At 45.3% G+C, this 576,716-nt stretch overlaps 2 protein-coding genes, 3 non-coding genes and 7 pseudogenes across 13 annotated transcripts; all 12 read left to right on the top strand.

Moving 5' to 3' along the window:
• Positions 1 to 19,054: 19,054 nt before the first annotated feature.
• Positions 19,055 to 203,190, top strand: snx9b (sorting nexin 9b). Of its 7 annotated transcripts, XR_011595029.1 has the most exons (19): positions 19,055 to 19,456; positions 65,820 to 65,906; positions 74,826 to 74,900; positions 97,156 to 97,320; positions 107,402 to 107,606; positions 111,904 to 112,051; positions 115,377 to 115,461; positions 132,471 to 132,596; positions 141,770 to 141,887; positions 146,279 to 146,409; positions 156,303 to 156,406; positions 156,625 to 156,728; positions 168,940 to 169,017; positions 173,041 to 173,117; positions 178,604 to 178,693; positions 183,796 to 183,910; positions 190,944 to 191,035; positions 199,482 to 199,636; positions 201,232 to 201,313. XR_011595029.1 is itself a non-coding variant. In XM_070889695.1 (18 exons), exons 2-18 carry the CDS (start codon positions 65,874 to 65,876, stop codon positions 201,280 to 201,282), a joined length of 1,797 nt encoding a protein of 598 aa, XP_070745796.1. In that variant the 5' UTR covers positions 19,055 to 19,868; positions 65,820 to 65,873; the 3' UTR covers positions 201,283 to 201,374. The 7 variants fall into 7 exon arrangements, 5 of the variants coding, with proteins under 5 accessions (XP_070745796.1, XP_070745794.1, XP_070745798.1 ...); XR_011595030.1 differs by lacking the exons at positions 199,482 to 199,636; positions 201,232 to 201,313 and adding an exon at positions 187,953 to 188,078 and having other exon boundaries at positions 190,944 to 191,018; XM_070889695.1 differs by lacking the exon at positions 199,482 to 199,636 and having other exon boundaries at positions 19,055 to 19,868; positions 201,232 to 201,374.
• Positions 203,191 to 237,174: 33,984 nt separating this feature from the next.
• Positions 237,175 to 459,656, top strand: LOC139273170 (synaptojanin-2-like). 3 transcript variants are annotated; one of them, XM_070889699.1, is made up of 28 exons: positions 237,178 to 237,312; positions 237,599 to 237,643; positions 270,161 to 270,247; positions 311,700 to 311,967; positions 334,900 to 335,125; positions 340,527 to 340,610; positions 344,144 to 344,205; positions 350,820 to 350,916; positions 351,847 to 352,019; positions 382,222 to 382,303; positions 387,559 to 387,711; positions 394,419 to 394,575; positions 394,777 to 394,968; positions 401,020 to 401,104; positions 401,851 to 401,991; positions 407,948 to 408,140; positions 418,642 to 418,800; positions 424,607 to 424,763; positions 425,614 to 425,725; positions 428,724 to 428,942; positions 429,377 to 429,455; positions 433,805 to 433,973; positions 436,935 to 437,102; positions 437,219 to 437,344; positions 437,482 to 437,591; positions 445,804 to 445,912; positions 448,927 to 449,120; positions 458,720 to 459,656. In XM_070889699.1, the coding sequence occupies exons 1-28, from the start codon at positions 237,231 to 237,233 to the stop codon at positions 459,365 to 459,367; spliced, it is 4,377 nt and encodes a 1,458-aa protein (XP_070745800.1). In that variant the 5' UTR covers positions 237,178 to 237,230; the 3' UTR covers positions 459,368 to 459,656. The 3 variants fall into 3 exon arrangements, with proteins under 3 accessions (XP_070745802.1, XP_070745800.1, XP_070745801.1); XM_070889701.1 differs by lacking the exons at positions 448,927 to 449,120; positions 458,720 to 459,656 and adding an exon at positions 448,438 to 448,503 and having other exon boundaries at positions 237,175 to 237,312; XM_070889700.1 differs by lacking the exons at positions 237,178 to 237,312; positions 237,599 to 237,643 and adding an exon at positions 258,437 to 258,764.
• Positions 459,657 to 520,448: 60,792 nt separating this feature from the next.
• On the top strand, positions 520,449 to 520,686 carry LOC139274306 (U2 spliceosomal RNA; annotated as a pseudogene).
• Positions 520,687 to 520,779: 93 nt separating this feature from the next.
• LOC139274208 (U2 spliceosomal RNA) lies at positions 520,780 to 520,958 on the top strand (annotated as a pseudogene).
• Positions 520,959 to 541,331: 20,373 nt separating this feature from the next.
• LOC139274444 (U2 spliceosomal RNA) lies at positions 541,332 to 541,522 on the top strand. The gene has a single exon (XR_011595502.1). It is a non-coding gene; the product is annotated as a U2 spliceosomal RNA (small nuclear RNA).
• Positions 541,523 to 542,035: 513 nt separating this feature from the next.
• Positions 542,036 to 542,199, top strand: LOC139274281 (U2 spliceosomal RNA; annotated as a pseudogene).
• Positions 542,200 to 542,295: 96 nt separating this feature from the next.
• Positions 542,296 to 542,484, top strand: LOC139274275 (U2 spliceosomal RNA). The gene has a single exon (XR_011595441.1). It is a non-coding gene; the product is annotated as a U2 spliceosomal RNA (small nuclear RNA).
• A 44-nt stretch (positions 542,485 to 542,528) lies between these two features.
• Positions 542,529 to 542,732, top strand: LOC139274213 (U2 spliceosomal RNA; annotated as a pseudogene).
• Positions 542,733 to 563,090: 20,358 nt separating this feature from the next.
• On the top strand, positions 563,091 to 563,320 carry LOC139274369 (U2 spliceosomal RNA; annotated as a pseudogene).
• Positions 563,321 to 563,424: 104 nt separating this feature from the next.
• LOC139274211 (U2 spliceosomal RNA) lies at positions 563,425 to 563,607 on the top strand. Its single transcript, XR_011595422.1, has one exon. It is a non-coding gene; the product is annotated as a U2 spliceosomal RNA (small nuclear RNA).
• A 513-nt stretch (positions 563,608 to 564,120) lies between these two features.
• Positions 564,121 to 564,284, top strand: LOC139274277 (U2 spliceosomal RNA; annotated as a pseudogene).
• A 26-nt stretch (positions 564,285 to 564,310) lies between these two features.
• Positions 564,311 to 564,532, top strand: LOC139274216 (U2 spliceosomal RNA; annotated as a pseudogene).
• Positions 564,533 to 576,716: the final 12,184 nt, after the last annotated feature.

Consider the following 576,716-nt stretch of genomic DNA (forward strand, 5'->3'; position numbering starts at 1 on the left):
TCCTCCAGCTAAATATTGTGAAGACCGAAGCCAATGTTTTTGGTTCCCGCCTTAAACTCCGTTCCCTAGCCACCGACTCCATCCCGCTCCCTGGCAACTGTCTGAAGCTGATCCAGACCATTTGCAACCTTGGTATCGTATTTGACCCCGAGCTGAACTATCGACCACAATCCGTGTCATCACCAAGACTGGTTACTTCGACCTCTGTAACATCACCTGACTTCGCCCTTGCCTCAGCTCATCTGCTGCTGAAACCCTGGTCCACGCTTTTTGTTACCTCTAGACTTGACAATTCTAATGCTCTTCTGGTCAGCCTCCTACCTTCCACCCCCCATAAACTGCAGCTCATCCAAAACTCTCCTGCCTGTCTCTTAACTTGCACCAAGTCCCATTCACCCCTTACCCCTGTGCTCAATGACCTACATTGATTTGCAGTCCTGCAATGCCTCAAATTTAAAATTCTCATCCTTATTTTCAAATCCCTCAATGGCCTCGGCCCTCCTTATCTCCTCCAGTGCTACAACCCTCCGAGCAACCTGCGCTCTGCCAATTCTGACCTGTTGCTCATCCCCTATTTTAATTGCTCCACCAGTGGTGGCCGTGCTTTCACCTGCCTAGGTCCTAAACCCTGGAATTCCCTCCCTAAACCTCTCCACCTCTGTTTCCTCATTTGAGAGGCCCCTTAAAACCTACCTCTTTGACCAAGCATTAGGTCATCTGTCCTAGTATCTCCTTATGTGGGTTGGTGTCAAATTTTACTTGATAATGCTCTTGTAAAGAGTCTTAGGATGTCTTACTATGTTAAAGGTGCTATTTAAATGCAAATTGTTGCTGTTGTCCTATCCCCCTGCCCTAGCCCCTGCAATCCGATGATCCACTTTGTGAAGACCCGTCTTCTAACTAGAACATGGCGATCAGGAAAATCTAAGATTTAGTTCATGATCTGTGCTGTTTGCTCATCTTAACTTGGATGGTGGTTGAAGGGCATTGTCGGGCTCAGCATCCCTGAGCTAGGGAGGAGGTTCAAAGGAGCTTGTCAGCCACTTTTGGCCAGTGAGCTGCCTGTTGGACATTACCGACATAAACCCTGCAATTGGAAACAATAGAGTCATATCATGGCTTTGCTTCAAGTTTTGGTTTGGCTCACCTAAAAGGTGTTAACACATCCTAGGGATACAATTTTGTTGCCACTAACTGCCCTCTAGTATCTTGCTCTAATGGCCATTCATCATAACTGAACCTAAGTAATGAGTTTTGGCATCCTTTTCACTTATCAGGACACCACGATCTTGCGCAATTGTGTTTATACCTTTACACTTTCCATCGGGGTCAATGGACAAGTGATCAGGAACAGAAATTCCCTGTTCAAAAGACTGCGCTGGGCAATAAATAGTTCTTTGAAGTTTTTATAAAGCGGTTTCTCCCAAACATTCACCTGCACTCAGGGTGTTTGCCTTGCTTTGCTGGGTCCCGTGCAAAGGTATTGTTTGGTGCCCCACATTTTACTAGACAATGATACTAAGTATGACCTACTTAACCTGGTGTCAAATCTACACATGTACACATGTTTGCAATAGGTAATATCAAAATAGTGGACAAAATGATAAGCAACAGATAACAAGAGTAAATGACATTGAACGATTATAAAGGTCATGAAACACCAATGTCATTTCAGTACATGAGTCACATGACAACTCAGAAACTAGCTTTTCATGTTTTAGCTGCAACAAAGGACTCAATTTTTGCCGGTGATTTGCGCCGTTTTTTTGGCGTAGGTTTTTAAATTAAAGTTTCCCCAAGGAATCTGTGCCAGCGTAACTGAATTAGTTACAATTTTTTTAGGTTCTTTTTTTTTTACGTCATAGGGGGCATTACCTCATGTCTGCACCAGTTTTTATCATTTTTCGAAGTTTGCCCCAAAAATATTCTCCTTGGTCGGCGTTTCTGGCCACTCCCGAAAAACCTTCTGGTGAGTTATGAGAAAGCTGCACACATTGAAAAATCAGGAACAGAAATTCCCTGTTCAAAAGACTGCGCTGGGCAATAAATAGTTCTTTGAAGTTTTTATAAAGCGGTTTCTCCCAAACATTCACCTGCACTCAGGGTGTTTGCCTTGCTTTGCTGGGTCCCGTGCAAAGGTATTGTTTGGTGCCCCACATTTTACTAGACAATGATACTAAGCATGACTGACCCCTGATGGAAAGTGTAAAGGTATAAACACGATTGCGCAAGATCGTGGTGTCCTGATAAGTGAAAAGGATGCCATTGTTTTTCATCGAATTTTTGGAGGGAGGCAAAATCACTTTAAATGTGCATAATAAAGATTAAATTTTTTTACCTTACAAAGGAAGTTTGATGGAATTCTGAAGTTTTAATTTTCTTTAAACTCACACGCCACCACCGAACGTCTGCAACAGGGCTGGAGGGTCGGAGCGTCGGCCGGCAGAATCGGCCCTACATTCGGACAGAGGGGCTTGGGGCTCGGCTGCAAAACAAGCTCGGGGGACGGGGGGGTGGGGGAGGTGGTGATCGGAAGAAATCGTAAGACGGCACTAGGCATCAACTGAGCCCAGGGGGTTCGGGGGGGTGGGAAGGTGTTGTTGAAGGCGATCGGAAGAAATTGCAAGACTGCACCACTCATCAAATGAGCCTGTGGGGGGCATGGGGGCGGTGGGGGGGAGTTCTCGATCACTGTGCTTGTCCAGACCTAGGAGTAGTCCATACAGACCTTGGGGTGAGAGAACAAAGAACCTGGCCTGCCTGCCTGTCGTTTTGAGCTTCTTGCAAAGGTAAAATTTAAGCACTGGGGAAATACTGACAATGCCATACCTTATGCGAGCCTTCTGCATCATGGTGCTACGAAGGATACAATTGATTCGACATCATCGTATGAGGAACCTCAGAGGCCGTAGGGTGGTGGGCAGGAGGCCTTACCCACTTCGGGTATATCGAGACAGGGGTTCGTACCTGCACCTGAGTGATGCAGACTGTGTCATAGAAACATAGAAACATAGAAAATAGATGCAGGAGCAGGCCATTCAGCCCTTCTAGCCTGCACCGCCATTCAATGAGTTCATGGCTGAACATGAAACTTCAGTACCCCCTTCCTGCTTTCTCGCCATAACCCTTGATCCCCCGAGTAGTAAGGACTTCATCTAACTCCCTTTTGAATATATTTAGTGAATTGGCCTCAACTACTTTCTGTGGTAGAGAATTCCACAGGTTCACCACTCTCTGGGTGAAGAAGTTTCTCCTCATCTCGGTCCTAAATGGCTTACCCCTTATCCTCAGACTGTGACCCCTGGTTCTGGACTTCCCCAACATTGGGAACATTCTTTCTGCATCTAACCTGTCTAAACCCGTCAGAATTTTAAACGTTTCTATGAGGTCCCCTCTCATTCTTCTGAACTCCAGTGAATACAAGCCCAATTGATCCAATCTTTCTTGATAGGTCAGTCCCGCCATCCCGGGAATCAGTCTGGTGAACCTTCGCTGCACTCCCTCAATAGCAAGAATGTCCTTCCTCAAGTTAGGAGACCAAAACTGTACACAATACTCCAGGTGTGGCCTCACCAAGGCCCTGTACAACTGTAGCAACACCTCCCTGCCCCTGTATTCAAATCCCCTCGCTATGAAGGCCAACATGCCATTTGCTTTCTTAACCGCCTGCTGTACCTGCATGCCAACCTTCAATGACTGATGTACCATGACACCCAGGTCTCGTTGCACCTTCCCTTTTCCTAATCTGTCACCATTCAGATAATAGTCTGTCTCTCTGTTTTTACCACCAAAGTGGATAACCTCACATTTATCCACATTATACTTCATCTGCCATGCATTTGCCCACTCACCTAACCTATCCAAGTCACTCTGCAGCCTAATAGCATCCTCCTCGCAGCTCACACTGCCACCCAACTTAGTATCATCCGCAAATTTGGAGATACTGCATTTAATCCCCTCGTCTAAATCATTAATGTACAATGTAAACAGCTGGGGCCCCAGCACAGAACCTTGCGGCACTCCACTAGTCACTGCCTGCCATTCTGAAAAGTACCCGTTTACTCCTACTCTTTGCTTCCTGTCTGACAACCAGTTCTCAATCCACGTCAGCACACTACCCCCAATCCCATGTGCTTTAACTTTGCACATTAATCTCTTGTGTGGGACCTTGTCGAAAGCCTTCTGAAAGTCCAAATATACCACATCAACTGGTTCTCCTTTGTCCACTTTACTGGAAACATCCTCAAAAAATTCCAGAAGATTTGTCAAGCATGATTTCCCTTTCACAAATCCATGCTGACTTGGACCTATCATGTCACCATTTTCCAGATGCAAAGAAATTGGAACCGAAATCTGTGAGTTGGTGAAAGCAGACCTGCAACCTAGAAGCATCAGAAGGACTGCTTTGTCAGTTGAAATGAAGGTTACAGCTGCACTTTCATTTTATGCATGCGGATCCTTCCAAGCTACAACAGGGGATGTGTGTACCATTTCTCAACATGCAACACATGTCTGCATTTGGCAGGTGACTGCTGCACTAGATGCCCAGAGCAATGACTACATAGGTTCCCCATGACTGCCCAGGCAATATGTGACAGGGCTGTGGGCTTCTCCAGGATTGCTGGCTTCCCCAAGGTACAGGGCTGCATTGATTGTCCCCACATCGCCTTGCGAGCACCTGGAGGATTCCGAGATGTATAGGAACAGAAAAGGCTTCCACTCCATTAATGTAGAGCTCGTGTGTGGCGACATGCATCGCATCATGTCGGTCGATGCCAGATACCCTGGGAGCACCCATGATGCGTTCATCCTATGCGAGAGCGCTATCTCTGCCATGTTTCAGCAGCAGCCAGAAGGGCTCATGATGCTCCTACGCGTAAGGTCAATGCTCTCCGCACTCATTGCCATCATCTGAACCACATCTGTTAGATCCTGCATCTCAGGAGAGCGTGGTTGAGCTCTCCTTCCGCTCGTCACCATGGGTGTGGCTCGGAGCATCCCAGTGGGACCCGCAGCCTGGGACGGTGGGGCCCTGGGTGTGCCTCGCTTCATCCCACTGGGACCCGCAGCCTCCGATGGTGGGGCCCTGGGTGTGCCTCGCTGCACCCCACTGGAATCCCCAGCCTCGGACGGTGGGAAACCATGGATTGTCCCATCAGCACTCAAACCACTAGTAAGGGAAGGGGCTGGCACCTCAATGGGCGGCACCTGCACCTCCTCCAAAGTAAGTACAAGAGATGGGGCTTCATCCATCCCCTCCCCCTCACCCCCATTCTCTTGGTCTGGAAGGTGGGATTGGAATATGTTCTCCTCTTCAGTCTTGTCCTTGTCTGAATCTTCTTCTGCATCATCAGGATTGGCCTCAAGTTCTGCAAAATATAACCGAACAGACAAATGGTTAGCAGCAGAGGAGGGGGCAGGGTGGGTGGCATGAGTAGGCTCACACAGCGCAGGCAGCAGGCTCATTTGAAGGACCACGATGAATGGTAGCACATTGCATCAACCGAAGCGTAGCTGACAGAGACATCCCCATGAACCGAAGCATGGCTAGCCCGCGCAGTATTTAACATTTAGCAAAGCCAGACTGTGGAATTTGCAGGATTTACCCTCGCCCTTGAGTGTGGGCCCAGCTTGTGCAGTGGTGATTGCTTTTCTCGGAGCAGGACCCATCAAAGCAGCGACCCTCTCTTCCAAGGTGTCAGTGGGTGCAGATTTGCCGGGCCTTCTCCTGTTCGAGTTCTTTCCCTTTTGTTGTGTGCCACCTTCCTCTGCAAAGGTGAAAAAACAACTTTTTAGAGAGGGTGTCTTTCTGCTGGATGGGACATATACAGCTGGTCACATTTACAATTGCAATTCCATTAAATAAATGAAAATATTACTTATACTAACTAATTGACCAAGATCCTGCCACTTCATTTTGCACTGACCTCCAGACCTCAGGGTGGTCACCATTGTGCAAGTTGGTTCCAGTGTTTCTTCATTTCTTTTGGTGGAACTTTTGTGTGACCTCTGCTGGTGTTCAGCTCGTGCCATCTGACCTCAGTCACAGTAATTAGTGCCTCCACTTCATTCTGTAAGAAATTCTTGGTCCTTGCACCGCGTTGCATCTTGTATTGCAGCTCCGATTATTCCAAATGATAATTACAGTTCTCACACAGCACTCAACGTTCTCACACACACAACTGGCTCTTTAAAAATGGCCGATTGCAGACTGGGAGCTGTATTGCGCATGCACGCCCATAGGAATCATGTCAAAAACTTCCTTTTTTCGCGCATGCACAGAAGATGCAGCATAATTTTTTTGTCGCAGACAGCAGCCTCCACCTCCCAAGGCTACTGGACAGGCTGCGTGGCACCAAATTTGAAAAATACAGCGGGAAAATGTGGCACAAATATTTTTGGAGTATTTCTGGCCTAGAAAAACGGGTGTAACTCTGGCAATACACCAAAAAATGGCTTTCAGCAAAATTGAGCCCAAAGTCTTGTATAATACCTGAGTAGTTGAGCTGCCAAAAAATTGCAATTTGAATTGAGATCTCTGCCAGACCACTTAGACTATCTTGCAACATAGGCGACCATAAATATTTCTTGATCAATTTCAGTCGGGAAATGTTTCTTTTCAATTGTTACAGTTGCCACAGTCAAGAATGTCGGCGCTGAAGGTGTGGCGTTGCTAATGATCGATAAAGTCGAGATCGAATGACCTCAATCCTTAAACTTATCACTGGATCCGTTTGAGGCCGACTACATGGTCCTAACACTGTCCTTACCTGCACAGAACTTGAGTTTCTTGTAATCTTGCAGTAACTTACTCCTCAGAAACAAAACATTTCAGCTTATCCATCCAAGTTTAATTTGAATTGTGATCAAAGCAACAATACTGTTTTGATATATGACAACTGTTCAGACTCTAATATTTCTCTTGGTGAGGGACCGAAAGGTCAGGATCTGGAGCTCAGGGAGTTTCGACCACAAAACAGTGCTACCCCGCCGCCCCACTGTCGCACATCTCTGTGCCGCCACCCGCCCTCTCCCCCAATCCCGCTCTCCTGTGCATTTTGGTAAGAAGAATAAGGAGGCAATATACTCCATGGAAAATAAGAGTCTAAATTGAGTAGAGGAGCAAAGAAATCTAGGGGTATAGATATTCAAATCATTACAGTAGCAACACAGGTTAACAAGGCCGTAAAAAAGCAAACCAAGCACTGGGGTTCATTTCTAGAGTAATAGAATTGAAAAGCAGAAAAGTTATGGTGAACTTGTATCAAACCTTGGTTAGACCACACTTGGAGTACTGTACATAGTTCTGGGGGTGAAATTGGGTATCACTCTGTTTAGGACACTAACTTTTAAAAGTTTGAAAAATTAGCACCAGACACCAATCATTTCAAACTTTAAAAAAATGTGGCGTTTCTACTCCAAGATGGAAGTGGAGCACTAAATCAAACACTCCGCTTTCTTCTTGGAGCACATTTGTCAGCAGGTGGGGCGGTGAGTTCAGCAGCGCTGCACACTGGGCCGTGCAACGCTGCCGTGTTGAAAGGTTCCTTTCCTCCCTTAAAAGGGAAGGACCATCGTTGCAGGCTCTGCAAAGGAAAACAAACTTACCATCTCCACAACAGCAGCAGCCACTCAAGCAGAGTGCCGGGCTGATCGATCGCAGGCAAGAACCCGCGACAAAAGCTGCAAGAGAGAAGGTAAATTTTTTTTTAAAAACTTACCTCGGCCACCTGGCCTTTAAGCATTGCTCCCAAAGCGGTCGCCTCCCAATGCACACCTCCTGCAGCTGTCGGCGTTTTTGCCCAGCGCTGCTGCAGGGGGCGGAAGGCAATTTCAGGTCCGGGGCGCTACTGAGGTGATGCGCACAGTGATGATGTCACGATCTCTGGGCGAAGGATCCTATGATCCAGGAAACACTCAGCCACCCGAATGCCCTTCAAGCTCAGAAAGCCTCAGCTTGGACTCGAGCAGCTGGAGCAATTCCTGAAAACATGTGGGCCTCTGGGACACATGAAGCGTCCCTGAAGTTCCCACGTGGCTCAGGAATTGCAGGCTATGGGTCGCAGCTGTTCCTCCATTCCAATTATAAACATTTTAAAAACTCCTTAGATACGAGGTGATTATTTATATAATTGCTATTAACTAGGTCTGTACTCTTTTAATGTATTAAATTACACTGTTATTTTTCTATTCATTCCTCAAAGCAAACCAACCAAAGGTGCCGAAATTGGTGAAGGCCAAGGGCCGCCCAAAGGACCGCCGATGGCCGCCGAGATACCTGACGGTACTTTAGGCGGGAGTTTCGGCAAACAGGTCCTTGAAAGGGCGCCCGGTGGCAAAAAAGGGACTTACGCCATCAATCTAGGCGGCAGCGGGCGGGTGCTCCCATTCTCGGCAGCAAAAGCTCTTGCCATCCAAGTGCTGCCGAGGATGTAGTCAGGCCCACGGAGGGTCGAAGAGCTGAAAAGAAAAATCAATGCAAAAAAAAAAAAAAAAAAGGGACCACCTTCATGGGACCCCATGCAGGTAAGTCGCTGTAAGTAAATGTTTTTTTAAATGTTCACTAACCTTTTTTTGCAGGTCTTCATACCTACCGTCGGGGATAGACCAGCCTCCTCACAGCAGTCCTTCCCAGTCCTGGTGCCGACTCCCACCAGCGCCAATCTGGCATTTCGGTGGGCGGGAGGTCGCTTGCGCCACTTGGCCGTCCGCTGACGTCAGCGGGTGATTCCCAGCGGTTCTCCCCTCCCTCCCGCTCTAGCCCAAGTGCAAACTGGCACAGGGCGGAACCCGAAGAGGAATGTCGACGGATCTCAGCGACAATGCCATCAATTTCGGCCCCTAATTATTTACTCAAGCTTAACAAGAACCACTGAGATCTCTAAACACAAAGGGGGCAAAATTGGGCTCCTTTGTGCCTACAATTAGCGTCTCCAGGGAGCACAAATAGATCAGTGCCTCCCGCTAAATTCGCAACGTCGGCGGCCACTGAGTCACTGAGGCCTCAGAGCTCTAAACAAGAGGCAAGAGGTTAGCGGCGGCGGTGTGGCGTTGCACCCCAATCTCCTGCACCCGGCGATCATGATGTCATTGCCGTGCGCAGCGTCCCAGTAGCACCCCGGAAGAAAAATTGCCTCTTGCCCCCTAGTTGTGAGCCTGCCGTTAGCAACGACAGATTTTAACAAGGAAGTATTATTGGCCGACTAAAAATAAACCTGGGTTTCAGTGGGATGTCGGCTGGAGGAGCGCTATTTAAAGGCGCCAGCATCCGGTTTATTTTTAGTCGGCCAATAATACTTCCTTGTTAAAATCATATAGGCAAACAGGCCTTTTGGCCGATTTGCAGTTGAAGGAGTGTACTGGCTCAAAGATTCATGAGTTTCATTGAGGGCAGCTTTGAAAATCCAACATTCGGATCCTTTCATGGGGGCTATGCTAACACTGGGCCTCGCCCTCTAGTGCCAACGTCGGTCTGGTGAGCTGGCTCCCGCGGTACCATTTCCCCTTTACCGTGCTGCAGCCCGCTCATCCCTGGTGCATCACCCAGTGCAGGTACCTCTACTAAGCTTGCCTCTAACAATCGCGAGGTGGTGCCTGCGGGTGAGAGATATAATGATGCTGTGCTTTGCTCCTTCTCTTCTCTGTACTCACAGTGGGAGGCTCAGGGACAGGTTGCTCATCTGGTTGCTGATTATCTGAAAGCATAAAGGCACAAGATTCGTGTTAAGGTGAGGGCAGGGGGCTCTCTCCCTGGGATTGGGATCAGCCATTGCCATCAGGGGATTCACTTCCTCACAGGTCGTCTTCAGATCCAGCAATGCTGAAAATGAGCAACTGCATAATGATACAATCTCTCCTTTAAGAGCTGGAATGAGCCAGTTGGAAGGAAACTCTTTTAGAGTCTACCTGTGAAAACATAAAACAATAACGGTGCCACCCAACCTGGGTGACACTCCAGACATTTACAACGCCCTTTTTTTCCCCCCCTTTTTTTTTTTTTTTGTGTTTTTCTTTTTTTGGTTTTTTTTTTGGGCACTAAAATCACAATTTTTCCCCAGTGCCCCCTATAAAAGGAAAGGGGGACACTAAAATCACCGGCAATTAAAACAAATTAACTTTAAAACGTAAAATCAAATTAAAATTTGGTTGCCGGGCGTGATGATGCACTCCAGTCCCTCCGGTGCCCACCTCTCGCGGAAGGCCGCGAGCGTACCGGTGGACACCGCGTGCTCCATCTCCAAGGACACCCTGGACCGGATGTAAGAGCGGAAGAGAGGCAGGCAGTCAGGTTGAACGACCCCCTCGACCGCCCGCTGCCTGGACCGGCTGATGGCACCCTTGGCCGTGCCCAGGAGCAGTCCTACGAGGAGGCCTTCGGACCTACCCGCTCCCCTCCGCACAGGGTGCCCAAAGATCAGGAGAGTGGGACTGAAGTGCAGCCAGAATTTCAGGAGCAGCCCCTTCAAATAGTGGAACAGGGGCTGCAACCTCGTGCATTCAATAAAAACATGGAACACGGACTCCTCCAGACCGCAGAAATTGCAGGCGGCCTGGGAGTCCGTGAACCGGCTTAAAAATTTGTTGCACGGCACTGCTCCGTGCACCACCCTCCAGGCCAAGTCCCCGATGAATAGTGGGAGGACCCCTGCGTAGAGTGCCCTCCATCGGGGACCCCCGCCTCCTCCGGACGGCAAGATGGTACGCCATGGCGTGTCCGGACGGCCGGCGAGGATGGCAAAGTTGAGGGTGTGCAGGAGCAGCCCGTACAGGAAACCCCTCCGCGCGGAACTGAAAGGCACGGAGGGGATTTCCCCGAGGCGGCTCAAGTTGTGAGGCGCCGGCCCCCGAGGGAGGTTCCGGGGTTTGGCGCCGATGAGGAATTCCGTCCGGACGGGGGTCAGTTCGGACGGGATCTCCCCACGTGCTTGAGCCTCCTCGATACACCTAACGGAGTCAGGGCCCAGAGCTGTTTTTAGCGACTCGATGGCATCGGCCGCGCGGCGGACGTTGGCAGAATTTAGGCGCCGCGCCAGCGTGACTGGCGCCATCCAGCCCGCTCCTCCGCCATCGAGCAGGTCCTTCTCAGGGACAGGTTGCTCATCTGGTTGCTGATTATCTGAAAGCATAAAGGCACAAGATTCGTGTTAAGGTGAGGGCAGGGGGCTCTCTCCCTGGGATTGGGATCAGCCATTGCCATCAGGGGATTCACTTCCTCACAGGTCGTCTTCAGATCCAGCAATGCTGAAAATGAGCAACTGCATAATGATACAATCTCTCCTTTAAGAGCTGGAATGAGCCAGTTGGAAGGATCATTGATGAATGCATTGCACCTGAAATTCATTAGCGGTCTGGTGGTAGTGCCCCTGAAGCGCCCCACTGAGGTCATTAGCGCTTGATTTATCACCCCACTTCCTTCCTGTAGCAATAAGCCCAATTTAGTGAAGTTCAGAATCATTAGCACCTGGCGCTACATTTTTTTAATTTCAAAAGTTAATGCCCCAAACAGGTGCAACCGAATCTCTCTCCCAAAGAGCATAAATATAAGATATCTAGATACCTTTCTTAGAATCCTTGGGTTCTCTGGCTCCACTTCTTCTTTTGAATTGGGCGTGAGAACTGCCTGCCCCTCTCCACCAAATTCCTACAATCATCAAATTCCCACAATCATCAAATTCCCAGCTTCCACTCTGTTTGCGATCCATTCTGATTGCGATTCACCCAGCTCTGTTCTGTTATATATGCCGACTACAGATATACTCTCTGTGTAGTCACTGTATAGTTGCATAAGATGGAGACTTGTTACCTGATGTACTATCAATAAGGTTTACAATGTGTATATGCTATGCTGGCACCACTAGAGGGTACAACTGGTGGAGACTGGGGTTTCCTGCCCCTGTGGCAGAGGCTGTCCACCAGAGGGCACTGCAGTGGGACACCTGAGGGTCATCTGCATAGGCGTGCAGGACCCAGTATAAAAGGCTGCCCACCATGCTTGTGCCTCACTCTGGAGTTACGAATAAAGGACCACGGTCACTACAGTTTGAGTACAAAACATTGCCTCGTGGAGTTATTCATAAGTGCATTACAGACATTACAACTGGCGACGAGAATACGGACTTTCACACGATTATGGCTACCTTTGGCACACTAAAAGACTTCACAGAGGGTGATGATTGGGATGCCTTCACGGAAAGTCTCGAGCAATATTTTGTGGCAAACGTCCTGGCAGGGGAGATGGACACATTGCCAGAGAAGCGCAAGGTTATACTGCTGACCAGTTGTGGGCCCGAAGTCTACCGCCTCGTCAGGGACTTGCTGTTACCCACAAAGGCCAAGGATAAGACATACAATGAGCTGACTGAACTAATTCGCGACCCACTAAAACCAAAACAGAGCATCCTCACGGCCAGGCACAGATTCTACACTCACCGCAGATCTGAAGGCCAGGAGATTGCAAAATAGGCTGCCGACCTCAGGAGATTTGTGGCACTGTATGATTTCGGCATCACCTCAACTAGTATTGCGAGACATCTTTGTGATGGGAATTGGCCACGAAGGCCTCCTTCACAAGCTATTATCTGCCGTCACCACAGTCAACCTGCAGAAGGCCATCAGCATCAGTCAGGCATTCATGACCTCGACCTGCAGCACCAAGCAAATTATTCAAACCCGGCAAGTACTGTACACAGAATGGTGCCTTTCACAGGCAAGACTGTAAAATGTGGCTCTGCCCAGGGCAGGAAGCACAAACCTCAGGGTTCCAGAACTCAGAGTTCGCCAAGGGGTGCTAATCGAGCAGCACCATGCTGGTTGCAGAGGAAACCATAGGGCTCACCAGTGTCAGTTTGCTGCGTGCGTATGCAAAGCCTGTAACACGAAGGGCTACCTCCTGCGTATGTGTAAAAGAAATACAACTCACCGTCTAGCAGAGGAGTCGGTAGATGACTTGAATCCAGTGGGGAGTATGATGATTTGGCCAGAGAGGCAGCTCAGCCCCAAGAAGAAGTGTACAGAGTTTATACCTGCATCACCAATTGTCCTCCAGCGAAGATGGAAGTCGAGATAAATAGCGTTCCAGTCTTCATGGAAGTAGACACGAGAGCGAGCCAGTCAGTGATGAGCCAGGATGCCTTTGAGAGGCTATGGAACGAAAAACCACCCGAGCTGGTTCCAGTACAGGAAAAGTTGCGCACCTACACGAAGGAGCTGATCCCAGTCCTTGGTAGTGCGGATGTAAGTGTAATCCATAATGGCATGGTGCACAAGTTACCTCTCTGGATTGTTGGAGGTGATGGTCCAATGCTACTCGGAAGAAGGTGGATGGGGAAGATCCAGTGGAAATGGGAAGACCTCTTCACTCCAGCAATCGATGTCCCCCATGCTCAGAGGCAGAGCAAAACCTCACCTTCGCTTGGGCCAGACACCAGAGAACAGACCAGCGCAGCACCTGAGGCACAGATCGTCCATCACGACTGCGTGGCAATGATCCGACCGGAACGACCTAAAAGTACCTTCCTGGCTCCAGTGGCAGGACTCTTGGGGAGGAAGATTGAATTCACAGGCACTCTTCCAGCTTTTGTGGCAGAATCGCGGGACAGAAGGATCAAGGCAGTCGACCTCGAGGACAGAGGCAAGATGGCGTCCCTGCTGCAGCGAGGTGCAGTTTGGCTGAAAAAAAAGATGGCCGTGGCCATATCACGAGGTGCAACGCTGAGGGACCAACACGTGGTGTCTAATAAAGGATTTGATTGGGGTAAAGCCAGCAGGGTTCTCTTAAAGGAGACCTGCAACCAACTGAACTTAAAGAGGCATTGTATGCATGGCAATCCATTTAACGAACTGATTAAGATTGTGAACAAAATGTTGTTGCAAGATGTCGATAGTTTCCTACTGTAAAGAAGAAAATGTTGCAAGATGTCGGTAACAGTCCTAATGTAAAGAACAAAATGTTGTTACGAGATGTTGGGAATAGAGTGTCCCCAAAAGTAGCAAGCGAGCGAAGTCAGGAGGGTAAAGGCTCTGATCCTGATGACCTGCCCCAGGTGTCCTCACAAGTTATAGGCCAGCGACCTCAGAAGGGTGAAGGCACTGATCCTGATACCCTGCCCCAGGTCTATCCCACGCTGCAGGCACCCGATGGCACTATTCGCCATGGACCTGGAAACAAAAACAGCGCCAATATGCACAGTTGGCCGCCGTTGCTCACCACCCGGGTGGAGACGGCGCAGCCCCCAGACCCAGTCGCTCCCTCGGCCATGTCTGGGAGCGAAAAGTCAGAACCAACGAGTTCCCCAAACGGGACCTGGAACAGCCAGGTTCCCAACACCATTAGCGAACAGGCAGAAAATTCTGCAGCCCTCAAAGGAGGACAGGGAGGCCACACACATCTGTGGCTCTGCCCACCATTAGCCAATGGCAAAGGCCCTGAGTATAGGCTAGGTGAGCGAACCAAGCCCACCCCGCTAGCAGGGGGCGCAGCGCCGCCATCAGACAACTAGGACCTCGTCCGGTTGCTCTGGAACCTGCATCCTCGCATACCTGTACTGCTACCTCAGTACTGACCATGACTAAACCATGAATGCAATCTACCCAATCCTGGCGCACGACCGCAAAACGTAACAAATGTAAGTCACTAAACTAAGGTGTCACGATACAAACTGTAACTTTCTTTCTTTGTAATTGCACTGTGTCTGATCCTGTACGTTAATATAACGTGCCTGCTGCATGATCTTGCTGTGGGGGGTGGGGTGGGGGGAGAAATGGATGTATGTAGCCATGGACTAGTTTGTGTTTTTGTGCCCTCATAAAAAAACAAGGGGGCACTTGTTTGGGGTGTCCCCCCGCACCCCCCACCCCACCGCCTTTAATCAGAGGGCACTTGATTTAATGTTTTATTTTGTTCACAACAAAATAGTTGCAGAGCCGTTGCCCCCTTTAATCAGGGGGCACTTGATTACTGATACAACTCAAAATAGTCGTAGCCATGGACACACACATGGATCACCCAGAACCCCACTGGAACCTCTACTGCATTATCAAACCATCCAAACTGGTAACCACTACCCAACGTTGTGGCAAAAAGACTTGGGGGTTAACAGGGAGAGGGCCAAGCCAAAGCACAGCCAAGGTGCAAGGGCTATTGGCACTTAAGTCTGGGGAGAGCTAAGCCAGAGCACATAGTGCAAAGGTAATCGGCACAAAGGACTTGGGGGAGAGTGATGTTATATATGCAGACTATAAATATACTCTCTGTGTAGTCACTGTATAGTTGGATAAGATGGAGACTTATTACCTGATAAGGTTTACACTGTGTATATACTATGCTGGCACCACTAGAGGATGCAACTGGTGGAGACCGGGGTTTCCTGCCCCTGTGGCAGAGGCTGTCCACCAGAGGGCACTGCGGTGGGAGACCTGAGGGTCACATGCATAGGTGTGCAGGACCTAGAATAAAAGGCTGCCCACAATGCTTGTGCCTCACTCTGGAGTTACGAATAAAGGACCAAGGTCACTACAGTTTGAGTACAACACATAGCCTCGTGGAGTCATTCATTACAGACATAACAGTCTCCAAGCTCTGTGCTTCTGCAAATAAGTGCCTAAAATATACATGTTTTGAGTCATACAAGTTATACCTGCTTAATCCCTCATTCCCCAATGAACCCACTTCACCGACCCCACATCCCCAACGGCCGCACATTCTGATGTCTCCCCTTTCCTGACCCCGTACCCCGATGGCCCCACGTCCCCTGATGACTCCACTCCCCCGGACCCACACACCCGAGCCCACACCCTCCAATTCCACATCCACCGACCCCTCCCCCGACCTAAGACAAACTGACCCCACCCCCCGACACCCCCCCAACCCCACATCCACTGACCCCACATCCCTCGACCACACACCACCCGACCCACAGCCCCTGACCCCACACCCCCCGACATCACCCCAGACACACAGACCTCACCCCCTGACCCCACTCCCGAACCCACACCCGCTGACCCCAACCCCGACCCTCCCGACCCCACATCCGTTGACCGCACCGCCCGACTCAACACCCCCCGACCACACCCCTGACCCCACACCCCCCTGACCCCACAGCCCCCGAACCCACCCCCCGACTCAACACCCCCCCGACTCAACACACTCGATCCCACCCCCCGACCACACACCCTCCGACCCCACATCACCCGACTCAACACCCTCCGATTCCACACTCCCTGACCCCAGACACATCGACACCACAGCCCCCGGCCTCACCCCCCAACTCAACACCCCCCGACCCCACCCCCCCCCGACCCCAAACCCCCGACTCAACACCCTCCGATCCCACACCACTCGACCCCCCAACACTCGACCCCACACCCCACCGCCCCAACTCCAGCCCCCCGACCCCACACCACTCGACCTCACACTCCCCAACCCCACACCCCCAACCCCACACCCCTCGACCCCACACCCCCCGACCCCACACCCCCGACCCCAAACCCCTCGACCTCACAGTCCCCGACCCCACACCCCTCGACCTCACACTCCCGACCCCATACCCCCGACCTCACAACTCCCTGACCCCACAAACCCCCGATCCCAAATCCTCCAATTCCACAGTCCCCGACCCCAGACACACCGACCCCACCCCCTGACCCCACACCCCTCGACTCTACACCCCCTGACCCCACACCCACTAACCCCACACCCCGACACCAACCCCCCCAACCCCAGACACACCGACCCCACCCCTGACCCCACACCCCGACACCACTCCCGCAACCCCAGACACACCGATCCCACCCCCCGACACCACTCCCCCAACCCCAGACACACCGACCCCACCCCTGACCCCACACCCCCTGACACCATCCCCCGACCCCAGACAAACTGACCCCACTACCCTGACCCCAGACAAACTGACCCCACCCCCCCGACCCCAGACATACCGACCCCTCCCCCGACCCCAGACAAACTGACCCCACACCCCTCGACCCTACGCCCCCCAGACCCCACATCCACTGACCCCACATCCCTCGACCACACACCACCCGACCCACAGCCCCTGACCCCACACCCCCCCACCGACCCCAGACACACAGACCTCACCCCCTGACCCCACTCCCGAACCCACACCCGCTGACCCCAACCCCGACACTCCCGACCCCACATCCGTTGACCGCACCCCCCGACTCAACACCCCCCGACCCCACCCTCTGACCCCACACCCTCCGACCCCACATCATCCGACTCAACACCCCCTGACCCCAGACACATCGACACCACAGCCCCCGGCCTCACCCCCCAACACAACACCCCCCGACTCAACACCCCCCGACCCCACCCCCCCCGACCCCAAACCCCCGACTCAACACCCTCCGATCCCACACCACTCGACCCCACACCCCCCGACCCCACACCCCTCGACCTCACACCCCCGACCCCACACTCCTCGACCCGACCCCACACCCCCGACTCCACACTCCCCGACTCCACACCCCCTGACCCCACGCCCCCCCGACTCAACATCCCCTGACCCCACCCCTGGCCCCAACCCCCTGACCCTACAGCCCCCGAACCCACCTCCCCTACTCAATCCCCCCCTGACCCAACCCCCTGACTCAACACACTCGACCCCACCCCGCCGACTCAACACCCCCGATCCCACACCCCCTCTGACCCCACACCCCTCTGACCCTACACCCCCCCCCGTCCCCACACCCATCGATACCACACCCGACCCCACATCACCCGACTCAACACCCTCCGATTCCATATCCCCTGACCCCAGACACACCGAACCCACCCCCACGACTCAACACCCTCCGATCCCACACCACCCGACTCAACACCCTCTGATTCCACCCCCCCTCAACCCCACACCCCTGACCCACCGACTCCAACCCCCGTCCCCACACTCCCCGACCCCACCCCCCTCGACCTCACACCCACGACCCCACACTCCCCGACCCCACCCCACACCCCCTGACCCCACACCCCCCGACCACACACCCACTGACCCCACACCCACTGACCCCACACCCCCCGACCCCACACACCCCTATCCCAGACACACTGACCCCACACCCCTTGACTCTACACCCCACATCCACTGACCCTACACCACCCGACTCCACATCCCCCCGACCCCACACCCGCTGACCCCAACCCCGACCCCACATCCGCTGACCGCAACCCCCCTACTCAACACCCCTCGACCCCAACCCCCTGACCTCACAGTCCCCGACTTAACCCCCCCCCGACCCCACCCTCCCGGCTCAACACACTCGACCCCACCCCACCGACTCAACACCCCCCTCGACCTCACACCCCCTGACCCCACACCCCTCGACCCTACACCCCCTATCCCCACACCCACCGACACCACCCCCCAATCCCACACCCCTCTGACCCCACAACCCTCTGACGCTACATCCCCCATCCCCACACCCACCGACCGCACCCCCGATCCCACACCCCCCGACCCCACAGCCCCCGAACGCAGGCCCCGACTCAACAGCCCCAACCCCACCCCCCGACTCAACAGCCCCTGATCCCACCCCACCCCGACTCAACACCCCCAACCCCACACCTCCCCGACCCCACAGACCCCGGCCCCACCCCCCCGATTCAACACCCCCTGACCCCACCTCCAACTCAACACCCCCGACCCCCCACCCCTCCGACCCCACATCCCTCGACCTCACACCCCCGACCCCACACCCCGACCTCACACTCCCCGACCCGACATCCCCCTGACCCCACACCCCTCGACCTCACACCCCCTGACTCCACACCCCTCGATCTCACACCCCCCGACCCCACACCCCTTGACCTCACCCCCCCAACCCCACTCTCCCCGACCCAACCCCACATCCCCTCGACCCCATATCCCCGACTGCACTCCACCAGCCAGTTGACCCCACTACCCATTCCGACAACCCCACTCCCTCCCCCATCCTCAACGCCCCACTAACTTCCTCCCTCAATGACCAACCCCGCCCCCCCATGACCCCTCTCTCCCTCCCCCTCCCCGACGATCCTACTCTTCCCGCCTGCGTATGATGGACAAATAATGTAGTGAAGTTGCATTATCCTGTTGGCTTTCAAAAAGAGAACCAGCTGAGCTGAAACGTCATAGTGACAAATTGTGGCACGGAGCCCAACCGAATGAGGCGCATATCGAAACAAGACAGACACCAAAATATATCAAGTTATTTATTTCCATTTTAGGAAGATCAGTCGGTTCTGAACTGTTTTTTAAAAGTTTCGGCGGTTGCGGAAACCCGGTCAGAAGTTGTGCAAATCAGAGTTTGCTCAGGTCAAAGGCCATCCCTGTATTAGTGATGTATTAAATGCTCTGTCTCTGGCACGGGCGGAGGAAAAGTCCACTCCCAGCGGGGTTCAACTTGAACAAAATCGAGGAAGTGAGACGAGCGCACAGAGCAAGACGGCGGAATGGCTGGCAAGGTAATGAGGGGGTGAGCAGGAGCAGGAGCAGGAGCCGGGCACACGACGGCAGTTGGGGAGCGAGCCTCGCGCTCCGGGCTTCAGGGTCCAGGCTTCCGCCGCGCCGCGCCCTCCCACTCACAGGGCCCGGCCCGGGAACTTTCTGCAAGCGAGCCGAGCACTGGTGACTCCGGTACGGGTTGGTTTTGCTGCAGGGGTGCCTTGCCTTGCCTTGCCTTGCCGGGTGGAGAGACGGCTGCAGCCTGGGCTCTCGAGCGAGGAAGCTTTTCTCGTCGAATGTGAGGAGGACATGTTTATAACGCTAAAGCTGGGGCGCGAACGGCGCTGGCTGCCGCTCTGTCGACACTTTCCCATCCAATGGATGGTACGGGAATGAAATTCGGCCACACGCTGGGTTTCATGAAGTTTTAAAGTAAGGCTGCACTAAAGACTGTGTATAAACTGTGACATTTTACCTCGAAATTTAGACTGGTCTCGCCTACAGTAACTCCTGCTCGGTGTGGGAACCCAGTCCAGTACTGAGAACCCTGGATTTGAGGGGAAATAAATCTGTCTGTAGTGACACGCCGAGGTTCTGTCAGTTTTGATTTCTATGCCATAGATGCACGTAAATTCCCAAGGAGCCGTCACACAGACGTGGGAGTTTAGTGCGAGAAGGGTGTGTCAGGAAAAAAAACTAGGATGCGCTAAAAGCGTCTAACCGTCGCTTCAAAATCCCAGTGATTTATTTTGGAAGCAGCGAAGTATTTTCGAAAATGTTGTGTAGTGTTCACATGACCTGTTCAGCAATCGTATTCGTAAAAAAACACGATGACTCATCTAATGCACGTGAACGGAAAACTGAACACAGAAAAACTGAATCACGATTTTTTTTTGCAACATTTTTGTTTTACAAGTATTTTGGGCAGTGTTTCAGCACAATAGTATTGGCGTTTGTTTTCTGTTATATACCATTATAGGTTTTAGTTGTTTCAAACTTCTATGCCTACAGTATTCGCCTGCAAATCTCAGCTAAGTTCACATATTGTACCATTCTCATGTCCATAAACGATTCATTTTAAAACAAAATAAAAACAGAAAATGCTGGAAATCTGTGACGACTGTCAGCTTCCTGGTATTTTTGGAGCATGCTATGACCTGCTATGTGATGAGCTGGTTGAGTGCTTGAATCTGTTGCATTTTGACACTGGCATGTATGATTCACTGAGCCAGTTTTAAAAAAAAACATTGATGTTGATATGTGGGCAACACTGGCAAGGCTGCACTTATTGCTCGTCCCTAGTTACATTGATGGAATTAAGAGATAACTACATAGTGCTCTTTTTATCTCTTCCTCTCTCGCTCTTTATCTATGCTGGCAGGAACAGCAGTTACTGTTCCTGAACCAGTTGCCAAGCCTATTATGATTTATTTTGAAAAAAAATGAAGACAAATTGAATATAAAGTCTGCTCTTATAAAACCATTAGATGCCAATTCAGAAAATGAAGATTTGGTCTTCATGCAGAGGACTTGTTTCCAGTTTTCTCATTCAACCTCTATCTGGTCTATTGGGGATGGGCAAATGCCCTTTCCTCGTCCTTGACCATTCTTATTTCAATAGAGAAGGTGTACATGGAAAAGTGTTCTTTGTACTCGAGGTTCTCTTTACACATGTAAAGTACAGTAATACAATGGTTGCCTGACAGAGACCTGGTCCTTCACTTGGATATTTATTTTCTTGTATTTTGGAATGATGCACATTTCAAATGGGCAGATCTGCTATGCCTTTATTCAGAAAATATGGCTGTCATTTATTTTAGGTAATAGCAAATGTGGTCCATTTTAATGCAAGCCACTCAAAAAAAAAATAAACATCTAAAGCAGTCACAATAATCTAGAGGAAAAATACTGAGCAATTAGGCCAGTAGGTTTTTTTAAGTTTTTGAGAAACCAAGGTGAAAAAGACTTGCAACTATATAGCGCCTTTCATGACTACAGGATGTCTCAAAGCGCTTTACAGCTAATTAAGTATTTTTGGAGCATAGTCACTGTTGTAATGTGAGAAATGTGGCAGCCAATTTGCGCACAGCATGCTCCCACAAACAATGTGGTAATGGCCAGTTAATCTGTTTTTGTTATGTTGACTGAGGGATAAATATTGACCAGGACACGGGGATAACTCCCTTGCTCCTCTTCGAAATAGTGTCATGGGATCTTTTACGTCCACTTGAGAGCAGATGGGGCCTTGGTTTAACGTCTCATCCAAAAGATGACGCCTCCGATAGTGCAGCACTCCCTCAGCACTGCATTGGAGTGTCAGCCTAGATTTATGTGTTCAAGTCCCTGAAAGGACAAGGGTCATCGTGCAGTCATTACCAATGTTGGAAAGTGTAAAAGAGAAGACAAGGTAAATTAGGAAGTAGTGATTAATGATGTGAAGCTTGGGGTTTTAAAAGTCTGAAGATTGTAGGAGAAAGACCGAAGGTTAATTCCACAGTTTTCAGGTCCTGGAGACTGATGAGGTTTAATTTCCACTTTGAGGGGTAGGGAAGCAGAATTGCATGTTTGCAGCTTAAGAAGAACAAGAGAAGAAATTTCACTGATCATTGTATGATCATATATTTCTTTTAAAAGAAAGATTGTTGCAGCAGGAAATGTGAGAGGCTAGAATTGGAACAAAGGATCACTCATCAGGCAACAAGCTTTTTCTTCTATCCTTTTCAGGGGTGTAAGAGGTATTTGACATGGGTATTACATTTTAGATGGTCCTTGCAGGTCGGGTCGCTGTGCCAAACAGGTCGGGGCCTTCAAAGGAGCAGTGTGCAGCCTGACCCGGTATTCGGTGCGGAGACCCTGACCCGCAAGGGCCATCAGCAGGTCGGGGCCTTCAAAGGAGCACACCACTTCAAGGTACAGCGCGTGCTAGAGAGCGACGGCTGTGAAGAGGGCGACTGGATTGGCCGTCACCAAGGTCCAGGTTGCTGATTGGCGCGTGGGCAGGTACAGTTGGGACGCAGGAGCGGCGAGTGATCGTGGAGCGACGTGATCGGGGCCCAGGAGAGGCGTGAGTTCGGGGCCCAGAAGAGGCAAGGCCCAGGGGCAGCACTGGCTAGCCCACACTGCGATATGTGTGCGCACTAGATCTGTGCAGCAGAGTTGGCCTCCAATCATCTTGGTTAATCCTTGCCACTGGACCAAGACCTAGCTCTGTCAAACCCATGTGGTGGCTGGTGGCCATCCACACACAGGCATCTTCCACCCTTCAACATGTAGTTCGGGACCTGGAATATTAGGTCCTTCATTGAAACACCTGTGAACTCATCCCTTTTTGGTGTGGAAGCAAGTCATCATCCACATGAGGGACAGCCTATGATATTTTAGATGCACTTGGGCTCTATAGATAGTTAATATTTGCTGAGGAGAAGGGTAGTGTTGAACATCAATGAGGAAAGTGTTGGGGTGTTACAATTGCCCTTCGTGCCTTTGGTCTGGAGAGGTTTAAAAAAAAAATCAACGAGGGTCCCCACTTATGTTTACTATTTAGTGCTGGACAATGCATCTGTGTCGACATCAGTTGAGAACAAGCTTAGACTTGGCTATAATACATTCTTTTCAGACTTTCTCGTCACGTTGTTGCAGATCTGAAGACTGCCATTGTGCATTAATTCCCAAGCTGCTAATCAAAACTGGTGGTCTGTGCCAAATTGTTTTGGTAGTGACTGAATAGTTCTTTTTGCTGTGAAAAATTTCTGTGCTGCACGGCTAGCAGTTCTTTCAGTTGGTAATTTTATAATTTGTTGTATTCTCATCCATGTTTCGGATCCTCTTCTAACTGGAAGGAGAATAAAGTGACCTACTCAAGTGTTCTCCAAAGCATAGAGTGTTGATGTACCAAACCATAGAGCAACATCAAATAAAACAAATGTTGTTTTTTCTTGTTTGTGAGCTGTCTTGCAGTTGTCATAACTTTAGCAAAGCAACATCTGTTCTTGAAGTTGTAGCTTTTTGTTGCTAATCACTGATCAGATAATTAATGTGATGCCACTTTTTGACACGTTGAATTTCAGTCCTCTTTAGTTGTATTACATGAGGTGCCACGTAAAAAGTTGCTACGCAAGATGAGGGCTCATTGGGTTGGGGGTAATATATTCGCATGGATAGAGGATTGGTTAACCGACAGAGAGTAGGGATAAAAGGGTAATTTTCCGAATGGCAGGCTGTAAAGGATCAGTGCTTGGGTCTCGGCTATTTACAATCTATATTAATGACTTGGATGAAAGGACCGAGTGCAACGTATCCAGGTTTGCTGACGATCCAAAGCTAGGTGGGAAAGTAAGCTGTGAGGAGGCGATAAAGAGCCTGCAAAGGGATTATAGACCGGTTAAGTGAGTTGCAGATGGAGTATAATGTGAGGAACTATGAGGTTATTCACTTTGGTAGGAAGAATAGGAAAACAGAATATTTTTTAAATGGTGAGAAACTATTAAATGTTGGTGTTCAGAGGGATTTAGGGGTCCTCGTACAGGAAAGTTAGCATGTGGGTACAGCAAGCAATTAGGAAGGCAAATAGCATGTCAGTCTTTATTACAAGGGGGTTGATGCATAGTTTAGGTCGTCTTTACTGAGAAAATACATACATGCCTTCGAGGCAGTGCAACAAAGGTTCATTATATTGATCCTGGTGATGAGAGGGTTGTCCTATGAGGAGAGATTGAGTAGATTGGGCCTATACTCTCTGGAGTTTAGAAGAATGAGAGGTGATCTCATTGAAACATAGAAGATTCTGAGGGTAATTGACAGGGTAGATGCCGAGAGATTGATTTCCCCTGGCTGAAGAGTCTAGAAGTGGGGGGCATCATAAGGGGTCAGCCATTTAAGACTGAGATGAGGAGGGATTTCTTCACTGAGGGCTGTGAATCTTTGGAATTCTTTACCCCAAAGGGCTGTGGATGCTGAGTTGTTGAGCATACTCAAGGCTGAGTGTTAAGAGATATGCCAAGTTTAAGGCTACCTCTGGTCACTCTCTAATAATCAAGATCGACTGCAAAACCAATCTTGTGGATATATTGTGTTTAATCAGAGTTTAAGACAGAATATAACACACTAGTTACATCGCAAAAACATATAACTAATATAGCTAATACCCATTCCGATTGGACAAATGACTGGCGGCATGTGAGCAGTTCTTTGGCTTGCAGTCTCTTTTTCTGTCTAGAGCATCCTTCGGTAAAGCATGGGATCACTCGGTGTTAGACCAGCTCGACTTCTGGTTCGCTCTCCTGTCACACCATTTGTGACTACAAGCTTCCAGAAGGTCACTTTTAATTTATTTTTAGGGGGGGGTCTGAACTGGAATATTGACCAGATCTTTTGACCTATAGAGGTTTCCCTAAAAACTTAATCTCCAATAAGACTTCTAGTTCTTCATCTTGATTCTTGTTTCAAGAACCCGCCTTAAAGATGTCTTAGAATTTTGGTCACATGTCCTCGTTTATACCTTATCGAAGTCGCTTTTCTGTAGAATTCCTTTCATCGCTCTGTCTGGATTCTCCCGGGTACAATCACTACTCTGAACTATGAAGCCAAATCTGAAAACTGCTTGCCCCAGAGTGTTATCTCATTTGCGACGTAGCAACATGTTTATGTTAACTCTTACAAACTCCTTCGATTCTAAGCCTTTTCTATACAAATTGTCTTAAAGATACATAAACAAACTGAAGCTTTAACTTGAAAACCACAGATAATGATTGTCATAATGCAAAATACTATAACATCTCAGCAGAGTACCAAGACATTAGCATTTCTAAGCATCTACTACCAGCCTAGGAGACATCTCGTCTCCAAGTTTTAAACAACAATTTAAAACACAGCATTCATATCAGTTTTAGGCGGCCCTGACTTTTAACACACTATAGATAGATTTTTGGACTGTAGGGGAATTGAGGGATATGGGGATTGGGCGGAAAAGTGGATTTCACCAGCCATGATCTTAATCGAAGGCTCCTAATTCTTGTGTTCTTATGAGCATGAATTTAGATAGCAATGCAGCTTTCCCATGTTTTTCATTCAATTTGTGAAAAGCAAACAAAAAGCACGTGTAAAAATAAAGAGTTGCATTTATATAGTGCCTTTCACAACCTCCAGATGTTCCAAAGCACTTTACAACCAATGAAATACTTTGAAATGTAGTCACTGTTGTACGAAATGCAGCAGCCAATTTACGCATAGCAAGCTCCCACAAACAGCAATTGGCTAATGACCAAATAATCTGTGTGTGATGTTGGATGAAGGGTGATATTGGCCAGGACAACGGTGAGAACTCCCCTACTGCTCTTTGAATTGTCCAAGGGGGTCTGTGCCATTCGTCCAACTGAGAGCAGATGGGGGTCTCTGTTTAAATTCTCATCCGAAAGATGGTACCTCTGACCGTGCAGCACACTCTCAGTACTGCACTGGAGCGTCAGCCTAGATTTTATGCTCAAGTCTCTGAAGTGGGACTTGAACCCACAATCTTCTGACTGAGGCAAGAGTGCTACCACTGACCCACGGCTGACGTGTAGCAGTAATTAAATGCTGAGGCAGATTTAAATACAACATTTTTAGAAGTCCCTCAAAAATAATTTCACCAGGTGCACTCGGATCCACTTCCCATGAACTTTAGATCTGCATAATCATAGTGTGCACCTCCACAGTAAACAGATCCTTCATTTCATTATTTAAATGTTTTAAAATTCTATATTTACCAAAAACTATAATTGTTTTCTTGAATAGGCAGAATACATCGTACATCCTCAGACCCATTTAAGCAATTCGAGGCTTCCACTATTGCAATACACTCTTGATTTTGTCTGTGATGAGTTTAGATCCCACTCATAGTTTAAGTTTGGTATCCCACCAAAGCTTGTATCTTTCTCAAATTTGGGTGTTGAAAATACGGTTCTTTCCTTCAGAATAAATATCTATTTTTAGTTGATGGAAAATGCAGAGACTGAAGTTACAAACCCCAAGTATGCATTGTTGATAATCTGGATTCTTTGGGGCTATTTAAATCTGTAGCTGCAGTTCATCTACTTGTTTCTTGTACTTCTGTTTTTGTTGGTGTTCGGTATCTCAACTCAGCCAAAGGTGTTCTGTTCAAATCAGTCCTCTTTTAATAAATATCTGTATAAGTAAGATTAATTGGTTGACTTGGGAGTAATGAAGTCACAAAGTGGAGATTTGTCATAGACAAAGAAGGGGAGGAATTCTGGCATGTACACGAGAAGTTTCTTGATCAGTATGTTTCCAGCCCAACGAGGAAGGAAGTGGTGCTGGATCTGGATCTGAGGCATCAAGTGGAACATGTTTCAGTGGGAAAGCATTTGGGAAACGTAGATCACCATATCATTATCATTTGCTTTAGAGTAGTTATGGAAAAGGACAAGGAAAAATCAAGTGTGAAAATATTCAATTTGATGAGGTAAATTCAGTGAATTGAAAAGGGATCTGGCACAGGTCAATTGGAATCCAAGGCTGGTAGGTAAAACAGTAACTGAGCAGTGGGAGGCCTTGAAAGAAGAGATAGTTCGGGTATAGACTAGACACATTCCTACAAGGGGGGAAGGAGGGGCATCCAACGCTAGAGCTCTCTGGATGGCAAAAGATATGGAGATTAAAATGAAACAGAAAAAGGAGGCTTGTGATAAATGTCAGGTCCATGCTTCAGCAGAGAACCAAGCTGAATACAAAAAGTACAGGGGGGAAACTGAAAAAGGAAATAAGTAGGGCAAAGAGAGTGTATGAGAATAGATTAGTGGGTAACATAAAAAGGAACACAAAGTCTTTTGGGCTGGTTAGGGACCAAAAAGGAGATTTTCTTGTGGAGGCAGGTAGTATAGCTGATGTACTAAATGATTACTTCACATCTGCATTCACTAAAGAAGTGGATGCTGCCAATGTTACAGTAAAGCAGGAGGTATTGGAGAAATTGGATTGGATAAAAATAGATAATGAGGAGGTACTTAAAAGGTTGGTAGCGCTCAAAGTAGAAAAGTCACTCGGTCCGGATGGGATGCATCCTAGATTGCTGAGGGAAGTAAGTATGGAAAATGCGGAGGCTCTGGCCACAATCTTTCAATCCTCCTTCGATATTGAAGTGGTGGCAGAGGACTGGAGGATTGCAAATGTCACACCCCTGTTGAAGAAAGGGGAGAGGGATAAACCTGGTAATTACAGGCCAGTCAGCAACGTGTCTGGTTGGGAAACATTTTAGAGACATTAATCTGGAAAAAATTAATTGGCACTTGGAAAAATGAGTGAATAAATGAAAGCCGGCATGGATTTGTTAGAGGCAAATCATTCTTTGACTAACTTGATGAGTTCTTCGATGAAGTGATGGAGAGGGTTGATAATGTGTATATGGATTTCAAAAGGTGTGTGATGAAGTACCATGATATCTTATTAGCAAAATTAAAGCCCATAGGATTAAAAGGGCAGTAGCTGAGTGGATGTGAAATTGGCTAAGGGACAGAAAACAGCAAGCAGTTGATTTTCAGACTGGAGAGGCAAGGACACGGAAGGGGACATTCATTGAAGTGCAGTGGTATCCTCCAGGGGTTGGTGTTGGGGCCATTGCTCTTTCTGATGTATACAAATGACCGAGACTTAGATATTCAGGACATAATTTCAAAGTTTGCAGATAATACAAAACTCAGAAATCTAGTTTAATAGTGAAGAGGATTGTAACCGACTTCAGGAGGGCATATACAGACTAAAGTGGGCAGACACATGGTAGATGAAATTTAATGCAGACAAGTGTGAAGTCATGAATTTTGGTAAGAAGAATGAGGACAGGCAATATAATCTAACATAAAATAAAAAATATAAATGTACAATGTTAAAGGGGGTGCAGGAATTGAGACACCTGGGGGTGTATGTACACAAATCTTTGAAGATGGCAGGACAAGTTACATACATGGGACCAAATGGGATATACGGACCAACCAGTCCATGCTGGTGTTTATGCTCCACTCGAGCCTCCTCCCGTCTCTCCTTATCTAAATCTATCAGCATAACCCATTATTGCCTTCTCCCTCATATGCTTGTCAAGCCTCCCCTTAAATGCATCTATCCTATTCGCTTCAACCACTCCCTGTGGTAGCAAGTTCCTCATTCTCATCACTCTTTGGGTAAAGAGGTTGAGAAGGCTGTTGAAAAAGCATACAAGATCCTTGGCTTTAAAAAATAGAGGCATAGAGTACAAAAGCAAACAAGTTATGCTAAATGGTACCAGGAATGTGGCACTTCAGGTATGTGGTGAGACTAGAAGCTGGGATTGTTGTTCTTGGGATACAGAAGGTTAAAGAGAGATTTAATAGAGGTTTTCAAAACCATGAAGGGTTTTGATAAAACAAATATGTAGAAACTATTTCCAGGGCAGAAGGGTGGGAAACCAGAGGACACGAAGTTAAGGTAATTGGCAAAAGAACCAGAGGTGAGATGAGGAGAATTTTTTTTACGCAGAGTGTTATAATCTGGAATGCACTGCCTGAAAGGGTGGTGGAAGCAGATTTGGCAATAACTTTCAAAAGGGAATTGGATAGATACTTGAAGGGAAAAAAGTTGCAGGGCTATGGAAAAGGGCAAAGGAGCAAGACTAATTGGGTAGCTCTTTCAAAGAGCTGGTGTAGGCACGATGAACAGTGAGTCTTTGCTAGTTGTTTTTTTTACGTCTATAAGGTCAGTTCAAACTGCTTTGGTATACAAAAGGAAATGTCCCTTTTATTTCCTTTGATATTTCTCTACCAAAATAGTTAAGCCAGAGTTTTGGGATCAATTTTCCCCAATGCTGTTTTTTGGCATCTTGCCAGAGTTATGCCTGTTTTTTCTGATCCCAACTACTCCAATCAAATAAGTACCAAGTTTCCCCATTCTATTTTTTGAAATTGGCGCAGTGCAGCCTGTCCTGTAGCTTCGGGGAGTGGAGCCTAATGTCCGCACTGAAAAAATGATGCCCCCTCCTTCTGTGCATGCACGAAAAAAAAAGGGACGTTTTTGACATGACTGCTATGGGCGCGCATGCCCAGTACAGTTTCCGGTCTGCATTCGGCCATTTTTAAAGAGCCAGTTGTGCGTGAAAACTTTAATTCTCATTGGAAAAATCGGAGCTGCAATACAAGATGCAATGCAGCTCAAGGACCAAGAATTTCTTACTTGATGAAGTGGAGGCACTGGTTACTGTAATTGAGGCCAGAAGACTCGAGCTGGACACCAGCAGAGGTCACACAAAAGTTTCACCAAAGAAATGAAGAAACGCTGGAACTAACTTGCAGAAGATTACTGTGCAATGGTGACCACCACGAGGTCTGGAGGCCAGTGCAAAAAGAAGTGGCAGGACTTTGGTCAAGTAGTTTGTGTAAGTAATATTTTCATTTATTCAATGGAATTGCAATTGTTCATGTCACCAGCTGTATATGTCCCACCCAGCAGAAAGACACCTTCCCTAAAAAGTTATGTTTTCATCTTTGCAGAGGAAGGTGGCACACAACAAACAGGAAAGAACTCGAACAGGAGGAGGCCCGGCAAATCTGCACCCACTGAGGCCCTTGGAAGAGAGGGTCGCTGCTTTGATGGGTCCCGTCTGGAGAAAAGTAACCACCACTGCACAAGCTGGGTTCACACTTGAGAAAGAGGGTAAGTCTTGCAAATTTCACAGTCTGGCTTTGCTAAATGTTAAGTACTGTGCGGGCTAGCCATGCTTTGGTTCATGGAGATGTCTCCGTCAGCTACGCTTCGGTTGATGCAATGTGCTATCATTCATCGTGGTCCTTCAAATCAGCCTGCTGCCTATGCTGTCTGAGCCTACTCATGCCACCCACCCTGCCCCCTCCTCTGCTGCTTACCATTTGTCTGTTTGGTTATATTTTGCAGAACTTGAGGCCAATCCTGACGATGCAGAAAAAAGATTCAGACGCGGCCGAGCATGAAGAGAACATCTTCCAGACCAAGAGTATGGGGAGAGGGGAGGAGAAGGGTAGAGGATGGATGAAGTCCCCACTATTGTACTCGTTTTGGAGGAGGAGGAGGAGGAGTGCAGGTGCCGCCCATTGAGGCGCCAGCCCCTTTCCTGAGTGTTGCTGGGACATTCCATGGTTTCCCACAGTCCGAGGCTGGGGATTCCAGTGGGGTGCAGCAAGGCACACCCAGGTCCCCACCGTCCCAGGCTGCGGGTCCCACTGAGATGCAGCGAGCCACACCCAGGGTGAAGAGGGGAAGGAGAGCTTGACAGCGCTCTCCTGAGGTGCAGGATCGAACAGATGTGGTTCAGATGACGGCAATGAGTGCGGAGAGCATTGACCTTACAGGATCACTCCGGACACCGTCAGTGGGGTGGGTGATGAGGTATTGGGACTGTCTGGAGAAGTGAGAACACTCTCTCGAGAAATGGGAACACTGTCTGGGAACATGAGGGAGGGAATTCTCAGGAGCAGATACAATGTCGGTGTACATGAGGGAGGGAATGTTGGAGGCCGTTGAGACACTGTCAGGGCGCATGAGGGAGGGCATGTTGGAGTTAGCTGCTGCAATAAGGGAACACACCCAGACCCCGCGCCCATTGACCGAATCAACTGCCACTCCCACTCCAATCCCCAAATCAGCCTCCTTCCACATTACCGCCTGCTCCCTCCCCATTCTGCCCCCCCCGCCCCCCCCCAATCAAGAAGTGCGCATTACCCGAGATCTTTGAAAGAATAAGCTTGGTACCAACCAGAGAAACACTGCGCCACCGCCTGCGGGCAGGGGTGGAGTCAACAAGACCAAGCACAACGGGTGGTCTTTGAATAAGGTGGAGGAGAGATGGGGGCAGCCTTTCTTTGCTGCTGCTGCTGCTCTCAAATTAAAAGTCTTTTTAAGTTATGTAAATTTACAAGTTTGTAAGTGATCTTAACTGAAAACTTTAAAGTTTGATACAAGAATATTTTTTTTAAAGTTAAGTACAAACAAATGTGAAACTTTTGAAAATGCAATATATTTTAAATTATAACTGAATCATTTCTATTATTTGTTAGATTATTAATACAACTTTTTGAAGTAAAGAAGAATAATTTCCATTAACACAACACAACATTACAGAATGGGTCCAAACAGTAAACATAGTCCATTTGGAATAGTTGCCACTCAGCCTTCAGGCAGCGAAGCGTTCATGGATGAACTGCTGGCGCAAGGCCCGAGCAATCGTTAAAGGGGCACGACGGCCCGCGCTTTTCCGCCGTTGTGCTCCGGGTTCAGGTAGTTACATGTCCTCGTCCTCGTCCTCATGATGGCTAAGTTACGCAGCACACAACAGTGAACTGACTGACAATCTCAGGGGAGTATTGCAAGTAGCCTCCAGAATGATACAGGCATCGGAAACACTATTTCAAGATGCTAATGGTCTTCTCTATTATGCTGCGCATTGCAATGTGCGACATGTTATATTCCCGGTCAGTTTCCGTCCGGGTTACGTGTAGGGGCGTCATGAGCCAGGTGGCGAGGCGGTATGCTTTGTCTCCCAGTAGCCAGCTCTGCCCTTCTGTCTGCTGCTGATACATGGCAGAACACATCATGCGTGCTCCCAGGGTATCTGGCATCAACTGAGATGATGTGATGCATGTCATCACACACGAGCTGCACATTAATAGAGTGGAAGTCTTTTCTGTTCCTGTACATCTCTGAATCCTCCAAAGATGCTCGCAAGGCGATGTGGGTACAATCAATGCAGCCCTGTACATTTGGGAAGCCAGCAATCCTGGAGAAGCCCACAGCCCTTTCACGCATTGCCTGGGTGGTCATGGGGAACTTTATGTAGTCATCCCTCTGGGCATATAGTGCAGCAGTCACCTGCCGAATGCAGATATATGTTGCATGTTGAGAAATGGCACACACATCCCCAGTTGTGGCCTGGACTGATCCAGATGCATAGAATGAAAGTGCAGCTGTAATCTTCACTTCAACTGACAAAGCAATCCCCCTGACGCTTCGAGGTTGTAGGTCTGCTTTTATTCATCATCATCATTGGCAGTCCCTCGAAATCGAGGAAGACTTGCTTCCACTCTAAAAGTGAGTTCTTGGGTGACTGAACAGTCCAATACGGGGACCACAGTCTCTGTCACAGATGGGACAGATAGACAGTCGTTGAAGGAAAGGGTGGGTGGGACTGGTTTGCCGCATGCTCTTTCCGCTGCCAGTACCTGTTTTCTGCACGCTCTCGGCGATGAGACTTTTACTAACTCACAGATCTCAGTTACAACTTCTTTATGGAAACGCAGCTTTCTGACACCGTCTGCATCACTCGGGTGCAGGTATGAACGCCTGTCTCAATATATCCGTTGTGGGTAAGGCCTCCTGCCCATCATCCTACATGCTGCGAGGTTCCTCAAGTGATGATGTTGAATCAATTGTCTTCTCTGCAGAAGGCTTGCACGAGATATGGCATTGTCAGTATTGCCCCCATGATTAAATTGTACCCTTGCAAGAAGCTCAAAATGGCAGGCAGGACAAGCTTCTTTGTTGTCTCTCCCCAAGTTTGATGCCGTAGTCTGGACCACACCCAGGTCTGAGCATGTGCAATGGGCTTGCTTGGAATGGGGAACATCTGCATCCCTACCCCTGGGCTTCAGTCAATGCTGCTTGCTACATAGTGGCATAGTGTAGGGCTTCTCATGTCTTCAGTTTGGCTTCCCCCACCCCTCCAAACCCCTGGGCTTCATTTGATGCTGCTTGCTGAATCGTGTAAGGCTTCTCATGCCTTCAGTTCAGCTCCCAGTACCTCAGGCTTTTGATGCATAGTGTAAGGGTTATCATCCCTTCAGTTCAGCTTTCGCACTCCCCACCCTGGGCTTCTTTTCAAGCCGAACCCTTGCGGCCGGGCGAGGGAGCGATTGTGCTGGCCGACGCTTCCACCCTCGAGCCCGGTTTGGAGACATTCGGTGGTGGCGTGGCACTTTATTAAAAAAAAATCCAAACTTAATGAATTGCATGAAACTTCCATTTTTTGCGTTTTCAGTTGGAGAAATTTAAGCTTGATATTTGTGTTCTTGACTCCCTCCAAAACTTCGCCTAAAAACAATGGGATCTTTTCTGCGCCGATTTTTTTTTTTAATGTGCGCTGGTTTTTCTTAAGTGCCCAGAAGTGGTCACATACACCGTCCTAGGAGAATTGTAAGTTAGCCAAACTTGCATAATTGTGAAAAACTGGTGCAGACGCAAAAAAAAAAATAAACCTAAAAAAATCTTTAACTAACTAACGCTGACGCACAATCTTTGGGAAAACTTGGATTTTTAAATTTAGGCCAAAAAGAGGCGCAAATCACTGGGGAAAATTGAGCCCAATATTTGTAGCGGGAGACCAGGCCTTGACCTCTCCTGTTTACATTTAGACTTAAAAAAAAAAATCCTGTGTTCTGAGATGAGGAAATTTTCAAAACTTCTTTAAAGTGGTTAAATGCTTTGTGTTGAAATTGTGTATGTTGTACGCAGGGTATGTATAGCACATTAGAAATGTGATCTGTTTTTGGGGAAGGCGTAGCTACTCCAATGTTACTTGGCTCGGTGGTAGCACTCTGAGTCAGAAGGTCATGAATTCAAGCCAGACTTCAGCATATAATCCAGGATGACACTTCAGGAGAGTGTTGCATTGTCAGATACCTTTTGGATGAGACGTTAAATTGCGACCCTGTCTGTCCCTAGATGTACATAAACAATCCCATGGCACTCTTCAAAGAAGAGCAGTTCTCTTGGTCAATATTTGTCCCTCAACTAACATCAATCCAACAGATTATCTGATCATTGTCATTATGTGTGGGACCTTGCTGTGCGCAAATTGACTGCCATGTTTCCCTACATTAATATAGTGACTACAGTTCAAAAGTACTTTGGGATGCACTGAGGTTGTGTCAGTTGCTATTTAAATGAATGTCCCCTTCTGTGTTCTTTCCCTAAAATGTTTTAATATTCCGAGATATAGAACCATTTCTGGGGCAGGATGTAACTGTACAAAATGAACGGGTTGCACCTGAACAGGGCTGGGACCAATGCAGTGTGTAGTAGGATTAAAATAATTTGGCAGGGGGAGGGGAACCAGGATGAAGCATCAGAGGGGAGAAACCAAGTGCACAGAGCACTGGGAGAGACAAACAACATTAGAATAACGAGTTGTCCAGAAATAGGAGGGATCAGATGGGAAGAAATGCAAAGCAGATTAAGGTGGGTTTGGAGTGGATGTGTGTAAATGCACGGAGCATTACGAATAAGGTTGGTGAGCCGCAGGCAAAAGTTACCACATGGAGTTATGATATGGTAGTAATTATGGAGATCTGGCTCAAATAAGGGTGGGAATGGGAAGTTAACATTCCTAGTTACAATGTATTCTGGCGAAATAGGGAAAGGGGTGGGGTGGGTGGTGGAAGGAGTTGGGCAGGGGGGTGACAGTATTGATCATACTGTTACAGCCCTAGAAAGGGATTATGTGTTTGAAGGATGTAAGACGGAATCTATTTTTAGAGTTGAGAAGAAGAGATGATGTTCTGCTAGGTGTATACTACAGGTTGAGCGCCTCTTATCCTGCACCCTCGGGACCTGGCCTGTGCCGGATAAGGGATTTTGGCAGACAAGGGGAGGTCACGTTAAATTGGACAGTATAGGTACTGACCAAGGGGACATCTGGGCTGGCTGGCTTGGGGCTGGGAGTGCGACAGAGAGATCGTGGGTGGGGGCGGTGGATCGCGGGGTCAGGCCAGCGATTGTGGGAGTCGGCAGCAAGGTAGGACTTCAATTTGTTCATGTCAGAGCGGCCAGGAATAGTGCTGGCCAAGGGGTGGTCCCGGATAAAGGAGGTTCAACCTATATCATCATAATAGGATATGATAGCCCACCAAATAGTGGGAAGGAGATGGAAGAGCAAATTTGCGAGTAAATTTCAGAAAGATATAAAAACAATAGAATAGTGATATGGGGGCTTCAATTATCCGAATATAGACTGGGAGGAAAATCGTGTAAAGGACAAGGAAGGGAAGGAATTCCTGAAATGTGTACAACTTTCTTGATCTTTATGTTTTCAGCCCAACGAGGAAGAAAGCAGAGCTGGATCTAGTTGTGGGGAATCAAGTGGAGGAAGTGTCAGTGGGAGAGCATTTAGGAAACCGTGATCTCAATATAATTAGGCTTCGAGTAATGGAAAAAGACAAGTAACACTTAGAGATGAAGATACTCAAATGGGAGGGCTAATTTCAGTGAGATGTAAAGACATTTTGCCCACGTGGATTAGAAACTAAGATTGGCATGTAAAACAGTAATTGGGCAATGGGAGGCCTTCAAAGAAACATAGAAACATAGAAAATAGGTGCAGGAGTAGGCCATTCAGCCCTTCTAGCCTGCACCGCCATTCAATGAGTTCATGGCTGAACATGCAACTTCAGTACCCCCTTCCTGCTTTCTCGCCATACCCCTTGATCCCCCGAGTAGTAAGGACTTCATCTAACTCCCTTTTGAATATATTTAGTGAATTGGCCTCAACTACTTTCTGTGGTTGAGAATTCCACAGGTTCACCACTCTCTGGGTGAAGAAGTTTCTCCTCATCTCGGTCCTAAATGGCTTGCCCCTTATCCTTAGACTGTGACCCCTGGTTCTGGACTTCCCCAACATTGGGAACATTCTTCCTGCATCTAACCTGCCTAAACCCGTCAGAATTTTAAACGTTTCTATGATGTCCCCTCTCATTCTTCTGAACTTCAGTGAATACAAGCCCAGTTGTTCCAGTCTTTCTTGATAGGTCAGTCCCACCATCCCAGGAATCAGTCTGGTGAATCTTCGCTGCACTCCCTCAATAGCAAGAATGTCCTTCCTCAAGTTAGGAGACCAAAACTGTACACAATACTCCAGGTGTGGCCTCACCAAGGCCCTGTACAACTGTAGCAACACCTCCCTGCCCCTGTACTCAAATCCCCTAGCTATGAAGGCCAACATGCCATTTGCTTTCTTAACTGCCTGCTGCACCTGCATGCCAACCTTCAATGACTGATGTACCATGACACCCAGGTCTCGCTGCACCTCCCCTTTTCCTAATCTGTCACCATTCAGATAATAGTCTGTCTCTCTGTTTTTACCACCAAAGTGGATAACCTCACATTTATCCACATTATACTTCATCTGCCATGCATTTGCCCACTCACCTAACCTATCCAAGTCACTCTGCAGCCTCATAGCATCCTCCTCGCAGCTCACACTGCCACCCAACTTAGTGTCATCCGCAAATTTGGAGATACTACATTTAATCCCCTCGTCTAAATCATTAATGTACAATGTAAACAGCTGGGGTCCCAGCACAGAACCTTGCGGTACCCCACTAGTCACTGCCTGCCATTCTGAAAAATACCCATTTACTCCTACTCTTTGCTTCCTGTCTGACAACCAGTTCTCAATCCACGTCAGCACACTACCCCCAATCCCATGTGCTTTAACTTTGCACATTAATCTCTTGTGTGGGACCTTGTCGAAAGCCTTCTGAAAGTCCAAATATACCACATCAACTGGTTCTCCCTTGTCCACTTTACTGGAAACATCCTCAAAAAATTCCAGAAGATTTGTCACGCATGATTTCCCTTTCACAAATCCATGCTGACTTGGACCTATCATGTCACCTTTTTCCAAATGCGCTGCTATGACATCCTTAATAATTGATTCCATCATTTTACCCACTACTGAGGTCAGGCTGACTGGTCTATAATTCCCTGTTTTCTCTCTCCTTTTTTAAAAAGTGGGGTGACATTGGCTACCCTCCACTCGATAGGAACTGATCCAGAGTCAATGGAATGTTGGAAAATGACTGTCAATGCATCCGCTATTTCCAAGGCTACCTCCTTAAGTACTCTGGGATGCAGTCCATCAGGCCCTGGGGATTTATCGGCCTTCAATCCCATCAATTTCCCCAACACAATTTCCCGACTAATAAAGATTTCCCTCAGTTCCTCCTCCTTACTAGACCCTCTGACCCCTTTTATATCCGGAAGCTTGTTTGTGTCCTCCTTAGTGAATACCGAACCAAAGTACTTGTTCAATTGGTCTGCCATTTCTTTGTTCCCTGTTATGACTTCCCCTGATTCTAACTGCAGGGGACTTTACTAACCTTTTTCTCTTTACATATCTATAGAAACTTTTGCAATCCGCCTTAATGTTCCCTGCAAGCTTCTTCTCGTACTCCATTTTCCCTGCCCTAATCAAACCCTTTGTCCTCCTCTGCTGAGTTCTACATTTCTCCCAGTCCCCGGGTTCGCTGCTATTTCTGGCCAATTTGTATGTCACTTCCTTGGCTTTAATACTATCCCTGATTTCGCTTGATAGCCATGGTTGAGCCACCTTCCCTTTTTTATTTTTACGCCAGACAGGAATGTACAATTGTTGTAGTTCATCCATGCAGTCTCTAAATGTCTGCCATTAGCCCATCCACAGTCAACCCCTTAAGTATCATTTGCCAATCTATCCTAGCCAATTCACGCCTCATACCTTCAAAGTTACCCTTCTTTAAGTTCTGGACCATGGTCTCTGAATTAACTGTTTCATTCTCCATCCTAATGCAGAATTCCACCATATTATGGTCACTCTTCCCCAAGGGGCCTCGCACAATGAGATTGCTAATTAATCCTCTCTCATTACACAACACACAATCTAAGATGGCCTCCCCCCTAGTTGGTTCCTCGACATATTGGTCTAGAAAACCATCCCTTATGCACTCCAGGAAATCCTCCTCCACCGTATTGCTTCTAGTTTGGCTAGCCCAATCTATGTGCATATTAAAGTCACCCATTATAACTGCTGCACCTTTTATTGCATGCACCCCTAATTTCCTGTTTGATGCCCTCCCCAACATCATTACTACTGTTTGGAGTTCTGTACACAACTCATAGAAACATAGAAACATAGAAAATAGGTGCAGGAGTAGGCCATTCGGCCCTTCTAGCCTGCACCGCCATTCAATGAGTTCATGGCTGAACATGCAACTTCAGTACCCCATTCCTGCTTTCTCACCATACCCCTTGATTCCCCTAGTAGTAAGGACTTCATCTAACTCCTTTTTGAATATATTTAGTGAATTGGCCTCAACAACTTTCTGTGGTAGAGAATTCCACAGGTTCACCACTCTCTGGGTGAAGAAATTCCTCCTCATCTCAGTCCTAAATGGCTTCCCCCTTATCCTTAGACTGTGTCCCCTGGTTCTGGACTTCCCCAACATTGGGAACATTCTTCCTGCATCTAACCTGTCTAACCCCGTCAGAATTTTAAACGTTTCTATGAGGTCCCCTCTCATTCTTCTGAACTCCAGTGAATACAAGCCCAGTTGATCCAGTCTTTCTTGATAGGTCAGTCCCGCCATCCCGGGAATCAGTCTGGTGAACCTTCGCTGCACTCCCTCAATAGCAAGAATGTCCTTCCTCAGGTTAGGAGACCAAAACTGTACACAATACTCCAGGTGTGGCCTCACCAAGGCCCTGTACAATTGTAGCAACACCTCCCTGCCCTTGTACTCAAATCCCCTCGCTATGAAGGCCAACATGCCATTTGCTTTCTTAACCGCCTGCTGTACCTGCATGCCAACCTTCAATGACTGATGTACCATGACACCCAGGTCTCATTGCACCTCTCCTTTTCCTAATCTGTCACCATTCAGATAATAGTCTGTCTCTCTGTTTTTACCACCAAAGTGGATAACCTCACATTTATCCACATTATACTTCATCTGCCATGCATTTGCCCACTCACCTAACCTATCCAAGTCGCTCTGCAGCCTCATAGAATCCTCCTTGCAGCTCACACTGCCACCCAACTTAGTGTCATCCGCAAATTTGGAGATACTACATTTAATCCCCTCGTCTAAATCATTAATGTACAGTGTAAACAGCTGGGGCCCCAGCACAGAACCTTGCGGTACCCCACTAGTCACTGCCTGCCATTCTGAAAAGTCCCCATTTACTCCTACTCTTTGCTTCCTGTCTGACAACCAGTTCTCAATCCATGTCAGCACACTACCCCCAATCCCATGTGCTTTAACTTTGCACATTAATCTCTTGTGTGGGACCTTGTCGAAAGCCTTCTGAAAGTCCAAATATACCACATCAACTGGTTCTCCCTTGTCCACTCTACTGGAAACATCCTCAAAAAATTCCAGAAGATTTGTCAAGCATGATTTACCTTTCACAAATCCATGCTGACTTGGACCTATCATATTACCTCTTTCCAAATGCACTGCGATCACATCCTTAATAATTGATTCCATCATTTTACCCACTACCGATGTCAGGCTGACCGGTCTGTAATTCCCTGTTTTCTCTCTCCCTCCTTTTTTAAAAAGTGGGGTTACATTGGCTACCCTCCACTCCATAGGAACTGATCCAGAGTCAATGGAATGTTGGAAAATGACTGTCTATGCATCCACTATTTCCAAGGCCACCTCCTTAAGTACTCTGGGATGCAGTCCATCAGGCCCTGGGGATTTATCGGCCTTCAATCCCATCAATTTCCCCAACACAATTTCCCGACTAATAAAGATTTCCCTCAGTTCCCCCTCCTTACTAGACCCTCTGACCCCTTTTATATCCGGAAAGTTGTTTGTATCCTCCTTAGTGAATACCGAACCAAAGTACTTGTTCAATTGGTCTGCCATTTCTTTGTTCCCCGTTATGTCTTCCCCTGATTCTGACTGCAGGGGACCTACGTTTGTCTTTACTAACCTTTTTCTCTTTACATACCTATAGAAACTTTTGCAATCCACCTTAATGTTCCCTGCAAGCTTCTTCTCGTACTCCATTTCCCCTGCCCTAATCAAACCCTTTGTCCTCCTCTGCTGAGTTCGAAATTTCTCCCAGTCCCCAGGTTCGCTGCTATTTCTGGCCAATTTGTATGCCACTTCCTTGGCTTTAATACTATCCCTGATTTCCCTAGATAGCCACGGTTGAGCCACCTTCCCTTTTTTATTTTTACGCCAGACAGGAATGTACAATTGTTGTAATTCATCCATGCGGTCTCTAAATGTCTGCCATTGCCCATCCACAGTCAACCCCCTAAGTATCATTCGCCAATCTATCCTAGCCAATTCACGCCTCATACCTTCAAAGTTACCCTTCTTTAAGTTCTGGACCATGGTCTCTGAATTAACTGTTTCATTCTCCATCCTAATGCAGAATTCCACCATATTATGGTCACTCTTCCCCAAGGGGCCTCGCACAATGAGATTGCTAATTAATCCTCTCTCATTACACAACACCCAGTCTAAGATGGCCTCCCCCCTAGTTGGTTCCTCAACATATTGGTCTAGAAAACCATCCCTTATGCACTCCAGGAAATCCTCCTCCACCGTATTGCTTCCAGTTTGGCTAGCCCGATCTATGTGCATATTAAAGTCACCCATTATAACTGCTACACCTTTATTGCATGCACCCCTAATTTCCTGTTTGATGCCCTCCCCAACATCCCTATTACTGTTTGGAGGTCTGTACACAACTCCCACTAACGTTTTTTGCCCTTTGGTGTTCTGCAGCTCTACCCATATAGATTCCACATCATCCAAGCTAATGTCTTTCCTAACTATTGCATTAATCTCCTCTTTAACCAGCAATGCTACCCCACCTCCTTTTCCTTTTATTCTATCCTAGAGAAGATAGTTCGGGTATAGACGAGGCAGATTCCAGTGTGGGGGAAAGTTCCTGTTTCTGGATGCATAAAGAAAGTGAAATTAAAATGAAACTGGATAAATGAAGCTTATGATAAATGTCAGGTTCATGCAGCAGAGAATCAACCAGAAAGAAGAATTGAAAAAGGAAATGAGGTGCAAAGAGCACGCATGAGAAAAGATGAGCAGATAATATAAAAGTGATCTTTTTTATAAACATATATATATATATATATATATATATATATATATAAAGATTAACAGGCTAATGAAAGGAAAGGTGGGACTGATCCGGGACCAAAAAGCAAATCCCCTTGTAAAGGCAGCGGGCATCCCTGAGGTATTAAACAAGTACCCTGTACTTTGAGTTGAGAAGAAAAGGAGATGTTGTGCTGCTAGGTGTACACTATAGACCACCAAATAGTGGGAAGGAAATGGAAGAACAAATTTGTGGGTCAGACACTTGAATATGATGAGTTATTATGGAAACAGATCACTGATGCTTTTAATATAAAATGCCACCTTTGGTGGGTGATTTTAATTTTCCTGGCATTCAATGGCACGATGGTTTACCTGTTGTGGGATGTGCAGCTGAAAAATGTATTGAAAATATACAAGACTGTTTCCTGACTCAACATGTTAACTATGGATAAACATATATTGGATCTGGTGTTTAATAGTGAGCCTGGCCTCGTATCGGGCCTCCATGTGGGGTAACCTCTGGGCAACAGTGACCACAACATTATATGGTTCGAGTTGGCTAGTGGAACTAAAGGTACTGAGAACCTGCAACTCGTACCGGATTTCAGAAGAGCAAACTTCTCCAAAATGGTGCATGACGTGGAACGGGTAAATTGGCTAACCCTCCTCGGTGGTGACGCAACCAGTTGAATATAAATTTTTAAGAACAAAATTAAAAATGTGGAAAACAAACGTACCCAAATATGGTAAGAAAAAGCCATGGTGGCTGACTGGCTATGCACAAAGACAAATAAGATGTAAACAGAAATATTTCTATATTTGAGTATTAAATGTCTTTAATTTAAACAGGGTTGAATATGAGGAACAACTAAAGAAAACAAAGGCTGCTATTAGATCAGCAAAAAGGCTAATGGGAAAAAGGATTGTAGATAACTGTGGCAGTAATGGGAAGAGGTTTTTCAGTTATATGAAGAGTCCGAGAACTATCAAAGACTGAAGGTTGTTCAAGAATAGGTTACAAAGGACTCACTAAGTATGGCAGAAATATTAAATGAGTACTTTGCACCAGTCTTCACCTTTGAAAGTGATGCTTGAATATTAGAATTTAATAGTTTTGTTAGTAACATTAACATGGATAAGCATATTGGGCTCAAATTTCCCCAGGAGTTACCCCGCTTTTTTGGGAGCAAGTAGCTTTTTTTGGAATAACTTAAAAATCGCAAATTTCCCCATTTAAATTGCTCCAGTATAAGTCAGTTAGATTTTAAAAAAAATGTTGTTTATTTTTTCTCCAAAAGGGGGTGTGACCAGCCACTTACACCTGTTTTGGCCATAGAAGCAAATTTGGCCAGCTAAAAGTTACTCCAAACTAACTGAGGCCAGTGTATGTGGCCACTTTTGTAGGCACAGAAAAACCTTGCCTACATTTAAGAAATCAGCGTAGGTAGTCAGATAGGAGGCGGGGAAGGGGCGGGGGCGGGCGAAGGTGAGTTAGAGGATTCTCAAGCATTAAACACCTTCACAGCATCAGCACAACATCAAAACAACTTCAGCACAATACCTTCACGACATCAACAAAAATAAATGAAAGATAAATCAGCTACTGAAATCCGAGCAATCCTGCCTTGCCGACTACAGAATGCACTGGCTAGCCCTTCGGCCAGGGGTAGGGGCGGCAGGTACGCATGACTGTAGGGGTGAGGGATGGTTTTTTTTACAGTTCCTAAATGTGTGGTGATAATGGAAAATGATTCAGTTTTAATGAAGAAAATCTTTTATTGGAAAGTTTACAATGCACTTCCACAACAAGAACAACAGCAAAGAAAGGCTACACCCATCTCTCACCACAGATCAGGAAATGTGCATTTCCTCATAGGGTCGGTGGTGGGGGTGGGGGTTGGGGGCCTGGCTTGGGTCTCACCGGTGGCTGGTGTGGCATTTGATTCTCAGGCCTGTGTGCCCTTATTGCAGCAGCTAGCTCCCTCATGGCTTCTGCCATCGTTTGCACTACCTCTGACATGCCCGCCCTCAGTTCCCGTCTCAGTGCTGATATTTCTCCCGACACTGTCGCAACCTCATCAGGCACCCCACAGACGGCCACGAGTGATCGGGTAAGGGCATTGGTCTCCTCACCCAATGACAACCTGATGTACATCTGATGAAGGCTGCATCTCAGGAGAGACTGGTTGGCTTCTTCCCCTCACCGTGGTCTGCATAGCAGCACCCATCCAGTGCGAGGTGCAGGCTGGGACAGTGGTGCCCTGGGTATTCCAGCCTGCATTCCACCACCGCCACTGGGATCCGCAACCTCAGAAGGTGTGAAACCAAGGAATGTCGTGGCAGAGCTCATGGAGATGTCTGGCAAAGTGATGCCCTATACCATGGACTGATCCATATCACGATCAGCATTCTCCCGTGATCACAGATCCATGGACTCCTCCTCCTTCTCCCCCCCCCCCCCCCCCCCCCCCACCTTGGTCTGGAGTGGACGCATCTGGATCTTCTTGATGTTCAGGATTATCTTCTGCAAAATACAACAGATCAGTCAAATGGTTAACAGGAAAGGAGGGGGCAGGATGGATGGAATGAGTAGTCTCCCGTGTAGCAGGCCAGTCAGCAGGTTGATTTTGAAGGGCAACGATGCATTTTCATGATTGACCCTCACCCTAGCGTGTGGGCCCAGCTTGTGCAGAGCTGATTCTTATTCTGCAGGTGCGACTCAGCAAGGCAGTGACTCTCTGTTCCAGTGGTGATAGTTGGTGCAGATTTGGCGGCCTTCCTCCTGTTCTAGTATTCTCCCTTTTGTTGTCGGCCAATTTCTTCTGCAAAGATGAAAATATAATTTTTGCCACATGGTGAGCTTCTGATTGATGGGACATATACAGATGATCACAGTAACAATTGCAATTCCATTTAAAACTCTAGATAATACTTACACTCACTATTTGACCAACGTCCTGCCATTTCTTTTTACATTAGCTTCCAGTTCTTTCGGTATTCACCCCTGCGGAGAATTCTTCTGCAACTAGGTTCTAGCATCTCCTCATTTCTTTGGGTGGAGCTTTTGTGGGACCACTCCAACTGATACCCAGCTTCTGCCATCTGTCTTCAGTGACAGTGACTAGTTTATCCACTTCCTCATGCAAGAAGTTCTTCGTTCTTATTGCATGCTCTTGCGTCATTGGTGAATCGGATTCACACTCAGGTAATGTTGAAAAAACACAGTTCTCATCTTGAATATACCTATGCAGCACTCCTTTCCACTCCCTCAGCCACCCAAAAATCAATATTAACACCTTACCTTCCAATATGGCCCACTGCCAATGCTGCTGATGCACTGAGGACGCTCTCCCTTTAAATGGCCGATTGACAAGGTTCCTGGCCCATTGCTTCAATGCGCATACAAACGGACATGCGTTCCCCTGCCGACACTCTAAGACACACTGGGTCCAAGCCCCGCCCCCTGACGGCTGCGCTGAGCAAGCGCGACCCAAGCTCCGCCCCCCCCCCCCGCAGGTTTCACAGCGCCACACCACGGGACCACAAGGATCTAGAAGCGGCCAAATTATCCCAGTAAGTTTTCGGTGCGTTTTCTCCACCACGAAGTCAGCGCATCACGTCTAACTACACCGCTCTAAACGGCTGGGAAAATTTAGGCCCAATATTTTAGAAAGAATTAAGAACTTGAAAATAGAGCACCTGAGGTTCCTCCGGGAGATGGGACATGTGCTGTGTGAGCCCCTGGCCTATATTTTTAACAGTTCACTGCACTCTGGAATGGTTCCTATAGATTGGAAGGAGGCTAATGTAGTCCCCATTTTTAAAAAAGGTGACCAGGCAGACCCGGGTAACTATAGGCCCATCAGTTTAACATCAGTAATAGGCAAAATGCATGAAGGAATCATAAGGGATGCAATGTATGAATATTTGGAAAGGGAGGGACATATGAGGGACACCCAACATGGCTTCATAAAAAAGAGGCCATGTCTCTCAAATCTAGTTGTATTTTTTGAAAAAGTTACAAAGTTGGGGGATGAGAGAAGCCCAGTTTGACAAGATACCGCATAAGAGGCTTCTCGATAAGATCGGAGCCTCTCGTATTAGTGGAAATATATTGAATTGGATTCAGCACTGACTGGCAGGATGCAGGCAAAGAGTAGTAATAAATGGATTTGGATCTGTGTGGAGACCTGTCACCTGTAGGGATCAGTGTTGGGACTGTTGCTTTTTACTATTTTAATGAATCTGGATTTTGGGGTTGGGGGCACATTTTGCAAATTTGCAGACGATACCAAGATCTACACGAGTGTTAGAACTGTAGGACATGCTCGTCTGCTTCAGGCACATCTTAATGTGTTGGAAAATTGGGCTCAAATCTGGAAAATGATGTACAGGTTGTACCTCTCCAGTCTGGGACTCTCTAATCCGGAAACATTCCTGATCCGCAATCAGTCCTGGCGTGGGTGGCATTCATTGGGAAAAAAAAATTGTGGCTCCACGTGTTAAATGTACATGTGACACATTTTGGATGCCAAATCTTGACAGCCTTGCTCTGGCCAGCTGGAGGTTTTATACACTGGCTGGTGCTGCAATTTGACACGCGCTCCTTGCTGCCAAGGCCGCCTCTCCTTGCCTGATTGGCGGCGGGCGCGCGTGCACTGAAGGCTGCAGCTGCAGTGCCGGGCTTAGCCGATAGTTCCCCCCCCCCCCCCCCCCCCTTCTTTTCTCCGGCGGGGGGGTTGGGGTGGTGGGGGGGTTGTTGTTGTGGGTGTCTGTGTCACCGAGGAGGCTGGAGATCAGACTCTGCTCGCGGTTTACACACGGACTGGGGCCGGGAGTAGGATTGTGGGTAAGGGTTGGTGTCTCTCCTTGAGTTTATCCTCCACTTGATGTCCCATCTTTAGTTTTTTTTGTGCGTATGTATGTGGTTTTTTGTGGTGTTGGTGGTCATTGAGGTAAGCAGGCCGGGCAAGGAAAGGGAAAGGAAGAGCAGGCGGCTGACTGAGGCGCCACAGCTGGGCCTGGCGATTTAAAAAAAAACGGAGTGATTCTGGATGACGAAATGCTGCGCAGTAGGCTTCGGCACAGCGCATGCGCAGAACGCATCCGGGTCGCTGTCAGCAGCGCTGTCACCAGTTTACCTCCCATGGTTCAGAAAATTCTGTGGTTCGGAAAATTCTCTGGTCCGGCACCCGTCAGTTCCCAAGGGTGCCGGACCAGAGAGGTACAACTGTATAACTTAGATAAGTGCAGTGTTGTGCATGTGGGCAGGGCAAATGCTCAACATTTGTACACCCTCCAAGGAAACATAGAAACATAGAAAATAGGTGCAGGAGTAGGCCATTCGGCCCTTCGAGCCTGCACCACCATTCAATAAGATCATGGCTGATCATTCACCTCAGTACCCCTTTCCTGCTTTGTCTCCATACTCCTTGATCCCTTTAGCCGTAAGGGCCATATCTAACTCCCTCGTGAATAAATCCAATGAACTGGCATCAACAACTGTCTGCGGTAGAGAATTCCACAGGTTAACAACTCTGAGTGAAGAAGTTTCTCCTCATCTCAGTCCTAAATGGTCTACCCCTTATCCTAAGACTATGTTCCCTGGTTCAGGACTTCCCCAACATCGGGAACATGCTTCTTGCATCTAACCTGTCCAGTCCTGTCAGAATTTTATATGTTTCTATGAGATTCCCTCTCATCCTTCTAAACTCCAATGAATACAGGCCCAGTCAATCCAGTCTCTCCTCATATATGTCAGTCCTGCCATCCCGGGACTCAGTCTGGTGAACTTTCGCTGCACTCCCTCAATAGCAAGAATGCCTTTCCTCAGATTAGGAAACCAAAACTGAACACAATATTCAGGGTGAGGCCTCACTAAGGCCCTGTACAACTGCAGTAAGACGTCCCTGCTCCTATACTCAAATCCCCTAGCTATAAAGGCCAACATACCATTTGCCTTCTTCACCGCTTGCTGTAACTGCATGCCAACTTTCAATGACTGATGTACTCGTTGCACCTCCCCTTTTCCTAATCTGCCGCCATTCAGATAATATTCTGTCTGTGTTTTTGCCCCCAAAGTGGATAACCTCACATTTATCCACATTATACTGCATTTGCCACGCGTTTGCCACTCACCTAACCTGTCAAGTCACCCTGCAGCCTTTTAGCGTCCTCCTCACAGCTCACACCGCCACCCAGCTTAGTGTCATCTGCGAACTTGGAGATGTTACACTCAATTCTCTCATTCAAATCATTAATATATATTGTAAATAGCTGGGATCCCAGCACGGAGCTCTGCGGCACGCCACTAGTCACTGCCTGCCATTCTGAAAAGGATCCGTTTATCCCGACTCTCTGCTTCCTGTCTGCCAACCAGTTCTCTATCCACATCAGTACACTACCCCCAATACCATGTGCTTTAATTTTGCACACCAATCTCTTCTGTGGGACCTTGTCAAAAGCCTTTTGAAAGTCCAAATATACCACATCCACTGGTTCTCCCTTGTCCACTCTACCAGTTACATCCTCTCAAAATTCTAGAAGATTTGTCAAGAAGGATTTCCCTTTCATAAATCCATGCTGACTTGGACCGATCCCGTCACTGCTTTCCAAATGTGCTGCTATTTCATCTTTAATAATTGATTCCAGCATTTTCCCCACTACTGATGTCAGGCTAACCGGTCTATAATTACCCGTTTTCTCTCTCTCTCCTTTCTTAAAAAGTGGTGTTACATTAGCTGCCCTCCAGTCCATAGGAACTGATCCAGAGTCGATAGTCTGTTGGAAAATGATCACCAATGCATCCACTATTTCTAGGGCCACTTCCTTAAGTACTCTGGGATGCAGACCATCAGTCCCCGGGGATTTATCAGCCTTCAATCCCATCAATTTCCCTAACACAATTTCCCGCCTAATAAGGATTTCCTTCAGTTCCTCCTTCTCACTCGACCCTCGCTCCCCTAGTATTTCCGGAAGGTTATTTGTATCTTCCTTTGTGAAGACAGAACCAAAGTATTTGTTTAACTGGTCTGCCATTTCTTTGTTCCCCATTATAAATTCACCTGAATCTGACTGCAAGGGACCTACGTTTGTTTTTATTTATTCTTTTTCTCTTCACATATCTATAGAAGCTTTTGCAGTCAGTTTTTATGTTCCCAGCAAGTTTCCTCTCATACACACTTTTCCCCCTCCTAATTAAACCCTTTGCCCTCCTCTGCTGTATTATAATTCTCCCAGTCCTCAAGTTTGCTGCTTTTTCTGGCCAATTTATATGCCTCTTCCTTAGATTTAACACTATCCTTAATTTCCCTTGTTAGCCACGGTTGAGCCACCTTCCCCGTTTTTTATTTTTACTCCAGACAGGGATGTACAATTGCTGAAGTTCCTCCAAGTGATCTTTAAATGTTTGCCATTGCCTATCCACCGTCAACCCTTTAAGTATCACTCGCCAGTCTATTCTAGCCAATTCACGTCTCATACCATCGAAGTTACCTTTCCTTAAGTTCAGGACCCTAGTCTCTGAATTAACTGTGTCGCTCTCCATCTTAATAAAGAATTCTACCATATTATGGTCACTCTTCCCCAAGGGGCCTCGCACAAGATTGCTAATTAGTCCCTTCTCATTACAAATCACCCAGTCTAGGATGGCCAGCCCTCTAGTTGGTTCCTTGACATATTGGTCTGGAAAACCATCCCTAATACACTCCAGGAAATCCTCCTCCACCGCATTGCTACCAGTTTGGTTAGCCCAATCAATATGTAGATTAAAGTCGTCCATGATAACCGCTGTACCTTTATTACATGCATCCCTAATTTCTTGTTTGATGCTGTCGCCAACCTCACTACTACTGTTTGGTGGTCTGTACACAACTCCCACTAGTGTTTTCTGCCCTTTGTTCTGCCGTAGCTCCACCCATACCGATTCCATATCATCCAAGCTAATGTCCTTCCTGACTGTTGCATTAATTTCCTCTTTAACCAGCAATGCCACCCCACCTCCTTTTCCTTTCTGTCTATCCTTCCTGAATATTAAATACCCCTGGATGTTGAGTTCCCAGCCTTGGTCACCCTGGAGCCATGTCTCCGTGATGCCAATTACATCATACCCGTTAACTGCTACCTGGCAGTTAATTCGTCCACCTTATTCTGAATACTCTTAGCCTTCAGGCTTGTCTTTTTAACACACTTTGCCCCTTTTAGAATTTTGCTGTAATGTGGCCCTTTTTGCTTTTTGCCTTAAGTTTCTCTGCCCTCCACTTTTACTTTTCTTCTTTCTACCTTTTGCTTCTGCCCCCATTCTACTTCCCTCTGTCTTCCTGCATAGGTTCCCATCCCCTGCCATATTAATTTAACCCCTCCCCAACAGCACTAGCAAACACTTCCCCCAGGACATTGGTTCCAGTCCTGCCCAGGTGCAGACCGTCCGGTTTGAACTGGTCCCGCCTCCCCCAGAACTTGTTCCGATGTCCCAGGAATTTGAATCCCTCCCTTCTGCACCACTCCTCAAACCACTTATTCATCTGAGCTATCATGCGATTCCTACCCTGACTAGCAAGTGGCACTGGTAGCAATCCTGAGATTACTACTTTTGAGGTCCTACTTTTTAATTTCGCTCCTAGCTCCCTAAATTCGTCTAGTAGGACCTCATCCCATTTTTTTACCTATATTGTTGATATTTATATACACCATGACAACTGGCTGTTCACCCTCCCCCTTCAAAATGCCCTGCACCCGCTCTGAGACATCCTTGACCCTTGCACCAGGGAGGCAACATACCATCCTGGAGTCTCGGTTTCAGCTGCAGACACGTCTATCTATTCCCCTTACAATAGAATCCCCTACCACTATTGCTCTCCCAATCTTTTTTTTGCTGCCCTCCTGTGCAGCAGAGCCACCCATGGTACTTGGCAGCTGCTGCTGCCCTCCCCTGTTGAGAGTCATCCCCCTCAACAGTACCCAAAGCGGTGTATCTGTTTTGTTGGGGGATGACCGCAGGGGACCCCTGCACTACCTTCCTTGCACTGCTCTTCCTGTTGGTCACCCATCCCCTATCTGGCTGTGTACCCTTTACCTGCGGTGTGGCCAACTTGCTAAACGTGCTATTCACGTTATTCTCAGCATTGTGGATGCTCCAGAGTAAATCCACCCTCCGCTCCAGTGCCGCAATGCAGTCTGTCAGGTGTTGCAGGCGGATGCACTTCCCGCAGTGTCCCTGACTTCCCACATAGCACAGGAGGAGCATAACACGTGTCTGAGCTCTCCTGCCATGACTTAACCCTTAGATTAACTTAATTTGGCAACAATGCGAAAAGGTTACTTACTGCTAAAGAAAAGAAAAATTACTCACCAATCACTTACCCCCTTGGCTGTGACGTCACCCTTCGATTTCTTTCTACTTTTTTGCCTTCTCTCCCTGCTGCAGCTGCATGGGCTGGCCTTTTTTTGGCCTCCCCACGCTGCCGCTCCATCTCACGAACTCCCCGCTGGCTCCTGGACGACGCTGGGCCTTTTATAGGCCTCCCCACGCTGCCGAAAGGCATTAAAGATGGCGGAAATGGAATGGAGATTTGGGCATTCTAGTACATACATCCTTAAAGGTGCATGAGCAATGCTGTGCAGCGATAGCTAGAGCAAAAAAGGTGTTTGGGTGTATCCATAGTATAAGACGAGGCAACTGTTTTGTTCTTGTACAAACAAGACCTTAGTCAGGCTGCACTTGGAATACTATGTCCAGTTTTGGTCTCCACACATGGTGGGTGATAATGAGGCTCTGGAAAGGGTGCTGAAGAGGGCCATTAGACTAATTCTAAGTCTAAAGCACCTATCAAGATAGGCGAAAAGCGTTGGGACTCTATACTTTGGAGTAGCATAGATTATGGGGGGGATATGATTGAGGTTTATAAGCTAATGAAGGGGATAGACGGTGTTCCAGTTGACAGTCTATTTCAATTAAATAGGATAGGCAGGACCAGGGATCATAAATTTAAGTTGTATAAGGGCTAGATCTAGGTTAGACGTTAGGAGGTGGTTCTTTTCCCAGAGACCTCCTGAAATAAGCTGCTGTTTCATGTGGTGGATGCAGACTCGCTGAATTCCTTCAAGTGAAAGGTGGATTTGTTTCTGGCTGTGGCAGAGATGACCTCTTACAGAAGATGGGTATTGCAGGGAATTTAATGGCCAGAGTGATCTCCTGGACTAGTTTCGATCGCCTAGATGGGTCGGAGAGGAATTTCCCAGATTTATTTTCCTAAGTTGGCTTGGGTTTTTTAATCTGGTATTTTGCCTCTCCCAGGAGATCACAGGGTTTGGGGTGGGGTGGAGTGTATATGTTGTGATACACAAGGTATCACAATTGTGTGGGACAGGCTCGATGGACCAGAGGGTCTTTACCTGTCCGTCATTGTTCGTATGTTCGTACTTTGCATCTGTCTTCACAAAAGAGGATGCTGCCAAAGTTACAGTAAACGATGATGATGAAATGAGGAGGGGGCAGAGAAATTGGACAGGATAAAAATGTACTTAAAAGGTTGACCGTGCGCAAAGTTTTTTTAAAAAGTCACCCGGTCCAGATGAAATGCATCCTAGGTTGCTGAGTGAAGTAAGGGTGTAAATAACTGCTTCTTTTAAAGACCCCACTTCTCTTATTTTGATTTTACTCTTGAGTTCCTGACTGATGGAGTTGTGTTTTAAGTACAGATTATACCTGATTCTCAGTTACCTTGTTCTTTATTATTTTACTAGCTTAATAAAAAATCTATACCACTTCTAGTCCTGCAGCACGATTGTTAATAACCCCTCCCTGCAAAGAAAAAATATTTTTCTTTCAGTTTGTTTCTGTGGACCCACGCAAGGCCACTTGGTATCCCAGGTTGAGAGGACAGCCATATGATCTTCTTTCAGGCCTTATGTTATAATTGTAATCAGCTGCTGGTTGGGACATAATAACAGCCAGGCGTGACTCCTCCATTTACTCTTCCTGTGGGGAAGTGGCTTGCTGCATTCCCTACATTTCTACTTAAAAGGGTAACTTAGGTCAGTAAGTGCTGAGATGTGGCTTGGGACCTATGATTCTTCAAACGCTGAGTTAGTGATGCTGGTACCATGCACATAAATCAGTGATTTTTCACTGGAACACTGCAGATACCAAAAGACCCCTCTTTCGCATTGAAATACAACCTAACATTTTCTGTTTTCCAATATAGTAATAAAGACAGCTTTACAAGTTTGTGTATTGTACTGTCAGTAATCAGTAAGTGTGTATAGAAAACTAGAAAAGAACAGCTGCTCTAAAACAGTCTGTTTTGTGATCTTTCTTGAACACAGAGTACATTCAGAACGGGAATAGTGAGGTCCTTCACAAGGTTATACAAAAGCAAAATTCCACGGATGCTGGAATCTGGAATAAAAACACAAAATGCTGGAAATCTCAGCAGGTTAGGCAGCATCTGTGGAGACAAAGCAGAGTTAATGTTTCAGGTTGATGACCCTTCATCAGAACTCTCGAAGGGTCATCAACCTGAAACATTGGGCCCAAGTTTCGGGCTGTGCCTAGAATGGCGCAGCCCCGACCTGGATGCCTGTTTTTTGCGCCACAAAATGTGCCTAAAAAATACTTACCAATTCTCCGGCTCCCTGCAGGTCCTCTGGAGCTGGGCGTGGCGCAGCATGGGCTGTGGGGGGGGGGGGGTGCAGCCAGGTCCCTGCGCTGAAAACAGTGCTGGGACCTCTGCACAGGCGCGCTACAGTGGGCGCGCATGTGCAGTAGCTCCAGGTGCCCAAAACTGTGTGGGAGGGGCCCGAAGCACGCAGCCCCTGGCCTAATGGCCTCACTGGGGCTGCGTGGATAAGGCTTCACCTCCCACGCCCAGCTCCTGCTTCCACCTGATCCGCCCCCTCCCCCCCCCCCCCCCCCCCGGACTGGACCGGACCCGACTCCCGCCCCCTCGCCCCGACCCGACTCCCACTCTTCCCCACCCTCCCCCCGGACCGGACCGACCCGTGCTCCCTCCGACCCCGGACACGACCCTGGACCCATCCCCCCCCCCCCCCCCGGACCGGACCAGACTCTCGCTCGATCCCGCCCCCCCCTCCCCTGCCCCTGGACCTGACCCAACCCGACGCGCGCTGCTCCCCCTCGCCCTTGGACCCGACTCGCTCTTCCCTCCCCCCCCCGACCCGACCTGACCAAACTTGCACCCCCGAACCCAGACCGGAACCCCCCCCCCCCCCAGCCCCCGGACCTGACCCCCGGCCACCTACCTGTAAATCCGGTGCCAGGGGTGGGCCCCGCCCGAAGTCTTGGGCCCAGCTGGGCCTGGCTCGTTCAGCCTCTCTCTCCTTTCTCCCCTCTCTCCTCCCCTCCCTCTTCCCTTCCCTCCCCGTCCAGAGAGTGAGAGACACTGACAGACACACACTGGGGGGGTGGGGGTGGGGGGGGGGCGTCCAAACACGCTGTTGAAGGGCTCCCGGTGCTGCAGTCGGTAAGTAGAAAATGTTTTATTTATTGCTAAATTTTTTTTCATTCATTTTTTTTGATTGATTTATTGATGATGGCTCTTTATTTGTAAAACTGAAGTGTTTAATGTTTGTAAACTTCCCTTTAAACCCTGCCCCCCCGCCCCCAATTCCCCACGCCTGATTTGTAACCAATGCCTGATTTTCTAAGTGTAGACAAGGTTTTTCTGAGCATACAAAAATCTACACTTACTCCATTCTAAGTTAGTTTGGAGTAAGTTTTCACTGCCTAAACTTTCAAAACGGGTGTAAGTGGCCGGACACGCCCCCTTTTGGAAAAAAAAAATCTGTTCCAACCTGAAACTGTTCTAACTGACTAGAACTGGAGCAAACTAAATGGCGAGAATTGCAATTTCTAAGATACTCCATTCTCAACCAGTTGCTCCAAAAAAACAGGAGCAACTCAGGCCGAAACTTGGCCCCATTGACTCTGCTTTCTCTCCGAGGAAACCCTGAAGTTGTGGTCAATCATTCACTGCTCTCGACACTGGCTGTGCTGTGGACCTCCCCCATACCTCGCAATCAGTGAAACTGATGAAAACATAGGCTTTTCCATGCTAATATCACCGTTAAATACCCCATTAAAAGTTATGCTTTGTTGGAATAGGTGTAACTGGGGTTTTAACAGCGTATTAACTGGTAAACAAACATTCTGGTCCTGAAGTTTAAGAAAAATATTTGGAGTGTCAAATTTCTCCATTACAATAACATTGCAGACTTTGCAACAACTGTGCAGCCTGCTTTTTCTGTTTTGTAGATAGCTGTGTAGCTAGACCAGTTTTCCTTACCAAGGAATTTGTTTTACTTTCGGCCAAGAAGTCAGTAGTGTTGCCGCCTTTGTTCTTCGCAGGCCACATAATGCTACCTCCTTGTGGTTGGGATATGATTTTAATATGTAAATATGGCCAACCTGATGCCAGAAGTGCTGAGATGGAATTTCAGTTATGTAATTCAATTGGCCACCACAATGTGGGGAATTCCCATTTAATCTATAAAATGTGACTCCTCAGTCGTCGTCATCATCATCATAGGCGGTCCCTCAAAACGAGGATGACTTGCTTCCACACCAAAAAAAGGACGAGTTCACAGGTGTTTCAGTGAAGGACCTGAACTACATCCTGAAGGGTGGACGATACCTATGCATGAATTTTTTTAATGTGGGGTGGCCGTTGCACACCAGCCCCCACACGGGCTTGACCGAGCTAGGTCTTGGTCCAGTGGCGGTATGTTTGGTTGTATGTATGCTGCATATTCTCCTGTTTTCTACTCGAGTGATCACATCTTCCCTCATGCTGAGCTCGTATTCTACCGCATTCTAGCATTGTCAGTGGAATTGTCTGCCGAACCTCTTTGGTTCATGGTAGTGGTCCACATACTTTGTGTTCATATTGCAGTTCAAATAGCAGTAACTCAGATTCTTGTAGCACCTTTCATGCATGATAGCGATTAATAACACAAAAAGAACAATGAAACCCAAAATATGTCTGATGCTGCACAACAAATAAATGCCTATAAACCATTCCTAATACTGCATCAAATGGGATGGTTCAAGGAGCAGAGTCCCATCCCATTAACTGCAAAACATAAGAACTAGTATTTACGCCTGGGCAACTGATCAAATTCATAAGAGTAAATGGGGAAAGTGTCATAGGGTAGCATTGTGGTTATGTTACATGATCTGGAGACAAGATTTCAAATCTCACCATGGCAGCTGGGGGATTTAAATTCAGTTAATTCAATAAATCTGGAATTTAAAAAAAAAGCTAGTACCAGTAATGGTGACCATATCGGATTGTCTTAAAAACCCAACTGGTTCACGAATGTCCTTTTTAAGGAAGGAAACCGTCCTTACCTGGTCTGGCCTAATATGTAACTCCAAACCCACAGAAATGTTGGTTGATTGTTAACTGCCCTCTGAAATGGCCTAGCAAGCCACTTACTCAAGAAGGTAGCTCACTGCCACCTTTTGAGGGCAACCTTTACAATATGTGACACGAAAGAATATTGTTACAAATATGTTTTCCTATTAAAAACTAGATGGTCAACTGTTAAATATGGAATGGTTAACAGCTAATTTTATTGTATCAATTTGATGGGAACTGTGGAAGGGGGAGTTAGTGTTTATAGATGGGGAAATAGTGATTCTGTATTAGACCCTTAAAGAAAAATAATTAATGAGTTCATAGAATCCAATACCGAATGACTTGAATGTTTGGGAAATAGTAAACTAGCAGCAGCAGACTCTAGTTTGAACAAAGCAGCGTACATCACTTAGAACAAAATGCCAATAGGAAGTGTCAAAAGTCTTGACTGACTGGCCTTGCATAGAACACATTGATGTGTAAAGCAAATTTGACTGTTTCCAAAGAGGTTATTACTGCCTGTAGATTTAAACGATAGATGTGATTGATCCAAGATCTGATAAACCTCAGATCTATAAAAGGAAATATTGGGATATCTCAATCTTGGCATTGAAGGGACATCAGCAGACTGTATGAACAATGGACAATCACATTTTCTGATGGCAGGAATTATTTATATTTAGATAGGAAATGTGTGAGGAGATAATCAGTGCAGCATACTTTATCGTATTGGAACTGTAGAGGATAAAACCACATTTTCAGAAGGATACTGCTTTAGGTTGTTTAACACCGATGATCAGGGTAAGCTGAAGATATTTTGAAATGGAAACTTGGAGATACAGACATATAAAATTGGCTGCCAGGAAAAGACCAGCTATAAAGCCTGCCCCACACATGATAGTTGGGGCATCATGACAAAACACTCCCTCCCCGCAACCATTAAATCTCCTGGGAGAGGCAAAAAAGAGAGAAATAGTACAGGCTAATAAGGGGGAAAAATACTCTGGAAATTTCCTCTACAATCCCCTCAGGTGATCAAACCATTTTAGGAGATCACATGGACCAAGTGTTGCCTATAAAGACACTTGGCTATGATGCGATCTCTGCCTCAGTCAAGAACTGGTCCAGTTTCCTCTTGAAGGTCTATTCCTACCCATACATATTTCAAACTCCTGTACCTGGTCCTCCCCAATCTGTTAAATTGGAACAATCTGTCAAAAGGGATATTATCCAGCCCACTAATTATCTTAGAGGCGGCTGCTGCTTTTAAGTAGACCAAGCCATCTTGTAATTCTCTTCCAGACATTTTCCAAGGCCACCTTATTACCCACCATGTGGGGGTCCAAAACTGGGCACAGTACTCCAGATGCAGTCTGACCAGCAACCTGTTTAGTGACATAATGGTGTCCTTTTGGTTTGTACTGAATAGTTGAATTAATACAACCCAATGCCCTGTTAGTTTTAGCTACAGTTTCTCTGTCATGAACCTTCAGTGATCTGTGCACAATAACACCTCGATCTTTATCTCTCTTAGCCTCTTTCAGTATTGGTCCCTGCAAATAATACGTGTATTGACCCTATCAATATGCATGACACTACATTTATCTAAATGCTGAGTGGTCAAAAGGAAATCTGATGCTGTTAGAGTAATTCTTCCAGGGAAATCATGTAGTAAGATACAGCCTATACTTTGACATTCTTCCATATCCTTTTTTGAATACAATTTGGGGATATAGCCATTGCGAACAAGGCCAGCATTTATTCCTCATCCCTAGTTGCCCATAAGAAGGTGGTGGTGAATGAGGCGCCTTCATGAACCGTTGCAGTCCAAGTGGTGAACTTACTCCTAAAGTGCTATTGGGTAGGGATTTCTAGGATTTTGACTCAGCGACGATTAAGGAATACCGATGTATGTCCAAGTCAGGAATGTGTGTGCTTGGAGCGGAACTTGGAGGTGATGGTGTTCCCATGCTGCCCCCATGCTGCCCTTGTCCTTCGAGGCGATAGAGGCTGCAGGTTTGGGAGGTGTTGACAAAGAAGCCATGGCGAGTTGTTGCAGTGCATCCTGTAGATAGTACAAACTGCAGACACAATGTGCTGGTAGTGGAGGGAGGAGGTGTTTAAGGCGTTGAATGGGTTTCTGATCAAGCAGACTGCTTTGTCCTGGATGGTGCTGAGTTTTTAGAATGTTGCAACTGCACTCATTCAGGCAAGTGAAGAGTATTCCATCACAGTTCTGAATTGTGCCTTGTAGATGGTGGAAAGTCAGGAGGTGAGGCATTTTGCCACACAATACCCAGCCTTTGACCTGCTCTGGTAGCCATAGCATTTATGTGGCTGGTGCAGTTGAGTATCTGGTCAATGGTGACACCCCAGGATGTTGGTGAGGTGGTTAAGACTCTCTCTTGTTGGAGCTAGCCATTGCCTGGTACTTTTGTGCCGTGAATGCTACTTGCCACTTATCAACTTAAGCATGTATGTTGTCCAGGTCTTGCCGAATGCAGGCATGGACTAGTTCATTATCTGATGAACTGTGAATGGAACTGAACACTGCAATCATCAATGAACATCCTGACTTCTGACCTAATCATGAAGGGAAGATTATTTGATGAAGCAGCTGGAGATAGTTGGGCCTAGAATGCTGCCTTGAAGAACTCTTGCAGCGATGTGCTGAGGCTGAGATGAATGGCCTCCCATAACCATCTTCCTTTGTACTAGGTGTGATTTCAGCCAGTGGAGAGTTGTTCCTCTGATCCACAATGACTTCAGTTTTACTAGGGCTCCACTTGGTCAAATGCGGCCTTGATGTCAAGGGCAGCCACTCTCACCTTACCGCTGGAATTCAGCTTTGTCGATATTTGGACCAAGTCCGCAATGAGGTTTGGAGCTCTGTGGTCCTGGTGGAACCCAAACTGAGCATCAGTGAGCAGGTTATTGGTATAAATGCCAATTGATGGCACCGTTTATGACTCCTTTTATTACTGATTGAATGTAGGCTGATAGGATGGGTTTGTTTTTGTTACCTATTTGTGGCAGAACGTACACATTGTTGGATAGATGCCAGTGTTATAGCTATACTGGAATAATTTATCTAGATGAGCAGTTAGTTCTGGAGCACAGGTCTTCAGCACTACAGCTGGGATGTTGTCGGGACCTGTAGCCTTTTCTGCACTCAGCTATTTCTAGATATCCTGTGCAGTGAATCAAATTTCCTGCAGACTGGCATCTGTGATAGTGGGGCTCTTGGAAGGAGGCCGAGAAGGATCATCCACTCTGCACTTCTGGCTGAAGATAGTTGTGAACACTTCAACCTTACCTTTGGCTCTCGCATGCTGGGCTCTGCCATCCATTGGGGATGTTCGTGGAATCTCCTCCAGAGTCATTTGTCGGGGGGAGGATTCAGGTGAGCGAAAATTTTAAAAAGTCAAAGAATAAGGAGAAGGCAATAGAGCGGGGTAGTTTTGGGGGGAAATGCAAACCAGAGCGTGCCTGGAAGGGACAGAATGTATAAACATAAAGGTGAATCAAAGTGGGGTCAAAGCAGGAAAAAATAGTTTAAAAAAAAACAAATTTAAAAGCTCTTTATCTGAATGCATGTAGCATTCGTAAAAAAATGAGTTGACGGCACAAATAGATACAAATGGGTATGATCTGATAGCCATTACAGAGACGTGGTTGCAAGGTGACCAGGACTGGGAACAAAATATTCAGGGGTTTTGACAATTCGGAAGAACAGACAGAAATGAAAAGGTAGCACTGTTAATAAAGGATGAGATCAGTGTGTTAGTGAGAAATGATATTTGCTCAGCATATCAAGATGTTGAATCAGTTTGGGTGGAGATAAGGAATAATAAGGGGGAAAAGTCGCTGGTGGGTGTAGTCTATCGGCCCCCTAACAGTAGCTACACTGTTGGACAGAGTATAAATCAAAAAATAATGGAGGTTTGTAATCATGGGTGATTTTAACCTTCATATTGATTGGACAAAGCAAATTGGCCAGGGTAGCTTTGAGGAAAAGTTCATAGTGTATCTGGGATAGTTTCCTTGAACAGTACGTTGTGGAACCAACCAGGGAGCAGGCTATCTTAGATCTTGTACTGTGTAATGAGACACGATTAATAAATTATCTTGTAGTAAAGGATCCTCCAGGAATGAGTGACCATAACATGGTTGAATTTCAAATTCAGTTGGAGGGTGAGACAGTTTGATCTCATACCAGCGTCCTAAGCTTAAATAAAGGAGACTACAAAAGGTATAAGGGCAGAGTTGACTAAAGTGGACTGGGAAAATAGATTAAAGTGTAGGACGGTTGATGAGCAATGGCAGACATTTAAGGAGATATTTCATAACTCGCAACAAAAATATATCCCAATGCGAAGGGAAGAGTAAGAGAAGGGATAACCATCTGTGGCTAATCAAGGAAATAAGGGATGGGATCAAATTGAAAACAAGGGCATACAATGTGGCCAAGATTAGTGGGAAGCCAGAGGATTGGGAAATTTTAAAAAGCCAGCTAAGAACAACTAAAAAAAAATGATCGAGAGGGCAGATAGATTATGAAAGTAAACTAGCACAAAATATAAAAACAGATAGTAAGAATTTCTACAGGTTACATAAAAAGGAAAAGAGTGGCTAAAGTAAATGTTGGTCCCCTAGAGGATGCGACTCTGGAATTAATAATGGAGAACAGGGAAATGGCAGAGATGTTGAGCAAATATTTTGTATCGGTCTTTACAGTAGAAGACACTAAAAACATCCCAATAGTGGATAATCAAGGGGCTATAGGGAGGGAGGAACTTAATACTATCACTAATAAAGTAGTACTCAGTAAAATAATGGGACTAAAGGCGGACAAGCCCCCTGGACTCGATGGCTTACATCCTAGGGTCTTAAAATAAGTGGCTGCAGAGATAGTGGATGCATTGGTTGTGATCTACCAAAATTCCCTAGATTCTGGGGCGGTCCCAGTGGATTGGAAAACCACAAATGTAACGCCCCTATTTAAAAAAAGGAGGCAGACAAAAAGCAGGAAACTATAGATCTGTCGTTGGGAAAATGCTGGAGTCCATTATTAAGGAGCAGTAGCGGAATGTTTGGAGAAGCATAATTCAATCAAGCAGAGCATGATTTTATGAAAGGAAAATCATGTTTGACAAATTTTCTGGAGTTCTTTGAGGATGTAATGAGCAGGTTGGATAAGGGGGAACCAGTGGTTGTGGTGTATTTGGATTTCTAGAAGGCATTCGATAAGGTGCCACATAAAAGGTTACTGCACAAGATAAAAGTTCAAGGGTTGAGGGTAATATATTAGTATGGATAGAGGATTGGCTACCTTAACAGAAAACACTCGGGATAAATGGGTAAACAGTAACTAGTGGGGTGCTGCAGGGATAGGTGCAGGGTCCTCAACTATCTACAATCTATATTAATGACTTGGATGAAGGGACCGAGTGTAATGTAGCCAAGTTTGCTGATGATACAAAGATGGGTGGGAAAGCAAATTGTGAGAAGGACACACAAAATCTGCAAAGGGATATAGACCGGCTAAGGGAATGTGCAAAAATTTGGCAGATGGAGTATAATGTGGGAAAATGTGAGATTATCCACTTTGGCAGAAAAAATAGAAAAGCAAATTATGTTTTAAATGGAGAAAAATTGCCAAGTGCTGCAGTACAGAGGGGCCTGGAGGTCCTTGTGCATGAAACACAAAGTGGGTATGCAGGTACAGCAAGTAATCAAGAAGGCAAAAGGAACGTTGGCCTTTATTGCAAGGGGGATGGAGTATAAAAGTAGAGAAGTCCTGCTACAACTGTACAGGGTATTAGTGAGGCCACACCTAGAGTACTGCCTACAGTTTTGGTCTCCATATTTAAGGAAGGATATACTTGCATTGGAGGCTATTCAGAGAAAGTTCACTAGGTTGATTCTGGAGATGAGAGGGTTGACTTATGAAGATAGGTTGAGTAGGTTGGGACTATACTCATTGGAGCTCAGAAGAATGAGAGGTGATCTTATTCGAAACATATAAGATAATGAGGGGGCTCGACAAGGTGGATGCAGGGAGGATATTTCCACTCAGGGGAAACTAAAACTAGGGGAAATAGGCTTCAATTTTGGCCCAGCCTGTTTTACGGCGCACTTACTGGAGCTGCGCCGCTTATCTCCGTTCCGAGGTGCGGCAAAAAATGTTGTTGCTACTTTGACTGCTGTCCGGCCTCATCACTGCAGTCGCGCAGTGTGGCCAGTCGAGTCGGGGGTGGAGCCAGTGTTCTGCACTGGAAAATGTGCCGGGACGTTTGCACATGCGCAGTGGAGTCCGCTGGTGATGTCTGCACGTGAGCAGTAGCGCTGAGGGTCTGCAACAACAGTAGATCTCTGTCACTGACAGTTTCAGATAGTGGCGATGTTCTTCCTCCTTTAGGTAAAGTTCTCTGCATTTATTCTGCCTCCTTCGTTGGGCTAGGGGCGGGCAGGTCAGTTCTCCTGCCTGCCCCTAGCTCTGGCCGAGTGGCCTCCAGGCTGTACTCAAAGAAAACCCGAAGATGGCTCTTAACTGAGTGTGGAACTGCTGAGTTTACCCTATAATTTTATGATAGAGTATCTTGGTGAATTTGTTTGTGCATTAAGATAAAGGCTGAGGAATGGAAAATATCTCTTTCCTTTATGGAACTGGTTGCACTTACTACCGTCAGGTTGAGCAAATGTTTTTTTGCAGTGTCGAGTTTCTATTTTTACGTAGTCTATCATTCGAGGCTGGCTGAATGAGATTGCAGAACTTATGTTAATTAGAGCAAAGTACAGGGGCTAGGGGCGGGCTGGAGAGTGATTTCTAACAGTTCTCCGGCCCATCCTAGCCCTGGCCGGGAGGCCTCCCCGTGCGTTGTCGTCCCGCCCCTAGCCCAGGCCGAGCGGCCTCCCGCACCAGCCGGCCCGCTGCCTTCCTGGCCAGAGTTTGAAGATGAAGGTAGGACTTATTTAAATTTTTTATTTCTTATTGAATTCTTAGAACTTTTTGTTTGCAAGGTTTGCTGGTTTGTACGGCTTGATGGTTTAGGTGCTTCCCTTCCCACCCCTATCCCAGGCCGAATGGCCTCCGATGTACCGACCTGCGCCGATTTCTTTAACTCTCCGCAAGGGTTTTCTGAAGTGGTCACATACGCTGACCTAAGTATAAATGGAGTAACTATTAGCTGGCCAAAGTTGCCTAATTGGGCAGAACTGGCGTAGGTGGCTGGTAATGCCTCCTTTTGAGGAAAAAAAACTAACCTAAAAAAATCGTAACTAACTCAGCTGGTGCAAATTGATTGGGGAAAATGGGGATTTTTAAGTTACGCCAAAAAAAACGGAGCAATTCCTAGCCAAAATTGAGCCCATAGTCTCAGAATAAGGGGCTGCTCATTTAAAAATGAGATGAGGAGGGATTTCTTCTGAGGGTTGTAAAGCTATGGAATTCTCTGCCCCAGAGAGCTGTGAAGGCTGGGTCGTATATTTAAGGCGGAGATAGACAGATTTTTGAGCAATAAGGGAAGTGGAGCTGAGTCCATGATCAGATCAGCCATGATCTTATTAAAGGCTCAAGTGGCCAGGTGGTCTACTTTTCCTATTTCTTATGTAGAGTCTCCTCCACTCGTTAATTGACCACTACCATTCACAACAGGATGTGGCAGGACTGCAGAGTCTGATCTGCTCCGTTGGTTGTGGGATCCCTTAGCTCTGTCTCTGGCATGCTGCTTCTGCTGTTTAGCATGCATGTAATCCTGTGTTGTAGCTTCACTGGGTTTGCACCTAACTTTTAGATTGTTTCTAGTTTAGTTGGAGACATGCCTTAATCCTCCTTGAGGAAAGACTTTATTTTTAATGTGTAGATTCCGCAATAATACAACTCCTATACTAAATAAGTTAAAACTAAATATTCATGAGATTCTATTGTAATATTCATATATTATAGTTATATAGTAAGATTCATAATCTAACAAGCTGTGCCCATAAACTAGCAGATTTATAATGACCAAGTCGAGGAGGCACTATAAGATGTTCTACCTTGACTCCAGCTGTTGGCTTTATTCCAGAGTGCTGTCTGACCCAAGTTGCATACTGTTCCTATATTTAAAGCCCAACAAGATTATAGCCAATGTGACTTTGGTTACATCTGTCAATCAAATCATTAAGCTGAAAGACAGTTGTCAAACAAAACATTCCATTTGATGGCTGTAATCTTATAAACTCATCTCTGTTCCTACAACCAAATGGCTTGGGTTTCATCAATTTGACTCTTCCTGTTCGTTACAGCTAACGGGCATCTGACAATCATAACAATGTCAGAGTTTGCTGGTGCATGTAAAGAAACAAATAGCCTTCATGGTTCTGCTCCGTTTGCGCACACAGTTCTAAGCTATACTAGTTATGTTAGCATAGGTTTGTTTGTCTTAGAAAGGATAACTAGTGCCTGTTCTGTCTGAGATAATTGCAAGCTAATACCATGTAGTTCACTGGACACAGTTTATTTTTAATACAAAGTCCACTAATGTTAGAATCATAGAGCACAGAAAGCTCCAGCTCATTTTATGATACATGTCTGACAGCATATTGGCAGTCAAGTCATCGAGGGTGCTGGTGGGAGGGAGAGAGCTGGAAGTTGACCCCAGACTGCTAAGGAGCAGTTTTTAGACAAGGAGTGAGAGGTACTTGAGGATGGAGCCTCAAGCATTGTTCGAGGTAACTGTACCCCAAGATGTTGATGGTGGGGGAGTCAACAGTTGTAGCCAGAGAATTACTTGCAATGGTTTATCTTTAAATCTCGTTATGTGGCTCGGTGTCAAATTTTGTTTGATTGCTCCTGCGATACATTAAAAACGCTATGTAAATGTTGCTAAGTAGGCTAATAATCCCAGTGATTTCTGGAGACCACAAGAGTGCTTTGTCAGTTTATGATGCAATCTGAATAAGGAACCCCTGTAAATGAAGTCCCAGATACAAACTTCAAACTCTGATCAGTTACTTTTGTTTTGGATCTTGGACAACAGCTTGTATTTATCGAACACCTTCAATGTTAAAAAATAAAACTCCCTTAGGCACTTCAGCAACAGAAACTGATAGGGGTGTGATCGCTGAGCCATGGAGAGATAGATTAAAAGGAACAACTGAAGGCTTGGTTGATGGGATCAGTTTTAAAGGGTTTTTAGAGGTGGGGAGGCAGCTGCATAGATAGGATGGAGTGAGGGTGTATTGGGATATGAAGATAAGCGCGATTATTTTTGGAACGGAGAGCCAATGTAGGTTCGTGAGAATGGGGTGATGGGCAAGAGAAAATTAGATGGGTGAGCAGGAATTTGTGAGACCGATAAGAGTGGGAGGCTGGCAAGGAGGGCATTGGAATAATCAAGAGTTTCAGTGGCAGAGAGGCTGAGATCGGACGGAGGTGGAAATATTCGGACTTGGTGATGAATGGGATGTGGAGTTTGAAGCTTGTATCTGGGACTTCATTTACAGGGGTTAAATATTTAAATTGTGCGCAAAGTATATTTAATCCAAAAGCACTGTACTGCAACATTTTTCCATAAGTATATTTGTGCACTGCACACTTTCCTGAGCTTGGCAGATTGTCCATGCTGCATGCATTGTAAGCATGCAATGTACTCTGTCCCACAAGACTGTACATTGTAATTACCTATTTCTCTTCATTGTTTTGGTTCTCCTTTGCTATTTCCATTGCCCAATTTGCTGCTGTTTTTGCTCAATTTTGCAGTAGCCTTCAACAATCGCATCCTTCTCCAAAGTTGCTTCCTTAATCTTAAAGGATAAGATTACTTCATATAAATGAATGCTGTTCACTGATATTTGTATGTTTTGTACTGTAATAAATATAATACACTTGTCCAGTGGCAAAGTCATTCGACATTTGAAAGGGGCCCAATTGTCTGTGCATGTGATTTACATATTTTTTAATGCAACTAGATCCTCTTCATTGCTTAACTTTTATTAGATTAGTAGGAGGTTTCACTCAATCTATGCTCTATGGCCACAACAGGTTGCATCCTATAACTGATAGGTGGTTTTTGCTGCTATTTTATATAAAGATGAACTTTGGTAGCATTCTATTAACTGTTTTCTTAATTCCCAATGAACAGGCCCGTGTTTTGTACAGCTTCACTGCTGAACCTGGAAATGATGAGCTGACGGTCATGGAAGGAGAGATCATCAATATTGCTAATCGGGTAACCTGCTTACATTTTTTCACTAAAAATCATATAAAACCTGCCTTTTATTTTCACTGGGGTTTACTAATGAGTTTTTTTTTGTTATCATTTTGACATAACTTTGCAGTAATTTTTTTCCAAAAAAATAGTGGTCTCCTAATCGGCCTTGATATCTAAACTGAGTTTCGATTTCAGAATTTTGCCTCCATTGTGTTTTTTTAAATTCCTACCCTTTTTAAAGCTTAGAGGCTGCAGATTCAGCCTGGGTTACCAGTTACTTCAGTCTTGGGTAGCACAGTCAGTAGAAAGTCCCACTCGATTGGAAAATTAATGCTTTGTGTTGTGTGCCTTGATAGTTGGAACCTGCACCTTATTGTAACTGTTCTTCCAACATCAAGAAACATGAAGTAGTCGCTGACTTAGACTAGAATACATAGAATATACATATGGTAATGGTTGACGGGTGTTTTGTGATTTGAAGGCTCTTTCTAATGGGGTTCCGCAGGGCTCAGTTCTAGGTCCATTGCTTTTATATTCATGATTTAGACTTGAATGTAGGAGACGTGATTTGGAAGTTTGCAGATGATACAAAATTTGGCCGTGTGGTTGATTGTGAGAAGAAAGCTGTAGACTGCAGGAAGATCAGGTGGGTAGAAAAGTGGAAAATGGTATTCAGTCTGGAGAAATGCGAGATAATGCATTTGGGGAGGGCTAACAAGGCAAGGAAAACACTATATAAATGATAGGATACTGAAGTGTAGAGGAACATAGGAACCTTGAAATGCACTAATGGTAGTAGGACAGGCAGATAAGGTTAAGAAAACATATAGGATACTTTCCTTTATAAGCTGAGGCATAGAATATAAAAGCAGGGAGGTTATACTTGAACTGTATAAAACACTAGTTAGGCCACAGCTAGATGTACTGTGTACAATTCTATTCACCACATTATAGGAAAGATGTGATTGCACTAGCGAGGGTACAGAGGAGATGTGCAAGGATGTTGCCCGGACTGGAGAATTTTAGCTATGAAGAAAGATTGGAGAGGCCAGGGTTGTTTTCTTTGCAACAGAGGAGGCTGAGGGGAAACTTAATTAAGGTGTATAAAAATTATGAGGGGCCTAAATAGAGTGAAAGGAAGGGCCTATTTCCCTTAGCAGAGTGTTCAGGAACCAGGGAGCATAGATTGAAAGTAATTGGTAAAGGGGAGTTGAGAACTTTTTTCACTTAGAGGGTGGTGGGGGGTGAGAGGGGGGGAGTGGTCTGGAACTCACTGCCTGAAAGGGTAGTAGAGGCAGAAACTCTCATCGCATTAAAAAGTACTTGGATATGCGCTTGGAAGTGCCAGAACCTACAGGACCAAGGACCAAGAGCTGGAAAATGGGATTATACTGGATAGCTCTTTTTCGGCCAGCATAGACACAATGGGTCGAATAGCCTCTTTCTGTACTTGTAAATTTCTATGATTCTATACAGGACAGAAACACACTATTTGGTCCAATGAGTCCATGCCGGTGTTAATGCTCCACTCGAGCCTCCTCCCATCCTTCCTCATCTAACTCTCAACATAACCCTCTATTCTCTTCTCCTTCATATACTTATCTAGCCTCCCTTAAATGCATTTATACTATTTGCCTCAACCACTCCCTGTTGTAGTGAATTCCACATTCTCATCATTTGCTGGGTAAAAAAGTTGCTTTTGAATTCCCTATTTGATTTCTTGTTGACTTATATTGATGGCCTCTAGTTTTTCGTCTCCCCACAAATGGAAACACTTTTTCACTGTCTACTCTATCAAAACCTTCCATAATTTTCAAGACCTCTTTTTTTTATTTTTTCAGCCTTCTCTTTTCTAGAGAAAAGAGACCTAGCCTGTTCATCCTTTCCCGATGGGTATAACCTCGCATTTCTGGTATCATTTTTGTCAATCTTTATTGCACCCTCTCCAATGCCTCTATATGCTTTTTTATAAGATGGCAACAACAACTGTGCACAGTACTCCAAGTGTGGTCTAATCAAGGTTCAATACATGTTGAGCATAACTTCTCTACTTTTCAATTCTATCCTTCTAGAAATAAACCTGAGTGTTTGGCTTGCTTTTTTATGGCCTTATTAGTCTGCGTTGCTACATTTAGTGCTTTGTCTATTTGTACTCCCAGATCCCTTTGCTCCTCTATTCAATTTAGATTCTTATTTTCCAAGTAATATGTGACCTCCTTATTTTTCTTGTCAAAATGTAGTATCTCTCAATTGTGTTGAAATTCATTTGCCAATTATATGCCTATTCTGCAAGTTAATTAATATCTTGTAATTTGTTGCAGTCCTCCTCAGTATTGACTATCTTCCCGCCCCCACCCCCCCACCAAAAAAAAATTGGTGTTATCTGCAAATTTAGAAATTTTGTTTTAAAGTCTAAATCGTTAATCTAAATTGTGAACAACAGTGGTCCCAGTACTGACCACTAACCACCTTTTGCCACTCTCAGCAGCTACCCTTCACCCCTGCTCTTTGCTTTCTGTCTTGCAGCCAGCTAGCTATCCATTCTGAAACTTGTCCCTTGACTCCACATGCTTTGACCTTATTCATTAGTCTATTATGTGGCACCTTATCGAAGGTCTTTTGGAAATCTAGATGAATTACATCGACTGCATACAAGACCTATAGAATAAAAGACAGTTAACAAAAACGAGAGTGCATGGCATTGGGTTATGGTAGCATAGTGGTTATGTTACTGGACTAGTAATCCAGAGACCTGGACTAATGATCTAGGGTTCAAATCATGAGTTCAAATCCCACCACGGCAGCTGGGGGATTTAATTTCAATTAAATAAATCTGGAATTAAAAAGCTAGTGAACATGAAACTACTGGATTGTTGTAAAAACCCAACTTCCCTCTGAAATGGCCTAGCAAGCCACTTAGTTGTAACCAACTGCTGTGACAAAGTCTGCACTATGGGAGTAAGTTCACCACAAGGACTGCAGCGGTTCAAGAAGGCAGCTCACCACCAACTTCTCAAGGACAATTAAGGATGGGCAATAAATGCTGGCCTTGCCAGTGATGCACACATGAACGAATAAATAAAATAAAAAATTGGAGGCAACCAATTAATAACTGGTAGGGAATTGGTTAGGAGACAGAGAGTCGGGATAATGGGCGTGTACCCAAATTGTGACCAATGATTGTCCCCTAGCGATCTGTCCTGGGGCCTCAGTAGGCCTCGGCCCTACAACCCTCCAAGATCTCTGCACTCCTCGAAGTCTGGCCTCTTGCACATTCACGTTTTTAATCACTCCACCAGTTGCCTAGGCCCTAAACTTCTCCTTCCTCTTCCATCCTTTTAGGAGGCTCCTTAAAACTTTTTGATCAAGCTTTTGAACACCTATCCTAGTCGATGCCAAATTTTGTTTGACCACTCCTGTGAAGCACCTTGGGACAAAAGACGCTATATAAATGCAAGTTGCTGTTGTTGAATAGAGATCCGCATATCCAAGTTTGCTGACGACACCAAGTTAGGTGGCACAATAAATAGTGTAGATGGGAGCAGAAGGGAGATTGATAGGTTAGGTAAGTGGGCAGAACTATGGCAGATGGGGTTCAGTGTGGGCAAGTGTTAAGTAATCTACTTTGAAAGAAAGATCAGAGTATTTTCTAAATGAATAGAAACTAAGAACTGTGCAGGAGCAGAGAGATTTGGGGGTCCATGTATACAAATCACTAAAAACTATTGAACAGGTACAAAAAAAAAAGGCTAATGAAATTTTAGTCTTTATCTCAAAGGGAGCTGGTGTACAAAAGTTCTGCTGCAGTTGTATAAAGCTCTGAGTAGACCATGTCTGGAGTACTGTGTCCAGTTCTGGCCACAGCATCTCAGGAAGGATATATTGGCTTTGGACAGAGTGCAGCGCAGCTTCACCAGAATAACACCAGAGCTAAATTAGACTAGACTCCGTTCTATTCCCTCGAGAATAGAAGATTAAGGGATGATCTAATTAAGGTGTTTAAAATGATTAAAGGATTTGATACGGTCGATAGAAACTATTTCCTATGGTGGGCAAGTCCAGAACAAAGGGTTATAACCTTTAAAGTTAAGCTATGCCATTCAGGGATGATGTCAGGAAGCTCTTCTTCACATAAAGGATAATGGGAATCATAGTATCATGGAATAGTACATTTGTAACTCTCTTCCCCAAAAAGATTTTGATGCTAGGTCAATTGAAAACTTCAAAAATAAGATTGCTAAATGTTTGTTGGGCTAGCGTATTAAGGGATAAGAAACCAAGATGGGTAAATGGAGTTGAGATACAGATCAGCCATGATCTAATTGAATGGCTTATGGGGCTGAATGGCATGTTCCTTTGTTCCCAATTATTAAGCAATAGTTGTGATTTAAAAAAATATATAAATGCAAAAATTGCCAATGCATTATACTGTACTTGGTTGAAATTCAACTCCTCCTTTTCATTAGTGTTAATTATTATCCCTTGGCTCAGAAAAGTATTTAATTAAATAAAAGTGTCAGAATGTAAAGTACTAGCTTTTAAAATATTCATCAATTTGACCCTCCTTTACAGCTACTAACATTAACACCATTCTCTCCTGGCTGTGGGAGATAAACAAGTCAATGATTCAGAAAGGCATCCTTGTCTCTTGCTGCAAGCCCTGGTAGACTATTTGTCAAATATTAACAAAAGTGCAATTTAAAACATTTCCATATGACAAAAGCACACGTACTGAAGACCGATGCTTTTCTTTGCAGCGTCTGTTCCGTCAACTAAAGTCTAAGAAATACTTGCCAATCTTGCAAATGTTACTTTAAGCTTTAGGTGCAAATGTTACTTTAAGCTTTAGGCACAAGTTACAATTAAATCATTTGAAATCTAAAGAGACATTTGAAGAAGGAAATAATGAAAGAAATACATAAAGTACACAGAATGTTAAATGCTATTTGAGCTCTTCCACTTATTCACGCTGGTACCATGAAATGCTGGTGTCTTATTTGACACAGATAGGAGCTTTAAACTCCACATCCTCAACCTATTCATCACCACGTCTGATTATTTCCACCTCCGTAACAATGCCGATCTCTGCTCCATCTCAGCCCCTTCACCACTGAAACTTTTGATTATTCCAATGCCACATTAATTAGATCATCCCTTAATCTTCTATTCTTGAGGGAATACAACGGAATCTAGTTTAATTTAGCTCAGCTGTTATTCTGGTGAAGCTGTGCTGCACTCTAAATCTCAGGAAGGATATATTGGCTTTGGACAGTGGACAGAACTCCAGATGTGGTCTCCTTGCCAGCCTCCCACTCTCCATAAATTCCGACATGTCCAAACCTCAACCACCCTTGCCTTGTCTCATACAAAGTCCCATTCCATTATCTAATTTTCACTTGACCCGCTGAACTGCACTTGGAGTATGGTGTACAGTTCTTATTGCCATATTATAAAAAGGATGTAATGAATTATACAGTCTTTTACCATGCCAGAGATTGTTTAGAAATTAAATCAAGCAAAGTCCTAACATGGTTCTTATCATGGAGAAATCCTTATACTTGGAAGTTGCACATTTAATTGGTGCAATTTAGAGGGTTGGAATCGTTACAACTGGCAAAAGAAACTGATAACATTGTTTTTAATAAAAGAGCATATTGAAATCCTAGTGTTTTTAAAAAATGTGGTGGTATGTAATACAAGAGCAAAGACGTAATGCTAAATCTATACAAATCATTGGTTAGGCTGCAGTTAGAATACTTTGAGGAATAGAATTGAAAAGCAGAGAGGTTATGTTAAACTTGCATAGACTCTAAGTTAGACCCCACTTGGAGTACTATGCACAATTCTGGTCTCCATATTACAATAAGGACACAGGCACTGGAGAAGGTGCAAAAAAAAATATTTACAGATGTGATACCAGAACTGAGAGGTTGTAACTAGAAAGACTGAACAGGCTGGGGCTCTTTTCTCTCGAAAAGAGAAGGCTGAGGGGTGACCTAATAGAGGTCTTTAAAATTATGGGGTTTGATAGGGTAGACATAGAGAAGATGTTTCCATTTGTGGGAGAGTCCAAAACTAGTTCATAAATATTAAGATAGTCATTAATATATCAAATAAGGAATTCAAGAGCTACTTCTTTACCCAGAGAGTGGTTAGCATGTGGAACTTGCGATCACATGGAGTAGTTGAGATGAAGAGTACAGATGCATTTAAGAGAAAGCTAGATAAGTAAATGAGAGAGAAGGGGATAGATGGATATGCTGATATAAAGTGGGAACATAAGAACATAAGAAATAGGAGTAGGCCATATGGCCACTCGAGCCTGCTCCGCCATTTAATACGATCATGGCTGATCCGATCATGGACTCGGGTCCACTTCCCTGCCCGCTTTCCATAACCCCTTATTCCCTTATCGTTTAAGAAACTGTCTATTTCTATCTTAAATTTATTCAATGTCCCAGCTTCCACAGCTCTCTGAGGCAGTGAATTCCACAGATCCACAACCCTCAGAAGAAATTTCTCCTCATCTCAGTTTTAAATGGGTGTCCCTTTATTCTAAGATTATGCCTTCTAATTGTAGTCTTCCCCCATCAGTGGAAACATCTTCTCTGCATCCACCTTGTCAAGCCCCCTCATAATCTTATACGTTTCGATAAGATCACCTCTCATTCTTCTGAATTCCAATGAGTAGAGGCCCAACCTACTCAACCTTTCCTCATGTCAACCCCCTCATCTCTAGAATCAATCTTGTGAACCTTCTCTGAACTGCACGCAGTATTCCAGGTGTGGCCTCACCAATACCCTGGTCATTTGAAAACACCCATTTAAGTCACTGTTGAGACAACAACACTAATGGCAGAGCATAGTATTGCAAAATCCCTTGCACATTCATTCAGAATATTTAGAAGAGGTTCATGTGGAGCATAAAGACTGGCATAGACAAATTGGGCTGAATGGCATGTTTTTGTGCTGTAATATGTAGTTCTGTGTAATTTATTATTACCATGAGGTAAAGGGTTTGCCATTTTACATGTGAATATAATGTTTGCATTTAAAATGGAAAGAAAATTAGATTTTAGAAGAAAGCAAATAGCTACAACAAAAGTCTGACAGAGGGGCCAATTGGAGTTTGAAATGAATGCTTAAAATAAATATTCTGAATGAATATACAAGGGATTTTTCAATACTACGCTCTGTCATTACAGTATTGCTGTCTCAACAGTGACTTAAAGGGTGTTTTCAAATTAACAATTTGTATTTATATAGTGCCCAAGGAATTTCAGAGAGAAAGAGGAAATGGGTGCCAAACTGAAAAATGACTAAGCTTGGCTGAAGAGGGGAGTGGCTTCTAAAGGCAGAAAGAGAGTAGTAAATAGGTGTATGGGATTTCCGAGAGTAGCACAAAGAGGCTGAAGGTTCTGCCATCAGTGTTCAAACACAGTAGGGGTAGAGTGATGAAACTGAAGGGGACAGGAGGTGGTTTTCAAAATGCAGTGGGACAAGGCTGCAGAAGGATTTGCGGATGTGGACAAGAATTTTAAATTGCAATTTGTTGGGAGAACAGATAGTTCAGCAATGAAGGGACTAAATGTAAGACAAGATGCAGATGGAGTAGTTTTGGACAAGTTGCAATTTATGGAAAGTGGTGGTCAGTTGGCGGACGAGAAGAACACAAGATAAATTGAATGCAGAGAGATATGAACAATCTTGTGAAGGTGAACACAAGCATTATTGGCGATGGATGGATTAGGGAGCTTGAAGCTCAGTTCTGGATCAACCAGGAAGCCAAAGCTTTGCAAAGTCTTGTTCAGCCTGAGCAAGCAGCCAGTAGGGTATAACTTAATTTTAATTTCCTTTTTAAAATTAGGATTTTAAAAAATTTGGAGGATAAAATCCCTCTGCCATTTTTGCTATTCCCTCGTCTCCTTGGCTCACAGGTTAAGTCAGGATAGAGGAGCAATTTGACTCTTAAGTTAATCCCATTCTAAGCGATTTGCCAGAAGATGAATCTTGAAAATTTTTTTCATTTCCAGTGGTGAACTTCCTGGCTTCTGTGTGGTGCTTCTCCAAAGTCACTTTGTTGAAACTGGGAACTCGGCAGTGTGGACAGAACCACACTGGCACTACTCAGTCACCCAACTTTAATTTGTGAAGCCTTAAATTTGCAGCAGTGGAGGCAGTTGACATGTATGGAGCTTGTAATTGTGTGCCAGAATTATCACAGTTTAGACCTGCAAAACACTGTCAAGAATGTTGAAATCTGGAAGCTATTTAGTTTGTGGTGGGAACTTTACAGGTCTAATGGAACAACATGTGCATTTCCAGCAGCATTGCGGTCAAGTGTGAGAAACTGCATGATTTGTTATGCCCCTATTGCCTCAACTCCAGTTCAGCACAGACTAAGGATCAATCCTGGGATTTTACAGGTCCGTATAGGGCAACTACTGTAACCAGCTGAGTCATATGGGGTACCCAAACTATCTGGAATGTTCTTAGTCATTCAGCTTATTTACAATTTAAAGTTCAGTGGGAATGCTGTGTTATTTTCATTAATGGTTTATGGCAGTTTTGAGACCAATTAAGCAAATGTATCACTGCTGTGGACTGGACTGTCCCACCAGTTCGAATTTTAGGCCTACAAAGGTCAAGCAATAGATAAAATGAGAGTAAAATTAAAATAGTAAATTGGATCTCACCCCTCCCCCCTTCCCATGCTTTGTCTTGTTTTTGGAACTGTTAGAAATTTAAAAATGAGGGAATTGGCATTAGTTTGTCATTGGCCTGTCTTTTGGTTGCAGAGGCTTATAAAAGCTTAAATTTCTCTTACATTAAATCTCAATGCCTACTCTTATACCTAGACACATCAGGCATGAATACAAAATAAACCCCATCTGTGTCACTGAATTCTTAAGTGCAACATTTGCTTCATATTTTCAGGATGTAGGTGGTGGATGGTGTGAAGCAACAAATGCTCAAGGAGTGACTGGACTTGTTCCAACAGACTATCTGGAGGTGAGTAGTTTCCTCTTTATAAACACAGCTCATGGTGAAAATGTTGGCTCTTAATTCTACATCTAAAGTACTTAACCCAGTATTTCTTCCAGTTTTTATTTTTTTTATTCCTCTGATAGAATGAATAGTTGAATGGCCCAGAATACGTCATTGTTCACCCTCCTCCACAAATGGGGGAGAAATTGTGGAGCACTCTTTTTTGGATTTTTTTTTCCATCTCGTAGTGGTCATGTGAGTCACATGAATTCCTCTAGTCTGCAGTTGCCATGTTCTGCATTTGTATGGCAGTTCTCTTTCTCCTGCTGTCAGCAGCAGTATTAACACAGGAGGAAATGTATCGTGCTATTTATGTTCTTTTCAAACAATCTAATTGTGTTGAATGTTCCTTTTTAAAATAGCCTGGCTGTTGTATTCCTTTTGGAACAAGTTCTTAAGGTTTGTAGTTTTATGGCTTTGTTTTTACAGTTCTTGGCATTGATATTCCTAACTTTGGAGCATTTAACACACAACTTTTGTCCATTAAGTTCTTCACCTGAGATGCATCAAATCAGTTATTGCTCCACTTGAAGTTTCATACTATCCATTTCAATTTGGTGCTGGTCAGTGTCAGTAACTGAATTTAAAAGTTGCATAATTTTTCACCAATTTTTCTAGGAAGTTGGTGTTTACCCAGATTTCGAACATTGCATTTTGTAAACTTTGAGCTCATAGAAAACATAGCTATTTTATATTCTATTCATATAGGGGCCAATTTTCACATGGCCGATTTTTGGCGCAGTTGTAGCGGTGCGTCTTTTTTTTTTTAGTGTCCGACTGCGCCAAAAAAAAAGTTGTAAGTTTCGCCGGAATAAACTTTCATTTTGGAGCGGCGCAGATTGTCCTTAAGCTCTGTGGTAGAGCTCAAGGTCTGCGCTGAAAACTGAGGTTGCCAAGGTAACGAGGGATACACTGAGGCTGCAAAGTGAAATCCATCTCTTAAGTTCAGTAGACCCACCAGTTTGACCTCTGCTTCTGAAGTCCAAATTCCAGGGCAAATCTGTCCGTTACAGCAGAAGCCGGTTTTTATCATTCAAATTGTGGAACAGTTGAAGAAACTTAAAGGGTACATGTTTTGAATGCTTCATTGTTTAAATGATCATTTATCATTTTACATTGTAGAGCACAGAAGGTGGTTAATCTCATTGCAATTATAATCCAGCTAATTGCCTGCAAAACAAGAATCCTGTACTGGTTTAGCTTGCTCTGGTCTAAGCCAGATTGGAAAGGTTATATAGCGTACATTTGATTGTATTTCATATAAACTCAGATACTTCAGTCCCCCAGTGTACTGTATAACCAACAGTATTATACTGAGCATATTATAATGCTACTAAGAAACACTGCAGTTCTCAAAAAGGATAAGAGTTTGCTCTCCAGGAAGTGGAGTCTTGGAGAATGAGGTGTTAAGTGAATATTGCCGCTGCTATCCTGGGCCGAATGGCCCCCGCCCTGGTGTCGCAGCTATCCTGGGCCAAATTGGCCCCCCGCCCCAGTGCTGCTGCTTTGCTTGGCTGTAAGGCCCCCCCACCACCGGTGCCGTGTCTTCTTCCCTCCCTCTAAAACCTCAGCGCCGTTAAAACAATGGCGTCTTCTCTTCTCTGCTCCGATTTTCTTAAGTGCAGTTAAATTTTTTCAGAACGGTGCACTGCCGTTTTTGAAAAAATCCTAGTTGGCCAAACTCGCCCAGAAATGGCGCTGCTGGCAGCCGGCACCCCCAGTGACGTCAAAATTTCTTGAACTAAAAAGAAAATCAGTCGTAAGTAGTTTAGGATGGCTCAGATACCTTGGCGAAACTTGCAGATTTTAGTCTGCTCCAAAAAAACGGCACAGAATGGTGGTGAAAATAGGGCCCTTAGTATTTGAAAATTCCCTCCTGCTGATCTCTTATCCTGTTTGCTATCCAATTAGTCCTGTTCCCCTCTTCTTTCCCCATAGCCCGGCAAACTTTTCCTTTTCAAGTGTATATATCCAATTCCATTTTGAAAGTTATTACTGAATCATCTTATTCCACCACCCTTTCAGGCAGTGCAATCCAGAGCATCATAACTCACTGTGTAAACTTTTTTTCCCCCTCCTCTCCTCTCTGATACTTTTGCCAATTATCTTAAATCTGTGTCCTCTGGTTACCTGCCCTCCTGTCAGCGGAAACAGTTTCTTTCAAAATACTCTATCAAAACCCTTCAGAATTTTGAACACATATATTACCTCTTCTCTGAACCTTCACTGCTCCAAGGAAAACAATCCCAGCTTCGCCAGTCTCTCCGTATAACTGAAGTCCCTCAGCCCTGGTACCATTCTAGTAAATCTGCTCTGCCTCCTCTCCAAGGCCATGACATCCTTCCTAAAGTGCGGTGCCCAGAACTGGACACACTATTCCGGCTGAGGCTTAATCCGGAATTTATATAAATTAAGCATAACTTCCTTGCTCTTGTACGCTATGCCTCTTTTTATAAAGTTCAAGGTCCTGTATGCTTTTTTAACAGCCTGATCAATGTGTCCTTCCAGCTTCAAATTTTTGTGCAAGTGAACCCCCAGGCAGTATTTTTTTTTCATGCACCCCCATTAAAATTGTACCATTTAGTTTCTATTGCCTCTCCTCATTTCTCTTTCCAAAATGTATCAATTCACACTTCTCTGCATTTAAATTTCATCTGCCATGTGCCTGCCCATTTCTACGCAAAAGCAAAATACTGCAGATGCTGAAAATCTGAAATAAAACAGAACATGCTGGAAATACTCAACTCCACAGATGCTGCCTGACCTAACGTTTCGTAATTTCTCCAGTCTGTATGTTCTCGCAGTATATTGTTATCTGCTTCACTGTTAATTATATTTCCAAGTTTTGTGCCATCTGCAAACTTTTAAATTTTGCCTCCTATACCCAAGTCCAGGTCATTAATATATATCAAAAAGAGCAGTGGCCCTAATACCGTCCCCTGAGGGACATCACTGTATACTTCCTTCCAGTCTGATAAACAACCATTCATTATAGAAACATAGAAAATAGGTGCAGGAGTAGGCCATTCGGCCCTTCGAGCCTGCACCGCCATTCAATGGGTTCATGGCTGAACATGCAACTTCAGTACCCATTCGTGCTTTCTTGCCATACCCCTTGATCCCCTTAACCGTAAGGGCCATATCTAACCACCTCTTGAATATATCCAGTGAACTGGCATCAACAACTCTCTGCGGCGGGGAATTCCACAGGTTAACAACTCTCTGAGTGAAGAAGTTTCTCCTCATCTCAGTCCTAAATGGCTTACCCCTTATCCTAAGACTATGTCCCCTGGTTCTGGACTTCCCCAACATCAGGAACATTCTATCCGCATCTAAGCTGTCCAGTCCTGTCAGAATCTTATGTTTCTATGAGTATTATTTTCTGCGTTGTCTCATAGCCAATTTTGTATCCATGCTGCTATTGCCCTTTTAATCTTATGGGCATCAATTTTAAGAAGTCCATTATGTGACACTTTATCAAATACCACCTTAATGTCCATATAAACAACATCAACTGCGCTACCTTCACCAACCCCCTCTGCTATTTCTTCAAAGTTCTCGTATCAGAGGTGATTTGCCTGTAATAAATTGGTGCTGGCCATCACTTATTAACCCATGTTCTTCCAAGTGACAATTAATATAACCCATCCAAAATATCTTGTTGCTAATCCATAGAATAATTTCTGAGCTAGGAATGAGATGTAGAAGACTTTCTGTTTTGTGCATTGAGTGTTTCATTCAGCATTCCTCAGTCATGCACATCATGGCTACATGTAGAGTAAAGCTGTTCCAGCTCAATCCTGACCCATAGCATCAAAAGTATATCTTGTACTTCAGTGTGGATTTTCTCACTTTCCACATCAACCATCTTGAAAGTCTTTGAATTTTATAGCTGTGCTAAAACTGAAGGAGTATGTGACTGTTCAGGGCTGTAACTTTTTGATCAGAATATGTTTTTTTTTAAAGTCGTGATGTCTTTGAAATGAATGGTTGATGTTTTTCTACTGTGGTAAGTAGTAACCATTGTGTAATGACCACAATATCGTATCTAGCTTATTCTTGTGCTACTGTAAAGCCAATTTATGACCGAGACCAGATTTACGGCTTTACCACTTCCACCTGGTATCTAAGATTGTCACGGATTACAATAACGTAACTGAACATATTATGATTGAATTCTATATTGGGTTTGAGAGGGGTGAGGGGGAGTTACAAACCAAGGATTCAAATTTAGTTAAGGCTGACTTTGAAGTGATGAGACAGAAATTGACCACAGTAAACTGGGCGGAAGTGCTAACTGGTAAAACTACAGATGAACAGTGGAACGTGTTCAAAGAAGTATTTGGTATAATACAAGCCCTGCACATACCCCTAAAGGGCAAGAGCTCTACATGTGTAATTAAACAACCTTGGTCAATAACAGAGTTTAGAGATAGAATCATAGAATGATACAGCACAGTGTCGACATTAGCTTATCTCTGGTCTTTCGAATATTCAGGATTGATTGCAACCGATATGGTGGGGATATTATTTTTGGCTAATTTGCGCCCTGTTTAGTGCCCTGGCGGGGCGTTAAATGCTTTTGGGGTGTGATGTTGTGTGTCCAGGATTTAGCACCCGGCCGGAAGATTCGTCTATTGGTTTTGTACTGTCCCGCCCTCTGTTTTCTGCGTGATTATGACTGCAATCATTATGCAAGGCTGCGCTAGCGCCCTGGATGGAACTTTCGGCCTTAGCGCCCGCCCCAGGAAACACCCGGAAAAACCTGGCGGTCCCAGGGTGCAGCAGGCGCTACTGGCGGCATATTTAAACGGAGGCTGGAGGATGTTGTATCGCAGTTGTCAATGACTACGGTTGCGCGCAGAACGCTGCATGAGGCTCTGAGTTGCAAACGGCACTTTTATGTGCCATGACACTTTGCTTACAAGGTCAATGAGAGATTTCAATGGGGGCAATACTAGTTCACCAGCATATCATGCTGGTTGCTAATGGCAGGCAGCTTCAAGCTGGTAGAAGGGTTCATGTCGAAGAGGTGGCAGACGTGTGGGGAGGAGGCCTTACCCCCCACAGGTTTACAGGGAACATGGCTCATATTATCAAATCTCTGAGGCACAGTGCGCTAGAAAGCTGCGCTTCCAAAAATAAGTGCTGACAGAGATATGCCAGCTCATACAGGCAGACCTACAGCCTACCAGCACCAACAGGACTGCGCTGCCCATCAAGGTGAAGATGACTGTGGCTTCTATGCCTTCGGCTCCTTCCAGGCAGCAGCAGGGGACATATGCAGCATCTGTCAGCACGCTGCACATTGCTGCATTTGCCAGATTACAAGGTTACTGTATGCATGCAGAATGGACTTCATAAAGTTCCCAATGAACAGAGACAGCCAGAATGAGGGCTTTAGGGTTTGGAAGAATTGTAGACTTCCCCAAGGTTCAAAGAGCCATTGACTGCAGATATGTCGCCTCGTGAGCACCATTACACAACGCAGAGGTCTTCAGAAACCGAAAGGGATACCACTCCCTAAATGTACAGCTGGTTTGCCACCACACGCAGCACATCCTCAGTGAATGCCCGTTATTCAGGGAACGCACATGATGCTTTCAGCTTGCATGAGAGCAGTGTGTCGCGAATGTTTTAGCGACAAAGACAAGGTCAGGGCTGGCTGATCGGTGACACAGGTTATGGCCACCTGGCTCATGACCCCCCCCCCCCTCCGTAACCTCACCACAGAAGCCGAGCAGCGCTACAATGACATCCATGCATCCACCCGCAACAGACAATTGGCATGCACAAGTAGCGCTTCTGATGTCTGAATTGCTCTGGAGGCAACCTTAAATACTCCCCTCAACAGGTCTCCTAATTCATTGTGGTGTGCTGTATGCTACACAACTTAACCATCAGCGGCGAGGCATTGCCAGTGGGAATTGCAGGATCACCTCAGGAGGAGGAAAACGAGCCTGGCGAGGAACCCATTGCGGATCCACCACACCCACAGGGGAGGCAGCGTGCAGATGCAGCCGCAGCAAGAGCTCATCATTGACCGATTTGCTTGAATGGAGAAGGTGGGGTTGCAGCTTTGACTCGCGACTCTTGCCACCATGACTGCTCATTGATACTGAATTCTGCAATGAGACACAAGACACTAATGGCAAAGGTGCATGAAACATTTTAATGAGCATCAATAACGAACAATGCCACCTCCCCCCTCCCCAGACCACCCAAAAGGATACAATGATAAAAACCAAAACTAAATAAACACAAAATTGCTTCCTGCAGCAAGTCAATGCAAACGACCCCATTTCTTAAGATACAACTATTTACAATGTCAGCATTTCCACATGAGGTGACACTTGTGACAGGCCTTAGTGGCTCTTAGTCACACTTCCCCCCCCCTTCCCGTCAGCCCCCTCGACGCCTGCTGCTCCTCAATGAGGCTTCACTGCCTCCAGCAAGGCTGCTAAAGGGCGTGCGTGTGTGGGCGCATGTGTGTGGGCGCGCGTGTGGGTGGGCGTACAATGCAGACAACGTCTGAGGACGACTTGGCCTGGAAGGCCCAGCTATGGACTGCTGCACCTCATCATTGGCGGAAGCAGTCACTGGTGGCTGGGGTACCAACCGTGTATGGTGCATGGTTGGCGAGTCAGTGGTGGGAGCCGGAATGCTTTCATCCTGAGGAAAGACAGCACCTTCTATTTCCTGGGAGCCATTGACTCTCCGACGGGGCTGCGCCTCAGCATCCGGAGCATGATGTGTCTCCACAACTTGCTGGTCTGCTTCAGCACCATCCCTTCCCCGTTGGACAGTGGGGAACGCAGAGAAGATGGCAGCAGTCATTGACTGCATCACATCACCAAGCTGAAGTGGAGCTTGTGCCTGCGATTTGTGCGATGCTGCAACGTGCTCAAGGGCATACTCCACACACTCTGGGACACCACTGTTGCTGCTCGAGGCCACTAGCCTCTGTGTGTGGGCAGTGATGGCCTTGCTAGAGTCCTGAGTCGCATTGACAATCTGCGAAACTGCGTCCGCAACAGTCGCCGTAAGCTTGTTGATGCTCTCTGGGATCCGTCCCAATTCATCCATAAGCTCATGGTGCATTCCTGTGTTTTACCTGAACATTTCCATCAAGTCAAGTTCCATGTCTGTCTGTTGTTGAACAGACTGAATTTGCCAACTCTCCCTCAGGAGAGCTGGCCTGCGAGATTACCCCCTCACACTGTGTTGCTGTAGGCGACTGGGGCCAGGAGCCTCCGAGGACTCAAACCCCTCAAAGATCTCATTGCTGCCATATGACGAGTGTGGAGACCGGGCAACTGGTGGTCTCTGCGGCTCATTGATGATCGATGTCTCCGCTGCCTCATCATCACCGCCATGACCAGATGTCGATGCATCCTGGGAAGGCTGGCGCGATTGTGGCTGATCTTCTACAAGCACAAAAACACATACATGTGGTTAGCAGCAGGGGAGGGGGCAGGGTTACATGAGGAAGGTGGCATTGTACATGTTCATTTGAAGGGCTGCTGCCACTTCATTATATGTCTCAATGCAGTCTCTCGAGGCACCCTATCCATTTACATACCCTCACTACCCAAAGGGGGCTCAGCATTGCCCCTGGCAACATCCCAAGCTGTTACTCCAATTTGGGCCAACGTCCATTCCTCAACAGCATTTAGCTCCAGTATTTGAGGCAGCCCCCAGCCTGTGCAAAGCAGCTCCCTCCTGTTGAGGGAGTGCTTCGACTGCAAAGAAAAAAATAGGAAGGATTCAGAAAGGGTTTGTCTCCTGTTATGGCATATATGCCTACCATAGTACAATAGGGGAGACTGTATGAATGTTCCAGTGGTTACTGGTCAATCTGTTTTGATGTTGCATGAGCTTCGTGAGTTACTGTTAGGAGGTAGAAGGATGTAACCTAGGGGCTGCAGGTGATCTTTCTGAGAGCCATAACAGTGGGTGTGTATTGTGAGGAAGGATGTAAATTAGTGCATCGATCATTGGAAGGCAATGGGGGCAGAAGTAAGCCTTCATCATATACATTGTGAAACCCACCCCAGAGACAGCAAGACTTTTGAGAGGGACTATATGCATGAAAGACTTCACGTAGTGTGTGAGATTCATGTTGGAAGGAAAGGTGGCATACAAAAATGTGAATGGTACTCGCCCTGATGACACTGATAATGTCGTTGAACTTTTTCTGACATTGAGCGCCAGTTTTGGGTACAGTGTCTGCAGCAGAGACCTGCACTATGTCCCTCCACAGCCCCTTAAACGCAGGTGGGAGTGGTCTGGCTCCCCCAGCAAGATGGAGTGAAGACCAGCTCTTCTCCACTGCGTTGACTAAGGCCTCACTCACCTCATTGCACCTGGCATACTGCCTTCCCTCCTGCACCTCCATCTCTGCTAAAGTGGGGCGGTTTATATGCACATGCGTGCAGGAAGCTGCCGCGCCCTGCGTTAGTGTGTGCGACTGGTTGGGGGGGTGGGGTGAGATGAGAAACACTGAGCATGCGCAAAATGGCCGCCTCCTTTAACGACACAAGTTTCAGCTCAGGCGCACAAAGTCCATTGTGCAACGCCTAACTTAACGCCAATGCTCCTCCAACTGACTTTCACTGACTTGCAGTTGAAGGCGCAAAATATTTTCAGGCGCTAACTTTAATCGCGGCGCCACGATTAACGCACCAAAATCCAAAAAGCCCAAAATCCAGCACGCACGCACACACACCATAAATCCACTCTCTCTCACACTGGTTAACTTATGCATTTTAAAGCAATTTTGTTAGTCAAAATCCTAACTTAGCATTCATAGGCAGTCCCTCTGAATCGAGGAAGACTTGCTTCCAATCTTAAAATGAGTCCTTAGGTGGCTGATTAGTCCAATACAAGAACCATAGTCCCTGCCACAGGTGGGAGAGATAGTCATTGAGGGTAAGGGAGGGTGGGTCAGGTTTGCCGCACGCTTTTTCCACTGCCTGCGCTTGATTTCTGCATGCTCTCGGCGATAAGACTCGAGGTGCTCAACGCCCTCCCGGATGCACTTCCTCCACTTAGGGCGGTCTTTGGCCAGGGACTCCCAGGTGTCAGTGGGGCTGTTGCACTTTATCAGGGAGGCTTTGAGGGTGTCCTTGTAACATTTTCTCTGCCCACCTTTGGCTCGTTTGCTGTGAAGGAGTTCCGAGTAGAGCGCTTGCTTTGGGAGTCTTGTGTCTGGCATGTGGATAAAGTGCCTGCCCAGCGGAGCTGATCAAGTGTGGTCAGTGCTTCAATGCTGGGGATGTTGACCTGGTTGAGGACGCTAATGTTGGTGCGTCTGTCCTCCCAGGGGAGTTGTAGGATCTTGCGGAGACATCGTTGGTGATATTTCTCCAGCGACTAGAGGTGTCTACTGTACATGGTTCATGACTTTGAGCCATACAGGAGGGCGAGTATTACTACAGCCCTGTAGACCATGAGCTTGGTGGCAGATTTGAGGGCCTGGTCTTCTCCTCTTTTCCTCAGGTGGCCGAAGGCTGCACTGGAGGCGGTGTTGAATCACGTTCTTAGCGGTAATGGAAGAAACATAAGCGGTGAGTCTTGGTTGGCCAGTCAGAAGCCTTCCTACCATACAAACAGCAGACAACTAGCCTGAGAACCAAGGTCATATGTGACTGTCACTGCAGAATGTTAGAACATCTGCAGGGAATTAAAAACATAGGTAAACTTTAAGCCTCTATTCAGCTATTCTAATACTAGTCTGAAGACACTTTTATCTCGAGCTCTAATACAATCATCTAAACACAGTATTATTTGCATCACAATTTCATTCGCACAACCATATTTTTTAGGTAATGCAGAAGGAGGACATTCGGCCCATTGTGCCTGTGCTGGCACATTGCTGGAGCTATTCAATTAATTCCAGTCCTTTGCTCTTTCCTCACTGGACTTTCTGCAAGTCTTGCACCTTTCTAAACTTGTTTCAAATTCTTAAGGTGCCACACTCGCGATGACTTCCCCTTTCAATGATGTCGAGCACCATCTCGTCCAGTTGGCTCAAGGTGTCTAAAGTGGCTTGGCTGTCTCCCATCTGCAGCTGCTTCTGGTGGTTGAGTCACCTTGGCCTGCAAGAGACAGAAAAGTATGTCAGTGAGTGTGGTACAATGTATTTGGGTGATGTGCCTGCCGTAGTTGAATAGCTGCCAGTGTGTGCAAGGTGAAAGATGTTTGTGTGAATGTTGCAGCAGTGGTAAGGTTGTCGTCGTCATCATAGGCAGTCCCTCGGAATCGATGAAGACTTGCTTCCACTCTAAAAATGAGTCCTTAGGTGACTGTACAGTCCAATATGAGAACCACAGTCCCTGTCACAGGTGGGACAGACAGTCGTTGCGGGTAAGGGAGGGTGGGACTGGTTTGCCGCACGCTCTTTCCGCTGCCTGCGCTTGATTTCTGCATGCTCTCGGCGATGAGACTCGAGGTGCTCAGTGCCCTCCCGGATGCACTTCCTCCACTTCGGGCGGTCTTTGGCCAGGGACTCCCAGGTGTCAGTGGGGATGTTGCATTTTATCAGGGAGGCTTTGAAGGTGTCCTTGTAACGTTCCCTCTGCCCACCTTTGGCTCGTTTTCCGAGTAGAGCACTTGCTTTGTGAGGGTGAAGTGAAGCCATGATTGTGAGGTATAAGAGGTGATGGGTAGAGATTATAGGTAGAGGTAGGTGAGTGATGGAGGTGTGGTGCATTGAGTAGTGTGAGGCTTGTGGTGCTTATGGCAGAGCGGGGTGGGGAATATGGCATTTGCTGAAGCCTTTACTTGCCGTGTGAGGTCATTAAACTTCTTTTGCCATTGTATCCAGGTTTGCGGCACGACACTGTTGGCCATGACACAGGCAGTTATCTCTTGCCACATCCTTCTGCAAGTGGGCTTTGATCGCTTTCTGCCACTCTGGGAACAGGACATCCTGCCATCTCTCCACTGCCATGACTAATGCCTCGAGCTACATCCGAGAACATTCTGGCTCTTTCACTCTGTTGCTGCTGAGCCCTGTCTTGAAACTCCAAATACAATGAGGTGCTGCTGCATCAAAGCCCCTCCCCTTTAGTAATGGAGAGTGACTAGACCAGCATTAGACTGCAACCGATATTGGCCTATCTATTGAATGCTAAGCCAATCAGCAGCCCGAATAGCACTGAAATCAGCCCTCCAATCATATAAATGAGCAGACACCACGTATTTTGCATGCTGCCTGCACCACTTTGAACAGGCACAGCCAAATAGTGCTGGTCCATGACATCGCCCATTTTCAGCTGGTTGCTGTTAGGAGACAGTGTTGGGACGAGCTAACAGCCAAAATGGCATGCAGCCTCCTTAATGAGTGCCACTTAAAGGGCCCAAGTTTCCACACGCGCCTAGAACGGCGCAGTCCCGACCTGGACGCCCGTTTTTCGCGCCACAAAGTGCGCCTAAAAAATTCCTCGGTATTCTCCACCTCCCTGCAGGTCCTCTGGCCCTCAGCGCAGCGCAGCACGAGCTGTGGGGGGCGGAGCCAGGTCCCTGCGCTGAAAACAGTGCCGGGACCTCTGCACATGCGTGCTACAGTGAGCACGCAAGTGCAGTAGCTCCAGGTGCCTGAAACTGTGTGGGAGGGGCCCGAAGCACGCAGCCCCTAGCCCTGGCCGAATGGCCTCACTGGGGCTGCGTGAATAAGGCTCCTCCCACTGCCACCTCTTGCTCCTCCCCCCCGACCTGACCCGACTCCCGCTCTTCCTCTCTTTCCCCCCCCCACGGACCTGACCTGACTTCCGCTCCCGCTCCGCCACCCCCCCCCCCCCCCGACTGGACCCGACCCGACCCGCGCTCCCGCCCCCCGACCCGAAATGGATCCGACCTGACCTCCCCCCTCCCCGACCTGACCTCCCCCCTCCCCGACCCGACCCGAACCTCCCCCGACCCGACCCAACGCCACCTACCTGTAAATCTGGTGCTGGGGACGGGCCCTGCCCGAAGTCTCGGGCGGCCCATTCAGCCTTCGGTCCCGAAAGGCCTGCCTGAAGCACTTTCACACAGGTAGAAAGATGGTTTATTTAATCTTTTCTTTGCTTATAAATGTTTATTCAGGTTGGATTTATTTGTATAATATTTGTATATGTTTAAATAAGGATTTATTATAGAATTTAATGACTTCCCTTCCCCCCCCCCCCACCTCGTTCTGGACGCCTAATTTGTAACCTGCGCCTGATTTTTTTAATGTGTAGAACAGGTTTTTTCAGTTCCACAAAAATCTTCACTTGCTCCATTCTAAGTTAGTTTGGAGTACGTTTTCACTGTGGAAACTTTCAAATCAGGCGTCAGTGGCCGGACACGCCCACTTTTGAAGAAAAAATTCTGTTCCAAAGTGGAACTGTTCTACCTGACTAGAACTGCAGAAAAAAAAATGTGGAGAATTGCGATTTCTAAGAGAGTCCGTTCTCCACCAGTTGCTCCTAAAAAATCAGGCGCAAATCATGTGGAAACTTGGGCCCATTATGTCTACGCGCAATCAGCCCCTTAACGAGCCTTTGGGCGGTCGTTCCTAGCGCAAGGGTCAACTCCTTTTTACAAGATGGCGTCTTGCGCGGGCAAAACCGACATCGGACTTTTCAGCTCAAGACCCCATCTTGGCCACCTCGGAAGAAAGATAGAAAGACTTGCATTTATATAGCGCCTTTCATGACCACCGGCTGTCCCGAAGTGCTTTATAGCCAATGAAGTAATTTTGATGTGTAGTCACTGTTGTAATGTGGGAAACGCAGTAGCAAATTCACACAGCAAGCTCCCACAAACAGCAATGTGATAATGACCAGATAATCTGTTTTTGTTATGTTGATTGAGGGATAAATATAGTGCCATGGGATCTTTTTTACATCCACCGGAGAGTGCAGATGGGGCCTCAATTTAACGTCTCCTCCAAAGGACGGCGCCTCCAACAGTGCAGCACTCCTTTTAGTACTGCACTGGAGGTCAGCTTAGATTTTTGTGCTAGAATCTCTGGAGTGGGACTTGAACCCTCAACCTTCTGACTCGGGCAAGAGTGCTAGCAACTGAGCCACTGGCTGACATACTCCAGGCTCTTTCGTGCCTAAAGTATCCGGAGAAATGTGTCTGCTTCGTACCCGAGCCATCTCTTTTTTGAAGGTCTCACATTGTTCAATTACTGTTTTTCATACCAACTTTTGATTCCAATCCACCTTTTTGGTTGAAGGACCCCATTTCCAATGGATTAGTAATCACTGACCCCTATCTAAATTATAATACAGGTTGGATCTCTCTGGTCCGAGACCTGACCGATGCCGCCGAACCACGGGAGGTCACACTTACCGGTACCTGTCGACAGCGCCCAGGCTCCTTTTTTTGTGTGTGTGTGTGTGTGTGTGTGTGTGTGTGTGCATGCTGGCAGCCTGAGGGTGGCTCCCTTAGCACCCACACTCATTGACTTGACAGCCGATTGCCGAATACACTCACTAACTGATAGCTGCTCCAGCCAATTGCCGAACACACTCACTGACAGCCGCTCCAGCAAATCAAAACTTTAAAACAAAAACCTCCTCCCTTGGGCCCAACTAACGCCGAACCACAGATGTTTCCAGATTTGAGTGTCCTGGACTGGAGAGGTACAATCTGTACTATATAATACTCATAATATGAAAGTGTTGCATGTAAAGTGTTTTAATAATGCTTTTAAGAAAACTGATATTTACGTACAAATATCAGAGAGATCTATTAGATCGATCAACTTTTTGGCACCCACCTCCAGCCTTGCTAACTGTGGGTCTACCCGGTGATCTTTGTGCCGCTCTCAGCACTGCTCCATGCCCTCTCCCTTCCTAGGTGTGACAGCCAGCTTACTCTGCACTGCACATGGGGTGGCCACACACCACACTCGCCTCCCAGTTCATACCAAGTCTGCCTCCGGTTGCTGCTCACTCGTTTACTCTTGCCCACGGTCCCCAACAGTAAGGCCGGTCCTGTTCGGTGCTCACATTATTCCGCAGAGCTCCTGAAAGATCTCTGGACACCTAGTTTGAGAACCACTGATCTAAGGAGGATTGCAAGATTGTGACCAGCTCCTCTGCAATTTCTACCCTTGCTTCCCTCAACAACCTAGGATGCATCCCATCTGGACTAGGTGATGCAAGGAAAGAAAGGGTTGCATTTATATAGCACCTTTCACAACCTCTACCTTGCAAAGCCAATGAAGTACTTTTGGAAGTGTAGTAATCACTGTTGTAATATAGTAAATGCAGCAACCAATTTGCAGATGGTAAGCTCCCTCAAACAGCCATATGATAATGACTTTATAATCTTTTATAGTGATGTTGATTGAGGAATAAATATTGGCCAGGACACCAGGGATAACTCCCCGGCTCTTCTTCGAAATTATGCCATGTGATCTTTTATGTCCACCTGAGAGAGCAGACGAGGCATCGGTTTAACATCACATCCGAAAGTCAGCACCAGCACACTTGGTACTGCACTGGAGCGTCAACTTTGTGTTCATGTCTCTGGAAAGGGGCTTGAACCCACAACCTTCTGACTCTGAGGCGAGACTTCTACCCGCTGAGCCAGGAGTGGAAGTTATGCTACAGTTGTATAAAGCTTTGGATAGACCGTATCTGGAATACTGCATTCCGTTCTGAGCACTGCACCTCAGTTGATTGATTGAGTTCTTCGATGAAATAACAGAGGGTTGATGAAGGTAGTGTAGTTGATGTGTATATAGATTTTCAAAAGACATTTGATAAAGTGCCACATAATAAGCTTCCTTTATTTAAAAAAAAAGGACGTGACTGCGCAGTTCCAGTGTTTTTTTTGTTTGTTGTTGCCGGACTTTCCAAAATGAGGAATAAAGAAACGGATTTTTAAAAATCTTGTTCGGTTGTAGTTTAATTTGTGAATTGTAGAATTTATTCAGGTATGAGCCACTTGTTTGTGCACTAAATTGTGGTTGGTCAAAGTCGGCAGTTTTCAGGTGGAGAATAGTTTAGCCCCAGCACTTTCTATTTTGCCTACAGGTAGTTGGATTTGTTAATATTTTGCAAATTACTGTCCTGAAACTAGAAGCATTCGGAGTTTCCTGTAACAGTCGTAGGGACGGTAGATTAGGAATCTCGAACATTAATGTAACTTTTAGTGATGTGCTTCAACACTTCTCGGATCCTCTGTCTGTTGTGATAAATGTTATTTTTAAAATTTGGGACCTGAGAGTTATGCACAGAATGATTCTGCGTAGCTTCCAGTTCGTTGGTGGCAGTCACTCCGTTTAAAAAAAAATTGAAGCTCATGGGGTTAAAGGGTATGAAATTGTATGGATGCGAAATTTACTAAAAGGCAGGGATTCGTGGTGAACAGTTCTTTATCAAACTGAAGGGACGTATACAGTGGTGACCCAAAGGTTTGGTATAGTGACCACAGCTGCTCTTAGAAACATAGAAAATAGGTGCAGGAGTAGGCCATTAGGCCCTTCTAGCCTGCACCGCCATTCAATGAGTTCATGGCTGAACATGCAACTTCAGTACCCCATTCCTGCTTTCTCGCCATACCCCTTGATCCCCCTAGTAGTAAGGACTTCATCTAACTTCTTTTTGAATATATTTAGTGAATTGGCCTCAACAACTTTCTGTGGTAGAGAATTCCACAGGTTCACCACTCTCTGGGTGAAGAAGTTTCTCCTCATCTCGGTCCTAAATGGCTTACCCCTTATCCTTAGACTGTGACCCCTGTTTCTGGACTTCCCCAACATTGAGAACATTCTTCCTGCATCTAACCTGTCTGAACCCATCAAAATTTTAAACGTTTCTGAGGTCCCCTCTCATTCTTCTGAACTCCAGTGAATACAAGCCCAGTTGAATCCAGTCTGTCTTTCTTGATACGTCAGTCCCGCCATCCCAGGAATCAGTCTGGTGAACCTTCGCTGCACTCCCTCAATAGCAAGAATGTCCTTCCTCAAGTTAGGAGACCAAAACTGTACACAATACTCCAGTTGTGGCCTCACCAAGGCCCTGTACAACTGTAGCAACACCTCCCTGCCCCTGTACTCAAATCCCCTCGCTATGAAGGCCAACATGCCATTTGCTTTCTTAACTGCCTGCTGTACCTGCATGCCAACCTTCAATGACTGATGTACCATGGCACCCAGGTCTCGTTGCACCTCCCCTTTTCCTAATCTGTCACCATTCAGATAATAGTCTGTCTCTCTGTTTTTACCACCAACGTGGATAACCTCACATTTATCCACATTATACTTCATCTGCCATGCATTTGCCCACTCACCTAACCTATCCAAGTCACTCTGCAGCCTCATAGCATCGTCCTCGCAGCTCACACTGCCACCCAACTTGGTGTCATCCACAAATTTGGAGATACTACATTTAATCCCCTCGTCTGAATCATTAATGTACAATGTAAACAGCTGGGGCCCCAGCACAGAACCTTGCGGTACCCCACTAGTCACTGCTTGCCATTCTGAAAAGTCCCCATTTACTCCTACTCCTTTGCTTCCTGTCTGACAACCAGTTCTCAATCCATGTCAGCACACCACCCCCAATCCCACGTGCTTCAACTTTGCGCATTAATCTCTTGTGTGGGACCTTGTCGAAAGCCTTCTGAAAGTCCAAATATACCACATCAACTGGTTCTCCCTTGTCCACTCTACTGGAAACATCCTCGCAAAATTCCAGAAGATTTGTCAAGCATGATTTCCCTTTCACAAATCCATGCTGACTTGGACCTATCATGTCACCTCTTGGTTGAATATATATATTAATAGCATGGACTTGGGTATAGGACGCATAATTTCAAAGTTTGCAGATGACACAAAACTTGGAAATGTAGTAAACTGTGAGGATAGTAGCAGACGACAGGATGATATAGACAGATGGGCAGACACATGGCAAATAAAATTGAATGCAAAGATGTGTGAAGTGATGCATTTTGGATGGAAGAATGAGGAGATTCAATATAAACTGGTATAGTTCATGCAGGAACTGGCGGTTCATATACTCAAATCTTTGAAGTTGGCAGGACAATTTGATAGCTGTTAAAACCTACAGGATTCTGGGCTTCATAAATAGAGGCATAGGGCCCAAGTTTCCACACGCGCCTAGAACGGCGCAGTCCCGACCTGGACGCCCGTTTTTCGCGCCACAAAGTGCGCCTAAAAAAATTCTCCGTATTCTCCACCTACCTGCAGGTCCTCTGGCCCTCAGCGCAGCCAGCACGAGCTGTGGGGGGGCGGAGCCAAGGTCCTGCGCTGAAAACCGGGCACGCAAGTGCAGTAGCTCCAGGCGCCGAACTGTGTGGGAGGGGCCCGAAGCACGCAGCCCCTAGCCCTGGCCGAATGGCCTCACTGGGGCTGCGTGAATAAGGCTCCTCCCACGGCCAGCTCCTGCTCCCCCCCCCCCCGACCAGACCCGACACCCGCTCCCCGCCCCCCCCCCCCCCCCCCCCCCCCTGCCTCCGGACCAGACCCGACACCCGCTCTTCCCCCGCCTCCGGACCAGACCCGACACCCGCACCCCCCCCCCCCCCCCCCCCCGACTGACCCGACCCGCGCTCCTGTTCCCGCTCCGCGCCTCCCCCCCCCCTCCCCCCGCCGGACTCGACCCGCGCTCCCGCCCCCCGACCCGACCCAACTCCCGCTCCCGGACTGGATCCGACCTGACCTCCCCTCCCCCCTCTCCGACCTGACCTCCCTCTCTTTTCCCCTCCCTCTCTTTTCCCCTCCCTCTCTTTTCCCCTCCCTCCCCTCCGCTCTCTCTCGCTCTCTCGCTCTCGCTCTCTCGCTCTCTCGTTCTCTCGTTCTCTCGCTCTCTCCCCTGAACCGAACTCACTCTCTCTCTCTCTCGCGCTCTCGCTCTCTCCCCTGAACCGAACCTCCCCGACCCGACCTACCTGTAAATCTGGTGCTGGGGACAGGCCCTGTTCAAAGTCTCGGCATGCCCGTTCAGCCTTCAGTCCCGAAAGGCCTGCCTGAAGCACTTTCACACAGGTAGGAAGATGGTTTATTTAATCTTTTTTTTGCTTATAAATGTTTATTCAGGTTGGATTTATTTGTATAATATTGGTATAAGTATAAATAAAGATTTATTATAGAATTTAATGACATGACTTCCCTTCCCCTCCCCCCACCCCCAACCTCGTTCTGGACGCCTAATTTGTAACCTGCGCCTGATTTTTTAATGTGTAGAACAGGTTTTTTCAGTTCTACAAAAATCTTCACTTGCTCCATTCTACTTTAGTTTGGAGTACGTTTTCACTGTGGAAACTTTCAAATCAGGCGTCAGTGGCCGGACACGCCCCCTTTTGAAGAAAAAATTCTGTTCCAAAGTAGAACTGTTCTACCTGACTAGAACTGCAGAAAAAAAAATGTGGAGAATTGCGATTTCTAAGATAGTCCGTTCTCCACCAGTTGCTCCTTAAAAAAAAAAAATAAAATAAAAAAAAAAATCAGGCGCAAATCATGTGGAAACTTGGGCCCATAGAGTGCAAAAATAAGGAAGTTCTTTTAAACCTTTATAAATCACTGGTCAGACCTTTGGCTAGAGTATTGTATCCAATTCTGTTCACCACACTTTAGGAAGGATATCGAGGTCTTGAGGGTAGAGAGAAGACTACTAGAATGGTACTAGAAATGAGGGACATCAATTATATGGTGAGAAGTTGGGATTGTTCATTTTAGTGCAGAGAAAGTTAAAATTTAATAGAGGTGTTCAAAATTATGACAGGTTTGGATAGGGAGAAACTGTTTTTATTGGCAGAAGGGTCAGTAACCGGAGGACACTGATATAAACAGGATGGAGATGAGAGATTTTCTTTACAAAGTGAGTTATGATCTGGAATTTTTTTTAAATTTGTTCCTGGGATGTGGGCGTTGCTGGCAAGGCCAGCATTTATTGCTCATCTCTGATGACCCTTGAGAAGGGGGTGGTGAGCCACCTTTCTGAACCGCTGCAGTCCGTGTGGTGAAGGTACGCCCACAGTGCTGTTAGGGAGGGAGTTCCAGGATTTTGACCCAGCGACAATGAAGGAATGGCGATATACTTCCAAATCAGAATAGTGTGTGACTTGGAGGGGAACTTCGAGGTGGTGGTGTTCCCATGCACCTGCTGCCCTTGTTCTTCTAAGTGGTATAGGTCGTGGGTTTGGGAAGTGCTGCCAAAGAAGCCTAGATGAGTTGCTGTAGTGCATCTTGTAGATGGTACACACTGCAGCCATGATATGTCGGTGATGGAGGGAGTGAATGTTTAAGGTAGTGGATGGGCGGCCAATCAATTTGGGCTGCTTTGTCCTGGATGGTGTCGAGCTTCTTGAATGTTCTTGGAGCTGCACTCATCCAGGCAAGTGGAGAGTATTCCAGCAGGAGGTGAGACACTCACTGCAGAATACCCAGCCTCTGACGTGCTCTTGTTGCCACAGTATTTATGTGGCTGGTCCAGTTAAGTTTCTGGTCAATGGTGACCCCCAGGATACTGATGGTGGGGGACTCGGCGATGGTAATGCTGTTGAATGTCATAGGGCGGTGGTTAGACTCTCGCTTGTTGGAGATGGTCATTGCTGACATTTGTGTGGTGCGAATGTTACTTGCCACTTATCAGCCCAAGCCTGAATGTTGTCCAGATCTTGCTGCATGCGGGCATAGACTGCTCTATTATCTGAGGAGTTGCGAATGGCACTGAACACCGTGCAGTCATCAACGAACATCCCTACTTCTGACCTTTATGGAGGGAAAGTAATTGATGAAGCAGCTGAAGATGGTTGGGCCTAGGATACTGCCCTGAGGAACTCCTGCATCGCTTGAAAGGGTGGTGGCAGCAGATTCAGTCGTAACTTTCAAAAGTGAACTGGATATATACTTGAAAAGGAAAATTTTGCAGGGCTACGGGGGAAAAGAACAGGGTAGTGAGACTGGACTGAATGGCCTGTTGTACTGTTTGATATTGGTGCAGGTGCAGCGCAGATTCACCTGAATGTAACCGGGGCTAAAAGGGTTAAATTAATAGGACAAGTTGCATAGACTAGGCTTGTATTCCGCAGAGTATAGAAGATTAAGGGATGACTTAATTGAGATTTAAAATGATTAAAGGATTTTATAGGGTAGAGAGACAGAAACTATTTCCTCTGGTCGGGTGTCCAGAACAAGATCTGGGCCAATTAGGGGCGAAGTCTCATGTAAAGGGTAGTGGAAGTGTGGAGCTCTCCCCAAAGAAGCTAGGTCAATTAAGAATTTCAGCACTGAGTTTGATATATTAATGTTGGGTAAGGCTATTAAGGGGTATGGCACCAAGGTGGGTAAATAGAGTTAAGATAAGATACAGCTCAGCCATGATCTAATTGAATAGCTGAACAGGCTCAAGGGGCTTAATAGTTTACTCCTGTCCCTCTAACAGTACAGCAAAAAAATTACCTTGTCTTTTGTGTTTTCATTGTGATTTTTAGACTTTTTTTTTAAAAGCGTGAACATTGTCGGCTGGATTTTCCTTTTAAATCGCCCCTGCCCGATCCTTAACGGTGTTCCAGAGGTTGCGTCTTTTTCAATCGCCGGAATGCAGGTGGTGCGCGCTTCCGCAGTTTTCGGGTGCTCCATGTCGGCACCGGCAAAGCGGTGCGGGAGCAAAGCGGTGCGGGAGCGAAGTGGAGCGGGTGGTGTGAAGCAGAGGAGGCCTATTGACTCGGGAACCTTTGGCTTCCAAGTTGTGCGAGCGCAGCTGTCGAGCTCTGCGCCCCCGCCCCCGAGAGGCCAGAGACTGCCGGCCTGAGATCGCTGTGGGGGTGGGGCGGGGGAGGGGAAAGAGAGTGAGATCACTGTGGAGAGTGAGAGAGACTGGGAGGTGAGTGAGACTAAAAGAGTAAATAAGGCTTTTAGACCATTTATATTATTGCCTAACGCTAGAAAATACTACAATCCATTAAAAAATATATCAAACTGTAGAGAACTATAAAGATCTGTGTAATATCAAACAAACCTGTCAGATCTGTGTCCAAACTGTCCACTTAAGATCCAGTAAGACCTGCTTTTTCAGGACTCTATTAAGGTCCGGTGGTAAACGGATCTTAATGATGAAACTTCCATTTTGGGCGGTAATATATGGGTAGACAGTATCAAATACCGCCCAGCGGTGATGACTGTGGAATTTACTGCTGGACAGTAAATGTTTTTTTTCGACGAAACTTGTATTTCTGGGTGGTAAATGGGCGATTTGAGAGGAAACTCTAGCCCGATATCCCTCCAGTTTCTCTAAGTGCTATGTACCAATTACACTCCGGAGGGAAGCAAGTGGTCTACACCAGACTTCATCCAATGTTCCTTCGTGTAATTTGTTAAGCAGTATTGCAAGCCTGTTTCTCTGTTCTATTTCTCTTCCCCTACCATCATTTAGCCTGCTCACAACACATCCCCACAGCTGGCTTGATTCAGCAGATTGGAACTTTGAACCTGCATGACTGATGCCACAAGTTGGTACGCCAGTTCATTGTCACTGCCAGTTATCAAGATTATTATAATATGGAAAGTATTTAAATGGATTTGGTAATTATGTGAAGGTTGAAATCTGTTTCAGACATTGCTGGCTGACTGTCATCATTTAGCAGCTTTAACAAGTTGCTTTGTTTAGCTACAGCTTTCTTATTTTAAAAGCCCTATAATTTTAGGCAAGGATTAAAACACATTTTTTCCACAGTATTTTTATGAACAAAATACATGTCACGAATGGCTCTGATGATTATATGATGCAATACAAGCACGTCCATTGGCCGATTTTTATAGGTTCTATGAAAAAATATTTTCACGGATGTGAGAAATAAAACTGTTACTATGTTGGAGCCCCAACATGCTGTGCCAACAAGAGAATGTAACTTCAAGGTGGGAGAAGGTCACCTATCTACTGCTAACTTGGGTGGCTTATGAGGCAGAAAAACCCAAGCATGGGAAATTAAGAGGGAATACTTGTTAAAATCTCATTCTCTTAATTAAAAAAAATGTTTACCAAACTTGTCAAAGCTGATCCTTGCTGTAAAATATGCATGACACTGTACAGATGAATTGGTGTTGTTAGGGTCTGCTTTGCAAAACAGTGTTAACAATTATTTGAAGTACAGGTATTACAGGAAAAAAGAAAGGGTCAAACCATTTAAGGCAATTTGCTTTTGTTTTCAAGGGCATTTTATCTCCTGTTTCTAGGGAAAAAATAACTCTTTACTTTTACTTCTCCAGATGATTTCAGAAAGTGGAGGTAACACCGTACCATTGGGGCCTGGTGGAACAGCACAGAGCATGGCAACTAACGTTGCAGCTTTTGATCCCTTCTCATCAACTCAAGCAGGCTCCAGTGGTAGTACAGCGTTCGGAAGTTCATTCACCTCTAACAGTAACAGTCAGGTATTGTACTGCACATCTATCATTGAATAGCATGCCAATACTAACTTCAGAAGGTTAAAGCCCTTTGTTAATTCATCAACCTTTTCAGAGTACACCACAGACAGAGAGAGACTTTGTAAGGAAGCTATTCTGAATGTAATTCTCGTATTTTTGGGTCAGTCCTGCGTTGCAGCATAAATAAGGGACAAGCATTTGATGAGTGTAGAAATAGACGTGCAGAGGGACTTCACGTGCTTCAGTAAAAGAACTCCGGACTAAATGGGTATAGTAATCAAAATTCCATGATTGGCTGCTTTTATGTACAAATTGGAAACACTGGCTGTTTTCCTATGGATCTTTTACAATGCAAGAATACGGCCAAGAGCAGATTGCTCATTCTCCCTCTGTTGGCTGCATTTCTGAATGTAGAAAACCTGGAATATCTGAAAATTACAGCATTACAACCTCGTGAAAGTGCACCATACAGCAGAGTCCAAGGACCTGCTCACAGCTGAACTAATATAATGGGGAGGCAGCAGGAAATGACTTGGCGCTCACTATCACTAGACGAAAGACAATGTTGTGGCATGGTGATTTCTATTCCTGGATCGGGTGGACAGTAACATGGCGATCACTATCCCTAGACAGGCACACTTAATAGTTACAATAACCTTAACAGTCTGAAACTTTAAAGCTTTCTTTATTAAAGGCAGCCTGAAATGTTAGTTGAATGTTACTGTTTTATTCGCTTCTCTCTCAAGGAAACAAAAAACAATGCTGCTGAAGTTGAAAACTGTGATGTAAAGTTTGAGACCAATATTCCCAAATTATCCTTTTTTCCAATGCATACCCTTCCTGTTTTATATTTATCATAGTTTCTTATAAAATGTTATGCTTGGTGACATAGCTAAAAGATGCTTGGGAGGCTATAGTTAGTTTTCTGTGTATTTATCCCTGTCATTGCTGTGCTTCCTGCCAACAGCAGCTTTGGAAAACAGTCTTGTATATCTGTGGCAAGAGCCCAAATGAGTTTGGATTTCTATTGCCCTCTTTTCCTGGAAGTGGGAGCTATACTCTAGTATGGTTGGACGGATGCTGGTGGCCCTCCAACCAAAATGTCCATTTTCCATGTATGACAGTCGGCAATGAATGTTAGTAAGCTATTTGGTTGCAGGGGTCAGATCACCAAGCCAAATCCTGTCCTTACCTGATATTTTATAATTGCCCGCAAGCAACAAGACCTGGATGACATTCAGGCTTGAAATGATAAGTGGCAAGTTACATTCACGCCACATAAGTGCCGGGCAATGACTATCTACAACAAGCGAGAGTCTAACCACCTCCCCTTGAGATTCAATGGCATTACCATTGCCGAATCCTTCACCATCAACATTGGGGGGTCACCATTGACCAGAAACTTAACTGGACCAGCCACATAAATTCTGTGGCAATAAGAGTGGTCAGATGCTGGGTATTCTTCAGTGAGTGTCTTGTCTCCTGACTCCCCAAAGCCTTTCCACCATCTACAAAGCACAAGTCAGGAGTGTGATGGAATACTCTCCACTTGCCTGGATGAGTGCAACTCCAACAACACTCCAGAAGCTTGACACCATCCAGGACAAAGCAGCCCACTTGACTCCCTAAATTAATTCACGGGATGTGAGCGTCGTTGGCAAAGCCAGCATTTATTACCCATCCTAATTGCCCTTGAGAAGATGGTGGTGAGCCCCCTTCTTGAACCTCTGTAGTCCATGTGGTAAAGATACTCCCATGGCGCTATTAGGGAGGGAGTTCCAGGATTTAGACCCAGTGATGATGAAGGAACGACAATATATTTCCAAGTCCGGAAGGTGTGTGACGGAGGAGAACTTGCAGGTAGTGGTGTTCCTATGTGCCTGCTGCCCTTGTCCTTCTAGGTGGTAGAGGTCGTGTGTTTGGGATGTGCTGTAGAAGATGACTTGGTGAATTGCTGCAGTGCATTTTGTAGATGGTACACACTGCAGCCGTGGTGCGCTGGTGGTGGAGAAAATAAATGTTTAAAGGGGTGGATGGGTTGCCAATCAAGTGGTCTGTTTGCCTTGGATGGTGTCTAGCCATTAGTCATGTGTAATGATGTTTCGGTAGGTTTTTCAACATTAAGGGTAGCAGTATGACAGCCATGTCCAATCTTGTTTTTACCTGACGCCCATTACCCTTCCTTCCTACACTTACTGTTAAGGAGTCACAGGATAGCAATTCAGGAGTGGGAATCCTGGATCATTTTTATTTCCCGCTTTCTTTGCTGCCCACTCAAACCACACACAACACACCCTCGGAGCCCACTCGAGATGGAGCCAATTTGAACACCCCTTTGGCTCCTGGCTATGATTGGGTAACAGTGCAGACTGGAGATTGAACCTGGTGCATTCCTATTCTGTGTGTGTCTCTATCACGATGGGCCAACTGAGCCATTGGGGAAGTTAGCCCTCGCTTTTTCTTTACACATTGGGAATAGACCCTTCCTGGCTTGGATTCTATTTAATGTCTTCAGAAATGAAAGTTTGTGAATGTTTTCAGCAATGTCATGAACATTAAAGTGTGGAATGAGGACAGAAAAAATATTGTGTAGTGAATAATCCAAATGCTTATGAAAAGGTTCGCAACAATGGATATTTGATTTAGTTGTGGTGTTTTCAAAAGAAAAAACAGCTGTCAAGTTGTCTCATCTGTGACTTGAAGTAAAATGGAAGCTTTGATTGAGCTGATGGAATATTCCCAACAGCAATGATCAAATCAAGTCCCTCTTCAATCCTACTATTTTGTATATGATGAACATTCTCAATACATTTCTCATACTATCAAACTCTTGTGTTTATTAATTTCAAATTGTTTTTCATTTTTCAATTTATGTGCCCGAGTGAAGGTGCATTTGCAGAGTGCGAATTATAGACTAGAATGAAGTCAGGATATTTCTGGGAATTTGGCCAGAAAAACAATTTTGTTTTTTCTTAAAGCAGTATATTGGATAAATAATTGAGACAAAACACAAAAGTTGATATATATTAAATGGAGTAGCATAGATTTCTGAAATACTTGGATTCCCATAATATAGGGTATTGAGGGAAAATAAAAATGTAGCACTAAGAATGTCTTTGGCGTGTTGGGCTTCAAAATTGTCAAGCCAGAATATTTGGATGATCTTTTGTGTGGTAACATATATTGGAAGAGTGAGTTATATATTCTTGGAGTTGGTTGTAAATATTAAAGTTTAACAAAGATGGCCCAGTACCTATTCTCTAGTTGGAACTTCCTTCTGTGCTCTGGTTGGAAGTTGGATCTGTCTTTAAGGTGGATTCTTCAGTAATAGTACATACAGTAATATATAATTTTAAAAGTTTTTAATCCTTGTTTGCCATCATCTGAGTTAGCAGATGCCACTAATCAGATGAGAGCTGCCTGAATATAAGCCAGTGTACAGAAAAACTGTTTCAGTTGTCACTAATCACAATTTATAATCATTGACGACAGAGTTCTATATATACCTTTTTATATACATGGGGCTAGAAATTCGGTTTTCAGCGAAAACGGTATTTTAAAAATACCGTTTTCACTTCGCTACCGCTAGTAGGCTGGAAATTCAAGCTTTAATTTGCATAACGGTAAAAATTGGCGTTGCACGAGGATTCGCGGCGCAAACCACAAATTTTAGCAACTTTAGTCCAAGGCCGATGGTGCTGCGAGAGGCCTTGAGAGGTGGGGGGTGGGGGGAAGAATAGCCCCCGCCCCCCCCCCCCCCCCCAAAAAAAAAAATCTCTCAACATTCACAAGGCACTTAGCTATCGAATCTCTGGAAAATAATTACAAAATAAAAAATGAAGCTTACCTTTATTGCAGGTTTTCATACTTACTGCTGCTCCAAGGGCTGCAACGCAGCTTTTTACATGTCGGTATTTTCGTGCAAAATATGGGTGCGCAGAGCGCCAAATTTTTGGCAAACACTATTTTGGGTCTTGCACGGCGGCACTTCTCTCCCCAGCTGTACTTGAAAACTGCTGCCGCAAAACATCACAGAGATTCCCGCCGACTGGTTTTTATGGTGATATATCGCAAAAAAACGGTCACAGAGCTGACTAATTTCTTGCCCCTAGTCTATAATTTGTACACATCACTCTAGGCTTAGAAACATAGAAAATAGGTGCAGGAGTAGGCCATTTGGCCTTTAGGCTTGAAAGATGATTGTTGTGAATATATTCACTAAATACTTTGCCACAAGAAAATAGATCAAGACATTTGTAACTATTCTATCATCAGCTAAATAGATCAGTTGGCGTACTTTTTTATATTCCCAATAACTAGATGTCGAGAAATGTTTGCCATTCTATCCCACCCATCTAATCATCATTTGTATTCAAATGAAGATGGTCTGATGCAATGTAAATAAGTTTGTGTTTATCCCTGAAAGATCAGAAGCAAAAATGAATTGTATTTGGCAGAAAATAAAGTTTTAAAATGAGTGTCCAAAGGTGATTTTTTTTTTAAGTATTAACTTATGAAACTGTTAAGTGAGACAATAAAAATATGAAAACTCTTCATGTAATATGCAGCTTATTTTTAGATATAGAAGCTGGATAAAATGGCTCTAATGACAGCAGTCCAGACAGATTTTCTTGCATCATACTGTGTTTATTTTCAATCAGCTCTTAAAACTGATGGGCAGTAACTCCTAGCCTCTAATTTGAAACTTCAGTAAGCTATCCTAATGCCTAACCAGCATCTTGGGAAAAGGTCCTGTGACAACCAAGTGTGGAGTACATACAATATCAAAGGATTAAAGCAGTTTCCATATTTGCTGGTTTCCATTAAATTTTTGAGAAATATAAATTGGGGCAATACTAAAACTGACCATGAAAGAGTTTATTGTGTTTCCATATCAAAAAATTAAGGATGCGCTTATTTGTACTGCCAAAATGGCCAACATGCTCTACCCTTTGTCTATGATTGGTCCCCTTGGAGGATAAGCCACATCCTGAAGTTTCACAGGAATGTGTCACTGGAACCGCCCATTCCAAGTTCTCTCTGACTTTGCAAATTGTAACTCGATCCACTGAAGCAACAGAAGACAGAGCTCCCCAGAAGACAGCAAGAACCAGCCAAAGTCCCGTACCCTAGTCCAAGTACATCCCTTCCCCAGCCGAAGTTCCATACCCCAGCCCAAGTGCATGCCTGTCCCAGCCAAAGTGTCTTACCCCAGCGCAAGATCATCCTTCCCTCACCCCCACCCACCACCACCACCACCATAGATGGGGCATTGTGTACGGATTGTTAACGGGTTTATTGGGTAGTGAATAGTGACATTGTCGTGACTTCTGGATATCATCCACTCCACCGATGTCCCTTGTAGGGGGTTGGAAGAATGTGATCTGCCTTTCCTGAGTTCCCACTCTCTCCTCCAATTCTCTTTCTCGCTTTCTACCACCTCCTCCTCCTCCTCCTTTCTCCCCCCCCCCCCCCCCCCACCCCGTCTCTTTCTCACTCTTCTCCCCTCTCTCGTTCTCTTTCCCTCTTTTTTTTTCCCCCCATCCCCAAGCCTCTCACTTCTTTCTCGCTCTCTCTTCTGCCCCCACCTCTCTCGCTATCGGGCCCAGGACCACCACTATCAGATCCCCGGCGGCCGCTCTCGGTCCCACGCCCGAGGGAGCGAGTCCTAGAGGGGGGGGGAGGGAGAGAGTCGGCGCCTGGAGGGGAGGATCAGAGGAGTCTCAAATCTCAGGTATTGCTTCTCTGCACCACGTGGAGGGAATGATTCGGGCTGGGGGAGGGAGTTGGGGTGGGCTTGTTGCCTGTCAGTCAAAAAAGTGCAGTATGGGCAGGAGGGGCTGGACGGACACCTGTCTGTCAAAGAAAAGTGCAGCACAAATAGTTACTTCGAAAAAATAACCGCAATCTGTGACGTGATTTGCCATTCTTTGATTGAAAATTTAGCATGCAAAAACCATTCCATTTGTAAAATTTTAGATGTATAATTCTTAGTATTATGCATTAGTGTCATTACTCATTTTCTCATTCTAAGTGGAACTGACTTCCCATTTAAAAATATATGACCTTGGAGAAAAGCGAGAGTAACTGCCAATCTCTGCACTCCGATGAGCGAACACTAACCAGTATAATTAATGAGTATCGATATATGTTTTATCCCTTTTAGTTTACCTAACCATTCACTGCCCATCTCCTTTCTTGAAGGCAGTGACCCATGGTGGATCGTTCCATGGGTTTTGTCAGCCCCTACAGTATATTTCCCAAATTACACTCTGAGAAACAAAATTATTCCAGTTTTCCCTCTGTAATTAATACTTAAATTACAAGTTTCAAAGCCACATTTGTTTACGAGATTGCAGAGAACTAATATGTCAATTATGGATAATTAGAATGAATCCATAATGCAATCAATTTTGTACATACATTGTACATTCCTTTTTTGGGTGGTGTCTCTATAGGATTTCCCATTGAGAAGTGAACAGCAACTAGCTGGCACTTCATGGCAGCAGCTTCTACAACTTCAAAAGCTCCAGCTCCCGATACTGAAAGCATCATTAATCATACAGGTTCAGAGCCTTCATAGTATCAGGAAATTGCAAACATTCCATTCTCCCTCCTAGATAACTAAGTTTGGAACTCAGTTTTTTCTTTTTACCTCACTACAGTTTCCCCCTTTTCTATTTTTAAGTTTAATGGGCCGGATTTTTCTCTGCGGTGAACGAATGGTGCCAGCCGTTCATTACTCTTGCGCGTGCCTCCAGACTTTCTATGGGATTTTGCACTGCAATTTACTGTAAATTAGAAAGTAAACTAGCACGACATCCTCTACAGGGGATATGGGACCTCTGTAAACAGGGCAAGCAACTGTATCTCCTTAACCAATCAGATTGAAGAAACATAGTAACATAGAAACATAGAAAATAGGTGCAGGAGTAGGCCATTCGGCCCGTCGAGCCTGCACCACCATTCAATAAGATCATGGCTGATCATTCCCTCAGTACCCCTTTCCTGCTTTCTCTCCATACCCCTTGATCCCCTTAGCCGTAAGGGGCACATCTAACTCCCTCTTGAATATATCCAATGAACTGGCATCAACAACTCTCTGTGGCATGAAATTCCATAGGTTAACAACTCTCCGAATTAAGAAGTTTCTCCTCATCTCAGTCCTAAATGGCCTACCCCTTATCCTAAGACTGTGTCCCCTGATTCTGGACTTCCCCAACATCGGGAACATTCTACCCGCATCTAACCTGTCCAGTCCCATCAGAATCTTATATGTTTCTAATGAGAATTGTTAATGATCAGCACAGTGTCTGTACCATGAGGTGTCAGTTAGAATATTGAATTCAATGTCAAATTAGATACAGAAAGCAAAATAAAGAGAGCAAAAGAAAGATGGGATTAAGTCAAAAAAAATGACTTATTTAAATTTGAAAAAAAATCTCCAACAATAATTAAAGTCTGAAAGAATGAGACTCCAAACTTGTAAAAGTTAATTTTCAGTGCAAGAGAAGTTATTCGGCTGTAATTGAGCCTTATTAAGCCATTAAAAATGTACTTACACGGGAATGGACAAGTCCTAACTTTTCTGGTGAGTTTAGTATGTATATATCAAGTAAGTACAGTCTATGCCCGCATGCAGCAGTACCTGGATGACATTTAGGTTTGGGCTGATAAGTGACTAGTAACATTCGTGCCAGGCAATGACCAAAAGATAATCTAACTACCGTCCCTTGACATTCAATGGCATTACCATTGCCGAAACCCCACCATCAACATTCTGGATGTCACCATTGACCGGAAATTTCACTGGATCAGCCAGATGAATAACATGGCTACATGAGTAGGTCAGAGGCTGGATATTCTGCGGCAAGTGTCTCCCCTCCTGACTCCCCAAAGCCTTTCCACCATCTACAAGGCACAAGTCAGGAGTGTGATGGAATACTCTCCACTTGCCTGGATGAGTGCAGCTCCAACAACACTTGAAACTCGACACCATCCAGGACAAAGCTTCATTGGCACCCCATCCACCATCTTAAACATTCACTCCCTCCACCACCAGCACACTGTGGCTGCAGTGTATACCATCTACAAGATGCACTGCAGCAACTCGCCAAGGCTTTTTTGACAGCACCTCCCAAACCCGTAACCTGTACTGCCTTGAAGGACAAGGGCAGCAGGTGCATGAGAAACACCACCACCTGCAATTTCCCCTCCAAATCTCACACCATTATGACTTGGAAATATATCGCCATTCCTTCATAATTGTTGGGTTAAAATCCTGGAACTCCCTCCCTATCATCACTGAGAGTACCTTCACTACACTGACTGCAGCGGTTCAAGAAGGTGGCTCACCACCATCTTCTCAAGGGTAATTAGGGATGGGCATAAATACTGGCCTTGACAGCGGATCCCACATCTTGTGAATGAATATTGTTTTTTTGAAGTTCCACGTATTCCAATGCCGAGTCTCTTGGCGAGGTACCATTTATAGCGCAGCTTCTGGAGAAGCAGGACAGCTCGGACAGCAACTTCTTGATTTCCACATTTAACTGTGCATGTGCAGTCACCGGACGTTTCTGTCCGATTTAACATTAGCCTCACTGTTATTTCTACAGCAAAATCTGGCCATTGTTTAAATCTTGTTAGCATTAATTCTTATCATCATGAAATGTTTGAAAATCAGCCATTCAACTCCCTGCTGTCCTTCATTCTATCTATTAGTCCTTGTCACCACTTTTTAAAAAATTTTTCATAGGCCCATCCAAAGCTCCCTCCAGGTTCTGTCTGCCTTGGGAAAAGTTATTTCGGTGTAATAATTCTGTTCAAAACCTGTGCAGAATTTTCCCCGTTCATGTTTTTGGAATGCACAAAACTTGCTTTTTCTTGACATTCTGTGGCGATTGCACAGGAGACACTAGTTTATCGTTAAAGAAAAAGTCACCATTTGACTCGACAGTGTAGTAAACTATTTGACAGTGGGGATCATGGCCACTTCTGTCCTTCCCCCAATGTTTACACAAGTGCACTGCAGCAGGCGTCGCTGGATAGCGCTTAGTAGTATGGGGGAATAAAAAGCTTGGGGACACTTGGGACCAGGTTGTAGTACCTTGTTACTGTGTGGTTGTGATTAACTTGGTCGAATTTGGAATTGGACCTCAAACTTTTCTGTTTGCAATTTAATATTACAATGTACAGTACATTTACCCACTGAGTCACTCAGAAAGCATCTTTTTAAATAGAGATGATTTTATTACTTGCAATGAAAAATGACTAGCGTGATGACTTTCTGCTTTTATACTGGAAAGTTGTCACCGTACAAGCAGCAAATCTTCTATAGAAGGACACAGATTTTGCAGCCAGCAGCGAACAAATGGCGCTTGCCATTTGTTATGCTTACAGCTACCCAAAGACTTTTCTTGGGCCTATGAGCGGCAACTTGCTGTCATTGGCGTCTGAGCTATGTACAGGGGATGTAGGTCCTGTGAACAGAGAAAGCAACAGCATGTCTCTCCAACCAATCAGATGGAAGAATCCTCACTGAGCCATGCAGTCTAAACCAGGATGTAAGAGTTAGAATATTTAATTCAATGTAAAATGTACAGAAAGCAAAATAGAGAGGGAAAGAAAGATGGGACTAAGAGATTTAAAAAAAATATATATCTCCAACGATAGTTAAAGGAATGAGACTCCGCACTTGTAAAAGTTAATTTTTAGTGCCAGAGGGATTGTTCGGCAGCAATTGAGACTTATCACGACACTAAAAATTCACTTACATTTCAATGGACAAGTCCTAACTCTCTTGCATGTTTAGTGGGTAAATACTGCAACTTCACGCCCTTGCATGTCACGTGCCAATGCCAAACCTATGTGGAGAAGCAGGGAAAATCGGACAGCAACTTCTGGCGTCCGCACCGACATAGTAAAATGTGCGCATGTTTCAACGGCAGAAGTTGCTGTCCGATTTACACCACAATAATGGTGATGCTGATGGCCTGACTTGTTACTGCAAAATCAGGTCCATTATGTTATGAATTCATATTTTTTTTAATTCAGTAATTTTTTTTGACTTGTATTAATTTAACAGGCACAAAACGCAGATGATCCCTGGTCTAACTGGAGCACTAATTCAGCTGGGAACTGGAGTACTAACAATGCAGGTAATGGTGGAAATGCCTGGAATGCAGTAAGCTGGCCGGCAAATACAGAGAGTTCAAATGCACAGAAAAATAGCACTGCAGACAATTGGGACACGACTGGCTATGGTCATCCACAGGCCTACCAGGGTCCAGGTCAGTGACAGTAAACTTATTGTACAGTTCTCTAATGTTCAGACATACAGATCATAAGGTATTTTAGTGAGATTTCTGAGGACTTGCTGCTACATTGCTCTATGTGCGTCTGTATATCATTGTTTTATGTCTGTGCTTGAGAATGATAATTGGCTTTAATAGAGATGAAATGCATGTGGGTATTGCCTGAAAGTAATAACCTGCAAGGTGGGGTTGTGGGAAATTTAATAAATAAATGAAGGGGCAAGTGTATATTGCACTTTTATCAATCAATGAAGAAAACTGCTCATAAAATTCTGCATTATTTGATGTCTAGTGATAGATTGCTTATGTGGCTAGAATGATGATGGCTGTTTCATAACAATGAGAGCTTTAAACCAAAATACTGAAATGTTAACATTAAACATGTTTAGCTGTTGCATTGTAGTAGAAGCTTAAGTACACCGTGCAAGTAGACAAGCGCTCAGTATGTGTTGCACTCCAATCACTGCATGAAAGGCTAGCACAAAGTTAACCAGCTTCACTGTCATCTAACTGCTCACTTTGAACATGTTTTAACCCAGCATCTCCATACTTATAGCAGTACTCCTCTGATAAATTTTCTCCTTTTGGAAAAATAGAAAATTGAACTGTTGTAAACTGAACTGACCTGTTTCCTGTTAAAGTTCCCTGCCAGTTTAGTGACCCTTTGTCACTGTCCCGTGCTACAATCAAACCTAGAATTCAGTGTACAGCAATGTTTTCTGTCCTTTTCCTTTACTAGCTCCTACCTAAGCTATTTTTTATTGTCTTTTGACTCTGGCTAATTGCCTGATTGAATATCCGGTATTTCAGCAGGTTCACAATTGATTTTTTTTTTAAACCCAGAACATAAAATCAAGAATATTTTCAAGTATTTAGTCATAACTGTGTGACTGTCTTTAGGCAAATTAGCATGAGAAATGATGAATTTGTGATTCCAAATGGCTTGTTATTTAAAATGAGTTTTAAAATTGTAACTTTATTACCCTTGGGCATTCACATGAAAAAAAGTCTTCACCCCAAAGTGTTGCTGAAATACTATCTTGAAATTCTGTTTTGATCATGCATGCTTTTGTTATGTTTCACTTAGTCATGTTTCATGCAATCTAAATTTGCGTGTTTTAGCAACTTTTTCAGTTTTTAATCAAAATATTCATAGTGCAGTGAATTGTTCTTGACTAGTGCAGAAGCAATGGAAGACTGTCAGCAGTCTAGGGCTTAGCTGAAGTGATGGGAGCAGTAGAAAGGAACACTGCTCTTTTGAGATTTGCTGGATAGTAGCTGTTTGGAAACCATGTCTAATCCTTCCTGGGTACCAACTTTGGGTACTGGATGAAGAGGGGCGAAATTGGGCGTGCTCATGCCTGATTTTTGGGTGCTACGAGGCCCTTTAAGCATCCTTAAGTGTCACAAATGGCATTCATGGTGCTCACTCTCTCTTCCAATGGGAAGCACGCAGACGTCATCTTCGTAAAGGTGTTTGCATGCACGCACCAAATGTCTATCGACAGCAGGCAAATCATGATGTCAATCCACGTGCAATGCTGATTTGATGCCAGCACTGCCATTTTGGAGCTCCACGCTCCAGTCCACGATCTCTCTTAACCTCGCACAGCTGAACACAGCATTAAACAACATGAAGGACTCCCTCACCAGTGCTATTAATGGAAGCGTAAACTACTTGCAGGTTAGTTGCTGGTTTATTTCTTCTGGCTGTTGCTGCAGTTCTACGCGTTTTGGTTATTTTCTATAGTTGAAGTTTTAATAGTCTACAGGGAGTGGTCTGGCAGGTGCTGAAGTATTATTTTGCTAACTTAAAGGCTTCTGCACAGACCAGTTGCTCTCTGACATGGGTAGACTAGTGGGCCATCCTCTTAGCATTGAGCTGGGAGAATGAGCAGGAGTCATGCAGAGCAAGGTAAGCTGCTGGCAGAGGGAGGAGAAGGGGTAGAAGGGCTTTTGGCAGAAGGCCACAACCATTGCATGAAATGATTTCACTTCACTAAAGAGGTTGTAACTGAAATCTGCCACCTGCTGCAGCCACAACTCCAACATCTGAGCAAGGCAAGGATCACATTGCCTATGGCTGTCAAGGTGATTGTGGCTGTATGCTCCTTCCAAGCTGCTGCAGAAATATAAACAATATTGCATAGTTTGCAGTGCACCGCTGCATAAGGGAGATCACTGAGACTCTCTATGCAAAAAGAGACAACTTCACCTTATTCCCTCTTGCTAGAGATGAACGGGTGAAGTGAGCATGAGGGTTTGCAAGGGTTGCAGGCTTGCCCATGTGCAGAGTGCCATTGACTGCATGCACATCACTTTGCATGTGCCTCATGTCAACTCTGCCATGTACCTGAACCGAAAGGGATAGCACTTCCTCAATGTGCAGCTGGTGTGTGACCATAGACAACGCATCATGCAGGTCAGTGGCCGGAGTCCTGGCAGCAACCTCGATGTGTTCATTCTGTGGCAGTCCTTTTTGCCAGCAGTATTTCAACCACCACGGCAAACCAAAGGGTGGCTACTGAGCGATGAGGGTTATCTGCTGACTGTGGCTCATGACTCTGGTCCACAACCCATGCACACGTGCACACGTGCACAGCAGCCATACAACAAGAGCCATGTTGTCTCAAGAAATCCTATAGAGCAGACCATTAGCATCCTGAAGCAATGTTCCTCTGCCTGGACTGCTCTGGAGGAGCTCTGCAGTACTCGGCTGAAGGGATCTCAGATTTGTCGTGGTATGCTGCACAACCTTGCCATCCTAAGGTAACAGCCCTTCCCACCTATCAGGCGAGAAACTGAGGAGGGGGCAAAGGCAGAGGGGTGGAGGAGGAGGAAGAAGGGGCGCCTGCAACCTGGACAGCTCCTACTGTTTTTTTAAGATGCTTTCCCAGTGGCTACAGCATGGCTGGTGGTTTTGAGTGGAGGAGATTGCAGATGTCCTTGAGCAGCTCTGGGCCTCGAAGGTTTGGCTTCAGACTGCACCATCTTGGCCTAAGTTACAGCAGCCTGAATGGGCTGGAAGGCTGATTGGCAGGCAACAGCAAGGGCATTGGCAGGGGTGAGAGCAGGGATGCTGCCATCCTGAGAGAAGACAGCAGGTTCGTACTCCATGCAGCCACTGCCACTCTTGTGGGGTGGTGCCTCAGCAATCCTAGTATTCTGTTGGAGAGCAGATTGCTGGAGCACTGTGATGCTCTGGAAGCCCTTTTGAACAATGGTTTCCAGAGCCATGAGGACACCAGTCTGAGCTTGCACTGCAGCACTCAGACGTTGGATGGATGCTGCTTGTGCTGTAATGTAAGCTGAGACGTCGGCCATCAGATGCAGCATTATGGTTGGTTCCACAGGTGTGCTGCTGGAGGTAGCTATTTGTTCCATGTTGGAAAAGATGGGCTCCAAGCTCTGCGCAATGCCCTGTGTCCAAGTCAGTGCTGGACTCCTCCATGCTCCCTGGTGGCTGCACGAAGTTAGCGTCCTGTCTGCATTTCAATCAATGGGCGTGGATTAATTGCGCATCACAATCCCTGCGTTTGTTTTTGGAGATTATCCAATTTAATCCCCAGAGAGTTTGTAATGGTCCGCTTGAGTTGAGCATTGCCAATAGACCAGAAGATACTTTTGATTGTGGTCTCAAATGTTTGAGGCCATCCAGAGTGCAGAAGTAGGAGACTGCAAAGTTCAACTAATTTAATCTTTGTCAAGTTTTTAGTCTGCAGCATCTCTGCTATAATTTCAATCATGGGATTCTTTTTGTTTTCACCACCTTCTGGAAGTTTGAACAGCGATCTCATAGTATTGTCTGACTTTAAGCAATCTGTAATGGATTTTTATTTTTTGACAAGTTAATGCAGATTTAGAGCCAGTCATAAATTACACAAATTTAGACGGCAGCAAGTAAGAGAGATCAGAGATTGAGAGAAACTTAATTTCTAAAATTTTTAAATCCATACCTTTGAAAACATGAAGTAGCATTATCTGATGTTATGCCTCTCTCTGCTTCGTCTGTAACATTTGAAGTTGAATTTGTTTGTAATGTCAATAGCTTTTGGGTTCTCTATCAACGACCCAAGAAATATGCAAAAAAAACCTAATCACTCTGTCTGACAACCTGCCTGCTCTTATGAGCTACTTGAGCACTCTTAAGCAGGGTAATGCACATTTCCCATATTCTTAAAATTGTTGTTGTGTATAAGATTCCAATTGTAGAGAAGCTCTGGGTGTATAACTCCGATTTCTTTACATTCGTATTGGATTTTTTATTCTGTAGGTGCTGCAGATGATGATGAATGGGATGATGATTGGGATGAGTCCAAACCGTCTCCAAATATTCTTCCTCGCACAGAGTCTGAGTCAGCAGAGACTGGTTTGGCTCGTGGAGCTCCTCGCAACAGTTCGGTGAAAATGTCACTCAACAGGTAATGGAAATAAGTAGCAGATGTGTACTTCATGTTCTTGTTGCAAATTCAGAGAAAAATACATTTCCTTCATAAAATTAATAGCTGTCCAAGTAATATGTGACAAAACAGATGCTTAATATTAAACTCCTCAAGCTTTTTGGCTTTTATAGTGTGTGTAGGTGTAATCTTGTGCATCTGTATGTAATATACTAGCAAATTGTTAATTATTTAAGAGGGTGAAATTCCTTTTTTTTAAACAACAATTAATTTGCTAATAGAATCACAACTTTGAAACCTGAAATTTCCTGAATGGCTATTTAACTGTGGGAAAACATAGGCAGTGCCACATTTTTTTGTTTCAAAGGTATTTTACCCCATAAAACCTGATGTGTTGTAAGAAAAATAATATTTTTATAAAAAAAAATGTACTTATGTATAAAATGTATTTTGTGATGGCAAGATATTCTGAATTTACAACAAAGTGTAGGAATTTCCCCAGGAGTTGATCCGTTTTTTTTTAGAGCAACTTGATTTTTCTGGAGTATCTTTAGTTGCAATTCTGGCTATTTAATTTGCGCCAGTGTAAGTCAGTTAGGTAGGTTTTTTTTTTAGTTTCGTTTTTCCCAAAAGGGGGCGTTCCCAGCCACTTACACCTGTTTTGACCATTTAAGCCAGTTTGGCCAGCAAATAATTGCTCCAAACTAACTTAGGCCAGCGTATGTTGCTGCTCTGTCCGCACAGAAAAACCTTACCTAGAGTTAAGGAATTGGCACAAGTAACTACATTTAAAGCACCACCAAGCATCAAACAAAGCACAAAAAGTAATAAGCATTCAATAAAAAATAAAGAACTTTAGTAAATTCTACCTTCAACTAAACGCGGCAGCAGCTGGCCGTGCGGGAGTCCCTTTGGCCTGGGATATGTGCGGGAGAACGCAGCATCTGAACGGGGGGGAGGGGAAGAAAGAGGGAGAAGGCTCAAAACGGCAGGCTGGGGGGTAGGGATGGAGGATGGTGAACACGGCATCTTGGGGCGGGGCAGGTGGAGAGATCCACAGCAGGCCCGACTGGTGCGGGAGCCCCCCCCCCCCCTGCTGGATCAAAACTCTTTCCTCCCCCCACCCCGCCGCCGGATCAAAACACTTCCCTTTGCCCCCCCCCCCCCAAGGTCATTCGGCTCATGATGGGGACGGCGAGCGTTGCCCCCTCCTACACAGCCTGCATCTCTCACACTCCGCTTCTGGGAGCTAGGAGCTACTGTGCATGCGCGCACATGTGCCGGGACCTGGCTCCGCCCCCGAATCCAGTTGCCATGCTGTGCCACCATGGAGGAGAGGTTGGGAAGCGGCCAAACTCGGCCCAAAAATTTTTGCTGCCCTTGGAGTTCTACAAAAGCGGTGCACCTCTGGTGAGTGCGCCAGAAATCTGTACTGGTCAAATTTGGGCCCAATGAAACAAGAGTGGGTCATTCAGCCCCTCGTGCCTGTTCAGTCATTCAATTAGATCATGGGTGATCTGTACCAACTACTTTTACCCATTTTGGTTCTATATCCCTTCGTATCCTTGCCTAACAAAAAAACTATCAATCTCAGATTTCAAATTTTCAATTGACCTAGCCGCCAGCTTTTTAGAAAAGAGCATTCCAGACTTCTACTACCCTTTTTGTGATAAAGACTACTCCTGAATGGCCTAGCTCTAATTTTAAAGTTATGTGCCCTTGTTCTCGACTCCCCCACCAAAGGAAATAGTTTCTCCTTATCTACCCTATTGTATCCTTTAATCATCTTGTATACCTTAATCAGATCACTCCATAATCTTCTATACTCGAAGGACTACAAGCCAAGTTTATGCAACCTGTCCTTATAATTTTAAACCCTGGTATCATTCTGGTGAATCCGTGCTGTACTCCGTCCCAGGGTGGTATATCCTTCTTGAGGTGTGAGTCCCAAAACTGAACGCAGTACTCCAGATGGGGTCTGACCAAAGCTCTAAACAAGTGAAGCATAGCTTCCTCCCATTTGTAATCCAGCACCCTTGGATATAAAGGCCAACATTCCATAGCCGTTATGATTGAACTTCCTTGTTGAGAAATTATGTTGATTTACAGTTGGTGCATATATAAATCAGTTTAATTAAAGAATACACTTTCTAGTGTAATTCTAAGTGAATGTTATCTGGAGAGCTTAATTAATTAATTGGGGATAATCTGCAATGTGCTATACACCTGTACTAGATTTACTTTTACTTTTATTGGCTAATTTTGATTCTTGCCAAAATAGATTTTATGCCATAGGCCACATTGCTCAGCCCTTGAAGTAACCCCCATTAGATAAGATTTTCACCAATATGTATTTTCATACTCTGCCATGACATTGTAATGTTATAAACTGATTCGTAGCCTCTAACTGTAATAAATGAGATTCATTTTTTCTTAAATCAGAACTATTCATTTTAGCATCAAAGGAACCAAAAATAAATTCTCAAATGCTTTTTTATTAATATGAGATTGTGCACTTTTAAATATCTAGTACATCACTGTACCAGTGTCTGTGCCTGTGTGCTGCTTCCCTGTCAACACTTTGCCATAGGCTGCCCATGTCAACATTTCTAATGATTTGAGCATTTAAAAAAAAAAGACTTTCATTCTTAGATTCTTTTTTAATAATGGAACAGTTTTGCAAATTTAAGTTTCACATCCTTAATCTGCTTCTGTCTCGAAGATAATGTTTAGTACTTTTGCTTAGATGGAACTTTACATTTAAATTTTTGACGAATTTGATCCTGGCAGAATTAATATTAATAGTTCGAGGCAGTCAGCAACCTGGGTGATTCAGCAATTGTCCTTTCAACTCGCTGTCTGTCTCAGTAACTCCACTGAGTGAGTTGCTTTAATTAGATTATTAAAGAGGAAATGAAAGAAAGCAAGAACTTGCATTTATGTAGCACCTTATGTCCTCCTGATGTACCGAAGCACATTACAATCAATCAATTGTTTTTGAAGTCTAGTTACTGTTAGGCAGGAAAATATAGCAATCAATTTGTGCACATCAAGGTCACACAAACAGCAAATGAATTACCATAAGATATTTAGGAATATTGTCCAGGAGACTAGGAGGAATCCCTACTTTTCTTCGAATAGTTCAATTTCATGCTGGTGTTAATCCTTTTTAAGATATTTCTCATAAACTAGAATGCAGTGTTTAGTTTTATTGCTCCTTTATCTTGTAGATTCTAGCTGTGTTTAAAAACCAATAATGAAAAAATGTTCAACATTTTTTGTTGGTTGTGATTAACTGGGAGGTCTTGTATCTGCATACTCCAGATTCACCTTTCTCTTTTTGTAGATTTACAACCTTTTCCAAACATGGGCCTGAGGTCTATCTGCTTTCAAAGCAACCACTAAAAACTACTGAGAAGATTCCAATCTATGTAAGTTACTCAGGTAATTGGGTAGGGAAAATTATTCCTTGGGACAACTTATAGAAATTTTGTTAAGTAGGCAATACAATTAAAATAATTGAAGCATATTTTCTGTAAGTTGATGCCAGTGATGTACAGCAGCAGATTATAATCAATTAGAGGAGCAATGGGCAGACACAGCCCATTTGCTAGGAGCTAAATTTAAAAAGTAGGACCTCAAAAGTAGTAATCTCAGGATTGCTATCCGTGCTAGTCAGAGTAGGAATCGCAGGATAGCTCAGATGAATACGTGGCTTGAGGAGTGGTGCAGAAGGGAGGGATTCAAATTCCTGGGACATTGGAACCGGTAATGGGGGAGTGGGACCAGTACAAACCGGATGGTCTGCACCTGGGCAGGACCGGAACCAATGTCCGAGGGGGAGTGTTTGCTCGTGATGTTGGGGAGGGGTTAAACTACTATGGCAGGGGGATGGGAACCTATGCAGGGAGGCAGAGGCAAAAGATAGAAAGCAGAATAGTAAAAGTGGAGGGCAGAGAATCCTAAGGCAAAAAACAAAAAGGGCCACATTACAGCAAAATTCTAAATGGGCAAAGTGTGTTAAAAAGACAAGCCTGAAGATGAGTATTTGGAATAAGGTGGACGAATTAACTGCCAAATAGCAGTTAACAACGGGTATGATGTAATTGGCATCACAGAGACATGGCTCCAGGGTGACCAAGGCTGGGAACTCAACATCCAGGGGTATTCAACATTTAGGAAGGATAGACAGAAAGGAAAAGGAGGCGGGGTGGCGTTGATGGTTAAAGAGGAAATTAATGCAATAGTAAGGAAGGACATTTGCTTGGATGATGTGGAATCGGTATGGGTGGAGCTGCGGAATACCAAAGGGCAGAAAACATTGGTGGGAGTTGTGTACAGGCCACCAAACAGTAGTATTGAGGTTGGGGACAGAATCAAACAAGAAATAAGGGATGTGTGCAATAAAGGTACAGCAGTTATCATGGGCGACTTTAATCTACATATTGATTGGGCTAACCAAACTGGTAGCAATGTGGTAGAGGAGGATTTCCTGGAGTGTATTAGGGATGGTTTTCTTGACCAATATGTCAAGGAACCAACTAGAGAGCTGGCCATCCTAGACTGGGTGATTTGTAATGAGAAGGGACTAATTAGCAATCTTGTTGTGCGAGGCCCCTTGGGGAAGAGTGACCATAATATGGTAGAATTCTTTAAGATGGAGAGTGACACAGTTAATTCAGAAACTAGGGTCCTGAACTTGAGGAAAGCTAACTTTGACGGCATGAGGCGTGAATTGGCTAGAATAGACTGGCAAATGATACTTAAAGGGTTGACGGTGGATAGGCAATGGCAAACATTTATAGATCACATGGATGAACGTCAACAGTTGTACATCCCTGTCTAGAGTAAAAATAAAATAGGGAAGGTGGCTCAACCGTGGCTAACAAGGGAAATTAAGGATAGTGTTAGATCCAAGGAAGAGGCATATAAATTGGCCAGAAAAAGCAGCAAACCTGAGGACTGGGAGAAATTTAGAATTCAGCTGAGAAGGACAAAAGGTTTAATTAGGAGGGGGGAAATAGAGTATGAGAGGAAGCTTGCCGGAAACATAAAAACTGACTGCAAAAGCTTCTATAGATATGTGAAGAGAAAACGATTAGTGAAGACAAACGTAGGTCCCTTACAATCGGACTTGGGTGAATTAATAATGTGGAACAAAAATGGCAGACCAATTGAACAAATACTTTGGTTCTGTCTTCACGAAGGAAGACACAAATGACCTTCCGGATGTACTAGGGGACTGAAGGTCTAGTGAGAAGGAGGAACTGAAGGATATCCTTAGTGGTGGGAAATTGTGTTGGGGAAATTGATGGGATTGAAGGTAGATAAATCCCTGGGGCCTGATTGTCTGCATCCCAGAGTACTTAAGGAGGTGGCCCTAGCAATAGTGGATGCATTGGTGATCATTTTCCAACAGTCTATCGACTCTGGATCAGTTCCTATGGACTGGAGGGTAGCTAATGTAACACCATTTTTTAAAAAAGGAGGGAAGAGAGAAAACTGGTAATTATAGACCGGTTAGCCTGACATCAGTAGTGGGGAAAATGTTGGAATCAATTATTAAGGATAAAATAGAAGCGCATTTGGAAAGCAGTGACAGGATCGGTCCAAGTCAGCATGGATTTGTGAAAGGGAAATCATGCTTGACAAATCTTCTAGAATTTTTTGAGGATGTAACTGGTAGAGTGGACAAGGAAGAACCAGTGGATGTGGTGTATTTGGACTTTCAAAAGGCCTTTGACAAGGTCCCACATAAGAGATTGTTGTGCTAAATCAAAGCACATGTTATTGGGGATAATGTACTGGCGTGGATAGAGAATTGGTTGGCAGACAGGAAGCAGAGAGTCGGGATAAACGGGTCCTTTTCAGAATGGCAGGCAGTGACTAGTGGTATGCTGCAGGGCACAGTGCTGGGACCCCAGCTCTTTACAATATACATTATTGATTTGGATGAAGGAATTGAGTTTAATATATCCAAGTTTGCAGATGACGCTAAACTGAGTGGCGGTGTGAGCTGTGAGGAGGACGCTAAGAGGCTGCAGGGTGATTTGGACAGGTTAGGTGAGTGGGCAAATACATGGCAGATGCAGTATAATGTGGATAAATGTGAGGTTATCCACTTTGGTGGCAAAAACACGAAGGCAGAATATTATCTGAATGGTGGCAGATTAGGAAAAGGAGAGGTACAACGAAACCTGGGTGTCATGGTTCATCAGTCATTGAAAGTTGGCATGCAGGTACAGCAGGCGGTGAAGAAGGCAAATGGCATGTTGGCCTTCATAGCTAGGTGATTTGAGTATCGGAGCACGGAGGTCTTACTGCAGTTGTACAGGGCCTTGGTGAGGCCTCACCTGGAATATTGTGTTCAGTTTTGGTCTCCTAATCTGAGGAAGGACGTTCTTGCTATTGAGGGAGTGCAGCGAAGGTTCACCAGACTGATTCCAGGGATAGCTGGACTGACATGAGGAGAGACTGGATCAACTGGGCCTTTATACACTCGAGTTTAGAAGGATGTGAGGGGATCTCATAGAAACGTATAAGATTCTGACGGGACGGGACAGGTTAGATGCGGGAAGAATGTTCCCGATGTTGGGGAAGTCCAGAACCAGGGGACACAGTCTTAGGATAAGGGGTAGACCATTTAGGACAGATATAAGGAGAAACTTCTTCACTGAGTTGTTAACCTGTGGAATTCCCTGCTGCAGAGAGTTGTTGATGCCAGTTCATTGGATATATTCAAGAGGGAGTTAGATATGGCCCTTATGGCTAAAGGGATCAAGGGGTATGGAGAGAAAGCAGGAAAGGGGTACTGAGGTGAATGATCAGCCATCATATTGAATAGTGGTGCAGGCTCGAAGGGCCGAATGGCCTACTCCTGCACCTATTTTCTATGTTTCTATGTCTCTATTTGCCAATCTGGTTGAGTCTGTGATTCCCACTCTCCGTGTGGGGTATTTCTTCCGACTGCAGGTCCTGGGTTAGTCGTACTCTGATTTGAGAGGAACCGTTGTAACAGACTTTCCATTTTTCTATTCTCATTTTTAGATCCTGCCCTTCAAAATTGTTCTGCTATATCCTCTATGACTCTCTGTAAAATTATGGGCTGACTAGAACTCTGCCCATTTTGGTAATTTCCCTGTCTGGTATAATTTTTGTTTCTCAAATGAGTTTCCAGATTGTCTATGTTGTTTGTTTGCCTGGAGTGACTTGACTTGTTCTGTCCATTGTCTGCTCCCTTTATTGGAGGTTGGGGGTTTAATTCTACACCTTCCATTCAAAGGACGACTGATTTCAGTCACCTTTTTACCTCCGGTTCAAATTTTTCCTTTCGTACACCTCTCATAATTATAAATAATCAGCTTCTTAAATTATCCATTCAATGTTTGGGTCATATCTATTCACCTCCTTAGTAAGTATACTTCTTGTCCTAGATGGTAAGGAGTCAAAATATAGGTTCTTAAATTACCTATCCTCAGCATTGGGATGGTCTCCCCGCGCCCCCCCCCCCCCCCCCAAAATACATATTTAAGCCTATTAAAATAATCCCTAGGGGGTTGAACAAATTTGCATGACATTGTATCAGCTGCTTTTATTACAACAGTGCCTTTGCAGTGTATACCATATTTCTTAATGTTACAGAAACAGTCTTTATGGTTTATTTTGCCTCTAAGGGTAACTGACCAAACCACTTTCTATAGTCATTATTTAAGGACCATCTAAACACTTCAAATGTTTCTCTCTGAATTTATTTCAAGATGTTGATAAAATCATATAGCACAGAAGGTGGCCATTCGGTCCATTGTGTCTGTGCCGATTCTTTCAAAGAGCTATCCAATCAGTCCCACTCCCTTGCTCTTTGCCCATAGGCTTGCACATTTCTCCTTTTCAAGTATATATCCAATATCCTTTTGAAAGTTAATATTGAATTTGCTACCACCACCTTTTCAAGTAGAAGCATTCTAGATCTTACCAACTCACTGCGGGAAAATAAAATCTGCATTTTCCCACCTGGATTTTTTGGCAGTTATCTTAAATCTGTGTCCTCTGCTTACTGACCCAATTGCCAACAGAAACGTTTTCTCTCCATCTACTCTATTAAAACCTCTCATAATTTTGAACACCTCTATCAAATCTACCTTTCACCTTCTCTACTCTCCTCTAGTCTTTCCACATAACTGAAGTCCCTCATCCCTGATACCATTCCAACAAATCTCCTCTGCACCCTCTCCAAGGACTTGACATCCTTCCTGAATTGAGGTGTCCAGAATTGGGCACAATACTCTAGCTGAGGCCTAATCACACAGTGTCGACGCAGGTTAAAAAGGCCATTTTTTTAAGCAAACATAGCACTGAGGTTAATTTCCAGAGGATAGAATTGAAGAGCAATGAAGTTATTTTAAATCTGTATCAAACCTTGGTTAGACCACACTGTGAGTACTGTACACAACTCTGGTTTCTATATTATAAAAAGGATATAGAGGCACTAGAGAAGGTGCAAAAAAGATTCACACGGATGATACCAGAGCTGAGAGGATATATTTATCAGGATATACTTTGGCAGAAAAAAATCAAAGAGCAAGTTATTATTTAAATGGAGAAAGATTGCAAAGTGCCGCAGTACAGCGGGACCTGGGGGTACTTGTGCATGAAACACAAAAGGATAGTATGCAGGTACAGTAAGTGATCAGGAAGGCCAATGGTATCTTGGCCTTTATTGCAAAGGGGATGGAATATAAAAGCAGGGAAGTCTTGTTACAGCTGTACAGGGTATTGATGAGGTATGCAGTTTTGGTTTCCATATTTACAAAAGGATATGCTTACTATGGAGGCAGTTCAGAGAAGATTCACTAGGTTGATCCCAGGGATGAGTGGGTTGACTTATGAGGAAAGGTTGAGTAAGTTGGGCCTGTACTCATTGGAATTCAGAAGAATGAGAGGTGATCTTATCGAAATGTATAAGATTATGAGGGGGCTTGACAAGGTGGATGCAGAGAGGTTGTTTCCACTGGTGGAGTAGACTAGAACTAGAGGGCATGATCTTGGGATAAGGGGCCACCCATTTAGAACTGAGATGAGGAGAAATTTCTTCTCGGAGGGTTGTGAATCTGTGGAATTCACTGCCTCAGAGAGCTATGGAAGCTGGGACATTGAATAAATTTAAGACAGAAATAGACAGTTTCTTAAACGATAAGGGGTTATGGGGAGTGGGCAGGGAAATGGAGCTGAGTCCATGATCAGATAAGCCATGATCTTATTGAATGGTGGAGCAGGCTCGAAGGGCCTTATAGCCTACTCCTGCTCATGTTCTTATGAAATATTGAGCAGTCTGGGTGGGGCTCTTTTCTTTTCTAGAAAAATGGCTGAGGGGTGACCTGATAGAGGTCTTTACGATTATGAAAGGGTTTGATAGGGTTAAGTGTAGAGAAGATGTTTCCACTTGTGGGGGCTAAAACTTGGGGTCATAAATATAAGATAGTCACAAATAAATCCAATAAAGAAATTCAGGAGAAACTTCTTCACCCAAAGAGTGATAAGAATATGGAACTCACTACCATAAGGAGTAGTTGAAAGAGAAACAGAGTTAACATTTCAGGTCGATGACCTTTCATCAGAACTGAAAAAAGTTAGATGTTACTACTACTTTCAACTCCCAGCATTCTAATTTATATTTATCTACCTTTGTACTGGCTTCCTTTTCTTTCTCTATTAAAATCTTTTGCATCCCTTTTCTTGTTTATATCTACCTAACATCAGGTTACCAACTCTGGTTGGAGGTATACCTGGAGGTTTGAACTTGTTACTTTCTAACCATGTGATGACTGACCACATGACATCTGCAAATGTTGTTGGAGCTCTCTCCCTAAATCCTTCGAGTGAAGGTGGCAACTCTGAACTGGGAGCCTCGGGCAGAGACGATCTGTACTTGGACTTCACACATCCAAGTGCAGTCTGTCCTGAACCTAATTGGGAGATTGTGCAAAGGCAGCAAGCTCTTGTTTGGGGCACTTCTCACAGGGCACATCCTAAATTAAGCTCGACACCAACTTTTCTAAAGCACTCCCTGTGTTCGGACTCAAAAAAAGGAGGTTTTATAGAATGACACAAATTACAGCACATTCTGTCCCCTGTGTCTGTGCTGGTTAGTGTCCAGTCCAGTCACCCTATTCCCTTCAGAATCTTTTTATATTCCTCCTTTTCAAATATTGATCCCTTTTCCTTTTAAATTATCTAGTCTCTAGCTCAATAGCCACTTGTGATGAAGCACTCGTGATCTAATACCCTCAATTCAAAAATCAGCTTTCTCCCTTCCCCCTTGGATCTTCTAGTCGCCATCCCTATTTACCCAGGTTTCGTTTTACTGGCTTCTTCTCTCGCATGCTGCTATCATGCACATGTCTCTGTTTTCTCTATACAGTTGTTTGTTTTCAAACCTCAAGGATTAACTTTCCTTTTGTAAGATATGAATCATTGGCTCTATCCTGTATTTTGTCATCAGTACTCTGACCAGTAGGTGTTGCTACTGTAGGACACCAATTATCTCTTTCCCTAAGCAAGCAAATGTCTTTTCTCTCGGCCTCCCTCTCAACCGGTAATGACTTGTGCTGTCTTGCCTGGGATTTTTAAAAAATTATTCGTTCCTGGGATGTAGGCGTCTCTCGCAAGGCCAGGATTTATTGCTCATCCCTAATTGCCCGTGAGGTGGTGTTGGTGAGCCATCATTTTAGAGGGCAGTTAAAAGTCAACCACATTGTGGGTTTGGGGTCACATATAGGCCAGACCAAGTAAAGTTGGCAGATTTCCTTCCCTAAAAAGGACATTAGTGAATCAGATGGGTTTTTACAACAATCTGGTAATTTCATGGTTACCATTACTTACACTAGCATTTTATTTCAGATTTATTTAATTAACTACATTTAAATTCCCCAGCTGCCATGGTGGGATTTGAGCTTATGACTCTGGACAATTAGTCTAGACCTCTGGATTACTAGTCCAGTAACGTAACCACTATGCTACCGTATCCCTTTATAAAATACCAAGCCGCTCCCACTTTAGCAATTCCTTCTATCTGAGCCTTCTATCTGTCAGTTCTACCAGAGCTTAAACATATCCTGAGTTGGATCTCTATATCTCTCCTATAGCCATTTTATAGAAGGAGCCTTTACATGTCTCACATTCCTCTTTACATAGTACAAATCTGGTGAGTTTAATGTACCCACTGGAGTGAGATTCCTTGGCTTAATTTAACCCTTTATAGGTCTCCGTGCTGGAGTCAGAACCATAAATCGTGTACTTCCCAGGATCCTCTACGACATTAAACACCAGCACTAATTGGCTGCTTCGAGAATAACTCAATAATTTCATAAATCCAGCAATTTCACCACTGAATTTAATGGGGAGCCTCACTGTGACACTCAACATTTATTGGCTTTGGCGATGCTAACAATGGAATGGTGCAATTTGCAGAGGATCAGAACTCATGGCATACCTCTTCTTCTGTAAATTGATCTTTTTTTTTAAACAAAGTAATAAGGGCGTGCAACATTAATTCATTATTCTAATGGTGCAACTTTCCAGCAAATTCTGACCTAACATTTTTTACATGCTGACCCTTGGTAACATCATCCGAAAACACGTCCGGTTCCATGTATACGCTGATGACACCCAGCACTACCTCCCTACCATCTCTCTCGACCCCTCCACTGTCTCTGATTTGTCATGTTTCTTATCCAACATCCAGTCCTGGATGAGCAGAAATTTCCTCCAACTAAATATTGGGAAGACCGAGGCCATTGTCTTCAGTCCCTGCCATAATCTCTGTTCTCTAGCCACCGACTCCATCCCTCTCCTTGGTTATTGTCTGAGGCTAAACCGACACTTCACAACTTTGGCGTCCTATTTGATCCTGAGATGAGCTTCCGACCACACATTCTCTGTCACCAAAACCGCCTATTTCCACCTCCGTAACAGCACCCATCTCAAGACCGCCTATTACCACCTCCGTAATATCTCCCGTCTCTGCCACTGCCTTAGCTCATCTGTTGCTGAAACCCTCATCAATGCCTTTGTTACACCTACACTTCACTATTCCAATGTTGTTCTGGTCAGCCTCCCATTTTCCACCCCCAACTTTAACTCGTCCAAAACTCTGCTGCCCATATCCTAACTCTGACCAAGTCCCGTTCTCCCATTTCTCACAGTTCAGCAAAACAGCTGTCCTTTGTTGTTCTCTTCTTTTCTGTCCTTTGTCCTTGCCTGCAGACAAAACATGCAGGTCTAGAAATTCGTCACGGGCAGTGGCGCAAAACGGACGGTATGAGATCGGCCACCCTTTATATGCTGCGCTGATATTCAGTTCCATTGTAGTCACGGGAGTTAAATTTTATCAGGCACTGTGTATAATGAGCGGCCGATCCGATACCGCCTGTTTTGCACCACCACCCAAGACTAGTTTCTAGTTTTCAGTCTTTTCCAAGGCTATTTGAAGCAATAATAAAATACAATATTTTTTGAACTTAGTCAAGTTTCTATAGTTATTTGCTCCAGTACTGTTTTAATACAAATGATCTGTTCCTTGGTAGATTATTGATCCCAGATTAATCAACTTAATTTTATTTCCATTGTATTGAACCCACAGGAGTTATCCTTCATTTTCTGTTCATTCTTTTAATCCATCATGCTCTTACCAATTCCAATCTTTTCTTCCTTAAAAGCAGGTACTAAAAGTCCATATCAAAGCCCAAATACCTTCACGCACCTTCAACAACTGCGAGGAGCTCATGGACTTCTTTGCAACGAAGGTTGAGACTACCCATTTCAGTTGCCTCTTCCATTTCACTCCTTTCCCCTTGTCCACCAAGCCAAACATCCTCAAATTACCCCATGTCCCAGTCCTGAACCTGCATCTTTATCTATTTTCTTTTCTATGTCCCCTCATGCACTCTTCAAGCTCACCTTGCCCATGAAACCTACCTCATGCTCTCTTGATCTTTATTCCCACTAAATTGCTGACCATCCATCTTCTCTGCCTGGGCCCCATGCTAACTAATATTATAAACCCTTCCCTCTCTTCAGGTACTGTTTCCCCCTCCCTTTCACTCAAAAAAACACACCTTTAAATCCTCTGTCCATGAAAATTTAGCACCCCATCTCCAGCCATTCTTCCTCTCAAGTCTTTGAATATGTTGTCACCTCCCAAATCCGTGCCCATCTTTCACAGAGATCCTTGTTTGAACCTCCCCAATCAGGCTTTCAATCTGCCACAACACTGAAACAGCCCTAATCAAAGTCACAAATTATGTCCTCTGTGACTGACCATGGTGCACTATCCCTCCTCATCCTTCTCGACCTCTCAGCATCCTTTGACATAGTTGACCACACCATCCTCTAATATTTCTCCTCCGTTCTGCAGCTGAGTAGAATTGTCCTCGCCTGGTTTACTCTTGCCTACCCAGTCGTAGCCAGAGAATCTTCTGCAGTGGCTTCTCTTCCCACCCCTGCACCGTTACCTCCAGAGACCACGAATGATCTATCCTTGGCCCACTCGTATTTCTCATCTACATGCTGCCCCTTGGCGACATCATCCGAAAACATGTTCAGTTCCACACGTAAGCTGGTGACCCCCATCTCTTTCATCACCATCTGCTTCGACCTCTCCACTGCCCCTTGTGCTGTCAGACTGCTTGTCTGATATCCAGTCGTGGATGAGTTGAAATTCCTTCCAACTAAATGTCAGGAAAATCAAAGCCATTGTCTTCAGCCCTCACCATAAACTTTGTTCCCTCACCACCAATTCCGTCCCTCACTGTGCGTCCGGCTGATGGTTCGCAATCTCGCATCCTATTTAATCCTGAACTGAGTTTTTGATGCCATACCCTCTCTATCCCAAAGACTGCCTACATCCACTTCCATAAAATGGCCTATTTCTGTTCCTGGCTCTGCCTCAGCCTCAGCTTATATGTTGCAGAAACCCTCTTCCATGCTTTTGTTACCTTCAGACTTGATATTCCAGTGCTCTTCTGGCCAGCCTTCAAATCTTCCATCCTCCATAAACTTGATCCCATCCAAAACTCTCTCCTTCCCGTATTTGAACCCACACCAAGTCCTGCTCATCCATCATCTCTATGCTCACTGACCTACACTGGCTATTGTTCCACGCCTCAATTTAAAAATTCTAATCCCGTGTTCAAATCCCTCCATGGCCTCACCCCTCCCAATCTCCGTAACGTACTCCAGTTCTACAACCTTCCAAGAATCCTGTCTTCTCCAACTATGACCTTGTGTGTCTTCCACTCTCATTTGGCGAGTGTGCTTTCAGCTGTCTAGGCCCCAAGTGCTGGAATTTCCTCCCTAGCCTCTCCTCCTTTATAGACCCTCATAAAACCTAGCTCTTTGACCAAGTTTTTAGTCATCCATCCTAATATCTTCTTAGTTCGGTGTCTATTTCTGTCTGGTTACACTCCTGTGAATTACCATGAAACATTTTCCTACATTAAGTGCGCTATGAATGCCACCTCTTGTTGTAAATGCAGGCAAAAATTGGATTTTGTTAAAATCTTTGAAGATGAACATAAAATTTATATGCTCTCATTTTCATGGACTGGTGTGAAATGACAGGTTTAATCGAAGGAATGCTGAAACTAAAATCATATGCTACATTTATTTATTCGAATAATCTTATCAAAAGAAAATACTCCTCTTAAGGAGATGAAGAGTGTAATTTTAACTTTTGGCGATGATGTGAAATGGGCAATATTGGATTAGTCATCCATTATCCACCCTGGCAGATTTTACTTTGCACAATGGAAATGAAAGTTAGGCAGGGTGTATAATGCACGGGCAATCTGATATCGCCCATTTTACACTGTTGCCGAAAGTTAAAATTACTCCCTAAATAGTTTCACTTTAACCTATTTTGTAACAAACTGATCGAAACCTTGATCCGCCAAATAGGACTAAAAACTGGATATGAAATAGGTTTTTAAATTTGGTTTACTTCAAAATTATTAGGATTGTGCATGATCGGTAGAAGTCCTGAGGGCAGATCGACAATGCAATTTGTATTGGGCCAGATTTTCCTGTAGCAGGGTATCTAATCGCGTCTGCCATTAGTTAAACGTGCCCCATCACCCTTCAGCTCAAACATTTTGCCCGCTAAGTTGCTGAAAGTGTGAGCTGATAACTGCGCAGCGAGGGAAACAGGGCATCTGGGGCCTGAGTCAACCAACTGTGTATCTCATTAACCAATCCGATTTGAAAGATTGAGGCATAAACAGTGAAAGGATGGAGAAGGAAATGTAAATTTAAAGTGGGTGAATTCAATGTCAAATCAGGTACATAGAGAAGGAAAGAAAGATTGGATTAAGAGAAAAAATTGAAGACAGACATTTAAAAAAAATTAAAAATTTTTTTTAAATTCCAACTGTTAATACCTGAAGACATGAGATTCTATTTGTAATAGTAAATTTTCATCGCCAGAGGTTGATTGACTGTAATTAACAATTATCACATCGTTGCAAGAGTACTTAACGCCTGAAATGACAAGACTTAACTTTATGTGGCAGGTTAAGTTCGTATCTACCGCGCAAATATAGCAACTTCACAGCATTCAATGGTGAGGCAGACAGTGGAATGGACAAACCGAACGCCGCAACTTGGACAGCAACTTTTGGATATTGGTACTTAACTGTGCTTCTGCTCCTCACCTGAAGTTGCTTTACTCATAAATAACGGCGCGAGCCATTAGCCTCACCGTTGTTTTGACACCGATGACTTACCAGGGGAAGGCACCAGCAGCCAGGTTCATGGCACCATGGGTGGCTCTGCTGCACAGAAGGGCGGGAAAAAGAGTGGGAGAGCTATAGTGATAGAGGACTCTATTGTAAGGGGAATAGATAGGAGTTTCTGCGGCCGCAACCCGAGACTCCTGGATGGTATGTTGCCTCTCTGGTGCAAGGGTCATGGATGTCTCTGAGCGGCTGCAGAGCATTCTGGAGAGGGAGAGTGAACAGCCAGTTGTCGTGGCACATATAAGGTACCAATGATATAGGTAAGAAGTGGGAAGAGGTCCTATAAGCTGAATTTAGGGAGCTAGGAGTTAAATTAAAAAGTAGGACCTCAAAGGTAGTAATCTCTGGATTGCTACCAGTGCCACGTGTTAATCAGAGTCGAGGGAGCAGGATAGTTAGAATAAATACGTGGCTTGAGCAGTGGTGCAAGAGGGAATGTTCCAATTCCTGGGACATTGGAACCAGTTCTGGGGGAAATGGGACCTGTATAAAAGGGACGATTTGCACTTGGGCAGGACTGGAACTGATGTCCTAGGGGTAACATTTGCTAATGCAGTTCGGGAGTGTTTAAACTAATATGGCAGGGGGATGGGAACCTATGCAGCGAGACAGGGTGAAGTAATAGGGATTTAGAAACAGATGGTAGAAAGGTAAAAAGAAATAGTGGAAGGCCGAGTAAATAAAGGCAAGAAACAAAAAGGGCCACACTACATCATAATTCTAAAAGGACAAAGGGTATTAAAAAAAAAAAATAGCCTGAAGGCTTTGTGTCTTAATGCAAGGAGTATCCATAATAAGGTGGATGAATTAACTGTGCAAATAGATGTTAACAGATATGATGTGATGGGGATTACAGAGACGTGGCTCCAGGATGATCAGGGCTGGGAACTCAACATCCAAGGGTATTCGACAGTCAGGAAGGATAGAATAAAAGGAAAAGGAGGTAGGGTAGCATTGCTGGTTAAAGAGGAGATTAATGCAATAGTTAGGAAGGACATTAGCTTGGATGATGTGGAATCTATATGGGTAGAGCTGCAGAACACCAAAGGGCAAAAAACGTTAGTGGGAGTTGTGTACAGACCTCCAAACAGTAGTAGTGATGTTGGGGAGGGCATCAAACAGGAAATTAGGGATGCATGCAATAAAGGTGCAGCGGTTATCTTGGGTGACTTTAATATGCATATAGATTGGGCTAACCAAACTGGAAGTAATACGGTGGAGGAGGATTTCCTGGAGTGCATAAGGGATGGTTTTCTGGACCAATATGTCGAGGAACCAACTAGGGGAGAGGCCATCTTAGACTGGGTGTTGTGTAATGAGAGAGGATTAATTAGCAATCTCGTTGTGCGAGGCGCCTTGGGGAAGAGTGACCATAATATGGTGGAATTCTACACTAGGATGGAGAATGAAACAGTTAATTCAGAGACCATGGTCTAGAACTTAAAGAAGGGTAAGTTTGAAGGTATGAGGCGTGAATTGGCTAGGATAGATTGGCGAATGATACTTAAGGAGTTGACAGTGGATGGGCAATTGCAGTCATTTAGAGACCGCATGGATGAACATCCCTGTCTGGTGTAAAAATAAAAAAGGGAAGGTGGCTCAACTGTGGCTATCAATGGAAATCAGGGATAGTATTAAAGCCAAGGAAGTGGCATATAAATTGGCCAGAAATAGCAGCGAACCCGGGGACTGGGAGAAATTTAGAACTCAGCAGAGGAGGACAAAGGGTTTGATTAGGGCAGGGAAAATGGAGTACGAGAAGAAGCTTGCAGGGAACATTAAGACGGACTGCAAAAGCTTCTATAGATATGTAAAGAGAAAAAGGTTAGTAAAGACAAACGTAGGTCCCCTGCAGTCAGAATCAGGGGAAGTCATAACGGGGAACAAAGAAATGGCAGACCAATTGAACAAGTACTTTGGTGTTCGGTATTCACTAAAGAGGACACAAACAACCTTCCGGATATAAAAGGGGTCAGAGGGTCTATTAAAAAGGAGGAACTGAGGGAAATCCTTATTAGTCTGGAAATTGTGTTGGGGAAATTGATGGGATTGAAGGCCGATAAATCCCCAGGGCCTGATGGACTGCATCCCAGAGTACTTAAGGAGGTGGCCTTGGAAATAGCAGATGCATTGACAGTCATTTTCCAACATTCCATAGACTCTGGATCAGTTCCTATAGAGTGGAGGGTAGCCAATGTAACCCCACTTTTTTTAAAAAAGGAGGGAGAGAGAAAACAGGGAATTATTGACCGGTCAGCCTGACATTGGTAGTGGGTAAAATGATGGAATCAATTATTAAGGATGTCATAGCAGTGCATTTGGAAAGAGGTGACATGATAGGTCCAAGTCAGCATGGATTTGTGAAAGGGAAATCATGCTGGACAAATCTTCTGGAATTTTTTGAGGATGTTTCCAGTAGAGTGGACAAGGGAGAACCAGTTGATGTGGTGTATTTGGACTTTCAGAAGGCTTTCGACAAGGTCCCAGACAAGAGATTAATGTGCAAAGTTAAAGCACATGGGATTGGGGGTAGTGTGCTGACGTGGATTGAGAACTGGTTGGCAGACGGGAAGCAGAGTAGGAGTAAATGGGTACTTTTCAGAATGGCAGGCAGTGACTAGTGGGGTACCGCAAGGTTCTGTGCTGGGGCCCCAGCTGTTTACGCTGTACATTAATGATTTAGACGAGGGGATTAAATGTAGTATCTCCAAATTTGCGGATGACACTAAGTTGTGTGGCAGTGTGAGCTGCGAGGAGGATGCTATGAGGCTGCAGAGTGACTTGGATAGCTTAGGTGAGTGGGCAGATGAACTATAATGTGGATAAATGTGAGGTTATCCACTTTGGTGGTAAAAACAGAGACAGACTATTATCTGAATGGTGACAGATTAGGAAAAGGGGAGGTGCAACGAGACCTGGGTGCCATGGTACATCAGTCATTGAAGGTTGGCATGCAGGTACAGCAGGCGGTTAAGAAAGCAAATGGCATGTTGGCCTTCATAGCGAGGGGATTTGAGTACAGGGGCAGGGATGTATTACTACAGTTGTACAGGGCCTTGGTGAGGCCACACCTGGAGTATTGTGTACAGTTTTGGTCTCCTAACTTGAGGAAGGACATTCTTGCTATTGAGGGAGTGCAGCGAAGGTTCACCAGACTGATTCCCGGGATTGCAGGACTGCATATCAAGAAAGACTGGATCAACTGGGCTTGTATTCACTGGAGTTCAGAAGAATGAGAGGGGATCTCATAGAAATGTTTAAAATTCTTACGGGTTTAGACAGGTTAGATGCAGGAAGAATGTTCCCAATGTTGTGGAAGTCCAGAACCAGGGGTCACAGTCTAAGGATAAAGGGAAAGCCATTTAGGACCGAGATGAGGAGCAACTTTTCACCCAGAGAGTGGTGAACCTGTGGAATTCTCGACCACAGAAAGTTGTTGAGGCCAATTCACTAAATATATTCAAAAAGGAGTTAGATGTAGTCCTTACTACTAGGGGGATCAAGGGGTATGGCGAGAAAGCACGAATGGGGTACTGAAGTTGCATGTTCAGCCATGAACTCATTGAATGGCGGTGCAGGCTCAAAGGGCCGAATGGCCTACTCCTGCACCTATTTTCTATGCTTCTATGACAGCAAAATCTGACCCAATACTACACAACTAGCCACTTTAACTGAACAATTAGAGCAAATGGGCAATGTTGGCTGATTCTGTCAAAATTAGCAGAATAGTCATTGGCCCCGAAACGGACGGAGCGCGGGGGGCGGTGGATGGCAGAGTTTCGGATGGGAAAGCCAGAAGTCCAGTTTTCCCTGCACTCTCCACAGTGCAACTTTTATCTTTGACAGGATTCCCACTGCAAATAGGGAGCAGAGAGAGAGAGCGAGAGTGTGTGTTCCAATCTCCTAAACTTAATATTGGGGGAGGGGGGACTGATCCAAGCTCCCTGAAGCTGTCCTCATCTCCCTTGAGCGGCCAGGGTTAGACCTGCAAAGCGGATAAATCTGAGGCTGCCAGCCCTTTTAAAGATATTGAATATGCCAACCTGTTTCCAGGGATGTCCCGTCTCTGTTAAACCCGGAAGTCATAAATCTGAGACTGCCAGCCCTTTTAAAAATATTGAAAATGCCAACCTGTTTCCAGGAAGTCGGTTGGCTGCCCTCACCCTGTCCCGTCTCTGTTAAACCCAGAAGTGGGTGGGTTGGGGTCGGGTTTGAGATTTTTAACATCTCACCCGACCCCACTCATTGGGGAAACCAAAATAGGGGACATAGTCTCAGAATAAGGGGCTGCCCATTTAAGACTGAGATGAGGTGAAATTTCTTCTCTAAGGGTTGAAAATCTATGGAATTCTCTGCCCCAGAGAGCTGTGGAGGCTGGGTCATTGAATATATTTAAGGTGGAGATAGACAGATTTTTGAGCAATAAGGGAGTAAAGGGCTGTGGGAAGTGGAGCTGAATCCATGATCAGATCAGCCACGATCTTATTGAATGGCGGAGCAGGCTCGAAGGACCAAATGGCCTACTCCAGCTCCTATTTCTTATGTTTTTAAGCCACCTGTTTTTGGGGGTTAAAATGCACCCTGTTGTTTTAGTCCAGATCTGCATTTGAATATGGTATAACTTTATAAATCCAGATGTTTTCTCATTCTAGAAAGGAGAAGTTGGTCCAGTTTGGGAATATCCCACTTCCTCGTTGAGCTGTGTAGTGGCTGACCCAAAAAAGGGATCCAAGTTGTATGGATTGAAGAGTTACATCGAATATCAAGTGACCCCCAATGTAAGTTTTCAAAACAATTGTGTAATTCACAATTTTTTTTTTAGATATTTATAGATTAGTGCTCTTTGTGCTATTTATTTTGTTATTTGACCCCAAATAAATGTTAACTCAGATTTCATACTGAAATTTTCCCATAAAATGTTATGGGAAATCTATTGGCTGCTGCATTCTGGAACATTGAAACAAATCTGTATTATCATGGAACTGGACAGTTTCAGCGATTGCATTCTGTTCCTAGTAATAACCGTGCTTCCCAAAACTTCTGTAAAGAGGTCACCAGGCTACTTCTCTTAACGTTGCTAGGGCACGCATTATCCAATCTACAACCATGTGTGGGCTATACCTGATTAAAATGTTTTGGGGTAAGCAGTATAACAATTAAACTCTATTTCTAACACATTTCCTTTCTTTTCGAATAAAACATTTGCAAATTTACTGAAAATACATTTACAAAGTACAAGCCCCCATATATTAATAATCCAAGACTGCCAAGATACACTAAAAATCCAAGTTCTTCATGTATTTAAAATCCAGACCCCCATTCGTGATGTATACACACCAATACACTGAATGTTCAAGCCATCTCATACACTAAATGAGCTCAAGCCATATCATACATTAATCTATGAAATACAAGCACAACCTCCCCTCTCTTCCCACCGCTGACTTCCCCCCCCCCCCCCCCCCCCCCCCATGGTCTAAATCCCAATCCCATATATTGAATATTCCAACCCTTCCACCATACACAGAAAAGCTAAGCCCTTCCCATTACACTAAAAATTAAATTAGCACACCTGCCTGGTCAGGTTCAGTGCAACCCACTCCCTGCTGCACATTTTTTTGCTGCTTGATGTAGCCTCTGCTGCAGTTACACCTGTTGCTACCAATGCATCGTTCTTGCCCACTACTACCTTAGGGACGGGCCCTTTGTGAATTGCACAGAGTGTAAACTTCACCACCACCTTTTAACTTCCTGGCCCTGGGTGGCTGATAAAAGCTGTTTCCTGATAGATTTGGTGTATTTAGACCAATGCAGCCTCTTCCTGCACCAATCAAGACCAGCCTTTTCTAATTCTCCAGACCCAAGTAATTGAAATAGCTCAGGCAGGCAACATGAGTGCAAAATAGAATAGAACCATGGGTTCGGTCAAATTATTTTTCCGACCACATAGACACAGCTGCATTAGACTGAGAAATGTGCTCCCTGCCTGTTTTGTCCTCCAGTACAATATTTGCATATTATTACATTTATTTGAGTGCACCCATCCTATTTGAAAATGCATCCCAACAAGTGGAGAGCTACTTGGTGTGTGCATAGTCACCCAGAGGGCATTGCAGTGGAATCTTTCAATATCCTCTGTTCACCTATAAAATTGGTCACACAATACTTCAGTGGGAGAGGTGGTATTTGCTTCCCCATAGAGAGTGCCAGCATAAGATTCCCTCCAGTGTATTTGAATTGCACAGCTAACACCTTGCATTTCTACAATTTAGAAGCCAGCCTCATGACATTGTTAGCTCAGACGTCAGGAACCGCCAACGCTATTGTAAAGTTGCACAAAATTATAAAAAAATAAATATGAATACTATGTATAAATCTGCTGTTCAACTTCTTTTCAACATGTTTTTTGGGGAGAATATCTGTAGATTTTTCATAGAATATTAGTTTTCAGGAGCAAGCAGGTCTGTATAAATGTAATGTGCAGTTGGAGTAGTGAACTGAAATTCAACTGCTCCAAGGGCATCATACACAGCAAACGAATTTGAAGCTGGTTTGTTTATTCTTGCATCAACAGCCATTTGTATATATGTAAAACCTCCTAACTGGATAGGATGACTCTGCTGGGTGCTTGGGAGCTATACTGCCATCAAACTGTAATCATGTCTTAATAGGACAGTCTTTTGTCTGATATTTGCATTTTCTGACAAAGATTCTGATGACTGCAGTTGTGCTTCTGGCCTGTTATTACAAATAGAAAATCTAGCCTTTGTTTCCATTGTGAAAATGCTGTGCACAGTTCTGGTCTCCATATTATAAAAAGGATAAGGTGCAAAAAAGATTTACATGGCTGATACCAGAACGGAGAGGTTATAACTCGCAGGACAGACTGAACAGGTTGACGCTCTTTTCTCTTGAAAAGAGAAGGCTAAGGAGCGACCTTATCGAGATCTTTTAAAATTATGAAGGGGCTTGATAAGGTAGACATAGAGACGATGTCTACCCTATCGAACTTGTGGGGAGTCCAAATTAGGGCTCATAAATATAAGATGGTCACAAATACATCCAATAGTGAATTCAGGAGAAACTTCTTTACCCAGATCGTGGTTAGAATGTGGAACTTTTTATTGTTTTATTCATCCTGAGGATATGGGTGTCACATTTATTGCCTATCCTTAATTGTCCTCACAAGGTGATGGTCGGTCATGATACAACTGAGGGGCTTGCTAGGCCCCTTCAGAGATAAGAGACAACCATGTGAGGTCATGCACTTTGGCAGAAAAAAATCAAAGAGCAAGTTATTAGTTAAATGGAGAAAGATTGTAAAGTCCTGCAGTACAACGGGACCTGGAGGTACTTGTGCATGAAACACAAAAGGATAGTATGCAGGTACAGCAAGTGATCAGGAAGGCCAATGGTATCTTGGCCTTTATTGCAAAGGGGATGGAGTATAAAAGCAGGGAAGTCTTGCTACAGCTATATAAGGTATTGGTGAGGCCACACCTGGAATACTGTGTGCAGTTTTGGTTTCCATATTTACAAAAGGATATACTTGCTTTGGAGGCAGTTCAGAGAAGGTTCACTAGGTTGATTCCGGAGATGAGGGGGTTGACTTATGAGGAAAGGTTGAGTAGGTTGGGCCTCTACCCATTGGGGATCAGAAAAATGAGAGATGATCTTATTGAAATGTATAAGATTATGAGGGGTCTTGACCAGGTGGATGCAGAGAGGATATTTCCACTGATAGGGGAGACTAGAGCTAGAGGACATAATCTTAGAATAAGGGGCCGCCCATTTAAAATTGAGATGAGGAGAAATTTCTTCTGAGGGTTGTGGATCTATGGAATTCGCTGCATCAGAGAGCTGTGGAGGCTGGGACATTGAATAAATCTAAGACAGAAATAGACAGTTTCTTAAATGATAAGGAGAATAAAGGGTTATGGAGAGTGACCTGAGTCCATGATCGGATCAACCATGATTGTATTAAATGGCCGAGCAGGCTCGAGGGGCCGTATGGCCCACTTCTGCTCCTATTTCTTATGTTCTTATGTTGGTGTGGGACGAGAATCACTTAGGCCAGACTGGGTAAGGACAGCAGGTTTTCTTGCCTAAAGGACATTTGTGAACCAGTTGGGATTTTACAACAATCCAACAGCTTAATGATCACTTTTACTGATACCAACTTTAAAAAATTTTTTTAATTCAAATTCTCAAATTGCCATGGTCGGATTTGAACTTGTTTTCTGGATTATTCATCCAGGCCTCTGGGTTGTTAATCCAGTCATTTAGCCACTACATTATCGTACCCCTAAACTTGCTACCACATGGTGTAGTTGAGGCGACTAGCATAGATGCATTTAACGGTATGCTAGATAGGTATATGAGGGAGAAAGGAATAGAAGGATTTGTTGATAACCATTGGATGAAGTAGAGTGGATGGAGACTTATGTGGAGCATAAAGCATTTGGGCCAAATGGCGTATTTCTGTGCTGTAAGTTTACTATTTAAGTTTAGAAGCTCCTCTGATAACTGCACAACCCAGTAGAACAAAACCAGGAAGGTCCTAGATTCAATCCCCAGTCTGTGCTGAGTTAACTGCTCTTGATCTTTTTGCCTCTCCCTATCCCAATGAGACAGTCAGCCAGGGTTTCCACATTTATTTGCTATCCACAGCACAGGATTGGGCCCCCTGCAGTTGGAAGCCTGCTAATGAATGATAATTTGAGCGAGATTCTGGAAGACATTGTGCTTGTGGAACTGTAACTCAGTATAAGTTGGGTGGGGGCTGGGTGGGGTGGAGGTGGGCATTGGGGAGAAGAGAGGAAATGTGGCCTGAAATTGCGTCTATTTCTGATTCGGCACATTGTCTTTAGCCCCACCACAACCTCTGAACTCTGAACCAATTCCATTCCTCATCCACCCCTTGCTAATATCTTGGGCTGAACAGTAATCTTCACAGCTTGTTTGACCTAAAGCTGTACTTCCAGCCTCATACTATCACAAGACTGTCTAATTCCACCTATGTAACATGATCCAATGTACACCTATCTCAGCCCAAATGCATTTGTTGTTTCCATTGCAATGTCTCCTGACTGGCTTGCCATCTGTAAACTTCAGTGCATCAAAAGCTCTGGTACCTTTATCCTGCACTAAATCCTGCTGAACAATCATCTCCTGACCTCACTGACCTATGACATTGCCTCTTAGTACCCCAATATCTTGTTTAATACACAGTATCCACCATTTATAACGTCCTGTTTAAAACGGCAGTCGCTTATAGCAGCCAAAAAGCAAAAACCATTCACAATTTATATTAACGTCAATTTCAAAGTTGACCGTTATACGGTCTTAAGCCCTCTGTTTATTTCGCCCAGGTACAGCTGTATTCACTCACCAAATCAAACCTTGTTTACTGCACTGACAACAATGCTAAGTACCTGTAAATAGCTCCTCTTTAAAGCGGCTCTTGCACTGAAAGCAGCAGTAGAGCACGCGTAGACTACTATCAAAGTGCTGTCCCATTAGATCAGCTGTTGCGCTTGCACGAATGCGCCCTCTATAAAGGGGTGGGGACTGTAGTATCCTTGTATTTAAATCCTTCCATGACCTTGTCCCTCTCTACCTTGTAACCCCCTCTAGCATTACAACCCTTCCTCCCCCCCCCCCCCCCCCCCCCCCCCCAATTGCAATGAATGATCTGTTTTGCTGATTCCAACCATGTGCATTTCCGTCCCCTGCCCCCACCCTGGCTGCCGGACAGCCATGCCTTCAGAAGCTTAGGACCCACATACTAGAATCCACTTCCTAAACCCATCTGCCTCTCCACCTCCCTCTACTTCTTTATGACACTCCTTAAAACCCATGTCTTTCACTAAGCTTTTGTCACATTTCCCAATATCTCTTCCTTTGGCTTCGTTGGAATCCATTTTCATTTTCCATGCGCCTATGTGTGGCACATTTTCTACACAAAAGACGCTATGTAAATTCAAGTTGTTTTGTGTCTGACATCTGTCATATTAGTGTTCAAAAGTGTTGGATACCCTGTTTGTCATCTTGGCTTAATTATGGCACTCTCACCTCTGAGACACAGGTTGTAAGTTCAAGCCTCACTCCAATGTTTCTGTCGAGAAAGCAGGAATGGGGTACTGAAGTTGATGTTCAGCCATGAACTCATTGAATGGAGGTGCAGGCTAGAAGGGCCGAATGGCCTACTTCTGCACCTATTTTCTATGTTTCTAAGAAGTTGAGCATTTAATCTAGGCTAACATTTTGGTGCTGCAGTGAGGGAGTGTTGCAAGTTGCCAACTTTCAGAATCAATGTTAAACTGAAGTCCTGATTGCTTGTCCAGGTGGATGTGAACTGTTCCATAGCAGCAGTTGTTCCTGGTGTTCTGGTTAACATAAGAACATAAGAAATACGAACAGGAGTAGGCCATACAGCCCCTCGAGCCTGCTCCGCCATTCAATAAGATCATGGCTGATCTGATCATGGACTCAGCTCCACTTCACCACCCGCTCCCCATAACCACTTATCCCCTTATCGTTTAAGAAACTGTCCATTTCTGTCTTAAATTTATTCAATGTCCCAGCTTCCACAGCTCTCTGAGGCAGCAAATTCCACAGATTTGCAATCCTCAGAAGAAATTTCTCCTCATCTCCGTTTTAAATGGGTGGCCCCTTATTCTAAGATCATGCCCTCTAGTTCTAGTCTCCCCTATCAGTGGAAACATCCTCTCTGCATCCACCTGGTCAAGACCCCTCATAATCTTAATACGTTTCGATACGATCACCTCTCATACTTCTGAATTCCAATGAGTAGAGGCCCAACCTACTCAACCTTTCCTCATAAGTCAACCCCCTCATCCCCAGAATCAACCTAGTGAACCTTCTCTGAACTGTCTCCAAAGCAAGTATATCCTTTCGTAAATATGGAAACCAAAACTGCACACAGTATTCCAGGTGTGGCCTCACCAATACCCTTTAACTGCAGCAAGACTTCCCTGCTTTTATACTCCATCCCCTTTGCAATAAAGGCCAAGATACCATTGGCCTTCCTGATCACTTGCTGTACCTGCATACTATCCTTTTGTGTTTCATGCACAAGTACCCCCAGGTCCCGCTGTACTGCGGCACTTTGCAGTCTTTCTCCATTTAACTAATAACTTGCTCTTTGATTTTTTTTCTGCCAAAGTGCATGACCTCACCCTTTCCGACATTATACTCCATCTGCCAAATTTTTGCCCACTCACTTAGCCTGTCTATGTCCTTTTTGCAGATTTTTTGTGTCCTCCTCACACATTGCTTTTCCTCCCATCTTTGTATCGTCAGCAAGCTTGGCTACGTTACACTCAGTCCCATCTTCCAAGTCGTTAATATAGATTGTAAATAGTTGGGGTCCCATCTATTCCTTAAACAATACCACTAAAAACAGATTAATAAGTCAATAACTCGGTGTTTGTCGGACAGTGCTAGGTGCAAAATGGCTGTCACATTTGCCTACTAAACAATAGAGACTACACTTCAAAAGTAATTAATTGACTGTGAAGCGCTGTTGAATGTACTTAGGACGTAAAAGACACAATATTCCGTCACTAACATTTGGGGACTGGTGCCAAAGTTGGGAAAGCTATCCTACAAACTAACTATTTTTTAAGTATGACTTCAACCAACATCCAAGACTCCTCCATCACCATTCCTGGCTATGTCCTGTCCAACTGGCAGGATAGAACTATCAGAACTGGGGGCACAACGGTATACAGTTGGGTGGGAGAAGCCCTGGGAGTCCTCAACGTAGACTCTGGACTTCATGAGGTCTCCTGGCTTCAACAACAGCAACTTGTATTTATATAGTGCCTTTAATGTCGTAAAATGTCCCAAGGCAGTTCACAGGAGCGTTATCAAACGAAATTTGACACTGAGCCACATAAGGAGAAATTAGTGCAGATGGTGGAGCGATTAAAATCGGGAATGCTCAAGAGGCCAGAAATAGAGGAGTGCAGATATCTTCGAAGATTGTGGGGCTGGAGGAGATTACAGAGATAGGGAGGGGAGGCAAGCCCATACAGGGGTTTGAAAATAAGGATGAAAATTTTAAACTGAAGCGTTGCTTAACCAGGAGCCAATGTAGGCCAGGGGTGATGGGTGAATGGGACTTGGTGTGAGTTAGGAGACGGACAGCAGAGCTTTGGATGACCTTAAGTTTATAGAGGATAGGACATTGTTCTCAAGCTGGGCTTGTGGAAGGTGGTGAGAGAACCAACATGAGTGAATAACCTACTTGACCACGTCCGCACCAATCTACCTATCGCAGATGCATCTTTCCAAGACAGCATTGGTAGAAGTGACCTTGTGGGGACCAAGTTCTATCTTCATACTGAGGACACTCTCCATTGTGTCAAGTGGAGCTATCACTGTGATAAATGGGATAGATTAAGAACAGATTTAGTAACTCAAAACTGGGCATCCATGAGGTGCTGGTTGTAACACCCCAGAGGAACCATCGCCCTTACCAGTATAAATACTAATGATTTTGCATCTTTTGTGATTCGGTAGTATGACTTTCATCGAGAAGAATGTGACAGTTTTTGTTTAAAATGGAAACTCCAGTCCTAACCATAATAGTAAATGAGGTAAATGCAAATCACACGCAGTTTCCCAGCAGTAACTTGCATTTCTATAACGCTCATTGCGTATAGAAGAGACGTTTCACAGCACATTACAGGGCATTGAATAATGAATAGTCATTGAGTTGGGGAAGGGAAAGGGTTAAGAAGGGGCAAAAGCAATATCAAAAAGAGAAGTTTTGAAGCTTTTAGAGAGAAGTGACAAGATGGAAATCAACTAGTGTACAACATAGTGGCCTTTTCCTTAAGTATGGCAACAAAATGGTAGACGGAGTCTTCAGCTTCTGAAGAATTTTTTGTCTCATTACATGAGATGGTCCTTTAAAACTAGACAAAAAAGTCTTCAAAATGAACATGTCCTTATGTACTAGTTTACAAGTGCACCACAATCTGTCCATCTTTTGATATACAACCTGAAAGTTATAGCACTATCATAATAACTTTTGGTATAAGACCCAAGTCATTTTTAGGGAACTCTTTATAAATATATGCTGTGTGCACCAAAATATTTTCATTTATTGTCCTTCCTTATTCGATCTGCTTGTGTTGTGTTGTGTTGTGTTGTCACAAGCAAAACCCACTCAAAGCCCTTTGGCAAAGCCATTTTTGCATTAGCTGCTAAGAGGTGTGGGGTAGCATCCAAAGGTGACTTATCACATGCCAGATTCTTCCTCCTCTCACCTCCCCTTGTCGCTTGTTGGGGAAATGCCCAACTTCAGCTCTGTACCTTGGCCTGACAGACTAAACTGCCAAGAACTTACTGAGTAGGAAATTGATGGAATGAACCTCCAACTTGCTGTGTGTTGGAGACTGCAGTTTGTGCACTGAACTTGGAACCTGATAGCTGCTGCCACAAACTGTACATAGGAAGAGTTGCTTAGAAACTGTGAATAAGTTGTGCTGTTCACCAGTTCACAATTGACTGAGGAGTGTTAAGTACAGGCAAGAGTCTGAGTAACTTAACTTTTATTTACTTTCAATTGTTTAATAATCCAGTTAACATTTACTGAATGGTATTGGGTTTGTGTGTCCTTTTTCTTTTACAGTGTTACACAGATGAACAGTTTGTTTTGAGCTAAGAACATTGTAGTTCAGTCCTAAACTAGTTAAATCTAGTGCCATATATTTTTTTAAATGTCTGCTGATAGTGTAAGTAAATATTATTGATTCCTGATTTCGTGGATCATAATTACTGAAGATTTTATAATCAAACTTGCAAGGGGCTTCATATCAATGAAGAAGTTACCCTGTCTAATTTGGGTGCAGTTTTTTTTGTAATGCTTACAGAAATCTGGTTTGAACCTTTCTGATTTTGTGCTTCCTGTTTATAGAACACGAACCGATCAGTCAATCACAGATACAAGCATTTTGACTGGTTATATGAGCGTCTACTCATCAAGTTTGGTTCTGCCATTCCAATTCCTTCACTTCCTGACAAACAAGTTACAGGTAATTGGAAACATTTTGTCACATGCATTATGGTAGTGAGTTGTTTTGCAGTAATTTATGAGGCAAGACCTAACATTACTTTTTAACAATAATTCAAATTACTTCTAATGTAGGAGTACATGGAGAGCAACTGGAGGCATAGTATTACACAAATGTGCAAACCACTTTTTTTTTTTCAATTTTTCTCCTTGTCCCCAAAGTCTACTACTTCTGGTGCACATTTATGGGGGGGGGGGGGGGTTTAATTGATTGAGAAGTAGGAGACAGAAAGTAGGGATAAAAGGATCGTACTCTGATTGGCAGGATATGACAATTGGTGCTCCCCAGGTATCTGTCTGGCGTCCACTTTTCATTGCCTTCATGCAAGTCAATGTATATACACATACACATACACACACATGCACACATGTCTGGAGCAGGTGTTCAGCCTGGGGAAGTGAGAAGTCATCGACTTTGAATCGAAGAAAGACAAATTGGGTTGTTTTCTTAATAGCAAGAAATAAGGAACTGTGGAGGAGCAAAGGGATTTGAGTATCCATGTGCATAGATAATCAAAAGCTAGTGCATAGGTACAAAGGCAATCAAAAAAGCTAATGGAATGTTGGGCTTTATTTTAAGGGTGCTAGAATACAAGGGGGAGCAAGTTATGCTTCAGTTGTATAGAGCCTTGGCTAGACCCCATCTGGAGGACTGTGTTCAGTTTTGGACACTGCACCTCAATAAGGATTTATTGGGCTTGGAGGGGATTGAGCACAGATTGACCAGAATGATACCGGGCTTAAATTGTTAAATTTACGAGGACATATTATGTAAACTTGGCTTGTGTTTAGAAGGTTTAGGGGTGATCTAAATGAGGTGTTCAAAATGATAATGGGATTTGATAGAATGGATACAGAGAAACTATTTCCTCTGGTTGGAGAATCCAGAACAAGAAAGCATAATAAAATTACAGCTCGGACATTCAAATCAGGAAGTGAAATCAAGAAGCACCTTTTCACACGAAAGGTAGTAGAAATGTAGAACTTCCTTCCCCAAAAGGCTGTGGGTGCTAAGTCATTTGAAATATTTAAGACTGAGATCGCTAGATTTTTGTTAGCTACGGTAAATGGAGTTGAAGTACAGATCAGCCATGATCTAATAAAGTGGTGAAACAGGACTTAAAAGGCTCAATGGCCCACTCTTGGTCTTTCATTCGTATTTCAGAGGGAAAGAAAGCAAAATCAGATTGGGTGGATGGTTAATGTCAGGTCACTGTCATGTGCTTCTTAGTAGCTGGATCAAGCATGTCATTGATTGAAACCTGGAGAAGTTTGCCCACTGTCTCACCCACAGTACCTGTAGGGGTCCCACAGGAATAAAGTGATTGGCAAGGAAATAGATTATTGTGCTTTGTTTAATTTCAAAGAAACATCCTGACTGCTTGTGTATTTTCAGTGTTTCAGTTAATAACTCCATTTATATTTTTTTGATAACATCATTTGCCCAGGTCATCTCCACAAGAGGAACCTAATTAATCAAAAATGTGCTTTTTTGTTTGCCTTAATTTTTTAGTTAATTTTTGGTCTTTTGTTTTCAAATATTGACCATCGCACACACATGAATGCAAATGTGCTTTTGTTGGTAACTTTGAGCCCAATTTTGGCCATGACTTGCTCCACTTTTTTTGGAGTAAGTTGGTTTTTCTGGCGTAAGTTTTTAAAAAAAACATAATTTCCCCCAATAAACTTGCTCCAGAGTAACTCAGTTTGGTACAATTTTTTTTAGTTTTTTTTTCAAAAAGGGGTGTTCCCAGCCACTTGTGCCAGTTTTGGCCATTTATACCACTTTGACCAGCTAAAACTTACTCCAAATCGACTTGGGTCAGCATATGTGGCCAGCTCTGAAAAACATTGCGGGCAGCTAAGAATTCGGCGCAGGTTAGTACATTTAAAGCACCAAGACTTACAAAGCACTAAACAAAGCACAAAAAGTAATAAGCAATCAATCAATAACAAATAAAAAATAGAAGTCCCCCCCTCTCATCAAAACACCCTCTTTACCCCCCCCCCCCCCCCAATCAAAACTCTCTTCTAAACAAAGCACAACCATCAATAAATAAAAATAAAACTCAAGTCCTACCTCAGCCCGGGAAGTCAGCGGGCCAGCCGGCCTGTGCGGGGGGCAACCGGGTATGGATAGGGGCTGCGAGCATCAGGTCCTGCTCACAGCCTGCAGGACATGCTGGGAGGGCAAGGAGCATGCGCGCAGACTTCACTGTGCATGCACACAGCTGCCGGTAGTGTTTTCTGTGCTGGGCTGTTGCTCTGCCTCCCACTGCACTATGTACGCCATGCTGGGACATCGGAGACTCAGCAGACTCAGCAGAGATGGCAGGATGGCAGCACTTTTTTTTTTTTCGCCGCTGTTTCCAGCGCACAAAGTCGCCACATTTAGGGTAAGTGCGCTGAAAAAAGGGGTTGGGGAAAATTGGGCCCTTTGTAACAAGTTGCAATCTGTGATTACACTGAAGGAGCAATTTTTTTTTTTTTTTAAATGCTTCTAAAATGTGTGTAAGCCAATGTCCTCCCGTAAAGTTACCGAACTCTTGCATGCTATGTTTGGATAACTAAAACCATTTTATAAAGATTATTAGATTTATATAAAATTTTATTCAAATTCCTGTAATTTCCCATGGCTGGTGGGCAAGTCACTATATTTTAAATAAATGTGCCATAGCTCTTGTGATGTGTGAAGGCAACACCTGGTGTGGCACTAAGCCGGAGGGGAGTGTTAGAGGTTTGCTTGTAGCTGCAGAGCTGTACCCCAGTAAGAGTCATGAGAAGGGGAGAAAATGGGAGGAAAAATATTGCCCTTTTTTGTGCAACGAAATGGGTGCACTTGCTGGTGAATAAATTAACGATACATAGGAACAGAAGTAGGCCATTCAGCCCCTCGCTTAATGTTTGCCGAAGCTCAGTTCGGCATTTCTTTGTTCTTCCCTCTTTAATATTATGTAAACACTCAGATGGAGTCTGATTGTGTGGGAGAGGAGCAATGATATTTTTTTGTAAAATATATTTGGTGCCATGATGAGGGCTCTCATTGTTTTCAAAATGTAGAGAATTCTGGTGTGGGGTGATAATTCCACTTACTTGCCCCCAGTTGGCACTCGTGTGGGAACCATTAGGGAAATGTATTACACAATGCTCCCTATTACTGCCAGATAAAATAATTAGAAAATCTAATACTTAAGAATGCAGCCCCAGATATTTTGAATAATATTTTGGACATATCTGCTGCATAAACACACGATAATATATACTTCTGAATGGCTGCATGATTTCTCCAATTATGTGCTTCATTAACACTTGTAATACCATAGCAGCCCTATTATTTGCAGAAACCAGTTCCTCTTCCACTTATCCCCAATATTATTTCTGAAACATTTGAACACGTAGATTATCACAACAAGCGAGTCCTCAAAGGTAGTATGGACACATATCTGTTCAATTCATATTATGAATCTAGTGTCCACTTGCAATACTGAAAAATCATGGCCAAAAAGGACATATAAAAACTATCTACCATCTGCAAGACTCTGCTATAAAAAAATGTTAAATTCAACATTAATAGATTTATTTGGGGGAAAATATGTAAACACTTTAGTGCGACACTAAACTGTATAGACTAGAGGGTCCCAGCTTTAATCCCTGGTTTGAATTTGAGTTAGATGAGATCAGCTGGGCAGTAGTTGAGACCAATTTTATATTCCATCAGCCCTAATATTAGGAGGCAGAAAGAAAATCTGACCAGGTTACGATTTGATGAATTTATAGACAAGAAAATAAATCTGAGGTTCAGGCAATCACTTAAAACAAAAACAACTCTTCTATTCTTAGAATAGTGCTGTGGGATCTTTTAGGCCCACCTGAGGGGCTGACGTGACCTCGGTTTAACGTCTCATCTGAAAGACGGCACCTCTGACAGTGCAGCACTCTCTCAATACTGTTCACATCTCTGGAGTGAGATTACGTGATTAAATTGTGATCAGGTTCTGCTGAGCTTGAGTTTTAAAACTAAGAGGCTACAGGAAGAAACAAAGGCACAGGAGCTGGAGTTTTAAACATTTTAGGTTCTGGTGAATAATGGGTTTGGAAGAGGTCATGCAGTATTAAATACAAAAATTTGATTAATTTCTGCTGAAATATAATGCACTGAAGTAGAATTGTGAAGCTTGGGGAGTAATACAACACAACTTCTACCAAATAATCAGTGGGTTCATCCAGTTTAGTTCTATTCATGTGTAGGGAAAATTTAAAATTTTGTCATTTAGCACTTGCCTGTATTTTCTGAGCATTTATACTTTGAAATTTGACATCATTGAAATGTATTCACGATTTAATTTGATGAAGGTCGTTTTGAAGAGGAATTCATCAAGATGCGAATGGAGAGGTTGCAGGGCTGGATGAACAGAATGTGTCACCATCCAGTCGTTTCAGACAGTGAGGTCTTCCAGCTCTTCATCACTTACCGGGATGAAAAGGTAGGAAAAATAAGGCAACTAACTGAATAGTTAGCAATGAAAAGATGGCATCTTGTTAAAATAAAGATTTTTTTTTAATTGGTTAAAGGAATATTCCCAAAATTTTAATTATATTTTCTCCTTAGAACATAAGAATTAGGAGCAGGAGTAGGCCATATGGCCCCTTGAGCTTGCTGTGCCATTTGATAAGATCAAAGCTGATCTTCGACCTCAACTCTACTTTCCCGCCCAATCCCCCTATCCCTTGACTCCCCGAGAGTCCAGAAATCTTATCTATCTCAGCCTTGAATATATTCAACGATTAAGCATCCACAGCCCTTTGAGGCAGAGAATTCCAAAGAATCACAACCCACTCTGTCTTAAGTGTCTTATCTTGGGACTATGCCCCTAGTTCTAGACTCTCCAGCCAGGGGAAACAATCTCTTGGCATCTATCTGTCAAATTCCCTCAGAATCTTGTATGTTTCAGTGAGATCACCTCTCATTCTTCTAAACTCCAAAGAATATAGGCCCAATCTATTCCACCTCTCCTCATAGGACAACTCCATTATCCCTGGAATCAATCTAGTGAACCTCCGTTGCACTACCTCTAAGGCACATATATCCTTCCTTTAGATATGGAGACAAAAACTGTGCACAGTACAGCAGGTGTGGTCTCAGTGCTTAGTGGGCAGCACACTTGCCTCTAAGTCATAAGGATGTGGGTTCAAGTCCCACTGCAAGGATTTGAGCATATCTGTTATGTTTGTAACCTTCACACAACTGTAACCTTTATGTAACAACACTGTATGCTGTATACACCTGAGTGATGCACACCTTGACCACAGGGGGTGAACTTGTGGGAGACACTCCTCACCTGGTCATCCAGGCATATAAAGGGAGGTCCCACACAGGGTCAGCACTTCTTGGTCCTGGGAATAAAGGTTCAGGTCACGTAGTGACCTTGTCTGCAGTACATGCCTCGTGTGATTCTATAGTAAGGTGTAAGGATACTACATTTGGCGACGAGAAATGGGAATCAACGACCCACGAGTTTGGCCACTGGTAGCACAGAGGAACGGTACTTTGTTGGTGAGGACTGGGATGATTTTGTTGAGGCTCCAGCAGAGTTTTGTCATGAAGGTCTGGCTGGTAGAGAAAACGGTTGGCCAACGGAGGGCGCATCTACTGACCAGCTGTGGATCCAAGACGTGTGCGGTGATGAAAGACCTGCTCGCACCCGAGAAGCTGGCGGACAAGTCCTTTGAAGAGCTCAGCACTCTGATCGGTGAGCACCTCAAACCGGCGAACAGTAGACACATGGCCCGGCACCGGTTCTATACACACCGGCATCGGGAGGGACAAAGCATATCGGACTTCGTTGCGGACCTTCGGCGTTTGGCCAGCCTCTAAGTTCACAGACACCTGCAGGGGAGAGATGTTAAGGGATTTCTTCATTGAGGGCATTGGTCATGCCGGGATTTTCCGGAAGCTTATTGAGACCAAGGATTTGACTTTGAAAAGGGCAATGCTGATAGCTCAGACCTTCATGGCAGGGAAAGAGGAGACCAAGATAATTTACGTGTGCAGCCCTGGTTCCAACGTGGCGATGGACCAGGGAGTTCACATTGTAAACGAGACACAGAACCCTGCAGGCAGGCAAGGGCAATTCAACACCGCCCAGGCAGCAACAGGCTCTAGGGTGGGCCAGCAACAGAGACATTGGCAGTGGGATAGGCAATTCACGCCATCACAAGGGACAATGCGTCCCGGGATGGGACCATTGACATTCAGCAACAGAGTGCTCAGGAGTAATCAAAGAGACAATCAGAGAGGAATGCCTGTTAACAGTTGCTTTGTTCACAACAATCTCAGCTCATGCTGGAGGTGCGGTGGCAGACATGCTGCGAAAACCTGTAGGTTTCAACAATTTATCTGTAGAAACCGTAACTTCAGTGGACATCTGGCCAGAATGTGCAGAAAGCCCGTAGCGAGGCTAGTTTACGAGGCAGAGGAACCAGACGAGGGGTCTGCAAGGCAGGCTGATGCTTGGGGCAAAGCCTTGGACGCTGAAGTCCAGCGGGTTCATGTGGCAGATGTCCACAGCTCGTACACCAAAACGCCAACTATGATGATGAAAGTTCTATTAAATGGCATCCCGGTACGCATGGAACTGAACACGAGCCAGCCAGTCACTTATGAGTGTCCAACAATTTGAAAAGCTATGGCCACTCAAAGCTAACAGGCCCAAACTGGAACGCATTGACACGCAGCTGTGGACGTACACCAGAGAGATCATCCCAGTACTCGGCAGTGCAAACTTGGTGGCCACACACACTGGATTGGAGAACCGGCTGTCACTCTGGATTGTCCCGGGGAATGGTCCCGCTCTCGCTGGGAGGGGCTGGCTAGCCGAGATGAACTGGAATCGGGGGGGGGATGTGCACGCCATTTCATCTGTGGAGCGAAGTTCATGCTCACAGGTCCTACAGAAATTCAAGCCACTTTTTCAACCAGATGTCGAGACCTTTAAGGGCACCAAAGTAGTGATACGCATCACCCCGAACGCCAGACCAGTGCACCACAAAGCCAGAGCTGTGCCGTATGCGATGCATGAGAATTGAGAGTGAATTGGACAGGCTGCTAAGAGAGGGCATAATTTCGCCTGTTGAATTAAGTGACTGGGCAAGCCCCATCGTTCCTGTCCTTCAAGTGGATGGCTTGGTCAGGATTTGTGGCGACTACAAGGCCACCATCAACCGAGTGTCACTACAGGACCAATACCCGCTTCCGAGAGCGGAGGATCTTTTTGCCACGCTGGCAGGTGGCAAGCTGTTCACCAAGTTGGACCTTACTTCAGCCTACATGACTCAGGAACTGGCTGAAGAATCCAAGCTTCTGACCACCATCACTACGCACAAGGGGCTATTCATTTACAACAGGTGTCTGTTTGGCATTCGTTCAGCGGCCGCTATCTTCCAGAGGAACATGGAAAGCTTGATTAAATCCATCCCTGGAACAATCGTATTCCAAGATGACATCCTTATCACGGGTCGAGACACCGAGGAACACCTCCCCAACCTGGAGGAAGTGCTACGCCAACTGGACCGGGTAGGCTTGCGACTAAAGAAGTCCATGTGTGTGTTTTTGGCCCCAGAATCCAAAACTGAGGCGATCCGTCGTGCGCCCAGGCCCAGCAACACATCGGAGTTGCGATCATTTCTGCGATTATTGAACTACTTCAGGAACTTTCTGCCGAACTTAAGCACATTGTTGGAGCCGCTGCACGTGCTCCTGCGTAAGGGTTGTGTGGTTTTGGGGGACTGTCAAGAACGGGCTTTCAATCGGGCGTGGAATCTGCTTTGTTCTAACAAGCTGTTGACCTTGTACAACCCCTGTAAGAAACTGGTTTTAACGTGTGATGCATCATCCTATGGGGTTGGGTGCGTGTTGCAGCAGAGTAAAGATGAGGGCCAACTCCAACCTGTGCCTTATGCCTCCAGGTCGCCCTCCCAAGCAGAACGGGGATATGGGATGGTTGAAAAGGAAGCACTCATGTGTCTACGTGGTGAAAAAGATGCACCAGTACCTTTTCGGCAGAAGTTTAGAGTTAGAAACGGACCACAAACTGTTAACGTCCCTGTTGTCCGACAGCAAGGCTGTCAATGCCAATGCGTCAGCTCGCATACAGCGGTGGGCCCTCACGCTGGCTGCGTATGACTACACCATACGGCACCGGCCAGGCACCAAAAATTGCGCGGACGCGCTCAGCAGGCTTCTGCTGGCCACGACCGAGAGGGCAGCGAAGCAAAGCGCGGAGATGGTCATGGCCATTGAGGCTTTCGATACCGCAGGCTCCCCCATCACAACCCGCCAGATCAAAATCTGGACCAACAGAGATCCCTTCCTATCCCTGATAAAGAAATGTGTCCTGACTGGGGATTGGGTGCCCGCACACTGAGCGTGTCCCGAGGAGGTCAGGCCATTTCACAGACGGATGGACGAGCTCTACATCCAAGCCGACTGCCTGCTATGGGGCAGCCGGGTAGTCATGCCCCAGAAAGGAAGGGACGCATTCATCGGGGAACTCCACAGTGAGCACCCAGGCATCGTGCTAATGAAGGCCATTACCCGGTCACATGTATGGTGGCTGGGAATTGACTCAGACCTGGAACACTGGGTTCGCAGGTGCATGACGTGTGCCCAGCTGGGCAATGCCCCCAGGGAGGCCCCACTCAGCCCGTGGCCCTGGCCCACCAGGCCATGGTCACGTATCACATAGACTGCGCGGGCCCGTTCATGGGAAAAATGTTCCTGATTGTTGTCGATGCATAGTCGAAATGGATCGAGTGCAACGTATTGAATTCGTGCATGACATCCACCACCATGGAAAGTCTGCATATGGTCTTTGCGACCCACGGCTTGCCGGACATCCTGGTTAGCGATAATAGCCCGTGTTTCACTAGCTATGAATTCCAGGAGTTTATGTCGGTAATGGTATCAAACATGTCAGGACAGCACCATTCAAGCCGGCTTCCTATGGCCAGGCGGAACGTGCGCTTCAAATCATAAAACAGAGCATGCTCCGGATTCAAGGGCCCTCCCTTCAGTACCGCCTATCGCGCCTCCTTCTGGCCTATAGGTTCCGCCCGCATTCACTCACTGGAGTCGCGCCCGCGGAACTACTCGTGAAACGCACGCTTAAAACGCGGCTGTCCCTCATTCACCCAGACCTGTCAGACATTGTTGAGAGCAAGCGCCAGTCCCAAATCGAGTGCCATGATCGCAATTCAGTGGGGAGATGCATAGAAATTGATGACCCTGTATTTGTTCTCAGTCATGCTTTGGGACCCAAGTGGCTTGAGGGTACTGTAATTGGCAAAGAGGGGAATAGGGTTATAGTGGTCAGACTTAACAATGGGCAGACATGCCGAAAACATCTGGACCAAGTAAAGAAAAGGTTCAGCATGGACACTGAGGAACCTGAGGAAGATCATGAGATGTCACCCACACCACTGCCAGTGAACGAGCAAAAGGACATTCACCAGCATGCACAGTCCCTGCGGCCAACCTGGACAGGCCGGAATCGCCTCAGGCGACAGAGACGCATGCCAAGACCCAACCACCAGAGCCCCAACTGCAGCGCCAACTGCCTGAAAGACTCAACCTTTGACCCAAAGACGTTGGGGGGAGGTGATGTCATGTTTGTAACCTTCACATAACTAACCTTTATGTAACAACACTGTACACTGTATACACCTGAGTAATGCACACCTTGACCACAGGGGGTGAACTTGTGGGAGACACTTCTCACCTGGTCATCCAGGTATATAAAGAGGTCCCACGCAGGGTCAGCACTTCTTGGTCCTGTGAATAAAGGTTCAGGTCACATAGTGACCTAGTCTGCATTACGTGATTCTATAGTAAGGTGTAAGGACACTGCGATATCAATCTAGGTTGACACTCAAGTGTAGTGGTGAGGGAGTGCTTCATTGTCGGATGTGCTGTCTTTTGGATGAGGTGTTAAACTGATGCCCCGTCTGCGCTCTCAGGTGGAAGTAAAAGATCCCACTGCACTATCTCGAAGAGCAGGGGAGCTATCCCCAGTGTCCTAGCCAATTTTTATCCCTCAATCAACATAACAAAAACAGATTATCTGGTCATTATCACACTGCTGTTTATGGGAGCTTGCTGTGTGCAAATCGGCTGCCGCATTTCCCACATTACACAGTGACTACACTCCAAAAGTACTTCTTGGGCTGTAAAGTGCTTTGAGATGTCTGGTGGTCATGAAAGACGCTATATAAATGCCAGTCTTTCAAGTCTTTCTCACCAAAGCCCTGTACAATTGTAAAAAGACTTCCTCACTCTTATACTCCAACCCCCTTGCAATAAAGGTGAACATGCCATTTGCCTTCCTAATTGCTTGCTGTATCTGCATGCTAACTCTCTATTTCTTGTACAAGGGCACCTAAATCTCTGAACACAACATTTAATAGTTTCTCACCATTTAAAAAATATTCTGTTTTTCCATTTGTTATATATGTGGACTTGTATTTACTCTATACAGCCACCAGAGGGCTCATCCCCTGGAGTCCCAAGGGATCCCATAATCCCTTGGGAGCACAGGTATTTAAGGAGGCTTCACTGGTTGGAGAGGCACTTTGGAGACCTGCAATAAAAGACTACGGTCACACTTTACTTTGAGCTCAGTGTTCAGTATGACTCTTTCTCCATACACAACACTATTCTTCCTACCAAAGTGAATACCTCACATTTCCCCACATTATATTCCGTCTGCCACCTTATTGCCCATTTACTTAACCTGTCTATATCCCTTTGCAGGCTCTTTGTATCCTCCTCACAGCTTACTAGCTTTGTGTCGTCAGCGAACTTGGATACATTACACTCTGTCCCTTCATCTAAGTCATTAATATTGATTGTAAATAACTGAGGCGATGCACAGATCCTTGCGGCACCCCACTAGTTACAGCCTGCCAACCTGAAAATAAGCCATTTATCCCTACTCTGTTTTCTGTCCGTTAACCTATCCTCTATCCATGCTGATACATTATCCCCAACCCCATGAGCCCTTATCTTGCATAACACATTTTTTATGTGGTACAGGTACAGTGTCGAGAATCCGGAGTTCCGGAATGTTCCGGACTCTGGACCGATCGGTGGCAGGATCGTCCAAATCCGTAAAATGTTCTGGAATCCGGACCTGCTGACCTTGGGGCACCACAGCTGCCCGACCTTGGGCCTCGCATCTCCGCTGCTTGCTCGCCTCCACGCCGGCCCGCCCGAACACCACTTCAGCAGGGCCAGCCCGCCCACCCGACAGCAACCTCCTCGGCGGGGCCAGACGGCCCGAACAGCTCCTTGGCAGGAATCCCCCCCTGGCCCCTTTCTGACTTCCGAAATCCGGATGTTTCTGGATTTGTGACGTCAGAAAGCAAATTGAATGTCTGGAAAAGCCAGGAATTCAGAATGGCCTCGACCCTGAAGGTTCTGGATTTTAGGCGCTGCACCTGTACCTTATCGAATGCCTTTTTAGAAATCCTACTACATCCACTGGTTCCCCTTTATCTACCCTATTAGTTACATCCTCCAAAAACTCTTAATAAATTTGTCGAACACGATTTCTCTTTCATAAAACTATGTTGTCTCAGCCTACTCATTATGATTTCCTAAGTGCCCTGTTACCAATTCCTTAATAATGGATTCCAGCATTTTCTCGATGACTGATGTCAGGCTAAGTGGCGTGTAGTTCCCTGTTTACTCTTTCCCTCCTTTCTTGAGTGTCTTGCAGGTCTTATAATTTATAAATGATCTTCGATCAGTTATTTTATTGTTTTAATCAGCCAAAGGCAACTAGATGGTTGCAGCCATTACCCTACTCCCATGCTTGCTCACTTTTGGAGGGATGAGGTGAAAAAATAATTTGGAGGGAATTTAAACTCGACCCTGAGGTAAGGGAGTGCTGGACTTGATCCCCACATTGAGTCTTGTTTTACACTCTGGAGCTGGAATCTTCCCAGTGCTGCGAGTTTGAAGGCAGGCCTGCTGTCAAAATGGCTGTGATTGACAGCGGGGCGGAAGTCCACTCGGAACCCGCCTCCATGTGAATTTCCCATGTGCCGGCTCTGCCTGCGGTTTGCAGACCCAGCATTAAGCGGCGTGTCAGGCAATTGAAATAGTTAAGAAGCTGCTTGAAGTTATTTAAGCAGCATTTTACCAGGTCCTAACTATTTTACCAAGTTTTTTTTTTAATTGGGTTCCTGTCCCTCGGGGATCACGTCAGGTAAGTATGTCAGGTTCTCAACACCTCTGGATTGGTTTGACTAGTTGACAGCTGCAGAAGTGCTCTACAAGCTACCATTTCATAGCTGTTCAATTTCTGCACTTGGAATACACTTTTCAGCTTTATGGAGGTTTGAAGTGTTTGCAGTGAACTGTCTATCCAGTGTCACCTCCTTGGAGCAACCTCTCTCACCATTGACCGATCGCTTCTGTCATCTCAACTTCATCTGCCATCTATTCCATCAGCATCGGTGCCCTTGGAAAAAATCTCACCTTGGTCCTCAGAATCCCACCACGATCAGCCAACACCAACATCGCTAGGCACACCAGCATCACCAACAACACCCACCAACTTTCTCTCCAAATCACCTGATGCAACACAAGGCATCAGCACTCGACCACATTGCTGCCTGGGATGCCAGGTTTGGCCTGACCATGAAGTGGTACTTCTGATACCCAAGTTTAAATTGTGAACAACAGTGGTCCCAGCACCGGTCCTTGTGGAACACTATTTCCCACCTTTTGCTAGTCTGAGTAGCTACCCTTCACCCTACTCCCTGTTTTCTGTATTGTAACCAACTTCCTATCCATTCTGATCATCATCATAGGCAGTCCCTCGAAGCGAGGATGACTTGCTTCCACGCCAAAAAGGAATAAGTTCACAGGTGTTTCAATGAAGGATCTAATATTCCAGATCCCGAACTACATCTTGGAGGGTGGAAGATGCCTGTGCGTGGATTTTTTTAACGTGTGGTTGCCGTTGCATACCAGCCATCACACTGGCTTGACAGAGCTAGGTCTTAGTCCAGTGGCAAGGATTAACCAGGACGACTGGCGACCAGCTCTGCTGCACTGACCTAGTGTGCACACATATAGCAGTGTGGGCTGGCTCCTGCTGCCCCCGGCCCCTCGCCTTTCCTGGGCCCCGGTCACTTCCTTCTACACACTCTTGCTCCTTCGCCCCTCCTGCTGTGCCTGTCCACACTGTAATCAGCGACCTGACTTCGCAGCCATTACCCTCCTGCAGTGGTATGCCGCCACACGCTGCTCCCTCTGATGGGCCCCGGCCTGCTGATGGTCTTGCAGGCCTGGACCGTGCCGATTTCCTGGCCAGGCCGCCACACGCTGCTCCCTCTAATGCAGCCTTTCAATCTGCTACTTGTCCCCTGACTCCATAAGTTTTGACCTTAGTCATAAGTTGACAATTTGAAAATTCAAATATACTATATCTACAACATTACCCTTGTTTACTCTTTCTGTTTTTCAATAAGGTTGGTCAAGTATGACCTTCCCTTTTGAAATCAGTGTTGACTGCTCTTATATTTTCAGCTTGAGGCAGATAAGTCTCAAGAAAGGTAGTCTAAAGGAAAGTCGTGATGCAACGGTGTCGTTCTGTTAAAGAACATGGCCCTTTTGGAATGGGGAAATGTGGGAAACTTGATCATAGCTGTTGCTCTGGATGTGTGCAATTTATTGTGGAATAAAACTATTTAAACCCAGCATCTAATGTTAACTCGGTCTACCTTCAAAGACTTTGAAGAAATACAGGTACAAAAGACACAGATATCCAGTTCAGGTCACAAGTTTGAGTTCAGAATGAGCAAATTGCTGAGCACGAGAGTAGCTGAAAGCGGATGTTGTGTCTCGGTTTATGATTACAGTATTGCCTAACAGGACACTTCTTCATGATGACATTAATCCCTTTAATTGTTCTTTTTGAGCTTCCGGCACAGATCTCTAAACAGAAATTTGATTGGGAGCCAAGCGCAGTAGTCTTAGATCTATGGGCACTGTGCCAGATGTGAACTGTAAGCACTTTCAGTAACTGTAGTTGTATCTAGAAAGCTGATCCATCCAATCCTGCTGGCAGCATTCACTGAAGACTATCTTGAGCTCCTTCACCACAAGCTACAATTATTGCATCACTTGCCCACATTCTATCCACACATCTGTAACAACCAAGGAATAGTAGGAAGAATGCCAAATCATGCCTTTGGTTGTAAATGAGCTGCTATTCAACACAGCTAGGAGAAGGGGGACAAATTGAAAGGATTTCAGACTTTTCTCCATTTAATGTTCCTCTTGCATTTATGTCTCCTTTATTCACTGAAGGAATGGAAATTGGGCAAGAGGAAAACCGAAAAGGATGATGTTGTTGGTGTCATGATCTTTTCGACAGTGGAGCCACCAGCGGAGGATATTGGCTTACTAGAGGCGTATGTATTCATTTTACAAAATTGCAAGTTAAGTGTTGCTAAGCTGAAAAATCAATAACAAGAAAGCCGAAATATTCCATAATTATCAATTTGCCTAATCTGCACCACCTATACTTTTTGGTTTGAGCTTCTTCCTATATGCACGGCCATTTGTTCAGCCAGTTTAAATTCATCTTCGGAAAGGAATTGAGTCAATTTTTGTGCCTTTGACCCTGCAGGGAACAGAAAGTTGAATTGTTTAGTAAGTTTACGAAGACCATGGATGATGGGGTTAAAGAACTGCTCAATGTGGGACAAGAACATTGGAAGAGGTGCACAGGAGGTGGGTATGAAAAGTTTGTTTATCTCTGAACTGTTTTACATTAGTATAAAGCCTCCAAATAGTTACTGTGGTAAAGTGCCTTGTCCTATCTTAGAATACATAGATTTATACAGTACAGAAGGAGGCCATTCGGTCCATCATAGCTCTTTCACAGGTATCAAATTTGTCCCACTCCCCTGTACTTTCCCTATAGCCTAGCAAATGTTTCCCTTCCAAGTATATATCCAATTATCTTTTGAAAGGTACTATTGAATCTGCTTACAGCACCCTTTCAGGCAATGCATTTCAGATCATAACCACTTACTGCATATAATAATGTCATTTGCCAATTATTTTAACTCTCTGTCCTCTGGTTACTGACCCTCCTGCCAATGAAACATTTTCTCCTTATTCACTCTTAAAATCCTTCATAATTTTGAACACCTGTATTAAATCTCCTCTTAACCTTCTTTGCTCTAAGGAGAACAATCCCAGCTTCTCCAGCCTCTCCACATAACTGAAGTCCTTCATCCCTGGTGCCATTCCAGTAAATCTCCTCTGCACCCTCTCCAAGGCCTTGACATCCTTCCTAAAGTGTTGGTGCCCAGAATTGGACACCGTACTCTGCAGGGGCCTAACCAGTGATTTTATAAAGGTTTTGCATAACTTCCTTGCTTTTGTACTTTATGCTCTATTTATAAAGCCAAAGATCCCGCATGCTTTTTAACAGCCTTATCTACTCGGTCTACACCTTTAAAGCTTTGTGTATGTCAACTCCAAGGTCTCTCTGTTCCTGCAGCCCCATTAAAATTGCATGATTTTGTTTATATTGCCTTTCCTCATTCTTCCTTTCGAAATGCATCACTTCACACTTCTCTACGTCATCCGTCTTTCAGATGAGACGTTAAACCGTGGCCTCGTCTGCCCCCTCAGGTGGATGGTAAAGATTCCATGGCACTATTTCAAAGAAGAGTAGAGGAGTTCTCCCCCCGTGTCCTGGGCCAATATTTATCCCTCAATCAACATCACTTAAAGGCAGATTACCTGGTCATTATCACATTGTTGTATGTGGGAGCTTGCTGTGCGCAAATTAGCTGCCGCATTTCCTACATTACAACAGTGACTACACTTTTAAAAGTACTTCATTGGCTGTAAAGTGCTTTGGGATGTCTAGTGGCCATGAAAGACATTGTATAAATGCAAGTCTTTCTTTAAATTTCATCTTTCATTGTCTGCCCATTTCACCAGTCTGTCTATGTCCTCCTGAAGTCTGCTACTATCTTCCTCGTTGTTTACTAAATTTCCGAGTTTTGTGTCATCTGCAATCTATGAAATGATTACCTTTTATACCCAAGCCTAAGCCGTTACTGTAAATCAAAAAGAGTAGCTGTCTGAATACCAACCCCTGGAGGAGACAACAGTAAACTTTGCTCCAGTATATGAAAAAAATTACAGCTAGTGTCTTTCTTGCAGTACAAGCCTGCATTATGAATAGCTGACTCATCTGTGTTTACAATGATAATGGGTATTGTGGGTTTTCTTTCCTTTCAACAACAAAATGCATATTGTCATTCTGAATGGACGGTGCAGCTGGTGCTTGCTCTCATCTCCCATAATACAATTCATACTTGCATTAGATCATAAATGGCCAACTTTTTAATAGCTAAAGAACCAGAAAAAGTAACTGTCTTGATGGAGACACCACTTTGAAATAGTTTATAGTTATGCTCACTGATGCTCAGTGTATTTGGAAGCATGCCATGCAAGATATTTTGAAAACTGGCCAATCAATGTAACATTTGTCAGCTATGTACAACAAATTTGGGCTATGCTGATCTTTCCCCTCTGCCCCACACACTTCTTCCCTCCTAGTGCCATTTTTTCTCATCATTCGGATCTCTCAGAATTACTCTTGTTATAACACCAATCTCATTTTCCCCCTCCTTATCTCTCTCATTACCATATTTCCTCCCTATTTTATTCTCTTTGTCTCATTCTCTGACTTCTACTCCCTCAGTTTCTGTAACTCTATAATTTGTTTCATTTAACCTTGTCTCTCATTCTTTTTTGCTGTCTGTCTTTCCTCTCATCCTCTCTCATTCATTCCCTCATTTATTGGCAGTAACTCTTTGTCTCATAAATCTGAGTTATAACTTTACCATAACTAACATAATCTACCTCTCTTTCCTCATTTAAACCTATCTCTTTGACCAAGCTTTTTGTCATCTGCCCTAATATCTCCTTGTGTGACTCAAGTGTCGAATTTTGATTATAATACTCCTGTGAAGCGTCTTGGGACGTTTTACTATGTTAAAGGCGCTATATAAATACAAGTTGTTTATGCTGCAGAGGCCAGCACCACAGGAGGCCTGTGTTTGTGGCAGTAGCAGTAGTGTTGCTCCCCATTCGCTCCTTTACTGGGTTCCAGACCAGTTAATTGCTTAATAATTGAATGTGGATGGCAGGTGTCCCCGCAACCCCCACATTCAGACTAAAATTAAATTAATCAAAAATTATTCTAAAAACATACGAACATATAAACTAATTTATCTTATGGCATGTCAATTTCAGAATTGTGTTTGCTTAATAAATAAAACCATGATCTGTGTATGTACGTTTTCAAATGATCCTTGTGCACAGTAAACAACACTTGCCACTATTAAGATAATTTGTAATTTCACCAATGAATGATGCTCTGTTTTAAAAAAATGTTTTTATCCATTTGCTACCATAAAAATATGGAGACAGTAACATCCTAGAATTGGTAGTTTTGGTGAATTGCAAAGGATTCTAATGCAACTTGCAATTAAAGAGCAATCAAAGCATAGTCTCATCTTTCAGCATTCCGAAGTAACCACTCCATCTGCGACACCCTGGTCCACTCCTCAATCACCCCTTCCCCTTCCCACGGCACCTTCCCGTGCAAGCGCAGGAGATGCAAAACCTGCCCTTTTACCACCTTTTCCACTGTCCAGGGCCCTAAACACTTCTTCCAGGTGAATTGTACTTCTTTCAATTTAGTATACTGTATTTGCTGCTCACGATGTGGTCTCCTCTACACTGGGGAGACCAAGCGTAGATTGGGTGACCACTTTGCAGAACACCTCCGTTCAGTCTGTAAGTGTGACCGAGCTTCTGGTCGCCTGTCACTTTAATTCTCTGCACCACTCCCACTCTGATTTCTCTGTCCTCGGCCTCTTGCGCTGTTGCAATGAAGCTCAACATAAGCTCAAGGAACAGCACCTCATCTGTCGTTTAGGCACTTTACAGCCTTCTATACTCAACATAGTGTTCAACAATTTTAGATCATAACCTCTGCCCCTATTTTTTCTCTTTCCCACGGCAGCTGTTGATTCAGCCATCTCCATTTTCACCCTATCGAGACCCATCTTTTGTTTCTTAACCTGTCCAATTACCATCTCCTTTTGCCTTGCGCCATCATCCCTTTTGTCTTTTAATCTCTTCTCCCTTCCCTTTTGTTCTTTCCTCCCCTCCCCCTTTCTCTGCCTCTACACTTGCTTAAAAACTTCTTGCATCTCTAACTTTTTCCAGTTCTGGCGAAGGGCCATCGACCTGAAACGTTTCTCTCTCCATAGATGCTGCTTGACCAACTGAGTAATTCCAGCATTTTTTCTCCTCTTTCAATTTGTGTTTTTCCTTTTTTCTTTTTTTTATATATAAGAAATCCTGGTGTCATGCAGTAGCCTTGGCTGGGTGGGTGACAGTGCTGCTGTCTGCAGATTACAGAACAGACTTACTAAATGCTCTTCTCCTGTTCTTCCCAAATATTCATTTAAACACTACAATGTAACAAAATATCAGCAAATGAATAACATTTCCAAATGTTTATATTGGGCCCAAGTTTCGAGCCGCACCTAGAACGGCGCAGTCCCGACCTGGACGCCCGTTTTTCGCGCCACAAAGTGCACCTAAAAAAAACCTCCGTATTCTCCACCTCCCTGCAGGTCCTCTGGCCCTCAGCGCGGCGCAGCAGGAGCTGTAGGAGGGCGGAGCCAGGTCCCTGCGCTGAAAACAGTGCCGGGACCTCTGCACATGCACGCTACAGTGAGCACGCAAGTGCAGTAGCTCCAGGTGCCCGAAACTGTGTGGGAGGGCCCCGAAGCACACAGCCCCTAGCCCTGGCCGAATGGCCTCAATCTTTCTCCCCCCCCCCCCCCCCCCCCCCCCCCACCGACCTGAACCTCCCCCCCCTCCCCTCCCCTCCCCAACGCCACCTACCTGTAAATCTGGTGCTGGGGACGGGCCCTGCCCGAAATCTCGGGCCCGGCCCGTTCAGCCTTCGGTCCCGACGGCAAACCGCTTCCTGAAAGGCCTGCCTGGAACTTTCACACAGGTAGGAACATGGTTTATTTAATCTTTTCTTTGCTTATAAATTTTTATTCAGGTTGGATTTATTTGTATAATATTTGTATAAGTAATAACTAAGGATTTATTGTAGAATTTAATGACTTCCCTTCCCTCGCCCCTGCCCTCGTTCCCTACGCCTAATTTGTAACCTGTGCCTGATTTTTTAATGTGTAGACAAGGTTTTTTCAAGCGTACAAAAATCTTCACTTACTCCATTCTAAGTTAGTTTGGAGTATGTTTTCACTGTGAAAACTTTGAAATCAGGTGTAAGTGGCTGGACACGACCCCTTTTGGAAAAAAAAAATTCTGTTCCAAAGTGAAACTGTTCTAACTGACGAGAATTCCGATTTCTAAGATACTCCGTTCTACACCAGTTGCTCCTAAAAAATCAGGAGCAAATCATGTGGAAACTTGGGGCCATTATTCCTGCATATATCAGTCTCTTTTTAAAGCTCAGAATCTGTTTGAATGTATGCTTTACTGAGGAAGGGCTTAGCTCAAGCATGGAAGCTTTTGGATCACAATAGAGTAAAACTCTTATGAAGGAGATTAAGTGGGTGGAGTAGAGCTAACAAATTAGTTTGTGGAGGGTCTGTGGCAGTAGTGGTTTGATAGACCGAAGTATATTTGTGTACACGAGGTTACATACGGTCACATTTAACTGAGTATATTGGGCCTCCGATCTCCTCGGTGCTCTACTGAGGACTGTTGAACTGATTGAGGATGCTTGTATCTTGGTAGAATGAGACATGCTAGATGAAGGAAGGGCTAAACAAGAAAGGAACTGAAACTTTACAATCTTAATAAAATAAATGAAAATCAATTTGGTGTGTATTTGCTTTTGAAATTCAATGCGATTCTTCATATTATCTTTCAACGAGTACACACTTTTCTTTCCATGTATTGGTTCCCTGATGCCATGTGCCATTGTTTGGCTGGTGTGTGGGTAACCTGTTCTTGGGACTTTTGACGGCACTGCTATGTACAGACTAAAACACAGACCAATTGGATGGCAATAAAGTAAACTCTGACCTGCAATCTTGATTTATTGTTCAATCAGTAACGTTTCATATCTATCTTCTGGAAATGAAATGCACTTAAGGGAAAAATACAATTCGAAGGGAGTGTGAACAAAGCACTGTTCAAATAACTGAACCACAGCTGGAGATCAGTGCTGCCTTCTTTAAGGAAGTACTAAATACAGATAAAATATTTTCCCCTCCGAGCGAGACTACTCTTGTAAAGTGTATATTTCAATAAATTTGTGTGTTTTTAAACCAATCATGGTTTAAAAACTAGGATTAAAACACTCTACCTAAATGCACGCAGCATTCGAAATAAAGTAAATGAGTTGACGGCACAAATCATTACAAATGGGTATGATTTGGTGGCCATTACAGAAACATGGTTGCAGGGTGGCCAAGACTGGGAATTAAACATACAGGGGTATCTGACAATTTGGAAAGATAGACAAGAAACATAGAAACATAGAAAATAGGTGCAGGAGTAGGCCATTCGGCCCTTCCAGCCTGCACCGCCATTCAATGAGTTCATGGCTGAACATTCAACTTCAGTACCCCATTCCTGCTTTCTCGCCATACCCCTTGATCCCCCTAGTAGTAAGGACCTCATCTATCTCCTTTTTGAATATATTTAGTGAATTGGCCTCAACAACTTTCTGTGGTAGAGAATTACACAGGTTCACCACTCTCTGGGTGAAGAAGTTCCTCCGCATCTCGGTCCTAAATGGCTTACCCCTTATCCTTAGACTGTGACCTCTGGTTCTGGACTTCCCCAACATTGGGAACATTCTTCCTGCATCTAACCTGTCTAACCCCATCAGAATTTTAAATGTTTCTATGAGGTCCCCTCTCATTCTTCTGAACTCCAGTGAATACAAGCCCAGTTGATCCAGTCTTTCTTGATAGGTCAGTCCCGCCATCCCGGGAATCAGTCTGGTGAACCTTCGCTGCACTCCCTCAATAGCAAGAATGTCCTTCCTCAGGTTAGGAGACCAAAACTGTACACAATACTCCAGGTGTGGCCTCACCAATGCCCTGTACAACTGTAGCAACACCTCCCTGCCCCTATTCTCAAATCCCCTTGCTATGAAGGCCAACATGCCATTTGCTTTCTTAACCGCCTGCTGCACCTGCATGCCAACCTTCAATGACTGATGTACCATGACACCCAGGTCTCTTTGCACCTCCCCTTTTCCTAATCTGTCACCATTCAGATAATAGTCTGTCTCTCTGTTTTTACCACCAAAGTGGATAACCTCACATTTATCCACATTATACTTCATCTGCCATGCATTTGCCCACTCACCTAACCTATCCAAGTCGCTCTGCAGCCTCACAGCATCCTCCTCGCAGCTCACACTGCCACCCAACTTAGTGTCATCCGCAAATTTGGAGATACTACATTTAATCCCCTCATCTAAATCATTAATGTACAGTGTAAACAGCTGGGGCCCCAGCACAGAACCTTGCGGTACCCCACTAGTCACTGCCTGCCATTCTGAAAAGTACCCATTTACTCCTACTCTTTGCTTCCTGTCTGACAACCAGTTCTCAATCCATGTCAGTACACTACCCCCAATCCCATGTGCTCTAACTTTGCACATCAATCTCTTGTGTGGGACCTTGTCGAACACCTTCTGAAAGTCCAAATATACCACATCAACTGGTTCTCCCTTATCCACTCTACTGGAAACATCCTCAAAAAATTCCAGAAGATTTGTCAAGCATGATTTCCCTTTCACAAATCCATGCTGACTTGGACCTATCATGTCACCTCTTTCCAAATGCACTGCTATGACATCCTTAATAATTGATTCCATCATTTTACCCACTACCGATGTCAGGCTGACCGGTCTATAATTCCCTGTTTTCTCTCTCCCTCCTTTTTTAAAAAGTGGGGTTACATTGGCTACCCTCCACTCCATAGGAACTGATCCAGAGTCAATGGAATGTTGGAAAATGACTGTCAACGCATCCACTATTTCCAAGGCCACCTCCTTAAGTACTCTGGGATGCAGTCCATCAGGCCCTGGGGATTTATCGGCCTTCAATCCTATCAATTTCCCCAACACAATTTCCCGGCTAATAAGGATTTCCCTCAGTTCCTCCTCCTTACTAGACCCCCCGACCCCTTTTATAACCGGAAGGTTGTTCGTGTCCTCCTTCGTGAATACCGAACCAAAGTACTTGTTCAATTGGTCCGCCATTTCTTTGTTCCCCGTTATGACTTCCCCTGATTCTGACTGCAGAGGACCTACGTTTGTCTTTACTAACCTTTTTCACTTTACATATCTATAGAAACTTTTGCAATCCGTCTTAATGTTCCCTGCAAGCTTCTTCTCATACTCCATTTTCCCTGCCCTAATCAAACCCTTTGTCCTCCTCTGCTGAGTTCTAAATTTCTCCCAGTCCCCAGGTTCGCTGCTATTTCTGGCCAATTTGTATGCCACTTCCTTGGCTTTAATACTATCCCTGATTTCCCTTGATAGCCACGGTTGAGCCACCTTCCCTTTTTTATTTTTATTTTTATTTTTATTTTAAGGGAAAGGAGGTGGGGTAGCTCTGTTAATAAAGGATGATATCAGGGCAGTTGAGAGAGACACGATATTGGCTCTAATGAACAAAATGTTGAATTATTGTGGGTGGAGATTAGAGATAGTAAGGGGAAAAAGTCACTGGTGGGCGTAGTTTATAGGCCCCCAAATAATAACTTCACGGTGAGGCGGGCAATAATCAAGGGAATAATGGAGGCATGTGAAAAAGGAACGGCAGTAGTCATGGAGGATTTTAATCTACATATCGATTGGTCAACTCAAATCGCACTGGGTAGCCTGGTGGAGGAATTCATAGAATGCATACGGGATTGTTTCTTAGAACAGTATGTAACAGAACCTACAAGAGAGCAAGCTATCTTAGATCTGGTCCTGTGTAATGAGACAGGAATAATAAACGATCTCCTAGTAAAAGATCCTCTCGGAATGAGTGATCACAGTATGGTTGAATTTGTAATACAGATTGAGGGTGAGGAAGTTGTGTCAGAAACGAGCGTACTATGCTTAAACAAAGGGGACTACAGTGGGATGAGACCAGAGTTAGCTAAAGTAGACTGGAAACACAGACTAAAAGTTGGCACAATTGAGGAACAGTGGAGGACTTTTAAGGAGCTCTTTCATAGTGCGCAACAAAAATATATTCCAGTGAAAAAGAAGGGCGGTAAGAGAAGGAATAACCAGCCGTGGATAACCAAGGAAATAAAGGAGAGTATCAAATCAAAGCGTATAAGGTGGCCAAGGTTTGTGGGAAACTAGAGGATTGGGAAAATTTTAAACAACAGCAAAGAATGACTAAGAAAGCAATAAAGAAAGGAAAGATAGATTACGAAGGTAAATTTGCGCAAAACATAAAAACAGATAGTAAAAGCTTTTACAGATATATAAAACGGAAAAGAGTGACTAAAGTAAATGTTGGTCCCTTAGAAGATGAGAAGGGGGATTTAATAAAGGGAAATGTGGAAATGGCTGAGACCTTAAACAATTATTTTGCTTCGGTCTTCACAGTGGAAGACACAAAAACCATGCCAAAAATTGCTGGTCACAGGAATGTGGGAAGGGAGGACCTTGAGACAATCACTATCACTAGGGTAGTGCTGGACAGGCTAATGGGACTCAAGGTAGACAAAGTCCCCTGGTCCTGATGAAATGCATCCCAAGGTATTAAAAGAGATGGCGGAAGTTATAGCAGATGCATTCGTTATAATCTACCAAAATTCTGTGGACTCTGGGGAGGTACCAGCGGATTGGAAAGCAGCTAATGTAACGCCTCTGTTTTTAAAAAAAGGGGGCAGACAAAAGACAGGTAACTATAGGCTGGTTAGTTTAACATCTGTAGTGGGGAAAATGCTTGAAACTATCATTAAGGAAGAAATAGCGGGACATTTGGATAGGAATAGTGCAATCAAGCAGACGCAGCATGGATTCATGAAGGGGAAATCATGTTTAACTAATTTACTAGAATTCTTTGAGGATATAACAAGCATGGTGGATAGAGGTGTACCGATGGATGTGGTGTATTTAGATTTCCAAAAGGCATTCGATAAGGTGCCACACAAATGGTTACTGCAGAAGATAGAGGTATGCGGAGTCAGAGGAAATGTATTAGCATGGATCGAGAATTGGCTGGCTAACAGAAAGCAGAGAGTCGGGATAAATGGGTCCTTTTCAGGTTGGAAATCGGTGGTTAGTGGTGTGCCACAGGGATCGGTGCTGGGACCACAACTGTTTACAATATACATAGATGACCTGGAAGAGGGGACAGAGTGTAGTGTAACAAAATTTGCAGATGACACAAAGATTAGTGGGAAAGCCGTTTGGATAGGTTAAGCGAATGGGCTAAGGTTTGGCAGATGGAATACAATGTCGGAAAATGTGAGGTCATCCACCTTGGGGGGGGGGGGGGGCGGGAGAAAACAGTAAAAGGGAATATTATTTGAATGGGGAGAAATTACAACATGCTGAGGTGCAGAGGGACCTGGGGGTCCTTGTGCATGAATCCCAAAAAGTTAGTTTGCAGGTGCAGCAGGTAATCAGGAAGGCGAATGGAATGTTAGCCTTCATTGCAAGAGGGATGGAGTACAAAAGCACGGAGGTCCTGCTGCAACTGGATAGGGTATTGCTAAGGCCGCACCTGGAGTACTGCATGCAGTTTTGGTCTCCTTTCTTAAGGAAGGATATACTGGCTTTGGAGGGGGTACAGAGACGATTCACTAGGCTGATTCCGGAGATGAGGGGGTTACCTTATGATGATAGATTGAGTAGACTGGGTCTTTACTCGTTGGAGTTCAGAAGGATGAGGGGTGATCTAGAAACATTTAAAATCATGAAAGGGATAGACAAGATAGAGGCAGAGAGGTTGTTTCCACTGGTCGGGGAGACTAGAACTCGGGGGCACAGCCTCAAAATACGGGAGAGCCAATTTAAAACCGAGTTGAGAAGGAATTTCTTCTCCCAGAGGGTTGTGAATCTGTGGAATTCTCTGCCCAAGGAAGCAGTTGAGGCTAGCTCATTGAATGTATTCAAGTCACAGATAGATAGATTTTTAACCAATAAGGGAATTAAGGGTTACGGGGAGCGGGCGTGTAAGTGGAGCTGAGTCCACGGGCCAGATCAGCCATGATCTTATTGAATGGCGGAGCAGGCTCAAGGGGCTAGATGGCCTAATTCTTATGTTCTTATGTTTTATTTTTATATATCTGTCTCTTCCTATATATTTATATAGCTCCACTTTTGCTTCCTGTTGTTCACCTAATCTCTTTTACTACCCTCTGCTACTGGGTGAATGAGTGGCTTTAGATCGGATCCTATTTGTCTCCGACTTCTACTCTGCACCTGCCCATGGTGTAAATTATGATTGGGAATTCAAGCACAATACCACGTCCTGCCACTCTATGGCATCATGAGTAGATACTGTAAAGCTCAGTCTCAACTGCCATCCCTGTGGCTGATCATTTTCTATAGAGCAGTGGAGTGTGTTAGGAGCAGTGATTGGCTGCCCAGCCTTGGAAATCATGCAGAAAGTACTTCCCTGAGCCATTCACCTATTTTTAAATTTTTTTTAAACCATATTAAATAATGGTAAGGCTTGCTCAAACTCCTGAAAAATTAATTGCTGTGGAGATATTGCTAGGTGTAGATTTTATTTTTAAAAAGTCTTTTTGTAAGCATTGTACTAACTTTTGATATCAAGTAGTTGCTACTGTACCATGCACCAAATGCATTTGAACCAATCTCACTTCCTCTTTGTAATAAGTAAAAAATAAAACTAAAACCGGACAGATAGGATCTTGAAAATACAATAAAGCTATCTCTCTTTTGATCTGTATTGGTTGTAATATACTGATATATCATAAATGCACAAACAAAAATGTACGGTTGGAACTGTGTTTCTCTTCAGTTTGTGTATATGACCCAAATCCATCTTTCAGTAGCATTGTTACTATCTAAGAAAGATAGATTAGAGTATTTTCTAAATGGCAAGAAGCTAGGAACTTTGGATGAGCAAAGCGATTTTGGGGTTCAAGTACAGAAATCAGTAAAAGCTAGTGGACAGATTAAAAAAAAAATGTAAAAGGCTAATGGATTGTTGGTCTTTATTTTAAGCAGGCTGGAATACAAAGTTATAGAAGTTATGTTACAGCTGCAGAGAGCTCTGGTTAGACCTCATCTGGAGTACTGCATTCTGTTCTGGGCACCATACCTCGGGAAGGTTATATTGGGCTTGAGGGGTGCAATGCTGATTCACCAGAGTGATACCAGGACTAAATGGTTAAATTATGAGGATAGACTAATAGACTAGGCTTGTATTCCCTCAATTATAAAAGATTAAGGGGTGATTTAATTGAGGTGTTGATGGGATAGATAGAGAGAAACTATTTCCTCTGGTGGAGGAGTCCAGAATAAGGGGGCAAAGCCTTTAGGCATACATCATTCAGGGGTGATGGCAGAAAGCAATTCTTCACACAAAGTGGATAGTGGAATCTGGAACACTCTTCCCCAAAAAACTGTTGAGACTATAGGTCATTGGAAAATTTCAAAACTGAGTTTGCTTGATTTTTGTTCGGCAAGGGTATTAAGAGTTACGGAACCAAGGTGGGTAGTTTCAGTTAAGATACTGATCAGCCATTATCTAACTGAATGACAGAACAGGCTCGAGGGGCTGACTGGCCTACTCCTGTTCCTATGTTCCAGAGGAGCTAGAGGCACTCTTCTGTGCAATTTGTATTGACTGCTTTTAAGTTACATAAATGAAGGTGTTCTGTGCTGACTGTATTCTATGTTCTCTTGAAGCGTTGCCTAAGGAGTATCAGAAGATAGGAAAAGCTCTGCAAAACCTTTCACAGGTCTTCACAACCAGTGGTTACGAAGGTAGAGTGTTATGTTAATTAAATGTTTGAGAATTTTGCATGCACATTTGCTAGCTGCAGTCTTTGGAGAGCTAACTGCAGATGATGGTAATCTAATATGAAGTAGCCATTAATAAATGCATTCATAGTTCAATAATTTTAAAAGTTGCATCATTTTTGTTAGCTTTGAAGAGCCTTTTCTTTTATCTCTGCCTGTGCCTCCCTGCAGACATTGGGCCCCTATTTTCCACTTTCTTGATTTTTAGCGCTCGCGTACGATAACGTATGATTTTTTTTGCCCGATTGCACCAAAAAAAATCTCAACTTTCCCCAAAGTAAAATTAAATGTTGCCGCTGGACTACCCATAGTTAATTCTGGGGGCAGAGCTTCAAGTATGCGTCAAAAACTCTGTGGGCATGCGTGAAAAGCTGAGGTTGCAAGGGCAACCAGAGACACACTGATAGCTGAAGCCCGCTACCCTGCGGTAACCCCGGCCAGAAAGGACTGCCCACCCCACCCCGCTGCAATCCTGGGCCAAATGGCTCCCCCACTCGCGGTCCAGCTCCCCCTGCAAGTTGAAGTTTCACGGCCCGGGGTTGCAACAGGACCAGGAGCAGGAGAGCCATTCGGCCCGGGATTACAGCGTGTACAGCGGGGGGAGCAGTCCTTTCTGGCCAGAGTTAGAGGGGTGGGCGCGTGTCCTTTCGGCCCAGGATTACAGCGAGGGGAGTGGGTCCTTTCGGCCCGGGGTTACAGCGAGGGGAGTGGGTCCTTTCAGCCCGGGGTTACAGCGAGGGGAGTGGGTCCTTTCAGCCCGGGGTTACAGCGAGGGGAGTGGGTCCTTTCGGCCCGGGGTTACAGCGAGGAGAGTGGGTCCTTTCAGCCCGGGGTTACAGCGAGGGGAGTGGGTCCTTTCGGCCTGGGGTTACAGTGAGGAGAGTGGGTCCTTTCTGGCCGGGTTGAGGGGGGGCCAACAGATGAAAATCCTTGAAATAGTTCCCTCTGAAAAATCTTCTTTCCTTGCTCCAATTTCAGAGTTCCCTGTGAAAAAATAATCATGCATTTGTATTTTGCCTCGCTCCAATGTCATCTTATGCGCCACGCCAATTTCCTTAAGTTAACAGAAGGGTTTTGTTGTGGTGCTTTTGGCCACTGTGCGCCGCGCTCAAAAGAATCGCACACGGGGAAAATCACTTAACTGTGGAATAAACAGCCAAAAATGCTGCCTGGTCCAGTTATGACGTCATCGGGCACCCAAAAAAATCAAACTGACGTTGACAGTGGGAGCCGGCGTACAAGCTTTTGCCAAAGTTGCAAAGGGAGGATTTCATGGCAAAAATAGGGGCCGTTATTTGGTTCATACTACTTTATGCAGCATTCCTTGACTGAAATGGTCGGCACATAGCCTATCCCCAGGCCATTAGCAATAGTTCTCTGCAACTGGTAAAGAATATGAATTATAATTGGACTGGAGCTAGGCCACAGTGAAAGGCTGTATGATATTGCTATTTGCTCATACCCTATGTCTATGTAGGCTTTCACTTGATATTCAAACCGTCTGATTTAGCAGCAGATTGCTTTTGGTTTGACACTTCCCTAAATGTACATAAAATATGCTTTTGTTATGTCTCATGCAAGCATATATGTAACCAATAGGTGCATTATAGTAATTAATCTGGTGTAACATCATTAACATACATACAGAAATTACTGTAATCCTTTTTGTCGACACCCTGTCTGGTTGTTGGTTCTTAAAAGTGAAATGTGAGATTTTGAAGGACAAAAAGCCTGTTTTTAAAAAAAAAATTCATAATATTTGGATAGCCAAGCATGGTCCCTGAAGAGTAACAGATATTTGTAAACTTATTGTAGGGTCCAGGAGATGATATAAATATTTTGTAATTATGGTGTTGTAATCGCTTCAGTGCATCTGTCAAACTTAAAAAAATATATCCACTCTGGAATTCTGATTTTTTAAATTCCATTTTGGTCCATTTTCTTTTCCTTTTGTCGATGCTGCCAAGGCTACTATATTTGTGCAGTGTGTGAATGATACTGCCATATTAAAAAAAACTTTCTATTATCGTACTATAATTTTTATGGAATGATTATCCACAGAACATATTGTCTTAACAATAACATATCAGAACCTACAACACGGAAGCCTTGTATAATGCTATCCAGGTTCAGCATTGAGAATCCATGTTCTGCAATCCGGACTCCGGGACAATCGGTGGCAGAGTCATCCGGAATCCATAAAATGTACCGGAATCCATAAAATGTTCCAGAATCCGGACCAGACGACCCTGCTGACCATGGGGACCTCTTCTTGCCCCGCTCGCCTCACCGCCGCTGCCCTTACCGCGGAGCCGGCCCAGCCAACCACCACCTCTGTGCGGCTGGATGGCCCGAACAACTCCTCGTCGGGAATCCCTCCCCTTCCCTCCCACCCACCCCCCCCCCCACCCCCCACCCCCGACTTCTGATGTTCCGAAATCCGGAATACCCAAACCTGAGCTCGTGTGTTTCCGGATTCTTGACATCAGAAAAAAATCGAAAGCCCGGAATCCGGACCGGCCTCGGTCCCAAGGGTTCCGTGTTTTAGGTGCTGCACCTGCATTTCATTCAAGAATCTCTTAACATTACCAAGAGAATTATTCGGCTGGATTTTCAGGTGGTTTGCGACCGAGTTTTCGTCCCGTTTTGACCATCCGCAGCAAAAAAACAGGCGCGCTCGGCTGTTTTTCGCTTGGTTGCAATCCTCGGCTTGTTTTTTGCGGCGGTGCTTGAAAGCATCACCGTGGAGAGCTGCGCCGGGGTATAATGACTCTGATTGCAACAACGTCAGAGTTTCGTGACTTACCCGACCCGTGCCCTGATGACTGCCAGGGAAAGCATGGCGGTCCAGCCCTGCCGACAGCGGTAAGTTGGAAAAACTGGGGAAAAAGCTAAGTTGAAGTTTTTATTTTTAAATATTTTTGCAGTTATTTGTTGGGGAAGGGTGTTGGTAATGTTTTTTGAATGTTTTTTTTGTTTCCCCCCGCGCCTCTCGCAGCGCTCCCAACTCTGCACTAAAGTTGACGAAGATCCCGTTTTTGCACTGCATAAATAGTGCAACACCTCCCTTTGTGCTGCACCCCTAGTGCAGACCCCAAATGTCGAAAGTTAGGCAATCAATTGGTTACGCTAATTGGGCGGTCATTTTCCCACCACGCTTCCGTTTTCGCCCCGAAACAGAGAAAGCTGAAAATCCAGCCCAAAGTGTGCTTTGTGTCTAGGTAAATTTTCATTCTTGGCAGGACTTGCATGACCTTTCTGAAATTAAACATTTTATAGGGGTAGAGTTTCCATTTTGGGCGCAATCGGCGATTCCAGTGCAAATTAAGACAGTTTTGAAAAGTGTTTTTCTCCCCGAGTTTCCGCTCAAATTTATTTGCATTTTGCCAAATGTAAGTCTGCCGTGAACCGGCGTAATCAGGCAGTGTTTTAAAATGTAATTTTTTTAAACTTTTGCTTTAAAAAAATTCCTTGATTATATTTAAGTGGTAACTTGGTAAAATTTGATTTAATACTGCTGAAAATGGGTTTATCACAAAAAATAAGCATTTTAAATTTTAAATTACTGAAAATGACAAAGTATACAAAACTATTTTCTAGTTAGATTGGGGTACAATAGTCAGTTCCTTAGTAAATTTAAAAAAGTAATTGAAAACCTTTCAAAATGTACCTATTTGTGTCCTTGCGCACAAAAGTTTCAGCTTAAATTTTGGAGCTCCCCCCCTCAAGACCTGCGAATAAGTGCAATTAGCAGAAACGCTCAATAGCGATTCATTCACCTTTGGGTGTAGCCTGTTTTGTGGGCGGGGCCGACTTCTAGCACGATGGTTTTAAAAATTCCACAATTTTGTGCACCAGTTACACCGATAATTGGGGAAACTGGGAGTTTTCTTTTTGTAGAGAATTTCTTTCATAGTAAAGGGTATCTGTCATAACATTTGCAGTACAATTGGCCAAAGGACTCCCATTCATTGATTTGTGTTTCAGGTGAATCCATTTTGACAGATCCATTAACTGAAGCAGGAAAGACGTATGAAGAAATTGCTAACCTCTTCGCAGAACAGGTGCCAAGCTGTTTTTAATTTGGATAGCTGCATTGGAAATGTAAAACAGCTGTGTAACATTTATAATAACATTAGACTTTATAATGTGGTATTAACTCAACAGTAGCTTTTCAAGTGTGAATTATTATTTTAATCATTAGTATAGTGATGAACCATATTGGAGCTATGCATCATCATCATAGGCGGTCCCTCGAAACGAGGATGACTTACTTCCACGCCAAAAAAGGATGCGTTCACAGATGTTTCGAATGAAGGACCCGCACTACATCCTTCAGGATGGAAGATGCCTGTCCATGGATTTTTTTAACGTGTGGTGGTTGTTGCACACTTGGTCCAGTGGCAAGGATTAACCAAGACAACTGGAGACCAGCTCTGCTGCACTGACCTAGTGCGCGCACACATCGCAGTGTGGGCTGGCCTGTGCTGCCCCTGGCTCCGAACTCACTCCTCCCCTGAGCCCCGATCACGTGCCTCCACAGTCTCTCACCGCTCCTTCGCCCCGACCTCGCCGCTCCTGCTGTATCTGCCCACGCTCCAATCACCTATGCATACTGCATCAAGGAATGAGTGGTAGCAAATTGGTTCAGACTTGTAATTTATGTACATGCTGCACTACTGATAATACTAGTAATGCTGCTTTGGAGCCAGGTGCTATGTCAGTGAGAGGACAACAGGAATAATTTATCTCTGGCTGCTCTGTGCCAGGGATGGTGCACAGAAAGATCAGGGAAGAGAAGAAAATGAATGAAAAAAGTTGATTTTGGCAAAAAATATGAGGTGCAATATCAGTCTGTATAACATTGTTCTTTATCACACTGGTGATATCCGAACTTAAAATGGTGAAATCTGAGTGCAAAAGCTGCTTTTGCAACATAGAGAAACATAGAAAATAGGTGCAGGAGTAGGCCATTCAACCCTTCGAGCCTGCACCACCATTCAATAAGATCATGGTTGATCATTCACCTCAGTACCCCTTTCTTGCTTTCTCTCCATACCCCTTGATCCCTTTAGCCATAAGGGCCATATCTAACTTCCTCTTGAATATATCCAATGAACTGGCATCAACAACTCTCTGCGACAGGGAATTCCACAGGTTAGCAACTCTGAGTGAAGTAGTTTCTCCCCATCTCAGTCCTAAATGGCCTACCCCTTATCCTAAGACTGTGTCCCCTGGATCTGGACTTCCCCAACATTGGGAACATTCTTCCCGCATCTAACCTATCCCGTCCCATCAGAATCTTATACGTTTCTATGAGATCCTCTCCCATCCTTCTAAACTCCAGTGTATAAAGGCCCAGTTGATCCAGTCTCTCCTCATATGTCGGTCCAGCCATCCCTGGAATCAGTCTGGTGAACCTTCGCTGCACTCCCTCAATAGGAAGAACGTCCTTCCTCCGATTTGGAGACCAAAACTGAACACAATATTCCAGGTGAGGAATCACCAAGGCCCTGTACAATTGCAGTAAGACCTCCCTGCTCCTATACTCAATTCCCCTAGCTATGAAGGCCAACATACCATTTGCCGCCTTCACCGTCTGCTGTACCTGCATGCCAACTTTCAATGATTGATGAACCATGACACCCAGGTCTCGTTGCACCTTCCCTTTTCCTAATCCGCCGCCATTCAGATAATATTTTGCCTTCGTGTTTTTGCCACCGAAGTGGATAACCTCACATTTATCCACATTATACTGCATCTGCCATGCATTTGCCCACTCGCCTAACCTGTCCAAATCACCCTGCAGCCTCTTAGCATCCTCCTCACAGCTCACACCACTGCCCAGTTTAGTGTCATCTGCAAACTTGGAGATATTACACTCAATTCCTTCATCCAAATCATTAATGTATATTGTAAAGAGCTGGGGTCCAAGCACTGAGCCCTGCAGCACTCCAATTAGTCATTGCCTCCCATTCTGAAAAGGACCCATTTATCCCGACTCTCTGCTTCCTGTCTGCCAACCAATTCTCTATCCACGCCAGTACATTATCCCCAATACCATGTGCTTTGATTTTGCACACCAATCTCTTATGTGGGACCTTGTCAAAGGCCTTTTGAAAGTCCAAATACACCACATCCACTGGTTCTCCCTTGTCCACTCTACTAGTTACATTCTCAAAAAATTCCAGAAGATTTGTCAAGCATGATTTCCCTTTCATAAATCCATGCTGACTTGGACCGATCCTGTCACTGCTTTCCAAATGTGCTGCTATTTCATCTTGAATAATTGATTCCAACATTTTCCCCACTACTGATATCAGGCTAACTGGTCTATAATTACCCATTTTCTCTTTCCCTCCTTTTTTAAAAAGTGGTGTTACATTAGCTACCCTCCAGTCCATAGGAACTGATCCAGAGTTGATAGACTGTTGGAAAATGATCACCAATGCATCCACTACTTCTAGGGCCACTTCCTTAAGTACTCTGGGATGCAGACAATTGGGCCCCGGGGATTTATCAGCCTTCAATCCCATCAATTTCCCCAACACAATTTCCTGCCTAATAAGGATATCCTTCAGTTCTTCCTCCTCACCAAACCCTCGGTCCCCTAGCACATCCGCAAGGTTATTTGTGTCTTCCTTCGTGAAGACAGAACCAAAGTATTTGTTCAATTGGTCTGTCATTTCTTTGTTCCCCATTATAAATTCACCCTAGTCCGACTGCAAGGCATCTACGTTTGTCTTCACTAATCTTTTTCTCTTTACATATCTAAAGAAGCTTTTGCAGTCATTTTTTATGTTCCCGGCAAGCTTCCTGTCTTACTCTATTTTGCCCCCCCCCCCCCCTAATTAAACCCTTTGTCCTCCTCTGCTGAATTCTAAATTTTTCCCAGTCCTCTGGTTTGCTGCTTTTTCTGGCCAATTTATATGCCTCTTCCTTGGATCTAACACTATCCTTAATTTCCCTTGTTAGTCACAGTTGAGCCACCTTCCCTGTTTTATTTTTACCCCAGACAGGGATGTACAATTGTTGAAGTTCATCCATGTGATCTATAAATGTTTGTCATTGCCTATCCATAGTCAACCCTTTAAGTATCCTTTGCCAGTCTATTCTAGCCAATTCACACCTCATGCCGTCGAAGTTAGCTTTCCTTAAGTTCAGGACCCTAGTTTTTGAATTAACTCTGTCACTCTCCATCTTAATAAAGAATTCTACCATATTATGGTCACTCTTCCCCAAGGGGCCTCGCACAACAAGATTGCTAATTAGTCCTTTCTCATTACACATCACCCAGTCTAGGATGGCCAGCTCTCTAGTTGGTTCCTCGACATATTGGTCAAGAAAACCATCCCTAATACACTCCAGGAAATCCTCCTCCACCGCATTGCTACCAGTTTGGTTAGCCCAATCTATATGTAAATTAAAGTCGCCCATGATAACTGCTGTACCCTTATTGCACACATCCCTTATTTCTTGTTTGATGCTGTCCCCAACCTCACTACTACTATTTGGTGGTCTGTACACAACTCCTACCAGCGTTTTCTGCCCTTTGGTATTCCATAGCTCCACCCATACCGATTCCACATCATCCAAGCCAATGTCCTTCCTTACTATTGCGTTAATTTCTTCTTTAACCAGCAACACCACCAGGCCTCCTTTTCCTTTCTGTCTATCCTTCCTAAATGTTGAATACCCCTGGATGTTGAGTTCCCAGCCTTGGTCACCCTGGAGCCATGTCTCTGTGATGCCAATTACAGCATATCCATTAACTGCTATCTGTGCAGTTAATTCGTCCACCTTATTCCGAATACTCCTCGCATTGAGGCACAGAGCCTTCAGGCTTGTCTTTTTAACACACTTTGCCCCTTTAGAATTTTGCTTTTATTTCCTTCTGCCTCCCTACATAGGTTCTCATCCCCCTGTCATATTAGTTTAACTCCTCCCCAACAGCATTAGCAAACACTCCCCCTAGGACATTGGCTCCGGTCCTGCCCAGGTGCAGACCGTCTGGTTTGTACTGGTCCCACCTACCCCCAGAACCGGTTCCAATGTCCCAGGAATTTGAATCCCTCCCTTCTGCACCACTCCTCAAGCCGCGTATTCATCTGAGCTATCCTGCGATTCCTACTCTGACTAGCACGTGGCACTGGTAGCAATCCTGAGATTACTACTTTTGAGGTCCTACTTTTTATTTTAGCTCCTAGCTCCCTGAATTTGTCTCGTAGGACCTCATCTCGTTTTTTTATCTATATGCACCACGACAACTGGCTGTTCACCCTCCCTTTTCAGAATGTCCTGCACCTGCTCTGAGACATTCTTGACCCTTGCACCGGGGAGGCAACATACTATCCTGGAGTCTCGGTTGTGGCCGCAGAAACACCTATCTATTCCCCTTACAATTGAATCCCCTATCACTAACGCTCTCCCACTCTTTTTTTTTTTTTTTTCCTGCCCTCCTGTGCAGCAGAGCCAGCCATGGTGCCATGAACTTGGCTGCTGCTGCCTTCCCCTGATGAGTCATCCCCCTCTACAGTACCCAAAGCGGTGTATCTGTTTTGCAGGGGGATGACCACAGGGGAACCCCTGCACTACCTTCCTTGCACTGCTCTTCCTGTTGGTCACCCATTCCCTATCTGGCTCTGGACCCTTTCCCTGCGGTGTGACCAACTCGCTTAACATGCTATGCACGTCATTCTCAGCATTGTGCATGCTCCAGAGTGAATCCACCTGCAGCTCCAGTGCCTCAATGCGGTCTGTCAGGATCTGCAGGCGGATGCACTTCCTGCACACGTAGTCGTCCGAGACAACGGAAGCGTCCCTGACCTCCCACATAGTACAGAAGGAGCATAACACGTGTCCGAGCTCTCATGCCATGACTTAACTGTTGGATTAACTTAATTGGGCAACAACAATGTTAAAAGGTTACTTACTGATAAAGAAAGAAAAAGAAAAACTACTTACCAATCACTTACCCCCTTGGCTGTGATGTCACCTTTCGATTTCTTTCTACTTTTTTGCCTCCCTGCTGCAGCTGCATCGGCTGGCCTCACCGACTGGGCCTTTTATAGGCCTCGGACGCTGCCCCGGACTCCCGTCTCCTTGACTGCCTCTCCGACTCACCGACTGGGCGTTTTATAGGCCTTGGACGCTGCCCCGGACTCCCGCCTCCTCGACTGCCTCACCGACTGGGCCTTTTATAGGCCTCGGACGCTGCCCCGGACTCCCGCCTCTTCGACTGCCTCTCCAACTCACCGACTGGGTCTTTTATAGGCCTCGGACGTTGCCCCGGACTCCTGCCTCCTCGACTGCCTCACCGACTGGGCCTTTTATAGGCCTCAGACACTGCCCCGGACTCCCGCCTCCTCGACTGCCTCACCGACTGGGTCTTTTATAGGCCTTGGACGCTGCCCCGGACTCCCGCCTCCTCGACTGCCTCTCCAACTCACCGACTGGGTCTTTTATAGGCCTTGGCCGCTGCCCCGGACTCCTGCCTCCTCGACATAGTACAATTACATAGAAATTTCATAGATATTTATGTTTTTAACAGCCCAAAAAAGACCTGCATTATCTGATGGAAACGAACCAGGAATACAAAGGATTACTAGGATGTTTCCCTGATATCATTGGTGTACACAAGGTAAAAAAAAAACTTGCAGGTATTTTTAATGTGAAATCAAAATGTTCCATTTGTTTTGTCGCTGGTTAGAGTGCAATAAAAACCAATACAAAGGTGAGGCAGAATTAATCTAAAGCAAAACTTAGATTAATTGAAAATGATTGTGTAAAAGATTAGAAAACTGTACAACTGATGATTTATAACCTGTGAGGTGACACTGTGCAAACTAATTTACAAAGGACCGCTCAGCTGGTTGAGGGGACCAGGGACATACAGGACAGCCAGCAAATGGAGCAAACCTTCATCCAGTCTTTCTAGGCTGGAATTGAGCCTAGTTGTCAAAGATAAAAAAATAATGTGCTTACCCACCATACCACTTCATGACATTTAAATGACTTCATGACTGCATGCACAATTTAGAGTAGAGTAGAGTAGAAGAGAAGAGACACTTATGGTTTCAAACTCACCGGTCTTGATAAATGGGAGGACGATATATATTTTTTTAAAATTGTATGAGACCCTAGGTTATTTATAAATAACCTAGGGTCTCATACAGAGTACAATAACAAAGATGTAATGGGAAACTGGTACAAATCATTTATTAGGCCACAGTTAGAATATTGTGTTCAGTTTTGGGTGCCCTAATTTAGGGAGGATCCAAAGGGTTTAAAGGAGATTTATTAAAATTATATCTGGGATGAGTGTTTTAGTTATGAGGAGAGACTCGAAAAACTGGAGCTCTATTCACTAGAACAGTGAAGGTTGAGGAAATCTGATAAGTGTATTTTAAAAATTCTGAGTGCTTTTGAATCAGTAACTATTGGGTATAAATTTAAATATTGTGGGGGGAAAAGGGGAAATGAAATGGGACTAAATGGAGCGATCTTTTAGATAGTCAGCAAAAGAAAGAAATAACTTGGATTTATAAAGCGCCTTTCATAACCTCAGGATGTCCCAAAATGCATTACAGCCAATTAAGTAGTTTTGTAATCACTGTTGTAATGTAGGAAACGCAGCAATGAATTTACACACAGCAAGGTCCCACAAACAGCAATGTGATAATGACCAGATTATCTGTATTGGGGAAGATGATTGAGGGATAAATATTGACCAGGACACTGGGTAGAACTCCCCTACTCCTCTTTGAAATAATGCGGTGGGATCCTTTACATCCAGTTGAGAGGTCGGATGGGGTCTTGCTTTGACATCTCTGACAGTGCAGCACTCTTTCAGTACTGCACTGAAGTGTTAGCCTGGATATTTATGCTCTGGTCTCTGGAGTAGGACTTGAACACAAAACCTTTTGACTCAAGAGTCAAGAGTGCTACCAACTGATGCAAAGTGTTGAAATGTCATGGTCATGGGGGATTTGATAGGGGGACAGACAGGTGCCCATGTGAGTCTCCTCCCTGGTGCCAGGGTAAAGAACATCACTGAATGGGTGCAGAACATTTTGCAGAGCAAAGGGAACAGCCAGAAGTCCACGTTGGAACCAATAATGTTGGTAGATAAAGGATTGAGGTCCTACAGACAGAGTTTCAGGAGTTAGGGAGGAAGTTAAAGGTACTAATCATGGATTACTCCCAGTGCCACGTGCCAGTGAGTATGAGACCAGTTCGATAAGACAGATTATCTTTGTGTCTGTGTCTGAAGAAATGATGCAGGAGGGAGGCTTCAGATTCTTGGGGCATTGGGGCCATTTCTGGGGCAGGAGGGACTGTACAAGATTGTACCTCAACAGGGCTGGGACCAATGTCCTCGCAGGGAGGTTAACTAGTGCTGTGGGGGGAGGGTTTAAACTGATTTGGTTGGGGCAAGGGCACAAGGCTGAAGCGTTAGAATGGAGATACAAAGAGCACAGAGAACTGGGAGACACAAACAGCATTAGACTAAAGAGCAGATCAGATAGGGGAGAAATGCAACACAGACCAAGATGGGTTTAGAGAGCACGTATGTAAATGCACCTAGTGTGGTAAATAAGGTTGATGAGCTGCATGCCCAAGTAGCACATGGGATTATGATATAGTGGCAATAAAGTACACCTGGCTCAAACAAGGGGAGGGATGTGCACTTCATGTTCCTGGCTACAATGTATTCAAGAAAAATAAGGAACCAAAAAAGGAAGTGGGGTGGCAGTATTGGTCAAAGACACTTGCAGCACTAGAAAGGGATGATGTACTTGAAGGTTCAAAGACCAAATCAATTTGGTTAGAATTAAGGAGCTATTGTGCTGCGGGTGCATACTATAGGCCACCAAATAGTGGGAAGAAGATAGAGGAGCAAATTGCAGACAGATGCAAGAACTTTAGAGTAGTGATAATATAGACTGGGAATATAACAGTATAAAGAAAGAAAAGAAAGACTTACATTTATATAGTGCATTTCATGACCACCAGATCCCTTAAAGCGCTTTACAGCCCACGAAGTACTTTTTGAAGCGTAGTCACTGTTGTAATGTAGGAAATGCGGCAGCCAATTTGAACACAAGCAAGTTCCCACAAACAACAATGTGATAATGACCAGATAATCTGTGTTTTTTTTTGTTATGTTGATTGAGGGATAAATATGGCCAGGACACTGGAGATAACTGCCCTGCTCTTCTTCGAAATAGTGCCATGGGATCTTTACGTCCACTTGAGAGAGCAGACGGGGCCTCAGTTTAACATCTCATCCGAAAGACGGCACCTCCGACAGTGCAGTTGGTGTTGTGTATATGGACTTTTAAAAAGGCATTTGATAAAGTACCACATAATTTGACTTGTTAGCAGAATTGAAGCCCATGGGATTAAGAGTGGATAAGAAATTGGCTAAGGGACAGAAAGCAGAGAGTAGTTTTGAATGCTTGTTTTCCAGACTGGAGGGAAGTATACAGTGGTAGCCCCTGGGGTCGGTGCTGGGACCACTGCTCTTTTTGATGCAGTGACCTGGACTTGGGTGTACAAGGCATAATTTCCAAAGTTTGCAGATGACACGAACTTAGAAATGTAGTAAACAGTGAGTAGGATAGTAACTGACTTGAGAAGGACGTGGACAGACTGGTTAAATGGGCAGACACTTGACAGATGAAATTTAACACAGAGAATGGTGAAAAGATTCATTTTGATAGGAAGAATGGGGAGAGGCAATATAAACTAAATGCTACAATTTTAAAGGGGGTGCAGAAACAGAGAGACCTGGGCGGGATGGGTGTGTATACACACACATCTTTAAAGGTGGCAGGACAAGTTGAGAAGGCTGTTTAAAAAAGCATACAGGATGCTTGGTTTTATAAATAGAGGCGTAGAGTGCAAAAGCAAGGAAGTTATGCTAAATCTTTATAAAACACTGGTTAGGCCCCAGCTTCATTGTTGTGGCCCCTTCTGGCCACCACACTTTAGGAAAGGTGTCAAGGCCTTGGAGAGGGTGCAGAGGAGATTTCCTAGAATGGTGCCAGGACAAAAAGATTTCAGTTATGTGAAGAGACTAGAGAAACTAGTGGTGTTCTTCTCAGAGCAGACAAAGTTAAGGGGAGATTCAATAGAGGTGTACAAAATTTTGAAGGGTTTTGATAGAGTAAATAAGAAGAAATTGTTTCCAGTGACAGAAGGGTCAGTAACCAAAGGTCACAGATTTAAGGTAATCGGCAAAAAAAAACAGACGACATGAGGGGAAAAAATGCTGCGCAGTGAGTTATGATCTGGAATTGCACTGTCTGAAAGGGTGGTGTAAACAGATTAAATAATAATGTTAAAAATGGAATTGGATAAATACTTGTAAAGTTTTTAAAAATAGGGTATGGGAAAGAAGAGGGGAGTGGGTTTAATTTTATAGCTCCTTCCAAGAGTCATGGTGGGCCGAATGGCCTCCTGTATGATTCTATGGGCTAGAAATTTGCTGACTTTGCAACTGGGTTTTTGGCGCTATTTCACCCTCCGCGGCGAAAACCCAGTCGGTGGGAACTTCGGTGGCCTTTTTGCGGTGACGCTTTCCACGTTACTGCTGGGGAGAGGAGCACCGACGTAGCATTTTCGACCGATATTTGGCTCTCTCCGCACCCGTATTCTGCGCCCAGAATACCGACTGGGAAAAACCTGCGTTGCAGCCCTGCCAGCAGCGGTAAGTATGAAGACCTGTTTTTAAAAAAAAAAGGTAAGTTAAAGTTTTTATTTTTTCATTCTTTTTCAGCGATTTAGTAGGTAAGAGTTTTGTGAATTTGTTTTTTGCCTTTTTTTTTTATTGTTCCCCCTCCCCCAAGGCCTCTCTCGCAGCGCTATTGGCCCCGGATTAAAGTTGCTAAAATTTGCAGTTTGCGCCGCGCTTTTTCGTGCAATGTCGATTTTTATCGCTGGGCAAATTAAAGGCATAAAATCGGGCCTACTAAAGATAACGAAGCCAAAATGGTAATTTTGGCATCATAATACCGTTTTCACTGAAAATCAAATTTCTAGCCCAGATTCTAAATAGGAAAAAAAACATGATGTTTTATCAAAAAATGAAGAAGTATAAATATCAAAAATTGTATTTTTTTGCCAGGCATTTGTCCTGTGAAAACTCTGATAGTTATCAGGGTGGCAGATAACAAAAGTGTGGTTGAAGGTTCCACTATAATTGAATGTGTGACTAGAACAACGTATTTGTTGTGCTCAGTACAGCTACAGCACTCTAATTGCAAGAAATGTAAATGTGTGGCACATCAAAATGAATTAATCCTCTTCCCTATCTTAAGTTCTGCTACAATATTCATGTATTGATGATGGCAGCCAATGCAGGAACAAAAGTGTACCCAGTTTAACATTCCCTCCTGTCTACAGTTGCAATTTAAAACGCATTCAGAATATAACTGGTATTTAATAGAAAACTGAAGAGCTAATTACTGTGAATGTTAAGTGCACACCCTTGTTTGTATCCCCAATATAACATTCTGGTAGGAAATGTATCTACATTTATTTTGAAATGTGATTCTATTTCTGATGGATCTTCTTGTCCAATGTTGGATGATCATCCAAGCAAAATTTTACTCAGTGATAATCTTATTAACTGGAACTCTGAAAGGTACAGTTTTCAAGTTTTTCTTTTTAATAGTTTATTTTTTATATTGATTGTGTTATGAATTTATGGATAGCGCCATTACTTTATGATAATAGGGAGCTATCGAGAAAGCCAAAGAAGGTGACAAGTTGGTTGCTTTGAATAAAGTAACACCACAGGAAAAGAACACCATGGTGAATCGTATCGGCACAATGTCGTACACATTCCAAGGTAGGTGCAGAAACAAAATGAAAAAGGAAAAATTACTTGGTATACGTTACATTCATATGTTTACGGTTTTTCTTGTGAGAGAAGAAACAGTTCGGGAGGACATTTAACCCTGTGATGCTTTCACAGCTGGTTCATAGCGATATTGGTGGACATTTGGAATCTACCCATCATAAGAACATAAGAAATAGGAACAGGAGTAGGCCATATGGCCCCTCGAGCCTGCTCCGCCATTCAATAAGATCATGGCTGATCTGATCATGGATTCAGCTCCACTTCCCTGCCCGCTCCCCATAACCCCTTAGCCCCTTATTGTTTATGAAACTCTCTATTTCTGTCTTAAATTTATTCAATGTTCCAGCTTCCACAGCTCTGAGGCAGCAAATTCCACAGATTTACAACCCTTTGAGAGAAGAAATTTCTCCTCATCTCAGTTTTAAATAGGTGGCCCCTTATTCTAAGATCATGCCCTCCAGTTCTAGTCTCCCCTATCAGTGGAAACATTCTCTCTGCATCCACCCTGTCAAGCCCCCTCATAATCTTATACGTTTCGATAAGATCACCTTTCATTCTTCTGAATTCCAATGAGTAGAGGCCCAACCTATTCGCCCTTTCCTCATAAGTCAACCCCCTCATCCCTGGAATCAACCTAGTGAACCTTCTCTGAACTGCCTCCAAAGCAAATATATCCTTTCGTAAATATGGAAACCAAAACTGCATGCAGTATTCCACGTGTGGCCTCACCAATACCTTATATAGCTGTAGCAAGATTTCCCTGCTTTTATACTCCATCCCCATTGCAATAAAGGCCAAGATACCATTGACCTTCCTGATCACTTGCTGTACCTGCATACTATCCTTTTGTGTTTCATGCAGAAGTACCCCCAGGTCCCGCTGTACTGCGGCACTTTGCACTCTTTCTCCATTTAAATAATAACTTGCTCTTTGATTTTTTACTGCCAAAGTGCATGACCTCACACTTTCCGACATTATACTCCATCTGCCAAATTTTTGCCCACTCACTTAGTCTGTCTGTCCTTTTGCAGATTTTTTGTGTTCTCCTCACACATTGCTTTTCCTCCCATCTTTGTATCATCAGCAAACTTGGCTACATTACACTTTGTCCCTTCTTCCAAGTCGTTAATATAGATTGTAAATAGTTGGGGTCCCAGCACTGATCCCTGGGCACCCCACTTGTTATTGGTTGCCAACCAGAGAATGAACCATTTATCCTGATTTTCTGTTAGTTAGCCAATCCTCTGTCCATGCTAATATATTACCCCCAACCCTGTGAACTGTTATCTTGTACAGTAAACTTTTATGTGGCACCTTGTCAAATGCCTTCTGGAAGTCCAAATATACCACATCTACTGGTTCCCCTTTATCCACCCTGTTCGTTACATCCTCAAAGAATTCCAGCGAATTTGTCAAACGTGACTTCCTCTTCATAAATTCATGCTGACTCTGCCTGACCGAATTTTGCTTTTCCAAATGTCCTGCTACTGCTTTAATAATGGACTCCAACATTTTCCCAACCACAGATGTTGGGCTAACTGGTCTATAGTATCCTGTTTTTTGTCTGCCTCCTTTTTTAAATAGGGGTGTTACATTTGCAGTTTTCCAATCTGCTGGGACCTCCCTAGAATCCAGGGAATTTTGGTAAATTACAACCGTTGCATCCACAGTCCCTGTCGCTGCTTGTCTTAAGACCCTAGGATGCAAGCCATCACTCCAGGGGATTTATCTGCCTTTAGCCCCATTATCCTACTGAGTACCACCGCCTTTTCAAGGCTTCTTGGCCAATGTTAGTTAGTGTTGCCAGCTCTGGTTGGAGGCATTCCTCGAGGTTTGATCATGTGACATTCGGACCACATTGACATCTGAACATGTGATGCCTGGGTACAAACGTTACTGCATTTACCTTTTTATAAAGGTTGGATCGTTTTATTATTCATTCATGGAAGTGGGTGTCGCTGATGAGGCCAGCATTTATTGCCCAACCCTAATTGCACTTGAAAAGGTGGTGGTGAGCCGGCTTCTTGAACCGCTGCAGTTCGTGAGGTGAAGATACTCCCACAGTGCATGTAAGGAGCAAGTTCCAGGATTTTGACCCAGCAACAATGAAGGAACGGCGATATATTTTCAAGTTAGAATGGTGTATGACTTGGAGGGGAACTTGACTGGTGGTGATATTCCCATGCACCTGCTGCCTTTGTCCCTCTAGGTGATGGAGATAGCGGGTTTGGGAGGTGCTGTCAAAAAAGCCTTGGTGAGTTGCTGTGGTGCATCTGTAGATGGTACACACTGCAGCCATGGTGTGGTTGAGGGAGTGAATGTTTAAGGTGGTGGATGGGGTGCCAATTAAGCGGGCTGCTTTGTCCTAGATATTCAGCTGCACTCATCCAGGCAAGTGGAGAGTATTCCATCACACTCCTGACTTGTGCCTTGTAGATGGTGGAAAGACTTTGGGGAGTCAACAGGTGTGTCACTCGCTGCAGAATTCCCAGCCTCTGACCTGCTCTTGTACCCACAGTATTTATGTGGCTGGTCCAGTTAAGTTTCTGGTCAATGGTGACCCCCCAGGATGTTGATGTAGGGGAATTTGGCGATGGTAATCCTGTTGAATGCCAAGGGGAGGTGGCTAGACTCTAGTTGGAGGTGATCATTGCCTGGCACTTGTGTGGCGTGAATGTTATTTGCCACTTATCAGCCCAAGTCTGAATGTTGTCCAACTCTTGCTGCATTTGGGCATGGACTGCTTCATTATCTGAGGAGGTGCAAATGAAACTGAACACTCTGCAATCATCTGCAAACATCCCCACTTCTGACCTTATGATGGCAGGAAGGTCATTGATTAAGTCTCTGAAGATGATTGGGCCAAGTACACTGCCCTAAAAACTCCTGCAGCGATGTCCTAGGGCTGAGATGATTGGCCTCCAACAACCTTTATGCTAGGTATGATTCCATCCAGTGGAAAGTTTTCCTCCTGATTCCCATTGACTTCAATTTTACTAGGGCTCCTTGATGCCACACTCTGTCAGATGCTGCCTTGATATCAAGGGCAGCCACTCTCCCCTCACCTCTAGAATTGAGCTCTTTTGTCCATGTTTGGACCAAGATTATAATAAGGTCTGGAGCTGAGTGGTCCTGGCAGAACCCAAACTGGGAACTGGTGAACAGGTTATTTGTGAGTAAGTACCGCTTAGCACTCGACGACACCTTCCATCACTTTGCTGTTGTTTGAGAGTAGGGTGATGGGGCAGTAATTGGCTGGATTGGATTTGTCCTACTTTTTGTGGAAAGGACCTACCTGAACAATTTTTCATTTTTTCGGGTAGGTGGCAGTGTTGTAGCTGTATTGGAACAGTTTGGTTAGAGGCGCTGCTAGTTCTGGAGCAGAAGTCTTCAGCACAAGTCTTCAGCACTCAGCCAGGATGTCATCGGAGCCCATAGCCTTTTCTGTATCCAGCGCGCTCAGCCGTTTGTCACCTGGAATGAATCAAATTGGCTGAAGACTGGCTTCTGTAATGGTATGGACCTCAGGAGGAGGCCTAGATCATCCACTCAGCACTTTTAGATGAAAATAGTTGCAAATGCTTCAACGTTGTCTTTTGCTCTCATGTGCTGAACTCCTCCATCATTGAGGATGGTAATGTTCATGGAGCCTCCTCCTCCTGTTAGTTGTTTAATAGTCCACCGCCATTCATTACTGGATGTGGCAGGACTGCAGAACTTTGATATGATCCATTGGTTGTGGGATCACTTAGCTCTGTCTGTTGCTTCCTCTGTTTAACATGCATGTAGTCCTGTGTTGTAGCTTTACCAGGTTGGCACACCTGATGGTGCACATGGAATGTTCTTCTGCACTCCTCATTGAACCAAAGTTGGTCCCCTGGCTTGATGGTAATGGTAGAGTGAGGGATATGCCAGGCCATGAGGTTACAGGTTGTGGTGGAATACAATTTTGCTGCTGCTGATGGCTCACAGCGCCTCATGGATGCCCAGTTTTGAGCTTTTAGATCTGTTCTGAATCTTTTCCATTTAGCACGGTCGTAGTGCCACACAACACGATAGAAGGTGCCTTCAGTGTGAAGACGGGACTTTGTCTCCACAAGGACTGTGCAGTGGTCACTCATACCAATACTATCCTGAACAGATACATCTGCGACAGGTAAATTGGTGAGGACAAAGTCAAGTAAGTTTTTCCCCTAGTGTTGGCTTTGCTGCATGCCCAGTCTGGCAGCTATGTCCCCTGTAGTTGAGTATGTTTACTTGTAGATTTGCACCAGTAGCCATTGTGTGAGAAGTTACAAGAACCAGGACACCAACCATGAGCAGGTGAAGAAGGGAAACAGAGGGCGGGGAAGTAGGGAAACCGAGGGCAGGGGATTGAAACGCAGAAGGCAAACCAGAGGTAGAAGGAACTTTGATTCTTCCAGTGACTAATGGTAACTCACTGAAATTTCCCTGATAACTAATAGTAAAGTGGCAACACTCAGATTTACCTCATAACCAACAGTAATACAATAACTCACTATATTTAACTCTTAATAATAGTTGTAATGTCCCGATATCCTACCTGTAACAATTAGTAATCCTATAACCAATGTTCCCTCTAATTTATTTTTTTCGTGTGTGGTCCCTTTAACTGGCTGCGTGGCCCATTCAAATTTTCACACATGCGCGATTTCTTCTATATAAAAGCCGGGGAACAGCCTGTGCAGGACCACAGCTTAGCAGGAACATTGCCTATAACCCGCTGACATTCATCCTGAAACCGTAACCAGAATCCCCTGCACTGTACAAGGTGCAGTCAGGCTCCCCAGTTGATGCCACTTTTAACAGGCCTGATCTCTCTCCTTGGACACTGGTTCTAATGTGCAACTGTTACTTCGGAACTAAGAACCTCACTCAGAGCTAATGTGTACTTGGACTTCACACGTCAAATCAAATCCAATCCAAGTGGTTGTACAAAGGCAAGGGGCTCAGTGTTTGGGGCTTCTCACAGGACACGCGCCCCAAGCTCAGCTCAGCACCAACATTTCCAAACCACTGATTGAGCTTGGACTCAAAATAAAGGAAAGTTTTCATCAAATTATAGAAATTGCAGCACATGGTGCTGGTACTCTCTCCTGTAACCCCATTACACCCCCTAAAGATCTTTTTATATTACTCCCTTGTAAATATATATCTCATTCCCTTTGAAATTAAGTTTTAGTCTCTACCTCGATAATCACGTGGTGAAGTATCCTAAGGTCTAATAGCCTTCAATTCAAGAACTTTTCTCCTCCCTTCCCCTTTGTTCCTTCCAGTGAGAATCCGTGTTTTCTGTTCACTACTTCATCATTTGCCCACCAGTGGCAATAATCTTTCACTATTTGCCTACTGTAAAGTCTCTGGGTTTCACTCACCCCTTTACTGACTGGTCCTGTCTCAGTGCTGCTCCCGCCTACCACCTTGCTGCTGCTGCTCCTAGCTCTGTGGGAAATGCTGGTCCCCATACCCAACCTATCCCCTACCCCTCGCTTGAGCCCTAATCCTCTGAACACTAGTCCCCTTCTCTCCCATGACTTCCCATCGTCTAATTCCCCATCTCTTTCCCCTGATCCCCGATCTCCATCTCTCCCTCTGAGCCCCCATTACTCATCTCTCCACTTTATCCCCCAGTCTTTATCTTTTTCCCCGCCCCACCACTCTAGAGCCGCCGCCCCCCACCCCCATATTTCAGAGGCCTCATGATTTCAGAGTGCCTGAATGGATTCCCAGGCCTCCCGATTCCTGACTCTCCAGCCCCCTGCCACTGCACTCTACGTGGTCACAGCTCCCCGCAGTGGTGGTCAGGTGACGTCACCAAGCCTGGCGCTTAAACTGCAACCAATGACTTGACGGAGCGGAGGGTGGGTGCCAATGTTCCCTCTAATTATTTTTTCCCTTGCGCAGTTCCTTTAAATTTGCTGTGCAGTATCTCTTCCAGTGGCAGCGGCGATGAGCGGCCTGCACCGGACCTCGCGATCAGTGTGCAGCTGCACACCTTAGGAGGAACATTGGTGGGTACGCTGCAGTGGGAAATTTAAATAGCTGATCTCCCGGACTGCTGGAGGCAGTGCTCGGGATAGGAACCCTTGATTCTGGGAAACTCCTGGTCATTCCGGGAGTGTTGGGAACCCTATTGTTAGTTCATGGCCCCAAGAGTCTAGGAAATAGGCACAAATAAAAAAGGAGCCTTGCTTCATATTTAAATAAATAAATAATTCAAGCTTCATTCATATTCGAAAGTGTGAAACCTTTGATAATTCGGTTGACTCCATCTTATGCTGCCAAATAAAAGTCATTCAATGAATCAAGCTTGGGTAGCTGGCATCAATAAAGAGGATCAGTATTATGGGATAGGGTGGAAGGATCTTTTCTTTTCAGAAATCCCTCTCTCAAACCCCAGAAAATGACAATTTAGTGCAGATAAGCATCTTTCTTCATCCTCCGTCCCAATCCTAAAACTCCAAACCGCATTAAAAAGCAAATTCAACGGTAACTAGGACTCTGTCCCAGGGGTGTCTGATATTTGGATTTGCTAGTGGTGCTCTGATAATTTCACTAGCTCTTTGACCACCAGCTGGAGCCTGGCATGGCAGCACAGAGCTCTGTCATGGGGAAGTGAATGCAAACCTGACTAGGCCTGCTGTGCAGATGCTACCTTCCTGTTGGTTGCTGGGCATTGACAGGAAACCAATATAGGAACAGGAGTAGGGCATTCATTCCTTTAGCCTGTTCCACCATTCCGATAGCTTATGTTAATCTGTACCTCAACTCCATTTAGCCGCTTTTGCTCTATTTCCCTTCACGTCCCAGGTTGTTCTGCCCTGATGGAATAGGGAGAAATCTGAAAGAGGGAAAGGTGGGGATAAAAAAAAAAGGTTTTGGCATAGAAAATTGAGAATATTTCACTAAACTGTACTTTATTGAATTATTTTTCATTTACATTTGTGACTAAAGATTATTGTATGCAAGCTATTACATTCAGGTCTCAATTTCATTACAGCTGAAATGAATCACTTCCACAGTAATAGGATTTATGATTACAATTCTGTAATGCAACACTACCTACAGCAACAAGTCGAGTTTTATGAGACGGTAGGTTACTTTACAGATCCATTTTCCTTTTTTGCTTTTGTAGGGACAAAGGGCTTTTTTCCTAAAAACTTCAGGCATAAACCATTGTTTTCTTTACATAGCCATAATTTGTTATATACTTAGAAAATCAACACTAGAATTAAACAACATCTTCACTTCTTGCAAGGTTTAGAATTGCTTTAAGAACAATTTTTTTAAAAACACTTTCTGACTCTCCACAATGTATATCCTTTTGGAAAACAAGTCTCTTAGAAACACACAAATCTACAGCGCAGAGGAGGTCATTTCGGCCCATGTCCACACCAGCTGACAAAAAGCCTCACGGCCCTCAGTCAGCAGCCCTGAAGGTTACATCTAAACCTATGAACAATGGCGGAAAGGTAAAGAACACCCAGCCCAACCAATCCGCCTCTCACAACTGCGACACCCCCTGCACCGGAACATTCTACACTCCACCCCAACCAGAGCCATGTGATCTCCTGAGAGGCAAATAAAAACCCAGACCAATTGGGGGAAAAGAATCTGGGAAAATTCCTCTCCGACCCATCCAGGCGATCGAAACTAGTCCAGGAGATCACCCTGGCTGTATTCGATTCCCTGCAGTACTTACCATCGTATCTGCGCCAGCCAACAAGAGGTTATCCAGTCTAATCCCACTTACCAGCTCTAGGTCTATAACCCTGCAGGTTACGGCACTTCAAGTGCCCATCCAAGCACCTTTTAAATATGGTGAGGGTTTCTGCATCCATCACCCTTTCAGGCAGTGAGTTCCAGACCCCCACAACCCTCTGCGTGAAGAAGCTGCCCTTCAAATCCCCTCTGAACCTTCCACCAACTACCTTAAAACTATGCCCCCGTGTAATTGACCCCTTCACCAAGCCAAATTGGTTCTTGCAATCCACTATATCGACCCCTCAAAATTTTGTACACCTCAATGAGGTCCCCTCTCGGCCTCCTCTGTTCCAATGAGAACCCAGCCTATCCAATCTGTCCTCATAGCTAAGATTCTCCATTCCAGGCAGCATCCAAGTAAATGTCCTTTGCACTCTTCCTAGTGCAATCATGTCCTTCCTATAATACAGCGACCAGAACTGCAAGCAGTACTCCAGCTGTGGCCTAACCAGAGTATTATACAATTTAAGCATAACCTCCCTGCTCTTGTATTCTATGCCTCGGCCAATAAAGGCAAGCATTCCGTATGCCTTCTTAACCACCTTATCCACCTAGCCTGCTACTTTCAGGGATCTGTGAACAAGCACTCCAAGGCCCCTTTGTTCATCTACATTATTAAGTGGCCTACCGCTTAATGTGTATGCCCTTTCCTTATTAACCCTCCCAAAGTGCATTACCTCATACTTCTCCGAATTAAATTCCATTTGCCACTGCTCTGCCCACCTGACCAGTAGATTGATATCCTCCTGCAGTCCATGACATTCCTCTTCACTATCAACCACACAGCCAATTTTAGTGTCATCTACAAACTTCTTAATCATACTTAATCATTCAAATCTAGATCATTGATGTATACCACAAAAAGCAAGGGAACCAGTACTGAGCCCTGCGGAACCCCACTGGAAACATTCTTCCAGTCTCAAAAATATCCATCAACCATTACTCGTCGCTTCCTACCTCCTAAACTAATTTTGGATCCAACTTGCCACTTTACTCTGGATCCCATGGGCTTTAACCTTTGTGACCAGTCTGCCATGTGGGACCTTATCAAAAGCTTTGCTAAAGTCCATATACACTGCGTCGTACGCACTACCCTCATGACCCTCCTGGTTACCTCCTCAAAAAATTCAATCGGGTTAGTCAAACACTATCTTCCCTTAACAAATCTGTGCTGACTGTGCCTAATTAATCCTTGCCTTTCCAAATATAGATTTATCCTGAGTTTCAGGATTTTTTCCAATAATTTTCCCACCACTGAGGTTAGGCTGACAGGTCTGTAATTACTCGACCTATCCCTTTCTCCCTTCTTAAACAAGGGTACTACATTAGCAGTCCTCCAGCATCAACTTAACAGATGTTTAAACTTATGATTTTGCTCAATCTTGTCGAAGCCTTCTAAATACCTTGAAGGACATTTTTGTGGTGGAGCACGTGGTTTTCTCTTAGTCAGGTCAACCATTCCAGAAGTAATCTGTAAACCTGCATCCAGGTAGAAAGCGCTAAGGTCGCGAGCAATGAGAAAGTGACCCTTCACATGGTTAGGATTTTTGTAATGGTCCTTTTCATTTTAAACCGCACCTCTGGGGTGGTTGCTTGCCAACAATAGACTTCAAGTACAACCCCAGGATTGATTGGCACTCCATTTGTTTTCTTTTACTGTCTTTCTTGTAGCCAAATTAAATAAATCTTCAGCTGATCTGACACCAGGCTCTGCAACTTGCTACGGTGATCTGCTCAACTCTGTGGTCTTTAACTAGATGTAATTTGACAACCTTTTTGTTTCAGTCTGCATGAAGCCGATTTAATTCTTTTATATAAAACTTTTGTTTATCGTATGCATTTTTACTACTATTCTACGAATTAAATCTCTGGGTAGGTTGAATTGTATTGAGTTAAGTTTTATTTTAGTAGCTCAGAGAATGCAGTGGAACCTTTCATTCCGGGCCCATTAAAACAGGCAAATGTTGGGAATATTGAATTGTTTTTTGACGAGGATAGAAACCTGATGAGAAGTGAAAGGCAAACTTGCCAATTAGCTTATCCTCCTGTGATTTTAAACCACTAACTCATGGAACTAAACTTGTCGTCTATCTTCCGATCTTCTGTCCACCTTCCTCTGTTCCAGTTACCCCAAATGATTTTAAATGAAAACAGAAAATGCTGGAAATACCCAGCAGGTCAGGCAGCATCTGTAGCGAGAGAGACCGAGTTAATGTTTCAGGTTGATGACCTTTCGTCAGAACTGGAAAAGTTTAGAGATGTAACAGATTTTAAGCAAGTACAGGGGTAGGGAAGGAAAGAACAAAAGGGAAGGTTGGTGGAAGGCAGGAGAAATTAAATAACACAGGTATTACATAGGATATACGGCACGGAACAGGCCATTCGTCCATGCCAGCATTTATGCTGCACTTGAGCCTCCTCTTGTCTTTCCTCATCTAAATCTATCAGCATAATCCTCTCTTCCATTTTCCCACATATGCTTGTTTAGCCTCCCCGTAAATGCATCTATACTATTCGCTTCAACCAGTGATAGCGAGTTCCACATTCTCACCACTCTTTTTAGGTAAAGAATTTTCATCTGAATTCCCCATTGGATTTCTTGGTGACTATCTTATATTGCTGGCCTCAAGTTATGCTCTGCCCCACAAGTGGAAACATTCTATCTCTATCCACTCAATCAAAACCGTTCATAATTTTAAAAAGACCTCTATTAGGTCACCCCTCAGCATTCATTTTTTTTTAAAGAGAAAAGAGACCCAGCCTGTCCATCCTTTCTTGATGTGTATATCCTCGCATTTTTGTTATCATCCTTGTAAATCTTCTCTACACCCCCTCCAATGCCTCCATATCTTTTTTATAATATGGCATTGAAGCACTGACCACACTTGATCGGCTCCGCTGGGCAGGCCATATTGTTTGCATGCCAGACACGAGACTCCCAAAGCAAGCACTCTACTCAGAACTCCTTCATGGCAAGCGAGCCAAAGGTGGGCAGAGGAAACGTTACAAGGCCACCCTCAAAGCCTCCCTGATAAAGTGCAACATCCCCACCAACACCTGGGAGTCCCTGGCCAAAGACTGCCCTAAGTGGAGGAAGTGCATCCGGGAGGGCACTGAACACCTCGAGTCTCATCGCCGAGAGCATGCAGAAACCAAGCGCAGGCAGCAGAAAGAGTGTGCGGCAAACCAGTCCCACCCACCCTTTCCCACAACGACTATCTGTCCCACCTGTGACAGGGACTGTGGTTCTCGTATTGGACTGTTCAGCCACCTAAGGACTCATTTTTAGAGTGGAAACAAGTCTCCCTCGATTTTGAGGGACTGCCTATGATGATGATAATATGGCGACCAGAACTGTACACAATGCTCTAATTGTGGTCTAACCGAGGTTCGGCACAGGTTTAGCATAACTTCCCTACTTTACAATTCTATACCTCTAGAAATAAACCCTTGTGCTTGGTTTGCCTTGTTTACCTGTGTCTTTTAGTGATTTGTGTATTTGTACTCTGATCCCTTTGTTCCTCTACCCCACCTAGATTCGCACCTCCCTATTCTTCCTACCGAAATGTAGTACCTCACATTTATCTGTGTTGAACTTCATTTGCCAATTATATGTCCATTCTGCAAGTTTATTAATGTCCTCCTGTACTTTGTTGCTGTCCTCCCCAGTATCGACTATCTCCCTCAATTTGGTGTCATCCGCAAATTTAGAAATTGTGGGTTTGAAATTCGGTTGCTAATGCCTACTGATTAGTTGTTAACTAGGAGTTAGATGATTTAGGAGTGGTGCTGGGTGCTGTTCAGGAATTCGCGAAATTCGGTGGTCATTTTTTAAGTGCGTTAAAAGCCATGGAAATCATGACTTTAGCACGCGTGCAACGTCTCCTTGGCGCCTCTATCATGATATGTAGTTTGTACGGCTGCCGTACCGGCAGGCGGCCCTACAGCCTGAAAAAAGTGGTGGTTAATAATCAGAACTTGGGCGGAGTCAGCCAGAGAGCAAGGTACTTTTTTTTTTCATTAGTTCAGAACAGTGGGGAAGTTTGTGTGTGGATCAGAGAAGTTTGAGGGTTTTTTTTCTTCCCTTTTCTTCCCGTTTTCCAGCTGGAATGGCGGCAGCCTCGTAATTATAAAAACTGAATTTGACAGTTGGAGCCTGCACATAACGCTTGGCAGTAAAAGCAGCACTCGGGCAGTGACACCGCTTTAAAAATGGCGGTACTGAATTTCGACCCCTGTGTTTTTGATTCCAAAGTCTAAATTATTACTATAAATTGTGAACAACAGTGGTCCCAGCATTGATCCTTGTGGAACATCACTACCCACCTTCTATTACCTTTTACCCCTACTCTCTGCTTTCTGTCTTAAAGCCAGCTAGTTATCCATTCTGCTACTTGTCCCCAACTCTGCATTCTCTGACCTTGTTCATCAGTCTATTACGGGGTACCTTATCAAAGGCCTTTTGAAAATCTAGATGAATTACATCTACTGCATTACCATTGTCTACTCTCTCTGTGACCTCTTCAAAAAATTCAATGAGGTTGGTCAAGCAAGACTTTCCCTTTTGAAATCCATGCTGACTATTGTATTTTTGGTTTCTAGATGGTCTATTTTCTTTTTTTTAGTAGGGATTCCATTATTTTTCCTACCGATGTTAAGCTGACTAGTCTATAATTCCCTGGACATGTTCTATTCCCCTTCTTAAATATAGGTATTACGTTAGCTATCTGCCAGTCCCCTGGCACTACGCCTTTTTCTAATGAATTATTAAATATGGGTAGTAATGCCTCTGCTATCTCTTCTCTAGATTCTTTTAAAATGCGTGGGTGCAATCCATCCAGACCAGGGATTTTATCCTGAGTTTGATTAGTTTGTTTAAGATATCCCCTCTTGTTATTTTAAATGTAATTATCTCATTACTAATCTCATCATCCAATGTCACGTCCTCCTGTTCTATCTCCCTGGTAAATACTGAAGCAAAATAATTATTTTATATCTCTGCTGCCTCTCTATCATTACCTGTGGTATTATCCTGTCTAATCTTTAATGGCCCTATTCCCATCCCAACCTTTTTTTTTTATTGATCTGCCTGTAAAATATTTTACTAGTTTGTTTAATGTTCCTTGATAATTTAATTTCATGTTCTTCTTTGCCTTCCTAATTGTTTTTGTGACTTCTCTCCTAACCTTTTCGTATGATTGTACAAAGCAAAGGGAGATAGTAATGGGGCACTAAAGAAACACAAGATGGCTCTAGAAGAGGTGTAAATGGGTATAGCAGAATCATCAGCAGCTGCCATCTGGAAAAAAATAGGGGCAGAGGTTATGGTCTGAAATTGTTGAACTCGATGTTGAGTTCAGAAAGCTGTGAAGTGCTGCTCATCGAGCTTATGTTGAGATTCATTGGAATAGTATAATAGGCCAAGGACAGAAAGGTCAAAGTGGAAGTGGAGCGCAGAGTTAAAGTGACGGGTGACCGGAAGCTCGGGGTCATGCTTGCAGACTGAACGGAAGTGTAGTGGAGACCGCATCATGAGCAGCAAATACAGTATAGTAAATTGCAACAGACACAAGTAAATCGCTGTTTCACCTGGAAGGAGTGTTTGGGGCCCTGGACAATGGGAAGGGAGAAGGTAAAAGGGCAGTGTTACATCTCCTGTGCTTGCACGGGAAGCTGCTAAGGGAAGGGGAGGGGTTGTTGGGGGGGCGATTGAGGAGCAGACCAGGGTGTCGCGGAGGAACCGGTCCCTTTGGAAAGGGGAGGGGTAAATATGTTTAGTAGTGGGATCACGATGGAGATGGCGGAGGATGATCCATTGAATGTGGAGGCTACTGGGTGAAAGGTGAGGGCAAGGGGGAACGCTATCTTGCTTCTGGGAGGGAGGGGAAGGGGTGAGAGCAGAAGTGCGGGAAATGGAACAGGCACAGTCAAGGGCCATGTCAATCACAGGTAGAGGGGAATCCTCGGTTGAGGAGAAAGGAAGACCTATTGAAAGTACTAGTATGAAAGGTGGCATCATCAGAACAGATATGACCGAGACAGACAAACGGCGCAAATGGCCAAGTCCTTACGGGAAATGATTTTATTTCATTTCTGCACACTGGGCAAGTTCAGACCTTTAACTATAAGTTCCTTACAGGTATGTAAAGTGACATTCTTTTCTTGTTCTACAACATTATTAGCCGGAACACAAACAACATTGTTTAATATTGTTCATCATTCTTGTGCATGCTTCTATCCCTATAGGCCTGTTGTTTTATCACTTCTGTTTCTGCTAGTCTGTGCCTCAGTATCCCAGCTAGATCGGTTTCCATTTTTTAGCTGTAAATAACTTCTCCAATCAGCTTCCCTCTCATTTAGGTTCTGTTACAACATGTAGGAATCCCAGTTCTGAGTTTTTTTTTCAAATGGCACCTTTTGTAGCTTTAAACATTTTTTTTTCTAAACAAAGCCTAAAAAAACGATGCCTGTCTGCACACACACAGAGGCTGAACTCCAGGACATAGTCGACATATTTACTGAAGCGTACGAAAGCATGGGCCTTACGCTAAACATCCGTAAGACAAAGGTCCTCCACCAGCCTGTCCTCGCCGCACAGCACTGTCCCCCAGCCATCAAGATCCATGGCGCGGCCCTGGACAACATGGACCTTTTCCCATACCTCGGGAGCCTCTTACCAACAAGAGTAGACATTGCCGACGAGATTCAACACCGCCTCCAGTGCAGCCTTCGGTCGCCTGAGGAAAAGAGTGTTTGAAGACCACGTCCTCAAATCTGCTGCCAAGCTCATGGTCTACAAGGCTGTAGTAATACCCGCCCTCACTCAGAGATATGGACCATGTACAGTAGACACCAAGTCGTTGGAGAAATACCACCAACGATGTCTCCGCAAGATCCTACAAATCCCCTGGGAGGACAGACGCACCAACGTTGGTGTCCTCGACCAGGCCAACATCCCCAGCATTGAAGCACTGACCACACTTGATCAGCTCTGCTGGGCGGGCCACATTGTTCGCATGCCAGACACAATATTCCCAAAGCAAGCGCTCTACTCGGAACTCCTTCACGGCAAACGAGCCAAAGGTGGGCAGAGGAAACGTTACAAGGACACCCTCAAAGCCTCCCTGATAAAGTGCAACATCCCCACTAACACTTGGGAATCCTTGGTCAAAGACCGCCGTAAGTGGAGGAAGTGCATCCGGGAGGGAGCTGAGCACCTAGAGTCTCATCGCCGAGAGCATGCAGAAATCAAGCGCAGGCAGCAGAAAGAGCTTGCGGCAAACCTGTCCCACCCACCCTTTCCCTCAACAAAAGACTATCTGTCCCACCTGTGACAGGGACTGTGGTTCTCTTATTGGACTGTTCAGCCACCTAAGGACTCATTTTAAGAGTGGAAGCAAGTCTTCCTCGATTCTGAGGGACTGCCTATGATGATGAAACTTTTGTTTCTAAACCAAGCCTAAAAAATTGTAGGGAAAGCTAATTAGCTATAAAGCAAACAGTATTTGTTTAGCAATCCATATATATATGTTTTATTTTTATATATATTATATATATTTTTTTTTTGATCTGGCTCACTGTCCTCTCTCTCTAAAATCCTGCCATTTATTGATTCTCTCACTCTGCTTATCACAGGTATGTGTTCTTGGCCTCCCCACTCTTTCCCTTTTCCCCTCCTCTTCCTTTCCCCTTTTGGGCAACCAGGATTTATTTTCTTCACATCACAATTAATTGTAAAGAAGAACATTGTAATTTGAATTTTCCCATATTGCAGCTATGCAGACTCTTAATTCCAAAATAGATTGCTGTCAGATTGATGAAGAGACTATAACCCAACAAATTCAAGCCTTGGAGCGTACTGACTTAAGCTACGATTGGATAAACTGTATAGAAATTTAAGAAGGTCTAGTTCCACCAATGGCTCAATTGGTAAGTGCACTGCAGAGTATGGAATTAAGCTGTACAGATTAGAAAATTAGCTGATGTCAGCTTGGGAGGCAAGTAGGTTTGCTGCAGTTGATTTCAGAATGCGAGAGTCAGGGATGGAAAAAACAATCAGGGGTCCTACTCTTAATTTCTATCCAGTCACCTGTGGCACATTGGATAATGGCAGGATGGGGCTCAATTGTGATGCCCCAACGGTTGAATAACCTTGCACTTGCCACAAGAAAGAGTAGTCACTTGGGCAAGGCAATGGAAGATGTCACCTACAAAGCCATACTCTTAACAAGATTTAGTGCCTTCAGAAGAGATGAAGAAATAGTTTAGTATTTCAAAATTGAGTTATTATAATTTAATACCATTATGTCATTAAAATAGCTTAACAGTTCACACAAGGATCGTTGCTGGACCACTGTTCATCATTTACAGAAACAATTTGGAATCGGAAATACAATTTCAAACTTTGCGGATGATGCCAAATAGTTAATACTGAGGAAGATTGCGACAAAATACAAGAGGGCATTAATAAATTTACAGACTTGGTCATTATTCATCCATCATGTTTCATTATTGGTTAGTTTGTGCTTTTTTTTTTTAAAAAAAGAGGAATATATTTCTCCTGAACTCTTAATCACTGTTTTAAATATTTCCCATTATTGTTCTATCTCTTTATTTTCCAATATTATTTTCCAGTTTCATTCTCATCCACTCCAAAATTGATTATCGCTATTGCCTAGGTGATCCCCTACGCGTACTTCTCTTATCTGCTCTGGTTCCTTTCCCATTATGAGATACAGCAGTTCTATGGGTTAGCAAGATGAATGTATTTTTTTGTTTCATTCCAAGTGCCACCTTTTTAATTATGTTCACATTCACCTGCACTGAAAATTGTGATCACTAATTAACACCCAACCTCTTTCTGCCCCCACTCCCCTCACCTCTCCCGGGGCTAACTTTATGGCTGTATTTAAAAATTATGAAGGGATGCTGCAAAGTAGATAGAAACTGACTGATTCCAGTGACTGAGAGGTGTAGAACAAGGAGACATTGATATATGATTAAATGTAAGAGATTTAGATCAGGGAGCAGGAGAAATCTTTTTTTACACAAGTTTGTGGGGCTGTCGAATGCACCACCAAGGTTATTGATCAAAGCGGAGACCATAGCAAAAGATTAGGTATGTGTTTAAAGGAAAGAGAATAAAACAAAAATAGGAAGAGTGCCGAACAGAAGATTAGGATTAAGATGATGTGGTTGATAAACACCAGCACTGATGAGTTGGGCCAAATGGCATATTTCCATGTAGTAATTTGTATGTAATTCTATGTAATAGTCTGGGGAGGAATCCCTTCCTGTATCCTGCAAACATGCCACCCAGAGGAGTGGAATTGATAGACATCCGTGTGTTCGAGAGGGCATAATTTTGAAGAATGGGGAGAGAGTAAAAAAGAGCAAATGTACAAAAAAGCCGCGAGGGAAAGATTTCATTGATAGCCCACGTTTTGTTGAAATATCTTTTGAAGGAGGTGGCACCTTGTTAAAATGTGTTTCAATTGAGAATGAATTTTATTATTTCCTACTAGATTGCAGCAAAGCTGAAGCAAGCGTTGACCCATTTTACAGCACAACAGTAAACAATGGAGTGCATTTAGCCTTAACTGACCACTTGGCAGAAGGATCCCATGCTCTGAAGTGTGTTGATGACCAGGAAGGATAGACATCTCAAATTCAGGTTTTGTTTGAGATAATGTTAAACATACAAAGCAGTTGTTTGGACCATATTGTTATTTTTCTATTTCTTTGCGAATGGTGTGAAACTGTTATAACGAAGTTCTTTTTATAACTCTGCACAAGCATAAACTAAGTGAACGTGTTTTTTTTGTTGCCTTACCCATTTCTTTCTATTTTTGTGATGCTTTCTCTTCCGTTCCTTATTTTTGTGGTACATGCACTATGCAATTGCATTTCTGAGTGGCGCTGGCATCACGTCAGCCTTAGGAATTATTGCTGATATAATGATGCCATGGTGAGCTGCTACTGCCCATCGTGTAATTCCCATCGTTTGTGTTTACTTTAGTTACTAAATGGCCACAGGAGTAAGAAACGCAGCATCCAAGGGGATCATATGAAGTTGATAGCAATAGTAATTAAAGGATTGACTTTGTTCTCTGAGCAAAATATTTTGTGGAAGGCATTGACTTGCGATTCAGTTTGCTTTTCTATCTTTTATTTTGTGCAATTTGTAAAATTTCATGTCCATGATGCATTCTGTGAATGAAGTGGGCAAGAACAAGATTGATCTTAAAACCAAGTTGAGCAGATAGCAAAGAAAAGGCCATTTCAGAAAGGATTCCCAGGCACCAATACAGTGGTGTGATTGTCATCTAAGAAGTCCAGCACAATAATGAAGATGTTTGGAGGGAAAACCTTGTGCTGTACATAAACTTCTCATTGCCCATCATTCTGAATTTTCTATTTTGTAATAAGATACCAAGGGTACACCAGACCTCGAGAAATGAATCTTAAGCATTCCGGCTTTGAACTTTGCCATTTATTCTTGACCAAATTTTAACCCGTTACATGACACTTCATTCCGTCCCCTTTTTGTGACCGCTTTAGTAAAATAGTGTCAAAGGTTACACCCTGGGGTGACATTCTGAATAGCTTATGAGAAATGGTTGGTTTGCAATTTGCTTTTTATGTTTTGAAGTACATATCAGATGGGGTTTTTTTTTGCAATAATCACCAGTTTTTTTTGACTGCTTCCTTATTATTGCTTCGGTTAGCAAATTACCAGAGGAAATTGCTATTTGAAGAATTAAATGTTAATAAAGTTGTAGGCAGAATGATTGCTATTCTCAAATAGTTACCAGTTCTTTTCGGAATCTAGCCCCTTAAGTTCAGGGGTTGACTTGAACTTTATTCAGTTGCCAAAAAATCTGAAAGCCATTCTGAATAGAAGTATTTTCTTGTGTTGCCTTTAGCCCTGCTTATACTGTATATAAATTTAATATACAAAGATATTCTGTAATTATACAGATACATATACGTTTATGAATCTGAGAACTATAAGAGCATGTTTGCACCAAAGATAAGTATTTAATTTTGTATTTACATTATTTTTGGATTATGAACTAATAAATGTTCCATGCTTATACGTTTTTGAAATGTGACTTTGTCCTATTCAAGCAGTAAATTTGAGCAAAGTAAATTTGAAATCTATGGAAATATATTGTAATGGGGAGGAGAGAACACACCTGTACATTGCCAGTGATGAAGGAAAATCTGTACATAAAGCAGTTAAACTGGGATGTTTTAGAAATGTAAATTCTTGCACTAACTTTTAATTCAGTGCTCGGTTTAAGATACATGAAAATTGCACTAAGATGGAAATCTTAAATTAGAGATATATGAACTTTAATTATTTCAGATTTGTTATGGAATACTATATTTTGTGGCGTGCCAACTGTACACTATATAAAATATAATGTAAATTATCACATGTATTTTTTGTTAAATGCCATGTAAGGAAGTTTTGTTGAAATTAAATATCAGATTTATCTTCTTGACCCTTCCATTATAATGCAGAACTTCCTGCTATGAAAGGGATCATACTTGTTACGTGGTCCTGTAATATCCAATTCAGAGGAGAGGAAGTCTCACCGAACTTGCTTTTGAATAGGGAAATGTTTGTGCAACCGAGGGTGTGCTGAGAGGTCAAATGGAATGGGAATACACCACTTCAGTGAATAAATTATGAACGCAAGAAAAAGGAAATACAAGTGTTCTAAAGGTTATCTCTCTTTTTCAGCAGTTGGCATTAGTATTTCACAATTATCAGTATGGACTAACTTAAGTTGACAAGAAAGAATATGAAATGGGCTATGAAAGCATTCCTGTAGAAGCAGCGTTTTGATGGCTATAAAGCAGCCTCTATATTAGTGACTTAAGTATCTTTTCATTTCACCATCAAGTCAGTGATTCCTTTTTCTCTTTTGGCTTTTTGAGCCCTTCGGATTTGTTGTTCCATTTTTTTAATGATTTGCTTCATCACAGCATCATCCACTGGCTAGCATCAGACTTCAGTTCAGTAAATGGCTCAGTTCATAAGAACATAAGAATTAGGAACAGTAGGCTATCTAGCCCCTCGAGCCTGCTCCGCCATTCAACAAGATCATGGCTGATCTGGCCGTGGACTCAGCTCCACTTACCCGCCCGCTCCTCATAACTCTTAATTCCTTTATTGGTTATATAGCTGTGACTTGACCTACAGGACAGCAGCATGAAAGCAAATAGTAAAGCCAGCATATGTCTTTTAAAATTATTTTATTCATAGCCTCACCCCCAACTCTCCCAACTATGTAAATGTCTATAGTGTGACATGATATTAATCAACCTGACCAGGAAGGTTCCAGGTTCAGTCTGGTTTGTGCTGAGGTGACTGTACAGGAACCATTTGCCTCAACACCTTAGCTAGCAAGGATAAAGCTCAGCCAGGGCTGCCATTCTGAATACTATCTAGTAGCCTATGCAGCACCATTGAGAAAAGTTGACAAGGGAAGGTCAGACATGCTTTCAAAGAGGCCAGATGAGCAATCGTGGACTACTATGACAGAACAACTTTGGCAGATGGCTGGAATTACTTGCCTACCTGCTGTTTTGACGTGTGTGGCATGGAAAGATGAAGAGATAATAATTACCTGCCCAAAACAATGCACACCAACCATGTGTTTGTTGCCTATTTATTACAGTAGCAAATTTACTTGAGCTTTTCAGCAAATTTCCAACAAAATATTAAACTAAAACTGAATTTACATAACTTAATATAAAATACGAAAGAATACAGCTACCGAAGTATCCAGAGTTTCTGATATCACACAAACCTATGTATGACTTGTATATGTTTTGTTTTAGTTTGGCACTGTTTATAATTTTTCACTTGTATAGTGTGAAGGACAAGTTGACTGTGCACTGCACTGAAAATGCATGTATTATGGATATACATTTATATCTGATTTCTTCAAAGGGTAGTTGCTACCATTGGCTGTATTGTTATGCAGATTCGGAATGAATGCCACGGAAAGGAAGAGTCACCTTGGCAATGGTTGCGTATACCTCCCAGTGACAAATTACATGTGGTACTGACAGACAGCTAGCTGGACATGGGTTACCTGTTACTTGGTGATGCAATGATTATATACACCTCTTTCCTACCCATTCTATCCCCACCTCCAAAAAAAATTCTAAACCTAATCACAGACTTTATATGAAAAAAAAAATTCAGGTTCTTAAAATTCTGGCATCTGCTGAAATTTACCCTCCTGGTTACTTGGAGAATTTTTACTTGTGTAGCAGCTATGCCTCAATGCGTGCTCCAGAAACTTAGTTAAACAAGTAGTTAACTCTATATAGAAACTTCTGTACACAAGGGACAGAGTTCCTAATGGTGATGATGCTGCTGTATTAGAATAAAATTGATCAGGAAACAGAAGCTTTGCAACCAATACAGGACTTTTGTGATGCTGCTCCAGTTGTAATCTTGTAAAGGACTGATGGCAATTTACATCTCTCCAGTATTGGAGGGTGGATGGGCATAGAGTAAGTGATCATCATAATTGATCAGCGCAATCTTGAAGGTGAAATTTCTATGAAGCCTGATGAACAAGATTATAGTATTCCACTATTGTAAGCTGTAAAATAATTAAGCAACTGACTAAAGTACAAGATTTACTTACTTTTATAGTGTGCCTTTAACATAGAAAAATGTCCCAAGCTGCTTCGCAAGAGCATAATCGGACAAAAATTGATGCCAAACCAAAGGAGGAGATATTAGGAAAGATGACGATAAGCTTGGTCAAAGAGGTAGGTTTTAAGGAGTGTCTTAAAAGAGGAGAGTAGCTTAGGGAGTGAATTCCAGAGCTTGGCGTCTAGACAGCTGAAGGTACAGACACCAATGGTGAGGCAAAGGGAATCTGGGTGCATAAGGTGCCACAGTTCTTGGAATGTTGTAGGGCTGAGTTCATGGAGGGATTTGAACACAAGGATGAGAATTTTAAATTTGAAGCGTTGGTGGACTGGGATCCAATGTAAGTCAGCAAGCACAGGGGTGATTGGTGAGTGGGACTTGGTATGGGTTAGGATACAGGCAGCAGAGTTTAATTTTATGGAGGGTGGAAGAGGGGAGGCTGGCTACGAGAGCATTGGAATAGTTGAGTCTGAATATGATTGATGTTTTTTGAGAAATCTAATATCTTTGCCATTTGTTTGGCACAGGATAGTTCTGTGATTAGCAAGTCAAGTAGCTGACTTTTTGCAATTGAAGAGTTTGTAACCTTCAAGGTGGGGGGTAACATCACAGTCCATTTTTTGTGGAAGTATTTTGGTTTTGTGGTGTGAGCACAGATCATAGCAGACCATTTTTGCTTGTCTATTAAAGTGTTGACATTTAATTACAATGTAGCTTCGCTGATCAAAATGTTTCATTGCTTAAAAGTACAGTTACTGCATGAAAGTGACAAATGCAATGGTGAACATGGTTCAGTGGGATTTTGCCAAATGCATTCTGGGAAATATCTCAATTATTTTTAAATTGGCACATAGGTTAACAGAATACTTCAAATGTACACAAACTGTGTATTGAACTTAATCTAAGTTGTACTAAATAAAGCAGAGAAACAATTTGTTTTTTTCCTTTCAGATTTCTCATTGGAGTACTAACTGCTGATCGGGTACTGTTTCTTGGGCACCAGCAACCCTATTGTACCTCCCCTAACTGTCTTCATTTATTACCCTGGACAGTCAGTGTCAGGATGTTCTGTGGGCTGTGGGGGCATTGCAGCTGAGGCCTGACCATATGCCCTTTCCAGGGGTTCGAGAATAATGGTGCGACTGAGTTGACTGCATTTTTATATCACTTTATCACATCCTTGGGATGTCCCATAGTACTTCAGAATCAATTAATTATTTTTGAATAATAGTGACTATTGGAACCACATCACATCACACATTTACCCAATGAGTCATTTGTGGGCTTTGCAATTTGCGAGCAGATTGTGTGGAGGGAGGCGGGAGAAAGAGAGAGAGAGAGAGAGAGAGAGAGGAAAAAGGAATGTGGTTGTGATCATGGCAACTCCAAACTGGTGGAGTGACCTGCTGAGCTTGTCAACGTCAGCAGGAACAACTGATTTAAACAATTTTAAAATGCTGCCTATGCAATTTGAGCTTTACGCAGGGTGAGTTCTACAAACCTAAGGAACTGGGAGCATGTAGCCCTGAAACTCTACCCCTAACTGGCTGCTGACCAAAATTAAAGGAATGCAGCCACTTAAAGATAAGTAGCTCTGGTAGTAGTTATGAGAGAATTGCACACTTCAAGGATTCTGGAAAATAAGGCCAACTTAAAAGTACTATGTACCAGATAAATGGCAAATGTCTCAAATGTAGCCTATCAATTCAGTCCAAGCCCATCCATAAAAAACCTTTTGTAAATGTCCTACAACTCTTCATTACATCTCGTGTATACCTGTACCTCACTAGGTCTGACAGTCAAGGTGCAGCATACAATAAAAGAATGGTCACACTTAAATACTTAAAAGAGCTTCAGATTGGACACGCAGAGAGAGGAGCGACGGAGCCCAAGGACTTTAAGCTAAGTGTCTAATTTATTATACACTCTATAATACATATTGGTTCATAGTTGAATTTTAATTATCAACCATAAATAAACAGTTAAATAATCATTTTAATTACTAATTAATTTGCAATCCATTGAAAGCAAAATCCATCTACTAAATATCATCTAGACCTTGTGATTCTATTAGTTCAAGAAATAAATTACTGGTAACTAATTTAATAAATAAAATTTAAAATGGCAATGTGTCGGGACTGCAGTATGTGGGAGTTTGCGGGACTGTCCCGAACTATCACATCTGCAGGAAGTATCCCTGCTTGAGACTGTCTGGATCAGAGTCCTCGAGTTGGTGTGAGTTTGAGACACTTCAACACATAAGGGAGGGGGAGGAATTTCTGGATTGTTTACTCCAGAGTACAGTCTCACCTCAGGAAAACACAGGTGCAGAAAGGGGAATGTGTGTCTGTCAGCCAGCAGGGTCGGGGGAACCTAGGGGAAGTTGAGAAGGTGGTCAAACTGGTACAATGTACTTGATACTTGAGGATAAGGATGAAAGCTGCAGGGAGTATGGCCAGAATACTAACCATGGCAGCGTGGAGCAGGAGACAGTCCAAGGGGCTGGAGGAGCAGAATAGAAAGGTTGTGATCAGAAGCGATTTGATAATTAGAGGGACAGATAGCATCCTCTGCTGTCTCAACCAAGGATCCAGGAAGGTGTGTTGTCTACCTGGTGCAAGGGTAAAGGATACCTCAGAGCAACTAGAAAATAATTTTGAAGGGCAAGATTCAGTTGACATGGCCCATGTCGAGACCAATGAAATAGGGAAGAACAGGGAGGAGGTCCTGCTAGGGATTATCGGAAGCTAGGAGCTAAATTATAAAGCAGGACTCCGTGGGTGGTAATTTCAGGATTACTACCTGAGCCACATGCATTGATCTCCACAGATTAAATGGGTGAATACGTGGCTGAAAGTGGTGAGGGAAGGAGAGGTTTCATTTCATGGGACACTCGCACCAGTACTAGAACAGGAAAGAACTGTGCTGCTGGGATGGACTCCATTTGAAGTGGAATGGAACCAAAGTCCTAGCCGAAAGGATAAATAAGGCTGTGGCAAGACTTTAAACTAGTAAAATGGGGGGAGGGATTTGGTAAAAAAAATAACATAAACCTGAAGATAAATGAAATCGGTGAATAAGGGCACATAAACGGTCAGGGAACAGACACAGTTCTAGAACAAAAGTATAAAATGACTTAATAAAATGAAAGGCACAATTAATAAAAACAAATTAAATTCCCTGTACAACTATATGCATGGAATCCAAAAACAAAATGGGGGCATTAATTTGTAGGGTGGAACCAGATGTCGAAGGGATATCTGAAACATGACTGCATCAAGAACAGGACTGGCTGCTAAATATTGCGGGTTGTAACATATTTAAAAAGGTTAGGGAAGGGTGGATGGGGTAGCTGTACGAATTAAAAATAACAATGACAGTAGGAAAAAGGGACATAACTAACATTAAGATAGAAACAGCGCTGATATTTTGGTGCTGCCTGCTGTTGGTGTAGTGCTAAACTTACTGTGTACGGCTGGTTTTTGGGGGGCTACTGATAGCAGGAAGCCCAATGTAGCATGGCCGTAGCGTCCTTGAAGTTAAAGCAAGGCTGTCAGTTTTCAATTAAAGGGGAGCTGCCTTCTAAAATGAAAAAAATAAAAATCATTTAAAAATGGTCAGTTTTTAGCCCTTAGAGCTCAACTGCCTTCTGAAAAAAATAAATATTAAAAATAAATAAAAGACATGGGGCTAAAAATTCGAATGCTAAAAATAATTCCAAAATGGACAGTCTTCAAATCTTAAAGCAGAATAGACTTCTGCGCCCCCCAAAAGTGCTTCAGCACGAACACAAATGGCTCAACAAGCCAGGGAAGGGGCACCCAGGGTCTCGTATGCAGCAGCCCAGCTTTGTGCAGGACCAATACTGCAAAAGGGGTTGTCTACCCAGAAGGCCCTCCAAGAAGAACGATGTGGGCCCACATCACCGAGACCTTCACTGCCAGCAGTGTTGGCCCGACCACCTGGCTCCAGTGTCCCCCACTGAAATTCAGCAGCCTTTCAACAGCCATGCTGCAGCCACTGGGGTAGCACTGCGTAATATCTGTACGATAGGCAAAGGCACACATAAGATAGTTACTAAGGAAATGCATAATGTGATTAGTTGATTTTTTGATATATTGCATGGATAGATGTAGAAATTTGGACTGGAAAGTTTGCTCTACGGTGGCTTTTATTTCAGCATTGTGACCAAGAAGACACTGTGATGGTCAGGAACAGAGGGAAGGGAAGGTGGGGGACAAATGTTGAAAAGGGAATTTGGATTGTGGTCACTGGTATCGCAGGTGGATGATTCCATCCTAGATATCCCAGCTAGAAAGTGGCTGTCTGGATTGCATCCTTCCTTCTGCTTTCTCCTCTTCAGCTACTTCCTCTTCCTTCTGCGAGTGGATGCTGGAAATCTGACATAAAAGCAGAAAATGCTGGAAATACTCAGCAAGTCAGGCAGCATCTTGACCTGAGATGTGAACTCTTGTTTCTCTCTCCACAGATGCTGCCTGACCTCCTGAGTATTTTCTGTCTTCTCAAAGACCGCCTTTTGCCAGTCGAGGCCTTGCAAGCGTTCAGCAACACTCCCTGCACACTTAAAAACTTTGAACATGTATTGCACCAAAGCACTACTTCAATAAAATATTAAAAATCCAGTCCAAAAGCTTAAATGCAAACTTGCCTCTAAGATGTGTGTGTCCCTTTAAGTAGTGCTGATAGTGTCTCTGTAGGTTTGCTGCATGCTTGCTTTTCAGAGCGAGCTGAGGACCCAGCATTAACCTCAGTGCAAAGGTTCAAGTTCACAAAGCATGGTGTCAAGAGGGTGTTGCACATTGAATGATGTCAGTCTGCAGATATGCATGTCTAGGGCCAGCGCCTCAAATGGCAATGCTATGGCCCTCACTAAAATGGCGGCCATCGAGTCCCGCCTCAAAGACAAGCGTAAGTGAGGCGGCCACCATTTTTTTCATGAAACGGGCAGAAGGTACCTGAATTTCTAGCCCATAGAATAATAATCATGGAAGATTTCAGTTTTACCCCCAAATAAATTAGCAAGAAGAGATGCATAAGAAATAGGAGCACAGGTGGGCCATTCGGCCACTCTAGCCTGCTCTACCATTCAATAAGATCATGGCTGATCTTCTACATCAACTCCACTTTCACATTCTATCCCCATATCCCTTAAGTCGCTTAGTGTCGAAAAAACTGAGTCTTCAATATACTCTGACTGAGCATCCACAGCCCTTTGGGCTAGAGAATTCCAAAGATTCACACCCTCTGAAGACATTTCTCCTCATCCCAGTCCTAAATGGCCAACTCCTTATAATGAGACTATGACCCTCTAGTTCTGGACTCTCCAGCCAGGGCGAACAACTTCTCTGCATCTACCCTATCAAGCCCTCCAATAATTTTTATATGTTTTAATGAGATTACCACCTTCTAATCATCAGAGAATACAGGCCCATTCTACTCAATCTTTCCTCATAGGACAGCCCTCTCATTGCAGGAATCAATCTAGTAAATCTTTGTAGAACCCCCTCTAAGATAAGTATATCCTCCCTTAGGTGAGGAGACCAAAACTGTACACAGTACTCTAGGTGTGATCTCACCAAAGCCCAGTATAATTGCAGCAAAACTTCCTTACTCTTATACTCCCACCCCCTTGCAATAAAAGCTAGCATACCAGTTGCTTTCGAAATTGCTTGCCGTATCTGCATGCTAACTTTCTGTAATTCGAGTACAAAGACACCTAAATCCCTTTGAATTGGTAGTGAAAGGGGAAAAGGGAATGAAGTTATTTTGACTGTCTTACAGGGTTCCTTTCTTACCCAGTTAAGAGTGAGAGATAATATAAAACTAAAATAAATGGTTTATACAAATGCAAAGAATAGTAGAGATCCCGTGGACTGGGAGAGATATAAAGAACAGCGAAGGGATACAAAGCTGTAAGAGTTGCGAAAAGTGAATACGAGAAAAATCTTGCAAGCAATATTGAGGACAACGCTAAAGGATTTTAAAAGAAAGAGGGTGGCTAAGAGTAAAAGAATTATATTGAATGTTCAGCATAGAAATGTACTTGTCTATGGGGGTGTTTATGCTTCACATGAACCTTCTCCCCCACTACTTCATCAAACCTATCAGCATATCTTTCTATTTCGTTCTCCCTCATGTGCTTATCTAGATTGCCCTTAAATGCATCTATGCTATTCACCTGCATTACTCCTCGTGATACCGAGTCCCACTTTATTACCACTTTTTAGGTAAAGAAGTTTCTCCTGAATTCCCTATTTTTCTGGCCGCGCATTCCAGTCTCCCCCACAACTGGAAACATCTTCTCTATGTCTACCTTATCAAGCCCTTCATAATTTTAAATACCTCTATTAAGTCATCCCTCAGCCGCCTTTTTTTTTAGAAAAAAGAACCCCAGCCTGTTCAGCCTTCTCTGATCAGTTCTGGTATCATCCTTGTAAATCTTTTTTGCACCATCTCCAGTGCCTCTATATCCTTTTGGTAATATGGAGACCAGATCTGTACACAATACCCCAAGTGTGGTCTAATCACAGTTCAATACAAATTCAACATAACCTCTCTGCTCATAAATTCTATCCCTCTAGAAATAAACACCAGTGCTCTGCTGCTTTTATGGCCTTATTAGCATGCGTTACTACTTTTAGTGATTTGTGTATCTGTACCCCAGATCCCTTTGCTCATCTACATTAAAGTAAATGTTGGTCCCTTGGGGGATAAGACTGGTGAATTAATAATGGGGAACAGGGAAATGGCAGAGACTTTGAACAAATATTTTGTATCGGTCTTCACTGTAGAAGACACTAAAAACATCCCAAAAAATAGATAATCAAGGGGCTATAGGGAGAGGGAAACTTAAAACAATCACTATCACTAAAGAAAAATGACTCAGTAAAATAATGGGACTAAAGATGGACAAGTCCCCTGGACCTAATGGCCTGCATCCTAGGGTCTTAAAAGAAGTGATTGCAGAGATACTGGATGCATTGGTTGTAATTACCAAAATTACCTGGATTCTGGAGAGGTTCCAGCAGATTGGTTAGGCCACATTTAGAACACTGTCAGTTCTGGGCACCACACCTTGAAGGATATATTGGTCTTGGAGGGGGTACAGTGCAGATTCACCAGAATGATCCCGGGGCTAAAAGGGTTACATTATGAGGACAGGTTGCATAGACTAGGCTTGTATTCCCTTGAGTATAGAAGATTAAAGAGTGATCTAATTGAGCTGTTTAAGATGATTAAAGGATTTTTAGGGTATATAGAGAAAAACTATTTCCTCTGGTGGGGGAGTCTATGAGAAGGGGACATGATCCTAAAATTAGAGCTAGATCGATCAAGAATTATGTCAGGAATCATTTCTTCACACAAAGGGTAATGTAAGTCTGGCCCTCTCTCCCCCAAAAAGCTGTTGACCCGAGGTTAATTGAAAACGAGAGATAGAACAAGTCGAGGGTCTGATAGACCTGTCAGCTTAATGTCTGATGCTCCACCTGTACTTCAATGCAAGGAGTATAGGGAATAAGGCAGATGAGCTGAGAGCACAGATAGACACTTGGGAGTATGATATTATAGCTATTACTGAGACATGGCTGAAAGGCGGCCAAGTATGGCAGCTCAACATTCCTGGTTACAGAGGTTTCAAACAGGTGAGAGGGGGGTTCACAGTATTGATTAAAGAAACAATTACAGCAGTGAAGAGGGATGATATATTAGAAAGATCATCAAATGAGGCCATATGGGTTAAATTGAAGAACAAAAAAGCGGCAATCATTCTGCTGGGCATGTACTATAGACCCCCAAACAGTCACAGGGAGTTAGAAGAGCAAATGTGTAGGCAAATTTCTGAGAAGTGCAAAAACCATAATAATAGTAGGGTATTTGAAGTACCCTAGAATTTGTGTGTAAATGCACTCAGGAGAACGTTTTTAGCCAGTATGTAGCAAGACCAAAAAGGGAGGAGGCAGTTCTGGACTTTGTTTTAGGGAATGAAGCTGGTCAGGTGGAAGGGGTATCAGTGGGAGAGCAGTTTGGTGCTAGTAATCATCATTCAGTTAGATTTAGGGTAGTTATGGAAAAGGACAAAGATAGACTAAAAATAAAAGTTCTCAAATGGGGAAAAGCTAATTTTGCTAAGCTGAGAGGTGATTTAACCATAGTGGACTGGAAACAGCTACTTGAAGGTAAATCAGTGTCAGAGCAATGGGAGGCATTCAATAGGAGATCCTGAGGGTTCAGAACAAATATGTTCCCTTAAAGAAAACGGGTAGGACTAACGAATCTCGAGCCCCCTGGATGTCAAGGGACATAGAGTAGGATAAAGAAAAAAAGGGAGGCTTAAGACAAGATACCCAGGGCTCAATACTGCAGAAACTCGAGGCGTATAGAAAGTGCAGGAGTGCAATTAAAAAGGAAATTAGGAAAGCAAAGAGAGAGCATGAAAAAACGTTGGCAAGTAAAATCAAGGGAAACCCAAAGTTGTTTTATAAATACATTAAGAGCAAGGGGATAACGAAAGAATGAGTAGGGCCTAGTAGAGACCATAAAAGTAATGTGCGTGTGGAGGCAGAAGACATGGGTATGGTTTTTAATGAATACTTTGTGTCTGTTTTCACAAAAGAGAGGGGCGATGCAGACATTGCAATTAGGGAGGAGGAGTGTGAAATATTAGATGAAATAAACATAGTGAGAGAGGAAGGATTAAGGGGTTTAGCAGCTTTGAAAGTGGATAAATCCCCAGGCCCAGATGAAATATACCCAGGTTGTTAAGAGAAGCAAAAGAGGAAATAGCAGAGGCTTTGATCATCATTTTCCAATCCTCTCTGGCTACAGATGTGACACTGGAGAACTGCTAACATTGTACCTTTGTTTAAAAAGGGAGAAAGGGATAGACCAACTAATTACAGGCCAGTCAGCCTAACCTCAGTGGTGGGAAAATCATTGGAAAAAGTTCTGAGGGACAGGATAAATCTTCATTTAGAAAGATACGGATTAATCAAGGACAGTCAGCAGGGATTTGTTAAGTGAAGGTCGTGTCTGACTAATTTGATTGAATTTTTTGAGGAGGTAATAAAGAGAGTCGATGACGGTAGTGCATTTGATGTATTGTATATGGATTTTCGCAAGGCTTTTGATAAGGCTGTACATGGCAGACTGACCACAAAAGTAAAAGCCAATGGGATCCAGGCAAAGTGACAAGTTGGATCCAAAACTGGTTCAGTGGCCGGAAGCAAAGGGTAATGGTTGATGGGTGTTTTTTTGACTGAAAGGCTGTTTCGAGTGGGGTCCCGCAGGGCTCAGTACTGGGTCCCTTGCAATTTGTGGTATTTATCAATGATTTAGACAAATGTAGGGGGTATGATTAAGAACCCATGGGATTCGCAGAATTGGGTTTAGAGCAGGGGTTTAAGTGTCCAAGACCCCCTATTAGGATCAGGGGAGGTCTAGATAGTGAGAGGGGGGAGGCTGGGGGTGGGAAGTTACCAGATGGCAGAAGATGGTAGTTGGAAGATGGCACCTCCCACAGGTGTAAGACAAAGGTAACATCCGTGAAACATAGGTCCTCCACCAGACTGTCCTCGCCACACAGCACTGCCCTCCAGACATCAAGATCCACGGCGTGGCCCTGGACAACGTGGACCATTTCCCATACCTCGGGAGCCTCTTATCAACAAAAGCAGACATTGATGAGATTCAACACCGCCTATAGTGTGCCAGCGCAGCCTTCGGCCGCTTGAGGAAAAGAGTGTTCGAAGACCAGGCCCTCAAATCTACCACCAAGCTCATGGTCTACAGGGCTGCAGTAATACCCGGCCTCCTGTATGGTTCAGAGACATGGACCATGTACAGTAGACACCTCAAGTCGCTGGAGAAATACCACCAACAATGCCTCTGCAAAATCCTACAAATCCCCTGGGAGGACAGATGCACCAACATTAGTGTCCTTGACCAGGCCAACATCCTCAGCATTGAAGCACTGACCACACTTGATCAGCTCCGCTGGGCAGGCCACATTGTCCGCATGCCAGACACGAGATTCCCAAAGCAAGCGCTCTACTCGGAACTCCTTCATGGCAAACGAGCCAAAGGTGGACAGAGGAAACGTTACAAGGACACCCTCAAAGCCTCTCTGATAAAGTGCAACATCACCAGTGACATCTGGGAGTCCTTGGCCAAAGACCGCCCTAAGTGGAGGAAATGCATCTGGGAGGGCGCTGAGCGCCTCGAGTCTCATCGCCAAGAGCATGCAGAAATCAAGCGCAGATAGCGGAAAGAACGTGTGACAAACCAGTCTCACCCTCCCTTACCCTCAACAACTGTCTGTCCCACCTGTGGCAAGGATTGTGGCTCTCGTATTGGATTGTTCAGCCACCTAAGGACTCATTCTAAGAGTGGAAGCAAGTCTTCCTCGATTCCGAGGGACTACCTATGATGATGATTAAGAGGTTTGCAGATGATGCAAAAATCGGCTGTGTGGTTGATAATGAAGAAGAAAGCTGTAGACTGCAGGAAGATATCAATGAACTGGTCAAGTAGGCAGAACAGTGGCAATTTTAGCTATGAGGAAAGATTGGATAGGATGGGTTTGTTTTCTTTGGAACAGAGGAGGCTGAGGGGAGGCCTTATTGAGGTGTATCAAATTATGACGCGCCTAGATAGAGTGGATAGGAAGGAACTATTTCCCTTAGCAGAAGGGTCAACAACCAGGGTGCATAGATTTAAAGTAATTGGTAGAAGTTTTAGAGGGGATTTGAGGGGGAGAAAATTCACCCAGAGGGCGGTAGATGTTTGAAACTCTCTGCCTGAAAGGGTAGTAGAGCCAGAAACCCTCACCACATTTAAAACATACTTGGATGTGCACTTGAAGTGCCGTAATCTACAAGGCTACGGAATACGCGTTGGAAAGTGGGATTAGGCTGGATAGCTCTGTGTCGGCCGGTGTGGACACGATGGGCCGAAATGGCTTCCTTCCGTACTGTAAATTTCTATGATTCTATGATTAAAATCGGGGATCCGCAAAGGCCAAACTTGGAGGACTGCAGAGATCTCAGAGGTTTGCAGCGCTGAAGGAGGTTACAGGCCATGGAGCGATTTGAAAATAAGGATGAGGATTTTTAAATCGAGGTGTAGCCGAACCAGGAGCTAATGTAGGTCAGTGAACACAGGGGTGTTGGGTGAATGGGACTTGGTGCGAGTTATGATATCGGTAGCAGAGTTTTGGATGAGCTCAGGTTCATGGAAGGTGGAAGATGGGAAGCTGCCCAGGAGAGCTTTGAATAGTCAAGTCTAGAGGTAACAATGGCATGGATGAGGCTTTCGGCAGCAGAAGAGCTGAGGCAGGGCAGAGTAGGGCGATGTTACAGAGATGCAAGTAGGCCGCCTTGTTGATGGAGCAGATATATGGTCAGATGTACATCTCGGGGTCAAATACGACACCCAGATGCTAGGGAGAGGGATGGAGTCCCTGGCTAGGGAACAGAGTTTGTGGCGGGGCCAAAAACAATGGCTTTGGTCGTTCCAATGTTTAATTTGAGGAAATTGTGGCTGATCCAGTGCTGGATGTCAGGCAAGCAATATGACAAATCAGAGACAGTGAAGGGTTCAAGAAAGGTGATGGTGAGGTAGAGTTGAGTGTCGTCAGCATACATGTGGAACCTGCCGTGTTTTCGAATGGTGTCAGCGAGGGGCAGCATGTAGATGAGAAATACGAGGGGGCCAAGGATAGATCCTTGGGGGTCTCCAGAGGTAACGGTGCAGGTGCAGGACTAGGAAGAGAAGCCATTGCAGGTGGTTCTCTGGCTACGACTGAATCTATAAGAATAGAACTAAGAGAGGACAGTCCCACCCACCTGGACGATGGTGGAGAGGCTGCAGGCAGGTTGAGAAGGACAAGGAGGGATAGTTTACCACGGTCACACTCAAAACATGTCACTTTTGACTGTGAAAAGGGCCATTTCAGTACCGTGGCAGGAGCAGAAATGTGATCGGAAGGATTCAAACGTGGATTTGCAGGAAAGCTGTGCACGGATTTGAGAGGAGACAATACATACAAGGACTTTGACGAGGAAAGGGAGGTTGGAGATGGGGCAGTAGTTAGCTGGGACAGTGAGGTCAAGGGTGTTTATTTCGAGAGGGGTGATGATGGCAGATTTGAAAGGGAGGAGGACAGTACCCAAGGAGAGAGAACCGTTAACAATATTAGCTAACATGGGGCCGGGAAGGGAAGTTGTGTGGTCAGCAATTAGGGTCAAGGGAGTTGAAAGTGGGTCTCATGAACAAGCAGAGCTCAGAGAGGGCATGAGTCAAGACAGGAGCCAAACGAGAGAAAGATACGAGTTCAGGGCTAGGGTAGGGGAACTTTTGAGGAAGTTTGGATTGGTGGGTTAAGGGAAGGGAGAGAAATGTCAAAGGCAGCTGAATGGATGGTCTCATTCTATGTGACAAAGAAGTTCATGAGCTCTTCGCACTTGTTGGAGAAGACAGGGTAGTGGGATTTCAAATGATAGTGTGTAGTAGAGAAGAGAAGCCAAGGGTTATCTTTGCATTCCAATATGATCCTGTAATAGTGAACAGTTTGGCAGAAGAAAGCAGGACCTGATAGTGCTTTATATGCTCCAGCTAGATTTGGAGATGAATGGCTAAACCAGTTGTCCCCCAAGTTTGCATCCCTGGACTTAAAAAAGCGGCGATGAGGGCAGTACCAGGAGGAACAACTAAGGTGAGTGAGAGTAATGGTTGTAATGAGGACAAGGGCATCAAAGGTGGAGGTGAGGATGTGACTGAGCAGAGATTAAGGGAGGATAAGAGGGCAGTGAACTCCAAGGAGAGCATGGTGAGTTGAGGTTGAAATCACTGAGGATGAAAAGTTGCTTGGTGCAGTGGCTGGGGCAGTGAAGATACCTTGGTAAAAGGCTTGGCATGGTACTTGGATAGGCAGTAGAGAAAGAGAAGAGAAAGAGGAGAGATAAGAGAGGTGGAACAAAATGAGATGCTCAAAAAAGGAGAAAGTGCAAGGGGCATAGTGGGAGAGACCAAGATATGAATTGGTGGTCTGGATGGGGCAAATGGTGGAAGGTATAGCCAGGAGGGAAGGCTTCATTAAGGTGGAAGGTGTCATCACACATTAACCAGGTTTCCGTGAAGCCCATGATGTTGATCCAATCATCCAGAATAAGCTCATGGATGGCAAGGGCCTTGTTCACAAATGAACAGACATTGTGAAGGGAGAGGAGCAGTGATAGCTGATCCACTGGCAGAGTCCACAGGGTCAGCACTGGGATGGGTGAGTGGGATGGGAAGGAAATTGTTAAGATTGGCCCCCAGCGGGGGCACTAGGTGGGAAGGTCGGTGAGAGAGTAGAGTGGGGCAGTTGGGTTGATGGGTTAAGGAGACAGTGACGAGTGCCTCGATGGGCCCTTCGGAGGATGCCAAGAGAGGCACAGAGTGAAGCTGTGTGCTTATCTAAGAGGGAATGTGGCAGGAGAGCAGGAAGGTCGAGGAACGCTGAAGGGTCAGGCTAGAGATTTGGAGGGTCAGAGTACCCGAGAGGGTAAAAAGGAGATATGATGACAAGAGCAGATCCTAGGAGGGTTAAAGAGAAAAAAAGGAAGAAAAGGGGTAATAGAAATGATGCGCTTAGGTCCAGAGCGGCAGCCAAAACGAATACGTAAATGGACACACGGAAACTCAAGTTACATAGGTGTGGTTACATAGCAAGTTTAGGATAGATATGTCCTGGTAATAAACATGGAGTAGAGAGGAGACAACAGGAGGGAGTCCACAGTTAAAATCAGAGGTCTGGTGGTGGGATAATGTTGATGTAGATAGGGTGGAGTAAGCTTGGAGCAGAGATGTAATAAAAAACATCTAGAAACGGAAAGTTGCTTGAGCAACTTTATTGAATTTTTTGAAGAAGTAAAAGAAACAGTAGACATGGGTGATGCAGTATATTAAATATACTTGGATTTTCAAAAGGCCCTCGATAAGATATCGCATAGTAGACTCATGACTAAATTCCAAGCATGTGGACCCAGGAGCAAGTAACAATCAATAGCAAGCTGGCTTCACATTATTGGATGAGGATAAAGTACGAGAGATAGATTCATGGGTGCAGTGCATATGCACCAGAATTATACTGGTGCTAAAAGGGTTAAATAATGAGGACAGGTTGCATAGACTTTCCTTGTTTTCCCTTGAGTATAGATGATTTTGTGGTGATCTAATTGAGGTGCTTTAGATGATTAAAGGAGTTGATATTTTCTATGTTTCTATGATAGTTTCTCTCTTTGTACCCTAGCTCCTCTGTTGGGGCAGTGCAGAACAAGGGGGCATAACTTTAAGATTAGAGCTAGGCTGTTCACTACTGATGTCAGGAAGCATTTCTTCACACTAAGCATAGTGGAAATCTTGAACTCTCTTCCCCAAAAAGCTGTTGAGGCTAGGTCAGTGGTAAATTTCAAAACTGAGATTGCTAGATTTTTGTTAAGCAAGGGTATTAAGGGTTACAGAAGCAAGGCAGATAGATGGAGTTAAGATACAGATCAGCAATGATCTAGTTGAATGCCAAAACAGGCTTGAGGAGCTGAATGGCCTACTCCTGTTCCTATGTTCCTTTCTATGTTCCTATGAGAACAAGGGTTAAAGGTAGTTACTCAGAATGGGAGGAGGTATGTGATCCATAGGGATCAGTGCAGGCACCATTTACTCGCCATTTATGTAAACCATTTCGACTCAAGTATTTGCGGATTTTGGAAAATTTGTTGATGACACTAAATTGGGTGTTATAGTAAATGTTGAGGAAGACTGTAACAAATTAATATACTTGCAGAATGGATGTGTAAATGGCAAATGAATTTCAATACAAGGCAAAGCCTGATTTTCATGGGAAGCCTCCATTTCCCACCCGCAGAGAGGAGGGAGGGAGTCGCGGGGTGGCTGGAAGATATAAGGTAGTGCATTTTGGAAGGAGGAATAAGGTGGTCACATAATCCTTGAAAATAAAAGTCAAAATGGGGTAGGGGAGCAAAGGGTTCGAGGAGTACAGGTACACAAATCATTAAAAGTAGCAATGCAGATTACTAAGGACATTAAAAAATGCAAACAAAGCACTGGGGTTCATTTCTAGAGGAATAGAATTGAAAAGCAAAGAAGTTACGTTAGACTTATATAGAACTTTGGTTAGACCACATGTTGAGCACTGTGCACAGTTCTGGTCTCCATATTACAAAAAGGATATTCAGGGACTGCAGAAGATTTACAAGGATGATACTAGAACTGAGAGGTTATACCTATCGGGAAAGATTGAACAGGCTGGAGATCTTTTCTCTAGAATAAAGACTGAGGGGTGACCTCATTGAGGTCTTTAAAATTATGAAGGGTTTGATAGGGTAGGCATAGAGAAGATGTTTGCACTTGTGAGGGAGTCCAAAACTAGAGGTCATAAATATAAGATAGTCACTGATAAATCCAATAAGTAATTCAGGAGAAACTTATTTAACCAGAGAGTGGTTAGATTGTGGAGCTTGCTACCACCTGGAGTAGTTGAGGTGAATAGCATAGATGCATTTAAGGGGAAGCTAGATAAGTAAATGAGGGAGAAAGGAATAGAAGGATATGTTGATAGATGAAGTAGGATGAGGAAGCTTGTGTGGAGCATAAATACCGGCATAGACCAGTTGGGTGGAATGGCCTGTTTCGGTTTTGTAAGTTAATGTAAATCTGTTTTGGAAGGTTACTACAGATGACAAATCTTTGTCTTGTTGACTGTATCCTAGATCATTGGCAAGTAGGTTTGCCAAAGTCTACAGAATGGTTTTGAGCTTGCTTCTGTCTCTGGCATGCATCTTGTGCTACCTCCACCATGATATTGAGATGCTTTATAAACAAAATGTACCTTTAAAATGAGAAAAGACTGGTGCCAATTTCACTGAATAAGTGCAATAAGCAAGGACAAAAAATCCTTCCACAAGCTATCTAGGAGCTCCTGCTCCCATAGATCTTTTTTAAATTAGTTTCGGGACGTGGGCTTCGCTGGCATGGCCAGCATTTATTTATTTATTTATTTATTTATTTAATTCGTTGCCAATCTTTCCAATTCTTTGTCAAATCACAAACGCCAGAGGTCACCTTGCACACATCAAGGATCACTCTGCGCCAATGCTCTTAGCCAAAAGGCCGAGAGCCACTGCACCGTTCCTGGAAGTACTGCAATACCAGGTTCATGCCATGGAGGTGGATGGGTCAGGCCCCCCACACACCTCCGTGGAGGTGGATGGATCAAGCCACCCCACCCACCTCCTACTTTTTTTTTTTTTTTGAAATTCGTAGCCAATCGTTCCAATTCTTTGTCAAATCACAAACGCCAGAGGTCACCTTGGGCCCATTCAAGGATCACTCTGCGCCAATGCTCTTAGCCAAAAGGCCTAGAGCCACTGCACCGTTCCTGGAAGTACTGCAATACCAGGTTCGTGCCATGGAGGTGGATGGGTCAGGCCCCCCACCCACCTATTGCCCATCCCTAATTGCCCTTTAGAAGGTGGTGGCGAGCCGCCTTCTTGAACCGCCGCAGTCCTTGTGGTGAAGGTACTCCCACAGTGCGGTTAGGGAGGGAGTTCCAGGATTTTGACCCAGCGACGATGAAGGAATGGTGATATATTTCCAAGTCAGGATGGTGTGTAGCTTGGAGGGGAACTATCAGGTGGCGGGGCTCACATGCGCCTGCTGCCCTTGTCCTTGGCCAGTCATCAAAATCTACGGCATGACACTGGACAACGAGGAACACTTTCCATATCTCGGGAGCCTACTATCAGCAAGGGCAGACATCGCCGGCAAGATTCAACACCGCCTCCAGTGCGCCAGCGCAGCCTTCAGTCGCCTGAGGAAAAGAGTGTTCAAAGACCAGGCCCTCAAATCTGGCACCAAGCTCATGATCTACAGGGCTGTAGTGATACCCGCCCTCCTGTATGACTCAGAGACGTGGACCATATAAAGTAGACACCTCAAATCGCTGGAGAAATACCAGCAACGATGTCTCCGCAAGATCCTGCAAATCCCCTGGGAGGACAGACGTTAGTGTCTTCGATCAGGCCAACATCCCCAGCATTGAAGCACTGACCACACTCGACCAGCTCTATTGGGCGGGCCACATTGTTCACATGTCTGACACAAGATTCCCAAAGCAAGCACTCTACTCGGAACTCCCACATGGCAAGCGAGCCTAAAGTGGACAGATGAAATCTTTCAAGGACACCCTCAAAGCCTCCTTGATAAAATGCAACATCCCCACTGACACCTGGGAGTCCTTAGCCAAAGACCAGGTGGGGGAGGTGCATCCGGTAGGGCGCTGAGCACCTCAAGTCTCTTTGCCGAGAGCATGCAGAAAACGGGCGCAGGCAGCGGAAGGAGCGTGCAGCAAACCAGTCCCACCCACCCTTTCCTTCAACGACTGTCTGCCCACCTGTGACAGAGACTGTAATTCCCGTATTGGACTGTTCAGTCACCTAAGAACTCACTTTTAGAGTGGAAGCAAGTCTTCCTCGATTTCATAGAAACATAGAAACATAGAAAATAGGTGCAGGAGCAGGCCATTCGGCCCTTCGAGCCTGCACCGCCATTCAATGAGTTCATGGCTGAACATGCAACTTCAGTACCCCATTCCTGCTTTCTCGCCATACCCCTTGACCCCCCTAGTAGTAAGGACTACATCTAACTCCTTTTTGAATTCGAGAGACTGCCTATGATATGATGATGACTGGACTAGCAATCCAAAGGCCAGGACTAATGATTGGAAGACATGAGTTCAAATCCCACCATGGCAGCTGTGGAATTTAAATTCAGTTAATTAAATAAATCTGGTTCCACAACGTATTGTTTTAAGGAACATCCTGGCTGTTGTACTGAAGACGTGTGCTCTAGAACCAGCTGCGCCTCGAGCAGTACACCAACAACACTGGCATCTACCCAAATTGGAAAATTATCCAAATATGTCCTGTCCACAAAAAGTAGGACGAATCCAAATCAACCAGTTACCGCCCCATCAGCTGACTCTCAATCATCAGCAAAGTAATGAAAGACGTTGTCGACAGTGCTATTAAGCAGCACTTAATCACCAATAACCTGCTCAGCGATGCTCAGTTTGGGTTGAGACAGGACCACTCAGCTCCAGACCTCATTACAGCCTTGGTCCAAATATAGACAAAAGAGTGGAATACCAGAGGTGAGGTGAGAGTGATTGCTCTTGACATCGAGGCAGCATTTGACCAAGTGTGGCATCAAGGAGCCCTCGTAAAGTTGAAGACACTCGGAAGATGGTTGTGGTTGTCAATCATCTCTGCGTTAGGGCATTGCTGTAGGAGTTCCTCAGGGCAATGTCCCAGGCTTAACCATCTTCAGCTGCTTCATCAATGATCTTCCCTCCATCATAAAGTCCAAGTGGGGATATTTGCTGATGATTGCACAGTGTTCAGTTCCATTCCCAAGTCACACACCATTCTGATTTGGAAATATATCGTGGTTCCTTCATCATCGCTGGGTCAAAATCTTGGAACACATTATGTAATAGCACTGTGGGAGTACCTTCACCACATGGATGCAGCGGTTCAAGAAGGTGGCTCATCACCACCTTCTCGTGGACACTTGGGGATGGGCAATAAATGCTGGTCTTGGCAGAGGCGTCCAAATCCCATGAATTCATTTTTTTTTTAAAATGATTTTTGAACTTGGCACGATGCTGAGCTCTTCTTCCGTCGCCTTTGCTTTCGCGCCCATTTCTTTGGCCAAGAGTCTCCCACCCGCACGGTAGACCTTTTCTCCCATCTTCAGATGTCTCATTCCATTTGAAATCCTCCCTCTGGCCTCTTACCCCCTCTAGATCTACATTGAGAACTGCCAGCCTGACATTGATCGTCTCAATTTCTCTGTTCTCCTCACTCACTCTAACCTACCTCCCTCTGAACTTGCAGCACTCTGTTCTCTCAGGTCCAATCCTAACATTAAGGCTGCTGACACACGTGGCGCTGTTATTGTCTACCCTGCGAAGGCTGAAAGCCAACTCTCTGACCCCTCCACCTACCTTCGCCTGTACCATGACCCCACCACTGAACATCAAGCCATCATTTCCCAGTCACTGATGTTATCTCCTCTGAAGATCTTACCTCCACTGCCTCCAACCTCATAGCCCCCCCAACCCCGCAAAGCCCTCTTCTATCTCCTTCCAAAAAGCAGGACTGCCATGGTGGACCCAATATTTCAACCTGTTCTTGCCCCACGGAACTGGTGTCTTACTATCTTGACACTACCTTTTCTCCCCTTGTCCACTCTCTTCCCATCTACATCTGCGTCTCTTCTGATGCCCTCCGTCACTTTAACAATTTCTAGTTTCCTGGCCCTAACCATCCACTTTTCACCATGGATGTTCAATCCCTCTATACTTCCATTCCCCGCCAGGACGGCCTGAGGGCGCTCCGCTTCTTCCTTGATCAGAGACCCAACCAGTCCCCATCTACCACCACCATCCTCTGCCTCACTGAACTTATTTTTAAATTCAACAACGTCTCCTTTGACTTCAGTCACTTCTTTCAAATAAAAGATGTTGCTATGGGCACCTGCATGGATCCTAGCTATGCCTGCCTTTTTGTGGATTATATGGAACAATCTTTGTTCCAGTCCTACTCAGATCCCCTCCCTCACCTCTTTTCTGGTACATTGGTGACTGTATCGGTGCCGTTTCCTGCTCTCATCCCAAATTGGAAAGTTTCATCATGTTTGCTTCTAAGTTCCACCCTTCCCTCTCCTTCATATGGTCCATCTATGACTCTTCCCTTCTCTTCCTTGACTTCTGTCTCCATTTCTGGAGATAGGCTGTTGACCAATATCTACCATAAGCACATTGACTCCCACAGCTACCTTGACTACACATCCTCCCACCCTGCTTTCTGTAAGGACTCCATTCCATTCTCCCGGTTTCTCCGTCTTCATTGAATTTGTAATACAGATTGAGGATGAGGAAGTTATGTCAGAAACGAGCATACTATGCTTAAACAAAGGGGACTACAGTGGGATGAGGGCAGAGTTGGCTAAAGTTGACTGGAAATACAGACTAAACGGTGGCACAATTGAGGAACAGTGGAGGACTTTTAAGGAGCTCTTTCATAGTGCGCAACAAAAATATATTCCAGTGAAAAAGAAGGGTGGTCAGAGAAGGGATAATCAGCCGTGAATAACCAAGGAAATAAAGGAGAGTATCAAATCAAAGACCAATGCGTATAAGGTGGCCAAGGTTCGTGGGAAACTAGAAGATTGGGAAAATTTTAAACAACAGCAAAGAATGACTAAAAAAGCAATAAAGAAAGGAAAGATAGATTACGAAGGTAAACTTGCGCAAAACATAAAAACAGATAGTAAAAGCTTTTACATATATATAAAACGGAAAAGAGTGACTAAAGTAAATGTTGGTTCCTTAGAAGATGAGAAGGGGGATTTAATAATGGGAAATGTGGAAATGGCTGAGACTTTAAACAATTATTTTGTTTCGGTCTTCACAGTGGAAGACACAAAAACCATGCCAAAAATTGCTGGTCACAGGAATGTGGGAAGGGAGGACCTTGAGACAATCACTATCACTAGGGTAGTGCTGGACAGGCTAATGGGACTCAAGGTAGACAAGTCCCCTGGTCCTGATGAAATGCATCCCAGGGTATTAAAAGAGATGGCGGAAGTTATAGCAGATGCATTCGTTATAATCTACCAAAATTCTCTGGACTCTGGGGAGGTACCAGCGGATTGGAAAGCAGCTAATGTAATGCCTCTGTTTAAAAAAGGGGGCAGACAAAAGGCCGGTAACTATAGATCGGTTAGTTTAACATCTGTAGTGGGGAAAATGCTTGAAGCTATCATTAAAGGAAGAAATAGCGGGACATCTAGAAAGGAATAGTACAATCAAGCAGACGCAGCATGGATTCATGAAGGGGAAACTTGTTTAACTCATTTACTGGAATTCTTTGACGATATAACGAGCATGGTGGATAGAGGTGTACCGATGGATGTGGTGTATTTAGATTTCCAAAAGGCATTCGATAAGGTGCCACACAAAAGGTTACTGCAGAAGATAGAGGTACGCGGAGTCAGAGGAAATGTATTAGCATAGATAGAGAATTGGCTGGCAAACAGAAAGCAGAGGATAAATGGGTCCTTTTCGGGTTGGAAATCGGTGGTTAGTGGTGTGCCACAGGGATCGGTGCTGGGACCACAGCTGTTTACAATATACATAGATGACCTGGAAGAGGGGACAGAGTGTAGTGTAACAAAATTTGCAGATGACACTAAGATTAGTGGGAAAGCGGGTTGTGTAGAGGACACAGAGAGGCTGCAAAGAGATTTAGATAGGTTAAGCAAATGGGCTAAGGTTTGGCAGATGGAATACAATGTCGGAAAATGTGAGGTCATCCACCTTGGGGGAAAAAAACAGTAAAAGGGAATATTATTTGAATGGGGAGAAATTACAAGATGCTGAGGTGCAGAGGGACCTGGGGGTCCTTGTGCATGAACTCTTTTAGAGTCTACCTGCAAAACATAAACATTAAACTGTGCCACCCGACCTGGGTGACACACCAGACATTTACAAGGCCCTTTTTTCCTTTTTTTGGTTTTTTTTTTGTGTTTTTTTTTTGGGGCACTAAAATCACAATTTTTCCGGTGCCCCCTATAAAAGGGAAGGGGACACTAAAAACACCGGCAATTAAAACAAATTAAACTTTAAAACGTAAAATCAAATTAAAATTTGGTTGCCGGGCGTGATGATGCACTCCAGTCCCTCCGGTGCCTCCTTGTGCATGAATCCCAAAAAAGTTAGTTTGCAGGTGCAGCAGGTAATCAGGAAGGCGAATGGAATCTTGGCCTTCATTGCGAGAGGGATGGAGTACAAAAGCAGGGAGGTCCTGCTGCAACTGTATAGGATATTGGTGAGGCCACACCTGGAGTACTGCGTGCAGTTTTGGTCACCTTACTTAAGGAAGGATATACTAGCTTTGGAGGGGGTACAGAGACGATTCAGTAGGCTGATTCCAGAGATGAGGGGGTTACCTTATGATGATAGATTGAGTAGACTGGGTCTTTACTCGTTGGAGTTCAGAAGGATGAGGGGTGATCTTATAGAAACATTTAAAATAATGAAAAAGATAGACAAGATAGAGGCAGAGAGGTTGTTTCCACTGGTCGGGGAGACTAGAACTAGGGGGCACAGCCTCAAAATACGGGGGAGCCAATTTAAAACCGAGTTGAGAAGGAATTTCTTCTCCCAGAGGGTTGTGAATCTGTGGAATTCTCTGCCCAAGGAAGCAGTTGAGGCTAGCTCATTGAATGTATTCAAGTCACAGATAGATAGATTTTTAACCACTAAGGGAATTAAGGGTTATGGGGAGCGGGCGGGTAAGTGGAGCTGAGTCCACGGCCACATCAGCCATGATCTTATTGAATGGCGGAGCAGGCTTGAGGGGCTAGATGGCCTACTCCTGTTCCTAATTCTTATGTTCTTATGTTTTGTTCTGATGATGCCACCTTCCATATCATTACCGAGGATGCTCCTCCACCATGGTTAACAGGGCCCTCGACTGTGTCTGATCCATTTCTTGCATTTCTGCTCTCACCCCTTCCCCTCCCTCCCAGAACCACTATAGGGTTCCCCTTGTCCTCACTTTCCACCCCACCAGCCTCCACATTCAACTGATCATCCTCCACCATTTCCGCCACCATCAGCATGATGCCACCACCAAACACATTTTCCCCATCCCCCTCCCCCTTTCAGCATTCTGAAGGGACCACTTCCTCTGTGACACCCTGGTCCGCTCCTCAATCACCCCCAACAGCCCCTCTCCTTCACGTGCAAGTGCAAGAGATGCAACACCTGCTGTTATACCTCCTCCCTTCCCACCGTCCAATGACCCAAAAACTCCTTCCAGGTGAAACAGTGAGTTACTTGTACTTTGTTCAATTTAGTTACACAGTATTCACTGCTCACGATGTGGCCTCCTCTACATTGGGGAGGCCAAACAGAATGGGTGACCGCTTTGCGGAACACCTCCGTTCAGTCCGCAAGCGTGACCCTGAGCCTCCACTTTAAATCTCCGCTCCACTCCCACTCTCTGTCCTTGGTCTCCTGCACTGTTCGAATAAAGCTCGATGAACAGTACCTCATCTTTCGATTAGGCAAAGCCACACATGTGCAGCCAATATGCAAATGAGTTTGAGCGGAAACTCAGGGGAAAAAAACACTTTTCAAAATGGGACCAATTTTGGGTGCAATTTGCGCCGGAATCGCCGATTACGGCCAGAGCAGAAACTCTACCCTAGTGGGTGTAATCTTAACCAACTCACCAGGCAGGAAACCCACAGGATCAGGTGGAATGCCAGTTTTATACCCGAATATTATTCTCCATTGATTTTATTAAAGAATAAAATCGGGCGGTGTATAAAACCAGTATTGCGCTCGATCTGGTCAGTTTCCTAATGGCTGGGTGAGGTTAAAATTGCCCCCAAATGTAAATTTTGCCACAGCAGTCTCGGCCCAATTCCGAGTCCAAATTGACGAGTGTTAATAAGTGTTCAATTGGCAGAGAGCCGACAAAGATGGCTGCTGTCCAAATTTATATGGTGCTGTAATTTACATGGTACCAGATAGTCTTCTAAGGCTGGAGTTTCATGTTTCAACATTGCCATTTCCTCCGCTCAATAAGCTCAGTGTTGAAGATTTTTTTGTCTACTTCCCTTTTATTGGGTATCTCTATGCCTTCCAATGCTGCTTGAGATTGTATTGGAGCAGCCCAGCATGACTGTGCCTTCAGTTTTACTTCCTCACAATAGCTTGATTGTCGATGGTGACTAAGTGTGTGCCTCGTGGGAACGAACTAACACTGTGTGGCACTGTAATCTGTCGGGCTCCAGTGTGCTGGCCCGCAATGTTGTTAAGAAGTTCGTGTTATATATGTAAATTTGTATTTACTCTGTACAGCCACCAGAGGGCCCATCCCATGGAGTCCCAAGGGATCCCATAATCCCTTGGGAGCACAGGTATTTAAGCAGGCCTCACAGGTTGGAGAGGCACTCTGGAGACCTGCAATAAAAGACAACGGTCACACTTTACTTTGAGCTCAGTGTTCAGTCTGACTCTTTCTCCATACATAACAACTGGCGATGAGATAGCGAACCCAAAAATGCAGAGAACAGTGGGCATCCTGGAGAAATTCTCGGAGGGAGATGATTGGGAAACTTTTGTGGAGCGACTCGACCAATACTTCGTGGCCAATGACGTAGATGGGGAAGAGAGCGCTGCCAAACGAAGGGCAATCCTCCTCACTGTCTGTGGGGCACCAACGTATGGCCTCATGAAGAATCTGCTCACTCCAGCAAAACCCACGGAGAAATCGTACGATGATTTGTGCACACTGATCCGAAAGCATTTGAACCCGAAGGAAAGCGTTCTGATGGCGAGGTACCGGTTCTACACCTACAAAAGGTCTGAAGGCCAGGAAGTGGCGAGTTATGTCGCCGAGCTAAGACGCCTTGCAGGACATTGCGAATTTGAAGGACATTTGGAGCACATGCTCAGAGACTTTTTTGTACTTGGCATTGGCCACTAAACCATACTTAACAAACTTTTGACTGTAGCGACCCCAACCTTGAGTAAGGCCATAGCGATAGCCCAGGTGTTCATTGCCACCAGTGACAATACTAAGCAAATCTCTCAGCACACAAGTGCTGCTACAAGTACTGTGAACAAAGTGATGTTGTTTTCGAATTGCAACGTACAGGGCAGGTCACACATGCCTGCAGCTGCACGTCCGCAGATGTCTCAGAGTCCACCATCAAGGGTGATGAATGCAAGGCCATTAACACCTTGTTGGCGCTGTGAGGGTGATCGTCATTTCCATTCATGCCGATTCAAAGAGTACGTTTGCAAGGGCTGTGGAACAATGGGACACCTCCAACGGATGTGCAGGCGAGCTGCTAATCCTGTTCAACCTGCAAACCACCATGTTGCAAAGGAGGACAGATCCACGGAGGATCACGATGAACCACAGCCTCAGACCGAGGATGCAGAGGTACATGGACTGCACACATTCACTACTAATTGTCCCTCGATAATGCTGAATGTTGAATTAACTGGACTCCCGGTGTCAATGGAACTGGACATGGGTGTGAGCCAGTCCATCATGGGCAAAAAGACTTTCGAAAGACTGTGGTGCAACAAGGCCTCAAGGCCAGTCTTAACTCCAATTCGTACGAAACTAAGAACTTACACGAAAGAACTGATTCCTGTAATCGGCAGTGCTACCGTAAAGGTCTCTTACGATGGAGCGGTGCACAAGCTACCACTCTGGGTGGTACCGGGCGATGGTCCCACGCTGCTCGGCAGGAGCTGGCTGGGAAAGATACGCTGGAATTGGGTCGATGTCCGAGCGCTATCGCCCGCTGATGATACTTCGGGTGCCCAGGTCTTAAACAAGTTCCCTTCGCTGTTCGAACCAGGCATTGGGAAATTCCAAGGAGCAAAAGTGAAGATCCACCTAATTCCAGGGGCGCGACCCATCCATCACAAGGCGAGAGCAGTACCGTACATGATGAGAGAAAGGGTAGAGATTGAGCTAGACCGGCTGCAAAGAGAGGGCATCATTTCACCGATCGAATTCAGTGAGTGGGCCAGCCCGATCGTTCCTGTCCTTAAAGGAGACGGCACCGTCAGAATCAGTGGCGACTACAAAGTAACTATCAATCGTTTCTCCCTGTAGGACCAGTACCCACTACCAAAGGCCGCTGACTTCTTTGCAATGCTGGTAGGAGGAAAGACGTTCGCGAAGCTGGATCTGACTTCAGCCTACATGACGCAGGAACTGGAGGAATCATCGAAGGGCCTCACCTGCATCAACACGCACAAAGGTCTTTTTATTTATAACAGATGCCCGTTTGGAATTCGATCAGCGGTGGCGATATTCCAGAGAAACATGGAAAGTTTACTGAAGTCGGTCCCGCACACCGTGGTCTTCCAGGACGACATCTTGGTCACAGGTCGGAACACAGCCGAGCATCTGCAGAACCTGGAGGAGGTTCTTAGTCAACTCAACTGCATGGGGCTCAGGTTTAAACGCTCGATGTGCGATTTCCTGGCGCCTGAAATGGAGTTCTTGGGAAGGAGGATTGCGGCGGATGGCATCAGGCCCACCAAAGACGGAGGCAATCGAGAAACCACCGAAGCCACAGAACGTGACGGAGCTGCGGTCGTTTCTGGGACTCCTGAACTACTTTGATAACTTCTTAGCGGGTCTCAGCACACTGTTAGAACCACTGCATGTCTTACTGCGAAAAGGGGACGAATGGGCATGGGGCAAAAGCCAAGAAAATGCCTTTGTAAAAGCTAGAAAATTTTATGCTCAAACAAATTGCTTGTGTTGTATGATCCATGTAAGCGTTTGGTACTAGCATGTGATGCGTCGTCATATGGCGTCGGGTGTGTATTGCAACCAGCTAATGATTTTGGGAAACTGCAACCGGTTACTTACGCATCCAGGAGTATGTCTAAGGCTGAGAGAGCCTACAGCATGATTGAAAAAGAAGCGTTAGCGTGTGTCTATGGGGTAAAGAAAATGCATCAATATCTGTTTGGGCTAAAATTCGAATTGGAAACTGACCATAAGCCACTCATGTCCCTGTTTTCCGAGAGTAAAGGGATAAATACCAACACATCGGCTCACATCCAGAGATGGGCGCTCACATTGCTGCATACGACTACGCCATCCACCACAAGCCAGGCACAGAAAACTGCGCCGATGCTCTCAGTAGGCTGCCATTGCCCACCACGGGGGTGGAAATGGCGCAGCCCGCAGATTTAGCCATGGTTATGGAAGCATTTGAAAGTGAGCAATCACCCGTCACTACTCGGCAGATCAAAACCTGGACGAGCCAGGACCTCTTATTATCTCGAGTCAAAAGCTGTGTGCTTCACGGGAGCTGGTCCAGTGTCCCAGTGGAAATGCAGGAAGAGATAAAGCCATTTCAGCGGCGCAAAGATGAAATGTCTATACAGGCAGACTGCCTTCTGTGGGGCAATCGTGTAGTGGTTCCCAAGAAGGGCAGAGACACCTTCATCAATGACCTCCACAGTACTCACACAGGCATCATTATGATGAAAACGATAGCCAGATCCCACGTGTGGTGGCCCGGTATCGATGCGGACTTAGAGTCCTGCATTCACAGATATAATACATGCTCGCAGTTAAGCAATGTACCCAGGGAGGCGCCGCTAAGTTTATGGTCTTGGCCCTCCAAACCGTGGTCTAGGGTACACGCGACTATGCAGGCCCGTTCTTGGGTAAAATGTTCCTTGTGGTTGTAGATGCATACTCCAAGTGGATTGAATGTGAGATAATGTCGGCTAGCACATCCGCTGCCACTACAGAAAGCCTGCGGGCCATGTTTGCCACACATGGCTTACCCGATATCCTGGTGAGCGACAACAGGCCATGTTTTACCAGTTCTGAGTTCAAAGAATTCATGACCTGTAACAGGATCAAACATGTCACATCTGCCCCGTTTAAACCAGCGTCCAATGATCAGGCAGAGAGAGCAGTGCAAACCATCAAGCAAGGCTTGAAGGGGATAACTGAAGGCTCTCTGCAGACTTGCCTATCCCGAGTCCTGCTTAGCTAACGCACGAGACCTGACTCACTCACTGGTATCTCACCTGCTGAACTGCTCATGAAAAGAGCACTTGAGACAAGGCTCTTGTTAGTTCACCCTGTGCTACATGAATAGGTAGAGAGCAGGCGGCTTAAATAAAGTGCATACCATGATAGCGCAAATGTGTCACGCAAGATTGAAATCAATGATCCTGTATTTGTATTGAATTATGGACAAGGTCCCAAGTGGCTTCCCGGCACTGTCGTGGCCAAAGAGGGGAGCAAGGTGTTTCGGGTCAAACTTTCAAATGGACTCATTCACCGGAAACACTTGGACCAAATCAAACTCAGATTCACGGACTATCCTGAACAACCCACCTTGGAACCTACCTTTTTTGATCCCCCAACATATACACCAGTGGCAACCAGCACCACGGTTGATCACGAAGCAGAACCCATCATCCACAGCAGCCCAGCAGGATCCAACACTCCAGGCAGCCCAGCAAGGCTAGCTGCACAGCAGCCCAGTGAGGGCCCAACAAATGATTCAACAATACCAGCTTTCAAACTGAGACGATCAACCAGGGCAAGAAGGGTCCCAGATCGACTCATATTGTAAATAGTTACACTATTGACTTTGGGGGGGCGGGGGGGGGGGAAGTGTAGTTATTTATGCAAACTTGTATTTACTCTGTACAGCCACCAGAGGGCTCATCCCCTGGAGTCCCAAGGGATCCCATAATCCTTTGGGAGCACCGATATTTAAGGAGGCCTCACAGGTTGGAGAGGCACTCTGGAGACCTGCAATAAAAGACTACAGTCACACTTTACTTTGAACTCACAGTGTTCAGTCTGACTGTTTCTCCATACATAACAGTTCAAAACATTCTTTTAACTCAAGTACCAACTTTGCATGCCTGACCTTTTGACAGGTTATGGTTAAACAGCCACAGGAATTGTTATTGCTCAAACATATTCTGGAAATTACTATTGGTGTTCTGTTTTTATAATTTCTACTTCCCGTTCCTTTTATTCTAATGGTATAACTAATAAAAAGATTCTTAAGCCTCATCCCCGCTTATGCCCAGTTTCAATTTTTGAATTGTTCTGTTACACATTATGGGCTGGATTTTCCTATCATTTTCGGCGGGTTCTCGGCGATTTTAACGGCGGTACAGCTGTTTTTCCACCTGGCAAAATTTTTCCCCTTAGTTTTTTAATGGTATCGCCCACATCTGAACATGCCCGTCGGGACCAAACTGCCGACGTGCAACGGCGAGAAAAATTGCCAGGACCGTAAGTTTGGCCTCAACCGCCGACGTTCAAATCGCCGAGAGAACCGCCGTGTAAAAACTGCTTCAACAGGGCGGTATATGAGTACTCTGCAAAGAAAGGTAAGTTAAAGGTTCTTTATTTTTTTAAAATTTTAAAACAGCGATTAGGTGTAAATGTGTCTTGGGAATGCTTTTTACGGGTTTTTTTTAATTGAAAATTTATTTTTTGAGTTTTCCTCCTCCCTAGGCCCAACCGCAGCCTCGGACTAAATTTTAAATATCTACCGTCCATTCCGGTAAGAACCACCCATTTTACTTCGTTTCCCCTTAACCGCCGAGAAAACCGCCAACAATAAAGGTGCAATGCCCATTTCCTCGCTGGGCAATTCATTTTAATTTAGTTTAAACATAAAAGTTGGAATTCTCACCAGCATTACTCACCAAACATTAGTGGTTTTTCTGAGCGGGCAATCTGGCGTTGAGGGACTCATAGGAAAATCTAGCCCTATGTACTCTTGTATGCTCTGGGCTCTATTATTCTTAATTTACAAGATGTTTGAATTTTTAAAATATCTTGTCTGATGTTAAACTTACTTGAACATTTTTCAGAAAAGCACTGGCTACCTTTCAACATGTAATGTCACCTTTTTCATGGTTGCCTTTATCAATCTCCCATAATTGCTTTAAATTCAGTGCCAGGACGATGTATTGATCTCTATCCTTCCAAGCTAATCATTCTGAATTTCATCAACTCATTATAACCTAGAAATTGGAGATGTTGGCATTGGTCATTAAGGCCTGATTGGAAAAAGATTGGCAGCTGCCTCACTTCCACCCACTGCTGCTGGATCCTGCGGTGGCTACTATTTTTGGCTCTGTGGCAGCGCTGCCGATATCTGCGCTCATTGAAGATATGTAGATTATTCAAATCGTAACGTCAGTGAGTGTGCATTGCTTACCTGACGCCCGATCTGCCATTTTCACGTTCGCCGCTCCACTTACTGGCCTGTGTTAATTACGACCAGCTGACCAAGCGTTCAACAGCAGGAAGGAGCCTCCAGCAGCTATATTTAAAGGAATCATCAGCAGCAACTTGCAGCTGCTATGTTTGTTCAGTTTGATTGGCTCTGCGTAGCTTTTTGCAACTCTTGCAGCCTTCTAAACTTGTTTAAAGTTCATAAGAAATAGGAGCAGGAGTGGGCCTTTTGGCCCCTCGAGCCTGCTCTGCCATTCAATAAGATCATAACTGATCTGATCTTGGTCTCAACTCCACTTCCCTGCCCACTCCCCATCACCCTTGACTCCCTTATTGTTCAAAAATCTGTCTATCTCCACCTTAAATATATTCAATGACCTAGCCTCCACAGTTCTCTGGGGAAGGGAATTCCAAAGATTCACAACCCTCTGAGAAAAGAGATTCCTCCTAATTTCTGTTTTAAATGGGTGACCTCTTATTCTGAAATTATGCCCCCTAGTTCTAGATTCATTCACGAGGGGAAACATCTTCTCTGCATCTATCCTGTCCAGCCCCCTCAGAATCTTATACCTTTCAATAAGATCACCTCTCATTCTTCTAAACTTCAATGAGTATAGGTCCAACCTGCTCAACCTTTCATCATAAGACAACCCCTTCATCTCAGGAATCAACCTCATGAAGCTTCTCTGAACTGCCTCCAATGCAAGTATATCCCTCCTTAAATAAGGAGACCAAAACTGTACGCAGTACTCCAGGTGTGGTCTCACCAACGCCCTGTACAGTTGTAACAGGACTTCCCTTTTATACTGCAGCCTCCTTGCAATAAAAGCCAACATTCCATGGGCTAGAACCTCCACTTTTGTGCTTATCACCCAAAAATGGGCGTTATTTCCGGCGTGGGCGTTAAAAAGGGTTTTCAGATCGCCGGCTTCTCGCCCATTCTCAAAACACCTAGTTTACATTTTTGAAAATGGGCGTTACCACAAGCGATATCAAATGGGCGGTAGCGTTAAATTTTTTTGACCTTCTGCCGTTAAGTGTGGCCGTCCTTAGGAACAACATGGCAATGCTCGATTCCCGCGATTCTGGGGTCACCATAACATGCGCAGAAGAGGAGACAGAGATAGAGGAAGCTCAGAGGGACTGAAGGCGTGGCTGGGTGTGGTGTGGAGTGGCTGCTTTGGGAGGAAGGAGGGAGACTTTAGAGCTTCACAGCAATTAGGCAAACAAAAATTAGCTGTTACCAGCCACATATTTGACTGAATTTGGCCTATAATGGAGAGAGAAGAGGAGGTATCACAGCACGCTGTGGAGACTGACGCTGGAGAGAGCAGTGAGGTGCGAGAGGAGCACATTGGAGGCCGCAAAAGAGCCAGGAGGTTCTTGGACGAAGCAAATGCAGGAGGTCGAGTTACGCTGGGGTGATTTGACACAGGGAGGGCTTGGGAAGCCCACCCCAAAGGCCTCCCAGAGGATATGGACCAAGGTAACAGAGGTGGTCTCGTCGGCGACCAACGAGGTGCGTGAGGGCAACCAATGCTGCAAACGATGGAACGACCTTGTGGGATCCGCAAGATTAAGTATTACATTGATTTACATGTACTTATGTATTTATATAATTTGATTTGTAACAGTCATGAGTGACTATCAGCAGAGGTAAGGTCTTGCACTTTTACCGGGAATGTTTTACTCAAAGCCTGCGGTCACGGTGTACGTCTTTAGGTAAAGAATGATAATAATCATGATTACATCTGTCGGTTATGTGTTGTGTCAGTCTCTGTGACAGTACCTAGCAATGATCTCATGGCATGACATCCTGTCACCTTTTACAGAAGAAGCTATCGACGATGAGGTCCGTGCAAAGACGAACGGATGAGGGGGTCCACCAGTCCCCAGCGACATCACAGAGATGGAGGAGCGAGTGCTCGCAATCATGGGGAAGCACCCCCGGACAGCCACAGACGCATCTGCAGACCCTGAAATGATGCCACGTGAGTAAAGCTTACACCATTGCGTAATGTAAAGTCAATAGATGCCACACCCACTCATATCCCAACAATCATATATGATAGATGATTTCTAAAAGTGTCATAGAAATAATGCTGCCTAATGAAAATCATTGCAATGCACAATGTGTTGATGGTCATGAAATGTAATGTCTGTGATGATTTTGAGAGCAGTGGTGCTTTTGTCGTGCATCTGCTGTGTGCAGCACGAGACTCACCTTGTCACCCTAGCACCCCCTTCTCCTCTAATAACCTCATTTGTGTTTTGCAGCTCATCCAGCAGCGCGGCTCCAGGCAAGACCACAGAGGCCAGAAGGTGGGGCGTGGGGCAGGAGTCGGCGGACGGTCCTACTGCATTTAGTGCTGAGAAGCTCCAATTCTCAGAGAGTTGTTAACCTGTGGAATTCTTTACCTCAGAAAGTTGTTGAGGCCAGTTCGTTAGGTATATTCAAAAGGGAGTTAGATATGGCCCTTACGGCAAAGGGATCAAGGGGTATGGAGAGAAAGCAGGAAAGGGGTACTAAGCTTGAATGATTAGCCATGATCTTATTGAATGGTGGTGCAGGCTCGTCCATCAATCCGCTGGGTCTGTTCTCCACGGAGGAGAGCGCAGACTTCGAAGAACCTGCATCGCCTCGCTCCAGAAGCCATTCCACCCCAAGGCCATCTAGTCGTCTTCTGGTCATTCCCGCCTCCATTCTGGAGTTACGGGCCCCAAGTACCTCTCCACAGAGCACCCCATTTGTCCTCAGGACGACGCCAACCCTGCGGAGGCCTCGTGGATGCGGCAGGTCTGTTCCACGAGCGCGACATGACAGCGGAGAGATGGTACAGTTGTCCAGGAGGATTGTAGACATTGGTAACCAGCTCATCGAAGCATTGGGGGGCATATCCCAATAGCTGGCCACCATGACCGAGTACATTCCGCGCATGGCAGAGTCCCTGGAAGCGATAGCCAGGAACACTGCTGCCACAGGCCTCCCAGTGGTCCCAGAGCGTGGCACTCCACCCCTAGGTTCCGCACCACCACTGCGAACGACAGATGAGAGCAAGGACCAAGATCCTGCTTCTGCATCAGAGAATGTTGCCCCCTCAGCACCTCCCACTCCTGTACCCATGCAACCACCGCATCTGCCTTCATCGCCCCCCCAATGAGGCACCGCCTGAGGAGCTCCTCGGCCAGGCGTCGTGGAGCAAGGAGAGGAAGGGGTAGAGGTGGGGAGCAGAAGGAGAGGGGGGAAGGAAAGCGAGGTGCATGTCCACAGGTGATGGCAGTGTTATATCTCCATCTGGGTGTATGCAATTTGTTGCAATGTATGGGGGCTAGGGACCACGCTCCTGCTTTGCCTTTGTATTCTGTGTTGCTGGACATGTTGAACATGTGATTTATGTCAATGGTGGAAAAAGTGGGGTGTGGGCGGGGGTTGGGTGTTATTGGCTGTTATGATTTCAGACCAATGTTGGTATTAAACTTTTGTTATTGAACATAACTTTGTTGCGCATTGTCTCAGATAGCTGGACCGTTACACACTGATGAGTCCTTACCATGAAAGGGTTAAATACAACTTAACATCAGTCAATGTAAACGTTAACTGGCACCAAGGTGATGGGCACCATTGATGTCTGAGCTGCACACACACAGCAGTGTGTCAGCGTTGTCACCCACATCAGCGCTCTTTCAGGCAAATCTTTCAGATATCAGCTCCTCACATAAGAATGGGATTTAACAAATGCCAACCACACCGCTGGCGTTCGTTCCGGTTAGTTCCACTTTTTGTGGGCGGTTTTTTGAGCGAGCGATATTGTGGGTGATATGTGTGCGAGGTGGTGAAATTGACGATGGACGATCTTCATGGCCGCAAGTTTGGGTAACTATGTTCTTTCCGACAAAAAACAGTGGGCGGGCGTTCATATTGAATCTCGGCGTTAATTCCGTGCGGAAAGTAACGTTGGGCGATATTATGGGCGGTGATTTCGCCCATTCTGCTGATTCTGCCCAAAAAAAGTAGGCGGGCGGTAATATTTTTTCCCGGCCTTAAGCACATGGGGAAAGTAACACTCGGCGATAAGTCTCCTAAAAAAGGCTGTCAGTTTCCATTTTGTGCCAAAATGGGCGATATATGGGTGTTATACGTCATTTCAGCGGTAAAATGTGTGTTAAGTGGGCGTTAAGCATGCAAAAAAAAATGGAGGTTCTAGCCCCATAAGCCTTCCTAATTACTTGCTTTACCTGCATACTAACTATTTGTGTTTCATGTACAAGGACCCCCGGATCCCTCTGTACCACAGCATTTTGTAATCTCTCCCCATTTAAATAATAATTTGCTTTTTCATTTTTCCTACCACAGTGGATAACCTCACATTTTCCCACATTATACACTATCTGACACATTTATGCCTTCCACTATTTTTCACAACATTGTTTGCCTTTGTTTTCAATTTGATACCATCCTTTACTTCCTTAGTTAGCCACGGATGGTTTATTCTTCTCTTAGATGACCGGGAGTATTGGTGCAAGTGGAGAACGACTTCACTCTTATTTAAAGGCTGCTGCTCACACCAGTTGCTTACAGTCATGGGGGTTCTACTGGCAGTCCCCCTTGCACTCGAGTATCTTCAGGAGTGGGAGTGGAGGCAATGACGAAGAGAAGATGCACACAAAGTGAGAAGTAGGAGGAGGGGCAGGAGGGCTCACAGCAGGAGGCCTTACCCACCTATGGTCTTCAGCGAGCAGTTTGCTTCTACCCACAAGACAGAAGCAGTGTATTAGAAGACTCCTTTTTATTTCCCCCCAAAAATATACTTTATTCAAAAAAAATTTCACAATACTTTGGAAAATAGTTCAGTACCTTGCGGTCAGCAATTCCATACAATTCGTTTGGATGATGACAGCAGTTCCATACAATGCACTAGCATACATTTCATTTCAAGGTACAGTTTAGTACAATCTGTAAATCACGTTACATGTAGTACTGTGCAAATAAGGGTATTACATGGAGCAGATGAGACCAGGTTTACATTACATTCTAGGATACCTTTCAATACCGATCATGAATCACGTTACATGTAGCACTATGCAGATGAAAGCAGTACACGGAATGGATGCGAAAACATTTACATTTCTTTACAAGTTACTAAACAGTGCAGAGACTTTCATTATACATGGCACAACACAGATGTTTTTCAGTACATGGTGCTCTATGTATACAAACAGATTAACAAGTACAGCCCGAGGGGGGTATGATTCCATCCCCTGGGTTGATCATGGCGGAAGGGTCTTAAACTGTAGCTCTTCCCCACCGTGCCTTTGCGGCGACTGCTCCAATCTTTAGTGCGTCCCTCAGCATGTACTCCTGGGCCTTGGATTGCGCCAGTCTGCAACACTCGGCCGTGGACATCTCCTTACTCTGGAAGACCAGCAAGTTTCGGGAAGACCAAGTGCGTCTTTCACCGAGTTGATGGCCCTCCAGCAGCAGATGATGTCTGTCTCGGTGTGTGTCCCTGGGAACAGTCCGTAGAGCACAGAGTCCTGTGTTACAGAGCTGCTTGGGATGAACCTCGACAGCAATCACTGCATCTCTTTCCAGACCTGCCTTGCAAAGGGGCAATCCCGAAGAAGATGGATGACAGTCTTAACCGCACCACAGCCAACTCGGGGGCAGAGTGCCGTAGAAACATAGAAAATAGGTGCAGGAGTAGGCCATTCGGCCTTTCGAGCCTGCACCACCATTCAATAAGATCATGGCTGATCATTCACCTCAGTACCCCTTTCCTGCTTTCTCTCCATACCCCTTGATCCCTTTAGCCGCAAGGGCCATATCTAACTCCCTCTTGAATATATCCAATGAACTGGCATCAACAACTCTCTGCGGTAGGGAATTCCACAGGTTAACAACTCTGAGTGAAGAGGTTTCTCCTCATCTCAGTCCTAAATGGCTTACACCTTATCCTTAGACTATGTCCCCAGGTTCTGGCTTCCCCAACATCGGGAACATTCTTCCTGCATCTAACCTGTCCAATCCCGTCAGAATTTTATATGATTCTATGAGATCCCCTCTCATCCTTCTAAACTCCAGTGAATACATGCCCAGTCGATCCAGTCTCTCCTCATATGTCAGTCCTGGCATCCCGGGAATCAGTCTGGTGAATCTTCGCTGCACTCCCTCAATAACAAGAACGTCCTTCCTAAGGTTCGGAGACCAAAACTGAACACAATATTCCAGGTGAGGCTTCACTAAGACCCTGTACAACTTCAGCAAGACCTCCCTGCTCCTATACTCAAATCCCCTAGCTATGAAGGCCAACATACCATTTGCCTTCTTCACCGCCTGCTGTACCTGCATGCCAACTTTCAATGACTGATGTACCATGACACCCAGGTCTCATTGCACCTCCCCTTTTCCTAATCTGCCGCCATTCAGATAATATTCTACCTTTGCGTTTTTGCCACCCAAGTGGATAACCTCACATTTATCCACATTATACTGCATCGGCCATGTATTTGCCCACTCACCTAACCTGTCCAAGTCACCCTGCAGCCTTTTAGCGTCCTCCTCACAGCTCACACCGCCACCCAGCTTAGTATGATCTGCAAATTTAGAGATATTACACTCAATTCCCTCATCCAAATCATTAATGTATATTGTAAATAGCTGGGGTCCCAGCACTGAGCCCTGCGGCACTCCACTAGACACTGCCTGCCATTCTGAAAAGGGCCCGTTTATCCCGACTCTCTGCTTCCTGTCTGCCAACCAGTTCTCTATCCACATCAGTACATTACCCCCAATACCATGTGCTTTAATTTTGCACACCAACCTCTTGTCAAAAGCCTTTTGAAAGTGCAAATACACCACATCCACTGGTTCTCCCTTGTCCACTCTACTAGTTACATCCTCAAAAAATTCTAGAAGATTTGTCAAGGAGGATTTCCCTTTCATAAATCCATGCTGACTTGGACTGATGTCGTCACTGTTTTCCAAATGTGCTGCTATTTCATCTTTAATAATTGATTCCAACATTTTCCCCACTACTGATGTCAGGCTAACCGGTCTATAATTACCCATTTTCTCTCTCCCTCCTTTCTTAAAAAGTGGTATTACATTAGCTACCCTCCAGTCCATAGGAACTGATCCAGAGTCAATAGACTATTGGAAAATGATTACCAATGCATCCACTATTTCTAGGGCTATTTCCTTAAGTACTCTGGGATGCAGACTATCAGGCCCCAGGGATTTATCGGCCTTCAATTCCATCAATTTCCATAACACAATTTCCCACCTAATAAGGATTTCCTTCAGTTCCTCCTTCTCACTAGACCCTCGGTCCCCTAGTATTTCCGGAAGGTTGTTTGTGTCTTCCTTTGTGAAGACAGAACCAAAGTATTTGTTCAACTGGTCCGCCATTTCTTTGTTCCCCATTATAAATTCACCTGAATCTGACTGCAAGGGACCTACGCTTGTTTTCGCTCATCTTTTTCTTTTCACATATCTATAGAAGCTTTTGCAGTCCGTTTTTATGTTCCCAACAAGCTTCCTCTCATACTCTATATATTTTCCCCCTCCTAATTAAACATTTTGTCCTCCTCTGCTGTATTACAAAATTCTCCCAGTCCTCAGGTTTGCTGCTTTTTCTGGCCAATTTATATGGCTCTTCCTTGGATTTAATACTACCCTTAATTTCCCTTGTTAGCACGGTTGAGCCACCTTCCCCATTTTATTTTTATTCCAGACAGGGATGTACAATTGTTGAAGTTCATTCATGTGATCTTTAAATGTTTGCCATTGCCTATCCACCATCAACCCTTTAAGTATCACTCGCCAGTCTATTCTAGCCAATTCACGTCTCATACCATCAAAGTTACCTGTTCTTAAGTTTAGGACCCTAGTCTCTGAATTAAGAGTGTCACTCTCCATCTTAATAAAGAATTCTACCATATTATGGTCACTCTTTCCCAAGGGGCCTCGCACAACAAGATTGCTAATTAGTCCTTTCTCATTACACATCACCCAGTTTAGGATGGCCAGCCCTCTAGTTGGTTCCTCGACATATTGGTCTAGAAAACCATCCCTAATACACTCCAGGAAATCCTCCTCCACCGCATTGCTACCAGTTTGGTTAGCCCATTCAATATGTAGATTAACGTCGTCCATGATAACTGATGTACCTTTATTGCATACATCCCTAATTTCTTGTTTGATGCTGTCCCCAACCTCACTACTACTGTTTGGTGGTCTGTGCACAACTCCCACTAGCGTTTTCTGCCCTTTGGTATTCCGTAGCTCCACCCATACCGATTCCACATCATCCAAGCTAATGTCCTTTCTTGCTATTGCATTAATTTCCTCTTTAAACAGCAACACCACCCCACCTCCTTTTCCTTTCTGTCTATCCTTCCTAAATGTTGAATAACCCTGGATGTTGTGTTCCCAGCCTTGGTCACCCTGGAGCCATGGTCTCTGTGATGCCAATTACATCATATCCGTTAACTGCTATCTACGCAGTTAATTCATCCAACTTATTTCGAATACTCCTCGCATTGAGGCACAGAGCCTTCAGGCTTGTCTTTTTAACACACTTTGCCCCTTTAGAATTTTGCTGTAATGTGACCCTTTTTGCTTTTTGCCTTGGGTTTCTCTGCCCTCCACTTTTACTTTTCTTCTTTCTATCTTTTGCTTCTGCCCCCATTCTACTTCCCATGTCTCCCTGCATAGGTTCCCATCCCCTTGCCATATTAGTTTAACTCCTCCCCAACAGCACTAGCAAACACTCCCCCCCGTGTCTCTAAAACCCCATCTGTGCCTGAAGGATCTGCCAGCTAGTGCCCTTCTCTCCGTTAACCAAGCTACGTCTTGGTGCTTGTGTGAAAGCTCTGATGATGAGACATTCTGCCAAACGAGTTTGACAGTCTGCTCAGGGAACTGCCCGACAGGATCCATCATCTCCTTCTTCCGTAGGGCGTCCAGGACCTTGCGTGCCGACCACTGCTTTATGGCCTTGTGGTCAAAAGGTGTTTTTCTTGAAAAACTTTTCCACGAAAGACAGGTGGACAGGCATGGTCCAACTGGTTGGAACGTTCCACAGCAGCCTGGCCAGACCCATCCTTCGCAACACCGGGGACAGATAGAATCTCAGCACGTAGTGACATTTGGTGTTTGCGTACGCAGGGTCTATGCACAGTTTGATGCAGTTGCACACAAAAGTGGCCATCAGGATGAGGGCCAAGTTTGGAACGTCCTTTCCTCCCTTATCCAGAGATTTGTAGATCATCATGTCTCTGACGAAATGGAAGACGGCTCAGGTGACTGCCACTGCACAGGAGCGGGGTATGGATCAGACCTGCGCCACGTACAACAGCGAGAGCACCTCACTCCTCATGACCAGGTTCTTTCCTGCAATGGAGAGGTAGAAGGCTCCGCTTCATCAAGGAGGTGGTCACCTCCTGGAACCAGACCGGAAGCCACAGAGCAGGGCGAACATGGCAGTCCCAGTTGCTCTCAGGGTCACTGTGGTCCTCAATTTCTTTGCCAGTAGATACTTCTAGTCTGCACCCGGAGACATAGTTAACATCTCCCCGTTTGCCATCCATTGTTGTATCGGGTAGGTCACAGAGGCTCTCTACACCCGGAGAAGGGACTATGTTGTTTTTTCTCTGAACAGCAAGAAGCAGGAGGAGCGTGCATGTGCCTTTGCCAGGATAGCAGGCTTCCCCATGGTACAGGGCGCCATCAACTGCACCCATATGGCTTTGTGAGTGTCACATATCAATCCTGAGATCTTCCGTAACCGCAATGACTACCATTCACTCACTGTGCACTGTGCACTGTGCGACCACACCCAGCACATTCTGATGGTCAGCGCCTGCTATCCTGGCAGCAGTCATGATGTCTTAATCTAGTGTCATTTCTGGTGTGCCAGCAATCTGCCAGCTATCACGTCAAACCTGAGGGTGGCTGCTCGGACAAAAGGGCTATCCGCTCAACACCTGGCTGATGACTCCCCTCCGCAACTCAATACTCCTGCAATGAGAGCCAGGCTGCCAACAGGAACATCATCGAGCAGACCATCGGGCTGCTGAAGCAACAGTTCCGCTGCCTTGACCACTCGGGAGGAACCCCCCAGTACTTGCCGGAGTGGGTTTCCCAATTCATGATGGATGATATTGGATGATGGAGGAGGAGGAGGAGGAGAAGAAATAATCCCCCTTTTGGATTGGCTGTTCGTGAATAAAACCCAGATCCCCATTGCTCACCACATCTCTGTCAGCCACATCCCCATCATACCATCCCTCGGTCAGTGAACATCACATCGTCCTCGTGGGCACAAAGCTGAACTCCATCACAAAACAAACATTCCAAAATTAATAAATCCATAAGTAGTAAATTAAAAGTACAATATCAACTAATCATGCTTGTGCATTCTCTTAGTGCCTGTTGTTTGTGTGCCTTTTCCTACTCGGGTGCTGTTACGCAGTGCTCCCCAGTACCTGCAGCATGGCTGGTGGAAGGCTGCTGAGTTCCTGTGGGGGAGACTGCAGATGGCCTCGACCAACTGTGGACCTAGAAGGCCTGGCTGTAGACTGCACCTTTTCGGCCTGGGCCACAGCAGACTGAGCTGGCTGGCTGACAGGAAGTAGCAAGGGCAATGCAGAGTGACAGTGCTGGGAGTAGGAATGCTGTCATCCTGAGAGAGGACAGCAGGTTCCTGCTCAACAGGTGCAGTGCCACTCCCCCGGGCCGGCGGCTCAGAATTCCTAGCAATCTGTTGGAGGACAGATTGCTGGCCTGCTGCGACACCCCACAAGCCCTTTTTGAGACTTCTAAACCCAGCCACAACGGCAGCAGTTTGAGCTTCCAATGCAGCACTGAGATGTTCAGTCGCCTCCGCCTGTGCTGCAATGGAAGCTGTGACATTGCCCATCACATGCAGCATCATGGCTGGGTCCACAATGTCTCTCCTGGAGTTGTCCGTCATTTCCAGCCTGGAAATCATGGACTCCAAGCTCTGCACAAAGCCCCGTGCAATTTTGGAGCCGGACTCCACCGTGCTCCTTGACACTGACAAGAGGCTCTCTGGCAGGCTTGCCATTGCAGCTAGGATTTCCGTGTGCGCATGGCCATCACCCTTCTTCTGAAGGCTGCTCCATTGAGGTCATCATCTGAGTCCTGTGCAGCAGAACTAGTGTGTGAACAACTTCTCATGCTACCTTTTCCCCCTGGTCGTGCTGCAGCCTACTTATGCCTCACCATTTGTAGATCCCACATCTATAGTACCCTCGAAATTCCACGCAGTGCCAGTTTCTGAGCTGGTGTCTGCGAGTATCAGGTGCAGTGATGGTGTGCCGCCTTCTTCATCTCCATTCTCCTCTATGACTTTGGAGACAGGCTCTGCTGGTAACAGTTCTTAGTCATTTGGAAGCAGAAAGGCACAAGAGGTGGGTTATGATGAGGGGAGGAAGGCGGGAAGCAAGAAGTGCATGCACACAATATCAGAAGCTTGTTAGTGAGAAGAGATTGTGGGCTGAGGGGGAAGTGGAATGTGAGAAGAAGGATTAGGAATGGCCATACCGTTATTGTCCCCAAGGGCTTCAACTTCGCCCGTTGCCATGGCCTCGGTGATTTCCCTTCCAATGACGTCGAGCACCGTCTCCTTCCTTCCAATGACGTCGAGCACCGTCTCCTTCAGTTGGCTCAAGGCCTGTAAAGCGGCTTGGTTGCCTCCTGTCTGCCACTGCTCCCAGCGATTGTGAGCCAGCTCAGTCTACAAGAGAAAGGGAAGAGTGTCAGTGAGTGTTGGGTGATGTGCCTGTCATAGCTGTCAGTGTGTGCAAGGTGTGAGATGTGGGTGTGAGTGTTGCAGCAGTAGTAAGGTTGTGAGAGTGAAATGAAGCTATGATTGTGAGTCCTGAATGGTGAAAGGTAGAGATTGTTGTTAGGTGAGTGCTGCGGGTATGGTTCATTGAGCAATGTGTGAGGCTTATGCTGCAGATGGTGGTATGTGGCATTTGCTGAAGCCTTCGCTCACCTTGATTAACCCTGTGAGGTCATTACACTTCTTCTTGCTTGTCCTTGAGCTTCTCCTTCTGATTTATGAGGTAGTTGCCCTGTAGCTTCAATGCAATCCCCTTTAAGTAATGGAAAAAGCCTGTGAATTAGACTAGCCCTGATATCGGTCCGCCTGTTGAGTGTGAAGCCAATGAGCAGCAGTTTTAGCACTGCCATCATGACTATAATCACGTTAATGAAGTGTGAGCATGAATGTTGTGTGCTATCTAGACCATTTTCAGCTGGCGCATCGTTTGGCCTTAACACTGCCCATTTTGTGGCTATATCCAATTTCTAGGCCAATATTTATTCTAGTCCAAAGCAAAATACATCTTTGATTGCCAGTTGTGTGTGAGCTCTGAATAGAGTGTAAATGATTACATAGGATATACGCCACAGAAACAGGCCATTCGGCCCAACCTGTCCATGCCGGCTTTTATGCTCCACTCGAGCCTCCACCTGTTTTTCCTCATCTAAATCTATCGGCATAACCCTCTATTCCCTTCTTCCTCATATGCTTGTCTAGCCTCCCCTTAAATGCGTCTATACTATTTGCTTCAACCAGTCCCTGTGGTAGAGAGTTCCACATTTTCACCACACTTTGGGTAAAGAATTTTCTTCTGAATTCCTTAATTAGATTTCTTGGTGACTATCTTATATTGATAGCCTCTAGTTTTGCTCTTCCCCACAAGTGGACACCTGTTCTCTCTGTATCCACTCTATCAAAACCATTCATAATTTTAAAGTCCTCTATTAGGTCACTCCTCAGCTTTCTTTTTTCAAGAGAAATCAGACCCAGCCTGTTCATTCTATTCTGATATGTATACCCTCGTATTTCTGGTATCATCCTTGTAAATCTTCTCTATAATGCCTCTATACCCTTTTTATAATATGGCGACCAGAACTGTAAACAGTGTTCTGGTGTGGTCTAACCAAGGTTCGATACAGGTTTAGCATAACTTCCTTACTTTCCAATTCTATACCTCTAGAAATAAACCCTAGTGCTTGGTTTGCATTTTTTAATGGCCTTGCTAACCTGTGTCGCAACGTTTAGTGATTTGTGTATTTGTACTCCGACATCCCTTTGTTCCTCTACCCCACCTGGACTCGCACCCTCAAGTAATAAGTGACCTCCCTATTCTTCCTACCAAAATATACAGGATACCTCACATTTATTTGTGTTGAACTTTATTTGCCAATTATATGCCCATTATGCAAATTTATTAATGCCCTCCAGTAATTTGTTGCAGTCCTCCTCAGTATTGACTATCGCCCCCAATTTGGTATCATCCGCAAATTTAGAAATTGTGTTTTTGATTCCAAAGTGTAAATCGTTAATATAAATTGTGAACAACAGTGGTCCCAGCACTGATCCTTGTGGAACATCACTACGCATCTTCTGCCACTGTGAAGCTACCTTTTACCCCTACTTTCTGCTTTCTGTCTTGAAACCAGCTAGCTAACCATTCTGCTACTTGTCCTCTCACTCTGCATTCTCTGATCTTGTTCATCAGTCTATCAGACTTCATCAGACTTTATCGAAGGCCTTTTGAAAATCTAGAAAAATTACATCTACTGCATAACCCTTGAAGAATAAGGAGGTCACTTACTACAACTATTTTTGGTGTAACTTTAAGTCAAGTGCCCCCTTTTTTAAGGGCACAAGAATTCACAAATTAACTAAAACATTAAAGGGAACCTTGACAAATCAAATTAAAGTAAAATGTTGTTCCTTGTTGAAATGATGCATTCCAGCCCCTCCGGTGCCCACCTCTCGCAGAAGGCTGCGAGTGTACCAGTAGACCACTGCGTGCTCCATCTCCAGGGATACCCTGGCGTGAACGTAGCCGCAGAAGAGAGGCAGGCAGTCGGGCTGAATGAACCCCTCGACCGCCCGCTGCTTGGGGTCATTTATTACATGGAGGGTGCGAGTCTGGGTGGGGTAGAGGAACAAAGGGATCTCGGAGTACAAATAAGCAAATCACTAAACGTACCCTTATGCATTCCCTTACACACTGTCTTGTGTGTGCCTTTGCCTATTCTTCTGATGTCACGCAATGCTACCCCAGTGGCTGCAGTATGGTTGGTGGAGGGCTGATGACTTTCAGTGGTGGGCACTGCAAATGTCCTTGCTGGTCAACCTTGAGGAGTTGGTGGCTGGGAATGTCAAATTGAGTGATGGTTTCTCCTTCTCCTTCTTCTTCTTCTGCTCTCACCCTGCCCCTCACCACCCCCCACACTGCCTGGGCAGGCTGCATTTCTTGTGTGCGTGACATGGGGAAGGCACAAGAGTGGAGTTGTGGTGAGGGGATGGCGGGAAAGCAAAATGTGCATGCCAGAAGGAGGATAACATATGAGGATATCAACATCTTCTATCCTTTTAGCCCCAGTGCTGGCCAAGGGCTCAGCCATGCCCCCTGCCAAGAATGGCCAGCATGGTCTCCTCTGAGGGGGTGAGGTGAAGCTAGGAATGGGAGGTGTGACTCATGTTTAGTACAGATTGTTGGTAGGTGAGTGATTGGAAGGAGAGAGGGAGTCTTGCATTGAGAAGTATGTGAGGCTGATGGTGCAGTTGGTAGGAGACGGCTTTTGAAGATGCATTCACTGACCTTGACCAGCGGTCTGAGGTCATGAAGCTTCTTTGGGCACTGGAGTCAGGTGGGAGAAACACTGCTGGCAGTGACAGCATCGGTGATGTGGATCCACATCGTTCTTCCTGGAGGGCCTCCAGGCCTCTGTGGGTAGAGGACCTCTCTTGCAATGTTGACTACCTACACAAAGCTGGAGTGGTGCGTGCGAGACCCTGGGTGCCACTTCCTGAGCCATTTGTGTTCGTGCTGAAGCACTTGTACCATTTTTTTAGATGCGGAAGGGAATTCAGCTTTAAGAGCTAAAGACTCACATTTGGGAATTCTACTTAATGTTAATTTTTTTTCCAGAAAGCAGTTGAGTTGTAAGGGCAAAAAACTGCATATGTTTAATTTTTTTTAAATTTCACTAGGCATTGCTTTCAGATGGCTGTTCTAACTGTACTGACACTTTGGCTACACTACATTAGTGCTTGCTGAGGGGACCAAGGCCACCAGGTCAGCATTCTACGGTGAGTTCAGCGCTGGGCTAATGATAATTAGTCTTCAGCTCCAATTTTTCGGTCCTGCCAGGGGGCCACCATTTTTGGTGGCCGTTAACACCGGCTGCTTTTGTGACGGACATGGATTTCTGGATCTTTAACTTTATATAAACTAATCTGAAAACATGAGCTTGTGCTGCAACTGATGCAATTCTTGTTGTGCAGCAAACTTCTGCTTTTTCAATATTACTGTACTGTTAAATTTTAGGGAAGCCTGAACAAATTGTGTGTTAAATGTCAAAATCTGGGTAGAAGCCCAACTACAGAGAGAGAGAGAGAGAGAGAGAGAGAGCTGGAATTTTTGGCTGAGAGATCATGGTCAGAAAAACAGCACTAAATAGCAACAACAACCAGTCCTATAATAATAGAATCATATAGCACAGAAAGAGGCCATTCTGCTCCATTGTACCTGTTTGGTAGAATTATCCAATTAGTCCCACTCCCCTGCTCTTTCCCCATAGTCCTGGAAATTTTTCCTTTTCAAATATATCTCCAATTCCATTTTGAAAGTTACTATTGAATCTGCTTCCACCATCCTTTCAGGCAGTGCATTCTGGAGCATAACAACTCGCTGCATAAAAATATTTCTTCTCATCTCGCGTCTGGTTCTTTTGCCAATTATCTTAAATCTGTACCCTCTGGCTGCCGACAATCTTGCCCGTGAAAAAAGTTTCTCTTTGTTTACTCTGTTGAAACCATCTCATATTTTGAACACTATTATTAAATCCCTCCTTAAGCTTCTCTTCTCGAAGGAGAACAGAATCGAAAATCCAGAAAAGGTGATCAGCATCAGTTAAGTACCACAAAAATAATCTGGCAAGATAGGTCCATAAGGTTCAATGACATTAATGGAAAAAAATTGACTTTTAACAGATGAATATTCCAAAGTGCAGGATGACCACAGATCGTCAATATATTATTGATTAGAAAAGGAAAAGCTTCATAGCTTCTCTTCAGAAACTCGGCATAATGGATCGGGTTCAGGATTGAGAGATGCGAAACACCACAATTATAAATAGAAGCTGTAGTTTCCATGTGGCTAGGTGGTGGCCATTCTTTAAGTAGTGTGATTAACATAGAAACATAGAAAATAGGTGCAGGAGTAGGACATTCGGCCCTTCTAGCCTGCACCGCCATTCAATGAGTTCATGGCTAAACATTCAACTTCAGTACCCCATTCCTGCTTTCTCGCCATACCCCTTGATCCCCCTAGTAGTAAGGACCTCATCTAACTCCTTTTTGAATATATTTAGTGAATTGGCCTCAACAACTTTCTGTGGTAGAGAATTCCACAGGTTCACCACTCTCTGGGTGAAGAAGTTCCTCCGCATCTCGGTCCTAAATGGCTTACCCCTTATCCTTAGACTGTGACCTCTGGTTCTGGACTTCCCCAACATTGGGAACATTCTTCCTGCATCTAACCTGTCTAACCCCGTCAGAATTTTAAATGTTTCTATGAGGTCCCCTCTCATTCTTCTGAACTCCAGTGAATACAAGCCCAGTTGATCCAGTCTTTCTTGATAGGTCAGTCCCGCCATCCCGGGAATCAGTCTGGTGAACCTTTGCTGCACTCCCTCAATAGCAAGAATGTCCTTCCTCAGGTTAGGAGACCAAAACTGTACACAATACTCCAGGTGTGGCCTCACCAATGCCCTGTACAACTGTAGCAACACCTCCCTGCCCCTATTCTCAAATCCCCTTGCTATGAAGGCCAACATGCCATTTGCTTTCTTAACCGCCTGCTGCACCTGCATGCCAACCTTCAATGACTGATGTACCATGACACCCAGGTCTCTTTGCACCTCCCCTTTTCCTAATCTGTCACCATTCAGATAATAGTCTGTCTCTCTGTTTTTACCACCAAAGTGGATAACCTCACATTTATCCACATTATACTTCATCTGCCATGCATTTGCCCACTCACCTAACCTATCCAAGTCGCTCTGCAGCCTCACAGCATCCTCCTCGCAGCTCACACTGCCACCCAACTTAGTGTCATCCGTAAATTTGGAGATACTACATTTAATCCCCTCATCTAAATCATTAATGTACAATGTAAACAGCTGGGGCCCCAGCACAGAACCTGCGGTAGCCCACTAGTCACTGCCTGCCATTCTGAAAAGTACCCATTTACTCCTACTCTTTGCTTCCTGTCTGACAACCAGTTCTCAATCCATGTCAGCACACTACCCCCAATCCCATGTGCTCTAACTTTGCACATCAATCTCTTGTGTGGGACCTTGTCGAACGCCTTCTGAAAGTCCAAATATACCACATCAACTGGTTCTCCCTTGTCCACTCTACTGGAAACATCCTCAAAAAATTCCAGAAGATTTGTCAAGCATGATTTCCCTTTCACAAATCCATGCTGACTTGGACCTATCATGTCACCTCTTTCCAAATGCACTGCTATGACATCCTTAATAATTGATTCCATCATTTTACCCACTACCGATGTCAGGCTGACCGGTCTATAATTCCCTGTTTTCTCTCTCCCTCCTTTTTTAAAAAGTGGGGTTACATTGGCTACCCTCCACTCTATAGGAACTGATCCAGAGTCAATGGAATGTTGGAAAATGACTGTCAATGCATCCACTATTTCCAAGGCCACCTCCTTAAGTACTCTGGGATGCAGTCCATCAGGCCCTGGGGATTTATCGGCCTTCAATCCCATCAATTTCCCCAACACAATTTCCTGGCTAATAAGGATTTCCCTCAGTTCCTCCTCCTTACTAGACCCCCCGACCCCTTTTATAACCGGAAGGTTGTTTGTGTCCTCCTTCGTGAATACCGAACCAAAGTAGTTGTTCAATTGGTCCGCCATTTCTTTGTTCCCCGTTATGACTTCCCCTGATTCTGACTGCAGGGGACCTACGTTTGTCTTTACTAACCTTTTTCTCTTTACATATCTATAGAAAGTTTTGCAATCCATCTTAATGTTCCCTGCAAGCTTCTTCTCATACTCCATTTTCCCTGCCCTAATCAAACCCTTTGTCCTCCTCTGCTGAGTTCTAAATTTCTCCCAGTCCCCAGGTTCGCTGCTATTTCTGGCCAATTTGTATGCCACTTCCTTGGCTTTAATACTATCCCTGATTTTCCTTGATAGCCACGGTTGAGCCACCCTTCCCTTTTTTATTTTTATGCCAGACAGGAATGTACAATTGTTGTACTTCATCCATGCGGTCTCTAAATTTCTGCCATTGCCCATCCACAGTCAACCCCTTAAGTATCATTCGCCAATCCATCCCAGCCAATTCACGCCTCATACCTTCAAAGTTAGCCTTCTTTAAGTTCTGGACCATGGTCTCTGAATTAACTGTTTCATTCTCCATCCTAATGCAGAATTCCACCATATTATGGTCACTCTTCCCCAAGGGGCCTCGCACAATGAGATTGCTAATTAATCCTCTCTCATTACATAACACCCAGTCTAAGATGGCCTCCCCCCTAGTTGGTTCCTCGACATATTGGTCTAAAAAACCATCCCTTATGCACTCCAGGAAATCCTCCTCCACTGTATTGCTTCCAGTTTGGTTAGCCCAATCTATGTGCATATTAAAGTCACCCATTATAACTGCTGCACCTTTATTGCATGCACCCCTAATTTCCTGTTTGATGCCCTCCCGAACATCACTACTACTGTTTGGAGGTCTGTACACAACTCCCACTAACGTTTTTTGCCCTTTGGTGTTCTGTAGCTCTACCCATATAGATTCCACATCATCCAAGCTAATGTCCTTCCTAACTATTGCCTTAATCTTAACCAGCAATGCTACCCCACCTCCTTTTCCTTTTATTCTATCCTTCCTGAATGTTGAATACCCCTGGATGTTGAGTTCCCAGCCCTGATCATCCTGGAGCCACGTCTCTGTAATCCCAATCACATCATATTTGTTAACATCTATTTGCACAGTTAATTCATCCACCTTATTGCGGATACTCCTTGCATTAAGACACAAAGCCTTCAGGCTTGTTTTTTTAACACCCTCTGTCCTTTTAGAATTTTGCTGTACAATGGTCCTTTTTGTTCTTTGCCTTGGGTTTCTCTGCCCTCCACTTTTCCTCATCTCCTTTCTGTCTTTTGCTTTTGCCTCCTTTTTGTTTCCCTCTATCTCCCTGCATTGGTTCCCATCCCCCTGCCATATTAGTTTAATTCCTCCCCAACAGCACTAGCAAACACTCCCCCGAGGACATTGGTTCCGATTCTGCCCATTTCATTTTTGGCATGCCTGGCCATTCCAAGACATGCTCGTGCAGGCACTTATGGTATTGCATAGAGATGTCCTGGAATAGATGGGAAGGTGCATTCATTTTCAGTGGATGCCCTAACACCCATGAATCTAACCAACTGAAGAGATGATGGCCAGAAATAGCCAGAAAAATAATGCCAAGTTAATAGCACCCACCATTATTAATTTGCAAAAAATCCATTGAAATGAATTGCATGTCATGAAATTGCTGGATTTGCACCACAAATGCAAATGAACCTTGTCGCTGCCATTTAGGGTTGGTAATTCATGTCGTAAGGGCCCTGTTATTGATGTGATTTGTGATTGTGACATGAAACTCAATCTTGCAGGCCCAGAAAGGGAACGCAATGATACTGTGCAGTCTCACTCCAGCAGGTAGTGAAGTGTTCGTAGAGGCTTTTAAAACATTTTTAAAATTTGTCTTGGCAGTATTTTATGCCAGTCTTGCCATCTACACTCCTGCTAGTATTGGACGGCAATCATTTTCAGGACGCAATGCTGTTTTGACAGTCAGAAATGTAAATTAGATAGACTTATTTCAGAAAATAATTTTGTGATGCAGTATGTGAGTAAGAATATCTGTATGCTTCATAAACCTACCCTGTCAGTCACTCTTATTAACTTCTCAAGGACCAATACAATATTCCCTTCTTCTACTTGCTGTTTAAATAAAATCTTACTTTCTGTCTCTCTTTTCGCTCTCTCTTAATGCACTCTCTTTTTATCTCTCTTGTTATTTCTCTTTCTGTAACTAATTTGACCCTAATTTACCCTATTCCCTTTTCTGTCATTCACTTGTTTCCTACATTACAACAGTGACTACACTTCAAAAGTACTTCATTGGCTGTAAAGTGCTTTGGGATGTCCGGTGGACGTGAAAGGCGCTATATAAATGCAAGTCTTTCTTTAACTCTGTTTCTTTATCTATCTTTAAATTTCATTGGTTAAGGAGATAGACCATTGGGTACAACATTCATGAAATCCCAAATGCAACATTGACATTGATACACCATTATCAATTCGCATTTCCAGCAATTTGTGGCGCAAATATAATGCGACTTGAAGGATGAGGAAAAAAGTCCAATTCATGTCACTCGCCGTGAGATGCGTTATTCCAGCAATTTCTGGGCCATTCACTTTGCAATAAGACTCATCATCATCATAGACAGTCCCTCGGAATCGAGGAAGACTTGCTTCCACTCTTAAAATGAGTCCTTAGGTGGTTGAACAGTCCAATACGAGAACCACAGTCCCTGTCACAGATGGGACAGACAGTCGTTGAGGGTAAGGGAGGGTGAGACTGGTTTGCCGCACGTTCTTTCTGCTGCATGCGCTTGATTTCTGCATGCTCTCGGCGATGAGACTCAAGGAGCTCAGCGCCCTCCCGGATGCACTTCCTCCACTTAGGATGGTCTTTGGCCAGGGACTCCCAGGTGTCGGTGGGGATGTTGCACTTTATCAGGGAGGCTTTGAGGGTGTCCTTGTCACGTTTCCTCTGCCCACCTTTGGCTCGTTTGCCGCAATGGAGTTCCGAGTAGAGCACTTGCTTTGGGAGTCTTGTGTCTGGCATGTGGACAATGTGGCCTGCCCAGCGGAGCTGATCAAGTGAGGTCAGTGCTTCAATGCTGGGGATGTTGGCCTGGTCGAGGACGCTAATGTTGGTGCTTCTGTCCTCCCAGGGGATTTGTAAGAAGACTGTACCACACATGGATACTGGAAACTGTGTCAAGGGCATTATTATGTTCTGTACTAGTACAGGTACTTCCTCATTGAGAATGATCACAGAACCATTCACAAGTAGCTTCTATCACAATTACAACAACTTGGGTTGAGATTCTCTCTAAAGGTTTCATTTGTTTTAAATTCTGCACATATGGATGGCTGGATTGAATCTATAGCTGTCGGGATACATTGCTTAATAATGGCGTGCTTCGCAGAGTATGTGACTGAAGAATTGTTTTCTGCCCACTTTACAAAATGGTGATCCTAAATGGTGTCACCAGTTATTCATTAGTATCCATTTATGGGTGAGGGAATGGGGCGGGGGCAGGAACTGAAAATTGTTTTGGTGGAATTGGACTTTTCCTGATGGGACAACTTATCAGCTTGAACAAAATGGGGCAAGCTCAAAGAAAACCCAAATTTCACATTCCTAGTTGGTTGAAGCTAGTTGAAGAATTTATTATCAGGTGGCTGATTCATGGTACCTAACTCTCTTTATTGATCACACATATTACAATATCTATAGAACGCAGGAATGCCTCTTTATCTTCTATAATTTTTTGAATTTGGATCTAACATTCCCTTTTGTAGATTAGCACAGGTTAATTATGCAGAAAAGCCCTGGGGATGCGTCGAATTCTGAGAGCAGTCTCTCTGCCTGCTTATCCATATTGCTCTGGTGTGTGCCTGCGTCGCCACTAAGCATGAACATGAACATGTGATTTTAACTACTGGTGGGAAGCAGGCGAGAGTGAATGGCAAATTGCTCGGAGGTTTAAGGCGGAGGCCTAGCAGATTTTAACTGCTACACATTATTTGAATACAGCCGGTCAGTTGCTCACCCATTTTGGACAACTGGCCAGCGGGCAGATCATCAAAATCAGGCAGCCCGCAAACTGCCCACTGGCACCGAGAAGGCTGCTGGCAGTAAGGAAAGTCATGGGAGGGGGCATGGGGGTGTTCCAAGGGTCTTGCAGCTGGGGAGCGGGGAGCCCAGGGCAGCAGAGGTCCAAACTTTCCTTATGGGCCTGGAACAGCACTCCTGTCCATCCTGGCCCACTAAGGAATTAAAAAAAATATCTTGCCTTCAGTGACCTTCCTGACAGCTTTACTTGGCAGGAGCCTGCTCAGGAATGGTCTAAAATGCCATGAGCGTCCTATGTACACCACAGGATCCCGATTTGCATCTATTAATGAGGCTCCTGATGGATCATCATCTACCACGAAAACCAACAGTGGTTCTCATCTGGATAGCCGCTTTCCAAAGGCGATTCAAAAGCTTCCCATTTCCCCCCAAACAACTTCATAAAACTTTTCCCAAGTCATTCCGAGCCAGCAATGCACCCTGATCCTGCCGTCCAACTCCAACTCTCTCTCAGCCCAGTTTCTGCCCTGTCTCAGGTGGATCGATTCCAAGTCAGGGCAACGAATGGGAAGTACTGAATGCGATCCTTGCTCAACAAATCCCAACCTCATTTAAATGTTGGTCAACTTTCACTCAACCTGGAGCGCCATCGACAGGTCACAGGGCAGTTCAACAACACTAACCATCAGCTTTAAACTGAGTCCAGAGCTTCTCACTGTGTTATTGTGGGCCAGTGTCCCAGAGCTTCTCACTGTGTTATTGTGGGCCAGTATCCCACGGGGATAACTCCTCTGCTCTTCTCCGAAATAGTGGCATGTGATCTTTTACGTTCATCTGAGAGAGCAGACGAGCCTCAGTTTAACATCTCATCCGAAAGACAGCACAGAATGCAAAGTTCTGGAACACTGGCCCACAATAACACAGTGAGAAGCTCTGGACTCAGTTTAAAGCTGATGGTTAGTGTTGTTGAACTGCCCTGTGACCTGTCGGTGGCGCTCCAGGTTGAGTGAAAGTTGACCAACATTTAAATGAGGTTGGGGTTTGTTGAGCAAGGATCGCATTCAGTACTTCCCATTCGTTGCCCTGACTTGGAATCGATCCACCTGAGACAGGGCGGAAACTGGGCTGAGAGAGAGTTGTGGCAGGATCAAGGTCCATTGCCGGCTCGGAATGACTTGGGAAAAGTTTTATGAAGTTGTTTGGGGGGAAATGGGAAGCTTTTGAATCTACCCAGATGAGGAAAGGCGCGGACTGGTGAAAGTGGAAGCTTTCTGGCTGCCCCTCTCTGTAATCCCTGGGTTGAACAATGTCTCTGAAAAAAGGATTGCGAGTGTTTGCCAAGCAGGAGCCCAGCTGCTGCAGCGTGCTGCTGGGGTCCAGGAGCCGGCAGGATTGTCTCCTCTTCCAGGCTGGGGCTGTGGCCATTCTCTGTAAGTACAGCCCGACACATCCTCCCAACCTGGGCACCGCCTCCTGCTCCCGCACCTGGGCTCGGTTCGGCTCGGCCAGGGGGGCAATTGCTGCCTGTCTGTGTGTATGTGTGTGTGTGGGGGGGGGGGGGCAATTGCTGCTTGTGGGGGACTGCCTGCTTGTGGAGGGGAGGGGGAGGGTGTGTGGTTCGGACTGCCTGTGGAGGAGTGGGGGTTCTGCCTGCCTGTGGGGGGAGGGTTCTGCCTGCCTGTGGAGGGGTGGGGGTTCTGCCTGCCTGTGGGGGGATGGGGGGTTCTGCCTGCCTGTGGGGGGAGGGGGGGGGGTTCTGCCTGCCTGTGGGGGGAGGGGGGGTCTGCCTGCCTGTGGGGGGAGGGGGGCCTGTTTGCCTGTGGGGGGATGGGACTGCCTGGCCAGGGGGGCAATTGCTGCCTGTGGGGGGACTGCCTGCCTGTCTGTCTCTGTCTGTGGGGGTCTGTCTGCCTGTGGGGGACTGCCTGGCAGTCTTGTTGGTTTCTAGCTAGCAGATGCAGTTTCACTTGCTGTCTGGCGACTCGTTCTCGTTTTTCAGTTTTGCTGGTCGCTGGCTTGTGATTTTACTTTATCTCCACCACTTTGATCTACGGTGACTTCTAACTTGCGTCAATTTCGCCATCATCTTTCTATACCGCTACCGACTCTCTCATTCCTACTGCAACAACCTCCATCCTCAAACTCTCTACCCTTCAAATAGCTTCTGGATTTCACTCGCCTGTTTTGGACAGTGGTTGGTCGATGCTCCATCCTGCTTACATCGGCTTTGTCCCTCCACGGGGCTTCTGACTTTGACCCTACTATTGTCCCCAACTTATTCCCTGCGACCAGGAATTATGCATCCCATTAATTACTACATTTAACCAGGCCTATGTAACTTGAGCTTTTCTGCTATCCATTCGCGTGTGCACTTTGGCTGCTGATCCAGACCTGAGCCATTCAATACTTTTCTACTTTTCCCCCTCTTTCCTTTTCTCTCTATCCCTCCCCGACCGCTCTCTTCTGTCATCGTGCCTCCTTTCATCCCACCTCTCTGATACTCTGTCCTTCCAAATATATACCCCAATCCTTCATTACTCTTTGACCTTCCTACTGCAGCCATCCCAGGCTCGACTCCCTCTTCGATAAGCCTACAGTTTCCTCTGTGCCTCTTCTGACACCCTATGAAGGGCCCATCGAGGCACTCGTCACTGCCTCCTTTCGAACAGCAACCCCAACTGTCCCATCCTACTCCCTCGCCGACCTTCCTGCCCAGCCTGTTCACTAAGGACTAATCTTGCCAATCTCCTCCCCGTCCAACTCACCCCCCGCCCTCCCCAGTGCTGGCCCTGTGGATGCTGGCAGTGGATCAGCTATCATCGACCCTCTCCACATCTCCCTGCAGAATGTCTGTTCACTTGCGATCAAGGCCCTTGCCACCATGAGCTTATCGTAGATGATGACATCAACATCATGGCTCTGACGGAAACTTGGTTGAGGGGTGCTGACACCTTACCCTTAAGAGAAGCCTCCCCACCTGGCTATACCTTCATTCACTTGCCCTGCCCACACCTTGGTCTGTTCCCCTACTCCTCCGGCACTTTATCCTCCTTTGAGCATCTCACCCTATTCTACCCCTCTTTCGTCTCACTTAAAATTCTCGTTCTCAACTGCTCACCCAAGTACCATAAATATTTATCACCGAGATATCTTTACTGCTTTCCTCCCTCAGCATCTGCACTGAGCGACTTCTCATCCTTGGTGATTTCAACCTCCATCTCAATTCATCATGCTCTTTCTCCTGTAAGTTTACTGGCCTCCGATCCTCCCTTAATCTTTCCCTCCATGTAAACTCCCCAATCCATATTCATGGCCAGCCCCTTGACCTTGTCATCTTTTGTGGCCTCGTTGCTCCCATCGTGTCAATTGCAGAAGAGGCCATCTCTGACCAGTTCCTCGTATTGCTCTCCACCCACATCCACCTGCCAACCAGCACCCCCCCCCCAAACCTTGCCTCTTTCCGTGTCCGCCTGTGGGGGAAAAAAAATCCCAATTCTCTTGCAACTGCAGTTATGAAATCCCAACTGTCCAGCCTTTGGCCCTCCATTCACCACGATATTTCTGCAACTACTGATCTGCTCAACCACACCCTCCCCTCCACCTTTGATGCCCTAGTCCTTATTAAAACTGTTACTCTCTCTCACCCTGGCCATTCCCCCTGGTACAGCCCTCCTCTTTGCTCCCTTGTGTCCAAGGAATGCAGACTTGAACAGACAACTGGTTTAGCCATTCACCACCAGAACTGGCTGGGCCACCTAAAGCATTATTGGGTCCTGTTCTCGTCTGCCAAAATTGCTGACTATTCCAGAATCATTCTGGAATGCAAAGATAAACCCCGGCTTCTATTCTCCACCGCTAACCACCTTCTTAAACCCCTCTCCCCTGTCTTCACCACACTCCCCTCTGACAACAAGTGCGTGGAGCTCATGGACTTCTTTGTCTCTAAGATTGAGACCATTCATTCAGCTGCCTCTGCCACTTCCCTTCCTTCCCCTAGCCCATTGGGCCAAACTTCCTCGAAGGGTCCCCATTGCCCTAGCCCTGAACTCACATCTTTCTCCAGTTTCTCTCCGATCTCCCTTCATGACATCTCCGTGCTTATTTTCTCTGAGACTCACTTCCTGCTCCTTCGACCCTATTTTAAGCAAACTGCTGACCAACCAACTTCCTTTTCTGTCTCCCAATTTAACTGACGTTGTTAACGGTTCTCTCCCCTTTCCATCAAATCTGCCGTCATCACCCCTCTCTTCAAAAAGCAACTCTTGATCCCTCCATCCTTGCACACTACCGCCCCATCTCCAACCTCCCTTTCCTCTCCAAAGTCCTTGATCGTGTTGTCGCCTTCCAAATCCATGTCCATCTTAGCCGCAACATCATTTTTGAGTCCCTCCAATCAGGAGGAGGAAAAATCTGCCTGTAATTTTCCAAGAGCTGCATACTGAACGATGAAAAACATCGAATCCTAAGTACTTGCAACACACATGTGTATGTGGAGGGAATATGTTTCACCACAAAACCATCCTCAAACAAAATATTGGAAATGGCTAATTTTATATTTAAAACGTTCGCTGTCGAAACATAAATATTGGACACGTTCCACTGTGTCTGCCACAGGATTCATTGAGTATGGCTGTACTTCATTTAATTTTCATTCTTTCAGTTAATCTGTCAGTGTAGATATTCTGGTTACATGTGGGGACGGGGAGGATCCGGTTGTCGTGGTCCCTGTCAGCACAAACAACATAGGAAAGAGTAGGGAAGAGCTCCTGCTAAGGGAGTCTCAGGAGTTGAGGGCTAAATTGAAAAGCAGGACCCCATGGTCCCACTTGCAAACTGGCATAGGGACAAACAAATTAGGAAAGTCAACACTTGGCTGAAGGAGTGGTGTGGGAAGGAGGGGTTCCATTTCATGGGACACTGGCACCAGTACTGGGACAGGAAGGAGCTGTACCGCTGGGATGGGCTGTACCTGAACCCGGCTGGGACCAAGGTCCTAGCGGAAAGAGCTGTAAATAAGACTGTAAACTCATAACATGGGGGAGGAAACTGCTGGGAATTACAGAACCTGACACAAGAATCGGGAAAAGAGAGTAAAGGACAAATTAAAGGAAGGATTAAGGATAATACGAAAGGCCAGAGATTGGATAAAGTCACGAGCATAAAGATGAAATTACTACTGAAAACAGAGAGAGGAATAATAAATAAAAACAATTTGAACTGTTTGTACAGCAATGTAAGTAGTATTCAAAACAAAATGAATCAACTTAGAGAGGATCCAGATGTTGTAGGGATGACTGAACATCCCTCGGGTTGGCAACTAAATTTTGCAGGATATAACACATTTAGGAATGAAAGGGAAGGAAAAAGGGGAGGTGGAGTAACTGTACTCGTTAAAGATAACATAATGGCAGTAGGAAAAAGGATGTAATTAGCATTAAGATTGATACAGAATCCGTATGGATTGAGTTAAAAGTTAGGAAGGGATCCATCACCCTTGTAGGGGTATTCTGTAGACCACCAAATAGTGAAAGGGAATTGGAGGAATAAATATGTGGGGAAATCTATGTGGTGAGCAACAGGCATGGAATAATAATCTTGGGAAATTTCAACTGCCCCCAAATAAACTGGCAGGAAGAAGTAGCGAAAGGGGAATTGAGTTTTCACCGTGTATACAGGACTCGTTTTTCACTCGGTCTGTAAGAATTCCAAGAAGAAAATAATCACAGCTGAATCTTGTAATGGGTAATGAACCAGAACAAATAGGAAATGTAAGAGTAGGAGAGCAACTTAGTAGTAGTGATCACTTCATAGTGAGGTTCACGATTGTAAATTGTTCAGGTTCAGGTAAAAGAAAACCACAACATACTTCCCCCTCAAAACAGAAAGAACCCTATCAATGGAAATATATATTTCAACAATACATATTATTTCAGTTTTGCAATTTACTTGAGCCTGCATTGATTCCCAAAAGTCTCATTTAAGATTTTTATATACACCTGTTAATTACAAACAGACCCCATCAAGCTGTCCAGTTGTGGGCGATCTCCTGGATGGAACTTCCGGTGTGTACTCTCTCTCACCGATCTGTGGGACTGTCGCACACATGTCACGCACACCAGCTTATCTGAAAGGCCACAATGGCAGGGATGACAGCGACAACCTGAACACTTTACCATTTTATAGAGCATCGCATGTAGGCAAATGTTAGAGCACTTCACAAGATAGAGATGAACATCAGTTAGGTTATGAGGAATCTGGGTGGTGGGGCAAGAGCATGGGAAAAATAATTCAAAGGCATAGTCGAAGGATAGGTTTTTAACATAAATTTCAGTCATCACATCACTGCGCTCTGGAATTCCATCCGAAATCCTTCCACCTTGCCATATCCCTCTTTACTTTCAAAACATGTTTTTAACTGGATTTTCCGTTACTTTTCTCAAAGTCCCTTCCAAAAAGCTGCATTTCCAATTCTCCACTCCCCCCACCCTGCCAAACACCCTAGGATGCTTTGTTACCATATGAATACTATCTTATGCTAGTGTTTATAACCTAAAATGGATCTTTTGAACTGACAAAAAGAAAAGGGGTATTTCTTTTCAATAAATGGTATACCTCAAAGAATTGTGTCACTTACATAGTATATCAGCAGAAAATAACGCAAATGTTTCTAAAGGATACTAAACCAATATGAAATTAACTGAAAATCAATTCTATTCCTAAAATGGCAATTTCAAGCTTCTATTGTACTCCTTGTAACATTTAAAAGGATTCTAGGTCGGAATGTTCAAAGATTGCGCAATATTTTAATGCAAGTCACTGCAAGTGTTTTTCATAAAGTCTCCACTTCCTTCAGTATTAAAGGGACACAGTCTTCATGACAGTGTTGGGCAAATCTCTTCCTGTTTGCTTACAAACACAAAATTCAATGAAATAAATTGCGTTAAAACACTTTTGCGTGATGTCACTGGGATGCAAATGGTGTATGCCTCTTCCTAACCTTCAAACAAAATGTTTGATGAACACTTTTGTGAAGAAAGTATTTTAAATGAACTTTTTTTGAACATATTTTGTTGAATATTTGTCAAACATTTTTTTCTCTCTGACTTCCCAAGATGAAATATTGCATAAAAAAGAGAATTACACAAGTTTTAAATATTTCGATTCCATCAACACTGAATTCCTTGAGTTCTGGGTGTCGTATAGAGGGGTGGATTTTCTTGTGTATTAGTGCCCAGAGAAACTCACAAAATGGTCGTAGCATCAATACCCAGCGTAAAAGATCGAGCTTTCAGAAGTTCATGGGATTAAAGGGGTAGTGGCAGTGTGGATATGAAATTTGCTAAGGGACAGAAAGCAGGGAGTAGTGGTGAATGGTAGTTTTTCAGACTGGAGGGAAGTATACAGTGGTGTTTATAAAACACTGGTAAGGCGGAGTATTGTATTCATTTCTGGGCACCACACTTTAGGAAGGATGTGAAGGCCTTCAAAAGGGTGCAGAGAAGATTTACAAGAATGGTTTCAAGGGCTAACAAATTTAGAGTCCCCTGGATGTCAAGGGACATAGAGGGTAAGATAAAGAAAAAAAGGGAAGGTTATGACCGATACCGAGAACACAATACTGCAGAAACTCTAGAGGAGTATAAGAAGTGCAGGGGTGCAATTAAAAAAGATATCAGGAAAGCAGAGAGAGAGCATGAAAGAATGTTGGCAAGTAAAATCAGGGGAAACCCAAAGATGTTTTATAAATACATTAAGAGCAAGAGGCTAACTACAGAAAGAATGGGGCCTATTAGAGACCATAAAGGCAAGTTAGCTGACATTGTTAACGGCTCTCTCTGCTCAGGTACTGTCCCCCTCTCCCTCAAATCTGCCATCATCACCCCTCTCCTCAAAAAACCAACCCTTGACCCCCTCTGACCTTGCAAACTATCGGCCCATCTCCAACCTCCATTTCCTCTCAAGTCCTTGAATGTGTTGTCGCCTCCCAAATCCGTGTTCGTCTTTCCCGAAATTCCATGTTTGAATCCCTCCTATCTGGTTTGCGAGCCTGCCACAGTACTGAAACGGTTCTCATCAATGTCATAACTGACATCCTTTGTGACTGACAAAGGCAGACTATCCCTCTCCTTGTCCTTCTTGACTTGTCTGCAGCCTTTGACACGGTTGACCACTCTATCCTTCTCCAATGCCGCTCTACCGTCATCCAGCTGGCTGGTACTGCACTTGCCTGGATCCATTCTTATCTATCTAATTGTAGCCAGAGAATCAATTGCAATGACTTCTCTTCCCACCCCCACATCGTTACATCTGGTGACTCCCAAGGATCTATTCTTGGCCCCCTCCTATTTCTCATCTAGATGTTGTCTCTTAGCGACATCATCCAAAAACACAGCATTAGTTTCCACATGTACGCTGTTGACACCCAGCTCTATCTCAGTACCATTTCTCTCGATCTCTCCTCGGCCTCTAAATTGTCAGACTGCTTGTCCGACATCCAGTTCTGAATGAGCAGAGATTTTCTCCAATTGAATATTGGGAAGACTGAAGCCATTGTTTACGGTCCCCACCACAAACTCTGTTCCCTAGCCACTGACTCCATCCCTCTCCCCAACTTCTGTCTAAGGCTGAATCAGATTGTTCGCCATCTTGTGTTATATTTGACCCTGAAGTGAGCTTTCGACCTCATCCACAGCATAACTAAAACCGCTTATTTCCACCTCCGCAATATCGCCCGTCTCCGCCCTTGCCCCTGCTCATCCGCTGCTGAAGCCCTCATCCACGCCTTTGTTACTTCTAGATATGACTATTCCAATGCACTCCTGGCAGGCCTCCCACATTCGACTCTTCGTAAATCAGAGGTGATCCAAAACTCAGCTTCCCTATTCCTAGCTCGCACCAAGTCCCACTCGCCCATCACCCTTGTGCTCACTGATCTACTTTGGCTTCCAGTTAAGCAACGCCTCGATTTCAAAATTCTCATCTTTATTTTCAAATCCCTTCATGGCCTCTGCCCTCCCTATCTCTGGAATCTCCTCCAGCCCCAATCTCCCCCCGCCATCCGAGATGTCTGCGCTCCTCTAATTCTGTCCTCTTGAGCATCCCTGATTATAATCGCTCAACCATTGGTGGCCGTTCCTTCTGTTGCCTGGGCCCCAAGCTCTGGACCTCTCTGCCTCGACCTCTCTGCCTCGACCTCTCTTTCCTTCTTCAAGACGCTCCTTAACACATACCTCTTTGACCAAACCTTTGGTCACCAATGCTAATTTCTACTTATGGGGCTCGGTATCAAATTTTTTATCTCATAATACTCCTGTGAAGCACCTTGGGACGTTTCACTATGTTAAAGGCGCTATATAAATGAACATTGTTGTAACCATTCTGTGAACTGCTTGGAGGTACAAGAGCAGATTGATGCTGACCTGTGGATCAGGAACTCAGTCGAGTGTGTCCCACCACTGTCTGTCACTGCTCATTGCCCCAACACACTGCAATGCCAATTAATAAACTGACCGTAGAATTTATTTTATCCTCATATCTTGGTTACTTTCCATTGATTTTTGAACCTTAATTTTTTTTTTAAATGTAATTCCTGCTGCTTTTTTCATTTTGGTTTCTCACCAAAAGTTAGAAATAAGCGTAGGTGCTATCATACAAATACTTGCTGAAATTGTAGTTGACCCATTTTTAATAATATTTGCATTAATAATACAGAAAAGTTCTAGATGTGGTGATATTAGGAATATGTATAAGGAAACCAGTTGGGATTATGCATTACTCAGTTTGGTAGCCTTGCAGTGGAATATGGTTTGATTAATGCTTAGATGAGCATGGAATGGATTCACCTGTGAATTCCCTGTTAGGCTTTGTAGAATTATTGCCCTTCCAAAATTCCAAACCTTAACAGTTGGTTCAGATAAAGAGGGCCTTTTCATCTCATCCTTCCACATAACAAATCCTACTGTCTTCCAACTAGTTTTATTTTTAATGTCCATCTGGATAGGCAGAACCTTGGTTTCACAACTCGTCTGAGTTGGGGGGAGGGGGGTGGGGGAGGGAGGAGGGGGTGGGGGAAGGGAGGGGTTGAGGGGGGAGGGGTTGAGGGAGGAGGGGGTGGGGGAGGGGGTGGGGGAGGGAGGGGGGAAAGGGGGTGAGGAAGGGGAGGAGGGGATGGGGGAGGGGAGGAGTGGGTGGGGGGGGAGGAGGGGGTGGGGGAGGGGAGGAGTGGGTGGGGAGGGGGGAAGGTGGAGGGGAGGAGGGGGTGGGGGAGGGGGCACCACCGTAACTCCAGTTGGAGATCAGCAGAATCCCGAGAAGTAGTTTAAATGGCCATTTTTAATCATTTGCGTGTTTTCCCATTTGGTGCCGCTGGTCTCTTGCTGAAGTTACAGTGGGTGATTGGGAGAACCCCCACAGAAATTGAGGGTCAATGTCTTGAGGATTTTAGTAAACTGTGTGTACTGATCTATGAAAAAAAGACACATTTATATAGGCATTGTTGTAATGTAGGAAATGTGGCAGCCAATTTACACACAGCAAGGCCCCGCAAACAGCAACATTATAATTACCAGATTATCTATTTTGATGGTTGAGGGATAAATATTGGACTCCCTTGCTCTTATTTGAAATAGTGCCATAGGATCTTTTATGTACACTGATAGGATAGAAGGGGCCTCGATTTAATCTCCCATCCGAATGACGGCACCTCTGACAGTGCTGCACTGGAGTGTCAGCCTAGATATTGTGCTCAAGTCTCTAGAGTGGGATTTGAATCCATAGCCGCCTGAGTGCTATCACTGAGCCACGGCTAACACCACAACATCATGGTTTGCTAGTATATGATGTATTGTATAACCTTGTATGCAATGATGTAGATTCTGCACTCTGTGGCAAGTGCCTGTTACTGGCCCAGATTTTACGGGGCCTTGTACATGGTTGTGAGCTTCCCGCAGGTTCCATGTTTCCTCATGTGCTGCGCAAAAGTCCGGAACTTGCGATCTGTCAAGTTTCAGCTTGACGATCATGTGTTCTTCTTTTACCTTTTACCAGCGCAAGGGTTTAAATAAATATTAAAATAAAACATTTTAATTACCACATGTTTAAAATTAATACAAATACAATTTAATTAAATATTTTAAACAAAAATTAATTTTTTGTAAAATAAATTTAAACGTTTTTAATTGGGTCAAAAAGAACTGAAACTAATTTTAAAGATTTTTGAATGTTTAAATGATTTAAGATATTTTATCTTAATATTTATTTGGACGCGACTGCTGCCAATGAACCAGAAGTAGTTGCATATGCGCAGTTCGTGTTTTTTTGTTGTCGCCGGACTTCCCAAAATAAGGAATAAAGAAGCTGTTAAAAAAAAAATCTTGTTCAGTTGTAGTTTAATTTATTAATTGTGTGAATTATAGAATTTATTGAGGTATGAGCCACTTGTTTGAAAAGGGCTTGTGATCTGTCTGTTTCTGATCAGACATTTCTCCTAACAGCTCCTGTATATGGGGGCTCTCAACTGCAGAGCTACACGAGCCGTTGTGAAAGTTATTTTTAAAATTTGCCCGTTATTTTTTTTAAATTTGCGCAGCTTCCGGAATCTTCTGGTTTGTGGTCAGGAGTCACAGTATTTTTATTTAGGTTGTGTGAAAGTGTGTTTTTTATGTCATTCCTATTATGCTATGGAGATTCCATATGTAAATCGAAACCCCATAAACATTAAGACAAAAAAAATAACCTTTTTGATTGGTTGGGCTGACCCATGTGATCCCAGGGATGATTGCGAACCGCATGTGGCCCTGGGATACGTGGGCCTTTACGCAGGCATACATCTGCAGGCCCAGGACTGCAAGAGTCCGAAGATACGGAGGCACCAGGTAGGTGCGTACTTTTCTTACGGATCGGAGGCATTCGCTCATGGGAAGCCTCTGACTGCAATTTCAGGTCCATAACCTGGGCCTCATTGACATCTGATCCGCATTGTATTGAGTCAAAGAACTGGAACTGTGACAACATCAGCCAGCTCCTGTAGGCAATAGACTAACAAAAGTGTACAATCTGTGTTCCATTGAAATTATGTAAAAGTCAAGGCCGCTGCAATGACTGGAACTCCTATCCAATCAGACGGGCTAAAGCATTAACCTTATGGAAATATTTTCACTGATTGGATTTCAGAGTAAAAGCTTCCATAATGTGTCCTCTGATTTGCCTGACGCTGTGTAACAGGAGATTAGCTGAAAGTTAATATAAGTGCTTACTGCAGAACTCTTATGTATTTAAACTCAAATCAAGAAGTGCTGCAGTGGATTAGATATTGTCCTTTCAAATCTGAGGCCTGGTTTTGAATTCAACCCACACTGAAATAATGAGAAATCTCATCTGACTGTAAAGGTCCAATGAAAAGTGCAATGTACAGCACAGTGACTTTTTCAAACTCTGGTGTGCTGGCAATAGGAGGAGCCTAGCAGAAACTTAGTGCTGCCCTTAATTGAGCAGAAATTAGATGTTGAGACAATCTGGGTCTCATCTCCTATTGCTCAACTCAAGGGTGGCATTTCCTGAAATCTGGGAGTAGGTCACCTACTGAGTTTGTGAATGGTGCAGAGAGCTAAAGAATGAGAGAAAATAAGACTTTAAAATTGGAATTAAAATTATCAAGCAAATCAGATTTGGCCCACAAAGTCTTGTACTATGCAGCATTTCTCCATAGCCTGAGTTGTGTTTTATGGGAATATGTGCTAAAGCTCTTCTATCATTTAACACCATTATTGTCTGAATTCCAATTAGATCCCACATGTCAAATGTGTAATAGGTATTTTTGTTTTTTCAGCATCTGAGGAGAAGGAGGTCGTGCAGGGGCATTATGAGAAAATAATGGATGCATATGGCTGTTTGGGTGTACTCCGTATAAAGAGTGGTAAGTGGATAGGTGACCTTGTATGACCTCCATTTATTTAATGGAACAGGATTGGTCAAAGCTGGAATCTTGACAGATTTACCTAGGATGTACCAATTTTTAGAAATGATCAGGATCTATCTTGCTATGATCTTAATATCAAACTCTGAATAGCGCATTTCTGTGCTGTAACATTCTATCATTCTAATGTTATTAAAGTATCGTTTTCAGCATGGGGATATTTTTGCATTTGCTGCTTTTATTTTCATTGCCTGCTTAATTATCATTCATTATATTTTGAAAATTCTGTCTAGTCTCTCCACATAACTGAAGTTCCTCATCCCTAGTATAATTCTGGTAAATCTCCTCTGCACCCTCTCCAAAGCCTTGACACCCTGAGGTAGTTTGGGAAATTAGATTAAAAGATATGATGGTAGATAAGCAATGGCAAACATTTAAAGATATAATTCAGAATTCTCAATGAATATACATCCCCCTGTGGAATCAAAGCTCCACTGGAAATGTGGTACAGCCATGGCTAACTAGAAAAATTAAGAATATATTAGATTAAAAGAAGAGGCTTATAATGTTGCCAAAAGGAATAGTAAGCCTGAGGATTGGAAGGGTTTTAAAAATCAGCAAAGGATGACTAAGAAATTGATAAAGAGGGAGAAAATAGAATATGAGAGTAAACTAGTAAGAAATATAAAAAAAAATTGTGAGAGCTTTTACAAGTATGTAAATAGGAAGATATTAACAAAATTAAATATGGATCCCTGAGAGGCAGAGACAAGAGAAATTATAATTGGGAATAAGGAAATGGCAGAGATGTTAAACAAATATGTTGTCTGTCTTCACAGTCAAAGACTCAAAAAAACATACCGGAAATTGTGGGGAACCAAGGTCTAATGAGAGTAAGGAAATTAAAATAATTAAGATCAGTGGAGAAAAAGTACTGGAGAAATTATTGGGACTAAAAGCTGACAAATCCCCTGGACCTGATGGTCTACATCCTAGGGTTTTAAAAGAGGTGGCTGCAGGGATAGTGGATGCATTGATTTTTATCTTCTATAACGGTCCTCGTGGATTGGAAGATAGCAAATGTAACACACTGTTCAAGAAAGGAGGATGAGAGAAAACAGAACTATAGACCAGTTAGCCTGACATCACTCGTAGGGAAAATGCTAGAATCTATTATTAAGGATGTGGTAACAGGACTCTTGGAAAATCACAACATAATTAGCAGTCATCATGGTTTTATGAAAGGCTAATCTATTTGAGTTTTTTGAGGGTGTAACTAGCAGGGTAGATAAGGGGGAACCAGTGGATATAGTATATTTGGATTTTCAGAAGGCATTCGATAAGGTGCCACACGAGAGGTTGCTACACATATTAGGGATCATGGGATTGGGGGCAATATATTAGCATGGATTGAGGATTGTTTAATAGACAGAAAACAAAGAGGACAAATAAACGGGTCAATCTCAGAATGGCAGGATGTAACTAGTGTGGTGCCACAAGGGCCAGTGCTTAGATGAGGGGACCTAGTGCAATGCATCCAAGTTAGCTGATGATACAAACTAGGTGGGAACGTAAGCTGTGAGGAAGATGAAAAGAGGCTGCAAAGGGATATAGACTAGTTAAGTGATTGGGCAAGAAGGTGGCAGATTGAGTATAATGTGGGGAAATGTGAAATTATCCACTTTAGTCGGAAGAATAGAAAAGCAGAATATTTTTTAAAAGATGAAAGATGAGTCAATGTTGGTATTCATAGAAATTTGGGGATCCTTGTAGACAAATCACAGTAAGTTAGCATACAGGAACAGCACGCAATTAGGAAGGCAAATGGTATGTTAGCCTTTATTGCAAGGGGGATTGTAGTACATGAGTAAGGAAGTCTTGCTGCAATTGTATAGGGCTTTGGTGAGACCACACCTGGAGTACTATATACAGTTTTGGTCTCCTTAACTAAGGAAGGATATACTTACTTTGGATGGGGTGCAACAAAGGGTCACTAAATTGATTTCTGGCATGAGAAGGTTGTTGTATAAGGAGAGATTGAGTAGAATGGGCTTATAGAAAAATGAGAGGTGATCTCATTGAAACACACACACTTTTTTTTTAGAGGGCTTGACTGGTTGAAAGGCTGTTTCCCCTGGCTGGAGAGTCTTTGGGGCCGAAATTGCCCCTTCCCTTAAGGCTGGTTACCGCCGGAAATCGGCGGCCACACTGCGGAGTGCAATGGCCGCCAATTTCTCGTGTAATGGCCACCATTTGGGAAAAGCCGCTTCTGTGGTATCCTGGCCATGACCCACTCCCCCCACTACTGCTCCGCTGCTGCCGATCCGTCCTAAGTGCATCACCAGAGTGCACACCGCCAATGTTTTCCCCCCTGATGGCGAAATTCCACTGTATAAATCTTGCTCCCACTGCGCGGTGCCAAAAGCTGCTTTTTCTGCCAGTGCAATGAGGTTGTAGTCCTTCTAAAATGGTGGCACGGCTCCTATTAAAGGGGAAGACCTACTGCTGCTGCTGCCATGTTTTTTTTGTCGGCCGACTGCCATGTCAGGCCAACAATTGTGCTCCCAGGTTCGGCCGAGCCGCCAACAGGCAGCCTGGCTCTTGGGTGCCAGACTGCTGGCCTGACAGAAACCCTTCCTGGTGGCCCAGTGGACCGAACTTAAACAATTGCGCCGATCTCCCCTTTAAGTGAACGGGAGAGCCGTGGTGACTCGGCACCGTGATGACTGACAGCGGTGGACTCTGCACCCGCCCCCAACTACCGCCACTCCAGACTGCAAACTTCTGCTTACTATCGCACATCCACCCCCATTATGACTGACTTCCGGTCCGCCAAAAAAAAAAGAAGCCAAAGAGCGGAATTTCGCTCGAGGCCACCACATCCACCGTGCCGGTAAAATCAACAAACAGGATATGTGCGCCCTGTTTCCAGCGGTGGGCAATTTCGGCCCCTTTAAATTAGGGGCCATAGACTCAGGATAAAGGGTTGACCAGTTCGGACTATGAGAAGAAATTTCTTCATTGAGGGTTGTGAATCTTTGAAATGCTCTACCCCAGAGAGCTGTTGATGCTTAGTCGATGAGTATATTCAAGGTTGAGACTAATAGTTTTTTGGGCACTAAAGATATATGGGGATAGGGCGGGAAAGTGGAGTTGATGTAAAAGTTCAGCCATGATATTGAATGGCGCAGCAGGCTCGAGGGGCCATTTGCCGTACTCTTGCTCCAAATTCTTATGTTCCTACGAGAGGCGAGGCGTGGGCTGGTTTGTGTCATCTGCAAACTTTGAAACTATGTATCCTATACCCACGTGCAAGTCATTAATATATTATCAAAAAGAGCAGTGGTCCTAATGCCGCCCCCTGAGGGACACCACTGTATACTCTCCAGTCTGAAAAACAACTGTTCACCACTATTCTCTGCTTTTTGTCTCTTAGTCAGTTTCGTATCTGTTATGTCCAGAATATACTAATGTGATTGAATACTGTAGACGTGAGTAAGTGTGACCTTAGTCTCTTTATTCTAACTCCAGAGTGTTGGTACAGCATGGGAGGCCTGCTTATATACAGTGCTCCCAAGGGATGCTGGCATCCCTTGGGACTCCAACAGATATGCCCTCTGGTGGTGGTAGAATGCTGCTTACAAAGAGTTGCATACATAACAGTATCCATGCTGCCCCTTTAGTCCCATAGGTTTCAATTTTGCTGACAAGTCTATTATGTGGTACTTCTTCAAACGCCTTTTGAAAGTCCATACACACGATATCATTACTAGCTTCATCAACCCTCTCCGTTGCTTCACAGAAGAACATCAGATTTGTCCGACACAATTCGCTGTTAACAAGTCCCATGTTCCTTCAAGTGACAATGAATGTTATCCCTGTCGTGGTCTCTAGAAGTTTCCCCACCACTGACATTGGGCTGACTGTCCTGTAGTTATGTTTATCCCTTTCTCCATTTTTGAATAGGGGTGTTGCATTTGGAACACTCCAGTATTCAGGCACCACACCCATATCCAAAGAGGATTAAAAGATTGTGGTCAGAGCCTCTCCAATTCCCACTCTTGCTTCTCTCAAAAACCTAGGATGCATCCCATCTGGACTAGATGATGACTTTTCTACTTTGAGCGCTGCCAACTGTTTAAGTACCTCCTCTGTATTTTTATCCAATCCAATTTCTCTACCCCCTCCTTCTTTACTGTAACATTTGCAGCATCCTCTTTTGTGAAGACTGATGCGAAGTACTCATTTAGTACTCATTAAAACAGAGAGTCGGGATAAATGGTTCATTCTTGGGTTGGCAATCAGTGACTAGTGGGGTGCCACAGGGATCAGTGCTGGGACCCCAACTATTTACAATCTATATTAACGACTTGGAAGAAGAGACCGAGTGTAACGTAGCCAAGTTTGCTGATGATACAAAGATGGGAGGAAAAGCAATGTGGGAGGGGGACATACAAAATCTGCAAAAGGACATAGACAGGCTAAGTGAGTGGGCCAAAATTTGACAGATAGAATATAATGTTGGAAAGTGTGAGGTCATGCACTTTGGCTGGTTCGTGGATGATTTTACATTTGATTATACAACTTAGTTTGAATGGAAAATCGCATCATAACTTCATTTTGGAAAACTAGCGCAATTATGAGTGCAAGCTCCGTCCGGATTGCCAATTGTGCCCAAGGAAGAAAAACCACCCTATATTGTTATTTACATGAGCATCATGTCACATGTTTCCTGTCGCATGGTAAGAGATACTAAAATGGAGTATAATGTTGGAAAGTGTGAGGTCATGCACTATGTCAGGAAAAATCAAAGAGCAAGTTATTATGTAAATGGAAAAAGATTGCAAAGTGCTGCAGTACAGCGGGACCTAGGGGTACTTGTGCATGAAACACAAAAGATTAGTATGCAGGTACAGCAAGTGATCAGGAAGGCCAATGGAATCTTGGCCTTTATTGCAAAGGGGATGGAGTATAAAAGCAGGGAAGTCTTGCTACAGTTGTACAGGGTATTGGTGAGGCTACACCTGGAATACTGCGTACAGTTTTGGTTTCCATATTTACGAAAGGATATACTTGCTTTGGGGGCAGTTCCGAGAAGGTTCACAAGGTTGATTCCAGAGATGAGGGGGTTGACTTATGAGGAAAGGTCGAGTAGGTTGGGCCTCTACTCCTTGGAATTCAGAAGAATGACAGGTGATCTTATCGAAACGTATAAGATTATGCGGGGGCTTGACAAGGTGGATGCAGAGAGGATGTTTCGATAGGGGAGACTAGAACTAGAGGGCATAATCTTTAGAATAAGGGGCTGCCCATTTTAAACAGAGATGAGGAGAAATTTCTTCTCTCAAGGTTATAAATCTGTGGAATTCGTTGCCTCAGAGACCTGTGGAAGCTGGGACATTGAATAAATTTAAGACAGAAATAGACAGTTTCTTAAATAATAAGGGAATAAGGGGTTATGGAAAGCGGGCTGGGAAGCACACCCGAGTCCATGATCGGATCAGCCATGATCGTATTAAATGGCGGAGCAGGCTTGAGGGGCAGTATGGCCTACTCCTGCTCCTATTTCTTATGTTCTTATGTAAATATGGAGGAAAAATCCCCCATTGGGGAATTTTGTTATCTAACCAATCTATCTGGCCAAACTTTTCAATTCAGACAAGTAATGGATCCCTTATTAGGTTGTTCACCTAGTTAGCACACATGTTACAATGTTGATGCTTAATTCATTGGCAAACAACTGGCTTAGCCATCCGTCACCAGACTGCATCAAAAATACCAGGCCTTAGTTGTTATGTATGTAAACATTGTAACTGTGTATGACTTGCCACCAGAGGGCGCAACTGTTGGAGGCCCAAGGATTACCTGCACATGTTGTGCAAGGGAGTATAAAAGGTTGTCTGGCATGCTGCTTAGGCACTCTGGAGTTGTATTAAAGAGACTAAGGTCACATCAGTTTTATCTCTCAGTACTCAATCTTGTGGAGTTCTTCCATACTTACCAATTGGCCACGAGTAACAGATTACAAATTTTCACGCCGTCATGGCTGCCATTGGTATTTTAGAGAGATTTGTAAAGGGTGATGATTGGGAAGCCTTCGTTGAACATCTCGACCATTTCTTCGTGGCCAACAAGCTGGATGAGACGATAAAGCGATCAAGCGCAGGGCGATTCTCCTCACCATGTGTGGATCCACAATATACAAGAATCTGCTAGCACCGGAGAAACCAACGGAGAAGATATATATAGAGTTGTGTATGCTGGTTCGGAACCACCTCAAGCCGAAGAAGAGCATCTTAATGGCCAGGTATCGCTTCTACACGCACCACCGCTCCGAGAGCCAGGACGTGGCGAGTTATGTCGTCGACCTTAGACGCCTTGTGGGAACTTGCGAATTTGCTGGATTTTTGGGGGAAATGCTGCGGGACATTTTTGTGCTTGGCATCGGCCAAGAGGTCATTCTTCGCAAGCTGCTGTCCGCCGAATCCCTGGACCGACCTGAGCAAGGCCATCACGATAGCCCAGGCTTTCATGTCCATGAACGATAACACCAGACAGATATCTTCCCAGCATCGAAGCTCACCGGCAAGTACTGTGCATAAAATAACGTCACTAGCAGGCAGAACTGCGTATGGCAGGGCCTACACATCTGCAACTGTAAGACCTGAGATGACTCAGAGTCTGTCATCGGGCGTGAATGCAAATCCATTAGCACCATGTTGGTGCTGCGGAGGTAATCATCGAGCCCATCAATGTCGATTCAAGTACTACGTGTGCAAAGGCTGCGAAACAATGGGACACCTCCAGCGAATGTGCAAGAGTGCTGCGACTCACCACGTGGCAGAGTCGGCAGAGGATGATTGATCCGGCGCGGATCACGCAGAACAAACACGAGAGGCAACTCAACCTGAGGAAGAAGTGTATGGGGTACACACATTCACCACCAAGAGCCCTCCTATTATTCTGAAAGTCAAATTGAACAGTATTCTGGTATCAATGGAGTTGGATATGGGGGCAAGTCAGTCAATTATGAGCCAGAAGGCTTTTGAGAAACTGTGGGGCCACAAGGCACAAAGGCCCAAACTGAGCCCAATTCAGACAAAGCTGCGCACCTACACCAAAGAGCTCATACCAGTCATTGGCAGTGCGGCAGTCAAAGTATCAAATGATGGAGCTGTGCATGATTTATCACTGTGGGTTGTAACAGGCGATGGCCCAACGCTATTCGGCAGAAGCTGGCTGGAAAAGATTCGATGGAACTGGAACGACATCAAAGCATTATCTTCAGTGGATGATGCCTCGTGCGGCCAAGTGCTGAGCCAGTTTCCGTCACTATTTGAACCAGGCATTGGCAACTTCACAGGCGCCACGGTGCAGTTCCATCTACTCCCCGATGCAAGGCCCATTCATCACAAGGCTCAAGTGGTTCCATATATGATGAGGGAGAAAGTTGAGATCGAACAGGACAGACTTCAACGAGAGGGAATCATATTGCCAGTCGAGTTCAACAAGTGGGCTAGTCCAATTGTTCCAGTGTTGAAAAGCGATGGCACGGTCAGAATCTGCGGAGACTACAAGGTAACGATCAACAGAGTCTCGTTACAGGACCAGTACCCGCTACCCAAGGCGGATGACCTGTTCACAACGTTAGCAGGGGGGAAAGTCATTCACCAAGTTGGACCTAACCTCCGCCTACATGATACAGGAGCTGGCTGAATCTTCTAAAAGATTGACGTGCATCAACATGCACAAAGGACTGTTTATATACCACAGATGCCCTTTTGGGATTCGCTCGGCTGCTGCCATCTTCCAGAGGAACATGGAGAGTCTGCTGAAATCAGTTCCGTGCATCGTTGTGTTTCAAGACGACACCCTGATCACCGGTCGTAACACCACTGAAAATCTAAACAACCTGGAAGAGGTTCTAAGTCGACTAGACAGAGTGGGACTTGGGCTGAAACGTTCCAAGTGTGTTTTCCTGGCGCCAGAGGTCAAATTTTTGGGGAGAAAGATTGTGGCAGATGGCATCAGACCCACGGACTCCAAGACAGAGGCCATCAAGAATGCACCCAGACCACAGAATGTGACGGAGCTGCGTTCGTTCCCGGGACTCCTCAACTATTTTGGTAACTTTCTACCCGGGTTAAGCACTTTGCTGGAACCGTTGCACATGTTGCTACGTGAGGGTGACGACTGGGTTTGGGGTAAATCTCAAGAGATTGAGAAGGCCAGAAACCTACTTTGTTCCAATAAGTTACTTGTACTGTATGACCCGTGTAAACAATTAGTGCTAGCTTGTGATGCATCTTCATACAGGGTCGGCTGTGTGGTGCAGCAAACCAATGTATCGGGCAAACTTCAACTGGTTGCATTCGTGTCTAGAAGTCTGTCTAAGGCTGAAAGAGCCTACAGTATGGTCAAGAAAGAGGCGTTAGCATGTGTATATGGGGTTAAGAAAATGCACCAATACCTATTTGGACTTCGGTTTGAGCTTGAAACCAACCACAAACCGCTCATTTCACTGTTTTCAGAAAGCAAAGGTATAAACATCCAAAGATGGGCACTAACATTGTCCGCCTATGACTATGTTATCCACCACAGACCAGGCACAGAGAACTGCCCTCAGTCGGCTACCATTGCCCACTACCGGGGTGGAAATGGCGCAGCCCGCAAACTTGCTTCTGGTCATGGATGCTTTTGAGAGCGAGAGGTCACCCATCACTGCTTGCCAGATCAGGACCTGGACCGGCCAGGATCCTGTAAAAAGTAAAAAGTATCACTTGTAAAAAGTCGCGTCCTCAATGGGAGCTGGTCGGCCGTTCCCGGGAAGATGCAAGATGAAATTAAGCCGTTTTACCGACGCAAATATGAAATGTCCATCCAGTTGGATTGTCTCTTATTGGCTAATCGCATGGTTTGCCAAAAAAAGACAGGGTAACTTTTATACGTGACCTACACAATACACACCCAGGCATAGTCATGATGAAGGCTATAGCCAGGTCACATGTTTGGTGGCCCAGCATTGACTCGGACTTAGAGTCATGCGCACACTAGTGCAACACGTGCTCACAATTGAGCAATGCACCAAGGGAGGCTCCATTGAGTCTGTGGTTGTTAGCGTTAGTGTTTTCTTAGAAGAATCACTCAACACTCAGGGTCGGTTCCAATGCTGAAGCAGCTTTTATTACGCTCAGCGGGAAGGAAAAACTCAGGACCGTATCCAGGTTTCTCTTCCCAGAACAAAGGATTACATGCACCTTTATATGTTTCACAACAGTTACAAAACATTTTACTACAGCTACACAGCCCATCACGGCTGGACACAAGCCAATCACAATGATTATAGATTACATATAGGTTATTTTAACCCAATAGAATTCCCCTTATGTCTCAGGAACCATGTGTTCGTCTTTTGTCAGCTTGGGCTGATTGATGGCTTTATAGGTTCTTTCCCTAGTTCTTTCATCTGGGAGAAATAATTGGTATATAGCCTTGTTTACAGCAAATGGTTTCCCTCTTATCTTTCTTCCTGAAATAATTGGTTTCATGGCCTTGTTCACAGGAGATGGTTTCCTTCTTATCTCTGTCTGCCCAGGCATTCCTACAGTGGGCCTCACAGGGTTATTGCTCGGTCAGTGAACGTTCAACAGTTCACAGTTTGACTACCTGATTTCCCATAATGCCTGGGCAGCCATTTTATGTGTGTGTCCATTTAAGCTTATGTGAGTTCTAAATATCCAGCAGGTGCCTAATGCCTAAGTCTATATATATCTTTCGACTCTCTACAACAATTCCCCCTTTCGGTAAAGGGACTAGCCCTAGTCCCCTTTTAACCGAAATACTGCCTTTATCTGATATTTGTGCACGGCCCGGTATTCCTTGCCTCAACGTGCTGGCCAGTCACGCGGTTTCAGGAGTTCCGGTTGCTCAAATCAAATTAACAAAGGCTAGCTCCTCCCGTCCCCTTATCAAACAGACTTGTTTAATATCCAGGGAACGGTGATTGGTCCGTTTCTGCCGTTTGTGGCGCCTGCATACCTGGCAGGCCATCACGCCCCATGTTATTGCTAAGATTAATTGTATTCCGACCAGTGTGTGTGAAATAATTCGGATCCATGGGTGGATGTTCACATTTATTCCCCAGTCCCAGACCTTTCTCCACCAACTCTGACTTTGTAAGTCTACCTCGGTATCTTCTTCCAGTTCTTTGATTTTAGTTTGTAGCTGGTGATAGAGTTTTACGGATTGCCCCACTCTGAGCCTTAACTCCCGTAATACCTCCGTGAGATGTGGGATAGGGACCTGCTCTGGCTCGTCATAATCCTGCAAATGATCATGGAGCTGATCAGCTACTTCAATAACTTCGGACTTCCGGCGCCTAACCTGGGTGATATGCGCTTGCCCGATCGCGACAGGTCGTAGTGGTGTAAAGCAAAAGTTTGGCTGCGGTATAGGGCACTGCAGGTCATTATACTGGTATGAACTCTCAGTAGTAGAGACGCAGTATCTTCCCCTCCCTCCGTAGCCTGCCCTCGCGAAGTGCATGTGTGCGGGCACTATTTCTAGTACACACCCGTTGGTTCGGTTAAACCCGCGCTCGTCTAGTTCACCTCGGCCCACCGGGTGAGGGCATACTGTGATTTCCCCCCCTTTGCTTGCAATCTGCTAGGGAAATCCCAGTAAGTATGTTGTTTCGACGAACGGCAGAGGTGGTGGTCAGGTAGTAGCGTATGGAGACATTTTCCCGTATTACTCCGATATTCTCTAGTTGGTATAAGGGGAACGGCCCTGAGTCCGGCGTTGCTATAGGGATCAACAGGACTATCCCTATCCCGGTAGTCCTACCCATCTGGCAATCTGGAATTGCGGGGTATACTCGGGTCAGTCCCTTCAGAGTACAATTATCCAGTGCCCCCCTTTGGTTCGCCAACTGAGCTAAATGTGAACTGTCTATCCAATCGGGTACTTCCCCGCGTTGGATCTGGTCGAGGTTGTGGCGGATCTGTCCCACCATCCACAGACCATAAGCATGACAGAGTTGCCCCTGTCTTTGCTTTATTGTATCTTCTTGTTCTCTATCAATGAGGTGATTGATGGTTTTAGCGTGAGCTTCCAGGACTGAGATGCCATCCAACTGGATTTCGGCACCCTCCTTTCCTAGGTTGGCCTGGTCTTCCTGGTTTTGCTCCACCCTCTCCAATAACCCCTTCATCACCCCTTTAAGCTGTTCTACCCTCTCATTTAGCCCTTGTATGTCTATCGAGTTCACTACGGAGGTTCCTGTATTGAAAACGGTAGCAACATCATTTACTATTTCCCTCTTCACCCTGGGTGCTAACCCCTGTCCCCGGAACTTACTGGCACCCATGGCATCGGCAGCCTGCTGCATTACGACTTTACTTAATACATTGTACATCTTCCTTGACTGTTCGGTACAATATTCCGGCATCTGGATGCCTGAAATATTGATCAGAACAGGCACAATTTCATGTTTAACATTATCATACAATAATTCCCCTTCGTTGTACATTGCAATCCCATTCTCTGGTCCCTTCGTAGTTATGGGGCAAGGCAGTTCCTCGGGCAATGTAGTGATTCTTATGGGGCGCGGTGTCGGAGGGGGTGAGAAACATACATACAATTATATTGCAGCCGCCCCCGCCTCCTCGTAATACCCACACAGCCCCATTCCCTTCTTGCGGATGACTGATTGCTGGGATTGTCCCGGAGGCGCGCAAATTATGCCGAAAGTACATTCATCAGGCCCTTTGACATCCCTCCGTTTAATGCATCTGCTCCTTATACCCGTGGAGCACTGTACACATACTCTTATTCTTATTAGGATTCTTATTAGGATTCACTTGTAACCATGCATTAAAATAAGTCCTGTCCTTGCTCCAGTCCTTGGCTGCTGGGATGCACATTCCGTCTGTTAAATTAAACAAGACACCATAGTTCATATAGTTGTTTATTTCCAGCGTGCTCTGCTGTCCGTCGGTGTTGCCCAGGGTACGTGCATGTCGCAGGGCTATCCATATTACGAGTAGCGCCGTTCGTATTCCCATTCCGGTAAGTATTATCTGTAATTTTAAACAGACGGCCTGGTCGTCACCAGGGGTTAAGTTTTTTGCTCTACGAGTGTCCCTGTCACCCTGCAAAATCAGAAGCACAAGGTTATAATCGAACCATTTCGAGCTGAATCTGTAGGGCGTACGCCCGTGTCTTTACCCACTTAAATATTACCCAAACTCCTATGACCAAGGCCAAAGCTATTCCTCCAAACATCGCTGTCTGCTTTACCGTTAGGTTGGGTTTGTGGACTACACCTACCCACCGTGGGGTACATTGGCTCTATTGCCAGAGGTGATGGTGCTATGGCTGCGCACTGCACTATCCGTCTAGTCCCGTTATCTCTTCCAGCCTGTTTATCTTAGCTTTTAACTCTTCAATTTGTTTTATTGAATATCTATTTCTTTATTGTATCAGGCAAGTATTATTACATAAGCTAGTTCTGTTTTTATTTTTGTTTCCTCTGTTAGGTGAGTCTTTTTTTTTCCCTATTAAGAAATCCAAATTAATAATGTTCAGTATAAAACGGCTGTCAATGGAAAGGGTTAACTCCTTTCCAGGTTTGTAAGAAGACCTGATGTCATTACGTGACTTCACGTAATCATCTGGAAAAAAAAAGTCTTTGTGCCTTCAAAACTGGCTTCGAAATTAGGAATCCGTTAAACAGCATAAATCATTAGAGTAAACTCCAATGTTTTCTTAACTTCTAATTCAAGTACTTGCCAAAGAATTTTTTTTTTTTAAATTGTTTTAAAACAAGACCACACATACAATAGCAATTTTGTTTACTGAAATTCAATTCTGTTTTTTTTTATTTCTCTCTTTCTCCTCGTTATCTTCAAAACCCTCCTGCTTGTTTAGACTGTTCGGGACATTTTGGAAATCTTTTCAAACTGCATTGAAACTTTTTCATAATTGAAAATTCGAATCCATGTAGAGTGTTTTTTACTTATTCCAATTTTTTTTTTTCTTCTAATTAAACCAATATCTTTTTCACAGCAAACATCAACTAGTATTTAGTAAGTTATGTCTTTTTCCATTTAGTCTGTTGCATCTTTTTTTTCTTTCTTCAAATTAGGTTTTGTATTTTACACGGAGGGTTCGTAACTCCATAAAGTTGTTAATTTAAAATCATTTGTTTACTTTCAAAGTGGCGTCTTTATCTTTTTCTTTTTCTCCATAACTGGAATGAAGTCCATCTTTGAGAGTTTGAGTGCTTTTTCGTTATCTCAAAATGCTCCAGTTTCAAAGTCGTTACTAAAGCTTGCTGTTTTTTAACATTTTCCAAAAGTTCCTTTTACACCTTCGCAGATAGCTCGCCACTTGCCCAGGAGTTTGACCTGATCAGATTTAATTTAATCTTTTTTTTTTTTTTAAATCCACCTCAGTATTTCCTGTGCCTTCTCTGAATATCTCAAAATCCCAATTCAAACTTTGTAATTTCAATCTTTATTTAAAACTTTTTTTTTTTAGAAGCTCTCTTTTTTTTTAAGCATTCTTTATCTCATTCCGAGACCAAATTTATGTCTTTCAACCCAATCAATCATTGCATGTTTTCTTTCGGCAAGTAAGTGAGCATGTCAAATAAATATTTTGCTCCACAAACCTATTCTTTATTTGTTTATTTTCCTAGCTCCGTAACTTATCATCCGAATAAATCCACACCTGCGTTTCTAACTTAAATGTCTTAAAACTTCCCACATACAGGACAACATTACAAAGGGTTTAAAAAAAAAGACTTTCACTCTGTTTCTAAAATAAACAGACACTTGCATTCCTCTTCCAACCAGACTTTCGGAACATGAAAACATAAAAAAATTCATTCTGCAGTCAAAAATCACACAGACACTTCTCACTCAACGATTTACAACAGTCTCTCTTCTTGTTTTGGCCGGCTCTATTTTTGGATCCATGACCTTTCAGGGAATTCGTAGTTTTATCTAAATAATTCCTCACATAACTAATTCCTGAGGATTCCACCCTGCTTTAATCATATTTTCAATAAGCTTCTTTTGTTTTTCCGCCAGGTGGCGGGTAAGCGACCCTTCTGGTCCCCACTCGAGTTTACTTGTTTTCATGGCCATTCCTGGGTAGGACTACTACCGTTAGGAATCTACTCTCAGAGGTCCGCTTTCTTTCTAGCGCGACTTGTAGTAAACTGTCTCTTGGCTACTGTCAGGTCACAAGTTCTGCTGTTGCACAAACTTATACAATTCTTAAAAACGCGTTTAAGCAATTCCCGCAGTGCTCTACATATCCTTAACGACTACCTACCACCGCTCAGCCCGTTGGTCCGACCCTGTTCACAGGTTTGGATTCCGTTAGCCGCTGTACACCGCTTGGTTCTATCCCGGGGTATTTCAAATTACACTACTGGGTCCGGAAGATGTCTCTCGGTATCACGATCCCACGGTCTAAGTGTGTTCCCTACGCCTACTTGGTTCCTGGCCGTCACGTGGGACAAAAGTCCTCTTAATTCAGGCTCAGGCTAGGCGTTTGAGATATTAGACCGTCTCCTCATGTCGATCAACCAGCTTCCACCTTCCGCACCCTTTATACTTAAAAATAGTTTTTTTATACTCACCCGGGTTTTTTCCAAGGGCGTCCAGCGACTCCGGGAAATCCCGTCGACTACGCCATTGTTAGCGTTAGTGTTTTCTTAGAAGAATCACTCAACACTCAGGGTCGGTTCCAATGCTGAAGCAGCTTTTATTACGCTCAGCGGGAAGGAAAAACTCAGGACCGTATCCAGGTTTCTCTTCCCAGAACAAAGGATTACATGCACCTTTATATGTTTCACAACAGTTACAAAACATTTTACTACAGCTACACAGCCCATCACGGCTGGACACAAGCCAATCACAATGATTATAGATTACATATAGGTTATTTTAACCCAATAGAATTCCCCTTATGTCTCAGGAACCATGTGTTCGTCTTTTGTCAGCTTGGGCTGATTGATGGCTTTATAGGTTCTTTCCCTAGTTCTTTCATCTGGGAGAAATAATTGGTATATAGCCTTGTTTACAGCAAATGGTTTCCCTCTTATCTTTCTTCCTGAAATAATTGGTTTCATGGCCTTGTTCACAGGAGATGGTTTCCTTCTTATCTCTGTCTGCCCAGGCATTCCTACAGTGGGCCTCACAGGGTTATTGCTCGGTCAGTGAACGTTCAACAGTTCACAGTTTGACTACCTGATTTCCCATAATGCCTGGGCAGCCATTTTATGTGTGTGTCCATTTAAGCTTATGTGAGTTCTAAATATCCAGCAGGTGCCTAATGCCTAAGTCTATATATATCTTTCGACTCTCTACAACAGTGGTCATGGTCCTCCAAACGTGGTCCAGAATCCACGTAGATTTTGCTAGCCCCTTAGAAAGATGTTTTTAGTTGTAGTGGACACTTACTCTAAATGGATTGAATGCGTAATCATGTCATCCCACACATCCACTGCCACCATTGAAAGCCTCCGGGCTATGTTCGCCACCCATGGCTTGCCCGACGTCCTTGTCAGTGACAGTGGACCTTGTTTCACCAGCTCGGAATTCAGCAAGTTTTTGACCCGCAATGACATCAAGCATGTCAGGTCTGCCCCGTTTAAGCCCGCATCCAACAGTCAAATGGAGCGGGCAGTCCAAACTATCAAGCAGAGCTTGAAACGCGTGACGGAAGGCTCCTTGCAGCCCCGCTTATCTCGGGTTCTGCTCAGCTACCGGACGTGACCGAACTCGCTCACTGGGGTTCCCCCTGCAGAATTGTTAATGAAGACAGCACTCAAAACCAGGCTCTCCCTAGTCCACCCAGATCGAAATGTTCATGTGGAAACCCGACGTCACCGGCAAAACATGTACCACGATCGTGCGGCTGTATCGCGTGACATTGATGTTAAGGACCCTGTGTTTGTCCTGAATTACGGTCATGGTCCTAAATGGGTTGCTGGCACAGTCTTGGCCAAGGAGGGGAATAGAGTGTTTATAGTCAAACTATTGAATGGACAAACGTGCAGAAAACATTTGGATCAGACCAAACTGCGATTCACCGACAACCAGGAACATCCTGAAGAGGACATCACCATCATCGATCCACCAACACACACCCAACCAGCAATCGACCTCGCTGTCAATCAAGAGGATGAACCCACCCTTCCCAACAGTCCTGTCAGACCAGCCGCGCCGCAGTGCAGCAATGGTCCGACCAACTCGTCCATGTCAGAGTTTGAACTCAAGACGATCATCCAGGGAACGTAGTGCCCGGAATCATCTCGACTTGTAAATAATTTGTATCAAAGACTTTGGGGGGGGGGGGGGGGAGTGATGTTATGTATGTAAACATTGTAACTGTGTAAGACTTGCCACCAGAGGGCGCAACTGTTGGAGGCCCAAGGGTCACCTGCACACCTCGTGCAGGGTTGTATAAAAGGTTGTCTGCCATGCTGATTAGGCACTCTGGAGTTGTACTAAAGAGACGAAGGTCACATCAGTTTTAGCTCACAGTACTCAGTCTTGTGGAGTTCTTCCATACTTAACATTAGTCACCACCGCCAAACCTCTCTCTCTTTCCCTCTACCCATCCCTCTCTCTGCCTCTGCCCCTCTTTCTCTCTCTCTCTCTCTCTCTCTCTCTCTCTCTCTCTCTCTTTTTCTCTCTCTCTTTCTGCCCCTCTTTTTTTCTCTCTCTCTCTCTGCCCCTCTTTCTCTCTGCCCTTCTTTTTCTTTCTCTCTCTCTCTCTCTCTCTCTCTCTCTCTCTCTCTCTCTCTCTCTCTCTCTCTCTCTGTCCCTCTTTCTCCCTCTCTCTCTCTCTGCCCCTCTTTTTCTCTCTCTGCCCCCCCCTCGCCCCCCCTCTCTTGCGTTCTCTCTCTGCCGCCCCCCAGCTCTCACTCTCTGCCCCCCCCTCTCTAGTTCTCTCTTTCTCGCTCTGCCCCCCTGCTCTCCCACTGCTTCCTCTCTCTCTTTCCCTGCCCCTGCCCTCTGTGCCACCCCTCTCACTCTCTCTCTCTCTCTCTCTCTCTCTCTCTCTCTCTCTCTCTCTCTCTCTCTCTCTCTGCCCCCCCCGCTGTCGCTCTCTCTCTCTCTCTCTCTCTCTCTCTCTCTGTCCCCCCATTCTCTCTCTGCCTCCTCTCTGTCCCCCTGCCCCTGCCCTCTGTGCCACCCCTGCCGCTCTCGCTCTCTCTCTCTCTCTCTCGCGCTCTCTCTCTCTCTCTCGCGCTCTCTCTCTCTCTCTCTCGCGCTCTCTCTCTCTCTGCTCCCCCCACACTCTCTCTGCCTCCCTGCCCCTGCCCTCTGCGCCACCCCTGCCGCTCTCGATCCTCCTGCCACCGACTCGCTCTCTTACCCCCTGCCTCCCACGACTCGATTTCACCTGTCCCATTTTTCCTGGCTCTTTGTGGTAGCAGGGCTTGGGGGAATGATGTTGCCTTGCATGGGGGCATTGTTGTGGCAGTAAATTTAAGGAACGAATATACCCGGGCTGATAGCAGGCAATGTTATCAATTTATAGATGCATAAGTTCTGTGCCCCACTTTGGGGGACTCCCGGGCAACCCTATCTCTACCCCTCTTCATTTTGTGTTGCTCCTGTTCCTCAGGCATTGTTTCCCTCAATTTCAAAACCGCCATCATCACCCCCTTCCTCAAGAAACTATTCGACCTCTCTGTCCTTGTAAACTACGGCTCCATCTGGCCGCATATTCTGTCCTTCATAAAAACTGCCATCTTCCACCTCCATAAAATTACCCTTCAAAAATCAGTTCGCATGCTCATTTCATAAAGCCAAAATTCTATCGGAATTTACCTTTTATTATATTCATACTAAATAACACATATCCTGAGACCTGGTCTAGTACTTTTCTAGTCCCCTTATAGAATCGTAGAATAGTACAGCACAGAAGGAGGCCATTCGGCCCATTGAGTCTGCGTCGGCTCTTTCGAAGAGCCATCCAGTTAGTCCCACTCCCCCACTCATTCCCTGTATCGCTGCAGTTTTTTTCCTTCAAGTATTTATCCAATTCCCTTTTGAAGGTTACTGTTGAATCTGTATCTACCACTCTCTCAGGCAGTGCATTCCAAATCCTAACCATTCATTGTGTTAAAAAAGTTTCTCCTTGTGTCGCCTCTGGTTCTTTTGCTAATCACTTTAAATCTCTACCCTCTGATTATCGACCCTTCAGCTATTGGAAAGTCTCCCTTTATTTACTCCACCTAAACCCTTCATGATTGTAAACACCTCCATCAAATCTCCTCTTAGCCTTTTTTTTTCTAAGGAGAACAGCCCCAGCTTCTCTAGTCTATTTAAGTAACTGTAATCCCTCATCCCTGAAACCATTCTAGTAATACTGCACTTGCCTTGAATGGCAAGAACTCCAGCAAGTAACAACAGTCTAATATACATGAGGTATAGCGATATCCATGATGTAAGTTTTTTTGTATATTTACACCACTTTGTTTAACAAAAATGTAAAGAGCACTTTTGCTGATTTCCCCATCCCCCCACAAAATCCTTTTGAATTAGTAAGCAAAGGTGTTCTTTATATTTTTGTGAAAGATGTTGTATCCTGTTGTATCCTGTTGTATCCTGTCCATCTAGTCATTTTGTACACTTAGCAATAGTGTTAGTTGCTCTTATTCTAATTGTACCAAACAAGAACAAATAGCTGGTATTGTACAATACTGCCAGTCTAGGCCTAAATTGATAAAATTATCTGCTTTCTGAAAGTGTTGTTTGCCCTGGTGACTCTCCAGTTATGCCAGGAATTCTCAAATATACATCAGTTTTGTTGGTCTACATAAATCACATTTGTCAAGTTCAGTAAAACCCTCATCAGCAGAACCCACTCCAAAGCAAAACTTTGAATTACTGAATATGGGGTATGTGTTTCTCCTGTTCTTTCTATAAATAACGTGAACTCAGACACCAAATCCTGTTACACCTGAAAGTCAGGTTTTCTTCCTCCAGCTCTCAATGTGCTGATAAAGGATCAGTTATCAACAGGTAACTGAAGAGCTTGGGCTTGTCAGTGTCACGGATGTGCGCCTTAGTTACAAACTGATCTGAAATGTGATCTGAAGGGTTGCGTATTAATTCCATTCTTTAGCTAATTTCGAGAGCAATGCATACATTTTTGTTCATCAGCTTATTAATGTTAAGGTACTTTGCGGTTTGCATGGGCTTTTGTATTCTAACTAGCATAGAATATTAACTGAGAACCGTTCTTGTCAATTTTAGAAATGGCAGTTCAGCTGTACAGCTAATCCATCACCTGATCTGCGGACACACGATTCAGCTCCTCCATGCACCTACCTGCAAAATTGATACTGTTCTAGTAACTAAGCACTATTATACCATCAAAATGTTATTGATTTGGAAGTTGGGTTCTTGAGCCAGCAGTTAAACTGATCAGATTGACCTACCCCTTCTCGCTGCAATCGGAGATGCCATCTGTGGAATTGTCGAGAATGGTTCTTTGATGATGTTTTAGCTCAGTCTTTTATACAAGTTATCATTTATGTGAATTGCAAAACAATTTATCATTAAAAGCTGTCAAAGGAAAATGTGCACATTTGCTCTCTGGTTTAGCTGAAGGATGGAAACATGGTCATCCAAACTCCAGTTTAACTGATTTACTTTCTTCACCAAAGCGTTTACCAAATTTCAAAAGATTTTTGCAGTTGCCCATTAGAAGGTAAATTTTGACAATTAGATGAGCTACAGTACAGCGGCAGGCAGGGGAATACCTCTGACTCATAAATTGCAGGAGGTCGTTAAAGGGCTACGTTCCACTTTTTTGACTGCCTGCACAAATTGGATTTTAAAGGCCAATTGTACCCAAATTTGAACAGTGAACATAATGGCCATTTACTGTTCTGGGCAAATTTTCTGGAACCAGCTGAGTAATCCTTCTTATGCCAGACACCTTAAATGGGATGTTCTTATTTTCAGAGAGAGGTCAGGTTTCTGAAGAAAAGAACATCCCCATTTTCTGCTTCAGGCAGTGATAAGTGTATCATGGAATCATTGTAAACACTTGCACTCTTGAGATTAGTAAATAAACTGAATATTTTTTGAAAACTATGGGCTAGAAATTCAGTAGGTTACTGAATTTCTGTGAATTTCAATGCTGTTTAGCGCTGGCACTAACTCGTAGTGCCTGGGCTTCGCAGATCGTGATGTGATAAAGTGCGCAGCTCCCGGTTATTGCCCCGGATGTAAAATTGACTCTCGCCCCCTGCTGTATCGCCTCGCGCCGACAGCGCCAGCAAGAGGAGGCATTGCTAACTCGGCTGACCGCTTGGGGAGCGGTAATTAAAGGGAATGGTTTTCAGCTACCGCAACCTTTTATTATTTGCACCAGTCTGGGGCCTGCGTGAAGTTTGAAGTTTTTCATGTTTCACTGGTGCAAGATCTCAAGTCCTCCACTTTGGGAAAGTCATGCTATTACCAATGCGCTCAAAATTCTTTAGCGCTCTGCCGCTACCGCCCCGCTCTCGGATTTTAGCACCCGAAGAGAAGTGGTTAGTGCTTGAATTAGCGCTCCACTTCCCTCTTGGAGCGTTAAAACTTAATATCGCTGGAGGACAGAATGATTAGTGCTTGGCGCTATTCTTTTTAGACCTATCAAAATTCAGAACCTCAGGACATCCCAAAGCATTGAAGTGTAGGCACTGTCATAATGTATGAAAAGTAGTATTTTACTGATGATGGAGAAATTTGTTGCACCAAAGTTTATGTTGGGGTGAAAATTTGGGATTAATCAGATTTCAATATTGCATTTATATTTTGTGCCACCGGCCGAGACACATTTCTAGGCACAAGAGACTCCAGCCAGGGGAAATAGCCTCTCGGAGGGCCTGACAGGGTAGATGCTAACAGCTCAGAGCTGTGGCTCAGTGGGTAGCACATTCATCTGAGTCAGAAGGTTGTGGGTTCAAGTCCTGCTCCAGAGACCTGAGCACAAAAATCTAGGCTGACACTCCAGTGCAGTGCTGAGGAAATGCTGCACTGTCAGAGGTGCCTTCTTTCGGATGAGATGTTAAACCGACACCCCGTCTGCTCTCTAAAATGGACGTAAAAGATCCCATGGCCACTATTTCAAAGAAGAGCAGGGGAGTTATCCCCAGTATCCTGGTCAATATTTATCCCTCAATCAACATAACTAAAAAAACAGATTATCTGGTCATTATCACATTGCTGTTTGTGGGAGCTTGCTTGTGCACAAATTGGCTGCCGCGTTTCCCACATTACACAGTGACTACACTCCAAAAGTACTTACTTGGCTGTAAAGCGCTTCGAGACATCCGGTGGTCGTGAAAGGCACGATATAAATCCAATCTAAAAATTTTATACGTTTCAATGAGATCACATGAGATCTCATTCTTCTAAACTCGAGTGTACAGGCCCATTCTACTCAATCTCTCCTCATATGACAATCTTCTCATCCCAGGGATCAATCTAGTGAACCTTCCTTGTGTGAGGAGACCAAAAGTGTACACAGTACTCCAGGTGTGGTTTCACCAAAACCCTACGTAATTGCAGTAAGACTTCTTTACTCTTATACTCCAATGCCCTTGCAATAAAGGTTAAGGGCTAGAATTTCCAGTGCTTCACCGCCCGGTTTCTTGGCGGTATTGGCTGTTTTGGGCGAGAACCGGGTCGGCGAAAAATTTCCCAGCTGAGTTCCGCCACCGGTTTTGAAGTACCGCTGGGGAGCGGACCGCCGGCGTGCACCGTCCATAGATCGCCATGGCGTGATTTTTGGCTCAGCGGTGACCTGTAGGTAAGTTGGGAAAAAAACTGTCCACGAGAATCAGTGGAGCTGGGCGGTAGGTGAGTAGCCCTGCAAGAAAAAGGTAAGTAACTGGTTTTTTACTAATTATTTTAAAATTCTCTTGTAGTGATTTAAGTGAAAAGGGTCCTGAGAATGTTTTTATGATTTTTTTATTTTATGTTTTTTGAAAAAATATTTTGTTTTTCTCCTCCTAGGCCAACCTGCAGCCTCGGAGTACATTTTTAGTAAATTTATTAATTATCGGCCATTTTCTTTAAGAACCACCCAATCGGCCCGAGAATCGGGGTGCAATGGCCATTTTTTTCAGTGGATGGATTTTTTTCTTTTTAGGGGGAAATTTTTCACCGGTGATAATTTTGGGAATCTTGGAGGTCTTTTGGGTGGCAATCGGGCGCTGGCAGGTTGTTTGGAAATTCTAGCCCTAAGATACCATTGCTTTCTTAATTGTACCTGCATGTTAACTTTGTGCTTCGTGTACAAGGACACCGAGGTCCCTCTGAATACCAATATTTATTAGTCTCTCACTTTAAAAAAAATATTCTACTTTTCTATTCTTCCTACCAAAGTGTTCAGTTTCACATTTCCCCACATTATACGCCATTTGCCACCTTCTTGCCCACTCACTTAACTTGTTTATATCCCTTTGCAACCTCTTTGCATCCTCCTCACAGCTTACTTTCCCACCTAGTTTGTATCTCCTCATTTGGGTCTCCTCATCTAAGTTATTGATACAGATTGTAAATAGCTGAGGCCCAAGCGCTGATCCTTGCGGCGCCCAACAAGTTACAACCTGCTAACCTGAAATTGACCCGTTTATTTCTACTCTCTATTTTCTGTTCGTTAACCAATCCACAATCCATGCTAGTATATTGCCCCCAATCCCATGAGCCCTAATCTTGCATAACAACTTTGTGTGTGGCAACTTATTGAATACCTGCTGAAAATCCAAATATGCTACATCCACTGGTTTCCCCCTTATCTATCCTGCTAGTTACACCCTCAAAAAAAACTCAATAGATTTCTCAAACACAATTTCCCTTTCATAAAACCGTGTTGACTCTGCCTAATCATATTATGATTTTCTAAGTGCCCTGTTACTATGTCCCTAATACTAGATTCAAGCATTTTCCCTAATGCTGATGTCCCTGTTTACTCTCTTCCCTCCTTTCCAGAATAGAGGGATTACATTTGCTACCTTCCAATCCACATGGACCGTTCTAGAGTCTAGGGAATCCTGGAAGATCAAACCCACTATCTCTGCAGCCACCTTTTGGGAAAGTTGTTGAACCTCAAGATAGATAAGGCTTCGAGATCTGGCAACTTTCATACCAGGGTTATGAAGGCATTGGCACAAACAACTGCAAGTCCTCTTGCAGATATTTTTCTGAGTTTACTGGACTCAAGCCAAATTCCAGAGGATTGGAATATTGCAAATGTAACTTCCATTTTCCAAAAAGTGGCAAGGGATGAACCATCAAATTATGGACCTTCAGCCTTGCTTCCACTGGTGGGAAAGCACTTGAAAGTATTATAAGAAATAATATAAGGGAGCATCTTGAGCATGAGTTAATCATAGAACCATAGAAATTTACAGCACGGAAGGAGGCCATTTCGGCCCATCGTGTCTGCGCCAGCCGACCATGAGCTATCGAGCCTAATCCCACTTTCCAGCTCTGGCTCTGTAGCCCTGTAGGCTACGGCACTTTAAGTGCACATCCAACTATGTTTTCAATCTGATCAGGGTTTCTGCCTCTATCACCCTTTCAGGCACCCTCTGGGTGAATAAATTTCCCCTCATATCTCCTCTAAACCTCCCCCCAATTACTTTAAATCTGTGTCCCCTGGTTGTTGACCCCTCTGCTAAGGGAAACAAGTCCTTCCTATCCACTCTGTCGAGGCCCCTCATAATTTTATACACCTCAATTAGGTCTCCCCTCAGCCTCCTCTGTTCCAAAGAAAACAGATCCAGCATCTCCAATCTTTCCTCATCGCCAAAATTCTTGTAAATCTCCTCTGCACCTTTTCCAGTGCAATCACATCTTTCCTGTAATGTGGTGACCAGAACTGCACGCAGTACTCCAGCTGCGGCCTAACTCGTGTTTTATACAGTTCAAGCATAACCTCCCTGCTCTTGTATTCCATGTCTCGACTAATAAAGGCAAGTATTCCATATGCCACCTTAACCACCTTATCTACCTGGCCTGCTACCTTTAGGGATCTGTGGACCTGCACTCCAAGGTCCCTTTGTTCCTCTACACTTTTCCGAGACAATCGGCATGGTTTTGGGAGTGGGAGGTAGTGTTTAATTCATTTATTGGACGACTTTGAGGAGATGACAGACATTGCGGGAGAGATATGGGAGAGAAAGTGAGTGTTATCTACCTGGATTTCAGGAAGGCAGTTGACACAGTCTTGCATTTTATGCTGCCACATTTTATCAGGGTATGCTTGTGTAGTTGTTATGTTACTGGACTAGTAATCTAGAAGCCTGGACTCAAACACTATGAGCTCAAATACCACAATACCCCTTTGAGAATTTTAATTCATTCACAGATGTGTGAAGTGATGCATTTTGGAAGGAAAAATGAGAGACAATGTAAATTAAATGGTACAATTTTAAAGGGGGTGCAGGAATATGAAGACCATGGGGTATACATACACAGACCTTTGCAGGTGGCAGGACAAGTTGATGAGACTGTTTTATAAAAAAAAAAAAAAATCATACGGGATCCTGGGTTTCATAAATCGAGGCATAGGGTACAAAAGCTAGGAAGTAATAAATCACTGGTTAGACCTCAGTTGGAGTACTGTATCCAATTCTGGGCACCACACTTTAGGAAGGATGTCATGGCCTTGGCGAGGGTGCAGAGGAGATTTGCTGGAGTGATTCCATCATGGGACACTTCAGTTATGTAGAGAAACCAGAACAGCTGGGGCTGTTCTCATTGGAGAAAATGAAAGTTAAAAGGACCGTATTACTTTTTTGTTCATTTAAAAGCTTACGTTGAAACAAGTTGCTTCCAGACATGAATGGCCTCGTAGGTCTTCCTCTTGGAATTGAGCATGACTGGGAAAATGAAGAGAGGACACGCAGAGCAGGACAAGCTGCTCGAAGAGAGAGAAGTCTCTCAGCAGGAGCCCATGTGCACAGAGGCTCTTTAGGGAGCAATTCTCTCACCTTAACTTCAGCGATGACCAATGTCTGAGATGTCTTCACTTCACTAAAGAGGTCATGAGTGAAATCTGCCAACTGCTGCAGCCAGAATTGCAACCTCAAAGCAGGGCAAGGAGCGCATTTCCTGTGGCTATCAAGGTGACTGTGGCTTTTAATATTTATGCATCTGGCTCCTTCCAGGCTGCTCCTGCAGATATAAGCATTCTTCATGCCAGAGATGAGCGGGCAGAACAAGCACGAGGCTTTGCTTGGAATGCAGGCTTCCCCATGATGCAGGATGCCATTGACTGCACGTGCATTGTCCTGCTTGTACCTCATGTGAACTCTGCCATTTTCCTGAACCAAAAGGGATTCCACTCCCTCAGTGTGCAGCTGGTGTGCGACCACAGGCAGTGCATCGTGCAGGTGAATGCCCCTTATCCTGGCAGTAGTCACGATTTCTTCATTCGTCTGTGCCAGCTACATTTGACCTACCACGACAAGTCAAAGGCTGGCTACTGGGCGACGAGGATTATTCACTGATGTCGTGGCTCATGACTCCGGTCCGGGACCCAGGCACACATGCACAGTAGGCCTACAATGAACTGGTTGCAAGTGCAGGATTGAGTGATAGTGCCTATTCATCTTCACCATTTTCTTCCTCTTCCTCCACTGCCTGGGCAAGTTCCAGTTCTTTCATTCCTGAAATGAAAAGTGACAAGGGATGGGTTGTGGTGGGGGCAGAGGAGAAAGTAAGAAGTTTGTGCTTACACCCTCTGCAGCCTTTCAGTCAGAAGAAATTGAGGGAAAAGTAGGATGAGAGAAGGAAGATTGGAATGCAGGTACCCTCATCATCGATCCCTCCAGCCCTGCCAGTGGCCACAGCCTTGGTGATGTCCTTTCCCATGAGGCCCAGCACTGTCTCCTCCATGGGGGTTAAAACATGGAGGCACGCTTGTTCTCCTCCAGTGCTTTGCTGTTGTGTGCCATCTTCTCCTACCAGTGTGTGAGAGTTATGGGCACAAGGCTTGCAACAGTGCTAAGTGTGTGAGGGCGAGGAAAGGCATATGAATTGAAGAGTTGAGTTCTGATTGATTGAGATTGTTGGTAGATGGGTGATGGGGGTGTAGTGAATTGAGACTAGTGATACAGTTGGTAGGATATGCCATTTGAAGATGCATTCACTGACCTTGACAACTCGTGTGAGATCATTAAATGTCTTCCTGCATTGCATCCATGTCGTTAGTGCTGCACTCCTGGCATTGACCTCTGCCGTTGCTTGTTCCCACTGCCTCCTGAGCATATGTCTGGAGGGACTCCCGCCCCCTTGCGGATACAGGATGTCTCTCCTTCTCTCCACTGCTTCCACTATGGCCTCCAGTGCATTGTCAGGAAACCTTGGTGCATGCTCTCTCAGTGAACAGCATTTGTAGCACAGACCGCACGCAGCAATCATTTGATACAGGATGCAGCACGAATTTAACGTGCTGCGTGCAACGCAATGAACGGGCGCGGGTTAATTGCTTTAGCGTGATCGCCGCGTCTGCTTTCAGTTTGTATCCAATTTACCCACCCTTGTTTCCCTTCACACTGTAATTGTATAGAAAGGATGTAAAAACTACTGTGTACGCTATTTACTTCCATTTCTCCCACTAGCAGATATTGGGTTTCTTGCTAAAGCAATTGCAGTTTGCTGTCGAGGAATTTTGTTTTAATAGGAGTGGGAGGAATAATTATGACTGAGAGCCGTAATCTGGATCATTGAAGTGTTCACCACAGTGAGAGTCTGGATCTGCTGCAACGAAAGGTGTATGAAAGTAAAATGGCCGTAGAGTCACAAGCTATATAAAGGGATCTGTATGTTATTAATCTTTAATTTCTACCCAGTTTCTACCTCTCCCTTTTAAATTCATGTGGACCTGTTGCCCTCCAGTACTGTACTCAATTGACCATTATTCATGTTTGAGCCTATACAGTGGGTGGAGAGTATTTGACCACGTGGGCCTCATAGATGAACCCAATCTCAATCCTTGCCTGACAGCAACACACTTGAAATTCCAGTAAGGGACACAGGATAGTGATAGGGAGTGGCATCCCATTTATAACACAGAATCGCTAAGGCCAATTATAGCTGTCTTACCGCTGTGGGGTTTTTAAGCCCTCTTTTTACTCTTTAGGATAATTCAGAGGTAAGATCACCAAAACTTTAGACTTTTCTAACAATTGGTTTTATTGATATTTAAACACAGCAGTTTTACAGATAGCGATGCTTACAGCTTAGTCAGTAGTACAACTCAAAACGTAGATTGGTCAAATTCTTCTGCTTTGGGAGACGGGGGTTAATTTGCTATTGACATCCTTCTTGGTGTTCTTCTGGTCTGTCTCTGATCTGTCTCATGGAACTCACTAAAATGGCTGGCTTTATATTGTTCTGCTGGCAGAACAGGTTTCCAGTCATGTTCCTTTCTTGCTAATGCAAAAACAGTTCTCCAATGAGTATGGCAGTTTCTCAGTTTTTCAAGGCCTAGCTAGGCGGCCTGTCTTATCTTTAACCTTGTTCTTATCTCTGCGAAAGTACATTGTCTCAGTTAGTTTTCAACAGTCTGAAGCAATAATAATGGGGCTAAAATTCCGGCCTCGCGGGTCCGTACAGCACAATGCCCATGCGTCGAAAACCGGCTTTTCCGATCTGTCAAGATTTCTCTTGACCGATCCTCCACATTCCCAGGAGAACGACATTCACGTGGGCAAGATTGGGCTGTTTGCCCATTTCTTGCCCAGCGAATGTCCTTAAAACTTTTACGCCTGGTAAAAGCAAGCACATAGCCTACTTTTACCAGCATAAGAGTTTTAAAACACACAAATAAAATTTAAATGCACATTTTTAGATTGTCCATTAAGGTAAGTTTATTTTGGACCCTATTAAAAGACATAAAAAAAAGAAATCCAAAAAAATATATATTTTTTTACAAAACATTTGATTAACTTTAATTTCAATTGGTTTTGGAATTGTGAGGTGGTTTTTTTTGTTGTGTTTGGGTGTTTTTTTTTTCCTCATTGATAGCAATGAGAACGCGAAGTTACGGAGTTCCCTTTGCTATCAATGAGAATACTGTACTGTGATTGGTTGTCCAGGCCCATGTGACTCCAGCTTCTCCGTGCACAGCTGGAAGACATGGACGCGCTCTGATGCGCGGGAAGAGAAGGCCTCTGACTGCAAACTAAGGCTCCTCTGGGACCACCAGGTATTTTTGTTAAAAAATTCTCGGGTCGGAGGCGTTCATCCGAAGGAAGCCGCTGACCAGAATTTTAGGCCCAATACTTTTTGAGCTTGGTCAACCTTCCCAGTATGTGTTCTAAAGAGTGACACTTCTGTGTTCCATCCTTTGTTAATGCTTTGAACCAAATGCTGCTCTTTGAACAATCCAGGGTTTCAAGCTTATCCTTTTAGTTTTCTTTAGATGTCTGAAATCCTTCACCGCCGTTGTGACTGGGATCAGCTAATTCAGCACAGGCTAGGGGATCGAGCCTGGGCTTCCTACTCCATATGGCACAGTTACTCACTGTCTAAATCAGCCGAGCCGATGGTAGGGGGTTGAATGGGTCTGTTCTTATGGAAAAATGTTGTTTGCTGAATGTTTTTGCTTGTGTACAAGCATACACTGTGATAACGTCAAATGTTTCGAAACAACTTATGTTGCCCATCATATATTATGCTGTCACAATGGAAATAACACATGGCACATTGGGTTTTTCCCTTTATCTAAACAGCAAAAAGTTTGCAAACATTTTCTATTAAGGAGAAGTGAAAAGAAATGCGAGTAAAACTTGCTGAATGAATCATCCCAGACCCCTCTTGGGAACCCCCCAATGCTTGACTCTGGGTGATTGGAGAAAATAGCATTAAACAAAGTGTGTAATGAAGAAAGTAGGCACGAAGAAGCATTTTTTGATAGGAGTAATATCTCCAATTCCACCCCGTGAGGCAGAAAAATCAGAATCAGCACAGGAGGTGATGGGCCGGAAACAGGAGGGCAATTAATCATCTTTCTGTCAGTCACTCGCTCTCTCTCAACAACCACTGGCATTTCTATGCTGCCCCTAATGTAGAATAGGGAGAAGGGAAAAAAGAAAAGATAAATGAAGGATTAGATGGTTGGAAAGTTAGGAAAAATGACTGAAAACTTGGCCAACAAAATGGCCAAAGAAGGTTTTTAAAAGTGTAGAGAGATGGAGGGGCTTGAGGAGGGACTTGAGAGGTAGGGCCAAGGTCGTTGAAAGCTTTGCCCCCAGTGCTGAGGTGAAAGTAGGGAGGGTTGCACAAAAAGCCGAAGGGAGCGAACACAAATTTGGAGGACGTTGCAGAGGTAAGGATGGGGATAACATACTTGAATATGAAGATGAGGACAAAGGTTTTAAATTTCAAGGGATGGGAGCCAGAAAGTCAGTGCAAGTCAGTGAGGATGGGTGTGGGCGAGCACTAGCCACAACTCTTTTGTAGTAAACAATAAACAAACATTAAATCGTGCCCCCCGATCTGGGGGACACTCCAAACATTTCCCAAGGCCCATTTTATTTTTGTTTTTTTTTGTATTTTTGTCATTTTTTTTTTGTTTTTTTTTGGGCACTAAAACCATAATTTACAAGTGCCCCCTATAAAAGGGGAGGGGGACACTAAAAAACCCGGCAATTAAAACAAATTAAACTTTAAAACATATGAAATCAAATTAAAATTTGGTTGCCGGGGGTGATAATGCACTCCAGTCCCTCCGGCGCCCACCTTTCGTGGAAGGCCGCGAGCGTACCGGTGGACATCGCGTGCTCCATCTCCAAGGACACCCTATCCTGGATGTAGACGCGGAAGAGAGGCAGGCAGTCAGGCTGAACGACCCCCTCGACCGCCCGCTGCCTGGACCGGCTGATGGCACCCTTGGCCGTGCCCAGGAGCAGTCCTACGAGGAGGCCTTCGGACCTCCACACAGGGTGCCCAAAGATCAGGAGTGTGGGACTGAAGTGCAGCCAGAAATTGAGGAGCAGCCCCTTTAAATAATGAAACAGGGGCTGCAACCTCGTGCATTCGATAAAAAAAACGTGGAACACGGACTCCTCCAGACCGCAGAAATTGCAGGCGGCCTGGGAACCCGTGAACCGGCTTAAAAATTTGTTGCACGGGACTGCTCCGTGCACCACCCTCCAGGCCAAGTCACTGATAAACAGTGGGAGGACTCCCGCGTAGAGTGCACTCCATCGGGGACCCCCGCCTCCTCCGGACAGCAAGATGGTACGCCATGGCGTGTCCGGACGGCAGACGAGGATGGCAAGGTTGAGGGTGTGCAGGAGCAGCCCGTACAGGAAACCCCTCCGCGCGGAACTGAAAGGCACGGAGGGGATTTCCCCGAGGCGGCTCAAGTTGTGAGGCGCCGGCTCCCGAGGGAGGTTCCGGGGTTTGGCGCCGATGAGGAATTCCGTCCGCGAGCACTAGCCACAATTGGCTAATTGGAATTCAGATGTAACTAATCTGATTAGTAAATAAAAGTGATGAATGCACACCTTCCTTGGGCGTGTGATCTTGATTCATGTGCAAATAATTTTAACCTTTTTTGTGCCTTTGTTGGTAAAAATGGAAAGACAAAAAGCAGTGTGCGTGAGTGTTTTTGATCATTGTAAATGCTTTTTTTCATCGAATGATACAGCACAGAAGGAGATCACATTCAGCCCATCGTGCCTGTGCCAACTCTTTGAAAACGATAGCCAATTAGTTCCACTCCCCTGCTCTTTCCCGATAGGCCTGCAAATCTTTCCTTTTCAAGGATATATCCAATTCCTATTTGAATTTGCTTCAATCACCCTTTCAGGCAGATCATCATTAAAAATAATTCTTTTCGTTGCCCTCTTTTACCAATGATCTTAAATCTGGGTACTCTGGTAACCGACCTTGCTGCTAGTGCAAACTTACTCACTCTATCAAAACCCATCATAACCACTACCTCGATTACTGAATGGTGGTAGATGATAAGTATATACATGTGAGGTACATTTATATGTATTATGTGAGTGCATTGAGATGTTTTTTTTACTTAAAATAGTGGCTAGTCAACAATTTCTATTGGCAACACTGGCTTAGGTAGAGGTAGAGATGTGCGGTGTTGCTGAGATGGTCTTGATGGATAGGTTGTGGAGCTTAGGAACATAGGAAAGCTATTCAGTCCCTCGAGCCAGCTTTGCCATTCACTTAAATGTCAGCCAAGAGTATCAGCCTTGGCTTAGTGGTAGCACTCTCGCCTCTGAGTCAGGAGGTTGTGGGTTCAAGTCCCACTCCAGAGACTTGAGCACAAAATTTAGGCTGATGCTCCAGTGCAGTACTGAAGGAGTGCTGCACTACCAGAGGTTCTGTCTTTCAGATGAGACATTAAACCGAGGCCCCATCTGCATTCTCAGGTGGATGTAAAAGATCCCATGACATTATTCGAAGACGGGCAAGGGAGTTATCCCCGGTGTCCTGGCCAATATTTATCCCTCAACCAACATAACTAAAACAGATTATCTGGTCATTATCACATTGCTGATTGTGAGATCTTGCTGTGCACAATTTGGCTGGCATGTTTCCTACATTACAACAGTGACTTCACTTGACAAATGCTTAATTGGCTATAAAGCACTTTGGAACACCCTGAAGTCTATATAAATAGAAGTCTTTTTTTCTTTCAGATCATGGCTGATCTGTGCCTCCACCCATTCTCCCACCTTTGCTCCATATCCCTTGATGCCCTTACCTAACAAAAATCTTTCAATCACAATCTGGAAATCTCTAACAGTCCCAGCACCACAGCCTTGAGTGGTGCAGAAATCTAGATTTCTACTACCCTTCGTGTGGAAAAAGTGCTTCCTGATTTTGCTCTGAAATGACGTAATACTCATTTTCAGATTATATCCACTCATTCTTGATTTCTCATCAGAGGAAATAGTGTATCTACCCTATTGAATCCTTTTAATATTTTAAACACCTCGATCAGATCACGCTTCACTCTTCTACACTTGGGGGAATACAAGCCAAGTTTATCCGACTTGTCCTCACAACTTACCCCTCCAAACCCAGGTGTCATTCTAGTGAATTTTTGCAGCACCACCTCCAAGGCCAATATATTCTTCCAGATGTGTGGTGCCCAGAACCGAATGCAGTGCTCCAGATGGGGTCTGACCAAGTCTCTGTACAACTGAAGCATAATTTCCTCACATTCTAGCCCTCTGGTGATAAATGCTAACAATCCCCATTAGCCTTTTTGATTGCTTTTTGTACCTGTCTACCAGCTTTTAATGATTTGTGTACTTGGACTCTCAAATCTCTTTGCTCCTCTACAGTTTCTAGTATCTCACCATTTTAGAAATGGTTTGACACCAAGGTTTTGCACACCGAGGTTCTACCATGAACAAGTGGCTGGGGAGGGGAATGTTAGTGGCAGAGACCCAACAATGAAGGTTTACCAACAAAAGCAGCAATATTAGAACTCAATATTTCCTTATATCCAACACACCAGATAACTCAAATTCCAGTGCACTCCAGTTTGTGGGCGAGTTTACTTTGACAACAATAGTATTTTGGATGCGGCCTGTTTTATCTCTGGTATATGGACGGGCTGGTGGGGTGGGGTGATGGTTGGAGAAAGTTTTTGTGCGTTCGGGGGTGCTGATTCAGACCTTCACTCCTGTGGTACAGCAGAAATGGTATACACGCTTATTTGTGGGGTGTGATAAATGACCTTACCTGGAAGTTCCACACAATAACTGTGCTCCCATGTAGCATTATTGAAGTCATTGGTTAAAGTGGAGGATTACAGTATGAACCAGCTCTGTGCTATGGTAGATTGAGGATCCGCTGTGTTATGTACTTGAAGGGGAGCTACAATTGGCATTGGTAAGTGCCAAACCCGAATCATTTGATCAGTATGAGCAGGTCTGAATGTCAGCAGCTTGACCTTGATATACTGGAAAGAATTAGTTGCACTCCCGTTTGTGGATAAATGCCAAGAGCAGTGGTTTATCAGTTATTGATTGAATAAACTGCCAGTGTGACACATGTAAAAGTAAATACTTATTCCCCCCCACCCCACTTACCAATGCCAATTGTAGCTCCCCTTCAAGTACATAACACAGCGGATCCTCAATCTACCCTAGCACAGAGCTGGTTCATACTGTAATCCTCCACTTTAACCAATGACTTCAATAATACTACATGGGAGCACAGTTATTGTGTGGAATTTCCAGGTAAGGTCATTTACCACACCCCACAAATAAGTATGTAGGTGCCTGCAGTTTATTTGCTTTTTTTGGCTGATTTCCAAGGTGTAACTGCTGAATTTTATTTGCTTGGCTTCCGATAGCTCGGTGAGTAAATGCTGTGCGTAATCTTGCAGAAGTGTATGAAGAGAAAAGAAAGTTGTATTTTCAAAGATTTGTTTAAAAATTTTATAAAATTTGAGTTGAGACTTTAAATTCAAACTCGAAACTGAATAATTTGGCAATTTAATTTGTGTATGCAAAGCACGTCTGGGCTCAGTGTTCAGTGAATTTTTAAGATCTTATTGGACAGTGAGTCACAGAAAGCATGTTAAGATGTGCCCTGACAAGCTCAGCCGTTCTTACTGGAGGCCTGGCTGATAGGGCCAGGCGTGATTTAAGTAAAACTTCAGTGTTTCTTGGCTGATTGACATGTGGGAGGGTGTCCGCCCATCCACATGACACCATTTCCAGGCCTCTATTTATAGCCTCGGTCCACCTCTTGAAGGGAGGCTGAGGGACAGGATTACATTGAGTGCAAAGTATTGTTAGAAGTTGGTACCGTGGCTGGAAAGAGAGGGAAGGAGGCCCCAAGTTCTCCGATATTTGCCTGGAGATCTTGCTGGGTGCAGAGAGGGGCAGGAGAGATGTGCTGTTTCCCACGAGTGGGAAGAAGAAACCTGCTGCCACCACAAAGGCGGCCTGGACAGAGGTGGCTGAGGAAGTCAGCAGCAGCAGGAGTGTCCTGGACCCAGTGCAGGAAACATTTCAATTACCTCACTAGGTCAGGAAAGGTCTTTCTTAACCCATGTCCTGCAGTGTACCTCCTTCAGCTCTCTCTTGTCCCTCCTGCACCATTCACACCACTCCTCACCCCAATCATCACTTTCCTCAGCACCAATCGCAACGGTACAATGCACAACCTCTCATCCTGACTCCTAACACATTCTCCTTTCAATACTGCCAATGACCCTCATCCTCATCTCATCTCTAAGTTGCTCGATGTGTACCTCCTCTCAGCAAACCTCTTCAATTCACACTGTAGTCGCTTTCCGCAAATATTCAGATACTAGCAATTTGGGTGTGTTATTTAGATAGATGGGCATTCACCTGGTGAGTCTCGCAGCACAAGTGATGGTAGGGACAGTGGAGCAGAATACATCCCGTAGAATGACGTTTTCTCTAAACCCTGCTCACCAGGACAGAGATGTACAACACCATGGGCCAGCCAAGGAAAGGAGACTACTGAGGCACAGGAACAAATGTGTGAGGTCTTGGCAGCTCTCTGCCCCCATTTTCTCCATCTCTCCCTTTATCTCTGAGTGTGCTTAGCATTCCAAAATGGTATCAGCGCTCACTTGTGGGGTGAATTGCACCAGAGGCCATATTGCTGAGGATGTTAACGCACGCAGTGAATGCCCACTGGAAGTTTGCAGTGCAGGCAGCCCCCACTAACACTATTTAAAGGGATCATCAAGTACGTACAGGTTAGTTGCTACTTGATTTACTCTGGCTGTTTTACACGTCTACAAGTGTTTGGTGCTTTCTTTAGTTGTTTCAAGGTTGCCAATGTCTACAGGGAGTGATGTGGCAGGTGCTGAAGGACTTTTTCTTGTGTTCAAGGCTTCTGCACAAACCACTTGCTGCCAGACATGGGTGCACTAGTAGGAATTCCCCTTGGAATACAGCATGATTGGAGAATGAGCAAAGGGCACGCAGAATAGGACAAGCTGCTGGAAGAGGGGGGAGGAGGAGGAAGAAGAAGGGGAGAAAGGCTCTCAGCTGGAGGCCATATCCACCTAGGGTGTTCAGGGAGCAATTCTCCTACCTGAATCTCAGTGAGGAACAGTGTGTGAGACGTCTGCACTTCAGTAAGGAAGTCTACACTAACATCTCATCATCACCATAGGCGGTCCCTTGAACGAGGATGACTTGCTTCCACACCAAAAGGGATGAGTTCGCAGATGTTTCAATGGAGGACCCAATATTCCAGTCCTGAACTCCAGGGGTAGAAGATGCCTGTGCCTGGATTTTTTTTAACCTGTGGTGACCGTTGCACATCAGCCACCACACGGGCTTGACCGAGCTAGGCCTTTATCCAGTGGCCAGGGTTAACCAGGATAACTGGAGACCTGCTCTGCTGCACTGACCTAGTGCGCACACATATCGCAGTGTGGGCTGGGCCCCCGGCTCTTCTGGGCCCCGTACCCTATTTGCCGCACGTCCGCCATGACCCCTCCACCCCGATCATCCGCCGCTTTTCTGCCTCGATCTCTCGCCACTTGACAAGATGGATGCAGTGTGGATATTTCCACTCATAGGGGAAATTAAAACTAGGGGGCATAGTCTCAGAATAAGGGGCCGCCCATTTAAAACTGAGATGAGGAGGAATTTCTTCTGAGGGTTGTAAATCTACGGAATTCGCTGCCTCAGAGAGCTGTGGAAGCTGGGACATTGAATAAATTTAAGACCGAGATAGACAGATTTTTGAGCGAAAATAGAATAAAGGGTTATGGGGAGCGGGCAGGGAAGTGGAACTGAGTCAATGATCGGATCAGCCATGATTGTATTAAATGGTGGAGCAGGCTCGAGGAGCCGTATGGCCTACTCCTGCTCCTATTTCTTATGTTCCTATGTTTGTGAACACATCTTTGAAGGTAGCAGTTAATAAAGCATATAGGATCCTAGGCTTTATAAATAAAGGCATGGGGCTGGTATTTCGGCTCATTTGCGTCCCGTTTAGCACCTGGGCAGGGGGCAAAAGCAATTTCTTTTGGCTTGAAACGAGGCGCACAAAATTTTGCGCCTGGGCGGAACTTTCGCCAATGGTTTTGCGGCGGCGTTAAAACTTAGCGCCCGCCCGCTGTTTTCACCGTTTGGATGACGTAAATCATCATGCAATGCTGCGCTAGCGCCCTTGACGGAACTTTTGAGCATATCGCCCGATTTAGTGTCCGCCTGGGAACCCACCAGCAAAAAGCAATCACACCCCGGACACACCAGGTGCTAACGGCGCCATCTTGGAAACGGAGGAGAAAGTCAGAGTTCTGAGTGATTAAAAGCATTGGGAGAAGAACGCTGTTACTGCATACTTTTCATTGTGAAGTTTATGTGAGTTTATAGTTTGTTTTAAAGGACATTTAAGGACATTTTTAAAAATGGGGCCATGCTATGTCAGCCATTATTCCTGGTTGCTATATTTATACGGTGTCGTGCTTGGAAGAAGGCTTATTGATGATCATTTTCAACATAATCGAAGAGGTCACAGACGTATGGGGAGGAGGTCTTACCCCCACGAGTTTACAGGGAACATCGCTCAAACCTGCAGCTCTCAGAGGCACAGTGCGCTGGAAAGCTGCGCTTCTGAAAAGAAGCGCTGACCGAGATATGTCAGCTCCTACAGACAGACCTACAGCCTACCAGCGGCAACAGGACTGCACTGCCTGTCAAGGTGAAGGTGACTGTGGCACTTGCCTTCTATACCTCCGGCTCCTTTCAGGCATAAGCGGGGGACATCTGCTCCATCTCACAGCACGCTACACATTGCAGCATTCGTCAGGTGACTACTGTATTGTACGCACGCAAGATGGACTTCAGAAACTTCCCAATGACCAAGGAGATCCAAAATGAGAGGGCTGTAGGTTTTGGACAATTTGCTGGCTTCCCCAAGATTTAGGGTGCCCTTAACTGTATGCACGTCGCCCTGCGAGCGCCTTTACAGAATCCAGAAGTTTACCAAAACCGAAAGGGATTCCACTCCATGAACATACAAATTGTCTGCGATTATACTCAGCGCATCATGGCAGTCAATGCCCAATATCCAGGGAGCATCCATGGTGCTTTCATCTTGCGTGAGAGCAGTGTCTCAGGCATGTTCCAGCGTCAACCATAAGGCCAGAGCTGGATGCTGGGCGACAAAGATTACAGGCTCGCCACTTGGCTCATGACCCCCCTCCGGAACCCTCAGACAGTAGCCGAGCATTGCTATAATGAGAGCCATGCAGCCACAAGCAACATCATCGAACAAACAATTGGAGTACTCGAGCAGCGCTTCCGATGCCTGGATCACTCTCGAGGCTCCCTGCAATACTCCCCTCAGCAGGTCTCTGAGTTCATTGTGGTGTGCCGCGTGCTACACAACTTGGCCATCATGAGGGGACAGGAATTGCCAATGGGAACTGCAGGACCACCTCAGGAGAGAGAGGAAGAGGAAGATGAGGAAGAGGAGTCTGATGAGGAACCCATGCCACCACCACCCCCACCACATGGAAATTTTGCCGCTGCAAAAGCCTTGCGTCAGCAGCTCATCATTGAATGTTTGCTTTAAGAGTGTTGCCTGGTCACTCTAATCCCCCTTTTATTCTGCAAATGAGACACTACACAGGAATGGTTAAGGTGAACAAAAGAATTTATCAAACATTGTAAACTTTTATAACTTTGTTAACATAATTTGCAAACTTTGAAATTTTAATAAAATAACACAAATTATCTGCATCCAGCAGTGTGATTAAACAACAACAACAACAACATTATAACCAACAGAATGCAGAACATAATGCAGCAATCCCTGCCCCAGTTACCACCCCCTCCCTCGCCTGCTCTTTATACCCAAAGTGGCACCACAATGGCGTGCAGCAAAGTTGCCAGAGCACTGCTGTGTTGGGGAGAGAGACATTGGCGATGCCGCCTGGGAACACACTGGACCAGCTCGTGCCGTGGAAGGCTCGGCTTGTGACTGGCGAGCCTCTTCATCGGCGTTGCCAGTCACCGGTGGTGTGGGTCTGGGTGTCACACTGGGGGATGCAGAGAATATGGCAGAAGGGTTTATGGACTGCATCACCTGCCCAAGCTGAAGCAGAGCTTGTGCCTGTGATGCACCATATTGCGAAATGCTGCTCGCCACACTCTCTGGGTCTCCAGTGTCACTGGTGGAGGCCACCAGCCTCGTGGGCACTGATGGCCTCACAGGTTTCGCGGCTTGCACCGACAGTCTGCGATCCTACCTCCGTTATGGTCGCAGTGAGATTCTCTATGGTTACGGGAATCCTACCCAGGACATCAAGGAGCTGACGGGTGAGCTGGATGATCTCCTTGGACAGTCCCACCATGTCCTGTTCCATGTCTGCCTGTCTGTCAGACTTTTCTGACTCACCCTCCGGAAAGATGGTATGCGTGATTCAACCCCAGAACTGCATTGCTGCACGCCACTAGTCCCAGGAGCCTGAGAGGTTTCGAAGCCCGAGAAAGTTAGATCATCCTCAGACAAGATGTTTGCCGGTAGAAAAAGAGGTGTAGACTGCATCTGCTCCCCCAGAGTCAGCTGATCTGTGAATTCCTCTTCCTCCTCCTCCACATGATGGCCAGACATGGAGGCTTAATCTGAGGGATGCGGCGCCTGTGGATGGTCATCTGCAAGTAGAAGCAACAGACGAGTGGTTAGCAGCAGAGGAGGTGGGTGGGTGACATGAGTAAGGTCACATAGCACAGACGCATTTGAAGGACTGCCGCGACTCCATTATATCTAGTCCACAGACACTGCATCACATTGCCCCAACCCTAGTCCATAGACACTGCATCACATTGCCCCAACCCTAGTCCATAGACACTGCATCACATTGCCCCAACCCTAGTCCACAGACACTGCATCACATTGCCCCAACCCAGCCCAGGGAGTGTGCAGGACTTACCCTCAGTATGTAAGCGGGGGGTCAGCACCCCCAGTGGCAGTTGCCCGACCTGAGATGCCGATGAGGCCTGCCGCTCACTCCTCGCGGTCGGTAAGTGACTGGGTCTGAGGCGGACCGCTGTCTGTCCTCAACTGTTCGGCGGTCATGGGATTTCTTTGCCTGCAAAGATGAAAATGGGAATGGTTACCAGAGGGTCCATCTGCTCTTGTGGCACACACACATAGCCACCTATTGTACAATACTGTCTGAATGTAATACACTCCTCTGTTTAATGGCCTTGGAATTTGCACATGGTTCATCAGGAGGACATCAAAATGAGGAAATTATGAGATTTCAGAAAGCAATCTTAATAATGTGCAAAGGTCATTCATGGCAAATAGGGTGCCAAACTAAGCCTACCTATGTGTCATGCATTTTAGGAGGCAACCCACAGAGTGCTGAGAGACAGCAACAGCATGAGAGCAAATAGTGTGTCAGATATATAATTTAAGTTATAAAGGAGTGCCTCAATAAAAATTGTACTCACTCTAACGACCCTCAAAAGACGATTAAACTTTTTTCAGCACAGCTTCCCACTCCTGGCCACTATGTCTGAGGCAGAGACCTCCTCCGCGACAATAAATAATTAAAAAGACTAATGGAATGTTGGTCTTTATCCTGAGCAGATTGGAGTTTAAAGGGATGGAAGTCATGTTACAGGGATATAAAGCTTTGGCTAGATCCCATTTATAGTACTGCATTCAGTTCTGGGAGCAACGCCTCTATTTTAAAATTTTCATCTGTGGGTATCAGGGCCTCGGAGGGGTGCGTTGCAGATTCACCAGAATGTTGCACTAAAAGGGTTAAATTATCAGCACAGGTTCTGTAGACTAGGCTTTTATTCCCTTGAGTACAGAAGATTAAAGGGTGATCTAATTGAGATGTTTAAGATGAATAAAGGATTTTATGGTAGATAGAGAGAACTCCTCTCTGGTGGGGAGTTCAGAACGAGATGGTGTAATCTTATAATTAGTGCACTGAGTGAGGATTCAAAAGACAGAAACTGGAAATTAGGGATGGGGCAGCTGGTCACTACATTAAGTCTAACCACGAGCTAAGTGTGTGCAAATAAAATCTACTGATGGCTGCTCTTAACTGTGTACAATCATCCATCATCATCATCATAGTCCCTCGGAATCAAGGAAGACTTACTTCCACTCTTAAAATGAGTCCTTAGGTGGCTGAACAGTCCAATATGAGAACCACAGTCCCTGTCACAGGTGGGACAGATAGTCGTTGAGGGAAGGGGTGGGTGGGACTGGTTTGCCGCTCGCTTTTTCCGCTGCCTACACTTGATTTCTGCATGCTCTCGGCGATGAGACTCGAGGAGCTCAGCACCCTCCAGGATGCACTTCCTCCACTTAGGGCGGTCTTTGGCCAGGGACTCCCAGGTGTCAGTGGGGATGTTGCACTTTATCAGGGAGGCTTTGAGGGTGTCCTTGTAACGTTTCCGTTGCCTACCTTTGGCTCGTTTGCTGTGAAGGAGTTCCGAGTAGAGCGCTTGCTTTGGGAGTCTCGTGTCTGGCATGCAGACAATGTGGCCTGGACCCAGCGGAGCTGATCAAGTGGTCAGTGCTTCAATACTGGGGATGTTGGCTTGGTCGAGGACGCTAATGTTGATGCATCTGTCCTCCCAGGGAAATAGACAGTAATCCATTCACCCTCCCTCTGTCAACAACCTTTTTTGCTAATGTTCTCTCCTCTCTGGAAGCCCAGATGAAAATTGCCCAAGTCTGGCCAGATCCAGTCTTCTCTCTTCACAGTGCTCTGAATGCATGGATAGTCAGTAATTAACTTACATTTTGACTGCCTTTTTGACTGAATATGTTCTATCTTATAACAGCAACAACTTGTATTTATATAGTGCCTTTAACATAGTAAAACGTCTCAAGGCACTTCAAAGGAGCGTTAGCAAACAAAATTTGACACCGAGCCATATAAGGGGATATTAGGGCGTGACCAAAAACTTGCTCAAAGAGATAGGTTCTAAGGAGCATCTTGAAGGAGAGAGAGGTAGAGAGATGCAGAGGTTTAGGAAGGGAATACCAGAGCTTGGGGACTAGGCAGCTGAAAGCATGGCCGAAATGGGGCGGGGAGGGGAGGGGAGGGAGAGGGTGATTAAAATCAGGATGTGCAATAGGCTATGATTGGAGGAGCGCAGAGATCTTGGAGAGTTGTATGGCTAGAGGACATTACAGAGATAGGTAAGGGCAACCGCGAGCACAGGGGTGATCGGGGAAGGAACTTGGTGTGAGTTAGGATACGAACAGCAGAGTTTTGGATGAGTTTAAAACTCCACTTCTATAATGTTCATCTCCACACCTTGGCTTTTGTATTTCTCTTACTAACCATTGTTTTGAAGGGACCTGGTGTTTATTACTTATTCCTGTAAATTCTCTTTACATTGTTAAGTGCTGTGAGTTGTTAACTCTGTACTCTTGATTTGCAGGTGACTCAAGACTCTGCTTTCTGGTCCTGATAACAGGATGTACATCCGTAGGGAGGATCCGTGACACTGACATTTGCAAGATTACCACAACGGATTTTGTTCCGCTTCAAGAAGAAACAACAGATGAAGAGCGAGTCTCTGCCTTGAGGAAACTGCTGAATTCCGGGATGTTTTATTTTTCATCGACTACTGGTTCGGCTTTTGATCTCAATCTCTGTGCACAGAAGCAATATGCAAAGGATCGTGAGGCAGGAAACAAGTTTTTCTGGTTAGCTTACTGTTTTAATTGATTTAGTTGTATGAGGAAATGGTGATCTCCCTAAAATACTCACATGACCCTGCTCCCCAGCTCCATGGGTAAAAATGCCTCCTGGTGTGGAAGGAGCCACAGCGACCACAAAGCCCCAGGTTCCATTCCTCATATGCGGCGAGTTGACTGATCTAAGCAGGGTTGGCAGTAGTGGTTCTACAACTACCACAGGGTTAGAGGAGTGCAGAATTCAGATCGGATTTCTGCTCTATTTGCAGGGGGAAGATAAACAGCCAGAGGTTGTGGTCCAAACCGGTACCAACAACATCGGTAGAAAGAGGGATGAGGTTCTGCAGGCCGATTTTAGGGAGCTAAGAAAGAGATTGAAAAGCAGGACCTTGAGGGTAGTATTCGCCAAATTACTCCCGATACCATGAGCTAGTGAATATATAAATAGGAGAACAGAGCATATGAGTGAGTGGCTGGAGAGATGGTGCAGGAGTGAGGGCTTTAGATTCCTGGGACATAGGGACTGGTTCTGGGAGAGGTGGGGTTGCACCTCAATAGCCGGGACCAATGTTCTCTTTGGGGGGGGGGGGGGTGCTAGTGCTGTTGGGGAGGGTTTAAACTAATCTGGCAAGGGAATGGGCACCAGGATGTAGCATTAGAAAAGAGAAACCAGGTGCACAAAGGATTGGGAGAGACACATAGCATTAGAGTAAAAAATAGTATGGTATTAGGTGGCATCAGACTAAGAAAGAATACAAGAAGGTCTAAGATAAGTTTACAGTGCATGTGCGTGAATGCACAAAGTGTGGTAAATAAGGTTGGTTAGCTGCAGGTGCGAATAGCCACATGGGAATATGATGATGTGGCAACAACGTAGACCTGGCTCAAAAAAGGACAGGTTTGAATACTAAATATTGTTGGTTATAAGGTGTTCCGAAAAGATAGGGAAGGAAAGAAAATAGGTGAGATGGCAGTATTGATTAAGGAGAATATTGCAGTGCGGGAGAGAGCGGATGTCCTGGAGGGGGTTAAGGAAAGACTCTATTGGTTAGAGTTAACAATAGAGGTGCCATTACACTACTAGGTGCATTCTATAGGCCACCAACTAGTGGGAAGTTAAGGATGGTACCAAATTGAAAGAAAAGGCATACAATGTTGCAAAGATTTGTGGTAGGCTAGAAGATTGGGAACATTTTAGAAACCAACAAAGATGACTAAAAAATAATCAAGAGGGAGAAAACAGATTGAGAGTAAAGTAGCAAGAAATATAAAAACAGACAGGAAGAGTTTCTACAATATATAAAAAGGAAGAGAGTAGCTAAAGTAAAAGTTGGTCCCTTAGAGGATGAGACTGGGGAATTAATAATGGGAAATAAGGAAATGGCAGAAACTTTGAACAAATATTTTGCATCTATCTGCACGGTAGAAGACACTAAAAGCATCCCAATAATAGTAGAAAATCAGGGGGCAAAAGGAGGGAGGAAACAATCATTATCACTAGAGAAAAAGTACTCGGCAAACTAATGGGACTAAATGCTGACAAGTGCCCTGTGCCTGATGGCCTGCATCTTAGGGTCTTAAACGAAGTGGTTGCAGAGATAGTGGATGCATTGGTTGTAATCTACCAAAATTTCCTAGATTCTGGAGTGGTCCCAGCAGATTGGAAAACCACAAATGTAACGCACCTATTCAAGAAAGGAGGGACACAGAAAGCAGGAAACAATAGGTCAGTCAGCCTAACATCTGTCATTGGGAAATTGCTGGAATCCATTATTAAGGAAGTAGTAGCAGAACATTTAGAAAATCATAATACAATAAAGCAGAGTCAGCATGGTTTTATGAACGAGAAATCGTGTTTGACAAATTTATTAGAGTTCTTTGAGGATGTAATGAGCAGAGTGGATAAAGTGGAACCAGTAGATGTAGTGCATTTGGATTTCCAAAAGGCATTCAGTAAGGTGCCACATAAAAGGTTACTAAACAAGATAACAGCTCATGGTGTTGGGGGTAATATATTAGCAACTGTACAGGGTATTGGTGAGGCCGCACCTGGAGTACTGCGTGCAGTTTTGGTCACCTTACTTAAGGAAGGATATACTAGCTTTGGAGGGAGTACAGAGCCAATTCACTAGGCTGATTCCGGAGATGAGGGGGTTACCTTATGATGGTAGATTGAGTAGACTGGGTCTTTATTCGTTGGAGTTCAGAAGGATGAGGGGTGATCTTATAGAAACATTTAAAATAATGAAAGGGATAGACAAGATAGAGGCAGAGAAGTTATTTCCACTGGTCGAGGAGACTAGAACTAGGGGGCACAGCCTCAAAATACGGGGGAGGCAATTTAAAACCGAGTTGAGAAGGAATTTCTTCTCCCAGAGGGTTGTGAATCTGTGGAATTCTCTGCCCAAGGAAGCAGTTGAGGCTAGCTCATTGAATGTCTTCAAATCACAGATAGATAGATTTTTAACCAATAAGGGAATTAAGGGTTATGGGGAGCGGGCGGGTAAGTGGAGCTGAGTCCACGGCCAGATCAGCCATGATCTTGTTGAATGGCGGAGCAGGCTCGAGGGGCAAGATGGCTTACTCCTGTTCCTAATTCTTATGTTCTTATTAGCATGGATAGAGGATCGGCTAACTAACAGAAAACAGAGAGTCAGGATAAATGGGTCATTTTCAGGTTGGCAAACTGTAAATAGTGGGGTGCCACAGGGATCAGTGCAGGGGCCTCAACTATTTACAATCTCTATTAATGACTTGAATGAAGGGTCCGAGTGTATTGTAGCCAAATTTGCTGACGATACAAAGATAGATGGGAAAGTAAGTTTTGAGGAGGACACAGAGTCTTCAAAAGGATATAGATAGGTGAATGGGAAAATTTTTTGCAGATGGAGTATAATGTGGGAAAATGTGAGGTTATCCACTTTGGTCGGAAGTATAGAAAAGCAAAATATTATTTAAATGTAGAGAGACTACAGAATGCTGCGGTACAGAGGGATCTGGGTGTTCTCATACATGAAACACAAAAAGTTAGTATGCAGGTACAGCAAGTAATTAGGAAGGCAAGTGGAATGTTGGCCTTTATTTCAAGGGGGGGTGGAATATAAAAGTACGGCAGTCTTGCTACAACTGTACAGGGCATTGGTGAGACCAAACCTAGAGTACTTCGTATAGTTTTGGTCTCCTTTTATTTAAGGAGGGATACACTTACATTGGAGGGAGTTCAGAGAAGGTTCACTAGGTTGATTCCTGGGATGAAGGGGTGTCTTATGAGGAAAGGTTGAGCAGGTTGGGCCTCTACTCATTGGAGTTTAGAAGAATGAGAGGTTCTGGGGAATGAGGTGGATCAGCTGGAGCAAGTGTCAGTAGGGGAACATTTAGGGAACAGTGATCATAGTATCATAAGGTTTAGATTAGCTATGGGAAAGGACAAGGACCAATCTAGAGTAAGAATTCTTAATTGGAGAAGGGCCAATTTCAGTGGGTTGAGAACGGATCTGGTCCGGATAAATGTATCAAAGATTGGCAGGAAAAACTGTAATCGAACAATGGGCTGCCTTTAAAGAGGAGATGGTTTTGGTACAGTCTAGGTACTTTCCCACGAGGGTGAAAGGGAGGGCAACTAAAGTCAGAGCACCCTGGATGATGAAAAGGATAATGAGATGAAGCAATGTCAGGTTGAGAATACAAGTGAGAACCTGTATGAACCTGTATGAATATAGAAAGTTCAGAGGGGAAAGGAAAACGGAAATAAGAGAGGCAAAGAGAGCATATGAGAATAGACTGGCAGTTAACATAAAAATGGAATACAAAAGTCTTCTATGGGCATATAAATAATAAATGGTAGTAAGAGGAGGGGTGGGGTTGATTAGGGACCAAAAAGTAGACCTATGCATGGAAGTAGAGGGCATGGCTGGGGTACTAAATGAGTACTTTGCATCTGACTTTATCAAGGAAGATGCTGCTAAATTCGTAGTGAAAGTTGAGATATTGAATGGCCTAAAAATTGATCAAGAGGAGGTACTAGATAGGCTGGCTGTAGTAAAAGTGGATAAGTCACCAGGACCGGATGGGATGCATCCAAGGAAGCTGAGGGACGTAAAGGTGGATATTGCACTGTCCTAATCTTCCAATTCTCCTCGGATATGGGGGTGGTACCAGAGGACTGGAGAATTGCAAATATTGCACCTTGTTCAAAAATAGATGCAAGGATAAGCCCAGCAACTACAGACCAGTTAGTTTAACCTTGGTAGTGGGGAAGCTTTTAGAAATTATAATCCAGGACAAAATTAGCAGTCACTTGAACAAGTGTGAATTAATTAAGGAAAGCCAGCACGGATTTGTCAAAGGCGAATTGTGTTTAAATAACTTGATTGAGTTTTTTGATGAGGTAACAGTGGGGGTTGATGAGGGCAATGCGATTGATGTGGTGTACATGGACTTCCAAAAGGCGTTTGATAAAGTGCCACATAATGGGCTTGCCAGCAAACTTGAAGCCATTGGAATAAAAGGGACAGTGGCAGCATGGTTACAAAATTGTCTAAGTGACATGAAACAGAGAGTAGCGGTGAACGGTTGTTTTTTGCACTGGTTGAAGGTATACAGTGGTGTCCCCAGGGGTCGGTACTAGGACCACTGCTTTTCTTCATATATATTACTGACTTGGACTTGGGTGTACGGGCACAATTTCAAAATTTGCAGATGAGACAAAACTTGGAAGTATAGTGAACAGTGAGGAGGATAGTGATAGACTTCAAGAGGACATCGACTGGTGGAATGGGTGGACACGTAGCCGATGAAATTTAATGCAGAAAAGTGCAAAGTGATATATTTTGGTAAGAAGAATGAGGATGGGGCAATATAAACTAAAGGGTACAATTCTAAAGCGGGTGTATGAATAGAGAGACCTAGGGCTATATGTGTACAAATTGATGAAGGTGGCAGGGTAGGTTGAGAAAATCGTTTTTTAAAAAAAAAAGCATATTGGATCCTGAGCTTCATAAATAGAGACATAGAGAACAAAAGCAAGGAAGTTATGATGAACCTTTATAAAACATTGGTTTGGCCTCAACTGGAGTATTGTGTCCAATTTCGGGCACTGCACTTTTAGAAGGATGTGAAAGCCTTAGAGAGGGTGCAGAAAAGATTTACAAGAATAGTTCCAGGAAGTCTGAAAATATTTTTTTTCTATTTGTTCCTGGGATATGGGCGTCACTGGCAAGGCCAGCATTTATTGCCCATCCCTAATTGCCCTTGAGAAGGTGGTGTGAGCCACCGCCTTGAACTGCTGCTGTCTGTAAGGTGAAGGTACTCCCACAGTGCTGTTGGAGGGAGTTCCAAGCTTTTGACCCAGCGACGATGAAGAAATGGCGATATACTTCCAAGTCAGGACGGTGTGTGACATGGAGGGTAACTTGGAGGCGATGGTGTTCCCATGCGTCTGCTGCTCTTGTCCTTCTACGTGGTAGAGGTCACGGGTTTGGGAGGTGCTGCCGAAAAAGCCTTGACAAGTTGCTGCAGTGCATCTTGCAGATGGTACACACTGCGGCCACGGTGCGCCAGTGGTGGATGGAGTGAATGTTTAAGGTGGTGGATGGGGTGCCAATCAAGTCGGCTGCTGGATGGTGTCGAGCTTCTTGAGTGTTGTTGGAGCTGCACACATCCAGGCAAGTGGAGAGTATTCCATCACACTCCTGACTTGTGCCTTGTAGTTGGTGAAAGTCTGTGGGGAGTCAGGAAGTAAGACACTTGCTGGAGAATACCCAGCCTCTGACAGTATTTATGTGGCTGGTCCAGTTAAGTTTCTGGTCACTGATGACCCTCGGGATGTTGGTGGGGGATTCAGCGATAGCAATGCCGTTGAATGTCAATGGACGGTGGTTAGAGTCTCACTTATCAGCCCAAGCCTGAAAGCTGAATGTGGCATGGACTGCTTCATTATCTGAGGAGTTGTGAATGGAATTGAACACTGTGCAATCATCAGCGAACATCCCCAGTTCTGAATTTATGATGGAGGGAAGATCATTGATAAAGCAGCTGAAAATGGTTGGGACTAGGACACTGCCCTAAGGAACTCCTGCAGCGATGTCCTAGGGCTGAGATGATTGACCTCCAACCACCACAACCATCTTTCTTTGTGTTAGGTATCACTCCAGCCAGTGGAGAGTTTCCCCCCTGATTCCCGTTGACTCCAGTTTTACTGGGGCTCCTTGAAGCCACGCACTGTCAAATGCCTTGATATCACTCTCATCTCACTTCTGGAATTCAGCTCTTTTATCCATGTTTGGACCAAGGCTTAATGCGATCTGGAGCTGAGTGGTCCAGGTGGAACCCAAACTGGGCATGTTATTGAGCAGGTTATTGATGAGTAAGTACCACTTGATAGCACTGTCGACGACACCTTCTATCACTTTGCTGATGATTGAGAGTAGACTGATGGGGCGGTAATTGGCCAGATTGGATTTGTCCTGCTTTTTGTGGATAGGACATACCTGGGCAGTTTTCCACAGTGTTGGATAGATGCCAGTGTTTTAGCTGTACCGGAACAGCTTGGCTAGAGGTGCGGCTAGTTCTGGAGCACAAGTCTTTAGCATGACAACTGGGATGTTATCGGGGCCTATAGCCTTTGCAGTATCCATTTCTTGATATCACGTGGAACCATTTCTTGATATCACATGGAGTGAATCGAATTGACTGAAGACTGGCTTCTGTAATGGTGGGGACCTCAGGAGGAGGCCGATATGGATCATCCACTCGACACTTCTGGCTGAAGATGGTTGCAAATGCTTCAGCCTTATCTTTTGCACTCGTTTGCTGGGCTCTGCCATCATTGAGGATAAAAACATAGAAACATAGAAAATAGGTGCAGGAACAGGCCATTCAATGAGTTCATGGCTGAACATGAAACTTCAGTACCCCCTTCCTGCTTTCTCGCCATACCCCTTGATCCCCCGAGTAGTAAGGACTTCATCTAACTCCCTTTTGAATATATTTAGTGAATTGGCCTCAACAACTTTCTGTGGTAGAGAATTCCACAGGTTCACCACTCTCTGGGTGAAGAAGTTTCTCCTCATCTCGGTCCTAAATGGCTTACCCCTTATCCTTAGACTGTGACCCCTGGTTCTGGACTTCCCCAATATTGGGAACATTCTTCCTGCATCTAACCTGTCTAAACCCGTCAGAATTTTAAACGTTTCTATGAGGTCCCCTCTCATTCTTCTGAACTCCAGTGAATACAAGCCCAGTTGATCCAGTCTTTTTGATAGGTCAGTCCCATCATCCCGGGAATCAGTCTGGTGAATCTTCGCTGCACTCCCTCAATAGCAAGAATGTCCTTCCTCAAGTTAGGAGACCAAAACTGTACACAATACTCCAGGTGTGGCCTCACCAAGGCCCTGTACAACTGTAGCAATACCTCCCTGCCCCTGTACTCAAATCCCCTCGCTATGAAGGCCAACATGCCATTTGCTTTCTTAACCGCCTGCTGTACCTGCATGCCAACCTTCAATGACTGATGTACCATGACACCCAGGTCTCTTTGCACCTCCCCTTTTCCTAATCTGTCACCATTCAGATAATAGTCTGTCTCTCTGTTTTTCCCACCAAAGTGGATAACCTCACATTTATCCACATTATACTTCATCTGCCATGCATTTGCCCACTCACCTAACCTATCCAAGTCACTCTGCAGCCTCATAGCATCCTCCTCGCAGCTCACACTGCCACCCAACTTAGTGTCATCCGCAAATTTGGAGATACTACATTTAATCCCCTCGTCTAAATCATTAATGTACAATGTAAACAGCTGGGGCCCCAGCACAGAACCTTGCGGTACCCCACTAGTCACTGCCTGCCATTCTGAAAAGTACCCATTTACTCCTACTCTTTGCTTCCTGTCTGATAACCAGTTCTCAATCCACGTCAGCACACTACCCCCAATCCCATGTGCTTTAACTTTGCACATTAATCTCTTGTGTGGGACCTTGTCGAAAGCCTTCTGAAAGTCCAAATATACCACATCAACTGGTTCTCCTTTGTCCACTTTACTGGAAACATCCTCAAAAAATTCCAGAAGATTTGTCAAGTATGATTTCCCTTTCACAAATCCATGCTGACTTGGACCTATCATGTCACCATTTTCCAAATGCGCTGCTATGACATCCTTAATAATTGATTCCATCATTTTACCCACTACTGAGGTCAGGCTGACCGGTCTAGAATTCCCTGTTTTCTCTCTCCCTCCTTTTTTAAAAAGTGGGGTTACATTGGCTACCCTCCACTCCACTCCATTCCACTCAATGGAATGTTGGAAAATGACCGTCAATGCATCTGCTATTTCCAAGGCCACCTCCTTAAGTACTCTGGGATGCAGTCCATCAGGCCCTGGGGATTTATCGGCCTTCAATCCCATCAATTTCCCCAACACAATTTCCCGACTAATAAAGATTTCCCTCAGTTCCTCCTCCTTACTAGACCCTCTGACCCCTTTTATATCCGGAAGGTTGTTTGTGTCCTCCTTAGTGAATACTGAACCAAAGTACTTGTTCAATTGGTCTGCCATTTCTTTGTTCCCCATTATGACTTCCCCTGATTCTGAATGCAGGGGACCCATGTTTGTCTTTACTAACCTTTTTCTCTTTACATACCTATAGAAACTTTTGCAATCCGCCTTAATGTTCCCTGCAAGCTTCTTCTCGTATTCCATTTTCCCTGCCCTAATCAAACCCTTTGTCCTCCTCTGCTGAGTTCTAAATTTCTCCCAGTCCCCAGGTTCGCTGCTATTTCTGGCCAATTTGTATGCCACTTCCTTGGCTTTAATACTATCCCTGATTTCCCTAGATAGCCACGGTAGAGCCACCTTCCCTTTTTTATTTTTACGCCAGACAGGAATGTAGAATTGTTGTAATTCATCCATGCGGTCTCTAAATTTCTGCCATTGCCCATCCACAGTCAACCCCTTAAGTATCATTCGCCAATCTATCCTAGCCAATTCACGCCTCATACCTTCAAACTTACCCTTCTTTAAGTTCTGGACCATGGTCTCTGAATTAACTGTTTCATTCTCCAACCTAATGCAGAATTCCACCATATTATGGTCACTCTTCCCCAAGGGGCCTCGCACAATGAGATTGCTAATTAATCCTCTCTCATTACACAACAACCAGTCTAAGATGGCCTCCCCCCTAGTTGGTTCCTCGACATATTGGTCTAGAAAACCATCCCTTATGCACTCCAGGAAATCCTCCTCCACCGTATTGCTTCCAGTTTGGCTAGCCCAATCTATGTGCATATTAAAGTCACCCATTATAACTGCTGCACCTTTATTGCATGCACCCCTAATTTCCTGTTTGATGCCCTCCCCAACATCACTACTACTGTTTGGAGGTCTGTACACAACTCCCACTAACGTTTTTTGCCCTTTGGTGTTCTGCAGCTCTACCCATATAGATTCCACATCATCCAAGCGAATGTCTTTCCTAACTATTGCATTAATCTCCTCTTTAACTAGCAATGCTACCCCACCTCCTTTTCCTTTTATTCTATCCTTCCTGAATGTTGAATACCCCTGGATGTTGAATTCCCAGCCCTGACCATCCTGGAGCAACGTCTCCGTAATCCCAATCACATCATATTTGTTAACATCTATTTGCACAGTTAATTCATCCGCCTTATTGCGGATACTCCTTGCATTAAGACACAAAGCCTTCAGGCTTATTTTTTAACACCCTTTGTCCTTTTAGAATTTTGCTGTACAGTGGCCCTTTTTGTTCTTTGCCTTGGGTTTCTCTGCCCTCCACTTTTAAGGATATTCATAGAGCCTCCTTCTCCCATTGGTTGTTTAATTGTCCACCACTATTCCCAACTGGATGTGGCAGGACTGCAGAGCTTTCATCTGATCCGTTGATTGTGGGATCTCTTAGCCCTGTCTATAGTATTCTGCTTCCACCTTTTAGCATGCATGTAGTCCTGTGTTGCAGCTTCCCCAGGTTGGCACCTCATTTTTAGGTACGCCTCATGCTGTTCCTGTTATAATCTTCTGCGTTCATCATTGAACCAGGGTTGGTCCCCTGGTTTGATACTGTTAGAGTGAAGGATATGCCGGGCCATGAAGTTACAGATTGTGGTGGAATACAATTCTGCTGCTGCTGCTGCTGGCCCACAGCTCCTCATGGATGCCCAGTTTTGAGCTGCTAGATCTGTTCTGAATCTGTGCCATTTAACATGGTGGTAGTGCCGCACAACACGCTGGAGGGTGTCTTCAGTGTGAAGACGAGACTTTGTCTCCACAATGATGTTGTGATTACTGCTACCAATGCTGTCATGGACAGATGCATCTGTAACAGGTAGATTGGTAAGGACGAGGTCAAGTAGTTATTTCCCTCGTTCTCTCACCACCTGTCGCAGGCCCAGTCTAGCAGATATATCCTTCAGGACCCGGCCAGCTGGGTCAGTAGTGGTGCCACCGAGCCACTCTTGGTCCCTCACCCAGAATACATTCTGTACCCTTGCTACTCTCAGTATTTCTTCCAAGTGATGTTCAACATGGAGGAGTACTGATTCATCAGCTGAGGGAGGGCAGAAGGTGGTAATCAGCAGGAGGTTTCTTTGCCCATGTTTGATCTGAAGCCATGAGACTTCTTAGGATCCAGAGTCAATGTTGAAGCTTCTCAGGGTCACTCCCTCCTGACTATATACCACTGTGCCACCACCCCTGATGGGTCTGACCTGCCAGTGGGACAGGACATACCCAGGGAGGATGATGGAGGAGTTGGGGACATTGTCTGAAAGGTATGATTCTGTGAGTATGACTATGTCAGGCTGTTGCTTGACTAGTCTGCGTGACAGCTCTGTCAATTTTGGCACAAGTCCCCAGATGTTGGTGAGGAGGACTTTGCATGTTCGACTGGTCTGGGTGTGCCTTTGTCATGTCCGTAGCCGGTGCTGAGATCGATACCAGGTAGTCTATCTGTTTTTATTATTATTGTTTTTTGTAACAGTTTGTTACAACTAAGTAACTTGCTAGGCCATTTCAGAAGGCAGTTAAGAGTCAATCACATTGCAACCAAATATCAAAGAATATATAAAGAAATAGTTAAGCCTTTCGATGAGGTACCACATAGTAGACTCCTGACTAATTTTACAGCATAAGGGGGAAGTAGCAGAATGGATAACAAGCTGGTTACAAAAGAGAAAGTGGGCGTTGATGTTTTTTACTCAGACTAGCGGGAGGTGTGAAATGGTGTTCCACAGGGATTGGTGCTGGGACCAATGTTGTTCACTATTTACGTCAACGATATTGGACTACAAAACAAGTACAATTTCAAAATTTGCGGATGACACCAAATTGGGGAGTAATTGCGACAAAATACAAGCGACGTTACTAAAGTTGCAGAATGGTCGTGCAAATGATAAATGAATTTCAATATAGATGTGAGGCGGTGTATTTTGTGCGGTGGAATGAATGGACGAGTGCTAGGCCTGTATGGTGAGGGGGGGGAGCGCGGGAATGGAGAGAGGGTCTCAGCACACTGCCTGTATGGGAGGGATTGAGTGCTCCACTTGTTTGGAAGGTCTGAGCGTTGGACTGAACTGTACTGGGAGACTGAATAATCTGCCTGTATGGGAGTATGCCAGGGATTCCCTTATATCAGTATGGTTCAGTTAGTCATTACCACTGGGCTGATGTAACAGTCACATCCAACATCCAGTTTTCCCCTGTCCCACCTTTCCCTCTCCAATCCCACTGACACAGAGCAGTCCTATAACTAACCAACCACCATTGCTCATACCCCATTTGTCCCAATCAAGACATGTCTTCTCATTCCTCAACAAACACCTGGAAAGGCAAATTGACAACCAGCAACCAAGAACGGACAACACAGGAAAGTGGTGCAAAGTAATGAATTTTATGTGATTCTAGTAAGCAACGGAAACTTTACAAAACATTTTGTCATACACCCATCTGCATATCATTGTGCAACTACAAAGCTTACCCTTCCGCTCCTACGTGGTGCAACCCCTGTGGTTTGAGCAGAGATCGAGGCAAGCTGCTCAGATCTGTGCTCTGACTGCTGAGATGTTCTCGGCTGACATCCTCTGGGTTTTGGAGCCCACAAGGGCCCCGCCAAAGGCCACTCCACCTACGCCTGTGCGGGGGCAGACTCGGCCATCGGATAACGAGACAGTATGTCGGGTACTGACTGTGGGGTGGGGAGGGCTCGCAACGGATGAGAAACAGAAGTATTTGGAGTGGAGTCCTCACTTCCATGTCCCCTTGCACCATCATCCTTCATGGCCCAACCGCACTTCACTCCTACCACTCTGCTGCAGAGCAGCTGGTGCAAATCAGTGCGGCGCTGTAAGGCCAAGGCTAAAGTTTCTGTCAACGTATTTAAGGCATCAAACATGTTGGCATCCAGAGTCTGCACAGGTCAAGGCCTGTATGGAATCATTTGATTGCAATGATTGATGTTCCACGGAGTTGGCCAATCCATGGAAGAAGACATCCTCACAATGCCCTGAGACACCAACCCACTCATGCTTGAGTTGGACTCCTCCATTGTCTCTACAATTGTGGATAGTATGCATAGAAGGCTTGCCAATATGTCACAGATTTTATGCAGCCCCTCAATGATTATCCTTTTGATAGATGGTCCCAGGGGAACAGTATCTGTGTCCAGCAGAGCAGAGCTTGGAGAGGCTGCAGCCTCCAATGCAGAGTCTCTGCAGCTATCCCTGGTGCCACTGTATGCTCGGGCTCTGTGGAGGGCCACCTCCAGTTCTTTCCCTCTCATAGAATCATAGAAATTAACAGCATGGAAGGAGGCCATTTTGGCCCATCGTGTCCGCGTTGGCCAGCAAAGAGTTGTCCAGCCTAATCCCACTTTTCAGCTCTTGGTCCATAGCCCTGTAGGTTACGGCACTTCACGTGCACATCCAAGTACTTTTAAAATGTGGTGAGGGTCTCTGCCTCTACTACACTTTCAGGCAGTGAGTTCCAGACCCCCACCACCCTCTAGGTGAAGAAATTGCCCCTCAAATCCCCTCCAAACCTACCAATTACTTTAAATCTATGCTCCCGGGTTGTTGACCCCTCTGCTAAGGGAAATAGGTCCTTCCTATCCACTCTATCTAGGCCCCTCATAATTTTATACATCTCAATAAGGTCTCCCCTCAGCCTCCTCTGTTCCAAAGAAAGCAACCCCAGCCTATCCAATCTTTCCGCAGAGCTAAAATTCTCCAGTCCAGGCAACATCCTCGTAAATCTCCTCTGTACCCTCTCTAGTGTAATCACATCTTTCCTGTAACGTGGTAACCAGAACTGCACACAATACTCTGTGGCCTAACTAGTGTTTTATACAGTTCAAGCATAACCCCCCATCTCTGCTAATAAAGGCAAGTATTCCATATGCCTTCTTAACCACCTTATCGACCTTTCCTGATACCTTCAGGTCCCTTTGTTCCTCTCCCTTTTGTCTGTGCTCTCTTCTGCAACAGGGTAAAGAATAGACCTATGAGTGATTGTAATGGCATGTGTTCAATCAGGGAGAGGCATCAAATTGCATAAAGATGTGGGTGAGTGACAGTGGTGAGTGGATAGATGGGAATATGAGGAAGTGCATAAAATGAGAATGACGGGTACACTTTCAAGGTATGTGGGTGTGAGGAGTAATATGATGGAGTAGGCTTGAGAAGGAAAAGTGATGTGCACAGTAGGATAAAGGTAAACAGAAACAGAAATTTACAGCGCAGAAGGAGGCCATTTTGGCCCATCGTGTCTGCACCGGCCGACAAAGAGCCGCACGACCCTTGGTCAGCAGCCCTAAAGGTTACATATAAACCTATGAACGGTAATGGAAAGGCAAAGAGCACCCAGCCCAACCAGTCCGCCTCACACGACACCCCTTATACTAAAAACATCTACACTCCAACCCCAACTGGAGCCATGTGATCTCCTGGGAGAGGCAAAAACCAGATTAAAAACCCAGGCTAATTTAGGGAGAAAAAATCTGGGAAAATTCCTCTTCAACCCATCCAGGTGATTGAAACTAGTCCAGGAGATCACCCTGGCCGTATTCTATTCCCTGCAGTACTTACCATTATATCTGTGCCTTCCAACAAAAGGCCATCTAGTCTTAACCCAATTACCAGCTCTAGGTCCGTAACCCTGCAGATTATGGCAGTTTAAGTGCCCATCCAACCATCTCTTAAAAGCCGTGAGGGTTTCTGCATCCACCACTTTTCCAGGCAGCGAGTTGCAGATCCCCATAACCCTCTGCGTAAAAAAGCCCCCACCTCAAATCCCCTCTAAACCTTCCACCAACCACCTTAAAACTATGCCCCCTCGTAATAGTCCCCTCCACCAATGGAAATAGACCCTTACTATCCACTATGTCCAGGCCCCTCCATATTTTGTGCACCTCGATGAGGTCTCCTCCCAACCTCCTCTGTTCCAATGAGAACAAACCCAGCCTATCCAATCTGTCCTCATAACTAATATTCTCCATTCCAGGCAGCATCCTAGTAAATTTCCTCTGCACCCTCTCTAGTGCAATCACGTCCTTCCTATAATACAGCGACCAGAATTGCACGCAGTACTCCAGCTGTGGCCTAACCAAAGTATTATACAATTTAAGCATAACCTCCCTGTTCTTATATTCTATGCCTTGGCCAATAAAGGCAAGCATTCCGTGTGCCTTCTTAACCACCTTATCCACCTGGCCTGCTACTTTCAGGGATCTGTGGACAAGCACTCCAAAATCCCTTTGTTCATCTACACTATTAAGTGGCCTACCGCTTAATGTGTATACCCTTTCCTTATTAGCCCTCCCAAAGTGCATCACCTCATAATTCTCTGAATTAAATTCCATTTGCCACTGCTCTGCCCACCTGACCAGTAGATTGATATCCTCCTGCAGCCCATGACTTTCCTCTTCATTCTCAACCACACAGCCAATTTTAGTGTCGACTGCAAACTTCTTAATCATACTTCCTATATTCAAATCTAAATCGTTGATATATGCTACAAAAAGCAAGGGACCCAGTACTGAGCCCCGTGGAACCCCACTGGAAACATTCTTCCAGTCACACAAACATTCATCAATCATTACCCTTTGATTCCTACCTCCAACCAATTTTGGATCCAACTTGCCACTTTGCCCTGAATCCCATGGGCTTTAACCTTCACGACCAGTCTACCATGTGGGACCTTATCAAAAGTCTTGCTAAAGTCCATATATACGACATCGTACGCACTACCCTCATCGACCCTCTTGGTTACCTCCTCAAAAAATTAAATCAGGTTAGTCAAACACGATCTTCCCTTAATAAATCCGTGCTGACTGTCCCTAATTAATCCTTGCCTATCCAAATGCAGATTTATCCTGTCTTTCAGGATTTTTTCCAATAATTTTCCCACCACTAACGTTAGGCTGACGGGCCAGTAATTACTCGGCCTGTCCCTTTTTCCCTTCTTAAACACAGGGTACTACATTAGCAGTCCTCCAATCCTCTGGCACCATGCCCATATCCAAAGAGGATTGGAAAATGATAGTCAAGGCCTCTGCTATTTCCTCTTCTACTTCGCTCAACAACCTGGGATGCATTTCATCTGGACCTGGGGACATATTTACTTTCAAAGCTGCTAAACCCCTTCATACTTCCCCCCTCTCTATATTTATTTCATCCAGAATATCACACTCCTCCTCTGCAGCATGAACGTGTAACTGTACTCCCCTTTTCTGACTGTTTAGGTCATTAAAGTGATTCCTGCACTGAAGCCAGGAGTGTGGTACAATTCTCCTGCTGCTGACCTCCTGGGCCACCTGCAGCCACGCCCACTTCATTGCAGCAAGGCTTCTTCCCCTCATTGCTGGGGAAGGGTATCTCTCTCCGGCTTCTCACTGCACCTGGCAGTACATTAAGCGATGCATTGTTAAAACTTGGTGCAGCCCGTGACCGTCCTGAATCAATCACAATACTTCTGCCATTTGCTGCAACTCCTAACTCCTCCACAATCCATCCTTGGATTGGCCCTTTAAATGCTTCAGTTGAGATCGCGTTATGAGGATCCTCACCACGCCCGCTGTCGCGCACTGGATACGCCAAACATGGAAGTAAAATTATAGGGGCAGAAATTCCGAGGAGGGCTTCCCACGGGCAAATCAATAAAAAATAGAAATAAAATGCGCACTTACCTGAAGCTGCTGCGCACGCTGGAACTCCCAATCCACAGGCCTCCTCTCCCTGTGACGCGCAGCGCGTGCACGTTGGGACATCCGCAGGAGTCATGTGTGCCAGGATGTCGGAAATTCTGCCCCATAATGAGGTGACCCGTTGAAATTGCACAATCCGATACGCTGAGACTTCCGGGTTTTGCACCCGATATTGCACCGCTCGCGCCCCCCCCCCGCTCCGAAAACACCACAGAGTTATTATTGGGGCCCGCGTGTTCGACCTGAATGGGTGGTGGGCTGGCTGAGTGTGTCGCAGGGGGGGTGGGTGGATAGATACCTCTATCCATGCTGCTGGAAGCTGTTTGCAGCATGTCACTTAATTCACAGCTGTATCGATGAAGGGTAGGCTGCCATTGCCAGCAGTGCTGTGAGGTCAATGCAACATTAGAGAAGCCTGCATTAGTAAAGGTAATGAAGGTAATTAATTTAATGTAGGCTGAAATTGAAATACACACGACAGCTCTGTACATGTTGAATGACTAAAGGAGAAACTGGCGTGTAAATAATACTCTCGGTGTAGGTAAGGTTACAACTGATGAGCTTTCTTTCATTTGGATGCATGGGAATGGTATCCGAGAGATTTTTTTCCAGTGAATAGAAATAATTGATTATCAAACTTGCATGAATGGAAACTAAAGAGTTCCAACCTCAGAAGAACGCTCCCTACTGCACTGAGATTAAAACTGTACCACGCATGTGTAGGTACGATGCTTGCTGTTGTGTGCATGAATAATGTGTGTGCACACATTTTGGTATTTTGTTTGTTTCAAGACAGTCTCCAGTCAGTGGCCGAGGTAAGTTTGAAAGGGATGCTGCACAGAGTGCAAGCAAGTTAGCATTATCGAGGTTAGCATAAGTGGGGAAAGACACGTGCCGCACATGTTTTATCTTGCCTGTTGCTTCCGACATCCACGTGCAGTGTAAATGGGTAGCTTTCAGTGTCAGCAGGTGAGGGGATGTCTGATTCCAAAAACTGCTCCATTCCCTCAAGTGTGCCCCAAAAGCTGCTGTTCTCTGAGTGAATCTCAATACACTCTTCTCAAGTGAGTCCCCGTTGCTGCTTCTCTTCCCGAGCGAGCTCCTGATGCTCCATCTTTTCCCAATGCACTTTCTCTCTCCATGTCTCTGCTGTTGGTCACCAATGCTGTTTCCCATCACCAAATCTGAATTCTGAAAAAGACTGATATGACACTGCTGCTAACTCAGTTCATGTTAAAGGTGGAGCATAATCACATTCTTGCTGCCCAGTGTGGGCATTCCAGCAAACCAATGGGATTACAGTTCTTTGATAGCTGATAACGGATAATTCTTTACCTTTCTGCCTGCAGTATTCATGTAGTTATTTGGGCCCAAGTTTCGGGCCGTGCCTAAAACGGCGCAGCCCTGATCTGGACGCCCATTTTTCGCACCTGAAAGTGCGCCTAAAAAATACCTGCAGATTCTCCGGCTCCCTGCAGGTCCTTTGGAGCTCGGCGCAGCGCAGCACGAGCTGTGGGGGGTGGAGCCAGGTCCCTGCGCTGAAATCCATGCCGGGACCTCTGCACAGTGGGCGCGCATGTGTAGTAGCTCCAGGCGCCCGAAACTGTGTGGGAGGAGCTCGAAGCACGCAGCCCCTAGCCCTGGCCGAATGGGCTCACTGGGGCTGCGAGGATCAAGCTTGCACCTCCCTCGTTCAGCTCCTGCTCTGGCTCCAGCTTCCTCCCCTGTTCAGCTGACTCTCTCAACGCCCCATCCCAGCTCCCGCTCCGACGACCGCCCCCCCCCCCCCCCCCCCCAGCTCCCGTTCCAACAACCCCCCACTCCTGCTCCCGCTCCGACTCCAACGACACACACACACACCCCCCCCCCCCACCGGCTCCGGCTTCCCCCGGCCACCTATCTTTAACTCCGCTCCGCTCACTCTTCCTTCGGCGGTGCCCGCCTGGCATCTTGCTGGGGTGGGCCCCGCCCGAAGTCTTGGGCCCGGCTTCTTCACATCCGCCGGTCCCGTTCAGCCTCCTCCCTCTCCCCTCCCCCTCCCTCCCTCTCCCCTCCCCCTCCCTCCCTCTCCCCTCCCCCTCCCTCCCTCTCCCCTCCCCCTCCCTCCCTCTCCCCTCCCCCTCCCTCCCTCCCTCTCCCCTCCCCCTCCCTCCCTCTCCCCTCCCCCTCCCTCTCCCCCCCCCCCTCTCCCCACTTCTTCCTGCCTCTCCCCACCCCTCCCTCCTTCTCCCCACCCCTCCCTCCCCCCACCTCTCCTCTCCCCCCCCTCTCCTCTCCCCCCCCCCCTCTCCTCTCCCCCCCACCCCTCCCTCCCCCCACCTCTCCTCTCCCCCCCACCCCTCCCTCCCCCCCACTCCTCCCTCCCCCCACCTCTCCTCTCCCCCCAGTCCTCCCTCCCCCACCTCTCCTCTCCCCCCATCCCTCCCTCTCCTCTCCCCCACCCCTCGCTGTCAGAAACATATAGACACAGACACTGACACACAGACAGACAGAGAGAGAGACACACACTGGGGGGGCCCCGTCCCAGCACGCTGTTGGAGGGTTCCCGGTGCTGCAGTCGGTGAGTAGAAATTTATTTATTTATTGATTTAAAAAAAAAAAAATTTGAATTAATTTTTTTTGATTGATTTATTGGTTGATTTATTGATGTATTTATCATTTATTATTGATGATGGCTCTTTATTTGTAAAACTGAAGTGTTTAATGTTTGTAAACTACCCTTTAAACCCCCCCCCCCATTCCCTATGCCTGATTTGTAACCTACGCTTGATTTTCTAAGTGTAGGCAAGGTTTTTCTGAGCGTACAAAAATCTACACTTACTCCATTCTAAGTTAGTTTGGAGTAAGTTTTCACTGCCTAAACTTTCAAAACGGGCGTAAGTGGCTGGACTCGCCCCCTTTTGAAAAATAAAATCTGTTCCAAACTGAAACTGTTTTAACTGACTAGAACTGGAGCAAACCAAATGCCGAGAATTGCAATTTCTAAGATACTCTATTCTAAACCAGTTGCTCCAAAAAAAACAGCAGCAACTCAGGCCGAAACTTGGTCCCATTGCACTTAACTTTAACCTTGCAACTCAAGCGGAAGAGCGGAGCCAAAATGATGTCCTTGGGTTCCCCTCCTGTTTTTCACAGAATCATAGACCACAGAAAACAGCCATTCGGCCCATCGTGCCTGTGCTAGCTCTTTGAAAGAGCTGTCCAATGAGTCCCACTCCCCAGCTCTTTCTCCATAGCCCTTTTTCCTTTTTATGTATATGCCTAATTCCCTTTTGAAAGTTGCTATTGAATCTGCTTCCACCACCCTTTCAGGTAATGCATTCCAGATCACAACAACTCGCTGCATTAAAAAGAAATCACCTCATTTCCTCCCTGGATTTTTTGCCAATTATCTTAAATCTGTGTCCTTTGGTTACGACCCTCCTGCCAGTGGAATCAGTTTCTCCTCAGACACTCTTTCAAAACCACTATTTTGAACACCTCTATTAAATCTCCCCTTAACCTTCTTTGCTCTAAGGAGAACAATCCCAGTTTCTCGTGTCTCCACATAACTGAAATGCTTCACCCCTGTACCATTCTGCACCCTCTCGTGTCTAATGTGTGGTGCTCAGAATTGGACACAATACTGTAGCTGAGACCTAACCAGTGATTTAAAAAGGTTTACCATACTTTCCTTGCTTTTGTACTCTCTACCTATATTTGTAAAGCCCAGGATCTCGTAATTCTTTCAGCAGCCTTATCAACATGTCCTGCCACCTTCAAAGATTTATGTATGTGAATCCCCAGGTCTCTCTGCTCCTGCACCTCCTCTAAAATTGTATAATTTAATTGATATTGCCTCTTCTTCTTTCTAAAATCTCATTACATCTCATTTCACTGCATTAAATTTCACCTGCTATGTGTCTGCCCATTTTACCATGTGGAGATATTATTAGAGAAATTGCAGTTCATTTGAAATTCAAAATTCTTGAACAAAAATGTTAATACACATCTAGAATGAAAGTTTTTATTCAGCATGTCATCTCTACATTTCTATACTTGCAATAGACAAAGGCTGCCCTTGCTGTGTTGAGGAAAATGTTGAAAATACTGTGATGTAGCTTTTGATTTTGAAGTAATAATGGATGATTACAGGGGAGGTCTGTAACCTCACCTTTGTGTAAGAACATAAGAAATAGGAGCAGGAGTAGGCCATTTTCCCCACGAGCCTGCTCTGCCATTCAATAAGATCTGATGGCTGATCTGATCTTGGCCTCAACTCCACTTTTCTGCCTGTTTCCCATAACCCTTGACTCTCCTGTAGTTCAAGAATCTGTCTATCTGAGCCTTGAATATATTCACTGTCTTAGTTTCTACAGCTCTCTGGTGTAGAGAATTCCAAAGATTCACAACCCTCTGAGAGAAGAAATTCCTCCTCATCGTTTTAAATGGGCGACCCCTTATTCTGAAACTATTCCACCTAGTTCTAGATTCCCCCACGAGGGGAAACATCCTCTCAGCATCTACCCTATCAAACCTGCTCAGAATCTTACATGTTTCAATAAGATCACTTAAACTCCAATATGTACAGGCCTAACCTGCTCAACCATTCTTCATGAGACAATCCCTTCATTCCAGGAATCAACCTAGTGATCCTCCAATGCAAGTATATCCCTTCTTAAATAAGGGGACTAAAACTGTACGCAGTACTCCAGGTGTGGTCTCACCAATGCCCTGTACAGCTGTAGCAAGACTTCCCTGCTTTTATACTCCATCCCCCTTGCAATAAAGGCCAACATTTAATTTGCCTTCCTAACTACTTGCTGTACCTGCATACTAACCTTTTGCGTTTCATGTACGAGGACACCCAGATCCCTCTGTACCGCAGCATTCTGTAGTCTCTCTACATTTCAGTAATATATTGCTTTTCTATTCTTCCTACCAAAGTGGATAACCTCACATTTTCCCACATTATACTCCACCTGCCAAATTTTTGCCCACTCACTTAGCCTGTCTATATCCCTTTGCAGATTTTTTGGGGCCAAAATTGCCCACCGCTGGAAACGGAGTGCACTACCTTGTTTCTGCTGGGTTTTTTTACCAGTGTGGTGGATGCAGTGGCCTCATGAGTGAAATTCCGCTCTTTGGCTTTTTTTCTCGGCGGACTGGAAGTCGGTAAGCAGAAGTTCGCAGTCTAGAGGGGCGGAAGTTGGGGGCGGGTGTAGAGTCTGCTGCTGTCGGTCATCAGCGTAGCGCTGATGACGTCATCATGCTGGTGCGTCACCACGGCACTCCCTTTCACCTAAAGGGGAGAGCCTGTGCGATTCTTTAAGGTCAGACCATTGGGCCACCAGAGAGGGCTTTGGCCAGCCTGTGGCCTGGCACCCAAGAGGGGGTGCCAGGCTGTCTGTTGGTGGCCCGGCCGAACCGGGGGGGCATAATTGTCTGCCCAAAATGGCAGTCGGCCGAAAAAAAACATGGCGGCAGCGGCAGTAGGTCCTCCCCTTTAATGGGAACTGCACCGCCATTTTAGAAGAACGGCGATATAATTCCAAGTCAGGATGGTATGTGACTTGGAGGGGAGCTGGCAGGTGGTGGTGTTTCCATGGACCTACTGCCCTTGTCCTTCTAGGTGGTAGAGATCGTGGGTTTGGGAGGTGTTGCCGAAGAAGCCGTGGCAAGTTGCTGCAGTGCATCTTGTAGATGGTACACACTGCAGCCAGGGTGCACCGCTGGTGGAGGGAGTGAACGTTGAAGGTTGTGGATGGGCTGCCAATCAAGCGGGTTGCTTTGTCCTGGATGGTGTTGAGCTTCTCGAGTGTTGTCGGAGCTGCACTCATCCAGGGAAGTGGAGAGTATTCCATCACACTCCTGACTTGTGTATTGTAGATGGTGGAAAGGCTTTGGGGAGTCAGGAGCAATGTCCCTCTAATTTTTTTTTTGTGCACGGTCTCTTTAAATTTGCTGTGCGGCCATGCTTGCACAGTATGTTCCAGCGGCAACAGCTGCTGAGTGGCTGCGCGGGACCACCCGATTGATGCACGACCACATGCCCACGCACTTTTGGAGGATCGTTGGTCAGGAGGTGAGTCATCATAGGCTGTCCCTCGGAACCGAGGAAGACTTGCTTCCACTCTAAAAATGAGCTCTTAGGTGGCTGAACAGTCCAATACGAGAACCACAGTCTGTCACAGGTGGGACAGATAGTCGTCGAGGGAAGGGGTGGGTGGGATTGGTTTGCCGCACGCTCTCTCCGCTGCCTTGGCTTGATTTCTGCACACTCTCGGCGACGAGACTCAAGGTGCTCAGCGCCCTCCCGGATGCACTTCCTCCACTTTGGGCGGTCTTGGCCAGGGATTCCCAGGTGTCGGTGGGGATGTCGCACTTTATCAGGGAGGCTTTGAGGTGAGTGACTCACCACAGAATACCCAGCCTTTGATCTGCTCTTGCAGCCACAGTATTTATGTGGCTGATCCAGTTAAGATTGATTGTCAGCAGTTTGCATGGGACATTCCTCTACTGACTCTTGTTTGATGGGGAGTGAATTTAATTTCTAAAATTTGGCATTGGAATTTGCTGCCTATTGGTAATAATGTGTTGAAGGAGTAGTGATTGCCGATGCCAGTGAATGAGGTTCTGTGCCAACTGTCTTTGAAAGCAGGGGAGGGGAATAATCGGCTTGATCTTTTTTTTCCTCTGAAAAATGGCAGACAATTTCTACTCATTGTTTGTCTGTGTAACTTGATTATAGGAATCGGACTTTACACGTACATCTCAAGCAGTACCAGGTAAACTGCTCTGATTGGCTACTGAAGGTGATCTGTGGTGTGGTAGAGATCCGCACGGCCTATGCTACGGAAAAGAAGGCAAAGGCATGCCTGATCTCGCGACTCAGCTGTGAACGAGCTGGCGCCAGGTTCTACATACGAGGAATTGACGACGATGGGCATGTGTCAAACTTTGTTGAAACAGAACAGGTATTTTAAACATAAAGAAAGAAAAGAATGAAACACTTGCATTTATATAGCGCCTTTTACGACCTCGGGCACGTGTGGAGCCTAAACATCGGTACGAATCTATTGGGCCGAATGGCCTATTTCTGTGCCTTAAGTACTGTTATGTAGGATTAGACCCCATAGTTACCTGACTTTGGAGCTGGGAGCAGAAGGAGTGCTCCTCCCATCCACAAGGCTGCTGCCAGCTGCAGCTGCCCTTTCTCCACCCTCCCCCACTACCAATTTCCCCCTAATCCCCACCAATCCCTCTCACCTGGCAACCATTCGTCACCCACAATGCCCTCCAATACCGATCCTGGCCACCAATCGCCCACCCCGAGGCCCAATCGCCCACACTTATCCACGTATCCATTTATCTGATCTTCAGTCTCGATTTCGCCGGCAATTCTGGACAGTTGACTGGCTCAATTGAAATTAGGCCATTTCAGCTCACAACTGATTGCCAATGGTTGATGCAACCACAATGCACCTCCCCTTTAAGAGGTGCTGTCGTTAATTAGCATCGAGATCGCTCCTAATGCTTGCAGCCAATGACCAGCGTGGGTAGTGCTGGCTGCATGCAGCAATCCGGTTAATGAGCAGGCATCTGCAGTGAGCGAGGATCATGATACAGACAGCACGGATTTAACATGCTGTCTGTATCATGATCATGGCTCCTGATCTCCCGCAGTAATCAATTTCACCCTCATGAACTAACTGCGATTAAGAAAATTATATGAATTTCAGATTTTTAGCAGATATCTGCAAGGATGCATGCCACATTCCTTGGATGGGCCCCAATCTTTGATCCTCACTGCTTACACAACTCTTATCTATGGCTCCAAGCAGCCGATAGTCCATGATGGCAGCCACACCCAAGGAAGCTACCTCATGGGCTAAACTAGGTCTGGGTGAGCGAGACATTCAGGATCAGGGAATGAACCCATCACCTGTTTTGGGTGCGCCGACATTTCTAGGCTCTTAACTCTAAATGTTCTTAACATGGGTATCTTAATATTTATTTCAAACACTAAGAGACTTTAAAGTAGAAGTACAGAACTTTTCTGATAATTTCATTTCGCTGCTGTTATCTAGGACCCAAATTTGGCCCTCCGTTTTTTTCGGCGCACTTACGTGAGGTGCGCTGACTTCCTACGCTCAAAATGACACCAAAAAGATATCCCCGTATTCTCCCCGCTCTGTCGACTGCCCTTGTGCTTGGTGAGGCGTGGCAATTACAGTGGGGGGTGGGGCTAGGGCCCAGCACGTGTAACAGTGCCGGCAGCATTGCACATGCGCATTGGAGCGTTCGCGCATGCACAATAGGGAATAACATTGGCAATCGGCCATTTTTAAAGGGAAAGCCTTCTGATTGATTTTTGGTGCCTGAAGGAGTGCTGTGGAAGAAATCAGCTGCTGGAATCAGTGAGTGCTCTGTGTTGCTGCTAAAGTTCCAGAAGGAGTGCTGCATAGGTGAAAATCATTGCTACATGCAAAATAAGGACTGTGTGTTTTGAAAAATCACTGAGTGTCAATTCAATACAGCAATGCAACAACGTGCACCAAGAACGAAGAATTTCTTGCATGACGAAGTGGAGATACTAGTTAATGTCATTGAGAACAGATGGTAAGAGCTGAATACCAGCAACAGAGGTCGCACAAAAGTGCCACCCAAAGAAATGAAGAAACGCTGGAACCAAGTTGCAGAAGATTTCTGCGCAGTGGTGAATACCACGAGATCTGGAAACCAGTGTAAAACGAAATGGCAGAACCTTGGTCAAGTCGTTAGTGTAAGTAATATTTTCATTTATTCAATGCAATTGCAATTGTAAATGTGACCAGCTGTATATGTCCCACCCAGCAGAAAGACACCCTCTCTAAAAAGTTGCATTTTCATCTTTGCAGAAGAATTGTCCCACAACAAAAGGGAAAGAACTCGAACAGCCCGCCAAATCTGCACCAACTGACACCCTTGGAAGAGAAGGTCGCTGTTTTGATGGGTCCTACCTGGAGAAAAACCATCAGTACTGCACAAGCTGGGCCCACAAGCGAGGAAGAGGCTAAGTCCTGAAAATTCATTGTGGCCCTTCAAAACAACCTGCTGCCTGGCCTGCTATATGTGAGAGTACTCATGCCACCCATCCTGCCCCCTCCTGTGCTGCTAACCATTTGACTGTTCTGTTATATTTTGCAGAACCTGATACCAATCCTGAAGATCCAGAAGAAGATTCAGATGCATACGAGCCAGACCAACTTGGGGCGGGGGGGGGATGGGCAGGCATGGAGGGGAGAATGTTGAATTTAATATGGTTGAGGCCATGGTACAGGACTTTGCGTTGCCAAACACTTCCATGAGTTCTGGTGCAACATTCTTTGGTTTCAGCCCGTCCCCATCCATGTATAGTGCTTTAAGTTCTGATGTGACATTCCATGGTTTCCCAAGTTTTGACTCCAAGTGTTGGTGGAATGCAGCATGGAACACCCAGGGCCCCACCGTCCCAGCCTGCACCTCGCACTGGAGGGGTGCCGTGAGGCAGACCCAGGGTGAGGGGAAGGAGAAATCAACCACGCTCTCCTGCGATGCAGGATGGAACAGATGTGGTTCAGATGATGGCATTGGGTGCGGAGAGCAATGACCTTACCCAATCACTCGTACACACCATCAGTGGGGTGGGTGATGAGGTAACGGGACTGTCGGGAGAAATAGCAGTAATGGCACGGGAAATGAAGGAGGTAATTTCAGAGGCAGTGGAAACGATGGCACAGGCCATTAGGGAGGGCACTTGTGAGCTAGCTGCTGCAATAAGGGAACACAGCCAGGCCAATCAACTGCAACTCCCACTGCAATTCCTGAACCAGCCTCTGTAGAGACCCAAGCCACGCCCTCCCCATTAACACCTGCCCCCCCACCCCCATGAAGAAGTGCACATTCACTGAGATGTGGATGAGAGATGGGTGCAACCTTTCTTTGCTGCTTTTGTTGATGTTACTGTTGTAACTGTTTTCAAATTGACATTTTTTTCTAAGTTTTGTAACTTTGCAAGTTTATAAGTGATCTTAAAGAGTCATATTAAAGTAAAGTTTGATACAAGAATTATTTTATTACACTAAAGTGAAGTACATTGTAAACTTTTCAATAAAATATATTTTACATTAAAACTGAATCATGTTCCATTAACACAACATAACATTTAGGAACAACGGCAAAAAATAGACATGTCTATGCGGAACAGTTGTCGCTGAGCCCTCACGGATGAGCTGCTGGCGCATGGCTTGAGCAATCGTTAAAGGAGCACGATGGCCCACCCTACTCCGACATCATGCTCCGGCCTCAGGCACTTGCATGGTTTCCTCACCCTCATCATCATCTTCCTCCACCACCTCCTGCTCGTCACCTGCATCTCCCAAATCATTATCATCAGCCACTCTCACCACAGGTGGGTCGTCGTCTTCCACTATCAGCTGCTGCTGCCTCATGATGGCTAAGTTATGCAGCATGCAGCATGCAGCACACAACAGTGAACTGACCGACAATCTCAGGGGAATATTGCAAGCAGCCTCCGGAATGGTCCAGGCATCGGAAACGCTGTTTCAAGATGCCAATGGTCCTCTCTATGATGCTGCGTGTCGTAATGTGCGACATGTTGTATTGATGGTCAGCTCCATCCTGGTTCCACATAGGGGCGTCGTGAGCCAGGTGGCGAGGCCGTACCCTTTGTCTCCCAGTAACCAGCTCTGCCCTTCTGGCTGCTACTCAAACATGTCAGATATAATGCTGTCGCATAGGATGGATGCATCGTGGGTGCTGCCAGGGTATCTTGCATCGACTGACGTGGTACGATGCATGTCGTCACACAAGAGCTGCACATTAATGGAGTGGAAGCTTTTTCTATTCCTGAACTGCTCGGCATCCTCCACAGGTGCTCACAAGGCGATTTGGGTACAATCATTGCAGCCCTGTACCTTTTGGGAAGCCAGCGATCCTTGAGAACCCCACAGCCCTGTCATGGTTTGCTTGGGCGGTCATGGGGAACTTGATGAAGTCATTCCTCTGCGCATACAGTGCAGCCGTGACCTGGCGAATGGAGACATGTATTCCATGTTGAAAGATGGCGCACACATCTCCAGTTGTAGCTTGAAATGATCCTGAGGCATAGAAGGAAAGTGCAGCTGTAACCCTCACTTCAACAGACAAGGCAGTCCACCTGCCGCTTCTCTGCTGTAAATCTGGTCTCAGCAACTCACAGATCTCACGGGCAACTTCTCTGCGGAAACGCAGTCTTCTGACACAATCTGCCTCACTCAGGTCCACGTACGAACGCCTGACTCAAAATTGCTGAGGTGGGTAAGGCCTCCTGCCCAGCAGCCTACGGTCTCTGATCTTGATGTGATGAGCTCTAATCAATTCTCTTCTACGTAACATAATGATGCCGAACCATTGCAAAATTTGTGGCATTAATATTGCTCCACCCATACTTAAAGTAAAAGTTAAACTTTCAAAGGTCAAAGAAGGTGAAAAATGGTAGCACAGCAAAGTTTTGCTCTTCTCCCTCCCCCCAAGGTGTATATGGACCACACCCAAAGGTCTTTTGTTCTCCCCCCTGCCCTCCTTCAGTCATGTGACTTCTTTCTCTGTCCACCTCCCCACCCCCCTGCCCCCCCACCCCCCCAGCCTGTTGCAGCCTGGTTCATTCCTGCAGCCTCCACGTTCTGCAAACCCAGCCTGCTGTGTGTTGTGTGTGGCCAGTTTCCTGTGCTCTCTCTCCCGCCCGGGTGTTCCACCCACCCGCACCTATCCCCAGCCGAGTGGCTTCTCGCACCGGCAGGCCCGCTGACTTCCTGGGCCGAGTTATAAAGGTAGGACTTAAGTTGTATTTTTTATTTATTTTTTATTTATTATTGATGGTTTTTATGCTTCTTGAATGTTGTTGTGAAGGTGTTTAGTACTTTGCAAGGTCCTCTCTACTTCCCTTCACCCCCCCCCCCCCAAAAAAAAATCTCTGGCTACCTGTGCTGACTTCTTAATTCTCCTCAAGGGTTTTCTGTGCGGCCACAAGTGACCACATACGCTGGCCTAAGTTAGTTTGGAGCAATTATTAGCTGTCCAAACTGGCTTAAATGGCCAAAACAGGCGTAGGTGGTTGGTAATGCCCCCTTTTGGAAAAAAAACTAAACTAAAAAAAATCCTAACTAACTCACTTACACTGGTGCAAATTAAATGTGCAGAATGGGGATTTTTAAGATACTCCAGAAAAATCAAGTTGTTCCAAAAAAAACGGAGCAACTCCTGGGCAAATTTAGACTCCTTGTTTGGGATGTTTTTACATGTGTCATGGGATTTTTATTGTTTCTGTCCAAACTTATGGTTCTTTTTTGTTCTTAGGTCATTTACTTGGATGACGCAGTGTCTTCCTTTGTCCAGATACGAGGTTCGGTCCCATTATTTTGGGAGCAGCACGGAGCACAGGTAACATGGGACTTGTCTAGTTTTTCTTGGTTCAAACATGGAGTTATCTTCACTGTTAATATATAATTATACAAAATAAGAAATACCTGGGAGGGACTGGAGATTGCAGCTTCATTTGGTGACTTCTGATAATAGTATTGCATTTTCAAGCTTTGCTCTTGTGGTTTATTCTCATCTGAACCGTCTTGTTTGAATGAGAGCAATTTAATACACTCCTGGGTGCACTGTATTCAATATACTTTGAAAAACAGAACCTAAATTTAATTCATTGCCATCCATAATGCATTTTCTTTGTTTTTTAAGCACACCAAGTTTGCTTATATTTAATCTGTTAGAACTGAATGATCTCTCGTCCACAGATCATTAATCATAACTAATGTCAGGTACAAGAGTGGAATTGCTGAACCACAATCAAAACATTGCAATGATCAGGAGCAGAAATATGGGATGAATGGTACTTGCGCATGAGTATATGCTCTCTTTGCCCTCCATGCCTGAATCCAGTGGTAAGATGACGTTGAGACTTCTGGAGATGGGGAGGGTTGCAACAGATGGCCATTAGTATCTGCTGCACCTATACTGAAGATCTGAGCTTTCAACAAAGCCATACCTTCTTAGCAAGAGAAGTTAGCATATCTGCCCAGTCCTCCTAATTCACCACATCAGTTCTGGTGTTCTGAGGAGATGAAGGTCTCTATCACGTAGACCTAGTTTAGCCCACGAGGTAGCTTCGTTGGGTGTGGGTGCCATCATGGACTATCGGCTGCTTGGAGCCATAGATAAGAGTTGTGTAAGCAGTGAGAACCAAAGATTGGGGCCCATCCAAGGAATGTGGCATGCATCCTTGCAGATATCTGCTAAAAATCTGAAATTCATATAATTTTCTTAATCACGGTTAGTTCATGAGGGTGAAATTGATTACTGTGGGAGAGCAGATGCGGGGATCGTGATACAGACAGCATGTTAAATCTGTGTTGCCTGCTCATTGACATGATTTCTGCATGCAGCTAGCACTACCCGCGCTGGTCATTGGCTGCATTTAGGGAGCAGCGCAAGCTGGTCCGGGAGGGCGACGGCTGTGAAGAGGGCGACTGGATTGGATGTCACCAAGGTCCAGGTCGGTGATTGGAGCGTGGGCGGCAGGTACAGCAGGAGCGGCGAGGTCGGGGCGAAGGAGTGGCGAGAGATTGCAGAGTGATGTGATCGGGGCTCAGGAGAGATTCGAGTTCGGTGCCCAGAAGAGGCATCGGCTCAGGGGCAGCACGGGCCAACCCACACTGCGATATGTGTGCGCACTAGGTCTGTGCAGCAGAGCTGGCCTCCAGTCGTCTTGGTTAACCCTTGCCACTGGACCAAGACCAAGCTCTGTCAAGCCCGTGTGGTGGCTGGTGTGCAACGGCCACCACACGTTAAAAAAAATCCACGCACAGGTATCTTATACCCTTCAATATGCAGTTCGGAACCGGAATATTAGGTCCTTCATTGAAACACCTGTGAACTCATTGAACTCATCCCTTTCAAGGGACCGCTTAAGAAGATGAGGCATTAGAAGAGATCCTGATGCTAATTGATAACAGCACCTCTTAAAGGGGAGGTGCATTGTGGCTGCATCAACCATTGGAACTTATTTGTGAGCTGAAATGGCTGAAGCTGGGAGAGAGCAGGCACCAAGGTTCTTCGACGCTGCACTGCACTCCTTGGTGCAGGAGGTAGATGGGAGGAGGGCATCCTCCAATCACTGGGGCCTTCCAAAGTGGCAATGGTGGCCTGCAATCAGCAATGCACACTCACCGAGGTGACTAGCTCCCTTCTTTACATCTGGCCGGCATGCAATAATCTCCTGACGCTCCCTCCTACACCAAGCATTGCACATTTTCCATCGGTAGTGTGCGCGTGCATCTTGGGCGACATTTTGAGTGTTTGGATTGCAAATGTAGCACCTGAAAAACAGGCATTATGCGGCCCAATTTCTAGGCCCATATTTCCAGTAGTGAGTCTCCTCAAATGAGGAAAGCAGTACAGCTGTTTTATCCATTGCTTTAACAGCAGTACCATATTTTAATAGTTCATCTTGAGAGGTATTGATCTTGATGAGTCAGGATACACTAACTGCCGCCCCCCCACTCCCCCAGCATATCCTGACAGCAACCTAACATTTTTTTCTTGCAGCAAAACACTCGATTTTTTTCGCCTCCTCCTCCTCCTCCTGTGACACATACAAACACAGACAGCCTATATATTTTTTTAAATGCTGCCAATATAAACTTTACTTTAATGAAGCTTTTTAAATAATTCCAGCACAGTTCAGTTCATCTGCTGAATGGGATGGATGCATCCTGGGAAATGGGTGCAATATACATTTTCAAACTGCACAACCTGGTTTCAGCTGACATCGTCACAGCTCTGGGCAAACATGACCAAGCTCAGGCTATTCGGAGAGGCTGGGAGCTTCAAGTAGAAATTTTAACAATGGCATTAAAAGACACACATGACAATTTGGTGGATAAACATAATTGTTATTATGAAATATGTAATTTATTTATTTTTTAAAATGTTTTTTAACCCCCCCCCCCCCACCCCATGCCCAATTTTGGGCATTAGAACTTTTAGTTACTGAGAAAATTGTAGATGGATTTTTTTTCCAGAAATTATTTGAGTGATTTGTATGAAAAAGGTAGAAATGTGAGTACCATGCAGTGACGTTCCCTCATTTTTTTTTTTTGTGCACAGTCCCTTTAAATTTGTTGCACGGCAGTGCATGCACGTATCTTCCAACGGCAACAGCTTGTGAGCGGCCTGCGGGGACCTCCCGATTGATGTGCGGTTGTGCACCCGTGCACCTTAGGGGTACATTGCCCTGCAGGGCACTCTCCCAAAACTGCCGAGTGATTACTGCTGAAAAGTATGTGTGACCATCAGGTGCACTTTCCAGCAGTAGGGGAGAGATGAAATGGGGCTCGGCTCTGATGCTGGCTACATTTGAATGGCCAGCTTTTTTATTATTCATTCATGGGATGTGGGCATCGCTGGCAAGGCCAGCACTTATTGCCCAATCCCTAATTGCCCTTGAGAAGATGGTGGCGAGCCGCCACCTTGAACCGCTGCAATCCTTGTGGTGAAGGTACTCCCACAGTGCTGACAGGGAGGGAGTTCCAGGGTTTTGACCCAGCAACGATGAAGGGACAGAGGTATACTTCCAAGTCAGGATGATGTTTGACTTGGAAGGGGAACGTGCAGGTGATGGTGCTCCCACGTACCTGCTGCCCTTGTCCTTCTAGGTGGTAGAGGTCGCAGGGTTGGGAGGTGCTGCCGTAAAAGCTTTGGTGAGTTGCTGCAGTGCATCTTGTAGATGGTACACACACTGATGCTAATGGACTGATATTCCAGAGGATTGCTTATTGCTTAGAACCATGCTCCAGTAGGAGGGAGCAGGGAGTAAAAGACACAAAATTGGAAAGAATGAGGAGGATTGTGCCGGATTGTAATATGTGAAAGATTGCTGACACCCTTTGATTTTCTGTTTAATTCTTCAGGTTGGCTCTCACCATCTGCGGCTGACTCGAGGTCTCGAAGCTGCTGCCCCTGCTTTCGACAGGTAATGTGCTTTATTGAAAATCAGTCCTATGATGCAAACAATCCTGAGTCTGCATATCAAATAATCTTCCGATTAGAAAATAAACCAAACTTTGCTGTGTCCTTAGCACTTTTAATACTCGGGGGTCGAAATTCGGTTTCTAATGCTACCCGTTACCGCCGGAGAGGATCGGCTAACGGGCGGCTAAGTACTTGCCGCCGGCGACGACTGGGTTCCTCGGCTCACGGTAAATTTAGTTAGACAGTGGAGATGGCGCCAAGATGTTCCTCTGCGCGCTCTGCCGCCACCCACGTGGTGACGTAATCAAGCGTGTAACCTTGCCGCCGCAGCTGCGAAATTAGGTAGGTACGGTGGTCTTTCTGGCAGGCGTTCGTACAGCCTGGGAAAGCTGGCGGGACACCGAGGATCCCGGGACGGTAGTGTCCAGGGATCAAGGTGAGTGGTTATGTTTATTTTTTTTAGCATTTAGGTATTAATGGGACCAGTGGGGAAGTGTTGGTGTATGCGAGGGAAATTGTTGGAAACTTTTACCATCGGGAAATTCAGTCGGCTTCCTGAGATGCTGCTCCGTTGGCGCCGGAGGATGAGTGTGCAATGCCACTTTTAGCGCCGCTCTCTCAACGTTAGGCGGCAAAATTGGGCTGAGAATTGTAGTCACTCCACCCTGACATTAGTAAGCTTGTGTACACAGCATTTTTTGGTTCAAAGGTGGAATCATACAGCACAGAAGGAGGCCATTCAGTCCATCGTGTCTGTTATGACTCTTTGAAACAGCTATTCAATTAGTCCCACTTCTCTGCTCTTTTCCCATATCCCTGCAAGATCTCCTTTTCAAGTATATGTCCAATTTGTTTTTCAAAGTTATTATTGAATCTGCTTCCACCACCTTTTCAGGCAGTGCATTCCAGATAACAACAGCAGGCAGCCCAAAAAAAATAATTTCCTCCCTGAATGTTTTGCCAATTATCTTAAATCTGTGTTCTCTGCCAGTGGAGGCAGTTTCTCCTCATCTATTCAGCTTCTCTAGCCTCTCCACTGAAGTCCCATTCTGGTAAATCTCCTCTGCACCCTCTCCAAGGTATGACATCCTTTTTTTTTTTTTAAGTCATTCATAGGATGTGGGTGTTGCTGGCAAGACCAGCATTTATTGCCCATCCCTAATTGCCCTTGAGAAAGTGGTGGTGAGCTGCCTTCTGGAACCACTGCAGTCCGTGAGGTGAAGGTACTCCCACAGTGCTGTTGGGGAGGGAGTTGCAGGATTTTGACCCAGTGACGTTGAAGGAACGGCGATTTATTTCCAAGTCAGGGTGGTTGTGTAACTTGGAGGGGAACTTGTGGGTGGTGATGTTCCCATACACTTGCAGCCCTTGTCCTTCTAGGTGGTAGAGGTTGTGGGTTTGGGAGGTGCTGTTGAATAAGCCTTGGCGAGTTGCTGCAGTGCATCTTGTAGATGGTACACGCTGCAGCCACGGTGTACTGGTGATGGAGGGAATTAATGTTTAAGGTGGTGGATGGGGAGCCAGTCAAGTGGGCTGCTTTGTCCTGGATGCTGTTGAGCTTCTTGGGTGTTGTTGGAGCTGCATTCATTGAGGCAAGTGGAGAGTATTCCATCACATTCCTGACTTGTGCCTTGTAGATAGTGGAAAGGCTTTGGTGAATCAGGAGGTGAGACACTCACTGCAGAATGCACAGCCTCTGACCTGCTCTTGTACCATAGTATTTATGTTGCTGCTCCAGTTAAGTTTCTGATCAATGGTGACACCCCCCTCTCCCCCCAGGATATTGATGGCGGGGGATTTGCTGATGGCAATCCTGTTGAAAGTCAACTGTAAGTGGTTAGGCTCTCTCTTGTTGGAGATGATCATTGACTGGCACTTGTGTGGTGCAAATGTTACTTGCCACTTATTAGACCAAGGCTGAATGTTGTCCAGTTCTTGCTGCATCCGGGCATGAGCTGCTTCATTATCTGAGGGGTTGCAAATGGAACTGAACTCTGCACAATCCTCAGCGAACATCCTCACTTCTGACCTTATGATGGAGGGAAGACCATTGATGAAGCAGCTGAAGGTAGTTGGACCGCGGACACTGCCCTGAGGAACTCCTGCAGCGATGTCCTGGTGCTGAGATGATTGGTCCCCAACAATCATGGCCATTTTCCTTTTGTGCTAAGTGGAGCCAGTGGAGAGTTTTCCCCCTGATTCCCATTGACGGAAATTTTACTTGGGCTCCTTGATGCCACACTCAGTCAAAGGCTGCCTTGTTGTCCTGAAGTGCGGTGCCCAGAATTTGACACAGTATCTAGCTGAGGCTTAACCTGGGGTTTATGAAGGCTTACTATAACTTCTTTGCTTTTGTACTCTGTCTCTATTTATAAAGTCAAGGATTGCATATCCATTTTTAACCGCATACAATTTGTCCTGCCACCTTCAAAAATTTCTGTATGTGATTTCTCCAGTATCTCAATTCCTACACCCCCTTTCAAATTGTACCATTTAATTTATATTGCCTTTATTTTTTCCATTCCAAAATGTATCACTTCACATTTCTCCAGATTAATTTTTATCTGCCTTGTGTTTGCCCCATTTCACAATTTTGTCTATATCCTTTTGAAGTCTTTTTTGGAATTATGCCTTGTTACCCAAGTCCAGGCTATTGATGTACAGGCAACTCTCGAGTATACGGGTCCCTCGGGGATTGGGCTATTCCGGGTAAACGATTTTGCCGCTAGAGCTAGTGCACATCTCAGCTGAAATTTGACGGTGATAGAACCAACCACGAAAACTTAGTTTGTATTATCATAGCGTGAACGTAATAAAATACATGACAATGGATTCATTTCGTCTAGAAATTATAAATTATTTTATTATGTTAAGAGTTCCAATACTGATCCCTGGGAGATATCATTGTATAATTCCCTCCAGTCTGATAAACAACCATTCATAGAAACATAGAAAATAGGTGCAGGAGTAGGCCATTCGGCCCTTCGAGCCTGCACCACCATTCAATAAGATCATGGCTGATCATTCCCTCAGTACTCCTTTCCTGCTTTCTCTCCATACCCCTTGATCCCTTTAGCCGTAAGGGCTATATCTAACTCCCTCTTGAATATATCCAATGAACTGGCATCAACAACTCTCTGCGGTAGGTAATTTCACAGGTTAACAACTCTCTGAGTGAAGAAGTTTCTCCTCATCTCAGTCCTAAATGGCCTACGCCTTATCCTAAGATTGTGTCTCCTGGTTCTGGACTTCCCCATCATCGGGAACATTCTTCCTGCATCTAACCTGTCCAGTCCCGTCAGAATCTTATAAGTTTCTATGAGATCCCCTCTCATCCTTCTAAACTCCAGTGTATAATGGCCCAGTTGATCCAGTCTCTCCTCATATGTCAGTCTGCCATCCCGGGAATCAGTCTGGTGAACCTTCACTGCAGTTCCTCAATAGCAAGAACGTCCTTCCTCAGATTAGGAGACCAAAACTGAACACAATATTCCAAGTGAGGCCTCACCAAGGCCCTGTATAACTGCAGTAAGACCTCCCTGCTCCTATACTCAAATGCCCTAGCTATGAAGGCCAACATATCATTTGCCGCCTTCACCGTCTGCTGTACCTGCTGCCAACTTTCAATGACTGATGAACCATGACACCCAGGTCTCGTTGCACCTCCCCATCTCCTAATCTGCTGCCATTCAGATAATATTCTGCCTTCATGTTTTTGTCCCCAAAGTGGATAACCTCACATTTATCCACATTATACTGCATCTGCCATGCATTTGCCCACTCACCTAACCTGTCCAAATCACCCTGCAGCCTTTTAGCGTCCTCCTCACAGCTCACACTGCCACCCAGTTTAGTGTCATCTGCAAATTTGGAGATATTACACTCAATTCCTTCATCTAAATCATTAATGTATATTATAAAGAGCTGGGGTCCCAGCACTGAGCCCTGTGGCACTCCACTAGTCACTGCCTGCCATTCTGAAAAGGGTCCGTTTATCCCGACTCTCTGCTTCCTGTCTGCCAACCAGTTCTCTATCCATGTCAGTACATTATCCCCAATACCATGTGCTTTAATTTTGCACACCAATCTCTTGTGTGGGACCTTGTCAAAAGCCTTTTGAAAGTCCAAATACACCACATCCACTGGTTCTCCCTTGTCCACTCTACTAGTTACATCCTCATAAATTCTAGAAGATTTGTCAAGCATGATTTCCCTTTCATAAATCCATGCTGACTTGGACCGATCCTGTTACTACTTTCCAAATGCGCTTCTATTTCATCTTTAATAATTGATTCCAACATTTTCCCCACTACTGATGTCAGGCTAACCGGTCTATAATTACCCATTTTCTCTCTCCCTCCTTTTTTAAACAGTGGTGTTACATTAGCCACCTTCCAGTCCATAGGAACTGATCCAGAGTCGATAAACTGTTGGAAAATGATCACCAATGCAGCCACTATTTCTATGGCCACTTCCTTAATTACTCTGGAATGCAGACCATCAGGCCCTGGGGATTTATCGGCCTTCAATCCCATCAATTTCCCTAACACAATTTCCCGCTTTATAAGGCTATCCTTCTGTTCTTCCTTCTCACTAGACCCTCGGTCCCCTAGTATTTCCGGAAAGTATTCACCATTACTCTCTGCTTTCTGTCTCTTAGCCAATTTCGTATCCATGCTGCCACTGCCTCTTTCCTCCCATGGGCTTCAGTTTTGCTAACGTCTATCATGTGGCATTTTATCAACACCCTCAAAGTGCATATACACATCAACTACACTACCTTCATCATATTGTGTTGAAGAACTCAATCATGTTGTTTGGAAAAGTGGTGTAACATGTGCAGTCCTCCAATCCTCTGACACCACTCTCATATCAAAGGAGGATGAAAGATTGTGGCTAAAGCCTCTGCTATTTCCACCCTTACTTCCCTCAGCAATCTAAGATATGTCTCATCTGGACCGGGTGACTTTTCTACTTTGAGCACTGCCAACCTTTTATCTATCTTTATCCTATCTAATTTTTCTCTCCCCTCCTACTTTACTGTAACATTGGCAGCATCCTCTTCTTTTGTGAAGACCGATGCAAAGTACAGAAGATTTCCTTTTTTGTCCCTAATCAGCCTTGCCCTTTCCTTGACGACACTTTTGCTCTATATATTTATAAATTATTTTAGTGTTCCTTTTATTTAACCTGCTAATCTATTCACATATACACACTCTGCTCCTCTTAATTCCTTTCTCAGTTCTCCTTTGCACTTTCTGTATTCTGCTTGATTCTCGATTGTAAAATGATTCTGACATTTATCATAAACCTCCTTTTCCTGTTTCATTTTAATCCCTATTTCTTTATTCATCCAGTGAACTCTAGCATTGGATGCCCTTCCTTACCTCCTCATAGGAATGTGTCCAGTCTCTACACAACCTCCTTGAAGGCCTCCCATTGCTAATTTACTGTTTTACCTGTCAATCCCACCTGGGCCGGATCCCTTTTCAACTCACTGAAATTAGCCCTCTTCCAGTTGAATATTTTTACCTTTGAATATTCCTTGTCTTTTTCCATAACTGCTCTAAACCTAATATTGTGATCACTGTTTCTCAAATGCTCTCCCACTGAAACATGCTCCACTTGCCCCACTTCATTCCCCCAGAACTCGATCCAACACTGCTTCCTTCTTCGTTGGGCTGGAAACATACTGATCAAGAAAGTTCTCCTGTACATTTTTGAGTAATTTCTCCTCACCCTTTCTTTTATACTCTTTTTTTGCCCCCAGTCTATATTAAGATCATTGAAGTCCCCTATTATCACTATTCTTGTTTCTGGATCTTCTGAAATTTGCTCCTCCATTTCCTTCCCACTATTTGGTGATCCATACCAAGTCCTGTTAAATTCCGATTCCTGACCTTGTTTGAGCCAGATTTCCATTATTTCCACGTATCATAATCCCATGTGGAAACTTGTGCCTGCAGCTCACCAGCCTTATTTGCCATGTTCTGTGCATCTACGCACATGCACTCCAAACCTGCTCTAGTCTGCTTAGCATTGCTCTCCTGTCTGATCCCTCCTACTTCTGGACAACTGTGTATTCTAATGCCGTTTGTCTCATTAGCCCTTTATGCATCTTGTTTCTCCTCTTTGATGCTTCATCCTGGTTCCCATTCCCCTGCCAAATTAGTTTAAACTGTTTTAGGCATGAGTTGAGGGATAAATATTGGCCAGGATACCGGGAGAGCTCTGCTGTTCTTCTTGGAATAGTGCCGTGAGATTTATTGCGCCAACCTGAGAGGCCAGACAGTTTAATGTATCATCTGAAAGACGGCATCTCTGACAGTGCAGTGCTTCCTCAATACTGCACTGAAGTGCCAGCTTGAATTATGTGCTCAAATCCTGGAATGAGCATTGGACCTATGATCTTCTGACTCAAGGCGAGAGTGCTACCATTGAGCGAAGGCTGATAATTATACAAAATATATTTATAACGTAAATTATGCAAAATATATTTATAACATAAATTTATATCTATGATATATACCTGACTTTATATAATGCTCATTTTTCTGTAACTTATAAAGACACCAATATAGTCAGTAAAAATGTTGCAATTGATTGTTGTTTCAGACACTTGATTTTGCTGAGAGAGCAGTATGGAAATCAAGTCATTGTCAACCTGTTAAAAATTAAGGGAGGAGAGGAGGTCCTCAGCAGAGCTTTTAAGGTATGGCTGCCATCAATGGAGAACTGCACAAAATATCTTGTGTTTACTGCAGAATTGTGGATTGGTCTGTGAGCTGATCACTATCTTACTGCTGAATCTCAATGCTGTGTAACTTTGGAGAATGAATATTGAACTGAATTTATCATTCAGATTTGCCTTTGGGCAGGAAAAATGCTGTTATGAGAAATTGTTTGGCATGGTGGCTTGGTTAACTGCTGTCCTACTTCAGGTGATGAGTTTGACCTCCATTCTGATGGATGGATGGATGTTTTTACTCTCTGGTGGATGCAAGGGTTCTGATTGAAACAAGCCTGTAGTAATTAGTGCCCATTCACCCTGAAATCTGCAGAATTGATTTCTTCTTCATTATTTGTAACTGAATGCATCTGATGCTCAGCTTCTGCACCTGTTTGTTTCAAAGATTCTGAATTTTCTTTCCTAATTGACTTTGTTCCATCTCCATTAGATGAAAGGGTGAGAAGATGGAGTGGCTATAAATACAGCTGTGAAATCAGTCGTGCTTTTGTTGGATTGAATTTGTCCTGTGAAGCTCCAGTTCTGGAATATAAATGTGAATGGCTGGAAAGGCTGAAATTTTAACACAGGCACTTCTGAGCTTAGAGTTTTTTGTTGAGAATATTATTCTCCTCCGCTCTGTCCAGATTTTTCTGTCATATAATTTATCCATCCAGAGGGTGGCTGTGTGACCTCCAGTCAGACTTCTGCCAATGTGCAATGTTCTCAGAGATGCACAACCTAGGCTTAACTGCACACTGTGCTGTTGGTTCTCTGCTTTCCTTCTCCTTCGTTGTGGAGAAGTGCCTAGATCGCCTTCAGTTCTTCCCCAATGCCCTGATGTACAATAAATGTAAACTAGATATTATGGGATTAAAAGTACCACAGAATAAGTTCTATTTCCTTTCTGACTAGAAACTAATGTGGGCCTCTGCTCATGCCTCTGACACACCAATGATAAACTTTGACTATTACCACTGTGCGAAAGGTGGGAAGGAGGAGAAGCTGCACTCATTACTAAAACCTCAGCTACAGGAACACCTGGAGAATTTTGGCTTCTTCACCAGTGGCGAGCATGTACGTCTTTGGTGAGTCTTTAGGTTTTATCATTTTACTTCCCTACTGCAGATGAAATTATGAAACTGCATAATCCATATGCAATTACAATTGTTTTTTTCTGCTTGGTTTACACGGGCCATTTAGTCAGGTTAACTAAAATAATTCAATGTAGAATGTTCAAGGAACCATGCCCACAAAGCCCACATATTAATATAGGGATATGTAACAGAAATTAATTAATGCAGGGGTAAAATGCTTACTATAATTTAACAACTTCAGAAATGTTTCTTCTGGATGAAACAACCACTTGCTAAAAATTGTTTGACACAGCGGCTTGGTGGTGCACTCCACTAGACACCCGAGTTTGTGCTAGCTCAGATTGATGTGTTGCGATAAAGGTCCTTACCTTCTGATAGCTGTAAGGGTTCAAAATGATAGGAGCTTGGGAAGGCTAAATCCAGTTTCTAGTGGGCATATGCTACAACACACATACTTTTGACATTTGAGATAATTGCAATATTACTCAGAGAGGCCATAAGGAGGACTGATGTGAGAAATGGAAAAATTCACACTGAAACGATTATGAGCTTGATGTCAAAATGCAGTGTCGTGCTGGAAAAGAATAAATGTTTGGAGATAAAGCACATTGTTGAAAAAGAGTAGAGAGATTCCTAATTTTGCATCTTTTTATGCTATGTCTGTCCTGGAAGAGCTTGATGCCAACAAGCGTCGGTAAGTGATCCATTTGCCACCACTGACATCCTCAACTCCATGAGCACAAAAAATTACCCACCTCATGTCATAATGCAAAGATGCAAATATGTTTTTAAAAGAAATCATTATTTTGTTGACATAATAACGGGATGAGGTCCTACAAGCTAAATTTAGGGAGATGGAGTTAAATAAAAAGTAGGACTTCAAAGGTAGTAATCCCAGGATTGCTACCAGTGCCACGTGCTAGTCCGAGTAGGAATTGCAGGATAGCTCAAATGAATACGTGGCTTGAGGAGTGGTGCAGAAGGGAGGGATTCAAATTCCTGGGACATTGGAACCGGTTCTGGGGGAGGTGGGACCAGTACAAACTGGACGGTCTGCACCTGGGCAGGACCGGAACCAATGTCCTAGAGGGAGTGTTTGTTAGTGCTGTTGGGGAGGAGTTAAACTAATATAGCAGGGGGATGGGAACCTATGCAGGGATACAGAGGGAAGTAGAATGGGGGCAGAAGCAAAATATAGAAAGAAGAAAAGTAAAAGTGGAGGGCAGAGAAACCCAAGGCAAAAATCAAAAAGGGCCACATTACAGCAAAATTTTAAAGGGGCAAAGTGTGTTAAAAAGACAAGCCTGAAGGCTCTGTGCCTCAATGTGAGGAGTATTCGTAATAAGGTGGACAAATTAACTGCACCGGCAGCAATTAATGAATATGATATAATTGGCATCACGGAGACATGGCTCCAGGGTGACCACGGCTGGGAACTCAACATCCAGGGGTATTCAACATTCAGGTAGGATAGACAGAAAGGAAAAAGAGGTGGGGTAGCGTTGCTGGTTAAAGAGGAAATTAACGCAATAGTAAGGAAGGACATTAGCTTGGATGATGTGGAATCTGTATGGGTGGAGCAGCGGAATACCAAAGGGCAGGAAACCTAGTGGGAGTTGTGTACAGACCACCAAACAGTAGTAGTGAGGTCGGGGACAGTATGAAACAAGATATTACGGATGCATGCAATAACAGTACAGCAGTTATCATGGGTGACTTTAATATACATATAGGTTAGGCTAACCAAACTGGTAGCAAGATATGGTGGAGGAGGATTTCCTGGAGTGTATTAGGGATGGTTTTCTAGACGAATATGTCGAGGAACCAACTAGAGGGCTGGCCATCCTAGACAGGGTGATATATAATGAGAAAGGACTAATTAGCAATCTTGTTGTGCGAGGCCCCTTGGGGAAGAGTGACCATAATATGGTAGAATTCTTGATTAAGATGGAGTGTGACACAGTTAATTCGGAGACTAGGGTCCTGAACTTAAGGAAAGGTAACTTTGATGGTATGAGACGTGAATTGGCTAGAAGAGACTGGCAAATGATACTTAAAGGGTTGACGGTGGATAGGCAATGGCAAACATTCAAAGATCACATGGATGAACTTCAACAATTGTACATCCCTGTCTGGAGTAAAAATAAAACTGGAAGGTGGCTCAACCGTGGCTAACAAGGGAAATTAAGGATAGTGTTAAATCCAAGGAAGAGGCATATAAATTGGCTAGAAAAAGTAGCAAACCTGAGGACTGGGAGAAATTCAGAATTCAGCTGAGGAGGGGGAAAATAGAGTATGAGAAGAAGCTTGCCGGGAACATAAAAACTGACTGCAAAAGCTTCTATAGATATGTGAAGGGAAAAAGATTAGTGAAGATAAATATAGGTCCCTTGCAGTCAGATTCAGGTGAATTTATAATGGGGAACAAAGAAATGGCAGACCAGTTGAACAAATACTTTGGTTCTGTCTTCACGAAGGAAGACACAAATAACCGTCCGGAAATACTAGGGGACCGAGGGTCTAGTGAGAAGGAGGAACTGAAGGAATTCCTTAATAGGCAGGAAATTGTGTTCGGGGAAATTTATGGGATTGAAGGCCGATAAATCCCCGGTGCTTGATAGTCTTCATCCCAGAGTACGTAAGGAAATGGTTCTAGAAATAGTGGATGCAATGGTGATCATCTTCCAACAGTTTATCGACTCTGGATCAGTTCCTATGGACTGGAAGGTGGCTAATGTAACACCACTTTTTAAAAAAGAAGGGAGAGAGAAGACGGGTAATTATAGACCGGTTAGCCTGACACCAGTAGTGGGGGAAATGTTGAAATCAATTATTAAAGATGAAATAGAAGCGCATTTGGAAAGCAGTGACAGGATCGGTCCAAGTCAGCATGGATTTATGAAAGGGAAATCTTGCTTGACAAATCTTCTGGAATTTTTTGAGGATGTAACTAGTAGAGTGGACAAGGGAGAACCAGTGGATGTGGTGTATTTGGACTTTCAAAAGGCTTTCGATAAGGTCCCGCACAAGAGATTGGTGTGCAAAATTAAAGCACATGGTATTGGGCGTAATGTACAGACGTGGATAGAGAACTGGTTGTCAGACAGGAAGCAGAGAGTCGGGATAAACGGGTCCTTTTCAGAATGGCAGGCAGTGACTAATGGGGTGCTGCAGGGCTCAGTGCTGGGACCCCACCTACTTACAACATACATTAATGATTTAGATGAAAGAATTGAGTCTAATATCTCCAAGTTTGCAGATGACACTAAGCTGGATGGCGGTGTGAGCTGTGAGGAGGACGCTAAGAGGCTGCAGGGTGATTTGGACAGGTTAGGTGAGTGGGCAAGTGCATGGCAGATGCGGTATAATGTGGATAAATGTGAGATTGTCCACTTTGGGGGCAAAAACACGAAGGCAGAATTGCGGCAGATTAGGAAAAGGGGAGGTACAACGAGACCTAGGTGTCATGGTACATCAGTCATTGAAAGTTGGCATGCAGGTACAGCAGGCAGTGGGGAAGGCAAATGGTATGTTGGCCTTCATAGCTAGGGGATTTGAATATAGGAGCAGGGAGGTCTTACTGCAGTTTTACAGGGCCTTGGTGTGGCCTCACCTGGAATATTGTGTTCAGTTTTGGTCTCCTAATCTGAGGAAGGACATTCTTGCTATTGAGGGAGTGTAGCGAAGGTTCACCAGACTGATTCCCGGGATGGCGGGACTGACATATGAGGAGAGACTGGATCGACTGGGCCTGCACTCACGAGTTTAGAAGGATGAGAGGGCATCTCATAGAAACATATAAAATTCTGACAGGACTGGACAGGTTAGATGCTGAAAGAATGTTCCCGATGTTGGGGAAGTCCAGAACCAGGGGACACTGTCTAAGGATAAGGGTTAAGCCATTTAGGACTGAGATGAGTTGTTAACCTGTGGAATTCTCTACCACAGAGAGTTGTTGATGCCAGTTCATTGGATATATTCAAGAGGGAGTTAGATATGGCCCTTACGGCTAAAGGGATCTTGGGGTATGGAGAAAAAGCAGGAAAGGGGTACTGAGGGAATGATCAGCCATTATCTTATTGAATGCTGGTGCTGCTCGAAGAGCTGAATGGCCTACTCCTGCACCTATTTTCTGTTTCTATAATGTGATACTGACAATAAGTTGCTCCACTGTTCTTGCTCCCTTTTTAATACAGCTCATTCTGGTATGTAGCTTTTGACAGTGTGCCCTGAATTGAATCTCGAGTATTTTCTAATCGTTTCTGGGATGTGAGCGTCGCTGGCAAGGCCAGTATTTATTGCCCAACCCTAATTGCCCTTGGTGGTGTTGCGCCGCCTTCTGGAACCGCTGCAGTCCATGTGGTGAAGGTACTCCCACAGTGCTGTTCAGGATGGAGTTCCAGGATTTTGACCAAGCAACTATGAAGGAACGGTGATATATTTCCAAGTTAGGATGGTGTGTGACTTGGAGGGGAAGTCGGAGGTGGTGGTGTTCCCATGCGCCTGCCGCCCTTGTCTTTCTAGGTGGTAGTGGTCAATGGTTTGGGAGGTGCTGTCGAAGAAACCTTGTCAAGTTGCTGCAGTGCATCTTGTAGAGGGTACACACTGCAGCCACGGTGTGCCGGTGGTAGAAGGAGTGAATATTTAACGTGGTGAGTGGGGTGCCAATCAAATGGGCTGCTTTACCCTAGATGGTGTCGAGCTTCTTGATGTTTTTTGGAGCTGCACTCATCCAGGCAAGGGGAGAGTATTCCATCACACTCCTGACTTGTGCCTTGTAGATGGTGGAAAGGCTTTGGGCAGTCAGGAGGTGAGTCACTCGCCACAGAATACCCAGCCTCTGACCTACTCTTGTAGGCCACAGTATTTATGTAGTTGGTCCAGTTAAGTTTCTGGTGATGACCCCCAGGATGTTTATGTTGGGGGATTCGGCAATGGTAATGCTGTTGAATGTCAAGGGGCCGTGGTTAGATGCTCTCTTGTTGGAGATGGTCATCGCCTCTAATCAGCTAAAAGCCTTATTGTCGTTCAGTTCTTGCTGCATGCGGGCATAGACTGCTTCATTATCTGAGGAGTTGCGAAATGGAACTGAACACTGTGCAATCATCAGCAAACATCCCCACTTCTGATTTTATGAGGGAGGGAAGACCATTGATTAGCAGCTGAAGATGGTTGGACCGAGGACACTGCCCTGAGGAACTCCTGCAGCTATGTCCTGGTGCTGAGATGATTGGCCTCCAACAACCACACCCATCTTCCTTTGTGCTAGGTAGCCAGTCAGTGGGGTGTTTTTTCCCCTGATTCCCATAACTTCAATTTTACTAGGGCTCCTACTAGGGCTCTGTCAAATGCTGCCTTGATGTCAAGGGCAGTCACTCTCACCTCACCTCTGGAATTCAACTCTTTTGTCCATGTTTGTACCAAGGCTGTTGTGAGATCTGGAACCGAATGGTGCTGGCAGAACCCAAACTGGGCATCAGTGAGCAGATTATTGGTAAGTGCCGCTTGATAGCACTGTCGTGACACTTTCCATTTGCTGATGATTGAGAGTAGGCTGATGGGGCGGTAATTGGCCGGATTGGATTTGTCCTGCTTTTTGTGGACAGGACATACCTGGGCAGTTTGCCACAGAGTTGTCGCTGTACCGGAACAGCTTGGCTAGAGGTGCGGCTAGTTCTGGAGCGCATATCTTCAGGCCAGGATGTTGTCGCGGCCTGAAGCCTTGCTGTATCCAATGTACTCCGCCATTTCTTGATATCACGTGGAGTGAATTGAATTGGCTGAAGACTGGCTCCTGTGATGGTGTGGACCTCAGGATGAGGCTGAGATGGATCATCCATTCTGGCTGAAGATGGCTGCAAACGCTTCAGCCTTGTCTTTAGCATTCATGGGCCGGGCTCTGCCATCATTGAGGATGGGGTTGTTCATGGAGACACCTCCTCCCGTTAGTTGTTTAATGGTCCATCATCATTCAAGACTGGATGTGGCAGGATTTCAGAGCTTTGATCTGATCCGTTGATTGTGGGATCGCATAGCTCCTTCTATATCGTGCTGCTTGATTTGGGTTATTTGAGATTTACATCCTACAATAAATATTTTCTATTTTAAATTTGGGTACCATATACCTTTTAAAGAAATTAAGTGTATACAGATCCCACTATGCAAATGTCACAGATTTTTAACATCGACGGTTCACTCACTAAAGCACACAATGTGCAGCATTCGAGTAGAAAGATCTGGACCTGTCGCTGACTTTTCTAAAAAAAAAATTAAAAAGTGAAAACGTTTTAAATCTGGTATTCAGATAGGGCCAAGGGAGATCAATTGTGGGCAAGGTCAGCCACAGTGTCATAAACCTAAACTGGCAGATCCCAATGCAGCCACAGGGTACAAATACACACAAGATAGGTGGTTAGTTTCAGTTTTGGTGTGACTACCAATCATTCCACTATGTTTGAGATGATTCAAAAGTAGTAACAGTTAGTTCAGCCATTTAAACTCAAAGGTTTTTATTTATATTTATCAGGATTGATTCTTGTTGATGAGAACATTTCAAAGTCAGGGCTGGACGGCAGGCTGTCTGATCAGCAGTCAATGCCTCATCAAATACAATTCATATCACATTAACGTAACCAATTTATTATCCCTGTAGGACACACAAACGTGAAGCTAATTCTCTTATTGCAGCTCAACCAGTCTCACCTTTCCAAAACAATCTTTGCACTGAAATCAGTCGTGGATTGAGGTTAGAATGCAGAACTTGGGAAGAGTGGATTGCAAATGAATTTGCTGGGAAAATAAGTGAGTTTAATGCACATGCCATTATTAGTGCGTTTTTTTTAAAAGCAGCAATTTGTGGCGAAGTAGAGATATGGCGTGAGTTGCGAATCACCACAAATTTCTGGACGATTTGCGGCACTACACTCACCATCAACATACCCATGAGTTTTAAGAAATTGCTGGATTTGCACCGTAAATACGAATTAAAATGTCAGCAGAAAGTTAGGGCTGGTACTTGGCAGCGTAAGGACCTTATTAATGGGTAATTTATAGTCTTGACATGTCACTCGACCTTTGAAGCCCAGAAAGGGAACAATTGAAACGGTGGAGTCTCGCATTTAAAATTTTGATATTTTTTTTTCTTTTCCTTCCTGTGTCTGTCTGTCTGTCCGTCTGTGTCTCTGTCTCTCAATCCATTCTTTCTTTCCCATTTTCTATTTCTCTTTCTGCATCTAATTTGCCTGTAATTTGCCATATATCCTTCTCTATTGTTTGCTCTGTTTCGTTCTCGATCCTCAAATATCATTGGTTAAAGAGAGATAGACTGTTGGTCCAGCCGTTAGGTCCCAGTTGCCTCTGTCGACCTCTCATTTCCAGCAGTTTGCGGCGCAGAAATAATTTGAGTTGAGTGGTGGTGGGAAAAAATCCAATTCATGTAGCGCACACCACGAGATGCCCCACACCAGCAAATGCTGTGCCTTTGTATTTAGGAAATACTTGTGTATATAATTACTTTTTGAATTCAATACCAATGTCTTTCTTTACAATCATCATCATCGTAGGCAGTCCCTCGGAATCGAGTCCTTAGGGACTCTTAAAAATGAGTCCTTAGGTGGCTGAACAGTCCAATACAAGAACCACAGTCCCTGTCACAGGTAGGACAGATAGTCATTGAGGGAAAGGGTGGGTGGGTCAGGTTTGCTCTTTCCGCTGCCTGCGCTTGATTTCCGCATGCTCTCGGCAACGAGACTCGAGGTGCTTGGCGCCCTCCCGGATGCACTTCCTCCACTTAGGGCGGTCTTTGGCCAGAGACTCCCATGTGTCAGTGGGGATGTTGCACTCTTTTTCAGGGAGGCTTTCAGGGTGTCCCTGTAACGTTTCCTCTGCCCACCTTTGGCTCGTTTGCCATGAAGGAGTTCCAAGTAGAGCGCTTACTTTGGGAGTCTCGTGTCTGGCATGTGAACAATGTGGCCTGTCCAACGAAGCTGACCAAATGTGGTCAGTGCTTCGATGCTGGGGATGTTGGCCTGGTCGAGGACGCTAACGTTGGTGCGTCTTTCCTCCCAGGGGATTTGTAGGATGTTGCGGAGGCATCGTTAGTGGTATTTCTCCAGCGACTTGAGGGGTGTCTACTGTACATGGTCCATGTCTCTGAGCCATACAGGAGGGCAGGAACTACTACAGCCCTATAGACCATGAGTTTGGTGGCATATTTGAAGGCCTGGTCTTTAAACACTCTTTTCCTCAGGCAGCCAAAGGCTGCACTGGAGGCAGTGTTGAATCTCGTCGTTAATGTCTGCTCTTGTTGATAAGAGGCTCCCGAGATATGGGAAATAGTCCACGTTGTCCAGGGCCGCGCCGTGAATCTTGGTAACTGGGGGGGGCAGTGCTGTGTGGCGAGGACAGGCTGGTGGAGGACCTTTGTCTTACAGATGTTTAGTGTAAGGCCCATGCTTTCGTACACTTCAGTAAATACGTCGAGTATGTCCTGGAGTTCAGCCTCTGTACGTGCGCAGACACAGACGTCGTCCACTTACTGTAGCTTGACAACAGAGGTTGGGGTGGTCTTGGACCTGGCCTGGAGACGGTGAAGGTTGAACAGCTTCCCACTGGTTCTGTAGTTTAGTTCCACTCCAGCCGGGAGCTTGTTGACTGTGAGGTGGAGTATGGCACCGAGGAAGATTGAGAAGAGGGTTGGGGCGATGATGCAACCCTGTTTGACCCCGGTCCAGACGTGGATTGGGTCTGTAATGGATCCGTTGGTAAGGATCATGGCCTGCAAGTCGTGGTGGAGCAGGAGCAGGAGGATGGTGACAAAGTTTTGGGGGCATCCGAAACGAAGGAGGACCCTCCATAGATCCTCACGGTTGACAGTGTCAAAGGCCTTTGTAAGGTCAAAGAAGGCCATGTATAAGGGCTGATGCTGTTCCCTGCATCCCTTTTCATTTCTTTACAAATGAGACGGATGTATTTGGGAAAGGGCAGTGTTAATGTTTGTTGGGGTTGCTCTCGAGCAGTCTGACATTTGGACCACCATTGTGGTATTTAGTTATTAACCTGTCCTTTTCTTTTAAGGCCATTGCTCCACAAAGACAAGTTCAGAAATTGTAGCTACTTACAGCTTATACCTATTTAGCTAAGGTGAATCAGAATGTAGTTGGAACTATTTAAAATTTCAGGCTCCGTATGGCTTTATTTTTTTAAGATTATTTTGAATCTGCAGCACAACGTGACATTCAGTGTGAAATAAGTGTGTCAGATATCATGGGCCAGATCTTGCGTTAGTTAGGCTTTTCCCTGCACCCTTCGAATCAATTTTTTTTGTGTGCTGTAACTTGCTGGAAATGCAAACTTAGAATGGTGCAGGACCAACAGAGTATCTCCTTAACCAATGGGATTTAATGATTGAGTCAGAAACAGAGGAACGATGGAGAACGAGGATGCATTAGAATCATCGTGGGCCGTTCCAACCTGTGTGAGAACACCACCGCAGGTCGGGGCTATAAATAGAGCTGGAGCGCCAAGCCCTGGAACATCATGGCCGAAAGTGCGGCGAATGAGGGTACGGGGCCCAGAAGAGCCGATGGCCCAGAGGCAGCACGTGCCTGCCCATACTGCGATATGTGCGCGCATTAGGTCCGTGCAGCAGAGCAGGTCTCCAGTCGTCCTGGTTCAACCCTTGCCACTGGATAAAGGCCGTGTGGTGGCTGATGTGCAACGGTCACCGCACGTTAAAAAAATTCACGCAGGGGCATCTTCCACCCCCTCATTGGAGTTCAGGACTGGAACATCGGGTCCTTCATTGAAATATCTGTGAACTCTTGTGGAAGCAAGTCATTCTCGTTCGAGGGACCGCCTATGATGATGATGATTAGAGTCAAATCAGAGGGAAAGAAAGATTGGATTAAGAGAGAGAGAAAAGACAAAGGAAAAGTAAGAAAAAAAATTGAAGTTTGACATTATAAAATCTCTAACAGTAATTGACTACATGCAGGAATGGGATTGAATGATCTAAATGGGCTAGAGAGGTTGATTAACAATTATCACGTCATTAAGAACATAAGAACTAGGAGCAGGAGTCGACTATTTGGCCCCTCGAGCCTGCTCTGCCATTTAATAAGATCATGGCTGACCTGATCATGGACTTGACGCCACTTCCCTGTCTGCTCCTCATGACCCTTTATTCCCTTATTGCTCAAAAATCTGTCTATCTTCACTTTAAATATATTCAATGACCCAGCCTCCACAGCCCTCGGGCAGAGAATTCCATAGATTTACAACCTTCGGAGAAGAAATTCCTCCTCATCTCAATTTTAAATGGGCGGCCCCTTATTCTGAGACTATATCCCTTAGTTTTAGTTTCCCCTGAGTGGAAATATCCTCTCTGCATCCACCTTGCCGAGCCCCCTTATTATCTTGTGTTTCGATAAGATCACTTCTCATTCTTCTGAACTCCAATGAGTATAGGCCCAACCTACTCATAAGTCAACCCCCTCATCTCTGGAATCAACCTAGTGAACCTTCTGAACAGCCTCCAATGCAAGTATATCCTTCCTTAAATACGGAGACCAAAACTGTATGCAGTACTCTAGGTGTGGCCTCACTAATACCCTGTACAGTTGTAGCAGGACTTCTCTGCTTTTATACTCCATCCCCCTTGCAATAAAGACCAACATTCCATTTGCCTTCCTGATTACTTGCTGTACCTGCATACTAAATTTTTGTGTTTCATGCACAAGGACCTCCAGGTCCCTCTGTACTGCAGCACTTTGCAATTTTTCTCCATTTAAATTATAATTTAATTTTCTATTTTTTTCTGCCAAAGTGGATAACCTCACATTTTTCCACATTATATTCCATCTGCCAAATTTTTGCCCACTCACTTAGCCTGCCTATATCCCTTTGCAGATTTTTTGTGCCCTCCTCACAATTTGCTTTCCCAGCCATCTTTGTATCATCAGCAAACTTGATTACATTACACTCGGTCCCTTCATCCAAGTCATTAATATTGATTGTAAATGGTAGATGGTGGGTGGGTAGGGTTGCCAACTCTGGTTGGAGGCGTTCCTGGAGGTTTGATCATGTGACATTCTGAGCACATGACATCTGACCATGTGACATCTGATTACATGACAACTGATCACATGGCTTCTACAAATATTGCATTTACTGTATAAAGTTTGGGTCCCCTGTAGTTGAGTATCTTTGCGAGTGGTTTCGCGACAGCAGATGTTGCGTGAGAAATTCCAAGAACCCAGAGGCCACCCATCGTGGAACCTGAGGAGGTCTGGGAAACTTTGATTCCACAAGTAACTAATGTAAACATAAAACATGGATGATTAGCATTTATGTAAACCGTTGTTGACCTGGTCTGCAATAAACTGGCACTTTAGTTTCTCGTGACTAGAATCCAACATAGAACCTTGTGTTGACTAGTTAGTTCGAATTCCATCATTCAAATAGGATTGTAGCAGCAATAAATGAACTAGAAACACACGTAATAATCAAAATGACATTGTACCCAGGTGCACAATGCACGCATACATTAGATACATGCTTATGTAAATTCCAGATATGCCCTAAATTCATATCATTTGTGGGGTTTTTTATTCGTTCTGGGATGTGGGCATCGCTGGCAAGGCCAGCATTTATTGCCCATCCCTAATTGCCTTCGAGAAGGTGGTGGTGAGCCAGCAACGATGAAGGATCAGTGATATATTTCCAAGTCAGAATGGTGTGTAACTTGGAGGGGAACTTGCAGGTGATGGTGCTCTCATGCACCTGCTGCTCTTGTCCTTCTAGGTGGTAGAGGCTGCAAGGTTGGGAGGTGCTGCCGAAGAAGCCTTGGCGAGTTGCTGCAGTGCATCTTGTAAATTGTACACACTGCCCGCCACGGTGCGCCAGTGGTGGAGGGAGTGAATGTTGAAGGTGGTGATGGGGTGCCAATCAAGCGGCTGCTTTGTCCTTGATTGACTAAGATTGCATGTGTCGATTATGACGTTTTATTTTTTACAGAGCTCTGAGTAAGCTATACTAGCAGTGAATTCCATGTATCATTCCTATATATGAATCTATGAAATTTCGTTCATAGTACAGTGAACAACCAAGTTGCATCTTCCAGTTAACCACTGTGATAACCTAGACTGCATTTGTGTTTTAATAAATAGGCTTCAATAAATGATTTACTTTTACTGATGTAATTAAATTAAATATTCTTTTCCCTTGAGTGGTAGATATTTGGGGCTGAATTTTGGCCATCATTCTGCGTCATTTTAAAAAAAGAGTACGATGCTTTTTTTTAAGCAGACAAAAATCTGCAAGTTTCGCCAAAGTTTCTGCGCCATTCTAAAGAAGGTACATCCAATTTTTTTAGTTCCCAATTTTTTGCCATCACTGGGGGCGGAACCTGCCGGGTGCGTCACCTCTGGCCAGTTAAGCAAGTTTGGCCAAGTAGGATATTTTTCAAAAACGCGCACTGCACCCTTCTTAAAAACCTTCCCTACACTTAAGGAAATTGGCGCAGAGAAGAGAAAATCGTTGGAGAGAAGACACTATTGTTTTAGCCGAGCTGAAGACACGGCACCGGTGGTGGGGGGGAGGGAGGCATTCAGCCCGGGATAGGAGCGGCACTGGTGGGGGTCAGGGGTCCTGTCAGCCTGGGATAGCAGTAGTGTCACTTTTTGTTTCCAGCCCAGTCTCAGCCCTTCAGCAGATTCCAGCCTCAGCCCTTCAGAACGTCCCTCATTAGGAAAAAATAGAAAAGCAGAGTATTTTTTAAATGGTGAGAGATTGGGACCTGGGTGTTCTTGTACACGAATCACTGAAAGTTAACATACAAGTACAGCAAGCAATTAAGAAAGCAAATGGTATGTTGGCCTTTATTACAAGAGGATTTGAGTACAAGAGTAAAGATGTCTTACTGCACTTATGTAGGGCCCTGGTGAAACATCATCTGGAGTATTGTGTACAGGTTTGATCTCCTTACCCTAAGGAAGCATATGCTTGCCATAGAGAGAGTGCAACAAAGGTTCATCAGATTGATTCCTGGGATGGGGGGATTGTCCTATGAGGAGAGATTGAGTAGACTAGGCCTTTATTCTCTAGAGTTTAGAAGAATGAGAGGTGATCTCATTGAAATAAACAAAATTCTTACAGGGCTTGACAGGGTAGATGCAGGGAGGATGGTTCTTCTGGCTGGAGAGTCTAGAACCAGGGGTCACAGTCTCAGAATAAGGGGTTGGCTGTTTAGGACTGAGATGAGGAGAAATTTCTTCACTCAGAGGCTGGTGAATCTTTGGAATTCTCTACCCCAAAGGGCTGTGGAGGCTCAGTCGTTGACTATAATCACGACAGAAATCGATAGATTTTTGGATATTAAGGGATATGGGGATAGTGCAGGAAAGTGGAGTTGAGGTAGAAGATCAGCCATGATCTCATTGAATGGCAGTGCAGGCTTGAGGGGCCGAATGCCCTACTCCTAATTCTTATGTTCTTATGTACCCTGGCAACATCAGCTTTTGGCGCAGGCCTTAAGCTCCACCCACAGAACTTAAGGCCAATGTGTGCCGCGCCAAATGCAAACTTAATTCTGGCGAAACTCTAAACTTTTTTTCTGGCACATTTGGGCTCCAAGAAAATCTGACATACCTCTTCAACTGCACCAAAAATCACCCATGTGGAAAATTGAGCCCTTGAAATGGTCACCAACTATACATTAAAAAGCAACTGGGTGAATATCTGATGTCCATGCTGTTCATGTCATCCTAATGTCATGGATGCATTGTGCATGCATTTCTGGACCTGATTTTTAGCAAAAAAATAAATAAAGGTTAGAATCATAGAATCAATACAGCACAGTAGGAGGCGATTCAGCCCATTGAGCCCATGCCGGCTCTCTGCAAGAGCACTTCAGCTAGTCCCACTCCCCCGCCCTATTCCCGTAGCCCTGCAAACTTTTTTCCTTCAGGTACTTATCTAATTCCCTTTTGAAAGCAACAATTGAATCTGCCTTTCAGGCAGCGCATTCCAGATCATAACCACTCGCTGCGCAGAAAGTTTTCCCTCATGTCGCCTTTGAATCATCTGCCAATCACATTAAATCTGTATCCTGGTTCTCGACCCTGCAGCCAATGGGAGCAGTTTCTCTCTCTCTACTCTGTCTAGACCCCTCATGATTTTGAACACCTCTATCAAATCTCCTCTCAACCTTCTCTGCTCTAAGGAGAACAACCCCAGCTTCTCCAGTCTATCCACGTAACTGAAGTCCCTCATTCCTGGAACCAGTCTTGTAAATCTGTTTTGTGCCCTATCAAAAAGCCTTCTCATCCTTCCTAAAGTGTGGTGCCCAAAATTGGACACAGTACTCCAGTTAATGACAAATCAGTGTTTTATACAGGTTCATCATAACTTCCGTGTACTCTATGCACTAATTATAAAGCCCAGGATCCCGTATGCTTTTTTAACGGCTTCCTCAACCTACTCTGCCACCTTCAACTATTTGTGCACATATACCCCCAAGTCTCTGATGCTGAACCCCCTTTAGAATTGTACCCTTTAGTTTATATTGCCTCTCCTCGTTCTTCCGACCAAAATGTATCACTTCGCACTTAGAATTCGGAGTTAAACTTCATCTGCCATGTGTCGACCCATTCCCTGTCTATATCTTTTTGAAGTCTATCCCAATTCTCCTCACTGTTCACTAAACTTCCAATTTTTGTTATCTGCAAATTTTGAAATTGTGCCCTGTACACCTAAGTCCAAATCATTAATATATATCAAGAAAAGCAGTGGTCCTAGTCCCGACCACTGAGGAACACCATTGTATTCCTTTCTCCAGTCTGAAAAACCATTCACCACCTCCCTCTGTTTCCTGTCATTTAACCAATTTCATATCCATGCTGCCACTGTCCCTTTTATTCCATGCACTTCAACTTTGCTGACAAGCCTATTATGTGGCACTTTATCTAACACCTTTTGAAATCCATGTACACCACATCAACCGCATTGCCCTCATCATCCCTCTCTGTTACCTCATCAAAAAATTAAATCAGATTAGTCGAACACAATTTTCATTTGACAAATTTGTGCTGGTTTCCCTTGATTAATTCACACTTGTCCAAGTGACTGTTAATTTTGTCCTGGATTATTGTTTCTAAAAGCTTCCCACCACCGAGGTTAAGCTGACTGGCCTGTAGTTGCTGTGTTTATCCTTGCACCCATTTTTGAACAAAGGGTGCAACATTTTCAATTTTCCATTACTCTGGCACCACCAAGGAGGATTGGAAGATTATGGCCAGTGCCTCTGCAATGTCCACCTTTACTTCCCTCAGCAACCTAGGATATATCCCATCCGGTCATTGTGACTTATCTACTTTAAATATAGCCAGCCTTTCTAGAATCATAGAAATGTAACGACACAGAAGGAGGCCATTCAGCCCATTGTGTCCGTGCCAGTCGAAAAGAGCTACCCAGCCTAATCCCATCTTCCAGCACTAGGTCCGTAGCCCTGTAGTTCACGGTTCTTTAAGTGCACATTCAATTACCTTTTTAAATGTGATGAGGGTTTCTGCCTCTACCACCCTGTCAGGCAGTGTGTTTCAGACTCCCACCACCCTCTGGGTGAAGACATGTTTCCTCATTTCCCCTCTAATCCTTCTACCAACTACTTTAAATCTATGCTCCCTGATTATTGACCCCTCTGCTAAGGGAAATAGGTCCTTCCTATCCACTTTATCTAGGCCCCCCATAATGTTATACACCTCGATTTAAATATCCCCTCAACCTGCTCTGTTCCAAGGAAAGCAACTCCAGCCTATCCAATCTTTTCTCATGGCTAAAGTTTTCCAGTCCTGGCAACATCCTTGTAAATCTCCTCTGCACTCTTTTTAGTGCAATCACATCCTTCCTGTAATGTGGTGACTAGAACTACACGCAGTACCCAAACTGTGGCCTAACTAGTGTTGCATACAGTTCTAGCATAACTTCCCAGCTCTTGTATTCTATGCCTCGGCTAATAAAGGAAAGCATTCCGTATGCCTTTTTAACTACCTTATTGACCTGTTCTGCTACCTTTAAGGATCTGTGGACATATACTCCAAGGTCTCTCTGTTCCTCCATACCTCTCAGTATCCTCCAATTTATTGTGTATTCACTTGCCTTGTTGCCTCTCCCCAAATGCATTACCTCACACTTTTCAGGACTGAATTCCATTTGCCACTTTTCTGCCCAACTGACCAGTTCATCGATATCCTCCTGTAGTCTAGAGCTTTCCTCCTCACTGTCAACCACACGGCCAATCTTTGTATCATCTGCAAATGTCTTTATCGTGCCCCCTACATTTAAGTTTAAATCATTAATATATACTACAAAAAGTAAGGGACTGAGTACTGAGCCCTGTGGAACCCCACTGGAAACAGCCTTCCAGTCACAAACTCCTCTCAACCATAACCCTTTGCTTCCTGCCACTGAGCCAATTTTCTATCCAATTTCCCACTCTCCCTTGGATCCCATGGGCTTTTACTTTTTGATCAGTCTATCATGTGGGACCTCGTCAAAAGCCTTGCTAAAATCCATATACACTACATCAAACGCACTGCCCTCATCAACCCTCCTTGTTACCTCCTCAAAAAATTCAATCAAGTTAGTCAGACACGACCTTCCCTGAACAATCCATGCTGACTGTGTTTGATTATTCTGTGCCTTTCTAAATGAAGTTTTATACTGTCCCTCAGAATTGATTTCAGTAATTTGCCCACCACAGAGGTTAAACTAACTGGCCTGTAATTACTCGGTTTATCCTTTCCTCCCTTTTTTATCAACGGTACAACGTTAGCAGTTCTCCAATCCTCTGGCACAATTCGTGTAGCCAGGGAGGATTGAAAAATGGTGGTCAGAGCCTCTGCAATTTTCTCCCTTGCTTCTTTTAGTAGCCTCGGATATAGTTCATCCAGTCCTGGCGATTTATCTACTTAAAACTTCCTCTCTCTCAATGTTTATCCCGTCCAATATTTCACTATCTTCCTTCTGACCTTCCACATCGGCATCATCCCCCCATTCTGTGAAGACGGCCGCAAAGTATTAATTTAGTAGCTTACCCAATTCCTCTGCCTCCACCCATAGATCACCATTTTGGTCCCTAATAGACCCTACTCTTTCCTTAGTTATCCTCTTGCTCTTTATGTAATTGTAAAACATCTTTGAGTTCTTTTTAATTCTACTTGCCAGTATTTTTTCATGCCCTCTTTTTGCTTTCCTAATTTCCTTAATTTCACCTCTACACTTTCTATACTCTTCTAGGCTTTCTGCAGTATTGAGCTCACAATATCTGATATAGGCTTCCCTTTTTTGCCTTATCTTACCCTGAATGCACCTGGTCACCCAGAGGGCTCTAAATTTGGCAGTTATACCCTTTTTCTTTGTGGGCACATGTTTACCCTGAACTCTATATACCTCCCTCTTGAATGCCTCCCGCTGCTCTGGCACTGATTTACCTTCAAGTAACTGTTTCCAGTCCACTTTTGCTAAATCATTTCTCAGCCCAGTAAAATTGGCCTTCGCCCAATTTAGAACTCCTACTCCTGTTTTTTTTTTGTCATTATCCATAATTATGCTAAAACTAACTGAATTATGATCACGACCGCAAAAATGCTCTCCCACTGCTACTCCTTCCACCGGCCCAGTTTCATTCCCTTCCACCTGCAAAGCTTCATTCCCTAACGCTAAATCCAGAACTGCCAGGGGTCACAGTCTAAGGATAAGGGGTAAGCCATTTAGGACCAAGATGAGGAGAAACTTTTTCACTCAGTGTTGTTAACCTGTGGAATTCTCTATCGCAGAAAGTTGTTGAGGCCAGTTTGTTAGATATATTCAAAAGGGAGTTAGATATGGCCCTTATGGCTAAAGGGATCAAGGGGTATAGAGAGAAAGCAGGAAAAGGGATACTGAGGTTGAATGATCAGCCATGATCTTATTGAATGGTGGTGCAGGCTCGAAGGGCCGAATGGCCTACTCCTGCACCTATTTTCTATGTTTCTATGCCCTCCCTCTTGTTCATCATGCTATGTATTGACTAAAAAAGTTCTCCAGAATGCAATTTAGGAATTCTGTGCCCTCTGTACCTTTTTACACTGATAGTATCCCAGTTAATATTAGGGTAATTGAAACCCCTCACTATTACTGCCCTATTGTTTTTGCATTTCTTGTTTTAGTGCCTCTTTATCAATTATCAAAAAGTCACTATGACTTTGGCAAAATCTGCTTCCATGAAGACAGATTCAAAGTACTCATTTAGTACCTCAGCCATAGAAATATAGAAATTAGGTGCAGGAGTAGGCCCTTCGAGCCTGCACCGCCATTCAACAACATTCTCATACTCTCTCTTTGCCCCTCTTATTTCCTTTTTCACTTCCCCGCCGAACGTTCTGTATTCAGCCTGGTTCTCACTTGTATTCTCAACCTGACATCGGTCATAAGCCCCTTTTTTTCTGCTTTATCTTATTTTATCTCTTTCGTCATCCAAAAGAGCTCTGACATTCACTGCCCTACCTTTCCCCCTCGTGGGAATGTACCTCGACTGTTACCGAACCATCTCCTCTTTTAAAGGCAGCCCATTGTTCAATTACAGTTTTGCCTGACAATCTTTGATTCCAATTTACCCGGGCCAGATCCATTCTCAACCTACTGAAATTGGCCCTCTTCCAATGAATTATTTTAACTCTAGATTGCTCTTTGTCCTTTTCCATAGCTAACCTAAACCTTATGATACTATGATCATTGTTCCCTAAATGTTTCCCTACTGATACATGCTCCACTTGACTCACCTCATTCCCCAGAACCAGATCCAGCAATGCCTTCTTCCTCGTTAGACCGGAAACGTACTGATCAAGAAAGTTCTCCTGAACACAGTTCAGAATTCTTCCCCCTCTCTGTCCTTGACACTTACTATCCCAGTCTATATTAGGATCACTGATATCCCCCATTATTACTGTTTTATAGTTCTTGCACCTCTTTGTAATTTCTCTGCAAATGTTCTCCTTCCCACTGGTTTTTTCTTCCCGTTTTCCAGCGAGCATGGTGACAGCCTCCCGATGCAAAATTCAGTCGGTCTCCTGAGCTCCTGCCCAAGGATGAGTGTGCAACGCCACTTTTTAGTGCTGCTCTCTCACCTTTGGGCGTAAAACCTGAATTTGGCAGTTGGAGCCTGTTAGCAGAATGTTTTCCTGGAAGAATCACTTGCCACACTGGGTCGGTTCCAATTTCAAAACAGTCTTTATTACGCCGGCGGGGAGGAAGCCTCTGGGTTACTCCAGGCACTTCTCTCCACTGAACAAAGGAGTTCATCGATACTTATATGTTTTACAACAGCTTACACAGCTTACTTCGGTTGGATTAAATCCAATCATAATGAGTATAGATTACAAATCGATTCCTCTGGACCAATGGAGTTGGCCCCCCCAGTCACCAGGGGACTGGGTGATCATCTCATGCCCTCGTGATGTTCTCCAGACCCCCTTATCTCTACTGTCCTTGGGTTCTGCCTGAGCCTAGCTTTCTTATCTTAATACAATTACAGAGTTCCATTCTGTACCATTGGGCAGAGACATCTGGTCTGGGTTTTGGAATGTGCTGATTTTGAGTTAATTGTGTGTGCCTGTGTGAGAAACGCAGTTGTATCAGTTACCTAGGAATGTGGCCAGATCAGCAAGTTGAGTTCCCCTGATGCTTTGCAAAATCTCTGGCAGCCATTTTATATCTAGCAGCCATTTTATACACACGTACATACATATGCCCAGCAGGTGCCTTTGCCTTTAGAAGTGCCCTACAACAGAGCCTGCACCTCACACCTGATGGTAAAATCAGCACTCATGCGGTGACACCTCCTCAAAAGCGGCAGTATCGAATTTTGACCTCTAAGGTCCTTAAACAAGGCTGTCACAGGTCACACTTGAAAGCATCCTTTACTGAAAACAATTGGCCCATCCTCGGGGTGGGGGGAGGGCCGGCCCCGGGGGCGGGGGGAGGGCATGTTCCCTGAATTCCAAGTGCTACCATTGCAGGCGATCCCTGTACCTCGAGATGCCAACTTGCAAAAAAGGATTCTTTCCAGTGCAATCAGTATTAAAGTGACTCCTTTTATTAACACTAACCATTGATATCCTCTTGGCATGTATTTAGACTCGTGTCCTTTCTGTAGTGTATGGAGAAAGAGTCAGACTGAACACTGTAAGCTCACAGTAAAGTGTGACCGTAGTCTTTTATTGCAGGTCTCCAGAGTGCCTCTCCAACCTGTGAAGCCTCCTTAAATACCTGTGCTCCCAAGGGATTATGGGATCCCTTGGGACTCCAGGGGATGAGCCCTCTGGTGCCTGTACAGAGTAAATACAAGTCCACATTAATAACAATCCTCTGCCCCCCACCCCGCCCCCAAAGTCAATAGTGTAACTATTTACAATGTGAGTCGATCTGGGGCCTTTCTTGCCCTGGTTGATCTTCTCGGTGTGCAAGCTGGTGTTGTTGAATCATTTGTTGGGCCCTTGCTAGGCTGCTGTGCAGCTGGCCTTGCTGTGCTGCCTGGTGTGTTGGGCCCTGCTGGGCTGCTGTGGATGATGGGTTCTGCTTTGTGGTCAACTGTGGTGCCGGTTGCCACTGGTGTGTATGTTGGGGGATCAAAAAAGGTAGGGTCCAAGGTGGGTTGCTCAGGATAGTCCGCGAATCTGAGTTTGATTTGGTCCAAGTGTTTCCGGTGAATGAGTTCATTTAAAAGTTTGACCCGAAACACCCTGTTCCACTCCTTGGCTAGGACAGTGCCGGAAAGCCACTTGGGACCTTGTCCATAATTTAATACAAATACAGGATCATTGATTTCAATCTCGAGTGACACAATTGCGCTATCATGGTATGCACTTTGTTGAAGCCGCCTGCTCTCTACCTGTTCATATAGATCAGGGTGAACTAACGAGAGCCTTGTCTTAAGTGCTCTTTTCATGAGCAGTTCAGCAGGTGGGATCCCAGTGAGTGAGTGTGGTCTCGTGCGGTAACTAAGCAGGACTCGGGATAGGCGAGTCTGCAATGAGCCTTCAGTTACCCTCTTCAAGCCTTGCTTAATGGTTTGCACTGCTCTCTCTGCCTGATCATTGGACGCTGGTTTAAACGGGGCAGATGTGACATGTTTGATCCTGTTACGGGTCATGAATTCTTTGAACTCCGCACTGGTAAAACATGGCCCATTGTCGCTCACCAGGACATCGGGTAAGCCATGTGTGGCAAACATGGCCCGCAGGCTTTCTGTAGTGGCAGCGGACGTGCTAGCCGATATTATCTCGCATTCAATCCACTTGGAATACGCGTCTACAACCACAAGGAACATTTTACCCAAGAACGGGCCTGCATAGTCGCGTGTATCCTAGACCATGGTTTGGAGGGCCAAGACCATTAACTTAGCGGCACCTCCCTGGGTACATTGCTTAACTGCGAGCATGTATTACATCTGTGAATGCAGGACTCGAAGTCCGCATCGATACCGGGCCACCACACGTGGGATCTGGCTATCACTTTCATCATTATGATGCCTGGGTGGGTACTATGGAGGTCATTGATGAAGGTGTTTCTGCCCTTCTTGGGGACCACTACTCGATTGCCCCACAGAAGGCAGTCTGCCTGTATAAACATTTCACCTTTGCGCCGCTGGAATGGCTTTATCTCTTCCTGCATTTCCACTGGGACACTGGACCAGCTCCCGTGAAGCACACAGCTTTTGACTAGAGATAATAAGGGGTCCTGGTTGTCCAGGTTTTGATCTGCCGGGCAGTGACGGGTGATTGCTCACTCTCAAATGCTTCCATAACCATGGCTAGATCTGCGGGCTGCACCATTTCCACCCCCTTGGTGGGCAATGGCAGCCTACTGAGAGCATCGGTGCAGTTTTCTGTGCCTGGCCTGTGGCGGATGGCGTAGTTGTATGCGGGCCGATGCATTGGTATTTATCCCTTTACTCTCGGAAAACGGGGATCTAATGGTCAGTTTCCAATTAGAATTTTAGCCCAAACAGGTATTGATGCATTCTCTTTACCCCATAGAGACACGCTAACGCTTCTTTCTCAATCATGCTGTAGGTTCTCTCAGCCTTAGACAGACTCCTGGATGCATAAGCAACTGGTTGCAGTTTCCCAAAATCATTAGCTTGTTACAATACACACCCGACGTCACATGCTAGTACCAAACGCTTACATGGATCATACAACACAAGCGATTTGTTTGAGCTTAACAATTTTCTCGCTTTTACAAAGGCATTTTCTTGGCTTTTGCCCCAAACCCATTCGGCCCCCTTTCATAATAAGACATGCAGTGGTTCTAACAGTGTGCTGAGATCTGGTAAGAAGTTACCAAAGTAGTTCAAGAGTCCCAGAAACGACCGTAGATCCATCACATTCTGTGGCCTCGGTGCGTTCTCGATTGCCTCCGTCTTACGTTGGTGGGCCTGATGCCATCCGCCGCAATCCTCCTTTCTAAGAACTCCACTTCAGGCACCAGGAAAATGCACTTCGATCGTTTTAAGCTGAACCCCACGCGGTTGAGTCGACTAAGAACCTCCTCCAGGTTCTGCAGGTGCTCGACTGTGTTCCGACCTGTGACCAAGATGTTGTCCTGGAAGACCACGGTGTGCAGGACTGACTTCAGTAAACTTTCTATGTTTCTCTGGAATATCGCCGCCGCTGATCGTATTCCAAATGGGCATCTGTTATAAACAAAAAGACCTTTGTGCGTGTTGATGCAGGTGAGGGCCTTCGATGATTCCTCCAGTTCCTGCGTCATGTAGGCTGAAGTCAGATCCAGCTTCGTGAATGTCTTTCCTTCCGCCAGCATTGCAAAAAGGTCGTCGGCCTTTGGTAGTGGGTATTGGTCCTACAGGGAGAAACGATTGATAGTTACTTTGTAATCGCCACAGATTCTGACTCTGCCGTCTCCCTTGAGGACTGGGACAATAGGACTGGCCCACTTGCCGAACTAGATCAGTGAAATGATGCCCTCTCGTTGCAGCCGGTCTAGCTCGATCTCTACCCTTTCATCCTGTACGGTACTGTGCTCACCTTGTGATGGATGGGTCGCGCCCCCGGAATTAGGTGGATCTGCACTTTTGTTCCTTGGAATTTCCCGATGCCTGGTTCGAACAGCGAAGGAAATTTGTTTAAGACCTGGGCACATGAAGTGTCGTCAGCGGGCGATAGCGCTCGGATGTTGTCCCAGTTCCAGTGTATCTTTCCCAGCCAGCTCCTGCCGAGCAGCGTGGGACCATCGCCCGGTACCACCCAGAGTGGTAGCTTGTGCACCGCTCCATCGTAGGAGACCTTTACGGTAGCACTGCCGATTGCAGGAATCAGTTCTTTCATGTAAGTTCTTAGTTTCATGCGAACTGGAGTTAAGACTGGCCTTGAGGCCCTGTTGCACCACAACTTTCGAAAGTCTTTTTGCCCATGATGGACTGGCTCGCGCCTGTGTCCAGCTCCATTGACACCGGGAGTTCAGCGTTATCGTGGGACAATTCGTGGTGAATGTGTGTACCCCATGTACTTCTGCCTCCTCGGTCTGAGGCTCTGGTTCATCGTGATTCTCCATGGATCTGCCCTCCTCTGCAACATAGTGGTTTGTAGGTTAATAGGCTTTGCAGCTCGCTTGCACACTCGTTGGAGGTGTCCCATTGTTCCACAGCCCTTGCAAACGTACTCTTTGAATCGGCATGAATGGAAACAATGATCACCCCCGCAGCGCCAACAAGGTGTTAATGGCCTAGCATTCATCACCCTTGATGGTGGACTCTGAGTTATCTGTGGACGTGCAGCTACAGGTATGTGTGACCTGCCCTGTACATTACGATTCGAAAATATCATCACTTTGTTCACAGTACTTGTAGCAGCACTTGTGTGCTGAGAGATTTGCTTAGTATTGTCACTGGTGGCAATGAACGCCTGGGCTATCGCTATTGCCTTCCTCAAGGTTGGGGTCTCTACAGTCAAAAGTTTGCAAAGTATAGTTTTGTGGCCTATGCCAAGTACAAAAAAGTCTCTGAACATGTGCTCCCAATGTCCTTCAAATTCGCAATGTTCTGCAAGGCGTCTTAGCTCGGCGACACAACTCACCATTTCCTGGCCTTCAGATCTTTTGTAGATGTCGAACCAGTACCTCGCCATCAGAATGCTTTCCTTCGTGTTCAAATGCTGTCAGACCAGTGTGCACAAATCGTCGTATGATTTCTCCGTGGGTTTCGCTGGAGAGAGCAGATTCTTCATGAGGCCATATGTTGGTGCCCCACAGACGGTGAGGAGGATCGCCCTTCGTTTGGCAGCGCTCTGTTCCCCATCTAGCTCGTTGGCCACAAGGTATTGGTCGAGTCGCTCCACAAAATTTTCCCAATCAATCATCTCTCTCCAAGAATTTCTCCAGGATGCCTACTGTTCTCTGCATCTTTGGGTTTGCTATCTGTATCTCGTAGCCAGTTGTTGTGTATGGAGAGTCAGACTGAACACTGTGAGCTCAAAGTAAAGTGTGACCTTCGTCTTTTATTGCAGGTCTCCAGAGTGTCCCTCCAACCTATGAAGCCTCCTTAAATATCTGTGCTTCCAAGGGATTATGGGATCCCTTGGGACTCCAGCGGATGAGCCCTCTGGTGGCTGTACAGAATAAATACAAGTCCATATATGTAACACTTTCCTCTCTTTTTCCTGTGTTCTGGCCAATCATAACTCCTGAATCAATAAACTCAGTGACCTGAGCACACAAACAGCAAATTCCTGAAGTTAACCCCAATGCGAGAATGTTTGCATAATGTGGCATGAGAATGATTAATCGCCCAGTCCCAAATCTTCAGTTCTCTGCATGTACTGACACATGCTAGACTACAGTCCTCTGGTACCCAATGTCCCGTGAGCTGCGCTTTGTTCTGCGCAACCTGTTTGTTTTAATGCGCGGTCCCTTTAAATTCTGCTCATGCGCAGTATTTCCGATGGAAAATCCGATGAATGGTCTGCGCGGGACCGTTCCCATTATTGCATTGCCGCACAGCTCAGAGGGAACGTTGCTGGTACCCCTCTCAAGTAGCCGTTCTTCATGTATGACATTAGACAGTGATTCTTGGCGGCCTATGTGACCATGGGGATCCTGCCCTCAGCCATCCTCTGCACCTGCACTGTCCAGCAGATATCATTGGATAGTGATCTGGAGCAAAAACCCTGGCAGATTTCTTCATCCTCCGCCTTGTGATTATAGTCCTGTGTAATTCATAAAATCTTAAAAAGACTTGCATTTATATGGCGTATTTCACGACTACTGGACGTCTCAAAGCGCTTTACAGCCAATGAAGTATCTTTGGAGTGTAGTCATTGTTGTAATGTGGGAAACGCAGCAACCAGTTTGCGCACAGCAAAGTGATAATGACCAGAAAATCTGGTTTTGTTATGTTGATTGAAGATAAATGTTGATCAGGACACCGGGGATAACTCCCCTGCTCCTCTTCAAAATAGTGCCATGGGATCTTTTACGTCCACCTGAGAAAGCAGACCAGGCCTCGGTTTAACATTTCATCCGAAATGATATCACCTCCGACAGTGCAGCACTCCCTCAGCACTGCACTGGAGTGTCCGTTTAGATTATTTTTTTTGTGCTCCAGTCCCTGGAGTGGGACTTGAACCCACAAACTTCAGACTCAGAGGTGAGGGTGCTACCTGCTGACACTCAGCTGACACCACAACTTACAGCACAGAAGGAGATCATTTGGCCAATCATGCCTGTGCCAGCTCTTTGAAAGTACTATCCAATTAGTCCCACAGCCCTGTAATTTTTTCTTTTTCAATTATATATCAAATTCCCTTTAGAACGTTACTATTGAATCTGCTTCCACCACAATTTCAGGCAGTTCATACCGCATCATTAAAACATGCTGTGTAAAAAAAATTCTCCATGTTGCCTTTGGCTCTTTTGCCAATTGTCTTAAATGTGTCCTCTGGTTACTGACTCAATTGCCAGTGGAATTAGTTTATTTTTATCAAATGCTCTCATAATTTTGAACACCTCGAAAAATAGCCTCTTAACCTTCTCTGCTGACTCTGGACTGCATTCAGCTGAAAGTGCAGACTGGGATTGGACCCGGTTCACTTCCACACTGTGCAATGTAGTTGCCAATTGATTCATCAGAGGAGGTATTTATTAAACTTTAACAGATGAATGAAAAATGTGTGGCACAGTTCCTTTAAATTAGCATTTACATTTACATATCCTCGTGCAAATCAAGTGGGCTGGTTAGCCCTGGATGGTGTTGAGGCTCTTGAGTATTGTTAGAATTGCACTCATCTAGGCAAGTAGAGAGTATTCCATCACACCTCTGACTTGTGCCTTGTAGATGATGGCAAGGCTTTGGGGAGTCAGGAGGTGAATCACTAGCTGCTCAATATTTAGATTCTGACCTGCTCTTGTAGCCACAGTATTTATGTGGCTGGATCAGTTAAGTTTCTGGTCGATGTTAATTTGTTGGGGGATTTGACATTGGTAATCCCATTGAATATCAAGGAGAGGTGGTTAGACTCTCACTTGTTGGAGATAGTCATCGCCTGGCGCTAATGTTACTTGCCACTTATCAGCTGAATGTTGTCCAGCTTTTGCTGCATGCAGGCATGGACTGCTTCATTATCTGATGAGTTGAAAATGGAACTGAACACTGTGCCATCATCAGTGAACATCCCCATTTCTGACCTTATAATTGAGGGAAGGTCATTGATGAAGCAGCTGAAGATGGTTGGGCCTAGGACATGGGCTAGGACACTGCCCTGAGGAACTCCTGCAGAGATGTCCTGGGACTGAGATGATTGACCTCCAACAACCACAACCATCTTCCTTTGTGCTAGGTATGACTCACGCCAGTGGTGAGTTTTCCCCCTGATTCCTATTGACTTCAGTTTTACTAGGGCTCCTTGATGCCACACTCGCTCAAATGCTGCCTTGATGTCAAGGGCAGTCACTCTCACCTCACCTCTGGAATTTAACTCTCTTGTCCATGTTTGGACCATGGCTGTAATGAGGTCTGGAGCCGAGTGGTCCTGGCAGAACCCAAACTGAGCATCGGTGGACAGGTTATTGGTGAGTAAGTGCTGCTTAATGGCACTGTCAATGACCCCTTCCATCATTTTTTGATGATTGAGAGTAGGCTGATCGGGCAGTAATTGACCGGATTGTATTTGTCTTGCTTTTTGTGGACAGGACATACCTGGGCAATTTTCCACTTTGTCAGGTCGATGCCAGCGTTGTAGCTGTACAGTTTGGCTAGAGGCGCAGCTACTTCTGGAGCAAGACAGCTGGGATATTGTCAGGACCCATAATCTTTCCTGATATGACGGGGAGGGAATTGAATTGGCTGAAGACTGGCTTCTGTGGTGGTGGGGACCTCAGAAGGAGGTGGAGATGATCATCAACTTGGCATTGATATCATGCGGCACACCTAATCATCATATAATATTGGATTGCTTCCAGGTTTCAGACCATAGCCAGTTGTAACATAGAAAGTAGATGCAGGAGTAGACCATTCGGCCCTTCGAGTCTGCACCACCATTCAATATGATCATGGCTGATCATGCAACTTCAGTACCCCATTCCTGCTTTCTCTCCATACCCCTTGATCCCTTTTGCTGTAAAGGCCACATCTAACTCTCTTTTGAATATATCTAACGAACTGGCCTCAACAACTTTCTGTGGTGGAGAATTCCACAGGTTCACAATTCTCTGAGTGAAGAAGTTTCTCCTCATCACGGTCCTAAATGGCTTACCCCTTATCCTTAGATTGTGACCCCTGGTTCTGGACTTCCCCAACATTGGGAACATTCTTCCTGCATCTAACCTGTCCAATCCCATCAAAATGTTATGTTTCTATGAGATCCCCCCTCATTCTTCTAGATTCCAGTGAATATAAGTCTAGTCGATCCAGTCTTTCTTCATTTGTCAGTCCTGCCATCCCGGGAATCAGTCTGGTGAACCTTTGCTGCACTCCCTCAATAGCAAGAATGTCCTTCCTCAGATTAGGAGACCAAAACTGCACACAACACTCAAGATGTGGTCTCACCAAGGCCTTGTACAACTGCAGTAAGACCTCCCTGCTCCTATACTCAAATCCCCTCGCTATGAAGGCCAGCATGTCATTTGCTGCCTTTACTGCCTGTTGTACCTGCATGCCTACCTTCAATGACTGATGTACCATGACACCCAGGTCTCGTTACACTTCCCCTTTTACTAATCTGTCACCATTCAGATAATCTGCCTTCCTGTTTTTGCAACCAAAGTGGATAACCTCACATTTATCCACATGATACTGCATCTGCCATGCATTTGCCCATTCACATCACCTGTCCAAGTCCCCCTGCAGCCTCCTAGCATCCTCCTCACAGCTCACATTGCCACCCAGCTTAGTGTTATCTGCAAATCTGGAGATATTACATTCAATTCCTTCATCTAAATCATTAATGTATATTGTAAATAGCTGGGGTCCCAGCACTGAACCCTGCGGCACCCCACTAGTCACTTCCTGCCATTCTGAAAAGGACCTGTTTATTCCCACTCTTGCTTCCTGTCTGCCAACCACTTCTCTATCCACGTCAATACATTACCCCCAATACCATGTGCCTTAATTTTGCACACTAATCTCTTGTGTGGGACCTTGAAAGTTCAAATACACCACATCCACTGGTTCTCCCTTATCCATTCTGCTCGTTACATCCTCAAAAAACTCTAGAAGATTTGTCAAGCATGATTTCCCTTTCATAAATCCTTTTAATTCAATGTAAATTATAAATAATTGTTAAAATTATTCATCTATAAAGGGAAATATTGACTTAAGGCACAGGTTTCAAGTATAAATGTTACTCTTTGGTTTGTGGCTGACTTTGTACGACTGGTGTTCATTTTAGTACTTTGACACTAGCTGAGCAAATATTTATACTGAGGGTGTAATAAAGAATATAGTTTCTGTTCAGTTTTTGTGTAAGTTCTCTGGGCAATTAAGTTATATTACTAACAAATGAGACAATCGTATGGCAAATCAGAGCACCAATGTTTGTGCACAGAGTTCCAGATCTCGGCTCAGTCTTCATTAGAGGAGGGAGGGGATACACTTAAGTTTAGGGCACAGCACGCTTTCCTTACTAATTTTTCTAATAAAATTTAAATATAATAGGAAACAACTAGAGGTAATTAATTAGCTATCTCATTTAAACTGTTGAACCTCTTTCAAATATATAGGACAAAACCAACAATATTACTTGCTTATTGTGAGCAGCAGAGGGCATTTAAAACCAACAATTTGGTGATTCCATTAAAAAAAATATTAAATTGATTTCCATTCCTGTTGCCCTACCAGGGATGCCATTTTCAATGTGGGCAATGTGGTGTGGGCAAACTGTAGCTATATGTCCCTGTCACCGGTTCCCATTTTACAATAGGACAACAATGAACCTCATGGCCCGGATTCTCTGGGGCTGATGACTGCGTACGGACAGTGTACGCCGTTATAAGTGCTCAGAATGGCCCAAGTTCCGGGTTTCCGTATGCGCTGCGCATGTGCGAAAACCCAGAACCTGCGATCTGTCAAGTTTCGCTTGCACTGATCCTTTGCATCTGCTGCAACATCACTTTCACTGGTGCAGAGTTCGGGCTATTTGCCCAATTTCTGCCCAGCAAAAGCCCTTAAAACCCTTACGCCTGGTAAAAGCAGGCATACGGCGTTTTTTTTTAACCAGTGCAAGAATTAAAATAATGTTTTTTAATGATTTAAACATTTGACATATGTTTAAATTTGTATTAATTATGTCACTGGGTTTATATCCCTTTATAGTTGTGGCAACTAAGACTGAAGTTGATGCACACTTCTGTGTCAGTAGTCTCTTTGTTCAATAATCATCTCGGTTTTCAAATCTTCCGGTACAGCATGAAAATTCTTGGTTCTTCAGAAAAGTACGCTATTGCTGAAAATTCATTGCTACCATAAATTACAATACCATTGATGCTGGTCTGTTTCTGCATATGATCCTGAACAGCATACTGCTGACTCCATCTTCTGGTGTCAGAGGGGTATTGGAGTTTGCAGCCTCAAGACTGAACAACTTTCTATTTATTTTACAGAAAGTAAAACTTAAGCTTCTAATATTAACTATATATTTTTTTTAAGTTTTCAGTCAGGAACGCTCAGAACCAACTGCCTTGATTGTCTAGATCGAACCAACGGTGTCCAGTCTTACGTGGCATTGGAGGTAATTATTTTAGTAATTGAGGAAAATTGACTGAGGGAGAGTTTGAAGGCGATATTGGTTTATTGTTATAGAGCTTTTTTTATTAATATATAACATTATACGAGCATAGGTACAGGAGTAGGCAATTTGAGCCTGTCCCACCATTCAATTAGATCATGGTTGATCTGTATCTGAACTCCATCTACCCGCCTTGGTTCCATAACCCTTAATATCCTTGCCTAACAAATTTATCAATCTCCGTTATTAAATTTTCAATTGATGTAGCCTTAACAGCTTTTTGGGGAAGAGAGTTCCAGATTTCCACAATCCTTTGTGAAAGAAGTGTTCCCTGACATTACCCCTGAAAGGCCTAGCTCTAATTGTAAGGTTATGCTCCCTTGTTCTGGACTCCCCACCACAGGAATTAGTTTCTCTCAATCTGCCCTATCAAATCTTTTAATCATCTTCAACACCTCAATTAGATCATCCCTTAATCTTCAATACGACAGGGAATACAAGAATAATCATACAACCTGTCATCATAATTTAACCCTTTTAGCCCTGATATCATTCTGGTGAATCAGCGCTGCACCCCCCCCCCCCCTCCCCGCCAAGGCCAATATATCCTTCGAGGTGTGGTACCCAGAACTGGACACAGCACTCCAGGTGGGGTCTAACCACAGCTGTATATAACTACAGCAATACTTCCACCCCTTTATATTCCAGTCCCCTCGATGAAACACCAAAGGATAGTATGCAGGTACAGCAAGTGATCAGGAAGGCCAATGGAATCTTGGCCTTTATTGCAAAGGGGATGGAGTATAAAAGCAGGGAAGTCTTGCTACAGTTATTCAGGGTATTGGTGAAGCCACACCTGGAATACTGCATGCAGTTTTGGTTTCCATATTTATGAAAGGTTATATTTGCTTTGGAGGCAGTTCAGAAAAGGTTCACTAGGTTGATTCCAGGGATAAGGGAGTTGACATGAGGAAAGGTTGAGTAGGTTGAGCCTCTACTCATTGGAATTCAGAAGAATGAGAGGTGATCTTATCGAAACGTATAAGATTATGAGGGGGCTTGACAAGGTGGATACAGAGAGGGTGTTTCCACTGATGGGGGAGACTAGAACTAGGGGGCATGATCTTAGAATACGGGGCCGCCCATTTAAAACAGTGATGAGGAGAAATTTTTTCTGAGGATTGTTAATCTGTGGAATTCGCTACCTTAGAGAGCTGTGGAAGCTGGGACATTGAATAAATTTAAGACAGAAATAGACAGTTTCTTAAATGATAAGGGGTTATGGGGAGGGGGCAGGGAAGTGGAGCTGAGTCCATGATCAGATCAGCCATGATCTTATTGAATGGCAGAACAGGCTCGAGGGGCCATATGGCCTACTCCTGCTCCTATTTCTTATGTTCTTATGTAATAAAGACCAATATTCCATTAACCTTTAAAATTATTTTTTGTACCTGTCCACGAGCTTTTAGTGAGTTCTGTATTTGGACCCCGAAATCTCTCTGCTCCTCCACAGCTCCTGGCTTCTCACCATTTAGAAAATACTCTGATCTGTCTTTCTTGGGTCCAATGTGGATGACCTCACACTTCCCCATGCTGAACTCCATCTGCCACAGTTTTGCCCACTCACTTAATCTAGCAATGTTCCGTTGCAACTTTCTGCTCGTATCTAACCTCTAGCCATTAGATTATACCAGATTCAAAATTGAATAACAAAATATATTGCAGATCAAGAGATCAGAATATAAAATGAATACTGTCATGGCCATTACATAAGAACATAAGAATTAGAAACAGGAGCAGGCCATCTAGCCCCTCGAGCTTGCTCCACATTCAACAAGATCATGGCTGATCTGGCCGTGGACTCAGCTCCACTTACCCGCCCGCTCCCCATAACCCTTAATTCCCTTATTGGTTAAAAATCTATCTATCTGTGACTTGAATACATTCAATGAGTTAGCCTCAACTGCTTCCTTGGGCAGAGAATTCCACAGATTCACAACCCTTTGGGAGAAGAAATTCCTTCTCAACTCGGTTTTAAATTGGCTCCCCCGTATTTTGAGGCTGTGCCCCCTAGTTCTAGTCGCCCCGACCCGTGGAAACAACCTCTCTGCCTCTATCTTGTCTATCCCTTTCATTATTTTAAATGTTTCTATAAGATCACCCCTCATCCTTCTGAACTCCAACGAGTAGGTTAGACAGACAAGGAATTCATCCAAATCAGAACTCAGTAGAAAACCAGCTTTAGAGTCCAAAAAATAGGTGAAAGTAAATGCTGTGGGGAAAAATAGCATCAGAAAATAAATAAAATAATCAAAGAATACCACACTTTCACTTTTCGTGTCCAGGTAAAGATCTTCTTTCTTTCCAAGCTTAAGTTTCTTGAGTGAAATTCATTTGGGTAGCCTCAACCTACTTCCTAATGGGTATAAGTCTGCAGCAAAAAACTGCCCATAATGCAGCACGATAGTGTTGAAAATTATGAGGGATTTTAATAGAGTAGATTGGGAGAAACTGTTTCCACTGGCAGGAGGGTTCGTATCCAGTGGACATATTTAAAATAATTGGCAGAAAAGCCAGAGGGAGATGAGGAGAATTAATTTTTACTCAGCGAGTTAATATGGTCTGGAATGTACTACATTATTGCATATCAAAGTATTAAGCTTGGGCAGCAGTATTTGGCTAGTCTGCAAGTATCCACCTGGACATCACTGAGCAACATCCATGATAAGGAAGGATACCGATACATGTTGGACTCTTTGGAGCTGCTTGCTGTTGGGACCTCCGTTGATGGCTGTCTTATCTGCCTGATAGTGTAGAGACCTAGGGGGTTAAATTGGACCGCATAATGCCCATTTTTCACCACTAACCACAACTCCAAGACCCCGTTTACCTGCAGTCCCACTCTCCGAACTTATTTTCTTACAACCACCATCTCACGCTTCTACTCAATACTAATTGGTTTTCCCCTGAATTGACTTTAAACGTAAAAAGCCAACACCAACTGCAAATCCAAAACAAAATTTAGCAAATCAATAATCTCAAACTGTACACAAAATGGAACTATTCTGCCTTGTGCATTACCTTAGTGCCTATTTTTCGTATTCCTTGAATTATCTTGGTGCTCCTATGAGGTGCTTCCCCAATGGCTGGAGCTTGTGGGCTTGAAGGCAGCTGAGCTTCCATTGTGTGTGCAGTTGACCGTGGAGGACGACTTTGAGTTGCTCTGCACTGTCTGGCTAACCGGCATGATGCAAGGCAACTGGCAAAGTGGCAGGTGTGGGACCAGATATGTTGTCATCTTGAAAAAGGAGAGCAGGTTGTTCTTCCATGGAGCCAATCCCACTCTCCTGCTGTGGTGCTTCAGCACGCTTAGTGCTCTGTTGGAGAATAGAGTTCTGCGATCCCCTGGTAGCTCCTTTCAACAGAGGCACCCAGAACCAGGAGATGGCAACCATCTGAGCTTTTATGCAGCATTTTGTGCTGCGATGGAAGTTGTTTGATTTGTCATGAGTTGCACCAAGGATGGGCTCCAAGCCCTGTGCGAAGTCCTACAGCAGGTTGGAGGTGGACACCATGCTCCGTGACATTGTGTGCAAGCTCTCCAGCAAGCTTCCCAGTGCACCAAGCAATTCTTGGTGTATGCCCATTAGGCTCTAAATTCCGCACAGTGTCTGTACGTGTGCTGGCGGCTGAGGGAGTGAGGCCAAATGATCTTCCTTCACTGACTGAGGGACTTCCACATCCTGGCGAGCTGAAATGAAAAAGGGACAAGAGTTAGGCTGTGGTGCAGGGAGAGCATGGAGGAAGAAGTACCTGTCAGCATCATCTGCAGCTTGTCATGCAGAGTGTGTGGGCTGAGGGAGAAGTGAGAAGAGAGAGAATCTGCTCGGTGTGTCCTCCAGCGTCACCAGTGGCCACGGCCTCTGCTCTGCCTCTTCCCATTATGGGGATCGCCTTCTCCTCCATGGAGGGGAAGGATGTGCAGTCGCGGTACTCCTCCACTGGTGGCAGTCTGTTGCCTTCTGTACCACTTCCTCCTGCAAAAAAAAAGGGAAATGTGTTAGTGAGAGTCTTGTAAGATGGTTGGGTAATGTGGCTCTCATGATTGAATAGCTGCCAAGTATGTGTAACTATGCTTAATGTGTGAGGGTGAACTGTGCTATTCTAATTGTCACCGGTTGTGGGGAATGGGAGTGCTGTGAATTCAGCAGTTGATGAGGCTATGGGTGGTGCAGCTGTTATGAGAAGCTATTTAAAAATTGTTCTTACTTTGATAACTCTGGTCAGATCATTGAACTTCTTCCTGCAATGCATCCACATCCAAGGCACCATGCTCCTCGCATTCACCTCAACGGCAACCTCCTCCACTGCCTGCGCATCAGGTGCCTGAAAGGTTTCCAACCTCCTTAAGGGATACAGAATGTCCCTCCTGCTATCTACTTCCTGCACCAAGACCTGTGGTGCAGCGGCAGAGAACCTTGGTGCACATTCTCTGCCAGCTTCTGCCAATTAACCTCGCAGACGATTTCCATTCAATTTGCAGCCACAATGCACTTTAGGGGTCCTGGCTGCTTTTAAGTAGCGCTGTGCACACTCCCGATATCGGGAACTCTCCTCATGCGCGCAGCCAATGAACAGCGTGGAAGCACTGGCTGCACTCAGAAATCCTATTAATTAGCAGGCAGCACAGATTTTATGTGCTATCTACATTGCAATCAACGGGCGCAGGTTAATCGTGGATGCCAATCCCCAGATCTCTTCTCCCGCGGTGACCAATTTCACCCCCTTAAAATCATGAATTTGTATAAATCTTGTAAAATAACACTACATTTAGAATCTCTTACAAGCAAAGATTCTTTTCATATATAATATATGTGTGTGTGTGTATCTGTATTTTACATGTAGCTCCTCTCCAACCTGTTAATGGCACAGTGCAGTAGGATATAGGTTTGCGCCCAGTTTTCCCCACAGCGCGTTCCTGCCCTCCACCATGCTGTCGGAACATGCAAATGCAATGCATTTCCCGACAGGGGCAAAAGATGTCATATGGGTCATTGTCTATTGCCTCCCACCAAGCTTAAACACAGCATTGACTGAGGACTGTGTACTCAGCTTATGTCCTGTGGCGATTTAGAAAATAAAGATCAGTCAAAAATGAGGACCATAAAAATAATTTCAGCTAACATTTGTTGGATACTTGAAACAAAGCTGTCGAGGCTGTTACGTTTCTCTGGAGTCACGCTCTTTGCTCTTCACAGGTTCTGTACAGCCAGCTAGAGAGCCTGGGAATGGCGAGTAAGAAGACTGTAGTGGAACGTTTTGTGGAATTCTACAAGACAATGTGGTCATTGAATGGACATAATTTAAGCAAGATCTTTACAGGAAGTCGTGCACGAGAGGGAAAAATGAAGGTAATATAAATGGAGTGCATTTTAAGAATGTTTTTTTTTAAACCAGGCTATTTATGCAATAAAGTTTTTTTTTTGCCATTTCAGAGCAAGTCACTTATAAAAATCCATTATTTAGGCTCCCCATCAATTGGTAAATGCACTGCCCAGTGTAACCTGAGCCGGACAGACCAAAATGTTTCAAGTATAGTGCCTGGTCTCTGCAGACTGAGACATTAGCAGTACTACAGTTGATTTCATTCCACCCTGGGTTCGGAAAAAGTAGTTAGCCAGGGTTCCTACTCATTATCCAGTGAGTCTTGCTGAAAATTGTGTAAGTGTAGCTATTTAGTGCTGCCTGGACTGGAGAATTTTGGCTATGAGGAAAGATTGGAGATGCTGGGTCTGTTTTTTTTGGAACAGAGGAGACTGAGGGGAGACCTGATTGAGGTGTATAAAATTATGAGGGACCTGGTTAGAGAGGATAAGAAGGACCTGTTTCTCTTGACAGAGGGGTCAACAACCAGGGGACATAGATTTAAAGTAATTGGGGGAAGGTTTAGAGGAGATACGAGGGGAAATTTCTTCACACACAGGGTGATGGGGTCTGGAACTCACTGCCTGAAAGGGTGGTAGAGGCAGGAACCCTCACCACAGTTTAAAAAGTACTTGGATGTGCACTTAAAGTGCCGTAACCTACAGGGCTATGGACGAAGAGCTGGAAAGTTGGATTAGGCTGGATAGCTCTTTGTTGGCCGACGCGGATATGATGGGCCGGAATGGCCTCCTCCTGTGCTGTAAATTTCTATGATTCTATTCTATAGCTGCTTAAGCAACTGCCGTTTGTTGTTCCTACAATTGTACATGAAGAATGTCCACTCCAGTATGTCCACTCCAATAAGGCCCTGAGTACAGTTGGCCTCCACTGAATCCTACCCCAGGATGTCAGCTCCTTCAGAAGAGACGGAGATAATTGGAGGGAATTCAATTACTTAATATTACTAGAGAGTAATGTATAAAAACCTATGGATCATCTGTCTTGGTTGCCTTGGCTGCACCCTATTGCCACAATTTAAAGGGGGTACAACAACAGCAAAAGCTTACACTTATATAGCGCCTTTAATGTAGTAAAATGTCCCAAGACACTTCGCAGGAACGTTATCAAACAAAATTTGACACCGAGCCACATAAGGAAAAATATAAGGACAGGTGACCAAAAGCTTGGTTAAAGAGATAACGTCTTAAAGAAGGAGAGAGAGGCGGAGAGGTTTAGGAAGGGAATTCCAGAGCTTAGGGCCGAGGCAGCTGAAGGCACAGCCACCAATGGTGGAGCGATTAAAATTGGAGATGCGCACGAGGCCAGAGTTGGAAGAGCGCAGAGACTTGGAGAGTTGTAGGGCTGGAGGAGAATGCAGCAATAGGGAGGAAAGAGGACATGGAGGGATTTGAAAACAAGGATGAGAATTTTAAAGTCGAGGCATTGAAGGTCTGTGAGCCAATGTAAGTCAGCGAGCACAGGGGTGATGGGTGAATGGGACGGTGCAAGTTATGACATTGGCAGCAGAGTTTTGGATGAGCTCAACTTTATGTTGGCTGGAACATGGGAGACCGGCCAAGATAGCATTGCAATAGTCAAGTCCAGAGGTAACAAAGGCATGGATGGGGTTTCAGCAGCAGATGAGTTGTGGTAGGGTCAGAATTGGGCGATGTTAGATGTGGGGGTAGGTGGTAAAGGTGATGGAGCAGATATGTGTTGGGAAGCTTATCTCAGGATCAAATATGACACCAAGGTTGTGAACGGTCTGGTTCAGCCTCAGACAGTTGGCAGGAAAAGAGATGGAGTCGGTGGTTAGGGAACGGAGTTTGTGGAGAGGACCGAAGACAATGGTTTTGGTCTTCCCAATATTTAGTTGGAAGAAATTTCTGCTCATTCAGTGCTGGATGTTGAACAAGCAGTCTGACAAATCAAAGACAATGAAGGGGTCAGAACAGGTGGTGGTGAGATCAAACTGGGTGTTGCCAGCGTACCTGTGCTACCCAACGTGTTTTCAGATAATGTTGTCGAGTGGCAGCGTGTAGATGAGAAAAAAGATCTGTGGAATCATTGGGGGTCAAATTGGGTGCCTTTGCTCCTCCCGTTGGGGGGCCCAAATGGCTTTGTGACCGGGCACGGCGATGACATTGAAGCACATGGTATTGGGGGTAATATACTGATGTGGATAGAGAACTGGTTGGCAGACAGGAAGCAGAGGGTCGGGATAAACGGGTCCTTTTCAGAATGGCAGGCAGTGACTAGTGGTGTGCCGCAGGGCTCAGTGCTGGGACCCCAGCTATTTACAATATACATTAATGATTTAGATGAAGGAATTGAGAGTAATATCTCCAAGTTTGCAGATGACACTAAGCTGGGTGGCGGTGTGAGCTGTGAGGAGGATGCTTAAAGTCTGCAGGGTGACTTGGACAGGTTAGGTGAATGGGCAAATGCAGTATAATGTGGATAAAAAGAGGTTATCCACTTTGGTGCAAAAACATGAAGGCAGAATATTATCTGAATGGTGGCAGAGGTGCAACGAGACCTGGGTGTCATGGTACATCAGTCATTGGAAGTTGGCATGCAGGTACAGCAGGCAGTGAAGAAGACAAATGGCATGTTGACCTTCATAGCTAGGGGATTTGCATATAGGAGCAGGGAGGTCTTACTGCAATTGTACAGGGCCTTGGTGAGGCCTCACCTGGAATATTGTGTTCAGTTTTGGTCTCCTAATCTGAGGAAGGACGTTCTTGCTATTGAGGGAGTGCAATGAAGGTTCACCAGACAGATGCCCTGGATGGCAGGACTGACATATGAGAAGAGACTGGATCAAGTGGGCCTGTATTCACTGGAGTTTAGAAGAATGAGAGGGGATCTCATAGAAACATATAAAATTCTGACGGGACTGGACACGCTAGATGCAGGAAGAATGTTCCCAATGTTGGGGGCGTCCAGAACCAGGGGTCACAGTCTAAGGATAAGGGGTAAGCCACTTAGGACCGAGATGAGGAGAAACTTCTTCACTCAGAGTTGTTGATCTGTGGAATTCTCTTCCGCAGAGAGTTGTTAATGCCAGTTCGTTAGATATATTCAAGAGGGAGTTGGATATGGCCTTTACGGCTAAAGGGATCAAGGGGTATGGAGAGAAAGCAGGAAAGGGTACTGAGGTGAATGATCAGCCATGATCTTATTGAATTGTGGTGCAGGCTCAAAGGGCCGAATGGCCTACTCCTGCACCTATTTTCTATGTTTCTATGACTCCTGCCATATTCGGCGGGAGATTTGCCACAGTGCTACGGCATGGGGCCCCGATCTCCTTTGCCCAGAGATTGTGACATCATCACCGTGCGCACCACCCTGGTAGAGCCCCGGACCTGAAATTGCCTTCCGCCCCCAAAACACCGACAGCCGCAGAAGGCGTGCATCGGGCGGTCGGCCGCTTCGGGGACAATGCTTAAAGGTGAGGTGGCCAAGGTAAGTTTTTTTTTTTAAAGTACCTTTTTTTTTCTTCCTGCTTTTTTCGTGGATTCCTGCCTGCGATCGATCAGCCCGGCACTCTGCTTGACTGCCGGGCTGATCGTGCAGGATCGCGGCTGCTGTCGTGGGTCCAAGTAATTTGATTTTATTTTGCAAAGCCTGCAGCGATAGCCTTTCCCTTTAAGGGAAGGAAGGAACCTTTCAACGCGGCAGCGCCACTCGGCCCAGTGCGCAGCGCTGCTGAACTCCCCTCACCGCACCGCCTGCTGTCGATTACACTCCAAGAAGGAAGTGGAGCACCTGATTTAGTGCTCCACTTCCTTCCCAGAGTGCAAATGGTGAATTTTTTTCAAGTTTGAAATCATTTGTGCTTGCCGCTAACTTTTAATAGTGAGCAAATTAATTGGATTAACAAAAAAAAAATGTGACATCCATGTGTTAACACTCTGGCTTATATATTCTTTCTCTTCCTATGCCCACCATTTCTACATAGTTCTGCCCCTGTCGCTTGGTAGAGATGGTGGCAGGCTGCTGTTCACCTTTCTCAGTGTCCTGAGTTGCACTTGGCCAACGACTTCTGGGTTTTAGAGCCTGTGAGGACCTTGCTCTTGACTGCTTCTCCTGCACTTTTGCAGGGGCAGTGTGGACCAGCTGGAGTGGAGGCACCATGTTGGGTATTGGTTGTGGGGGTGAGAATGGATGAGATGTTCTATGAAACATCTGCACTTGCCTCACCCTCTCCAGCATCATCCATCCCCTGGTGCAATGACACATCAGTCCTGCGAGAGAACAAAGTTGAGGAAATCAGTGTTGCCTTGGAAGCCTTGATCTAGTCGGTTTACAATCTTGTCAAATTCGGTCGAGTCACGTGGCCAGAGTCTGCAAGCCACCTTCTGAGCCTGTAAGACGGCTGTCAGCACTGACTCCTGAGCGGCCGGCTACAGTTTCCATAGAGCTTGTTACATGCCCCATGGTGGATTGCAGAATTGAAAAGCCTTGCAGCATCACCCCATTTATGTTTGAGTTGGACTCTTCCAGACTCTCTGCTACTGTGGACAATGTGCCTGGCAGGTCTGCCGATACCTGAGTCAGTTCCTGCTGTGCCTCCAGCATTCTCCTTTTCAGTGCTGGCCATGGGGTTCTGCATCTCTGTCATGATCAGCAGAGCTTGGAGAAGATAGTGCTCTCTGGCGTGTAATCCCATCAGCTTTCCTTTCCACCATTTTCTGCTCTTGCTCACTTGTGCCATGAGATTAACCAAGTGTAATCCCATCTATCTGTCCATGTGGACCAACCAAGCTGCTGGTATCTGTGTTGGTAACTGTTACATTTGTGTCATGTGATGGTGCAACCTCAGAAGGTATCCGCTCCTCTGAGAAGTCTCCGTCCTTGCCCGTCAGGGGCTCTTGATCTTTATAAGGAGGCAAGAAGAAAGGGATAGCACTTTGAGACTGAGACTGTTGATCTTCAAATGAAACACTTCATAAGGGTTGTCAATGTTGTGAGGCCCACTGAAAGTGAAGTTGCTTTGTGGGAGATACGAGTTTGAAAGTTTAATCTTGTTGCCCTTCTCCACTGGATCGCCAGCCTCAACACTGAGGGATCTTGATATCCCGCTGATGTCAAGTGCCTCCTCCGCTGGAGAAATCTCTACAATTACTTGGGATCCTCCACTGATCCTCGCCCTCTCCCTGGCATTTTTACGCTCTTTTCCTGCAAGTGTGGCACAACATACCCATGAGCGGATCTGAGGAATGTGTAAATGGTGAAGGTGAGAATCAAGCACATGCCTTAGGATTGTGCTAACAGTGGCATTTCAGCATGTGTGCTGAGAGTGCTTGGAGGTGACTGAGGTCATATGAGAATTGTGGTCACTGGCCATGGTGGAGGAAGAAAACAGGAGGTGACCATGCCAAGCAGTCGGTGACAGGAGGTGCATTGACTCTGCCTCATTGGAATTATGTGGGCCTGAGGAGTGACGTGAATGGAGTAGGACTGACAAGGCAAAGTGACAGCGGTTGCAGTGCAGCATCTGGAAGTTAGCTCACCTTTCCTGACCTGGTCAGGTTATTAAACTGTTTGTGGCACTGACTCCATGACCTAGGAGTCAGTCACACTCCTGCTTCTGATCTCCTCTGGCATCTCCAGCCCGCGTTCTTGGTGTGGCAGCAGGTTCTTTTCCACATCGGATGGGAACAGCACCACCTCCTGCTCCTTACTGCTGCCAGCAGCACATCCAGAGACACATTAGCAATCTGGGAGCAGCCTTTCCTCCTCTTGCACTCATTTACCACTTCCCCATTACTGTTTTACTATCAGACCCTGTAAACCTCCTCCTCCGTTTCATCCCGGAACTTGGGCCTTTAAATTGCACCATGTGTGTCCGTGTCACGCCCACTCGTGCAGTGCAGAAACGAAATCCGGAAATAAAATGATAATGAGGCATCTCCGTTGAAATCGGACATTCCCACGCGTCCCGTGATGTTGCATGTTCGACGCCTGCTATCTGATCCCCCGCTCTCTGTTCCCGTCACTGTGTTAATATTGGGGCCAATAACTGATCTGTGATGGTTTATATGCAGAACTTGGTAATCTGTTAATAGTATATGCAAATTTATGAAGGCATGAATTTTGGGCCTTTTAAAGGCAAAACTTATGTCTACGTGAATTGAAAATGCCCCCTATATGTATGGAGTGATTGAATCTGCATTATTGAGGATTATGGATCATTTCTGACATAGAAAAAAAGATTGTGTGTTTATATAGTATCTTATTACATCTTCAAGGTGCACTTTATGACTATACTTTTTTAAATGCAGTCGCTGTTTTTACGTAGGTGACTACAGCACGGCATATTCCTACAGACAGCAAATGAATGATGATCATTTTTTGGTGATGTTGGTTGAGGGAGGATTATTGGTCAGGACACTGGGGGAACTCCCTACTCCCCTTCCAATAGTGCCATGGGATCTTTTGCATCACTTGAACAGGCAGACACAGCCTTGGCCTCATTCAAAAGATGGCACCTCGAACAGTGCAACAGTCCCTCGGTATTGCAACCAGATTGTGCTTTCAAGTCTGGTATGATTCCATAAGCTTTGGATTCAGCTGAGAGTGCTACCAACTGAGCTAAGCTGACCTGAAAGGTTAGGAACTGTGCAAATTGGATTAGGATGAAACTGTTGCTATAAACTCCATTAATAAAGTACTTATATCCGTCAAGGTAAAGGATGGAGCACGCTCTATGTCCAGAACGATCCAGGCCAATTTCTTTGATGGAGCTAAACAGGAAGCTATTGATATGCTTCTCATGGGGGACTTTTACAGTGAAGATTATGCAGATAAGGCGAGGATGCTGATGGACAGCAGCGCACTTTTCAGTAAGTAGCCGTGTTCATGACAGACTTCTCACACTGTTTCCTACTGTAACCTATTCTTTCCCATGACTTTCAAGACTGTGAAACGCCTGTCATTAATGTACCTTGACTTCTCTCCTGCTTTTTTCATCCATGGTGATGTCCTGTGCTTTAATCAAAGATCAGTAATATGAAATGATTTCTAATTGTCCCATTGTCCTGCAGCACCTCCTGGGATTTTGCAAGCTATGTGTGAACGCCAGATAGAATACACCAATGTCAAGTGTGCTCGCATCAGCATGGGGACCTGGAATGTAAATGGTGGTAAACAGTTCAGAAGCAACATGCTCAGTATTGTGGAGCTCAGTAGATGGTTACTTGATGCTTTCAAACAGAATGAAAATCCCAAATTCCAGGGTAAGCTGCAGAACTTCACTTTTCAAACTTATACTTACCTGAATATGTTCAGTATTCCCAACTCTTCATTCACAGAATTAATGTTACAATTTATTTAAATTACATAAGAACATAAGAAATAGGAGCAGGTCATTTGGCCCCTCGAGCCTGCACCATCCTTTAATACAATCATGGCTGATCTGATCATGAACTCAACTCCACTTCCTGGCCCGCTCCCCATAGCCCTTTACTCCCTTATCGCTCAAAAATCTGTCTATCTCCACCTGAAATATACTCAATGACCCAGCCTCCACAGCTCTCTGGGACAGAGAATTCCATAGATTTACAACCGTCAGAGAAAATAAATTCCTCCTTTTCTCAGTTTTAAATGGGCGACCCCTTATTCTGAGATTATGTCCCCTAGTTTTAGTTTCCCCTATGAGTGGAAATAGCCTCTCTGCATCCACCTTGTCGAGCCCCCTTATATGTCTCAATAAGATCACCTCTCATTCTTCTGAACTCCAATGAGTATAGGCCCAACCTACTCATAAGTCAACCCCCTTAGCTCCGGAATCAACTTAGTGAACCTTCTCTGAACAGCCTCCAATGCAAGTATATCTTTCCTTAAGTACGGAGACCAAAACTGTATGCAATACTCCAGGTGTGGCCTCACTAATACCCTGTACAGCTGTAGCAGGACTTCTCTGCTTTTATACTCTATCCACCTTGTAATAAAGGCCAACAGTGACTAGTGGCCTTCTTGATTACTTGCTGTACCTGCATACTAACTTTTTGTGTTTCATGCACAAGGACCCCCAGGTCCCTCTGTACTGCAGCACTTTGCAATATTTCTCCATTTAAATTACAATTTGCTTTTCTATTATTTCTGCCAAAGTGAATAACTTCACATTTTCCCACATTATACTCCATCTGCCAAATTTTTGGCCACTCACTTAGCCTGTCTAAATATCCCTTTGCAGATTTGTTGTGACCTCATCACAATTTTCTTTCCCACCCATTTTTGTATCATCAGCAAACTTGGCTACATTACACTTAATCCGTTCATCTAAGTCATTAATATAGATTGTAAATAGTTGAGGACCCAGCACCGATCCCTGTGGCACCCCACTAGTCACTGTTTGCCAACTGGAAAATTACCCATTCATCCCGACTCTGTTTTCTGTTAGTTAGCCAATCCTCTATCCATGCTAATATATTAACCCCAACCCTGTGAACTTTTATCTTGTGCAGTAACCTCTTATGTGGCATCTTATCAAATGCCTTCTGGAAATCCAAATACACCACATCCACTGGTTCCCCCTTATCCACCCTGCTCGTTACATCCTCAAAGAACTCCAGCAAATTTGTCAAAAATGATTTCCTTCTCGTAAAACCATGTTGACTCTGCTTGATTGAATCATGCTTTTCCAAATGTCCTGCTACTGCTTCCTTAATAACGGACTCCAGCATTTTCCCCAACAACAGATGTTAGGCTAACTGGTCTATAGTTTCCTACGGGAATTTCAGATTTAAGTGTGAGTGTCTAGAAATACAGACAGACAGAAGCAATACAATGAAGAACAAAGCTGGTATAGAAACATGTGCTGCAGTATTACTGAGGACTGAGCTAGCAAACTCAGAACAACAACATCCTCTTGATGTGTATTCTCAAAAACTCTACATTTTAGGTTGGCACCGTGCTGCAACATGTGAAGCTCCAATGTATTGTGGTACAAGGCACGAAGATTTGAGCTGCAGTTCTTCACTTGGTGATTTCCTATTTTAAGCATTCATTCAGGGAGACATGGGCACCTCGAATGTCCCCATAACAAGGGAGGAAAAGCTGAATTCGCCATGCTACTGTGCAAATCTTTTGCAGTTGGTGGCAGAGTATCATTGTTAAAACAAAATCAAAATATTGTAGCTGTTAGTAATCTGAAATAAAAACAGAAAATGCTGGAAAACTTTCAGCAGGTCAGGCAGCATCTGTGGAGAGAGAAACAGAGTTAATGTTTCAGGTCGATAACCTTTTGTCAGAACTGAAAGATGTTCGAGATGGACAGCTTTTAAGCAAATACAGAGCCAGCGAAAAGGGGAGTGAGGGATGGAGGGAGGAAAGAACAAAAGGGAAAGTCTGTGATAGGCAGGGAGAGATTAAATGACTAAATGGAAGATGGAGCAAAGCAAAAAGAGATGGTAATGGGAAAAGTAAAGAAACAAAAGATGGGTCTAGAGGTGTAAATGGTTACGGCAGAATAACAGATAAGGAGGGAAGCATGAAAAATCTGGCAAAGGGGAGAAGTCTCGTGTAGCCTGAGATTGTGGCGGAGAAAGGTAGGTAGATCCCAGGGGTGCAGGCCACCTCACTAGCCATGTACCGATAGGGGACCCCACCCCAAGCACCAGCCCACACATCCCCCACTCCCAGCAGCTCTGCTGCAGCCATCCTCCATTACCAACACCTGATGGCCGAGAAAATGGGAGCAGTGGTGAAGATTTAAAGTTGTTAAAACGATGTTAAGGCTGGGAAGGCTGTAAAGTGCCTAATAGAAAGATGAGATGCTGTTCCTTGAGCTACCAGTGTAGGAGGCGAAGGACGGAAAGGCCAGAGTGGCATGGAGAATTAAAGTCGAAGCTCAGGGTCATGCTTGCAGATTGAACGGAGGTGTTCAGCAAAGCAAAGGTATCATTGTTAAAAGCTTGGGATGGCTAACCTACCTAGCATTACCTTGTACAAAGACCTGTCAATCTTCCACAGCTCGTCAAATAAATCAAGAGCAATAAAAATGAATAAATTCTTGGAAAAATATTAATAATCACTGAAGAGGAGGATGCTGTCAATGTAGTAATAAAGGAGGAGGTAGTAGAGAAATTGAATTGGATAATAAAAGATACAGAGGAGGCACTTAAAAGGTTGGCAGCACTCAATATAGAAGTCACCCAGTCCTGCTGGGATGCATCCTAGGATGCTGAGGGAAGTAAGAGTGAAAATTGCGGAGGCTCTGCCCATAATCTTCCAATCCTGCATTTTATCAGAGAGGCTTTGAGTGTGTCCTTGTAACGTTTCCTCTGCCCACCTTTGGCTCGTTTGCCGTGAAGGAGCTCCGAGTAGAGCGCTTGATTTGGGAGTCTCGTGTCTGGCATGCGGACAATGTGGCCTGCCCAGCGGAGCTGATCAAGTGTGGTCAGTGCTTCAATGTTGGGGATGTTGGCCTGGTCGAGGACACTAATGTTGGTGCGTCTGTCCTCCCATGGGATTTGTAGGATCTTGCGGAGACATCGTTGGTGGTATTTCTCCAGCGACTTGAGGTGTCTACTGTACATGGTCCATGTCTCTGAGCCATACAGGAGGGTGGGTATTACTACAGCCCTGTAAACCATGAGCTTGGTGGCAGATTTGAGGGCCTGGTCTTTGAACACTCTTTTCCTCAGGTGGCCAAAGGCTGCACTGGAGGCAATGTTGAATCTCGTCATCAATGTCTGTACTTGTTGATAAGAGGCTCCAGAGGTATGGCAAGTGGTCCACAAGGTATGGGAAATGGAGCACTCGTGAAATGATTGCACGCTGGCAAGATTTGGAGGAGGGAAATTATTACCTTGGTGCAGGTCGCCATTGCCACTTTGAAAAGCCCCAGTGAAGCGGATGCCACAAGCTGATCTCGCTTAGCAGGTCATGATGGTAGCCAGAGTGAAGGCCCTAGCACTTGCAGGTAAATTGCTGGATTATTACTTTTGGCTGCTGCTTGACTTCTGGGCAATTTCTGCTGATTGTTCAAAGTTCAGTTTGTCTGCAGAGAGAAGTCCGCCTGCTCTTGCACTCTTGTTGTTCCCTTCACAAATTATCTAGCTCCAGATATGGGTAGCTTGGTCGGGCTGCCTCTGGGAATAGACTGTGAGCATAAAGGAAGACATCACAGAGCAGGACGAGCTGCCAGAAATGGGAGGAGGAGGGGCTGTGCACTCTGCAGGAGGCCGTATACATCGAGAGTCTTCAGGGAGCACATCTCTGACCTCGATTTCAATGAGGAGCAATGTGTGAGGCACCTTTGCTTCACCAAGCATGTGGTTACCAAGCTATGTCAATTGCTGTAGCCACAGCTTGACATCAAGGCAGCATTTGACCGAGTGTGGCATCAAGGAGCCCTAGTAAAATTGAAGTCAATAGGAATCGGGGGGGAAAACACTCCATTGGCTGGAGTCATACCTAGCACAAAGGTTGTGGTTGTTGGAGGCCGATCATCTCAGCCACAGGACATCACTGCAGGAATTCCTCAAAGCAGTGTCCTAGGCACAGCCATCTTCAGCTACTTCATCAATGATTTTTCCTCCATCATAATGTGGAAGTGGGGTTGTTCACTGATGATTGCACAGTGTTCAGTTCCACTTAGCAACTCCTCAGATAATAAAGCAGTCCATGCCCGCATGCAGCAAGACCTGGACGACATTCAGGCTTGGGTTGATGAGTAGCAAGTAACATTCGTGCCATACAAGTGCCAGGCAATGACTATCTCCAACAAAGATCATTAGTCCAGGTCTCTAGATTACTAGTCCAGTAACAACCACTAGGCTACCATACCCCTGACAGATACAGATACATGACCGATATCATTTAATGTGACGAAGTGTGAAATGATGAACTTTGGGAGGAACAATATGGAGAGGCAGTATAATCTAAATGGTACTATTTTGAGGGGCATGCAAAATCTTTGAAGGTGGCAAGGAAAGTTCATAAGATGGTTAAGAAAGCGAATGGGATACTTGGATTTGTAAATAAGTGCATTGAATATAAAAGCAAGGAAATTGTGTTAAAACTTTATAAATCACTGGTTAAGCCTCAGCTGGAGTATTGTGTACAATTCTGGGTGCCGTATTTTAGGAAGGATGTCTAGGCCTTGGGAAAGGTACAGAGGAGGTTTACCAGGATGAGGACTTCAGTTCTATGGAAAGACTGGAGAAGCTGGGATTGTTCTCCTTAGAGCAGAGGAGGTTTTCAAAATTATGAAGTGTGTTGCTAGAGCAAGTAAGGAGAAACTGTTTCCTCTGGCAAGTCGGTTGGTAACCAGAGGTCACAGATTTAAAATAATCGACAAAAGAACTAGCGGGGAAATGAGAATCTATTTCACACAGAGAGTGAAGACCTGGAACGCACTACTTGAATGAGTGATGGAAGCAGATTCCACAGGAACTTTCAAAAGGCAATTGGACATGTACAAGAAGAGGACTAATTTGCAGAGTTATGGGGAAAAAGCTGTGGTGTGGGACTAAATTGGACAGCTCATTCAAAGACCCGATACAGGCTTGACAGGTCGAATGGCCTCCTTATGTGCTGTAAGATTCAATGATTAATGGAACTGTGCTATACTGATTGTCAAAGATTGCAGATGGGGATGGGAGTGCTGTGTATTTAGCAGTTGATGAGGCTGTTAGTGCTGTTGCTGTTGTGAGATGACTTTTTAAGATTGTTCTTACCTTGATGATTGATTATTAGATTATTGAACTTCTTCCTGCACTGCAGCTATGCTCCTCGCATTCACCTTATCGGCAACATCCTCCCACTGCCTGTGCATCAGCACCGCCCCGGAGATACTGCATGTCCTTCCTCCTGCACCAAAGCCTCCAGTGTTGCATCTGAGAACCTTGATGCATGTCACTGCACAGAAATAACTCCAGTGGATTTGCAGGCACAATACACCTCCCCTTTGAGGTGCTGGTTGCCTTTAAGTAGCATTGTACACTCCCCATATCAGGCTCGCTCCTATTGCGTGCAGCCAATATTCAGCATGACAACGTGGCTTCCCGAGCAATCATATTAATCAGCAGGCAGCATGGATTTTATGTGCTGTGCCTGCATTGCAGTCAACAGGCGTAGTTTAATCGCAGACGCCAATATCCTGCGGTAATCAATTTAACCACTAGTTCAAATAAGATCTGGATATCAAATCATTAAAGTTTTGTTAAGTTTTAGATCAATGGCATAAATGATTTGAAAAATAATGCGTGTTCCTGTAGATCTGAATGATGATTATAGTAATTTGAAGCAAAATTTGATTGTCCGTTTTGTTCTTTACATAGATAATGAGAGCTGCCCACCAGATATCTTTGCTGTTGGATTTCAGGAAATGGTGGAGCTCAATGCAGGAAACATTGTCAATGCTAGGTGAGCAACTCTCAACTCATCTGATGATTTTAGTTTCAGTGGGTAGGTTTCAAAGGGTTGTTTGACGTTTCGTGGTTTTATTATCGGTGATTTTGCTTCTGAGTGGATGATTAATAGTGCCTTTTGTTGTCCTCATTGATACCAATTATGTTATTACCATCCTAATTGTTTTAAAACCATCCTAATTGTTTTAAATTGGGACTAACTTACATACATAACCTAAGTTCAGTACAAGCAAACCTTCCCAATAATGCAAGATGTGTGCCATATTATGAAAATTGGAGCATGTATTCAGTAAGCTAAAAGAGAGAATGTTATCTATGCTAATCTAACTCAGTTTACTAATTGAAAAGAAAAACTGCAAATGCTGGAAATCTGAAATTAAAACATCTAATTTGAAAATGAATAGAATGGCCTAAAAATTCATCTAGAGCGATGCTGCAAAATGGGTGGTTTCAGATTGGCCGCCTGTTATACGCAGTACCTGATACTCGGTTCCATTGCAGTCACTGGAGTATCAGACGCTGCGTATAACGGGCGGCCGACCCAATACCGCCTGTTTTGCATCGTCGCCCGAGACAAATTTCTGGCCCAAACCTTCGTATTCATATTAAATTTATTACACTATAGTTTTCCCTATTTCTCAATACCTTAGATATTGGTTGATCAGGTAAAATACCTGGTAGTGCTATCCCTAATAAAGTATTGCAACATTTTTTTTAAGCTTTACCACAATTTTTTTGCAGCACAACTAACAAGAAAATGTGGGCAGAACAGCTTCAGAAGGCAATCTCCAGGACGCACAAGTACATCATGCTGTCTTCAGGGCAACTAGTGGGTGTCTGTCTGTATATTTTTGTCCGACTCCATCATGTACCCTACATTAGGTTAGCAGCTGCTATTTGAAGCAAAATTTGATTGTGTTAAATTGCATTGAGATATTTGGATTTTGTAGCTTAAAACACTAATTTTTTAAAGCTCTTTAAGTGACGCCATTCTCCATCTCAGCTCCCATTGCCCTTTCTCCTCTGAATTCATTGCTTTCCTAAACATTAACTTCCAGTTAAACTATAGAAACATAGAAAATAGGTGCAGGAGTAAGCCATTCGGCCCTTCGAGCCTGCACCACCATTCAATAAGATCATGGCTGATCATTCCCTCAGTACCCCTTTCCTGCTTTCTCTCCATATCCCTTGATCCCTTTAGCTGTAAGGACCATATCTAACTCCTTCTTGAATATATCCAATGAACTGACATCAACAACTCTCTGCAGCAGGGAATTCCACAGGTTAACAACTCTCTGAGTGAAGAAGTTTCTCCTCATCTCAGACCTAAATGGCCTACCCCTTATCCTAAGACTATGTCCCCTGGTTCTGGACATCCCCAACATCGGGAACATTCTTCCTGCATCTAACCTGTCCAGTCCCGTCAGAATCTTATACGTTTCTATGAGATCCCCTCTCATCCTTCTAAACTCCAGTGAATAAAGGCCCAGTTGATCCAGTCTCTCCTCATATGACAGCCCAGCCATCCCTGGAATCAGTCTGGTGAACCTTCGCTGCACTTCCTCAAAATAGCAAGAGCGTCCTTCCTCAGATTAGGAGACCGAAATGGAACACAATATTCCAGGTGAGGCCTCACCAAGGCCCTGTACAACTTCAGTAAGACCTCCCTGCTCCTATACTCAAATCTCCTAGTTATGAAGGCCAACATACCATTTGCCGCCTTCACCGCCTGCTGTACCTGTATGCCCACTTTCAGTGACTGATGAACCATGACACCCAGGTCTCGTTGCACCTCACCTTTTCCAAATCTGCCGCCATTCAGATAATATTCTGCCTTCGTGCTTTTGACCCCAAAATGGATAACCTTACATTTATCCACATTATACTGCATCTGCCATGCATTTGCCCACTCACCTAACCTATCCAAGTCACTCTGCAGCCTCTTAGCGTCCTCCTCACAGCTCACACCGCCACCTAGTTTAGTGTCATCCGCAAACTTGGGAGATATTACACTCAATTCCTTCATCTAAATCGTTAATGTATATTGTAAAGAGCTGAGGTCCCAGCACTGAGCCCTGCGGCACTCCACTAGTCACTGCCTGCCATTCTGAAAAGGACCCGTTTATCCCGACTCTCTGCTTCCTGTCTGCCAACCAGTTCTCTATCCACGTCAGCACATTGCCCCCAATACCATGTGTTTTAATTTTGCACACCAATCTCTTGTGCGGGACCTTGTCAAAAGCCTTTTGAAAGTCCAAATACACCACATCCACTGGTTCTCCCTTGTCCACTCTGCTAGTTACATCCTCAAAAAATTCCAGAAGATTCGTCAAGCATGATTTCCCTTTCATAAATCTATGCTGACTTGGTCCAATCCTGCCACTGCTTTCCAAATGCGTTGCTATTTTATCCTTAATGATTGATTCCAACATTTTCTCCACTACTGATGTCAGGCTAACCGGTCTATAATTACCCGTTTTCTCTCTCCCTCCCTTTTTAAAAAGTGGTGTTACATTAGGTATCCTCCAATGCATAGGAACTGATCTAGAGTCAACAGACTGTTGGAAAATAATCACCAATGCATCCACTATTTCTAGGGCCACTTCATTAAGTACTCTGGGATGCAGACTATCAGGCCCCGGGGATTTATCAGCCTTCAATCCCATCAGTTTCCCCCAGTGCCCTGTGTTACTGACTGTATCTCTACTGATGTTAATCCAGCTCCCTCACACGGTCACTCGGTAATCCCTCTCTCCCAGCACCCTATCTACTCATGTTCACGGCTACCCATTCAAACTTGCTATCTTCCATGACCTCTCAACTTCCACGGACCATCTATGACCATTTCCTTGGGATACCTCATTACCCACAACTCTCCACCCACTTCAATCCCATTTCATTTTGCATCCGTCCCTGGAAAAAATTGTTTCCCCAAGCCACTTACAATTTCCCTTTCAAACTCCTAACTGCCGAGCCTTTGGATTCACTGCAATACTTGAGCTGTTGATGTGCTCAACCACTCCCTCACCTCCACCTTTGAATGCCCTTGTTTCCAGCAAAACTTTTACTCGCACCTGACATAGTTGTTCTCCCTGGTAAGGCCCCATGTTCGCTTCTCAAATCCAAGGGATGCAGACTTGAACATATCTGTCGCACAACTGGCTTATTCATCCATCACTAGATCTGTTCGGACCACATGAAGTGCTATTGGATCTTACTCACCTCTACTAAGACCACTCATTAATCCAGAATCATCCTGGAGAGCAAAGGCAGCTTCTGACTTTATTTCTCCACTGTTAACCATCTCCTTAAATCCCCCTCACCCTCCACCTTCACTTTCAACAAGTTGGTCTTAGGCCCAACTATCTTCACCTGCTTCATCAATGAGCTTCCCTCCATCATGTCAGAATTGCAGCTGTTCGCTGATGATTGCGGTATCAGTTCCATTCGCAATTGCTCAGATAATGAAGCAGTCAATGCCTGCATGCAACAAGACCTGGACAACATCCAGGCTTGGACTCATAAGTGACAAGTAAGATTTGTGCCGCACAGGCAATGACCATCTCCAACAAGAAAAAATCTAACCACCTCCTCTTGACTTTCAGTGGCATTATCATTGTTGAATCCCCCACTAGCAATACTCAGGAAGCTGAACACCATCCAGGGCAAAGTAGTCTGCTTAATTGGTAACGGATCCACCGTTTTAAACATCCACTCCTTCCATTTCCTGCTAGCTGCCCCAACAATCATGTTAACCAGCATGCAGGATGGCTTTTACATGCCGCCTGCATTGCAACAGGCGCAATGTAATCATGGACCACAATTGCCTGCAGTAATGAATTTACACATCATCCTGACTTAAACATATATCGCCATTCCCCATTCCTTCATCGTTGCTAGTTCAAAATCCTGGAACTCCCTACCTAATAGCACTGTGGGAGCTCCTTCACCACATGAACTGCAGTGGTTCAAGAAGGCGGCTCACCACCACCTTATCCAGGGCAACTCGGGATGGGAATTAAATGCTGGCCTTGAAAGCGATGCCCACATCCTGAGAAGGAATAAATAAAAGTGTGGGCTGCTCTTGGACTTCTTTGTCCCTACCAGTAAGACCATCCATCAAGTGCCTCTGCTGCTTCTGCCTGCCCTTTCTCTAACCACCAAGGCAAAACTCCCCTTCGGCTCCCCCCTTACCTAGCCCTAATCATGCATCTTTCTCCAGTTTCTCTCCCATCTCCCCTCACACCATCTTTTCTATGAGACCCCATTCCCACACAAACCAGACTACTCCAGGTCTCCATTTCTTCTCCTCAGGTGCAATGTTCTGTTTAAGCTGCATGGCCGCGCAGCGTTCTGTTGGTCCCGTACAGCCAGGTCAACGGCGTTCTAATGGCTAAACTTCCGATTGCATAACCTCTCCATCAGAAAGACCGACTACTTCATCTCAGTACATTGCCTGCTCCTGTCTCAGCTCATCTGCTGCTGAAACCCTCATCCATGCCTTTGACAAGTTCAGACTTGTCTATTCCAATGCTCTCCTGGCTGTCCTCCCGTCCTCCACTCCCTCTATAAACTTTAGCTGATTCAAAACTCTGGTGCCTGTATCCTATCTTGCACCAATTCCAGTTAACCCATCATCCCTGACCTCATTGAACTACATTGGCTCTTAGTACCCCAAAGCTTCAAATTTAAAATTCTCATCCTTCTGTTTAAATTCCTTTGTGGCTTTGCCCCTCCCGATCTCTGAAATCTTCTCTAGCCCTCCAACAACTTGGTCCCCAAACTTTCCATCCTTCAACTCTGGTCTCTTGTTCATCCTCCTGTCATTACTGGCCATGCCTTCAAGTACTAGGCCCAACCCTTTAAAATTCTTTCCATAAACTTCTGTGCTTCCCCAGCTCTCTCGCCTCCTTTTCCTTTAAGACCCTCTTTAAAACCCACCTGTTTTGATCATTCCTCCCAATATCTCCTTCTTTAGCTCAGCATTCCATTTTTTGATTCCACCTCTGTGTAGAGTTTTGTGTACTTTAAGGGTGCTATATAAATGCTTGTTCTTACTGTCATTTATCTTTGGATAGAAGCTTGACTATTTATTTGTAATAGTAGCTGCGTTTTTATAAAAATGAATTTAAGTCCATCGTTCAGAGAACGAGATATTTTATGATTGGAATCTGAACAGGTTACCAGGAAGGCTTTTGAATGTGTAAAAGCTAAATGTAATATTTTTATTATAATTAAAGCACTCTTGGGATCTTTCCTGTTCAACATAGGCCCCAGTCTAATGAATTCTAGAAGTGGTTTAGCATTCAGGATACTAAAGGACATCTTTCTTGTTTGGATAGTTCAGACCTGCAAAGCCACTTGGACTTGATTTAGAGTCCTAGCTTTTGAAAGTTTTGATAGCACCCATACATTGTTGTCAGGTATTGATGGTATGCGAACATATTTAACAGAAACACAATCAGCTTAACCATGAACAGTTCTCAGACATCACATCTTTCTCAAAATTGTCAGCTGTATTTCAAGTTATATCTAAAAATTAGGCTGATGCAAGTTGAAAGATTGAGAAGTGGGATGTTCATAACAGTGAGATTTCATATATGTTCCCCAACTCCAAACCTAAACAAAATTGTTATATTCTTGCATGCTCTTCTCTGAAAACTAGGCTAGGTGACTTCACAAAATGTTTGAAAATTGGGTCAAGTTGCAGGTTAAAACTAAAGTCTGTCTTCTGGCTATTTTTATTTCTCCTTATAAATTTCCTTTTGTTCTCCCTGTCCCTCAGGAAGGTGAAGCCTCTTACCCTTTAAATAACAGCACCATTGTCCTCACATCGGCACTTTCTACGGTTGGTGTCAACTTTCAAATTGCATCACCTTGAAAGTTCTGAGATAACCCATGATCACTGGTATGGGTGTCAGTATGGCTGGTCCAGTGTTGATCATCTTGCCAATGTCATGCCTCTTTGGAACTCTTGCTTTTGAATAACAAAGTGAATCACATGTCATCGCTGTGGAAATCTCCAAATTCTTAGATAGAGTGCTGCACAGTATACATACAATCCAAAGCTCTTGTCATAGCTACCTCGTTTCTTCTCCGATTGGTCTATCTGTGCAATAGCTGACTGTTCATCCTCTATTTATTTTCCCCATTAACTCTAGGTTTCCCCAGGACACTCTTTCATCTCCCATTCTGTTCCTTCTTATCAGTGACTATATGCATTTGTTATCCAACCCCATCCATTATTTCCTGACTCTACAATCATCAGTTTCTTCAATTAATTTGGTATCAAGGGATATAACCTCCAGTCCTCTGGTTGTGTCGTGGCTAAGTTATTATATTTTGATGTACTCTCTATGCCCTTAGTGAGGTAATGGAAATCTTTTTTCATTCAATTTTCTAAAAAGACTTTTTAAATCTAACCAACTGTCTCTTCATTGTGACTCTGCCATTGACATTCTTGGCCTCACAATCCCCTCTGACCTCAAATTCAGCTCCCATATTTTCATTTCTGAAGCTACGGAGAAGTCCACACCACTGGGCTCTGGAATATCCTGGCTGAAAGATGAGGGCTTGTGGATGCTAAGTCGTTGAGTATATTCAGGACCGAGATCGCGAGATTATTGGGCAGTAAGGGAATCAGGGATATGGGGATAGGGTGGGAAAGTGTAGTTCATGTCGAAGTTCGGCCATGATCTAATCGAATGGTGGAGCAGGCTCGAGGGGCCTTATGGCCGACTCCTGCTCCTATTTCTTATGTTCTTATCAGTAAAATAAGTGGGGAAATGGGAGGCAAAATACAAATAAGAACCATTTTTCATTCTTTCTCTTTTTCCAGAAAAGTTGCTGTGGATCGGGTGAAGACTGGGATGGGAGGAAAGGCTGGGAACAAAGGAGCAGTGGCTGTTCGCCTGCAGTTTTACAGCACCACACTCTGCTTTATATGCGCCCATCTGACAGCTGGACAGTCACAAGTGAAAGAAAGAAATGAAGATTATAGAGAAATCATGCAGAAACTCAGCTTCCCAATGGTATTTAATTTTTCTTACGCACAAACATTTAGAATGAAGGGGACACTGGGTGTTGTAGTGAATTAACACACTGTTGTTTTACCTCTGGGACCAGATTCAAATCTAGTCCAAACTCTGGAATTGAATAATTCTCCGTTTGCTCAGAATTAAAGTTTCTCTTTGCTGGGTATAACAGTCTTGCATAAATTAATGTGGTTAATCTCAACACTGTTCCTCTTGTTCCTGGGCCTGTAGCACAAAGCTGTGCCATACCTGGCACTGAAAGGCAACTTTAATCAGAATAGCTGGTGTGGAAAATGGAAAATATCATAATGATGTATCAAAGATATTTGAAGCAGGGCAAGAAAGTAACCTATAGGTTAGAGAAGACCATAAACTAATTTACATTGAAATTTATTGAAGAAAAAAAGGAGTCAAAAGTTGAAGGTGATTAACTAATTTCATTGTGATGAAAGAGAATTGGTTGGAAAAAACGGCAGATCAAGCAGTGTAAGTTGAAAGATTGCGATATTCATAATAGTGAGATTTCACATATGTTCCCCAACTGCAAACCTAAACGAATTTGAGATGGGTAAGGCACGAGTCAAATGCATTCTGACCAGAAGGAAAAGGGTGTGTCAAAGGTTGAGCTTACATGGATAGAGAGATTAGAGCAAAAGTGAGGTTTAGAATAGAGACGCACGATAAATATAGTGGGATAATACAGAAAAAAGTTATAAAAAATAATGTATTTCTAAGGGAAATATAAAATGTAAATATAAGGGAAGGAAAAAGAAATTAAGGAGAATACAAGTCAATATAAATAACAACAACAACTTGTATTTATATAGCACCTTTAACATAGTAAAATGCCTTAAGGCGCTTCATTCACATTTATGAAAACTATAAATATAAGTCAAAGAATCATCAAAAAAAATGGTGGAATCACTTACATTTCCGTAATGCTCATTGAAAAGAAAGTGCCACAGCACTTCACAAAGTGGTGGCTAGCAAGTGGACACTGAGCCAGGGGGGTGAGTGGTGGGGAGGAAGGAGCAGTATGAGGGTCAGGGGGTGTAAAAGCGTGGTGAAAGAGGAGGGCCTTTGAGGTTTTGGAAAGCTGGCAAGGAGTTGGCAAGGCAGAGATGCTGAGCAAGGGGCAAGTTGGTAAAGGAGTGACCACCCTTGGTGGAGCAGAGGGAACAGGGAGGAAGAAGTAGGTTGATGTTGGAGGACTGGTGGGTGAGCTCAGGGACATAGAGCTGGAGCAGATCAGGGAGGGAGGGGAGAGGCTGTGGATGGATTTGAAGATTTTTTTTTCATTTATTCACAAGATGTGGAAGTCAGAGACAAGGCCAGCATTTATTGCCCATTCCTAACTGCCCTTGAAAAGGTGGTAGTGAGCTGCCTTCTCGAACCGTTGGAGTCTATCTGATGAAAGGGGCTCCTATAATGCTGTTAGGGAGGGAATTTCAAGATTTTGACCCAGTGACAATGAAGGAACGGTGATATATTTCCAAGTCAGGATGGTGTGTGACTTGGGAGGGGAACTTAGAGGTGGTGATGTTCCCATACACCTGCTGTCCTTGTCCTTCTAGTTGGTGGAGGTCTTGCAGGCTGGGACTGCGGCAATTTCTGGGCCGGGCTGCCGCACGCTGCTGTCTCTACTCAGCAGGCCGGGGCCATTAGAGGGAGCAGCGTGCAGTGGCATACTGCTGCAGGAGGGCGACAGCTGACTGCAGTGCGGGCAGGTACAGCAGGAGTGGCGAGGTTGGGGTGAAGGAGCGGCAAGAGTTCATAGAGGGATGTGATCGGGGCCTAGGAGAGGTGAGAGTTTGGGGTCCAGAAGAGGCAAGGACCCAGGGGCAGCACGGGCCAGCCCACACTGCAATGTGTGTGCGCACTAGGTCCATGCAGCAGAGCTGGTCTCCAGTCGTCTTGGTTAATCCTTGCCACTGGACCAAGACCTAACTCTGTCAAGCCCGTGTGGTGGCTGGGGTGCAACGGCTAGGGCTGTCACCTTGAAACTAGACATAATGACAATGACTTGAGTAATTCAGAGGGCTATTCTTCTTCCAAAAATGAATTGTAGCATTGCATAATCAAGGTAGGATGAGATTTTTGAACATTAAAAAATCCTTTGTTCAAAAAAAAATGAATAAAGTTCAGTCACTGTTCGTAATTAATTTTTTCTGTTCCTTCAGTGTAAGTGCTGATATTTGATCTAGAAAATCAAGTTGAGGAACTAAAACCTTATCCAAACCTCATGATACAACAATGCGGCTATGTAAATGTAATTCTTATTTCCCCCATCCCCTCTGATATTAAAGCATTCCTTGAATGGCTGCACAATCTGGACTGACTTTGAACCTCTGAATTTTGTTGACTTGATTTTCTTTGGATTGATATATAGGATACAAATCAGAGACACTTAGGTTTGCCATTTTTTCCTGTGTCTAAAACCAGATAAGGGCAGGGATTAGGTATAAAGCTGGCGGCATTGATGAATAAACAGGTGCGTGTTTAAACAGTTGACCTGTTTCATACTGTGACATTCATTAACATGTTCTATGCCTGTCTCCCACAATATGCATTTTTAAATTTTCCTGATTGTTGTGCGATAATTGGATCCAGATATGCTATTTTCATTCAGACTGTGTTAGCACACTTGATTGACCGTTGTGTTTCTATAAATGTATACTCTCTTTGGTTATATGCATGAAAACTAACTAGAATTGAGTACAGCTGAATTGATTGTGTTGTGCCTGCCCATAATAATGCAAGGCTGAGATTTAGAAGTTGGTTCCTCCTTGGTTGTACCTGAAATTGTGCCAATGTGAAGTTACACCCAAATATCCTTATCCTCCAATCTCACTAGCATGCACCAGAGCTTAAAATAGGTATGAATGGGCATAAATCAGCATAAACAAGGAAATGCCAAACCCACACGATATATTTCTTTTCTGAGTCTTAATATTTAAAGTTTCAACTCATTTTGCCATCATTGATGCACATCAGGCACAGCATCTATAAGAACCTACAATCTGGATAACTTTTCAATTTTGAACATGAATTGTACTGTCATAAAAATGTATTTAAAGGAACAGATAATAATAGAGCAAGTCTCAGTGAGGATCATTTTTTAAAAACACTTTCAAATTGCAATTAAAAGACCAGAAAAATATTTTTTCTTCCTGCTGTTCTCTGGCAATCTTGACGTAATTTTGAGACCACCCCCAGCCCCCCTGCCCCCCTGCCCCTCCTGATCCAGCACAATTGGAGGATGCTGACATTTGAGAGTTGTGGGTGGCCAATTTTGTGAGCGGAGATTCGTTTGGATGGAAAGCTTGGTGGGCGGATGTAAACAATCGCGGAAACTTGGACGTACTTTGCGACCAAAATTCCGTGATCGTTTACGCCACTTAATTGGATTGTGTCCAAATAACGTGTCTCTCTGGGCACAGGTGTGGAGGAAACTCCAGGCTTTTGTGTTTAATTACTCCAGTTACATCAATGCACTACAGTATCCTTGAAGAACTAAACTATTAACAAGTATGGAAGTTGCCATGCTATAGAACTTCTAGTTCTGCCTAACACAGATTTAAGTTGAGGGTGGTGACAAAAGCAAAGAGGATCCACTCAGACATGCGCAAGGTGCTTTTTTAAAAATGCAACACCTGGTGTTCAGTTAACAAAACTACCCGAAGAGCCATGTCACAGTGCAGGTAAGTAGTACATCTGGCCAAACCCAAGACTACTACAGGCCTGCCACAGCACCAGTCAGCAGAATTTAACCTCAGACTGTTGCTGTGGAAGTCTTTTATAAACATATAAATTGTAAAAGGATAGCCAACGAAAGGGTGGGGTCAATTAGGCACGAAAAAGGAGATCTTGTTGAGGCAGAGGACATAACTGATGTACAAAATGAATACTTTGCATCTGTCTTCCCAAAAGAAGAGGATGCTGCCAATGTCACAGTAAAGGAGATGGTAGTACAACAACAATTTTTATTTATATAGCGCCTTTAACATAGTGAAGCATACCAAGGAGCTTCATAGGAGTATTATGACATTAAAAAATGTGTCACTTTTGAAACATTTGACAGGGGAGAAATTGGATGGGATAAAAATGAAGAGGTACTTAAAAAGTTGGCAGTGCTCAAAGTGGAAAAGTCGTCTGGTCCAGCTGGGATGCATCCTAGACTGAGGGAAGTAAGGGTGGAAATTGTGGAGATTCTGGACATAATCTGTCAATTCTCCATAGATATGGGAGTGCTGCCAGTGGACAGGAGGATTGCAAATGTTACACCTCTTGATCAAAAAAGGAGAGGGGTAAACCCAACTATAGGCCAGTGAGCCTAATATTGGTGGTGTGGGAACTTTTAGACGCAATAATCCGAGACACAAACTAATAGCCACTTGGAAAAATATGGGTTAATAAATGACTGCCAGCACGGATTTGTTAAAGGTCACTCCTGTTTGACTAACTTGATTTGAGTTCTTGATGAAGTAACGAAGAGGGTGGATGTGGGTAATGCAATTTGATTTGTTTATGGACTTTCAAAAGGCGATTGATAAAGTGCCACATAATAGATTTGTTAGCAAAATTGAATCCGTGGGATTAAAGAGGCAATGGCAGCGGCAGCATGGCTATGGAACTAGCTGAGAGACAGAAAGCAGGTGTAGAGGTGAGTGGTTTTTTTTCAGACTGGAGGGAAGTATACAGTGATATCCCCCAGTGGTGGGTATTGGGATCAGCTCTTTTTGATATATCTTAATTATCTGGATTTCGGTATACATACAAATAATGATGGACAGGAAAAGGCTCTCTGGTCCATTAAGCCTGTCCCACACTGTTTATTTCAATATATACACTTTACACCCCACCTAAAAACCATGTGATCTCCTGGGACAGGCGAAAAAACAGGTTAAAGCCCAGACCATGTTGGGGGAAAATATCTGCGAAATTCCTCTCCAAACCCCTCGGTGGTCAAAACTTGTCCAGGATATCACACTGGCCCTGAATTCCTTGCAGTTACCTACCTTTTATATAAGGTGATCTCAACCCAGCCAGAAATAGGTCCATCTCTTGCTCGAAGGAATTGAGCGAAAATATCACCTAGCATGTGAGGAGACTAAAACTGACCATGGTCTTGTACAATGACCAAAATAGTATGCTTTGTCTTACAATCAATAATCTATAAATACACCCCAGCACTTATTCACTCCAGCTATTGCTTCAGGGCATTGTTCATGAACCTTTAGAGATCTGTGCACTAGAATGCCCAGATCTCTCTTTTTTTTTTTCTCCACCTGCTTTCATGCTTTTCCCTGAATGGTGTAAGTATTATCTGTATTTGCCCTGCCGCAAGCATAACACTGCACTTTTCCAAGTTAAACAGCATTTGCCAGTCACGAGCCCAATCCCCCAATACATCAAGATCCACTTTAAGCAGTCGAGCATTATCTATGGACCTGACACACGCACAAATCTTAGTATCATCTGCAAATTTGCAGATCGTGTCCCCAACACCTACATTCAGATCATTAATAAAAGTAGTAAAGAGCAACAGTCCCAATACAGATCCTGTGGGAAACCACTGGTGACCGGTCTCCAAACAGATCCAAATCTATCGACAACTACCTTCTGTCCCCTTGCATTCAATGCGTTTAATTTAGCTAACAAGTCTATTATGTGGTATTTTATCAAACGCCTTTTGGAAGTCCATATACAAATCAACTGTGCTACCCTCATCAACCCTCTCTGGTGGTTAGTGGTGTGCCACAGGGATCGGTGCTGGGACCACAACTATTTACAATATACATAGATGACCTGGAAGAGGGGACAGAGTGTAGTGTAACAAAATTTGCAGATGACACAAAGATTAATGGGAAAGCGGGTTATGTAGAGGACACAGAGAGGCTGCAAAGAGATTTAGATAGGTTAAGCGAATGGGCTAAGGTTTGGCAATAGAATACAATGTCGGAAAATGTGAGGTCATCCACCTTGGGGGAAAAAAAAACAGTAAAAGGGAATATTATTTGAATAGGGAGAAATTACAACATGCTGCGGTGCAGAGGGACCTGGGGGTCCTTGTGCATGAAACTCTTTTGAGTCCTTGTGCATGAATCCCAAAAAGTTAGTTTGCAGGTGCAGCAGGTAATCAGGAAGGCGAATGGAATGTTGGCCTTCATTGCGAGAGGGATGGAGTACAAAAGCAAGGAGGTCCTGCTGCAACTATACAGGGTATTGGTGAGTACTGTGTGCAGTTTTGGTCACCTTACTTAAGGAAGGATATACTGGCTTTGGAGGGGGTACAGAGACGATTCACTAGGCTGATTCCGGAGACCTTATGATGATAGATTGAGTAGACTGGGTCTTTACTCGTTGGAGTTCAGAAGGATGAGGGGTGATCTTATAGAAACATTTAAAATAATGAAAGGAATAGTCAAGATAGAGGCAGAGAGTTGTTTCCACTGGTCGGGGAGACTAGAACTAGGGGGCACAGCCTCAAAATAAAGGGGAGCCAATTTAAAACCGAGTTGAGAAGGAATTTCTTCTCCCAGAGAGTTGTGAATCTGTGGAATTCTCTGCCCAAGGAAGCAGTTGAGGCCAGCTCATTGAATGTATTCAAATCACAGATAGATAGATTTTTAACCATTAAGGGTTACAGGGAGAGGGCGGGTAAGTGGAGCTGAGTCCACGGCCAGATCAGCCATGATCTTTTTGAATGGTGGAGCAGGCTCGAGGGGCTCGATGGCCTGCTCCTGTTCCTAATTCTTATGTTCTCTCTTATTTTCATTAAAGAACTCGATCAAGTTAGTCAAACACGATTTACCTTTCACACATCCAGGCTGGCTTTCAATTATTAGCCCATACTTTTCCAAATGCCAATACATTTTGTCACGGATTATTGACTCAAAGTTTCCCCACCACTGTCATTAGGCTGACTGGCCTGTAGTTGCCGGTTTTAAACCCTTCCAACCTTTTTTTAAATAGTGAAAGTTTATTTCCACTGGTTCACTCCACATGCAAAGGGGAAATGGCCCAGTGCACTGGACATAACAAATATCCCAGGTAAGGTGCAGAAGACCCATGCATCAGAGCTCGTCACTCCCAGTTTTTGAATCGGTGGAATTATAGTAGGAATCAGCAATGGAGCCGTCAGGCAACACCTGCACACTGCTGAACTATTCACCAATGCTATGGTCGAGTTAACTTGTGGACCCCTTCAAAAACGTGGGCCCATGAACGGGTGATGCAAGAGATAATGCGGGGTGCCGTAACCGTTTCTCTAAATTTGACAAATCCACAGCATTAATTATTTTACATAATTTGAGCTGCAAGCTTGGCTTAGTGAGGCGCATTTAATTCAACGAGAACAGTTGAGGGTGAAGTCATTGCAAGTGGTGTCACTAGTGGAGCTGTCGGTTTTTTTGCATGCACTGAGAATGATATCATCCAGTGGTCCAGCTCATGCCCTGGATGACATCACAGGTCGATCGAAAACCGGAAATGCCCACGTTGCTGCTAATTGCTCCGTCAAACTAAACACTCTGGGTGAGAACTACAGAGACTGTTGGGGCATTGTGCATGCGTCACAGATTGTTAACGGGTTTATTGGGTAGAAAGTGTAGGGGTAAGGGTCATGGTTTATATTATGAAGTGAATAGTGGCAGTGTCATGACCTCCGGATTTTATCCAGTCCAGTGATGCCACTTGCCACACACGGCTTTCTGGGAAATCAACTCCCTTCCGTTCATGGTCATGACCATGATCCAGGCTTGGAGGGGGAGGACAGAGATAACAAGGTGTAAAGGGGGTGGCAGGGGGCGTGGGGGGGTAAGAACATGCTCAAGGCTTAACAGAGGGGATAAAATGTGATCCATCTTCCCATATAGATCATGTTCTCTCTCTCATTTTCCCCCCCATCTCCAACCTGGATCACATTCTTCCTCCCACCACCACCCCACCCACCCCTGCACCCAACTATTCTCTCTGTGCTTACCCCCCAGCTCCTAACCTTCTTTTTCCCGACACACACAAGCTCCTGATCTCTTCCCCTTGCCCCCCCCCCCACTCCTCCCCAAACTCCCCAGCCCTGTACTCCTCCTTCCCGATCTCCTAGTCAACCTTCTCTGAACTGCCTCCAATGCAAGTATATCCCTCCTTAAATACGGAGAGCAAAACTGTACTCCAGGTGTGGCCTCACCAATACCCTGTACAGTTGTAGCAGGACTTCTCTGCTTTTATACTCCATCCCCCTTGCAATAAAGGCCAACATTCCATTTGCCTTCCTGATTATTTACTGTTCCTACATACTAACTTTTTGTGTTTCATGCACAAGGACCTCCAGGTCCCTTTGTTCTGCAGCATTTTGTAATTTCTCTCCATTTAAATTATAATTTGCTTTTTCATACTTCCTGACAAAGTGGATAATCTCACATTTTCTCACATTATACTCCATCTGCCAAATGTTTGCCCACTCATTCAGCCTGTCTATATCCCTTTGAAGATTTTTTGTGTCCTCCTCACAACTTACTTTCCCACCCATCTTTGTATCATCAGCAAACTTGGCTACATTACACTCGGTCCCGTCATCCAAGTCATTAATATAGATTGTAAATAGTTGATGTCCCAGCACCAATCCCTGTGGCACCCCACTCGTTACCGTTTGCCAACCGGAAAATGACTCATTTATCCCTACTCTCTGTTTTCTGTTAATTAGCCAATCTGCTATCCATGCTAATATATTACCTCCAACCCTGTGAACTTTTATCTTGTGCAGTAACCTATGTGGCACCTTGTCAAATACCTTCTGGAAATCCAAATACACCACATCCACTGGTTCCCTCTTATCCACCCTGCTCATTGCATCATCAAAGAATTCCAGCAAATTTGTCAAACATGATTTCCCTTTCATAATACCATGCTGACTCTGCTTGATTGTATTATGCTTTTCCAAATGCCCTGCTACTGCTTCCTTAATAATGGACTCCAGCAATTTCCCAGTGACCGATATTAGGCTAACTAGTCTGTAGTTTCTTGCTTTCTGTCTGCTTTCTTTTTTAAATAGCGTCGTTACATTTGCAGTTTTCCAATCTGCTGTAGCCTCCCCAGAATCCAGGGAATTTTGTTAGATTGCATCTATTATCTCTGCAGCCACTTCTTTTGAGACCCTGGGATGCAAGCCATCAGGTCCTGGAGACTTGTCCACCTTTAGTCCCATTATTTTACCGAGTACGTTTTCTTTAGTGATGGTGATTGTTTTAAGTTCCTCCCTCCCTATAGCCCCTTGATTATCCATTATTGGGATGTTTTTAGTGTCTTCTACCATGAAGACCGATACAAAATATTTGTTCAAAGTCTCTGTCATTTCCCTGTTCTCCATTATTATATCCCCAGTCTCATCCTTTAAGGGACCAACATTTACTTTAGCCACTCTCTTCAGCCAGATCAGCCATGATCTTGTTGAATGGCGGAGCAGGCTCGAGGGGCTAGATGGCCTACTCCTGTTCCTAATTCTTATGTTCTTATGTTCCTTTTTATATATCTGTAGAAACTCTTACTATCTGTTTTTATATTTTTTGCTAATTTGCTCTCATAATCTATCTTCCTGCTCTTTATTATTTTTTTAATCGTCCTTTATTGTTTTTTTAAGTTTCCCAATCCTCTGCCCTCCCACTAATCTTGGCCACTTTGTATGCCATTGTTTTTAATTTGATACTATCCCTTATTTCCTTTGTTAGCCACGGATGGTTCTGCCTTCTCTTAAAGTCTTTCCTTCTCACTGGAATATATTTTTGTTGCGAGTTATGAAATATCTCTTTAAATGTCTGCCACTGCTCATCAACTGTCTTACACTTTAATCTATGTGTGACACCAGTGTTCAGGCTCCTCCCCAGACACTGTGTCAGCAATCACAGCGGAGATTTAATCGAGATGTTCAAAAGCATGAAGGGTTTTGATAGAGTAAATAAGGGCAAACTGTTTCCAGTGGTAGTAGGGTTAGTAACCGAAGGACCCAGATTTAAGGTAATTGGCAAAAGAACCAGAGGTGAGATGAGAATTTTTTTTTGACATAGCGAGTTGTTATGATCTGGAATGCACTACCTGAAAGGGTGGTGGAAGCAAATTGAATAAATAATTAAAGGCGAAAAAATTGCAAGGCTATGGGGAAAGGGCAGGGGAATGGGACAGATCCGATAGTTCTGTCAGAGTTGGCAGAGGCACGATGGGCTGAATGGCCTCCTTATTTGCTGTCTCATTCTATGATTCTAACGACAGGAACTCTGATGGAACGTGTACTAATGTGAAACTATGCCAGAAAAGAGAGGTCCATAAATGTTGCTGGTTGGTGGCTGTTGAATCTGTCCTTTGTTGGAAATGTGCAAATAATGTTCATTCTCTGCATTTCCTTTCACTTCAGCGCCATCCTATTACTCTAGTAATCTATTTAAAAATATATCTCCTATCCCTTCAGTTTGATTGCCTAATATTTGGTTTTGCTTTCTTGTGACAGGGAAGGAATGTTTTCTCCCACGACTATGTATTTTGGTGTGGAGATTCAAACTTCCGCATTGATCTTCCATATGAAGAGGTCCTCCACCACATTAAGAGACACGATTGGAAAGCTCTTCAGGCCTATGACCAGCTGCAGCATCAGAAGACTGATAGCAAAGTGAGCGCAGAGAACAATTAGAAGGAAATATAAATCAATTTGTTTTCATAATGCAGTGCTTTTTATCTTATTTTAACAGCCACGGTTTATCAGAAGATATTGGATGAATCTATGAAAGCACTTCTGACTGAAGTTAAAAGCAATAAGATGTTCTAGTGAGGAATGTCAGGATTTGTATCTAAAATGAAGAGTAAAAGGACAGCTAGCAGTTTTATTTACAAGAATGTTCCATTCTACAGAAGTCTATATGATGACACAACTGTGACAACAACAAAGCTTAAATGACTTATCAACAACAGGGACATATTGTCTTCCATTGATTTGAACTTGATACACAGAAAAAAATCTGCCCCAACATCCAAATCTTATGTTGCAGGCTTGAGCACACGACCAGGTGTTCATGCAGTCTATGTGACTCTGATTTAGCGTGTGTTTTGTTGCTTATTGGTGAGTAAGTGCTGGTTGATAGCACTGTCGACGACACCATCCATCACTGGGCATGTTATTGAGTAGGTTATTTATGTGTAAGTGCCGCTTGATAGCACTGTCGACGACACCTTCCATCACTTTGCTGATGATTGAGAGTAGATTGATGGCCGGATTGGATTTGTCCGGCTTTTTGTGGACAGGACATACCTGAGCAATTTTCCACATTGTCGGATAGATGCCAGTGTTGTAGCTGTACTGGAGCAACTTGGCTAGAGACAGGGCTAGCTCTGGAGCAAAAGTCTTCAGCATGACAGCTGGGATATTGTCTGGGCCCATAGCCGTTGATGTATCCAGTGTGCACAGCCATTTCTTGATATCACATGGAGTGAATCAAATTGGCTGAAGACTGACTTCTGTGATGGTGGGGACCTCGGGAGGATGCTGAGATGAATCATCACTTGGCACTTCTGGCTGAAGATGGTTGCAAACTCTTCAGCCTTGTCTTTTGCACTTGGGTGCTGTGCTCCGCCCTCATTGAGGATAGGGATGTTCATGGCGTCTCCTCCTCCAGTCCGTTGTTTAATTGTCCACCACCATTCCCAACTGGATGTGGCAGGACTGTAGAGTTTTGATCTGATCCGTTGGTTGTGGGATCGCTTAGCTTTGTCTATAGCATGTTTAGCATGCATGTAGTTCTTTGTTGCAGCTTCGCCAGGTTGGCACCTCAATTTTATGTACGCCTGCCGCTGCTCCTGGCATACTTTTCTACACTCCTCATTGAACCAGGGTTGGTCCCCTGGCTTGATGGCAATAGTAAAATGAGGGATATGCTGGGTCATGAGGTTCCAGATTGTGGTTGAATACAATTCTGCTGCTGTTGATGGTCCACAGCACCTCATGGATGTCCAGTTTTACGCTGCTAGATCTGTTCTGAATAGTGCCACACAACATGATGGAGGGTGTCCTCAGTGCGAGGACCGGACTTTGTCTCCACAAGGACTGTGTGGTGGTCACTGCTACCGATACTGTCCTGGACAGATGCATCTACGACAGGCAGATTTGTGAGGACGAGGTCAAGTGAGTTTTTCCCTCGTGTTGATTCTCTCTCCACCAGGCCCCGCCTGGCAGCTATGTCCTTCAGAGCTCAGTCAGTAGTGGTGCCACCGAGCCACTCTTGGTGATGGACATTGAAGTCACCCTCCCAGAGTATATTCTGCGCCCGTGCTACCCTCAGTGCTTCTTCCAAGTGGTGTTCAACATGGAGGAGTACTGATTCATCAGCTGAGGGAGGGCAGTAGGTGGTAATCAGCAGGTTTCCTTGCCCAGGTTTGACCTGATGTCATGAGACTTCATGGGGTCCAGAGTCACACCCTCATGATTGTATACCACTGTACCACCACCACCATTAGTGGGTCTGTCCTGCCGGTGGGACAAGACATATCCAGGGATGGTGATGGAGGCATCTGGGACATTGACTGAAAGGTATGATTCTGTGCGTATGTGTCTGAGGCTGATGCTTGACTAATCTGTGGGACTGCTGTTCCAATTTTGGCACAAGTTCCCAGATGTTAGTGAGGAAGACTTTGCAGGATCGACTGGGCTGGGTATGCCTTTGTGGTGTTCAATGCCAGGTGGTCCATCCGGTTTTTTTATTCTTGTTTCTTGTAGCGGTTTTTTTACAACTGAGTGGCTTGCTGGTGCATTTCAGAGGGCAGTTAAGAGTCAACCACATTGCTGTGGATCTGGAGTCACACAGATGTAAGGATTTCCTTCCCTAAGGACATTAGTGAACCAGATGGGTTTTTACGACAATCTGGTAGTTTAATGGTCAGCATTACTGATTCTAGCTTTTTTATTAATTCCAGGACTCTGGATTACGAGTCAAGTAACATAACCACTGTGCTGTCCTTCCCTCCTCTTGTGGTTGCACAGCTGTACATTGATGGAATGTTTATGAAACCACCTGATTGATCTGGCCGTCCTTGGATTGCCACATGTGTGCAATCGATGGCACCCTGTATCTGTGGAAATCCAGCCAGGACATGAATCCGACTGTCTACTCATTCTGGCTATTTTCATCATTGGGGAAAGTTGGTATAAATTGACATCCTGGCAAATGACCATCTGTGATCTGCCTTATACATTTATGTGCAATCGACTGAGGGACCCTCGAGATAGCAACATAGGAACAGGAGTAGGCTATTCAGCCCCTCAAGACTGTTCTGCCATTCATTAAGGTCAGGGCTGACCTGTATCTTAACTCCATCTACCTGTCTTGGCTCCATTTCTTTTTATACCCTTGGCTAGCAAAAATCTATCAATCTCCGATTCAATATTACTAGTTGAGCTAGCATCTACTGCTTTATGTGGGAGAGAGTTCCACACTTCTACCACCTATTGTGTGGAAAAAGTGTTTCCTAACTTCTCTCCTGATTGGCCTGGCTCTGATTTTAAGGTTATCTTGCCCTGGACTCTCCCACCAGGAAAAGTTTCTACCTATCCTTTCGAAATCAAATCACCCTTGACCTTCTATATTCTAGGGCATATAAGCCTAGTTTATGTAATCTAACCCTTGGAGCCCTGTTAACGTGCTGGTGGATCTGCACTGCACCGCTTCCAAGGCCAATATCCCTTCTAAGGTGCAGTGTCCAGAACTCTACACACCACTCTAGCTGAGATCTCTTGTCATCATCGTAGGAATCAAAGAAGACTTATTTCCACTCTTAAAATGAGTCCTTAGGTGGCTGAACAGTCCAATACGAGAACCACAGTCCCTGACACAGGTGGGACAGATAGTCATTGAGGGAAAGGAGGAGCGGACTGGTTTGCCACACGCTCTTTCTGCTGCCTGCGCTTGATTTCTGCATGCTCTCAGCGATGAGACTCGAGATGCTCAGCGCCCTCCCGGATGCACTTCCTCCACTTAGGGCAATCTTTGGCCAGGGTCTCCCATGTGTCCGTGGGGATGTTGCACTTTTTCAGGGAGGCTTTGAGGATGTCCCTGTAACGTTTCCTCTGCCCACCTTTGGCTCATTTGCCGTGAAGTAATTCCGAGTAGATTGCTTGCTTTGGGAGTCTTGTGTCTGGCATGCGAACGATGTGGCCTGCCCAGTGGAGCTGATCAAGTGTGGTCAGTGCTTCAATGCTGAGGATGTTGGCCTGTTCGAGGACGCTAATATTGGTGCGTCTGTCCTCCATGGGGATTTGTAGGATCTTGCGGAGGCATCGTTGGTGGTATTTCTCCAACGACTTGAGGTGTCTACTGTACATGATCCATATCTCTGAGCTATACAGGAGGGCGGGTATTACTACAGCCCTGTAAACCATGAGCTTGGTGGTAGTTTTGAGGGCCTGATCTTCAAACACTCTTTTCCTCAGGCGGCCGAAGGCTGCACTGGTGCACTGGAGGCAGTGTTGAATCACCTCATCAATGTCTGCTCTTATTGATGAGAGGCTCCCGAGGTATGGGAAATGGTCCTTGTTGTCCAGGGCCGCGCCGTGGTTCTTGATGACTGGGGGACAGTGCTGTGAGGCGAGGACAGGCTGGTGGAGGACCTTTGTCTTACGGATGTTTAGTGTAAGGCCCATGCTTTGGTACGCCTCAGTAAATACGTCGACTATGTCCTGGAGTTCAACCTCTGTAACTCAACAACAGAGGTTTGGGTGGTCTGGAGATGGCGAAGGTTGAACAGGTTCCCACTGGTTCTGTAGTTTAATTCCGCTCCAGCTGGGAGCTTGTTGACTGTGAGGTGGAGCATGGCAACGAGGAAGATTGAGAAGAGGGTTGGGGCGAGATCTAACCAGGGCTTTATATGACTAACAAAACTTCCTGCCCTTTGTATTCTAGCCCTCTAGTAATAAAGGCTAACATTCCATTAGCCTTTTTGATTTTTTTTATCTGGCTACTACATTTAGTGTTCTCTTTGGACCTCCACTTTTGGCCATTTAAATAAGATTCTATCCTTTATTGGAAATCTATCACTGGTTTCCAGATTATCACCAGTTTTGTGACTAGCCAGCCAGTATTCAATCTTTGCTAAGATATTAATGTTTTGTAATTTTTGGTATGAACTTTACACTATTGGAAAAAAGTACAGTTAATCAGAGAAGGAATTTCAAACATGCTGTTGTCAGCTTTTCTGAAATGTGGCACTTTGAATTGTACAGTATAATATTGGATAACAAAAAAGAGGTGTTTAAGCAAAAGGTTAGTCTGAATTAGTGCATTGTTCTTGGTCCAATACATTCATATAATTGACTTAAGACCAAGTCTCAGTGAATGAGTTATAAGTATCTAACCTGCTAATCCTTAGAAATGGTGATCTCAGGGCAGGAATTGTCCCCGCCGAAAACGCGGTGCTTCTACCGTGTTTCGACTGCTTTTACCACAGCTGTAGATGTGATGGCCTTGTCTGCGAAATTCTGCTCTTTGGCTTTTTTTTTCCGAGCGGCCAGGAAGTCGGTCATAATGGCGGTGGAAGTGTGGCAGTGAATGGAAAGTAGAGGGGCGGAAGTGGGAGGCGGGCGGAGTATCCACCGCTGTCGCTCATCAGCGGAGCGCTGATGCCATCATCACGCTGGCGCATCACCACATTTCTCCCCTTCACTCAAAAGGGAGGGCCGCTGCAAGCTCTGCGATTCTTTAAGTTAGGTCCACTGGGAGGGTTTCAGCTGGGCCAGCGGCCTGGCATCCAAGAGGTGGGGTGACAGGCTGCCTGTTGGCAGCCCAGCCGAAACCGGGGGCATAATCGTCTGGCTGACGTGGCAGTCAGCCGACAACAAAAATTAAGATAGCGGCTGCGGCAGTGCGCCCTTCCCTTTAATGGCAGCCCCACCGCCATTTTCCAAGCACTCCATCTCAGTGCACCGACAGAAAAAGCTCTTGGTGGCACCAAGCGGCGGCAGCAACATTTTCAGCACGCATTTTCCCGTTCGGGGGAGGGGAACATCAGCGGTGTGCGCTCTGATGACACACTTAGGATGGATCGGCAGCAGCGGAGTGGTAGTGGGGAGAGCGGGTCACCGCCGGGATACCGCAGGAGCAGAATTTCCAAAATGGCGGCCATTCCACTCCGCAGTGTGGCCGGCGGTAAGGGAAGGGGCAATTTTGGCCCCCTAGTCTCAATTCTTGGGTCTTTTCTTCATAGACTGTTGTCTGGCACTTCATGTAGTATTTTTAACTTGGAACTTAAGGATTTACCAAGAGGACATGACCCTTAGTAGCATCTATGCAACTACCCAAGTACCTCTTTTTCTGGTCATACAATCCATCAGTTTGGCTCAAAGAGCTTTTTCGTTATATCCTTCAAGGAGAATCTCTTTCTAAGGCTTGATTGTCTAAATATTAATGCTCCAAAATATAATTTTTTCCACTTAGATTTTTAAAGATTTCTTTGAAGGCACCATCAACTTTGCTCCAACATACAAATATGATGTGGGGACAGATATTTATGACAGCAGTGACAAATGCAGAACTCCTGCTTGGACTGATCGAGTGCTGTGGTGGAGGAAAAAATGGCCCCGTGATACATTGGGTATGATTGTAACAAAATCAGAACATTAATCAAGCAGTAGCTAAAATTGTGTAATATCTAAATTGTAAAAGAATAACAATTATAAGGTGCATCTTTTATCTTGTCACAATGTTTAAGCCACAAGGTAGTAGTTGCCTCCACTGGAGGGTCGAGCCAATTTATTTTTTAGAAAAGGCATAAGGTTTGTTCTTGTGGATGTCTGTTCAGGTAAATATAGAGCAATAATTTTTACTTGCGTACAATGAACACTTACCATTTTGATATTAGTTGATCTCTTGTGGACACTGTCCACAGATTTATTTGGATTGTGTGAAGATCAGTGCTTCATTTTTTAATATAATTTTACTGGTGAGAACTTATATTTTTTCGTTCCATCTTTTCTGACCGAGTTCCAGCCACTTCTCGCCACACATCCTGCATCTTCTAGAATGATCTGTGAATCAGGCGCTGCTTCATGTGGAGTTGGATTCAGTCTTTCTGCCCATCTGAGACAGAATGCTTTGTTTTCGTATGTCATTTTATCTCGCCAGATTTTGGAAAAACTGATTCTGTTTTTCAATTCATCCCTTTAGCTCCTTGGGTGTTAAACCAACACTCTTGCTGATTCCTTTATAGAGGTTCTCAGGCAAACTTCTAATACTTCATACATCTATGTACAATGTTGCCTATCTCAGAAGATGTAACCACTGTATGTGTTGAACATACAAAAATTCCTACAATGAACAAAATAATTATTTCCCTTTAAAGGAACAACGCTGCTAATTAAATTAAGGTAATTAATAACTTTGATCTTTAAGTGAATAAACATTTTAAGATTATTCATCAATATTTTCAATTTACTACATTCCAGGTATAGATTTACGAGAACGTGATTATGAGGCAGAGATGAAGGCCAAGAACATGTGGACTCCAGGTGATCTGCTGTATTATGGAAGAGCAGAGCTGAATGCCTCAGATCATAGGTATGTGACAGTGACTCTGTTTTTATAATAGATGGCAAGATATTTTAGGAGGGTTTGCAATTAGCAGATTTGTTTCAGTGGAGAATATGTGTTCCACCAAAATTAATCTTTTCCAAGTAGTTCCTCATGCACTTACAAATTAAGATATTAATGTTGGTCTTTGGCTTTCTTCAGTGTATATGGGTGTGAGTAGAGTCAGATCTGGCTATGTGTCACAGAGTCCAGTGAACAGTTGGCATTCTACTAAATATTGAAAGGATAAAAGGTGTCCCAACTTGTCAGCTAAATAAATCATAATGCAGTATTGATTGTCTGCCACAAGATATCATCGGCATATGTAGTAAAATACTAGATTATGGGCTGGATTTTCGGTCTTCTGTTGGCTCTGTTAGCACCCCGGAGGGGCGGCAATGGCGACGGGAATGGTTGCAGCACCCCCCCCCCAGGAAATTAGTTGCCAGTTTTGTGGGGGCGCTGAGGCAGGTGTAGAATGCCACCGGTTTCGATTGCGCTTTGATTTTGAATTGGCGCTGAGCTCTAGCGCCCTGTAACACACCCTAGTGGGACCGCCTGGAAAACCAGGCAGTCCGAGCTGTCCCGTCAGCAGTGAGTGAAGTAAGTAATGAATGAGGTAAGTGTGACTGTTTTGTTTATTTTTGCGATTTAACCTAATGTGGGATGGTCAAGGTTTTGGGAATGATTTTTGTGTTTGGTGCCGATTTTCTTTTTCTTTAAGCAAGCCTCTCCTATGGTGCTCCAAGGCTGGCTCTTTAGCTCGGGATTTTCAATTGGTCAGCCAGCCTAGCACCCTAAAAGAGGTGTGCAACACCTCCCTTAGCGCTCCGCTCCACACTCGGGGCCCAGCTGATGAATTTTGTAGCTGAGAACATAAACCATCTCCCGGCGCAAACTTTACTGTCCCACAGCCCCGAAATGACCAAATCTGAAAATCCAGCTATTCTCTCTCTCTCTCTCTCTATAGATATATATATATATATATATATCTATCTATATATATATATATATATATATATATATAAAAAATCTTGTGTGCAGCCATTTCCTGTCCACAAACTTCACTTCCTGTTGTCACAAATTTTTGATCAAGCTCTTTATGTTCAAATTTAATGTTGCAAATGCCAGTTATAATGGAAATTCCATATGCAAACAGGGCCTGGTGATGGTGTAGTTGCAAGCAGTAGTCATAAGATGGTGTTGTAGCTCCACTGGATCCTCTGACATTGAACAATGCCACAGGAAGTCTGCTCGTAGATATTCAAAGTATTACATATCGTGCAAGTGTGATGTTTACTTCTTGTGATATAATATTTTTATCCCAATTTCTTCTTATCTTTGGCAATTCTGCCCAGCAAATTAATAAATTTATAGATTCGTGGAAACGTCCTGCAAGTGATAGGGTGATGCACAAATTTATTCCACCTCAATCAAGCTCCTGTCTGAGGCGGCATCAGACTGTTCGCAACCTTGGTGTCATAGTTGACCGCAAGATCAGCTCCTGACCACACTGAGACTGCCTATTTCCACCTCCATAACATTGACCGTCTCTGCGCCTGCCTCAGCTCACCTGCTGCTGAAGCCTTTTTTACCTCTAGACTTGACTATTCCAACGCACTCCTGGCTGCCCTCCCACATCTACCATCCATAAACTTGAGGTCATCCAAAACTCTCTTGCCCATGTCCTAACTCACACCAAGACCCGCTCACCCATTGCCTCTGTGCTCGCTAGCCTACATTGGCTCCTGGTTAAGCAACGTCATGATTTTGAAATTCTCATCCTTGTTTTCAAATCCCTCCATGGCCTCATCCCTCCTCCAACCCCACAACCATCCGGGATACCTGCGCTCCTAGCGCATTAACAAATTTGAACCCTGACCCCAACCTGCCCACATCTGGGTTTTACAGAAGCGGGACAAGGGGTGGGCAGCCATCCTGCTCCCAGGAGGAGGGTTGGCAATTTAAATATTTTAATGATTCTGCCTGGAAACCTGGCAGCTGAAGTGAGGCGAGGAGAGCTGTGGGAAGTGGGTGGTAAGTGCCTTCACAGCACTGCTTGTGGGCCAGGAGGAGCAGGATGTACTTTTACCCCAGCACCCCAAGTTACCGCCCTCCCCCCATCCCGGGTCACAGATCAGACCTACATGGTCCTGCCTCTTGTTCCGAAATGTTCCCTGCTCAACAGGAAGCCAAGCCTATCAGGGCCTAAAGATGCACAGTGTGAAGTTAAAACTCCACAGCATGTAGAGAAACCCATTAGTCTATATATTTGGCTAATTAGTCAATGTAATAGAAAAATATTTGTGTCCTGAGTTGATAATTGTTACTATGTTTTGCTTTTAGATCAGCTATATTCATGAAACCATTAAGGGAGCATGTATTTATACAGGACCAGAGATTATTTGCAATATTAATAATAACTTACCCAGGTTTTAGGTTTTTATGTGTGCAGTGAGCACTGGCATTGCAGAAATATAAAAATGCTTTAACCTTCTGACTCCGATATGAGAGTGTTACCACTGAGATAGCAGCATTCTGACTTTTGGAAAACTCTATGCTGGTCAGTATAATCGAGCCGCATTATACTTGTGCATCACCTTTATACCTTAGAATTTGGACTGGTCACTGTATAGGTAAGTATAAACAGTGGCATTGACATCCACAGTGGGCCATCGTGTGCGCTCTGGATTTGACACAATGCAAATCCACTTTGTTAATTCTGCTGACAAGAGACCTAACAGCCACACTTTTCATTAAAAAATATGAATGTGGCATTCAAATTCAAGTTCAATGGTCTGTTATTTTCAATATTTTAATCTGTGGCTGTGTTATTTTTTTTAAAAGGTGCAGGTAACATTTTGAACTGTGGCTATATTACAGCCAAAATGTTGATGATATTTACTTAAGTGCGTCCACACAAGTTTTATTGCTGATGTTTCTCTTGCATACTTTTAAAATCCTTCTCTTCACTCTTGAACTACAGGCCTGTGTTAGCTGTCTTTGAAGTAAATATTCAGGAAGTGGATATTTTTGCACGTGAGGAAATATTCCAAGAAATTACATCTTCCCAGGGGCCATCAGATGCGACTGTGGTGACGTGTCTCAAAGCACCAACCAATGAAGAAAGGGAGCAATTTCCAGACGACCTAAGCAATGAAATAATTAATTGCTTTCAGAGTTATGGCACTATTTTGTTGGTGAGGTAAGAGGTGGTTACCAGTAACAAACAACCTAGAAAAGACTGGTTTCATTGTCCAATTTCTGGCCGTCTTTTATCGAAATCAAGAAAAGAGCTTGAGCAAAAATTATAATTGCAGGAAACTATTTCTATTTATTGCATACCTCAATCAAGTGTGCACAACATGTTTAATAATGTTTCACTTTGGGAGTACTTACTGTATTGTCCTTCATGCCATGCTTTCTGCCTCCACTGTGTTAATAGCAACAGTCTTCTGTGATATTGTTGAACTAAACCTTGTACAATCGCTAGGAAATGGAAAAAAAATAGCTTCAGTAGGTTAATGCGACTGACGAGTTACTGTGTATTGTGACTACCCTGCTGCTTTTCCCACCTTGGTTTTGCTAAAGAATGCTTGACATGGCAATGCAGTAATTGTATTAATATATTCCTATTAGGTTTGATCGTGGACAGATGCTGGTAACTTTTCAGGATAGCCGGATGGCTCTGAAAGTTTTGGATCTAGATGATAAAAAGGTGAGCCTTGCATTGGTGCAGAATGGTCTCCATTTTACACTCCAGTATGTTAAAATGCTGTCAGTCATTATAGCGGTGCAGACACTGAACTTGTAAACATTCTTCTTTGTGTGTGTATGTGTGTGTTTGAGAGCGAGAGATGCAACTGGTCACTATATTTGTGTCTAGGTTGCACTGATGCATATTGGTAAATGATGCTGTCACTTTATCTTCTATTCAGACGCTTTCCTTGCATTTATTTTAGTACTTTTGTTGAAAATGTAATATGCAACTAATTAGTGATTCATCTAATCAAAACAAGAACAACATAACAATGCTGATCCTTATTGCATTTGAGAATACACTGAAGAATCCATAGGAGCGATTTTAACTCCCTCCACCCAATAGAAATGGGTCAATAGTGGCATTAAAATTAAAATATAGGACCATAAATGCATAAAACAGTTGACTAATGCCTTCTTTGTCAGGGTCAATGACTACATCAGTTTCCAGCAGTCAGAATGAAAGAGCCATGGGATTTGCTGCAGTAGCTGGCGTCCCACAAAGACAGGGGAGTCAAAGATTGCACATTTGACAATCAGCCAACAGCTATCATTCAATCCATATGTAGCTGGTCAGTGATCACTGCCATAGAATCCTGAACGTCTGTGCCCAATTTCCAGGCAGCTGACTTGATACCTTCATTCTATGCCAGTTGACAATACCCCCACTATTCCACTCATCTCAGAATGTCCGAGAATGGCTGCTAGGGGACAAGGGTTACCCTCTCTGTACATAGTTCATGAGTTGAGAGATGAGATGCAACCAGAGCCATAGGACAACTAGAATCATCAGTGAGCACACACCTGCACTTCTCAAACAACACTTTTGGTGTCTGGATAGGTCTTGGGCTCAGTGCAGTAAGGCCCATGGAATCTCCTGCACTGTGGTGTGTTCTGCACCTTGCACAACCTCACTGTGCAAAGAGGAATGCACACGGAGGAAGAACAGCAATAGGACTGTCCCTCCTCTAATGAGGAAGACTCAGACGACCATATACATGACAACCTGACAGTGCAGGCTTCTAATCTGCTTTAAAAGTACACTGCTTACAAATCTGAAAAGTTAATTGCACAATAAACGCCTAACATCATTTATCACCTAAGTTTCTACCCATAGCGCTTTTCTAACTAACCTACCACTCGTATGAGATGTTGTGCCAGTGGCTTCAGCTTGGCTGGTGGAAGGCTGATGTTGCTAAAGTAGGGAGCCGAGATATGCGAACCCTGACCTGAGAGAGCCTGCCTCCAGACTGCAGCCCCTCCACAGCTGAGTCTGACAACCTGGGTGCTCCAATGTGACTCATTTTGCAGTTGGCCAATCTTTCTATAAAGTCAGGCAAAATGTTTAGCGATGTGAATGCAACTTCCCTTTAAGAGACGTCTCTATGCTTTAAATAGTGAGCGGGCGGCCCGCAGGAAATCCTGCACTTCAAGTGGGCAAAGTGCCCATCGCCAATGCAATAGTGTGGGCAGCCCGCCAGTCATAGTCAAATGAGGGTCAGCAATTAAAATTGTCTGGGTCACTCACTGACATCGAGCAGGCCAGGCATGCTGCCCACCACCTTCCTGACGGTCACTGCCAGTTAATATCTTCCCTTGTCTTTCATAAATTAGGGATAAGAGAGAAATTAATATTCAGTAAATAGGTAATATTTAAACAAAAGCAAAGTACTGCAGATGCTGGAAATCTGAAATAAAAACAGAAAATGTTGGAAATACTCAGCAGGTCAGGCAGCTTCTGTGAAGAGAGAAACAGAGGTAACGTTTCTGGTCAATGACCTTTCGTCAGAACTGGAAAAAATTTGAGACGTAATTGATTTTAAATAAGTACAGAGACAGGGAAAGGGAGGAGGGGAAGAAAGAATAAAAGGGAAGGTATGTGATAGGATGGAAGGCTGGAGAGATTAAATGACAAAGGGGATGGTAATGGGACAAGAAACTAAAGATGGACCTAGAGGAGATGTAAATGACAAGAACTGAATCATTACTGAAAAAATGGGAGCAGTGGTTATTATGTGAAATGATTGAACTCAGTGTTGAGTCTGGAAGGCCTCACTAATGTGTTATCTTAATGAATCCATGCAGTTAACACTGGAAGAATTTTCAGAGCTATTAACACAGATATTTTGAACAAAGTAGCATCTATGTTATCGCATTGTATTAAGGAATTTTATCACAGTGTGACCACCTTACATTTCGAGCTTTAATTTTGCCTCAAGGGCACAAAGAGGAGGAAAAACTGCCATAGCGCATCACTGTTGTAGCACATGATGCCTGGCAACATGTCACAGCACCTAGAAACTCCCTGTTGTCTTGCAGTGCAAGGCAAACCTGAGTATCATAACAGAAAATAACACTGATTTTAAACATCTTTTTAAAAGCGTGAAATACAGACAAATGGAAAAACTCCATGGGGCCGAAACTGCCCCTTTTTTAAAGCCCGGAGTTTCAAAAGGGAGTTAGATGAAGTCCTTACTACTAGGGGGATCAAGGGGTATGGTGAGAAAGCAGGAAGGGGGTACTGAAGTTGCATGTTCAGCCATGAACTCATTGAATGGCGGTGCAGGTAGAAGGGCCGAATGGCCTACTCCTGCACCTATTTTCTATGTTTCTGCCCCGCCCGGCACTCAGCCCTTCTCGGCCCCATGAGTAATTGCCCAGTGGGAGCACAGTCACTGCTGGTCGGTGCCACTGACAGCTTCGCGAGACGGGAAGTTGCCGGTGGCTGGAGGGTCTGGCCGCCATTTTCTTTTAATTGGGTGCTGAGCCGCTAACCGGGCCGAACCCTTCCCTGGGAGCCCAGTAGGCTCCATGGAGGCCTCACAACGTTCCTCCGCTTTAACTGAAGGGGATGGACGTTGCTACGTGTCAGCACGACACTGCATGTCTGCGTCACGCTGGTATCCTCACCCCCGCACTGACCACAGCACAGCGGTGATGGACACAACCCCGCTCCCGACCCAAACCCGCCTCGACACTGCCTCAAATAGTGCCCCAAAGCGCTGGGAGGCGGAGTCACAGTTAAAGAGCCAAATTTCCCGCCTCATTCCTCCCCCGGGCGGTAATAATTCGAAATATCCGCCCAAAATGGGGCGGAGGGAAATTTCCCCCTCCCCCACCGTGATTTCACAATTCAGGTCTGGATTCAACCTCCAGAAACAAAATGTGCTGCGTGACCTCCTGGTTCTCACAATTTATACCAATCTACTAATGCACAAAATAATTGTAAGTAATGTGGGAGAGGGGAATAAGGGGAAGCTTAATTTTTTAAAAAATTGGGAAAATAGACAAAAGTTTGACTTGTAACAAAATTGATTTTTGAATAACATCACACTAGCAACGATGTCAAAGCCTTGGAAAGGGTGCAGAGGAGATTTACTAGAATGGTACTGGGGATGAGGGGCTTCAGTTATGTGGATAGACCAGAGAAGCTGGGATTGTTCTCCTGAGAGCAGAGAGGTTTAAGGGGAGATTTAATCGAGGTGTTCAAAATCATGAGGGGTTTTGATAGCGTAGATCAGGAGAAACTGTTTCCACTGGGAAGAAGGTCAGTAACCAGAGGACACGGATTTAAGGTGATTGGCAAAAGAACCAGGGGGGCGATGAGATTTTTTACACAGCGATGTATTATGATCTAGAATGCACTACCTGAAAGGGGGGTGGAAGCATATTCAGTAATAACTTTCAAAAGGGAATTGGGTAAATACTTGAAAAGGAAAAATTTGCAGGGCTACAGGGAAAGACTAATTGTATAGCTCTTTCAAAGAGCTGGCACAGGCACAATGGGCCGAATGCCTCCTGTGCTAAACCTCTCCGCCTCTCTCTCCTCCTTTAAGACGCTCCTTAAAACCTACCTCTTTAACCAAGCTTTTGGTCATCTGCCGTAATTTCTTGTGTGGCTCGGTGTCAAATTTATCCGTTTTGTCTTATTGCTGTGAAGCGCCGGAACATTTGACTACATTAAAGACGCTATATAAATAAAAGTTGTTGTTGTGCTGTCTCATTCTATGATTAGATGTTGGGAGCAGGGAAAACTCCAATCTAATGTTTTTCCTCTGTATTCTCGCATTGAATTCAAAAATACGTAAAATAATAAATAGTTTATCCTTTTAATTGTGAGCACAGATGTTAGACAATAATCATGACTGTTCAGCGCTGTTAGGAAGTAGTCATGTTCAACAACACTGCTATTATTTAACTAAAGTTACAGGCTTCTGGAAATGCACTTGGCAGATTTTTGAGTGTTTTGTGTATTTATTTTTGTGCTGTTCCACCATTTTAAACTGAATGTGATTTAACATCTTGAAGGTTAATGGCAGAGTGGTGAGTATAAGACCCCGGACCAGAGACTGGCTGAATGATCTACATGAAGAAATTAATATAAACAGGAACAGTATTGCACCGATGTCTCCAACTGCAAATTCTTGTCTGCTCGAAGAAACCTTTGATTTCAACAGCCTGGATTATGACACTGAAGGTAGTTCATGTGCCACTTGTGTTTTCTATAATATTACAGGTACTACCAGATTTTGTTAAAAATTCAATGGCACATGGACGTTGATGCTCCAGAGAGCAGATTACTCTCAACTATTCAACACACTTCCAAAAACCTCATCAACAACAATTTAACAATTAACTTGTGAATACCGAGAAAGCTGCCAACAATACAGCTTGCTTAATCTGTTTCAACTTGATAGGATTATTGTGTTATCTATGTCGTTTCTAGCAAGACATGATTGGCATTAGTAAGACACGACTGGCAAACTGTTTTGGTGCCTGTGGCATTTTGACACTTGTGCCTTTACAGTGCTAATTGACACCCTTTTGCTGTCTCGAGGCTAACATCTTTGATGTTCAGTTCTGAATTTAATAAACTTAAATCTAAAACGTATTCATAGTTAGCAAAGTATGGTGGCATAAGTGTATTTTCTGGAAGGAGGCATCATTAGGTGGTAGAATAATTAGTACTGTAGTTCCTATATCAACAATCTGTCCACTAAACTGTAATTAAAAGCATTTCAAATTATAGATAAGCTAAATGTATGGCATCTGTGTTTTTGCCAACCAAGGAATTTCTGTATATTTTGATTGTACATTACAGTACTCAACAATTAAAAATGGATGATGACCGTGATTGAACAGAATTCAGAGACTTGAGCACATAATCCGGGCTGGCACTTCAGTGCAGTACTGAGGGAGTGCTGCACTGTTGGGAGGTGCCATCTTTTGGGTGAGAAGTTAAACCCTGTAAGCCCTCTCAGATGGCCATAAAAGACAATTTAGAGACCGTGGAGGGGTCGAGAGAAGTGGTAGTGAGGTAGAGCTGGGTGTCATCGGCCTACATATGGAAACTGACGCTGAGTTTCCGGATGATGTCGCCAAGGAGCAACATGTAGATGAGAAATAGGAGCACTTTACAATCAATAGATTATTTTTGAAGTGTAGTCACTCATTATGTAGGCAAACACAGCAGCCAATTTGCACACAGGAAGGTCCCACAAACATGAAATGAATGAACGAGAAGATAATTGTTTTTTTGTGGTGCTGGTTGCGGAAGGAATGTTGGATAGGATGTCAGAAGAACTCCTTGTCCTTTTTTAAATGGTGAAATGGGATCGTTTACATCAGGCAGATTTAGCCTAGGTTTAACATCTCACCCAAAAGTACCTCCAACAATGCAGCTTTCTCTCTGTCTTGCTCAGGAGTGTCAGCCTAGATTATGTGCTGATGTCTGGAGCTGGCTGGAACCCACAATCTTTTGTCTCAGAGGAAAACTTGTTACCACTGAGCCAAGCTGACACACTGGTTATTTTGGTGCGATTATTATAAGCTGATATTTTGCGTAGTTAATCATATCCATGATATATATTTTTGACTTCGGGGTGTAAAAGTGCCGATCAGATTGGCCACACTTTATATTCCCGATTTTCCTCTCCTTTGAAGTGAATGGAAAAGAAAACGGGACGGCTGATCGATATCGTCTGCCATACACCACTGCCTTAGATGAAAGTTCCGCCCATTACTGCTGTAAAAATCACTGCCCTCTATCCTACAAAATACAGTATGTTGTAGAACATAAGGAATAGTAGCAGGAGTTGGCCATTTGGTCCATCGAGCCTGCTCCGCCATTCAATAAGATCATGGCCAATCTGATCATGGACTCAGCTAGACTTCCTTGCCCGCTCCCCATAACCCTTTACTCCCTTATCACTCAAAAATCTGTCTATCTCCGCCTTAAATATATTCAATGATCCAGCCTCCACAGCTCTCAGGGGCAGAGAATTCCACAGATTTACAACCTTCTGAGAGAAGAAATTCTTTCTCATCTCAGTTTTAAATGGGTGGCCCCTTATTCTGAGACTATGTCCCCTAGTTTTAGTTTCCCCTATGAGTGGAAATATCCTCTCTGCATCCAGTCCCCTCATTATTTTATATGTTTCGATAAGATCACCTCTCATTCTTCTGAACTCCAATGAGTATAGGCCCAACCTATCTTCATAAGTCGACCCCCTCATCTCTGAAATCAACCTAGTGAACCTTCTCTGCGCAAAATGCGGAGAACAAAACTGTACTCCAGGTGTGGCCTCATCAATACCCTGTACAGTTGTAGCAGGATTTCTCTGCTTTTATACTCCATCCCCCTTGCAATAATGGCCAACATTCCATTTGCCTTCCTGATTACTTATTGTTCCTACATACTAACTTTTTGTGTTTCATGCACAAGGATCTCCAGGTCCCTTTGTACTGCAGCATTTTGTAATTTCTCTCCATTTAAATTATAATTTGCTTTTTTATATTTCCTGACAAAGTGGATAATCTCACATTTTCTCACATTATACTCCATCTGCCAAATGTTTGCCCACTCATTTAGCCTGTCTATATCCCTTTGAAGATTTTTTGTGTCCTCCTCACAACTTACTTTCCCACCCATCTTTGTATCATCAGCAAACTTGGCTACATTACACTCGGTCCCTTCATCCAAGTCATTAATATAGATTGTAAATAGTTGAGGACCCAACACCGATCCATGTGGCACCCCACTAGTTTTGCCAAATGGAAAATGACCCATATATCCCGACTCTCTGTTTTCTGTTAGTTAGCCAATCCTCTGTCCATGCTGAAATCTTACCCCCAACCCCGTGAACTTTTGTCTTGTGCAGTAATCTTTAATGTGGCACCTTATCGAATGCCTTCTGGAAATCCAAATACACCATATCCACTGGTTCTCCCTTATCCACCCTGCTCGTTACATCCTCAAAGAACTCCAGCAAATTTGTCAAACATGACTTCCCTTTCATAAAACTCTGCTTGCTCTGCTTGATTGAATTATGACTCCAGCATTTTCCCAACGACCGATGTTAGGCTAACTGGTCTATAGTTTCCTCCTTTTTGTCATATATAATAAGTAGTGAACCAAATGCACATTGTTTCTCTATAGGAGATATCGATGAAGATTTAGATGAAATTGTTCCGCAGCACTTGGTGACAGGACAAACAGTGCATCGCAAAAATGCAGCAGAAGAGTCTCCAGAATCTAGTGTTAAAGAGGTCCCTGCATTTCAGTTACTCAACAGACTGCCACAGCCTCAAAAAGAAGAAATGCTTGGTATGTAACCACTTTGAACATGATCAATGACAATATTCTGCAAGTTTTTTACTGAAAGCTGGGGATTTTTGCTATTTGCTATTTTGTGGCATCTAAATATGCCTATCCTATTTTAGATGATGCAACATTTACCACAATTAGTCAGGAGATGGCTCCCTGTAGTGAATTTCGACCACGTACAACAAGCAGATCTGTGTCAGTGCCTGACCGACCCCAGCCTCCACAAAGACCCCCTCCTCCAAGTAAGAACTAACACACAGTTAGCTATCCAATCAATAGATCAATGTCATTGAAAACCTAGTATTTGAAGGTCAAAGGATTTTTATTTAATCATTTATTTATTTTAAACTGAATATCAATCACATTTGTTTTTTTCCAGCTATACAAAGCATGAAGAAATCTGCCTCCGATACGTTGCTTTCATCTGAAGAAAGTCCTTTCCAGGCCTTGAATTCAGCCCAGATTCTTCCAGGGATAAATCAACAATCTGTAAATTGTCTATTTAAAATTCACAGAATGATATAGAGGCCATTGGGCCTATTGTGCCTGTGCCAGCTCTTTGAAAGAGCTATCCAATTAGTCTCACTTTCCTGCTCTTTCCCCGTAGCCCTGCACATTTTTATTTTTCAAATTTTTATCAAATTCTCTTTTGAAAGTTACTATTGAATCTGCTCCCACCACCCTTTCAGGCAGTGCATTCCAGATCACAACAAATTGCTGTGTAAAACAATTTCTCCTCATCTCTCCACTGGTTCTTTTGCCAATTACCTTGAACCGGTGTTTTCTGGATACTGACCCTCCTGCCAATGGAAACAATTTCTTCCTATATATCAACATTTTAACACCTCTATTAAATCTCCCCTTAACCTTCTCTGTTCTAAAGAGAACATTCCCAGCCTCGCAAGTCTCTCCACATAACTGAAGTAGTTACAGCAGGAGTGACCAATAAGAAATGTGTTTAGTTAAATGGTGTGAGAAAGGCAGCATCAAGACAGAAGGACAGGTTAGGGTCTCTTGCCCAAATAAGAGTTTTATATACGAAGGCATGGCATATAAGAAAGAAATTGAGTGAATTAGAGGTTCAAATACAGCTTGGAGAGTATGGCATGGTGGTTATGACTGAGGGCTGAAAACGGGTCATGATTGGGAGTTAAATATTCCAGGTTATAAGGTTTTTAGAAAGGATAGGGAAACTGGAAGAGGAGGATTTTCCAGATACTATTACAACATTAATACGAGAAGATATAGGTAAGGAAGAGCAATCAGCGGAGACTCTATGATTAGAATTGAGAAATAAGAGAGTATCTAAAACTGTAATGGGAGTTGTCTACAGGCCTCCTGATAGCAGCAATGAAGTGGCAGAATGTATTCATTCCGAAATTATAGTGACTTGTAGCAAAAGCAGAGTTGTTTTAATGGGAGACTTCAATTTTCATAGATTAGGAAGAGCACAGCAGCTCAAGTCAGAAGGTAGTAAATTTCTTGAGTGCATTCAAGATAGTTTTCTGGAGCCAATAAGAGAGTAGGCCATACTAGATTTAGTAGTAAGTAATGAGCTAGATTTAGATAATCTAACAGTAAGCAAATATTTATATAACAGTGATCATAATATGATTGGATTTGAGAACACAAAAACTGACTGCAAAAGCTTCTATAGATCTGTGAAGAGAAAAAGATTAGTGAAGACAAATGTAGGTCCCTTGCAGTCGGATTCAGGTGAACTTATAATGGGGAACAAAAAAATGGCAGACTAATTGAACAAATACTTTGGTTCTGTCTTCACGAAGGAAGACACAAATAACCTTCCGGAAGTACTAGGGGACTGAGGGTCTAGTGAGAAGGAGGAACTGAAGGATATCCTTATTAGGCGGGAAATTGTGTTAGGGAAATTGATGGGATTGAAGGCCGATAAATCCCCGGGGCCTGATAGTCTGCATTCCAGAGTACTTAAGGAAGTGGCCCTAGAAATAGTGGATGCATTGGTGATCATTTTCCAACAGTCTATCGACTCAGGATCAGTTACTATGGACTTGAGTGTGGCTAATGTAACACCACTTTTTAAAAAGGGAGGGAGAGAGAAAGCGAGTAATTATAGACCGGTTAGCCTGACATCAGTGGTGGGGAAAATATTGGAATCAATTATTAAGGATGAAATAGCAACGCATTTAGAAAGCAGTGACAGGATCAGTCCAAGTCAGCATGGATTTATGAAGGGGAAATCATGCTTGACAAATCTTCTGGAATTTTTTGAGGATGTAACTAGTAGAGTGGACAAGGGAGAACCAGTGAATGTGGTGTATTTGGACTTTCAAAAGGCTTTTGACAAGGTCCCACACAAGAGATTGCAGTCAAAGCCCATGGTATTGAGGGTAATATACTGACGTGGATAGAGAACTGGTTGGCAGACAGGAAGCAGAGAGTAAGGATAAATGGGTCCTTTTCAGAATGGCAGTGACTAGTGGAGTGCCGCAGAGCTCAGTGCTGGGACCCCAGCTCTTTACAATATACATCAATGATTTGGATGACGGAATTGAATGTAATATCTCCAAGTTTGCAGATGATACTAAACTGGGTGGCGGTCTGAGCTGTGAGGGGGATGCTAAGAGGCTGCAGGGTGACTTAGACAGGTGAGGTGAGTAGGCAAATGCATGGCAGATGCAGTATAATGTGGATAAATGTGAGGCTATCCACTTTGGGGGCAAAAACGCGAAGACAGAATATTATCTGAATGGTGGCAGATTAGGAAAAGGGGAGGTGCAACAAGACCTGGGTGTCATGGTTCATCAGTCATTGAAAGTTGGCATGCAGATACAGCAGGCGGTAAAGAAGGCAAATGTTATGTTGGCCTTCATAGTTAGGGGATTTGAGTATAGGAGCAGGGAGGTCTTACTGCAGTTGTACAGGGCCTTGGTGAGGCCTCACCTGGAACATTGTGTTCAGTTTTGGTCTCCCAATCTGAGGAAGGACATTTTTGCTATTGAGGGCGTGCAGCGAAGGTTCACCAGACTGATTCCCGGGATGGCTGGACTGACCTATCAACTGGGCCTTTATCCATTGGAGTTTAAAAGGATAAGAGGGGATCTCATAGAAACATACAAGATTCTGATGGGATTGGACAGGTTAGATGTGGGTAGAATGTTCCCAATGTTGCGGATGTCCAGAACCAGAGGATACAGTCTTAGGACAAGGGGTAGGCCATTTAGGACTGAGATGAGGAGAAACTTCTTCACTCAGAGAGTTGTTAACCTGTGGAATTCCCTGCCGCAGAGAGTTGTTGATGCCAGTTCATTGGATATATTCAAGAGGGAGTTAGATATGGCCCTTATGGCTAAGGGAATCAAGGGGTATGGAGAGAAAGCAGGAAAGGGGTACTGAGGGAATGATCAGCCATGATCTTATCAAATGGTGGTGCAAGCTCAAAGGGCCGAATGGCCTACTCCTGCACATATTTTCTACGTTTCTATGTTAGGTTTGAAAACAAGAAACGTAACAAGTTACTGAGATTCTAGATTTTGGTAAAATTTAACGAGATGAGTCAGAGACTGCAACAGCAAACTGGTCAAAACTGTTATCGGGTAAAACTACAGATGAGCAGTGGGAGGTGTTCAAAAAGGAATTTATCTTAGTACAGGACCAATATTTCCCCTAAGGGGAAGGGCTCTACTTACCAAATAAAACAGCCATGGTCGACAAAAGAGATGAGAGATAACATAAAACAAAGGTAAATAATATATAAAAGTGCAAAGAATAGAGTACATCAAGGGATTGGGAGAGTTATAGAGAACAGCAAAAAGATAGAGCTCCAAAAAGGGAATACGCCAAAAAATGACACGGTGCATCAACACAAATAGTTTTTACAATTATATAAGAATAAAAGAGTAGTCAAGGGCAATGGTCCCTCTAATTTTTATTTTTGATGTGCGGCCCCTTTAAATTACTGCACTCATGCAGCTTAGCGGGAACGTTGGTCAAGGCTAATGTTGGCCCTTTAAATTTGCTGCGCAGCTGCACAACCATGCAGCTTAGCGGGAACATTGGTCAAGGCTAATGTCAGCCCTTTAAAAACAGATGCCGGTAATATTGCAAATGAAAATAAGGAAATGGCAGACTTGTTGAATAATTACTTTATCAGTCTTCACAGTAGAGAAAGAGGATAATATACCTGACATTTTAAGTAAATTAAAGAATCAAGGACTGGAACGTGCTTATGTTAATTTTAGTAAGATAACAGTGTTAGAAAAAATAATGGCACTAAAGACTGACATCCCCAGGATCTGATGGTTTCCACCCCAGGGTTTTAAAGGAAGTAGGCGATGAAATTGCAGATGCTTCAGCCATAATCTTCCAAATCTCTCTCTCTTCAGGAATAGATTAGAAAATTGCAAATGTAGCTCCATTATTTAAGAGAGAGAGAAACCAGGAAAATATAGACCTGTTGGTCTAATACCTGCTGTGGGGAAGTTACTGGAATCTAGAATTAAGGACAGAGTGACTGAGTCACGTAGAGAAATTTGAGCTGATTAGATAGCTAACATGGATGTGTAAAGGGTAGGTCATGTCGAACAAACCTAATTGAATTTTTTGAAGAAATAGCTAAAGTACTAGATAGAGAACTGTCTATGAATATATTTTATATGGACTTCCAGAAGGCATTCGATAGGTTCCACATAAGAGACTTAGCTAAAATTAAAGCTCATGGAATTGAAAGAAAGAAAAGACTTGCATTTATATAGCACCTTTCACGACCACCGGACGTCTCAAAGGGCTTTATAGCCAATGAAGTGCTTTTGGACTGTTGGTATATGGGAAACGCGGCAACCAATTTGTGCACAGCAACCTCCCACAAACGGCAATGTGATAATGACCAGATAATCTGCTTTCGTTATGTTGATTGAGAGATAAATATTGAACAGGATACCGGGGATAACTCCCCTGCCCTTCATCGAAATAGTGGCATGGGATCTTTTATATCCACCGGAAAGTAGACGGCACCTCGGTTTAACGTCTCATCCGAAAGACGGCACTCCGACAGTGCAGCACTCCCTCAGCACTGCACTGGAGTGTCAGCCTAGATTTATGTGCTCAAGTCTCTGGACTTGAAGCCATGATCTGCTGACTCAGAAGCGAGTGTGCTGCCCACTGAGCCAAGGCTGAGTGGCTCAGTGGCAAATTGAAGGCAAATTATTGACCTGGGTAGGAGATTGGTTAGGCGGTAGAAGAGAGAAAGAGAGTAGGGATAATGGGCATGTACACAAATTGGAAGGAAGTGACTAGTAGTGTCTCACAAGGAACTGTGTTAGGGCTTCAACTATTTACTATATTTATTGATGACTTAGATAACACAATCAAGAGTAATTTATTCACGTTTGCTGATGACACAAAGGTTGGTGATATAGTAAGTAGTGTTGACAGGAGCATAAAATTACAAAGGGACACTGATGGATTAAGTGAGTGCACGAAACTGTGGCAGATAAATTTCAGCGCAGGTAAAAGTGAGGACATCCATTTTGGACCAAGAAAGGATAGATCAGAGTATTGCTTAAATAGTGAAAAGCTAGGAACAGTGGAGGTCCAAAGAGATTTAGATGTCTATGTACACAGATCACTAAAATGTAGCAGTCAGGTACAAAAAATAATCAAAAAGTCTAATGGAATGTTAGCCAGTCCCTCGAAACGAGGATGACTTGCTTCCACACCAAAAAAAAAAGGATGAGTTCACAGGTGTTTCGAATGTAGAACCCGAACTACATCCTGAAGGGTGGAAGATGCCTGTGCGTGGATTTTTTAACGTGTGATGGCCGTTGCACACCAGCCACCACACGGGCTTGACAGAGCTAGGTCTTGGTTCAGTGGCAAGGATTACCCAAGACAACTGGAGACCTGCTCTGCTGCACGGACCTAGTGCGCGCACACAGTGTGGGCTGGCCCGTGCTGCCCCTGGGTCCCTGAACTCGTTCCTCCCCTGCGCCCCGATCACATCCCTCCACAGTCTCTAGCCACTCCTGCTGCATCTGCCCACACTCCAATCACCGACTTGGACCTTGCTGATGGCACTCTTTGCTGCCGTTGTCCTCCTGCACCAGTTCGCACTGTACCTTGTAGTGGTTAGCCTTTATAACTAGAGGGCTGGAATATAAAGGGGAGTTAGTTTTGCTACAGCTACACAAAGGCCTGGTTAGACCAGATCGAGTATTGTGTATAATTCTGGGCATCGCACTTTAGAAAGGATATATTTGCCTTGGAAGGAGTGCAGTGCAGATTCATCAGAATGTTAACGGGGCTCCAAGGGTTAGATTATGAGGAGATTACACAAACCAGAACAAAACAAAAGACTTCTGAAGCTGGAAATCTGAAATAAAGCAGAAAATGCTGGAAATACTCAGCAGGTCAGGCAGCATCTGTGGATAGAGAAACAGAGTTAACAATTGAGGTCGATGATATAAACTAGGTTTGTATTCCCTGCAATATCGAGGTTAAGGGGTGATTTGATTGAGATTGTTAGGATTTTGAAAGGAATTGATACTGTCGATAGTGATAAACCTTTTCTGCTGGTGGGGGACTTTAGGACAAGGGGACATTACAGCCATGCCATTCGGCGAGAAGTTAAGAAACGTTTCTTCACGCAACAAGTGGTAGAAGTGTGGCAGTCCCTCCCACAAAAAAAAACGGTAGATGCTAGCTCAATTAATAGATTTTTGCCAGACCAGTGCAAAAAGGATACGGAGACAGATCAGCCATGATCTCATTGAATGGCAGAACAGGGTCGAGGGCTGAATGGCCAATGTTTCTATTAAATCTCTGCTTAACCTTCTTTGCTCTAAGGAGAACAAATTTAGCTTCTCTAGTTTCTCCAGATAACTGAAGTCCCGTATTCCTGGTATTGTACAAGTAAATTTCCTCTGGACACTCTCTAAGGCCTTGACAGCCTTCCTAAAATGTGTTCCCAGAATTGGATACACATGTCCAGCTGGAGCCTAACCAGTGATTTATAAAGGTTTAGCATAACTTATTTTCCGTTGTACTTTGAGGATAATTTTATACTCCACAAACAGTTGGGTTTGGAATGGGTGAGAGGTTAAATCTGAAACAGGAACCCAACCTGCCTTGAAACCACTCACTACCAGCGGGGATCGATCTGTTCTCAGGAGGCGGTTTGGTTATTCAAACCTTATCAGGAGGCTGTGTGCTTCTATTTTTGCAGGTTTCCTACTTTTAACCTATGTCAGCTGGGTTTCCTGAGTCTATGGAAACCCAGTGGGTAAAAGGAGGCCTTTACAGCACTGCTTGTGAGCCAGCAGGAACAGGAGTGTGTTCTCCCGGCCCAGCAAACCACCGCCCCCTTCTCCACGATCTCCTCTACATTCTACCACCACCGACCCCCGTCTGATCTCTGACTCTTTCTCTCTTTCTCATCCCCCCCCCCCCCCCCCCCCCCACGATCTCTCCTGGCCCTCCTTGATCTCTGAACTTCCACCAACCCACCTGCGATCTTCACCGTACCCCCCACAATCACTCCTGACTATCCCCCCTCCCGGCAATCTCTTCTATTCTCTTCCCCCCCCCCCCCTCCCGCCCCCCTTTCTCAACAACTACAAAACTTAACTGACTCTGGGCTGTGACCTTTTCTGGAGCATTCCTCGCTCGACAGGCAGCCAGGTTGGTTTTCAGACGGGGAATTGATTTTTATTTTTATTTTTAAGCCCCCATGGCATTCAGGGAATTCCCGACCATAACTCCTCACCCTCCAGTCAGAACTCTGCCCCAGTGAATATTGGGGCCTGTGCCTCTGTTTATAAAGCCAAGGATCCCATCTGCTTTTTTAACAGCCTTCTCAACTTGGCATTCCACCCTCAAAGATTTGTGTACTTATACTCCCAGGTCTCCCTGTTCCTGTACTTGTATCATTTATTTTATATTGCCTTTCCTCATTCATCTTGATTGGCAGCTCTACTGACCAACCCCTGGATAGGGGGAAAATCAGAAGTCAAATTGTTGTCTTGTCCAGTTAGGGTCAACAAACAGAGACACAACTGGAGTCAGATTCAGGAGGTCTGCTGAGAGAGAAATAGCGACCAGGGCTGATTTTCTTAAGATGGAGCTGGGCATATATTCGAAAGGGCTGACCAGAGAAAGTAGTAGTGTATTTTATTTGTTACAAGGAGTGATGCAGAACCAAGTCAAAGTGTGAGATTTACTACAAATGTTTCTTTATTTGCTCAATTATATCAATGTTAAAATAAACTAGTTTGTTAATTAAAAAATGAATCAGACCACCTCTAAGATTGGAGAAGTGCCTTTGGAGACATGTGCTAGATTAAAATATCTGGTTAATTTCACACGGGTCTGTATTGCTATGATCCTAAGTCACATTATCTATTACCAGATATTAAGCAGGAAAGGTAAATGCCTGATCGTAAGGGATACAAGGCCCACTTATGGGCGAGAACAGTAATGCTGAATGAATCTGAGAAAATATCTAGAGTGGAGCCAAAATTTGTAATGCTGACTTTCACAAAATTAAAAATTCCAAATCTATTATTAATGCCACGTAGTTATTCTTTATCTAAAGCTGCTTTTGAATAGTTCCTTCATCTCACACATACAAAAGGCCGGCCTTAGCAAAAGTTCTATATTCTGTTTCATTTGATGTGTTTTGTCTTTTTGATATTTCAGTTGAAGTTAACATAATCTTGTTTCTCAGTCTTCATCTAGAACTGGAATTAGCAAACCATATAATGTGAAACAAATTAAAACAATGTCTGCTAGAGAAGCAGAACAGGCAATAAAGCAACTAATGGAACTGAAAACAGGTGAGCATGTCATGTAAAGTGTGATTCCAGTACACTGTTGCCTGCCCAGCAATGCATAAATATAAGACAAGAGACAGTTTGTGAGTGAGACAGCACTGATGTTTTAGGAAAATTAAATTAACATAGAAATATCTGAAGATTTTATTACTACAGTATCTTCTCAAGGTACATTTGTGAGAGTTACATTTACAAGAGGCTTTTATTTAAAAACCCCTCTAGAAAAAGCTTCTGGAGCCAATGTAATTTAGCAATGCTTCTGGGTAAATACTATTTATGCTGCAAATAGTTGACAATGTAAATCATAACTTTTTTTTTAATTGTGGTTATCTTTCTTTGGTAAACTTAATAACTAAGAAAATATAAATGCACAACAGGTTTCAACTAATTTATTTTATTTTCACTGATCAGTACAAATATTCAGTTTAAAAAAAAAAAAGAATTGAATCAGTATTCCATAATTGGTTTTACTGCAAAAATATACTCATCCCAAGGGCATCAACCTATTAAATTAATTATAACATAAGAACATAACATAAGAATTAGGAACAGGAGTAGGCCATCTAGCCCCTCGAGTCTTCTCCGCCATTCAATAATATCATGGCTAATCTGGCCGTGGACTCAGCTCCACTTACCTGCCCGCTCCCCGTAACCCTTAATTCCCTTATTGGTTAAAAATCTATCTATCTGTGACTTGAATACATTCAATGAGCTAGCCTCAACTGCTTCCTTGGGCAGAGAATTCCACAGATTCACAACCCTCTGGGAGAAGAAATTCCTTCTCAACTCGGTTTTAAATTGGCTCCACCGTATTTTGAGGCTGTGCCCCCTAGTTCTAGTCTTCCCGACCAGTGGAAACAACCTCTCCGCCTCTATCTTGTCTATCCCTTTCATTATTTTAAATGTTTCTATAAGATCACCCCTCATCCTTCTGAACTCCGAGTAAAGACCCAGTCTACTCAATCTATCATCATAAGGTAACCCCCTCATCTCCGGAATCAGCCTAGTGAATCGTCTCTGTACCCCCTCCAAAGCCAGTATATCCTTCCTTAAGTAAGGTGACCAAAACCGCACACAGTACTCCAGGTGTGGCCTTACCAATACCCTATACAGTTGCAGCAGGACCTCCCTGCTTTTGTACTCCATCCCTCTCGCAATGAAGGCCAAGATTCCATTCGCCTTCCTGATTACCTGCTGCACCTGCAAACTAACTTTTTGGGATTCATGCACAAGGACCCCCAGGTCCCTCTGCACCTCAGCATGTTGTAATTTCTCCCCATTCAAATAATAATCCCTTTTACTGTTTTTTTTCCCCCAAGGTGGATGACCTCACACTTTCCGACATTGTATTCCATCTGCCAAACCTTCGCCCATTCGCTTAACCTATCCAAATCTCTTTGCAGCCTCTCTGTGTCCTCTACACAACCCGCTTTTCCACTAATCTTAGTGTCATCTGCAAATTTTGTTACACTACACTCTGTCCCCTCTTCCAGGTCATCTATGTATATTGTAAACAGTTGTGGTCCCAGCACCGATCCCTGTTGCACATCACTAACCACCAATTTCCAACCCGAAAAGGACCCATTTATCCCGACTCTCTGATGGTGGACATTTTTTTTTAGCAATTGGTCTATATGAAAAAACCACATTCGTCATATATGTTTGCACTGTGTGAGTTGAGTACATGGGATGCTACAGTGGTGCACAAATGTGTGAATAGAATAATGGTGGCAGTGCAGTATGTGGAGGGAGTTGTAGGGTACAGTCACGACAAATTGAAGGTGTATTGACGCATAGAGCAGACAGATCTTTAATTATCTCTGGTGCACAGTGGTGCTCCTGATACAAAACCAATTTGCAGAGTTAAGCCAACCTGCCCAATGTGAACTCAACATCCTAAATAATGATGTAAGAACACTTAAATTCAACTTCAACTAAAGGATTTGAATGTCCTTATTTGAAGTCGTTTCACTTTTAATTGTTACAACTGTTCATTAAGGATTGGGCTGAAGAAGTTCTGCAATTCGTTTGTAAGTCAAAAGGCATACACACACACCCATATGCACCATGTTAAGCCTGGTAGTGAGGTGAGCACCAAAAAGCCATAAAGGGAGGTTAGCTGGCCTTTTGTAAATGTAATCAGGGTTACACCCAAGAGTTAACCATTGCTAGCAATTCACGAGGAGGTCATACAGTGCAGTAAAAGCAGTGATCAACTCGCAGCAGAATTGAGGGCTTGCATAAACTATTTGTTTTAAGATCTTCACTGATCCTGACTCCAAAATACAACAGTGATTCTCAAGGATCACACTGCTCTCTGTAATCATAAGCAGCACATTCCAAAATGGAAACTCCACATAAAACCGTGGAGACAAGTTTTCCCAACAAAGCCAGCATGTTTTTATCTATTTTATTACGCTGAATGCCAAACATTGCAGAGAAGGTGGCCAATCGAATTGCATCTGTATTCTGTTCTTGGTAATAATAACACATGATCTGCAGCAGCTGCACTGTTTCCACTGTGACAGGGCTTCATTGCTAGTGGCTTGTGGTCAAGAGCGAATGCAGAACATAGAGGGGAGAGCAGACAGAGCTAGCCCTGAGAAGGGTGCCACAGAGAGAGTGAGTGACATACACATGTTGTTACCTCCTTGACTTTATTTTCTTGTCTGAAATCTGGAATCCTCAACCGAATCTGTGCCGGATTTTGGGTTTTGCCACAAAAATGTCCTGTTTTCGGACAATAATTCCAGATTCCGGACGACTCCATCAGCTATGCACAAAATGTCCGGATTTTGGACAATTCTGGTTTTCGGAGTTCCGGATTCGGGACAATGCACCTGTATTTGCTTCAAGAAAAAAACAATACGATGGCTATTGGTCTCTGCCACTGTTGATGTAACCAGCATATATATGTAAGCCAAATACTTGTCTCTGCAATGGAATGAAACATACACAGCTGCGGATTAACAGCACTGGACAAAAATGTTTTTTTTTACATTATTTTTCCATTTCAGGAACTTTGAATTCAGAAGTCAACTCCAAGCCTTCTGCAGTACAGTCAATTCCCATGTCCCATTCTAACCTACCTCTTCCTGAGAAGCATAATGTAACTTCTTATTCTTCAATGTTACCTGTTCAATCACTTGCCCGAAGTCATTCTCCTGCTAGACCAGCCCCTCCAAAAGGAACAGGGATAAAAGATGACTTGGTAAGTTAGTTACTTTAATGACCTTTTTTTGTGAAATGTGAATTTAAAAAAAAATGAAGGATGTCTATATTGAGAATAGAACACTTTGCTCACATTTGGCACCTAGTATCGGCATCAAGCACTCCCCAGGTCAGATCTAGCATGGTCACATACAGTGAGCTCCTCAACCATGACCCAAAAATGTACCTTGACCCCAATCTCTATCTCTTGCAGTTCCTTATGCCAATTCAGTAATAAATTGTGAGGAGCTTGTTGCGGGTGGCTGCAGATTGCTTTAAGACTGTCGTTGTTTCTTGAAGGCTTTTGTGGCCTGCTAATGTAGAATTATTTTTTGTTGCATTAATGTAGCCCAATTTTAATCTAAGCCCCGGAGGTAAAAGGGGAGTTTGTGAACCTGCTGAGCTGTCCATCTGTCCTTCTTTGGAAAGTAACAAAATTGAGCATTAATCTATCAAGGCTGTATGCTAAAATAATGCAAATCGGAACATAGGAACAGGATTCAGCAGTTCAGCCTGTTCCACCATTCAATTAGATTATGGCTGATCTGTATCTTAACTCCATCTACCCGCCTTGGTTCTGAAACCCTTAATACCCTTTCCTGACAAATCTATCAATTTCAGTTTTGACATTTTCAGTTGGCAGAGAGTTCCAGATTTCTTTCCTGACATTCCCCCTTAAATGGCCTAGCACTCATTTTAAGATTATGCCCCCTTGTTTTGGATTCCACCACCACAGGAAATATTTCTATCTACCCTACGAACTCCTTTAATCATCTTAAACACCTCAATGATATCACCCCTTAATCTTCTATACTCAAAGGAATACAAGCCAAGTCTATCCAACCTATACTCATAATTTAACCGTTTTAGCACTAGTATCATTCTGGTGAATCTGAGCTGCAGCCCCGCCAAAGTCAGTATATCTTTCCTGAGCTGTGGTGCCCAGAACAGAATGCAGCATTTTAAATGGGGTCTAAACAGAGCTCTGTACAGCAGCAACATAACTTTGTTCTCACTGCTTTAAACACTGGGTCACCACTCTTGCCACTTTACACACTGGGGGAGCCGAAATTGCCTCTTTTTATAGCCCCGTTAGCACCTCCGGGTGGCGCTAATAATTTATCGCTCACGGGTGGCGGAAGCGACCCGCCCGGAACTGCCCCAGTGATGCCGCAGGGGGATCAAAGGGTATGGCGAGAAAGCAGGAATTTGGTACTGAAGTTGTATGTTCAGCCATGAACTCATTGAATGGCGGTGCAGGCTCGAAGGGCCGAACGGCCTATTCCTGCACCGATTTTCTATGTTTCTAAAACAGGTTTGTGCTGCACCCTTTACTTTTCACCCCGCACCAACCCCTTTGTACCCCACGATACGCGAGATTGGCGTGGGGCGATGCCACGACAGCTTCTGACATGGCTGGTGCGCATCGGCCACTCTTAAAGGGGATCGCCTTGCACCGTGGCCATCATTTGTTTTGGCAGCCGGCCCGACAATGGTAGCTCCTGGTTTGGCCGGGCCGCCAACATGCAGCCCCGCACCCCCTCTTGGGTGTTGGGCTGCTGGCATGGCCAAAACACTCACTGGTGGCCCAGTGGGCGGCCAGTTCGCAGCGGCCCTCCCCTTTAAAAGAAGCCTTGCGCTGCGCTATCGTCCAGTGGAGGCGATTCACTCCTCCAATACCGCTCGCATTTTTTTCAGATACCGACCCCGCTCTCACTTTATACACTGGGTCTCCACTCTCACTTTATACACTGGGTCTCCACTCTCATTTTATACACTGGGTCTCCACTCTTACTTAATACACTGGGTCTCCACTCTCATTTTATACACTGGGTCTCCACTCTCATTTTATACACTGGGTCTCCACTCTCACTTTATACACTGGGTCTCCACTCTCACTTTATACACTGGGTCTCCACTCTCATTTTATACACTGGGTCTCCACTCTCACTTTATACACTGGGTCTCCACTCTCACTTTATACACTGGGTCTCCACTCTCATTTTATACACTGGGTCTCCACTCTCATTTTATACACTGGGTCTCCACTCTCATTTTATACACTGGGTCTCCACTCTCATTTTATACACTGGGTCTCCACTCTCTTCACTTTATACACTGGGTCTCCACTCTCTCCACTTTATACACTGGGTCTCCACTTTCTCCACTTTATACACTGGGTCTCCACTCTCACTTTATACACTGGGTCTCCACTCTCATTTTATACACTGGGTCTCCACTCTCACTTTATACACTGGGTCTCCACTCTCTTCACTTTATACACTGGGTCTCCACTCTCTTCAATTTATACACTGGGTCTCCACTCTCTTCACTTTATACACTGGGTCTCCACTCTCTCCACTTTATACACTGGGTCTCCACTTTCTCCACTTTATACACTGGAAATCCACCAGTCTCCAAATTACGTTATTTGGAAATTTCCAATCACCTGTAAAGTTTGAAATTACACAACACGGAGTGTACATCCCTCACATATACCCAAATATAAAGACCTTCATTGTAGGTTACTAAAGCGTATCCTGAGGACCCCCAAAATGTGTGCAGAGGTACCGCTGTAGTTTAACCAGCTAAAGCTATGTGCTTTACCAGTGCAGAGTACAAGTTTGCTGATGATACTAAGTTAAGTGGTACAGTAAATAATGTAAATTGGAGTAGAAAGTTGCAAAGGGACATTGATGGATTGATTGAGTGGGCAAAACTGGCAGATGGAGTTCAGTGTGGGGAAGTGCGAGACAGATCAGAATATTTTCTAAATGGTGACAAACTAAGAACTGTGGAGGGGCAGAGAGATTTAAGGGTCCAAGTTCAGAAATCACTAAAAGCTAGTGGACAAGTACAAAAATAATTAAATAGGCTAATGGAATGTTGGCCTTTATCTCGAAGGAGCTGAAATACAAAGGGATGGAAGTTATGTTACAATTATTTAAAGCGCTGGCTGGACTGCATCTGGAGTCCTGTGTTTCAGTTCTGGGCACTGCAAAACTATCAAAATCCTTCATGACTTTGAACATCTCTCTCAAATCTTCTCTTAACCCTCTTTGCTCCAAGGTGAATCAGCCCAGCTTTTCTAGTCTGTCTGAGTAACTGAAGTTCCACATCCCTGGTACCATTCGAGTAAATCTCCTCTGCATCCTCTCTAAGGCCTTGACATCCTTCCTAAAGTGTGATGCCTAGAATTGAAACCCGTGCTCTAGCTGAGACTAATCACTGTTTTATAAAGGTTCATCATAACTCCCTTGCCTTTATACACTTGGCCTCCATTAATAAAGCCAAGAATTCTATGTGCTTTTTTTTTAAACGGCCTTCTCATCTTGTCCTGCCACCTTCAAAGATTTGTGTACATACACCTCCAGGTCTCTCTGTTCCTTTACCCCCATATAAATTAAATCATTTAGTTTATATTGCCTCCCCTCATTCCTCCTTCCAAAATGAATCACTTCACACCTATCTATGTTAAATTTCATCTGCCATGTGCCTGCCCATTTCACTATGTCCTCCTGAAGTCGATTACTATCCTCCATATTGTTTACAATATTTCTAAGTTTCGTGTCATCTGCAAACTTTGCAATTATGCCCTGTATACTTGTCCAGGTCATTAATATATATCAGAAAGAGCAGTGGTCCTAATACTGACCCCTGGGAGACACTGTCCTCCAGTATGCTTCCCTCCAGTCTGAAAAATAACTGTTCACCGCTACACTCTGCTTTCTGTCCAATAGCCACGTTGCCATTGCCCCTTTCATCCCATGGGCTTTATTTTTGCCAATGTGGTACCTTATTAAATGTCTTTTCAAATTCCAACACACATCAATCGCTCATCAACCCTCTCCATTACTTCATCAAAGAACTTCATCAAGTTAGTCAAACATGATTTGTCTTTAACCAATCCATGCTAACATTCATTTATTAGCTCCTACTTTTCCAAATGCCAATTAATTTAGTCCCAATTTATTGTCTCTCAAAGTTTCCCTACTAGTGACGTTAGGCGGACTGGCCTGTAATTACCATGTTAATCCCTCTCCCCTTATTTGAACAGGGTGTAATATTTGCAGCCTGGCACTGCCCCCATATCCAAGGAGGGTTGGAAGATTTTGACCAGAGCTTCAGCAATTTCCACCCTTACTTTCCTCACTAATCTAGGATGGACCCCATTCGGACTGGGTGACATTTCTACTTTGAGCACTGCCAACCTTTTAAGTACCTCCTTTATCTATTTTTATCCTATTCAATATTGCTACTACCTCCTCCTTTACTGTGACATCGGCAGCATCCTCTTCTCTAGTGAAGACAGATGCAAAGTACTCATTTAGTACCTCAGCCATGCCCTCTACCTCCACAAGATCTCCGTTCTAGTCCCTAATCGGCCCAAGTCTTCCTTTGATTACCTTTTAAAGATTTTTGCGTTTCCTTTTATGTTAACCACTAATTCATTCTTGCACTCTCTCTTTGCCCCTCTTATTTCATTTTTTAGCTCTCCTCTGTACTTTCTGTATTCAGCGTGATTCTCTACTGTTTATGAACCTAACATGTCATTATCCTCCTTTTTCTGTTTCTGCACTTTGTTGTGCCTCCCGTGCAGTCCTTTGCCCCATGGTGCCATACCCTGGATTGCACACCTTTGAGGTGTTGTCACTCTCAATAATGAAAACTAGTTAGTGAGCACCACATTCCCTGAGGATCCCTGCACTGCCTGCCTCTTCCTACCCTGCCTGTTGGTCCTGAGCTCTCTGTGGCTGTGGGGTGACCATGTCCTGCAATGCTGATCCAGGAAAATTTCAGCTTCTCGTATGTCCTGCAGTGATTTCAGCCGTTCCTCCAGCTCAGAAAGCCTGAATTTGAGCTCGAGATGCATTTCCTACACACATGGTCATTCAGGACTTGTGAAATGTCCTGGAGTTCCGACATAGTGCAGGAATTGCATCCATCCTGTAGTAACCAATCTACCGCTATAGAAATCATTAGTGAGTTAGGTTGGCTGGTTAATTATTATCTGGAGTACTTTGGACCTATTTGGCTTAGGTGTCAGTTTGCCAAGTCCACCACAAAGGGTTGACTTAGTTCAAAGTTTCCATTGTCACAAAGTTTCCATTGTCACATCATCTAGAAACTACCTTGACTCTAAAAATAACCCGCTTACCTACTCTCTCCCACCCCCAAAGGAGATAGCCATGTAAAAATAATCAGAAGGCAAAGAGCAGTATCCTTATGGGAAGCACTAGAACTGAAAGCTTGCTTTGTTAACCTAAATAGAAGTGATCAAACAGAATGAATTGCTCATTATAAAACCAGACTGTAAAAGCTTCTATAAGTATATAAAAAGGGAAAGATTAGCGAAAGTAAATGCGGGTGCCTTACAGGCTGAAGCAGGAGAAATTATAATGGGGAATAAGGAAATGGCAGAGAAATTAAACAGATACTTTGTGTCAAGTCTTCGTAGAAGAAGACGCGCAAAAAAACTCTCAAATAATGGAGAACCAAGGGTCTAGCGAGAATGAGGAACTGAAAGAAATTAGTAAAAAAAAATAGTACTGGAGAAATTAATGGGATTGAAAGCTGATAAATCCCCTGAACCTGATGGCCGATATCCGAGGGTTTTAAAAGAGGTGGCTATAGAGATAGTGAATGCATTGGTTGTCATCTTCCAAAGTTCCATAGTTTCTAGAAGCGTTCCTGCGGATTGGAAGGTAGCATATGTAACCCCGGTATTTAAGAAAGGAGCGAAAGAGAAAACGGGGAACCACAGACCAGTTAGCTTGACATCAGTAGTAGGGAAAATACTCGAATCTAAGGATGTGGTAAAAAGGGCACTTAGAAAATAATAACAGAATTGAGCAGAATCAATATGGATTTATGAAAGGGAAATCATGTTTGACAAATCTGTTAAGAGTTTTTTGAGGTTGTAACTAGCAGAATAGATAAGGATTTTCAGAAGGCATTTGTTAAGGTGCAACATGAGGTTACTAAACAAAATTAGGGCTCATGGGATTGGCGGTAAAATACTAGCATGGATTGAGGATTGGTTAACGGACAGAAAACAGAGTAGCAATAAACGGGTCATTTTCAGGTTGACAGGTTGTAACTAGTGAGGTACCGCAAGGATCAGTGCTTGGGCCTCAACTATTCACAATCTATATCAATGATTTGAATAAGAGGACCAAATATAATATATCCAAGTTTGCTGATGATATAAAGCTAGGTGGGAATGTAAGTTGTGAGGAGGATGCAAACAGACTTCAAGGGGATATAGACAGGCTAAGTGAGTGGGCAATAACATGGCAAATGGAATATAACGTGGAGAAATGTGAAGTTATACTCTTTGGTAGGAAAAATAGAAAAACAGACAGCTAAAAATTCAGTATAGCCCGATTTGAGGCAGTGATACCGCCTGGTCGCTAACTTTAGCGCTGGGCGATGTTTACCGCCTCCAACCAGGTTATTTACTTTCAGCATCCCAAGAGCGGAGCGCTAAGGAATGCGTTCCACACTCCTCTTGGGGCGCTAACCCTGATTCCTGGGGCGCTATCGCGGAAGCTGAACTTCTGGTGCTAAGAAACCAGCATCCTAGCGCCTTAAGGGGAGGTCAGCTGTAACACCCAAAAAGTTAAAGAAAAGACAAGGCAGCTAAACAACCGTGTCCAGCATTTAGGAGAGATGCATTAATGTAAAAAAATATTATTTTAACTGCCCATCTGCTCCCCATCGCACATATCAACCTGGCAGCTTCTCCCTGATGCCTGATTTCTCTGGAGGAAATTGTCCTCTGAGGAAAGATTGAGTAGACTAGGCCTATTTTCTCTAGAATTTGGAAGAATGAAAGGTGATCTAATTGAAACATACAAAATTCTTACAGGGCTTAACAGGGTAGCTGCAGGGAGGATGTTTCCCCTGGCTGGGGAGTCTGGAACCAGCGGTCACAGTCTCAGAATAAGGGGTTGGCCATTTAGGACTGTGATGAAAAATTTCTTCACTCAGAGGGTGGTGAATCTTTGCAATTGTCTATCTCAGAGGGCTGTGGAGGCTCAGTGGTTGAGTATATTCAAGGCAGAGGGGTTGGATTTTCGGCTCGCTTGCGCCTGTTAGCGCCCCGACTGTGTTCGGCGGGCGTCCAACTTTTACCGCCCGGCCGGCAAATTTGGCTCATGGTTTGCGGCGGCGCAAGAACTTACCACTCCACCCTCTAGTTTCACTGAGATCATTACATCAATCCTCGTGCAATGCTCAGTTAGCGCCCCGGATGCAAAATTCATCCCGAACGCCTCATTAAACGTCCGTCCCAGGAAACATCTGAAAAAACCAGGTGTTCCCAGGATGCAATAGGCGGTATTGGCAGCATATTTAAATGGAGGCAGGAGGATCCTACATCGCAGGTCACATTGACTGCAAAGGTTGTGCACAGCACGCTGTGTGAAGCTTCGACTTGAAAGCGACAGTTTTATCTGCCATTACAATGTCCTTACAATGTCAGTGAGAGAATTTAATGGGGGCATTACTAGTTCGCCAGTGTATCATGTTGCATGTTCTTGCCAGGCGGCGTTAAGCTAGAAGAAGGGCTCTTGGCCATGGCAGCCCACAGATGAGGAGAGGCTGAAGACGTCTGGGAAGGAGGGTTTGTCCCCCACGGGTTTACAGGCACCAACGCTCATACCTCCAGTTCTCTGAGGAGGGAGGCAGCATGGGGATGCTGCCGGACCAAAAGTTGCACATCGACAACTCAGAATGGACCGGTTCTCCTAAATGCAGGAAACTGAGGGACGGAGCTAATACCGGACACGCTATGTGCCTCCATAAAGGCACATCTCCAGTAAACGTTGGAATAATACACAAGACACCAATGGCAAAGGATCAAACAGACATTTTACTGCAACAAAGTAGCAAAAACTCCCCCCCCAACCAAAAGTAAATCATACAATAGACAACGTTTTGTTGCAGGGCACGGAACAACAATGAATCAAAGAAACTATTTACTAGCGTATTCAACAAAAATCAGGATATCTGCACAACCTTGTCCTGTACATTACTCTGACTTATATAATGCCTCGATTTTCGACTTAGGCACAAAAACTTCCGTGTGTAACGCCTGATTTTGCGCCCCCAATCATGGAACCTCGTTTTTTGGCAAAATTTGCAGACGAGGACGCAAACTTTTTCCAGGCGGTATCAGCACCACCCCGCTACTGCGCCCAAATCACAAAAACTGAAAATCCAGCCCAGAAATTGATAGATTTTTGAATATTAAGGGCATCAAGGGATATGGGGATAGTACAGGAAAGTGGAGTTGAGCTAGCAGATGAGCCACGATCTTACTGAATGGCAGAGCAGGCTCGAGGGGCCGAATGTCCTAATCCTGCTCCTAATTCTTATGTTATTATTACACTGATAATGACATCACTGTACCATTTCTAACAACGTAGGTAAAATTAGGACTAAAGTATTATTTTCACATAGCAATACCACAGATTTTAGCTAGGTAATTATATTCATATCTTAGATGAAGAGAGTGTAATGTATCCAAGTTTTCTGACGATACAAAGCTAGGTAGGAAAGTAAGCTGTGAGGAGGACACAAAGAGCCCGCAAAGGGATATAGACAGGTTAAGTGACTGGACAAGCAGGTAGCAGATGGGGTATAATGAGAGGAAATGGGAAGTTATTCAATTTGGTGGGAAGAACAGAAAAATATATATTTTTTTAAACGTGAGAAACTATTAAATGTTGGTGTTCAGAGGGTGTCCTTGTACACGAAACACAGAACGTTAACATGCAGGTACAGCAAGCAATTAGGAAGGCAAATGGTATGTTGGCCTTTATTGCATGGAGGTCGCAGTACAAGAGTAAGGACATTCTGCTGTAATTGTCAGGGCTTTGGTGAGACTACACCTGGAGTACTGTGTACAGTTTTGGTCTCTGTACCTAAGGAAGGATATACTTGTCTGAGAGGGGGTGCAACGAAGGTTCACTAGATTGATTCCTGGGATGAGAGGGTTGTCCTATGAAGAGAAATTGAATCAAATGGGCCTATATTCTTTGGAGTTTAGAAGAATGAGAGGTGACCTCATTGAAACTTATAAGATTCTGAGTAGGCTTGACAGGATAGATGCTGAGAGGCTGTTTGTTTCCCTTAGCTAGTGTGTTATTGAACTAGGAGGCATAGTCTCAGGATAAGGAGTCGGCCATTTAGGACTGAGATAAGGAGAAATGTCTTTATTCAGAGGGTTGTGAAGCTTTGGCATTCTCTACTGCAGAAGGCTTTGGAGGCTCTCATTGACAATATTCAAGGCTGAGATAGATATTTGGACTCTAGGGAAATCAAGGGATATGGGGATTGGGCGGGGAAGTGGAGTTGAGGTCGAAGATCAGCCATGATCTTATTGAATGGCGGGCAGGCTCGATGGGCCATATGGCCTACTCCTGCCCTTATTTCTTATATTCTTTTGTCATGGCAGTAACGAGAACCTGGAACTTATATTGCTTATGGAATATATGAATAATGTAATCATTGTAATCTTTTGGCCCATTATATTTTTAGTTAATATAATATAATTGTACTCAATTTGTAACAAACATGTTCTTACTTCAACAGTACTTCAGTTCGGAGGCTGGGATTAAAAAGGAACCCGAATCACATAAAATGGCTGCACCAGATTCTTGCCTGCTGGACAACTCAACATTATTGACTTCTAAAAAGAGTTTTGAAATGTTCAAGTCCCTACTGAAGAATACACTGGAATCAGAGGAGCAGTGTGTCAGCAACAGAACTTTATATAAAGTTTGTAATCGCCCAGATATCTTCTCAGAAAATGCAACCACTTCTCCCATTGCACCTCCCCGCAGGAAGAAAGCTGCATCCACAGATCCTCAAAATGACCAGAGTTCTCTTGTGAAACCATTCCACAATAATCCCAGACAGAATCCTTTCCATGCATGTGGGACACGAAGCAATACCAGTCCCTTTAGACTGTGCAACACTAATACATCATTTAGCAACAACCCTTTTCAGTTACTTCGAGAAAGTAGGCCTTCATACTGTAACAACGATGCCTCAGATCTTTTTGACCCATCCAAATATCAAAGTAACCTTAACAGAAAACCGCCTATGTACAGTCAACATATAAATGATGCGGAAACAAAAGTATTTGATCTTGCTCCTGGTTTTAAAAATGAAAAAATATCTCATAAAGACTCAGACAATACCTGGAACGATGAATGTTTTTCTTCAAAAAAATTGTAGCAAACTGTGATTGCGAGCAGCAGTGATCAGAACTCAGGTTTATCACAATGCATCAAACTGTCAGTGACCTTAAACAGATGCCTACGATTTCTGATTGACCTGTGGAGAACCGAAGGATTTTTATACTTTTTGAGTAACTTTTTCTCATCACTTTGTTTAACAAATATTTCTGAATAATAAAATAATTATGGAACACAAAAACACCTCCAATGATGTATAATACTGATATTACATAGAAACCAGTATAATCTTAACTCTTCATGTTTTTTCACAAGTGAATTATGTGCTTTATACTTGTTATTTGTATATATTACCTTTTATTTTATTTACAGCAAATAAAAGGCAGTGACTAACACAGTGGATGATTATAGGTTCAATTATTCTCATTCTGCCAATGTCCAATCTGCTACACAAGGAAGGGCTGGCTGGAGGCCAGATATCCCCTGACATGGTGGAGAGAAAACCAGGGAACCGATTAGAATCATAGAATGATACAGCATAGAAGGAGGCCATTCGGCCCATCGTGTCTGTGTCGGCTCTTTGAAAGAGCTAACCAATTCGTCCCATTCCCCTGCTCTTACCCCATAGGCCTGCAAGATTTTCCTTTTCAATTATTTATCCAGTTCCCTTTTGAAAGTCACTATTGAATTTTGCTTCTGCCACCCTTTTAGGCAGTGCATTCCAGATCAGAAATCGCTGCATAAAAAAACTATTTATCTTCATTATCCTTCTGGTTCTTTTGCCAATTACCTTCAATCTGGTTACTGACCCTCCTGTCAGTGGAAACAGTTTCTGCCTATGTATTCCATCAAAGCCCCTCAAAATTGTTAACACCTCTATTAAATCTCCCCATAACCTGCTCCAAGAGCCTTTGACTTATTTTACCATTTCTATGTTTATAAATGACTTAAGTGTTCCCTTTTATGTAACTCACTAATCTTTTCTTACCCTCTTTGCCTCTTCTTATTTCCTTTTTCAGTTCTCTGCACATTCTGTATTCTGCTTGATTCTCTACTGTATTATGAATCTGACTTTTATCAGTCTCCTTTTTCTATTTCATTTTAACCTCCTATGGGGGTTAAATTGGTGAACCCCCGAAAATGGGCACGGGCATCGCGATGCGCGATTAACTCGCACCCGTTGAGTGAAGTTCATTGGCTGCACGTATCAACTGGAGGCCCAATATCGTTACTAACTTGCACCGAGCCTACACCTCTTAAAGGGGAGGTGCATTGTGATTGGGAGTCATTCTGCAACTGAATCTGAACTGGGAAAGGAAGAAGAATGGATGACCATGCAGGTTTTCAGATTCTTCACTGGAGGTCTTGGTAGAAGATGTGGAAAGGAGGAGAGATGTCCTGTATCCTCAGGGAGGCAGGAGGCCTTCCACAAACGATGAGAAGGCAGTGGGAACAGATAGAAACATTGAAAATAGAAGCAGGAGTAGGCCATTCGGCCCTTCGAGCCTGCACCACCATTCGATAAGATCATGGCTGATCATTCACCTCCGTACCCCTTTCTTGCTTTCTCTCCATAAGCCTTGATCCCTTTAGCCGTAAGGGCCATATCTAACTCCCTCTTGAATATATCCATGAACTAGCATCAACAACTCTCTGCGGGAGGGAATTCCACAGGTTAGCAACTCTCTGAGTGAAGAAGTTGCTCCTCATCTCAGTCCTAAATGGCTTACTCCTTATCCTTAGACTATGTCCCCTGGTTCTGGACTTTCCCAACATCAGGAACATTCTTCCTGCATCTAACCTGTCCAATCCCGTCAGAATTTTATATGTTTCTATGAGATCCCTTCTCATCCTTCTAAACTCCAGTGAATACAGGCCCAGTTGATCCAGTCTCTCCTCATATGTCAGTCCTGCCATTCCTGGGAATAAGTCTGGTGAACCTTCACTGCACTCCCTCAATAGCAAGAACATCCTTCCTCAGATTAGTAGAGCAAAACTGAACACAATGTTCCAGATGAGATCTCACCAAGGCTCTGTACAACTGCAGTAAGACCTCCCTGCTCCGAAACTCAAATCCCCTAGCTATGAAGGCCAACATGCCATTTGCCACCTTCACTGCCTGCTGTACCTACATGCCAACTTTCAATGACTGATGTACCATGACACCCAGGTCTCGTTGCACCTCCCCTTTTCTTAATCTGCGACTATTCAGATAATATTCTGCCCTCATGTATTTGCCACCAAAGTGGATAACCTCACATTTATCCACATTATACAGCATCTGCCACACGTTTGCCCATTCACCTAACCTGCAGCCTTTTAGCGTCCTCCTCACAGCGCTCACCATCACCCAGCTTAGTGTCATCTGCAAACTTGGGAGATATTGCACTCAATTCCCTCATCCAAATCATGCATGTATATTGTAAATAGCTGGGATCCCAGCACTGAGCCCTGCGGCACTCCACTCGACACTGCCTGCCATTCTGAAAAGGATCCGTTTATCCCGACTCTCTGCTTCCTGTCTGCCAACCAGTTCTCTACCAATACCATGTGCTTTAATTTTGCACACCAATCTCTTGTGTGGGACCTTGTCAAAAGCATTTTGAAAGTCCAAATACACCACATCCACTGGTTCTCCCTTGTCCACTCTACTAGTTACATTCTCAAAAAATTCTAGAAGATTTGTCAAGCAGGATTTCCCTTTCACAAATCCATGCTGACTTGGACCGATCCTGTCACTGCTTTCCATATGTGCTGCTATTTCATGTTTAATAATTGCTTCCAACATTTTCCCCACTACTGATGTCAGGCTAACCGGACTATAATTACCCATTTTCTCTCTCCCTCCTTTCTTAAAAAGTGGTGTTACATTAGCTACCCTCCAGACCATAGGAACCGATCCAGAGTCGATAGACTGTTGGAAAATGATCACCAATGCATCCACTATTTCTAGGGCTACTTCCTTAAGTACTCTGGGATGCAGACTATCTGGCCCCAGGGATTTATCGGTCTTCAATCCCATCAATTTCCCTAACACAATTTCCTGCCTAATAAGGATTTCCTTCAGTTCCTCCTTCTCACTAAACCCTCGGTCCCCTAGTATTTCCGGAAGGTTAGAAGACGGAACCAAAGTTTTTGTTTAACTGGTCCGCCATTTCTTTGTTCCCCATTATAAGTTCACCTGAATCTGACTGCAAGGGACCTACGTTTGTCTTCACTAATCTTTTTCTCTTCACACATCTATAGAAGCTTTTTCAGTCAGTTTTTATGTTCCCAGCAAGCTTCCTCTCATACTCTATTTCCCCCCTCCTATTTAAACCTCTGCTGTATTACAAAATTCTTCCAGTCCTCAGGTTTGCTGTTTTTTCTGGCCAATTTATATGCCTCTTCGTTGGATTTAACACTATCCTTAATTTCCCTTGTTAGCCACGGTTGAGCCACCTTCCCCATTTAAAAAAAAAAAAATTTTCATTGCCAATCTTTCCAATTCTTTGTCAAATCACAAACGCCAGAGGTCACCTTGCACACATCAAGGATCACTCTGCACCAATGCTCTTAGCCAAAAGGCCGAGAGCCACTGCATCGTTCCTGGAAGTACTGCAATACCAGGTTCGTGCCATGGAGGTAGATGGGTCAGGCCCCCCACACACACACCTCCGTGGAGGTGGATGGGTCAAGCCACCCCACCCACCTCCTATTTCCAAAAAGCATAGGAGAACCACCTTCCTGATCCAGGGAGAACCACTTTGGGGTCATGGTTACTCCCCTGTCAGGTCAGTTATGCATGATCTTAGCCAAAAGGCCCGTTTTATTTTTACTCCAGACAGGGATGTACAATTGTTGAAGTTCATCCATGTGATCTTTAAATGTTTGCCATTGCCTTTCCACCATCAATCCTTTAAGTATCACTCGCTAGTCTATTCTTGCTAATTCTTGTCTCATACCATCGAAGTTACCTTTCCTTAAGTTCAGGACCCTAGTCTCTGAATTAACTGTGTCATTCTCCATCTTAATAAAGAATTCTACCATATTAGGGTCACTCTTCCCCAAGGGGCCTCGCACAACAAGATTGTTAATTAGTCCTTTCTCATTACACATCACCCAGTCTAGGATGACCAGTCCTAGTTGGTTCCTCAACATATTGGTCTAGAAAACCATCCCGAATACACTCCAGGAAATCTTCCTCCACCGCATTGCTACCAGTTTGGTTAGCCCAATCAATATGTAGATTAAAGTCGCCCATGATAACTGCTGTACCTTTATTGCATGCATCCCTAATGTCTTGTTTGATGCTGTCCCCAACCTTTACTACTATTTGGTGGTCTGTACACAACTCCCACTATCATTTTCTGTCCTTTGGTATTCCGTAGCTCCACCCATACAGATTCCACATCATCCAAGCTAATGTCCTTCCTTACTATTGCATTAATTTTCTCTTTAACCAGCAACACCGCCCCACCTCCTTTTTCTTTCTGTCTATCCTTCCTTAATGTTGAATACCCCTGGATGTTGACTTCCCAGCCTTGGTCACCCTGGAGCCTTGTCTCCATGATGCCAATTACATCATATCCGTTAACTGCTATCTGTGCCGTTATTACAAATATTCCTCGCATTGAGGCACAGAGCCTTCAGGCTTGTCCTTTTAACACATTGCCCCTTTAGAATTTTGCTGTAATGTAGCCCTTTTTGATTTTTGCCTTGGGTTTCTCTGCCCTCCACTTTTACTTTTCTTCTTTCTATCTTTTGCTTCTGCTCCCATTCTACTTCCCGCTGTCTCCCTGCATAGGTTCCCATCCCCCTGCCATATTAGTTTAACCCCTCCCCAACAGCACTAGCAAACACTTCCCCTAGGACATTGGTTCCGGTCCTGCCCAGGTGCAGACTATCCGGTTTGTACTGGTCCCACCTCCCCCAGAACTGGTTCCAATTCCCAGGAATTTGAATCCCTCCCTTCTGCACCACTCCTCAAGCCGTGTATTCATCTGAGCTATCCTGCGATTCCTACTCTGACTAGCATGTGGCACTGGTAGCAATCCTGAGATTACTACTTTTGAGGTCCTACTTTTTAATTTAGCTCCTAGCTCCCTAAATGTGGCTCGTAGGACCTCATCCTGTTTTTTTTTAAACCTATGTTGAGGTAAAAGCTCCTCAGCTTTTGGTCTAATAAGTGGTGGCAAGAGACGTTCCTTCAAGATGGCAACATTGTGCAGCATGCAGCAGACCATGACAAATCTTGAGACCTGCTCAGCTGAGTGCTGCAGGACTCCTCCAGAGCAGTCCAGGCAGCAGAATCATTGCTACAGGACATCAATGGTCTGCTCTATCAAATTTCTTGTGGCAATCTGGCTCTCATTGAATGCCTGATGCGCACGTGTGGGTTGTGAACCGGGATTATGAGCCATGTCGTTAGCAGATAGCTCTCATCACCCAGTAGCCACCCTTTGGTTTGCCATGGTGGCTCAATTACAGCTGGCACAAAGGACCGCCGCAGAATGAATGCATTGTGACTGCTGCCAAGATACTGGGCATTGAGGCCAGCTCAGGGAGAAAGGAAAGCTCAGGTGCCAGCACCTCAGAGGGCGAAGTCGCTCACTAGTTCTGCTGCAGAGGACTCAGATGAGGACATTGATGGGGCAGGCTACCTAAAAAGGCTGTTGGGTATGCACACCAAAATGCTTGGTGCATTGGGAAGCCTGCCAGAAAACCTGTGTTCAGTGTCAAGGAGCATGGAGGAGTCTGGCACTAACTTGGCACAGGGCTTTACACAGAGCTTGGAACTCATTCTTTTCAACATGAAAGTGTGATCACCTCCATCAGCACACCTGTACAACCCAGCATGTTGCAGCATCTGATGGCCGATGTCTCACCTTCCATTGCAGCACAAGCAGCAGCCACTCAACGTCTGAGTGTTGCAGTGGAAGCTCAGGCTGCTACCATCATGGCTGTGAATAACAGTGTTCAAAGTGGCTTGCAGGATGTCACAGCAGTCCAGCAATCTGTTCTCCAAAGATTACTAGGGTTGCTGAGGTGCCACTCTGGGAAGTAACAATGCCTCTGGGGAGCATGAATCTGCAGTCCTCTCTCAGGATAACAGCATTCGTCCTTGCACCACGGCCACTCCGCCAATGCCCTTGCTGTTACCTGTCAGCCAGCCAGCCCAGACTGCTGTCGTCCATGCTGAGATAGTGCAGTCCGAAGCCGAGCCTTCTATGCCCAGAGCAGCTCGAGGATTGGAGGGGGAAATAAGGAAGTGATTGGGACTGGCCGTATGCGAGATTGATACAATAGCAGTAGAGAGACCACGTGAGATGGCAAGGTTCAGGGAATGGCTGTGATACGACTTTATATGGAGGGAGAGGTTACAGGAGGGCAGTGAACTCTGAGGAGACTTGCGTCTTCAGGATCCAACTACAATTGTAAGCCCAGGCATGCGTGGCAAAGACCTCCTGGTTTACCCAGCAGGCTAAAACCAGTGTTCAAAGTGGCTTGCAGGGTATCACAGCAGTCCAGCAATCTGTTGTCCATTATCTTTAACACTGTGTAAAGATTCAATTTATGATTTTTCAACGTTATGGATGCCTTTTTTGCCGAAAATGGCATCACCACAGGCACACGTTTGGTGCGTACTGTGCCAGACGCCATCTTGGGTGAGGGCGGTAGTTAGTCATGTGCACCGGAAGTATGCACAGTAGGCAGATTGTGACTTCAATCAGCATTCAAGACTGATTTGACACCAGTGCAGCCATGTTGGTCATCAACGCTGGAAACAACGCCCGGTGTTAACCTCGCACAGCTGAAAATGTGTTCAATAGCAGGAAGGACCCCCCCCCCCACCAGTTCGTGGAAGTATTTGGAGCTTTCCAGAGTTGTTTAAAGTTGGTGAGGTGACGGAGGGTGTGGTGCTGCAAGTGAAGAAAGTCTTGCTTCTGACTTCAAGGGTTCTGGTGATGGGTGCTTTAGCTTTTATCCCCCTTGGCCTTCAGCATGACAGGATGATGGAGCAGAGGCAGTGATGAAGAGGACAAGATACTCACAGAGAGGAGGAGGAGGGGAGAAGGGCCCCCAGCAGGAGACCTTACCCATCTAGGGTGTTCCACCAGCAATTTTCTTACCTCGACCTGAGCCAGGAGCAGAGTCTGAGGCATCTGCACTTTATGAAGGAGATGCTCACAGAACTCTGCCATCTCTTGCAACCAGACCTGCAGCCTCACTCCAGGGCAAGAACGGTGCTGCCAGTGGTTGTGAAGTTGATCGTCGCCTTGAATTTTTTCGCAACGGAATCCTTCCACGCTGGAGCAGGCGACATCAGTAACATCTCCGAGTTCACTTTCCACTTCTGCATAAGAGAGGTGACTGATGGTCTTTATTGTCTTCTCTCTGAACAGATGGCTTTGCCAGGATAGCAGACATGGTGTAGGGTGCCATCGACTGCACGCACGTGCCTTTACGGGCACCGTAGCTAAATGCTGAGGTGTACCACAACCATAAAGGTTTCCACTTGCTGAATGTGCCGTTGGTGTGTGACCAGGTTCAGCACATTGTGATGGTGAATACCCGGTATCCTGGCAGCAATCATGATGCTTTTACTCTGCGCCAGTCTGCTGTTCCCTCAATCTTTGAGCCACAAGACAAAGCGGAGGCTGACTACTGGGTGACGGGGCTATCCACTGACCATCAAGCTCATGACTCTGATCAGCAACCTAACCACACATGGCTAGTATGCATATCATGAGAGCCATGCTGCCACACAAAATATCTTGGAGCTGAAGCTGTCACAAAACATTGGACTTGGAACTACAAAATAGCGTGTTTATCTGGGTGTGTATCAGTCTGTGGTAGATCAGTGCTCTGTATTCTTTCTGTAATCGTGGCTGGTTTCAAAATACGAAATATTTGACTCTTTCAATCAGCCCTTGCCTCACTAAAATGCTGCTGTTTCGTCCACTCACAACCCCACATGTCTAGTCTTTCTTCAGTTTGGGTTTGAGAAAGCAGTTCTTTATCCAGCCCCCTGCTGACAGACAGGTCTCAGGTACAGAGAGGAGGGCCAACAACGTGACCCCTCCCCTGACTCCTGCCCATTACATGTCATCTGATCAGAAATAAGTGGTCAAGAACTGAATCAGGCTTCACAATGAGCCACAAGAGAATGTTAAGGGGGCCAGTCAGGTCAGAGTATGAGGGATTTACAAATTATTATTTCTCAGCTTTTAGTTAAGATCAAATATAACATTCCTTACAAAGTACTAGCTGTTACATCCCCTATCCAGGGCATAATATAACATTTTGGAACACAAGAGGGCCTCCTCCACTATTGCAGCATTCATTGGGATGTTTCACTGACCCACCCTCGAGAAGGGTGGGAGTGCGCTGCTCAGATTCGGGCTGTTAAAATCTGTGCAGGTCTGAGCTGTGGTAGCACCAGCTCTGGAGCATCGTGGGACAGACCCCAAGGGTCTAAAACCAGCAGAGAGAAATATCATAAAAGTGACGTCAAAATTAGCGCAGAGGCAGGAGAGCGAGGAATTACAGCTAAATGTTTAATTTATTATTTCTTTTTTTATTTTTTTATTTCAAAGTATACTTTATTCATATAAAAATTTGCACAATACATTGGAAAACAGTTCAGTACATTTGGATGCAGTCAGCAATTCCATACAATACATTTGGATGCTGACGGCAGTTCCGTTCAATACATTTGCTTGCTTTACATTTCGAGGTACAATTCAGTACAATCCAGGATACATTGTAATACAGTCATCAAATTACGTTATATGTGGCACTATATGGTACACGGAATTTGTGAGGGTACAGTTACATTTTTTTGCAACATACATTACCAAACAGAACTTGTATTATACGTGGCACTACATAGAGCACCATGATCTGAAAACACCTATGTATACAAAAAGTTTACAAGTACAGCCCGAGGGGAGTTTTATATTGATTCCAGCCCCTGGGTTTATCGTGGCAGAAGGGCTTTAAACTGTGGCTCTTCCCCACCGTGCCTTTACAGCGACTGCACCAAGCTTTAGTACATTCCTCAGCACGTACTCCTTGATCTTGGATTGCAACACGCAGACGTGGACATCTCCTTGCTCTGGAGGACCAGCGAGTTTCTGCAAGACCAAAGTGCGTCTTTCACCGAGTTGATGGCCCTCCAGCAGCAGATGATGTCTGTCCAGTGTGTGTCCCTGGGAACAGCCTGTAGAGCAGAGTCCTGTGTTATGGAGCTGCTTGGGATGAACCTCGACAGCAACCACTGCATCTCCTTCCAGACCTGCCTTGTAAAAGGGCAATCCTGAAGGAAATGGATAACAGTCTCGTCCGCACCACAGCCAACTCGGGGGCAGAGTGTGTGTCTCTGAAACCCCGGCTGTGATTGAAGGATCTGACGGGTAGGACCCTCCTCACCACCAACCAAGCTACATCTTGGTGCTTGTGTGAAAGCTCTGGCAATGAGACATTCTGCCAAACGAGTTCGACAGTCTGCTCGGGGAACCACCCGACATGGTCCACCCTCTCCTTTCGTAGGGCGTCCAGGACCTTACGTGCCGACCACTGCTTTATGGTCTTGTGGTCAAAGGGGTTTTTTCTGAAAAACTTTTCCACGACGGACAGGTGAACAGGCATGGTCCAACTGGTGGGGGCGTTTCGCGGCAGCCTGGCCAGACACATCCTTTGCAACACCGGGGACAGATAGAACCTCAACACGTAGTGACACTTGGTGTTTGCGTACCGGGGTCTGTGCACAGCTTGATGCAGCCGCACACAAAGATGGCCATCAGGATGAGGGTCACGTTTGGAACATCCTTTCCTCCACTGTCCAGAGATTTGTACATTGTGTCTCTGCGGACACGGTCCATTTTGGACCTCCAGACAAAGTGGAAGATGGCCCGGGTGACTGCTGCGGCACAGGAGCGAGAGATGGGCCAGACCAGCGCCAAGTACAACACGGAGAGCACCTCACTCCTGATGACCAGGTTCTTTCCTGCAATGGAGAGGGAGCACAGCTTCCACCATCCAGTTTTTGTTTTACTTTGGCGATATGCTCTTCCCAGTTTTTGGCGCATGCCCCGTCCGCCCCAAACCATATTCCCAACACCTTCAGGTAATCTGGCTTAACGGGGAAGGGAATAAAGGTTCAGTCGGCCCAGTTACAAAGAACATGGCCTCGCTTTTGCTGCGATAACCTTTGCCCCCGAGGCCAGTTCAAACTGGTCGCAGATTGTGAGCAATCCGCGGACCGACTGCGGATCCGAGCAAAAGACGGCGACGTCGTCCATGTACAGGGAGGTCTTGACCCGAGTGCCTCCGCTGCCTGGGATCGTCACCCCTCTAATGCCCGCATCCTCCTGATGGACTTGGCAAAGGGCTCGATACAGCACACAAACAAGACAGAGGAGAGAGGACAACCTTGCCTGACTCCAGACCTGATCGGAAAGCTTTCAGTTTCCCACCCGTTGATTAGAACTGCGCTACTGATGTCTGTGTAGAGCAGTTGGATCCAATTGCGGATACCCTCCCCAAACCCCATTTTGGAGAGCATGTCCATCAGGTACATGTGCGATATCCTGTCAAAGGCCTTCTCCTGGTCTAAGCTGATTAAGCAGGTGTCCACTTTCCTGTCCCACACATAGGCGATCGTATCCCTGAGTAGCGCGAGGCTATCAGAGATCTTCCTGCCGGGGACAGCGCAGGTCTGGTCCGGGTGAATCAACAGCTCCAGAGCAGACTTGACCCTATTGGCGATGACCTTTGACAGGATCTTGTCGTCCACATTGAGCAGCGAAATGGGCCGCCGGTTCTTGATTTCCTCCCTCTCCCCTTCTGCTTATAGATGCGGGAGATGATGCCTTTCCTCATCGATTCTGACATACTGCCAGCCAGAAGCATACCCCTGTACACTTCCAGCAGGTCTGGGCCCATCCAGTCCCACAGAGCCCAATACAACTCGACTGGCAAGCCGTCGGTTCCGTGAGTTTTATTTGTCTCGAAGGACCGGACGGCCTTTGTCACCTCGTCCAGAGTTAGCGGGTGGTTCAAACTCTCCCGCTCGCTGTCGTCGAAGACCTCCGAGATAGATGACAGGAAAGACTGGGAGGCCGTCGTCTATCTCGGAGATCTTCGACGTGGGCTTGACGTCATACAGCCTGGCATAGAAGGATTTGCTGGCCCTCAGCATGTCAGGCTGTGAAGACATCACAGAACCGTCTTCTTCCTTTATGATGGTGATCACAGAGCTCCCACTGTGTACCTTTTGGAAGAAGAAACACGAACACGTCTCATCCTGCTCGACGGAGTGGACTCTGGAGCGGATGGTGATTTTGGAGGACTCTGAGGCAAGGAGCGAGGCTTGCTGGCCCTTCACCTCTTCGAGTTCCTCCGCGACATCGACCCCCATCGACTGCAGCAGGAGCAGGTTTTGCATACTCTTCTGGAGTTGGGACAATTCCCTCTGTCTCCCTCTCGCCTCCTGAACACCTTTGAGGATGAAGAACCTCTTGATGTTTGTCTTGATTGTTTCCCACCAGTGCATCGGGGAATCGCAGAGGGGTTTTATGGTTCTCCAACCTTTGTAATCCCTCTTGAGTTCCTCAACGTTTTCCGGAGTCAACAGTTTCACGTTCAGTTTCCGTATCCCTCTGCCAACTTTCTGGTTTTCCTGTGGGTGACAGTCAGCCAGTAGGAGGCAGTGTTCAGAGAAGAACACCGGCGTGACGTCGGTGGATCTGACTTTGAACACGTGGGACACAAACCGGAAGTATATTCTGGAACGGACAGACCCGTCTGATCTCGACCAGGTTTATCTGCGCAGTGCTCCGTCTGCAGGGTTGCTGAAGATGTCGCACAGCTTGGCGTCTTTTATCGCGTCCATCAAGAGTCTGGACGTGGCGTCCAGTTTGCTGTTGGCTCTGCTGGATCGTCCAGCCGCATCGATGATGCTGTTGAAGTCACCGCCCAGAATGACCAGCCTGGACGTTGCCAGTAGCTGTGGGAGCTGCTGGAAGAGGGCCAGCTGCTCGTTCTTGAGAGCTGGGGCATAAACATTAATTAAACTGAGAAGGGGAATTTTTGTACAGTACACCTGTTACGAGGAGACGGCCGCCAACCACCTCCTTAATTTCGGTGATGGTGAAAACACATCGCATAGTGGATTTTAATGCTACGCACGTTAATAGATGCAATTTTTAAATCCATTTTAAAGTTAGTGGTTACAGTTCAAAACATTACATTTCAAATAAACCTTCCTTTAAGTCGGAAACCTGCCCAGTGGCCTGTTCCTGCATACATAGATTAACACTATAAAAGTCTACTTCACCTGGGCTGGGATACGGGTCATCCTCTGCCGTGAGGGTGCTTCGACCAGGGGACTGGTGCAGTATTGACAGAAAGTCCGATATGTCCTCTGCGCTGTCCTCGCCTGGTGTTGGTGGCTCCCTCTTTTCATCATTCGCAACGTTCTGGAGCAGGCGTGCTTCAGTCGCTTCTTCGCTCTCGGTATTCCGGAGCTCGTGTGCGCTGGGCACTTCGCTGCTCCCGGGTTCCCGGAGCGTGGCTGCACTGGTCGCTTCACTGCTCCCGGTCGCCTGGGGCTGTGGATTGGCGTTTTGCCTCTTGTCCTGGTGGAGGTAGTGAGGGGCTTTGTCTCGCCCTTCGTCATCAGACGAGCTGTTGTCGCTGCTGTCTGTCATGGACGTTAGCCGCCTCTTCCCTTTAGTTTCAGCAGGGGCCGTTGCTTGTCTCTTTTCCTTACTCTTGCGGGCCTTTTTCTTGATGGTCTTCCATCCCGCTTCATCATCTGCTGACTCCTCGTTCATGGACTCGGTGCGCTGGGGGAGAGCTTCACTGCTGGGTGCTGGTGTCTCGCAGCTCGCTATAGCAGGCTTCTCTTCCTCACCGACTTGTTCAGTGTCCACGAGGGCGGTTGCTTCTTTACACAGCGTGTTGGTCGGGGGGGTGGTGTAGGTCTCCTCTGGAGCGTTGTGTTCCTCAGTTTCCTCCTCCTCTCGTGCAATGTTCTTTGCCACCAGCGCATAGCTGAAGTTGCGTTTGAAACATAGAAAATAGGTGCAGGAGTAGGCCATTCGGCCCTTCGAGCCTGCACCACCATTCAATATGATCATGGCTGATCATGCACTTCAGTACCCCATTCCTGCTTTTTCTCCATACCCCTTGATCCCTTTAGCCGCAAGGGTCACATCTAACTCCCTTTTGAATATATCTAACAAACTGGCCTCAACAACTTTCTGTGGTGGAGAATTTCATAGGCTCACAACTCTCTGAGTGAAGAAGTTTCTCCTCATCTCAGTCCTAAATGGCTTACCCCTTATCCTTAGACTGTGACCCCTGGTTCTGGACTTCCCCAACATCGGGAACATTCTTCCTGCATCTAACCTGTCCAATCTTGTCAGAATTTTAAATGTTTCTATGAGATCCCTTCGCATTCTTCTAAATTCCAGTGAATATAAGCCTAGTCGATCCAGTCTTTCTTCATATGTCAGTCCTGTCATCCCGGGCATCTGTCTGGTGAACCTTCGCTGCACTCCTTCAATAGTAAGAATGTCCTTCCTCAGATTAGGAGACCAAAACTCAACACAATATTCAAGGTGTGGCCTCAACAAGGCTCTGAACAACTGTAGTAAGACCTCCCTGCTCCTATACGCAACTCCTCTCGCTATGTTGGACTCCACAGATGAATCACCTTCTGCCAGCACTCCCTGTCCAGTTTCACAACAGCCACTTAAGTGATATATCAGGAAGATCAGCATTGCCTACGGAACTCTATCCCAATCATAGAAGGAGGAGGTGCAGGGTTAAAACGATTGATATTTAGAATTTAATAATTAGTCCTCTACAGTGTGTAATTACCTGACTAATTGGACTAATTTATACAAGGGCCATGTGAGATCAGTGAGCACAACTCTGATTAATACTTCACTCTGAGATATGTACTGTGGCTTGTGATCAATACTGTTTGGGGCAGTTCTTGTAAAGATGCCCAGCCTGACCACAAAGATTGCAGCACTTGCTCTCTTTACAGTCCTGTCTGGTGACCTTCGTTCTTGCAGTTGCGGCAGATGACTATTTTGCAGCTTGCCGCCACGTGGCCTGCCTTCCCGCAGGTCGGACACACATTGGGTTGAGCTGAGCCGAGGATGGCGGCGGCCTGGGCCTTGAGCTGTGGGCGGTTGCAGTCGGCGCCTTGTAAGGTGCTGTCCGGCCAGTTGCGGCAGAATGTGTCGGGCAGAGGTTGGCGTGGCTGCTGGAGCGGGCGGGCAGTGGCAGGGCCCCGCTGGATGTGAGCGTGGTGTGGATGCAAGGGACGGTGCTGGAGGTGCGGTCCGACGGGAACACCATCCTGCAGCTGCGGGACCAGACGAGCATGTTCACCCTGCTGGGGGCAGGCGGCGTCCCGAAAGGCAGGGCCTGCATCAGCAGAGGAAAGTATGTGATAGTGATGGGAGTGGTCCAGTCATGCAGTCCGGAACCAGTGCTGCATGCGGTGAAGGTGACTGATCTCTCTGGTAGTGCTTTGCACAGGAGCATGTGGGAGCACAAAGTGGAGAACCTTCAACAAAACATTCCATAAGGTTATGCAGGTACCAACCTCTCACGAGACTTTCTATCCCGCATGTAGGCAATCGTAACCCTGAGTACGCGAGGCTATCAGAGATCTTCCTGCCGGGGACAGCGAAGGTGTGGTCCGGGTGAATCACCAGCTCCAGAGCAGACTTGACCCTGTTGGCGATGACCTTTGACAGGATCTTGTAGTCCACATTGAGCAGCAAAATGGGCCGCCAGTTTTTGATTTCCTCCCTCTCCCCCTTCTGCTTGTAGATGAGGGGATGATGCCTTTCCTCATTGATTCTGACATACTGCCGGCCAGAAGCATACCCCAGTACACTTCCAGCAGGTCTGGGCCCATCCAGTCCCACACAGCCAAATACAACTCGACCGGTAAGCTATCGCTTCCGGGAGTTTTACCCGTCGCGAGGGACCGGGCGGCCTTTGTCATCTCGTCCAGAGTTAGCGGGTGGTCCAGACTCTCCCGCTCGCTGTCGTCCAAGACCTCTGAGATAGATGACAGGAAAGACTGGGAGGCCGCGCGGTCTGTGGGTTTGACGTCGTACAGCCCGGCCTAGAAGGATTTGCTGATCCTCAGCATGTCAGGCTGTGAAGATGTCACAGAACCATCTTCTTCCTTTAGGCTGCTGATCACAGAGCTCCCCCTGTGTACCTTCTGGAAGAAGAAGCGCGAACACGTCTCATCCTGCTCGACGGAGCGGACTCTGGAGCAGAAAATGATTTTGGAGGACTCTGAGGCAAAGAGCGAGGCTTGCTGCCCTTCACCTCTTCGAGTTCCTCCGCCATCGACTGCAGCAGGAGCAGGTTTTGCATACTCTTCTGGAGTTGGGTTAATTCCCTCTGTCTCCCTCTCGCCTCCTGAACACCTTTGAGGATGAAGAACCTCTTGATGTTTGTCTTGATTGTTTCCCACCAGTGCATCGGGGAATCGCAGAGGGGCTTTACGGTTCTCCAATCTTTGTAATCCCAATGAGTTCCTCAACGTTTTCCGGAGTCAACAGTTTCAAGTTCAACTTCCATATCCCCCTGCCAACTTTCTGGTATTCCTGTGGGAGGCTGTCGGCCAGTAGGAGGCAGTGGTCAGAGAAGAACACCGGCGTGACGTCAGTGGATCTGACCTTGAGCGTGTGGGACACAAACAGGAAGTCTATTCTGAAATGGATGGACCCGTCTGGTCTCGACCAGGTGTATCTGCGCGGTGCTCCGTCTGCAGGGTTGCTGAAGATGACGCACAGCTTGGCATCTTTTACCACATCGGGAGTTTGGATGTGGCGTCCAGTTTGCTGGATCGTCTAGCCGCATCGATGATGCAGTTGAAATCACCGCCCAGAATGACCGGTCTGGATGTTGCCAGCAGCAGTGGGAGCTGCTGGAGGAGGGCCAGCCACTCGCTTCTGAGAGGTGAGGCATACACGTTAATTAGCCTTAGAGGAACATAAGAACATAACATAAGAAGAATATAAGAATTAGGAACAGGAGTAGGCCATCTAGCCCCTCGAGCCTGCTCCGCCATTCAACAAGATCATGGCTGATGTGGCCGTGGACTGAGCTCCACTTACCCGCCCGCTCCCCATAACCCTTAATTCCCCTATTGGTTAAAAATCTATCTATCTGTGACTTGAATACATTCAATGAGCTAGCCTCAACTGCTTCCTTGGGCAGAGAATTCCACAGATTCACAACCCTCTGGGAGAAGAAATTCCTTCTCAACTCGGTTTTAAATTGGCTCCCCCGTATTTTGAGGCTGTGCCCCCTAGTTCTAGTCTCCCCGACCAGTGGAAACAACCTCTCTGCCTCTATCTTGTCTATCCCATTCATTATTTTAAATGTTTCTATAAGATCACCCCTCATCCTTCTGAACTCCAACGAGTAAAGACTCAGTCGACTCGATCTATCATCATAAGGTAACCCCCTCATCTCCGGAATCAGCCGAGTGAATCATCTCTGTACCCCCTCCAAAGCTAGTATATCCTTCCTTAAGTAAGGTGACCAAAACTGCACGCAGTACTCCAGGTGCGGCCTCACCAATACCCTATACAGTTGCAGCAGGACCTCCCTGCTTTTGTGCTCCATCCCTCTCGCAATGAAGGCCAACAATCCATTCGCCTTCCTGATTACCTGCTGCACCTGCAAACTAACTTTTTGGGATTCATGCACAAGGATCCCCAGGTCCCTCTGCACTGCAGCATGTTGTAATTTCTTCCCATTCAAATAATATTCCCTTTTACTGTTTTTTTCCCCAAGGTGGATGAACTCACACTTTCCGACATTGTATTCCATCTGCCAAACTTTAACCCATTCACTTAACCTATCTAAATCTCTTTGCAGCCTCTCTGTGTCCTCTACACAACCCACTTTTCCACTAATCTTTGTGTCATCTGCAAATTTTGTTACACTACACTCTGTCCCCTCTTCCAGGTCATCTATGCATATTGTAAACAGTTGTGGTCTCAGCACCGATCCCTGTGGCACTCCACTAACCACCGATTTACAACCCGAAAAGGACCCATTTATCCCGACTCTCTGCTTTCTGTTAGCCAGCCAATTCTCTATCCATGCTAATACATTTCCTCTGACTCCGCGTACCTTTATCTTCTGCAGTAACCTTTTGTGTGGCACCTTATCGAATGCCTTTTGGAAATCTAAATACACCACATCCATCGGTACATCTCTATCCACCATGCTCGTTATATCCTCAAAGAATTCCAGTAAATGAGTTAAACATGATTTCGCCTTCATGAATCCATGTTGCGTCTGCTTGATTGCACTATTCCTATCTCGATGTCCCACTATTTCTTCCTTAATGATAGCTTCAAGCATTTTCCCCACTACAGATGTTAAACTAACCTGCCTTTTGTCTGCCCCCTTTTTTAAACAGAGGCGTTACATTAGCTGCTTTCCAATCCTCTGGTACCTCCCCAAAGTCCAGAGAATTTTGGTAGATTATAACGAATGCATCTGCTATAACTTCCGCCATCTCTTTTAATACCCTGGGATGCATTTCATCAGGACCAGGGGACTTGTCTACCTAGAGTCCCATTAGCCTGCCCAGCGCCACCTGCCTAGTGATAGTGATTGTCTCAAGGTCCTCCCTTCCCACATTCCTGTGACCAGCAATTTTTGGCATGGTTTTTGTGTCTTCCACTGTGAAGACCGAAGCAAAATAATTGTTTAAGGTCTCAGCCATTTTCACATTTCCCATTATTAAATCCCCCTTCTCATCTTCTAAGGGACCAACATTTACTTAATCACTCTTCTCCATTTTATATATCGGTAAAAGCTTTTACTATCTGTTTTTATGTTTTGCGCAAGTTTACTTTCGTAATCTATCTTTCCTTTCTTTATTGCTTTCTTAGTCATTCTTTGCTGTCGTTTTAAAATTTTCCCAAACTTCTAGTTTCCCACTAACCTTGGCCACCTTATACGCATTGGTTTTTAATTTGATACTCTCCTTTATTTCCTTGGTTATCCACGGCTGGTTATCCCTTCTCTTACCGCCCTTCTTTTTCACTGGAATATATTTTTGTTGAGCACTATGAAAGAGCTCCTTAAAAGTCCTCCATTGTTCCTCAATTGTGCCACCGTTTAGTCTGTATTTCCAGTCTACTTTAGCCAACTCTGCCCTCATCCCACTGTAGTCCCCTTTGTTTAAGCATAGTATGCTCGTTTGAGACACTACTTCCTCACCCTCAATCTATATTACAAATTCAACCATACTGTGATCACTCATTCCAAGAGGATCTTTTACTCGGAGATCGTTTATTATTCTTGTCTCATTACACAGGACCAGATCTAAGATAGCTTGCTTCCTTGTAGGTTCTGTAACATACTGGTCTAAGAAACAATCCCGTATGCATTCTATGAATTCCTCCTCCAGGCTACCCCGTGCGATTTGATTTGACCAATCGATATGTAGGTTAAAATCCCCCATGATTACTGCCGTTCCTTTTTCACATGCCTCCATTATTCCCTTGATTATTGCCCGCCCCGCCGTGAAGTTATTATTTGGGGGCCGATAAACTACGCCCACCAGTGACTTTTTCCCCTTACTATCTCTAATCTCCACCCACAATAATTCAACATTTTGTTCATTAGAGCCAATATCGTCTCTCACAACTGCCCTGATATCATCCTTTATTAACAGAGCTACCCCACTTCCTTTCCCTTCTTGTCTATCTTTCCGAATTGTCAGATACCCCTGTATGTTTAATTCCCAGTCTTGGCCACCCTGCAACCACGTTTCTGTAATGGCCACCAAATCATACCCAGTTGTAATGATTTGTGCCGTCAACTCATTTACTTTATTTCAAATTCTGCGTGCGTTTAGTTAGAGTGTTTTAATACTAGTTTTTAATCCATGATTTTTAGTTTTGACCCCTCCTGCAGCCCCTTTATATTCAGTGTCCCTTTTTGTTTTTTGCCTTGGGTTTCTCTGCCCTCCACTTTTACTCATCTCCTTTCTGTCTTTTGCTTTTGTCTCCTTTTTGTTTCCCTCTGTCTCCCTGCATTGGTTCCCATCCTCCCGCCATATTAGTTTAACTCCTCCCCAACAGCACTAGCAAACACTCCCCCTAGGACATTGGTTCCGGTCCTGCCTAGGTGCAGACCGTCCGGTTTGTACTGGTCCCACCTCCCCCAGAACCGGTTCCAATGCCCCAGGAATTTAAATCCCTCCCTGCTGCACCACTGCTCAAGCCACGTATTCATCTGAGCTATCCTGCGATTCCTACTCTGACTAGCACGTGGCACTGGTAGCAATCCCGAGATTACTACTTTTGAGGTCCTACATTTTAATTTAGCTCCTAGCTCCTTAAATTCGTCTCGTAGGACCTCATCCCTTTTTTTTACCTATATCGTTGGTACCAATGTGCACCACGACAACTGGCTGTTCACCCTCCCTTTTCAGAATGTCCTGCACCCGCTCCGAGACATTCTTGACCCTTGCACCAGGGAGGCAACATAACATCCTGGAGTCTCGGTTGCGGCCGCAGAAACGCCTATCTATTCCCCTTACAATCGAATCCCCTATCACTATCGCTCTCCCACTCTTTTTCCTGCCCTCCTGTGCAGCAGAGCCAGCCACGGTGCCATGAACTTGGCTGCTGCTGCCCTCCCCTGATGAGTCATCCCCCTCAACAGTACTCAAAGCGGTGTATCTGTTTTGCAGGGGGATGACCGCAGGGGACCCCTGCACTACCTTCCTTGCACTGCTCTTCCTGCTGGTCTTCCATTCCCTAGCTGGCTGTGTACCCTTCACCTGCGGTAAGACCAACTCGCTACACGGGCTACTCACGTCATTCTCAGCATCGTGGATGCTCCAGAGTAAATCCACCTTCAGCTCCAATTCCGCAACGCGGACAGTCAGGAGCTGGAGGCGGATACACTTCCCGCACACGTAGTCGTCATGACTTAACCCTTAAGATACACTTAAATTGGCAACAACAATGTTCAAGTTTACTCACTGTTATAGAAGAGAGAAAAGAAAAACTACTCACCAATCCAGCCAATCACTTACCCCCTTGGCTGTGACGTCACCTTTCTGTTTCTTTCTACTTTTTTGCCTTCTCCCTGTAGCTGCACAAGCTCGCCTCTCGCCGAACTCGCGCTGCTCCTGGTCTCACTGGCCTTTTGTAGGCCTCTCCGATCCCCGGAACTCCCACCTCTCCACATTTTTGTACAGTACATCTGCTACGAGGAGGCGGCCGCCCACCACCTCCTTAACTTCAGTGATGGTGAAGTAGCCTCCCCGCAGCAGAATGCCCAGGCCAGAGGATCGGCAGTCGTTGCCTCCTGACCAGACGGATGGGACCATCATTGCGACCAATGCCGGTAACTGCTGACAGGCAGCACTCCTGCAAGAAGAGCAGGTCTGCCTTGACCTTGGCGAGGTACCCCAAGGTGGAAACACATCGCGTAGTTGATTTAATGCTACACACGTTAATGGATGCAATCTTTAAACCCATTTTTAAATTGGTGATTACAATCCAAAAATTACATTTTGAACACGCAGTCCTTTGGCCCTGTGGCCTGTTCCCATATACATAGGTTAGCTTTAAACTTTTCTACTGCACCTTGGCTGAGATATGGGTTGTCCTCTGCCTTGGGGATGGTTCAACCAGGGGATGCCGGCAGTGTGGACGGGGGTCCTCCATGTCAACTGGGCTGCCCTCACCTGGTGTTGCTTGTTCCTTGTGTGCATCCCCTGTGGAGTCGTCGCTCACAGCATTCTGGAGCTGGGGTGCATCTGTCACTTCGTCGCTCCCGGAGATCCGGAGCGGGGGTGCATTGGTGGCTTTGTCGCTCCCGGAAATCTGGAGCTGGGTTTCATCCGTTGCTTCGTCGCTCCCGGAAATCTGGAGCAGGAGTGCATCAGTGACATCACTGCTCCCGGGGTCCCGGACTGGACTGCGCTGGTCGCATTGGAGTTTTGCCTCTTCTTCTGCTGGTGGTAGTGGGGGCTTTTGCCTCGCCCTTCGTCATCGGAAGAGCTGCAGCCACTGCTGTCCGTCATGGACGGTAGCCGTCTTTTGCCTCTTGTTTCTGCAGGAGGCCTCTTTTCCTTTTACTTGCATGCCTTCTTCTTCTTCTTGACACGCTGCCATTCCTGTTTACCTTCTGCTCCCTCCTCTTCCATGGACTCGGTGACTCGGTGGGGGGGGAGGGGAGTTTCATTGCTGGGTGTTAGTGTCTGGCGGCTTTCCTTCCTCCTCTCGGTCAGTGTCGACTAGGGCAGTGGTTTGTTCGCAGTGTCTTGGAGGGGAGGGAGTGTAGGTCTCCTCTGGGGCGTTGCACTCCTCAGCTTTCTCCTCACATGTCACCATGTTCTTTGCCGCCTGCGCATAGCTGAAATTCCGCTTGGGGCAGGCCTTGTACAGATGTCCAGCCTGACCACAAAGGTTGCAGCACTTGCTCGCTTTGCAGTCCTTTGTCTGGTGTCCTTCCTTCTTGCAGTTGTGGCCAATGATTGTTTTGCAGCTTGCCGCCACGTGGCCTGCCTTCCCACAGGTTCAGCACACATTGGGTTGTCCGGCGTACACCATGTAGCCCCGACTTCCTCCGATGGCGAAGCTGGAGCGGGGGTGGGGGGGGGGAGTGCAGGATGGTTCTGCTGGGGTCCACTTTCATGGTGACCTGGATCTGGCATTTGCTGGTACAAATCCCATGCAAATCCTTCAGGTCGATGCTGTTTCCTGCCCCATCGACATACCTGGTGAGGAATGTCAGCACATCAATGACCGGGGATGTGGGGATTGTACATGTGCACTGTGATAGTGCACTTCCTCTGCAACGGGAGGGTGAACAGTGGTTCCCAAATCAGCATTGACCGCAGTGGTTCACTCGCCTCCTTCAATCCCTTCAGGAATTTCAGGCATTGGGCGATGTTTCTGAAGGTTACATCAAAGTAACCTCTCTTCGGGATGTCCTGCAAGGCGAAGACATCGTGACTTTCATGCCACAGGTTTCAAGCAGAATTTTCTTTACAATGAGGTCCCAGTTGATCGTTGCCTGTCCTTCCACTTTCTTCATAGTCACTCGAATGGTGTTTTGGACGCCCTGGTTCGCCGCTCGGTTGGTCGCCATCCGGGTTGCAGATTCCTCCTTTCGGTTTGTGTTTGGCCGAAGCCTTCAATCTTTCGTGGTGCCAGTCTAGCACCTGGTCCGCCCATCGGTCGGTCGACTTGCAGATTTCTTCTTCTCTCCAATTGGTGCTTGTCCCGAGCCAAAAAGGTCAGATGCAGCCAAACTGGAAAGACGAATTTCTGCAATCAGTCAATTCGCAGAGAGTGCCATTGAGCAGCAACACTTCAAAGCACTCAGCACTCCCTTTCAGCAGCAATGCATGAAAGGAGCCAGCACTCTCTTTCAGGAAAAACCTCAGTCATAGAATGATACTTTTTTAAAATTTCAAAATATACTTTATTCATATAAAAATTTGTGCAGTACATTCAAAAGCAGTTCAGTACGTTTAGCTGCGGTCAGCAATCCCATACACTACATTTGGGTGCTGACGGCAGTTCCGTTCGATACATTTCCTTGCTTTTCATTTCAAGTACAATTCGGTACAATACGGGATACATTGTAGTACATTCAACAAATTACATTACATGTGTCACTATACAGTACACGGAATGGGTGACGGTACATTTACATTTTTTTCTTTTCAACGTGCATTATGAAACAGACCTTGCATTGTACATGGCACTACATAGGTTTTTACAGATCATGGTGCTCCATGTACACAAAAAATAAATTACAAGTACGGCCCGAGGGGAGTTTTGTACTGATTCCTGTCCCCGGGTTTACCATGGCAGAATGGCTTTAGACTGTGGCCCTTCCCCATCGTGCCTTTGCGGCGGCTGCACCAATTTTAAGTGCGTCCCTCAGCACGTAATCCTGGATCTTGGATTGCGCCAGTCTGCAACACACAGACGTGGACATCTCCTTGCTCTGGAGAACCAGCAAGTTTCGGTAAGACCAAAGAGCGTCTTTGACTGAGTTGATGGCCCTCCAGCAGCAGGTGATGTCTGTCTCGGTGTGTCCCCCTGGGAACAGCCCGTAGAGCACAGAGTCCTGTGTTATGGAGCTGCTCGGGATGAACCTCGACAGCAACCACTGCATCTCTTTCCAGACCTGCCTTGCGAAGGCGCAATCCTGAAGGAGATGGGTGACAGCCTCGTCCGCCCCGCAGCCGACTCGGAGGCACCGTGCCGTGCTGCTGAGACGTCGGCTGTGCATGAAAGCTCTGACTGGTACGGCCCTCTTCACCACCAACCAAGCTACGTCTTGGTGCTTGTGTGACAGCTCTGGCGATGAGACGTTCTGCCAAACGAGTTCGACATTCCGCTCAGGGAACCACCTGACGGGGTCCACCCTCTCCTTTCGTAGGGCGTCCAGGACCTTACGTGCTGACCACTGTTTTAGGCCTTATGGTCAAAGGGGTTTTTTGTGAAAAACTTTTCCACGAAGGACAGGTGGACAGGCATGGTCCAACTGGTGGGGCCGTTTCGCAGCAGCATGGCCAGACCCATCCTTCGCAACACGGGGACAGGTAGAACCTCGGCACGTAGTGACTCTTGGTGTTTGCGTACTGGGGGTCTCTGCACAGCTTGATACAGCCGCACACAAAGGTGGCCATCAGGATGAGGGCCACGTTCTGAACATCCCTTCCTTCACTGTCCAGACATTTGTACATTGTGTCTCTGCAGACACGTTCCATTTTGGCCCTCCAGACAAAGTGGAAGACGGCCCGGGTTACTGCCGCAGCACAGGAGCCAGAGATGGGCCAGACCTGTGCCACGTGCAGCAACCCTGAGAGCACCTCACTCCTGATGACCAGGTTCTTTCCTGCCATGGAGGGGAAGCGCAGCTTCCACCATCCCAGTTTTTGCTTCACTTTGGCGATTCGCTCTTCCCAGTTTTTGGCGCACGCCCCGTCCGCTCTGAATCATATTCCCAACACCTTCAGGTAATCTGGCTTAACAGTGAAGGGAATAAAGGATCGGTCGGCCCAGTTGCCAAAGAACATGGCCTCGCTTTTGCTGCGATTGACCTTCGCCCCCGAGGCCAGTTCAAACAGGTCGCAGATTGTGAGCAATCTGCAGACCGACTGCAGATCCGAGCAAAAGATGGCCACGTCGTCCACGTACAGGGAGGTCTTGACCCGATTGCCTCCGCTGCCTGGGATCGTCACCCCTCTAATGCCTGCATCCTTCCTGATGGACCCGGCAAAGGGCTCGATACAGCACACAAACAAGACAGAGGAGAGAGGACAGCCTTGCCTGACTCCAGATCTGATCGGAAAGCTTTCAGTTTCCCACCCGTTGATTAGAACTGCGCTACAGATGTCTCTGTAGAGCAGTTGGATCCAATTGCGGTTACCCTCCCCAAACCCCATTTTGGAGAGCACGTCCATCAGGTACGTGTGCGATATCCTGTCAAAGGCCTTCTCCTGGTCTAAGCTGATTAAACAGGTGTCCACCCCCCTGTCCCGCACGTAAGCGATCGTATCCCTGAGTAGCGCCAGGCTATCAGAGATCTTCCTGCCGGGGACAGCGCAGGTCTGGTCCGGGTGAATCACCAGCTCAAGAGCAGACTTGACCCTGTTGGCGATGACCTTTGACAGGATCTTGTAGTCCCCATTGAGCAGCGAAATGGGCCGCCAGTTTTTGATTTCCTCCCTCTCCCCCTTCTGCTTGTAGATGAGGGTGATGATGCCTTTCCTCATTGATTCTGACATACTGCCAGCCAGAAGCATACCTTCGTACACTGCCAGCAGGTCTGGGCCCATCCAGTCGCACAGAGCCGAATACAACTTGACCGGTAAGCCGTCGCTTCCGGCAGTTTTACTCGTCGCAAGGGACCGGACGGCCTTTGTCAACTCATCCAGAGTTAACATGTGATCAGTCATAGAATGATACTGCATTGAAAGAGGCCATTCAGCCCATTGTGGCTGTGCCAGCACTTTGGTAGAGCTAGCCAATTAATCCCACTCCCCTGCTCTTTCCCCATAACCTTGTAAATTGTGTCAAGGATTTATTCAATTCTCTTTTGAATGCCACTAGTGAATCTGTTTCCATCTGTTTCCAGGCAGTCCAGTCCAGATCATTAAAAACTTGCTATGTTTAAAAAAAAAATTCCTCATGGTCGGCTCTGGTTCTTTTGCCAATTACCTTAATATTGGGGGGAGAGCAGGTCAGGTAACACGTTGCAGTTCCCTCTTTCCCAACAGAAGGCGTCTTTCTGCTGTGTGGTTATGCTAATAGTTCCAAAGGAATCCAACAGGGGGCATCGTGCCGCCAAAACATGGCAATTTCAATTTTAAACAGTAGGTGCCAAGGACACACTCCTGAAGTCGTTGGGGTTCTTGTTTAAATATTCAGACAGAGTCCCAGTGATGTCTTCAGGCCCAGACTGCAATTGTGAGCCCAGGCAGGTAGGTTTCTTTAATCATTTTTTTCCTCCTGGTGGGCCCCATGATGAATCCTTGGGCATCCCCTGCCCTTGGGTCTAATGTCAATTGTAATAGAAACATAGAAAATAGGTGCAGGAGTAGGCCATTCGGCCCTTCGAGCCTGCACCGCCATTCAATAAGATTATGGCTGATCATTCCCTCAGTATCCCTTTCCTGCTTTCTCTCCATACCCTTTGATCCCCTTAGCCGTAAGGGCCATATCTAACTCCCTCTTGAATATATCCAATGAACTGGCATCAACAACTCTCTGCGGCAGAGAATTCCACAGGTTAACAACTCTCTGAGTGAAGACATTTCTCCTCATCTCAGTCCTAAATGGCCTACCCCTTATCCTAAGACTATGTCCCCTGATTCTGGATTTCCCCAACATCAGGAACATTCTACCCGCATCTAACCTGTCCCGTCCCGTCAGAATTGTATATGTTTCTATGAGATTCCCTCTCATCCTTCTAAACTCCAATGTATAAAGGCTCAGTTGATCCAGTCTATCCTCATATGTCAGTCCTGCCATCCCGGGAATCAGTCTGGTGAACCTTCGCTGCACTCCCTCAATAGCAAGAACGTTCTTCCTCAGATTTGGAGACCAAAACTGAACACAATATTCCAGGTGATGCCTCACCAAGGCCCAGTACAACTTCAGTAAGACCTCCCTGCTCCTATACTCAACATACCATTTGCCTTCTTCAACACCCGCTGTACCTGCATGCCAACTTTCAATGACTGATGAACCATGACACCCAGGTCTCGTTGCACCTCCCCTTTTCCTAATCTGCCACCATTCAGATAATATTCTGCCTTCGTATTTTTGCCCCCAAGGTGGATAACCTCACATTTATCCACATTATACTGCATCTGCCATGCATTTGCCCACTCACCTAACCTGCCTAAATCACCCTGCAGCCTCTTAGCGTCCCCCTCACAGCTCACACCGCCACCCAGTTTAGTGTCATCTGCAAACTTGGAGATATTACACTCAATTCCTTCATCCAAATCATTGATGTATATTGTAAAGAGCTGGGGTCCCAGCATGAGCCCTGCGGCACTCCACTAGTCACTGCCTGCCATTCTGAAAAGGACCCATTTATCCCGACTCTCTGCTTCCTGTCTGCCAACCAGTTCTCTATCCACGTCAGTATATTACCCCCAATACCATGGGCTTTGATTTTGCACACCAATCTCTTGTGTGGGACCTTGTCAAAAGCCTTTTGAAAGTCCAAATACACCACATCCACTGGTTCTCCCTTGTCCACTCTACTAGTTACATCCTCAAAAAATTCCAGAAGATTTGTCAAGCATGATTTCCCTTTCATAAATCCATGCTGACTTGGACCGATCCCATCACTGCTTTCCAAATGCGCTGCTATTTCATCTTTAATAATTGATTCCAACATTTTCCCCACTACTGATGTCAGGCTAACCAGTCTATAATTACCCGCTTTCTTCTCCCTCCTTTTTAAAAAGTAGTGTTACATTAGCTACCCTCCAGTCCAGAGTCGATAGACTGTTGGAAAATGATCACCAATGTATCCACGGAAATATGGAAAGTAAGCTATTGAAACAAATAGGTTAGTGCCGGCGGTGCAATCGGAAAGCATCTCCAAACTACAGTATGTCCAACACGGCACAGCACAGAATCTCCTGAGCAACAGCTGCCAGTGAGTGATTGTGATCGCATCAAAGAATCGAGGTGTGAATGGCTGCAGCTCACTCTACAGTTAGACGAGCTGTTATCTTAAAGTGCTTGCTGTCTCAGCAATTACTGGAGATGGGATTTCTTTTAACTTTTTTTTCCCTTCTCAAAGACTAATTTCATTAGAATTTTAGGAATTTTTCAGTCTCATCCCACAGTTGAAAACTAGCTAAACTTGAGAACAAAAGCACATGCAGGCACAGCACAGTATCTGCCAGTCGGCATGGATTTTCTCTCCCCTTTTTTTTAATCATCTATTCAAACTTTAATCAATCAGTCCCTGTGTAGCAGGCAACCCAAGTGGGGAGTGAGGACAGAAGGAAACCACCATGGAGAGGTGTGACCCTATGGGAAAGGTTATCCTTGCTACAAGAAGGTAGCAGAACTGGTAGATTACGTGGTTAAGGCAGTATTTGGGATACTTTCCTTTATTAGCTGAGGCATAAGAGCAGGGAGGTTATGCTAGAACTGCATAAAACATTAGTTAGGCCAAGGCTACAGTACTGTGTATAGTGTATAGTGTACTGTGTATAGTTCCGGTCACCACATTGGCCAAAGATCGCCCTAAGTGGAGGAAGTGCATCCGGGTCGGCGCTGAGCAGCTCAAGTCTCATCGACGAGAGCATGCAGAAAACAAGTGCAGCAGCGGAAAGAGCATGCGGCAAACCTGTCCCACTCACCCCTTCCCTCAACTACTATCTGTCCCACCTGTAACAGGGACTGTGGCTCTCGTATTAGATTGTTCAGCCACCTCAGGACTCATTTTAAGAGTGGAAGCAAGTGTTCCTCAATTCCGAGGGACTGCCTATCATGATGATGATTCCATCAGCATGGATGCCCTTTATACTGTCGTACCTTGGTCCTCAGAATCAGACCATGATGAGCCCCCACACGAGCGTCACCAGGCACACCACCACCAACAACATCAACCTTCTCCACAATCGCCTGATGCTGCTGAAGGGGAAAATGGGAAGGCTTCTCTTCCCACGAGCGGGCCCTTTGATAGACGGATGGCAAGGTATAACGATCTTTAATTACAGGCCTCCGGGTACACTTCTCATCACAGCCGCCTGTGAGTAGAGATGCTCCCTGAATAGCAAAATTGTACATCATTTATACATTTCATAGATCCCTTCGCTCCCCCCCCCCCCCCCCCCCCCGGGTACGTCCTCCCTCGATCTCTAATTAGGTTACCTCATTAGTAATATTTTGGATTGACAGACCAAGATCTCAAGACAACTTTTAGACCATAACTGGGATGACCTCATTGGGTTAGAATTTGCTGATCGTACGTAGCGCCTAACAGTCTGTTTAGAGTCTTTTCACAGAGTCTTATCTTGTCGGACTGGACATACATTAATGTTATCTAGTTACCAAGTACATCAATGTTGAATCAGAGGCCTCAGGGTCCTTGGTGCTGGAATATGTTAGAATGTGAGGTCAGCCACAGACCTTCTGTCCCTTTTGCTGAGCCAATGTAGAAGCCGGCACTTTAAAACCTTATTTTGCTTATACCCCTAATGCCAATTTTCTCTTACATTACACAGGACAGAGGCCATCAGCACCCGACCACATTGCTGCCACAGGCCAGGGGTGGCCTCATCATGGCCAGATTTATTTCACTTGACGCTGTACTCCCTGGCTGCCACATAATGTGTCAGGTTGGCATGATCTCACACCGACACCATAAAGCATCCCTACAATGACGAAGCTATTCCCATAATTGTGAGCCAGCCAAAGGCATCTCGGTCTAACAGCTCAATGATCTATCTCTGGCTCAGAGGTTTCCCCTGACCGAGAGCAGGGAGAATGAAACTTTAAATAGTGGAGGAGTACCGATTCTATCTCTGTGTTCCAAAATGTAATATTTGGCTCCCGGATAAGGGCCGTAACAGTAAATTGTTAAAATTATTATACTGATCTTAATCAAAAGCCGAGAAATTATAATCTATAAACTCCCTCACACTATGATCTCTGGCCCAATTCTTAAGATTCCCTGGTGACCCATTGTGAGGCCAGATTCAGTGTTTCTGCTCAGACGATGTGTAGTGGCAGGAGTCGGGGGTGGGGTCATGGTGTTCACTGGCAGCTGTTGTTCAGGAGATGCTGGCTAAGCTGAGCTGTGCTGTGTTGTGTTGGACGTACTGTATTTTGGAGGTGCTACCCTAGGCTTTCCGATTGCACCTCCAGCACTAACCCATTTGTTTCAATAACACACTGTCGGCATTACAATTGGCATTAGACCCAAGGACAGGGGATGGACAAGGATTCCTTGTGGGGCCCACCAGGAAACAAAAAATGATTAAATAAACCTACCCGCCTGGGCTCACAATTGCAGTCTGGGCCAGAAGACATCACCGGGACACCGTCCGCATATTTAAACAAGAACCCCACCGACTTCAGAAGTGAGTTATTAGGTGACTGAACAGTCCAATACGGAAATTACAGTCTCTCTCTCCCTCCCTACCCGGCTCTCTCTCTCTCTCACTCCCCCCACCGCCCCAGCTCCCTCTCGCTCCTGCTCTTCCCCACCCCCGGCTCTCTCTCTCCCCGCCCCGGCAGGCTCCCTCCCCCGCCACCTCCCAGATCTCTCTCTCACTCCCCATCCCCCGGCTCTCTCTCTCTCTCTCTCTGCACGCCCGGCTCTCTATCCCTCTCTCCCTCTTTCTCTTCCTCTCTCTCACTCTCTCTATCCCCTCCCCTCCGGGATGAGACGAGTTCGCGTTTCTTCTTCCAAAAGGGACACAGGGGGAGCTTTGTGATCACCAGCCGAAAGGAAGAAGATGGTTCTGTGACGTCTTCGCAGACTGACATGCTGAGAATGAGCAAATCCTTCTATGCTGGGTTGTACGACGTCAAGCCCACAGACATCGCGACCTCCCAGTCCTTCCTGTTGTCTAGCTCATAGATCTTAGACGACAGCGAGCGGGAGAGTCTGGACCACCCGCTAACTCTGGATGAGCTGACAAAGGCCGTCCGGTCCTTCGAGATGACTTACCGGTCGAGTTGTATTCGGCTCTGTGGGACTGGATAGGCCCAGATCTGCTGGAAGTGTCCGGGGGTATGCTTCTGGCTGGCAGCATCTCAGAATCGATGAGGAAAAGCATCATCACCCTCATCTATAAGCAGAAGGGGGAGAGGGAGTAAATCAAAAACTCGCTGCTCAATGTGGACTACAAGATCCTGTGCAAGATCATCGCTAACAGGGTCAAGTTTCTCTGGAGCTGGTGATTCACCCGGACCAGGCCTGCTCTGTCCCAGGCAGAAAGATCTCTGGTAGCTTCGCGCTACTCAGGGATATGATCACCTACGTGCGGGACAGGAGGGACCAGGAGAAGGCCTTTGACAGGATATCGCATACGTACCTGATGGACGTGCTCTCCAAAATGGGGTTTGGGGAGGGTATCCGCAATTGGATCCAACTGCTCTACACAGACATCAGTAGCGCAGTTCTAATCAACGGGTGGGAAACTGAAAGCTTTCCGATCAGGTCTGGAGTCAGGCAAGGCTGTCCTCTCTCCTCTGTCTTGTTTGTGTGCTGTATCGAGCCCTTGGCCGAGTCCATCAGGAAGGATGCGGGCATTGGCGGGGTGGCAATCCCAGGCAGCGGAGGCACTCGGGTCAAGAACTCCCTGTACATGGACGACGTCGCCATCTTTTGCTCGGATCCGCAGTCGGTCCACGGATTGCTCACAATCTGCGACCAGTTTGAACTGGCCTCGGGGGCAAAGGTTATCGCAGCAAAAGCGAGGCCATGTTCTTTGGCAACTGGGCCGACCGATCCTTTATTCCCTTTACCGTTAAGCCAGATTACCTGAAAGTGTTGGGAATATGGTTCGCAGCGGATGGGGCATGCGACAAAAATTGGGAAGAGCGTATCGCCAAATTCAAACAGAAACTGGCATTGTGGGAGCAGCGCTCCCTCTCCATTGCAGGAAAGAACCTGGTCATCAGGAGTGAGGTGCTCTCGGTGGTGTGTGTGGCGCAGTTCTGGCCCATCTCACGCTCCTGTGCCGCGGCAGTCACCCGGGCCGTCTTCCACTTTGTCTGGAGATCCAAAATGGACCGTGTCCGCAGAGACACGATGTTCAAATCTCTGGACAATGAAGGAAAGGACTTTCCGAACGTGGCCCTCATCCTGATGGCCACCTTTGTGTGCGGCTGCATCAAGCTGTGCACAGACCTTCAATACGCAAGCACCAAGTGTCACTACGTGCTGAGATTCTATCTGTCCCTGGTGTTGCGTCGGATGGGTCTGGCCACGCTGTCGCGAAATGCCCCCACCAGTTGCACCATGCCTGTCCACCTGTCCTTCGTAGAAACATTTTTTAGAAAAAACACCTTTGACCACAAGGCCATATAGCAGTGGTCGGCATGTGAGATCCTGGACGCCCTACGGAGGAAGGAGAGGGTGGATCCTGTCGGGTGGTTCCCTGAGCTGACTGTCGAACTTGTTTGGCAGAACGTCTCATCGCCAGAGCTTTCACACAAGCACCAAGACGTAGCTTGGTTGGTGGTGAGGAGGGCCCTACCTGCCAGATCCTTCATGCATAGCCGGGGTTTCAGAGACACGGCACTCTGCCCCCGAGTCGGCTGTGGGGCGGACGAGACTATCACCCATCTCCTTCAGGATTGCCCCTTTGCAAGGCAGGTCTGGAAGGAGATGCAGTGGTTGCTGTCGAGGTTCATCCCAAGCAGCTCCGTAACACAGGACTCTGTGCTCTACGGACTGTTCCCAGGGACACACACCGAGACAGACATCACCTGCTGCTGGAGGGCCATCAACTCGGTGAAAGACGCACTTTGGTCTTCCCGAACCTTGCTGGTCTTCCAGAGCAAGGAGATGTCCACGGCCGCGTGTTGCAGATTGGCGCAATGCAAGATCCAGGAGTACGTGCTGAGGGACGCATTAATGATTGGCGCAATCGCCGCAAAGGCACGATGGAGAAGAGCCACAGTTTAAAGCCTTTCTGCCACAGTAAACCCAGGGGCTTGAATCAGTATAAAACTCCCCTCAGCTGACTTGTTAACCTGTTTGTATACATAGAGCACCATGATCTGAAAACACCTGTGTTGTGCCATGTATAATGCAAGTTCTGCACTGTTTAGTAATGTATCTTGTAAAGAAATGTAACTGTATTCTCATCCATCCCATGTACCGTATAGTGCCACATGTAACGTAATTTGATGACTGTATTACAATGTATCCTGGATTGTACCTTGAAATGTAAAGCAAGCAAATGTATTTATCACATGCATTACAAAGCTCTGCTGACACTCTCATCTGACAAATAGCAACACATCCCAAATACCAACACACTTTCCCCACACACCAACAACAATTTCTTTGCATTCTCTCGCAAAACGCTCTCGCTAATCCCAACCAGTCTTTCAGCTCCAGCTTTTGCCTCAGCAAACTTTAAACCAGCCACATGTGTGCTGCTCTGAACAGTACAAGGACCAGTACAACAATGGGCTTAAACCTCACACAGTTAACACAGCTAGTCAGAAACCTGCAAAACCACAAGATGATAGATACCGTTCAAATGTTTCAAACTTCAAATGCACTCAACAATCAAAATTAGACATCACTGCTCACACCTAAAAACTTTTGCATCCAGCTTGCAAACAAGGAAACCGAAAAACGACAGAAAGGATAAGGAACTTCAAGCAATTTAAGCTGCAGCCAGCCAGCACAAAGGGAGGCAGGTTAGAAGGAAATAAAACAACAATTCGCCCAAAACTAGGCCAAACTGCAAGGCAAGACCCATGGATAAAAAGGACATATGGCACCACGTACAACACAAAGCAGGGTATAAACAAACAACTCCAACAGCAGCTGACATAGTACCATAACACTTTCTCTCTCCACATTCAGTCCCAACACCAGCATCATCGGGCACACCAGCAGCACCAATTCAGGGAGGACGAGACACCCTCATCACAAATGCTTAGTTTATCTGATAAATCCCATTTTCAGCTGTATTAATAAAAGTGCACCAAGTTACCACTGTTAAATACATCAAGGAATACTTTCTAATAGAAAGGAGAAAAAAGAAACATTTACTCTCGATCACTGGCCGATTGCGCTGGTTCATAGAAACATAGAAAATAGGTGCAGGAGTAGGCCATTCGGCCCTTCGAGCCTGCACTGCCATTCAATGAGTTCATGGCTGAACATGCAACTTCAGTACCCCATTCCTGCTTTCTCACCATACCCCTTGATCCCCCTAGTAGTAAGGACTACATCTAACTCCTTTTTGAATATATTTAGTGAAATGGCCTCAACAACTTTCTGTGGTAGAGAATTCCACAGGTTCACCACTCTCTGGGTGAAGAAGTTGCTCCTCATCTCGGTCCTAAATGGCTTACCCCTTATCCTTAGACTGTGACCCCTGGTTCTGGACTTCCACAACATTGGGAACATTCTTCCTGCATCTAACCTGTCTAAACCCGTCAGAATGTTAAACGTTTCAATGAGATCCCCTCTCATTCTTCTGAACTCCAGTGAATACAAGCCCAGTTGATCCAGTCTTTCTTGATATGTCAGTCCCGCCATCCCGCGAATCAGTCTGGTGAACCTTCACTGCACTCTCTCAATAGCAAGAATGTCCTTCCACAAGTTAGGAGACCAAAACTGTACACAATATTCCAGATGTGGCCTCACCAAGGCCCTGTACAACTGTAGTAACACATCCCTGCCCCTGTACTCCAATCTCCTCGCTATGAAGGCCAACATGCCATTTGCCTTCTTAACTGCCTGCTGTACCTGCATGCCAACCTTCAATGTCTGATGTACCATGACACCCAGGTCTCGTTGCACCTTCCCTTTTCCTAATCTGTCACCATTCAGATAGTAGTCTGTCTCTCTGTTTTTACAACCAAAGTGGATAACCTTACATTTATCCACATTATACTTCATCTGCCATGCATTTGCCCACTCACCTAACCTATCCAAGTCACTCTGCAGCCTCATAGCATCCTCCTTGCAGCTCACACTGCCACCCAACTTAGTTATTTCATTCGCAAATTTGGAAATACTACATTTAATCCCCTCGTCTAAATCATTAATGTACAATGTAAACAGCTGGGGCCCCAGCACAGAACCTTGCGGTACCCCACTAGTCACTGCCTGCCATTCTGAAAAGTACCCATTTACTCCTACTCTTTGCTTCCTGTCTGACAACCAGTTCTCAATCCACGTCAGCACACTACCCCCAATCCCATGTGCTTTAACTTTGCACATTAATCTCTTGTGTGGGACCTTGTCGAAAGCCTTCTGAAAGTCCAAATACACCACATCAACTGATTCTCCCTTGTCCACTCCACTGTAAACATCTTCAAAAAATTCCAGAAGATTTGTCAAGCATGATTTCCCTTTCACAAATCCATGCTGACTTGGACCTATCATGTCACCTCTTTCCAAATGCACTGCTATGACATCCTTAATAATTGATTCCATCATTTTACGCACTACCGATGTCAGGCTGACCGGTCTATAATTCCGTTTTCTCTCTCCCTCCTTTTTTAAAAAGTGGGGTTACATTGGCTACCCTCCACTCCATAGGAACTGATCCAGAGTCTATGGAATGTTGGAAAATGACTGTCGATGCATCCACTATTTCAAAGGCCACCTCCTTAAGTACTCTGGGATGTAGACCATCAGGCCCTGGGGATTTATCAGCTTTCAATCCTATAAATTTCCCCAACACAATTTCCCGACTAATAAGGACTTCCCTCAGTTCCTCCTTCTTACTAGACCCTCTGACCCCTTTTATATCTGGAAGGTTGTTTGTGTCCTCCTTAGTGAATACCGAACCAACGTACTTGTTCAATTGGTCTGCCATTTCTTTGTTCCCAGTTATGACTTCCCCTGATTCTGACTGCAGGGGACCGACGTTTGTCTTTACTAACCTTTTTCTCGTTACATATCTATAGAAGCTATTGCAGTCCATTTTAATGTTCCCTGCAACCTTCCTCTCGTACTCTATTTTCCCAATCCTAATCAAACCCTTTGTCCTCCTCTGCTGAGTTCTAAATTCACAGACCCCAAGTCAAAGCTGCTACGTGCAACTCAGCATGTTGCATTAAGTCATCAATCAACTTGACATTTTAGGACCTTTGGGTAGCGAGCCAATTAAAGGTTAACAGACTATTAATTGAGCCAATAAGGTCAAAGAAGAAGAGTTCTTTTCAGTAAACTGATCATGAATATAAACAGCCATTTTGGCCATGTGGTCTCAGAAGGACAAAGGCCTGGCTGAAAGCCAAGAGCTTGTTGCTGCTGCCAGAATAAAGTTACATTAAAACTACAATCGGAGTTCGCATTTCATTGGAAATTAAGAGATCTAACACCTGTGCAGCATTAGGTGATTGCGGAGAAGGTTAGAGGTGATGTTGTTGGTGCTGCCGGTGTGTCTGGTGATGCTAGTGTCGGGGCTGATCATGGTCAGATTCTGAGGAGCAAGGTGAGAGAGTATAAAGTCATCATCATCATCATCATAGGCAGTCCCTCGGAGTCGAGGAAGACTTGCTTCCACTCCTAAAATGAGTTCTTTGGTGGCTGAACAGTCCAACACGAGAGCCACAGATCCTGTCGCAGGTGGGACAGATATTCGTCGGAGGAAGGGCGGGGTGGGTGAATTTCCGCTGCCTGCGCCTGACCTCTTCACACTCGCAGCATTGAGATTCTAAGAGCTCAACGCCCTCCCGGATGCACTTTCTCCACCTCGGGTCTCCCAGTTGTCAGTGGTGATGTTGCACTTCACCAGGGAGGCTTTGAAGGTGTTCTTATAACGTTTCCACTGCCCACCTTTGGCTCGTTTGCCATGAAGGAGCTCCGCGTAAAGCTATTGCTTGGGGAGTCACTTGTCTGGCATGCGAACTAAGTGGCCTGCCCAGCGAAGCTGATCGAGTGTGGTTAATACTTCAATGCTGGGGATGTTAGCCTGGGCGAGGACACTGATGTTGGTGTGCCTGTCCTCCCAGGGAATTTGCAGGATCTTGCGGAGACATCGTGGTGATATATCTCCAGCGACTTGATGTGTCTTCTGTACATCGTCCATGCCTCTGACCCACACAGGAGGGAGGGTATTATTACAGCCCCGTAGACCATGAGCTTGGTGGTGGGTTTGAGGGCCTGGTCCTTGAACACACTTTTCCTCAGACGGCCAAAGGCTGCACTGGTGCACTGGAGGCGATGTTGAATCTCCGCATCAATGTCTGCCTTTGTTGACAAGAGGCTCCCGAGGTATGGGAAGTGGTCCACGCACGTTGTCGAGGGCCGTGCCGTGATTCTGGATGACTGGGAGGGCAGTGCTGTGCGGCAAGGACAGGCTGGTGGAGGACCTTTGTCTTACAGATGTTATGCGCAAGACCCATGCTTGCATATGCCTCGGTGAATACATCGACTATATCCTGGAGTTCAGCCTCAGAATGTGTGCAGACGCAGGCGTTGTCTGCGTACTGCAGTTCAACGACAGAGGTTTGGGTGATCTTGGACCTGGCCTGGAGGCGGCGTAGGTTAAACAGCTTCCCACTGGTTCTGTAGTTTAGTTCCACTCCAGCGGGGAGCTTGTTGACAGTGAGATGGAGCATGGCAGCGAAGAAGATTGAGAAGAGGGTTGGAGCGATGACACAGCCCTGTTTGACCCTGGTCCGGACGTGGAATGGGTCTGTAGTGGATCCGCTGGTAAGAATCACGGCCTGCATGTTGTCGTGGAGCAGGCGAAGGATGTTGACAAATCATTGGGAGCTGCAAAATGGAGGAGGACGCTCCATAAGCTCTCACGGTCGACAGTGTCAAAAGCCTTTGTAAGATCGAAGAAGGCCAAGTATAAGGGCTGGCGTTGCTCCCTGCATTTTTCCTGCAGTTGTCGGGCTGCAAAGATCATGTCCATTGTTCCCAGTAGGGGACGAAATCCGCACTGTGACTCCGGGAGGAGCTCCTCGGCCACAGGGAGAAGACGGTTGAGGAGAACTCTCGCGACAACCTTCCCAGTGGTTGATAGCCGAGAGATTCCCCTGTAGTTGCCGCAGTCGGATTTGTTCCCCTTTTTCAAAATGGACACGATCACTGCATCTCTGAGATCTCCCGGCATGCTCTCCTCCCTCCAGATGAGAGAGATGAGGCCATGTATCCGCGCCAATACGCATCTCCGCCATATTTTAGTGCCTCAGCAGGAATTCCAATCACACCCGTAGCCTTGTTGTTCTTGAGCTGTTTTGTGGCTTTGCCTACCTCGTGCAGTGCTGGAGTTTCACTGAAGTAGTGGCGGGATGGAGTTGAGAACACGCGAGTCAAAGGCACCCATGCTGATGGAATAGATGGCAGGTGAAGTAAAGATGACAGAAGCGATCTGTCAATGGTGGCGGAGGTAATGAGGTCAGACTGGATGGAGACTCGTGTAAAGACTTTCAGCATTTCTGAATCTCCCTAGTGGAAATGCAGTTAAGAGAAGGGAACATTTCGCAATTGTCTGGGAACTTTGACGTGACATTTGAAGCTGTCAACTCATCAACTGATTCAATGGCCAGTGGCCTCCCGCCTCAGCTTCACAGACGAGCACTAAGCACAGCGGTGATACCCTTGGACGACCTGTCCAATTCAAAAAGCAGGGGGAAAGCATTGTGAAGTGGCTGTAAACAAGCCACTAATTATTTGAATTGGGTCTCCCGCCACTGCCGGTCAGGTCTGCTCAGCGCTGGCAGACCCGACATCAGGAAATGCAGGTGTGCGCGTTTTGACAGCGGGATCCCACCCCAGAGAGGCGAAGCTGCATGTTCACAGAGGCACTGCAATACCAGGTGGATGTGTGGAACAGAAAGAGCAAGCCACTGTTCCATCTCCCATATCCAAAAACCAATTTCATTTTTGTTCCCCAGATAAGAACATAAGAAATAGCAGCAGGAGTAGGCCATTCAACCCCTCGAGCCAGCTCCGACATTCAATATCATGGCTGATCTTTTACCTCAACTCCACTGAATGGTCCTTCCTGCCAGTTAGTCCCACAAGTAACATAAAAACATAGAAAATAGGTGCAGGAGTAGGCCATTCGGCCCTTCGAGCCCGCACCACCATTCAATAAGATCATGGCTGATCATTCCCTCAGTACCCCTTTCCTGCTTTCTCTCCATACCCCTTGATCCCCTTAGCCATAAGGGCCATATCTAACTCCCTCTTGAATATATCCAATGAACTGGCGTCAACAACACTCAGCGGCAGGGAATTCCATAGGTTAACAACTCTGAGTGAAGAAGTTTCTCTTCATCTCAGTCCTAAATGGCCTACCCCTTATACTAAGACTATGTCCCCTGGTTCTGGAGTTCCCCAACATCGGGAACATTCTTCCCGCATCTAACCTGTCCAGTCCCGTCATAATCTTATACTTTTCTATGAGATCCCCTCTTTCTTCTAAACTCCAGTGAATAAAGGCTCAATTGATCCAGACGCTCCTCATATGACAGTCCAGCCATCCCTGGAATCAGTCTGGTGAACCTTCGCTGCATTCCCTCAATAGCAAGAATGTCCTTCCTCAGATTAGGAGACCAAAACTGAACACAATATTCCAGGTGAGGCCCCACCAAGGCCCTGTACAACTGCAGTAAGACCTCCCTGCTCCTATACTCAAATCCTCTAGCTATGAAGGCCAACATACCATTTGCCTTCTTCACCGCCTGCTGTATCTGCATGCCCACTTTCAGTGACTGATGAACCATGACACCCAGGTCTCGTTGCACCTCTCCTTTTCCTAATTTGCCGCCATTCAGATAATATTCTGCCTTCTTGTTTTTGCCCCCAAAGTGGATAACCTCACATTTAACCACATTACACAGCATCTGCCATGTATTTGCCCACTCGCCTAATCTGTCTAAGTCACCCTGCAGCTTCTTAGCGTCTTCCTCACAGCTCACACCGCCAGCCAATTTAGTGTTATCACTACTCTCTCCTCACGAGTTTACTGCCCTCCCTTAACCTCTCCTTCCATATAAACACACCTACCCATAATCATGGCCATTCCGTTGACCATGCCATCTCGAGATTTCTCTCCCACTATCGTTTTGATTACCGATATGGCGATCCTTGTTTCCCTCGCCAATCACATTCCCGTTCCCCCTCTCATCCGCACTTCCTTCTGTTTCCTGTCTGCCAACCAGTTCTCTATCCATGTCAGTACATTATCCCCAATACCATGTGCTTTAATTTTACACACCAATCTCTTGTGTGGGACTTTGGCAAAAGCCTTTTGAAAGTCCAAATACACCACATCCACTGGTTCTCTCTTATCCACTCTACGAGCTATCTCCTCAAAAAATTCTAGAAGATTTGTAAAGCATGATTTCCCCTTCATAAATCCATGCTGACTTGGATCGATCCTGTCACTGCTTTCCAAATGCGCTGCTATTTCAACTTTAATAATTGATTCCAACATTTTCCCCACTACTGATGTCTGGCTAACCGGTCTATAATTACCTGTTTTCTCTCCCTCCTTTTTAAAAAAGTGGTGTTACATTAGTTACCCTCCAGTCCATAGGAACTGATCCAGAGTCGATAGACTGTTGGAAAATGATCACCAATGCATTCACTATTTCGAGGGCCACTTCCTTAAGCACTCTAGGATGCAGACTATCAGGCCCCGGGGATTTATCGGCCTTCAATCACATCAATTTCCCGCCTTGAAGGATTTCCTCCAGTTCCTCCTTCTCACTAGACCCTCGGACCCCTAGGATTTCCGGAAGGTTATTTGTGTCTTCCTTTGTGAAGACAGAACCAAAATATTTGTTCAACTAGTCTGCCATTTCTTTGTTCTAAATTCTAAATTCACCTGAATCTGACTGCAAGGGACCTACGTTTGTCTTCACTAATCTTTTTCTCTTCGCATATCTACAGAATTGCAGGATCTTGCGGAGACATCATTGGTGATATATCTCCAGCGACTTGATGTGTCTTCTGTACATCATCCATGCCTCTGACACATACAGCAGGGCGGATTTTATTACAGCCCTGTAGACCATGAGCTTGGTGGTAGGATTGAGGGCCTGGTCCTTGAACACTCTTTTCCTCAGGCGGCCGAAGGCTGCACTGGCGCACTGGAGGCAACGTTGAATCTCCGCATCAATGTCTGCCTTTGTTAACAAGAGGCTCCCGAGGTATGGGATGTGGTCCACGTTGTCGAGGGCCGTGCCGTGAATCTTGATGACTGGGGGGCAGTGCTGTGTGGCGAGGACAGGCTGGTGGAGGACCTTTGTCTTACAGATGTTAAGCATAAGGTCCATGCTTTCATATGCCTCGGTGAATACATCGACTATATCCTGGAATTCAGCCTCAGAATGTGCGCAGACGCAGGCGTCGTCCGCGTACTGCAATTCAACGACAGAGGTTTGGGTGATCCTGGACTTGGCCTGGAGGCGGCGTAGGTTAAACAGCTTCCCACTGGTTCTGTAATTTAGTTCCACTCCAGCAGGGAGCTTGTTGACAGTGAGGTGGAGCATGGCAGCGAGGAAGATTGAGAAGTGGGTTGGAGCGATGACACAGCCCTGTTTGACCCCGGTCCGGATGTGGAATGGGTCTGTAGTGGATCCGCTGGTAAGGATCACGGCCTGCATGTCATCGTGGAGGAGGCGAAGGATGTTGACAAACTTTTGGGGACATGCAAAACGGAGGAGGACGCTCCATAAGCCCTCATGGTCGACAGTGTCAAAGGTCTTTGTAAGATCGAAGAAGGCCATGTATAAGGGCTGGCGTTGCTCCCTGCATTTTTCCTGCAGTTGTCGTGCTGCAAACATCATGTCCGTTGGTCCCAGTAGGGGATGAAATCCGCACTGTGACTCCGGGTGGAGCTCCTCGGCCACAGTGAGAAGACAGTTGAGGAGAACTCTAGCGACAATCTTCTCAGTGGTTGATAGCCAGGAGATTCCCCTGTAGTTGCCGCAGTTGGATTTGTTCAGCTTTTTAAAAATTGACATGATCACTGCATCTCTGAGATCTCCCGACATGCTCTCTGTTATATATGTAAACTTGTATTTGCTCTGTACAGCCACCAGAGGCCTCATCCCCTGGAGTCCCAAGGGATCCTATAATCCCGTGGGAGCACAGGTATTTAAGGAGGCCTCACAGGTTGAAGAGGCAGTCTGGAGATCTGCAATAAAAGACTACGGTCACACTTTACTTTGAGCTCACAATGTTCAGTCTGACTCTTTTTCCATATATAACTGGCGACGAGATACAGATAGCAAACCCAAAGATACAGAGAAAAGTGGGCATCCTGGAGAAAATCTTGGAGGGAGGTGATTGGGAAACTTTTGTGGAGCGACTCGACCAATACTTCGTGGCCAACGAACAAGGTGGGGAAGAGAATGCTGCCAAACAAAGGGCGATCCTCCTCACCGTCTGTCGGGCAACAACATATAGCATCATGTAGAATCTGCTCACTCCAGCGAAACCCACGGAGAAATCGTACGATGATTTGTGCACACTGGTCTGAGAGCATATGAACCCGAAGGATTGCACTCTGATGGTGAAGTACCGGTTCTACATCTACAAAAGGTCTGAAGGCCAGGAAGTGGCGAGTTATGTCGCCGAGCTAAGATGCCTTGCAGGACATTGCGAATTTGATGGACATTTGGAGCACATGCTCAGAGACTTTTTCGTACTTGGCATTGGCCACGAAACCATACTTCGCAAACTTGTGACTGTAGAGACCCCAACCTTGAGCAAGGCCATAGCGATACCGCAGGTGTTCATTGCCATCAGTGATAATACTATCAAATCTCTCAGCACACAAGTGCTGCAACAAGTACTGTCAACAAAGTGATGTTGTTTTCAAATTGCAACGTACAGGGCAGATCACACATGCCTGCAGCTGCACATCCGCAGATGTCTCAGAGTCCACAATCAAGCGTGATGAATGCAAGGCCATAAACACCTTGTTGGCGCTGCGGGGGTGATCATCGTTTCCATTCATGCCGATTCAAAGGGTACGTTTGCAAGGGCTGTGGAATAATGGGACACCTCCAACGTAAGTGCAGGCGAGCTGCAAATCCTGTTAATCCTGCAAACCATCATGTTGCAGAGGAGGACAGATCCATGGAGGATCTCAACAAACCAGAGCCTCAGACTGTGGAGGCAGAGGTACATGGGGTGCACAAATTCACCACAAAGTGTCCCCCGATAATGCTGCATGTTGAACTAAATGGACTCCCGATGTCAATGGAGCTGGACACGGGCGCGAGCCAGTCCATCATTGAAAAAAGACTTTCAAAAGATTGTGGTGCAGCAAGGTCTCAAGGCCAGTCTTAACTCCAGTTCGTACAAAACTAAGAACTTACACTAAAGAACTGATTACCGTAATCGGCCGTGCTACCGTAAAGGTCTCCTACAATGGAGCGGTGCACAAGCTACTTCTCTGCGTGGTATTGGGCGATAGTCTCACGCTGCTCGGCAGGAGCTGGTTGGGAAAGATACGCTGGAACTTGGACGACGTCCGAGTGCTATCGCCCGCTGACGACACTTCGTGTGCCCAGGTCTGAAACAAATTGCCTTCGCTGTTCGAATCAGGCATCGGGAAATTCCAAGGAGCAAAAGTGCAGATCCACCTAATTCCAGGGACGCGACCTATCCATCGCAAGGCGAGAACAGTACCGTACACGATGAGAGAAAGGGTAGAGATCGAGCTAGACCGGCTGCAAAGAGAGTGCATCATTTCACCGATCGAATTCAATGAGTGGGCCAGTCATATTGTCCCAGTACTTAAGGGAGACGGCACCGTCAGAATCTGTGGCGATTACAAAATAACTATCAATCGTTTCTCCCTGCAGAACCAATACCCATTACCAAAGGCCGACGACCTTTTTGCAACACTGGCGGGAGGAAAGACATTCACGAAGCTGGATCTGACTTCAGCCTACATGATACAGGAACTGGAAGAATCATCGAAGGGCCTCACCTGCATCAACACACACAAAGGTCTTTTTATTTATAACAGATGCCCGTTTGGAATTCGATCAGCGGCAGCGATATTCCAGAGAAACATGGAAAGCTTACTGAAGTCGGTCCCGCACACCGTGGTCTTCCAGGACGACATCTTGATCACAGGTCGGGACACAGTCGAGCATCTGCAGGACCTGGAGGAGGTTCTTAGTTGACTCAACTGCGTGGGGCTCAGGTTAAAACGCTCAAAGTGCGTTTTCTTGATGCCTGAAGTGGAGTTCTTGGGAAGGAGGATTGCGGCGGACGGCATCAGGCCCATGAACTCGAAGACGGAGGCAATCGAGAACGCACCGAGGCCACAGAACGTGATGGAGCTGCGGTCGTTTCTAGGACTCCTGAACTACTTTGGTAACTTCTTACCGGGTCTCAGCACACGGTTAGAACCACTGCATGTCTTACTGTGAAAACTGGACGAATGGGCATGGGGCAAAAGCCAAGAAAATGCCTTTGTAAAAGCTAGAAAATTGTTATGCTCAAACAAATTGCTTGTGTTGTATGATCCATATAAGCATTTGGTACCAGCATGTGATGAGTCATCATATAGCGTCGGGTGTGTATTGCAACCAGCTAATGATTTTGGGAAACTGCAACTGGTTATTTACGTATCCAGGAGTATGTCTAAGGCTGAGAGAGCTTACAGCATGATTGAAAAAGAAGCGTTAGCGTGTGTCTCTGGGGTAAAGAAAATGCATCAATATCTGTTTTGGGCTAAAATTCAAATTGGAAACTGACCATAAGCCACTCATGTCCCTGTTTTCCAAGAGAAAAGGGATAAATACCAATGCATCGGCCCGCATCCAGAGATGGGTGTTCACTTTGCTGCATACGACTACGCCATCCGCCACAGGCCAGGCACAGAAAACTGCGCCGATGCTCTCAGTAGACTGCCATTGCCCACCACGGGGGTGGAAATGGCGCAGCCCGCAGATTTAGCCATGGTTATGGAAGCATTTGAGAGTGAGCAATCACCCGTCACTACTCAGCAGATCAAAACCTGGACGAGCCAGGACCTCTTATTGTCCCTAGTCAAAAACTGTGTGCTTCGCGGGAGCTGGTCCAGTGTCCCTGTGGAAATGCAGGAAGAGATGAAGCCGTTCCAGCGGCACAAAGATAAAATGTCCTTAAAGGCAGACTGCCTTCTGTGGGGAAATCGTGTAGTGGTTCCCAAGAAGGACAGAGATACCTTCATCAGTGACCTCCACAGTACTCACCCAGGCATCGTAATGATGAAAGACTGCCAGATCCCAGGTGTGGTGGCCCGGTATTGATGAGGACTTAGAGTCCTGCGTGCACAGATGTATTACATGCTCACAGTTAAGTAATACACCCAGGGAGGTGCCGCTAAGTTTATGGTCTTGGCCCTTCAAACCGTGGTCCAGGGTACATGTCGACTGTGCAGGCCTGTTCTTGTGTAAAATGTTCCTTGTCGTTGTAGATGCGTACTCCAAGTGGACTGTGTCATGTATGTAACCTTTATGTAACAACACTGCAATACTGTATATACATAAGAAATGCACACCTTGACCACAGGGAGTGAACTTGTGGGAGACACTCGCCATCTGGTCATCCAGGTATATAAAGGGAGGTCCCACGCAGGGTCATCACTTCTTGGCCCTGCGAATAAAGGTTCAGGTCATGGAGTGACCTTGTCCATAGAATGTACCTCGTGTGGATTTGTGGCATTGTGTAAGGACTTTACATTGGTGACGAGAAACGGGAATCAACGACCCACGAGAATAGCCACCGGCAGCACAGATGAACGATACTGTGTTGGTGAGAATTGGGATGATTTCATTGAGAGGCTCCAGCAGAGTTTTGTCACGAAGGACTGGCTGGGAGACGCGGCGGCCATCTGCTGACCAGCTGTGCACCTAAGACTTACGTGCTCATGAAAGACTTGCTAGCACCCGAGAAGCCGGCGGACAAAACCTTTGAAGAGCTCAGCAAATTAATCGGTGAGCACCTCAAACCGGCGAGCAGCGTACACATGGCCCGACACAGATTCTATACCCACCGACGTCGGGAAGGACAGCATACCGGATTTCATTGCGGACCTCCGGCGCTTGGCCAGCCTCTGTAAGTTCACAGGTGCCTATACGGAGCAGATGCTAAGGGATTTCTTTATTGAGGGCATCGGTCATGCTGGGATTTTCAGAAAGCTAATTGAGACCAAGGACTTGACCTTGGAAGCGGCGGCGTTGATGGCTCAGACTTTTATGGCGGGGTAGGAGGAAACCAAGATAATATATGCGCGCAATTCTGCCTCCAACAGGGAGTCAATATCATAAACGCGACACAGAGCCCCGCAGGCAGGCAAGGGCAGTTCAACACAACTCAGGCAGCAATAGACCCAAGAGTAAGTCTCCAACAGAGACAATGGCAGACTGAACGAACATTTACGTCCCTCCAGTGGACAATGCGGCCCGGGATGGGGCCATTGACACCCACTAACAGGGTGCTCAAGAGCGAGGAATGCCTTGTAACAGCTCTTTTGTTCACAACAATGGGAATCTCAGTTCATGCTGGAGGTGTGGGGTCAGACATACTGCCAGGACTTGCAGGTTTCAACAGTTCGTCTGCAGAAATTGTAACCTCAGTAGCCATTTAGCCAGAATGTGCAGAAAGCCTGTAACCAGGCTAATATACAAGGTGGATGAACCATTGAGGGGTCTGCGAGGCAGGATGACGTTTGGGCAAATCAATGGACGCTGAAATTCAGCGGGTTCATGTGGCAAACATTCACAGCTCATATACCAAAACGCCACCCATGATGATGAAAGTCCGATTAAACGGCATCCCTGTACGCATGGAGCTGGACACAGGGGCCAGCCAGTCACTCATGAGTGTTCAACAATTCGAAAAGCTGTGGCCACTCAAAGCCAGCAGACCCAAACTAGAACGCATTGAGATGCAATTACGGACATACACCAAAGAAATCATTCCAGTGCTAGGCAGTGCAATGTTGGCGGTCACACACAATGGATCGGTGAACCGGCTGCCACTCTGTATTGTCTCGGGCAATGGTCCCACACTGCTGGGGAGGAGCTGGTTAGCTGAGATGAACTGGAAATGGGGGGATGTGCACGCCATGTCATCTGTGGAGCGAAGTTCATGCTCACAGGTCCTACAGCAATTTGAATCAGTATTTCAACCTGGCGTCGGGACGTTCAAAGTTACCAAAGTAGTGATACGCATCATCCCGGACGCCAGACCAGTGCACCACAAAGCCAGAGCTGTGCCGTATGTGGTGCGGGAGAAAATTGAGAGCGAGTTGGACCGGTTGCTGAGAGAGGGCATCATCTCGTCCGCTGAATTCAGCGACTGGGCGAGCCCCATTGTTCCCGTCCTAAAAGCAGATGGCTCGGTCAGGATCTGTGGCGATTACAAGGCCACTATCAACCGGGTGTCCCTGCAAGACCGATACGCGCTCCCGAGAGCAGAGGACCTTTTTGCCACGCTGGCAGGCGGCAACCTGTTCATCAATTTGGACCTCACTTCAGCTTACATGACCCAAGAACTGGCCGACGAATCTAAACTACTGACCACCATCACCACGCACAAGGGTCATCCAGGTATATAAAGGGAGGTCCCACGCTGGGTCATCACTTCTTAGCCCTGTGAATAAAGGTTCAGGTCATGGAGTGACCTTGTCCATAGAATGTGCCTTGTGTGGATTTATGGTATTGTGGAAGGACTTTACAGACTGAATGTGATATAATGTCGGCTAACACGTCCGCTGCCACTACTGAAAGCCTGCGGGCCATGTTTGCCACACACGGTCTACCCAATGTCCTGGTGAGCGACAACGGGCCACGTTTTGCCAGTGCTGAGTTCAAAGAATTCATGACCTGCAACGGGATCAAACATGTCACATCTGCCCCGTTTAAACCAGCATCCAATGGTCAGAAAGAGCAGTGCAAACCATCAAGCAGGGCTTGAAGAGGGTAACAAAAGGCTCACTGCAGACTCGCCTATCCCGCGTCCTGCTTAGCTACTGCACGAGACCCCATTCGCTCACTGGGATCCCACCTGCTGAACTACTAATGAAAAGAACACTTAAGACAAGGCTCTCGTTAGATCACCCTGATCTACATGAACAGGTAGAGCGAGCAGGCAGCTTCAACAAATTACGCACCATGATAGCGCCAATGTGTCACACGAAATTGAAATCAATGATCCTGTATTTGTATTGAATTATGGACAAGGTCCCAAGTGGCTTCCCGGCACTGTCAATGGTCAAAGAGGGGAGCAGTGTGTTTCGGGTCAAACTTTCAAATGGACTCATTGACCGGAAACACTTGGACCAAATCAAACTCAGATTCACAGACTATTCTGAGCAACCCACTTTGGACCCTACCTTTTTTGATCCCCCAACACACACACCAGTGGCAACCGGCACCACGGTTGGCCACGAAGCAGAACCCATCATCCACAGCAGCCCAGCAGGACCCACCACACCATGCAGCCCAGCAAGGCAGCTGCACAGCAGCCCAGCGAGGGCCCAACAAGTGATTCTCCAATACCAGCTTTCAAACCGAGACGATCAACCAGGGCAAGAAGAGCCCCAGATCGACTCACATTGTAAATAGTTACACTATTGACTTTGGGGGGGAAGTCTTGTTATATATGTATACTTATATATACTCTGTACAGCCACCAGAGGGCTCATCTCCTGGAGTCCCAAGGGATCCCATATTCCCTTGGGAGCACAGGTATTGAAGCAGGCCTCACAGGTTGGAGAAGCACTCTGGAGACCTGCAATAAAATACTAAGGTCACACTTTACTTTAAACTCAGTGTTCAGTCTGACTCTTTCTCCATACATAACATGAGGGTTTCAGCAGCAGAAGAGCTGAGGCATGGGCGGAGGCGGGCAATGTTACAGAGGTGGAAACAAGCAGTTTTAGTTACCCTGCGGATATGTGGCTGGAAACTCATTTAGGGTCAAATACGACACCGAGGTTGCGAACAGTTTTGTTCACCCTCAGATTGATGCTAGGGAGAGGGATGGAGTCAGTGGTTATGGAACGCAGTTTGTGGTGGGGACCAACAATAATGGCTTCGGTCTTCCCAATATTAAATTGGAGAAAATAATAAATTCCTCATAGCTGACTATTCTCCAGTCCAGGCAACATCCTCGTAAATCTCCTCTGCACCCTCTCACGTGCAATCACATCTTTCCTGTAATGTGCACAGTTCTCTAGCTGCGGCCTAACTAGTGTTTATACAGTTCAAGCACAACCTCCCTGCTCTTGTATTCCCATCATCATCATAGGCATTCCCCCGAAATCGAGGAAGACTTGCTTCCACTGTAAAAGTGAATTCTTAGGGAATTACAGTCTCTGTCACAGGTGGGACAGACAGTCGTTGAAGGAAAGGGTGGGTGGGACTGGTTTGCCACACGCTCCTTCCGCTGCCTGCGCTTGTTTTCTGCATGCTCTTGGCGACGAGACACAAGGTGCTCAGCGCTCTCCCGGGTGCTCTTCCTCCACTTTGGGCGGTCTTTGGCCAGAGACTCCCAGGTGTCGGTGGGGATGTTGCATTTTATCAAGGAGTTTCTGAGGGCGTTCTTGAAACGTTTCCTCTTCTCACCTGGGGATCACTTGCCGTGTAGGAGTTCCGAGTAGAGTGTTTGCTTTGGGAGTCTTGTGTCAGGCATGCGAACAATGGAGCTGGTCGACTGTGGTCAGTGCTTCGATGCTGGGGATGTTGGCCTGATTGAGGACACTAACATTGGTGTGTCTGTCCTCCCAGGGGATTTGTAGGATCTTGCGGAGGCAATGCTGGTGGTATTTCTCCAGCGATTTGAGGTGTCTACTGTATATGGTCCATGTCTCTGAGCCATACAGGAGGGCGGTTATCACTACAGCCCTGTAGACCATAAGCTTGGTGCCAGATTTGAGGGCCCGATCTTTGAACACTCTCTTCCTCAGCTGGCTGAAGTATTGCGCTGGCGCACAGGAGGTGGTGTTGAACCTCGTCGTCGATGTCCGCCCTTGCTGATAATAGACTCCCGAGGTATGGAAAGTGGTCCACATTGTCAGAGGCTAAACTCCAAGTCATAGTCAACATCTTCACCGAGGTGTACAAAAGCACGGGCCTTACACTAAACATCTGGAAGACAAAGGTCCTCCACCAACCTGACCCCGCCACACAGCACTGCCCCCCAATCTTGTATTCTATGCCTCTGCATAGATTCCGTATGCCTTCTTAACCACCTCATTTATTTGGCTTGCTACCTTCAGGGATCTGTAGACATGCACTCCAAGTTCCCTTTGTTCCTCTACATTTATCAGTGTCCTACCATTTAATGTGTATTCCCTTGCCGTGTTAGCCCTCCCCAACTGCATTACCTCACACTTTTCCAGACTGAGTTCCATTTGCCACTCTTCTGCCCACCTGACCAGTTCATTGATATCTTCCTGCAGTGTACAGCTTTCTTCTTCATTATCAACCACACAGCCAATTTTAGTATCGTCTGCAAACTGTTTAATCATATCGCCCACATTCAAGTCTAAATCATCGATATATACTGTTATGTATGCAACACCTTGTAACCAGCATTCTACCGCCACCAGAGGGGCATCCGTTGGAGTCCCAAGGGATCCCAGCATCCCTTAGGAGCACTGTATATAAAGCAGGTCTTCCGTGCTGTGCTGGCACTCTGGAGTCAGAATAAAGAGACTGAGGTCACACTTACACATGTCTACAGTACTCAGTCACGTTGCTTTATTTGAGACGTAACAACTGGCGACGAGTAATAGGTAACGAACCAACACGTGAAAATCCAGAGAACTGTTGATATCCTGGACAAATTCTCAGAAGATGATGATTGGGAAGCCTTCGTGGAGCGACTCAACCAAGACTTCGTGGCCAACGAGCTGGAAGGGAATGTGAACGCTGTCAAACGAAGGGCGATCTTCCTCACCGTCTGCGGGGCAACAACCTATGGCCTCATGAAAAATCTTCTTGCTCCGGTGAAACCAACAACCAAATCGTATGAAGAACTGTGAACGCTGGTCTGGGAGCAGCTAAATCCGAAGGAGAGCGTTCTGATGGCAAGGTATCGATTTTTTACATGTCAACGGTCTGAAAGCCAGGAAGTGGCGAGCTACATCGCCGAACTAAGGCGCCTTGCAGGACATTGCGAATTCGATGGATTTCTGGAGCAAATGCAAAGAGACTTTTTTGTGCTTGGCATTGGCCATGAGGTTATCCTTCGCAAACTATTTACTGTTGAAACACCGAACCTGAGCAAAGCCATAACGATTGTCCAGGCATTCGTGTCCACCAGTGATAACACGAAAAAAGTTTGCAGCATAAAGATGCATCGGCAAGTACTGTACACAAAGTAACGTCATCTTCAGGCAGGAATGCATATGGTAGAATGTACGCGCCTACAGCTGCACGACCTCAGATGACCCAGAGTCTGCCATCAAGCGTGAATGCGAGGCAATTAACACCTTGTTGGTGCTGCGGAGGTGATCATCGAGCCCATTAATGCCACTTCAAAGACTATGTGTGCAAAGGCTGTGGAACAATGGGACGCCGCCAGCAATTGTGCAGATGAGCTGCAAACCCTGCAATCCACCACGTTGCAGAGGAAGACCGATCTATGGCGGATTAAACTGAACTAGAGAATCGAACCAAGGAGGCAGAAGTATGGGGTACACACCTTCACCACGAAATGTCCACAGATCATGTTAAAAGTTGAACTGAACAGAATTCCAGTATCAATGGAATTGGACACGGGTGCGAGTCAGTCTATCATGAGCAAGCTTCGAAACGCTGTGGTGCAACAAGGCATAAAGACCCAAACTGAGCCCTATTCATACCAAGCTGAGAACTTACACAAAAGAGCTGGTCCCTGTAATTGGCAGTGCAGCAGTAAAGGTCTCCTATGAAGGAGCGGTGCACAAACTCCCACTCCCATTGTACCAGGAGATGGCCCCACACTGTTCGGCAGAAGCTGGCTGGGAAAAATCCGCTGGAACTGGGACGACATCCGACCGTTTCGTCTATCGACGACGTCTCATGTGCCCAGGTTTTGAGCAAGTTCCCGTCGTTATTTGAGCGAGGCATCGGAAATTTCTCTGGGGCGAAGGTGTAGATCCACTTGGTTCCCGGTACACGACCTATCCATCACAAGGCACGTGTGGTGCCATACATGATGCGAGAGAAAGTGGAGATCGAACTGGACAGGCTTCAACGAGAGGGCATCATCGCGTCGGTTGAGCTCAATGAGTGGGCCAGTCCTATCGTTCCGGTTCTCAAAGGCGATGGCACGGTCAGAATTTGTGGGGACTATGCAGTAACGATTAACCGTTTTTCGCTGCAGGATCAGTACCCGCTACCCAAGGCAGGCGACCTATTTGCGACACTGGCAGGAGGAAAGACATTCACCAAGTTGGACCTGACCTCGGCCTACATGGCGCAGGAGCTGGCGGAATCTTCGTACGGCCTCGCCTGCATCAACACGTACAAAGGTCTGTTCATCTACAATAGGTGCCCGTTTGGGATTCGATCGGCCACGGCCATTTTTCAAAGTAACATGGAGAGTCTGCTAAAGTCGGTTCTGTGCACCGTGGTTTTCCAGAATGACATAGTGATCACAGGTCGGGACACCATCGAACACTTTCAGAACCTGGAAGAGGTTCTAAGTCGGCTAGATCGTGTGGGACTCAGGTTGAAACGCTCAAAGTTTGTTTTCCTGGCGCCAGAGGGCGAGTTCTTAGGGAGAAGAATCACGGCAGACGGCATCAGAACCACCGACGTCAAGATGGAGGCCATCAAGAACGCGCTGAGACCACAGAATGTGACGGAGCTGCGGTCGTTCCTGGGACTCCTCAATCATTTTGGAAATTTCCTACCCGGGTTACGCACCTTGCTAGAACCCCTACACATGTTGCTACGCAAGGGAGATGACTGGGTATGGGGGAAATCACAAGAGACTGCTTTTGAGAAAGCCAGAAAGCGGTTATGTTCCAACAAACTGCTTGTTCTGTATGACCCCATGTAAACGTTTAGTGCTAGCTTGCGATGCGTCTTCGTACGGGGTCGGGTGTGTGTTACAACAAGCAAACGAATCGGGAACATTGCAACCAGTCGCTTATGCGTCCAGGAGTTTGTCCAAGGCCGAAAGTGCCGACAGCATGATTGAAAAAGAAGCTCTGGCATGCGTTTACGGGGTGAAAAAAATGCACCAGTATCTGTTTGGGCTTAAGTTCGAGTTAGAAACTGACCATAAGCCGCTCATATCGCTATTCTCAGAGAGCGAAGGTATCAATACCAATGCCTCAGCTCACGCTGTCTGCATATAACTATGTAATTCGCCACGGGCCAGGCACAGAGAACTGCGCTGATGCTCTCAGTTGGCTACCATTGCCCACCACTGGAGCGGAAATGGCACAGCCTGCAGACTTGCTCTTGGTGACGGATGCATTTGAAAACGAAAAGTCACCTGTTGTTACGGCCTGCCAGATTAGGACCTGGACCAGCCAGGACTCTTTACTGTCCCTTGTAAAAAAACTGTGTCCTCCATGGGAGCTGGTCCAGCGCCCCAGCGGAGATGCATGAAGAGATCAAGCCGTTCCAGTGGCGCAAAGATGAAATGTCTGTACAAGCAGACTGTCTTTTGTGGGGTAATTGCTTGGTTTTGCCTCAGAAAGGCAGGGAAACGTTCATACGCAACCTACACATTAGCCATCCAGGCATAGTGATGATGAAAGCTATAGCCAGATCCCATGTGTGGTGGCCCGGCATCGACTCAGATTTGGAGTCTTGCGTGTGCCAATGCAACACTTGCTCTCAACTGAGCAATGCACCCAGGGAGGCACCGCTAAGTTTGTGGTCATGGCCCTCCAAACTGTGGTCTCGGATCCACGTTGACTTCGCTGGCCCGTTTCTAGGCAAAATATTTTTGGTTGTTGCATATTCAAAATGGATTGTGTCATAATGTCTGTAAGCACGTCCACTGCCACCATCGAAAGCCTACGAGCCATATTTGCCACACACGGCCTGCCCGATGTCCTTGTCAGTGACAATGGGCCATGCTTCACCAGCGTTGAATTCAAGGAATTCATGGCCCACAATGGGATCAAGCACGTCACATCTACCCCGTTCAAGCCCGCATCTAACGACCAGGCAGAATGGGCAGTCCAAACCATCAAGCAAAGCTTGAAACGCGTGTCAGAAGGCTCCCTGCAGATCCGCTTGTCCCGAGTCCTGCTCAGCTACCGACAAGACCCCACTTGCTCACCGGGGTTTTCCCTGCCGAGCTGCTCATGAAAAGGGCACTCAAAACAAGGCTTTCTCTAGTCCATCCTGATCTCCATGATCATGTCGAGGGCAGGCAGCATCAACAAAGCATGTGCCATGATCGCGCAAATTTGTCACGCGATATTAAAGTCAATGACACGATATTTGTACTCAACTATGGACTAGGTCCCAAATGGCTTGCTGGCACTGTCATAGCCAAAAAGGGGAGTAGGGTGTTTGAGGTCAAACTTGCAAATGGACCAACTTGCAGAAAGCATTTGGACCAAACCAAACTGATTCACAGAGAGCTACGAGCAACCTGAAGAGGACACCACCAACATCGACCCTCCGATACACACACAAGTGGCAACCCACGGTTGACCACAAAGCTGAACTCATCATCCTCAGCAGCCCAGCAAGGCCAGCTACGCAGCAGACCAGCGATACGCAGCAGACCAGCGAATGCCCAACCAACTCACCTGCACCTGTCTTTGTACCAAGACGATCGACTAGGGAGCAGAAAGCCCCAGATCATCTCACCATGTAAATAAGTGTACTATTGACTTTGGCGGGGGCAGGGTAGGGGCAGTGATGTTATGTATGCAACACCTTGTAACCAGCATTCTACCACCACCAGAGGGTGCATCTATTAGAGTCCTAAAGGATCCCAACATCCCTTGGGAGCACTGTATACAAGCAGGGCTTCCGTGCTGTGCACACTCTGGAGTCAGAATAAAGAGACAAAGGTCACACTTACACAAGTCTACAGTACTCAGACTCATTGCTTTATTTGAGACATAACATATACCACAAAAAGCAAGGGACCCAGTACTGAGCCCCACGGAATCCCACTGGAAACAGCCTTCCAGCCACAATAAACATCTATCGACCCATTACCCGTTGCTTCCTGCCTCTGAGCCAATTTTGAATCCAACTTGCCACTTTGCCCTGGATCCCATGGGCTTTTACTTTCGTGACCAGCCTGCCATGTGCAACCTTATCAAAAGCCTTGCGAAAATCCATATACACGACATCGAACGCACGACCCTGATCGACCCTCCTTGTTACCTCCTCAAAAAATTCAATCAAGTTAGTCAGACACGACGTGCCCATAAAAAATCCATGTTGACTGTCCTTGATTAATCTGTGTCTTTCCAAATAAAGATTTAAACTGTTCCTCAGAATTTTTCCAATAACATTCCCACCACTGAGGTTTGGCTGACTGGCCTGTAATACTCAGTCTATCCATTTCTCTCTTTTTAAACAAAGGTACAACGTTAGCAGTCCTCCAGTCCTCCGGCACCACACCTGTAGACAGAGAGGATTGGAAAATGCTTCTTTTGCTTCTCTTAACAGCCTGGGATGAAATTCATCTGGGCCTGGGGATCTATCCACTTTCAAAGCTGCTAAGCCCCTTAATACTTCCTCTCTCACTATGTTTATTTCATCTACTATTTCACACTCCTCCTCCCCGATTGCAATGCCTGCATTACCCCTCTCTTTTGTGAAAACAGATGCAAAGTATTCATTAAGAACCATACCCATTACATACTGCTCAAGGAACCCATCCCTTATGCACTCTATGAACTCTTCCTCAACCCTACCCTGACCAATTTGATTTGTCCAATCAATATGGAGGTTAAAATCACCCATGATTATTGCTGTTCCCTTTTTACAAGTCCCCACTATTTTCTGGTTTATACTCCAACCAACAGAGTTGTTACAGAACCAACCAGGGGGCAGGCTATCTTGGATGTGGTCCGGTGTAATGAGGCAGGATTAATAAACAATCTCCTCATAAAGGATCCCCTTGGAATGAGTGATCATAGCATGGTTGAATTTCAAATTCAGATGGAGGGTGAGAAAATTGGATCTCACACCAGCGGACTATGAAGGTATGAGGGCAGAGTTGGCTAAAGTGGACTGGGAAAATAGATTAAAATGTAGGATGGTTGATAAACAGTCATGTACATTTAAGGAGATATTTCACAACTTTCAAGAAAAATATATTCCAGTGAGGAGGAAAGGGTGTAAATCTGTGGCTAACTCAAGAAATAAAGGACGTTATCCAATTAAAAACAAGGACATACAAAGTGGCCAAAACTAGTGGGAATACAGAAGATTCGAAAGCTTTTAAAAGCCAGCAAAGAATAACTAAAAAATGATTAAGAAAGGGAAGATAGACTATGAAAGCACAAAATATAAAAACAGATAGGAAGAGTTTCTATAGGTATATAAGAAGGAAAAGAGTGGCTAAATAAATGTCGGTCCCTTAGAGGGCGAGATCGGGGAATTAGTAATGGGGAACATGGAGATTGCAGAAACTCTGAACAAATATTTTGTATCAGTATTTACGGAGATGACACAAACAATATCGCAACAGTTGATAGTCAAGGGGCAAAGCGGGGGGGGGTGAGGAACTTAACACAATCACAATCACGAAGGAGGTGGTACTCAGTAAGATAATGGGACTAAAGGCGGATAAATCCACTGGACCTGATGGCTTGCATCCTAGGGTCTTAAGAGAAGTTGTGGCAGGGATAATGGATGCATTGTTTGTAATTTACCAACATTCCCTAGATTCTGCGGAGGTCCCAGCAGATTGGAAAACTGCAAATGTACCACCCCTATTTCAAAAAGGACGCAGACAAAAAGCAGGAAACTATAGACCAGTTAGCCTAACATCTGTGGTTGGGAAAATGTTGGAGTCCATTATTAAAGAAGCAGAACGTTTGGAAAAGCATAATTCGGTCAGACAGAGTCAGCATGGATTTATGAAGGGGAAGTTATGTTTGAAAAATTTGCTGGAATTCTTTGAAGATATAACGAACAGGGTGGATAAAGGGGAACTAGTGGATGTGGTGTATTTGAACTTCCAGAAGATATTTAACAAGGTGCCACATAAAAGGTTACTGCACAAGAGGAGTTAAACTAATATGGCAGGGGGATGGGAACCAATAAAGGGAGACAGAGGGAAACAAAAAGGAGACAAAAACAAAAGACAGAAAAGAGATGAGTAAAAGTGGAGGGCAGAGAAACCAAAGGCAAGAAACAAAAAGGGCCACTGAATATAAAAGGGCTGCAGGAGGGGTAAAAACTAAAAATCATGGTTTAAAAACTACGATGAAAACACTCTACCTAAATGCACGCAGCATGAGAAATAAAGTAAATGAGTTGACGGCACAAATCATTACAAATGGGTATGATTTGGTGGCCATTACAGAAACATGGTTGCAAGGTGGCCAAGACTGGGAATTAAACATACAGGGCTATCTGATGATTCAGAAAGATAGGCAAGAAGGGAAAGGAGGTGGGGTAGCTCTGTTAATAAAGGATGATATCAGGGCAGTTGTGAGGGATGATATTGGCTCCAATGAACAAAATGTTGAATCATTGTGGGTGGAGATTAGAGATAGCAAGGGGAAAAAGTCACTGGTCGGCGTAGTTTATAGGCCCCCAAATAATAACTTCATGGTGGGGCGGGCAATAATCAATGGAATAATGGAGGCATGTGAAAAAGGAACGGCAGTAGTTATGGGGGATTTTAACCTACATATCGATTGGTCAAATCAAATCGCAGGGGGTAGCCTGGAGGAGGAATTCATAGAATGCATACGGGATTGTTTCTTTGAACAGTATGTAACAGAGCCTACAAGGGAGCAAGCCATTTTGGATCTGGTCCTGTGTAACGAGACAGGAAAAATAAACGATCTCCTTGTAAAAGATCCTCTCGGAATGAGTGATCACAATATGGTTGAATTTGTAATACAGATTGAGGATGAGGAAGTTGTGTCAGAAACGAGCGTACTATGCTTAAACAAAGGGGACTACAGTGGGATGAGGGCAGAGTTGGCTAAAGTAGACTGGAAACAAGGACTAAACGGTGGCACAATTGAGGAACAGTGGAGGACTTTTAAGGAGTTCTTTCATAATGCCCAACACAAATGTATTCCAGTGAAAAAGAAGGGCGGCAAGAGAAGAGATAACCAGCCGTGGATAGCCAAGGAAATAAAGGAAAGTATCAAATCAAAGACCAATGCGTATAAGGTGGCCAAGGTTAGTGGGAAACGAGAGGATTGGGAAAATTTTAAGCAACAGCAAAGAATGACTAAAAAAGCAATAAAGAAAGGGAAGATAGATTACGAAGGTAAACTTACGCAAAACATAAAAACAGATAGTAAAAGCTTTTACAGATATATAAAACGGAAAAGAGTGACTAAAGTAAATGTTGGTCCCTTAGAAGATGAGAAGGGGGATTTAATAAAAGGAAATGTGGAAATGGCTGAGACCTTAAACAATTATTTTGCTTCGGTCTTCACAGTGGAAGACACAAAAACCATGCCAAAAATTGCTGGTCATAGGAATGTGGGAAGGGAGGACCTTGAGATGATCACTATCACTAGGGAGGTAGTGCTGGACAGACTAATGGGACTGAAGGTAGATAAGTCCCCTGGTCCTGATGAAATGCATCCCAGGGTATTAAAAGAGATGGCGGAAGTTATAGCAGATGCATTTGTTATAATCTACCAAAATTCTGTGGACTCTGGGGAGGTACCAGCGGATTGGAGAGCAGCTAATGTAACGCCTCTGATTAAAAAAGGGGGCAGGCAAAAGGCAGGTAACTATAGGCCGGTTAGTTTAACATCTGTAGTGGGGAAAATGCTTGAAACTATCATTGAGGAAGAAATAGCGGGACATCTGAAAAGGAATAGTGCAATCAAGCGGACGCAGCATGGATTCATGAAAGGGAAATCATGTTTAACTAACTTACTGGAATTCTTTGAGGATATAACGAGCATAGTGGATAGAGGTGTACCGATGGATGTGGTGTATTTAGATTTCCAAAAGGCATTCGATAAGGTGCCACACAAAAGGTTATTGCAGAAGATAAAGGTATGCGGAGTCAGAGGAAATGTATTAGCATGGATCGAGAATTGGCTGGCGAACAGAAAGCAGAGAGTCGGGATAAAAGGGTCCTTTTCCGGTTGGAAATCAATGGTTAGTGGTGTGCCACAGGGATCAGTACTGGGACCACAACTGTTTACAATTTACATAGATGACCTAGAAGAGGGGACAGAGTGTAGTGCAACAAAATTTGCAGATGACACTAAGATTAGTGGGAGAGCGGGTTGTGCAGAGGATTCAGAGAGGCTGCAAGGAGATTTGGATAGGTTAAGCAAATGGGCTAAGGTTTGGCAGATGGAATACAATGTCCAAGGCTAGTATATCCTTCCTTAAGTAAGGTGACCAAAACTGCACGCAGCATTCCAGGTGCGGCCTCACCAATACCCTGCACAGTTGCAGCAGGACCTCCCTGCTTTTGTACTCCATCCCTCGCGCAATGAAGGCCAACATGCCATTCGCCTTCCTGATTACCTGCTGCACCTGTAAAGTAACTTTTTGGGATTCATGCACAAGGCCAAAAAGAGTTTCATGCACAAGGACCCCCAGGTCCCTCTGCACCGCAGCATGTTGTAAATTCTCCCCATTCAAATAATATTCCCTTTTACTGTTTTTTTTCCCAAGGTGGATGACCTCACATTTTCCGACATTGTATTCCATCTGCCATACCTTAGCCCGTTCGCTTAACCTATCTAAATCTCTTTGCAGCCTCTCTGTGTCCTCTACACAACCCGCTTTCCCACTAATTTTTGTGTCATCTGCAAATTTTGTTACACTACACTCGGTCCCCTCTTCCAGGTCATCTATGTATATTGTAAACAGTTGAGGTCCCAGCACCGATCCCTGTTGCACACCACTAACCAACGATTTACAACCGGAAAAGGACCCATTTATCCCGACTCTCTGCTTTCTGTTTGCCAGCTAATTCTCGATCCATGCTAATACATTTCCTCTGACTCCGTGTACCTTTATCTTCTGCAGTAACCGTTTGTGTGGCACCTTATCGAATGCCTTTTGGAAATCTAAATACACCACATCCATCGGTACACCTCTATCCACCATGCTTGTTATATCCTCAAAGAATTCCAGTAAATTAGTTAAACATGATTTCCCCTCATGAATCCATGTTGCGTCTGCTTGATTGCACTATTCCTATGTCCCGCTATTACTTCCTTAATAATATCAAGCATTTTCCTAACTGCAGATGTTAAAGTAACCGGCCTATAGTTACCTGCCTTTTGTCTGCCCCCTTTTTTTAAACAGAGGCGTTACATTAGCTGCTTTCCAATCCGCTGGTACCTCCCCAGAGTCCACAGAATTTTGGTAGATTATAACGAATGCATCTGCTATAACTTCCGCCATCTCTTTTAATACCCTAAGATGCATTTCATCAGGAGCAGGGGACTTGTCTACCTTAAGTCACATTAGCCTGTCCAGCACTACCCCACTCGTGATAGTGATTGTCTCAAGGTCCTCCCTTCCCACATTGTCGTGACCACTGAGAAGGCCGAAGCAAAATAATTATTTAAGGTCTCAGCCATTTTCACATTTTCCATTATTAAATCCCCCTTCTCATCTTCTAAGGGACCAACATTTACTTTAGTCACTCTTTTCCGTTTTATGTATCGGTAAAAGCTTTTACTATCTGTTTTTATGTTTTGCGCAAGTTTACTTTCATAATCTATCTTTCCTTTCTTTATTGTTTTCTTCGTCATTCTTTGCTGTCGTTTAAAATTTTCCCAATCTTCTAGTTTCCCACTAACCTTGGCCACCTTATACGCATTGGTTTTTAATGTGATCCTCTCCTTTATTTCCTTGGTTATCCACGGCTGGTTATCCCTTCTCTTACCGCCCTTCTTTTTCACTGGAATATATTTTTGTTGAGCACTATGAAAGAGCTCCTTAAAAGTCCTCCACTGTTCCTCAATTGTGCCACTGTTTAGTCTGTGTTCCCAGTCTACTTTAGCTAACTCTGCCCTCATCCCACTGTAGTCCCCTTTGTTTAAGCATAGTACGCTCGTTTGAGACACTACTTCCTCACCCTCAATCTGTATTACAAATTCAACCATATTGTGATCACTCATTCCGAGAGGATCTTTTACAAGGAGATTGTTTATTATTCCTGTCTCATTACACAGGACCAGATCTAAGATAGCTTGCTCCCGTGTAGGTTCTGTAACATACTGTTCTAAGAAACAATCCCGTATGCATTCTATGAATTCCTCCTCAAGGCTACCCCGTGCGATTTGATTTGACCAATCAATATGTAGGTTAAAATCCCCCATGATTACTGCCGTTCCTTTTTCACATGCCTCTATTATTCCCTCGATTATTCTCGGCCCCACCGTGAAGTTATTATTTGGGGGCCTATAATCTACGCCCACCAGTGACTTTTTCCCCTTACTATCTCTAATCTCCACCCACAATGATTCAATATTTTGTTCATTAGAGCCAATATCATCTCTCACAACTGCCCTGATATCATCTTTTATTAACAGAGCTACGCCACCTCCTTTCCCTTCTTGTCTATCCTTCCGAATTGTCAGATACCCCTGTATGTTTAATTCCCAGACCTGCGCCGATTTCTTTAACTCTCCCCAAGGATTTTCTGAAGTGGCCACATATGCTGGAGTAACTATTAGCTGGCCAAAGTTGCCTAAATGGGCAGAACTGGCGTAGGTGGCTGGTAACGTCCCCTTTCGAGAGAAAAAAACCCGAACCCTAACCGCTTCTCGGCCTTTTGGCTAAGATCATGCGTAACTGACCTGACAGGGGAGTAACCATGACCCCAAAGTGGTTCTCCCTGGATCAGGAAGGTGGTTCTCCTATGCTTTTTGGAAATAGGAGGTGGGTGGGGTGGCTTGACCCATCCACCTCCACGGAGGTGTGTGGGGGGCCGGACCCATCCACCTCCATGGCACGAACCTGGTATTGCAGTACTTCCAGGAACGGTGCAGTGGCTCTCGGCCTTTTGGCTAAGAGCATTGGTGCAGAGTGATCCTTGGCATGTGCAAGGTGACCTCTGGCGTTTGTGATTTGACAAAGAATTGGAAAGATTGCCTACGAATTTAAAAAAAAAAATCTGTTCTTATCAGTTTAATATCTGATACGTCCCCTATCTGGGGACCATATATTAAATTGATTTTTGGAACAGGGAGATGGAATAGGGGCTTGCTCCGTCCACTCCACGCATCGACCCGGTATTGCAGTGTCTCTGGGAACGGTGCACCTCCCTTTTGGGAGAATTTCAAAATTAAAAGCAGATTCATTAAAAACATCTCCTTTTCTTCTTTCTTTTTATGCAGTCGCCGCAAAGGCACGGTGGGGAAGGGCCACAGTTTCCCTTCTGCCATGCAAAACCCGGGGGCAGGCTTGACATTCACTCTCAAATTTCAAAAAACACAACATGCTTATTACATGCATTACAAAGCTCTGCTGACACTCTCATCTGACAAATACCCACAAACTTCCCCCACACACCAACAACAATTTCTTTGCACATTCTCTCGCAAAACACACTCCCGCTGCCCGCAACCAGTCTTTTAGCTCCAGCATTTGCCTCAGCAAACTTTAAACCAGCCACATACATGTGTGCTGCTCTGAAAACTACAACCACCCGGACAACAATGGGCTTAAACCTCACACACTTTACACAGCTAGTCAGAAACCTGAAAAACCACAAGATGATAGATACCGTTCAAATGCTTCAAAGGTCAAACACTCAACAATCAAAATTAGCCATCACTGCTCACACCTACAAACTTAGCATCCAGCTTGCAAACAAGGAAACTGTAAAACGACAGAAAGGATAAGGAACTTCAAGCAATTTAAGCTGCAGCCAGCCAGCACAAAGGGAGGCAAGGTAGAAGGAAATAAAACAACAATTAGCCCAAAACTAGGCCAAACTGCAAGGCAAGACCCATGGATAACAAGGACATATGGCACTATGTACAACACAAAGCAGGGTATAAGCAAACAACTCCACAGCAGCTGACATAGTACCATAACTCTGTCTGTCTCCATATTCAGTTCCAACACCAGCATCATCAGGCACACCAGCAGCACCAATTCAGGGAGGACTAGACACCCTCATTACAAATGCTTAGTTTCCCAGATAAATCCCATTTTCAGCTGTATTAATAAAAGTGCACCAAATTACCACTCTTAAATACATCAAGGAATACTTTCTAATGGAAAGGAGAAAAAAGAAAAAGAAACATTTAATCTCGATCACTCTGGCCGATTGTGCTGGTTCATAGAAATATGTTTACCAAGGAAGAGGACCTGGCCAAAGCTACGGTAAACAAGGAGGATACTGGAGTAAATCTGGCCATGGTGAGGCCATCCCTGGCAGCAATGTGGTCGTGTGCTGATGCCCTCTGTCCTGTGCAGCATCAGGTGATTACGGAGAAGGTTGCTGGTGGTGTTGTTGGTGCTGCCGGTGTGCCTGGTGACGTGAGTGTCGGGGCTGATCGTGGTCAGATTCTGAGGAGCAAGGTGAGAGAGTATAAAGTCATCATCAACAACATAGGCAGTCCCTCGGAGTCGAGGAAGACTTGCTTCCACTCCTAGAATGAGTTCTTTGGTGGCTGAACAGTCCAACACGAGAGCCACAGACCCTGTCACAGGTGGGACAGATATTGGTCAGAGGAAGGGGGGGGTTGGTTCTGATTTACCACACGTTCCGTCCGCTGCCTGCGCCTGACCTCTTCACGCTCGTAGCATTGAGATTCGAAGAGTTCAATGCCCTCCCGGATGCACTTTCTCCATCTAGGGCGGTCTTCGGTCAGGGTCTCCCAGGTGCCAGTGGTGATGTTGCACTTCGCCAGGGAGGCCTTGAGGATGTCCTTGTAACGTCTGCGCTGCCCACCTTTGGCTCGTTTGCCATGAAGGAGCTCCGCGTAGAGCAATTGCTTGGGGAGTCTCTTGTCTGGCATGCAAACTAAGTGGCCTGCCCAGCGAAGCTGAACGAGTGTGGTTAATGCTTCAATGTTGGGGATGTTAGCCTGGGCGAGGACACTGATGTTGGTGCGCCTGTCCTCCCAGGGGATTTGCAGGATCTTGCAGAGACATCGTTGGTGATATATCTCCAGCGACTTGATGTATCTTCTGTACGTCGTCCATGCCTCTGACCCATACAGGAGGGCGGGTATTATTACAGCCCTGTAGACCACGAGCTTGGTGGTAGGTCCTTGAACACTCTTTTCCTCAGGCGGCCGAAGGCTGCACTGGCGCACTGGAGGCAATGTTGAATCTCTGCATCATTGTCTGCCTTTGTTGACAAGCGGCTCCCGAGGTATGGGAAGGGGTCCACGTTGTCGAGGGCCGTGCCGTGAATCTTGATGACTGGGGGGCAGTGCTGTGCGGCGAGGACAGGCTGGTGGAGGACCTTTGTCTTACAGATGTTAAGCGTAGGCCCATGCTTGCATATGCCTCGGTGAATACATCGACTATATCCTGGAGTTCAGCCTCAGAATGTGTGCAGACGCAGGCGTTGTCCGCGTACTGCAGTTCAATGACAGAGGTTTGGGTGATCTTGGACCTGGCCTGGAGGCAGCGTAGCTTAAACAGCTTCCCACTGGTTCTGTCGTTTAGTTCCACTCCAGCGGTGAGCTTGTTGACAGTGAGGTGGAGCATGGCAGCGAGGAAGATTGAGAAGAGGGTTGGAGCGATGACACCACCCTGTTTGACCCTGGTCCGGATGTGGAATGGGTCTGTAGTGGATCCGCTGGTAAGGATCACGGTCTGCATGTCGTCATGGAGGAGGCGAAGGATTTTGACAAACTTTTGGGGGCATGCAAAACGGAGGAGGACGCTCCATAAGCCGCACAGTTGACAGTGTCAAAGGCCTTTGTAAGATCGAAGAAGGCCATGTATAAGGGCTGGCGTTGCTCCCTGCATTTTTCCTGCAGTTGTCGTGCTGCAAAGATCATGTCCGTTGTTCCCCGTAGGGGACGAAATCCGCACTGTGACTCCGGGAGGAGCTCCTCGGCCACAGTGAGAAGACGGTTGAGGAGAACTCTCGCGACAACCTTCCCAGTGGTTGATACCAGGAAGATTCCCCTGTAGTTGCCGCAGTCGGATTTGTTCCCCTTTTTAAAATTGGACATGATCACTGCATCTCTGAGCTCTCCCGGCATGCTCTCCTCCCTCCAGATGAGAGAGATGAGGCCATGTATCCGCGCCAACAGCGCCTCTCTACCATATTTTAGCGCCTCAGCAGGAATTCCATCCGCACCCGTAGCCTTGTTGTTCTTGAGCTCTTTTGTGGCTTTGCCAACCTCGTGCAGTGTTGGGGTTTCACTGAAGTGGTGGCGGGATGGAGTTGAGAACACTCGAGTCAAAGGCACCCATGCTGATGAAATAGATGGCAGGTGAAGTAAAGATGACAGAAGCGATCTGTCAATGGTGGCAGAGGTAATGAGGTCAGACTGGACGGAGACTCGTGTAAAAACTTTCAGCATTTCTGAATCTCCCTAGTGGAAATGCAGTTTAGAGAAGGGAACATTTCTCAATTGGCTGGGAGCTTTGACGTGACATTTGAAGCTGTCAACTCATTAACTGATTCAATGGCCAGTGACCTCCCGCCTCAGCTTCACAGACGAGCACTAAGCACAGCGGTGATACCGGTGGGCGACCTGTCCAATTCAAAAAGCGGGAGGAAAAGCATTGTGAAGTGGCTGTAAACAAGCCACTAATGATTTGAATTTGGTCCCCCGCCACTGCCGGTCAGGTCTGCTCAGCGCTGGCAGACCCGACATCGGGAAATGCAGGTGTGCGCGTTTGACAGCGGATTCCCGGCCCGCTATCAATCATTTTAAAGTTCACAACTAACCCACCACCCATCCTGTCCACTAAACAACGGCAAAATTGCAGCCTATGATTCTATATAGGACAAGTTCCCACATTCAAAAACGGAAAGGAAACCACAAAGGCAGCTGCTGACCTTGCTGAGCAGAAGGCGGCAACATGGCGCACCGGCGGCAGGAGAAGTGACCTGTGGCGAGTAGCAACCTACGAAGGAAAGGAGAGCACGGTCAAGCAGCTGTAAACCCTTTTTCTTCTTTTCTCTTTTACAACTTCCCACCCCAGAGAGGCGAAGCTGCATGTTCCTAGAGGCACTGCAATACCAGGTCGATGTGTGGAGTAGACAGAACAAGCCACTGTTCCATCTCCCAGATCCAAAAAACAATTTCATTTTTGTTCCCCGATAAGAACATAAGAAAGAGCAGCAGGAGTAGGCCATTCGACCCCTCGAGCCAGCTCCGACATTCAATTAAGATCATGGCTGACCTTTTACCTCAACTCCACTGAATGGTCCTTCCTGCCAGTTAGTGCCACAAGTTACTCTCTCTCCTCACAGGTTTAACCTCTCCTTCCATATAAACACACCTACCCATAATCATGGCCACTCCGTTGACCATGCCATCTCACAAGGTCTCTCTACCACTCTCGTTTTGATTACCAATACGGCTATCCTTGTTTTCCTCTCCACTCACTTTCCCGTTCCCCCTCTCATCCGCACTTCCTTCTGTGTCCGCCGCCTGGAAAAAGCTTGGACATGTCTATGTGCAGCACCAAAGTTCTGATTGGTTCTCTTGGAGGACAAGACACACCCAGCAGTTTCTCTGGAATGTGTAATTAGATCCTCCCTGTCAATGTAATCAGTGACTTTGCAAAGTTTAATTCGAGCTATTCTGACTGCCTACTCCAGACAGAACAGAGCTCACTGCCTTCAGGGATCTGTAGACATGCACTCCAAGGTCCCTTTGTTCCTCTACATTTATCAGTGTCCTACCATTTAATGTGTATTCCCTTGCCGTGTTAGCCCTCCCCAAATGCATTACCACAAACTTCTGTAGATTGAGTTCCATTTGCCACTGTTCTACCCACCTGAGCAGTTCATTGATATCTTCCTGCAGTCTACAGCTTTCTTCTTCAGTAACAACCACACAGCCGATTTTAGTATCGTCTGCAAACTTCTTAATCATACCACCTACATTCAAGTCTAAATCATTGATGTATACTGTTATGTATGCAACACCTTGTAACCAACATTCTACCGCCACCAGAGGGCGCATCCTTTGGAGTCCCAAGGGATCCCAGCATCCCTTGGGAGCACTGTATATAAAGCAGGCCTTCCATGCTGTGCGGGCACTCTGGAGTCAGTATAAAGAGGCTGAGGTCATACTTACACATGTCTACAGTACTCAGTCACGTTGCTTTATTTGAGACGTAACAACTGGCGCCGAGTAATAGATAACGAAGCATCATGCGAAAATCCAGAGAACTGTTGGTATCCTAGAGAAATTCTCAGAAGGTGATGATTGGGAAGCCTTCGTGGAGCGACTCGACCAATACTTCGTGGCCAACGAGCTGGAAGGGAATGTGAACGCTGCCAAACGAAGGGCGATCCTCCTCACCGCCTGCGGGGCAACAATCTATGGCCTCATGAAGAATCTTCTTGCTCCGGTGAAACCAACAACCAAATCGTATGAACAACTGTGTACGCTGGTCTGGAAGCAGCTAAATCCGAAGGAGAGCGTTCTGATGGCAAGGTATCGATTTTATACATGTCAACGGTCTGAAGGCCAGGAAGTGGCGAGCTGCATCGCCAAACTAAGGCGCCTTGCAGGACATTGCGAATTCGATGGATTTCTGGAGCAAATGCAAAGAGACTTTTTTGTGCTCGGTTATCCTTCGCAAACTATTGAATGTTGAAACACCGAACCTGAGCAAAGCCATAACGATAGCCCAGGCATTCATGTCCACCAGCGATAAAACCAAACAAATTTCGCCGCATAAAGATGCATCGTCAAGTACTGTACACAAAGTAACGTCGTCTTCAGGCAGGAATGCATATGGCAGAATGTACGCGCCTCCAGCTGCACGACCTCAGATGACCCAGAGTCTGCCATCAAGCAGTTAATAACTTGTTGGCGCTGCGGAGGTGATCATTGAGCCCATCAATGCCGCTTCAAACACTATGCGTGCAAAGGTTGTGGAACAATGGGACACCTCCAGCGATTGTGCAGACGAGCTGCAAACCACCACGTTGCAGAGGAAGACCGATCCATGGCAGATCAAACTGAACTAGAGACTCGAACCAAGGAGGCAGAAGTACGGGATACACACCTTCACCATGAAATGTCCACCAATCATGTTAAAAGTTGAACTGAACGGAATTCCAGTATCCATGGAATTGGACATGGGTGCGAGTCAGTCTATCATGAGCAAAACGGCCTTCGAGAGGCTGTGGTGCAACAAGGCACAAAGACCCAAGCTGAGCCCTATTCATACCAAGCTGAGAACTTACACGAAAGAGCTGATCCCTGTAATTGGCAGTGTAGCAGTAAAGGTCTCCTATGATGGAGCGGTGCATGAACTCCCACTATGGATTGTACTGGGAGATGGCCCCACAATGATGGCCGCCAAGTCGGAGGCCATCAAGAACGCGCCGAGACCACAGAACGTGATGGAGCTACGGTTGTGCCTGGGACTCCTCAATTATTTTGGTGATTTCCTACCCGGGTAAAGCACCTTGCTAGAACCCCGACACATGTTGCTGCACAAGGGAGATGACTGGGTATGGGGGAAATCACAAGAGACTGTTTTTGAGAAAGCCAGAAATCTGTTATGTTCCAACAAACTGCTTGTTCTGTATGACCCATGTAAATGTTTAGTGCTAGCTTGCGATGCGTCTTCGTACGGGGTCGGGTGTGTACAACAAGCAAACGAACCGGGAACATTGCAACCGGTCGCTTATGCATCCAGGGTTTTGTCCAAGGCCAAAGGGGCCTACAGCATGATTGAAAAAGAAGCTCTGGCATGCGTTTACGGGGTGAAATAAATGCACCAGTATCTGTTTGGGCTCAAGTTCGAGTTAGAAACTGACCATAAGCTGTTCATATCGCTATTCTCAGAGAGCAAAGGTATCAATATCAATGCCCCTGCTCGCATCCAAAGATGGGCGCTCACGCTGTCTGCATATAACTATGAAATTGGCCACAGGCCAGGCACAGAGAACTGCGCTGATGCGCTCAGTCGGCCACCATTGCCCACCACTGGGGTGGAAATGGCACAGCATGCAGACTTGCTTTGGTGATGGATGCATTTGAAAACGAAAACTCACCCGTTACGGCATGCCAGATCAGGACCTGGACCAGCCAGGACCCTTTACTGTCCCTTGTAAAAAACTGTGTCCTCCATGGGAGCTGGTCCAGCATCCCAGCGGAGATGCATGAAGAGATCAAGCCGTTTCAGCGGCGCAAAGACAAAATGTCCATACAGGTGGACTGTCTTTTGTGGGGTAATCGTGTGGTTTTTCCTAAGAAAGGCAGGGAAACGTTCATACGCGACCTACACAGTACCCACCCAGGCATAGTAATGATGAAAGCTACAGCTAGATCCCATGTGTGGTGGCCCGGAATCGACTCCGATTTGGAGTCTTGCGTGTGCTAATGCAACACTTGCTCTCAATTGAGCAATGCACCCAGAGAGGCACCGCTAAGTTTGTGGTCATGGCCCTCCAAACCGTGATCTAGGATCCACGTTGACTTCGCTGGCCCGATTCAAGGCAAAATGTTTTTGTTTGTTGTGGATGCTTATTCAAAATGGATTGAGTGTATAATAATGTCTGTAAGCACGTCCACTGCCACCATCGAAAGCCTACGAGCCATGTTTGCCACGCATGGGCTGCCTGATGTCCTTGTCAGCGACAATGGGCCGTGCTTCACCAGCACTGAATTCAAGGAATTCATGACCTGCAATGGGATCAAGCACGTTACATCTGCCCCGTTCAAGCCCGCATCTAACGGCCAGGCAGAACAGGCAGTCTCAACTATCAACAAAAAGGAGGCAAAAGCAAAAGACAGAAAGGAGATGAGGAAAAGTGGAGGGCAGAGAAACCCAAGGCAAAGAACAAAAAGGGCCACTGTACAGCAAAATTCTAAAAGGACAAAGGGTGTTAAAAAAACAAGCCTGAAGGCTTTGTGTCTTAATGCAAGGAGTATCCGCAATAAGGTGGATGAATTAACTGTGCAAATAGATGTTAACAAATATGATGTGATTGTGATTACGGAGACATGGCTCCAGGATGATCAGGGCTGGGAACTCAACATCCAGGGGTATTCAACATTCAGGAAAGATAGAATAAAAGGAAAAGGAGGTGGGGTAGCATTGCTGGTTAAGGAGCAAATTAAGGCAATAGTTCGGAAGGACATTAGCTTGGATGATGTGGAATCTATATGGGTAGAGCTGCAGAATACCAAAGGGCAAAAAACGTTAGTGGGAGTTGTGTACAGACCTCCAAACAGTAGTAGTGATGTTGGGGAGGGCATCAAACATGAAATTAGGGGTGCGTGCAATAAAGGTGCAGCAGTTATAATGGGTGACTTTAATATGCACATAGATTGGGTTAACCAAACTGGAAGCAATACGGTGGAGGAGGATTTCCTGGAGTGCATAAGGGATTTTTTAGACCAATATGTCGAGGAACCAACTAGGGGGGAGGCCATCTTAGACTGGGTGTTGTGTAATGAGAGAGGATTAATTAGCAATCTCGTTGTGCGAGGCCCCTTGGGGAAGAGTGACCATAATATGGTGGAATTCTGCATTAGGATGGAGAATGAAACAGTTAATTCAGAGACCATGGTCCAGAACTTAAAGAAGGGTAACTTTAAAGGTATGAGGCGTGAATTGGCTAGGATAGATTGGCGAATGATACTAAAGGGGTTGACTGTGGATGGGCAATGGCAGACATTTAGAGACCGCATGGATGAACTACAAAATTTGTACATTCCTGTCTGGCATAAAAATAAAAAAGGGAAGGTGGCTCAACAGTGGCTATCAAGCGAAATCAGGGATAGCATTAAAGCCAAGGAAGTGGCATACAAATTGGCCTGAAATAGCAGAGAACCCGGGGACTGGGAGAAATTTAGAACTCAGCAGAGGAGGACAAAGGGCTTGATTAGGGCAGGGAAAATGGAGTACGAGAAGAAGCTTGCAGGGAACATTAAGAAGGATTGCAAAAGTTTCTATAGATATGTAAAGAGAAAAAGGTTAGTAAAGACAAACGTAGGTCCCCTGCAGTCAGAATCAGGGGAAGTCATAACGGGGAACAAAGAAATGGCGGACCAATTGAACAAGTACTTTGGTTCGGTATTCACTGAGGAGGACACAAACAACCTTCCGGATATAAAAGGGTTCGGAGGGTCTAGTAAGGAGGAGGAACTGAGGGAAATCCTTATTAGTCGGGAAATTGTGTTGGGGAAATTGATGGGATTGAAGGCCGATAAATCCCCAGGGCCTGATGGACTGCATCCCAGAGTACTTAAGGAGGTGGCCTTGGAAATAGTGGATGCATTGACAGTCATTTTCCAACATTCCATTGACTCTGGATCAGTTCCTATGGAGTGGAGGGTAGCCAATGTAACCCCACTTTTTAAAAAAGGAGGGAGAGAGAAAACAGGGAATTATAGACCGGTCAGCCTGACATCGGTAGTGGGTAAAATGATGGAATCAATTATTAAGGATGTCATAGCAGTGCATTTGGAAAGAGGTAATATGATAGGTCCAAGTCAGCATGGATTTGTGAAAGGGAAATCATGCTTGACAAATCTTCTGGAATTTTTTGAGGATGTTTCCAGTAGAGTGGACAAGGGAGAACCAGTTGATGTGGTATATTTGGACTTTCAGAAGGCTTTCGACAAGGTCCCACACAAGAGATTAATGTGCAAAGTTAAAGCACATGGGATTGGGGGTAGTGTGCTGACATGGATTGAGAACTGGTTGTCAGACAGGAAGCAAAGAGTAGGAGTAAATGGGGACTTTTCAGAATGGCAGGCAGTGACTAGTGGGGTACCGCAAGGTTCTGTGCTGGGGCCCCAGCTGTTTACACTGTACATTAATGATTTAGACGAGGAGATTAAATGTAGTATCTCCAAATTTGCGGATGACTCTAAGTTGGGTGGCAGTGTGAGCTGCGAGGAGGATGCTATGAGGCTGTAGAGCGACTTGGATAGGTTAGGTGAGTGGGCAAATGCATGGCAGATGAAGTATAATGTGGATAAATGTGAGGTTATCCACTTTGGTGGTAAAAACAGAGAGACAGACTATTATCTGAATGGTGACAGATTAGGAAAAGTGGAGGTGCAGCGAGACTTGGGTGTCATGGTACATCAGTCATTGAAGGTTGGCATGCAGGTACAGCAGGCGGTTAAGAAAGCAAATGGCATGTTGGCCTTCATAGCGAGGGGATTTGAGTACAGGGGCAGGGAGGTGTTGCTACAATTGTACAGGGCCGTGGTGAGGCCACACCTGGAGTATTGTGTACAGTTTTGGTCTCCTAACCTGAGGAAGGACATTCTTGCTATTGAGGGAGTGCAGCGAAGGTTCACCAGACTGATTGCCGGGATGGCGGGACTGACCTATCAAGAAAGACTGGATCAACTGGGCTTGTATTCACTGGAGTTCAGAAGAATGAGAGGGGACCTCATAGAAACGTTTAAAATTCTGACGGGGTTAGACAGGTTAGATGCAGGAAGAATGTTCCCAATGTTGGGGAAGTCCAGAACCAGGGGACACAGTCTAAGGATAAGGGGGAAGCCATTTAGGACCGAGATGAGGAGGAATTTCTTCACCCAGAGAGTGGTGAACCTGTGGAATTCTCTACCACAGAAGGTTGTTGAGGCCAATTCACTAAATATATTCAAAAAGGAGTTAGATGAAGTCCTTACTACTAGGGGAATCAAGGGGTATGGTGAGAAAGCAGGAATGGGGTACTGAAGTTGCATGATCAACCATGAACTCATTGAATGGCGCTGCAGGCTAGAAGGGCCGAATGGCCTACTCCTGCACCTATTTTCTATGTTTCTATCAAGCAAAGCTTGAAACGTGTGTCGGAAGGCTCCCTGCAGACCCCACTCGCTCACTGGGGTTAACCCTGCCGAGCTGCTCATGAAAAGTGCACTCAAAACAAGGCTCTCTCTAGTCCATCCTGATCTCCATGATCATGTCGAGGGCAGGCGGCATCAACAAAGCATGTACCATTATCGCGCAAATTTGTCACGCAATGTTGAAGTCAATGACTGTATTTGTACTCAACTATGGACATGGTCTCAAATGGCTTGCTGGCACTGTCATAGCTAAAAAGGGGAGTAGGGTGTTTGAGGTCAAACTTGCAAATGGACCAACTTGCAGAAAGCATTTGGACCAAACCAAACTGATTCACAGAGAGCTACGAGCAACCTGAAAAGGACACCACCAACTTCGACCCTCCGATACACACACAAGTGGCAACCGACATCACGGTTGACCACAAAGCTGAACTCATCATCCCCAGCAGCCCAGCAAGGCCAGCTACGCAGCAGACCAGCAAAGGCCCAACCAACTCATCTGCACCTGTCTTTGTACCAAGACGATCAACTAGGGAGCGGAAAGCCCCAGATTGTCTAACCATGTAAATAAGTGTAGTATTGACTTTGGCTGGGGGTGGGGGGAGCGATGTTATGTATGCAACACCTTGTAACCAGAATTCTCCCACCACCAGAGGGTGCATCTGTTGGAGTCCTAAGGGATCCCAGCATCCCTTGGGAGCACTATATAAGCAGGCCTTCCATGCTGTGCAGACACTCTGGAGTCAGAATAAAGAGACTAAGGTCACACTTACACAAGTCTACAGTACTCAGTCATGGTGCTTTATTTGAGACATAACATAGACCACAAAAAGCAAGTGACCCAGTACTGAGCCTCATGGAACCCCACTGGAAACAGCCTTCCAGTCACAAAAAACACCTATTAACCCGTTGCTTCCTGCCTCTGAGCCAATTTTGAATCCAACTTGCCACTTTGCCCTGGATTCCATGGGCTTTTACTTTTGTGATCAGTCTGCCATGTGGAACCTTATCAAAAGCCTTGCAAAAATCCATATACACTACATCGAAGACAGCACCCTCATCGACCCTCCTTGTTACCTCCTCAAAAAATTCAATCAAGTTAGTCAGACACGACCTGCCCGTAACAAATCAATGCTCACTGTCCTTGATTAATCTGTGTCTTTCTAAATGAAGATTTAAACTGTCCCTCAGAATTTTTTCCAATAACATTCCCACCACTGAGGTTAGGCTGACTGGCCTGTAATTACTCAGTATATCCCTTTCTCCCTTTTTAAACAAAGGTACAACGTTAGCAGTCCTCCAGTACCACACCTGTAGACAGAGAGGATTGGAAAATGCTTCTTTTGCTTCTCTTAACAGCCAGGAATAAAATTCATCTGGGCCTGAGGATCTATCCACTTTCAAAGCTGCTAAGCCCCTTAATACTTCCTCTCTCACTATGTTTATTTCATCTACTATTTCACACTCCTCCTCCCTGATTGCAATGCCTGCATTACCCTTCTCTTTTGTGAAAACAGATGCAAAATATTCATTAAGAACCATACCCATTACATACTGCTCAAGGAACCCATCCCTTATGCACTCTATGAACTCTTCCTCAACGCTACCCTGACCAATTTGATTTGTCCAATCAATATGGAGGTTAAATTCACCCATGATTATTGTTGTTCCCTTTTTACAAGTTCCCACTATTTCCTGGTTTATACTCCAAGCAACAGAGTTGTTACGGAACCAACCAGGGGGCAGGCTATCTTGGATGTGGTCCGGTGTAATGAGGCAGGATTAATACACAATCTCCTAGTAAAGGATCCCCTTGGAATGAGTGATCATAGCATGGTTGAATTTCAAATTCAGATGGAGGGTGAGAAAGTTGGATCTCAAACCAGCGGACTATGAAGATATGAGGGCAGAGTTGGCTAAAGTGGACTGGGAAAATCGATTAAAATGTAGGATGGTTGATGAACAGTGGTGTACATTTAAGGAGATATTGCACAACTCTCAAGAAAAATATATTCCAGTGAGGAGAAAAGGGTGTAAAAGAAAAGGTAGCCATCCGTGGCTAACTAAAGAAATAAAGGACGTTATCCAATTAAAAACAAGGACATACAAAGTGGCCAAAACTAGTGGGAGGACAGAAGATTAGAAAGCTTTTAAAAACCAGCAAAGAATGACTAAAAAAATGATTAAGAAAGGGAAGATAGACTATGAAAGTAAACTAACACGAAATATAAAAACAGATAGCAAGAGTTTCTATCGGTATATAAAAAGGAAAAGAGTGGCTAAATAAATGTCGGTCCCTTAGAGGGCGAGACCGGGGAATTAGTAATGGGGAACATGGAGAGAGCAGAAACTCTGAACAAATATTTTGTATCAGTATTTATGGAGATGACACAAACAATATCCCAACAGTTGATAGTCAAGGGGCTATCGGGAGGGGGCGAGGAACACAATCACAATAACTAAGGAGGTGGTACTCAGTAAGATAATGGGACTAAAGGCGGATAAATCCACTGGACCTGATGGCTTGCACCCTAGGGTCTTCAGAGAAGTTGTGGCAGGGATAATGGATGCATTGTTTGTAATTTACCAACATTCCCTCGATTCTGCGGAGGTGCCAGCAGATTGGAAAACTGCAAATGTAACACCCCTATTTTAAAAAGGAGGCAGACAAAAAGCAGGATACTATAGACCAGTTAGCCTAACATCTGTGGTTGGGAAAATGTTGGAGTCCATTATTAAAGAAGCAGAACATTTGGAAAAGCATAATTCGGTCAGGCAGAGTCAGCATGGATTTAGAAAGGGGAAGTCATGTTTGAAAAATTTGCTGGAATTCTTTGAAGATATAACGAACAGGGTGGATAAAGGGGAACCAGTGGATGTGGTGTATTTGAACTTCCAGGAGGCATTTGACAAGGTGCCACATAAAAGGTTACTGCACAAGATAAAAGTTCACGGGGTTGGGAGTAATATATTAGCATGGATAGAGGATTGGCTAACGAACAGAAAACAGAGAGTCGGGATAAATGGTTAATTCTCGGGTTGGCAATCAGTAACTAGTGGGGTACCGCAGGGCTCAGTGCTGGGAACTCAACTATTTACAATCTATATTAACGACTTGGAAGAAGGGACCGAGTGTAACGTAGCCAAGTTTGCTGACGATACAAAGATGAGAGGAAAAGCAATGTGTGAGGAGGACACAGAAAGTCTGCAAAAGGACATAGACAGGCTAAGTGAGTAGGCAAAAATTTGGCAGATGGAGTATAATGTTGGAAAGTGTGAGGTCATGCACTTTGGCAGAAAAAAAAAGAGCAAGTTATTTTTAAACAGAGAAAAATTGCAAAGTGCTGCAGTACAGCGGGACCTGGGGGTACTTGTGCATGAAAGTCTTGCTACAGTTATACAGGGTATTGGTGAGGCCACACCTGGAATACTGCGTACAGTTTTGGTTTGCATATTTACGAAAGGATATACTTGCATTGGAGGCAGTTCAGAGAAGATTCACTAGGTTGATTCTGGAGATGAGGGGGTTGACTTATGAGGAAAGGTTGAGGAGGTTGGGCCTCTACTCATTGGAATTCAGAAGAATCACAGGTGATCTTATCGAAACGTATAAGATTATGAGGGAGCTTGACAGGGTGGATGCAGAGAGGATCTTTCCACTGATAGAAGAGACTAGAACTAGAGGACATAATCTTAGAATAAAGGGCTGCCCATTTAAAACTGAAATGAGGACAAATTTCTTCTCTCAGAGGGTTGTAAATCTGTCGAAATTAACTGCCTCAGAGAACTGTGGAAGCCGGGACACTGAATAAATTTAAGACAGAGACAGAGATAGACAGCTTCTTAACCGATAAGGGGTTATGGGGAGCGGGCAGGGAAGTGGTCCTGAGTCCATGAGTGGATCAGCCATGATCGTATTAAAAGGCGGCGCAGGCTCGAGGAGCCGTATGGCCTACTCCTGCTCCTATTTCTTATGTTCTTATCATAAATGTTATTCCTGGTCTATCTTTCTCCTTTTTCATAACTAACCTAAATCTAACTGAATTATGATTACTGGCACCAAAATGCTCTCCCACTGAAAACCCTTCCTCCTGCCCAGCTTCATTCCGTAAAACTAAGTCCAGAACCACCCCTTCCCTTGTTTGGGCTTGTTACATAGGGGCGAAAAAAAACGGATATCGTCCCCTACGGGGCACAACGGACAAGATGTTTGCAGCGCGACAGCTGCACAAAAGATGAAGGGAACAGCGTCAGCCCTTATACATGGCCTTCTTCGACCTTACAATGGCCTTTGACACTGTCAACCGCGAGGGTCTATGGAGCGTCCTCCTCCGCTTTCGATGCCCCCAAAAGTACATCACCATCCTCTGCCTGCTCCATGACGACATGCAGGCCGTGATCCTTACCAACGGATCCATCACAGACCCAATCCACACCCGGACCGGGGTCAAGCAGGGCTGCGTCATTGCCCCAACCCTCTTCTCAATCTTCCTCGCTGCGGTGCTCCACCTCACAGTCGACAAGCTCCCGGCTGGAGTGGAACTAAACTACAGAACCAGTGGGAACATATTCAACCTTCGCCGTCTCCAGGCCAGTTCCAAGACCACCCCAACCTCTGTCGTCGAGCGACAGTACGCAGACGACGCCTGCGTCTGCGCACACACAGAGGCTGAACTCCAGGACGTAGTCGACGTATTTACTGAGGCGTACGAAAGCATGGGCCTTACGCTAAACATCAGTAAGACAAAGGTCCTCCACCAGCCTGTCCTCGTCACACAACACTGCCCCCCAGTCATGAAGATCCACGGCGCGGCCCTGGACAACGTGGACCACTTCCCTTATCTCGGGAGCATCCTATCAACAAGAGCAGGCATTGAGGACAAGATCCAACACCGCCTCCAGTGCGCCAATGCAGCCTTTGGCTGCCTGAGGAAAAGTGTGTTTGAAGACCAGGCCCTCAAAACTGTCACCAAGCTCATGGTCTAATGGGCTGTAGTAGTACCTGCCCTCCTGTATGGCTCAGAAACATGGACCGTGTACAGTAGACACCTCAAGTCGCTGGAGAAATACCACCAACGATGTCTTCGCAAGATCCTACAAATCCCCTGGGAGAACAGACGCACCAACGTTAGCGTCCTCGACCAGGCCAACATCCCCAGCACTGAAGCACTGACCACACTTGATCAGCTCCGCTAGGCAAGCTACAATGTTCGCATGCCAGACACGAGACTCTCAAAGCAAGTGCTCTACTCGGAAATCCTTCACGGGAAACGAGCCAAAGTTGGGCAGCGGAAACGTTATAAGAACACCCTGAAAGCCTCCCTGATAAAGTGCAACATCCCCACTGACACCTGGGAGTCCCTGGCCAAAGACCGCCCTAAGTAGAGGAAGTGCATCCGGGAGGGCGCTGAGCTCCTCAAGTCTCGTCGCCAAGAGCATGCAGAAATCAAGCGCAGGCAGCGGAAAGAGCGTGCGGCAAACTAGTCCCACCCACCCCTTCCCTCAACGCCTATCTGTCCCACCTGTGACAGAAACTGTATTGGACTGTACAGCCACCAAGAACTCATGTTAAGAGTGGAAGCAAGTCTTCCTCGATTCCAAGGATCTGCCTATGATGATGAAAAAAGTTCTCCTGAATGCATTTTAGGAATTCCGCACCCTCTATACCTTTCACACTAATTTTATCCCAGGTAATATTAGGGGAGTTGAAATCCCCTACGATTACTGCCCTATCTCCCTCTGACTGTTTGGAGAACTGTTCTTCAATTCATTGCATATGGCCTTATTTGACGATCCTTCCAGCATATCATCCCCCCCTCACAGCTGTAATTGTTTCTTTAATCAATACTGCGATCCTGCCGTCCCCCGCCCCTCATTTATTACCCCCCGTCCCTCCCCTCTCTATCCCATCTAAAACCTGTGTAACCAGGAACGTTGGGCTGCTATACCTGCCCTTCTTTCAGCCATGTCTCAGTAATAGCTATAATGTCATACTCCCAAGTGTCTATCTGTGCTCTCAGCTCATCTGCCTCATTCACTATACTCCTTGCATTGAAGTCTATACCATTTAGCACTGCCAAACTCCCTTGTTGTCTATTTTCTAGCCCTTGTTTCCTCTGTCTTCCAAATTAACATTCTACTTTTCTGCTTTCCGATTTCAGCTTTACTTCTCTCCCCATTCCGTGGCCTCAAATTTGGCCCAGCCCGTTTTTCGGCGCACTTACCGGAGCTGCGCTGCTTTTCTCCGTTTCGAGGTGCGCCGAAAAATGTTGTTGCCACTTTGGCCGCTGTCCGGCCTCTTCCCTGTAGTCGCGCAGCGTGGCCAGTCGAGTCGGGGTGGAGCCAGCGTTCTGCGCAGAAAACTGTGCCGGGAGATCTGCACATGCGCAGTGGAGTCCGCTGGTGATGTCCGCGCATGCGCATTGCTCCTCGCTCCCAGCCTCTCCGTCTGCTTGCTGCAGCCTCTCTGTTAATTTGCTTGCTGCAGCTGCTCTGTAGGCCCCGATGCCGGCCAGTTGAATCGCTCCTCGCCCCTACCCCAGGCCGAGTGGCCCCCCGGTGCGTTGTCGTCCCGCCCCTAGCCCAGGCCGAGGGGCCTCCCAGTACGATTTCTAAGAGATCGATTGCACCGGGAGGCCACTCGGCCAGGGCTAGGGGCGGGCCGGAGAACTGATAGAAATCATTGGCAGGCAAGAGCACTATCAGTTCTCCAGCCCGCCCCCAGCCCAGGCCGAGCGGCCTCCCGCACCGGCCGGCCCGCTGCCTTCCCGGGCAGAGATTGAAGATGAAGGTAGGACTTATTTCAATTTTTTATTTCTTATTAAATTCTTAGAACTTTTTATTTGCAAGGTTTGGTGGTTTGTACGGCTTGATCGTTTAGGTACAAGGTCCTCTCCGCTTCCCTTCCCGCCCCTATCCCAGACCGAATGGCCTCCGATGTACCATAAGAACATAACATAAGAACATAAGAATTAGGAACAGGAGTAGGCCATCTAGCCCCTCGAGCCTCTCCGCCATTCAACAAGATCATGGCTGATGTGGCCGTGGACTCTGCTCCACTTACCCGCCCACTCCCCATAACCCTTAATTCCCTTATTGGTTAAAAATCTATCTATCTGTGATTTGAATACATTCAATGAGCTAGCCTCAACTGCTTCCTTGGGCAGAGAATTCCACAGATTCACAACCCTCTGGGAGAAGAAATTCCTTCTCAACTCGGTTTTAAATTGGCTCACCCGTATTTTGAGGCTGTGCCCCCTAGTTCTAGTCTCCCCGACCAGTGGAAACAACCTCTCTGCCTCTATCTTGTCCATCCCTTTCATTATTTTAAATGTTTCTATAAGATCACCCCTCATCCTTCTGAACTCCAACGAATAAAGACCCAGTCTACTCAATCTATCATCATAAGGTAACCCCCTCATCTCCGGAATCAGCTGAGTGAATCGTCTCTGTACCCCCTCCAAGGCTAGTATATCCTTCCTTAAGTAAGGTGACCAAAACTGCAGGCAGTACTCCAGGTGCGGCCTCACCAATACCCTGTACAGTTGTAGCAGGACCTCCCTGCTTTTGTACTCCATCCCTCTCGCAATGAAGGCCAACATTCCATTTGCCTTCCTGATTACCTGCTGCACCTGCAAACTAACTTTTTGGGAGAGTTTCATGCACAAGGACCCCCAGGTCCCTCTGCACCACAGCATGTTGTAATTTCTCCCCATTCAAATAATATTCCCTTTTACTGTTTTTTTTCCCAAGGTGGATGACCTCACATTTTCCGACATTGTATTCCATCTGCCTCTCCTCAGCCCATTCGCTTAACCTATCTAAATCTCTTTGCAGCCTCTCTGTGTCCTCTACACAACCTGCTTTCCCACTAATCTTTGTGTCATCTGCAAATTTTCTTACACTACACTCTGTCCCCTCTTCCAGGTTATCTATGTATATTGTAAACAGTTGTGGTCCCAGCACCGATCCCTGTGACACACCACTAACCACCGATTTCCAACCCAAAAAGGACCCATTTATCCCGACTCTCTGCTTTCTGTTCGCCAGCCAATTCTTGATCCATGCTAATACATTTCCTCTGACTTCGCGTACCTTTATCTTCTGTAGTAACCTTTTGTGTGGCACCTTATCGAATGCCTTTTGGAAATCCAAATGCACCACATCCATCGATACGCCTCTATCCACCATGCTCGTTATATCCTCAAAGAATTCCAGTAAATTAGTTAAACATGATTTCCCCTTCATGAATCCGTGTTGCGTCTGCTTGATTGCACTATTCCTATCTCGATGTCCCACTATTTCTTCCTTAATGATAGCTTCAAGCATTTTCCCCACTACAGATGTTAAACTAACCGGCCTATAGTTACCTGCCTTTTGTCTGCCCCCTTTTTTAAACAGAGGCATTACATTTGCTGCTTTCCAATCCGCTGGTACCTCCCCAGAGTCCAGAGAATTTTGGTAGATTATAACGAATGCATCTGCTATAACTTCCGCCATCTCTTTTAATACCCTGGGATGCATTTCATCAGGACCAGGGGACTTGTCTACCTTGAGTCCCATTAGCCTGTCCAGCACTACCTCCCGAGTGATAGTGATTGTCTCAAGGTTCTCCCTTCCCACATTCCCGTGACCAGCAATTTTTGGCATGGTTTTTGTGTCTTCCACTGTGAAGACCGAAGCAAAATAATTGTTTAAGGTCTCAGCCATTTTCACATTTCCCATTATTAAATCCCCCTTCTCATCTTCTAAGGGACCAACATTTACTTTAGTCACTCTTTTCCGTTTTATATATCTGTAAAATCCCCCATGATTACTGCCGTTCCTTTTTCACATCCTCGATTATTCCCTCGATTACTGTCCGCCCCACCGTGAAGTTATTATTTGGGGGGGCCTATAATCTACGCCCACCAGTGACTTTTTCCCCTTACTATCTCTAATCTCCACCCACAATGATTCAACATTTTGTTCATTAGAGCCAATATCATCTCTCACAACTGCCCTGATATCATCCTTTATTAACAGAGCTACCCCACCTCCTTTCCCTTCTTGTCTATCCTTCCGAATTGTCAGATACCCCTGTATGTTTAATTCCCAGACCTGCGCCGATTTCTTTAACTCTCCCCAAGGGTTTTCTGAAGTGGCCACATACGCTGGAGTAACTATTAGCTGGCCAAAGTTGCCTAAATGGGCAGAACTGGCGTAGGTGGCTGGTAACGTCCCCTTTCGAGAAAAAAAAACGAACTGAAAGAATCGTAACTAACTGAGTTACACTGGTGCAAATTGATTGGGGAAATGGGGATTTTGAAATTACGCCAGAAAAACCAAGTTACTGCAAAACAAACCAGAGCAACTCCTGGCCAAAACTGAGCCCCGTGTGTACAGTTATGAAGCCAGATCACCTCACCAGTCGGTTGTAGTGTTGTCACTCACGCAGCTGCTGGAAAACGTTTTGGTTGCATCGCAGCCTCTGACAGTGACGTACGTGTGGATAGGCACAACCCTCTCCATCTGATTGCTGGAATACTGTCACTTTACATATCTATGAAGCAGTTTCACTGAAAAAGGGAAAAAGGCAACTTCTGTAAACTAATCTGTTCCAATTAGAAAATAACAGTGAAAGAGTCAACAGTTATATGTCTTTGGGCACAGTCATTCTGACTCAATAAAGGGAGGGCAAACGGGAGCTGAGAACAGTTTGGGCCGCCGCGGCATCGCTTCTCGGCCTTTTGGCTAAGATCAAGTGTAGTATCTGTTCTTATCAGTTTAATATCTGATACGTCCCCTATCTGGGGACCATATATTAAATTGATTTTTGGAACAGGGAGATGGAATAGGGGCTTGCTCCGTCCACTCCACGCATCGACCCGGTATTGCAGTGTCTCTGGGAACGGTGCACCTCCCTTTTGGGAGAATTTCAAAATTAAAAGCAGATTCATTAAAAACATCTCCTTTTTTTCTTTCTTTTTATGCAGTCGCCGCAAAGGCACGGTGGGGAAGGGCCACAGTTTAAAGCCCTTCTGCCACGCAAAACCCGGGGGCAGGAATCAGCACAAACCTCCCTCGGGCTGTATTTGTAATTTACTCTTTGTGTACATAGAGCACCAAATCTGTAAACACCAATGTCGTGCCATGTACAATGCAAGGTGTGTTACGAAATGCTTGTTTGAAAAGAAACATGTAAAAGTACCGTCACCCATTCCGGGCACTGTATTGTAACACATGAAATGTAATCTGTGTGAATGTACCACAATGTATCCCGTTTATTGTACCGAATCGCACTTGAACTGAAAAACAAGGAATGTAACGAACGGAACTGTCGTCAGCACCCAAATGTATTGTATGGGATTGCTGACCGCAGCTAAATGTACTGAAATGCCATTGAATGTACTGTACAGATTTTTTTATGAATAAAGTATAACTTGAAATTTAAAAACAAATCTGTTCTTATCAGTTTAATATCCCCTATGGGGACCTGATATTAAATTGTTTTTTGGACAGGGAGCTGGAACAATGGCTTGTCCCGTCCACTCCATGCACCGACCTGGTATTGCAGTGTTTCCAGGAACGGTGCAACTTCGCCTCTCGGCCTTTTGGCTCAGATCAAATATATTGGCGCAAAGTGATCTTTGGCGTTAGAGTTAATCTGGAAAGAAACTGGATTAAAAAAAATATATATTTTTTTTTTAATTTTTTAATAAAAATAAAAAAATTTTAAAAACAAATCTGTTCTTATCAGTTTAATATCCCCTATGGGGATCTGATATTAAATTGTTTTTTGGACAGGGAGCTGGAACAATGGCTTGTCCCGTCCACTCCATGCACCGACCTGGTATTGCAGTGTTTCCAGGAACGGTGTAACTTCGCCTCTCGGCCTTTTGGCTCAGATCAAATATATTGGCGCACAGTGATCTTTGGCGTTAGAGTTAATCTGGAAAGAAATTGGATATAAAAAAAAAAATCTGTTCTTATCAGTTTAACATCTGATATGTCCCCTATCTGGGGACCATATATTAAATTGATTTTTGGAACAGGGAGATGGAATAGGGGCTTGCTCCCTCCACTCCACGCATCGACCCGGTATTGCAGTGTCTCTGGGAACGGTGCACCTCCCTTTTGGGAGAATTTCAAAATTAAAAGCAGATTCATTCAAAACATCTCCTTTTCTTCTTTCTTTTTATGCAGTCGCCGCAAAGGCACGGTGGGGAAGGGCCACAGTTTCCCTTCTGCCATGCAAAACCCGGGGGCAGGCTTGACATTCACTCTCAAATTTCAAAAAACACAACATGCTTATTACATGCATTACAAGGCTCTGCTGACACTCTCATCTGACAAATACCCACACACTTCCCCCAAACACCAACAACAATTTCATTGCACATTCTCTCGCAAAACACACTCTCGCTGCCCGCAACCAGTCTTTTAGCTCCAGCTTTTGCCTCAGCAAACTTTAAACCAGCCACATACATGTGTGCTGCTCTGAAAACTACAACCACCCGTACAACAATGGGCTTAAACCTCACACACTTTACACAGCTAGTCAGAAACCTGAAAAACCACAAGATGATAGATACCGTTCAATTGCTTCAAAGGTCAAACACTCAACAATCAAAATTAGCCATCACTGCTCACACCTACAAACTTAGCATCCAGCTTGCAAACAAGGAAACTGTAAAACGACAGAAAGGATAAGGAACTTCAAGCAATTTAAGCTGCAGCCAGCCAGCACAAAGGGAGGCAAGGTAGAAGGAAATAAAACAACAATTAGCCCAAAACTAGGCCAAACTGCAAGGCAAGACCCATGGATAACAAGGACATATGGCACTATGTACAACACAAAGCAGGGTATAAGCAAACAACTCCACAGCAGCTGACATAGTACCATAACTCTGTCTGTCTCCATATTCAGTTCCAACACCAGCATCATCAGGCACACCAGCAGCACCAATTCAGGGAGGACTAGAAACCCTCATTACAAATGCTTAGTTTCCCAGATAAATCCCATTTTCAGCTGTATTAATAAAAGTGCACCAAATTACCACTCTTAAATACATCAAGGAATACTTTCTAATGGAAAGGAGAAAAAAGAAAAAGAAACATTTAATCTCGATCACTCTGGCCGATTGTGCTGGTTCATAGAAGTATGTTTACCAAGGAAGAGGACCTGGCCAAAGCTACGGTAAACAAGGAGGATACTGGAGTAAATCTGGCCATGGTGAGGCCATCCCTGGCAGCAATGTGGTCGTGTGCTGATGCCCTCTGTCCTGTGCAGCATCAGGTGATTACGGAGAAGGTTGCTGGTGGTGTTGTTGGTGCTGCCGGTGTGCCTGGTGACGTGAGTGTCGGGGCTGATCGTGGTCAGATTCTGAGGAGCAAGGTGAGAGAGTATAAAGTCATCATCAACAACATAGGCAGTCCCTCGGAGTCGAGGAAGACTTGCTTCCACTCCTAGAATGAGTTCTTTGGTGGCTGAACAGTCCAACACGAGAGCCACAGACCCTGTCACAGGTGGGACAGATATTGGTCAGAGGAAGGGGGGGGGGTTGGTTCTGATTTACCACACGTTCCGTCCGCTGCCTGCGCCTGACCTCTTCACGCTCGTAGCATTGAGATTCGAAGAGTTCAATGCCCTCCCGGATGCACTTTCTCCATCTAGGGCGGTCTTCGGTCAGGGTCTCCCAGGTGCCAGTGGTGATGTTGCACTTCGCCAGGGAGGCCTTGAGGGTGTCCTTGTAACGTCTGCGCTGCCCACCTTTGGCTCGTTTGCCATGAAGGAGCTCCGCGTAGAGCAATTGCTTGGGGAGTCTCTTGTCTGGCATGCAAACTAAGTGGCCTGCCCAGCGAAGCTGATCGAGTGTGGTTAATGCTTCAATGTTGGGGATGTTAGCCTGGGCGAGGACACTGATGTTGGTGCGCCTGTCCTCCCAGGGGATTTGCAGGATCTTGCAGAGACATCGTTGGTGATATATCTCCAGCGACTTGATGTATCTTCTGTACGTCGTCCATGCCTCTGACCCATACAGGAGGGCGGGTATTATTACAGCCCTGTAGACCACGAGCTTGGTGGTAGGTCCTTGAACACTCTTTTCCTCAGGCGGCCGAAGGCTGCACTGGCGCACTGGAGGCAATGTTGAATCTCTGCATCATTGTCTGCCTTTGTTGACAAGCGGCTCCCGAGGTATGGGAAGGGGTCCACGTTGTCGAGGGCCTTGCCGTGAATCTTGATGACTGGGGGGCAGTGCTGTGCGGCGAGGACAGGCTGGTGGAGGACCTTTATCTTACAGATGTTAAGCGTAAGGCCCATGCTTGCACATGCCTCGGTGAATACATCGACTATATCCTGGAGTTCAGCCTCAGAATGTGCGCAGACGCAGGCGTTGTCCGCGTACTGCAGTTCAATGACAGAGGTTTGGGTGATCTTGGACCTGGCCTGGAGGCAGCGTAGCTTAAACAGCTTCCCACTGGTTCTGTCGTTTAGTTCCACTCCAGCGGTGAGCTTGTTGACAGTGAGGTGGAGCATGGCAGCGAGGAAGATTGAGAAGAGGGTTGGAGCGATGACACCACCCTGTTTGACCCTGGTCCGGATGTGGAATGGGTCTGTAGTGGATCCGCTGGTAAGGATCACGGTCTGCATGTCGTCATGGAGGAGGCGAAGGATTTTGACAAACTTTTGGGGGCATGCAAAACGGAGGACGCTCCATAAGCCGCACAGTTGACAGTGTCAAAGGCCTTTGTAAGATCGAAGAAGGCCATGTATAAGGGCTGGCGTTGCTCCCTGCATTTTTCCTGCAGTTGTCGTGCTGCAAAGATCATGTCCGTTGTTCCCCGTAGGGGACGAAATCCGCACTGTGACTCCGGGAGGAGCTCCTCGGCCACAGTGAGAAGACGGTTGAGGAGAACTCTCGCGACAACCTTCCCAGTGGTTGATACCAGGAAGATTCCCCTGTAGTTGCCGCAGTCGGATTTGTTCCCCTTTTTAAAATTGGACATGATCACTGCATCTCTGAGCTCTCCCGGCATGCTCTCCTCCCTCCAGATGAGAGAGATGAGGCCATGTATCCGCGCCAACAGCGCCTCTCTACCATATTTTAGCGCCTCAGCAGGAATTCCATCCGCACCCGTAGCCTTGTTGTTCTTGAGCTCTTTTGTGGCTTTGCCTACCTCGTGCAGTGTTGGGGTTTCACTGAAGTGGTGGCGGGATGGAGTTGAGAACACTCGAGTCAAAGGCACCCATGCTGATGAAATAGATGGCAGGTGAAGTAAAGATGACAGAAGCGATCTGTCAATGGTGGCAGAGGTAATGAGGTCAGACTGGACGGAGACTCGTGTAAAAACTTTCAGCATTTCTGAATCTCCCTAGTGGAAATGCAGTTTAGAGAAGGGAACATTTCTCAATTGGCTGGGAGCTTTGACGTGACATTTGAAGCTGTCAACTCATTAACTGATTCAATGGCCAGTGACCTCCCGCCTCAGCTTCACAGACGAGCACTAAGCACAGCGGTGATACTGGTGGGCGACCTGTCCAATTCAAAAAGCGGGAGGAAAAGCATTGTGAAGTGGCTGTAAACAAGCCACTAATGATTTGAATTTGGTCCCCCGCCACTGCCGGTCAGGTCTGCTCAGCGCTGGCAGACCCGACATCGGGAAATGCAGGTGTGCGCGTTTGACAGCGGGCTCCCGGCCCGCTATCAATCATTTTAAAGTTCACAACTAACCCACCACCCATCCTGTCCACTAAACAACGGCAAAATTGCAGCCTATGATTCTATATAGGACAAGTTCCCACATTCAAAAACGGAAAGGAAACCACAAAGGCAGCTGCTGACCTTGCTGAGCAGAAGGCGGCAACATGGCGCACCGGCGGCAGGAGAAGTGACCTGTGGCGAGTAGCAACCTACGAAGGAAAGGAGAGCACGGTCAAGCAGCTGTAAACCCTTTTTCTTCTTTTCTCTTTTACAACTTCCCACCCCAGAGAGGCGAAGCTGCATGTTCCTAGAGGCACTGCAATACCAGGTCGATGTGTGGAGTAGACAGAACAAGCCACTGTTCCATCTCCCAGATCCAAAAAACAATTTCATTTTTGTTCCCCGATAAGAACATAAGAAAGAGCAGCAGGAGTAGGCCATTCGACCCCTCGAGCCAGCTCCGACATTCAATTAAGATCATGGCTGATCTTTTACCTCAACTCCACTGAATGGTCCTTCCTGCCAGTTAGTGCCACAAGTTACTCTCTCTCCTCACAGGTTTAACCTCTCCTTCCATATAAACACACCTACCCATAATCATGGCCACTCCGTTGACCATGCCATCTCACAAGGTCTCTCTACCACTCTCGTTTTGATTACCAATACGGCTATCCTTGTTTTCCTCTCCACTCACTTTCCCGTTCCCCCTCTCATCCGCACTTCCTTCTGTGTCCGCCGCCTGGAAAAAGCTCGGACATGTCTATGTGCAGCACCAAAGTTCTGATTGGTTCTCTTGGAGGACAAGACACACCCAGCAGTTTCTCTGGAATGTGTAATTAGATCCTCCCTGTCAATGTAATCAGTGACTTTGCAAAGTTTAATTCGAGCTATTCTGACTGCCTGCTCCAGACAGAACAGAGCTCACTGCCTTCAGGGATCTGTAGACATGCACTCCAAGGTCCCTTTGTTCCTCTACATTTATCAGTGTCCTACCATTTAATGTGTATTCCCTTGCCGTGTTAGCCCTCCCCAAATGCATTACCACAAACTTCTGTAGATTGAGTTCCATTTGCCACTGTTCTACCCACCTGAGCAGTTCATTGATATCTTCCTGCAGTCTACAGCTTTCTTCTTCAGTAACAACCACACAGCCGATTTTAGTATCGTCTGCAAACTTCTTAATCATACCGCCTACATTCAAGTCTAAATCATTGATGTATACTGTTATGTATGCAACACCTTGTAACCAACATTCTACCGCCACCAGAGGGCGCATCCTTTGGAGTCCCAAGGGATCCCAGCATCCCTTGGGAGCACTGTATATAAAGCAGGCCTTCCATGCTGTGCGGGCACTCTGGAGTCAGTATAAAGAGGCTGAGGTCATACTTACACATGTCTACAGTACTCAGTCACGTTGCTTTATTTGAGACGTAACAACTGGCGCCGAGTAATAGATAACGAAGCATCATGCGAAAATGCAGAGAACTGTTGGTATCCTAGAGAAATTCTCAGAAGGTGATGATTGGGAAGCCTTCGTGGAGCGACTAGACCAATACTTCGTGGCCAACGAGCTGGAAGGGAATGTGAACGCTGCCAAACGAAGGGCGATCCTCCTCAACGTCTGCGGGGCAACAATCTATGGCCTCATGAAGAATCTTCTTGCTCCGGTGAAACCAACAACCAAATCGTATGAACAACTGTGTACGCTGGTCTGGAAGCAGCTAAATCCGAAGGAGAGCGTTCTGATGGCAAGGTATCGATTTTATACATGTCAACGGTCTGAAGGCCAGGAAGTGGCGAGCTGCATCGCCGAACTAAGGCGCCTTTGCAGGACATTGCGAATTCGATGGATTTCTGGAGCAAATGCAAAGAGACTTTTTTGTGCTCGGTTATCCTTCGCAAACTATTGAATGTTGAAACACCGAACCTGAGCAAAGCCATAACGATAGCCCAGGCATTCATGTCCACCAGCGATAAAACCAAACAAATTTCGCCGCATAAAGATGCATCGTCAAGTACTGTACACAAAGTAGCGTCGTCTTCAGGCAGGAATGCATATGGCAGAATGTACGCGCCTCCAGCTGCACGACCTCAGATGACCCAGAGTCTGCCATCAAGCAGTTAATAACTTGTTGGCGCTGCGGAGGTGATCATTGAGCCCATCAATGCCGCTTCAAACACTATGCGTGCAAAGGTTGTGGAACAATGGGACACCTCCAGCGATTGTGCAGACGAGCTGCAAACCACCACGTTGCAGAGGAAGACCGATCCATGGCGGATCAAACTGAACTAGAGACTCGAACCAAGGAGGCAGAAGTACGGGGTACACACCTTCACCATGAAATGTCCACCAATCATGTTAAAAGTTGAACTGAACGGAATTCCAGTATCCATGGAATTGGACATGGGTGCGAGTCAGTCTATCATGAGCAAAACGGCCTTCGAGAGGCTGTGGTGCAACAAGGCACAAAGACCCAAGCTGAGCCCTATTCATACCAAGCTGAGAACTTACACGAAAGAGCTGATCCCTGTAATTGGCAGTGTAGCAGTAAAGGTCTCCTATGATGGAGCGGTGCATGAACTCCCACTATGGATTGTACTGGGAGATGGCCCCACAATGATTGCCAACAAGTCGGAGGCCATCAAGAACGCGCCGAGACCACAGAACGTGATGGAGCTACGGTTGTGCCTGGGACTCCTCAATTATTTTGGTGATTTCCTACCCGGGTAAAGCACCTTGCTAGAACCCCGACACATGTTGCTGCACAAGGGAGATGACTGGGTATGGGGGAAATCACAAGAGACTGCTTTTGAGAAAGCCAGAAATCTGTTATGTTCCAACAAACTGCTTGTTCTGTATGACCCATGTAAATGTTTAGTGCTAGCTTGCGATGCGTCTTCGTACGGGGTCGGGTGTGTACAACAAGCAAACGAACCGGGAACATTGCAACCGGTCGCTTATGCATCCAGGGGTTTGTCCAAGGCCAAAGGGGCCTACAGCATGATTGAAAAAGAAGCTCTGGCATGCGTTTACGGGGTGAAATAAATGCACCAGTATCTGTTTGGGCTCAAGTTCGAGTTAGAAACTGACCATAAGCTGTTCATATCGCTATTCTCAGAGAGCAAAGGTATCAATATCAATGCCTCTGCTCGCATCCAAAGATGGGCGCTCACGCTGTCTGCATATAACTATGAAATTGGCCACAGGCCAGGCACAGAGAACTGCGCTGATGCGCTCAGTCGGCCACCATTGCCCACCACTGGGGTGGAAATGGCACAGCATGCAGACTTGCTTTGGTGATGGATGCATTTGAAAACGAAAACTCACCCGTTACGGCATGCCAGATCAGGACCTGGACCAGCCAGGACCCTTTACTGTCCCTTGTAAAAAAACTGTGTCCTCCATGGGAGCTGGTCCAGCATCCCAGCGGAGATGCATGAAGAGATCAAGCCGTTTTAGCGGCGCAAAGACAAAATGTCCATACAGGTGGACTGTCTTTTGTGGGGTAATCGTGTAGTTTTTCCTAAGAAAGGCAGGGAAACGTTCATACGCGACCTACGCAGTACCCACTCAGGCATAGTAATGATGAAAGCTACAGCTAGATCCCATGTGTGGTGGCCCGGAATCGACTCCGATTTGGAGTCTTGCGTGTGCTAATGCAACACTTGCTCTCAATTGAGCAATGCACCCAGAGAGGCACCGCTAAGTTTGTGGTCATGGCCCTCCAAACCGTGATCTAGGATCCACGTTGACTTCGCTGGCCCGATTCAAGGCAAAATGTTTTTGTTTGTTGTGGATGCTTATTCAAAATGGATTGAGTGTATAATAATGTCTGTAAGCACGTCCACTGCCACCATCGAAAGCCTACGAGCCATGTTTGCCACGCATGGGCTGCCTGATGTCCTTGTCAGCGACAATGGGCCGTGCTTCACCAGCACTGAATTCAAGGAATTCATGACCTGCAATGGGATCAAGCACGTTACATCTGCCCCGTTCAAGCCCGCATCTAACGGCCAGGCAGAACAGGCAGTCTCAACTATCAACAAAAAGGAGGCAAAAGCAAAAGACAGAAAGGAGATGAGGAAAAGTGGAGGGCAGAGAAACCCAAGGCAAAGAACAAAAAGGGCCACTGTACAGCAAAATTCTAAAAGGACAAAGGGTGTTAAAAAAACAAGCCTGAAGGCTTTGTGTCTTAATGCAAGGAGTATCCGCAATAAGGTGGATGAATTAACTGTGCAAATAGATGTTAACAAATATGATGTGATTGTGATTACGGAGACATGGCTCCAGGATGATCAGGGCTGGGAACTCAACATCCAGGGGTATTCAACATTCAGGAAAGATAGAATAAAAGGAAAAGGAGGTGGGGTAGCATTGCTGGTTAAGGAGCAAATTAAGGCAATAGTTCGGAAGGACATTAGCTTGGATGATGTGGAATCTATATGGGTAGAGCTGCAGAATACCAAAGGGCAAAAAACGTTAGTGGGAGTTGTGTACAGACCTCCAAACAGTAGTAGTGATGTTGGGGAGGGCATCAAACATGAAATTAGGGGTGCGTGCAATAAAGGTGCAGCAGTTATAATGGGTGACTTTAATATGCACATAGATTGGGTTAACCAAACTGGAAGCAATACGGTGGAGGAGGATTTCCTGGAGTGCATAAGGGATTTTTTAGACCAATATGTCGAGGAACCAACTAGGGGGGAGGCCATCTTAGACTGGGTGTTGTGTAATGAGAGAGGATTAATTAGCAATCTCGTTGTGCGAGGCCCCTTGGGGAAGAGTGACCATAATATGGTGGAATTCTGCATTAGGATGGAGAATGAAACAGTTAATTCAGAGACCATGGTCCAGAACTTAAAGAAGGGTAACTTTGAAGGTATGAGGAGTGAATTGGCTAGGATAGATTGGCGAATGATACTTAAGGGGTTGACAGTGGATGGGCAATGGCAGACATTTAGAGACCACATGGATGAACTACAAAAATTGTACATTCCTGTCTGGCATAAAAATAAAAAAGGGAAGGTGGCTCAACCGTGGCTATCAAGCGAAATCAGGGATAGCATTAAAGCCAAGGAAGTGGCATACAAATTGGCCAGAAATAGCAGCGAACCCGGGGACTGGGAGAAATTTAGAACTCAGCAGAGGAGGACAAAGGGCTTGATTAGGGCAGGGAAAATGGAGTACGAGAAGAAGCTTGCAGGGAACATTAAGAAGGATTGCAAAACTTTCTATAGATATGTAAAGAGAAAAAGGTTAGTAAAGACAAACGTAGGTCCCCTGCAGTCAGAATCAGGGGAAGTCATAATGGAGAACAAAGAAATGGCGGACCAATTGAACAAGTACTTTGGTTCGGTATTCACTGAGGAGGACACAAACAACCTTCCGGATATAAAAGGGTTCGGAGGGTCTAGTAAGGAGGAGGAACTGAGGGAAATCCTTATTAGTCGGGAAATTGTGTTGGGGAAATTGATGGGATTGAATGCATCCCAGAGTACTTAAGGAGGTGGCCTTGGAAATAGTGGATGCATTGACAGTCATTTTCCAACATTCCATTGACTCTGGATCAGTTCCTATGGAGTGGAGGGTAGCCAATGTAACCCCACTTTTTAAAAAAGGAGGGAGAGAGAAAACAGGGAATTATAGACCGGTCAGCCTGACATCGGTAGTGGGTAAAATGATGGAATCAATTATTAAGGATGTCATAGCAGTGCATTTGGAAAGAGGTAATATGATAGGTCCAAGTCAGCATGGATTTGTGAAAGGGAAATCATGCTTGACAAATCTTCTGGAATTTTTTGAGGATGTTTCCAGTAGAGTGGACAAGGGAGAACCAGTTGATGTGGTATATTTGGACTTTCAGAAGGCTTTCGACAAGGTCCCACACAAGAGATTAATGTGCAAAGTTAAAGCACATGGGATTGGGGGTAGTGTGCTGACATGGATTGAGAACTGGTTGTCAGACAGGAAGCAAAGAGTAGGAGTAAATGGGGACTTTTCAGAATGGCAGGCAGTGACTAGTGGGGTACCGCAAGGTTCTGTGCTGGGGCCCCAGCTGTTTACAGTGTACATTAATGATTTAGACGAGGGGATTAAATGTAGTATCTCCAAATTTGCAGATGACACTAAGTTGGGTGGCAGTGTGAGCTGCGAGGAGGATGCTATGAGGCTGCAAAGCGACTTGGATAGGTTAGGTGAGTGGGCAAATGCATGGCAGATGAAGTATAATGTGGATAAATGTGAGGTTATCCACTTTGGTGGTAAAAACAGAGAGACAGACTATTATCTGAATGGTGACAGATTAGGAAAAGGGGAGGTGCAGCGAGACCTGGGTGTCATGGTACATCAGTCATTGAAGGTTGGCATGCAGGTACAGCAGGCGGTTAAGAAAGCAAATGGCATGTTGGCCTTCATAGCGAGGGGATTTGAGTACAGGGGCAGGGAGGTGTTGCTACAATTGTACAGGGCCGTGGTGAGGCCACACCTGGAGTATTGTGTACAGTTTTGGTCTCCTAACTTGAGGAAGGACATTCTTGCTATTGAGGGAGTGCAGCGAAGGTTCACCAGACTGATTGCCGGGATGGCGGGACTGACCTATCAAGAAAGACTGGATCAACTGGGCTTGTATTCACTGGAGTTCAGAAGAATGAGAGGGGACCTCATAGAAACGTTTAAAATTCTGACGGGGTTAGACAGGTTAGATGCAGGAAGAATGTTCCCAATGTTGGGGAAGTCCAGAACCAGGGGACGCAGTCTAAGGATAAGGGGGAAGTCATTTAGGACCGTGATGAGGAGGAATTTCTTCACCCAGAGAGTGGTGAACCTGTGGAATTCTCTACCACAGAAAGTTGTTGAGGCCAATTCACTAAATATATTCAAAAAGGAGTTAGATGAAGTCCTTACTACTAGGGGAATCAAGGGGTATGGTGAGAAAGCAGGAATGGGGTACTGAAGTTGCATGTTCAGCCATGAACTCATTGAATGGCGGTGCAGGCTACAAGGGCCAAATGGCCTACTCCTGCACCTATTTTCTATGTTTCTATCAAGCAAAGCTTGAAACGCGTGTCGGAAGGCTCCCTGCAGACCCCACTCGCTCACCAGGGTTAACCCTGCCGAGCTGCTCATGAAAAGTGCACTCAAAACAAGGCTCTCTCTAGTCCATCCTGATCTCCATGATCATGTCGAGGGCAGGCGGCATCAACAAAGCATGTACCATTATCGCGCAAATTTGTCACGCAATGTTGAAGTCAATGACTGTGTATTTGTACTCAACTATAGACATGGTCTCAAATGGCTAGCTGGCACTGTCATAGCTAAAAAGGGGAGTAGGGTGTTTGAGGTCAAACTTGCAAATGGACCAACTTGCAGAAAGCATTTGGACCAAACCAAACTGATTCACAGAGAGCTACGAGCAACCTGAAGAGGACACCACCAACTTCGACCCTCCGATACACACACAAGTGGCAACCGACATCACGGTTGACCACAAAGCTGAACTCATCATCCCCAGCAGCCCAGCAAGGCCAGCTACGCAGCAGCCCAGCGAAGGCCCAACCAACTCATCTGCACCTGTCTTTGTACCAAGATGAGCAACTAGGGAGCGGAAAGCCCCAGATTGTCTAACCATGTAAATAAGTGTAGTATTGACTTTGGCTGGGGGTGGGGGGAGCGATGTTATGTATGCAACACCTTGTAACCAGAATTCTCCCACCACCAGAGGGTGCATCTGTTGGAGTCCTAAGGGATCCCAGCATCCCTTGGGAGCACTATATAAGCAGGCCTTCCATGCTGTGCAGACACTCTGGAGTCAGAATAAAGAGACTAAGGTCACACTTACACAAGTCTACAGTACTCAGTCATGGTGCTTTATTTGAGACATAACATAGACCACAAAAAGCAAGTGACCCAGTACTGAGCCTCATGGAACCCCACTGGAAACAGCCTTCCAGTCACAAAAAACACCTATTAACCTGTTGCTTCCTGCCTCTGAGCCAATTTTGAATCCAACTTGCCACTTTGCCCTGGATTCCATGGGCTTTTACTTTTGTGATCAGTCTGCCATGTGGAACCTTATCAAAAGCCTTGCGAAAATCCATATACACTACATCGAAGACAGCACCCTCATCGACCCTCCTTGTTACCTCCTCAAAAAATTCAATCAAGTTAGTCAGACACGACCTGCCCGTAACAAATCAATGCTCACTGTCCTTGATTAATCTGTGTCTTTCTAAATGAAGATTTAAACTGTCCCTCAGAATTTTTTCCAATAACATTCCCACCACTGAGGTTAGGCTGACTGGCCAGTAATTACTCAGTATATCCCTTTCTCCCTTTTTAAACAAAGGTACAACGTTAGCAGTCCTCCAGTCCTCCGGCACCACACCTGTAGACAGAGAGGATTGGAAAATGCTTCTTTTGCTTCTCTTAACAGCCAGGGATAAAATGCATCTGGGCCGGAGGATCTATCCACTTTCAAAGCTGCTAAGCCCCTTAATACTTCCTCTCTCACTATGTTTATTTCATCTACTATTTCACACTCCTCCTCCCTGATTGCAATGCCTGCATTACCCCTCTCTTTTGTGAAAACAGATGCAAAGTATTCATTAAGAACCATACCCATTACATACTGCTCAAGGAACCCGTTCTCTATGCACTCTATGAACTCTTCCTCAACGCTACCCTGACCAATTTGATTTGTCCAATCAATATGGAGGTTAAAATCACCCATGATTATTGTTGTTCCCTTTTTACAAGTCCCCACTATTTCCTGGTTTATACTCCAAGCAACAGAGTTGTTACGGAACCAACCAGGGGGCAGGCTATCTTGGATGTGGTCCGGAGTAATGAGGCAGGATTAATAAACAATCTCCTCGTAAAGGATCCCCTTGGAATGAGTGATCATAGCATAGTTGAATTTCAAATTCAGATGGAGGGTGAGAAAGTTGGATCTCAAACCAGCGGACTATGAAGGTATGAGGGCAGAGTTGGCTAAAGTGGACTGGGAAAATAGATTAAAATGTAGGATGGTTGATGAATAGTGGTGTACATTTAAGGAGATATTGCACAACTCTCAAGAAAAATATATTCCAGTGAGGAGAAAAGGGTGTAAAAGAAAAGGTAGCCATCCGTGGCTAACTAAAGAAATAAAGGACGTTATCCAATTAAAAACAAGGACATGCAAAGTGGCCAAAACTAGTGGGAGGACAGAAGATTAGAAAGCTTTTAAAAGCCAGCAAAGAATGACTAAGAAAATGATTAAGAAAGGGAAGATAAGACTATGAAAGTAAACTAGCACGAAATATAAAAACAGATAGCAAGAGTTTCTATAGGTATATAAAAAGGAAAAGAGTGGCTCAATAAATGTCGGTCCCTTAGAGGGCGAGACCGGGGAATTAGTAATGGGGAACATGGAGATAGCAGAAACTCTGAACAAATATTTTGTATCAGTATTTACGGAGATGACACAAACAATATCCCAACAGTTGATAGTCAAGGGACTATCGGGAGGGGGCGAGGAACACAATCACAATAACTAAGGAGGTGGTACTCAGTAAGATAATGGGACTAAAGGCGGATAAATCCCCTGGACCTGATGGCTTGCACCCTAGGGTCTTAAGAGAAGTTGTGGCAGGGATAATGGATGCATTGTTTGTAATTTACCAACATTCCCTCGATTCTGCGGAGGTGCCAGCAGATTGGAAAACTGCAAATGTAACACCCCTATTTTAAAAAGGAGGCAGACAAAAAGCAGGATACTATAGACCAGTTAGCCTAACATCTGTGGTTGGGAAAATGTTTGAGTCCATTATTAAAGAAGCAGAACATTTGGAAAAGCATAATTCGGTCAGGCAGAGTCAGCATGGATTTAGAAAGGGGAAGTCATGTTTGAAAAATTTGCTGGAATTCTTTGAAGATATAACGAACAGGGTGGATAAAGGGGAACCAGTGGATGTGGTGTATTTGAACTTCCAGGAGGCATTTGACAAGGTGCCACATAAAAGGTTACTGCACAAAATAAAAGTTCACGGGGTTGGGAGTAATATATTAGCATGGATAGAGGATTGGCTAACGAACAGAAAACAGAGAGTCGGGATAAATGGTTAATTCTCGGGTTGGCAATCAGTAACTAGTGGGGTACCGCAGGGCTCAGTGCTGGGAACTCAACTATTTACAATCTATATTAACGACTTGGAAGAAGGGACCGAGTGTAACGTAGCCAAGTTTGCTGACGATACAAAGATGAGAGGAAAAGCAATGTGTGAGGTGGACACAGAAACTCTGCAAAAGGACATAGACAGGCTCAGTGAGTAGGCAAAAATTTGGCAGATGGAGTATAATGTTGGAAAGTGTGAGGTCATGCACTTTGGCAGAAAAAAAAAGAGCAAGTTATTATTTAAACAGAGAAAAATTGCAAAGTGCTGCAGTACAGCGGGACCTGGGGGTACTTGTGCGTGAAAGTCTTGCTACAGTTATACAGGGTATTGGTGAGGCCACACCTGGAATACTGCATACAGTTTTGGTTTGCATATTTACGAAATGATATACTTGCATTGGAGGCAGTTCAGAGAAGATTCACTAGGTTGATTCTGGAGATGAGGGGGTTGACTTATGAGGAAAGGTTGAGGAGGTTGGGCCTCTACTCATTGGAATTCAGAAGAATCACAGGTGATCTTATCGAAACGTATAAGATTATGAGGGAGCTTGACAGGGTGGATGCAGAGAAGATGTTTCCACTGATAGAAGAGACCAGAACTAGAGGACATAATCTTAGAATAAAGGGCTGCCCATTTAAAACTGAAATGAGGAGAAATTTCTTCTTTCAGAGGGTTGTAAATCTGTGGAATTCACTGCCTCAGAGAACTGTGGAAGCCGGGACATTGAATAAATTTAAGACAGAGACAGAGATAGACAGCTTCTTAACCGATAAGGGGTTATGGGGAGCGGGCAGGGAAGTGGTCCTGAGTCCATGAGTGGATCAGCCATGATCGTATTAAATGGCGGCGCAGGCTCGAGGAGCCGTATGGCCTACTCCTGCTCCTATTTCTTATGTTCTTATCAGAAATGTTATTCCTGGTCTATCTTTCTCCTTTTTCATAACTAACCTAAATCTAACTGAATTATGATTACTGGCACCAAAATGCTCTCCCACTGAAAACCCTTCCTCCTGCCCAGCTTCATTCCCTAAAACTAAGTCCAGAACCACCCCTTCCCTTGTTTGGGCTTGTTACATAGGGGCGAAAAAAACCGGATTTCGTCCCCTACGGGGCACAACGGACAAGATGTTTGCAGCGCGACAGCTGCACAAAAGATGCAGGGAACAGCGCCAGCCCTTATACATGGCCTTCTTCGACCTTACAACGGCCTTTGACACTGTCAACCGCGAGGGTCTATGGAGCGTCCTCCTCCGCTTTCGATGCCCCAAAAAGTACATCACCATCCTCTGCCTGCTCCATGACGACATGCAGGCCGTGATCCTTACCAACGGATCCATCACAGACCCAATCCACACCCGGACCGGGGTCAAGCAGGGCTGCGTCATTGCCCCAACCCTCTTCTCAATCTTCCTCGCTGCCGTGCTCCACCTCACAGTCGACAAGCTCCCGGCTGGAGTGGAACTAAACTACAGAACCAGTGGGAACATATTCAACCTTCGCCGTCTCCAGGCCAGTTCCAAGACCACCCCAACCTCTGTCGTCGAGCGACAGTATGCAGACGACACCTGCGTCTGCGCACACACAGAGGCTGAACTCCAGGACGTAGTCGACGTATTTACTGAGGCGTACGAAAGCATGGGCCTTACGCTAAACATCAGTAAGACAAAGGTCCTCCACCAGCCTGTCCTCGCCGCACAACACTGCCCCCCAGTCATGAAGATCCACGGCGCGGCCCTGGACAACGTGGACCACTTCCCTTATCTCGGGAGCCTCCTATGAACAAGAGCAGGCATTGAGGACAAGATCCAACACTGCCTTCAGTGTGCCAATGCAGCCTTTGGCTGTCTGAGGAAAAGTGTGTTTGAAGACCAGGCCCTCAAAACTGTCACCAAGCTCATGGTCTATAGGCCTGTAGTAGTACCTGCCCTCCTGTATGGCTCAGAAACATGGACCGTGTACAGTAGACACCTCAAGTCGCTGGAGAAATACCACCAACGATGTCTTCGCAAGATCCTACAAATCCCCTGGGAGAACAGACGCACCAACGTTAGCGTCCTCGACTAGGCCAACATCCCCAGCACTGAAGCACTGACCACACTTGATCAGCTCCGCTAGGCAAGCTACAATGTTCGCATGCCAGACAAGAGACTCCCAAAGCAAGTGCTCTACTCGGAAGTCCTTCACGGCAAACGAGCCAAAGTTGGGCAGCGGAAACGTTATAAGAACACCCTGAAAGCCTCCCTGATAAAGTGCAACATCCCCACTGACACCTGGGAGTCCCTGGCCAAAGACCGCCCTAAATAGAGGAAGTGCATCCGGGAGGGCGCTGAGCTCCTCAAGTCTCGTCGCCAAGAGCATGCAGAAATCAAGCGCAGGCAGCGGAAAGAGCGTGCGGCAAACCAGTCCCACCCACCCCTTCCCTCAACGCCTATCTGTCCCACCTGTGACAGAAACTGTATTGGACTGTACAGCCACCTAAGGACTCATGTAAAGAGTGGAAGCAAGTCTTCCTCGATTCCAAGGATCTGCCTATGATAATGAAAAAAGTTCTCCTGAATGCATTTTAGGAATTCCGCACCCTCTATACCTTTCACACTAATTTTATCCCAGGTAATATTAGAGGAGTTGAAATCCCCTACGATTACTGCCCTATCTCCCTCTGACTGTTTGGAGAACTGTTCTTCAATTCATTGCATATGGCCTTATTTGACAATCCTTCCAGCATAACATCCCCCCCTCACAGCTGTAATTGTTTCTTTAATCAATACTGCGACCCTGCCGTCCCCCGCCCCTCATTTATTACCCCCCGTCCCTCCCCTCTCTATCCCATCTAAAACCTGTGTAACCAGGAACGTTGAGCTGCTATACCTGCCCTTCTTTCAGCCATGTCTCAGTAATAGCTATAATGTCATACTCCCAAGTGTCTATCTGTGCTCTCAGCTCATCTGCCTCATTCACTATACTCCTTGCATTGAAGTCTATACCATTTAGCACTGCCAAACTCCCTTGTTGTCTATTTTCTAGCCCTTGTTTCCTCTGTCTTCCAAATTAACATTCTACTTTTCTGCTTTCCGATTTCAGCTTTACTTCTCTCCCCATTCCGTGGCCTCAAATTTGGCCCAGCCCGTTTTTCGGCGCACTTACCGGAGCTGCGCTGCTTTTCTCCGTTCCGAGGTGCGCCGGAAAATGTTGTTGCCACTTTGGCCGCTGTCCGGCCTCCTCCCTGTAGTCGCGCAGCGTGGCCAGTCGAGTCAGGAGTGGAGCCAGCGTTCTGCGCAGAAAACTGTGCCGGGAGATCTGCACATGCGCAATGGAGTCCGCTGGTGATGTCTGCGCATGCGCATTGCTCCTCGCTCCCAGCCTCTCCGTCTGCTTGCTGCAGCCTTTCCGTTAATTTGCTTGCTGCAGCTGCTCTGTAGGCCCCGATGCCGGCCAGTTGAATCGCTCCCGCCCCTACCCCAGGCCGAGTGGCCCCCCGGTGCGTTGTCGTCCCGCCCCTAGCCCAGGCCGAGGGGCCTCCCAGTACGATTTCTAAGCGATCGATTGCACCGGGAGGCCACTCGGCCAGGGCTAGGGGCGGGCCGGAAAACTGATAGAAATCATTGGCAGGCAAGAGCACTATCAGTTTTCCGGCCCGCCCCCAGCTCAGGCCGAGCGGCCTCCCGCACCAGCCGGCCCGCTGCCTTCCCGGGCAGAGATTGAAGATGAAGGTAGGACTTATTTCAATTTTTTATTTCTTATTAAATTCTTAGAACTTTTTATTTGCAAGCTTTGGTGGTTTGTACGGCTTGATCGTTTAGGTACAAGGGCCTCTCCGCTTCCCTTCCCGCCCCTATCCCAGACCGAATGGCCTCCGATGTACCATAAGAACATAACATAAGAACATAAGAATTAGGAACAGGAGTAGGTCATCTAGCCCCTCGAGCCTGCTCCACCATTCAACAAGATCATGGCTGATGTGGCCGTGGACTCAGCTCCACTTACCCGCCCACTCCCCATAACCCTTAATTCCCTTATTGGTTAAAAATCTATCTATCTGTGATTTGAATACATTCAATGAGCTAGCCTCAACTGCTTCCTGGGGCAGAGAATTCCACAGATTCACAACCCTCTGGGAGAAGAAATTCCTTCTCAACTCGGTTTTAATTGGTGTTCCCGTATTTTGAGGCTGTGCCCCCTAGTTCTAGTCTCCCCGACCAGTGGAAACAACCTCTCTGCCTCTATCTTGTCTATCCCTTTCATTATTTTAAATGTTTCTATAAGATCAACCCTCATCCTTCTGAACTCCAACGAGTAAAGACCCAGTCTACTCAATCTATCATCATAAGGTAACCCCCTCATCTCCGGAATCAGCCTAGTGAATCGTCTCTGTACCCCCTCCAAAGCTAGTATATCCTTCCTTAAGTAAGGTGACCAAAACTGCAGGCAGTACTCCAGGTGCGGCCTCACCAATACCCTATACAGTTGCAGCAGGACCTCCCTGCTTTTGTACTCCATCCCTCTCGCAATGAAGGCCAACATTCCATTTGCCTTCCTGATTACCTGCTGCACCTGCAAACTAACTTTTTGGGAGAGTTTCATGCACAAGGACCCCCAGGTCCCTCTGCACCACAGCATGTTGTAATTTCTCCCCATTCAAATAATATTCCCTTTTACTGTTTTTTTTCCCAAGGTGGATGACCTCACATTTTCCGACATTGTATTCCATCTGCCTCTCCTCAGCCCATTCGCTTAACCTATCTAAATCTCTTTGCAGCCTCTCTGTGTCCTCTACACAACCCGCTTTTCCACTAATCTTTGTGTCATCTGCAAATTTTCTTACACTACACTCTGTCCCCTCTTCCAGGTCATCTATGTATATTGTAAACAGTTGTGGTTCCAGCACTGATCCCTGTGGCACACCACTAACCACCGATTTCCAACCCGAAAAGGACCCATTTATCCCGACTCTCTGCTTTCTGTTAGCCAACCAATTCTTGATCCATGCTAATACATTTCCTCTGACTTCGCGTACCTTTATCTTCTGTAGTAACCTTTTGTGTGGCACCTTATCGAATGCCTTTTGGAAATCCAAATGCACCACATCCATCGATACGCCTCTATCCACCATGCTCGTTATATCCTCAAAGAATTCCAGTAAATTAGTTAAACATGATTTCCCCTTCATGAATCCGTGTTGCGTCTGCTTGATTGCACTATTCCTATCTCGATGTCCCACTATTTCTTCCTTAATGATAGCTTCAAGCATTTTCCCCACTACAGATGTTAAACTAACCGGCCTATAGTTACCTGCCTTTTGTCTGCCCCCTTTTTTAAACAGAGGCATTACATTTGCTGCTTTCCAATCCGCTGGTACCTCCCCAGAGTCCAGAGAATTTTGGTAGATTATAACGAATGCATCTGCTATAACTTCCGCCATCTCTTTTAATACCCTGGGATGCATTTCATCAGGACCAGGGGACTTGTCTACCTTGAGTCCCATTAGCCTGTCCAGCACTACCTCCCGAGTGATAGTGATTGTCTCAAGGTTCTCCCTTCCCACATTCCCGTGACCAGCAATTTTTGGCATGGTTTTTGTGTCTTCCACTGTGAAGACCGAAGCAAAATAATTGTTTAAGGTCTCAGCCATTTTCACATTTCCCATTATTAAATCCCCCTTCTCATCTTCTAAGGGACCAACATTTACTTTAGTCACTCTTTTCCGTTTTATATATCTGTAAAATCCCCCATGATTACTGCCGTTCCTTTTTCACATCCTCGATTATTCCCTCGATTACTGTCCGCCCCACCGTGAAGTTATTATTTGGGGGGGCCTATAATCTACGCCCACCAGTGACTTTTTCCCCTTACTATCTCTAATCTCCACCCACAATGATTCAACATTTTGTTCATTAGAGCCAATATCATCTCTCACAACTGCCCTGATATCATCCTTTATTAACAGAGCTACCCCACCTCCTTTCCCTTCTTGTCTATCCTTCCGAATTGTCAGATACCCCTGTATGTTTAAGTCCCAGACCTGCGCCGATTTCTTTAACTCTCCCCAAGGGTTTTCTGAAGTGGCCACATACGCTGGAGTAACTATTAGCTGGCCAAAGTTGCCTAAATGGGCAGAACTGGCGTAGGTGGCTGGTAACGTCCCCTTTCGAGAAAAAAAAACGAACTGAAAGAATCGTAACTAACTGAGTTACACTGGTGCAAATTGATTGGGGAAATGGGGATTTTGAAGTTACGCCAGAAAAACCAAGTTACTGCAAAAAAAACCAGAGCAACTCCTGGCCAAAACTGAGCCCCGTGTGTACAGTTATGAAGCCAGATCACCTCACCAGTCGGTTGTAGTGTTGTCACTCACGCAGCTGCTGGAAAACGTTTTGGTTGCATCGCAGCCTCTGACAGTGACGTACGTGTGGATAGGCACAACCCTCTCCATCTGATTGCTGGAATACTGTCACTTTACATATCTATGAAGCAGTTTCACTGAAAAAGGGAAAAAGGCAACTTCTGTAAACTAATCTGTTCCAATTAGAAAATAACAGTGAAAGAGTCAACAGTTATATGTCTTTGGGCACAGTCATTCTGACTCAATAAAGGGAGGGCAAACGGGAGCTGAGAACAGTTTGGGCCGCCGCGGCATCGCTTCTCGGCCTTTTGGCTAAGATGTGCATAACTAACCTGACCAGCCACCATGACGTCCGGGTGGTTCCTCCCTGGTCAGGAAGGTATATGCTTACATTTTTGTAAACAGGAGGTGGGTGGGATTGGTGACCCATCCACCTCCACGGAGGTGTGTGGGGGACCTGACCCATCCACCTCCATGGCACGAACCTGGTATTGCAGTACTTCCAGGAACGGTGCAGTGGCTCTAGGCCTTTTGGCTAAGAGCATTGGCGCAGAGTGATCCTTGACTGGTGCAGGGTGACCTCTGGCGTTTGACAAAGAATTGTAACGATTGGATAACGATTGGACATGAATTTATAATAAAAAAAAAAAAAAAAATCTGTTCTTATCAGTTTAATATCTGATACGTCCCCTATCTGGGGACCATATATTAAATTGATTTTTGGAACAGGGAGATGGAATAGGGGCTTGCTCCGTCCACTCCACGCATCGACCCGGTATTGCAGTGTCTCTGGGAACGGTGCACCTCCCTTTTGGGAGAATTTCAAAATTAAAAGCAGATTCATTAAAAACATCTCCTTTTTTTCTTTCTTTTTATGCAGTCGCCGCAAAGGCACGGTGGGGAAGGGCCACAGTTTAAAGCCCTTCTGCCACGCAAAACCCGGGGGCAGGAATCAGCACAAACCTCCCTCGGGCTGTATTTGTAATTTACTCTTTGTGTACATAGAGCACCAAATCTGTAAACACCAATGTCGTGCCATGTACAATGCAAGGTGTGTTACGAAATGCTTGTTTGAAAAGAAACATGTAAAAGTACCGTCACCCATTCCGGGCACTGTATTGTAACACATGAAATGTAATCTGTGTGAATGTACCACAATGTATCCCGTTTATTGTACCGAATCGCACTTGAACTGAAAAACAAGGAATGTAACAAACGGAACTGTCGTCAGCACCCAAATGTATTGTATGGGATTGCTGACCGCAGCTAAATGTACTGAAATGCCATTGAATGTACTGTACAGATTTTTTTATGAATAAAGTATAACTTGAAATTTAAAAACAAATCTGTTCTTATCAGTTTAATATCCCCTATGGGGATCTGATATTAAATTGTTTTTTGGACAGGGAGCTGGAACAATGGCTTGTCCCGTCCACTCCATGCACCGACCTGGTATTGCAGTGTTTCCAGGAACGGTGCAACTTCGCCTCTCGGCCTTTTGGCTAAGATCAAATATATTGGCGCAAAGTGATCTTTGGCGTTAGAGTTGATCTGGAAAGAAATTGGATATTAATAAAAAAATCTGTTCTTATCAGTTTAATATCTGATACGTCCCCTATCTGGGGACCATATATTAAATTGATTTTTGGAACAGGGAGATGGAATAGGGGCTTGCTCCGTCCACTCCACACATCGACCCGGTATTGCAGTGTCTCTGGGAACGGTGCACCTCCCTTTTGGGAGAATTTCAAAATTAAAAGCAGATTCATTAAAAACATCTCCTTTTCTTCTTTCTTTTTATGCAGTCGCCGCAAAGGCACGGTGGGGAAGGGCCACAGTTTCCCTTCTGCCATGCAAAACCCGGGGGCAGGCTTGACATTCACTCTCAAATTTCAAAAAACACAACATGCTTATTACATGCATTACAAAGCTCTGCTGACACTCTCATCTGACAAATACCCACACACTTCCCCCACACACCAACAACAATTTCTTTGCACATTCTCTCGCAAAACACACTCCCGCTGCCCGCAACCAGTCTTTTAGCTCCAGCTTTTGCCTTAGCAAACTTTAAACCAGCCACATACATGTGTGCTGCTCTGAAAACTACAACCACCCGTACAACAATGGGCTTAAACTTCACACACTTTACACAGCTAGTCAGAAACCTGAAAAACCACAAGATGATAGATACCGTTCAAATGCTTCAAAGGTCAAACACTCAACAATCAAAATTAGCCATCACTGCTCACACCTACAAACATAGCATCCAGCTTGCAAACAAGGAAACTGTAAAACGACAGAAAGGATAAGGAACTTCAAGCAATTTAAGCTGCAGCCAGCCAGCACAAAGGGAGGCAAGGTAGAAGGAAATAAAACAACAATTAGCCCAAAACTAGGCCAAACTGCAAGGCATGGATAACAAGGACATATGGCACTATGTACAACACAAAGCAGGGTATAAGCAAACAACTCCACAGCAGCTGACATAGTACCATAACACACTCTATCTCCACATTCAGTCCCAACACCAGCATCATCGGGCACACCAGCAGCACCAATTCAGGGAGGACTAGACACCCTCTACAAATGCTTCGTTTCCCAGATAAATCCCATTTTCAGCTGTATTAATAAAAGTGCACCAAATTACCACTCTTAAATACATCAAGGAATACTTTCTAATGGAAAGGAGAAAAAAGAAAAAGAAACATTTAATCTCGATCACTCTGGCCGATTGTGCTGGTTCATAGAAGTATGTTTACCAAGGAAGAGGACCTGGCCAAAGCTACGGTAAACAAGGAGGATACTGGAGTAAATCTGGCCATGGTGAGGCCATCCCTGGCAGCAATGTGGTCGGGTGCTGATGCCCTCTGTCCTGTGCAGCATCAGGTGATTACGGAGAAGGTTGCTGGTGTTGTTGTTGGTGCTGCCGGTGTGCCTGGTGACGCGAGTGTCGGGGCTGATCGTGGTCAGATTCTGAGGAGCAAGGTGAGAGAGTATAAAGTCATCATCAACAACATAGGCAGTCCCTCGGAGTCGAGGAAGACTTGCTTCCACTCCTAGAATGAGTTCTTTGGTGGCTGAACAGTCCAACACGAGAGCCACAGACCCTGTCACAGGTGGGACAGATATTGGTCAGAGGAAGGGGGGGGTTGGTTCTGATTTACCACACGTTCCGTCCGCTGCCTGCGCCTGACCTCTTCACGCTCGTAGCATTGAGATTGGAAGAGTTCAATGCCCTCCCGGATGCACTTTCTCCATCTAGGGCGGTCTTCGGTCAGGGTCTCCCAGGTGCCAGTGGTGATGTTGCACTTCGCCAGGGAGGCCTCGAGGGTGTCCTTGTAACGTCTGCGCTGCCCACCTTTGGCTCGTTTGCCATGAAGGAGCTCCGCGTAGAGCAATTGCTTGGGGAGTCTCTTGTCTGGCATGCAAACTAAGTGGCCTGCCCAGCGAAGCTGATCGAGTGTGGTTAATGCTTCAATGTTGGGGATGTTAGCCTGGGCGAGGACACTGATGTTGGTGCACCTGTCCTCCCAGGGGATTTGCAGGATCTTGCAGAGACATCGTTGGTGATATATCTCCAGCGACTTGATGTATCTTCTGTACATCGTCCATGCCTCTGACCCATACAGGAGGGCGGGTATTATTACAGCCCTGTAGACCACGAGCTTGGTGGTAGGTCCTTGAACACTCTTTTCCTCAGGCGGCCGAAGGCTGCACTGGCGCACTGGAGGCAATGTTGAATCTCTGCATCATTGTCTGCCTTTGTTGACAAGCGGCTCCCGAAGTATGGGAAGGGGTCTACGTTGTCGAGGGCCGTGCCGTGAATCTTGATGACTGGGGGGCAGTGCTGTGCGGCGAGGACAGGCTGGTGGAGGACCTTTGTCTTACAGATGTTAAGCATAAGGCCCATGCTTGCATATGCCTCGGTGAATACATCGACTATATCCTGGAGTTCAGCCTCAGAATGTGCGCAGACGCAGTACGCGGACAACGCCTGCGTCTGCGTCTGTCGTTTAGTTCCACTCCAGCGGTGAGCTTGTTGACAGTGAGGTGGAGCATGGCAGCGAGGAAGATTGAGAAGAGGGTTGGAGCGATGACACCACCCTGTTTGACCCTGGTCCGGATGTGGAATGGGTCTGTAGTGGATCCGCTGGTAAGGATCACGGTCTGCATGTCGTCATGGAGGAGGCGAAGGATTTTGACAAACTTTTGGGGGCATGCAAAACGGAGGAGGACGCTCCATAAGCCGCACAGTTGACAGTGTCAAAGGCCTTTGTAAGATCGAAGAAGGCCATGTATAAGGGCTGGCGTTGCTCCCTGCATTTTTCCTGCAGTTGTCGTGCTGCAAAGATCATGTCCGTTGTTCCCCGTAGGGGACGAAATCCGCACTGTGACTCCGGGAGGAGCTCCTCGGCCACAGTGAGAAGACGGTTGAGGAGAACTCTCGCGACAATCTTCCCAGTGGTTGATACCAGGGAGATTCCCCTGTAGTTGCCGCAGTCGGATTTGTTCCCCTTTTTAAAATTGGACACCATCACTGCATCTCTGAGCTCTCCCGGCATGCTCTCCTCCCTCCAGATGAGAGAGATGAGGCCATGTATCTGCGCCAATACGCCTCTCCGCCATATTTTAGCGCCTCAGCAGGAATTCCATCCGCACCCGTAGCCTTGTTGTTCTTGAGCTGTTTTGTGGCTTTGCCTACCTTGTGCAGTGTTGAGCTTTCACTGAAGTGGTGGCGGGATGGAGTTGAGAACACTCGAGTCAAAGGCACCCATGCTGATGAAATAGATGGCAGGTGAAGTAAAGATGACAGAAGCGATCTGTCAATGGTGGCAGAGGTAATGAGCTCAGACTGGATGGAGACTCGTGTAAAGACTTTCAGCATTTCTGAATCTCCCTACTGGAAATGCAGTTTAGAGAAGGGAACATTTCCAAATTGGCTGGGAGCTTTGACGTGACATTTGAAGCTGTCAACTCATTAACTGATTCAATGGCCAGTGACCTCCCGCCTCAACTTCACAGACGAGCACTAAGCACAGCGGTGATACTGGTGGGCGACCTGTCCAATTCAAAAAGCGGGAGGAAAAGCATTGTGAAGTGGCTGTAAACAAGCCACTAATGATTTGAATTTGGTCCCCCGCCACTGCCGGTCAGGTCTGCTCAGCACTGGCAGACCCGACATCGGGAAATGCAGGTGTGCGCGTTTGACAGCGGGCTCCCGGCCCGCTATCAATCATTTTAAAGTTCACAACTAACCCACCACCCATCCTGTCCACTAAACAATGGCAAAATTGCAGCCTATGATTCTATATAGGACAAGTTCCCACATTCAAAAACGGAAAGGAAACCACAAAGGCAGCTGCTTACCTTGCTGAGCAGAAGGCGGCAACATGGCGCACCGGCGGCAGGAGAAGTGACCTGTGGCGAGTAGCAACCTACGAAGGAAAGGAGAGCACGGTCAAGCAGCTGTAAACCCTTTTTCTTCTTTTCTCTTTTACAACTTCCCACCCCAGAGAGGCGAAGCTGCATGTTCCCAGAGGCACTGCAATACCAGGTCGATGTGTGGAGTAGACAGAGCAAGCCACTGTTCCATCTCCCAGATCCAAAAAACAATTTCATTTTTGTTCCCCGATAAGAACATAAGAAAGAGCAGCAGGAGTAGGCCATTCGACCCCTCGAACCAGCTCCGACATTCAATTAAGATCATGGCTGACCTTTTACCTCAACTCCACTGAATGGTCCTTCCTGCCAGTTAGTGCCACAAGTTACTCTCTCTCCTCACAGGTTTAACCTCTCCTTCTATATAAACACACCTACCCATAATCATGGCCACTCCGTTGACCATGCCATCTCACAAGGTCTCTCTACCACTCTCATTTTGATTACCAATATGGCTATCCTTGTTTTCCTCTCCACTCACTTTCCCGTTCCCCCTCTCATCCGCACTTCCTTCTGTGTCCGCCGCCTGGAAAAAGCTCGGACATGTCTATGTGCAGCACCAAAGTTCTGATTGGTTCTCTTGGAGGACAAGACACACCCAGCAGTTTCCCTGGAATGTGTAATTAGATCCTCCCTGTCAATGTAATCAGTGACTTTGCAAAGTTTAATTCGAGCTATTCTGACTGCCTACTCCAGACAGAACAGAGCTCACTGCCTTCAGGGATCTGTAGACATGCACTCCAAGGTCCCTTTGTTCCTCTACATTTATCAGTGTCCTACCATTTAATGTGTATTCCCTTGCCGTGTTAGCCCTCCCCAAATGCATTACCACAAACTTCTGTAGATTGAGTTCCATTTGCCACTGTTCTACCCACCTGAGCAGTTCATTGATATCTTCCTGCAGTCTACAGCTTTCTTCTTCAGTAACAACCACACAGCCGATTTTAGTATCGTCTGCAAACTTCTTAATCATACCGCCTACATTCAAGTCTAAATCATTGATGTATACTGTTATGTATGCAACACCTTGTAACCAACATTCTACCGCCACCAGAGGGCGCATCCTTTGGAGTCCCAAGGGATCCCAGCATCCCTTGGGAGCACTGTATATAAAGCAGGCCTTCCATGCTGTGCGGGCACTCTGGAGTCAGTATAAAGAGGCTGAGGTCATACTTACACATGTCTACAGTACTCAGTCACGTTGCTTTATTTGAGACGTAACAACTGGCGCCGAGTAATAGATAACGAAGCATCACGCGAAAATGCAGAGAACTGTTGGTATCCTAGAGAAATTCTCAGAAGGTGATGATTGGGAAGCCTTCGTGGAGCGACTCGACCAATACTTCGTGGCCAACGAGCTGGAAGGGAATGTGAACGCTGCCAAACGAAGGGCGATCCTCCTCACCGCCTGCGGGGCAACAATCTATGGCCTCATGAAGAATCTTCTTGCTCCGGTGAAACCAACAACCAAATCGTATGAACAACTGTGTACGCTGGTCTGGAAGCAGCTAAATCCGAAGGAGAGCGTTCTGATGGCAAGGTATCGATTTTATACATGTCAACGGTCTGAAGGCCAGGAAGTGGCGAGCTACGTCGCCGAACTAAGGCGCCTTGCAGGACATTGCGAATTCGATGGATTTCTGGAGCAAATGCAAAGAGACTTTTTTGTGCTCGGTTATCCTTCGCAAACTATTGAATGTTGAAACACCGAACCTGAGCAAAGCCATAACGATAGCCCAGGCATTCATGTCCACCAGCGATAAAACCAAACAAATTTCGCCGCATAAAGATGCATCGTCAAGTACTGTACACAAAGTAACGTCGTCTTCAGGCAGGAATGCATATGGCAGAATGTACGCGCCTCCAGCTGCACGACCTCAGATGACCCAGAGTCTGCCATCAAGCAGTTAATAACTTGTTGGCGCTGCGGAGGTGATCATTGAGCCCATCAATGCCGCTTCAAACACTATGCGTGCAAAGGTTGTGGAACAATGGGACACCTCCAGCGATTGTGCAGACGAGCTGCAAACCACCACGTTGCAGAGGAAGACCGATCCATGGCGGATCAAACTGAACTAGAGACTCGAACCAAGGAGGCAGAAGTACGGGGTACACACCTTCACCATGAAATGTCCACCAATCATGTTAAAAGTTGAACTGAACGGAATTCCAGTATCCATGGAATTGGACATGGGTGCGAGTCAGTCTATCATGAGCAAAACGGCCTTCGAGAGGCTGTGGTGCAACAAGGCACAAAGACCCAAGCTGAGCCCTATTCATACCAAGCTGAGAACTTACACGAAAGAGCTGATCCCTGTAATTGGCAGTGTAGCAGTAAAGGTCTCCTATGATGGAGCGGTGCATGAACTCCCACTATGGATTGTACTGGGAGATGGCCCCACAATGATGGCCGCCAAGTCGGAGGCCATCAAGAACGCGCCGAGACCACAGAACGTGATGGAGCTACGGTTGTGCCTGGGACTCCTCAATTATTTTGGTGATTTCCTACCCGGGTAAAGCACCTTGCTAGAACCCCGACACATGTTGCTACACAAGGGAGATGACTGGGTATGGGGGAAATCACAAGAGACTGCTTTTGAGAAAGCCAGAAATCTGTTATGTTCCAACAAACTGCTTGTTCTGTATGACCCATGTAAATGTTTAGTGCTAGCTTGCGATGCGTCTTCGTACGGGGTCGGGTGTGTACAACAAGCAAACGAACCGGGAACATTGCAACCGGTTGCTTATGCATCCAGGGTTTTGTCCAAGGCCAAAGGGGCCTACAGCATGATTGAAAAAGAAGCTCTGGCATGCGTTTACGGGGTGAAATAAATGCACCAGTATCTGTTTGGGCTCAAGTTCGAATTAGAAACTGACCATAAGCTGTTCATATCGCTAAGAAAGGCAGGGAAACGTTCATACGCGACCTACACAGTACCCACCCAGGCATAGTAATGATGAAAGCTACAGCTAGATCCCATGTGTGGTGGCCCGGAATCGACTCCGATTTGGAGTCTTGCGTGTGCTAATGCAACACTTGCTCTCAACTGAGCAATGCACCCAGGGAGGTACCGCTAAGTTTGTGGTCATGGCCCTCCAAACCGTGGTCTAGGATCCACGTTGACTTCGCTGGCCCGATTCAAGGCAAAATGTTTTTGGTTGTTGTGGATGCTTATTCAAAATGGATTGAGTGTATAATAATGTCTGTAAGCACGTCCACTGCCACCATCGAAAGCCTACGAGCCATGTTTGCCACGCATGGGCTGCCTGATGTCCTTGTCAGCGACAATGGGCCGTGCTTCACCAGCACTGAATTCAAGGAATTCATGACCTGCAATGGGATCAAGCACGTCACATCTGCCCCGTTCAAGCCCGCATCTAACGGCCAGGCAGAACAGGCAGTCCCAACTATCAACAAAAAGGAGGCAAAAGCAAAAGACAGAAAGGAGATGAGGAAAAGTGGAGGGCAGAGAAACCCAAGGCAAAGAACAAAAAGGGCCACTGTACAGCAAAATTCTAAAAGGACAAAGGGTGTTAAAAAAACAAGCCTGAAGGCTTTGTGTCTTAATGCAAGGAGTATCCGCAATAAGGTGGATGAATTAACTGTGCAAATAGATGTTAACAAATATGATGTGATTGGGATTACGGAGACGTGGCTCCAGGATGATCAGGGCTGGGAACTCAACATCCAGGGGTATTCAACATTCAGGAAAGATAGAATAAAAGGAAAAGGAGGTGGGGTAGCATTGCTGGTTAAGGAGCAAATTAAGGCAATAGTTCGGAAGGACATTAGCTTGGATGATGTGGAATCTATATGGGTAGAGCTGCAGAATACCAAAGGACAAAAAACGTTAGTGGGAGTTGTGTACAGACCTCCAAACAGTATTAGTGATGTTGGGGAGGGCATCAAACATGAAATTAGGGGTGCGTGCAATAAAGGTGCAGCAGTTATAATGGGTGACTTTAATATGCACATAGATTGGATTAACCAAACTGGAAGCAATACGGTGGAGGAGGATTTCCTGGAGTGCATAAGGGATGGTTTTTTAGACCAATATGTCGAGGAACCAACTAGGGGGGAGGCCATCTTAGACTGGGTGTTGTGTAATGAGAGAGGATTAATTAGCAATCTCGTTGTGCGAGGCCCCTTGGGGAAGAGTGACCATAATATGGTGGAATTCTGCATTAGGATGGAGAATGAAACAGTTAATTCAGAGACCATGGTCCAGAACTTAAAGAAGGGTAACTTTGAAGGTATGAGGAGTGAATTGGCTAGGATAGATTGGCGAATGATACTTAAGGGGTTGACAGTGGATGGGCAATGGCAGACATTTAGAGACCACATGGATGAACTACAAAAATTGTACATTCCTGTCTGGCATAAAAATAAAAAAGGGAAGGTGGCTCAACCGTGGCTATCAAGCGAAATCAGGGATAGCATTAAAGCCAAGGAAGTGGCATACAAATTGGCCAGAAATAGCAGCGAACCCGGGGACTGGGAGAAATTTAGAACTCAGCAGAGGAGGACAAAGGGCTTGATTAGGGCAGGGAAAATGGAGTACGAGAAGAAGCTTGCAGGGAACATTAAGAAGGATTGCAAAAGTTTCTATAGATATGTAAAGAGAAAAAGGTTAGTAAAGACAAACGTAGGTCCCCTGCAGTCAGAATCAGGGGAAGTCATAACGGAGAACAAAGAAATGGCGGACCAATTGAACAAGTACTTTGGTTCGGTATTCACTGAGGAGGACACAAACAACCTTCCGGATATAAAAGGGTTCGGAGGGTCTAGTAAGGAGGAGGAACTGAGGGAAATCCTTATTAGTCGGGAAATTGTGTTGGGGAAATTGATGGGATTGAAGGCCGATAAATCCCCAGGGCCTGATGGACTGCATCCCAGAGTACTTAAGGAGGTGGCCTTGGAAATAGTGGATGCATTGACAGTCATTTTCCAACATTCCATTGACTCTGGATCAGTTCCTATGGAGTGGAGGGTAGCCAATGTAACCCCACTTTTTAAAAAAGGAGGGAGAGAGAAAACAGGGAATTATAGACCGGTCAGCCTGACATCGGTAGTGGGTAAAATGATGGAATCAATTATTAAGGATGTCATAGCAGTGCATTTGGAAAAAGGTAATATGATAGGTCCAAGTCAGCATGGATTTGTGAAAGGGAAATCATGCTTGACAAATCTTCTGGAATTTTTTGAGGATGTTTCCAGTAGAGTGGACAAGGGAGAACCAGTTGATGTGGTATATTTGGACTTTCAGAAGGCTTTCGACAAGGTCCCACACAAGAGATTAATGTGCAAAGTTAAAGCACATGGGATTGGGGGTAGTGTGCTGACATGGATTGAGAACTGGTTGTCAGACAGGAAGCAAAGAGTAGGAGTAAATGGGGACTTTTCAGAATGGCAGGCAGTGACTAGTGGGGTACCGCAAGGTTCTGTGCTGGGGCCCCAGCTGTTTACACTGTACATTAATGATTTAGACGAGGGGATTAAATGTAGTATCTCCAAATTTGCAGATGACACTAAGTTGGGTGGCAGTGTGAGCTGCGAGGAGGATGCTATGAGGCTGCAGAGCGACTTGGATAGGTTAGGTGAGTGGGCAAATGCATGGCAGATGAAGTATAATGTGGATAAATGTGAGGTTATCCACTTTGGTGGTAAAAACAGAGAGACAGACTATTATCTGAATGGTGACAGATTAGGAAAAGGGGAGGTGCAGCGAGACCTGGGTGTCATGGTACATCAGTCATTGAAGGTTGGCATGCAGGTACAGCAGGCGGTTAAGAAAGCAAATGGCATGTTGGCCTTCATAGCGAGGGGATTTGAGTACAGGGGCAGGGAGGTGTTGCTACAATTGTACAGGGCCGTGGTGAGGCCACACCTGGAGTATTGTGTACAGTTTTGGTCTCCTAACTTGAGGAAGGACATTCTTGCTATTGAGGGAGTGCAGCGAAGGTTCACCAGACTGATTCCCGGGATGGCGGGACTGACCTATCAAGAAAGACTGGATCAACTGGGCTTGTATTCACTGGAGTTCAGAAGAATGAGAGGGGACCTCATAGAAACGTTTAAAATTCTGACGGGGTTAGACAGGTTAGATGCAGGAAGAATGTTCCCAATGTTGGGGAAGTCCAGAACCAGGGGACACAGTCTAAGGATAAGGGGGAAGTCATTTAGGACCGAGATGAGGAGGAATTTCTTCACCCAGAGAGTGGTGAACCTGTGGAATTCTCTACCACAGAAAGTTGTTGAGGCCAATTCACTAAATATATTCAAAAAGGAGTTAGATGAAGTCCTTACTACTAGGGGAATCAAGGGGTATAGTGAGAAAGCAGGAATGGGGTACTGAAGTTGCATGTTCAGCCATGAACTCATTGAATGGCGGTGCAGGCTACAAGGGCCGAATGGCCTACTCCTGCACCTATTTTCTATGTTTCTATGTTTCTATCAAGCAAAGCTTGAAACGTGTGTCGGAAGGCTCCCTGCAGACCCCACTCGCTCACCGGGGTTAACCCTGCCGAGCTGCTCATGAAAAGTGCACTCAAAACAAGGCTCTCTCTAGTCCATCTTGATCTCCATGATCATGTCGAGGGCAGGCGGCATCAACAAAGCATGTACCATTATCGCGCAAATTTGTCACGCAATGTTGAAGTCAATGACTCTGTATTTGTGCTCAACTATGGACATGGTCTCAAATGGCTAGCTGGCACTGTCATAGCTAAAAAGGGGAGTAGGGTGTTTGAGGTCAAACTTGCAAATGGACCAACTTGCAGAAAGCATTTGGACCAAACCAAACTGATTCACAGAGAGCTACGAGCAACCTGAAGAGGACACCACCAACTTCGATCCTCCGATACACACACAAGTGGCAACCGACATCACGGTTGACCACAAAGCTGAACTCATCATCCCCAGCAGCCCAGCAAGGCCAGCTACGCAGCAGCCCAGCGAAGGCCCAACCAACTCATCTGCACCTGTCTTTGTACCAAGATGAGCAACTAGGGAGCGGAAAGCCCCAGATTGTCTAACCATGTAAATAAGTGTAGTATTGACTTTGGCTGGGGGTGGGGGGAGCGATGTTATGTATGCAACACCTTGTAACCAGAATTCTCCCACCACCAGAGGGTGCATCTGTTGGAGTCCTAAGGGATCCCAGCATCCCTTGGGAGCACTATATAAGCAGGCCTTCCATGCTGTGCAGACACTCTGGAGTCAGAATAAAGAGACTAAGGTCACACTTACACAAGTCTACAGTACTCAGTCATGGTGCTTTATTTGAGACATAACATAGACCACAAAAAGCAAGTGACCCAGTACTGAGCCTCATGGAACCCCACTGGAAACAGCCTTCCAGTCACAAAAAACACCTATTAACCCGTTGCTTCCTGCCTCTGAGCCAATTTTGAATCCAACTTGCCACTTTGCCCTGGATTCCATGGGCTTTTACTTTTGTGATCAGTCTGCCATGTGGAACCTTATCAAAAGCCTTGCGAAAATCCATATACACTACATCGAAGACAGCACCCTCATCGACCCTCCTTGTTACCTCCTCAAAAAATTCAATCAAGTTAGTCAGACACGACCTGCCCGTAACAAATCAATGCTCACTGTCCTTGATTAATCTGTGTCTTTCTAAATGAAGATTTAAACTGTCCCTCAGAATTTTTTCCAATAACATTCCCACCACTGAGGTTAGGCTGACTGGCCTGTAATTACTCAGTATATCCCTTTCTCCCTTTTTAAACAAAGGTACAACGTTAGCAGTCCTCCAGTCCTCCGGCACCACACCTGTAGACAGAGAGGATTGGAAAATGCTTCTTTTGCTTCTCTTAACAGCCAGGAATAAAATTCATCTGGGCCTGAGGATCTATCCACTTTCAAAGTTGCTAAGCCCCTTAATACTTCCTCTCTCACTATGTTTATTTCATCTACTATTTCACACTCCTCCTCCCTGATTGCAATGCCTGCATTACCCTTCTCTTTTGTGAAAACAGATGCAAAATATTCATTAAGAACCATACCCATTACATACTGCTCAAGGAACCCATCCCTTATGCACTCTATGAACTCTTCCTCAACGCTACCCTGACCAATTTGATTTGTCCAATCAATATGGAGGTTAAATTCACCCATGATTATTGTTGTTCCCTTTTTACAAGTTCCCACTATTTCCTGGTTTATACTCCAAGCAACAGAGTTGTTACGGAACCAACCAGGGGGCAGGCTATCTTGGATGTGGTCCGGTGTAATGAGGCAGGATTAATACACAATCTCCTAGTAAAGGATCCCCTTGGAATGAGTGATCATAGCATAGTTGAATTTCAAATTCAGATGGAGGGTGAGAAAGTTGGATCTCAAACCAGCGGACTATGAAGATATGAGGGCAGAGTTGGCTAAAGTGGACTGGGAAAATAGATTAAAATGTAGGATGGTTGATGAACAGTGGTGTACATTTAAGGAGATATTGCA

This window comes from Pristiophorus japonicus, chromosome 9 (genome assembly GCF_044704955.1).
Source record: "Pristiophorus japonicus isolate sPriJap1 chromosome 9, sPriJap1.hap1, whole genome shotgun sequence".
Taxonomy (NCBI): Eukaryota; Metazoa; Chordata; class Chondrichthyes; family Pristiophoridae; genus Pristiophorus; species Pristiophorus japonicus.

What these genes read in the sequence shown, in the direction of transcription:
- LOC139273170 (XM_070889699.1), top strand. Translation starts at nt 237,231, where the DNA reads ATGGAGGAGCGAGTGCTCGCAATCATGGGGAAGCACCCCCGGACAGCC. An exon ending in GGACAGCAGCGCACTTTTCA is followed by an intron (nt 394,576 to 394,776) that starts GTAAGTAGCCGT and finishes ATTGTCCTGCAG; the next exon opens with CACCTCCTGGGATTTTGCAA. An exon ending in TCAAAAAGAAGAAATGCTTG is followed by an intron (nt 437,103 to 437,218) that starts GTATGTAACCAC and finishes ATCCTATTTTAG; the next exon opens with ATGATGCAACATTTACCACA.
- snx9b (XM_070889693.1), top strand. An exon ending in TCATCAATATTGCTAATCGG is followed by an intron (nt 65,907 to 74,825) that starts GTAACCTGCTTA and finishes TCATATTTTCAG; the next exon opens with GATGTAGGTGGTGGATGGTG. An exon ending in TTGGAAGAGGTGCACAGGAG is followed by an intron (nt 156,729 to 168,939) that starts GTGGGTATGAAA and finishes GTTCTCTTGAAG; the next exon opens with CGTTGCCTAAGGAGTATCAG.